This window comes from Sus scrofa, chromosome 10 (assembly GCF_000003025.6).
Source record: "Sus scrofa isolate TJ Tabasco breed Duroc chromosome 10, Sscrofa11.1, whole genome shotgun sequence".
Taxonomy (NCBI): Eukaryota; Metazoa; Chordata; class Mammalia; order Artiodactyla; family Suidae; genus Sus; species Sus scrofa.
Genome location: NC_010452.4, coordinates 60,462,912 through 60,908,340, shown reverse-complemented (window position 1 = coordinate 60,908,340; position 445,429 = coordinate 60,462,912). Strand labels below are relative to the sequence as shown.

The 445,429-nt window shown below is 47.8% G+C and overlaps 1 protein-coding gene across 27 annotated transcripts; it reads left to right on the top strand.

The window, feature by feature from the left end:
• On the top strand, window positions 40,710-403,416 carry CELF2 (CUGBP Elav-like family member 2). Of its 27 annotated transcripts, none has more exons than XM_021064242.1 (14): window positions 41,043-41,236; window positions 195,157-195,353; window positions 247,817-247,899; window positions 286,639-286,687; window positions 296,754-296,888; window positions 305,330-305,409; window positions 309,640-309,798; window positions 313,569-313,632; window positions 323,534-323,668; window positions 383,659-383,778; window positions 390,356-390,535; window positions 394,806-394,949; window positions 397,938-398,109; window positions 399,517-403,416. In XM_021064242.1, exons 1-13 carry the CDS (start codon window positions 41,184-41,186, stop codon window positions 398,063-398,065), a joined length of 1,527 nt encoding a protein of 508 aa, XP_020919901.1. In that variant the 5' UTR covers window positions 41,043-41,183; the 3' UTR covers window positions 398,066-398,109; window positions 399,517-403,416. The 27 variants fall into 27 exon arrangements, with proteins under 27 accessions (XP_020919917.1, XP_020919916.1, XP_020919915.1 ...); XM_021064240.1 differs by having other exon boundaries at window positions 41,087-41,236; window positions 390,338-390,535; XM_021064237.1 differs by lacking the exon at window positions 41,043-41,236 and adding an exon at window positions 53,518-53,667.

The following is a 445,429-nucleotide window of genomic DNA, read 5'->3' as shown; positions in this document are numbered from 1 at the left end:
CAGACAATAAAACAGTTTAATTGACCCATGACTGATTTCACCCCAGCCTCAAGATAGGTGGATGAGATCAGTGGTTCCCAAACTTGAGCAAAGATCTGGATCGCCTGGAGGAGAGCTTGTTGAAACACTATTCTGGGCCCCGCCCCCAGAGGTTCTGATTTAGCAGGATGACTTCAGGCTGAGAATTTGCATTTCTAACAATTCCCAGGGGATACTCATTGCTGTAGGTCCTGAGACCACACTTGGAGAATCATCACATTAGATTTAAATCTAAAGGGTCCTCCGTGGAGTTCCCTCTGTGGTGCAGTGGGTTAAGAACCTCAGAATTGGACTTGCAATTTCTCAGGTCGCTGCATCTGCAGAGGCATGGTTAGGGACAACTGCATCCCACTGATTGGCTTGGCACAGTGGGTTAAAGGATACAGTGTTGCCGCAGGTGCGCCATAGGTCACCCCTGTGGCTTGGATTCAATCCCTGACCCCAGGAGCTTCCATATGCCATGGGTGCAGCCATTTAAAAAAAAAAAAAAAATTCTCCTCCAAATGTTATCTGATGATATTGAAGACCTGTACCAAGGTTTAATGGGGTATAAGAGCACAAAGCAACATTATTCACAGAAACAAATGTAGTCTTACCACTAAACTTACCGCTAAACTCACAAGTTAAAAGACCTAAAAGAAATCAAGCTGAGCTCCAAATATATCAGGTTACAAATGAATAACTCTGATTAATGATAATGATAATTTTCTAAATGAGGATGTATCCCACATCATTAGCACAGCTATTACCCAACTTATGAATGGATCATATTCCACTGTTTATTTGAAGTCTGTTGTTTGGAACTCAGAATGTGTTTTGCCATAGACGGATGGTGATAAGCCATCGTAACAAATGTTGAACTCATAATTCACCCAAAGATGGTTCTGAGAGTCCTCGTCCTCATCTTGGGTTTCTAAGGGGACACGTTTAGGAGGTGCCGCTTTATGTCATCACCAACTGAATAGGGTACCGGATAGAAGAGCAGGGAGGAAAGAGATGGACCTTCCATTTTGGACCTGTTGAGTTTTCTTTGGGCCATCCCAGTGATGGCCACTGTGCACAGCATTATGGGTATATCCCCATCTCCTCTGCAGCCAACTCACAGATTCCATTTGCCCTCCTCTTCCTGTCAACCAGACAGTGATGGGGGAGACGGGTGGTGCCTTTCTTCCAGGGCTGGGTCAATGAGCAGCGCAGGGGAGCTGATGAGTCCAGGGAGAGGTCCAGTCCGTGGTGTGGCGTAAGATGCTGAGGATACTACTTCTGAGCCTTTTTTCCCTAATCCCTGTGTTTGCTTCTGAAGGTCCAGCAGTGAACGGGTCTGCTTAGATATTTCAGCACCTTCAGCAACAGCTTTGCTCCCTCTCTCACCTTCTGAAGGCTTCCTGCTCTACCCCAGTGCCTCCCTTTCCTTTCTCTCACTCAAATTTACCAAGGACAGATAGCTGGTTGGGGGGACACCCATTCATTTTCATGTCAGCGGACAACCCAAATCACCTGAACTCAGGCAGGTGTTCTATGTGGAGAAAGAAGGCAGTTGGGGATTGGGGAATTGAGGAAATGGACAGAGGACAGGAGAGGGTAACCAGAGACAGGCCCCGGGGTAGAGCATCTGTGGATTAACCTCAGCCCTGTAGCCCCCGGGTCACCATGTGAACGGCCCCAGAGCCTGTACTGGGCTCCACGTAACAGTGGGTTCTCTATCATCAGAGTGTACAGGAAAGGAGTAGAAAAAAAAGTCATTTTTGGCAAATCAGAAAGAAAAGTGATTCCTCTAGCCACCTGACTGGCATTGTTTGGGATGAACCAGAATAGCTATTCCAATGGGCCATTTGTGAACCAGGGAATTCCCGAGTAAACACACACACACACACACACACTGTAATGCCCGAATGGATTTCATTGATGACCGATTCATACCTTCTTACACCTGACTGCATAGAAGTATGGACTGTGGAGTGCTCTGGATCCTTTGAGAAGGAGGCGCCAAGAGGGAAATAAAGGTGCAAGGATCTCATTAGAAGAAAATGGGAGAGACCCAGAAAAGGCTGAGATTGTGGTCAGACTGCAGTGCGCATCTGATCCGGAGGGAAGGGACGCTTGCGGGCAGCGTCCCAACCCCAAGTGGAAGTTCTGGGGAGTCCTTGAGTGAACTTGACCCCCAGAGCTGTCCTATGTCTCCCAGGAAGGGGGCCTGCCTTCACATCCCTCCTGTGCTCAGCCCCCTGGCTGGAGCAGACAGAGGCCAGCATGACCTGGAGCATGTGTGCTGATGGATTTCAGAGCCTGGCAGTTGGGGACCATTGGTCACCTGTGCCCCTGTCGTGGGCATTCTGCCAGGTGTGTTTCCTCTGTATAGACCCATAGCTGGAGTGTTCTGGGTAAATGAAAAGTTGTGCCTTGCAATGAGAATGGTGTGATATTGGTTATTAAAGCCAAAAAAAAGAAAAAAGAAAGAAAAGAAAAATGCTTCATTATCTTCAGTATTTCCCAAGCAGAGAGCTTAGACCATTAAAATCCACCATGATCTGAAAATTTTACTCTAAGCCCACAGTTTCAGCCTGTGTGTCCCTCTGGACTGTCTTAAGAACTGGTAAGAGGAGCAAAATGATCTGCCTTGGCCTCATTTTTTTCTCTCAGTGCTTAATGAAAGGGCAACAAAATGCCAGCCAGGGGAGGAGGGGGAGGGGAGGGCTGGAAAAAGCACCAACTGAATAATTGCTGCTTAAGGGTCAAGAATCCACTGTGCTTTTTTTTTTTTTTTTTTTTGAATTGCTAAAATTTTCATTCTTTTGACCTAGAAAAAAAAAAAAATCTTGGCCTTTAAATGTGGAACACCTAATTTTTCATTTTATAAATAATCTGTGTTCCCTTCCACGGGTGGAATGCAGGATGATGTCTAGAATACCAGCTGCCACCTAGCGATGTTCCCAAGGTTAAATATACGTGTATCTTGCTGTATGTTAAATTATGTAAATAATTCACTTTCTGTCTCTCCTGATGTCGAATTGGAGAGATGAGGAGTTAGGACGTTCAAAACCAATGGGTATTGTATTTTTTACGCTGTTTATGAGAGGTGCGGGTATAAAGGGTGGAGCGGGGCGGGGGCGGGGGGGGGGTCTTTTAGATTAACTGGAAAAGCTTAACTAATGCAGAGATTTCATAAAGATGCCGGCACGTTGTATTCTAATTGAATGACACTTCACTCCCTGTTCTTTTAGGCTTAAAATAATGTGTCACAAAAATGACAGTGGATCAGTGGATTTTGCTTAAAAACTGGTAGAGCCCATTCAGTCATCAGAGTAGGAGAGTTTAGCAGGACTTCTTGGTAAAGCATATATAGATTAAAGGTCAAACCCTTAGGGTTGCTGATAAAGTTGCTAATTGTGAGGGGGAAGGAGATACAGACTAGAGTTCAGATTAATAGCAAGCTAATGACTCTAAGAATAAAAGGCCTCTTTGTTTTCTTATTCAGAATGCAAGTACATTAAGCAGCTCTATTAATACACAAATGAGATTAACAAAGACCTCGGTTTTTTTCTGAGCGGAAGAAGGGCTAAGATTAGGATCCTGATGCTGACAGATGAGTCCACGGGCAGTTTCAAAATGTGGGACTTGGGTGAACCCCAGAAGGCACGCAGTTGTAGGCTGGGGTGGGCCTTCGAGGGAACAGAATGGTGAGGTGTTTGCAAGAACGGTGACTCCGAGGGGCCTCCGGTATTTCAAGAAGGTGCATTTGCTTATGTGAAGTGGAGATGAAGCCATTAGGTAGAGCAAGGAATGGCCTGTAAATGAACCATTCTACCCTCTTAGTTCATATAATGATAATGACAAAAGGACAAGAATTCCTGTTTTGCCACACATGCAAAAACACATGCAGTATTTCATGCTGTGTCTGCTTGTCTGTCTCTCTCTCTTTCTCTCACATGCACTCATTGACACACTCTTTGCTTCACTCTATACAAAAAGGAAGGGATGGTTTCTCTAATTTTGTGCCTCAGAGCATATACCAAGTATGGATGCATCCTATACCTACAGGTATTCCTCTGACGTCATGTGTAGTTACTTGAGGTCTCTTTAATCAGCTTTTCCCACATCGGCCAAGCTGTTGATGCTATTCATTATAGCCATGAAAGATCTATACATACAATAGTCACATTTTTAATAGGACGTTGGCTGATGGCTATTGTCATAGGTTACCGATTTGCCACCTAATAATTGTCGTTTAAATACTTGTCTGGGATGGGGAATAATTGCCCCAGCTTCTGACATAGACTAACAATGAGATTTGCCTCAAGCCACTGAGTGGGGAAGCCTTCTGATGAATATAACTTCTTTAGAACAGAGTAATTTTCATTTCTGTAATAACGTTTTCATATGACTTTCGCTAAAGAATTGACATGTAATGTTTAGAGGAAAACAGCTGAGAAGTTTCTGTGTATGCCATCTGCTTAGAACAAAAATGTTTTGCCAAAATGTCTTCTGAATACATCCAAACCCCAGTATTCATGCTTTCTCTAAAAACAGGAGGTAGCTAGGTTCTTGGTTTAAACTGCACAGAGGAGAAAAACCCCTTAAAAGAATTGTTTTTCAGACTATTACCAAAAATACTGCTTATTTCATGCTTTTAGGTGGCAAATAGTAATTGCCAAGAACAGCCCCATTTTCTCCTGTAAGAAAAGATGGGATTCCAGCAAAGTGGAAAGTAGAATCTTGTTTGGATCCACTACTCACTATTCTTCGTAGATTCTGTTCTGGCATAAATTGTCTTGACTCAACTCTAAGTTCCACATGAGTAAAATGAACAACATGCAGTTTTTATACTCATGAGATCTGGGTTGGTTTTGTCTACTTACACTCTTCGATTTATGAAACATCAAATGTGTGTTTCTTCACTCTCCTTTTCCTTCCTTCCTTTTTCCTTTTTAGGGCCATCCCTGTGACATATGGACGTTTCTAGGCTAGGGATAGAATCAGAGCTTCAGCTGAGGCCTACGCCACAGCCACAGCAACACGGGATTCCAGCTGCCATCAGCGACCTACGCCACAGCTCATGGCATTGCCGGATCCTTAACCCACTGAGCGAGGCCAGGGATCCAACCCAAATCCTCATGGATACTAGTCAGGTTCTTAACCCACTGAGCCACAATGGGAACTCCCTTCCTTTTCCTTTTAATAGAAAATTTGGGTTGTGTTACTTTACAGACCAGGATTCCAATAACAAAATAGGGCCCCGAATCACAAATGAACAGATGGATGGAGCTTCTAAGGATCCTGTGGTCGTCGATTAGACAGCTGATTCCATGGAACCAGCAACACCCAATGAGCAGAGAAAGAGCTGAAAATGGAGCGCTAGGATTCCAGTCCCAGATGTCCTGTCCTGCCTTGGGTACACCTGTCCTTGAGCGCCTCCACGCCTTTCCTCTGGGCTCCTGCTCCTTGGGACTGGCTCTCCTTTCCTGCATGCCTCCGTTCTCTGCTTTCTCCTGCTCCTTCCAGGCCCACGTCAAGGCTTCCTCTTGTAAGGGGTCTGAGCTGTTCCTCCTGTGGCTTCTCATAGATGGTTACTTGTATGTGGGCACGTCCCATATTCCTCTTACGTCTGGTTCCTTCCCAGAGCTTCAGTTCCCTCCTCTAGCGCTTCCCCCCTCTACCGTACTCTCTCACCCCAGTATTTTTGGCTTCTCTCTCTCTCTCTCTGTTTTTTTTTTTCCTTTCAGCCCATAAAATTGTACAAAGCTCTCTTGTCCTGAAATGCCCTATGGATGCCACATTTCTGTCCTATGTGTCTTTCCTTTCCAACCCAGGTCTCTTGAAAGCATCATCAACCTGCACTGTTTTTGCATCTTCACATCTTATTTACTAATCCTTGCCTTGCCCCCGTCCTTACTGCACCCCTAACATCGCTCTGATAAAGGTAACCAGTGACTTGCTAATTGTCCAAGTGTAGCCTTTATTGAGTCCTCTCTGTGGTCCTGGTATCATGGACAATTTCTTGTTTGGAGAAACCCATTCTAGGTTTCCTGCAACTATGCTCCAAGGAACATTGGTTTTGAGGAACATGAATGGGTTTTATGTAAAATGAAGAATTCCTCGGTCAAATAATTTGAGGAGGCTCTACCTGCTCTCATCCCCTTTAAAGACTCACACTACAAATCAGCAAGCCAGTTTCACTTTCCTCTATAAAACTCATCTCATCATAATACCAGGAATACCCTATGGGAAACGCCACCCTTGAAACTCGACTCCCCCGTTACGGTTCTCTCTTGGTTCCCCGAAGTCTCCATGGCTGTCCTCCTAGTGCTCCTCTTTTTTTTTTTTTTTTAATTCCTGTATTTCCTAGCCTTCTATTTGGACCACTACTCTTCTTTCCATGTGTTCTCTCCTTGAACGAGTGTGTCTTCTCTCTGGTTTTAAGTATGTCCTACATATTGATAATTCTTGGTCTCCAGGTCTGAACGTGCCATGACCTCAGACTCACACCTCCAGATCTGTATCATACAGCTCCACCTGGCTGTTCCTAGACACTTTCTTCACCTTGATGCTACTCAGGCAATTCAATCTCAACCTGTCTCAAACGCATATAATTATTTCCACTCCCACGCATCATTTTTGACCTATTTCTATCCCTGGATGTAGGATATCCATTAATGGCAGCATAGAGTCCCCTCACCAGAAAATGGATCCAGGCTGATTTTTCCCTTGGCTTTCCCCAAGTTCAGTCCACACTACAAGACTGTCCCAACAGGACGATCATGTGATAGAAAGTTGCAGACAAAGGATGGAGTGTTTCTTTAATGGTGAAGAATTCAGAAACCTAGGGAGATGGTTGGACAAAGCAGAAGACACAGAACATACCCCCCAACTGCCACGAAGGGGTTATGATGTCTGGGGCCTCAGTGCCCCAGGCCATGCCACCTCCGTAAAGTCTTGTTCCATTAAGTGGAAGAGCTGTGCCTGTGACATTTTTAAAGGGTATTCAATCCTGGCACCCACCCACACTTCTGGGGACCATGCCTAGAAGTCTGCCTACTCACCATGTGGAAGCGGCATGGTGTGAGTGGGCAGATCCGTCACCAGCTCTTTAAGGACAATCTTGAGATAAAATGATGACAGTTTGACCCACGTTTTCTGCTGCCTAGTCCTGATTTGGGCTTTCACTCTTCAACTCCATTTTTGGTGCCTTCCACACATGGCATTCTTATTTTCTAGCAAGGCATGGGGCAGGCTAGAGAAATGAATCATCGTGGACTTGGGATCACACATACCTGTGTTTATTTATCTATTTTTTTGTCTTTTTTTTTTTTTTTAAGGGCCACCCCCGCGGTATATGGAGGTTCCCAGGCTAGGGGTGAATTGGAGCTGTCACCATTGGCCTATACCACAGCAATGCCAGATTTGAGCCACGTCTTGGACCTATGCCACAGCTCATGATGACAGCAGATCCTTAACTCATTGAGTGAGGCCAGAGATTGTACCTATGTCCCCCTGGATTCTGGTCAGATGCATTTCCACTGAGCCATGACCGGAACTCTCACACCTGTGTTTAAATCCCAGCCCTCCTGTTTCAGCTCATGTGACTTTGGACAGGGCATTTGTCTCACAGTCCAGCCATGAGGATTGAAAGGGATCATTCAAGTGCCATGTCCATGAGGGTCATTCAGCAAAAGGTTTTTATCGCTTCGTATGTTGAATTTGTCTTTGCTTTTCCCACTGGATCTCTTCCCCACTACTGGCAGATCAGGTATGGAAATAATATCGCCTATGATTCCACTGAAATATTCTCATCTTCATTAAAAGTTTTCACATAATGTCCTAAGTGCTGGAAAGGTGTTAGAGACGGTAAGCCTGAAGTTCAATACTGAGATAAATACAAAGTGCAAGGTATTTAGAGTCTCCCTAAGATAAACCGGATTTGGGTTATAAAGCCTTCTTCGAGTCTCTCACATAATAAAAAAATCTATGAAATGTAATTGATCAAACTCAAGGAGATGAAGAGTCGTGCAGACTCCGCCGGGATTTGAACTTGAGGTTTTAACCAGCCCCGGCATAGCAAACCTGAAGCTTAGTGTACTAAGCCATGCCCTCTGGCTGTGTGATTATCTACAGCAATTTCCTGTCGGTGAAGGGAGAAGAAATGCTTGCTGAGTCGCTCTTCTCCCAAGTCCCACCGCTCAACTAAGGTAACCGAATTGAGCAAACCCGCTGAAAGGAATGAACGGTGTGCCCTGCCTAGTCCAGTGCTCATGAACCAAGACCGAACGAAATTCATTTCCAGATCCCGATGTAGGGTCCAATGTCTGTTTTGACCATGGAGGCAAAGTGGATGGTGACCTTAGAGTTCTCGGACTCAAAAGTTTATCTTTACATATTGGCAGAACTCAGTTTAGAGATGTATCTGAAAATGACTAATAGGCTCTTGTAATCAACAGCGACAAGAAGAAAGCCAGCACCTTTTCATTTTCACAGGCAACAAAGCAAACAGCACGATGGCGTCCCTCGTCTCCTTTCTAGCCGTGGGACTTGGGACACGTTGTTTAAATGATTTATTTTCCCTAAGGAAAATGTCCAGGGATCAGAATTCAGAGACCTCGTCTCTATCAGCAGGGCTACGAACTGAGCATTCACTTTCCATTTTCCTTACCTGTAGAGTGAGAATAACATCTCACTTATCTTGGACATGAACTTGTCGTGCAGGGAAACATTCATAGGTTGAGTCTGATGTCGTTTTAAGCTAACATGTTGGTGTGCTTCCTAAACGCCGAGTGAAACCATACATGGTCTATAGCGGAAGGCAGGTCTCATGCCTTTGTTTTGCGGGAAACAGCAGTGGCAGTAAATAACAAGCCCAAAGGAACACAGTTGCTCAGTTCCTGAGCCACGTCTAGAATGTGGGTCTTCTGCCTGCGATCTAATGCGTCTTCAGAGCATCACAGGGCCATGCGGCAAAGAGTTTGTGTCTACGTTTATCTTGGGGAAATGAACGTGTCTTATGTCAGGCGTGGGGATTCTTTCTACCTTAAGCCATGTTACCCTTCTCTCTCCCCACGCCTTTAGTTTCAGGGGGAGGACTGAAATCACTTTTCATTTTGTTCCCTTTTTCCTCTACTCCCTTTTCTGGCCCTTTCTCGACTTTCTAGTCCCAAGTTCCTAATTGGCCAGACGGTGGCTAAGCTTGCATTTCAAACCAGTTTTATCTTCCTTTGTGTGGGATGTCATTTTCCTTCGCCTTGCAGGATCTGGCTTCTAGAAATTGCTCCTCTCTTCCCTTGAAGGAATTTAAAATGCAACCCTGAGTTTCTCTCTGGGTGCCCGTCACATGCATGTCAATTCTTTTCATTTGCTGTACATTTTCTAGGTAACTGTTCTTCTGCCTGCTCTGCTCAGCCATAGTCTTTGCTGCTGTCGCTATCACTGAGCTATTTTGGAGTGCAGAATCCACCTCCCTACCTGTGCCCTGGAAAGATACTCTGGCATCTAGAAAGTTCCTGATAGTTATAATTTCCTTCTGTCAGGAGCGTTGCCCTGATGTGAACCAACTCTTGACAGCTTCCCACAGGCAAACCCCTGCAGAAACCTGCCAGTAGCCACAGGTGGATTCCAGAACCTACACAGTGTCTGATGCTCCTTTTCGAAGTTGAAATGAGCAGGAAAACTCATCAATTCTTCCAGAAACGGTGGTGAGAGTGAGAGGGGACCCTCAGCTTCCCACAAGTCATTTTGTTATTCAAAGGAGACCACGAGAGCCTAGAGCACCTGTTGTTTCAGATGCATTGACAAACGCACTTAGTGATGCAGCAGGTCCAATGGGTTTTGTGTGGTATTTCCAAACACTCTATCAGCAGGGGGTATTTTTTAGTCTCCAGGAAATATTGTACATGGAGACTCAGCATTGACATCCGGCGGGTTCAAATGTAACCACTGAGATCTTTCAAAACAAAACTGTTGCAAGGGATATTTAAACCCAGAATGTCACTTGGGAATAAAATGTCCCCTTCTCTAACTGTCTTTCCTGGTGTGAAATGTACAAATTTTAAAGATTAGGAGCGAGTCGATTTGGATATTCTGAAGCACAAAAATGGAAAGAAAGCCTTTTTCTGAATGTCATCTCCTCCCAAAATTATGGGGTGGGGGTTGCCAATTTTTTTAAAGGGACAGGGGAGAATTTTGTACACCATCTTCGCTGGGCTTATCTAGGACATCATGGCCTCTGGCAGCTTGCTGTCATGTGCCCTGGAATTAGATGAGGCTTGAATTCTGCCCCCACTCCTTCCTACTTAGATGCCTTCCTACTTAGATGCCTTGAAACAAAGGTATTGATAGTCCCATTACCTAAGAGTGTCGTCGGAATAAATATGTTCCTTACAAAGAGTTAAGCTGTGCCTGTGCAGTAAATGTTCAATAAATGTTAGCTACTGCTTTGCTGTTACATGCGAGTAAATGTACCGAAGACGGTAGAAGAGGTTTTGGTGGATTCTTTTTTTCCCCGAGGAAGGTGGGTAACATTAAAGGAGCCTTTTCTGAAGTTGATAATAGATTTACAAAAATGTTTCTTTGAAATCACCATACTGGAGTCCTATTGAAATTATATGACTCGAAAATCAAAACATAAGAACTGCTCTCGAAACATTTCCAGACTTCCGAAGACACCAGTTTTACACCATTGTGTTAGTTATTCCGAAAACGAACATCCAGTGGGAGCCTAACTTTGCAAAATCCATCTCTGTCACCATTTAACCATTTCACAGCCTTCTTGGAGTTCTGATGATGTCAGTCTCGGGGGTGGGGGGAAACGACACATAATCAAATGATAATCAGATATGGTTTTCTTCTTTTTAAAAAGCAGTGTTAAGAAGTAGGCTCACTCAAGATTTTGTTTCCATTTCTGTTTCTATCAATGATTTCGATTAGTGGCAAATTAGGAAGGCAAGCCCTGAAGCATCTGTCATAGTGTTCCTTATAGGTCTCTGCGTGGTTTGTGCATTTTCCACAAACAAAGATGATAGGCAATGGGCAATGATGAGTTAATCAGAGTTCAAAATGATTGAATTAGAGCTCAAAAGTTGTGCCCTATATGCCCAAAAGGCAATAAAAACAAGTGGGACTATTATAATAGCTTATGAATGGGAATCCCAGAGCCGTGTACCCAGCAATTGCTTAGGAAGAGAGGGGCAGGAAGAAACTGGCAAAACTCACCAGCTACCAGTGATGTTGGAGTCTATTATCCTAAGCCTGGAAGCTGAATATAAAGAGAGGAGAAAAGGCGAAGATCCTGCTGTGGTGCAGCAGGATCAGTGGTGTCTTGGGAGCACTGGGACGCAGGTTTGATTCCTGACCTGGCACAGTGGGGTAAGGATCTAGCATTGCCACAGCTGAGGCATAGGTCACAAGTGGCTCAGATCTGATCCCTGGCCTGGGAACTCGATATGCGGCCAAAAAAAGAAAAAGAGAAAAAGAGAGAGAGAGGAGAAAAGGCGTTATGAGACTAGAAAGGGGCAGTTTTAAAAGCCCAGAGTCCAGGCAGTGTCAGTATGACTGATGCAGACGAGGAAAATTAACAAAAATGTTCCTGAGCAAAGCAAGCCTTATGTAAGCCTCTTTCATGCCTTTTGAGAAGTCAAGAACCAAACGATTTTGGCTCCTTGGCAGGACGCAGTTTCTGGTGACTGTCTCGCCCGTATCCAGGAGTCCAGGCTTCTTATTTTCAAAACCTGGAAACCATCCTTCAGCTTTCAAGTCCTAGCCAGTTCTCTGCCTTTGAACTTCTTCTGTCTACTTTCTGGCCCCAGGCTTGGCCACCATCTTCCAGGAGAAAAAGTGGCTGAAACTCAGCAGCCTGAGAGCAAGGGAAAAACTGAGATGGAGGGGATTTGGGGTCCCTCCTACACACCCGCATTTTGCCTACAGTGAGCAGTCTCTTTTCTCTCCCCTTGGCTCCCAGCAGGCACCTTCCACCTGTCCAGAAAGTCCCTGATCATCAAGCTACAAACTGTAAACCCAGGAAGGCCACAGGGGAGAGCCCCGGAAACTGCTAAATAATTGTTGTTGACAATAACAATTATAACACAAATCTTGCTGGATTATAACTTCACCATTTGCTGAGAGCTTCAGCCAAAGGGCAAATCAAACTTTATGATGCCGGGAAAAGCACAGCTACATCCGATCGTATTTTGTAAACTACCAAACGGGGGAGAGAGGGATGGAGGATTGACAATAACCAGAAAGAGGAAAACTCTGTAATTGCAAAGATGTGAGTAACTCTTTCTCCAGCAGTCCCTTTTGGATAAAATAAGAGATTATTTTTTTTGGTGGCATGGTGGTTTTGAGAAAGTCAAAGGGCATTGCTTTTAGCGAGGACATTGAACGCACTGGGAGAGGCAAATCCAAAGGTGATGAATTAGGCTGTGCTAGGTGAGGACTCAGGAAAGCAGGGCTTCAGGTTCATAATTCAGCTAAAAGACATCTGGCTTATTTTTCTAATAAGTGGCTAGAAACAGAGAAAAGAAAGACTATAAGGAGAACGAGAGAGAGACTGCAGTAGCTTCAAGTGTCAAAGGACAGTAAAGCAGAGGATCCAATCCAGACTGGGTGTAACTGATGTTTCTGTGTACGTCCCGCGTCGCTAACGACAGGCACGGTGTGCACAGCACATATCGAGAAGTCAGTCGAGAAGTCAGTCCTTTTGCGTGAGTGCAGCTACATCCTTTGATCAGCAATTCGCCATCTCCTCCTCCCCCGAGCCCTGGGCAACCACCATCCTGGTCTCTCCTTCCATGAGTTTGAGAACTTTAGGTTCCACTCACTGTATAAGTGACCTCGCACAGTTTTGTCCTTCTGGGACTGGCTTATTTCACGTCCCATAACGTCCTCAAGGCTCATCCATGTTGTCACACATGGCAGGATTCTTCTCAGGCTGAATGACGATCCACTGCATGTGTGTGTGGGAGGTGCAGGTGTGTACACCACACACACACACACACACACACCGTTGTCTTTACCCATTCATCCGTCGGTGGACATTTAGCTCGTTTCCACATCTTGGTTCTCGTGAGTGACCATGAGGGTGCAGGTATCCCTTTGAAAAGCCTGATTTCAGTTCTTCTGGATACACACCCAGAAGTGGGCTTGTTGGATCATAGGGTAAGTCTATTTTTCATGTCTTTAGGAAACCCTGTTTTTTTCCATAGCCACTGTGCCTTTTTCCATTTCCAGCTATAGTTTCTCCATATCTTTATCATCACGGGTTGTCCTTTTTTTTTTTTTTTTTTTTGGCTTTTTTCCTAGGGCTGCACGTGCGGCACATGGAGGTTCCCAGGCTAGGGGTCGATTTGGAGCTGTAGCTGCCGGCCTACACCACACCAGCACCAGATCTGAGCTGCATCTGCAACCTACACCACAGCTCACGGCAAAGCCAGGTCCTTAACCCATGGAGTGGGGCAGGGATCGAACCGACATCCTCCTGTATACTAGCCAGGTACATTAACCACTGAGCTAGGATGGGAACTCCTGGTTTTTTTGATAATAGTTTCCTACAAGGTGTGAGGTGATATTTCTTTTTTTTTTTTTTTTTTTTTTGGTCTTTTTTGCTATTTCTTGGGCCGCTCCCACGGCATATGGAGGTTCCCAGGCCAGGAGTCGAATCGGAGCTGTAGCCACTGGCCCAGGCCAGAGCCACAGCAACGCGGGATCCAAGCCGCGTCTGCAACCTACACCACAGCTCACGGCAACGCCGGATCGTTAACCCACTGAGCAAGGGCAGGGACCGAACTCGCAACCTCATGGTTCCTAGTCGGATTCGTTAACCACTGCGCCACGACGGGAACTCCTCATTTTTTGATTTGCATTTCCCTGATGACTGGTGACACCAAACATCTTTTCACGTACTTGTTCACCATTCGTGCTTTGTCTTTTATGAAGAAATGTTTATTCAGGTCTTTTGCCTGTGTTCTTTTGTTGTCGTTTTTGGCCGCCTGTGGCACATGGAGTTCCTGGGGCCAGGAATCAGACTTGAGCCGCAGTTGCAACCTAAACCACCACACCAGATCCTCCACCCACTGTGCCAGGGATCCACCTGTGTCCCAGCACTGCCAAGACACCGCCGATCCCACTGCACCCCAGTGGGAACTCCATCTTTAGCCCGTGCTTTAATCTAGTTATTAGAGGGTTTTTTGACTGAGTTGTAGGAGTTCCTTCTAGATTTTGGAAACTAACTCCTTATCAGGTATACTCAAATGCAAAAATTTTCTCCTATTTCAAAGGTTCCTTTTTCACTTTGTGTCTTTGGCTGTACAGAAGTTTGGGGTTCTTTTTTTTTTACACCACACACAAAATTCAACTCAAAAATGGATGAAAGACTTAAAGATAGACCCGGAAATGGAGAAACTCCTAGAAGAAAACACAGGGGAGGAGCTGCATGACCTTGGCCTTGGCAGTAACTTCATGGGTATAACACCAACAGCCCGGGCAGCAGAAGCAAAGGTAGACACACGGGACTATCTCAAGCCTCGTTTCCACTTTATTTGCTGCCTTTTCCAGTGTCTCTGTTGCTGCTTTGCCGCTTTCGAGTTTCTCTTCCCAAATCCATGAGTTCTTTACAGATGTGCCGGTTTCTTTAAAAGAATCTGTATCTTTTTCTCTTTTGCTCCCAAGACCACAGCCATCTCATTTTACAAGGAATGTTATCTTCAAAGGCCTTTTTGGAGCTTGGACTCTGGTAAGCCTCTCTGTGAGCTTTGTCCTACCAAGCCCGCTTTCTCTGTGGCCTGGTTCTCTAACTTGCCACACTCTGCTGGGCTTCCTCTGCTCAGCTGGGTTGCCGTCTTGCTGGCTCTCGAAAACCAGCACCTGGACCCAGGAAGCTGCACTTGCTCTTGTAATGTTTTATGTTCTTTCCTTCCAACCCCTCTCTCTCCCTTCTTCCCTCCCTCTCCCTCTCTCTCACACACAAACACACACTCAGACACATCCATATTCAAGTATCTGCTCTAAAGTCACCCCCTCAGAAAAGCCTTCCTTTATCAGCATATATAAAATATGCCCTTAACCCAGTCCCACCCCACCTCTCATCACCTTTGGCCACCTTGGCTTTTTTTCTTTGAATTCCCTTCCTCATCACCTGTCACATGATCACATGTTAATTTCTGTACATTTACACATAGATCTTTACAACAAAGATTGTTGCAAAATTCTGAACCCCCAGTGCACAGGGTCTATGGTTAGTGGCACACCAGGACCCTCATGCCCTCACGAATGCCAGCTGAATTCCCAGAGCTGCCATGTCTGTATAGTGTCCAATAGAGATTATTGAATATATAAATGCTTCCCACTTATTTCATGTCTTTCATCTCATTGACATTCCACTCCTTTTTAAAAATAGACTTCTATGAAATACCTCGAATCAAAAGCCTGTGCTCTGTAGGCACTGTGGCGGTTAGCACGACAGGATCTGTTGGAAGGCAGAATGGGGAATGGGTGCTCACTAAAAGGCACCCACCTCTCAAAACACTTGCTGGCTTTTGCCAGGCACTGAGCAATCCCCCACTGACACTGCATTTTGAGAGCATTGAGAAGGAAGAGCCCAAAGAAATGGAATGCATACGATCTGATTATTCAAGGTCAGAGAATTGGCACCTACAGTAATTTGCACAAATTAAGTGCTTCAGAGGTTGGCACCTATATTGTTTAAATACCAAGTTTCTATACCTAGTTTATAAATAACAAGGAGACGTGCATCGTGGTCTCTTGTTGATTCACGCGTGATGTTCACTGAGACTTTCAGGGAAAAGTAGGTATTTCGAGCAGCGCTGGCCATAGCTACTTCCCTTTCTGGGACATCACTGATTTTTACTGCATTTTGCACCAACTTTTTCCCACTGAGGTATTGTAGAAATAGCAAGACTAGGAGTTCCCATTGTGGCTCAGGGGTAATGAACCCAACTGGTATCCATGAGGATGCGGGTTCGATCCCTGGCCTCACTCAGTGGGTTAAGGATCCAGTGTTGCTGTGAGCTGTGGTGTCGGTCACAGACGTGGCTCACATCCAGTGTTGCTGTGGCTGTGATGTAGGCTAGCAGCTGCAGCTCTAATTCAACCCCTAGCCTGGGAACCTCCCTATCCTGCAGGTGTGGCCCTAAAATATATATATATATATATAAAATGTAGTATATAATGTAATATAATATAATTTAAATGTATATATAACAAGACTAGCTAAGGTTTTTGTGTATGTTTACATGCCAGGCCTTGTGCCAAGGACTTTGCCATGCGTTTCCTCATTTACGCCTCTCTATTGGGCAGGTAAAATTATTTTTTCTCATCTTAGAAATGAGAAAACAGATTTAACAGGACCACTCAGACCTTAAACCGTGGTGGGTCACATCTCTAAGCCTCTGCTCCCCACTGCTTTGTAGGTGACCTCCCCTACACCCTGGCCACCAAAATTCTTTGGCCCCTGGAATCGCACAGAAACCATAGGGAGAGGTGTGGGAAGTCTTACAATGATGCAGAACCTCCGCCCCCACCTGCCCCCACCCATGCCCGATATTATATTTCCCAACTGCTGGAAGAAAACCAGCTTCCACACTCGCCTGGGGAAATGAATCATGAGCTGCTACAGAAGTTTCTGAACCCGCCCATCTTAGGGGAACAGCTGAGGTTAATCAAGCAACACCTGCCTCTTCTGGAGACGAGATGGGGGAACAGAGCCCAGCCTCGCCCCGCTAGAGGCCCCGAGAGGAGGGGGGTGTGAGGCCGGGGCAGGTGGGAACGAGGGCCAGGCCAGAGCTTCTTGCCAAATCAGAGGATGTAAGGAAAGGGTATCAAACCTCTTCTTACTGCCCTGTGCTTTCAGCTTCGATCCGAAGGAACCCGTCCAATCTGTGTCCAGACCAGCTTCATTTCATGACCCGAGGCGTGTTCATTCAGGCCACTTGAAGATGCACGTTTTCCTACAGCTCTTTGAAAGCTAATTCACTTCTCAGGCCCTTGCCGCTTTTCCCTCTCGTGTTTGTAGCGACCCCACCTCAATTTCTAAAAGGCTTTTGGTTCCAAAGCGCCTTTTCTTTGGGTCTAACGAGAGCTTTCCTTGATTTCTGCTCATGTTTGAAATGTTGTGGCGATACTGCGCTTCTGTGTGTCTTCGTTTACATTGTCAGAAGGCGTGTTGACACGTGCGGAAAAGTCCCCGACCCCAGCAGTGTGGCTCAATTGACAAGGTTATTTAGCCTTCACTGATTTGAGGCCTGTGTCTGAACCCAGCAGCTTAACTCAGGGACTCATGTTTAAAAGTGATTTAAGCCCCTTTTTCCAGGTTTTCAGGAGGCAGATTGAGACACATGGGTTTGTACAAGATGAAAGTATCCAATAAAATGAGTGATACATTTGAATGATGTACTTGAAACATTTTTACTTCAATATCACAAGTTCCTGCAAAGCATCATAATACAATAACGGGTGTTTAGGGGATGGTGTTTAGTAAGTGACCTGTACCTAAGCTGACACGTCGTCCCTAACCTAGTGGTTTGCGTGGTTGACTTGATTAGGGATGGTAATAAAATGAACTTAGCCTTGAGAACCGAGGAACCAGTACATAGTTCTTCACTGGACTTAACAATTCAGTCTCGAGTTTTTACGGAGAGTGTCTGTAGAGGCCCTATGTGGTGGCGGGGACTATTGAAGATGCATATATTTTAATGTAGCTTTGCACTCTTGCCCTCAATGATTTCAAAAAGCTAGTAAAAGCAAGTCCTACTGTCCCGCACAGGGAACTATGTCCAGTCTCTTGGGATAGACCATGATGGAAGACAGGGTGAGAGAAAGAATGTGTATATAGATGTACACACACATGTATACATTGTGTATATATATATACTGTACAATGTGTGTGTGTGTATTTGTGTGTGTGTGTATATACTGTACATACTGTGCAGCTAAGTGACCCGGCCATGTACAAGCATGACCGGGTCACTTAGCTGTACAGCAGAAGTTGACACCTTGTTCATCAGCTATACTTTAATTAAAAAAAAAAAAAGATATGTTTAAAAAAGCCAGTGTTTCAGTTTGCCTGTAACCCTCGAGTCAGTTACCAAATTTGGAGAATGGAAGACACTTCTGTGGGGCTGATTCTTTTTTTTGAGACCGCAGGGTTGGAGGGGTCTTGATAAGGACCGTTCACACTTCAGCAGCACGTTATGGGCTAGGTTCTGACACCCATTCAATTATTGCACCTTTGCCACGTTCATTATCCCCACTTTACAGGTGAGGAAGTAAGTTTGGATAAGAAACGCGCTCAAGGGAACACGCAGATGGTCGCTGCGTCAGAATTCGACTCCAAGCGCTGTCTTTCTCTGAAACCCCGTATCCTCCCCAGTACACGTCACATCCAGTCATAAAGTATACAGTTCAGGTTTGGAGAGCTGTTTAATGTGATCGATGCAGGCGGCCCAGTAGAATAATTAAGAATCTGAAACGGCTATTTTGCTTTGACTATTTGGCTTATTTAACTGTCTACAGTTATAAGTTAAATGGATAATTGTAAAGTCTCTAAATTACTTTGGGTTATGTGGACATAAGCCCAACGCTGTTTTATTCTGACTCTAATTATGTTTCATTTCATATTCCTAATAGCTCCTTTTCTAGCAGGTGTCCTGGGGGACAGGGAAAGGGACGTGGGGGTGGCTTTAGTCGTGTATGTTTAGTGGGCCTTCAGGTGGGACAGGTGTGTCCCCTTTAAAGGAATTTCATCCAAAGTCAGGCTTACCAACAGACTCTCTAGGACATAATGATTTATTTATAAAACAACTCCTCTCTCGTAAAGGGATTCACCACAAACTTTATTTAGTTAGTAAGACCCTCCAGTATATTTAAAACACCATCTTAATGTATGAATGTGAATTACACGTCTTTGTATTTTATTTTTTGGCTGTACCCACAGCATGTGGAAGTTCTCAGGCTAGGGATCGAACTCGTGCCACAACAGCCACCCAGGCCACAGTAGTGACAACACCAGATCTTAACCCCCTGAGCCACCAGGGAATTCCTTGCCTTTCTTTTTAGAAATGTATCTTTTATATTAAAGCACATCTGTCTCTTTTTCATTTAATTTTTTTTTCTTTTTAGGACCACACCTGCGGCATGTGAAAAGTTCCCAGGCTAGAAGTCACATTGGAACTGCAGCTGCCAGCCTATGCTACAGCCACAGCAACGCCGGATCCGGGCCTCATCTGTGACCTGTGGCAACCTCAGATTCTTAACCCACTGAGCAAGGCCAGGGACTGAACCTGCATCCTCACAGACGCTATGTCGGGTCCTTAACCCGCTGAGCCACAAAGCACATCTGTATCTTGAACTGACCAAATGTTTGTCCTGCCACAAAGCACAGAATGCTTCTCGTATGTGATCTCATGATTCTTTTAATAATTTTAGAAGCACGTAGGGACCAGTCCAGAGATGAAGAGAAGCAGGGGTGTAAGTTCACCGATGTTATCCTCATGGCCGATATTTCACATTTTCTCCCACTTTGGGAGGAAATATCATGATCTGTTGTGCCCACTCTTTTCCCAACTTCTGAGAAGCATTTTGACTGAGGATTGGGTAAAATTTATTCTACATATAAGTGAAGATGTTTAAACTGTAATTGTGTGCAATTTGAAGGAAATCTTCTTTCAGTGGAGTGAAGATTGACCTCCTCAGGAATATTAAAATGTACAGAGGTTCACACTTTTGCGATAATATTTTATCATTTTGAAAACTTCTTCTTAATAGACCCTCACATCACATTTCAGTAAAGTGGTTTCATTTTCTTTAACAACCATTAATAGCTATTAGAGGTTAAAAAAAATAAGGCTTTATATAGCTCATTAAAGTACACTTAAGTCATTTGTAATTGACAATTAAATCAGCATGGCAATGCATTATCATAAGTTTGATAGATCTGCCTTTTTTAAAGTACTGAGAAGAAAGGGTTCCTTTGTAAGCCATCCTGCTACAGACTATTCTTGCATTTTAATTGATCACAAAGAACACATTGTCTCCACATATGTGCTTGGTAATCATCGCTCACAAGTTTCCTTTTGTGGGGATTTTGATGCTGGGGGGCGGTGCGGGCGTATGGTTCATGCTGGGAGCGGTGTCCTTGGTAAGATTTTTGAAATAGCAGCGACCTTTCAACTGTTCTTGTAGCCATAGGACGAAGAGTTAGAGCTTTTCCTTTTTGAAAGTTCCGAGTCCTCGTTTTTCTCTTTCCTTCTTTTCTTCCATCTCTCTAAAGACGGATGAAGGTGTGGGCAAAAAGGCTGGCTCTCAATGTTACCATGGCCATGGCCACACAGATGCAGGGCCCCCGTTCCTGGGCAGCCAGTGGGCATTGACCTTATCCTGTCAAACCACAGAAGAAACCTACGGGCTCTGTTTGTTTGTATGATTTGAGCTCTTCCACCGACTCCCACTCCCGCAGGAAATTTGAGGACTTATTCTTAGGAAATTTGTGGTCCATCCAGAAATTCCAGTTAAAAGAGTTTCTACGTTTAGATTAGAATACAGAAACATCACTACATTTGAGAGGGAATTCTAATCATTGATTTTTTTTTTCTCAGAAGAAACTTACAAACATTTCATAGGCAACTGATTAATTCCCACTTGTCTTCATTTCCTTACACCGTACAATAATGGATGTCTCCATTTTGGGGTAAACCTTAAAAAACAGAGTGTGTTTTTCTGTATTTTAAGCTATGAAAAAAAGCGAAAAATCCAGATTCCTTCCTGTATAATTTGCTCAGTTCTAAGATAGGTCAGAGTACCACTAGAGATTTTTCCCCTGGAATAGCTAAGAAAGATATTTTATAATACGAACATGGTCAAGTTTTATGTGAGTCTGATTAATCTCATAAAAATTTCTCTGCTTTACTGCATCTTCTTACTATTATTTAATTCATAGATTTTGTGGGTCTTCATGTGAGATAAACATGTCATCGGAGAAGTGAAAGAGGAGTGATTTTTAAGGAATTTTTAAAATATTGGCATTAGTTCGGTATGGATACCCAAATGGTAGATATTAATTTTTTTTAATTTAACGAGGAAAGAGAAGGGAGCCCCTTATAATTAGATTATCTTTTCACTGTAGTATAGTTCCATGCACTCGACAGATACTCAGGGATTTTTTTAAAAATTAAATGGAATTAATGAATTCAAGGAGTTCAAACCACTCTGGAAGTGACTCTGACACACTCATGGGTAATTCAACTGGCCTCTCCATGCCAACCTCACGATAGCGTGGCAGGACTCCCTGGGAGGAACGTGGGATGTGTTAGCCTCAGAATCACGGTGGTCACGCATTCTGCTGCCCAGTGCGACGGGTCTGCATGAGTGTATTAAAGAGGGAACAGTGCCTTCAGAGAAGACCCCTGCCCCCAGACTCCCTGAGACAGTAGGACGTTAACAGACTCCAAGGATAATTGATGAACATGTTAAGAGAATGCTGCAGAAGTGTATAAATTACTTTCTGGGACGAAGCTAAAAGTCACAGGGAGATTTTCTGAAGGTCAGCCATGGACAGCCTTCTTGGCAGTGGTGATCTTTAATTTGCAACTCCTGCCATCTCAATTTGCTTCTGCTATTTGAAACATGTTTCAAGGTATTAATGAAAGAGATTAAGATTGGCAAGGCCATAGAGACTCCTGATTGCAAAGGCAGGCAGCAAAATGGCTGATAACTTTAAAACGTCTGGCGGGTTAGTAGTGAAAACGTCACTGATCATCAGAGGTGTGTTTTTCCATTTCTGGTAGTGCGCTAAAACCTCACCAATTCTAGTAAGTCTTTAATAAAATTGGAAAATTTCCCAATGGTAAACTGCGGTAGTAAATATTATAGTGGACAAAGGGATAACATAGACTACTTAGTTAAATTAAGTATGTTCAATGAAAGCAAACATGTCACAGCCGGGCTAGGGTACATGTATTTTCTAAACTTTAAAATATAAAGTTATGTCATTGAATTTTTAAAATTTTGCTCGAAAGAATTACATATTCTTTGGGATTTCTAGTTAAGACAGTGGTTTTTAATGATTTTTATTTTTTTCCATTGTAGCATTTACAGTGTCCTGTCATTTTCTACTATACAGCAAGGTGACCTAGTCACACATTCATATAAACATTCTTTTTTCTCACATTATCATGTTCCATCATAAGTGACTAGATGTAGTTCCCAGTGCTATACAGCAGGATCTCCTTGCTTATCCACTCCAAAGGCAATAGTTTGCATCTCTTAACCCCAGACTCCCAATCCATCCCACTCCCTCCCCTTTGGCAACCACAGGTCAGTTCTCCAAGTCCATGAGTTTCTTTCCTGTGGAAAAGTTCATTTGTGCTCTATATTAGATTCCAGATATAAGTGATATCATATGGTATTTGTCTTTCTCTTTATGACTTACTTCACTCAGTATGAGTCTCTAGTTCCATCCATGTTGCTGCAAATGGCACGATTTTGTTCTTTTTTATGGCTGAGTAGGATTCCATTGTGTATATATACCACATCTTCCTAATCCATTCATCTGTCAATGGACATTGAGGTTGTTTCCATGTCTTGGCTATTGTGATAATGCTGCAGTGAACATATGGGTGCGTGTGTCTTTTTCAAAGAAAGTTTTGTCTGGATATATGCCCAAGAATGGGATTGCTGGGTCATATGATAGTTCTATGTATAGTTTTCTAAGGTACCGCCATACTGGTTTCCACAGTGGTTGTACCAATTTACATTCCCACCAACAGTGCAGGAGGGTTCCCTCTTCTCCACACCCTCTCCAGCATTTGTTATTTGTGGACTTATTAATGACGGCCATTCTGACTGGTGTGAGGTAGTACCTCAGAGTAGTTTTGATTTGCATTTCTCTAATAATCAGTGATGCTGAGCATTTTTTCATGTGCTTGTTGTCCATCTGTGTATCTTCTTTGGAGGAATGTCTATTCAGGTCTTTTGCCCATTTTTCAATTGGGCTGTTGGCGTTTTTGCTATTGAGGTCTTTAAGTTGTTTGTATATTTTAGAGATTAAGTTCTTGTCAGTTGCATCATTCAAAATTACTTTCTCCCATTCCAAAGGTTGTCTTTTTGGTTTTTTTTTAATAGTTTCCTTTGCTATGCAAAAGTTTGTCAGTTTGATTAGGTCCTCTTGGTTTATTTTTGCTTTTATTTTCTGTTGCTGTGGGAGACTGACCTGGGCAAACATGTGTAAGGTGGATGTGAAGCTGGTGTTTTGACTTACGGCCCTTGACATAGTTTAGAGATAGAGGACATGACGAAAATTATCCTCTGTAACCAGTTATGGTGTGAGCCAAGAATAAAAGATGCTCTTTGTTTTAGAAAATCTGTTAATATATTGTATTATCTCAGTAGGTCAGTAAGAAAAAAGTCAATAAAATTAAACCCTTATTCCTGAAGGGCGTCGGGGGGACTCTTAGAAAACCTGGCGTGCAGAAGAACTTTTAAAACTTAAAGACAGCTGTCTTAAACTAGTCATTGAGTGAGGGCACCTTCTCTTCATTCATTAAATAATGTTCTGGAAGCTTCGATCCTAGCAATAAGACATAGAACCGAAAACTGATATGCTGGTGAGAAACACAAAGATTAAAAAATTTCTCATTTGTACATGATAGGTATGTTTATGAATATAATCATGAAAAAGCAAGACAGTCTTGAGAAAACAACAAAAAAATCTCTAAGAATTTAAGGAGTGTATAATAACAAATGTTAATATTAAAAATTTAAAATAAATGTACGGAGTTCCTGTTGTGGCTCAATGGGTTAATAGCCACAAGGAGGCGGATTTGATCCCTGGCCTCGCTCAATGGGCTGAGGATCCAGCCTTGCCATGAGCTGTGGTGTAGGTTGCAGATGTGGCTCGGATCTGGTGTTGCTGTGGTTGTGGCGTAGGCTGGCAGCTGCAGCTCCAATTAGACCCCTCACCTGGGAACTTCCATATTCGGCCCTAAAAAGAAAAAAAAAAAAGGAAAATAAAATGAATGTAAATCAGTAACTTTATCAAAAATCAATAACAGAGGTGGCAACTCTTTGAAGAAAATATTAAGTTCTCCCTGAGAGAGAAAGAAATTAAAATTTTGGTAAATTTGGAGTTAGCACGTGTTCCTAGGTAGAAAGAGCAGGTAATGTAAAGATGTTGAGTTTTCCAAGAGAACTCTAAGGGTTTAATTCAAATGCCAGTCAAAATTAGAAAAAAAAAAAATTGTAATGGGCAAGATAATTCTAAACTTGAATCTCCCTTTGCGAGGAAAGATGGTTAAATTGGGTAATTGGCACACCAGATTTTATAAAACACATCTACCAAGTGTTCTGACCTAAAACAATGAGATGCCAACATAAGCAATGAGAGATGCACTAGCACATAATCTAACATATCAACACGTGCATTCTACTCCCTAAAACGACTGGGAAAAGAATGAATCACATAATAGATGACACACATAAAACTGCCTGTTTGTAAAAAGAGGTAAAACTCAAGTTGGAGTTTACTCTCCAAAATAACCTAGATGAATAAAGGAGTAAAAATCGGAGTTCCCATAGTGGTGCAGCAGAAAGAATCTGACTAGGAACCATGAGGTTGCGGGTTCAATCCCTGGCCTCGCTCAGTGGGTTAAGGATCTGGTGTTGCCGTGAGCTGTGGCGTAGGTCGCAGACGTGGCTCGGATCTGGCCTTGCTGTGGCTCTGGTGTAGGCTGGCAGCAACAGCTTTGATTAGACCTCTAGCCTGGAAACCTCCATATGCCATGGGTGTGGCCCTAAGAAGACAAAAGACAAAATAAATAAATAAATAAAATAAAAGAGTAAAAATAAAATCAGCATACAAAGGTAAAGATTAATCTACTTTCAGGGTAAGGAAGACCTTTTATATAAAAAATAAAAGTGGAAGGGAAGTTATTGAAATAATTGTATATAAAATTTTAAGTTCAATACCAAAAAAAAACTTTTAAAATTAAAAGTAAATAATGACCTGAGACAAATTAATAAAAACTTTTTAAAAGAATTAAAATACAGAAATATATAGAGACCTGCTACAGCTCAATTCAGAAATCACTACTTTATGGCTAAGGCATAGGAACTGATCTTTCAGAAAGGAAGGCAAATGACAATAAATGTTGGAGAAAATATTTATCTTCACTAGAAGGAAATACAAAGCAGTGACATTTTGCTTCATTCATCAAATGTGCAGATTTAAAATTAGAGTCAGGGTGTTTGAGAAATTGGCAAGTCAAAAACTCTTGTCCTGGAGTTCCCATTGTGGCTCAGCGGAAACAAATCTGAGTAGCATCCGTGAGGATGCAGGTTCAATCCCTAGCCTCGCTCAGTGGGTTAAGGATCCCATGTTGCCATGAGCTGTGGTGTGGGTCACAGATGTGGCTTGGATCCTGCGTGGCTGTGGCTGTGGCGTAGGCCAGCAGCTACATCTCAGATTCAGCCCCTAGCCTGGGAATCTCCATATGCCACAGGTGCAGCCCTAAAACGACAAAAGACAAAAAAAGAAAAAGAAAAAAAAAAAAGCAAAAAACTTCTTGTCCTGTGGGCAAGTGTCAGCTGTTGCAAATCTTCTACAAAGAAACCTGGTAATTTGTGTTAAGACAACTTAGTTCTCATCTCTCAGAAGAAAGCCAGAAATGCCCACAAATATTCATGTTTCAGAATTTTCACCTCAGCGTTATCTATAAAAGTGAAAACTTAGAAACACTGCTAATATCTAATCTTGAAGTAATTAAATAAATTATGAGACATCAGGACAATGAAATAACATGCAACCCTTGGAAAATACTGTTTCCAAAATTATTTCTTATGGGAGAAAAATAGCTGATATTTTTTAAAAAGGATTAAAAATATGATCAATCCACCCCCATTTGTGTATAGAAAGATGAAGTACGTGAATTGAAAATGACAAAAGGAAATGACTAAAAAACTAAACAATTATTTTTTTCCAGTCACATTTAGGTGATGATAACTTTCCTTCTTTATACATTTCTCTGTTTCCAGGCAATGTTGTGAACGTGAATTGCTTTTATATTCATTACAAACAATAAATGTTATTTTTAAAAGAAGCACATACAGTGTCCACATTATCACTAAATCTGAGTTAATGGCATCTAAATTAAGAACATTTTAATAGTAAAGTTTTAATAGTATAATATTATACGCTCAGTGGGAATTCGGTATATTATATTGATAAGTATCATTTGTAGCAATATGCTAAATATAGGCTTAAAAAGGCAATTATTTGCTAGAGATAGATAAATAATTGTTACCAAACAAGTTTTGTTTCAGTCTGAAACAGCCTGGCAGCAGGATTCCGTAAGTTGCTCACAAACAAGGCAACTGACCAGCTCTTCTCTGTGTGTCAACATGGTTGGGGTCTTATTTGGGGCAGCTTGTGTTCCTGGTGGCTTTATACCTCCCTAATGGCCGTGCAGATGCTCTCCTATCGAACCTCCATTTATAGAAATGGGAGTGCGATGCATTCAGGTGCTTGTAGCATCTTTTTGAGGATCCTATATGTTGTTTTGGCGTGTGGGTGTGTGTGTGGGTGTGTCGGGGTGTGTGTGTCTCCCGATGAAGTATTCCTTTGGAAGTTCAGAGCTTAGGCAGAAAAGCATGAATTTGGCAGTGTAACTTTGGAATGCATAAAACAGCAACTTTATTTATTTATTTATTTATTTTTTTGGTCTTTTTGTCTTTTGTTGTTGTTGTTGTTGCTATTTCTTGGGCCGCTCCCGCGGCATATGGAGGTTCCCAGGCTAGGGGTCGAATCGGAGCTGTAGCCACCGGCCTACGCCAGAGCCACAGCAACGCGGGATCCAAGCCGTGTCTGCAACCTACACCACAGCTCACGGCAACGCCGGATCGTTAACCCACTGAGCAAGGGCAGGGACCGAACCCGCAACCTCATGGTTCCTAGTCGGATTCGTTAACCACTGCGCCACGACGGGAACTCCAAAACAGCAACTTTAAACTCATGTTATCTGTTCTCCCAAACACAGTGGAGTGTGTGCGTGTGTGTCTGTGTTGGATGTGTGAGGGTATGCACACATGCACCTGTGTGTGTACGTATGGGTGGCACAGCTATGTGTGTATGGTTTGTTCCAGGTAAGAAAAAGGTTTGAAGAGTTCCCGTTGTGGCTCAGGGGGGTTAAGAGCCTAACTAGTATCCATGAGGATGCGGGTTTGATCCCTGGCCCCACTTGGTGGGTGAAGGAGCTGGTGTTGCTGTGAGCTGCAGTGTAGGTTGCACATGCGGCTTGGGCCCCTCATTGCTGTGGTTATGGTGCAGGCCGGCAGCTACAGCTCTGATTTGACTCCTAACTTGGGAACTTCCATATGCCATGGGTGTGGCCCTAAGAAGCAAAAGGAAGGAAGGAAGGAAGGAAGAGAAAGAAAGAAAGAAAGAAAGAAAGAAAGAAAGAAAGAAAGAAAGAAAGAAAGAAAGAAAGAAAGAAAGAAGAAAGAAAGAAAGAAAGGAAGGAAGGAAGGAAGGAAGGAAGGAAGGAAGGAAGGAAGGAAGGAAGGAAGGAAAGAAAAAGAAAGAAAGAAAGAAAGAAAGAAAGAAAGAAAGAAAGAAAGAAATAAAGAAAGAAAGAAAAGGTTTGAAAAGTTCCCACCGCAGACATTAATGAACTTGGCATCCTTCAAACTGTATCTCACAAATTGGAATTCGGATGGCAGGCCCATGCCGCATGTGCTAAGGTGATGTGACAAGGGTCTCAGTTGGGAGAACTGCTGCTCTGGAGACCTGCTTTCACCTCCCAAATGTGCTGGCTCAGGTTGCATGGACCTCTGGTGACCAGGCTGGGAGCTTGAGATACGGTGTCACACCAGCCTTTCAACCACAAAACCCCAAAATGATCAGTGGGCCAAAGGGGCCATAAACTGACCACATCCGATTAGATGATTACAGAAGAATAGGAAAATATTACTTCCCATAATTTTGTTTTCTTCATTTTTTTGTGTAGCGGGGAGAAGATGGTTCAGGCTTTTCATCTTTTGTCAGTTTCACATCAATCAGGGTCCAACCAGAGAAGGAGAGCCAGGAGGATGAATAGATAGGTGATGGATGGTTGGATAGATGAAGGAAGATGATAGATAGATAGATAGATAGATAGATAGATAGATAGATAGATAGATAGGCATAAATAGTAGATGATGGATGGATGGATAGATGATAGAAGAATAGATAGAATATAGGTAGATTTTAGATGATAGGAGACATGATAAATAGAAGATGAATAAAAAATGGGTAGATGATAAATAATGGGTGGATGGAAGGAAAGAAAGGAAAGAAAAAAGATTGATTGATGGATAGATGATGGGTAGATAGATAGATAATAGATACCTAGTTAGTACAGGGATTGACCTTACATAGTTGTGGCAGTAGGTTAAGCAGTTCTGTAAGGTTTTTCTGCATCTGATGCTGGAACTTGACATCTACAGACCAAACAGTCGGGCAGGGAAAATGGATATAAAATTGGAGAGACCAAGGGCAGGCTAAAAGCCACAAACACTGTACATTAGCATTCAAGGATGGACTGAAGCCCCTGTCAGTTCTTGTTGCCTCTGCCTTAGGGACCTTGGGGAGAGAGGTAAACACACACATCTGGCCCAGAAGTCAGGGACACTCAGGAGGATGGGCAAGGGCAGACCAGATGCCGGGCCAGATGCTTCTGACCAGTGAGGCAAGTCAGCACATCAGCAACATGAGGACAAGCTGCAGAATGACTGTGGCTTTCCTTCATACCTCCCAGGACTCTTCCTCATGGCTGACCCTAGGCAGAAACTTGAGGGGAAAAAAATAAAGAAAGAAAAAAGTGAATTCTGGGACATGTAGTTCAGCCTTGCTGAGGTGCCCTATTAGAGAGCCATCACAGGGGACGTGTAATTCCACTGCCAAGCAGAGTAAATCAGAAAATGCTTTCAGAGAAGGTGATGCTGGCACTGAACCTTTAAGGATGAGCAGGTGTCACCCAGGAAGGAGGAATAGCAGTTGTGGCAGGCACAAGACCAGAGAAAGAAGTCATGGAAGATACTGGCCTTGAAGGGCAAGCCACCAGGAACATGCCCACCAGGTCCAAAGTTAGGTTCATTTGACTCGTGACAGCAAAGGAATGCACACCAAGGGTACGATGGAGCACCTTAGGAAAAAGAGGTTGGAAGGGGTTCATTACAGAAATAAGATTTATGTGCATACTGAGGAAGTTTTAAGGAAGTGGAAGTCAGTTCTAGATTGGGTGTTTTCAGGAATTATTGGGTCTGGTTGTGAACGGAATTGTGTCCTCCTCCAGGTGCACCTACTGAGGTCCCAACTCCTGGGATCTCTGAATGCAACTGTCCTGGGAAATAGGGCCTTTAAGGAGGTAATTAAGGGTAATGAGGTCTTAAGGGTTGGACCCAGTAGGACTGCCGTCTTTATAAGAGGCAAGAGACACCAGGGGTGCACAGAGGAAAGGCCACGTGGGGACATGGCAAGAAGGTGGCTGTCCACAAGCCAAGGAAAGAGGCCTCAGGAGAAACCAAACCTGCCTACACTTTGATCTTGGACTTCCAGCCTCCAGAACTGTGAGAAAATTGATTTCTGTTGTTTAAGCCCCGCAGGCTGTGGTATTTTGTTACAGCAGCTGGAGCAGACTCCCACGGCATTGGTGTAACTATTATCTAGGGAGCAGGAGGTTAAAGCCAAGCTCCATCATCATGTGCATAAGCAGTTCAAAGGTTGGAGACGGTTGCATTCGTTTTGTAGTTGCAATGTCTTTGTCTTTGCCTCTTGTTCCACCGTGGTCTCAAAGCCGGATTATTTTTATATTCCGTAGGAGTTGTTTATGTTTAGTTGGAAGCGTCCTGGCATACCTGTCAGCGACCAGCTGCTGGAACTGTTTTTCACTTTCCCATTGGCATAGTCAAAAAGACGATGCTCATTTGCTGATCCAGAAATTACATCGTAGCTTCATTTCTCATGGTGTGGAATCTGGATTCCTTTGCTCCATTTTCTAGATTCACCACCAGGCCTCCCTCTTCCTCGTTTCTTATTTCTCTGTGTTTGTCAATATCCGTGCAATGTGATTCAGTCTTTTCACTGTCTCCTGCATAAACCCTCCTCAGGCTGGTTCCCTCTGCTGGGGGCGTCCTTATCCTTGGTCTCCAAGCCCCCCCCACCCCCCCGCCCAAGGCAAGTCTTCTCTTCAAGATGCTCTCAAGTCTTCTCCATCCACAGAAGATGCTCAGATCATTCTAGCCAACTCTTGACCATGGCTCCTCCCTTGGAACTCTTCTGGCTCATAAAGCATCACATAACTCCTGTCTTTCTAACATGATTAGACACCCCCGAGGACAAGGGCCATGGGCCGTCCCTCTTCTGAATTCCATTTTAAATAACCAACACCTTAATGCCCCACAGACAAAAAAAAAAAAAAATGTGCTTGGTTTGTTTCATCACAGTGTTGTTTTTCCTTTTAAAACCCAGGCCATATTATGACATCACTCTATTTCTTTTGCTCCCGAGATGATGGCCCCTCCTTATTCATGTATGTAGCCAGCCAGCCAGCCAGGATTCTTTGAGGGCCTCTTTTTGTGCTCAGCACTTGATAGGTAAGCCGAGTCCTGAAGGATATGCAGATAAACCTGGGGAGGGGGCGGGGATCACCAGGAGAGTTTTACACGCGGAGGAAACAGCAGGAGCGAAAGCACGGAGGCGAGAGAAATCACATGCACGAGGACTGGCAAGATGTCCATGGAGCAACGAGCCTTGTGTGCTGGCTGGGAAAACCCACGAGATGAGGTTGGAGATGCAGGTGGGTCTTGTGGACCACTTACGTGGCTCAGACTTCGTGGTAAGGGCGGGGGAAAGCCCTGGTGGCCTCTGAGCTGGAGACAACTAACGACCGTATTTTGATATTAGAGACTTTGCTGAAATGTCTGGCCTGGATCAGAGACGGGAAATAAGAGACTCCCTAAGGAACAGACTTGTTGCTAAGTGGGAGGGAGTGGGATGGATCGATGGGGAGTTGGGGTTAGTAGATGCAAACTCTTCCATTTAGAATGGGGAAGCGGTAGGTCCAGCACGGGGAACGGTGTGCAGTCTCTTGGGATAGACTGTGATGGGTAGTATGACAAAAATAGTGTCTACATACACATATGAATGACTGGGTCACTCTGCTGTACAGCAGAAATTGAGAGAACATTTTAAATCAACTATGGTTTAATTTAAAAAATTAAAAACAAAAACAAACCAAAGGACCAGAGAGCCTGAATTAGGAGAGCGTAGATGGTGACAAGGAGGTGGGTTCTAGAGAAAGTCCTGTTCAGTTGACTCATTGTCTCCCTGGCAACTTTTCCCCACAAGCATCCTGACTCTATATTTATATTCGTCAACTCATGCTTTGCTTATGGAATTAAGAACGGACACGAGGTTTGGTAGATCGGGGTTGAACTGCATTGGATGTGGTCACTCTGACTCTTTGGGGTGTGTTCATGGGTCCTTTTCCTCTCTGGGTGTGACCCTTCACTACGTTTAAAACCACTGACTCTGGATATGCTCTCCACATCTAGAGCTGATAGCTCCTTATAAGTTTTGGAATCCTTATCCGGAGAAATGCACGACCACCTTCAAAACCGACTTTTGCCCTTGCCTTTTTGAACTGTTGGATCCAGTGCCTATGGTAGCACCTGAGTCTGTTCTGCATGGTTGCTGTCCTCTTCTGCAAGCTGGGTGCACTGCTCTGCCCCCAGCCCGCCCCATCTGGTTTTTAGTTTTATGCCGTCGAGGAGCAGCAGGGCACTTGTCCCTGTGGTCTCAGAAGTCAGGGCATGTAGCTGAATGCTGGGTCAGAGTCAGGCCAGAACAAACAGGGATTTTAGCCAGGAGCTTTCAGCTCACCCCAACCCCTACCCCCACCCCCCCATTTCCAGCCACCACACAGCTGTGCAGGTGGCCTGCTTCCTTTTCAAATCAGGCTGCCTTCTGGAGTTATGGGCCCAGTTCCCAATGGATTCCCGAGGCTCTCTGGATGCTCCTGCCTCTTATTTGCGTGGCTGTGCCTTTTCATTTAGCATCTGAGCAAATAATTCACAGTCTCCTCTACAGCCAGGGAGCTCAAAGCTTCACATGCATGTGTTTTCTACCTCCCGCTGGACTCCAGCTGCCCAATGATGCCTTTGACCCTCTTTTTCACCAGGGTGTCTTTCTTTGCCTCCTCCTCCAGTTTTGGTTTGCCTGGGGTTCTGGTCTTGGTCTGTTTCTCCTGTCTGGCCCTCAGTACTCCTGGCCAATCCCCTTCCCTGCAGAGGTGCTAACTGCCTCTCTGCTCGGCAGACCTGCCTGCAGGCATCTCAAGCTCCGCTTTATACCCAGTGGAGCCCGTTATCTTCCTCGTCTGCCCAGTGTTGCTTTTTTTTTTTCTTTTTTTTGATTTTCATTCCGTTAGCAGTGTCACCCTTTTGCCAGACTGTGCGTGCTAGAAACATCAGAATTATCTTTGACTTTGCTCTTTTCTCCATTCAACCCATTCAGTTGTCCCCATCATGATTCTACCCCTAAAACAGCTTTTTACCCGTTTCCTCTCTGTAGATTCTTACTGCCTGGACAAGGTGGAACAGTGGAGAGAGCTGAGCCCGCCCCATCTCTGCCAGTATTACTGCCTGCGAGGGCTTGGGTCTGTCTCCAGTGTGTTGTGGGTAGTAGTGTCCATTCACTGGGTTGCTCTGGGAACTGAGTGCTTTAATATATTTTTTTTCTCCTTTTTAGGGCTGCATCCATGGCATTTGGAAGTTTCCTGGCTAGGGGTCAAACGGGGACTGCTGCTGCTGGCTTACGCCACAGCTACATCAACGCCAGATCCAAGCCATGTCTGTGACCTACACCAAAGCTTGAAGCAAGGCCAGATCCTTAACCTACTGAGCGAGGCCAGGGATCGAACCCACATCCTCACGGATACCAGTTGGGTCCTGCTGAGCCACAACAGGAACTCCCGAGTACTTTATGTGGAGGATCTCAAACAAGCCCATCCAATGGGCAGTAGTCCACGAAGAGAAGACCACCTCGCACGCCACGTGGCCTCCGAGCTACACAGTGGCTCCACCGCTGCATCCCTACCCCCCACGTTCCTCTGTCTTCTTGGCTCACGCTCCACACTGAAACCAGAGTTACCTTTCTAGAGCTGGAGCTGTTTAGAATCTTCGATGCCTTCCTACACCCAGTTTTTCGTCTGGAATGCAAAGTCCTCCCTCCCTCAACTTGGGGCCACTTTCTGCCTCGTCTTCCCTACGCTTTTGTCCTCTAGGACCTTCCTTTGATGAGCATGACTTGGTCACCTTCTTAGCGCATGTCCGATGTCCACCATAACGATGTGTAATTGACGTAACAGGAATGGAGAGGCCAGTGTTGTGTTTCATGTCTATCCAATTAACGTGCTTTTGAAAGCGAGGATACGTGTCATTAGGAAACTGACTTGAGAAGGTGTGTGTGGCATCTAATAGCATTTACTGTTTTGTTTTTAATAGTGGGAGGTGAGTGGGACTAATAAGAGGGTAACTTGCTATAAATCCCTGGGCATCTTGGTGAACTGAGAGGGCAGTAGGGCAGGACTACCCTGACGGAAAGGAAGTGACTTCCCAACATATATAAAGAGTCAGATACATGGAATAGGTCGACTGAAAATGAATGAAGTACAAAGTTAGAGTGCCTTCTGATTCTGGCTCCCTGCCCGTAAGGACACCTGCTTTTTCCCAGATACCCCACAAACCTCCCTCCGACTCCCATTGCTCCCAACTCTAAAAGTTTTGTGTCCTCTTCTCATCCTCAGCACTGTCCCACCTGCCTGCAATTTGTCAGCTGCCAAACTTCAGCACTGATGGAAAGTAATGAGGGAATTAAGTCATTTATCACTTTATCTTCTATGTACCTATAAAGTTAAAAAAAAAAAAAAAGAAAAGAGCAAACTTACCATTCCATCTCAATGACCCTATCATGGTCTTAAAGTCAGGAACAGGGCTGTTTCCTTCTGTCGTACTTGGGGTCTAGCCTAATGACTGCTTATAGTTGAGTAAGGTATTTCGAAAGTCATGTCACATAGTTATAAGTCACTGAGATTGGGTCACTTAACAAAAAGGGTGTTTCGCAAAGAAATTCAGCTGTTAAACACACATTTATTAAGTGTGTCTGCCATATGCTACACATGGGTCCAAAGTGGTGATAAGATGGAGTGAATTCTTACTTTAATGCAACTTGGGTTTGGATGGCAGAAAGACATAGTCAACAAGCAAATAAATAGCTAATTTCATTTCAGAGAGTGATATATAAAGCAGCATAACATTTAAAGCACCTGCTGTTGTGGTTGTTTCAGAAGCATCTCTCGCAAACCATCTGGGTTTCCGTGTCGTTTCCGTCGCCTCATCAGTGAGTCGCCATCTTGGTCTGGCCTTCGCATCCGAAGGCTACCCGCCCCACCCCTGGTCTTCATGACACCTGCATCATTCACCTTCTGTGATTCCCTAGGATCGAAACCTCCAAGAAAGAGGGATCGTACACCAAACTATCAAATGCCCATCGAGGACTGGCCCGTAATGGTCAGGTGACAGAACCTCTGGGACATGGCTGCCTGAGCAGACAGGAAAGTTGTTTGTGTGCATATGTCTGTCTTTAAAAATAGTGATAATCAATGTGGCCCATCTTCTATGCAACTATTAATGGATAACTGACACGTGTTCGCCTGTGGCCTTCTCAAGGCTTCCCATGTGCCCAAGAGTGGCTCTCAGCAAAACATCAGCCAACAATGACCACGCAGTTGCGAACCTGTTATTTATTAAGTCGTATGAATTTGCAAACCAAAGTTAGTTATTTTATCCACGAGGCTACTTACTGTAGCCCATTTTTTTCATGGTAAAATCCTTGACTTTCTTCTCTTTCTCTTCAACAGACCCTTCCCTACCTGCCTGGGCATAGTTCTCCAAACCCACTTCGTGGGGTCTGTTTTCATCGCCTCGCTTGTTTAATAGCCAGCAAGTTATTATTATACTTTGTAATAATATCTCTTAAATGTACCTAGTGCCTCTTTTCAAGTGGCTTCTTGGAGCTCTAAGTACCTTGTGGCTTATGATGTACACCCACGCATTGACAAATATGACACTTTATCAATTATTCTTGCTAATTACTCACCCCCACGTCCCACTTCTCCTAGTGAAACATCGCCACTTGGCAAACATCGTCCCATGACTTGGAGAAGGAATGTGTGTTTGGAACGCAGGGCCCTTAGGTTGGTGACTGGGCTGGCTGCCTCCTGCTTCTAAAGCAGGACTTGGAGGTCCTTTGTGAGGCCTCAAGCGAGAGGAACGCCGCTTCCACAGACCCTCAAATCATCACCAGATCCTTTCTTTGCCAACCCTGCTGAGGTTTGACTTCAAACCAACTGTCAGTTTATGTTTCGGGTAGTGGTTGGTGTTGTCTTTGTTTTGGGGGCTTTGGAGGTTTTTCCCCTGAAGGCAGGAGGGGGCACAGGGTCTTGCACGTTCCATTTGTTTTGGCTCCTGTGTGCTGAGCTCACTGCTTCGCCTCCTTCCTGCGGGCTGGCAACACTGGTCAGAGGTGCTTTGGTTCTCTGCTCAAGCTCAGCCCTGGATGGAAACCCACTCCCTCACGCACAGACTTCCCCACTTGACTAAGCCCCTCCTGCGTGTCACGTAAGAAATTTGCTGCAGATCCCTCTCCTGTAGACCCTGGCTATTGCTTCATACTCACTTTGGAAATTCTTTTTCTTTTTTCTTTTTTTTTCTTTTTAAGGCTGCACCTGCAGCATATGAAAGTTCCCAAGCTAGGGGTCAAATGAGAGCTGCAGCTACAGGCCTATGCCACAGCCACAGCAGTGCCAGATCTGAGCTGCATCTGCGACCTATGCCACAGCCACAGCATTGCCAGATCTGAGCTGCATCTGCGACCTATGCCACAGCTTGAGACAATGCTGTGAGGTCAGAGATCGAACCCACATCTTCATGGATATTCGTTGGGTTCTTTACCATTGCGCCACCGTGGGAACCCCCCACGTTGCAAATTCTGTGTGTTCTTTCCATCTTTCATCACAATGTTTCTTAGTTACACCTGGCAGCTCTTGGTATCTGCTATGGTCTGAATGTGTGTCGCCCCCACCCCCAGCCCCTGTGTCCCACCAGATTCAGATGTTGAGATCCTAATGTGCAATGCTATGACATCTGAAGGTGGGGTCTCCGGACTAGCTTCGTGAAATTAGCGTCCTTATAAAAGAGATCCCGCACCCCTTCCACCATGAGGACATGGCAGGGAGGTCCCGGCTTTGAACCAGGAAGAGGGCAGGGCCTTCAAGAGAACCTGACCAGGCTGGTGCCTTGATCTAGGAATTCCCAGCCTCCAGAACTGTGAGAAATACGTATTTGTTGCCCACCCCCTAAAGTCTGTGGCATTTGTTTTAACAGCCTGAATGGACCAAGGCAGCATCTGAAACTAGCAACTAGAGATTGAGTAGCCTCAGCGCTTTCACATTTCAAGATGGTTCTTTGACGATGGGAATCTGAGAGGCAGACTGGATTTTTTTTCAGTGTCTCGTCCTTCATCAAAGGATCCTGTACCACCAGGCCCTGTATCTCTAACACACGTCATGTCGTTCCTGCTCACTGGAATGGTACTTCCCGTTGCTTCTGCAATGAACATATCAACATGCAAAGATAATGCACAGAAGGCAGAACAAACTTGGAGTAGTTAAGGTTGCATTTGAAAATCCAGCTTTTTATTCTGGAAACTACCGGCAGCATAAAGAAATGCCCGCATACTATATCTTATTTTTTTTAGGAAGCTCAAAGCTAGGAAGGTCACACTATCTGGCTGATTCTCAGCTCACCCCCGTACTTCCACATGGCTGTACCTTTCCAGTTTTTCCCTCACCAAATTTCCATTATTAGCTAAACAGTTAATTTCTACAGTTTAAAAAAAAAAAAAAAAAGCTTTTCCAATATAGAGGAAGGTGAAAGAAGCTAAGTTTCCATTCCGGTCTTTGCTAATTACTGCTGTGATCCTTATCCTTTCAAAAAAACTTTCTCCTACAAACCAAATTTAATAATAATCACAGTTGTTAACAATGAATTCCTATTGTAGGCGACCGAAAAATAATTGGTCTCCAAAAGCTTTTCGTCTGTCTAGTTTCAACTCAACCTGCATTTGGAATAAATTTTTTGTTTGTTTGTTTTTGTTTTTGTTTTTGTCCTTTTTGCCATTTCTTGGGCCACTCCCGAGGCGTATGGAGGTTTCCAGGCTAGGGGTCGAATCGGAGCTGAGCTGCCAGCCTATGCCAGAGCCACAGCAACGCGGGATCTGAGCCGCGTCTGCGACCTACACCCACAGCCCACAGCAACGCCGGATCCTTAACCCACTGAGCAAGGGCAGGGATCGAACCTGCAACCTCATGGTTCCTAGTCGGATTCGTTAACTATTGCGCCACCACGGGAACTCCGTGGAATAAAGTTTTGAAAGGAATTGAGAAGTAGTAGCCTCGCATTACCTTTGAGTCAATTTTTTAAAATTCATTTACTGTTTCTTCTCTAAGGGTATTCTCATTAGAAAGCTGTAAGGTTCTTCATTACAATAAACATTACTTAGCAGCTACGCCCTCCCCGTCTGTGTCTGTCACTTACCTCTGGGCACAGTGGGGCCACTGGGTCACAGGGCAGTACAGTGGAAAGAACACGTATCCAGGGTTGGTAAACCGAGTTCCCACACTCCCTCATTATCCACTTTTCTGTGGGCACGTTGCTCATTCTTCTACACTTGAACTTTTTCAGCAAAGTAGCTGTGCCTACCCCACAGTGTTGCGGTGACTCATCAGAGAAACGTGAAAAGGTCTTGAAATGTAAAACACAGTGGCACCCAAGGACTTCACAGTGTTGCGAGTGGTGCCAGAGGAGTGCCTGAATTAGAATAACAAGTGGTTTTTTTCCTCCCACATATTCGTTAAGGAATCTACATAAAAGAATATTGAAAATAAAAGTCTTCCCAAAGTCCCAAAAGTTGAAAACAAATTCATTCCTTTATTTAACAGATATTAATCAAGTATCAGCTAGAGTTAAAAACAAATTCATTCCTTTATTTAACAGATATTAATCAAGTATCAGCTAGAGTTAAAAACGAATTCATTCCTTTATTTAACAGATATTAATCAAGTATCAGCTGGGTGGATTAAAAATACAGAGATTAGAGTTCCCTTTGTGGCTCAGTGGGTTAAGGAGCTGACTAGTATCCACGAGGATGCCGGTTCCATCCCTGGGCTCACTGGGTGGGTTAAGGATCTGGCATTGCCGTGAGCTTCTGGGTAGGTCGCAGATGTGGCTTGGATCCTGTATTGCTGTGGTTGTGGTGTAGGCTGGCAGCTACAGCTCTGAATCAACCCCTAGCCCGCAAACTCCCATATACTGCAGGTGTGGCCCTTAAAAGAAAAAAGAAAGAAAGAAAGATTAATCCAATGTGGATTTGGAATCAAAGAATTTCTGTCTAATATGACATACCTGCCTTATAGTCATTCGTCTTTCTATCCCCAGATTCAGCACAGGAAGTTGGTGGATGTAAGACCTCTGATCAGTCATCTTTCTGGAGTTTGGACAAATACGAAACTCTTACCTCAATTGCATTCTCATTACTTTAGGTCCCTAGACTCCAAAGGAAGCGGAGGGAGTCTAAGCTATTTAGTGGTTTGATTCCATCCCAGCCCTTACCATGAGGGATCCATAATTCATTTCACCAGAGGAATAGCCCCATATACTGTAGCCCTGGCTCCCAGTGCTAAGAATCTATTTATGGATTAGCAAATGCATTAGTCTTACATGTTAGTACTTGCCTCGTAGTTTAGCCCTGTTAGAAATTGGATGGAAGTATTTTAAAAAAAGGGCTTTGTGTCAGAACAGTTTACTTCCCCTCTTCTCTGATGGACAAAGCCATGGCCAGAGGCAGTCCGCTCATTCCACTCATTGTTAATATTTGCACAGATGGTACGTACCCAGTTTCATTACAGAAGCTTCCGGTGCTTTAAAACAAGTGAGCATTTGTGGCTCCCCTTTAGCTGGTGGGACTAAGAGAGTCCAGAGAGGTGAGGTGACATCTGCCTCACCACGCATCTCTTGGGACACAGCTGCAACTCTCTCTCTCTCTGCAGGGGTCTCTGGCTCCAAACTCATTGACATGATGTTGGTGGTGCTTCAGAAGAACACCTTAGGTTTTATGTAGTGTCTTTCCTGGCCGGGGAATTCGTTTTGATACGTCCCCTCTGCAACTTCCAGATGCCTTCGTGAAGGAAGGAAATGTAAAAATACAGTTGTTGTAAGGACAGAGTTCCCCCTTCATTATTGGACCCCCGTCAAGCCATTCATCCTGTCATCTTCTTGCCGTCTAGAAATAGCCTTGGGAGGCGTTTTCATTGTGGCCCGCTGGGTTAGGAACCCAATCAGTATCTATGAAGATGTGGGTTTGATTCCTGGCCTCAATCAGTAGGTTAAGGATCCAGCATTCCAGTGAGCTGGGGTGTAGGTCAAAGACGTGGCTTGGACCTGGTGTTGCTGTGGCTGTGGTGTAGGCCGGTAGCTGCAGCTCTGATTCATCCCCTAGCTTGGGAACCTCCATGTGCTGAAGGTTCGGCCCTAAAAAGAATACAAATGGAAATAGGTATGGGGCCAGCTTTTTGTCACCATTGCGTATTGTCATCAGCCCTGTTGATAAACTAAGCAAGGTTACTGTGCAGTAGCCCTGAGAGCACCTTCTTTGTCCTCTGGAACATCTGCAGTTCCCTGTCTGGGGGCTAAGATGAAGTTCAGAGGTCAGAGATCTAGCAAGTTACCAGGGGGGATTCCAGATTTTCAGATGGGAGGGAAGTGGGGCCTGCCATTCTTTTCTCCCCTCCACTGTTATCCCCACACATATTTAACTCTGGATTAGTACTTGATGAAGGCAGGTGAAGTGCTTTGGCCCAGGGAGTGAGGAAACCAGGATGCCCTGATCCCTGTCCATTGCTGCTGTGTTCTGCCTTCCTCCATCCTAGACTTCTTGGCTTCCCCGTCCACACACACCTCCTGGAGCAATGCCTTCATTTGCAGTTTTGGACACCTGACTATTCTGTCCACAGCATCTCATCTTTTCTGTGCGTGTTGCACTTGCTCTTTTCCTTGGCTAACCTGCATGGAATTCTCATAATTCCAATCAGCAGAAGTACAGTGTGTATTTCCTTGGCTAACGGTATATGCTAAGCCTGGTGAGGATAATGAAGGAGGGAAGCTGATTTTTTTTTCTTGTTTTAGCAAGGAGCATCTAATTGGTCTTTTGAGGGTGATGCTCCAGTGCCTTTTAGGACTTCAGTATGACCGAGCCGTCTTTGCACTGCCTGCCTCCTTCAGATGTCCTGCTTCAGGTGGACTATGCTCTGAGCTACAAGAAGTCTGGTGCTCACAGAGTTAAAATCTTCCCATGTCCCCCAGTCGTGATCCTCTGCATCCTCAACCCAGGGTGGGGCTAAGGGTCTTGCCCTTGTCACTCTTCCTGAGGACAGGAGGGGAGGAAGAGATGAATCCAACTGTGAATTCAGTGTCCCAGAAACGAGAAGCCCAAATCCCTTTTAGCACCCTGACCCACCCACATCATCTGTGAGTCACCTGCAGTGCTTGCTAACAGTTGATGGCAGAGAGAAAACGTGAAATCAGTTTTGCTATGCAATGTCTAAGAGAAAAAGGTAAAGGAGTTACTTATTTTTCTTTCCAATTTCTGAAGATGGTAATTAGGAGAACTCACACCAGCCAGGCTCCAGTGCATGCAAGCAAGACCCCTATAGGCTGCACCATGTATTCATGGAAAAATATGCTTAGACAACATAACTTGTCAGAGAGGATTATTTCTACTTAGTGGATCTGCAGGAACCCCTTTGCTCTACCATTCAGAATTTGACTGGAGAAGAGAGTGGGGAAAGAGGAAGAGAGAGAGAGAGAGAGAGGGAGAGAGAGGGAGAGGGGGAGAGGGGAGAGAGGGGGAGCGCGCATTAGTGAACAGCTACCGTGGCATTGATGTTGGAGCGCACTTCTGAACTGGCTTTTGTTGAGACTATCAGTGTATCTGTGCAGAAAGCATGCGCTGTCCCAAATCCGCTGTTACTATGAGAAATGAGGAACTGCTTTTAAGGTATGTTGTTGTGTTCTTTGTTTGAATGCCTTGCTAGTTTCTAGAGCCGGCTGAGACAATCATTGTGCTCTGAAGCAAGTCGCTTCCTTATCTTAGAAGGGGGGAAAAAAGAAAGAAAGAATCTAGAGAGAGGGAGAAAGAGAGAAGGAAAGGAAATCGAGACCAAGAGATTGGGAGAAAGGGAGAGCGAGCAAGAGAAAGGCAAAGGACTCCCGTGGACGAGTTATATTTTCAGGAGTTGCCTTTTGCAAGCATATCATGTATTTGCTCGCTGCTATTTGTGCGCGGCCAGTGGATAATTTTAAAGGCTCCGAATCTGGCTCTGGGTTTGTCTTTTCCTTTGCAATGTCTAAGCCTCTTTCATTATTATGCACTCTGCACGGAATAATCAGCGAGAAAGGAGCTAAGGAGACTCCATATTAGACTTGCGTTCCAGATACCGCTCTAATCTGGACTTAGCCTACCTAAATAGTCCTTCTGTGTTACCAGGTTTGGACCACTTTATCCTGTTTGCCAAAATGTATACCTGTTTAAAGACCTCTGTGCGTGCATGGCGTCCTGGTCCCTCTGTATTGAAAGCGAATATTTGTTTCCTGCATCTGTGTTGGGGGTTCTACCGCCTACCAAGAATGAGCCACCTTTGGGGAAGCAGGGAAAGAATTATGATAGAATTGGCATCCTGCTTTGAAAAATGTAGTCTTTTGTTTATTTGCTAGCAGACGTTGTAGCACTGACTACATCTATGGGTCTAACAATGGGACCCGTTGAACAATGGAGCTGTCAAACTAGCTTAATGCATGTCTGGGTTTTTTGTTTTGTTTTTTTTTTTTTCTTTCTCAACACCCTTTTTATCTCCTTTAATCTTGTTTGTATAGACTCTACCAAATGGAGAGCTTTTAGGACTGCTTGCTTGTGGTTTCGTGCTTTTAAAAAATTTAATATCTGCCGTTCATAGAGCTTTTTGCATTTTGCAGCTATGTTGGTTGGATTAAGTTAGAGATTTATTGCTTACCTCTCTGTTAACTACAGAAAGAAACTCATTGATTGAGACTGCTTGTAATACCATTATCATTCTGGCAAATACCTGGCTATCAGACATGCCTCTACAGTATTTAATTCTTGAGGATTTAAAATTTGCCTATTCGGTGGACTTACATAGCATGAAAGAGAAGTTAAAAGAATATTTCTAATGTTTAAGTAAATTATAATTTCTAGTCTCTTCCTCCACTTCTGGAATCCGGGTAAATAGTTTAGAAATTCAAGGACAAGTGAGAACTTTTGCCCTTATAATTTTGGTCACAAACTATCTTTATATATATAGCCTGTTAAATTGTTGAGTTAAAGGTCTCTATGGAATATATTGATTTTTGATATATGATTATGTGCTTATAAGATGCATTTCTGTGCAAGGCAAGCATTCCTCACCTCTGCAAAAATCTTTCGTTTCATAACATAAGTACTGGTTTCTAAGGTGCAAACAGTGAGACTGAGACTTTAAATAAAAAGAGAAAAATGGAAAAATCTGTTTCAAACTTCTCCGATATTAGAAACATTTTTGTCCTCACATTCGATGTCAAAGAACTGATCCTAGAATATTAAATCTACATGCAAATCAGCTGATCTACATGAAAATCATGTCACTAAGGGGGCTTTCCGTAAAGAATGTATCTTTTCTAATAGTCTAGTGTTTTGCTTTAATTAGTTGTTTGTGCCCGAGCAGTCTATTGAAAAATATTAGTAAATGTATAAAGATCAAGGATTTTAACTTTTAAAAACAGAAAGGAAATCATTTGAAAGGGCAAATTTAAAAAAATGCATTTATATATTTTGTTACAAATATTGCTTCTTGGATTACATTGTGGTTCAAATTAGTGATATCCCTGGCAAACAAGGAACAAATATATTTCTTATGAAAACAGTTAGGAAACATTAACCATTTTTTAAGCGTTTGCACATGCCCTTCAATTTTTTTAAGTTAAAATGTTGGCGTTAATTCAGAGTTATGAAAATGAATGGTTCCAGCTCAATACATTGCCTGCTCAAACATAGATTTTTGTACTGACAATATTTTCAGAGGCTGGCTGGACCCAAAACATATCTGTAGGATAATAATATTTTTAAAGTTATCCATTGTGAGCAGTGTGGATTTTATGATTATGTTCTCTTACTTCCAGAGGGATCTGAACTGCTCATTCCATTGGGTATGCCAATAATTGCTTTTAGGATGAGCTCATAAAAGGTAATTGGTGAAGCTTTATATCTGAAGCTGGCCCACTGCTGCCAGCACACCTAGATTCTGCTTTCCTGGGAAATTTTTATTTTAAAACAAAGGTCACAAAGCAATGTGTGTGTGTGTGTGTGTGTGTGTGTGTGTGTGTGGTTTGGGGAAAAAGTAGTGTCCTGTGCTCCCCAGCTGCTTGTCAGTAGCATGCCGAAATAAATATCTTGGAAACCTCCATGTTGAATTTTTGACTAAATTATCATCATTTACCCATGCTCTATTCACTTTAATTCCTGGGTGATCATATCAGGTTCAAGGTTAAGGGAAATCCCTTCCCATCTGTGCTTTGATCCACTACGAGCGTTCAGAATTCCGGACACCCTCCACCCCCCTTTCCAGTGTCCGCCACGCAGCTATCTTTTCCTCCAGGCTGATGGGGAAGGAGGAGGTGGCTGAAAGTTGGCAAACTTGACTCCATGTCTTTCCACAACTGCAACAAGATATGTAATCTGTATCCTGCCATCAGCCTCTACGGGGGAATGATCCCCTTCTAGAATGACCTAAACAAATGTCAAAAGAAATTTGAATTCTAAGCCCAGACTTGGAGAAAGGGACTCACAAGAGGGTCAAAGTGGGAAGATGGCTTCTTTCAGTAGCGTTGCAGTTGCACCCCTTGTCCCCTCACACACGAGCCTCGGGGATGCTCAGAAATACAGGGATGTGTCCAGCAGACCCCAGGCTTCGATCTGTTAACTTCAACATATCAATTAGTCCTTTATGTGTGAACATGAAACCTCACAGTTTTTCTTTCTATAAATATGAGTGTATACACTTATGAAATATCCCCACAGGGCCAAAAAAAAAAAAACAAAGAAAGGCATTTGATTAATATTCATATCTAGAACTTGAGTGCAAGAGCAGACTGTGCTGGAATACCTAGGAAGTCATTCAAAGGGGGAATCAATACTAATTATTGTAATCAGGGCGGTTAATTAGGTGAAAATGTAGCTGATGGATAGTTCCTTGCTCGCAGTCCTAGAAACACCTAGGGTGATGAAAAGAAGGTAAAATACAAAAGGAAGAGTGTCACAGGGGAATGACGGCTCCGTTTTACGGGGTCAGAGCCTGTCGATGAAAGACGTACCTTGATTTGCTGTAATTGTGGTTGCGAGGAAACTAAGAAACAAGCAACTTTGTCGCTGGCGTAGAGCTTTCTGGAAAAGTCATCAGCAGAATGCAGTTCGTTAGGAGCATCTCCACGGCCTTTATCTGCACGTTTTCAGACAGAAACACGTGTATTCCACTCAGTTGCGATGACATCTTAGATCATCTGGACGAGCCTTCATTGCATTTCTTTCTACCTTTTGGTAATTCCTGGGGGATTTGTGGGGGCAGGGAAGTTCTCCTTTCATCAAACTATTGATTGCTTCTCTCTTGGTGATTACTGGCTTTGGGAATTTTTCTAACTTCGCAGTGACTTTTATTCTGTAGGGAAGATGAGGCAGTGGTTTGGGGAGAGGATTAAAATCTGTGGCATTTCCCTGAACTGACATGGGGAAGAGAGTGTCGGAGGAAGGAACGCATATGTGAGGTTTTAATGTTGTTGCCCATTAAGCCCCGAAAACGAAGTGTCCTAGAGCCGAAACACCTTTCTGATCACATGGTACCCATCTACAGAGGTCAGGCTGGGACAGCAGAGCGTGTGTGTGTGTGTGTGTGTGTGTGTGTGTGTGTGTTTGAACCTCTACTCAACTCAGAGATGTGCTGGTTCACCCTGATTTGGGATGAGGCACCCTTTGTTCCCACATGCAGCCTTCTGCGTCATGCGATGTCATTAGGGATTGTTATGTGCAGATATGTTGATCTGACTCCCAGCTTTCTTCTGCTGAGGACAGATCCCAGGGCATTTTCTTGTATGTCAAGACCACATGGCTCGCAGGGAATGGCATCTGTGGGGAGAGGGTGACAGCAGCCCAGAGTGCCATGTCTTACCAGGGCAGCTCAGCTGCCACCTCCTCCCCATCCGTGCCGACCCTCCTGTGATTGGCTGCCTGCGGTGGAGATACGTCACTGCCGTTTATGAAGCAGGGCTTGCCAGCGTGCCCTTGGAGAAAAACAAAAACCAGAATTTTCCTGCATGACCATTCGGTTCAGCCAACTTTGTCATGGACAAGAAGAGCGTCAGGTTGGAAGTTATAAGGCTGATCCACCTCTAGTATCAGTGGCTTTTTGAATCCCCATCTGGAGAAAGGTTGCAGCTGCGATTGGTAAAAAAAAAGCTGGGTGGAAACTTGTGGGCGGCATTGCCAGCTTCCGGCTTGTGTGTGAAGTGACTTGCAGGGGTGCCGAGAACCTGGTGCCGCCCTCCTGAAAAGCTGCCCATCTCAGTGATCCAGGGCTGCAGGGGCCCCTGCCACACGGTGGTCGTTGTCATGCCTTTCTTTTTGACCATCTTGATCTGGGACCCCAGTTCTCTTTCGGGTTCTGTGAGATAGCTTCCCCCTTTGTTCAGAGATGATTTAGAAAGCATCTCTGTAAGTGAAAACGCACTGAGTTGGTGATGGGTGGCACGAATTCCCGGTGGCGGCAGTTAGGATGCATTTTGACTTTCTCTTCAGAAACTGACTTGATGAAAAAGGGGCGGAGCCCGCATCCCCAGCCCTGGGATGCTTGGTGCCTGCCCTCCTACCCTTCGTCCCCCCTCTGGGCTGAGCTGCTGGACTTAGAAATATCAGTGAAAACTTTACTGCTGCGTGAACAATAGGATCAGGACCGGCTTTCTCTTTTCCTTCCCATATGCCCGTTCCAGATTTAAACAGAGATCATGGGGTGCAAGTGTCATGATTGGCAGCAAGGAATAAATCAAAGGTTTACTGATAATCAGCTCTGTACCTGGCACTACACTCGGTGATCTCTTTTATGGAACTGAATCCTCACAGATATCCAAGAGTTCGTGGCAGTTATATTATTCCCATTTCAAAGATGAAAAAACTGAGTCTGACAGAGGGAAAATAATGGGCCCCCAGACCCACAGCTCAGGGTAGATGAGATCCTTAGTCAGGACTCAAGCAAGCTCCTTCCTTGGCCACCGTGAAAGGATAAATATTGGAGATTTGATGCTTGAACGCGTTGTATTTCCCCCGGTGCTGAATTTCCGCGGTGCACTTTGATTTGTATGTGTCGTCTGGTTTTGTACTGAGTAGGTGGTGCAGTGAAAAAGGGAAAAAACCACACTTCTTTTTGCTTCTAACAACTCCCACTTGGATCCATCTTGGTTTCCTTTATAGTCCATGAGGTCTTTGAATCAAAGCACCTGTGCTTCACTTTTCTCAGCTTCTATCTGTATAATGGGAACAGATTTGGAAGGGAGAATAGACAAATTTGAAGCATGATGAAACCGAAATGTGAGTTTTTATCTGCATAAGGGGTCAAGGTTTGTCATACTGTAATCAGAACCAACCAAGCAACACATACACTATACAGGACATAGTCTCAGTTGTTAAGAAGCTGCATGAAACAGAGAGGGAACAGAATGGCTAAGACAGTATCAAGTGGTGTATAATACAGGGGCGGGGCTTGAAGGATGGGTGAGGGAGCGGGAGAGGAACGTGGTCGTTAGAACAGCCTGGTTTTGTCTTTGCTATTAAAGCAAATTTGCACAACATCCTTAAGTGGTTCCCTTTCTTCCTCGGACTATCAGGTCGCTCACATCGCTGCTTCTCCCTCACTTGGCGGTATTCCTGTGAACGAGTGCAAGTGTAGCCAGTAGCCTGTACCAGAGAGTATTGAGAGGCTAAGCGATTGGTAACAAAGGTTTACCCTCAGCTGCAGAGATGAGACAAGATAATGCATTTCCACTTAGCTTGTGTAGATAGCTACACCAGTGTTCAGGAAGAATTTTTCCCCCCTAAGGGATTTCATGGGAATTAGCATCAAAAGCCAAGTTAAAGAAAAATCAGCTGGGATTTTCAAAAACCTCTATCATGGGCTAAAAATAGTTAAGAGATTTGAACCATATTATAGGGGAAAAAAAATTTCCTGTGCTCAAAACCTTAATGTATTTTCAACCTACGTGTCACTTAATAGCTTGGTTATGTAATTGCTGTAGTAATAATTAGGTTAACTAACACAGGGCACCTCTTATCTGTGGGATCACGGTAGATTTTGATTTTGTAGCCATCTACCAGGAAATGATGGCCTGGCACATGACAAAGGTCTAGCTGACGAATCCGAAAATTAAATGACATGGTCCCAGTGTCAGGCTGTTCTGATGGAATCACAGGCAGAATCCAGCACGTCTGGTTCTTAAATCTTCATCATCCTTTTCACTCCTCTGGCAAAAGCAGCATTTGCCTTAAAGAGTCTGATCATCTGCAGGTACCATTATCAGATGACTTCTGATCCTTGGAAGGGAAAGCTCTTTGTTGGGGGGGGGGGTGTCCTGAGATCATTGTGGGTAAAGCAGATTCACGTGTTTTGTTTTACAGGCATCCGAGCGTTTGCTCTCATTAAGGGTTCCTCTTCTACAAGATGTATTTGTTCAGAAAAAGGAGGAACATTCAAGCCAGTGGGGTTCTCAAGTCCAGATTTTGATTCTCACCAAGAGGGGTCTCAGGCACCACCTCCCCCCGCAAGGCTTAAAACTCCCTTTCTCTTCCACCCCCACCTGTTGCTGCTTTCTGTCTGGACCTAATGTTATGCCAACGGCTGTGGCCACCCAGCTGTTACCACTCAGCTGTTGGGGTTTGTCAGGCAGTAGTTTCTCCTTTTCAAATTTACAGCACGTGGCAGTAAGATGAGACCCTCTGGCCAGTTGGGGACAACAGGATAGGGGGTGGGGGTGTCTTAGGGCACATTCCCAGGGAACTGAAAACCCCATTCGGATAGGTATGCATTTTGTTCCCGCCGCCAGGCTGGCACCAGACAAGGGGACCTGATACAGCTGGACAAATCTCGGCATCTTCAAGGGGCCACGGGGACCTTCCCTGAGAGGTGTTTTTTGGTTTGTTTTTTTTCTGAGTGCCTTCGTGTACACATCACCAGGCCAGCTTTTTTTTTTTTTTTTTCCTCCTTCCACCCTTTCTTTAGTCTTCTCCTTCCCAATTTTCATACCTTATTGATTCATTTCATGGGACAGAGTCTTCCCTCCCCCTCTCCCACCCCCGGAAGGACTCGCCCAGAGGCAGCTGTTCCCAGTGGGGACACCAGCCCTTGGTCAAGGCAAACTTGAGTTCCCTGACAGATGAGCCACCAGCTACCTCTCCACTCATGTGGGCACCTGCCTCCGCAGACACGCAGCTGTGGAGGAAAGCTTCTGGCATTGTCTGGCTTCCGTTTGAGAGAGAAAGAGGGAGCGAGAGAGAGAAGGCCGAGTGAGGGACAGTCAGGAAGGTGGCAGCGGTGTCATGGAGAAAGGAAGCAAAGGCAAAGCCAAGTCCGAGAGGGAAGCCATGAGCTGGTTGGGCTCTGGGTCCGACAGGCCCACACTTTTAACATTTCATCCCCTTGGGATGGAAGCTTCTGGAAACTCTAGAGGGGCGCCTCCTTTCCGAGCTCGAAGGTATGTATGCAAAGAACCCATCTTCCCTTAGAGGGTCTCTTCAGAAGGAAGAGAAATTCACCATCTTTGCCTTTTTGCGCTATTGAAAATAAATTCAGAAAAACCCAAGATTGAAAAAAAAAAAAAAAGCCAGTTAGCAGCTGTTCTGGGGTTGGGGTGGAGAGAGCGATGGCTGAAAATGCCTGTAAAAATGGGAAATAGGAGTTTAATAATGGCGATTTCATTTTGATGGGCGTGTGATTTTACTCAAGTCGCTTTAGGAATGTGATGACGTCACCATTCCAGAAGCTTTCCAAAAAGTGGGAGGACGGGGAGCAGAATACAATCATTTTAAATTTAGGATTGGTGATGGAAGCATTTTCTCAGGGATCTCTTTGCAGAGATGAGAAAATGTATCTTTATCATGTATCACTTAAGGGTTTGTTTTTTTTTTTTTTAAGCACAGAAAAAGGCACTGTTGTTTATTTTTGCAAGTTGCTAATGAAACTGGGGTAAGCCAAGAACAAACACATGGCCACAAAGTCAGATGCTCACCCAGGTACTTAAAATTCATGTGGATTTTCAGTTCCCGTGGATTTCAAATTTATTGGCTGGAAGTGATGCGAAACTCCCCTCCAGGGCCTGTCTTGCTCCACATGGCCCTCCGCGCATTGTTTTTGTTTTGTTTTGTTTTCACCGTGACAGCTATATTGATAAAATTTGAATTTGAAAATGTGATGGGGAGAGATGGGGGGAAAAGCGCTTTTGTGAAGGTGGCCGTGGAGGGTGGAAGTGTCCCTGGCACACCTGTAGTCGCCTGGCCCCAGCCTGCTGCTTCTAGAGATTGTGCCCCGTGACATGATGCCTAGGAATGATTTAGAAAATGGAAATGTGTCCTCAAACACACAGAGTTGTCTGCAGGAGAAGAAGACGAACTGTTTGCATATAAACATCTGCCGGAACAGAGCAGGCCCCTGTCTCTAAGTTCTGGTCTAAACTTGTGCAAAAATGTTGAAAGATCTGCAGTCAGGGTCCTGTGTGCTGGTTCACTGATGAGGAGGGAGATGGGAATAGGATTTCTCCCGTTGGAGCAGTGTGTGCACTCCCTGTATCAGTGCATTTCTGAGCGCTCTGCTTCTCTCGAGAGGTTTGTTCTGTTTTGTTTTGCTTTTTTTAAAACTGCCAGGGATAATTCAGTGCTCCGGCAGTGACCACTGGCGGAAACTCCGTTTGCGAGGAGACGGGAGGGGGGCAGGGGTGCTAAAGCAGCTCAGGGCACCCCATTGCCTCGGAAGGCCTCGTATAAAATGAGGTCATTCAGAAACTTTCCCTTGAAGTGCTTCCAATTCTTGAATGGCCTTTTGTTTGGGAAATGAATAGCAAGTTGATTAAAAAAAAAAAAAAGAAATAGACAATTAGCGAAGGTGGAGGATGGGCATAGGGAAGCCCTTAAGGGTTTTTACACCGACGCTAAAATGGTGAGAAACCTGCCTTCTTCCCAGCAGCCCAGGTCCCCAGTGATGTCAGCACAGGGAGGTGTTCCCCCCAGGTCAGGCCCAGGAGGGGCTGCCCGATGGCCTCCTCCCATCTCATTGCTGGTGAGAAGATCCTGGGCTGTAAAATAGCTTCCTTGAACCCAGCAGCCGCCCAGCGGAGCTGTCTGCAAAATAACTCCAACTGCCAAAACCTGATACCTGATGGCTTGTTATGGCATGAAAATTAAAAAAGGGGGCCCCGTGGAGTTGTTGTAGATGTTTTTTGCTTTTTTTTTTTTTCCTTCTGCCAGAGCAGTCAAATGAGAAATTTAAGCTTTTCATCAGGTGGCATTTGGTTGGTTGGTTTTGTTTTGTTTTTGTTTTGAAGCTCAAGAGCTTTTGACATTTGTATTTTTGAAAACGGCTATTGTGGAGGTGCTGTGATCATGGAAACAAAACCCTGTGGGGGTGTGTGTGTGTGTGTGGTGTGGTTTGTGTCTCTCTGGCACCTACATCCAGGGCCCATGTGATCATTCTATTATTTATGTATTTGGGAGCCAAACTATTTAAGCTCAGCTGCAGCACGGGCTACAAGCTCTCCTTGGTTCTCGCCTGTCAGTGTATTTCATTCAAGAGTGAGTTTTCTTTTATATCTGCCCCCAATTTTGCTTCTAACTTTAAATGGCAAAAGCAAATGTGCAGTGAAAACTCTGGGACACTGTGGTCGTTAAATAAGGCAATAACCTATGCACTTGTCATTCTTCCTCTATGACCTACTTTCATACTGCTTTACCCTCCTCATGGTATGATTAAGAGCTGCCTTGAAGCCACCATTGCCTCAAGGGATTTGAGCCCCGAATTTAACAAACTGCTGAGAAGGCTTAAGTCAGTAAGAGGGCTTCCCTACAGCGTCTCCCAACGAATTCACATGCAATTAAAAAGAAAATAAATATTTCAGAAGTGTACGCGTTAATGAGGCTTTTTTGACCTCATAGCACGCACATGGACCTGGAGCCTCGTTCCATATCAGATTTGAAAATATTTTTCTTTTTGATTCCTGCTATTGTGTTTTGCTCCTCTTCTGGAGGCCGGTTCTGTTCATTTGCTCTGAAAAGAATTTTCTTATGGGATCAGCTCCCTGTCTACATTTGGGATTTATATAAATAATTTCTAGAAAATCAAGAACTGCCAAGGTTTGTCTCATTTATCTGGCTAATTACTTCGTTAAGGTTATTGAAAGACCAATAAAATCCTTATAATTTCAAAGGCAGCCTGCAGTGGCTAGGGTATGGAAAAAACTGTAGCTTAGAATTATTAGGAAAAGTTGGGGCATTTGGGGCATAAGAATTCATTTTACTGCGTCTTTTTTTTTTTTCAGTTCTTTATGAACCTAGGCCTGGTTCCTCAGAAAGGCAGTATTTTAAAATGATTAGTCCTAGCCCTACATCTGTCTTGGAATGAGAATGATCTTGGTCAAAAGCCAGATATATTGTTCAGCTGAAGAAGGAAATCAAGTCAATTAAGTATGAATGGACTTAATCAAATACACCAGGCCTGTTATTCCAAATTGCTCAATGCATCACGCCTGGATTTAAAATTGATATGTGGATTTTGAATTGGCATATAAATATCCATTTTCCCTCGTAACCTCTAAAGATGATCAGTTCTCATTATACCACAAGAAATTGGTGAGAAAAGATAAAAACAATCTTTTCTCCATATCATGGTGTCTGGTATATTTAACTCCACGTGATGCAGTTAACTCCATGTGACTTAGTTGTTTAACCCTCTGGCTACCAGTGACTACACCCGGGATGTGATTTCAAAATAGAATTAAAAGTGATGTTTGGCAAAAGAAGTGAGTTGTTAAGACTTCGGGCATGCAATTTAGGAGGTTGCTTTCGAATGTGAAATAGGCCACAAAGAAGTTTAATAGATTCCAGATTCGTGACATTTTGAACACTTTTCTCTAAATAACCAAACAGCAAAACAATAATGAGAAAGCCACATTAGAACATCACTACATAAATACCTATCTTTCAAGAATTTTCACAAATCGCTCGGGAAAATTAAACTCCCTTCTTGCCGTTGTGAGAGTTCTGCTCTGCTTCCCAATTCCTATTCATCAGTCAGTCCCAAATCTGAAATGTGTGGAAGCTTCCTGTGAGGCCATCGGAGATGTCACACTCGTTCACGAAGCCACTCTGTTGGTTTATTAATCACTGTCTTAAATACTTGGAAATGACCAATTTGTGCTGTATCCTTTAAAAAAAACATGTGATTCATCACTTTCTTATTTGCAGTCCCGTACACTTCTTAATGTTTGCAGGGTGCTACAAAAGGACACATAATTGTGCAGAGATGGATGCATCTTTTTAGTTAAAGCACTGAAAAGTCCCCAAATGTCACTTGGGCCATTTAGCTGATATTTACTTTGGCTCAACCACGGATGCCATTTCAGTGACTCTTGTGAGTTCAGGCACGCTTGTACAGCACATCGCGGAGCCTTTCGGCAGCTTCCGCCCGACCCCCGGGGTGATTCGTCGTCTCTCGTAGCTTGGGTTGGGGACTTTGGGTGTGATCGTGGAGCGCACGGGGCTTTGGCAATTCGGTGGCACTCAACCCACGACCGGTGGTTACTGGACCTCGTGCCAGGCGCCTGGGAACGGGGCAGCGGACAGAGTCGGCGCGGGGACGAGAGTGCCTGTCCGGAGGCTGGGGTCCTAGGCCGGCGGGCGACTCGGAGGGCGGCGAGCCCAGCCCGGCAGCTGCCGGCCGGGGGCGGTCCCTCCGCCGCCGCCTCCCTCGGGGGCGGGCGGCCGGGCCCGCAGGGGTTAAGCGGCGGCGCGGCGGGCGCGGAGCTCCGCCCCCGCTCGCCGCACCTGGCGTTCCGCAGCCTGTGGCCGGGGCGCTGGCTTTCGGAGGGGATTGGCGGAGAGCGGGCGGGGAGAGAATGTGACAAGTGCCGGCTCGGGCGGCCGCCGCGGGGAGGCCGCGCGCACCTGTCCCTGCCTGTCTGCGCCCCCGCCGCCGCCGCCGCCGCCGCCGCCGCCGCCGCCGCCGCCCCTCGGCCGCGCGCACCGCCGCCCCCCGCGCCCGAGCGCAGAGCGCGCGCCGTGAACATGACTTCTGCCTTCAAGCTGGATTTCCTCCCGGACATGATGGTCGAGGGCCGCCTGCTAGTTCCCGACAGAATGTGAGTGTGGCCGCCCGGCCGCCGCCGGGTCGCGGGCCCGGGGCCCCGCGGGGGGCGAGGGCGGGCGGTTGCGCCTCGGGGACGCGGGGGGCGGCTCCGGGTCGGCCGCGCCCTGGGGTGCGGAGCCGGCGCTGGACGCGGGGAGGTGGGAGCGCGTCTGGAGGAGCGGCGGGGACCGGGCGGGGCGGGGACCCGCGAGCCGGACGCGGGGTCCGGGGGAGGGGTCGGGGCGTGGGGTCCGGGCGGCGCGGCGAGCGGGGCGCGGCGGCCCAGGGTGGGGTGCGCGCGTGCACGCTCGTGTCATTTGAAATTCGGGGCTGCTGGAGCCCTCGTGGCCCAGTTAAAGATCCCTTTGCAAAGATTCCTCTGACTTAATCTTTGCAAAGATTTCTTTCCCGTGGCAGGAGAGTGAAAGGAGAGGAGAGGAAGAAAAAAGAGGGGAGGATAATTATAAAGCATTAAGAGAGCCAGGTGTACTCTATTGCAGAAATTAGAGGTAATTTTTACGTAATCACGGTGGCTTGTCTGATATGCAGTCTATAATTTAATGATTAATGTGATTCTGGTGGTTTTACACGTCGTCAAACTGGAGTATGAGAGTTTATTGGGAGCAGTCAAGAGCTGGGATTCCTGAGGAAAGGAAAGTATGTCTTCATTTTTAAGGGCCTCGTTAGCCTTGATAGGAAAAGTTTCTCTTATCGGCTCGGGCACTCTCAAGGCAGTCGGATCTGCTTGTATTTCAGGCGTGGTATGAAAAGAAAAGCCCAAAGGGGTTGCCAATGAGCGGGTCTGAAAGGTCTGTGCCCATTTCGGACTTGGAATATACACAGTTGTCTCTTGTCAGGCAAGAAATGTGATAGTGAATCTAGGCTGCAATTAATCGAGTGAAAAAGGGACTGTTAGCCTCAGTAAGAGTATGTATAAAGTGTTTCCTATTGTACACATCGTAAGATAACATTCATATTCTTTCCGGCACTTTGCTGTAGCCTTTGCAATTTTCAGGCCATTCCCAGCTTTATGATCCATTTCCTTGGCAACTAACTTTCCCCTACGGTGCTCCGTGCTCCATTCTTTTTCTAGGATGTTAAATGTTATGAGCTGAGAGATTCCTGAGAAACTCCGCAGTGGCCAATTATTTGAGCCCCTAGGATTTAGGAGGAGGAAAAAAAAAAAAAAAAAGGCAGGAAGAGGGATGAAAGTCTGTTAAATGTGAATTGTCCTTCTAGTCGGTATTAAGAATGTTAACTGGTTTGTACACACTGCCGGGTTCATTGTCCCAACTAAGATCATCAGATAATGTAAAATATTGAATTTCCCTTTGGCAGTTTTCTCGGAGAAATGAATCTTGATTAGTGACATTCCCATGGTATTTGTTTTAGGAGATCTCGGTCCTGCACCCACCCCCACATAAATCTTTATAGGCATTTAATACATGTTTCCACGTTAGCTAGTTGGAAAGTTCTGTGGGTTTTCTCCTCTGTATGTTAGAGTGTCAGGGCAGAACCAAAGAATGGGCTTGATCATGATTTTAAATTGATGGTCACCTGCTCCTTAGGTGACCGTTCATGATATATCTAGCCAAGAATGCTCTGAATGTGAAGTGTTAATGGCCTCTGAAAGATGCTATCGCTTGTCAGTTAAATTATTAATTATGAAAATTTAGTTCGGCCTTTTCATTTGGTGGATGAATGTGGCTCGTTCAGCCTATTTGCCCTGAATAGAGCCTTTGTGTCTTAGCCATGGAATCTCCTAGGCAAACCCTGATAGAACTTCGCCCCACCTCTCTGCCATATGTTAGTTATTTTGGAATCAAACTCAAATTGTTTGCCGTGTTTGTCAACTCTTGCCTCATTGAACCTAGAAAAAAGAAGAGCAGAGGATTTGTAAATGATGACTTTATTTGTTTCCAAGATAATGATTTTATGTCTCCTTAGCCCTGAGAATACTGTAGCATGTTTTCCGAGAGGTGGTAATTAACTCACATTAGGGACTGTCTGGGGGATAGGAGTGTATGGGAAGGAATGAGACAATTTGAAAATGCTTGAAATCCACCCCGAAGTTTACCTTGTCGCCATGTTCGGAGAGCGGGGAAGATAACTGTGCCTGGAGATTGTTTTCCAGACAGTTGTCATTTGTGGTATGTTGCCTTTTGGACTAAACTGCTGTCAGCTGGATATTGGCCTCTTCCTAAAAGGACCTTAAATAAAGCACAGGGCTTTCCTGGTTGTTGATTTTCTAAAGCCGTAGAACCTATTTTCAATGGCGTTTTCCCCTAAGAATATGTTGGATAAGTTTGCAAGATGTAATACGTTTGAGTCCTCCAGGCAGATGAACAAATAGCTTTTGAGGTGAGTGATTACGCTTGATGGCCCCACGAGCCATCAAGTGTTTAAAGAGCCCAGATCATTTAAGGCTCCACAGTGGTAGGGAATTGTCATGACACAGGCCTCAAAGATGTGGGGTTTTTGAATGTTCACCATCAGAACTGGAAATGCAAATGGACCTTTGAAATAATCATAACTATTATTATTTTGTTGTCTTTGTGTTGCTCTAGAACATCTCTTGCCACAAAGCACAGGGAAAATAAAAACAGAACTATTTTAGAAAGTCTGTTATAAATTGGGGCAGGTGGTTTGGGACTGGATTCGGGGATGAATGTCTTCCTTTCACCGTTTGAATCATTGTAGGTATGCATTTGGGGTTTTTTAAAAACGTTTTTGAGTTTTTAAACAAAAGCTTTCAAAACTTTTATTATATATGTGTATATGTGTGTGTATATATATATATATTTTTTTTTTTTTGGCCACGGTGTACAGCAGCCTGATGTGGGATCTCAGTGCCCAGACCAGGGATTAAACCTGGGCCACAGTGGTGAAAGTGCCAAATCCTAACCACTAGACCACCAGGGAACTCCCTAAACAAAAATTTTAAACAGTACATCTAAGAACTCATGCCTTGGAAATGAGAAATTACAGGCGGAAAAAAATCTAGGAATGCAGCTTTAATAGTATTAGTTCAGATTTGTGACGTTGCAATAAGATGCTGAGAAGCAGCTCCCAGTAAATTAAAATGAAATCTTATTTTTTTCCCCCACATTCAGTGGGGTAACCTTTCTGACAGGGGGAGAAAGTTACCCTGAGTGTAGGTAGATTCTTCTTTTTGGTGAATTTACCTGTTTGTCAAGTCCTCCCAGGTTATCATCACTGGGAAGATGTCTGTCAGGGTCTCATGACGCTCAGAGGCAGTTGTGGGAACATCTTCGTTAAAAGAGGCTTTGAAAACCAGCTCACCAGACCCCCTCCGTTTATAGACGAAGAAACTATCAGCGGGGCAATGGGACCTGCCCAAGATGGCAGTTACCAGCTTCCCCCTGAAATGACAAAAACGTTGAGTCCTTCATTGAATGCCTGCTGTGCACTGGGGGCACTTTACTCTGTCGTAGTGGATCTGCAGGATGGTGTCACACCCATTGTACAGACGATGCTCAAAGAGGTTGCATTCTTGTCCATGCCATGTCGGCAGTGAGTGGCAACGCTGTGGTCTGCTTGTGTGTGGGCACGTGTGAAATTAACGCATATGTACCTGTTGATGAGGTGCCAGGAGAGGAGGTGAATGAATTCTGGGACAGATTTTTGTTGGGAAACCAAAATTGTCCCTTGAGAATGATGGAGCGTTATAGGAGGCACATACCTTCACCTCTCCAGGGTTGACTCTGGTTTGATTTAGATTAGAGAGTCGATCACTCTGATTTGATTCAGATTCACACTGTTATTCCATGTGCTGATGAGCTAAATAAAGAGATGTATTGTAATCAAAAACATTGTTTGGTTTACAGAGTACCAGCAAGGTGAATTGAGTTCCCTTCCTCCCCACCCACAGATGGCATTTAAAATATATTTGGAAAATGCCATTACCAGTAATCAGATACAGTGCTGAGCTGTCACCTGATTCCTTGATAGTCAGGAGAGGAAATTAAAATGGAAGATTCTCAGAGAGGGGCCGTGTCTATGGTTCTTTAAGGCCATTTTAAAAAAGGCGTTTTCAGGTGGGATTTCTCCGCAGTGTCTATTTCGGTATCAGCTGCTTCCTGAAACCCCCAAACTCCTCCCACACTGGCATTTTCTAACAGTGATGCTATCTTTGATCTGGGTTAGAGGTATTATTTTAATTGTCGAGCATTGCTCTTTAATTGTCATTTGCCGGATTGAGATAACCCCAGCATCTGTTCCTGAGATGCGCTGAGCTGGGAGGAAGAAGAACCTTGCAAGACAAGATGAAAAGAAGATAAGATTTTCAGATATGAACCCAGTGATTAAGATTTCATGGGACCATTTGGAATGTTCCCCCCCCACCACCACCATGCTGTAATAATAGTATATTTGGCCTCTGGTAAAAGACTGCAGCCTCCTTCTCTTTTTTTACATAAATCCCCAGACTTTTCATTTCTTCGTACCCCTTCCTTGTGGGGGTGTTTCTTACATGATCAACACTCTTTCCCCTCTTAGGAGAAGACAGATAATGTTTGGGCTGCCAGATAACCTAATCGTAGTGATTATTGCTGAGGCTGACCCGTAGAAATGCATGATGAGGGCCCCGTGTCACTGTAGCGGATTCCAAACAGACCTTACGGCGGTTAGTGCTCTCAGCATCTCTTATTCACTTTGCATTTTGTTGGGAAACCTGGGTATTTTCAACATGTTTGCAGCAGCCAAAATGATGAATCAGTAAGTCATTGATGTCTTTCACTTCCTAGGCTGAACCTCACCCAGACCTAAAAAGTCGTTCTTTCCAACTTAGAAGATTAATAATACTAGAGGGTTTTGTTTTTTTGGTTTTTTCAGGGGAGGCTCGCATTTTTGCTTCGTGTTGGCAGATGAGGTCGCCCGGAAGAGTTAGTGATTTCTCAGTGTCGTATCTGTTCTCCAAAACTGCAGAAGGGAAGCTTTGGGAAGGCAGAATGATTTCCAGTTCGCTAGCACCTCCCCATCCTCAGCCCTTGTGTTTGTTTCTACTCTCAGGGAGGTACTGGGTGAGCCAGCATCCGAGCTGTGCTACTTGGGTAGCGGTGCAGAAAATGCATTTTTATTTTTCCTGAAGAAAAAAAGAAGCTCTTGCTGAACTTGAAGGGGAACGGAGCTGCACATTCCTGGAAAAGCCTTGGTGGGAAACAAAAACTAATTAGCGCCGTAAATGCAGTGCTCGCAGGTAATTGTAAAATAATTATCCCCCCTTAGCATCATCACTGCTTAATTGTGCCGTCCAAGATGCTCATGCTCTGAATCTAGATTCGAAGGGATGGAGATCCCGCATCTCCTCCCGGGGACTGTCTTTGTCATTTACTGTGTGAGCTTCAGACTCTTCCTAAAGGACTGTTCAAAGAGAGGGGCACACATCCAAGGAGATTGGCCACAGCTTCCTTCCCTCTTCCCGTTTGTTCGGAATCAGAGGGGAAAGCGATTACGCCAACTAGTTTTAGAGAAACACAGTTCCCCGTCAGTGGCTGAAATGCCTTGCGAGCGTGTTGGAGATTGATGCTTGCACAGCGCTGCTCCCGGAGTTTTATGAAGGGTCTGTCTTACGAACCACAGATTGTATGTTAGATGCAGATAACGAGAGCAAGGCTTTAAAATCAGCTGATAATTTAACATGGAATGCTAATAAATATGTAATCATGTGGCTCTCGAAATGACAGATGAGTACAGATTCGGGGTTTGGTTAAATTTTAATTACTCCGTTGGAACGAGTGCCTCAGAGCCAGCTTTCCGGCAAATTGTTAGACCCCCTATTTTTAAATTGTTTTTCCCTCCTAAAGATTTTCTGTAAATTAAGTGTAGGCTGCGTTTGGACTGAACTATCACGTTGGTTGCTTATTCTCAGCTCTTCTGCCAGACTCATACGGCCTTTTACTTAAGGTCAGATTTTAGGGAAAGAAATCTCTGAGAAGGAGACTTCCGTTTAAACCATCTGTGCTTTTTTCCCCGTCAGGGAAGGGGAAGAGTCATGCAGATGGATACGGGATTCCTTGACTCGTGACAGTGCTTTCAGGGTGGGGGACGTGCAGTGTTTGGGTCTGAAGCCTTAATAATTAAAGCGGTTTTAAAGAGGTTTGTTTCCTCGGTGAGCTCGTTTGTGGCCCTTTGTGTCCTAACTGTGGAGATGGAGTTCCCCCAGCCCAGCAGCTGCTGGGTCTGCCATTTCTAGGCCCAACCAGGGCCGAAGATTTCTGAGGTTCGCAGACGATGGTGACTCACTCCTCCGAGAGAGTGTGATTAATTTCAGCTGATTTATTTGACATTTTGGCATCACTTTTGGACGGCTGTAAGAAAAAATTTTTTTTTTTTTTTTAGTATCTTGGGAGTGCATAATTCTTCATCTTCCATACTGGGTTCGAAAGGCTTCATTTTCATGCTTTTTCAGAGGAACGTTCCTAGCTGGACTCGGGCTCATTACCTTTGAAGGTGGTATTTTAGATCCTTTTCCTTGAATGGTGTCTTGCTGTCTCCTGGTCTCCCCTGTAGCAGAGAAGTTGTACCACTTTTATCTGACACAAATAAGATCCTTTCAGCCAAAAAGAGCAAACTGTTCTGTTATTCACCTGGCTATAAATGTGTATATAAATGTGTGCACACGTGTGTGTGTGTGTGTGTGTGTACACATATATATGGAAGATGATCTTGGGCACAAGGCCTCACTTAACCTTAAAGCGGCTTCCACTGAGTGGTCTTGGCTCTAAAAGTTACGAAATTTGTATACATCATACCATGCGTTTACGGACTATTCCCTACCTCGCTGAAAAATTTAAGATTCGGGAAGAATCTTGTCGTCTTGACCAAATACACATTTCATTTGAGAGACGCAGCTAGAAGTGGGCCTCAGGACTCTTTGGCCCAGGTCCTCAGAGCAGCTTTGGACACTGATAGTCCTGTCATTCCTTCAGGGTAAAAAGCTGAGACCCTTCCCAGTTGAGTGGCCTTTGCCTCTTTGCTGCAAAGCCCCCAGCCCCGAGGACCCCTTCTGCGTCTCGGTTGTGGTTGAGAGGTTGCTCCTGACAAGATCGTACAGGTTAGAGGAGGAAGGAAGACTCTTCACAGACTCGTGACCGTGACCGTAGCGCCCAGGCCGGTGTGTCCTTGGGTGGACACGGCTGGCGCCACCCAGACCCGACTCTGCTCCCTTGGCTTTGGCTGCCGCCACCGTCTTACGTGATCCCCGTGGGGTCCCATAGCTTCTTGTCACGGTTGAGGGGAGAACTTGAAATTTTGATCGTGTCTGATGGGATTCCAACACATCCACTGCACATCTTGAAAAGGCTCAAGTTACAGGAGAGGTTTCTGGACCTATGGGGGGGGGGTAAACCTGCAGCCCCCCCGCCCACACACACACATACCCCATTGTTTTCTCTGTGCATCTCCAGAGTCCGAGGCTGGGTGTCTCCCAGTAAAGCAGAGGCAGGGCGATGTCTGGCGTGTCACGTCCTCTTGGGGGAAGAAGAGAGAGAGGTGATAAGAGGAGGCCAAGGCGGGGATGCCCTGGGTGGAGGGCTCCTGGGCATTCCTTGAGCCGGGCCTGGCTTTCCTGAGCACTCCTGATGCCCCGGACCTGGACCGAGACTCCTTCAGGTCGTTACCTGTACAGCCCTTCGGGAAGTTTGCCCTCAGCCTGTCTGAGGTTGTCCTGCGTCTCTTCTTCCAGGTCTTTCTGTTATTTTTCTCTGCGATTCCCTGGGCTTCTCTAAGGCCGGTCGGTTTTCCCTCTGCCAAGCAGGTTCCTGAATTCTGCAACGTGGGGCCACATCCGTCCACGACACCGTCCCCAGAACCACCTCCTGGAGAAGGAGGGCCGTGTCAAGCCCCTCGGTCGTCGCTTGCAGGAAGTGGCACTGGCGCAGCTGCGTGTGGCTGTGTGCGAAGCTCTATTTTGACTTCCTACGCTGTGGACGCGGTGTTGAGTTTTCTGGTGGAGCATAAGGGGAGCATGTTTCGGGATGATTCACTTTATGGATGTCTTTGCCTCGGACCCGCTATATTTGGCTCTGCTGCAGCTGTGTTTGCCTTCTCGAAATTGTCACCAGGAGGCCTCCAACTGCAGTTATTCCCTTCAGTTCATTCTGGTAACGTCTTGTGACTCCCCTTGTCCACACTGCCGTCTTGCCAGGACGTCAGGCTTAAAGGCAGCACGCATGTCCCCTCGGAAGGCCGGAATGCTGGCTTGACAGGACTGGCAGCCCCACCTCAAAGCTGTTTCTTAATATCAGGTCACCTCTATTTTACTCTGTCATGTGACCTGTCAGGATGCTGCTTTCTCTCCACAAAAAGCTCGTGTTTCCCTGACTCTTTTTTCCCCATGTCTCTCTTCCTTTTGGATGGCCAAAAAAAACCCTACTTCCAGCACCTGCTGATGGGCAGGGTTGCTTCTCTGTATTTCTGGGGCACTTCTGAGCAGGTTTTTACTTCTAAGCATTTCGAGGTCTTTCACAAAGCGCGGGGTTGAAGAGGAGACTTAGGGGCAAAGCATTTCTTTTTCCTGTTAGTTGAGCACCTGGCACAGAATCTACTTTTCTTTCAGGCAGAATTTAGGAAAGATTGTTCTTCGTGTAGAAACCATTCTAATTTTGCTGGCTATGTGTGGGTTTTCTTTTTTTCTTTGTTTTGTTTTTTGTCTCTTTAGGGCCGCACCCAAGGCACATGGAGGTTCCCAGACTAGCGGTCGAATTGGAGCTGCAGCTGCCGGCCTACACCGCAGCCACAGCAACACCAGATCTGAGCCGCGTCTGTGACCTACGTCACAGCTCATGGCAATGCCAGAATCTTAATCCACTGAGTGAGGCCAGGGGTTGAACCCTCGTCCTCATGGACACGAGTTGGGTTTATTACCGCTGAGCCAGGATGGGAACTCCTGTGTGTGGGTTTTCATTCTGAGTTAGAACTTCCCATTGGATTGTGTCTGCTTGTTGAGGTCACCTGCCCTGCGTTGGGATCTGTGGGTAGGGAAGAGAGAGAAGAATGAATCACCAGGCTGTTGCCTTAGGGTCCCTGCAGCAATGGGTCGCAAGGTCATCCTTGAAAGGCTGAGTATCTTTGACTAGCCAACAATCTCACCCCTTCCCCTGGCTCGTCTACTGATTGGTTGGAGACCCCTTTGCATCTCGGGTGACTTGTCAAGACTCCTCATCAAGAAAATAAGAATGATTAGACACGCTTCTGGCCTGTCCCCCAGTATTACTGTGAAACTGGGAGAGTTGAGTGATAACTGAAATATCTTAACAGTTTCACGGTCCTTAAAAGCGACCACAGGTTCACCTGCCTTTCCTGGGAGAATCCAATACAGAGAGACTTCATTACCACGGACCAGTTAATGTTTTCTCCCTGGGAACGTTCCTGCTTTCAAGTCCCAGCCAAAGAGCCATAAAGCAGTATTGCTCCCATATAAACTTTCAGAAAATGCTCAGTCCCCGGGATCACATTAAGAAGAATGATTTTCTTTTTCTCTCTTTCGCTCTTCTTTCTGCTGGATGATTGAGAAATAAAATACAGTTCGTGTTCCAACTGTGAACTTGTGGTCAGACCTCGCATTCTGGGACGAGGGTGAAAAAGCAATATCTCCATCCAGTTTCCCCGGAGGTGCCTTTGGGAAAGCCCGTCTCTCCACTGGCTGAAATAGATCTTGATTTTCTGATGGGAAGGGACTCAGCTGCATGATATGAAGGCTGGTTCTCCCGGAATGGGACTTCTAACCCCTGCAGAAACCCAACTCTTAAGAAAATAATTTTGATGCAATGAAATCGGAGGGGAATATGGTAGAACCTGCCGCCTGCCGGCCTCCTAGGTCCCGGGCCACGAGATGCCTGGAGAAAGAAGGGGAATCTCTGAAGGCAGAAAGGACTTGGAAAAGGAATCGGTGACTTTTTTCAGAGGCAGCACCATGGGGAGAGGTGTGGATCTAGCCACAGGGTTCATCATGGTTATTGGTTTTTTTTTTAATTTTTAAAGTATAATTGATTTACAATGTACTGTCGATTTCTGCTGTATAGCAGAGTGACCCATTTATATACATACACACACAAACACATCCTTGTCCTTCTATCATGTTCTATCACCAGCGATTGGATATAGTTCCCTTTGTTGTATATAGCCAGACCTCATTGCTTATCCATTCTAAATGCGGTCATTTGCATTTACTTTTTTTTTTCTTTTTTTGGCCACCCTGGGTCATATGGACTTCCCAAGGCCAGGAGTCAGATCTGAGCCACAGACCTACAGCACAACTTTCACTTGGAATCCACAGTGCCAGGCCAGGGTCTGGTGCTGCAGAGACGCCACCGATCTTGTGGAGCCACAGCGGGCACTCCTAGTTAGTCTGTTGTTCTGCTTAATGCCCAGGCATGCACTTGCCTGCCATAGCTGAGAGGGTGCTTGAAGTGCTGAGAGGCCAGAGCTGCTGCCGCTCGTGTGCAGATTCATGCCCAGCCGGCTAAGTCACTGGATTGCTTTTAGATCAGACGTGATGCCATGCGGTTGGGAAGCCCAGGGCCTCGTCTGCGTCCCTTGGTCGAGGGCTGTCCTCCACGGTGGCCGGGGGAATGCAGCACCCACTCTGGCCAAGCGTTGATGAGAAACCCCCCAGGCCAGGACCGTGACCTCCCGGATCCAGAATCTGTCCCCTCTGGTGGCAGACCCCTTAACATGAAGGTGACTCGGGATGTCACTCAAGGCCCTGGGAACCTGGGCGCTGTCAGAGCTGACAGCTGTTTCTGAGATGGTTGGGAAAGGAGGAGGAGTCTGGGGGTGAAAGCTGGCAGGATCTTTAGAGAAGAAGCTGCCTCGAAGACGCTGCAAATGTTTCCGGACACGCTGATCAGTTCTTGGAAATGAGCACATTTTTATTTTCTGAGTGTCAAGCGCATCTCATTAACTTTTGTAGGCAGTCTGTCCGCTGGGCCAAGATTTCGTGTCCAGCTCTCATAAAAGGGACCAGAACTGGACTCTTGTCAGCCTCGGAAGCCACGGGATGGCCTTGATCTTGCCTCTGTGTCTTGTTTTTTTTAGGTCTCCTCGAATGTGGTACTTCAGATCCAAATTGATTTTGAGTTGTCTGTTCAATAAAATGATGATGTCTACCCAGAAGCCAAAAAAGGTTTCCTGGTGTCAACAAAACTATAATTCTTTGACAACGACATACTTCTTCTTTGGCGTGTTACTCCTACTTCGGATGCCTAATGCTTTAAGGGATGTTGCCTTCCCCGTGCGTTGGCTTTCTGACGTATTTTATGACATGAGCTGCTCTTGATTTAGGGTGCACTGTGGGCCAGCCCTGAAGCTAAGGGGTTTGCATAAATTATCAGTAATCTTCAGAAAAGTTTTGTAAGGTCAGTTGAATTGTTCTTCTTTTGCAAACGAGGAAATGATGGTTTTCGAAGGTGGTGGTGTGTATCTGTCTGTTTCCAAAGCCTCGGATCTTTCTCTTGTGCCACCTTCCGTTCTGGCCCAGAAGGTTGCTTTGTCTCTTGAGGGATTCCTACATCCTTCCATGACCATAAACAGGTGGAATTTCTGGATAAGTTGGTGAATTGGCAGCTGAGCCTGTGGGTCCTGTGTATGCAGTCGTTTCTTAGCTATGACCTAAAAATCAATTGTGGGCATTTTATGGGCTCTTTCGCATAAAGTGTGTGTTCTTGATTTTATTTTATAGCCAGACCGACTCTGAGTCTAGAAGGCAAGAGTGTTAGAAGATTTATGAGAAGAAAAGGGGGCACCACAGCAATGTCAAGGTCTCTTAGGAGGAGGAGGAGGAGGCAGGTGCTCACTTAGAGCTGAGATGAGGTGGCAGTTACTATTGAAGGTTAAGGCGGGTCCTTACTCTGCGTTTAAGAGAACTGTGTCTTCCACGTAGAGGGTCCTCTTGGGGACTTCATTAGACACCTGGGATCCCACTCCCCCCCCCCCCCATTTACTTCCAACTTGCTAGTTTTTGTGAAGGAAGTTTTTTGGAGAAAGGCTTGGCCTTTCTCAGGGTGCCTCCGGCCCAGGGGAGGCCTTCTTGTGACTTAGAAACAGGCTCTCAGGTGGCATTCCATCCCCATGGGACCCCTCGCGGGGTGCGTCTCTGCAGCATCCTTTCGATAGAGTTATTTGCAGTTTTTATCCCCTTCTTCATAAGTGGGCCAGGATAGCAGGCAGTACAACACGTGGGTCTGTGCGCAAGAAAACAAATGGATTTTAGGTGATTGACGGCTGGGGCCAACTCAGGCCTGGTCCCCAGCCCTTTTCAGGCGTCTGTACGCTTTTGATGTCTCTGTAGCATTTTGCTCCAAGTGCATAAACCTTTGATGGGACTCTGGGTCTTCAGCATATCCCAGATTTGTGTTTCCTTTGTTAGTAGCCCAAGTAAAGGAGCGGGTAATGGCAGAGTTGGAGCAGAATGCATGCCCGGGTTGGTCCAACCCACACACCGTTTCTTCCCAAATATTAGCTCGTCAGAACGCCTGACTCTCGGCAGGAGACACGCATTGTAACCCAAGAGGATGAGATTTGAGTGGAGTTTTCGTGCCCCGTGTGCTTATGTATTCTTGCTCCGGATGCAAACATTATCTATAATTACATTTTCAAGTGACTGAAAATTGCAGGCTTTGTTGAACAAAAATACAGCCAAAGAAGGGAATATATATCCACTCCACCCTCATTATAAGGCTTTCAGAAATCAGACTATAAGGCCCAGGCCTGGGGCTCTCAGCTACATGATAGCCGCGCCGTTCTCTGATGTTTGAACACTTTGTCAAAATGCCGGGTTCCCGATGATGATCATAAAATTGGAGGAAAATGTGATGACTCTCTTAGCGCTTTGCTGGCTCCACTGTCAACTCTGTGACAGAGGCACCGCCTCTCACCGACCCTTTATTTCCAGGAGGTGAAGCTAGAAACCACGCAAGTTGAGTTAGATCCAAGCATGGTGGGCCACGTTGGGACAGCTGCTTGAGATAAAGACACTGTTGCCTTCCTGGGGCAAATACAGTTAAATCCTGTGGCATTCTGTTGTCTTCAAGCCGTCCCGCCTCCCACCTTGGGCGTAATTGAAAAAACAATTGCTCTCCTGGGGCCCACTGCAAGGTACTGGCTATGGGACAAGAAAAACATCCTGGCCATTCTCACTCTTCTAGACTTAAGCCCCTATGTCTAACTTAAGTGAGAGCCTAAACCACTTGGAGTTTTTTTGTTTTTAAGAAAAAAAAAAAAAGAATCTGACGTGTCACATATACCTGACTGTTTTGCTCATCATTAATTAGCATCCTGAAATCCAGGGAACCAAGGAAAGAGGAACTGTTCCTTGGTTTTGGATGGAAAGCGCACAGAGGGAAGAGTGGTGACATAGTGGTTGTTAGTTTGTTTCTAAGGTATTAAACTTGTCATTTGCCTGACGGTTCAGTGTCGCCAGTCACTCTCTAGGCCCTTTGCAGAGCTAAAGAAAGCAGCATTGTGATGCATTCATTAATCAACAATAGGAGCTGAGTAAATACTTAAGTCAGGCTGCTCAGACCTTTCCTGGTTCTATCAAGTTCCTCCCTGAAAGGTAAGCCCCTCAGGTTATCAAAGAAGTGTTTCTCAGGTCATGATGAGCACAGTTCAAATCCCTTTAGTTCTGGTGTGTACCTAGTGAATCAGATGTTCCCGTGTGTGTGTGTGTCACCTTTTCTAACATAAATCATAAACTCAGATGTACGGACAGTTGGGTTTTGGACGGACCGCTATAGACTGATAGTAAAGTTAGCAACTGTGTTCAGTAGTTTTAACATCGAAAGAGCTGAAATGAGAGCATGTGAGGGTCTAAGTAAAATGCCTTCCGTGTAATGCAACACAGCCACAAGGATTGTGTGAGCATGTTTTTTTGTTTTTTTTAACATTAAGGGATTGTAGCAGCTATTAAGCTTTGGTTGCAGTGGAAATTTGGAGACGTAGCCAGTCTCCGTAATATAATTGCCTGATTGTAAGGAGTACGTGAAGGCAACTCAATTTGTGTATTTCATGAATTCCCTCTGCATTACAGACACTGCCCCTTGTTCAGGCTGCTTTTTTTCTTTTTTAACAGGTGGTGTGTTTATGTCTGTAGGTACCTGGGCTTCCAATAGCGTGGACTCCTAATCAATCAGCAGAACTTACTTTAAGCAGTGGAATTAGCCTAGACCCAAAGTAAATTAGCTTGCCAAGGCATCTACTTCTCGGGGTTTCTTGGTTGCCTCTCCAATAGCAGATTGACTCCACGGTAGGGCAGTAAGTACAGCGTGAGTCTGGAAGCGCATGACAGTTGCGTAGTTTGTGCTGCAGATTGAACAGTTAAAATGAAGGCGGACAGCTGAGGAGCTGAGGATTTATGAGTTGCAACTGACCTATTATTTGGCCAAATCGATCAGCTCTTCTGTGGAAACCACCTAAACATTTTCTGTACTGAAATCTGTGTTCCATTCATTCTCTCTTTGTTTCTTTTTAACTCCGAAACTCCTGCTGGTGAACAAGAGTTGCAGTTGACCTTCTGCGTCAAGCTAGCACAAAGGTGTGAAGTCTATAACGTGCTGGATAGTTCCTGCATGTTCTAGGTCTGCCGTAATTTGAGAGTGCTAACCACAGTTCTTGAGCTAAACATGTGGTTATTCTGCGCTTTTGTCTGTCCCTTGGGTTCTTTTTGGGGAAACCTGTTTTACAGTGAAGAAGCATCTGCACTGTTGGTGTGTTTTGGTTTCTACTAGATTAATAGAGGATTTTCTCATTGGGAAATAAGAGCCGAACTGTTAAATCTTTCTAAAGACCTTGGTTTATCATCCAGTCGGTGAAATGAAGGAAATACGCTATTGCCTCATCTCTTTTTGTTGTTGTTTGTTTTTTTGTTTGTTTTTTTGATGTACCCAGATCCTTTTAGAGTCCTTCACAGTATTATTACTAAGAACGCAGTGGAGGAAGTGTCGTCTCTTAGAGATGTGATCGTGGCCATTCAGATTGTAAGATCCAGGTGGCTTGAGAGATGAGGAGAAACAGCATTGACCAAAACCTGTTGCGTGGATGTTCTCTTCTACCTAAAAAGGCTGAGGGGGTGAGAGTGTCCTTCCTGCTCCCTTACGCCCAGTTGGATCTGGTGTGACCCACAGAGTTAATTGTGCAAGCAGAGAAATGTGGATTCTTATCCCATCTATCCTTTTGCTTCTTCACCTTCCTGTAGACCAACTCTTTACCTAAGATCTAGAACCTTGAACGAGTAGGCGTGGAGAGGGAAAGTAAGCCAGTGACATCACGGCCACTTAAGTGGCATTCCAAATGGGACCTCCAGTTGGAGCTCAGAATGCAGTGAGGGTCCTGGTTTGCTGGGATCCTCCCAGTTGGTACCTGTCATCCCAACGCCGTCAGTCTTAGCATCCACCTTTCACTCTATAAAAAGTGTCCCCGTGTGGATGTTACTTGTCCTCCCTCCTTCTCATGTCTGATCCTGCAGCACTAGCTTTCCTAAGTATACACGTGTTGGCGAACTTGCAAAAGTCTACACATAGGACTAGCCCCAACCTTTCTACAGAAGGGTCATTATCCATGCTTTGAAATGTTCAGAAAAAGCAATTTCTAGCATCCCTGTCTCTGACCGATTCCTTTCCTTAAATCCCGAGAAATAGAAAAGTTACTCAGAATTGAAGGAAAGCTTCCTCACCGTTCCTAATGCGTTTCGGGCCCCCTCTGAGCGCCTGGGGATGGGCTCGCTCATTAGCTTCTGTTTCTTTCTGATCCGTGTCTGTCGTCCTGCAAACGCCTGTCCACAGCTTTGTCGGGTCACCTGTCCTCCAGCACGTGGGTTCAGGGTTGGAGCACCCGGAGACCAGGTTTACAGCGGCTGCCTTTCTGTTCGGTTCCGTTAAATTCATGAAATAACTTTTCTCCATTCTGGGAAAGCTCAAATAGTTCTGTTAAGGTTCAGCTGAAGCGTGACGAGAGCCAGAAAATGATCCTACGGTGCTGCCTTTGTCCTCACACTGCCTGCTACGAAACGGCGGCGACAGAAGAGCCCAGCCAAGGTGTCATGACCCCAGGGGGCCCACGTATATTTTTGAATTTTAATCCCCAGAATGCCTTTTGCCCTCTTCAGTGCTAATTGATCTTTCTCCTTCGGCACTGGAACTTCAGAGGATTTGTACAATCCGTGTGTTTAAAATCGATTTCCTGATTTTTTACATTTATACCCAGCTGTTTGTTATTCAGGGCAGCCATCAGCATCCGAGTCTCAATGGACCATGTAATGTGCAGCTGTAGCCAGATGTAACGCTTCTGCTCCCTAATGTTTCCATGAGAAGCTTAGAGAGGCAGGCTAAAGACTGCTGATAACCATGTTGCCGGCATTAATTTACCCTCTGGAGCTGCACAGAGTCTGCTGGGCAATTTTATTTCACGACCAGCAAGGAGAGCGGTGTTTGAGATCTCCAGCACTGGCAGCAATGTTGACACTGTGTGTATCGAGTGTATCTGCATTGATACGAAAGGTACTTGTATCGCTAATTCAGACAGCAGGAAGCTGTCTGATCTGCATGCATAAATACTCTGGCAGCAAGGTTGTACTCAAGAAAGATCAGCCAGGCTTCATATCAGACCTTGGCCTAAGATTAAAAGAGGTTCATACGCTCGTCTTGGAGAGAACATTTCTTAGGAAAAATAATTTTAGGATCATTTCAGTCTGTAGTCAGACCTTGTTTCTCATTTGCATTTATTATTCAAATCTGTGTTGCCTTTTGTATTTGTGTGATGTATCTTTGTTTAGAGGCTGCAGCTCCTACTAAATTTAATTACTTCCCTTGGAGGCTTTAAATTGAGGGCAGCGTCTATTAATTGTTAATTACATTCCCCTGCCATTTACACAGCAAAGGTGCAGTTACTAATTGAGGGTCTGTTCTGCACAATGACAGGAGACTTCTTCAGTCTCAATATTTACCTTTCTATGGGGACCAATTTTTATTTCCCTAATCTTATCTTTTATTAAACATAAAAGTAGACATTCCAGTGATAGATAGGCCATTCCTATGATGCAGTGTTGTTCTACCTCCCGGAGAAATAAATGAGAATCATCTCTGGCTCTGTGTCGCCATCTGGTGGTGTCTTGATCTCTCTTAGGCTCCTTAGATGGGTTTCTGATGAGAAGGAGGTAGGTATCCCCGGGTCTGTCCCTTTGGTAGTTTTACCCCGAGAGGGGGGGGGATTTAAAGTTAGCTGATTCCCCACCGGGGCTGAGGGAGGCATCCGTTCGGCCGGGGGATGGTGGTGTCATTAACGTGTGCATTGCGTGTCTTTTAGATGCTTGGCATCTCGCATTACTCAGTCTTGGATTCTCCGCTTGTCTTTCTCAGCCTTCCTTTTCTAGGAAGCTTAGATCCTCAACCCCCCTGTCGAGGCGATGAGGGGGAAATGCTGGGTCTGGGCACTTGCTCTGGTTTTCTATTGGGATGTCCTTGGTTGAACGTGTGTTTCTACCTCAGTAGCCTGAGCTTCGAATTGGTCGTGGGAGTTGGAGGATGGAGGGTTTATGCTCGGTGATGACGCTGCCTGTGAACCCTTGCGTTGGCCACAGCTCCACGGCCGCACTTTATGAAGGGCTTGGTCATTGATTGAGAACAAAGTGAGGGGTGTCTCTTTACCTGTTAGACTCGCTGTTTCACTAGATGAGGTTGCCTCCCAGCCTCGCCTGGGCTATTTCATTTCTTTATGACATTTCCACTTCCGCTTGGAAGTGGACCTGCCCTGATACTGAGCTGTCGCATCGTGAGGTGCGTCTGTCCCTGAGCCCTGCAACTTTTACTTTAAAAAGCCATGAAGGTAGAGAGCGAGAAGGAATCCCGGTTGAATGAATGAGCAGGGGCCAAGGTGGAAGCCATTAAATCCTTTGTTATCCAGAAGCTGAGGTTTACAGCAAAGCCAAAGCAATGTTAGTTTGTGGGCTTGGGTGGATTCTGTAAAAATGCTGGGCAGTGCCCAGACCTCCAGGTCAGTGGCCATGCACCATCTCTGAAACTAAGAGAAGCCCAAGGCAGACATAGGCAATGCTGTGTGTCCCTCGGCCGCTGGAGGTGGCTGCCTCTGGGAGGACCAAGCCACCCCAGCAGGGTGAGCCCAGGTCAGGTTGGGGGATGGGCGGGGAGCCACCCTTCAGCCTCCTTGGAGAAATACTCTTCCCCCCCCTGCCCCCCGCATCCCGGCTTCTCTTTGTGGAGTCCTTCTGCATAGCCTCTGGCCTATATATTCTTACAGGAAAAAAAAAAAAAAAAAAAAAAAAAGCTTCTATTCTTAGAAGGAATGTGTCTGAGGTGGTTCGCACTGCCTCCCATCGTCAGGTTGTACTGGTGGAGGTGTGCGGGTGTGTGAAATTGAATGGTCTTTCAAGCCGTGGGGCTTATTAAGTTATTGATACAGGATGGTTGTCGACTTAGGCAGGGTGTGAAGATAATCCTATTAGAAAGTGATTACTCTTCTACCAAAACGCATTAAAAGCGTTAGGGTGCAGGGCCGGTAGGAATTCTGCGGAATTTCTGTGATCGGTCCAGTATTATGCTGGCACAGCCATAAAAATGGATTCTGCAGTGCGACTTAGACCATCGGTTGCGGCGCTGACCTCGTCCGTATTGAGCCATCAGTGTAGAGATCACACGTTACACGTGGAGGGGGGGTTCAGTGCCCTTTCTTAACGAGTACGGTTTTGAAGTGTGCTGTAACCTTTTGTACAAACAGCCCACGTAAACCTCTGTTCATACTTGGAACCCTGGGTGTGGGCTTGAAGTCAGATAATTAGGGTAAATTATACTAGTTGGGTTCGTTTTTATTAAAACATTTCTGGCAGCAATGAAACTCGCTTTATTGGGCACGATTTGGGAGTTAGAAATGGAAAGCTTTGCAAACTCTGGGAATGGAGGCGGGGTAGCACCTTCCGCAGGAAGCCCACTGCCGTGGCCTCCCCATCTATCCCACCGCCCCCACCCTGCCCCCGGGCCAAGCACCCCAGGGCATCCTGTGTGCCCACAGCAGCATCTCGAGTCCTGTTCCCGCTCTCCCATTAGACCACAGGATCCTGAGATCAGAAACCCAGGATGACCACAGCCCCTAGCAGTCCGTAGGCTCAGGGGAGACCCAGGCACGTCTCGACATGTGAGAAGGCAAGAAAAGTCGAGAACTCACACAGCTGGGGTTGAAATGACCTGAGCAAATGCTCCTGGAGCTCCTCCCAACAGCCAGGACGTGGGACACACAGACAAAAAGGATGTCACCGGAGCTGATGTGGGCACTTCCCAAAATCCTTGAGCTCAGACTCTGGGGCAGGAAGCCGAGGGCCCTAAGGCTGGACTTCAGGTGTGGGCTTCACCATTGACCTCCGGAGACATCGCTCTGCCTCTTGGGCGTTGCACTCCTTGTTTAAGCATTAGGCGCTTCTGAATTCATTATTGAAGACACAGTGTTAGGAGTCACGAGTTTATTTTTAAAACTTTATTTAAAGCCCTTCAGTGGCAGGTGAGTGTTAAGGTGCCTCATGATTCGGGCCCCTGAAGTAGGAACGTGCATATCCATTTTTCAGGCGAGTTTCATTGCAGAATCAGGGATACTTACGTATTTCTTTGATTTTACACTTTGAGGCCAGTGCTGCTGGAGGAGACCACGGGCCCAAATGGTTCAGACCTGCAGATAGAGACCTTTGTAAATTCCTCATGGCTTTAGATTGTAATAGATGCCAAGGAGGCCAGCGGTGATAGTGCTTCTGTTGCACTTTCGCCAAAGCTGATATATTATTACGTCACCTCTACAGAAAGGTTCTCAGGACCTTCCGGAGATGGAGAAGAGCAAAATGTATTGAGAGTGTGTCTCTGGGCTGTTAGAAATAGATCTTTAATGAAGATTTTCCATCTTCCTGGAGTTCAGTGCCTCTCAGGTAAATTTTGAAAAATGGTACTATTCCCCTGCCATTGGCATGGGGACCATGTGATTCTAAGAGAACCCAGGGCGGGAGGGTGGAAAGGGTGGCATTCTCAGTGAGAACTGCCTCCGACAATATGGAGATAATTCCAAGGAAGCACTCGCAGGACTCAGACAACGGTGTTTTGGAGAAGAAATAAAATAGTTCTCTGTTATGTAAACACACCGGCTGAGGGTTAGCGCTTGATAAGATCTTAATCTGCTATAATAACATTTTCACATCTGATAAATTGCATCGTATAATCAAAGCAACAATAGTTTATAGAAACGTTAAAGGTATAATTTGTATGGAATTTTAATTATGGAGCAATAGAATTCTGAGCCACCAGGGAAAAAAAAAAAACAAAACCTATTTTATACTGTATTTCCTCTGCAGTAATTTATTGCGTTGCAGTTTTCTGTGTTTCTGGTCCAGTCGGTCATGCCCTTTGCCCTGTACGGTGACTCGGGTTGTTACTTCTTGGCTTGGCAGACGTTTGTTAAATGCCTGCCTATGTGCCAGTGACTGTTCTAGGTGCTAGGTGGACCCTATAGCTGCAGATTGTAGCCCCATTCATAGAAAAGAGACTTTTTTACTTGCCTCTTATTTTGTGCATTCTCCTCTTCCTACCATCTCACCTACCCTACCGCTTAGGGTTTTCCACGATCCAGCTCTGTTGCACCTGCCAAGAACCTGCATCTCTGTGACACGTTGTTTTAGTTGCCAGTCTTCCAGCCTCCTGTCCCTAATAATGTGAGTTCTAGCTGCTACAGCAAAAGACCACAGAGTCGGTGCTTAAACACCAGGCAGTTCTGGAAACGGGCAAGTCCAAGATCAAGGCGCTGGCAGATTGGGTTCTTGAAGAGGGTTCTCTTCCTGGTTGGCACACAGCTGCCTTCTTGCTGGAGCCTTCCATGGCAAAGAGAAGTTCTGATGTCTTTTCCCCTTCTTAAAAGGGCACGAACCCGGTCACATCATCACAGGGCGGGGGGCGGGGGTGCTCTCCCCTAATCTAATTAGTTCCCTAAAGCTCCACCTCCAAATAGGATCCCTTCGGGGGCGTTAGGGCTTCAACATATGAATGTAGGTGGGGGGAGGGGGGTCCAGGTGTTCAGTGAACAGAAGTCACAGTACCACACAGAGCGGCAAAAACACCGCAGTCTCTACTCCTTGGGAAGGGGTCATCTGACACCGAGACCCATTAGCTGAGAATAGTGGTTCCCTATTAGCACGTGTTCTTCGTAATTGCCCTTTCAGACTTGTAGCTGGAACGCTGGGAGAGCCATCCCAGACGAAGCACCCAAACCCTCTTACTTGGTGAGGCTGAGAAAATGACGTGCACATGACAGGTGTAGGTGGTCCTGAGATTGTAAGGCTTCACATTAGAAATAGGACTCGTGTTTCTCAATTTTCTCAACGTGTTGTTGCAGTTATCTTCAGTCGAATTCACATGAACTTTTCTCATCCAGTTTTCACATGTCTTGAGAACGTTAGCTTGTGGAAAGAGATTTCTCTGGGCCCTTTTCACGATGTTTTGCCCCGCGGGATCTCTGTAACCCTTCCATCAGGACATAACAGTAATCCCTTTGGAATTGAATGCATCCTGGCGATTTTGCAGTATGTCAGCGGATACTTTTTGGATATTCACAGCCCTGTTACCATATCGAAAAGGAATTCGGTCAGGGTTATTTGGATTTTCATCTGTTTGCTGTATACCTAGCTCTACCTTTCTGAGATTAGTTCTGTTACCCTCTGCCTGGTTTTCACTAAAATTGTATCATGAGCCACTCACTGAGGACACAGGTACATGGTTAGCAAGAGGGAGGCTCAGGACAGACTAGAACATGGGTGATGAACTGTCGTCATTAGAAATATGATCAGAGTCTCATTAGCAAAATGAAATGAAAAGGAAAGCGAAGGGCTTGGGACCAGGTGGATATTTCAGGAAATTACCAAGGTTGGTTTCCTGTTGGAAAGGAAACAAAGCAAAATTTTACATGTGTGACCTTTCCTCTCCTATTTCTATTATTATTCTACTGTAGACACAGTCTTTAATTCAGAGCCTGATACCACTGCTGTAGGTTGAATGACTTTTTTTTAACTGGGCGCTCAGAGGTCCAGGTTCTTTGGAAGCAAGGGTCATAGCCAAGGTGGGATTGAGGACAGAGTCGGCAGGCATCATCCTGGCCCTTCCAGCGTTCGCGTGATCTGGCAGTCCCTCTGGACCTGAGAGAGTCACGTCCATGCTTCCCCTGACAACACACTTCACCCTAGTTTTCTTCTTATCTGAGAAACGGTGACTGGCTGTCCACCCCCCCCACCCCCCCCCGCCCCGGCCAGTATCATTCTTTTTCATTTGTTTGGCTTTGTTTCACTGAGATAGAATTCACACACCGTCATAGTCATCCCTCTAAAGTGTGCAGTGCAGCGCTTTTTAGGATATTCACAAAGTTGGGCGACCATCCTGAGTGTCTTCGTTTCAGACTTTGCATCACCGCCAAAAGAAAACCCCATACCTGACCTGTGGGCTCCCCTCCCAGGCTGGGAGCCCTAGGCAGCCGCTCCGCTACTTTGTGTTTATGGATTTAATTGCCTGATTCACACCTCTGGCATAAATGCAGTCCTGGAGTTCCCGTCGTGGCGCAGTGGTTAACGAATCAGGAACCATGAGGTTGCGGGTTTGGTCCCTGCCCTTGCTCAGTGGGTTAAAGATCTAGTGTTGCCGTGAGCTGTGGTGTAGGTCACAGACGCGGCTCGGATCCCACGCTGCTGTGGCTCTGGCGTAGGCCGGTGGCTACAGCTTCGATTCGACCCCTAGCCTGGGAACCTCCACATGCCGCGGGAGCGGCCCAAAGAAATAGCAAAAAGACAAAAAAAAAAAAAAAAAAAAAAAAAAAAAAAAAAAAAAAGCGGTCCTACAATACGTGGACTTCTGTGTCCGGCCCTTTTCACTTAGTGTAATTGTTTTCGAGGCTCTTCGGGTTAGCGCCTTTGTCCGTGTTGCATCCCCTTTATGGCTTTGTAGGATCCACCGCGTGGACGTGCCACCGTTTGTTCCGCAGTCCATGGGCATCGACGTTTTGTTGGGTGTGGGTCATGCTGCTGTGGACCTCGGCGTGCAGGTGTTGGTGTGCAGGCGTATTTTTCGTTCTCGTGGAGATTTGAGTAGGAGTGGGATTTCTGGATCATAGGCTCATTCTCCGCCGAGCTTTGTGAAGAATCGCCAGTCTGTTTTCCAAAGTGAAGACACCGTTGTACCTTGCCGCCACTGCTGTGTGAACTTCTAATTTCTCTCCCCCTCACTGACCTCTGGTACTCTCGCGGTGTCACGCTTAGTTAAGTTTACTTTGTAGATGAGACAGGCAGTGGGTAGAAGGTAAGAGTCAAAACCTCAGAGGGTCGTAGGTAGGGCCAGGGATCGAATTTGTCTCCTGATCATACTCAACTTTTTTTTTCTGCCCCACTGTATTTTGGAGAACTGGATGTGAAAAAAGAATGATTCTGGAATTAGCTATTTTTATATCCCCATCATAAGCAGAGAGCGTTGTGTTTCTTCACTTTCTGGTTGTGTGTCTCCGGCCTCGACCTTGTCTCTGAACACCATGCGTGACCAGCCAGCGGCCTCCTCGTCTCGCTCCACTTGGGTGTGTCCTTGACACCTCAAGTGCACGTCCTAAACCAATCTTGTGCCCCCCTCCCCCTTCCGTGCCCCATCTCACTAAATGGTACCCAGCTGCTTGGCAGAAACCCGAGATGCTCTTGAACTTCCCATCCTCCACATCCAGCCCGTCACCACCTCCTGCCGATTCTGTGTTCACCCCAGAGCCACTTCGGTTCAGGCCATAGTCATCTCACCTGGACATGCCCTCACTGGGTGGCACGTCATGCAGATGCCTGATCACCGCCCCGCCCCCATGGCTTCTTTTCTGACCTAGAGAGAAATCGAATGTCCTTATACCATCCTGAAGTCCTTGACCGCCCCGCACCTCTCAGTTCCTGTGGTTTTCTCCTTGGTCCGCTGTAGCCATCTCCTCTGCAGGTGCTGGTATATTTGACTTGCTTGTTTATTTGCTGTCCACCTATTGGGATGTAAGCCCGGAGACAGCAGGTGCTTCCTGCCCCGTGTTTACTGCTCTATCCCCAGAGCCTGAGGTCGTCCTGAGCCTATGCTGGGTGCTCAGGAAATTACTGTTGGACAGGTTCTTTGATTCTGCTTCCTGGCATCGCTCAGAATCTTTTTTTGCTGTCACCCTCTATTGGGTGAGGTTCTAATCTTTGCTACGTTTTGCACAAAGGCTTCCGTAGAGTTGGACATAAATCTGTGTAAGCTTTTCTGTAGCACTGATTTTTCATATATAAATTTGCAGGCGTGCTTGGCAGGTGCTTGGAGACCTCATCTCAAAAATGCCCCCACCCCCAAGTGCCAACGATTGTGATTATATTGTGTCATTTTTATTACTCAGTCTGGTTTTACTACATAACAACAGTATGGACCCTATTAGCCAAGTACGTGATAATTGCCTTGCATTATAATACCCTAGGATATAATATTGTAATGTAATAATATCTTATTACTGTGCCTCTGCTAATAAGAAGCTCACTTATACACACATCGAGCTCTCGTAGTTTTTTAATAAACATCCAGGGGTAAGAATCTGCCGTTGAGAATCTTGTCGAAAACATAAGATACCAAAAGGGATGTCGACAAAACACATCCATGTATGGAAGCTGAACGTTCCTGATTTAATTCCTTCATCTTGCCGTGTTGTACATCGTTACCTAGAATTCCAAATTGTTCCCTAGATGCCTTCCAGCCTTCTTCTGGTCCGTTTATTCCATTTCGTGTAATGGCCGAAAATAAGTGTGGCTGGCATTAACTGTGGCAAAGATAACGTCCCAGGGCCTTTCAGGACGCTAAATAATTCAGGAGGGCATGATGCTCTTAGAGGCAGGGTCACCTGACCGAGGCTGGACCGTAGTCTTGAACAGGCTGGGTGCCCATGAGACTGGCTGTCTCCAACCTGCAATTTCCTCACCTGTAGGGTGGGATGAGTAGCCGTAGCTGCTGCTTCCTGAGGTTGTGCGAGAATGAAAAGAGATGATTCATGCCAGGTACCTGGCACATAATAAAATGGGCAATAAACGTTAACAGCAATTATTAGTACTATTACTGTCTTAAAACATTTGCTCACTCTGGGTGAAGAAATAGTCATTTTAGCATCGCTTGGCTAAAGGGTATCAGGCAGAGCCGTAAAAGGGCTTTAAACAGGGCAATAAAATGCAGATGTGTTCCCTTTGCTGTCTTCCTTCCCAGAACAGTATCTCGTTCAGCTCCTGGAAAAAGAGAACTGGGCTGCTGCTGAGCACAGTATTACCAAATAATACAGAAAGAGACACCCCCCCCCCTTAAGGTACCATATATGTTGATAGCCTATTTAGAGAACAAAAGTGGCTCTTTCTGGGGCCCTGACTCTGGCCCAGACACTCATTAGCTTCTGTGCCCACTTAGCTGTTAGTGCTGAAGTTGACACTCTGCTCTCCATAATCTCAGCCTCTGGGGGTGGAGGTGAGAGAGGAAACCAGAATTTAAAATGCCCTGGGTTTGTTTCGAAAGGCAGCAACTTGATCACGAAGCGCCTGCGCGTTCCGGGAGGCTCTGGGCTTTGCACACTTTGCGGGTGGGTGTCAATGTGGGCTGCCGTTGCGGGATTTCATGCCTCTGTGGCTAGACCATCTGCCGGTGGGTCTCCGACGGAACCGCGCCTGGGAAGCACTGCAGGGCTGGTTGGAAACCCTGGCAGCCGGGCCCATCCCCAGACTGTCTGATTCCCTGGGTCCCAGGCAGGGCTGAGAATTTGCATTTCTCAGAACCCCGGGGGATTCTGCTGCTGGTCAGGATCTGTGACCCATGGCTGCATGCAGGGTTTTTTTGTTTGTTTGCTTTTTTAATTGTGGCATTCTCTGGCGACCTAGTGGGTTAAGGATCCAGCCTTCTCACTGCTGTGGCTCAAGTCACTGCTGTGGCTCAGGTTCGATCCCTGGCCCAGGAACTTCCTGCGTGTTGTGGGCGGGGCCAGAGAAAAAGTATAGTTGATTTCATGTTGTGTCCGTGTCTGGTGTGCAGTCGGGTACTTCCGTTGCACACTCATACGATCGTTGGCATTTGCTAACCCCAAACTCCCAATCCATGCAATTAGAGATTGTCCCCAGAGTGCCTGGCCCAGAGCTGGGCACAGAGCATGCGCTCCGTAAATGCTTGTTGGTTTGCTGCGTCTAATGCCACCGAGATGAAATAGAAAAGGAAGATAAAGTATATTAAGGTTCTCATTAGGCGCCCTGCCTGATTCTCATTAAGACTGTCCTGATTTCTTTTATGTCCTGGGCATGTGGGCTCAGTGCTCATTTTCATGGCTTCGGGTCCCTGATGTCCTATCATTTGCATCCGGTCCAGGGTGCTCCGCCTTCACCCGTTCCTGTCTCGAGTCATTTTAGGCGGAACATTAGTGAGAGCCAACCGAACCCTTGGGACGACTACCTGAACGAGAATTCTTCCCCGCGTCCCCATCCCCTCCAGGGAGTCGCTGGAAGTCCCTTGTCATCCATGTCATTTCACGGATCCCTCTGCCTCCTTAAACAAAAACAGAAGCCCTTGGTTGGTTGCTTCGTTTTTTAAAAATTTTAAATTTGATCGAAAGTGCCTCCACTAAGCTCACATTTGACTGAGCCACTGGGGAGAGGAAAATGATTTATAAAGAAGTGATTCAAAACCAAGTGGACTTGCAGAGGAAGGGTTGTTTGGAATTCTTACATTGCCAAGTTCATTGTTTATTTCCCTGACATTTTTCTGAGTGTGAGCGCTTGGGTATTGCTTCACCAGAAAAGAATTTTAGGGGGTGGTTTTACACATCCTTCAGAGTCCTCCTGTTTGGGCGTCAACACATTTTAGAGGAAAAGTGATGGTTTTCTTCATTAAAACAACAACAACAACAACAACAACAACAACTCACAATTAAGCTTCCACAGACCCATTACCACGTACATGAGAGCCTTCTAGGCAGAGAGAACCTTTAACTATCTTTTCCTCTGATGTCTTTTTTTTTTTTTTTTTTTTTTTTTTAGGGTCACACTAATGCCATATGGAGGTTCCCAGGCTAGGAGTCAAATCAGAGCTGTAGCTGCAGGCCTACACCACAGCTCACAACAACACGGGATCCTTAACCCACTGAGCGAGGCCAGGGATGGAACCTGCATCCTCACGGATGCCGGTCAGATTCGTTTCTGCTGAGCCACGACAGGAGCGCCCCCTCTGAATTTCTGAGTATAATTTTCCTTCTTTGCTTTCAGGCAAAGCGTGAGCTCAGGTTTTACATGAGTGTTTTTTTCCAAAGTAGATTCTTTAGACCCACAAGGAGGTTGTCAGGTGGATGGAGAGGGTTCAGGGGCCAAAAGCAAGCTTAGCAGTCACAGTTTTAAACAAAGTTGAAAGTATCTTTAATTATCTTTCTTTCCAGACTAATCTTTAGAACTGGCTGGGTTCTGGGGATTGTAGATATGAGAGAGAAGGTGTTTCTAGATTCTTGACCCCAGAAGCTTTTGGTAGAACTTCTATGGTATCAGGGTTTTCGAGAACAGACTTTGGGGGAACACTGGGTGAACATTCTTATGTAGGATCATGACCTTTGATGATAAAGACGCCTCAGAGATACCAGATACCGAAAGCTGCTCTTTGTGCAGATACCAGAGACACAGTTTTGGTTCCTTTTGGAAGCAGAAAAATAGTACTTCTTTTTAGAAAACGTACAGTCCTGAAGAGATCTTGTTTGTTTGGAATTCTGGTACTACGTAAGGCCCCCGTGCCTACCCTGAATGCTGATTTCTGGTTCAGTTTTTCTGTAGAATGTAGGGATTTTCATTCTCCATTGGTCACATTTCGGTGAAAACCCCACTGCTTAGTTGAGCCAGCCTCCCACTGGCGAGTGGGTTCTAGGGTGAGATGATGCCCAAAGGTGACAGTGTTTTCCTCCCTCCCAGGTGTCAACTGTCAACATCACGGGAAATTCAGGTTAATACTCATCCGAAACTCAAATCATTCATCGTTTAAACAGGCCCACAAAGCCAGAAATCCACATGTAAGAGCTGTTGCTTGTCAGATCTGTCCTCTTCCAAGTTCATTGTCCACCTGTCCCCCTCCCTGCAATACCCCCAAGGCTGTATTCCAGTTAGTCATGCGCCATGTGTCACCCTGCTTGGCTCAGTCACTAGAGAATGCCCAGGAAGTATAGTTGGGGCTGTGGAGGCTATTAATCTCCCAGACACCGTCAGAAAACAGAGTGGAGTTTCATAGCTGTAGGTCACTCACACTGCTGACAGTGGAAAAGTCGCTTCTTTTTCTTCCTTTGCATTCGGGCTCTTGCTACTGTTTAAAAATTGGCAATGAACAGACACATTTTTAGCCCATGTGTACAAGGGGTGAGAGGTGAACCCCCACGTGGACGTTAGAAAGAGATGCTTGGCTTTCTGAGTGGAAGGGCAGCCCCTGTCACTTGATGCCAGTCAGCTTTTCATTTCAGGGTGGCTGTTGGTGACGGCATATGTTTTCGTGCCGCCAGTCCTAATGTGCTATCTCATCCTCACCTGCAGTCCCCCCCACATGCGAGGACGATTGGCATCTGGGGAGAGTTAGATCACCCCCATTTGACAGCGGTATGATGCTTGTTAAGACCCACTGAGCTGCTAAACACATCCGGCAAACACGGAGGGTAGAATTTACGAACATGGCCCTCTTTTCTTTCCCAGGCCCTTCCAGACTTTTGAACGGGATCTATGACAGAGCACTGGCGCTTTCTGCTGCCGCCAATCTGGTTCTTATTCACGGACTGTAATGATGAGTGTAGGTGTATGAATTAGTCGGTTAAAAACCCCCCAACACACGCACACGTGAAGGTGTCGCGTGTAAGTGTTCTGGGTACAGAACACCCAATTTAAATGAGTGACAGGGAGCACAACATCATGGAAATTGTCAGGAAAACAGAAATTAGGTATTTTACAGCCCTGTCTGTTTTCCCTCTGTGTTCTCGCTTCCTGTATTAGAAGCCAGAGGAGCTACAAAAATATGCGCAGGATTGAGTGGGATCTTGGGTGTAACCTATTACCATGAAAAAATTGGCAGGAAGGAAATCACTTCATGTTTTCTGCATGTTCTTAGGTGCCTTGAACAGACTGTTCTGTTGAAAAGTCTTTACTTTCCTCTTGCGGGGGGGGGGCATCAAACGTAAGCCTGAATTTTGAGAGCTCTGCTCATCTGTGTGCCTTTTAAATTGTTTTCGAAATTGCATCTCTGTGTGTTTCACACCCCCGCGCCCCGCCCCGTCGCAGCTTCCCACATGTTGGGTTGCAGATGTGAGTCTGGACGACGGCTCTCAGCAGCTTGACTTGGAGCGATATTTTGACGTTGTGCTCGAGTGCGCTGGATCCCGTCCTGTCTTCACTACTGCCTTCTGATGGCCACGGGGTTATGCACATGGGTCTGCGGGCCTTGCTTGTGTCTGATCATTTTACGGCGAAAGGAGTTGGGGAGGGTTGAGGTCACAGCCTGTGAAGAGCCCTGTGAGCCTGGACCTCTGCTTTCCCCGCAGCCAGGGCGCGTCACTGTCCTGCCTTTATTTGGTGTTTCTCAATCCCTTTCCTTTTTCCGTCCGATTGGACCTTTGAGGGTCTCCCCCGACCTCTGCTTGCATTTTGATGTCCTCATTCTTTTTTGTTTGCCCAACAGGAAGACTGACTTTAGCATCTCGTTGTGGCAGCTTGCAGCCCATCCTTGGACTCAGAAGTTAGGATGGACAAGGTCCTTTGGGAACGGGTTCCGGGTGATGCCTTGCCTGCCTCCTTCAGGCGGTGGTTTGGGGTTTGTTTTTTATTTGGGTGGGTCCTGTGTGCACTTGAGGAGGAGGAGGGAGACAGTAAATGGAAAAAGGTTCACAGACCATCCCCCCCCCCGCCCCCTCTGCAGTCTGGAAGCGAATCGAATGTTGTAAATGGAGCTTAGGGAGGATGCGGGATGTCCTCCTGGATGCTGCGACCCTGCCTTCCTGCAGAGGCACCATGACCTTGCCTGGTCCCTGTGCCACCTGTGGCTTGGGAGCGGGGAGGGCCTGCAGAGGCCGTCTGCCCTTGAGCCCTCATCTAGGGACCTGGTGCTGGGCCTGGCCGCTGCAGCTCCTGCTCCTCCCCACCCCCAATCCCCCGTGAGCTGGCCTCCTGCTAAGGGCAGGGGCCCAAATGGGAGGCATGAACGAGCCACCGAAGATGTGTCTCTCTGAGAACAGTGTGTTGTCTGCGTCCCGAACTCTTTGTCCCTGTGGTTTTCAGAGAGAAATCCAGCGGAACAGGCTTCCAAACATTCTGCCTGCGTTGATCGCATTGGAATGGTAAAAAGAAAATGCGGCCTTTATTTTGACTCTTTTTTTCTTTTCCGTAGTCACAGGAGATTGAATATAGTTGGCTGGGCTCTACAGCAGGACCCTGTTGTTTGTTGATCCTGTATTCGCTAGTTTGCATCTGCTCATCCCAAACTCCCAACCCATCCCTCCCCTCCACAGCCTCTGTCTTGGCAACCGCAAGTCTGTTCTCTGTGTCCGTTTCCATTTCTTTAGATAAGTTCAGTTATGTCATGTTTTAGATTCCACATGTAAGTGATGTCATACGGTATTTGTCTTTCTGTTGTCCGGCTTACTTTACTTAGTATGATAGTTTCCAGGTCCATCCATGTTGCTGCAAATGACATTATTTCATTATTTTTTATGGCTTAGTAGTATTCCATTGTATATATGTACCCACAGCTTTTTTATTCCTCCGAGGATGGATATTTAAGCAACCCAAATGTCTTGGCTCTTGTGAATAGTGCTGCTGTGGACATAGGGGTGCACGAATCTTCTTGAAGTATAGTTTCCTCCAGATGTATGCCCAGGAGCGGAATTGCTGGATCACATGGTGGTTCTATTTTTAGTTTTTTCGAGGGCCCTCCATACTGTTTTCCATAGTGGCTGCACCAGTTTATGTTCCCAACAGTGTAGGAGGGGTCCCAAAATTGCAGCATTTAAAAGCCATCACGGCCCCTTGTCTGGATACCATGTGGGCCTTCGGGTTCAGTCACTTCTGGGACATGCATGAGATGCTGGCCAGGACCAAGAGGCAGAAACCAAATGGCAAGAAGGAGACGTTTGTTTTCTCAGAACCTGGCTTCCTCAAGCCGGTGCTCCTGGGTCTAATTTGGTTCTGCAGGACCCATCAGCTTGCCAGCACCAGTTCTCACTGCCTCACAGCCGTCTGCAGATGCTGCATCTGCATCCTGGTCCACCATCAGTTTTCTCCCTTCTTAGGCTGAGCACGTTGTCCTGTGGAGCTTATGTCCCATGGGTCCTCACCTCACTGTCCCTGGACCATTGTGCCTTCGGGATCAGGCATCTTGAAGCCATCTGCCGGGGCCATGCTTCTTCCCACACCTCACCTCCTGGGCCCTGAGAGCTCCTAGGCACTGTCTCTTTCACCCTCTTCACCCACCACCGCTCTTGCCTGCCTCCTTGCCCTGTCCGGACTCCTGCGAAAAGCTCCAAATGGGGAGGGCAGGAGAGCCAAACCCGGTAGAACCGCACCTGCTTCCCAGAACCGTGTCTGCTTTCGGGAGCCAGAGCCGGACACGTGGACACGGAGTAAATAGGCTACGTGATCCACTGTCCATCGTCTTTAAAGCACAGGCACCTTCTGAGGTGCGGGAGGCGTGGTGTCGGGAAAGGTAAGGCTTCTGAGCCAAAAACCTCCCTAGGCTTTGGGTCCTCCTTTTTCTCGAAGAGACAACTCTTTGAAAAGCTTCGCCTTGAGAGCCTCCTTAAAAGCAGGCTTGTGACGCGTCGCGTGGCAGCCTTCAGTGCCAGCGGTGCGGTGGACCGTGTCTTGAAAACGTCCTTTCCGCTTCATTTCACCTGAAATGCCTCCTCACCTTTTGCGTGTGGAAAACACCTGAAACGTAGTCCGTTCTCGTGCAGTTACCCACTTAGGCGTCATGTGTGGGAAATACTGAAATCCGGCGGGGTCCCGTCCGTGTCTCTGTGGTTCTCCTCTTCAGCGCAGCCGCCTCCAGGGAACCTGGTGATGGGCTTAGCAGCGCGTGCTGCTGAGCCTCAGGGGAACTGCATTCAGTTGGTGTAGACTGTGTGTGTGAAGCACCTACTAAGTGACAGGCACTGCACATGGACGAGGACTTCGGGATAGATATGGTGACTCCCCTTCTGGAGAGAGAGGAAGGCAGATAATAGTCCCATAGTCACACAAATGTGTAATTCTGAGCATAAGATGTGCCAGCAAGGGACCCAATTTAACTGGGGGTGGGGCTGGTCCCCGCTTCACTTGGACAAAATGTTGAAGCTTCATGTGAAAGATCTTCGTGTTGCCTGTGCTGCGGGGTTCAGTTTCGTGACCTTCACTGCTTCCTGGACTTTGAAGATGGCAGCTCATGGGTGTGCTGCATCTGTGCATTTGTTGCTACTGTTAATACGTGGTGCTAAACCGGATCTGTAGACCACTTAGGGGAGGTCGGAGAAGACAGCAGGAGAGATCATGATAATTTTTCGAAGACACTGCAGAATTTAGTTCAGATAGTCTGGTTTTTAATGACTGCGATCCGACCTTGGGTCGATCCAGACACCCGAGACAGACTTTTCTCTATGCACTTACTGAGCTGCAGGTTGTGTGGCCTGAGAAATCACGAGGCTGGAAAGAAGCACCTTTCCTGGGGAGATGGTTGCCTTTGCCAGGGGTCTTGGGTGCTGCCCTGTGGCTTTGTCGAATTGGACTTTGACCCTATCTGGGACTAAAAAGGAAAAACTTAACTGCAGACAGAGTATAATTCCCTTACCATAATTTCACGGTTTTCTTGAGCGTCGGTATTTCTCCCAATCCTTGTAAATGTCTCCAGCAATAACCGTGTAGGATCCTTTACAAAGAAAGCTCACAACCAGCGGCTTCTTATACCCATGTCACAACTCCGTGAATGAGGTCATCCTTTATTGTAGTGAGATGGATGGGGAGAAACCGAGCCCAGGAAGATGCAGTCAGTGGATCCAGGCGCTGCAGCCAGTGAAATCCTGTAGCTAAAGTCTTGCCCTGTCAAAATCTAGTATTTTCCACACAGCGATACGTGGGTGCCGTACTGACTCTTCAGAGCTGGTTCTTGTCCCTAGAGCGGAAGTCTGTGATCTCACTTAACTTCCCTCCTGACTGGAGCCTGGGCGTTTTTGTGTCTTTTGTTTGTTTAATGTTTTCTTCTGCAATATAATCTCAGTGTTGGGTTTGTTGTTTCACAGTTTTATTTTTTGGAAAACTGAGCACAGTAAGTGTGTTCTGAGGCGGGAGGCATCTTTCTGAAGAATCCACCTCACCCGTGCCTTTAAATGATCAGCCATCAACACCACAAGGGTGGCACGCATTTCCCTGGACATGTACTGTTACGGTTAACAGTCGCTTTCACGACACAGTGTCACCCAAGAGCATTCTTTCGTTCCTTGGATCAGCTGTTAATTAGTTTTTCCTCTGTAGACCGTCTCTCCATCTCTCTGGGGTTAAGTCCTAGTCTTGTACAGGATTTTCATGAAGCCTCGCCTTACACTCACCTCCGGTCCCTTCTTTCACCCGAGATGCATCCAAGGCAAAAAACATGCGTGTACATGCATGTTCACCATCAAGTTCAGTGACAGGTGGTGGCTGAATTTAGGAGCAAGGACCTCAGGTTCTTACCTTTTTCTTTTTCCTCTCCACGTGTAGGCTAAAGTAATTTTTTTTTCTTTTGCCTCAATAAATTTCCTATCTTTTTTGTTCCAAGAAACACATGTTCAAAAAAGACGGACCCCGTTTGGGCGTTCCTACTCTGATCTCTCTCTCTCTGTCCGCTCATCTTGCAGGTGCTTTTGGCAATTTTGTGTCTAGCTTTTGATAAGGAATAGTATTATAAGTAACGGAACTGCATCTGGATCATTTGGAAACTAAAGGCAAACGCATATCCCATTTTGAGATGGCCTAAACGTGGCCACCATGAGTTTGACACGCAAAGGCCCATGTCTTTAGGAAGCAACACTTTCCTGGACTTGGACCCCTCAAGTGGCGAGGCCTGCTGAGAAGGTACATAGAGCCGTTGATGCAGAGCCCAGCATGCAGACATTGTGCTGGAGATGCTAGTTAGGATAATGCCTGAGAAGGTGGTGTGTGTTTACACAGCCATGGTCATGGGGTCCACGGCCATGCCTCTCCTTCTGTTATGACTTTCTTCGGCAAAGCTTTGATGGTTCATCTTTTCTTTCTTTTTTTTTTTTTTTTTTTTTTTTTTTTTTTTTTTGCTTTGTAGGGCGGTACCCGTGGCACATGGAGGTACCCAGGCTAGGGTCAAGCTACAGCTGCCAGCCAATGCCACAGCAATAGGGGATCCAAGCCACATCTGTGACCTACACCACAGCTCAGAGCAACCCGGATCCTTAACCCACTGATTGAGACTGGGGATCGAACCTGCATCTTCAGGGATACTAGTCAGATTCGTTTCTGTTGCACCATGACGGGAACTTCCTCGTCTTTTCTCATCTGACCTTCCCATGGCTACTGATGAGGAAGAGGATGATACTTCAGGCCGTGGTTCTCAGACTAGGAGGGACTTGCTTAAGGTGCTAAGGTTTTGCATTGACAAGGAAGGACATTAAAAGATGCATCGTCAGCTTTTGTCATAATTTTTAAAAGAAGTTGACAATCTCCGTGTGTGCTAATAGGACTGGCTTTTAACTTAGTTTCCATTTAAGAAAAATCTGTCCATTGTCCTTAACGATCTTGTTTCACTATAGACGTGAGGGAAGGCTGAGCCAACCCTGTTGGGGTGAACCATGAAGGTCAAATGAAGGTCAAGATGAGAGAGTGAAGATACTGTTAAGGGAAGGTTATAAACTCCCTTTTCAAGAGTGTTCTCTGAGATCTCAAGCCGTGGGCTAGCTATAGTAGATAGTAAAATTGAATTGTTGCTGTTACCATCCTGGTCATAACCTGTATTCTATGCGTTTTTGTATCACTTATGCAAATTTCCAGTTGCCCAGAATAACTGGAGAAAAAAAAGTACTGCTGGGAAGGTGTTAAGTCTCGTCTCCCTTTTCTCTGCTCCCTGGGTCCTTTATCAGCCCAGTGTGAAAATCGCTGAAAGATAAACACACATGGACACAAAAGAAGTGTAGGTGGACTGCACATTGGTGGAAAGCCTTACACGGCCAAGTTTGACCATTGTTCTCTACTTAGCACTGAAGTTTCATCATAATCAGAGCACTTTATAAATAGGACAAGTTCCTGTTTCTACCAAGTTTCTGAATTGGCACAACTGAAAGAAAGGACAAGAAAGGGAATGACTGGCCTAACAAAACGAGATCATTTGATACGGCATAGTTTTCACAGAGATACAGATCCTGCGCGCTCAGGCCGGCGCGTTTAACCTTCCAAATGCTCCCTGTCACCCGCGGGCCCCCTACTTCACGGGCTCCAGAGGAGGGGAGCGGGGTAGACGTCCAGGTCTTAGGAGGTTTTTAAGGTCTGTTCCAACCCCGAGATTCTCTGGAATGGGTTCTGGAGAGGAAAAGCCAAGCCTTTTTGCCGCACATGCCCAGTTTTGATCCCAGTCGCTCCCGCACACTCTTGTTAGCGCTGGAGGGGCTGGCAGAGCCCATGAACGCGGGCACATGCCAGCCGCCGTCCTGAAAGCCCCGGCCTGTGCATTCCTGCTTCTCTCTGCTTTTCCCCATCTGGTGTATCCCCTATCCAGCCACTTCTCAGGGTTCCTCTTCAGTCCCAACTGCTCTATTATTTAAATCCCATCTACAGCCCTCACTACAGGCAAGGCTCAAATCTGCCTTTGTATTGGAAAACAAAGCTTTAAAAGCAGCCCGGGGAGCCACACAGAAGAGTGGTGATTTTGTGACAATGGCCTCCATCCAAGAAATGCATTTAGAAGGAGTTTTTTGTTTGTTTTAGGCGGAATTGGTTTCAGCATGTTTGTCCAATGAAAAAGGAGAATACTGAACTCCGTTATAGATGAAAAAAAAAAAAATCTTTGCAGGGAGCTAGAGACTTCTGGTACAGGTAGACATCTATGCCTGTGTGCTGGGGTACTTTCTATGCCGCAGTCCTGTAAAACTATTAACATGCATTTCATAGTCACACAGATTATTCTGTGTGTAGAATATGCCCTCGCACTCCATGTTATTGGGCTTTTTTTTGTTCCTATAGGATATGACTGGTTAGAATGAATGGTTGGATCTGGTACCTTTTCTAAAATGCAGAGCTAGGACCAGGCGACTAATGGCATGCTCGCTAGTTCCCGAACCGTCAGTCATGGTTTATTACACTTGTCCAAACTTCTCAACTACTGTGGCAGTTTCCATACAAGATAGAGAGACGAGTAAGATGAGATGATAAGGATAAATGCCGTGGAAGGAACTTACGATGCAAAATGGGAGAGAGGGAGGGAGCAAGGGGGAGATGGACCCACGGAGGGAGGTGGGGAGGGTGCAGGTGGGTCTTTGAAGGGCCCTTCTGCAGGGAAGGAAGCTATTTGCGATGTACAGGAAGGGAGTCAAGGGTTGTACGTGGTACAAGTGAGCGTGAAATGTTTGCCAAGGGTGCTGATGGATTTCATGATGGAAGCACCACAAAACCTCCAAGAGGAGCCGGGGCTGGAGGGTTCGTCTTTGCAAAGGTCGTCCTGGACACTCTGCTCCCAGAGACGATGCAGACTCGAAGAGCCAGCGCTGGTCAAGCGGGGCGTTCCAAGCAGAGAAGAAGGATGAGGCGTCAAAGGGCTCAGACATGAGCAATGACTCTCTATGGAGTTCCCGTTGTGGCTCAGTGGGTTAAGAACCGACATGGTGTCTGTGAGGATGTGGGTTCAATCCCTGGCTACTCTCAGTGGGTTAAGGATTTGGTGTTGCCACAAGCTGTGGCATCGGTCACAGATGTGGCTCAGGTCCCGTGCTGCCGTGGCTGTGGTGGAGGCTGGCAGCGGCAGCTGCAGCTTTGATTCTGCCCCCAACCTGGGGCCTTCCATATGCTGCAGGCGTGGCCCTAAAAAGTAAAAAACAAAACAAACAAGACGCTCTAAACTTAGACGCTGTAAACAAAGAAAGACCCCCTCCCCCCACCCACAGAAGTCCTAAGATGAGGGGAGTTTTACATACACGGAAGAGTGAGGCCGCTGGGAGTAAAATTCAGGTCCCAAGGCCAGGCTCCAAGCTTTGTCGTTCTGGAGGGGGCCTCCCTAGGGAGGGGGTGTCCGCACCCGCTAGGCCAGGAGGCCGTCACCTGCTCTCAGCTGAATTGGGACGATGGGCCCGAGGAGGCCATGCCAGGACAGTTAGAAAGCCGCCGTGCCGGAGGCTCTGGTGCCAGCTGTTCAACAGGGAAACGGGCTGCCCTGGTGATAAACTCATCTCCAGAGGCAGCAGATCCAGCCCCGGAAAGAACAGGAGGTCCCTGAACAGACTTCCAGTGTGACGAGGCCGGGCCTGGGGAGCCAGGACTCAGACCCCGAGGGGGGCCGCCTGCCCAGCGAGGGGCACCAAGGGCGCTCCCCAGGCCGCTGCCCTGGTTCTGGTGCTCTGGGAGCTGCGTTCTGCGCCAGAGGGAGCAGCAGTTTCCATGAACGCCTTGAAATAGCGCCGGCTGGAGGACAGTGTCTGTGGCTAAATGTTAATTTAGAGAGAGAACAAGAGGAAAAGGAAAAACAAGGTGATGGCATGATAAACATCTGCCCCCCGAGGAACCCTTAGACGGAAGCCCTGCAGGGCCTCCTGGGGGAAGATTTTATTTGAATAAGTGTTAATTCACCACTGTCTGGCCTTTATGGAGACAAACAATTGTATCCCAACGAATGGTATCCAAACCCTTGCATCTATCCACAAATACCGGTGGATAATAATTCCGGTGCTCAAAGCCATAGAAATCGCACTCCCCCGCCCCCTGCTTTTTTTCCTAATGAGGTCTTTGACACTGGCTTCTGAGTATGAAGACTTACCTCGCGGTGACAACTGTCATGGTGTTACTTAGGAGCCCATATTTTGTTTCCCCAAACCTCAGCCTCTGTCCCGGGTTGTCACAAAGATGCATTTTACGCTATGGCGTCCAGTGAGAGCCTGTCATTTGCCAGCCAGTCACCACAAAGTTCTCTTTCACAAGACTGAGTCTACTTTTGACTGTTAGCAAGATAGAAGTTGGATGGAATTTTTCTTTCCTTCTTTTTTTTTGGAGGGGGCGGCTGGGGGTGCGGTCTAGGTCTTAGGTTGACTAGAAAAACAATGGAGGCTGCACGAAAGGAAAATGCTTGGCCCCGCCCAAAGGGAATGTATTATCGGAAGGGAAAAAAAGTACCAAAATCCAATGTCTAAATCCTCTTTCCTGGAACCCCCAGAGAATTGGGCACACCCCAGTGAGGTTTTAGTATTTCAGTGCCAGGTAAAAGGATAAAGACAAGAGCAGGTGCGCCTGAGCTCAGCTGCGCTGGAGCAGTTTAAGTACTGTTTGCAGATGATCCTACAGGTGGAATCTATCCAAGTCTCCTGAATGTTGGATGGAAAGTTTTAAAGGCCTCACAGTGGTGAGTTACACTGTGCTTGCTTGCCACTTCCCCCAGTTGGGTTGAGGAACTCGGTTTTAAGGTGTTGTGGTCAGGGATAAAGCCCACCCACCCGTGTGGGCCGGCGGGCGAGGCATTGCTTCCTGGAGTTCACATGGGAGAAGATGAAGCTACAGGCAGCTGAAAGGATGTCCTCTGGGCCCGATATCAGTGAATAGAACCGCCCCTAAAATACAGGCACACCCCAAAAATAATGCAGGTTCGGTTCCAGACCCTGGCAGTCAAGCCAGTCACAGGAATTGTTGGGCTTCCCAGTACATGTTAAAAGTATGTTCCTACTATAGTCGGTTATGTGTTCAGTAGCATCATGTCAAAAAATATATTTATATACTTAATTTAAAAATAACGTCATTCCTGGAGGTCTCCTGCAGCATAGCAAGCAAGTTAAGGATCCAGCATGGTCACTGCAGCAGGTTAGGTTGCTGCTGTGGCGCAGGTGCAGTCCTTGGCCCGGGAACTTTGTATGCCATGGATGTGGCCAAAACATAAAGATAAATGAAAAAATAAACATATTTCATTGCTGAAAATGGCTTACCATCATCTGAGCCTTCAGCGAGTCGTCTTTTTGCAATGGCAACATCAAACATTCCTGACCACAGATCACCAGGACAGGTATAATAATAATGAAAAAGTTTGAAATAGTGAAAGCGTTAGCAAAATAGGACGTAGAGACGCAAAGTGAGCCAGTGTGGCACCAGAAGACTTGCTCAACACAGGGTTGCCATTGACCTTCAGTTTATTGAGGAAAAGCAGACATGCCGTGTCCAGAAGCGCAGTGAGGTGCGGCCTGCCACGCAGGTGCTCAGGCATCCTGCTTCTGTTCTGTCACACGGCTCTCCCTCGCACAGTGCTGCTTTAATGAATCGGCTAAGGTAATGTGTGCGCTGATCCTTAATCCCCGATGAGCTGACTTGCCTTGACTGTGACGTCTCTTCCCGGATGCGGATCTTGTGCGAGTTCCGTGGTCTTGACCGTGGGCTTCATGCTGGGGCCCGTCTCCCGGGAACTGGGGGAGGCAGGAGCCATTTCACTCGAGTCGAAAACAGGGTTGGTGGGAGCCCATCCTGTTCTCGGCTGGCCCTGGAGTGAGAACGCTGAACCCCGACCACCAGGCCACGACGTCCAGCAGGCTTGACGTAGGGCCCCAGTCCTGGTCTCTGGGGGGGAAAAATTTCAGCAAATGAGCCTCAGAGTGGTGAGGCCAGTCAGGTAGCAAGAAAAAAGATAGCTGTGGAGCAAGCATGGGGGTGGGGCTCAGAGAGACAGAGCGAGCCAGGCGCTTTGGGGGTGGTGTGCATCACCACTGGGGGCCGGCCTTCCAGGCTGCTTTTGGCCCATCCTCTGGCTTTAGGCCCGATTCAGGGCCCTCCGCTGGGGCATGCGCATCTTTTAGCTGGGATGGATAGGACGGATTCTAGCGCTGAGGGTGTCCTGCGAAGGTGACAGGATGTATTACTATGGCCTGGCAGCCCCTCCCATCTCTGACCCCTGAGGAGCCTTTCTTGCGCATGTGTCGTTGGGGAGGCCTCCTTGACCTCAAGAATGAGAAGTATGCGATCGTTTTATCTTTGATCCAAGCAGGACGAGGCTCCTGCCTGCTCCTGCCACACTCTTTATCTGGAAGTTCCTGCCCACGGGGGACAGACTGCAGTTGCTCAGCCTGGGCCCCGTCTGTCTCCTGCCTCAGGACGAAGCAGGTGCACGGGGAGCGGCTCCTTTTCCTACACCGAGGGGAGGGGTTTGCGTGTGGGGCCGAGTCCTTCTCCAGGCTCAGCTGGTAGAAGAGCGAGCTCGGTCGGGTGAGATGGAGTAAACAACCCACGTGACCTGACCGCCTTCATTTCTCTGCATCCAGGATTTTAAACCTTGAAAAGAAGGCAGGGAGCCCAAAGAAAAGAGTTGAGTTCCTGCAGCAAGTAAGTAGGCGCCTTGCGCTCCATGATAACGGCTTTCAGGACAGAGGAGGGCAGGTGCGCGAGTTCTCTCCACCCGGACGCCGGGCCCAAGCACTGCCGGCCCTGGAGTGGCCTTGCCCTTGAGGAAACCTCACTCTTTAGGGCCTCCCCCACCTCTTTTGCTGAATATCTGACATCCCTTCAGCCTACAACCTTTGCATCTTCGGAAGGTTTGCCTCCAGGGGGCTGGAGGACCTTTGTGTTTAAATTATTGGCCTTTATCAGATTAAGTGTGAGTTTCAGCCTTCAGGTGCTTGGCACAGACACTCAACAACAGGTGGCCTTGGCCATGGTTCTTGTTCTCCGGCTGTCTTCCTCTGATGGCTTATCTGAAATGAGACGCTTGGGTTCACCATGGCAGAGGAAGAAAAGAGAGATCTAGGCCATCTGGGGAGGGGCAAGCGCAGGAATTGGGAGACTCGGATTTCTTTTTTATTTTGCGCCAACTGATAGTATTCATTGTCCACTTTATTTGTCTTTTTTGGGCCGCACCTGCAGCATATGGAGGTTCCCAGGCTAGGGGACCAATCCGAGCTGTAACCACTGGCCTACACCACAGCCATAGCAACACAGGATCCGAGCCGTGTCTGCCACCTACACCGCAGCTCGCGGCAGCGCCAGATCCTTAACCCACTGAGCGAGGCCAGCGATTGAACCTGCAGCCTCATAGATGCTGGTCAGATTCGGCTTTCTGCTGAGCCATGAGGGGAACTCCATGAAGAAGACTCAGATTTCGCTTGGACTCGTCAAGTCTTTGAACAGCCCTGGGATCTCAGAGGTGCCGTGGTGGAGTTCCGTTCTTCTTACACTTTATTTTTTGCATGTATTTTTTAATGAGAGGATAGTGGATATATGATGCTGCGCCACTGTCTGCTGCACAGCAGAGTAACGGAGTCATTTGTGTACACACATGCTTTTGCTCACACTGTCTGCCATCACGGTCTGTCCCAAGAGACTGGACATAGTTCCCTGTGCTGGGCAGTAGGGCCTCATTGCGTCTCCATCCTAAATGGAATAGGTTGCATCTCCTAACCCCAAACGATCCGTCCATCCCACCTTCTCCCCCTTCCCCCTTGGCAACCGTGAGTCCTTTATTCTGTACATCACCCGGGATCCACCTTGTAATTGAATTCAGCCCCTAGGTCTGGTGGGAACCTCACTCCCAAGGCTTCCAGGAGAGGCTGGCCCTGGAGCCACGTTCCCACTCCCGCAAGTGGTGCCTTCGTGATCCAGGGGCATTTTGCACCTCTGAGGAGTGAGAACCCCACCCCCCATGCCAGATTTGGTCATACAATCCAAATAATTTCAGGAAAAGTCGTATTTGGATCTGTGTTATACGGTGGGGATTCTCCATGTCCTCATGTTCTCTGAATTTCACAGCCTGGGATCTGCTGCTGGGAACTCTCTCCTTTGCCTAGAGTTGGAGTGCCATCTTGTCGGATGTACCTGGAGATGGCATTTGAGAGATGGGCTCCGTGTAAGGGGGGCCCACCTTTTCCGTACTTACTTTCATGGGGTGTCCGTGAAGTGCTTGGACATTGTTCAGTGAGAAATGCTGATTCGAGATGGCCCAGCAGCTACTGTAATATTTGTCATTTATCTATAAAATCTGGACACAGAAACATGTCAATGTCAGTATTTAAGCTGTAGAATTTTATTTATTGGTTTTTATTTGAAAACACCACTGTGTGCCAGGTGCTGTGTGGAACATGTGTAAAATGACTTGGGATCCTGTTTGAAGTTAAAGCCTCATAGATAGAAGGTTTTTTTTTTAATGTTTTATTGAAGTAGATTTTACAAGGTTGTGATAATTTCTGCTGTACAACAAAGTGATTCAGTCATACAAATATACACATCCATTCTTTCTCTCTCTCTCTTTTTTTTTTTTTTTTTTTTTTTTGTCTTTTGTCTTTTGTCTTTTTAGGGCCCCACTTGTGGCATATGGAGGTTCCCAGGCTAGGGGTCCAATTGGAGCTGTAGCCACCAGCCTACACCAGAGCCACAGCAATGCCAGATCTGAGCCACGTCTGTGAACTTCACCACAGCTCACGGCAACTTTGGATCCTTAACCCACTGAGCGAGGCCAGGGATCGAACCTGCAACCTCATGGTTCCTAGTCGGGTTCATTTCCGCTATGCCACGACAGGAACTCCCCATATCCCTTCTCTTATTATTTTCCTACACAGATTATCACAGAATATTGGGTGGAGTTCTCTGCTCTACAGTGGGTCGCTCTTGGCCGGTCATTCCATATTAATGTTTATTTTTTGACCAGATAGTAACGGAAACTTCTTAGACTATACTCTGCGATTTTAAATTTGAATATTCTGACTCTCTTGGTGTGATATAAGTATGGCAGATGTCTTTAACAGGGACACTAGTTGTTTGTTTTTTATGGCTTGTCGATATAGATAAAACATCGTTCTTCGGTAAAAAGGTTTAGACTTAAGAATTCATTGTGTGCGCTAGGTGGCTTCTGTTTTTGGCTACACGTGTGCGTCACCTGTCATTCTTTCGAAATGCTAGTACGAGGGTCCCAGTCGAACCAGGTAAGAAAGTGAGCTTTTCTGAAAGGAGGATCCTGAGTGTGTGTGCCTTTTGCATTTTGTGTAGATGATTGAGGAGAGTTGCCCAGGAGTGTTCACCCAGTGGAGTTGTGTTCACTCTTGCAGTTGAAGTTCGGGAATCCGTTCATTCATGAGTCTGTTGAGTAAATCCTGCACGAACGGCCCCTCCTCCTGGAGTTTGTGTTTCTAGATTTGGCGAAAGATGATTGACTGCGTCTTCTCATCGCCAACAGGACCCTCTCGTTTCGTTGGTAGATTTAACCCAATTCTTAGGTCTGGGCTGGGCGGGCAGAATCAGTTCATAGAGCTTGATGCTTTTTCTGATGTTTGTATTTTGTTTCTCCTCAACCATATGCAGTATTTTGGATTATTTCACTTTTTTCAGCAAGTTGCTCTCCTCTCCAAGGATCAGCCGTGTAGCCAAAAGATTTGGTTTTGTTTGCCTGGTATAACAAAACAAATTGTATGTTTTATTTTTCTAGAACCCTAAGCTTGAAGGTTAAAAGCAAACATTTCTTGGTTAAACAAAACCAAACCTTAAAAGTGTGATATTGTGGAAGAAGCAGTAGGTAAAGCAGGTATAATCTCAATTACGTGAAAGTGACTCAGTTGAAAAGCAAACTCATCATTCGGGAAAGATAGATGTTAAATTATTCAGGTATTTTGAGTTGTTGCGCTTCAGACTGAGTGTGATTATCCCAGTCTCTTCTGTATCCTGACACCAGATTTTTCTCTCTCCTTCATCCCCCAATAACTATCTGAAGTCTTGATACATAGAGCATGAACGCCAGAGAGAAAACGCATGTTCAAGTGGGCAGAGACTCTTAACTGACCCAGATAGCAGCTCATTGATGAGATGAAGTGACCTGCAGACGTGGAGATGGAAATTTGCTGTTGGAGTTGGGCTGAGCCTGGCACAGTAGACTCTCCAGCGACCAGAGAGTCAGCTGACATTAGCCCGGGCAGAAAAATACCACACAAGCTATAAGCAGGCTGGTCCAAATTCCAGGAATATTTCTTTATCAAGACGTATGATGCAACCTATTGCCTTTGGGGTGGATAAGCAATGAGATCCTGCTGTGTGGCTCAGGGAACTCTATCTAGTCACGTAGGATGGAACATGATGGAGGATAATGTGAGAAAAAGAATGTATATGTGTATGTGTGCCTGGGTCACTTTGCTGTACAGTAGCAATTGACAGAACACTCTCAACCAACTATAATGGAAAATAAAAAGCATGAAAAAATCCAAGGAGAAAAAAGACATATGTATCATTTGTCACCGAGACTAGTTCCCATAACCCATTAAAGCTTATCTTCTATTAGCCTGAAGTGCCTTGGTGTCAAAGGACTTGAGCAGTTAAGCCATTTATATATTTTAAGGTTCATTTTCTGTTGATAACTTGGTAAGAAACACTTTTTGTTAGAGACAGTTTCCTCTTTGGAGACGGTCGGTGTGTGCTGGATTCCAGGGGGCCATCACCCCCACAGAGCATCGCTCCCTGTCCCCGAAACTCACGCGCTGCACTGTGCGTGCAAGAGTGTGTCTTAATCCTGTCGGGTCCTTCTGCATAATCGTGAGACTCGCTCTTTGTTCCTTTTGGTCTCTTCTGGTAGATCTGACAGCACGTGACGGTGCTGCTGGAGGGAAATGGCTTGCCACCAAGCTGTCTCAGATACTTTTTGGGGGGAGATGGGGAGAAATAAACTCAGTACATCAGTTCATCTGATACCCAGTGAACAGCTAATGTGATGGCTTCCTGCATCACTGGATTCCGAAGGGGCTTCTGCCGTTGTTTTTGACACATTGCTGTCAAAATGGGAGCAGGGCAAGGGCGAGGTGTGGCAGGCTGGATACCCTTAGAAACAAAGGTACCGGGGAAATGGAAATGACAGTGAGACCAGTAGGCGGAAGCGACAAGGAGGGAGTCGAGTCTGTGCTGTCCCCTCACTCCCAGTCCTCTCCTGCATCCCACTGCTAGTCACTTAGTGTCATGCTAACTTTTGAATGGCTGTAAACCCTAGGGTCCCGTGAATTTGCTTTTGCATGGAGAGCGGAGGAGCCTGAGCATTTAAAGGAACTGTCTGAGGCCACGTAAGTGCCAAGGAGTCACCTCTTTTCAGGAGCCTGTCCATGTGCGCATATTGAACAAATTTAAAAGCGGGGCTCAGTCAAAGCCTTTATAGTTTATGGGAACAAGCACCTTGATAGTCATTGGGAATGGATTTTTCAGGCGCTGGCGAGAGGTGGATCCCTCCTGGGGGAACTGACTTTCTGAATGTGCCGAGGCAGTCTGCCCCCCGACACGTGCGAGATCTGCAGCCCCTCGTTAGTAGGAATAGATTGGTGCCGACTCGCGGTTTTCTAAGGCCATTGGCAGCTGATCAGTGGCTGGTGGCTTGGCCCCACTTTTGAAGAGTCTCCACAGAGTTCCCGTCCTGGCGCAGCAGAAACGAATCCGGCTAGGAACCATGAGGTTGCGGGTTCGATCCCTGCCCTTGCTCAGTGGGTTAACGATCCGGCATTGCCATGAGCTGTGGTGCAGGTCGCAGACGTGGCTCGGATCCTGCGCTGCTGTGGCTCTGGCGTAGGCCAGTGGCTACAGCTTCAATTCAACCCCTAGCCTGGGAACCTCCAATATGCCGCTGGTGCGGTCCTAAAAAAGACAAAAAAAGACCCCCGCCAAAAAAAATTCTCCGCACAAGGCAGGGAGAGCACCAGCGTAAAAGAAAAAAATTTTTTAAAAAAATCTAAATATCGGTTTATCTTGCTTGAGTAATAGCTCTTCAGACATCCCCCAGTACCCCTTGTTTCTAAGGCCAAAAATGCCTGTTCCAGGTGGTTGTAAAGCAAACAGAACGTTGGCTCCCAAGTGTGTGTGTGAGGGGAAGGAAGAGCTCACAGGTTAGAGGCAGATCAGGCTTGAATCTGAATCTCTGTTTTCCTGTATTGATTCTCTGATCATGGGCAAGTTATCTCACCTTCTGAATCCCCGTTTCCCAGCTGTGAAATGAGAACACTCATGTTCGCTTGGCAACATTTTGAGAACTTCAGAACCAAACAGAGCAGGACAGGTGACTACCTGCCCCCAGTAGAAATGGGGGAAATCCTTCTTCCCCTCACTCTGGGCAAGGATCGTGCAGAAGGGGAGAAGAAAATTTCCTACGGAGTTCCCGTTGTGGCTCGGCAGGCTAAGAACCCAGCCCGTATCCGTGAGGACACAGGTTTGATCCCTGGCCTCGCTCAGTGGATTAAGGATCCGGCGTTGCTGTGAGCTGCCCCGTAAGTCACAGGAGTGGCTCGGATCTGGTATGGCTGTGGCCGCGGTGTAGACCGGCCGCTGCAGCCCTGATTCATCCCCTAGCCTGGGAACTGCCACATGCTGCATGTCCCTAAAAAGACAAAAAGAAAGAAGGTACATAATAATCTTAAAGGGAAAAATTCGGAAGCAAAAACGGGCAGTTTCACGTATTTCACAGAGTGTGGTGGTAAAAACAGAAGCGAGGTGGGACCGCTTTCTCTACGACCCCCCTTGAGACCCCGCTGTGTGCCTGCCACGTTTGATCCTGGGGGCGGAGGAGGCCCCGGGGGTGGACGTCGTGCCGGGTCTCATCCCCCGAGTGTTGTGAGTGAGCAGACGTTGATGAAATACTCATGTTAATCAGACCAGCCCGTGGCAGATTGGAACTGAGCCAGACGAAAGGCAGTTGGTTAGTTTGCCTGAGCTGATAGCCAGCCTGGAAGACAAATCGGGAAAGGCGTGCGTCTCCGGGGCCAGAAGGTTTGAATCCCAGCTCTTCCTAGATGTTTGACTCTGGCCTTTTCCGAACCTCCGTTTTGTCCTCTGGGAAGCAGAGGGAGTGACCCAACCTCGTAGCGTGTGTTGAGGGATAAAATTGGGGTAAGGCCTGCTGGGCGCCTGCCTGCGCCAGCAAAACTCCATGTGCCCTTCAGGGTCTGATGACGAGAATCAGTGCACGTCCCAGGTGGGGGCTTGGTGTACAACAAAGGTAGACTAAGTCAGAGTATTTTTGTATATTTTGAGTCACAGAACTTGGAGGCTTGGCATTTCGGAAGCTTATGTTAGAGGAATAATTTCCAGTCTCTGCTCCCTGTGCCCCTGAGAAGACTGCAGAGGTATTACCAGAAGTTCTAAAGTCCTTGGGCACATGAAGCGTTAGCTGTAGACTGAAGTATATATGCGTGTGCGTGTGTGTCACATTTGTTTTTTATCCTTTTTGTTGCTATTTTGATCACTTAAATAATTTTGAGGGTGTTTCCATTGTGGCTCAGCAGGTTATAAGTCCAACTAGTATCCATGAGGTTTCCATTGTGGCTCAGCAGGTTATAAGCCCAACTAGTATCCATGAGGATGCGGGTTCGATCCCTGGCCCCCCTCAGTGGTTTCAGGATCTGGCGTTGCCATGAGTTGTGTAGTTTGCAGACACGGCTTGAATCTGGCATGGCTGTGGCATAAGCCAGTGGCTGTAGCTGCAATTGAACCCCTAGCCTGGGAACTTCTGTATGTTGCCTAAAAAACAAACAAAAAGGCAAAAAATATAATATAATAATTTTGACCATGGTACTCAATTCAGAACACTTGACATCCTTCTGTATATTCTCAGTCTTCAGGTACCAAAAAGTTCAACTCTTACTGCATAATGGACCAAACATTTGTTTTAGTTTGAACAGGGTAGGAATTCCTGTTCAAGGGAGTTTGAAAAGAAATAGCCAAAGATTGGAAATTACATAGTGACTTTGGCTTCTCGCCTGGTTCTTCATTCTTGGAAAGTGTGTCAGCTCCCTTCTGAAGTCCGATGTCATCATTGAAAAGAATACCTCCATTCTCAAAATATCTTGGCACAGGCTTAGGAGCAACATGGAATTAAAAGGAAAGATTTCCAGCCTCGCTCTGGTTGGTGTTCTTTGGTTTCCTTCATTAATATTCAGTGTGGAAATATGACCTGCTCTTCTCTGAAAAAGGCTAAAAAATGCCCCCCTGTTCCCTGTAGTCACTCTGTGACCCGATGTTCCTGGCAATGCTGGTGTAGGCAGAGACAAGGCACGCAGCACAAACATATATCAACTACGGCTGAGAGGGAAGCGGCCGTTCTAAATGCTGCCCAAGGTGTAACCATGCGCCTCCCAGCAGAGGCATCTGTGTTTGAACATCTACATAGAAGAGCACCCATTTCTGTAGATTGTTTTATTTTTTTTGGGGGGGGTGCTAAGTTCTTTCTTATTTATTTTAAATTTTTTCTTTTCCCTTATGGTTTACTACAGAATATTGAACATAGTTGCCTGTGCTATAAAGTAGGACCTTGTTGGTTGTCCATCGTCTCTGTGGTGGTTTGCAGCTGCTCATTCCAAACTTCTAATTCATCCCTTCCTCTCTCCCACCCTCCCCCTTGGCAGCCGCAAATCTGTTTTCTGTCTCTGAAGCTTTTTCTGCTTCATGGACAGGTTCATTTGCGTCTTTTTTTGGTCTTTTTGCCCTTTCTAGGGTCGCATTCGTGGCATATGGAGGTTCCCAGGCTAGGGGTCAAATCAGAGCTGTAGCTGCTGGCCTACGCCACAGCCACGGCAACTCGGGATCCGAGCCACGTCTGCGACCTACACCACAGCTCACGGCAACGCCAGATCCTTAACCCACTGAGCAAGGCCGGGGATCGAACCTGCAACCTCATGGTTCCTACTCGGATTTGTTAACCACTGAGCCATGATGGGAACTCCTCATTTGTGTCCTATTTTAGATTGCACACATAAGTGATGGCATCTGGTATTGGTCTTCTGTCTGACTGACTTAGTATGATAGTCTCTGGGTCCATCCATGTTATGGCAAATGGCATTATTTCATTCTTTTTTCTGGCTGAGTCGTATTTCGTTGTGTTTATGTATCACGTCTTCTCTGTCCATGTCTCTGTCAATGGACGTTTAGGTTGCTTCCATGTCTTGGCTGTTGTAATAATACTGCTGTGAACCTGGGGTGCATGTGTCTTTGTGCATTAATGGTTTTGTCCGGATACATACCCAAGAGTAGGATTGCTGGCTCATATGGCAACTCCATTTTCAGTTTTTAAGAATTTCCATACAGGCTATGCCAATTTACATTCTCACCAACAGTGCAGGAGGGTTCCCTTTTCTTCACACCCTCTCCAGCAGATGCTACCTGTAGGCTTTTTCTGACTGGTGTGAGGTCGTGCTTCATTGTGGTTTTGATTTGTGTTTCTCTAATGACTAGTGGTGGGGCGCCTCTTTCTGTGCACCTGTTGGCCATCCTGTGTGTCTTCGCTGACGAACTGTCTCGGTAGGTCTTCTCATTTTTTGATTGGATTTTTTTATGATTGAGCTGTATGGGCCATTTGTATATTTTGGAAACTAAGCTCTTATCAGTCGCATCGTTCGCAGATCCTTCTTTAGTAAAAACTCACCGGTGACCTTGCCCAGCGGTTGGAGCAATGGGTTGTTGTTCTGTAAAAATATCTAGAGCAAAAGGATTTACTAGTTTCTGAATGCAGCTAGCCATTAGTTCATCTTAAGTGGCATATTTGAGTTGGGGAGTTTATTTTCTCCTAGAAAATGGCTTCACAAGTAGATTCCCAGTTGGGCTACAAACAAAAGCTCTTGGACACAGAAGGGAACCAAAAGATGGTTCTCAAGAGAGTCTGGTTTACTGCTGTTACCATGGGAAGATGTTCCAAAGATCTTGGCCTGATCTTTCCCCTTGCCAAGTGCCACATGATTGTCCCCTCCTTCCTTGGGGACTTCCTGTGTGGCAGAGGCACGGTGGAGCCCCTGCTGTGTGCTTGCACATTTATAAGGGATGCTTGTAAGTCATCTGAAGACGTGTTTCTATTTCTTGCACAGAACAGTGAAAGGCAGCCTAGTGCCACTGCACCTTGTCCTTGCAGCATTTAGCTCGTCATGCACACATGGGCACACGCGCACCTTTTCAGTAGAAAAAGGTAATTGAAGGTTACTGTGAGAGTGGCTCAGTGAAGAGAGTGGTCTGTGATACAGCATCTTATGGAGGGGCACGTGTTCGCTCGGTGTGGTGCCCTTGTGTATAAGGAAGATGTGATCAAGAACGTTTGTGAGGGGCTTCCCATTGTGATGCAGCAGAAACGAATCCCACTAGTATCCGTCAGGACGCGGGTTTGATCCCTGGCCTCACTCCGTGAGTGGGTTGGGGATCTGGCATTGCCGTGAGCTGTGGTGTAGGTCACAGACGTGGCTCCCATCCTGCATTGCTGTGGCTCTGGTGTAGGCTGGCAGCTGTAGTTCCGAATCGACCCCTAGCCTGGGAACCTCCATATGCCGCATGGTACAGCCCTAAAAAGCAAGGAAAAAAAAAAGAGGAAGGATTGTGAGATGGTTATTTGATGCTCAGGACCAGGCTGTTAGAGTGCTTTATTCTATCTGTCATGACCTAGGAAGAAGCTTGGATTAATGCTGTGAGCATAAATAGATTCAGATTTCTGAGGTCTAAAAAGTGCATGTGTGTTTTCTCTCCCTTGTTGCCGTTTGATTTCGCATTTTCTAGAGACCTGTCTTTAGGGGATAAAATATTTGCAGCAGAGCAGGTGGCATCCTTCAGCAGGGGTGAAATGGGGTGAGAACCTGATAGAATTCTTAGGAATGAAGAGTGATATTGATAAAAACCCCAGGTGAGCAGAGACTATGAAATGATGGCTGGAAACTGTGGGCTGGAAAAAAAGTGCTGTTGTGAGATCAAAATCTCAGTGAACAGAAATCTTTAAATTTCTGCCCAGATTAACATCACAGAAGGAGCAAAACACAAATCTTTTCTTCTTCCTCCTCTTTTTAAAAAAAGCTTTTTAAAAAGTGATGCACCAGCATACTTTTTTAGTGCGGGAAAACCCTGATTCTTTCAGAACATTCGTTTTTTGTTTTTTGTTTTTTAAATTGTCTTGAATTATTCAGAAAGAGAAGTCATCATCTCTTGTTTAGAAAACAATTCCAGTAAGATGGCTGATAAACATTAAAGACAGAAGTTTATTTTTTCAAGTAGGTGGAATATTTATTGTCACAGGTAGAGGAAGCTTGTTGATAATATTGGCTGAGCTTAACCAAAGCAGACTGCCTCCTGATGGAGGGGAGGGTATGGGGGTGCAGAGAAGGCTGTGTGGGGCCTCTACCGTAGAATGCTGAGAGGCAGTTCAAGAGTCCAGATTCAGCGACAGGCAGAAAGGGCCGGCATTTTTTTGTTTGGGCAGTTAAGTGAAAAGGCAGTGCTGTGAGAGTCCCTTGGCCCTGCGAGGGGGTAGCCTTGATCTGTCCTACAGCAGGAGCTGGATAAATGTGGCCTGAGGGGGTTTTTTATTTTATTTTCTTTTTATGCTGCAGGCCTAGGCCACAGCCACAGCAACTCTGGATCTGAGCCACCTCTGCAACCTATGCTGCAATTTGTGGCGACGCCAGATCCTTAAACCACTGAGCAAGGCCATGGATCAAACCCACATCCTTACCGACACTCTGTCGGGTTCTTAACCCTCTGAGCCACAGTGGGAGCTCCTCTTTCCACTTTTAAAAACCATTAACTCTGCAACAAGGTCATGTCTCCTGGGCGACGGGAGCTCAGCCACAGACAAGGGTTATCATTAGAAATACCACATTTTCAGTGTACCCAGTGGTGGTAGAAATAGCCCATGAAAAGATGGGAGGAGGGGGTGAGAATACCACAGCCAAAGGCTTCTCCTCGCTTATGCAGTTTTGATTGATGTTTTCATTGTAACAACAACTGCTACTATTTTCTTCTTTCTTAAAGTCAAATTCGGGTTAAGTGAGCAAATATTCCACTGGCCAAAAAAAAAAAAAAAACAAACCCAACCTCCTGAATCAGCCTGTGGGTCAGTTCTGATTAGTCCCATTTTTAAAGGTGTTCTTTAAGGCCTTTGTAGCGAGAGACCTGACATGATAAATGAGAGCAAAATAGCAGAAGTCATCAGGCCAGCCTGTTGGCGGTAGACGTTTGTGTCTTCCAAATACGCAATCCTGAGTGTGGGTTCCTCTGCCTCCTGGAAAAGGATGCGAGCCCTCCGAGCCCTGCCAAAATACGTATGATTAGTTCTATCAGTAAAATTTCACGTTGAGGAGTTCCTGTTGTGGCTCAGCGGAAACGAATCCGACTAGGAACCATGAGGTTGTGGGTTCGATCCCTGGCCTCGCTCAGTGGGTTAAGGATCCGGCGTTGCCGTGAGCTGTGGTGTAGGTCGCAGAGTGGCTCGGATCCCACACTGCTGTGGCTCTGGCCTGGGCCAGTGGCTACGGCTGTGATTCGACCCCTGGCCTGGGAACCTCCATATGCCTCAGGTGCGGCCCTCATAAGACAAAAGAAAAACATTTCATGTTGAACCGGGAGAGGCATTAGTTTCAAAGTTAGTACTTGCTGAGTGCGTTAACCATGTCCTCCCACGCGCCCGCAGAGATACCTGACGTGGCGCCGGGCCTCCTGACAGGTGCATTAGCCCTTCCCCCCAATCTGCACTGTCCTGTCGGCATAAACGTGACATGAACTTCACTCTTCTGGACTCTACCCCAGAGCTCTTCCCGCGAGGGGTAGAACAGGGTGTCGGCAGGAGACAGCAGTGCTTTGCACACGGCTCCGCTGGGCTTGAGACGCACATAACACCTCTCAGAGCGTGTGAGCAGTCTGGCAGCAACAGCCCAAAATAATTCTTGAGAAAAACGTACCAGATGGACTGGAAAATGCAAGTTAGTGTAGGAGATGACCTGCCGAGGCTGCTGAGAGCGGACCGCTTTCCGCGCGTTCAAGGTCCTTCCCTCTCCCAGGCCCCTGATGCGACCTCCGTTGCACGCCTCCCTCGGAGGGCAGCTCCCCCGCCTCCTAGCTCAAGGTATTTGAAAGCTTCTCAAGACATGCAGCCACAATTTTAACTTCCTCTTTGGGTTGCGGTGCAATTGCTCCTCCTCGTGTTATCCTGAGGGGGTTGTGGGCATGCGCGGCAGTGCAGCCGGGGTTGGGCGCTTCCTCTTTCATAAACCGAAGCTGGGCCCAGAGAAAACGGCCACGAAGGGAGCGAATCCGCTGCTTTCCCAGCGTTGAGCAGGGTCTGCCTGTAATAAAAGTGCCCACGGAGACTCGCTTGATGCCGAGTCCTGGGTGAGAGCGGTTTTGCCTGCAGGTGTTTTTTTCACCGGCCTCTCTCGAGTGCTTGGCTGGTTTCTGGCGTCGCCGGTTTCATTTATGGCAAACCTGCATCCCCTCGGAAGTCTCCGTCTTCCAAAATCAGTCTGTACCCCCTACCCAGTTACTCCTCGGAATGGTGAGGGAGAAATGTCACCGGACAGACTTAGGTACCCAGCCACAGCGTGGTAAATGCAGGAGTTCCTGCTGTGGGGCAGCGGGACGGACGGCATCTTGGGAGCGCTGGGATGCAGGTTCTGGGCCTGGCACAGTGGGTTACGGATCCGGCGTGGCCGCAGCCTGCAGCTCAGGTCACAGCTGGACCTCTCGGATCTGACCCCTGGCCCCAGGACCTCCATTTGTTGCAGGGTGGCCAAAAGAGAAAGAAATAGGGGGAAAAAAAAAAGCTTGATAAATGCATGATGGTATCAGATGACCAAAGTGTGTGTGGAGGGGAGGGGGTACTCTGTCTTTTCCTGTGCTGCATACAGAAAATACCACCCACCCCCAGAAAAAGCCCGAAAATCATTCTGTATTCTCTCCCCCGTTACATAGCCTTGACCTCTGTGGGAAAGACCATAGACCCTTGGATGCTCCAGAGAAAGGATCTGGGAGTGCAAAGTGCAAATGCTTCTGGACGTGTCCCTGTCTTTCTGAACCGTACTGCTTCCATGTTGCGTGTAAATGGGATGTGATTATAAGAATTAAGTAAGCAAACACTTTTGGGCGAGAAGAGATTTGTTTTACAGTTGATGAATTCGCTTGAGCAGATCTCGCCTCCTTTCAGCCGTTATTTGCATTCTGTGTGTACCTCGGAGGTGTGCGAGACTTGCTCGTCCTTTACTCGCTGAATGTAGACCTTTTCTGTTTTACCTTCCTGCCCTGTCTGTGGTTTTAAGGATGCTTTTTGTATTTATTGGCCTAAACGTGAAAACAAGAACATGCATTTTTTTGAAAATTTTTAAAAATTGTATGGCCAGGAAGTTCCCTGGCCAGGGATTAAATCTGAGACACAGCCGCAGCAGCAATAACACTGGATCTTTTAATGCACTGCACCTGACTGAGGATTGAACCCTCGCCTCTGCAGTGACCTGAGCCACTGCGGTTGAGTTCTTAACTCATTGCATCACATCGGGAACTCCAGAAACAAAAGCATGCTTCAACTTGTTCAAGGTGACTGGGGGGAGGGGAGGGCATCTGGAAAAAACATGTTAATTTCATTAAGTTTTTAGAATTGAGCTGAAATAAAGTCCCGTCACCTTTGTGTTCTCTTATTCCGTAGCTTCTTGAGAATCCATCTGTTTGCTGACTTTGGTTTTGTTGCCTGCTCTGCTCTGGGGGTTGATGTACAGCAGTCCCTTCAACAGAAAGGAGGGGAAACTGCCCATCCATGGAATTTTCTATTCAGAACAGAAAGAAATGGTCACCCAGCCTCTTCTCTTGGGTCAGTTTTGCCATCACTTGGCTGCATCCTTGTGTATGGTCAGAATTAGCATGATACAGTGCAAATAGCAACAGCATCTAGTAATAAAAACCAGACACCGTGGGATCTTTAGCTGCTCACCATTTGTACGACTCATCACACGAAGAAAAAAAATGAATCTGGCTGAATAATCTGGAGTACAGACCACTGTAAATTGTTGCCAGGTTTAGGGATGTTTGGGCTGGATTGGTGAGAGCTGTAAGGTGGACCAGAAGGGGGTGGCACTGGTCAGACACTAGCTCAGATGCTGGCTTGGCCAAGTGTCACCTTAGCAAGTTCTTCAGCCACTTCAGTTACTAAATAAATGGAAGTAATACAGACTGATGACGAGAATTAAGTGGGGTAATGTACAAATGGTTCAAGCGGGGACCCCTTAATGTTCCCTGTCATTTTTCCATCTTTGAATAAATCCGTGCGTTTACAAGTGAAGGATTACATGCGTTTAGCGGGATGTGGCCGTGATTATTTCCTCTACTAGACAAGGAATAGAGAGTGGGCCATTCACCCAGCATTACCCAGAAAATGGGTTCACTGCCCTCACAGACGTGGAGAGGTGGGCAGCCCTTGTAAACTTCCGGCAAAGCCAGTTTCAGACTTCGAAGTTTCTGTATGGATTAACCCTTACCTTCCTCTCTGTGAGACACTCATTTTCTGCGAATATAATTTGTGTATGGTTCTGAGTCCAATACTGAAGGGCTTTTCCATTGTGTGTTATAGAGGGAACCTCATCTAGGTGCTTAATTTAAAACAGGCAGCGAGGGGAAGGCACGGCTCCGGAGGTGAAGGGGAACGGTGACCAGCCTTTGCCAGGACAGCCTTTCATTGGAATCGAAGTCCTCATATTCCCTTAATGAAAAGAAGACTGTTTGAGCTGTGATTTGATCCCTGTCTGTTGTCATTAGAGTTAAGTCTAGCCAGCTGCCAGTTCCTAGAGGCAGGCAGGCTGGAGCTGTCTGTTTCAGCATGCTTCTGTTTTCAGTTTTCAAGTTGGCTTTGTTAGTATGAGTTGGTCTGGTATTTATTTGGGGGAAAAAAATAGGTGTGTGTTGAACTTTTCACATGTTGTTTGAGCATCCATTTCATAGAAACTTTAAAAAATTATGCTTTAAGGGACTTGTTTTGGAGAAGGGAACAAGTTTAATCCTGTAGTAAATTCTTTAGTACAGGGAAGAACCACTCATTTACTTTTTGTCCTTACAGATAGAAGTTTTCGTGTAGCAGGGCTTGATCTCCTGTTGGTAGGCAGCATCAGCTGGATAGGAGGGCACCTTGAGGAAAATGACTTTGCCTGAACAATTTCCTATCTGCTAGGTTGGCAAAGGCCAAGGACGGGGGGTGGGGCCAAGGGCGAAGATACCTTGCAGGTCCAGATGTCTCAATCTCAGTATCATAATCGAAAGAGGGCCTCTTGAAAATTCAAGTTTAACTCACATCCACGTTCACTAAATGGAGGTACACCCACCTGAGGCACTGTTGGGACAATGCCACGTTCAGGTCCTGGCTCAAGGATGTTAGAACCAGAGCAGTTCCGTTCCCAGTAGATGGGTTCCCAGGAAAGGTGGAGATTCTGCCTCGGGTCCTTGCTTCACTGTTTTGGCACCAACTGGTTCAAGACACTAGCCAGAGCCCGGGAGGGTCGCGATAGGAAATAAGTGAGGAAAAAGAATTCATTAAGCTGACTTGATGGAACCTCTAAAAAGGTTCTCATGGAGGCTTCTTTTAGAAATAGATGAAAATTTGAAGAAGAGTCTGTGGATTGATTTTTCTCGAAGGTGCTTGATGTGTTCTGTCCCGCCCCGTGAACAAGACTTGCTAAAGGGTTTCCGGGTGTGCAGCTCTTAGGAAAGAAAGCCTTTCGGGGCACACTGCTCATTTATTGACGTGTTTCCCTAGACTCTCATTTCCCGATTGTATTGGTGCTTTCTTCCATACATCTTTAACCCGTGGAGAAGGAAAGCAAGACAGGATTCATTCTGAAGCGAATTGCATACGACCCTGGCCTACTTGTCTCTCCCTCGAGGGACTTTGAGGTGTGCCTGTACCTTTGGCTGGTTGATCACAGAATGGTCAGGACTGCGGTGGGCTGGGGCCTGGGACTCTGGATTCCGTGCTTCCGGGCGGAGCCACGGGTGCCTCGGAGGAGAGGCGTGAGGAGGATGACACAGCTTTTGACCCCCAGCCCCGTCCGCTCCCTCGCCCACGCCCTTTAAGCCCCACTGCTTTCTCAGAGTGCAGAACTGTAATGACTCCCCCGAAGGCCCACCCCAAGGCGGCATCCAGCCTTTAGCACCTCCCAACAGAGGACAATAAAGAAAAACTGTCCAGACGTGGGGTTGCCAAGGGGGAGGGGAAGGGAGTGAGATGGGCTGGGACTCTGGGGTTTAGTAGATGCAGCCTGTTGCCTTTGGAGTGAATAAGCAGTGAGAGCCTGCTGTGTGGCACTGGGAACTGTGTCTCGTCCCTTGCGGTGGCGCACGATGGAGGATAAAGTGAGAAAAAGAATGTGTACATACACGTGGGACTGGGTCACTGCTGTACAGCAGAAAATTGCCAGAGCACTGCAAACCAACTATAACGGAAAAAAATAAAAATCATTCAAAAATGAAAAAGAAGGGAAAACTGTCCAGTCGCAACCAGCGGGCGAACTCCTATCTTTTGTGGAAATAACGGGAGCCACGACCTCCGTGACTGGCCCGGCTGGTGACACCCGTCTCCAGACTCTCCGTCCAGGTTTTCTAGGTTCCCAGGCCATCCAGCTGTTGACCACAGAGTACTTACTGGCGGCCGCTTGGGGCCCGTGTGCCCAGGCGGCCTGAACCTGGGGTTCGAGATTCCACTCCGCTGGCCGTGACCGCATGACCCGCTCCTCCCGCGCCCGGCTCTGTCTCCTCTGGAAAGTGAAGGGATTACGTCGATGAGCTCCAGGATCCCTTCCCCTTCTAAAACCGCTATGGTTTTCTGATGACAGGTCTTTAGAGCCAGGATTTTGCATTTCCAAGTTGAAGCTGCAAGCTCCATTCTTTCCACTCTTGGCCCGGAGTGCGTGGCAGCCTCTGGATGTTCCCACGCTTGTGACTTGGTGGTCTGCCCCCCGGTGGAGCGAACGTGTGGCGTCTGAGATGCTGAGTGTGGCCAGCAGTGACCGCCAAAGCGCCGGGCAAACACAGCTGAGCTCTGCTGGCCGCGAGGAGCTCCTGTCGCACCGGCCTTTGCACGTCACAAGTCACAGCTGTGATGAAATCGCCGTGTCTTAATGCTGTTTCGAAGGGGCTGAGGTTTTCCGTTTTCTACTCACGCCTCCCGGTAGATGCCGGATAAAGAATTCCACCTCCACAGGGGAGAAATGGTCCTTCTCTCCCTTCCCAGGAGAGTCACCTCTGAGGCTGGATTCCACCCCCAGGTCCCATCCCCATACGCGTCCTTTGCTTCGGTTGTGATTTTCTCTGTTGACGGCGGTGAGGTCAGAGGTCATAGGGACCCTTGTGTTCACAGCACAGAATCTGTTGACAGTTGACACCTCTAGCAGGGAAATAAAAAGGAGCTGGTGAAAGGACTGTTAGCATCTTGACAGATGCCCATGGTTGGGGGCTGTGCCAACCAGCACATCCCCAGCAGTAGGGAACAAATGTGTGTTTCAGCTTCTTGATTCGAGCAGCGAATGGGTCATGGGAACCTTTGAACTTAAACTGTGATTGAATTTAAGTAAGACCGAGGTGGAGAGACTGGTGCTGAGGGTTGCAGGGTGACAGTTGGGTGTGTTTCTGTCATCACTGTGAGTGAGGGTAACTTGAGTTTTGCACAGAAGTGTGTGGTAAGGAAGTGTGTGCCTCTTGTGCTGCCCACATGCCCACTTCCCCTTGTCCTGCATGGGTGAGAAATGCCTTTGTCACCTGACCCCTCCAGTAACATCTGAGGGTCAAGAGCCAGGACTCTGGATGCAGACAGCTTGAATCGGAATCTTGGTCCCATCACTTAGGCGGACAAGCCTCTCAGCATCTCTATACCTCGGCTTCTCTGTTCTTAAAAGGGGGGTGAATGATGCTCTTCTCACTTAGGGAGGAGTAGATCGGAGGACAGATGGAGAGGGCTTTGGAGCAGAGCCTGCCGTAGGGAGTAACCAGATCCCCACTCCCCCCCTTCCATCACCAGTCTCACCAGTTCAAATTCGCTCAGTCCGGCGGGCTGAACCCCAGGACGGATCAGGGGTTCATGGTAGGTCCCAGCCCCTGTGAAGATCCAGTCCAGGCTGACCGTCAGTGGTCTGTGAAGATGATTTTTTGGCAAAGAAGAGAAACGACTGGGAGCTCCCTGGTGGTCTAGTGGCCAGAAGTCAGTGCTGTTCACCGCTGTGACCAGGGTTCAGTCCCTGGTCTGGGAGCTGATATGTCACATCAAGCTGCTGCACGCCATGGGCAAAAGAAGAAAAGCAAGCTACCAGTTGGATAATTCATTTCCCTCCAGGACAGGGAGGAATCCAGAAGAATCTGCTTTCATGTTCTCTAGTCGGATGTAACCCCAAGAACCGAAAGTATTTCACACTACCCCTCATACTGAGCCTCGGCTCTCTGGATGGTGTGGGGCAGGAACTGTGGTGGAAACGCAGGAGTTGATACATAGTTTTTGCATTTTTAGTCTTGTTGGACAGGTAGGGGACCACACAGACACGTGATTAGTTATGTCTTTGAATAAATGTGGATTGGAGATAGTCTCCAGGCTTGGGGTCTTTGGGGGGCTGTGTGACAGAAGGTAGCAGCCCGCAGCGAAGTGCGATGCTCAGACCGCTGCATTAGATACTGGGAAGGCTTTGGGGCCCTGAGCAAGGAGAGAAGAATGTCATTTGGATGTTAAAGATGAGGTCTTAGAATCTAACCAGGGCCTGAAAAATGCAATATGTTAATAGGCAGAGTAGAAAGGGTAGGGCTGGAAGAGCGAAATGAAAAAATCAGTCTTTTGAACGTTACAAGCAGTGATTTGTGCTTTTAAATTGAAATTCAATATATTGCTTAAAAAACTAGCCAATTTGCTATTGGCGTAGACATCTCAGACTCTACCTGATAACTAACAAATCCCTGGGAAAAAGATAAAAGAAAAAAAATATTTTTAAGTTCTGCCAAGAGACTATGAAAATTAATGGTCTAGAGAAGCACACACCCCCCTTCAACAAAAAGGCCATTATCTTCAAACTGCTAAGGTCATCAGTATATATGCTTTTAAATAAACTCAATGATCCTCTTAATATCATTATGGAAATGCAAGCTGGAGCCCATTAAAAGTATCCTATTGGGACACTTTGCTATTCCAGTGTTTTGCAAAGTGAGTTTTTAGAGGCTTTGACTTCTTAAAATTTCTGCAAATAAATACCCTGTGGTTTTATTCGTTGGCAATGCAGTGATCTTCTCCATATTCAGAGGTACCTTTGTTAGGGTTGCCTTCTACTCGTAAAATTTCGGGTATTGATTTTTACTTTCGCTCTTGATGCTGTTTCTCCCCCTAAGGGAGCAAAAAGAACACGTGTGTGACCTGAAGATGTATGTCATAGCGTCACTGAAGACATTTGGAGTCATTTTCCAATTCTGTATTGTAGCAATAGAAGCACTACATTCAGAGACACAGCGTGCCTTGCCCAGCTTCATGCAGTTGAATGGTGACTGATCTGAGTCTGAAAGCCGGACTTGTTAATGGGTGAATTGGGGTTCACCTGTCATGCCCTCCTTCTGCCGATTGAAAAAACCTGGGAACGTAGAGGTTGAACCCAGGAGATTTTAAGTTTCAGCCAACAAATTGTTACTTAAAAAGAACAACACCAGCTGATATTTCTGAAGTTCTCCTGATCACTGGTACATGTGTTAATTTGTTGAATCCGTCACCACCTGGTTATATTGGTATTGTTAGTTTCCCCAGTTGACACGTGGGCCATTGAGGCACAAAGAATTTACAGGGGGCGGCAGGAGGGGAGGCTGAGGGTGCCCACAGCAGAGCTGGATTCAGACACGGGCAGGCAGAGAGCGACATCTTTGGCCTTTCTTAGCACTTCAGTCTGCGTCCCCTAAATGCGATCTGGTCACTGGGACCTTTTTGTCCCTGCCTCCCATCTGCCTTGGGTCAGGAAGCAGTCCTTGTAATTTCATATTGCCTCTGCAGGTGGTACAGTACAGAGGCTAAACCACCGAAGTTTCCATGCGGATCCTGGATCACTGTCACATTACTGGAGAGGCATAGGGTTTAGAATGCTCCTGAATCAATCCAACGTTCGGGCGAAGGTCGGTCTGCACCGCAGCAGCGGTTTTGCCGTCTACAGCAGCCCTAGAGCAGCGGGGCCGTTCCCCATAGGAGAAGGCAGCATCTCCCTGCTTGAGCCAGTGATGGACACTCCATCGGCCTTTGCAGCTTTAGCACCCATCTCTTCTCTCCATCTGGGCTACATCTCAGCTCTGGAAAGGACTCTTAGTGGACAGTCCAGGCACCACCATCTGGGCTAAACACTCCTTACCTGGATCTAAAGCAGGATGGGGAGGAGACTCCAACATCATTACGTGATGCAAAAGGGTGGTGTCGGGAGGGTGGGGCTGGGCAGTCCGCTCTATTGGGTGACACTGAAAGAGCTTTTCTCCTCTTGCACAATTAATCTGTGTCTCCATTTGCATGTGTGAAAAAACTCCTGACAGCCCCAACAACACCAGGAGAGAAATGCACAGCCTGAGCAATAAATCTCCCAAGGCATTCAGCAAGTGCCACAGGGCTCATTAATCTTGATTATTTCCCGCAATAGATAACTTCACAAATCAGCTCTTATTCCTAATCATGCACATAAAGATAACAACGGACGGGTAATAGCTTCCTGCATGGCAAGACCAAAATAAAATTTCATTTAAAAATGTATTTCTGCACATTCCAGGGAAAGGCGTTTCCTGCCTTCTTAAAGGGGCCGGAAGAGGTGGGGGAAGCACCCAGTGGGAAGAGAAATTGATCCTCGAGGGTTGGGCTTCGAAGAAGACTGAGGTGTGTTGGATCTGCTTGGAGACACTGTCTGGCTTGTGTGTCACTGTGTTGCCACCGGGTGGGTTGGGGAGACCCTGGGCCACAGGAGACAGGAGAACTGGGCCGTTGCAGCCTCTGGATGGGGTTTAAGAAGAGCACCCAGGCAGGAATGGGAAGCACAGGATGATCCCTTGTGTCTATGAAGTTGATGTTTGGGTTTCAGGATTTTTGCTGACTTTGGTGAATTGCTTTAGGATTGCAGGCCGTGTGGGTCACCTCAGATGAGACTTTCAGATGTCAGCTGCCAAGAGGACAGAGTAGCCAGTGGAGGCGGATGGGTGAAAAGAGATGGGTTTCCTGCGTGTGTCGATAGAGTCTGGAGGGTAGCAGTTTTTGAACACATGAGACCAGATGATCTAAAACCTAAAAACCCCCCATATATATATTTTTTTAATTTCTTTTTTCCCCATTTTTCAAAGATTTATTCAAGTAGAGTTGATTCACAACATTCTGATAATTTCTGCTGTGCAACAAAGTGACTCAGTTACACATATACACACCTCCATTCTTTTTCAGGTTCTGTATCCCACATAGCTTATCACAGAATATCCGGTAGAGCTCTCTGTGTCACACAGCAGGTCCTTGTTGGCCAGTCATTCCATATACCTCAGTGTGCATGTGCCAATCCCCAACCCTGGTCCATCCCCCACAGCACCTGTCCCCTTTGGTAATAACAAGTTTTTCAAAGTCTGTGAGTCTGTTTCTGTTCTGCAAATAAATTCATTTGTATCCTTTTTTAGATTCTGCAGTAAGTGATACTATATGATGTTCGTTTTTCACTAATTTAGTATGATAATCTTTAGGTCCATCCCTGTTGCTGCAAATGGCATTAGTTGATTCTTTTTTATGGCTAATATTCCATTGTATGTATGTACCACATCTTCTTTATACAGTGTATATATATGGGAGTGGGTCTTATTTTTGTATCCTTTCAGCCAGTCTGTATCTTTTGATTGGAGCATTTAGTCCATTTATATTTAAGGTAATTGTTAATATGTATGTTCTTCTTGCCATTTTGTTAATAGTTCCGGGTTTGTTTTTGTTGGTCCCTCAGCTCTTTGGCACAAACCATGTATCTAAGTAGGTGCTAGAGCAGGTGCTAACTGAGGTTACCCAGGTGAAGGAAATGAGCAACCAGCTTCCCCTCCTAAATGAGGCTTTTCTGCAGGCATCACAATTGACATGGGAAACGGCTTTATGATCATATAACTACAGGTGGCACCCGCCCATCATTTTATTATCAAAATGTCAGTGCATTTCAGCTGGGCCTGGGATGAGATGCATCGCCTTCATGATGGGATTTGCCTCCGTATTTTTCTGTCAGTGGGAGGAATTGAGCTATCACAATAACACATCAATAGAAATGGGGCCCCTGGTGCAGGCCTTTTCAACCAGCTAGGCACTGGGTAACCGTTGCCAAGTCTGTGCTTCTCCAGACTTGAGGCTGTGTACCTAAAATTAATGTTTCACTCTCTGCTTCTCTTTTGATCTGAAGGGCAGTAATGGTGCTCTCCCCGAACCTCTCAGGAAGGAGGAGGTCCTCACTCCCCTGACCTTGAACTTGACTTGTGGGTATTAAGTGTTAAGGCAGAAAAATCTCCAGGCCAGAGGAGTCACCTTCTTCCTGGCAGTGAAGTGTGTCTTTCTGATACAGTCACAGCCGTGACAGAGAAACTGAATTCCCTTTAAGTGCAAGGCCATGTGCGAGGCGCTGGGGACACAGAGATGTCCCAGGTGTGGTCTGTGCTTTTACTGCATGAGGAGGTGGGATGTGGACACAAACATTCCTACGAGGTGGAAGGGGTGCCAGGATGAAGGTGGCGATGAGCTGCTGGGGACGTCCGGGGAAGGCAGAGCTGGGCACTGGTGCATTTGTGCATTAAGAGGCACCAACCTACACCTGTGCCTATGAGAAGAAAAAACCTGAGGCAGAGCCCGCAGCACGAGCAAGGCAAAGCCGTGGGAAGCTGTTGGGCGCCTCTAAAGAGGAGCGACAAATCCAGGTCGGGTGGAACGGGCAGTGTAAGATGAGAAAGCAGGCGGAGAGTGTACACTGAGGCCACATAAGAGAGGACTTGGCATTGGGCTAAAGAGCTTGGAGTTTTCTGCATACACGTTGGAGCTCTAGGAAAGGGTTTGTGGCAAAGGCATGACCGGGTTAGACCTGCGGTTTTAAACGTCCTTGTAATGCAGCAATGTACAGAATTGATGAGACAGAAGGAAGAGCACAGAAGCAGAGCCCATGTGTGAATGGCTGGGGCTGGGCTCTGAAAATGAGTGTGTCTCAGCTGTGTCCATGGATGAGCGGCCCAGGCGAAGGCCCTGGGCAGCAGGCGGAGCCTGGCGGAACTGGTGGTTTGGCCGGGTGTAGCGGTTACCTGTTGCCCCGTAACAAGTCATCCCAAACTCCGTGGCCTAAAATAACCATGTGGCTCTGGGATCTGGGGGTCAGGTGATGATGGCTGGTCTGGGGCCTCCGCTGGACCTGACCCCATGGGCTGAGGATGGAATCCCTGCCAGTTTCTTCAGTCCCCTGTCGGTGTCAAGATAAACAACCCTGGACACTGGTTACAGTGGTCCGGGCAGCGTTTAATCAGGGATGTGCTATTGCAGTAGGAGGCCGAGTCCAGTGTGACCTGAACTTGGGTTTGTTTGGAGGCAAAGGCGTTAGCGAGGGAGAGTGGGGGGCTGGAGAAGGGAATGAGTGGGGTCCACAGAGCCAGGGATGTGGCCGTTACCCAGGGTGGGAAGGAGGGTTTGCGGCCGTGTGGGAGCCACCTGGGTTGGCTGAGTGGCACTTAGGGCAGTTAGGCTCCTGCCCTCCCACAGAGGCTGGGATGTCCACAGAGACCCTGTCTTTGAGTCTTGGCTGGAATAAACAGCGTGTTCCTTGGACTGCCCTGAGCCTTCTCTGATGGGCCCTTTAGGGGGGCAGGGAGTCATCCTGGGGATGTGGCCTTGAGCCTGGGCTTTGGAAACTCTTGGGAGAGTTCGTTCAAGCCTTTTTCTGCCAAGGCGAGGCCTCGTTAGGGTTTGAGGGAGCTGGTCCGAGCGTTGTCACAGGGACACAGAAGTGGGGGTGCTCAGAAGCCAGGCAGAGCCGGAGATGAAGCACCTGCCGGCCTCCCCACCTCGTTGGCCTGGCTGCTGGGTGTTCAGAGAGGGAGGGGCGTTCTGTGGAGGGGGTGTCCAGTCCAGCCAGGCCAGAGCTGTACGCTCCCCCACGTCCAACAGGGCCACGTCCACCACTTTTTTTTGGCTCCAGTGAAGTCACAGAGGCCAGTCCAGATTCAAGGGAAGAGGACAGGGCCTGCTTCTTGGTGGGAGGCTCAGCAGGGTCACTTTGTGGCAGAGCAGGTGTGTGTGTGTGTATGGGGCAGGGTGGCTGTGGCAGCCTTGGGGACCCACGATCGGCCTCCAAGGAGGGTGGCCGTTGACCTCAGTAAGGATGACCCAGTCTGTTCTGCTCTTGGCTGGGTTGGAGGTGAGAAGGGCAGCGGGGTTGCAAATAGCGGCATTCCAGGAATTCTCGCCCAGCTTGGAGATGGCGGGAAAGGTCAAGGAAGGGGGTCTGTGCAGAGGAGATGGGGTGCCCCGCCCCGAGATGGGGTCCAGCTCGGGAGAACGCGGTCCTGGAAGCAGAGGGAGGAGGCGATGGGGGATCTCGCAGGGAGGAGTTCCCGAGGCCAGTGGAGACAGAAGCCAGTGGCAGGAGCGAGAGGTGAGAAGGTGGAAGCATTGGAGCTCCCGTTGTGGCCCAGCGGCCAAGAGCCCGACTGGTATCCATGAGGACGTAGGTTCCATCCCTGGCCTCACTCAGTGGGTTAAGGATCCGGCGTTGCCATAAGCTGGGGTTTAGGTCACAGATGCGGCTCAGATGCTGCGTTTCTGTGGCGTAGGCCGGCAGCTGTAGCTCTGATTGGACCCCTAGCCTGGGAACCTCCATATGCTGTGGGTTCGGCCCTAAAAAAGAAAAAAAAAAAAAAAAGAGTAGCTCTTGGAGCATTGCATTCCGATGAAGAGGGAAGAAGGGGCAAAACACGGAGTTCAGAGACTCAGCCGAGTTTTCTGTACATACAGATTGGAAAGGCCAATGGCCCGTTTCTTCCCTCGTGGGAGGATAACCACTGGGGCCTTTGCGAGAAGGCAGGGCAGTTAGAGGAAGTCACGTCCAGTCCTAGACATTCCTCTTTCTTCTCTTCCTCTTCCCAATTAAAAACAAAATCAAGCGAATTCCTTCTAGTATTTCATAGTTTAAAAAGAACTGTGTCGGTTACATGTTTGGATATTTTGACGGCATCCTGGGAAGAGAACACGGGAAGATGGATTTGTCATTTAGAAAGGTAGGCAATGAAGTGAGAGCTTGATAGATGACGGTGATGAATTAGGAACACCTTAAACATCCAGCCGTAATAGAATAGCTACAGAAATTATAGTGTCTCCACTTAGTCGAGTAGCTTACAGCCATCTCAAATTAGAATGGGCATTCAAGAAAACGCCCAATATTTGCTGACTGTTCTCTTGGCCAGAGCCCAGCGAGGACTGAGTGATTGCGTAGAATTGCACGACATGTCTCATGAGGGTGAGTGAGGCTTTGCTCACAGGAATGGATGGATGAGAAGTGGAGATTTAAGCCACGTGAAAAATCACACGCATGTACTTGTGTATGTAAAAAACTTAAAAAAAAAAAAAACCCAAACAAAACTGGAAGTGTATCAAACAACCAAGAGTGGTTTCCTTTGAACCTTCGGTCCTCTGTTTTCTTCTGTTCCCTGAAGTCCCTGAAATGCGATCGTTGTGTTTGAGCAAGAGGTGACTGTCACCCTCAGAGTCCCCCCTAGCTTGACAGTCCTTAGGAAATGTGTGTAAGATCATGTGTGGCCTTGGAAGGACCGGGAGGGGCGTCACCTTCAGAAACCTGAAACCTTTGGAAGAGGGAGACTAGAGACTAGGCTGCAAAGCACTGAGCCCCCAGCAGGAATATTTGGTGCCACGCCCATCCCACCGGCTCCTCCCAAATACCTGCCTCTGAGACAGAGCCCCCCCCCCTCATTCAGGTGTCCTCTTTTGACCAGGGGGCTGTGCGGTCAGTGCAGAGGAGTGAAGACGCTGGGGAGAAACACAACCTCCTTTACAGGAGTTAATCTGCCTCTTTGGGTCAGGAGGGATACGGGCCCATGTGCCCGGGACTTGAAGGAACGAGGCCGCGGACACCTGACCCCCATCCTCCCAGAAAATGAGTGTGCGCTGCCCTCTCTGAACGCCTCTCGCAGCTTTATTTAAGGTTATAAACCAGCCTCGTGGGGAACGAGGAGGATGAGGCGTCCTGCAATCAGATGATGAGCACGTGCTCGGCTGATGAGGGGACCACACCGGGAAAGGCTCGACTAACGATGGAGGACCCCCCCCCCAAAAAAAGTTATTTCCCTCCATCGGCCTAGTTTCTGAACTTATTTTGTAAAATGTAATCTGTAGAGTAAGTGAACCCAGAGAAAATGGATAAAGGGAAGCAGTAGCATTCTCCCAATGTCTAAAGGCGAGCATCCCGCTGTTAGGACTTTCTCAGAGTGACAAACAGCACCTCCCTTCAGATGTAGAATGACGGGGGTCAGAGGCTGATTGTTCTCATCAGTGAGAGGGCCTGTAAGGGGGCCACGCGGGTTTAAAAGAGTGTTTGCGGAATGGGCATTTTTAGGCTTTCAGAAAAGATTGTTAGATGACAGTTTCTTGATTATATGTGAACTGGTGAATTTCCTAGATAGCAGTACAGCCACAGGCTTTTGGGGAACTCTTCAGCCGAACGCAAATCTGGAAGTGACCTGTAACTGCCAGTCGGATGCTAAAGAGCAAAATCAGACACAGGTGGGAGTTCCCTGGTGGCTCAGCAGGTGAAGGATTCGGCATTGTCACTGCTATGGTTTGGGTTGCTTCGGCGGCACAGGTTCAGTCCCTGGCCTGGGAACTTCTGAATGCTATGGGCGTGGCCAAAAAAAAAAAAAAAATTGGACACCGGTATCTTCCAGAGAATTGAATAACCTGTTGGCTGTTAAACAGCTCCCAGTGGACAGTGTCAGGACACGCTGTCCTCCCGGCCCCCACCTTGTGGTCATTGTCACTTTTAGGTCATGTTTTCTTAACCATATACTTTTCAAGTTTTTTTTTTCCCCTCCCCATTTCAAAACGTTTTAAGAACTATAGTGCAGTTTTCAATTCCCTTCATTGAAGAAAACAGCATCAGACTCTCGCCAGAGGGTCTGGTGGACACTGCTCCAGCCTTTTCCGCCTCATCTCAGGCTGCACCCCCTTGGCCTGATGAGCAAATACTCGGCTTCATAGCTGAACACACCCCCCTCTGCACGCACACCTGTGGGACCCAGATGCCTTATTTTGCAGCCCCCCCCCCCCTGACTCTGCACCCTTACTTTGCTTGTGCTTCTCACTGAAAGAGAAAGGAAGAGATGCATTTCCTGGCATGTCGGATGCTGCCCAGTGTGACAGTGTGTCTTCCTGTGCGGGTGTGACAGGAGGCCATGCTTCCTGATGGGCATCAGTCTTAAGTTTCTGTTCGGTCAGGTAATGAGCATGCCAACAGATGCCATGTGATGGGGTCCCTATAACTCCTTCAGCTGTCCCCCCCTTTTTTTGGCATCTTTTGGGGTGTCATCATTTCCCTGACAGGAGGAGAGGTTAATGGCTCTCCTGTCAGTCTGTCCTGTCCGGGGACCCTTGGCCTGTTCCCTTTCAGGGGGTGCTTCTCAGATGCGAAATTTCCAAGGGACCGTTCCCAGGATCAGAGATAAAAACTTCACAGTCCCGACTGCCTGCATTTGTTGAACTTGGTTCTGTGTCCACAAGTGCAGTGAATGCACGCTGTATCATTGTATTTATTCAGTGTTTAAATAAGCACATGCTGCACAAACCCGGCATGTGGAGGAAGAGGAGGAAGCGGGATATCAGAGATGTTACGAAATCAAACCAGCAGCCATAATGCAGATCGCAGCTTTATAATATTAGCAAACCGCTACCCTAATGTTATCACATTGGGGTATCACGGTGAAATGGTTCTGATACATCAAGCAAACTTTTAAACAGACTTCATGCTGTAGTAATAATTGAGCAATTTTTATGTGCTCTTTTTCGCTGGTATTACCCAGACCCCATTTTTCCCCCCCGACGGATTCAGCCAGTTGCTTCAGCTACCTTGACCCAAATGGTCCTCGTCATCACAGCCTGCCCCTCACTTCTTGATCCCTGTGTTACAGCTGCACCCCCAGAGTGGCGAATGCTTAAGGTCAGCCTGTGGTAGAGGTAGCATAGCCTCCGCCTCCCAGCCCTGCCACTAAATGAACTCTTCGGAGGTTGTCCGTATTTTCCATCATTGTCATGGGCAGTTAGTAGCTGCTCACAATTGGTTCCAGTTCATTCTGCTAATGGTGTTCGGATAAGAGCCTGTGGACCACATGACAGTCCACACGAGTTCTCAGCCTGGACATCCAATGGGAGATTAGAGGCCATTGCATCTTTTCAGGCCAGTTTGGAAAACTACTTTTTGCAGATTCCAATGCTTCATTGATACTCATGTTGATAAAAACGTGTCTTTATAGCAGATTAACTTGCTGGACACCTAGCAGCCTGTCTGAATTGGATTTCATTGTGTTCATTTTATGCTCAGTACCTAACAGTGACCAAAACTGGCATGCTAGGTTAGAAACCTGCAATTTCTGAGTTTTGCTTCTAAAATGCCATTGTCCGTAAGAGGAGCTTTGGAAGAAAAGTGTTTCAGAATCAGCCGAGGTTCTGGAGAGTCTGGTCACTAAGCTGCATAGTCCTTCTGTGAGCAAAGAGCTGCACTGTTTTTTGAAATCACCTGGTTTGTCTCTTCTTCATTCTTATTATAATGAATTTGGGGATGTTTAGCAGCTCCGACGACTGGAACTGGCTGAATGTTGTCCAACCTTCTCCTGAAGTGAGCCACAATAAAGCTTCCATAGCAACCAGCCTTTTCCTGAAACCATGTTCTCTGGAAGGGGCAAAAACCGTGCAAGGAAAAGCAAGAGCCGTGTCTCTTGTGTTCCGTACACCTGCCGCCGTAGTTCTGAAGGGAGAAAGGCCTGCCTGCATGTGTCCAAGCCAGGTCCTCTGTCCTCTGGCTGCTGGATCTTCAGGAGGAAGCCCCTGTCCCTGGCCAAGAACAGCTTCAACAGCAGATCAACGCGTGTAGGACTTGGTGGTATAAACTCCTAGAGGACGTGTGCGGGCAAGCATTCTAGGGCCAAAGCTTGAAGGATGCACTGCGCTCATTTTAATTGAATACTGTTTTGGACATTAATTAATGTGTCTGTTCTCATTTCCCCAAATGGCAAATAATGATGTGTGAAAACAATGTAATTGCATTTTGATATTTTGGGATGGAGGCATAACTGGATTCTATTTGCTGTTGATCTTGGAAGTGGTAGATTATTCCTATCAGTGATTTATCCTTTTCCCTTGTACTTAGGCTCATTTCTGGTTTTTCTGGTTGGTCCTGCACCGGGCTGGGCACTGGCCCTGCCAGACTTGGGGCGGGGTGGGGGGAGGGATGCCCACAGCTGAGTGTCTTCCCGCACTGGTGGGATCTCAAGCCTTTGAGACCTGGACCCTACGAGAAGCGGGCACAGGCAGCCATAGGTACTCACCTGGGCAGACTCGGTGAACAGCATTTGTGACTTAAGTCCAGGGAGAGTCCTTGATTTCTTGGAGAAGCTGCAAACTCCCTGCTTGTCTGTAACCTGCTTTCTATTTTTTTTTTTTTTTTTTTTTTGTCCTTTTGCTATTTCTTTGGGCCGCTCCCGCGGCATATGGAGGTTCCCAGGCTAGGGGTCGAATCGGAGCTGTAGCCGCCGGCCTACACCAGAGCCACAGCAACGCGGGATCCGAGCCGCATCTGCAACCTACACCACAGCTCACGGCAACACTAGATCTTTAACCCACTGAGCAAGGGCAGGGACCGAACCCGCAACCTCATGGTTCCTAGTCGGATTCGTTAACCACTGCGCCACGACGGGAACTCCTGTAACCTGCTTTCTAAATACATCACCTGGATTGAAACCTCCCCACATGGTTGGCGTTGCCATCTGTGACGGCCACTGCCACAGTTCAGCTCCCTGGCCTTCGCTTAGCTCCTCCATCCTCTGCTGATGCTGGTTTACCTGTAACCAGGATGCTGCCCAGGGGCATGCAGAGGGGTCGGGGCCACTGAGGTGCACCAGAGGCATGTAAACCTCCTTGTCTTTCACCCACATTTTATTTATTTATTTGTATTTCATTTCATTGTGTTGTCTTCGCAGGGTCGCACCCATGGTCTATGGTGGTTTCCAGGCTAGGGGTCGAATCAGAGCTGCAGCTGCCGGCCTATGCCACAGCTCAGAGCAGAGCCGGCTCCCTAACCTGCTGAGCCAGGGATCGAACCCGGGTCCTCATGGATACTAGTTGGGTTCATTACTGCCGAGCCAGGACGGGAACTCCCTCGCTCACATTTTTTACGTGTGACAAGGAGCTGTCACTTGGAAACAGCCTCTCAGCTGGGAGGAAGGCCTGACTGCCTTTCAATTTGAAAGGGATGGTGCTGGCGTTTTTTTGTCTGTGAAGCGGAAAGGGAGCGTGACCAAGGCAGGCACCCGGTTGCCCCTAGTGGGAGAGGCAGGGCTTTCAGCGTTCACGGTCAAGACCAGAGACACTTTGAAATGAAACTCAAAATGGGAGACCAGCACTTAGAACCAGGAAGAAAGTGATGAAACTCTTGTGAAATTCCCTTGTGAAAAAGGATGCACGTATTTTAGCTGGTTTGTGGAGTAAGACTTTTTTTAGAAAAAATTTCTTGGTGGTCGCAGTGTGCTTTCACGTTTTGCCACATTTAGTCTGTCCTGTCATGAAAGGGTGTCTGGATACCCCCCTCACATGTGTGGATATTAACAGCCCCCTTTATCTCCTCTCGTCTTTGTGCTGGTAGCAGATCTGATTTTACAGACGAATAAGGAGCCTTGCATTCACTGATCTGAGTTTATACAAGGGGCATTAACGTACCAAACGCAGAAGAGATGACACTGACTCGTAGCACTAAACAACTGGGGCTTAAATAAAGCATCCAGCAAGGCAATCTGTTAGAACAGGTCTCTTGAGAAGTGCTGAGTTATGAATGGATTCTGCTTTTAAAATATCCATTTTGTTGCCCCCCCCCAACTAATTACTTCTTTTTTGTCTTACCTCTGATTTGCATTATTTAAATGCCAGAGAGGGAATCTGGCCAGCGGTTTTCCCCTTGGCAAATTCTTGTGCTCAGGAGCAGCCCCTGTAATGTTGACTTAAGCTCCTTTCTGTTCAAGGAAGACCGCCTTGCGGAGGAGAAGATGCCCACTAATCACTACATCTAATTACAAGGAGGAGTAAATCACTAAAAGGAAATTAAGCACCTTAAATAAAACGCAAAAGAAAAGCGGTTAACAGTCGAAGGAGGAAACACTGCCGTCTCTCAAGTCTGTTTTATGTGCTGATTGAAGGGAGCCTGGGTTAGGAGGACCGGCCAAATGGGGTTGGCAAAGCTTTCCTCCCTGGAACCCCTTTTCAGAGCATCAGGCCAAAAGGACATGAAGAGATGTTCCATGTCACCAAGTATTAGAGAAATGCAAATCAAAACGGCAGTGACGTGCTGCCTCACATGGGTCAGAGTGGCCATCATTAAAAAGAGTCTACAAATAACCGGTGCTCGAGAGAGGGTGTGGAGAAAAGGGAACCCTCCTACCCTCTGGGTGGGAATATAAGCTGGTGCAGCCACTATGGAGAACAGTGTGGAGGTTCCTTAAATAACTAAAAATAGAGTTGCCATGGCATCCAGCAGTCCCACTCCTGGGCGTATATCCAAACAAAACTCTAATTCGCAAAGATGCATGCACCTCTGTATTCATAGCAACCCTGTTTACAATAGCCAAGGCATGGAAACCACCTAAATGTCTACTGACAGAAGAATAGATAAAGGAGAATTGGTGTGTGTATAGAGAGAGACACACACATACACACACACTGGAATACTACTCAGCCATAAAAAGGAATGAAAGAACACCATTTGCAGCAACACGGATGGACCTAGAGAGGATCATACGAGGATAAATAAGTCACATAGGGAAAGAACTATAATAGCACTTACATGTGGATCTAAAATATGATACACTTGAATTTATCTACAAATCAAAAACAGATGGCGTTCCCGTCGTGGCACAGTGGTTAATGAATCTGACTAGGAACCATGAGGTTGTGGGTTCGATCCCTGGCCTTGCTCAGTGGGTTAGGGATCCGGCGTTGCCATGAGCTGTGGTGTAGGTCATAGATGCTGCTCAGATCCTGCGTGGCTGTGGCTGTGGCGTGGCCAGTGGCTACAGCTCCGATTGGACCCCTAGCCTGGGAACCTCCACGTGCGCGGGAGTGGCCCAAGAAATGGCAAAAAAAGACAACCCCCCCCCAAAAAAAAAAACAGACTCACAGACAGAACAGACTTGGGGTTCCCAAAGGGGAAGGTGGAAAGGGAAGAGCTGGATTGGGAATTTGACTAGCAGATGCAAAACTGTTCCATGCAGATTGGGTAAACAACAAGGTCCTGCTGTAGAGCACAGGGAACTGTATCCAGTGTCCTGTGATCAACCATATTGGAGAAGAATATAGAAAAGAATGGGTATATGTACCCCTGAATCACTTTGCTGTACAGCACATTAACACAACACTGTAAATCAGCTATACTTCAATTTAAAACAAAGACTTCGGCCAAAATGATGCAAAAACAACTTTAGATCCTAGCAGGTCTGAGGAGCCCTCGTAAATGAGAAGGTAGCCCTTCTCTGGGGTCCTGTGGAATCTGTTCACCCTGTTTTCCTTCTTAGCCCAGAATGATGGAGGTGACTTTCAAGTCACCATAGCCCTAATCTAAATAAACTGCAAATGCATGAGAATTTTACACTTGACCTTAATCTGAAGAGGTCTGAAGTAAGCTTATTACTAACCAAATCCCTCTTCACCATCTTCAGTTTCTTTAGTCCTAGTGACTTGTATCTTCCAATGCATGCCCGTCTCCTGGAGTTTAAAGCCAACAGTGAAATGAAATTTTTAATCACGGGTTCAAAAAAATGTGATCTGAAGAGTATTTGTCATTCTTTGCAAAATTCTCCTGACCCTGTTGTAATTCTGCCATTTCTGTATTTTTCTAGGCACAGTTCAGGGATTTATAACATTTCCTATAAACAGCCCAACAAAAGCGGGGCTGATCTTGCCATTCATTTTCATGATGCGTCTGTGGGTTTTGCCATAAAAATCAAAGAGCGCTAAGAGAATTATTTCATGGAATCGTTAATATAAGAAACTTAAAAAAATGTTTATGTGTCATCTTTTTGACTAGAGAGCCATAAAGCAGTTCCTTTTGCTTTTCAAATGCTCTGTGTAATCCTGATAGACATGAAGAAAGGTCAGAAGGCTCTAATTTCTGAGTTGGGAGGGTTCAGGAGAAGAGGGGTAGGTGGGAGATGGAAATGTGTTCTGGGAAAATGAAGATACCCAACAGAACAACCGACTTCACTGTGCTCCTTTTCCTGGGAAATCTTTTTTTGTGTTTTGTTTTTGTCTTTTTAGGGCTGTACCCATGGCATATGGTGATTCCTAGGCTAGGGGTCAAATCGGAGCTGTGGCATCCAGCTATGTTTGCAACCTACACCACAGCTCATAGCAATGCCAGATCCCCGACCCACTGAGCGAGGCCAGGGATCGAACTTGCGTCCTCGTAGATCCTAGTCAGAGTCATTTCCACTGAGCCACAGCAGGAACTCTGCCCTTCACCTGGAAACTCTTGACCCTTCCTATAATAAGTTGCGCCTAACTCTGAACCCCAGTCCCCAGAGATGGGGAGTCCAGCCTTCTGATTCAGTAGCTGGGTCTCACTTCACCTTTAGTGACTGTCTTGGGCCTTTGGCCTGCGTTCTGAAATCTGTCCTTAACCTCTGCTCTTCATGACCAGGTGCCCACGTGAGGCATGGTCTGTTCTTCTGTTCCCGCTTTTAGGATCCTGCTGGGTGCTTGGGCTTTTCTGGGCTTTTCGAACCCTCGAGTCCCCTGTCAGGGACACCCTTCCTGGTGGGTCTCTCTGTGATCAACTCCTAACTTCTGCGACCATCATCACCCAGGAGGTGGGCCTTTCCAGGTTGACCACGGGGTGGGGGGTGGGAGGGTTCTCTCTTCCAGGCTCTGCCCTCCTGGGCCTCCCCCTCCTGCCACCAGCCATGAGATTCCAGCCACTAAGTCACAGGAAGCTGGGTGTTGTCCTTTGCTTGTTCAGGTGAACACCTTCCAGAAGTGATGAGGTCTTATTATTATTGAGGTACACTTGATTTGCAATGTCCCTTCCATTTCTGCTGTAGAGCAGAGTGACCCAGCCACACATACACAGAAAAGCCAATTCAAGATTGAAGAAAATCCAAGAGTTTGGGGAGGGGCTGAGTGTGGCCTTTTGGAAGGGTGATGTGTATGTCCCATGCCCAGATTTTAGGTTGAATGGACCAGCCAGTTGGACTGGGATACAGAAGCTGGGGAATAGAATGGCCTTTGCTCTGGACGGAGACAGGCCCTCCGAAGTGTCGCCTTTTCTGAAAGTGAAGTGTTGGGGTCCAGCGTGCTCTTGGCCCGGGCTTTGCACATCAGGGAGAGGGGGCATGCCTGCTTCTTCTTCTGCTCTGCCCCCTTTGCCCTGGGGTCAGCGGGAATTGGATAGCAGCTCAGGCCCCAGTGTCCTGGAGGGAAAGAAAGAAGCGAGTCTTGAAAAAGAAATTACAGACAAAGGGGGAATCAGGAGAGAAGAGAGAAAAAATAGCTGAGAAAGAGACTGGACAAGACGATGACACCCACCAAAAGCCTCATCTCTTCCTTTAGAAAGCAGGTCGTTTACAGCAGCCTCTCTGTTTTCTTTCTATTAAGACAGATCGCGCTGTGTTCCAGAATATGTAATGAGTATATGTTATACTTGTTCGGTGAAAAAGAGAAAGGCCCCGCTTAGAGTCGTCTGCGGGTCTTCTGCTATGGAGGGGGCGTCCGTCTGCTCCTTGGTGGATAATTCCTTTGAACCGATGGGCAGCCCATCCACTGGGGGCTGGGCTCTGCCCGGGGCGATGGTTCTCCTTGGTCAGCGGACCAGGGGTGAGAGCACACAAGCTCTCCACTCCTCTCTCATCCCTGGGTTAGTGTGCAGTCCAGGAAGAGAAAACATAAAATGGAATTCGGCCCAGAGTGCAGATAACGGACAGAACCATAGCGACGGTTGGACTACGCGGGATACTGGGATGTCTTCGGGTGGACATGTGGCCAGAGAGTTAGGACCCTTCTCCTGGGGACAGTGTGACAGCTCTCTAACACAAAGCCGTCCCGTCTTGTAGGACCTGCAAGGACTCGGGTCCGTCCGAAGAACTATTTGGAACACCAAGGGCTCTGTGAGCTGGAGGTGAATGGACCCTTGGAGCACCCTCGACTTTTTTTTTTTTTTTTTGGTCTTTTTTGTCTTTTGGGGGCACACTTGTGGCATATGGGAATTCCCAGGCTAGGGGTCAAATCAGAGCTGCAGCTGCTGGTCCACACCATAGCCACGCATGCAGTACAGGATCCGAGCCACATCTGTGACGTACACCACAGCTTATGGCGACGACGATCCTTAACCCACTGAGCAAGGGCAGGAATCGAATTTGCATCCTCATGGATACTAGTCAGTTTCTTGCCCCCTGAGCCACAATAGGAACTCCCACCCTCACCTTTCCTAAACAGCGGGAGGGAGCCTCAGCTGCTCGGCTCTTCAGTAAAAATGACAAGTCGCCCACCTTGTTAAGTGTGGTGCATCCAAGGAGCAGAGCGCTTAGAAAATACACTTGGCCCAAGAAATAGCAACAACAACAACAACAAAAGACAAAAAAAAAAAAGGAGTTCCTGTCGTGGCGCAGTGGTTAACGAATCCGACTAGGAACCATGAGGTTGTGGGTTCGGTCCCTGCCCTTGCTCAGTGGGTTAACGATCCGGCGTTGCCGTGAGCTGTGGTGTAGGTTGCAGATGCGGCTCGGATCCCGCGTTGCTGTGGCTCTGGCGTAGGCCGGTGGCTACAGCTCCGATTGGACCCCTAGCCTGGGAACCTCCATATGCCGCGGGAGCGGCCCAAGAAATAGCAACAACAACAAAAGACAAAAAAAAAAAAAAAAAAAAAGACACTTGGCAAGTCACAAAAGCATCTGTATTTTTTAAATACTATTTTTTGAAGGAGAAAAATTGCTCTGTGCTAAATTTTGGCATGGGTTCCCTCCAGATTTTGTTTCTCGTTTACACTTATCTTAGGGTCAGCTTTTTTCTTCTGTTCATTGGCTTTTTACTCGATTTCTGCCTAAGACAAATACCTTTTTAGAGACAGATTAAAAGAGGACCCCTTCATGGGCGTAGGATTGCTAATTTCTGTCCGTTTCTGCTTTTGGTTAATAGTAAAGAAGTTGATGCCCAGGAACTCGATTCAGATTTCCTGAAAGGTTGTAGTCGCTGTTGCTCATGATCAGGTAAAATGATCTCTCAGCACAGTCCTGTGTTTTTTACGTCTCTGTATGGTTGGCTTTTCTTTGTGGAATATCTTATCTTCACTGCTGTGTAAATTACAGTCTTCCTTGTAAGTGGTGGGTTGCTACCATTTTCCATGGTAGAATTTGGCACTTATTACAGATTACATAGTTGTCCCTGTTATTGGAACGCTCCGTTCCTATTTTTTTCCAACATCCAATTTAAATTTACAATGCAAAATGGCCCAGGGTCAAAAAGTTAGTGCTGTGGGACGCTCAGCTGCGGGTGATGCTAATTGTAGAAATTCTTCTCTCTCCGTTTCCATTCCTAAGATGTCAACACATTATTCCTAAGTGACACGGGGCTTTCTTTGAGCAGGGCCAGATAGGAGTTCCTAATAAATCAAGGTGGATTACACTGTCGAGGCGAAAGGAACTTGCAGAAGTCTGTGAAATGCATTCTGACGCTGGCAAGGAAAGTGGACATGCAACCCCCCATCCCCCGTCTGCACACCCCCGGCACCGGTTAAACGTTAACTCCAGATCCACAAATGGAATCATGTGCATTGGCCCAGAAAGCGGTCCCATAGCATCTTATAATATGAGACCTTTTTGGAGCAGGGAGAACGTGCTGGCACACAGAAACGGCCACACCCAGGACCCAGGCCCCTTGAGGGGGGCAGGAAGAGCTCATTGTCCTATGTCAGTTGTAATGGGAGGTCTCAGATAGCAGCTGTTGGGTTTGCTTCCCTTATTTCTGTGAAATGGAAAGTTTCACTCAATGGAAGAAAATCCACATGAGGATATAATGGCAAAATGTTAAAAAAAAAAAAAAAAAAAACAAACCAACCAGGAGTTCCCATCGTGGCACAGTGCTTAACGAATCCAACTAGGAACCATGAGGTTGCGGATTCAATCCCTGGCCTCGCTCAGAGGGTTAAGGATCCAGCGTTGCTGTGAGCTGTGGTGTAGGTCGCAGACACAGCTCGGATCTGGCGTTGCTGTGGCTCTGATCAGACCCCTAGCCTGGGAACCTCCATGTGCCATGGGAGCGGCCCTAGAAAATACAAAAACAAAACAAAACGGGCAGAGAATGCACTGTGCCGCCCAGGACCCTAGTTCAATTGTGAGACTTGGTTGGTTCTATGGTATTTGGTTTCTGAACCCTGGAAATTTGAGCAATTTATTCGGGGCCATGGATAGGACACTGATGCATTGTGAGCAGGAGGAGAGGGTTGTGTGTGGAAGGAAAGGGCTGCACCTGGAGGTAGAGACGGAGGTGGGGGAGAGAGGCCGGCCTGAGTGATGCCCCGGGGTGTCTTGTGTCCTTGAATGACCGATGTGGTGGACCCTCTGAGAGCCAGTCACCGGGAGCGGACCAGGTTTTAGGATCACGGAGCATGCCGCCGCGCTTGGAGACGTCAGCTGGAAGAGAGGGTGTGCAGGTTGGGACAGCACCGGGCAGGCCTGTGTGGCCGTGTGTGCATAGGCGTCATTCATTTCGTTGGGGCGGAGTGCACCCTCAAGGGCCTTAAGGACTCGTCAGCTGGGAAGAGGAGGGTGAGCCTGCCCGGGAGATAGAGGAGGAGGAGCCCAGAGCTGTTTGGGGGGTGGGGGGTTCCAGGGCAGCCCACGTCGCAGAACCTAAGGCAGGAGAGTGTTTCCTGGTCAGAGAAATTAACAAGCTCCGCAATGGACTGGGGCTCTCTCCACTAATTCAGGCGGAGTCAGATGTGGGCAACGCCACAGTCTGAACGACTTTGTAGAAAGTCAGCTGTGCCATCTCAACAGCAAGGATTCACCTTTCGGACTGGCTGACTGGTGCATTTTTACTGCTGTGACACAAGAAAAACTTCCAGCCTCCACGTACCAAGCATCATGTCTCCCCTGCCTGGAATCATTCTGCTTTAATACCATCCTGTGGGAAATGCATCTGCTTTATTGCTCCATTCTTTCTATCTTACATGGGATCGTGATGGTCTTGCCTTTTGTTGACGCTTTGGATAATGACAGGGAGATCTCATGATAGCTGAGGTAGCCTACTTTAGAGCAGTTGCCTGGAGAAAGCTCCATGATCAAATGATAGTCCAGATGTAATCAATTTTTTTTTTTTTTGCCTTTTTTTAGAGCCACACCTGCAGCATATGGAGGTGCCCAGGCTAGGGGTCGAATCCAAGCTGTAGCTACCTGCCTATGCCACAGCAACACGGGATCCGAGCCGCATCTTGTGACGGACAGCACAGCTCACGGCAATGCCAGATCCTTAACCCACTGAGCAAGGCCAGGGATTGAACCCACATCCTCATGGATACTAGTTGGATTAATTTCCACTGCACCACAACAGGAACTCCGGATGTATTTTTTTAAAGTGTTTTTGCTTCAGCATGGGAGCAGTGCGCCCTTTATTGAACTAATTATAATGGTGGAATTCTTGATCAAGCTGCTTTGGTTTTAACTAAAGGGGACGAGGGAGCCGGGCCTCCCTCAGTTTTTACTGCATTGAAGTTTCCGAGTTTGAAAGTTTGATGCTCACTGTTCGATCAGACTCTAATCCAGTGACTCCACTGCAGAAACAGAAATAAATTCATAAAAATAGCAGTGGTTGTTTACTAAAGCTTTTGCCAGCCCCTGACAAAAATAGACCCTCAAAGGATGGCAAGATATTTTGCCCAATACGCCAGTTTTGAAATCGATTGGAAGAAAAATGCATTAACTGGTGCTTTTTTGGGGTATGAGGTAAGAAAAACATTTAAACATCTAAGCAAATCTCGGTTCGTGGAGTAACTTGACTTTCCCTGTATGAACAAGTCTTGCCCTCGCTGGAGATGGAACCAAAGGCACAAGGCATTGGTTTTTTTTTTGTGTGTGTGTGTGTTGTTTTTTTTTTTTTTTTTTTAATTTCTTTTTGGCAAAGAAAACTTTAGAACTTTCTCTCAATTCTTCCTTGAGTTATTTTATAGCTTCAGTGTCTTCAGATTTTAAAACACACAGATTTCCCTTCTAGCATCAGAAGCAGACCACTGCCCCTAACGTGTGTGGGAGTGGGTGCTCCTTGTCGCTCAAACTCGGGCCCGCTTACCCCTCCAGGTCCAATTTCAGCCCTGCCTGTGGCTTTTGACATTATCCAAACTGTGGGCATTTCCCCATCATTATCTCAAGCTTTTTTTTTTTTTTTTCCTTTTCTAGGGCAGCTCTCTGCAGCATATGGAGGTTCCCAGGCTAGGGGTCTAATCGAGCTGTAGCCGCCGGCCTGCACCACAGCTACAGCAAGACAGGATCTGAGCCACGTCTGCGACCCACACCTCAGCTCACAGCAATGCCGGATCCTTAACCCACTGAGCAAGGCCAGGATCGAACCCGCAACCCCATGGTTCCTAGTCGGATTCGTTAACCACTGCGCCACGAACTCCTCAAGGTTTTCTTAAATGCCACTCATCTCCTATTGGAAGTCTCTACCTTTTGCTCCACAGGCAGCCAAAGCTCGTGGAGTGTGGAACTCCCTTCTAAGTTTATTTTCCCCCAGGACTCTTGTAAAAATCACCCAAGCAGTGCATCAGAAGCAGGCTTAACACCTTTTTCTCCCTCATTTCCTCCAGATCATAAAACCCTCAATCTAATCATTTTTTTCTTTATAAATACATTAAAAAAAAATCTGTGCTCTTGGAATTTCTGGTGGTCCTCTTGGTTAAAGACTTGGCATTGTCACTGCTCTAGCATGAGTTCCATCCCTGGCCTGCAGGCTGCAGGTGCAGCCAAAAAACAAACAAACCAACCCAGTTCCCTTCTCTCTATCACACATGGATGGACCATGTGTCCCTTACGTGATGGCAGGAACCTCTTCGGCCACCCTTCGCCGCCGCTACGTGGATGTCACTGATATTTCTAAAACCCGGTTCCAGCGTGTTCCTCCCTCCTTGGCATTCTCCATGGCTTCCCCTTTGCCGACTGGATGAACTCTTAGCCGATCCAAAGGGCAGCTCACCTGTCTTTGCCAGCCTCTCAGCAGCTTATGTACACTCTTCACCAAGCTACACAAAACCACTCATTAGTATTTGAAAAAAACCACATCTCATCACAGCCAGCCCACAGCAGCTCCTGTCTCTGAGCTTCAGCTCATCATTCAAGATTCAGTTCCGATGGGATGCTCCCCTCATGGCTTCCCACACTTTTAGAGCTAACCTTTTCCTTTGTTCTATTCCCGTGACATTGTAGTGAATGCATTTTTTGGTATGTTTTTATTAAAACTGCACAAGAGGCTTGATAGCCTAGTCATTTTTTAAAAAGCATTATATATACATTTTTAAAAATTGAAGTACAGTTGATTTACAATGTTGTATTAGCTTCACGTGCACAGCGAAGTGATACACACACACACACATGCATTCTTTTTCAGATTCTTTCCCTTATAGGTTATTACAAAATAATGAGGGTAGTTCCCTGTGCCATACAGTAGATTCTTGTTGGTTATCAGTTTTATATGTAGGAGTGTGTTCATCCCAGTCTTCTCATTTATCCCTCCCCCCACCTTCCCCTTTGGTCACCATAATTTTTTTTTTCTATGTCTGTGCGTCTATTTCTGTTTGGTATATAATCATTTTTCTTTTCAGATTCTACATCTAAGTAATGGCATATGATATTTGTCTTTCTCTGTCTGGCTTACTTCATTTAGTCTAGGTCCATCCATGCTGCTGCAAATGGCATTGTTTCTTTTTCATGGCTGCGTTATATTCCATTATATATATATCCCATTTTTATCCAATCCTCTGCCAGTGGCTATTTAAGTTGCTTCCATGTCTGGGCTATTGTGAATAGTGCTGCAGTGAACATTAGGATGCATGTACCTTTTCGAATTAGGATTTTCTCTGGATATATGCCCAGCAGTGGGATTGCTGAATCAAATGGTAGTTCTATTTTTAGTTTTTTTAGGAACCTCCATACTGTGCTCCAGAGTGGCTGCACCAGTTGACATTCCCACCAACAGTGTAGGAGTTGCCTTATTCTCCACACCCTCTCCAGTATTATTTGTAGACTTTGAGATGGTGGTCATTCTGTCCAGTGTGAAGTGATGCTTCATTGTTTCAATTTGCATTTCTCTAATAATTAGCGATGAACATATTTTCATGTGCCTTTTGCCCTCTGTATATCTTCTTTGGAGAAATGTCTGTTAGAGCTTCTGCCTGTTTTTTTGCTTGGATTGTGTGTTCTGTTTTGTTTTTTTGGATATTGAGCTGCATCAGGTATTTGTATATTTTGGATATTAAGCCCCCGGTGGTCATATGCTTTGCAAATATTTTCTCTCACTCTGTAGGTTGTCTTTTTGGTTTGTTTGTGGTTGCCTTTGCTGTGCCAAAGCCTAGTGCTTTTTTAAAGGCTTTTCAATCAGATAAACCTGAGCTTGAAAGCTGATTTCACTTTGACCTATGAAGTTCGACTTATGTGCCCACCCTGAACTTCGCTTTGCTCCTCTGTGAAGCGGAGATCATAGCAGTCCCTTCCTCAGATGGTCATCATAATTACCCAGGAGCAGCAATAGCAAACACCTGGCACATTAACTTAAGGACTGTCCCTGGTATATGTTTGTTTGTTACTCCTTCCAGACTGTGGGCTCCAATAACTGGTCCTTAGTAGAAGTCCAGCAGATAGTCAATGAATAGATAACACATAGGGAAATTCACATATGAGTGTAGTTTGACAGTCCCAAAGATTAAACTAAAACTTTTTCTAGGGCATGATTGTTGTTGCTGGCATTTAGAAGGCTAAACAATTGTCCAGGTATTTAGAAATTTAGTTGAGATGGGTTTAATAACTCCTAAATTTGTCTCTGCTGAAATGTGAGAAATTTGGCTTGTGCTTTTATAGTTGATTCATCTGCTTTTTATTCAACAGAGCATGAAAAATATTTAGGGTAAAGAAATATGGACCATATCCCCTGGGCTCTTACCATTAGGTCTGCAGCATTAATCTGGTTCTTATTGATCTTCACATACAACATATTTTGATGAGGTTGACTCATGAACTTAAGGAATCTGGATGATAAGAAATAGCTTTGACCCAAGAAAGAAATTTACCAAATGTACTAAAGGAAAAAAGTCATTAAAGCAAATGACATTACATTTTCTAGTAACACTCATTGGAGTTGCTAAGTATGAGAATCCCCTGGGAGAAAAACGGGGTGTTTGGAACCTTTACGTCAGTGTGTGCCTCTGTGTGTAGACTGGCTGTGTGCTGTGCGGCAGACACAGGTAGGTGACTTAGGACTGTGGACGCTGAGATAATGAGACCCCTGGTTACAGTTTTGTAGTCACCTTCTCTGGGGTTCCACAGTCAAAGGATGAAAGCCCGGGTTCACCTGAGATGTAGTTGGGGCCAGGCTGCCGGTCCACGATTTCATGACGAGCAAAATTAAAACAGGGATGCAAGTAAGTATCCCGTTGGGTTATGTGACGGGGAGTGAAAAACCGAAGTCCAGATGAATCAAGACATCTCCTAATTTCTGGTGGGTGGAAAATAAAAATCCTTTTCACCATCCCAGTGGTGATGAGGGGCACAGCATCCGTAGCCAGGCTGTCTGGATTTGAATCTGGCTTTGCAGCTTATGAACCACTTGTGCACTTGAAGTAGTTCACTTTATGGGGGTCTTTTTTTTTTAATTTTTATTTTTTCCATCATAGTCAGTTTACAGTGTTCTTCCAATTTTCTCCTATACAGCAAAGTGACCTAGTCTGTCTGTCTGTCTCTCATGCATACACACACATACATTCTTTTTCTCGCATCATCCTCCATTTACTCCATCACAGGTGGCTAGATACAGTTCCCGGTGCTCTACAGCAGGATCTCATTGCTTATCCATTCCAAAGGCAATAGTTTGCATCTACTAATCCCAAATACCCAACCTGTCCCATTCCTTCCTCATCCCCACTGGCAACCACAAGTCTGTTCTCCAAGTCCATGATTTTCTTTTCTGTGGAAGGGTTCATTTGTGCCGTATATTAGCTTCCAGATAGAAGTGGTATCATACGGTATTTGTTTCTCTCTTTCTGACTTATTTGGGGTCGTGTCTTCTTCGAGAAAATGGAATAATTAAATGCGCGTCTCAAAGAGCCATTGTGGAGATGCAGTGAGATGGCGTGTTTGTGAAGCCATAGCACACTTGCTGGTGTAGAGTAGGAAGTGGGCGCTGCTGTGGCTGTTACCTTTCAGGACGGGTCAGCTGGGATTTCGATTATGAGGACATCTTCGTCCCCTGCCTCTTTGGACATCCAGTTGTATTTTTCAGCTACCCAGTAAAGATCAACTCTTCATTTGATTTTGGGCTCTGCCGACCTCTTTGTGTCCCTAACCTAGTTCATGTTCTCGTTCCCCACTTGAAACGTTCTCTGCTTCCCATGTACCTTTGCCAGCAAGTCAGGCCCTGACTCTTGGCTCTCCTGCACACTGGCCATCTTTGTGGTTCTGCCAACACCTAAAGCATGTCTCTTCCCAGGGCCTTTGCACACCCTCTTCCCTTGGTCTGCAGCGTTTAAACGTCTCCAAATACCACTCTAGAAAAGGTGATTCTGGAACCTCATGGTTCCAGAGGAGAAGCAGAGGCCATTCCTCTCTGCACCGTATCACCTCTGCTGGTTCTGGTACATCCCTAGGGGATCCAAGCACCCCCACCCCCACCCCAAGAGGTGCCCCTTGAATTGGGCTCATGCTTGTTTTGAGCTCTGACCAACACCATTTTCTTGAGTCACCTGCTCCGCTCTGCTGACCAGTCTCCTCTGGCTGCACAGCTGACCGTCCTGCCTGGCAGTGAGCAGCCCTAGCGTTTCTGGGCAAAGCTGGCACGTGGGGCCATTTTCTCAGATTTTTCCAGTTTCCCAAGAGAACCGGGAATCCAGACTTTATGCAAAACCTAAATATCGGCAGCTAATCCAGTAACATCTCAGCTGGATCTGACCTGTGATCCACCAGCTTGTCATGGGTGTTCACTTTACATGTGGTTTACTTTTGGGAGAGGATGCCAGGGCATCGAGCTACTGCCAGGACAGGGGAGTTGGTTGGGGATGAACACACACACACACTCCCTCTCCCTCTCCCCCTCTTTTCAGAGCTTCTAGGAAGCTTCCCCTCCCACCTTCCCCGTTTGAGGGTGTGTCCATGAGCCTGGGCTGCCAGCTTGTCAGAGGCTGTAGGAACCTCAGCGTATCCAGAGCTGGGCTGATTTCAGTTTGAATCTGCAGCATTTCCTCAATACTGATTTGCATGTCATGTGTATTTTAAGCAGACTTCCATTTCTCCAGGCTACGCTGTCTCACATCTTCTGTGTGTCCTTTCTGGAAAGTCTGGTAGCCCAGTGTTTTGGCTCCTCCACCCTTGACCCTGTCCACATTCTGCTTTTCAAAAGGAATTAGACGACCTTCAGCTGACTCTTCCCCCCGCCCCCCTGCATCAGGTCAGGTGCCCAGAGGTGGTTCATAGCGCCAATCCGTGCCATCCAGGGCACATTGCCCGCAACACTAGGACACTAGAGGACCCTCTCATTTCATTCTGTGGCCGCCTTGGCCCCCATCCCCTTCAGAGGTCACGGCTATAATGCAGTCAGCAATTCCTGAGATGTATGTGTGTCCTTGAAAGAGTCTCATCTGCGTGAATGAACTGGTGTGCATCAGGGGGAGTTTTGCATCCGTTCCCTTTGTCCTTTGATTCTGTGCTGCTTCTAGAACTACTGGTGTGTCCTGGCCCCTTACTCCTGGCCCCCGACTGCCCTGGGCTAGCCACTGTCCCACACACTCCCGAGGTTTATCGGTTCATCCCCTGTTCCCAGACATTACCGACCCTGCTCTGACGAATGAACATGTCTTCACATGGCACCTCGTGGGCACCCTGCTGTGGGCTGTTTTCTCAGGACTGTAGGCCAGGCACATGCTTCGCTTCCCCGCATCCAGGAGGTGGCCTTCCAGATCGACGGATCCGTTCCTCTTCTCCAAATCTGCAAACCAGCCTGTTGTCACCTGCATCTCCACCTGGCGCTGAATGACTTTGCAGCTCTAACCTGGAGGCCATGTCATCATGTTCACTTGCCTTTCTCTGATAACTAGTGAACTTGAGCTGCCCTTATCTACTTCAGAGCCATTTGAATTTTTCCACGTCTGAATTGCCTGTTCATGTTTTACGCACGTATTTCGATGGGGTCTCTTTTTTTCCTTGTCGATCCCTTGTGTGGTCTGGGTGGTAAGCTTTTGTTCATTTTGGAGGTGGAAGAGATCTGTCAGTCTTGCCTGTGGTACCCTTTGTCGTAGGCAGATCCGTCAGGGTGTTTCTTTATGAGTCTTAAAACCTATCCTGTGTAAGAAATCTTTCTTGAGTTCCCATGGTGGCTCAGTGGTTTAAGAACCCAACACAGTGTCCTGGAGGATGGAGGTTCGATCCCTGGCCTTGCTCAGTGGGTTAAGAATGTGGCGGAGTTTGCAGATGTGTCTTGGATCTGGCGTGGCTGTGGTGTCGGCCAGCAGCTGCAGCTCCAATTCAACCTCTAGCCTGTGAACTTCCAAATGCCCCACAGGTGTGCTAAAAAAAAAAAAAAAAAATACTCCCTCGTTTCAAGTGACCAGGAATATTTTCTAATAGCTGTTTCTGTTCACTTCATGGTTGCACTTTGCATCCAGAACTGTACAGCCTTCGGAGGGAGGTTGGGGGATTTTCTTTGTTTTACGGTGAGGAGGTCTTGATCCAAGTGTCTCTCTGTGCTGAGCTCGTTTTCTCCACACCACCCCCTAAATAATCCAGCTCTTTCCCCCTAATTTCTGTTGCTGACCGTATCAGGTAACAAGTTGCCACATGGACAGGGGATCTGTTTGAGGACCCTGATGCCATTTCCAGAACAGCAGACAGACTTGGGCATCTTAGGTACCAGGAAGCCTGGTGCCTCGTGTGTCCTAGGGGATGGAGTTTCCATCTAGAGTTTTAAAGCTGAAAGAGTCTTTACATAAAATCGACAGCACGTTCTTATTTTTACATGAAGCGTCTGAAATTTTGAGGTCAGAGGGCTCAGAGTCCCAGGCCAGCGGCAGACACGGGACTGTGACCAGGTCTCCTCAGCGCCACCCCAGTGTCCTCTGAATCAGCCTGGGCTGCCTCCTTCCTCCCCGGGCAAAGCAGCTTGGTTTTTGACATCCCTCTCTACTCCTGCCTGTCACAGGCTTGTGGGTTTCAGGTGACTTTATTGGGTCAGCAACAGTGTTGCTATTGAGGCTGCTTCTAACCCTCAGCTACTGGGTGCAGATATTTCATATTTTCCTATCTTTACTCCCTCCCTCCCTGCCTGTCTGCCTGCCTTTTGTCACCAGAGCACATTTATTGGCGCCAGTCTACAAAGCAGGGCGGGCTGGAGAGCAGAGATGGCAGGAGTGGCCTTTTGATGCTTTGCGTGTTAATATCAGTCTCAGAAACACCAACCATCATTCCTTCCTAGATGCGCTGTCTTTGGATGTGTTGCAAAGAGAGGCTTCTCTGTGAGCACATCTCTGTTTCTTCCTCTTCAACTGAGGGGACGGGAAAAAAGGATGCTGTGGACCAGAAAGGATCGTAAGCAGCCGTGCGGCCTCTTGAGGGTTTCCCCATCTTCTGCCGAAGTCTCGGCCAGACCCACCTCAGGCTCCTTCTGTGCTTTCTTCTGTCTCAACCCAGCGACGTTAATGAACGTGGTACTTGGTGAGATAGAAACGAAGAACTTGAATGGGCAGTGACACCCCCAGGCAGAGAATGGGAGGGAAGAGAGAGGCCTGGGGACTTGGCTGTTGGGTGAGGGAGGAAGGCAGTGAGGCCGCCAGTAGGTCTTGAGGACGCCCTCCAAGGTCACGGCCATTCTCAGCAGCACCAACCAAGGGCCGATTCTTGTGAACCCCCCTGAGTCAAAAAAACATGCCAAAGAGAGTCCCTGCTAGTGCCTTTTTTACTTGCGCCCAGGATCTGTGAGCCTGATCGTGTCACCTCCAAGTATGTACACGGCCGCCTTGACCCCCAGGAGCAAGGCCGAGGCCCCCACCAGGGCAGCACAGCCCACGTTTAGAAGCGCGGGGCCAGCAGGTTGGACGATCAGGCGCGCAGCCTCTCCCCAGGCCTCCAAGGGTTCCTCCGACGTCGTCTGCCTCGGAAACGGGAGCTGTCATCTGGAAGTGATTTGCAATCCTTTGATGAAATAATAATATGGAGCATTTATTAATGGAATCATCTTTTTCCCCTCAAGGGCTCAGAAGTCTTCCAGGCCTCCTAATAGTTATCGCCACGTTTCTGCCGGCTGTTTGATTTACCCCCTAAATCTCCATTTACAGACGGCAGTGTGGCCAGACACACCTATTGAACAACTTAACCTATCCGCTAGGTAGCGCCTCTCATGATCGCTCAAAAGATAATAGCCACCAAAGATTCTGATGCTTTTGTACCCGAGGAACGTTTGGGGGTGTTGTTAAGACGGATTTCTAAGAAGCAGCCGCTTGGTTTGCCTTTGATCTGCCTTCAATGAAATCTGCCTCATAAACTAAGAAATTTTTTTTTTCTTCCCAGCAAAGCCTAACAGCGTTGTAAAGGGAAGCTATTTTCAATTATAAAGAGGATTTATTTTTCTTTAAGTGGGAGGCTGTTCTTGGGTTAGGGATTGGAGAGGATTCTGAATGCTTGTCTGTCTGATGGCAAGGCGTTCCCTCTTCCAGTAGCCTCACGTCCATGAGGGTACAGGTTAAAAAAAAGACCAGCCTTGTCTGAATGTCTCTTCTGGGGCCGTGTCTGCAGCACAAGCCAAAGGCCCCGAGATTATAAGTGGACACATCGAAACCCCGTGTGTTGCCCTAAGCAGTGTGAGGACCAGGCTGAGACGCTTGAGAGAGAGAGTTCCCACTTACAGCAGCGGAATCTGCATCTTATGAATTGGGTGGACTCACAGGAATGAGGTATTTGGGGGAGGAAGGCTTCTTCTCTGACGCGAAGAGTTGGGGCGACGTGGGTGAGAAGCTTGGGTTTTGTGAAGCAAAGATGCTCAGAATGTGGAGGATACCCCAGAGCAGCTTTCTTCAAAGCCACTTACCTTGTATCCATTTTCGGCCTTCAAAGGGACCCCTCCGTATTTGTACCCCTAAACATACACGGAGCAGCAAAGCAAAATTCTAGAAAGGTCTCAGATCCCTGCAGATTCTGAGCTGACACTCATCCGCAAACCACATTTCTATTAGATGCTAATGTCTTTTCAAGGAAATCTTGCCTTGTCGGCTCTTCCGTGTTATTCTTCATCTCAGCCATGGGGACAGTAAGCTTTTTAGTTTCTTCAAGACGTATCACAGGAAGTGGAGAGCCTCGAATCCGGAATGAGGGGTGCCTGCAGAATTTGAGATGATGGGTTATTTGGGAAAGAGAAACAGACTACAGCAGTTGGAGAGAGATGAGTCCAGATTGATGTGTTGCCTTGTTGCATGTATGTGGGCGTGTGTGTGTGTGCACATACACGCATGTAATACACATACGTGTGTGTTTTTGATTTTGTCCACACTCATGTTGAAATTACATGGACTAGAGCCCTTAGGGGAGGCTGCTGTTGGTTCGTCACTTGGCCAACCGATAATGGAAAGAAGGTTTTGAAATGGGCTCTGTTTATTGCTTCTTTGTTGAGTATTTTTGAAAAGAAAGAGGTAGATGTGGAGAGCCAGAGAGATGCCTTTATGTTTATTTAAAGAGAAAGGGCAATAATGTCCAGGCAGCAGTGTTTATTGGGGGAAAGCAGTAGTAAAAACCAATTCTTATGTCAGCATCTGGAGGCACGCAGAGTTTGGGGAACCAAGGTGATGTGTAGACAGAAATACGGCCAGTGGAAATGGCAGAAGGCAGCTTTGAAACGGTCGCAATAAGTAAAAGCGTTGCCTTTCCACACGTCTAGCCCGTATCCGAAGCTTGTGCTTTGACTTCACAAACATTTTATTTTCTTACCACCCATCTTTGGGAAGCCAGTGAACAGGGAAATGCAATTTTCACTTGCTCTGTAAATCAGTACCTTCTTGTTTTAAAATATAGGCGGTCTTAGCTTGCATGCCAACCTAAAGGCCATGGTGATTTTCGTCAGGGTAGCAGGAGCACTTTCTGTTTCTTGGGCCATGTTTGCCAAGGAAGATCAGGGTTCTGGTTCCCTGCCTGTTCCAGTGGCCTTTTGAGGCGCTTTAAATTCCGTGAGAAGCCCGTCATCAGCATCATCATGACTATTAATGTAATTATCATCACCGCTAGATGGTGCACGGGGAATTGGGGGCTGACGAGGAGAGGCCTCGGCCTCCTGCATGCGATCGCTAATTGGCTGTTAAGGGAATAGAGAGATGCATCCGACGGTGGAGGGGAGAGATGCTAACATCCAGTGGACCGTCCTCATTAATGAAGTTTGTGCTGGGGCTGCAGCGGTGGAGTGGCCCTGACGGAGGGAGAGGTCGTCTTCCATTGCGGGCCTGTGACTGTGCAGGGAGCGCGAGAGCCGGGAGCAGGTGAACGTGGATAAACCTGCTCGGAAGCAAGGATTCTTTAAGCCAGAGTTGGGTGTTTAAGAATCCCTTTTTAAAAGTGATAGTCTGTCTTGACCTGCATCCCCAGCAGGTCCTTTTGCACAAAGTTGCCTGAAGTTGGGGTCCAGGTTTGTGCCCCTCCAGGCAGCCAGCCCAGACACACTAGACGTGAAATTAAGGGTCTAGATTTGACTTCCAGAAACATCCCCTTTTTTTTTCCCCCCAGGGCCACACTGGCATATGGAAGTTCCCAGGCTAGGGGTTGAATGGGAGCTGCAGCTTCCGCCTACACGACGCCAGATGTGGTGCGTCTTTGACCCACACCACAGCTCACGGCAGCACAGGATCCTTGACCTGCTGATCAAGGCCGGGGATCGAACCTGCATCCTCATGCACACTAGTCGGGTGTTTAACCCACGGAGCCACAACGGAACACCCAGGACCACCCCTTCTTGATGTCCTCTTTCTTGTAGTGCTTTTGCTGGAACGTTAGGGAATCCCTGCTGCAGGAAAGCGCCCTGTCTTCTGGCTCCATGTACAACATCTTGTGTCTGGCTTCCTCTAGGCTGAAATTGTAAGTGGAAGGAATTATAGATGGTTCAATTAAAGTAGTAATTGGGCAAAAACAGCTCATAACAAATCCAATTGGGAGAAGTGCATCTATGCTCTGATGGTGATATTCCTCCCTCTCTCTCCTGCTTATTTTTTTAAAGTGTGATGTAATTGCTCAATTAAGGATTCCCCAGGTCTCATTTGTCTTTTTCGTCCTGTTGCCTCATAAGGGGCCTGGTGCACAGACCATATTTGAGAGTAAAAAAAGTAAATCAAATGAGAATCAAGACTGAATAAAAAGACCTTTAAAAATGGGTTGGACATAGGAGTTCCCTGGTGGCCTTGTGGTTAAGGATGTGGTGTGGTCACCGCTGTGGCTCTGGTTACTGCCATGGCGTGGGTTCCATCCCTGGCCTGGGAACTTGGGCATGCTGCTGGCACGGCCAAAAGAAAAAATATGCTGCACACGAAAATCCTAGTTTCTTCGTGTCTGCAAGCGTAGTAGGCCAGTCATATTTTCGTAAAACAACAGGATAAAACAGATGGGAAGGGATGTTCATGAGAAAGTGTGACAGTATCTGTAAGTCGATAACCTGTTGAAGACAGTTGGGCAGTTTTTGATGTTCTTGTCAGATCCGTTGATAACCGCAGATGGGACCTGGCTTTGCAAACTGCTGACACGGTTCTTCAGCTGCCCCGTCATGGACTCATGATCAGAAGAGGGCTTGGAATTTCGGTGCAGCCACGCACTGCTCTTGGTGTGAGGTTGAGCCAGTGGGTGATGGTGGCGGGTTTCACAAAAGAAAAGGTTCTTGCTACGTGACCGTCCCGTTGCAGTGGGTGGGCAGAGGCCCTTTCCTTCTTTTGATCTGAGAAATTTACCTGTATCCTAAGGTCTTAGACCTCACAAAGAGGCTTATACTCTGAAAAGACTGTTACCCACAGGAGAAAAACAGTCTTTCCCGAAAGCATGTAATTTTAAGCTCTGAGGAGCCAAAGCACATAACCATTGCATCAAAATTATGTCTGGTTTAGTCAGAGGTTGTCACTTCAGTGGGGAAATGACTTTATGGACTGCTGTCCATTTTGCGTCACCAGTGGGTTCCAGCAGGTAGCCTCTAGCTTGTGGCACACAGTAGGGGCTTCATACACATTTTGGAGTTGATGAGCCCAGAGACACATCCAGAGAGTAAAACAGACCCTGTGTGTCAGTTCGTGCAGGTCAACTTGTGGCAAGTTGTCCAGTAGGCAGACGAACCCCATGACTTTCTCGAGGTCTGTGAACTAGAGCAGCGAGATGCATGTGGTGCAGGCACTTAATGTTCTCAGCTTCGTCTTGATTGGGCGCGTTAATTCGGATGGAGGCATAAACCGCATACTAAGGGGGGCTTGATGGGTTAAAAAGATGGATGCCTTTTTCAGCTTTTTCTATCCAGCACAGCAGCTGCATAGAACGGGACCCCGCAGGCGTTGAGCAGAGTTTCTGTTGGGTTGTTGGAAGGGGGAGGGGGAGGACTGCACCGGGTCGTGAGGACGCCCTGCCCTTTCTCAGATGGAAAAGGAAGGGCCTGCTCGTCCGAGGAGGCAGTTGCCTTTGTGTGTCCCGGGGCTCCGTTATCCCATATCTGCTGAGGGGCTGTCAGACCGGAGGCGAATTTAGAGACCCCCTTGTCCCCGTAGCTGTTCATCACCGTTGATGGGCTCCGCTGGCAGGCAGCAGTATTTTTAGAGATGTGAACGGTATGGAATTTCTTCATGTGCACAACATTAGCCGAGCCCATTCCTTAAAGCTACGCAGAAAGTCATAGCTGACACTGGACTGCGCTCCAGAGGAAAAACAATAGACCCCAGAAACAAAAACGTGGAAATGTGTGATGAAAATAGAGGTACAGATTCCAGTGACTCATCGCTGCCATTAACCTAGTGTGGTGCTGCAAGTTGTCAGCACCAGCTTGCTGGGATTAGGGCTGTACTTTTCACAGGACTCGATTTTATGTAAGCCTCTCCACCGCATCGTGGAGTGAAAAAATAGGTCGATTTTTCCACCCTTTGAAATATACCTGACATTTGTGCTTCAACAATTGCTTTGTCAGGACAAAGCCTGGCGGACCTTTTTCCCTGTGGCTTCCAGTGCGGTGCTAGCATATCCCGGTTTCCAAAACAGACGAGTAGGAGAAGAGCCAGTAATTTAAAGAATGGCCGTAATCCTGCGGGACGGCATTAGTCATTCCTCAAATAAAATCCTTTTAATTGAAGGCTCTACCTACATGTGTTTGAGTGGCTTCTCTGCAGGAACCCATAAACCACAGGCAGGTATAGATCCTGCTTCAGAAGATCAAAGGACAGGGCCCTGTTCAAATTTAATGGCAGTAAACTCCAGGTCTTACCCAAAGCGGACCCTTTTTTCGGCACCCTTTTCTTTGACCTACTTTTTGAGGCTTCAGGATTTTTAAGATTCAGCGATTCCTCTGATGAGTCTGTTGGGCTTGTCAGTGAGGAGTCTGTGTTTATTCACACACACACACACACACACACACACACACACCCCTTGCACGGGAGGCCTCCGAGGCTTAGTGGGGTGGGGTTGGGGTCTAACAATAAACTGCCAGAGGCAGGGATGCAGGGTTCAAGCCTCGATGCACACACGAGCACACAGGTGGGAATGGGGCCCCTGGGGCTGAACATGTTTCTTAGATCATTTGAGAAAATTCATCAGGGGTTTTCTGAGCTGTGTGGGGAGAGACCCTGGCAAGTCTGGGGAACAGGTTGGATGTGAAGTAGAGATGGCTTTGCTTTTTTTTTTTTTTTTTTTTTTGTCTTTTTGCTATTTCTTGGGCCGCTCCCGCGGCATATGGAGGTTCCCAGGCTAGGGGTCGAATCGGAGCTGTAGCCACTGGCCTCCACCACAGCCACAGCAACGCTGGATCCGAGCCGCGTCTGCAACCTACACCACAGCTCGTGGCAACAGCGGATCACCGGATCGTTAACCCACTGAGCAAGGGCAGGGACCGAACCCGCAACCTCCTGGTTCCTAGTCGGATTCGTTAACCACTGCGCCACGACGGGAACTCCGGCTTTGCTTTTTAAAATCAATGAGTAGAGAGGCTGTCTATTCCTGTGGGTCATGTGGCAAAGAAAAGTTTCAGGATCAGAGAGTTCCCACTGTGGCACAGTGGGTTAAGAGTCCGACTGCAGCGGCTCTGGTCACTGCAGAAGCACAGGCTCAGATTCAGTCTCTGGCATAGCCATAAAAAAAAAGTATCAGGATTGGTCCAAGGAAACTTTTTAACAAGATCCTGGGGAGTCAGTGTCTGTTTATTAAAAAGAAAAAAAAATTGTGGGGAGTTCTTGTGGCTTGGTGGTAGCAGACTGGACTAGGATCCATGAGGACCGGGTTCAACCCTGGCCAGGCTCAGTGGGTTAAGGATCTGGCGTGGCCATGAACTGTGGTATAGGCCGGCAGCTGTGACTCTGACTTGATTCCTAGCCTGGGAACTTCCCTGTGCCGCGAGTGCAGCCCTAAAAAGGCAAGTAAATAAAGTCATCAGTAAGTTGTTCACGCCACTTGGAGAAGGGCATGCAGCACCACACACAATAACTGATCCCTTCATTTGTCTCAGCAGCACTCACACAGCCCTTACCACACACAGCGGACGTTATTCTAAATGCTTTGCAAGCATTAATGCATTCAATCTGCATGCTTATCCCACGAGGTCGCTTCTCTTCTCCCCCTCATTTTAAAGATAAGGGAACACGGGGCCGAGAACCCAGTCTGGTGTCTGGGATCACACAGCTGGTAATAGCAGAACTCGGGTTTGAATCCGTGCGCCTGGCTCCACCCATGAAGTGATGCTTCCTCCAGGTGGCAAGAGGCGTGATTTGTGATAGAGTCGCTCGAACCCCGTGACGTAGTTCATTCCTTTATATCATCTCTCCACTCTGATGTTGTATTAAGACCATGAAGAGGGCTCGTTGAACGCCAGGCATGCTGGTGTGGAGACCCGCCTCTGCATGCTGACACCTGTTAGCCGTGTGGCCTGGGAAGAGTCCCTGGAGGTGCTTTCAGGTGCCCCATGGGGAGCGATGTCACAGGAGTCATAAGTTCTGTGAACGCCGAGTGCTGTGGAGATGGGCTAGGCATCACTCCACGGACCAGGGCTTCTCCCACGATGGCAGTGCCCAAGGGTGTCTTGCTCTTTTCCTGTATTTCCAGCTTCCTGTCACTCCTGCAGGTACCCTGGCGGCCGCCTCAAGACCTGGGTGCAGCTCGAGGTCACGCTGCATGACCTGTTGGGGGCTTTATGTATAACTCTCCAGTATTCATGATCACAGACTGTGGATGTGACGATTTTGTGACATGATCCCTGTTCACGTGAAAATGGGGACAGAGTCCCATTCTCAGTGACAGATGCAACACATTGGCTCCAATACTTTTAAAGTGGACGCTTCTCCAGAGAGGGTACCTGGGAGCGGCAAGGTCCTTCCAATGACCCCTGACCTCGAGCCACGTGACGCTGAACCTGCCAGGCCCCGGGCCCAGGCTGCCTAGGATTCAGCTCTGCTTCTGGTCCTGCTCTCGTAGCAGCTCATGCGTGCACAGCATGCTGGGGCCGAGTCCCGCCTCGCAGCCTTTTCCCTGCTATCATTTTATACATTTTTTATAAGGCAGAATGTATTCAGAGCCTTCTGCCTCGAAAGGCAGTTTGCTCTAATGGATGTGTAGAAATGTTTACTCTCTGGTTCTGTGTTTTTAAAAAACAAAAGGATAATCAGAAGCATTTAATTGTCTTAGATGCTCTACAAATAGTAATTAAAAGCTATTTTTTTTTCTGGTTTTGCTGAAGTTATAAGCATGTCTGTGAATCAAATAAGGTCCCGTGTCGAGGCTGACGGGCCCAGCCACAGGGATATATGTCAGCAGTGCCTGAACTGAGGGCTCACGGCCCAAGGGCGTGATAAGTAAACCCCTCTTAAATGTGTGTTTATGCCTTAACCGTGCTCTCGGTAGTCCTAACTCCGCTGCTGTGTCGTGTTTTTAGGATGCTGTCTTCTCTTGTTCTTGTTTTCACCATTAGTGGCACGGCCCCCCAAAACCACATTCAGAAATTCGCATCTTCCATTCCCAAGGCTTTGAATCACAATAAATTATCATAAATTACTTCTGCTAAAAGACGAGTATATTTGATTTTTTTACCTTTTTTTTTTTGTGGCTGCATCTGTGGCGTGTGGAATTTCCCAGGCCAGGCCAGGGATCAAACCCGTGCCACGGCAGCGACTCAGGAAGGATCCTTAACCTGCTGCACAACAAGGCAACTCCTGGTATGTTTGAGTTGTTCGTCCTGTCCCCATTTCATAGAGAGAAAAACTGAGGCACCGCAGCCCCAGATTTTTGCCTGTGGTGCTTGGCGAGCCAGTGGAAAAGCTGAGTTAGTAACTTAGGGATTCTTGGCCTGAGGTTTGCCCCATCAGCCTCTCACGTGCACATCCAAGAGCAGTGTGAGGCCAGGGCCATGCCTTCGCTCGTCCTGTCTAGGATGAGACAATCCAGAGCCTGTCCTCGAATCGTTCAAGCAGGAGACAGGAGGTTAGCAGAGCCTGATTCTATTTTGGTTCCCACCGGCGACGGGTTGTTTGACCTTTCGCAAGTCGCTTAACGGCTCTGTCACTCTCCGTGAGAGGAGGAGGAGGAGCTCCGGTCCCCTGCCTGTCGCCGAGGGCGAGGGCGACTTCACCCGGAAAGGTGAATGGAGATGCTCAGACAAAGCGGGCTGCTCCGGGCGCTTTCTGGGGCCGCCCTCCGGTTGAGCAGATACAGAAAGGTGGCTGACACTGGAGGGGCTCCTGATTTGACAGTAAGAAGCTGCACCCTCACAGCAGAGTCACCTTGACACCTTGCATCTCCCTGGATTAATGAAGGTGCAGTGGTTCAGAGGTGTGGGGCTTTTTTTCCCCTTGAACCCTAGCTGTCTTAAGTAAACTTGAACCGACTCGGGGCAGGGGGTCTGATAAAATGGGGCAGTGATCTGAGTTAGGGACATGCAGTAGATGTGCTTCCTGGAGTCAGGTTTTACTGTCCTTGCACCTGTCCTTCGTGAGGAAGAGTCGCTGTCCGCCGCCTCAGAGCGGGCTAGGACACCTCCTTTGATTCCGCAGGGCATCCATAATTTTTTGTGGAAGAGTGTGACAAGCGCTTTCTTCATGGACCTTTCAGGATGTTTTTTAAAAATTGAGTAAGAGACAAAACTTCTATTATAACACCAGTCAGATCTTTGGTTCCCTCTCTCCTGGTCTCACCGTTCAGAACCGACACGCAATTTCAGGAGCAATGTCATGTTCACAAATGTTGTGTTTGTCCTTTAAATCTTTAGTGTCTTTTTATTGACAAAGTTGCTATCTTTTAATATTTAAAAATCTTCCATAAATTATATTTTCAAGTCCAAAACCCCAATGAAGGAACAGGCAGGAGATACAAATAGGCTTTTCACTGAAGAAATACAAACGCTCAGAGACGTGGGAAGCGGCTTTCAGCCTCTCTCTGTAAAGGTCAAGGAGGATGGATGTATCTGGATTCAAATCCTGACTGCTCTCCTTCTTGGCCGTCGGATTGTTTTTCCTCCTCTTTTTTGTTTATTAAGGTATTCTTTGCGTACAGTCTGGCCCAGTGAATTTTGATCACGGTGCACCTTTTATGCCACCCCAGTCCATTCATTCCTTTTTTATGCTGCAGCTCACCAGCAGCTAATGTCCCCAACAATGCGGAATCTGGCGGGTATGGTGCTGATGCGGCAGGTGAAGGCAGAGGTTCATTCAGGTCAGCAAACATCCTTTGAGCCATTGTGTGTCAAGCACTTTGGCCAAGTGCAGGAATACTGACCCCATGGAGTTTCTGCTCCTGGAAGTGTAAGCAATTGCCGAGACAAAGCGTGTGCACCTGGTGGTTCATTTCCACCCTTGTGAAGGAAAGGCTGTCTGCTTATTAGTGCCAGGGAGCAGGAGTTCTCAAGGGGGCCAGACTGTCCACCTCCCCTGTGCTCCTCCCTTCAGAAAGAAGAAAACCTTTGCTGGATTTTGCTCTAGATGCTTCGTGTTCTGATAGCATTTCATTTCCGTGATGTCTTCACTTGAAAAAAGAGAACATTTACCCCAAGAAACTCAGACTTCAAGCTGCCTTCATCCCCTTTAAAGGTGGACTTTCTCAGACTGGTCTTGGAAATTGACGTTCCTGTAAGTATCAAGCATCTCCAAAACCCGCCTCCCAGGCTACTGCTTTTCCTGAAGCTAAAGGCAAGTGGGAGAGTTCCCTCCAGCTGGGAGGCTGGAAGAGGCCAGGCTTTGCCCTTCGTGCATCTGGGGCCTCTTGATTCACCCTCCAGCACCCTCTCCACCCTGTCCAGCTCCTCCCTCTGCTCCGGTGGTGTGGGCTCTCGACTTCCTGGATTACTGGCTGGGAAAGGACAAGGACCAGCCCCTCGGCAGCACTAGAGTTGGCACGGAGGCTCTTAGAGCTCCTTCCCTGGTGCTCCTGTCTGAAGCCTGCAGCCCTCGAAGCGCATAATGACTGCAGGTGCAGTTCAAACAGTGCACAGATTGGCCAACCTGTGCCTCGCGAATCAAGAGCCTTTAAGCGTGTCCCTTTGCAGAGGTGCTGAGAGCTTGCAGGTAGCTGCGCCGCCTGTAAATGAGCTCAGAGTCTAGTTTCTGTGACTCAGCCGCCAAGGCGTGTTGCTGTCAGGGGACAGAAATCACCGACTCTGACCCAGATCTGGCTCGAGAAGTTGTGACGTCTACACCATTGGACTTTTCAACTCGGCGCTCTTTTGCAAATTCAGAAATAATAAAATTCCCACCAATTTCTAGGCATAGAAAACCAATTTCTCCCTTGATGGGTCCAATTACATGGTTGAAATAAAATTTTAAGACCTATCGTAGTGTTTTTGGAGGCCGGCCCCTCTCTGTTGGCTTGTGAATATGTACACGTGTAAGATGCTGGTAGGTCTGGGCTGCGCGAGTGAAAGGAATCAGGCAAACTCGGGAAGGGTGTCAGTGTCAGCTGTGAAGGAAAATTTTGTCCTTCGCAGTCCCAGTCTTTTTTTCCTGCAGCTCCTCTTCCTAATCCTTCCTCCTCTTCTCCCTCAACAAACACTTGAGGTCCCACTAGGTGTCAGATTCTGTGCTTTGCAGGGGATGCAAGAATCACCCGAAAGAAAGCTGGTTTGTGCTCTCGAGGAGCTGATGGTCCAGTAGAGGCAGACATTAGCCAGGTAACCACAAAAAAAATCAGTGTAAATTAATGCTGACAATTTCGTGCCCAGGGATGAGAGGTTCGTTTTTCCGTGCTGCCTCTGACTTTTCACTTGGGGAAAAATGGTTGTGCTGTTTGTCTGTCTCTCAACAGAGAGCTCTGCTGACCCTGTCTTTCCGGAGGTCTTATCCTGAGTGCATCAAGCCCAGTGTGCTAAGAGAAATGCCCTGATGACAGGGGTGCCTTTCATGGACATTATTACGCCTTTTACTGAGGAAATTGACTTCTCAAGGAAGGGCTCGTGCAGACTGGGGTGGGGGTGGGGGGCTCAATTGTGTCCATCTCTGCCAGGTCGTCCTATAGCCCAGCATGATGGCAGAATGCGAGCCCAGTTTCAAAGGGCTCATGCATTTCAGGTCCAGGTGAGGTGGGCCAGGTGATGAAGGCACCTCTGGGAACTGCCTTTGGTTTCTGCCCTGCCTTGCATCATGTTTTTGAGACACCACGGAGTGGAACGTTCGGTTTTTTTGAACCATGGCATTGTCTAGCATGTGGAGCACTTGTCTTTTGAAGATGGGTCCTTTGCAGTAAGGCCTGGGTTGTGTACCTGGCTCCTGCCTTGAATGTGACATCGTGTTGTCCCTCGTTCTGGGCAGAGCAGCCTTAATTGCAGCCTTACTCGAATGTCTTTTTCTTTCTCTCTCTCTTTTTTTTTTTTTGCAATAACGATGGCAACCATTAGAATAATATAAACCACTTACTAATCACTTTAGTAACCAAGGACAGCTGCTTTACACAATACGGAGCCAAATGAAGAAGGCTTTTATGATGTTCAGAAATTGCCCATTAGACAAAGTCAGAAAACCGAATGGTAAAATCAATTGACTCTTTGTGCCTGTTTGCAGCCAGCTGTCCCCTTCAAAGAGTGACTGCAGAAAGCCACTGAGTTACAGTGATTCCAAATGTCTTCAGAAACCAATCCCTTTGTAGCTAGCCACTGTTCCAGAACCTTCCAAACTCGATAACTTTTCCCTCTTCTTAGATGTGCTCTTTTGAAACCACAAGGAATGGGCCCCTGAAGAAGAAGCAGGGCGCTCATGGGAAATAAATCATCTCGTGCAGACGTGGTAAAGCTTTATTTGTGTATATCCGGTATGGAAGATGGGCAAGCTTGGTAGCTTGCAAAATGTAATCTTTGTCCTCGGGAAACTTAGAATCTTGGACACAAATGCAAGAAGATGTTTTCAAGGCTGGAATTGCTGGCATGCAAGCACCTAAGTGGCCTACAGAAGCCGGGCGCAAGTCGCCTGAGCCACCAGAGGGCGGGCCTTGGAGAGCCTGTCCTGGGACCTGGCCATACAGCCCTGCGTTCTGGGGCTGAAAGGGCCACCCTGAATGTCTCCTTCAAGTGGCGGAGAAAAAGGAGAAAAACAAGGCCAGTTAAATTTGATCTCTGGAGTTTCCCATTGTTTTCCCCCCTTCCCCGACCCTCCAGTCACAGATGGTGGAGAGAAAGTCCCAGGTATGAAAAGGAGACGGCATCTTCCTGCGCCAGAAAGAGCCGTGGTCTCCACCGGGTCCTTGTCCTTCAGGACGTCCTGCCAGGCCACCGTCAGGTGCATAGTTGGGCAGTTGTGGAGTTCCTGTCGTGGTTTGTAAGGAACGAATCTAACTAGTATCCATGAGGATGCGGGTTCGATCCCTGGCCTCGCTCAGTGGGTTAAGGATCCGGCGTTGCCATGAGCTGTGGTGTAGGTCGCAGATACAGCTTGGATCTTGAGTTGCTGTGGCTCTGGCATAGGCCAGCGGCTACAGCTCTGACTCGACCCCTAGCCTGGGAACCTCCATATGCCGCGGGTGCGGCCTTAAAAAGACCAAAAAAAAAAAAAAAAAGGCAGTTCAGGGTCCCTTTGCTCTGTATGGGTCACCAAGGCTTGTGGACCAGGCTTTCTGTCAGCCCTTCACGGTTATCATTCCAGATGCTCTTCTTGGAGCCATTATAAAAGCCATCCGACACGGGAAGTGAGCGTGCAGTTGAGAGTCATTCGTAGGTCTGAGAAAACAAAACCGAGACTCTAGGACAGACTGGCAGTTTGGGGAGCTCAGTGGTAGGGTGGAGCTTTAACAGGTGGCGAAGCATAAGAGTTGGGCCAGGGTACCCAATATCTCTGATGCTGAAACCAAGCTGAGGCGATTGCTTAATGGTGTTGGGGGGTGGGGGGGGCATCCTGCTCTTTGTGGGGAAGAACCAGCTTCTTCGGTCATGAGACACACCCGACCAGCCTCCCCCTGTGGTCAAACCCTTGTTAGCTCACCATCTGGGGGTGCTTCTGCCAGACCGTCATCTCTGGTGAATTTCTTCAGATCAGGCTGAAAGACAAGGACAGAATGAGAAAGCTACTAGCTGCAGAAACCTGAGCATGTGACTCTCCCCCCACACCCCATACTGCAAGATGAGAGAGTTCTATGAAGACACATCCCCACACCCCTAATGTGGTCATGCTTGTTCTTCTTGATGACTTTCCTGTGAAAGGAAATGGGTTCCCACTGTTTTTGTGCCTGTTTGAGAGAAGAATGGCATCGCTTAGCTTCTTCCTTCCTAATAAAGTTGGAGATGGGTTGGGATAAAGCTTGCCCCATCAAAAATAAATTGCAGTACAAATATGCCTGTCATTCACTTCCGGTTTTTCATGGCTCGAACAGAAACTGGTCCAGCGTTTAAAAACGGGATGGTAAATGAGAGTGTTTAAACATTTTTGCAGACTTTCGTGATCATGGATGCCAGGCTCATTTTAAAGAAAAGCATGAGATGGTTTCGTGTACATCAGGATGGAGGAGGAAAATGCTGATGAAACTTACCTTCTTGCGAAAAAAAAAAAGGGTAGACCTCAGAAAAGCACATGGTGGAATTTCCCCACCTATTGCATTAGATGGTTTTACAAGTTACTTGAGCCTAAACGACTTCCTTTCCAGTGGGAACCACCTTCGCTGGACCATTAAGGACAGTGGTTTCAGGATCAACAGGCTCTCTCATGAAATTGATGTGATCAGTGGTGGAAACGGCTTAGAACTTGCACAAAGGCAGGGTGAGGAGCTCCGGGTCCCAGCCGAGGGCAGACCGTTCAACCGCAGGTTCTGGGCAAGCCGGCTGCAGAGTGGAGGGGTTCGGGGCGGGGGGTGGAGAGGCCACATCTCTGTCTCCGGTTGGCTCTTAATTTGCTCAGACATCAATCCTGATTTTGGTGAGCCAAGAACTGGGATTATTCAGTGACCTTTGTTATTTCTAATGTGGCCGCAGGGGAAAGCCCCTGAGTAGGAGCTGTGGATACAGGGAGGCAGGTCTAGGATGGATAATTTGATGGAAAAAAAACAAAAAAAATGAGAGTTTCATACCAGGAATGAAATGGCTGAGTGAGGATAACTCAACCTTCACAAGGAAATTTTGAAGACTTTTTCTGGTGAAGGATTGAGTTCCCCATCCACTCCCTTTTTTAATAGACCGATGATCTATTATCTAATAACGTGCCTCCTTCATTTCACGGTGCTCTCAAATGGCACAGTGGCCCAGAGTGGATGCTATTAAAAGAGCCACGGTAGCATTTTGTCACCCTGCCTGTCACCTCTCAGTTTGGCTACCCCACCTCCTTACTTTGTCACTCTAGCCTTAAATCCCTGCTGCCCCCATTAAAGTGTCGACTTGTCTCCTAAAACTCATTTATACCGTTTGTTTTTGATGTCTTCCTTGGCAACTTAATTTATGTGTCTGCTATTTTTCAAACGGAGTTACACTCTGCGCCTACTCTAATTTCCTGTTTTTAAAATCGCAGGCTTTGCTGGGTTCGTGTGGCTTCTTCCAGGGCAAACCATTCATCTCATTCTTCTGTCAGCACCCGCTTATAATTTTCGGTGTATTTCTTCACATTTTCCTTTCATCACTCGGAATAAGATCTTCCCGTCCGTTTGACAGAAACTGGGAAATCCTAGGGCCCTGGTGGTTTGAGTCACTTTGCACCTCCTGTGTGTGGCCAGAATGTTCTGTCTAGAAAGCAGGGACTACGTAAAAGACCGTCAGTGATGATGACCAGTGTCCAGAAGAAAAGAAGACCTGTACCGAAATTTCCAGTTCTCCCTTCTCTATGTATCTGTCATCTTTCACAGCTTTTTCTATAATAACCAAGGAATCTCGAATCCTTTTAGAGCCCCCATATCACCCTTGCATCTGTTAGGCATTTGCTTTTTCTCTCACACGTAACTACTCTTAGGTTTCAGGATGTCAACGCTGGACCAGTATATTGATAAAAATATTAATTCAGCCATTGCAGAGTGAGTTATGATACTCTGCAAACTAGGAGTCTGAGAGGAGTTTGGCTTGTCTCCAGAAATTTCAAAAACAGTTTCGTACACACAAGTAGACACACAAATGTATATATGTGTATTTGTAGTTGTATCGGAATGCAAGGATCGTCCTTTTTAATTTTGATTTTCTATTGTAGTAGAGCTGATTTACAATGCTGTGTTGCTTTCAGGTGTACTGCAAAGTGATTCGGTTACCACATCCATTCCTTTTCAGATTTTTTCCCCGCATAATTAGTACAGAATATTGAGCAGAGTTCCCTGTGCTGTGCAGCAGATCCTTGTGGAGTAGGGATCATCTTTTCAACTCTTTTCTGGAAAAAAAAAAAAAATTGAAACATTAGTGATGTGTGTAAAAAAGTCTTTGCTTGGTTACTTTTGCTTCCAGCTGATGAATAGTCTTCAGAGAGCGGTGAGCTCATCAATGGTGTCGGTACACAGAATGTAATGCATGAGTAAGAGAATGGTTCTATCTGTGGACGCAGGGCGAGTAGTTGAGGTTTGGCGAATTTCACGAAGCACCTTTCATCCACGACGACTGTTTTGCATTTCCTGCGGCCTTCCAATCTTCAGAGCTTTGCCTTCACGGTTTATTTCATACCCCAGCGAACATTCTCCAACTTCGCTTTCTGTGCTTATTCATACTTGCACCATTTTTTCCAGAAACACCTCTTGCCAACGTTGCTACGGCTCAGAATTTTCCTAATGCTAAACATGCGGGGGACAGAATTGTCCATGGGGTGACAGAGGAGGTAGGGGCTGTATCCATGACATCCATCTTGCTTCCCCGCCCACCAGGAAGTTTGGTTTCTTTACCCCGATGCCCCATGGCACTTTATCTTTCCAAGGTGTTCATCATTCTTTACTTCGTATTGAAAGTACTGAGATCTGAAGTGTATATGCATATGTATCTTCCTATACGTATGTATATAATACACATAGGAAGATACATACATACATAACATACATTTGTATGCATGGCCTTGAGTTCTGAAGTGTAAAAAATTTTCAGGTTTCTAACCAGATTACGTATTTTTTGAAAGTGCTCTGGACTTTTTATTTATTTCCCTCAGCACTACCAGCATAATTTTATATGTTTGTGTATGTATATGCATTGCCTCTGTATGTTTGTATGAGTGCATGCGTTTGTAAACGTGTGTGTGTGTGTGTGTGTATGTACTTACATATGGACATTCGTATGTGTAAATGCTGAGCCAGGAATAGTTGGGTGAAGGAGTATAACTGAATCCTAGTCCATTGTTAGTCTGGTTAATGTTGGGATTCATTTTTTCTGCTCTCTCTTTTCACTGCTGGTGTGTAGACTAGATGTCGAACCTCAGAACAAGGCGGCCCATCCAGTGTTAGAAATATGACGATCTGAGTTCCCGTCGTGGCGCAGTGGGAACGAATCTGACTAGGAGCCATGAGGTTGTGGGTTCAATCCCTGGCCTTGCTCAGTGGGTGAACGATCCCGTGTTGTTGTGAGCTGTGGTGTGGATTGCAGGTGTGGCTCGGATCTGGTGTTGCTGTGGCTCTGACATAGGCCGGCAGCTATAGCTCTGACTCGACCCCTAGCCTGGGAACCTCCACATGCTGTGAGAGTGTGGCCTTAAAATGACAAAAGACAAAAAAAAAGAAAGAAATATGACAATCCTCCTAAACTGCATTTTAGTGCTTTTGCTTATTGACAGATACTCATCGAACACCTAAGGTGAACTCAGGCATCATTATAGGTGCCTTGTGGTATTTAAGCAAAAAATAATGGAAAATGAATTAAAATAACTTGCAACCAAATGGCAGTTCCACTGAAAAAACAGTTACATAGTACAACAGCTTGAAGATTTGGATATTTGGCTTCTTCAGAAACTTTGCAGGACAGTAGTTGAGTTACTGAGTTGGGGATCACGTCGACATGATGCCTTAGAAACCCAAGGACAAGAAGGCAGTTTCAGAGACCACAGTGCCCTTTGAGCATGTCCTGGAAGAAACCAGTTCTCATGTGTGGAGCTTCATGGAGAAGACATTGCACCAAGAAGCCCAGTGAGAATCCCCGGAGCTCATTATCGGCTTTGTGTACTTGACCACTGAGGAAGGAGTATCATGAACTTTCACAGGCCTTCTGCCCAATGTTAAGTTCTCAGATTCACCCTCCCAGCTGAAGAAAAGGTTCCTCTTACCTGCTGGGGGTTATCCTGGAGTTAACAGGCCCATTCTGAAAGCTGACCTTGGTGCCGGTCTTCATAACTGGTTTGGAAAGTCCAAAGATACCGCCGTATAACAACCAGCACAGGTGTTGTGGTTCAGGGTTGTCTCACCATTCTTGAGGCTCAGGCCTCCTTCCCTGTATCCATTGTGTCGTGGGTTAACATGGACCCATGAAACAGGATGAGGTGTTCTCTGCTATGTTGAAATAGCATAAAATGTTACACATGGGCTACACCTCACAGCTAGTTGTAGCTCAGTGGTCACTTGGCCTTGGTGTTTTTTTCAGGGAAAGAGAAGTCTCAGTGGGTGGAAATAAGAGGACGATTTCAAGGGTTGGCCCAAGGATTTACTTCTGTGGACACTCAGAAAACCGAGCAGTCTTAAGGAAAAAAAAAAAAATGGTTTTCTACTAATTTGCAGATAAAAGAGGGTAGATGATGTGTAGTATTTTGGATGACTATTGAGTTTAAGTCTTGTTTTCATGGTTCAAACTTTTTTTTTTGGTTTTGTTTTCAACAGAAGGTACATTTTATATCTGTGTGCAGATGTGTATTCCATTTAGTTATCCTCAGGTTGTCTTATTTTATCTAGGTCTCTTGTGTCACTCCTTCCTGCTTTGTTTTTAAGAGTGTCTCCGCCAATTCAATGTGTCCATCATTGTGTAGTCAAGAACAAGGGGGAAAAAAAGAAAGATGATTTGCATTATTTGTTGCAAAAGATGCACTGCTTGCTAATGATGTAATATTTAAAATTAGCCTCTAGATAGTTTTAATTTCTATCTTATTTTGCTATTTATACCGGTTTTTATAAGAAGCTTATGGTTTTAAGAGGGCAACAGCCTGATAGACAGGAGGGCAGAATATCAAGGAAAGGAAATACAGACATGCTTTCACCACAGTGAGGCTGCATGGCCTCAAGAGCAGGACTGAGGAATGAAAATAAACTACTTGCATGATGCAGCAAATGTGGGTAGTTGAGGTAATACCTCAGAAACTCACAGGATCCTGAAGACTCAGGGATCTGTGTATTCAACAGTGACAGGGCCAATGAAATTGTCTCTGTGTCATACATTTTCAGTTGCAGGAAGTTACAGCTCATTCAAGATCTAATATCCATAATGCAGTGTGACAGCAGCAAAGTCACTCCACAGGTAAAAGGCTGAAATGAAAAGCAGTGCGAACTGCCTGCCAAGGAGAAGAAGTGACATGGTCTTATGTAGTCCCATGTCCAGAGGGTGTCACAGGACACAGGGAACAAGGCCACCACCAAGGGGACCTCTACGTCCTTATGAGCCATGCATCCAGAGTATTGCTCATCTGCGTGGAGACTTTTGCTTTGTCCAGAAACCAGCAGAGTTTCTCAGCCTCATGGTAGGACAATGAGGATTCTGAATAAGAGCTGGTGCTGGTGGTTCCTTGTCGCCAAAGCTACATCGTTGTGAAGATGGTGGCAGAAATGTCGGGTCAGATGCCGGTGATGCAAATGACTTAATTAAGCCCTGCTGTTAGGTTTGAATGTGTAAAACTGGAAGGAGCCCGAAGTGTGAAACAGGGGGCTGCATGTGCTGTCCAGGATTCTCTTGTGGACTTCCAGTGAGTTTTCCATCACAAAGTAGGAAAGAAAGTGGCTACATCTCATTTCTCCTAGAGACGCATGAGTGCATAAAAACCATAAAGGGGGGGGGACCGCCAGGTGGAATAACAGGGGCCTTGAATTGACAGATGTCAAGAATCTAGGTTTCTTTAAACTGTTAGAATCTAGAAGGCTAGAGCCATTGAGTGCTCTTCATTCAAATATTGACCTGTGAGTCCAATGTTGACTTTTCTCTTCATGGAAATACTGATGCTCTGGTCCAGCAGCTTCTGCTTTGGGACCAAGAAAAGCAATACAGATACAAGGCTCTTTGCGTCTCACAGTTAGAGGCGGGTGTCATGATGGTGATGCTGACGTTGGTTGTGAAAGGGAAGTCTTGTACATACACGTGCAAGATATAGAATATGTTAGAAAATATCTGAACAAAAGAACAAACATCATATTCCATAAAAAACAAACGGGAAACAGGTGTGGTAGGCTACCCTGGCGACATGTGTATCAGGACACTCCAGTGAGTGTCATGAACCGTGTTTTCTAGGGGGAAATCTGAATCTCTAAAGAGCCAGGTAACCTCTATGCTGAATAGTCCCCGACCTGGAGCACCCATCCACCTGTAACGCCCACCCCCACCCATCGATGCTGTCTTCACACACCCAGTATCTTTTCTCTGGAGGGGCAGTAAAAGACACAGCCTCCTTGCAGGTGAAGAGGCGTAATTCTAGGACTGGACCTGCAAAGGACTTTGCCGTCTTGAAAGATCGCCCCCTCCCCTCCCTAAGTCTGCAAGCTTTGAACAGAGGCCGAAAGAGTCAATATTTGCCGAACAGACACTTGTATTGTGACAGTCGCTTGTCACAAATACGTTCTCTGTGTATGTTTTGGTTGAGTTGTATGTTACTGGATGTTTTCCACAGAGAGGAGAATTGCTAGTGTAGTGATGCCTGCATACATTTTGCTGAGGATGTCATTGCACCTGGAAAGAGAGGGGAGGCCCGCTGTCCTCCCCCCTCTTCCCACCTGAACGAGGGGCCTGTTGCAGCAAAGCCCAGCCGTCAAACCAAATGGAAGTGCTCCCCGCCAGAGAGCTCGCGCTTCTGCCCTCTCCAGCTGAGAGCGCTTGTGCCCACAGGTCTGCTGGTTCGTTTGAAAAGGTCTGGCGGCTTTGCAGTTGGGGGCTCTGGAAGCACCAGTGCTGAAACAGCGGTAGTCAGGTGTCGCCCTGGAAGATGTGTCCCCTCCAGACTTGGAGATGGCCACAAGGAAGGCTTTACGTAGGACTGGTTCTTAACCCGATCGGGGGCGTTGGTTTGATGGAGCATCACTGTGAGCCTCCCAGAGCACCGTGTGCTTTTCCCTTTCAGCATCTCTGACTCGCCAGTTGCCCTTGGGTGAGCTGCTCCTCCTTGCCAGGGGCTCCGTGCCTGCTATGCTCCCACCTCCAGTAGATGCCTGCTGAGGTCTGACCGACTAAACGCTTGTTTCATGTATCACTGCTTCCATTGACAATGGGGTCCGCAAAACAGAGCAAGAGGAGAGAGTCGGGAACATATGGGTACCGTGTCCTTCCTCAGAGCCCCCACCTGAGCAGAGAGAGGGAGCGTCCTGCTGACTGGGGCAGGTGGGGAGATCTGGTAAACCCAAGAGGGAGGCGTGTCTGGAATTGAATCGAAACACTCTGCTTTGAAGTCATTGAAATAACCTTGGCCATTGGCTCCAGAGGACATAACCCAGATCCTACAGCTTAGCACCTGTGCTGTTTGAATCCTTATGTTTCATGAGATCCTCAAACGGTAGTTCGTGCAGCCTCACAGAATCCGAAAAGATTAGGAATTAATATTGATTGGTGCTCTGAGAGGTGGGTGACCCATGAGAAAGACCGGAAACCTGTGCACTTTTCCTCCCGAGAAGTCACCTACCAGCCAGTTCTGGTACAGTGTGCAGGGACGTATTTTATGCCTTCTTTTAACTTGAAATATTGTCTAAATTTTTCTCGCGCAGTGCCATTGCTGTCTCAGGGCTTGTTTCAAAATAATTTATATGCACCTTCTATATTAACCTGCACACCTCTTTCTAGCAATTTCTCCTTGCTTGACATGTCTTTTTTGGGTACATGACATGAAATCGTGGAGGTCAGGAGCCTGGGCCAAGTACATGGCTTATACAATATGTTTCTCTGGGTTCATTGAAAAAAAAAATTTGGACGCTCCGGTCTTAAAAAAGGTATTTCTTCCAACCCAACTCCAGTGTTGCTCACACCTGAGCAAACAGTTTTTCTAAAATAAAATAATTTTATCAATGCCCAAGAAATATGCTACGAGAAAGATCCTTGCCTTTCCAAGAATTGTTCTAAACACCCATAGTCATTTTTCCCTCCTCCTTGAGGGCTGATAAAAGTTTCTATCTCAGAGAGAAGGGTGCTCTAAGCTGCTGTACACTTATACATGTTCTGATTCATCTTTTCTTTATAAAATTCATCATTATACTGTTCTCCTGCATTTTGGTTAATGGTATGGCCTCCCTTTCCCAGAAACCCTGGCAGCAGGTGGGCAGTGGTGGTGCTTGTCCAAGTAGGATCTGAGGCTTCTAAGTCCAGCATCTCTTGGGATAGGGGTGCAGATTCTAGGATCTCTCTGTAAATCTGTGAGTTCAGATTCTCTGGGCATGAGCCCTGGGGTATTTACATATCTGCCAAACTCTCAGGTGGTTCTTGGCCCTTGAGAACAATGAGATCCATTCAGCAAATACTCCTTATGGTCTGGAATGGACCAGGCACTTCCCTCGACCCTGGAAATGAAAAGATGCACAAAAACAGGCATGGTGCCCGATCATGCTGCTTTGCACTTGTTGAGAAACATGACTCAGCCTTGGATGGTTGAGAGGGACGGCTTCAGACCTGGAGCTGACATTTCCCATCCATCAGCCAATTAGAAAATACCTCCCCAGTTCCTAGGAGAAAGGCACTGTGCTAGACACTTGAGGTGATGGAGAGTGTAAGACATGGCTTCTAGGCTTGGAGGAGCTTCAAGCCTGGTTGGCAGAGCATCATGTGGAAAGTTAAATAACAAGAGAAGAGTCGAATAATGCAGAACTACAAGGAAACTATCATCTAAGGCATGGGTGATGGATAAGGGAGTGAGCCTAACAGCAGCTCGTGGTGCTCTAAATGTCACTGTCTCTTTCCTCAACGTTTCCTTTCGTCTAGATTTTTTCTCCGTTCTGAGTCCATCCTAATTCTAGAATTCTTATAAAAATGTTAACATATAATATTAAATATCTTAGTTTGGGGTTGATAGATAATAGATGCAAACTATTCCATTTAGAATGGATAAGCAATGAGGTCCTACGCTACTGCACAGGGAACTATATCTGGTCTCTTGGGCTAGACCGTGATGGAAAATAATACAAGAAAGGGAATGTATATATATATATGGATGACGGGGCACTTTGCTCTACAACAGAAATTGTCACAACACCCATAAATCAACTATAATTGAAAAAAAATTAAAAACAGAAAATCACTCTTGAAATGTTTCATTTTTAAATGATTTTAATTTTTTATTTTTATTCTTTTTTCCATCATAGCTGGTTTACAGTGTACTGTCTTTCACATCGCAGGTCGGTGTTTGGGGGTGTTCGAATCAGAGGGCATTTTGTGTCAGATCATGCTGCAGACTTAAGATTATCATTCAACTCTAAAGCAAAGATACACACATTAATTATGCAGAGGTCTATTCAGATAAAATAGGTACCTTTTTGGTTCTAAAAATGCTACCGAGGTGGACTACATGTGTATGTGTACACATATGTAAACATGGCATACATGAGTTTATGCACATACCTATGTGCATATACCCACATGAAAAAACCCAAGGAGGAAGAAGACATGCTTGGAAAAGAAATGATGAAAGAATCCGTTAGCTCAGCTGGAAGTTGTAGGAACTTTTTGGACCATTTGAGATATTAGAATTGCTGCAGGTGGGCTTTGCCGAAGAAATTGGAGCATCCACTCTGGAGAATTTTAAAGAGGTCGGTCGACGAGAGCACGTGAGACGTGTCCCCTGTGATACTGTCCCATCAGATCTCCTGGGACCGCCCCTCGCTGTGTTGGACGTTCAGGCACATTTCGTGAGAGTCGGATGCTTAGAGATCCTTTAGAATCGTGGGGGCAGAGGCTGTATCATTGGGGTGGTTAACACTTTGTTTTCTGGGTCACACAGTTCTGTGTGCATGTCAGATGCTCTCCTTTTTCTGTGTGGCCGTGGGACTTAGTTCTTAGACTCAGTTTTCTCATCGATAAAGTGGCCTGTCAAATAGGACCTATCTAGAACGTATTACGTTAATAGATGCTAAGCCCTTACCCAAAACAAAATAAGCATAAAATAAGCCCTCAGGAAATAGGAGGCTTGATTGGTACCATCGTTGTTTCTTGTCTGTTAGAGAAACCCACTGTATAGTTATGTGTCTTTCTCTTAAAAAAAAAAAGACAAATTAGGTTCGACAAAATAGCATATTGGCATTTTGGAACAGCCGATTCTACATGTATTTCAGCAAGTGGGAAAATGTTTCTTTTTTAATAGAACTATCCATATTCGCTCAGTTTCCCAAAATCTCGGAATCGTGGAGACAAGCTCCAAATAATCAGTCTGTACTGAGAGGGGAGGGCACAACTTTACAAATACATTATTTAGTAGCTCGTAGTGCATATACCAACCAGTGTGTGCTCAATTTAGGATGATAAAAATAGTTGCAACAAGGGAGTTCTCTTTGTGGCTCAGTGGTTAACAAACTTGACTAGGAACCATGAGGACGCAGGTTCAATCCCTGGCCTCCCTCAGTGGGTTAAGGATCCAGCGTTGCCATGAGCTGTGGTGTAGGTCACAGATGCCGCTCAGATCTAGCATTGCTGTGGCTGTGCTGTAGGCCAGCAGCTGTAGCTCCGATTGGACCCCTAGCCTGGGAACTTCCACATGCCATGGGGGCAGCCAAAAAAAAATTTTTTTTTTTTTTTTTTTAAATGGAGCAAAATTAGCACACTGTGAAGCTGTCTTGAAGCAGACAGTGTAACAATTCCCATAAAAGAAACCCGGAAATACTGACAGCAAGGATGGTGACGTTTTCATTTTCACTTCCTAGCAGCTGGTGTTTCTTGGAGCTGTTTGCATATTCAATATTAGAACCCTGCTGAAAAATAAACCGAGACACGACATGGAATTACCTTTGCCCCGAGGCTCAGGCCTGGGACCCAGAGGGGACCTGGCTGTCTTGGATGCCGTTTCTTAGGTGTGCCACCTGGAACGCTCAACCAGCCAGGCCCAGCCTTCAGCTGAAGCAGAGGACCTTCTGAGCAGTGGTGCTGTTAAAAGCCCCCCAGCTCTTACCTGCTCGTCCTTTGTTTCTTCCTGGGAGAGGCTTGATGCACCCAGCGCACACGCGTTCCCAGATCGTGGTCTGTCCAGAACTGTGCTGAGTGCGTGCAAGATGCTAACATGTGTTCAGTGGCAGACCAGCTCTTGAGGGTGATTGGCAGAGCCCCGTTCTCCCTCCCGAACGATTTGTAGTGATTTAAGAGGGAACCTTGGGTGCTGGGCTGGAGAAAGGCCGTAAATTATCAAGCCTAAGCGAAAGGCCCTGCTTATCTTGTAACCCGAGCCTGGAACGCATTGAGGGCATTAAGTGCATTGGTATGTGACTGAACTGATGGGAATTAATATGTAATCACTGGTTCTTAAAGTACGGTGATGGTGATTATGTTCTCTGTATTCTGTTTTCCTTTGAAAATACCGTATAATGTAATTATAATTAATAACTCCAAAGATAGGCTCAATTACTTAAGTCACGAAAATGAATTAGCATCATCACATGGAGTTTCTCAACCACCCCGGATAGAGTAGCTCCAGAAACAACAATGCTGCTGAGAATGTTACCAGTAAAGAAACTGAAATGAATAGATACTGAGTTTTTGCTGAAATCAGTAGTTTTAAACAATGAAAAAAAAAAAAAAATTTCCAGAACCGGGTAGCTTACTCTTAGCCTTAAAACTTTGTCAGTTTTGTGAATCTGTTCTTTTTATGCATCTTGGTGGTTGAGTTGTAACTATCATTTTTTTAATTATAAAATTACATTCCAAGAAGGCTTATCTTGGCAGAATATAGTTTAAAATTGTTTTAAAAGAGCGAGAAAAGAAATCTTATTAAAATCTAGGATTATTTTTCAATCATTCACCTACCTTTTGAGGAATATTTTTAAATGTCAAAAAAACACTTATATTAGGAGTTCCCGGCATGGCACGGAGGAATGGAATCTGACTAGGAACCATGAGGTTGCGGGTTTGATCCCTCGACTTGCTCAGTGGGTTAAGGATCTGGCGTTGCCTTGAGCTGTGGTGTAGGTTGCAGACATGGCTCGGCTCTGGTGGTGCTGTGGCTGTGGTGTAGGCCAACGGCTACAGCTCTGATTAGACCCCTAGCCTGGGAACCTCCACATGCTGCAGGTGTGGCCCTAAAAAAGACAAAAGGCAAAAAAACCAAAAAAAAACCCAAAAAAAACCAAAAACAAAAAAACACTTACATTAATGACATGTGCTCAAAGGGGCCATATTACTGTTTGCTTGTAAATATTTCAGTTACTTTTTAGGATGAAACTCTCATGCAGATTATGTGATTTTTTTTTTTTTTTGTCTTTTGTCTTTTGTTGTTGTTGTTGCTATTTTTTGTGCCACTCCCGCGGCATATGGAGGTTCCCAGGCCAGGGGTTGAATCAGAGCTGTAGCCACCGGCCTACGCCAGAGCCACAGCAACGCGGGATCCGAGCCGCGTCTGCAACCTACACCACAGCTCACGGCAACGCCGGATCGTTAACCCACGGAGCAAGGGCAGGGACCGAACCCGCAATCTCCTGGTTCCTAGTCGGATTCGTTAACCACTGCACCAAGACGGGAACTCCTATGTGATTTTTTTATGTCAAAGGGAAATGTAGAGAGAAGAATTTCCGATCACCAAAGTTTGTGAGTTGTTTCAGTGCGGTTAACAGATGTGTTTCCCCATTTTTATTCTCGTAGCTTCCGTAGGGCGCCGTGACTCCACTGGAGAGCTGAGAGGAATCCTGACTCCTCTAGGTTATAAAACCTATCAAATCTTCACCGTTTCCCTCTTTGGTCTTCTCTCTCCCCCTGCTCCCCACATCCGGTCTGAATTATCCTGTAAATTCTGTTCAAGTGCCTATTCTGTATCCACCCCCCCCCAACCCTTCGCAGGATCCCAGATTCAGCCTCCTCCTCTGCTCTCGTTTTATTCAGCAAACCACCTTTAGGCCAAACCCCGCCGGTCCCTCAGTAAAGTCTTCCACTCTTCTTCTCTAGTTACGTCTCTTCATCAGCACCTTCCACGTCTCATCTATATTCTTCTCTTTAGGAGGTTCAAGTCAGAAATGGTTTCTTGGGGTTTCACTCACAAAGAAAAATAGACCTTTTTTCTAATGGGAATGGTGAGCCTCGCATTGTGTTTGGGAAAATGGCCTCACTGCTTAGTCAGAAATGCTGAATGGTAACTAAACTCGGCCTAAAAGAAATCTAATTGGTAGGTTTTCACTCTTCCCCAGTCACTGGAACCCAAAATGACAGGACTTAGACATATACGTATGTATTTAGCCGCACCCACAGCGTGCAGAAATTCCTGGGCCAGGGATTGAACGCACATCACAGGGGCGACGGTGCTGGATCCTTAACTGCTAGGTCACCAGGGAACTCCAGAGTTTTATATTGCAGAGTCCGTCTCCTGCCCAGGGCGCCTCTGGCTGAGGTACTGAGGACGTGGAGTCGTCTTCCACGCTGCCCCGTCTGCCTTTTAGTCTCAGGCGTCTCTCTGCCTCAGTGGTTATATTCACTTGGACGAGCCTCTTTTCATTCTAGGAGCACATATTTTTAATCTTAAAAAAATATTTTCGTATGTTGCAAATATGTCCAAAGTGCTGGATTCTTTTGTCCGTACCTGTTGCTCTTTGACCGTCTTGGCGTGTGTTAAGTTACAGTCGTTTTCTGGAATAATGCCCATTGCTTATTTCCCTTAAACACAGAGATGCTAACTTTGGCTTTTAAATTCATCCGGTAGAACACCGCCCGCACTCACCCTGTGCCAGGCTCTGTGCTGGCCTCTGGGTGTGAATATCCGAGGGCAGGGCCCTTTCGTCAGGGAGCCTTGCCCACCCCTGAGGTCATGCATGTGATGCTGGGGCACTTAGCACAGTACTTCCTAACCTGCTCAGGGGTTAGGGACCGGCGTCGGGGAGAAGAGGTCCCTGAGGAGTGTGTCAGAGGCAGGTGGGGTTGGGCCAAACGACTGGAGCTCAGGGGCAGTGGAAGAGGGCGTCTGATCTACTGGGCCTCAGCGGGTCTGGAGCCCCCTTGAGGGCAGAGTGCTGAAAACAAGGCTGTGGACTTCGATCCAGACCAGCTCCTAAAAGGCCTTGATCATCCCGAAGAATCTGAAGAGTTTCTTTTCCAAAGGAGCTGAAGCGACAGCGGCAGATTTATATCCTTAAAAGATCCCGCTGGGAGCCAAGGGGTGTGGTCCAGATGAATCCGACCCAGAGTGTGGGGGACACAAATGCAAAGGGCCTTGGATCCTCGGGCCCTTTGCTGTTGCCTTTGAAATGCAGAAGAATTCGTCACTGCATATCGATTTAGGTGGCAGTGCGTTCCTCTGGATGGCCATGTGCCTTGGTAGAGGACCTCAAGAATCCAGAGACCTGTTGGAGCTGCTTCCTGTCTTCAAGACATGGAGAGTCCAGTTTGAAAGAGAGATGATGACTTAGCGAGTTCCCATGGTGGCTCAGTGGGCTAAGAACCTAGCTAGAGTCCACAAGGATGTGAGTTTGATCCCTGGCCCCGCTCAGTGGGTTAAGGATCCGGCATTGCCATGAGCTGTGGTGTCAGTCGAAGATGTGGCTTGAATCTGGTTTGGCTGTGGCGTAGGCTGGCAGTTGCCGCTCCAGTCCAGTCCCTAGCCTGGGAACTTCCCTATGCCACAGATGCGCCCCCCCTGCTGCCCCCCCAAAAAGACCTAATGTGTGGTATATAGTGGTTGAATCATTTGCAGAGTTTGTTCATATACAGTATGTCTTGAGCTTTAAAACAATGGTGATTTATCACAGTGGTTAGAGCCAGGATGCTATTTACGAAGGACTCTACCCGAGACTTAGCCGTGTGCTATGGACGTGTTGGGAAGCCGCAGATCTCCGGCTCCAGCCAAGGTCTTTGTCCCTCCTAGTGTGAGATTTTGCCACTCTACCACACAGTCCCACTTGTTAAATAATAATACAGTAATTAGGTAACTATAAAAGATGAAAATATATGGGATCTATAAAATGTGATTATTCATCCGCCAGCGTGTATAGATAGGAACTATGTGGTGAGCTTGGAGAAGAACTCATTCCTCTGTGTCTTTCTCAAATGGTAATTTGCCTCTTTTTTTTTTTTTTTTTTTTGCTATTTCTTGGGCCGCTCCCGCGGCATATGGAGGTTCCAGGCTAGGGGTCGAATCGGAGTTGTAGCCACCGGCCTACGCCAGAGCCACAGCAACGCGGGATCCGAGCCGCGCCTGCAACCTACACCACAGCTCACGGCAACGCCGGATCGTTAACCCACTGAGCAAGAGCAGGGACCGAACCTGCAACCTCATGGTTCCTAGTTGGATTTGTTAACCACTGCGCCACAACAGGAACTCCAGTAATTTGCCTCTTGATGGAGCAGGATGCTGGTTCTGCGGTGAAGAAACGCATGAAGAAAGGGGCAGGTAGGACATAAGAGCTTGTGCCCCAAAGTTCTTGTTGCGGATTTAGGCAAAGAACTGGACTTTTTGCTTGGATCCAAAGGTGAAGAATTTGAGGGTCAAGGTGGAAAGTATCCGGGCTGTTGAGTGTGACCGCAGGGCTTATGAAGACAGAAGTAGGAAGGGAGAGCTAGGCAGCGGTGCATGGAATGAATGGGCAGGTGAGATGTGCAGTCAGGTCAGCTGGGAAGAGCTGACAGTAAAGCCAGGGTGTGTCCTCCCCTGTCCGCCTGGGAGAACATCCTGCCACCTGCTCTTCATTTCTTCTGTTCTGTCCCGTGTGCCTCCACTTGTCACCCATGCGTTCCACGTTTCTCCTGTGTTTGAGGCGATTAAAGAGATTTCCCCTCAGCCCACCAATTCCTAATGCTCTTCTTTCTGTCGCTTTTTCATAACCCTCACATCCATTTCAGTAAACCTATTTGCTCCTCTTTAAAACTCATGATTCCTGTCCAGGCTACCTTGTTTTATTGCACTTCATTTTATTGCACCTTGCAGATAATGCCTTTTTTTTAAAGTAAGGATTTGTGGCAATCCCATGTCATCAGATGATGGTTAGCATTTTTTAGCAATAGGTTATTTTTAAATAAGTTACATGCCTTGTGTTTTTCTTTTAAGACAGTGTTGCACACTCCCTAGACTAATGGATACAGGCTAAATATAACTTGCATCTCCTGAGTAACCAGAATATGTATGTGACTTGCTTTATTGCCGTGTTTGCTTTATTGCAAGGGTCTGCATTCTTTCTGAGGCGAGCTGTCTACTGAGGTTTTTCAAACTCTTGAAATGCTAGGTGCTTGAGAGAAAGACACGTTCACTTCCTTCCAGGGCTGGGGACTCTGCCACTGCAGCCTAAGGTCTCACACTTTGCTTTTCCTTTCACTTCACATTGCACTGGGGCCTGGCTGACTTACCCTCCAGCCAGGTAATTCTTGCTCTTACCGTGTTCTGCCTTCCTCAGCATTCGGGAAATGTGCTTTTGCAACGATTTTTCACCCCACCCCCACCCCCCGTGCATTAGATGTACGTTTTCTAATCTGTGTGTCATCGGTTTGCTCTTCTTGCCTTCGTTCTCATCCCTTTAGCACTAGATAAACTCTGCACATGCCCTGCTGCTTATTCTCCGGTTCACAGTCCCCACCTATGGCACCAGTCTAGGCTTGACCTCCCTTTCACTCTACTGCCTGACATCTCTCCATACTTGGAAGTCTCTAGAAATAACTTTGCATTTATGGTCATCTTTCATTTGACTACATTTCTCCTCAAAGGCTCCCCCTGACTCAAAAGAAAAATTGGAGGGAGTTCCCATTGTGGCCCAGTGGGTTAAGAACCCAACTAATATCCATGAGAATGTGGTTTGGATCCCTGGCCTGGCTCAGTGGGTTAAGGATCCGGCCTTGCCGCAGGCTTCAGTGTAGGTTGCAGATGGGGCTTGGATCCCATGTTGCTGTGGCTGTGGTGTAGGCCAGCAGCTGCAGCTCCAATTCAACCCTAGCCTGGGAACCTCCATATACTGCAGGTACGGCCCTAAAAAGACCAAAAAAAAAAAAAAAAAAAAAAAAAAAAAGGCTAAAAAAATCGGAGTGAGCATAGAATGTCTTTACCTTATTCCTCAAAAAAGGGAAACTGCAATAAAATGCACAGACATGCACAGAATACAGCATAGTCATGGCCCCATATGGACGTGGGGGCCCCCCCGTGTGGACTGGGGGAGCTGCTGACAGTCAGTTCCCAGCCCGGCGTGGTTACATTTTCTTTTCACTTTCAGATTCACTCTCTAGGCCACTGGTCGGTGTGGTGTGTTTAATATGGACATTATCTCGTGAAAATGCCACATTGCATGATGTTGGAACAAAGTTTCAGTGTCATTGCCTCTAAAGACATTCTCAGCTCTGCACCTACAGCTCAGTATCTCCCTCGTTTCTGGCAAGGTCAGAAAAGCAGCAGGCGTGTGAGGAAGGGAAGAAAAAAAGAAAAGCACCTGTCTGCCCTGCTCAGGATGATTTGTGTACTTGGGCAAGTAGGCGACATATCTAAGCGGTAGTGGATGTTACGTTGATAGATTTAGCTGAGGGCCACTCTGCCCGGCGATAAGGGGTGTGGGCCGCACGGGGAAACAGGGCGCCCAGTGCAAAATGTTAGTTATTCGTTGCCTCTGGGAATGGACTCCATGTAGTTTGCAGTAGAATCCTAGTATCTTTCACTTCTTCTCGGACTCCTTTGTTAGCTTGATCCGAGAGAGCAATTTACAAAGGAAAGAAACTTCTGGGATACATCTACAGAAACAGTGAGGGACCACATTCTCCTCCTCTTACAGAGCATTCTGCACATCCCCCCCAAGCTTGAAGCCCCACGGGATGTGCTCTTTGGGGGTCCAGGGAGTTGGAAATACACAGCCCACTAAGGCTGTGTTGTTTCTTTCTGTGTCGAAGGTAGAGCAGCTTAATAGAATTGGAATCGGACTAAATCCAGCCACTTAGCGTAACTGTCTGCCTCCCTTTCACGTGGGAGCTGAAGGTAATCTGCTTGTGAGGCACTTTCCTTTACGACCGCAGCAAGTCCCACATTCTGGAAGCAAATGTTGTATTTACCATAATCCACGAAAGGAAGAAGCCCGGGCTAAAAATACAAAACAGCACAAATGTAAAACATTGCTGCCACTCCAGTCCTGTAATTGGTCCATAAACGCGTCTCCAGCATCTGTGTGGCTGAGATACTTTTATGTGTCGTTGAAAGAGCTGGCTGCGCTTCAAATAGGTTTTCGGGGGCATCGGGATTCATAAGCGGCTCCGGCACACGTTTTGTGCTGACCAAGCAAAGAGTGGCAGGTTGTCCATTGGACTCCCACGTTTGAAAACACGATTGCCTGGTGAGTGAGTACATTTAATATGAGAAACAGGTAGAATTGCGCGCCCAGAACCAATTGGTGAGGTGGAGATATTAAAGGCTAGAATTGCTCGGGGAAATCGGTATTCTCACATCAGCTCCTGAAGAAGGGCGGGGATGCTGAGGAGGAAGCAGAGAGAGGAAGTGAGCTGTGGGTAGATGCCTGGGGACTACAGACAAGGGGTACGCAGTGAATGCCCTTGAACCTCAACCTGGAGCGACCACGGCTAAAGCAAGTAGCGTTTGGAAAACCCGGGCAGGCCTCTCTGGTAAAAGAAGTGGCTTGATTTATTTATTTTTTTTCCTTTAGCATCATTTTCAGTGTTAAGTTTTATTTAGCATTCTGGGTACCTGGGGTGCCATGGCTTTTACCTGTTGCTATTCACCTTGTTTGAAAAATGATGATTCCTTGTTTTAGGCATTTTTCCCCATTTTTCAGATATTACTTAAAAATCAGAGAGCAGTGCGAAAGCACCTTCACTCTGTTTAACCTTTCAAAGAGCTCACTTGGTCCTCAGGACGGCACACAGACAGGCCTCTTTGGACTCACTCTCTAGCTGAAGGACTTGGGATTGGGTAACTTGCCGAGGATTACGTAGCAAGAAGGCTGCAGAGCTGGGATTTGAATGGGAGTCAGGCTAGCATCAAGCCTTCCTTCTTTTCCTTTGATTACCCTTCCGAGAAGTGTTTTGGAGTATTTTAAAGGCACTTAGTGAAACAGGCAATTATAAGTGAACGAATGGATGGTTCAAATCATGGTACCTTGCTGGGTAGTTTTTAAGGGCATTCATAGAGAAGAAACGTTTTTGTTACAGTCTAAACTAGGAACTTGGTTTGGTCCCTTCCCACTTCTTTCTCCTCCCTTGTGTGGCCATGTATGTGCCAGGCAATGAGTGCCCCCGAGCCGGCTGGGGAATTGCCCACGCGGTGGGTAGGAGAAGAGTGTCAGGCTCGGAGAAGCACATTCTGTCATTTGCTGCTGGCCACGGGCTCACGTGCTTTTCTGTGTGGATTCTAAGTGATGGACTCATTCCTGTGATCTAAGAGGTCTTTTCAGGATTCTTTCCTTTCTGAGGCCAGAGGCTCCTGGTTCTCCATGTCAGTAGATAGCTCATTTCCACACCCCAAAGTGTGTGGATTCATGTAATGTTATCTTTTCCTGATCTCCCTGATGTAGCTTAGATGCCGGGGCGGGGCTGGGGGCGGGGGGGAGAGCGGTTTAGTAGCCAGATCAAGGCCATGGCACATGAATGGGAGGTTTGCATGTATTCATTTAAAAGTTGGACCTTAATGGAGTTGCCACTGTGACTCAGTGGGTTAAGACCCCGAGTGGTATCCATGAGGACGTGGGTTCCATCCCTGGCCCTGCTTAGTGGGTTAAGGATCCCGCATTGCCGTGGCTGTGGTGTGGGCCAGCAGCTACAGCTCCATTTCAGCCCCTAGCCTGGAACTTCCATAGGCTGTGGGTACAGACCTAAAAGACCAAAAAAAAAAAAAAAAAAAAAAAAAAAAAAACCATAAATAAATAAAAGATGGACCTCAAATGGTGAATGTAGTTTTACAAATTGGTATTGATATTTGATTGGTGCCTTAGTAAGTGTTGCTAGAAGTCATTGGAACTTCTGACTGAATTCTAGTTTCTTATCCCAGCCAGCCAGCCACCTGCCAGTCCCTTGTGTGCACCAGCGCCACCGCTTAAGCGGCAAAGATACTCCAGGGCAATGACCATCGCAGTGAGTGGAAGGTGATGGATTCCAATAGCACTGCTGCTTGGAACATTCAGTTTTTGGGTTTCGCGAAGGGTGATACCTCGGGGAGAGGCCCCCAAACTTTTCATCGGCTCTGGTCTTGCAACTCTTAGGAGGTGTCAAGATGCCAGCGGTGGTGGTACCAACAGAAAACTGGTGGCTGGCCAGGTCCAAAAGGTCACATCTTAGGTGGTTGCTGAATGTTTTCAAGAACCAGTTTTAAGATTGTTAGCTTCAGAGGTAGAAGTAATTAAAAACCAGTCCTACTTCTCTCCTTTTTTGTTTCTTTTAATACGATGGGCCCCAAGAGCTTCTGTAGTCATTAAAAAATAAAATGCTTGTGCAAAGCTTCTCCCCATAAGCCTTTTTTTGAGCATGGCCCCCTTGCATACAAACCAGGATGTCTTTGTTAATTAAGTAGGTTAAGCCTGTTAGAACGATTGAGCTCAGTGTTTCATAATCGCATGGCAAGAGATGCCAGGAAGTGGAGTTCTCTTGTGTAGAGAGTAGACACTGAGTCATAGAAACATATATAATCACTGTTTGCTGCTTTTATTAAGGAGGAAATTGCTCTGATTGTCATTATCTCCATGGTATGGAATGGAGAGTTCAAGTTGCCTGTATCCCTTGAAAATTTATTTTTATGAACACCTGATCGCAGTGTGCACAACTTCCAGGTAGAGTCATGCCGGGGTTTCACATGTGGGGAGGTGGTCACCATGGCAACAAAGAGGCTTCTTTTCCCAGGAAGAGCCACACATCAGAAGGACAATTGGCCTGACGGTGTCAGAAATAGTATATGGATGTTAGGTTCAAATACATTTTACATTAAAGGAGAACTAGAGCTCAGCACCATCGGAGCTGCCGAAAACCACCTGTTCTTGTTTATTTGCGTAAATTAAGCAGCAGTGAGATTGCAACTGGCGTGGCAAGGATGTGGTTTAATGAGGGACTCCTGTGCTTTTCTTGACTGCTCATTAAGATCCCTTGTATGAAAACGAATAGAGGAAAAGCTATTTCCACCCCCCCCCCAAACTGATACTTCTAGCAACAAATAGAACCCCATACCATGATGCATTGGGCTTTATTCAGATTTTTCCAAAGGTGGTCCTTGAACTCCTTTACACAGCATGGAACAGATGGATTTGCTTTTGCTGACGGGCTAGAAAAGGCAGAGTGTAAATATTAGAAGTGAACTTTGCCCAATATGCTGCTTTCTCCTCTCTTGAACCAGTAGAAATATAGGATTATAAATAATTGACACGGAGACTCATATCTGGCAGAAGAGACATAGATGCATTTTAATAAGAGTCAAGGACGGTGGATACCCGGGCTGGATGGCAAAGTGACACTCCTGTGATATTGTGGGTCGGAATAACATTGTGTCCTTTCTGGTTCTTGAGATGCTTGGCTTCCTAAGATGGCCATCTTTATTTAGATTAAGGACCCATTTAGAGTAGTTTTAATAATGTATGGTTTCATACATAAGTGGTTCCATAATTTATTTCTCTATTATTCTCTGCCAGGGTTTTGAATGTTATTGTTAATTAAGATGAGGAACAAAAGGCAGTGTCGTCCCCCCCCCAGCCAGTGAGGACAGTTGCCTTTTTGCTGTTGACTGTCATCCTAAAAACACCCCCCAAAACAGCCTTGTAAGCTGTCCATCATGGCCAGCTTGTGATTAAAAGCTGGCGTAATAAATCTCATTGGTCCAGATTCATAGGTCAGCTGCCACCCAGGCAGAACCCATTCATCACCAGTGACCCATTTACCAGAGGGAACCTGCTTTTGATTTCCAGTCCCTCCCACCTGCGCCCAAAGGCTGAGCCTGCGTCTGAATTTAAGAAGGTCCCCTGCGCCTTCATCAGCTGGTGCAATTTGATCTTCCCGCACAGCTGAAACCCACAGACCTTGAGGTTTGGGGGCATCTGGGCGAAGACTCCCCAAGAACAAATCCTTTCGATAAACACAACACTTGGAAGGATGAGCCCCATGGCCAAAGGAGATGGGATTTCCAGACGTGTGTCTGAAATAAACACCAAGGCTCCGCCCTTTCTGAGTGTGGCTTCAGGACATCCCTGGCGTTCCCCTGATTTCTCCATCTTCCCATGCGTGCACTCGCGGGCCTTGGGAGCCGGGGGTGGGATGTGGCCAAGCTGTCCATGGACTTCACAGAGCTTTGAGGTGCTAAGGACACCTCCGGGTGAAAGCCTCAAAAATGAGCAGACATGGAGTGTCCGTCGTGGCGCAGTGGTTAACAAATCCGACTAGGAACCAGGAGGTTGCGGGTCCCATCCCTGGCCTCGCTCAGTGGGCTGGGGATGCGGCGTTGTCGTGAGCTGTGGTGTAGGTCACAGACGTGGCTTGGATCCCGAGTTGCTGTGGCTGGGGTGTAGGCTGATGGCTACAGCTCTGATTCAACCCCTAGCCTGGGAACCTCCATACGCCGCAGGTGCAGCCCTAGAAAGGACAAAAAGACAAAAAGTACAAAATAAAAGAGCTGACATGAAAACAGGTGTCGCGCTTTCGGTATGTAATTAGGCAGTTGCCCATCATCCTGCCCCCCACCCTCTCTGAATAGGCTCCATCCTCAGGTTTTCTCTCCCTGGGCTGTTTACCCTCCGCTCGGCTGAGCTAGCGACATCGAGGGCCTTTCTGCTGTTGAGTGTGTTCCTAACGCGATGGTCGGACACCCGGACCCTCATGTTCTGTTTCCCGGGCGAAGTGTGCTTTCTAGGATTGGTACCCATGACCCAGGGAGGGGAGTTAAAATCGTCTTCAGAGCCGTCTGGGTGGTGGCTTTTAATATTTCCGTATCTCCCTGCCCTTGTTGCCTTTTGGGGTGTCAGTATCTGTAGGGTTTCTGTTTTGTTACGGGTGTCAGTAACGTGAGACAGAAATCTTTGCAGGTAGTTTTTCTCTCCCTCAGTGTGTCTGACAGAAGCAAACACACCAACAGATGGTGATTTTTCGAAGTAAACTTGAAGCTAAGAGCAAGCTCCCCGGTAGCACGCCTTCCTTCCTTGGTTGATCGTCTGTATTGTTTGGGCACAGGCGCTAACTCTGTGCGTCGTTCCAGCGTAGTAAGTGTATCCACTTGGATATGAACAGGAGCCCTGGCGTCTGAGTCCTGGAGGAGCTCACTGTCTATTCCACATGGTAGAAAAAGCTTCTTTGCTTAGTCGTTTTTTATGATTCCTTTTTGTTTTGGTCTTTTGTCTTTTGAGGGCTGCACCTGCAGCATATGGAGGTTCCCAGGCTAGGGGTCAAATTGGAGCTGCAGCTGCCAGTCTACACCAAGCCCCAGCAACACCAGATCCGAGCCACTTCTGCAAACCTACACCACAGCTCACGGCAACGCTGGATCCTTAACCCACTGAACAAGGCCAGGGGTCCAGCCCGCAACCTCATGGTTCCTAGTCAGATTCGTTTCCACTACGCCATGGCAGGAACTCCTGTGATTCCTCTTCAACTGGTTGGATTTGATGACCCTATGCCATGGTCCATAAAAACAAATGTGCAACCCTAAAATCGAAAAGATATTTGCAACATCTTTCAGAGGAAAGGGCATTGCTGTACCAGTCTCAGTCGGCTTGCAGAGCAGCCCAAGCTCAGCTGCCTTTAGTCAAACATGAAACAACAAGATGAAAACAAAAAACCCAGGCAGCCATTTGTCTTCGGTGTTCCGTTTTGAACTCACTTTTAAAGCTGTGCCGTCCTTGAATTATAATCTCCTCCTTATTTCCCACGTGGATACCCGCCTTCTCTTTAAGGAGTCTCTTTAGCGGATATTGTCAATCCCGGAAAATGATGATTGTAATTTTGGTTGCCCCAGTTTAGAGCTGCCGTTTCAAAATTGAAGAACTATCGTAATATGCTTCGCGGTGTTGCTATTAAAGATAACCCTAATTATTTCAATAATTTACAAATACCCACAACAATCATTGCAGGTGACGTCTCAGCTTCTCTGCTTGACTTCCCACAACCTTTCAAGAGGGATGCGAAGTCATGAGACGGTTTTAACGGGGGGAAAAAAGTGAATTGCAGGAGTACCGATCAGGAATCCTGAAAGGATGAGGATGTTTAACTGACTAGACAAAGGCATGCTGTTTGTAATCCCTGTTTCCATGACCGCAGATGTTTCCTCGCCCAGTTTTTAGTAACGTTAGGGCTTGATTTACAACCGAAAAGGGTTCAGTCTCAAGCCGCACGGTCCAAGTTGAGTTAGGAAATTTAAACCTCATGACTTTTCCCACATATTCCCCAGGATTCAGAGGTCGCGTTGGCCCTGTTAAAGCATCGTACTGCTTAGTGTCCTGGGTTTTGCGTGCTCTGGAATCATTTTTCCTCTCCTGTCTTTTCCGTGGGTGGGATAACAGCAAAAGAAACCCGGGACGATGAGAGCACCTCATATGATAGACTTTCGCTGTGCTTGACAGGTTTTGGCTCTTTTTGTATTATTTTGCCCTGAGGTAGGGATCGAATGATTCCTTGCATGTGAGTGAGGTGGAGAGGATTTGGAAGCCCTGGAATTGAAAGCTCTCTCACCTTTCCACTCCTGCACGTGTACCGTGACGCACACCCAAGGGGACTCTGAGTATGGCCACGAGCCACAGTGTGGAACCCCTGCCTCTGAGAGGCACCTTGGCCCCAAGATCCTAGTGCCTCGTGACATAAGCCTTAACCTAGAAGGAGGCTTGAGGTTCAAGTCCTGGGTCTTCACATCCTCACGGTGAATTGAGTCCGGGAGGAGAGAACGGGAGGCAGGCTCCCGGGAAAATTGGTAGAGCCTTTCTCTTCAGAACCAGAGCATCCAGCTCAAGCCATTTGCGGCTCTGCCATGCTCCATCCTGCCAAGACGGGAGAGGTGCCCAACCCTGAGAGTGGGCGGTGGCCCTGGCGCATCTGGCACCAGCCAGATGAGCTACAAGGGAGCCGGCCAAGAAGAAAAAGAAATGCTTTATGGGGAGACAAGAACTTGTAGCTTCTTGAAAAGCCACACCAAAAGTTCCCACACTAGCACCATGGCCCAGTTATTCTAGACCTTGAACTTGACCCCATTAATTTAACTCCTGAGGCGTGGAGTTGGGGGGAAAGGCGTTATGGGTGCCAACAAGTGTGTTGTGGGCTGAATGTTCGTGTCTTCCCCGAACTTTGAACAGAAAAAAACATGGTGACACCTGGTTCACAACCTTGGATATTTGGCCTCCACGGTGATGGTATTAAGCAGCAGGCGGGACCTTCACGGGGTGAAGAGGTCCTGGGGCGGAGCTCTCAGGATGGGGTTGGTGCCCTTGCAGACGGGACCCCAACAAGCGCCCTTGTCCTTCCCGCTTGTAAGGACCTGGGAGAAGACGGCTGTCTGTGAACCAGAAAGCAGGCTCTCGCCAGACGCCAGATCTGCTGGCACCTTGATCTTGGACTTCTGGCCTCCAGAACTGTGAACAATAAGTGTCTGCCGTTTATAAGCCCCCCAGTGTATGGTCTTTTGGTTGCAGTGATCCAGACAAAGATGGGGTGGGAGGAAGATTTGATCAGCCACCTGTTCCCAGTGCAGAGGTCCTGCAGACAGAGTCACCTCAGCCCAGAAAAACAGAGCCATGTCAGAAAGGACCGAACTTTGAACAGAAAAAAAACATGGTGACACCTTGTTCACAACCTTGAATATTTGGTCGTGCGAGCTCCTAGACAGTGAGGAACGTGAGGCGGGGACAGTCACAGTCGGGACTGTGTCCTGAGCACAGACAGTGCCTGGCACTGGACAAACAGCACCTAAGTATGCGGCGACCAGAATGCGGTGGAATGAACGAGATGGCAGCGGACACGATGGCAGGTCAGAGCATGAGCTCTAAGGAGCTAATCCGGACCAGTCTTCCTTTTGTCCTTTTGTCTTTCTGGAGCGACCTTGATTTGTGGTTGACCCTTTAACTTTTCAGGGTCCTTCAAGACGGACATTTGTGAAGAAAACATAAAAAGGTGGTTCCATCCTTAAATCATCTTTTCCAAATAAAAAGAAACTTTTCCTTCCATTTCTTTTTCAAAGAATCTTAACCTTGAACTGTGCTGCTGTCTCCTCGCCATTTCACAGAATCAGCCTATGTATTCGCAACCTGTGTATTTATATCCAACTGACATAAATCCTGGTTGTCTTTTTTTTTTTCGGAGCTGACAGATGCTTCCCGGTAAAATTTCAGTGGCACACGTTTGGCTGTAGACCAGTCAGGGATGGTTCTGGATTCTGAATCCTAGCAATCCCATGCTGGTCACCCAGCAGCCTAGGGAGAAAGTTGCATCCATCCTGTCACCATGGGCTTGGTGGTGGCGTTAAGTCTCTGTCTATCACAGGCTGTCACGGTCAGACTTAGTGAGTTGAGCTCTTAGCTTCCAGAAACAGAAAAGAGATTACTTGAACCACATTATAAGAAAAAATTCTCTCCACCTCTGGATGAAGCAAGGCATTTCTGGATGTCAGCTCAAGCATCGTTGAAGCTGTGACAGCTGCCTAAATTTCCCCAAGACAGCAGCCCTTCTTTCTTTTTTTTCTTATTCAGATGGACCCGCCAAATTTCAGCAACTCCAGAGGGGTCTCTCCCCGATCTGCCTTAAATGTAGATAGATCGATATTTAATTTTTCATATTCTCTCCCAGATTTTTTGACAGGCTATACATATGCTAATAGAAATAAGCTTATTATTTGAAGCGCAGAGCTGCTTGTCACCGAAGCTTCATTAACACTGTTATCACCGCCTGACATTTATCTTATAATTTTCTAGAGCTGACTGTTGTGTCTCCATGGAAACCCAAATTGCAATTGAAACAAGTACGATAATAAAGGCGTCCGCCGAGATTGACAGCAAGCAGAGCCTGCTTACGTTTGTTGATCGTTCCTTCCGCGGCCACGGCTGGAGATACAGATGCTGCAGCTGGGGGCGCTTAGGACGCTCTCTCCCGCGTCACGGCTCCTGCCTGACTCTGTGGAGATGGCAGGTTTGCCCTCACCTCGCCGGTTCTCGTGTTGGTAATTAGGTTGCTCATTTTGACTGGCATCGTCTCAGAGCGTCATGAATATTGGATGTAAGATGAGCCGGGATCCACTTTGGATCCTAGAAGAAACACTCGCAGGATGCTGCTGACACAGGGAGATGGTGGGCAGGCCTCACACGTGGGGTGGCCGAAGGCATCGCTGTCTGGGCAGTGGGAGTGACCCCAGAAAGGGCTGGTGTGGTGCCGTCCCCCCTGATGCCAAGGAACCTGTGCTCCTCCGAGTTCACGACTTTCCATCCGTGCGGTTGGTGCCTCAAAGTGAGGAATCATGGAACTGGAGTGGGTCCAGAGTGAATTAATCTGAAATTAATTTGATTCTGAAAGACTCCATCTGGCTGTGTTTGGAAAAGGCAGTTAGACAGATATATAAACAAATGATCATCTGTATTCATTGTGCCAGATGTAGTGTCAAAAAATGAAGAAATGGCTTTTAAAAAAAATCAGCTATGGGGAATTTTGATATGATATTCAGCCCTCTTGGAGTAACAGCTATTATGATTTTGCACATAATCCCATTTTTATTCTTATTTGTTTAGGGGGTTAGAGCTGATGGTGTGGTTTTTTTTTTTTCTTAAGAAATAAGCAAATTAAATGTCAAAGCCTATTTTAATCGGTGATTTAAGATGCCAAATGGAATTTATGACACTCAGAGAGAGAGAAAGAGGCCTATAGATTTCCGAATCAAAATATGGTGTTTGGTATTGATTTCATCTTAAGAGGTGATTTAGGGATTTAAAAACTAGCAAAGCAGAATGTCACTTGGACTTTGTCTGTTGATATGTACTTTGGTAGCATGACAGCCCAGTGTGTGTGTGTCGTCAGGAAACAGACGCAGTGAGCTGACATGCGTGGGAGTCTGGAGGTCTCCTTCGAGTAATTAGGCAAACTTGGCAACGTTCTTTTTCCATTGTTTTTGCAAGATTTCTTCGAGTGGACCATCAGAGAGGCACGTGTTTGGGATTGCTCTCTAGGAATTTAGGGCAGTCCCTCTAAAACCTCCCATGCCTTTATGTTGGGACAGAGATTCTAGAAACCTCACATCAAACATCATCTTTCGTGATGGCTCGAAGAGAAAGGGTTAAAACTTTCTGCTTGATCAGGGGACACACACATGCTTCACTTTGGAAAAACCCACTCCCCAAAGGAAAGGACCCTTCCCTAGTCCCCACCCACCCCTCTCACTTCTCCCAGCCAAACAGCAGGCAGATAAAAATCCGGCAGAATACTTAACAAATACATGATAAAAATTAACCCCCACCCAAAGCCCAGAGAGTCTCCGCAAAACAGGTTGCTGCAGGGAAAGGGCAGCAGACTGGATGGTACCCACCTGACGGTTGATGCTCACAGCCGTGTCAGAACAAGAAAGTGAAATCTCAGCTACCTGGGGCCCCTGGGGGATGCGCCAGTCTGATTAGCAAAGTTTGGAATAGAATCGAAAGCTCATCCTTGAAGGCACTGATTCTCTTTGTTGTCTGGTTTTGAAGGAATTCTTCTCAACAATAAATTCTGCATTTCATTGCTTTCGTAAACAGAAATTATGGAGCATAATGTGACCCTTTAGATGAGGCATGATAGTCGTCATGCAAATTAACTACTCTGCCGCGTGGCTGTCCTTGGGAAAGTCGGCCCCAGCTGCCTAAGAACAGAAAACAAGGAACCTTTGAGCAGTGCATTGGAAGCTCCTCAGAAGGTTCAAGGGCCGTAAGCATCCCGCCAGAAACTCGGTGGCCTGCATTTGACTGCGCTGGTGGCCTTTTGTTTCCTTTTGGGGGGGCGGATCCTGTTTTTGGCATTTCAGAATCATACGAGAGTTTGAAGGCACGATCAGAAACGAGAAAGAGATCCGAATCTCAGAAATTGCTCTTGCAGAGAAGAATACCATCTTTCTTCACAAATGGATTCTGTTTTCTGATCTAGACTGTGGTCATTAATGTGACGTAATTAGCACGTATTAACTGTCCGCTTTTGCTTGTCGGGTCAGCAGAAGGAAGCCGTGGCATTACTCACCTCCCTCAAATTTATCCTCGAACCTTCTCCCGCTGCCTGCGCCCCTGAGGCCGGCCTGCAGCTGCGATCGTGTCCCCTGATGACACGTCACTCCTGACCGGGGACGGCAGGCCAGAGCGGGCTGAGGAGAGGCCAGCCCGAGATTACATTTCGCCATTGATAAATGATAGCATGAATAATGAATGGACAGATAATCAATATTTAACGGAAGGATAGAGAGAGTTCTGGATGCCAGGCAGGCGCAAAGGGCAGCGAAATCTTTGTCCTTTAGTCCAAAGCAGGAGAGTCCCCTGAATGGTTTTGCAACGATCTTATGGTCGGGAAAACCACAATCGGGCCCGTGCCTGTGCCAGGACAAGGGGGCCTTGCAGGCATCTAGCGGGGGAGAGGCACGGCTCTGTAACCCCTTGGTTGTGGGTGCGTTGATCACCCAGATTCCGTAGGACAGTTCCAGACGGGACACCATGGCTTTTCTCATAGTGGAGGTCAAGTGCGTAACGTGTGATTTAATGTCTAAAACTTTTTAAAAAGTGGATGAAGCGCAGTTGACTTACAGTGTTGTGCTAGTTTCTGGTGTGCAGCACAGTGATTTGGCTCTGTGTATGTATACATATTTTTTTTTTTCTTTTTCAGAATCTTTTCCTTTCTAGGTTCTACAGAATAATGAGTATAGGTCCCTGTGCTCTGTAGTAAGAGCTCGTTGTTGACTTTATATGTGGTAGAGTGTATCTGTTAAACTCTTAATTTATCCCCCCCCACCTCCCCTTTGGTAACCATAAGTTTGCTTTCAGGGCCTGTGGGTCTATTTCTTAGTTTGCACATAAGTTTATTTGTTTTTGTTTTTTTTTAACGTGTACAACTTTTAAGACTTTTTAAAGACTTCTCGCTGTATTAAATCTGTTGGTTCAGAAAACACGTGTTGAGGTTGTACTGAGACTGAATTCAGGGCGCCCACCGGGCCGGCCTTCTCGGGACCCCTATTTAAAATTGCGCCCGACCCCCAACCCTCCCCGTCTCTCTCTCCCACTTTGTTTTTCTCTGTTGAGATGATCTCTTTGGAATCACTCAGAAGATACATTTATTTTGCTCGGCTCAGGCCCTTCTCTAGTGTGTAAGCACCGTAAAGGCAGTTTTGCCTTCTCTTACGCATTGGTAGCCCCACGCCCTTGTGCGATGCCTGCGCTGTGGGGTCACTTCAGAAACGCATCTCCAGGTAATGATAAAGACCAGCCCGGCCGCAGGAATTGCACGGTCTCGCCATGTGCCTGCCTGGGGACCCGGGGGCAGGGGATGGTTTCCGCAGGTACGACAGCCACAGGAGGGGAGGGTCCAGGCCAGGAGGCCTGCTGTGTCGTCTGCGTGTTCCGTGTGAGGTGTTCCTGTCTCCGGTGCTGCGTGGGGCAGTTTGAGGCCATAAGAACAACAGGGAGGTTGAAGATGAGGCCTTGCTGGAGGAAGAGACGGTGGGACAGGATATTTGTAGCCCGTGCTGAGATGGAGCCGGTGCTCGAGCCTTCTGTGGGCTCTTGCTGGAAAGGATCAGACGGAAGGGTTGAAGGGACAAGGCCAGGGCGGTGATGGTGAGTGACTCTGGAGGAAGAGCTGCAAGGGGCTTCATGGACGGGACGGGGCTCCCCATGGACGGCATCGGGAGTGGGGGACGGGGGTGAAGCTGGGCTCTCCCCCAGAGCGAGGGTCAGCAGAGCACAGGGTGGCCCTCCAGCCCCGGGTCCACATGGTGCTCCGTCCAGCAGGGCGCCTCGTCTCGAGCATGAGCTCCAGGAGGTGATGGGGTCAGGCGCGGGGGAGGGGGCGCCTTCTCTCCAGCCTCCTTTCTCCTGCGGTGGTTTTGGTTTTCGTTCGATCTCATTGCCAGCTCGGTGGACCGGTGTAGCCTCTGATTGTCTCAGATGCCATTGACAGACTGGGCCACGGGGGATGAAGTGTGGTTCACGATGCTGGATGGCAGTCTCCGTGGCCCCACGAGTCCCTCGTGGCTGGCTTCCCGCCGGCCCTTAGATAGAGCGCTCAGCTGGCCCTCGGTGCTCTGTGCTCTGATCCTCTGTGCTGCCCACGGCTGTCTCTTCTCAGTGCCTACAAGTGGCTTAAGGGCATAAACTACATATGTTTCAACTTTAAACCCAACATGGAACCTGACCTGAAGCAAGTCTTCAGAGTTCCCTGGTGGACTAGCAGTTAAGGATCTGGTGTTGTACTGTTGTGGCTCAGGTTCAATCCTTGGTCCAAGAATTTCTGCATTCTGCAGGTTCAGCCCCCCGCCCTCAAAAAAGGTAGGTCTTCAACGCCTGTCTAATAGGAAGGAAAGAAAAGGACTTTATGTGTGAATAACTTTCAGGGGAGTTTGAAATCTCAGAAAAGTGAGCCGTCCACTTTCACCACCAGTGTCCCTTTAGTCGGTCAGCTGGAGAGTGTGGTGCATCTGCCTGATGGCTGTCTTTCTCTTGCATAAGTAAGTCGAGGCGAAATAAGAAATTTTGCAGCCAGCGGTGAAAGCAGGAGGTCCTTGCCCTGAAAAGCACAGTTGCTAAAACCCAGATGCAGGGTACCAGGCGCTGTGTCCCTTCCGTGTTGTTTGCCGCGTTCAGCGTCTGTCCCTTATTTTTATCATATTTGCTGCCAGATGATGAGCATGGGGACACTGTAGGTAAGAATTAGTCTTCGGTTTGGGAAGTTCTTGGCAGTGTTGAGTTTTGCCCCCATCTGTCTTCGTTTGATTTCGGCTCACGTTTCAGTCCACTGGTGGGGATCAAGCCAGTGTCTTCTCCGTCATCATCCAGAAGGGCCACTTCCAGGTACTTGTTGCCCACATAAGCAGGTGGATTCAGCAGCACTTAGCCTTGGCAGGTGAATCAGACTGGCAGGGACCTGGGAGTGGTGAGCATCCAGAGCCCGCTCGCCCGCCCCCTCCCTACGCTCTGTTTGCTCCTCTGTGTGGTGGGGGCAGGGATGCTGACCTCAGCCCTGGAGGAGGATTCCTGAAAGGGGGCTCCTGCTGCGCTAGGAGGATGTGAGGCCCGACTGAGGGCAGTCTTCTGCGTGATGCCTCTTTCCCTGTTGCCATGTCTAAAAGTTCATCTAAAAACGCTCTCTGTACCAGTGCCTTCCGCCCTGCTCTGAAGTTCGAGCTACTCTTCCTGATCAATCACTGAAAGACGTGTGTTCCCCGGGGCAGGGGATCTGCCGAGCCGAGGCCTAACTGCCTTCCAGGCGAGGGTGATTCTGTGTTCAAACCCCAGGCACCCCCTGGACGCCTCCTCATTGACTCTCTTGTGGGGTCCTCCAGCTCTCTGCTCTTTGCTAGCGGTCACATTGAGATAAGGTAATAAGGGTTCCCTTTGATTCGGTGAGTCCGTTCCCCCGTGTTGTGTGGCCTTTTCCGCAGGAAAGATTTCCTCCAAGTCAGGGTGAAATTTCACCCTGGTGATCGAATGTGGAGCTTCCGAATACCATCCTACATGGACGCCAGCCCTCCACAGAAAGTCCACCACCGCAAGCGGGTGCTTTCCTAGTCACCTGTGAATGAAATGGAGATCCCGGACAGTCTTCATAAGTTACACTGTTTTCAAATTTTGTCCTAGCGCAGGGATGAACGTATTACGTATGTTTGTACTTCGTAGGCAGCTTGAACTTTGTCATTTGACCATTTGAAGAAAGACTTTGCCTCCTTCAGCCACTTCAGCCACTCGCAGTTAATCTTGTGTGAATTCACCAGCTGATCTACACAGGTCTCACCTCCAAGATTGAGGACCCGGTCCTGTTACTGGTGGGGCTGATTTGAGGCCCCATCCTGTGCCTGGTGGGGACATGGCTCACAAAGCCTGAGCCACACATGGTCAGTGCTGTGGATACCGTCCCGGTAAAGGCAGGAAGGCCATTGGTTACCTCATCGGATCCGCGGGAAAACTGGAGTCCAGAGAGTTGTGTTAGTTCCACCAGAATCTCCCAGCTGATTAAGATGCAGCCGTGTGGGTCCAGGGCAGAGGCGACGTGCTGAAAGGCAGTCCCAAGAGACAGAGGTGTTCTCCATGGCGACCCTGAAGTGGTGTGTTTTTGGAGGGAGATGCAGTTTCCAGAGCTGGAGGTTGGATGGCAGCAGATGCCTCTTCCTAAATGCAGAGGGTTAGGCTTAGAGTAGAGATTGCGGTTGTGGCACAGGGTCGTGTCTGCTGTGTTCCCTACAGCACACGTGGTGAGAACTGATGCTGTACCTCGAGCGCCACGTTGCCAGTCCATTGAGGAGGGGATTCTGTTCTTAAATAAGCAGCAGCAGCATGGACGGTGTAGACGGCTGCCCATGTTTCTGAATTGCATGCCATCCCCCTGCCCGCCAGAAGGCCCCAGGCCCAGCACCAGGTTTGACCTGCTTGTGCCTCGTGGCGCAGCCTTGGACCATTTTCTGGGATCACCGCACAAAGCCTGCTTCTTCGTGTGCTATTCCTTAAGGATGAGGGGGGTGAAAAATTGGTCCCCAGGTCCTCAAAAGAGTCACCTGCCAGCTGATGGGGGTGGGGTGGGGTGGGACTGCAGTTGGGATGCAGGGAAGAATTGGCACAAATTGAGAGAGGAAGGATGCTCTGGCTGCAACCCCAAGCCACCAGCCACTCAGCCACTGGCAGAATTAGAGAAGTTAAGAGCTAAATGGGATCTGTCCTCTCTCTTCATTTTGTAAGTGGGGAAACTGAGGTACAGAGTTGGGTCCATGATTTTCCTGGGATGGCATATGGCTCCTTTCATGCTGAGCCAAGACAAGAACCCAGGCAGGCCAACCCACTGCCCACTGACTAGCTCTCGAGTGCCCACACTCATTGTCCTGGCCCCTCATTCCTCTTCTCCCGAGAGACTACCTCCCAATGAAATGTTTTGATGAACCTCAGCTCTCTTTGCCTTAAACAACAACAAAAAAACCTACTCACACTTGCCGCTTCATTTAGATTTAAATTTAAATTAATTTTAGTAAAATAAAATGTAAAATTCAGTCTCTCAGTTGCACTGTCTCCACTTCCAGTGTGTAGTAGTCACAGGCAACTAGCGGCTACCATCTTGGATTATGCAAGCAATAGAATGTTTCTATCCTTGTGCCCGGCTGAACAGCACAGATACAGGATAATCCATGGAGCCCCCCCCCCCAAAAAAGTAAGATGGGTAAAAAAGTATGGGAGTAGTAACATTATTAGTAACTACCAAGATTAGCTATCTTCGTTGAAAATTTTTCCAAGTTGGTGTATTTTCTGAAGGTGGCATTTTAGGTCCTTTTGTTCAACCTTTATAAAATTATTTATAGCCACTTGGCATTTCTCATACCCATTTTGTAAGTTTGTTATTCATTTGTGTCGATAAGGAGATAGAAGGCAGAAAGTTGCTGTTCAGGGGACAAAATGGAAAGAAGAGAGAGACCAGTGTTTTGTTTGCATTCTCCAAAGAAACGAGTCTTCACTGGGCCTTGTAAAAGCTTGTTGTCCTGGAATTAATAACAATAATAAGAATGCATCGAATCACTTACTGTAATTTCTGTAATATTTTGCTGCTCAGAGGAACCTCAGAAGGTTCTGCCTCTCCTCTGCTGATCTGGTTTCTTTACTTGAAAATAGAGTGGGGAAGTAGGTCAATGCCAGTGCAAAAAGCCAAGAGTAAGCACTACCATTGTTTTCCCCCAAACATCATTATATTTTCGTCTTGGCTCTGAGACGCCTCGCACCAGTGCCCGCTGGCTTGGTGCTCTGACTCGTGGTCCGATTCCATATGGCATCTGTCCTGGAGGAGCCTTGCAGCTGGCACTTTGCCAAGAGCAAAAGCCGAGTTGGCGTCCAGGATAGTATTGTGGTTTGTAGGTGAGGTGCCAGCAGACATGTACGTCCTTGTGCCTCCAGCCTGCGAGTGGCCACTGAGTCCCCGGGACACATCACCTTAGAGGAACCCAATCCCTGGAATAGTAAGCAGTGACAGTTGGCCTTTATGTCGTACCGTGTCCAGATTCGGCAGACACCTTTTCATAGGGGTGTGACATTGGTGAAGTCACTGACCACCATGACTCTGGATTGTTTGTTTCCAAATTGGGGATCATGACTTCGTGTCCATGGTGCTGTGGTGATGGTCTCTGTCTTACCTGGCAAAGTCTTCTGGCCAAGAGTAGGCTCACAATAAACCTTTGCATTTGAATCTAATTCCTGCAGTGTCCTGGATGCCCACAGTGGCTGGGAATGGAGCGAGTCTAATTTTCTAAGCCCAAGATCAGATTCCAGGAACTAGAAGATCTTACGGAGAGTTTTACTGGGATTTGGGGTATCTGTTCCCATAATTACCTCTCTGTGATGAGCACATTGGTTCTCCATGGCTTCTGGCAAGTACCCCCGAAGGTTTGACTGTTGGACACATAATTTTGGCTTCCTTAGAAGTGTCAGCACTGACAGGCCCATGAGGACAAAGCAAGTCCATAGGTGTCTGGAAGAAATGAGTGTCAGCTGGGAAGAAAGTTGAGAGTCCAGAGGAGGAGGAGCCAGCGTGCGCTTGAACAGAATCATCCAGGCTGTTGCAGTGCCATCAGGATCCAGGGCTGGGGATCCAGCCCCCTGAGGGTTCTAAGTCAGGGGGCACCACCTGTCCAGCCCAGAAGCTCTTGATCAGGAAGATGTGCTGCTGAAGATCACTGTAACAGCTGGACTGTCACTTAAGGGACTAAATGCTCTTAGCATTTGATGCAACTCTTTGGGACAGTTGTTTGCAAAATGGGCAGGTAGCTGGGAAAGGATGCAGGTGTAGATGCCAGGTGCTCACTGATGCGGTCCTGTGGGAGGAGAGAGGAAGGCCACCTCTGGAGACGCCTTCTGTGCTGGTGGAGAAAATGGGGGCTGCGAGGTGGTCTTCAGGGCTCTTCAGTTCAGCACTTGGCCCCCTTCTTCTCACTCATAGAAAGAGGAAAGATGTATTTGTTTTAGTGCAGCCTTTTATTTGGCAGTGTGATCCCAAGGAACCAGCATAGGTCTTCTCATAGTTTACCGTGAGCTGTTGACTCTCATCCCTGAGCAGATCTGACAGCATACCTGGCCACTTGTTGGTTTAGAAATATGTTGTGCTTTGGAGCCCATCGGGCCCGGGTTCGATTTCTGCTTCTACCACTTGCAAGCTGGTGATCTTAGGAAAGGAACTTATTTCTTAGATATTTGCATCTGGAAAATGATCCTTTCTCATAAAGCTGTTAGAAGGACTAGAAATGATGTATGCAAAGCACCTAACAAGGTGTCTGCATATACGTGCTCACTCAGAGGCACATCGTCATTGTTTAGGACATGAAATTGTATGCCAGTCCATCCCATGAAAAAACTCTGGATTGAAGAAGAGACAGGATGGTCACACATGCGGGGGATCACAGGTGTGAAGAAGAGGCCAGCAGCGCAAAGAGCTGACACTTATTAGACACTTCCTCTGGGCCACATCCTGGACTCGGCACACAACTCACTGAAGTGGAGTCTGTCATTTTGGTTTTAAGAAGAGTCTGAGGCCCAGAGCAGCACAGTCAGAAGTGGGGGTGCCAGGATTCCGACCCTGAGCCCGGACACCCCACTGCCTCAGGACACAGGCGGTTGGAAGGCATCTGGGAAGGCTGGCTGGTGGGACAGAGGTTGTGACCCTGCACAAAGAGCAAAGGTCCTGGTGTCAGCGCTCTTCCCAGTTTGCCGCCTTGATGCCCCTCGGCGAGTGCATTTTCTGAGAAGGTGGAAACAGCCCCTCCTGAGTGCTTGCTCTAGAACTCCAGGTTGAGGTATTAGGCCCAATGTGCTGTCGCCTGCCTCCTCCCCAGGCGGATCTGTCGTGCTCTGTCCTGACAAGATGGAGCAGCCCCATTTCTAGCGCTTCCGTTCTGTTAGCAGGGGACCGGCGACAATGGCTTCCTCTTTTCACTCTAGCTGATTGTCAGCAGCAGTAACCACAGGTCCTTCCTGTCCCAGAAATAAGTCTTGCCACACTGGCTCGCAGCGAGCTGTGAACGCTCCATTCTGTTTTGCCTGCAGCCTGGCCACCTCCACCCGGCGTTGGCTCCACAGGGTTAAAGTGTGTATTGAATTCCCAGAGGGCGGTTTGGAAAGTAGTATAGGTACCTGGGAACAAGATAAACGATCAAGCGCTAATATAAACAAGCATTCCATTACCCCTAAATTGTCGAAAGAAGATTTTGTGCTCAATACTGTATTCAGCAGACCTTTTTTTATAACAATGAGGTTGATTAGAGAAAGCTCTGCGAGTGCTTCAAGTTAGACTGTCTGATTGTTTATCTCAAGGATAAAAAAAAAATAGAGTGGTAAATTGGGGGATAAGAGGAGGTAGAAATTGAAGCCAGGACCCAGTGAAGACTATTTGCCATCCTTTTCTTCTCCAGATTAAATTGAATGAGGGATTTCTTTCTTCCATAGGTATGGCTGCTGTTGTTTGTTTTTTAGCCATCGATGTCTTTATTTTTTTTTCCTCCAAGGGCTCAGGAGTAGCCTAGTTTTGCAGCAAATTTTAAGGTGCTCTGATGGTTTTTGATTCTTTTAAGCAAATAAGGAACCCTACCTTCTTGCTGTTTCCCTGAGGCAACAGTGAAGGGACCATTTGCAGTGACATTTTAGTCCATGTGGCCCTTTTTTGACCTTTCTGCCTCTTGGGCTGAAGGCTAGGGGTCAGGGGACAGTTGTGGAATGGCTCTGTCGTACTCTGTCTGCAGAGTTGAAGTACATTTTCTTTTCAAAGGCAGGGCATCGAGAGCAGGGTACCGCAAATGAATGCCACTCAGGGCATTCAGTCTTGTCACTTGGCCGAGTAGGTGGGTTTAGGGCGCATGGGCGAGGGGTGGGGGTGGGAGGACGGGACCAAGAGGGTGTGTGGTTTTGCTTTCCTGTTTACTGCAGCTCAAATAGGAGGGATCCAAGTAAAAATTGAACCTTCGTCACCCTGTTACATGCTGGTGACTAGAATTGCACGTTTCCTAAACATGCATTCTCTCTCTCAAATGAGGGTCTTGGAAAACGGCATTAGGGAAGAGGGATTTGAAAAAGCTTGGGATGTTACTCTTTGTATCAGCCCCAAATATTTACTGAAGCTAGGAGAAGAAACGGCGGACTTTCCTCTTTTCTCTCCCAAACGTGTGATTGTTTAGAACTCAAGTGCAACATCTGGATGTCACATATACAGAGAGCAATTTATGGAGTGTGAAAGATTTGAAATATTCAGTGTCCTTTAGCGGGAACTCAACTTTCTGGGGCTGCTTTTTTTTTTCCCCCTCCGGGCACAAAGCAGGCAATTCTGAGATCGCCTTCGCCTCTCTGAATTACACCCTTTGTGCCCGGGTTCCCTAAACAATGTGCTTTTTAAACGGGCGCCCCCTCCCAGCCCCGGCCCTTTTCTCCGGCGTGGGCAGCCAATAGGCTGCACCCAGCCGCATTGCTGGGGCACTTTCCCTTCTGAGCAGCAACAACGTACTAATTTGATGCACACATGGATGCCTCGCGCACTCTGCGAATTCATCACCAGCATCTTGCATTAGTCATCTGACGGACTGCCAAGTGTTTCATTTTCTTTTCATGTGACTTTATTATTACCACCTCTCTCCTTGCTTCCAAAAACCTCCCCAAAGGGGTGGAGGGGTGGGAAAGCCAGCAGAAATCCAGCCCTGCCTTTCTTTGCACGGGAGAGCCAGTGTGGGGCTGATAACGCAGCGGACGCGTTGATGGCAGCCTTGCCCAGAGAGACCCACACTTAACTTGCAGCTGCCTCCCAAACCGGGTTTCAAGATGTCCACGCCCCGGGTGACAGCCGGCGGGGCGCTGCCCTGGGCTCGGGCGGAGATGCTGAACAGCAGCCTGCAGTGAGAGCCCGCCGCCGCTGCCGCCCAGGAGCAACCTAATGGTGCCTGTGCTTTGTTTTAGTTCATCAAATTTCCACGACTCATTAGGCACTTTGCCCCCATGCTCCTCTTCCTCCTCCTTCCGCCTCCCCGCCCCCACCCCACCCCCGATTTTTTGTCTTCCTGTCCCTCACCCTGCAGCCCTAACTCTGGCTCCCGCTTCCCTTTTTGACAGTAACGGCACAGCCAACAAGATGAACGGCGCTTTGGATCACTCAGACCAACCAGACCCAGATGCCATTAAGATGTTTGTCGGACAGATCCCCCGGTCCTGGTCGGAAAAGGAGCTGAAAGAACTTTTTGAGCCTTACGGAGCCGTCTACCAGATCAACGTCCTCCGGGACCGGAGTCAGAACCCTCCCCAGAGTAAAGGTACGGACCGCGGGGCGCACGCGGTCGGGGGCGGGTGCGCGCGCTGGGCGGGGTGGGGGTGGGGGCGGGGGTCCTGCGCATCCCCGGGCTTCCTGGGAATCGGGAATCACGGGAGGGAGGAGGGCGAGGGAGAGCCGCCCTCTGCCCCTGTGCCCCGCGGCCAGCCCGGCTCCTCCCTGCGCCCCCGCCCGCCTCCTGGACAGGTGGACCAGCTGGCCTGGGATGTGGGGAAGGAGGGGCGGAGGGACCGGGCAGGGGGAGGGGGCGCGGGCGCGGCCGGGCTTCTGTCCAGGCGCGTGATTCCTCCCGGAGGTCACTTTCCAGGCAGTGCCGGCTCTTCTGGGCGGGGTGGCTCGCCGCCTCCCGGAGGAATAGTGTTTCTGCGCCTTGCCTGTCAGGAGCTCTTTCTGCGGCGACCTTTCCGTTACTGCCCATGTGCTTATAATTGCATTTCACTTTTCCGTGGCCTGTGGGGCTTTTGAAATACCGTATACACAGCGATCAGCACTGGTGCAAGGAATAAAAGGCACTTTCAGGAGGGACGTCAGTCCTTGGGGTCTAGGTGGGCATCATTTAGTCAGGGGTGCCTTCAGGGGGGCAGAAAGTAGCGCCCTAGTGGCCTGAAGTAGTTAGCACACCTTCAGAAATGCTTGTGGTTCACGCCCTTAGCAGTGGTTAGGAGTCAAGTGTACAATCTGGTGGCTGCGTCTGCCTCCATTTTAAGATGAGGGGGATGGGGAGCGGGGCACAGTTAAGAGGCCAGAAACCTCTTTCCGGGTCGAAGCTTCTGGTATCGGAGTCACCCTTTTGTAAGCTCTGTGCAGTGTGAAGCTAAGATTTCTCTTCTGCGGCTACCACGGGGTCTCTGCTGGCGCTGTAACCTCACTTTCATGATTTTGTTCTTTATCTGTTCTTGATCTCCTGGGCTTCCCACCCAGGGCTCCACCACCTCTTTGCCTCTCACAGCTGTGCCTTCTCTGCACCTTGTGATTTCTGTCCCGCCTGCTATTTTGTTCCCGTGTTGTTTCACTGAAGAGTTCCTGCAAGCTCCTTGTTTGGCTTGTAGACACACTTTAGTTCAGCCCAGGACCGTCGCTGAGCTGCTCCCTTCCTACCAAGGTGAAGGGCTAGGACTAAACCATGGTTGACACTCTGCTGTTCTCTGACTCTGAGAAATATTGGGCCGTCTCTTGTTCCCTGTAGTTGCTGAAGTCTGATAGGCCTTTTTGGTCCCTTGTAAGAAGTTTAAAAACCTCTTAATGGTATCTGTTTTATAAAGGTGAACTTTCAACTAGTTTATAGGTCTCTCCTTTTCTATCTCAAAACATATGTAACACCAAGAGTGTTTTCAAAAGAATATGTGTAATAATTCTGTGACTCCATATGTGACTGTCCCCTGATTTGAAAAAGAAAAAATTAGCCATCTAAAAATCAGTAAAAGGAAAAAACATCCCAAATTGGGATCATGCTGGAAAATCGTGATTGATCATATTTCTAAACCGTGTGCTTGCGTGTCTTTCAAGTGGAGCAGACTAGAATTTGTTTTACTACATTCACAGTATCCTGCTGAGCGAAGGCCATGTCATGAGCTGGTCTGGAGCTGGGCGGTTAGCAGGGAAGGGCCCTCCCACATCATGAAGGGCACCTACAGAAAACTAGGCCGGAGGCGGTAAACCAGTGCTTGAGAGCAGTCGCTACAGCTGAGCCTTGACTCAGACAACGTGCCTCCAAATTTCAGTTTCTTCAGCATTTTTCAAAATGACTTCTCACCTAATGATCAGAGCCCTTCTTTTGTCACAGTGCCTGGTTGCATGCGTTGTAGTTTTTGATGGCACGTGTCCTACTTAGCCAGAGATCTTTTCTCTCCGAAGAGTAAGTCCTTATGCATGGCCTAGTTCTTCTTGCATTAGCTGGCTCCTCCCCACGTCCCACGGAGCAGCATCTATACCAGGCTGTAGCTGTGACTCTGGACCTCATTCACAAGTTCTTACGACAAACTTCATCAAAGTAGTTTGCATCAGCCCAGAGTCTGGGAGCGAAAGAGAGACCCGGCCCCTGGCTCTGTGTTGGCTCATTGCATGTGTGATCTCATTCAATTCTTACTGGAAGCCTGAAGGCAGCTGGTGTTTGACCCATTTTGCAGATGAGAAAACTGAGGATCGCAAAAGGTTAAGACATGCAGTGGCCGAGTGGAGGTTTGAGCAGTTCCTCTGCCCTCAGGAGCAACTCCGTCTCACCGGCCGGTGAGATGAGGCCGACACCAGCCTCGGGCTGGTTTATTTCAGGGTTGGGGCGGAGGCCTTCCACTTTCCCTAAGTGTTCCCCGGACGAAAGGAAGGAATTTTAACAACAGGGTGGATTTTGTTTCCACCTGTGTCCTTAGTGTTTCTGCCTCTGTGTTGAGGGGTCCATCACGACAACCCGTGGTGTCGTGGGATAGAAGCTACAGATGAAACCACTCACATCTTACCTTTGGGAACACAGGTCAGTTTCCATGACTGTGAACTCGAGGTCTCGCATCAAAGACTGCTTGAAGTATGAGGGCTGTCAGCCAGAGCTCAAAAGGGTTTTGTGACACAGACATCTCTGCTGTGACGGCGTTTGTCGGGATGGGACCTGAGCTGTGTAATGACCTGCCTCCGGAGGGTGACGTCCTGCGCCGCTTCCATACAGGGCAGAGGTCAAAGGCCAGCAGGCTTCTTTACGCCAAGACCTCTGGGTGCCCTACGTGGTTCGTCTGTTGATCGGTAAAAATACGACCCTCGTTTCCATTGGTTCTGACCCTATCAACAGACTTAAAATTACACTGCTTTTCCGGGGCTGATATCAGAGCCCGGAAACTAGAATTTGAGAGGCTCTATCCAAAGATTGGTTTGGATTTTCTATGGCTTTTCAGAGCGGCCTCAGCTCATTGTCATGCGGACATTAGCGGTTCCCAGGAAGGAGACAAAATCAGGCTATTTACCTAATCCAGGTGAATTAGGTTCTTCCTCTCGCTTTGCATTTGATGTTCTGTTTAATCTCGAGGCATAAAAACGTTGCTCTATTTTTGAAATTATCCTTTAAGGGTCAGAGTCGAAGCGCTCTCTTGCTTCTATCACCGAAAAATATGTCTTGATCAAGCAGCCTCAGCAACCCTGGGGAACCTGGCAAAGTAAGCTCTGCTCCTGACCAGGACCACCAGAGAGGAGCTTTTATTTAGTGCCCAGGGGTTGCGTCTAGAGAGCGAGAAATGCCACAGTGTCGTTAAGGGCATGGCCTTTGAAGTCGGACAGACCTCAGTTCCCCTTCCGGCTCTACCACTTCCCAGGTGTTGGCCTTGGGCGCGTTATTTCATCTCATCCCCAAGTGGGGACAGTGCTCCAGGGTTACTGAGGTGATGAAGGCGGGGGCTCTGCACAGAACTGGACGATGGCAGGAGCTTGCTGGTGGGGGGGATGGTTGTTGTCACCCTTACTGTTGTCATCACGGTCCCTGAGAGCTTGCAATCTAATGGGGCAATGAGGGAGGGAAATACACAGGTAACTATACTCTGAAAGCGCATGCGCTCAGAGTAAATAAGCAAGAGAGGAGCGTATCTGCAAGTCCCGGAGAAGAGTGAGTCATGTGCTGCTTTGGAGACAAGAAAAGCTGGCATCTTTACCAAATCTCCAAAAAATAGTAAGAATAGGATTTCCGTAAGTAAAGACAACAGGCGACAGGTAGACGGATTGGCCTGATTCCGGCATGGAGGCAAGAACAGGCAGGGCGGGCCCAGGGAACGATGGACTCTCCCGGCTTCCAGAGGAAACGGGAATTACGGGAAAAGAAATGGAAGAGGGAAGGTGGAGGGGCCTAGAAATAAAGGCTGGGACCAGTTCCTAAAGGGCCTGCCTTCTCGAGCTAAGATAGTTGAGTCTTATTTCTTAGACAGCCGAGGATCTGTTGAAGGTATTTTAGCAGGAAGGGGGCCAGGAGCCTGGTGCTGTGTGTTGGCGTGGAACTGGGTGACGCAGACATGACCATGGTGGGAGGCGTGGGGCTTGATAACTCGATCGGGACGGTGATGACCAGGGGTCTGGGCCTAACTGGGGGTGGGGGGGTGGAAGCAGGCACAGGTGGGAGTGGACCGAGAGGGGAATAATAAATTCAGTTTTGATGGTATTGCGTCTGAGCTGCCACAGAAGAGTCGAGAAGGATGCAGGCCAAGGAAAGCCATCAGATTTGGTGATTAGAGGAGCTGGGAACATTGCAGAAGGATGGAGGAGGTCAGAAGAGGTACCGTGTAGGTTTCTGGGTGGGGTTGCGAGTGGAGACTACCCTCTCTGGGTGGTGGAAGGAAAGAGAGCCTAGGAGCAGTGCTTTTTTAAAGCCAGGGGTAAGAAGATTGAACCCCAGAAGACAGTGCAAAGGAGACAGGGACCAGGGTCCTTGAAGGGGTGAAAGCAGGGGCTGAAGAGCCCATGGAAATGGGTGGAAGGGGCTCCACCGCTGGGAGGGAGCAACGCTGGAGTGAATTCCAGTCCAGTGGAGGGAGATGGACTCTTGCTCCAGATGCCCTTGGCCTTCTCAGGAGCCAGACCACTTCTGAGAAGGCTGGGTTGCATCAGAGACTTCAGCAGAATGAAGAAGACACAAAATGCCTGTTTCAGAAAATCCAGTAGGCGAACGAACCACCAGCTGATTAAGCAGGAGGGCGCAGTTACTCTTAGGTTGTGTCGCCCTGCAGCGGGGCCCTAGTGGTCGTGGCTCTGTGACTGTCCCGAGCAAGTGAGCAGAGCCCCGGAACCCTCATGCACGCAGGGTTGGCGATGACCAAGGGGCCGAATGAAGGTCAGGACGAGTGTTGAGTTTGTCAGAATGTTCTCTGAGGTCCCGGTGGGGAAGCTGGTAGGAAAAAGGGCACCTCTGGTCTGGGAGGAGAAGGAAGAGGCGGGCTTCGGCGATGGTAAGTGAGGAACTGTGGCAGGGCTGGCAGGTGTATGGATTGTGTCCAAACTTGGAGCCTCTGAGTGGTGGGGTTAACTGTGTGCCTTGGGGCATCATTACGCTCTATGTTTCTGTTTTAATCACAATTACCCCCCGAGATGACAGCACCCTGAACAGACCTGCTCTGTAAGGAAGGCTGGTTTTATTTTTCTAACTTTGGACAGGTAGGTATTATTATTCAGATTTGACTGGGAGGCTCTCTGAGGAGCCTGTGCTGAGTGACCTGAATAGTCATTTGGCATCTGAGAAGAGGAGGTAGAAGCAGACCTTTGGCCCTCACCAGCGCCTCACCCATCACACGTTTACTGTCTCTGACGACTTCTCAGCCAAAGAAGAACTAGAAAGGGGAAGTAGCTTGTGTCGACCAGGGCTCCATGCCAAAGGCCTGAAGAACACAACTTCCTTTTTTCTTGAAATGTGCTAGGGGAACCATGGCGCAACCGCCATGCAGCTGCAGCCCTTCCAGTGCCGCGAGGCGAGAGTGGGCGGGACGAAAATCAAGTTCACGGCTCCTTGGGAAGGGTGGTTACGTTTTAAGTGTCAAAAGATATGCTTCTGCGGTGGTTATGATGCCCTAGGCCTTACCTCTCTTGCTTGGTCAGGCTGCCATTGGGGTGATGCCAGGGGTGGCCCAGGACAGGGGCTTACCTTGGGCAATTTCATCCTGGTCCCTTCCTCCCTCCACTGATCTTAGATGACGACAGAATATGGGGGGCTTCATTGCTGCTTAGTGCCCTTACTTCAGTCTTCAAGAACTCCCTGGTAAAATCCTCCCCATCTCTTCCCGGTTCAGCACCGTGGAAGTGCTGTCCTGGAGAAGGGGCTGAGATGGCCGGGGAACCAACAGGGCCGGTGAAGAGGATGAAAAGAAAGGGGAAGAGCCCCCAAAGCTAACGGTCCTTCTTTCAGAATCTGGCAGGACGCTCTGAGTCCCGAAGCTTCCTCTCTGCTCTAGTAGAGTGAGAGCAGGCCCTGGAACTGCGAGACCTACAGCCAGTGTTTATTGTCACAGACCAGCCTAGAGAGCGACTCTGCAGTAGCACCAGTGCTGGCCTCTTTGAGATGTTGTCCATATTCAGCGGAAGCACATAGGCAGATGCTGCTGGTAGAGTCTAAAGAGAGTGGATGATCTTATAAACCTACATTCATCTTCTAAATGTGGAAGGCCAGAAAAGCCCTTTTTATTCAAGGAAGAAGATGGGGGGCGGGGAGCAGAGAGGTTCATTTTTGTGTTGCTGCCTTTCCTTCCTTCCTGAAAAATAGCTGTTACGAACTTCCTTTCAGTAACGGAGAGGTACTTGGAGCCAGCTTACAGAGGCGCTGGTTTCTCAAAATCGGTAATGGAGAAAGAATGCAGAATGCAAGAAGACGAACCAGTTGGACGTTATTAATGCACGCAGGTCGGGGATAGGATTTCTGCCCTAAATTTCTTGCAAACTAGGCTTGCTGCTCTCGATTCTCGGGTGCAGCCCCAGTTCTGTTTGCTGCCTCAGTGGCCCGCAGGAAGGCTGCTTTCCTCCTGAACTAACTTTGCATTGACAGGAATGACCGTGGAACGTGTCGTGACACCCTTTGACTGTTGACTGACCAAGGTCCTGCAGGAGAGGCATGACATGCAGTCGGAGGCTTTAGAGTCACGCAAGAGGGAAGCCTTATCACGCCCTTATTGGAAGGTGGATTCGTGCATTACAGCATAGAGTTGCATTTTTTAAATGAACAATCCAGCTTAGCGAAATAGAGTTTTTAAATTATTTCGGCTTCCGTAGACCACGCCCATGGAGATGAAGGAGGCAAAAGTATGAAGTGAGCCTCGTCTCAGTCACAGTGAGAAGGAATCCCTTTAAAGACCTCCCCCTATGCTGTGCTGAGAGATTGGACTGCACTTGAGGAGCCCAGCCCTGAATTTGTTACTTACATCAAGAGGCAGCACCTGCCCTGGGTACCTTTGGATCCTTACATCTCTGGAGGGAAAAAGAGGACTAAAGGGCAGGAGGAAAATCCAGAGAAAGCAGGGACCAAAGAAGAAATGGAATTACCAAGGGTCGCTTCTAACCGTGTGGTTCCCTCGTCTGGGACGTCAGCTGGTCTCCAGTTACCTTGTCCCTGGTAGATGCGCATTTCTGGAGGTAGAGTGGCAAGAGGATACAGGAAAACAGGTCTGGACAAAAGGAGAGTGGACCTTTGGGGGTAGAAATTTGCCATGAAAAGTGAACGCAGGGCTTCATGGCTTCTGTCTGTTTGACTCCCTCCAACACATAGGAGAGGTTGACTGAAGACAGCTGAGCCTAAGTGACCTCACAGTTCACCTTTCCCGGGGATGCACCAAAGGTTCACCTGCCTGGAGGTCTCATTTGTCCTTTTCTGTGCGCCTCATGAGACTTCTTCGTGTTCGAGAGGCTCCACCGTGTGTTGTGCAAACGTATCACTCTGGGTCCCCAGAGCGGGTCGACTGTGAAACCAGGCTTTGGAAACGAGAAGTCCAGCCTCCCAGCCAGAAAGAGAAGTGCTCTTCCCGGGTGATGCTGTCAGTCACTCACTCTGCACTACGAGACACTGCCTGCGAGTTGCCTCTGCATGGCCTCTCCTCAGCACCGTTCACTTTGGCTCCAAGGACCCCAGGTAGTCAGGCAACCAGGCCGAACCGTCGACTCTCTTTCTTCTTCAACCTTTGCTTGTAATTAAAATTTACAATCAACCCTAGTTACGGTGTATTTTAAAAGTACTCAGAAATGCTAGCATTAAAAATACAAATAAAGTCTTGACATGCCTTATGCAACATTGTCTTCAGAGATAATACGGTCTTTAATCGTTCTGACCACGGTCAAATGGACCACACTGTTGGCACCCTTAGCTCCCTGTTGCTTATCCTGCATTCGACCATTCTTAAAAGCCTGAGTTTTCATCCTCAGCCCTGTGGTCCCAGGTGCTCCTAAGACTTAGGCATGAGATTTTTCTTCCTTGTCCAGTGTCACGGATCCGGAGACTCATCCGCTCTCTTGTGTTGTTATCTGATCCTGGCTGGCTCAGATCTTGCTGGCCAAGTTGTCCCTCTCTGTGGTTGTGAGGGTGCCAGGATTACCCACCAGGAATAAACGCAGAACCACTATCATGACCTTCAAAACCAATGGAAACTAAAAAGGGGGACGAAAAGAGAACTGGCCAAATGGGAAAAAGTGGAGCGTTAAGATCATATGAGTTAGTGACAGAGTGCTACAGCTTGATGGCCTCTGGTAAGAGAAGTGATGGATGGTAGTATGTTGGCCTTCCGGACAGTCCAAAGTGTCCCGATCCACACTGTGAAACTCAGCGGAAATATCACTTACACATTAGGTATCCCACTAGAGAAATTCACAAGGAACCACACCAGTGAACTATATTAAAGAATCAGAGCCTTCACATGTCTGAGGCTATTTTCAAATCTGTTGCGTACATGTGATAGAGAAAGGAATGCAGGGGGGGACAGGAGGCTCCGTGGAATGATGGATTGTGATGTGTGTGGATTTCACATTCCCCTTCCTCACTGAGTCACGGGGGCCAGCACCGAGGGAGCAATCAAACAGGTTGGCTATAAATGGAAGAAGGAGCTGTTTGGTGGAACAGGGGCAGGTTATAGTGGTAAAAACGAGTGGGTCTAGGAGAACAGGGACAGCAGTTAAACACCACAGGGATTGGAATTGGGTTCGGTGTTTTTTCACTCTCTGTATAAGTGACTGGGAAGAATGTTCCTAATCCAGTGCCCATGCTCTGCCGTTAATTCGACTTGGAGAAATCCAGTTGGAGAAGTGGCGTGATCAGTTCAAAGACTGGAGGGGTGTCATTTCCCTGTTGCTATTAGAGGATCGTACAGTGGACTTACAGAAGTGAATCAAAAGATTGAAAGAGAACATCCACCCGTCACACTCTTGAGGTGACCCAGAATCCGATCATTATCGGATGTTGGCAGTGGGTTCATCCCGCCGTGAAGGACAGGGTCGCAGCGTCCATGTGCCTGGGGGCCAGACCCATCTCCTCCTAATAGTCTTTGGCCTCCTTTGTGGGGGTTGATAGGTCTCTTGCCCCCAAGTCTTGTTGCCTTCTTTTTAGCTGTAGGTTAAAAAGCTTCCCAACTCCTATGGTTTAATAGAAGCCATATCACATCTCATAGACATAGAGATCTGACAGTGGGGAGGGGGAGGGGCATGAGAAACAAGGCTTCTGACTAGGTAGTGGCCCAGACGCCCCCCAGATGCTAAGCATTCCCCGTGAAGATGCCAAACACCGAGGGTTAAGGAACAGGGAATTCACCCCTTTTCGCCGAGAGCTTTTTCACTGCTATGTAGGCCACGGCACCTAATATTAGGAAATGTTATTGAGGTTCTTTCAAGGAGATGGACGCATTCCAGAGACGACGCAGCGTGAATCGCAAGGTCGGGGGCAGAGAGCCCGTGTGGAAAGGCCTGCGAGGTTAACTTAAAAGGCCCAGAGCTCGGGTCACAAGAACGAAGAGAGAGGAAGACTGGAGCCGAACATAAAAAGAGGGATTGTGCTTAAAAAAAAAAGATTGAAGTCTGGAAGATGCTTAAGTGCGGGGGGAGGCTATATATAGATAAGCTCTTTCAATGAATGCGAAACCCCAGGATGCTGGGGCTTAGACTGAAAATGTTGGCATGGCAGGCCAGGAGGAGAGTTGAAGCCAAACTTTTACACAGGAGAGGTGGTGAGCTGGGAGAAAGTTCAGGATGAAAGTTCAGAAGAGGGTGGGGGCGGCGGCCTACAGCCCCCCCCCCCCCCCCCACCGAGCAGCACTTGGGCTGGCCTCTTTTGTAAGTGGGCTTTGGAGCTCAGGGTTAACCTTGGAAACCCCAGTCCCATTTAATGTGGAATCTAATGTCCAACAGAAAAGATGGCCAGGCCCAGAAAGCTGGTGACGTGCTCACCTAAGGACCTGTCACAGGGCAGTAACTATGTCTCAGCACCGACCCATGCGAGGCCCCGAGAAAGAACTGAATGGCCTTAAAGGGAGGGCAGCCGAGAGGTCTTTATTTTATTTATTTATTTTTGTCTTTTTTGCCATTTCTTGGGCCGCTCCCGTGGCACATGGAGGTTCCCAGGCAAGGGGTTGAATCGGAGCTGCAGCCGCCAGCCTACGCCAGAGCCACAGCAACGCGGGATCCGAGCCACGTCTGCAACCTACACCACAGCTCACGGCTATGCCAGATCCTTAACCCACTGAGCAAGGCCAGGGATCGGACCCGCAACCTCATGGTTCCTCGTTGGATTCGTTAACCACTGCGCCACAGCAGGAACTCCAGCTGAGAGGTCTTTAGAAACCCAAAGTGGGCTTGGGGCTGTCACTGTGCACCTGTGTACGTGCAGGTGGCCTCTCACCTGGCAGGATACCCCGAGGCCTCCTGAGAGAGGATGTGGGCGGCCCGTGTGACACAGAAGGAGAGCCATGGGGGAGCTCGAGTCCGTGGGGGTCCAGGGGTGCCCCCCAGCAGCAGCCCCCATGTCTTTTCCCCTTTCCTTCAGTTTTAGTTCTCCTTTTTCTTTTTCCTCCTGGTAGGGAGTCGAGCCTGAGATGAGCCTGAGTTGCACTCAATCAGCTGTTCTGAGGCTTCTCGTTTAAATCCGGGGGTTATACAGTTGGCAGCCTCCTGTGAGCCTGAGATGCGGCCCATGTGCCAGCTGCTCCTTCCCGTCCCTCTCACTGTCACACTAATGGGGCCAGGTCCTGAAATACACAGCTGGCCCCTGCCTGGTGGAGCTGCGTCCAGGTGACATGGAGTGACAGGTAGCCTCAACCGTCACGGGAGGTGTGTGTGTACGTGTGTCCTGGTGTATAACACACACACACACACGTGTGTGTTTCAAATTTTGTGCTAGCTGCAAATCTGTTTAGTTCTTTGAATACCATTTTTTCAACTGTGGTGTTGTTGGCTGCATGGTAGAGTTCTAAGGAATTGGTTTTTTACAAAATGTTGGCTCTAAATCGTGCTGCGGTGCCTGGTATAGGGTGGGGACTGAATGGAGGATGTAGGTCCGGAGAGTAGACGGGAGAGAAGAAGACAAAGATGAAACAAGCGCACAGTATGGGCTCTCAATTTTGTAAAACCTACGAGTGGTAGGAAGGGCTTTTTTAACCCTCAGATGCTTCTTTCTCAACTAGTTTTGCTAGAAAATATTTATACACAATATTTTTGAAAAGATACAAATGGGATAAATCAGGCATTTGGGATTAACATACACTCATTACCGTGTGGGAAATACAGAATCCACAAACACCTGCCGTAGAGCACAGGGAACTCCACTCAGTGTTCGCTAATAACCTATATGGGAAAGGATCTGAAAAAGCATGGATGTGTGTGTGTGTGTCACACAAACTCAGTCACTTTGCTGTACACCTGAACGTAACACAGCGCTGGAAATCAACTGTACTCCCACTGCGAAATTCAAAAAATTAAAACCAAAGGAGCTCCCATCATGGCTCAGCAGAAATGAATCTGACTAGTATCCATGAGGATGCAGGTTCGATCTCTGGCCTTGCTCAGTGGGTTAAGGATCCGGTGTTCCCGTGAGCTGTGGTGTAGGTCGCAGACGCAGCTCGGATCCCTCGTTGCTGTGGCTGTGGTGTAGGCCGGCAGCTGTAGCTCCGATTTGACCCCTAACCTCCATATGCTGTCGGTATGGCCCTAAAAACACAAATATATATATATGTAGATCAACTTATTTACAAAGAAACAGACCCACAGACATAGAAGACAAACTTCAGATTAGCAAAGGAGAAAGGGAGAAGGAATAAATCAGGAGTTTGGATTAACAGAGACACACTGCTGTATATAAAAGAGATAAACAGTAAGGACCTACTGTACAGCACAGGAAACCATAGCCAATATTTTGCAATAACTTATGAGGGAAAAGAATCTGTAAAATATGCACATGTGCACACACACACACACCCCTACGTGTGTATGTATATGTAACTGAATCACTGCGCTGTACACCTGCAACTAACACAACATCATAAGTCAACTGTATTTAGGACTTCCTGTCGTGGCTCAGCAGAAACAAATCTGACTAGCATCCGTGAGGACGCAGGTTCGATCCCTGGCCTCGCTCAGTAAGTTAAGGATCCGGTGTGGCTGTGGCTGTGGTGTAGGTCAGCGGCTATGGCTCCAATTCGACCTGTAGCCTGGGAACCACCATAGGCCACAGGTGTAGCCCTAAAAAGACAAGAAAAAAAATCAGCTACAGTTCAGTTTTTAAAACCATCTGCATCATGTGGAGAGAGAGGGACCTGGTAGCCTGAAGCACAGAGAGGTAGTCCCTAAAAATCGGTATCTCTGGGGAAAGAGGTGTTTTCCCGTGGATGTTTGTATGTGCAAATTTTAAAAAGAATTTCAGGTTCGTAAGAAGAAGGTGTGGCCTGTTGGCCCGAGTCATGAAAACACACAGCTTGATGGGTTCACTCCACTGCTGTGCTGGGGACGCACGTCCGTTAAACGGGGGGGAAACGGACCAGCCCTGCTCTGAGGCAGAAGCAGGTTCCTCAGAGGCAGACGAGCACCGAGGGCTTGCTTTGCTTCATCCTCTGAGACGGCCGCGGGCGGTCCAGCTAGACGAAGGCTGCCTGGCCTTGGCCTTTCTCCTGAGCACTGAGCAGTACCTTGTCCTTTGGGGCGAGGATGCGGGTTAGCCCTGGAAGGCGGAGGAGAACCCTCCCCTGCATCCTCTGCCCCGAATTCCTTCCAAAACGCAAGCGGGTGAGAGCGGGTTCTAGGCACCGGCATCTCCACCAGCCCCTGACCGAGGTCAGCCCATCCTGGGGCTGGTCTTTGACAATGACCCCCCCTGTGGCAGAAGCAGACAAGACCCAGCTGGGAAATGCATTGCCTCCCAGCAGGCCCAGTGAGAGAGTGGGGCGAGGCGGAAGGGGCTGCACGGTCCAGAGTGGGAACACCTGCCCCCACTGCTCCCGCACGCCCCGGGGAGCCGGCTGGTTCCGAGAAGCTGGTGGATGCCGTTCCGTGCCCTGGCCGCTCCCCTCTTGGCCAGGCAGGCTGCTGAGTGCGGTGCTCTCTTTGTGGGGCGGACATCTGTCTGATGGGCATTGGATTGGGCCCACCCGTTCACGCTACAGAGGCCACCGTCCAGCTGCCAGATGGTGACAGGTCTTAGCTGCTTTGCAAGTCCAGTGCGGGTCGTGGGTCCCTCCAAGCCCATGTCCTCGCAGAGGCAGGGCTCCCAAGAGCCAGGGCTTGGCTGTCGTCTCTATGAAGGTAGAAAAAGACTTCAGAAAAGGGAATGCATACATTAAGAACACATTTTTTTTTAATCCCGTCTTTGGGTTTTTCCTCTCTTCCTAATTCTAATCTGGACCGAGGAGCTCGGTGTGTAAGTGGGACATGTCAGGCTTTTATGCCACAGGTTAAACTCCCAGGCGACGAACGTTGTGACAGCTTAAGAGGAAGAGCCTGCATCAGCCGGCAGAGTGTGGCTCTTGAACCTGGACTCGTGTCCGCGGCGGGAGGGCCTGCCGGGCCTCTCCAGGATGCCCTGCCGGCTCTGCCCAGCAGATGGGAGGAGAGCCTGCCTCTCCGTGGCATTCTCTCTCCCCGCACTGGCTGAAGGACGTGTAAAACCATTGGTCGGACGGCCCTAGCAACACAAAATGCTGTGTTGACACATATTGCATCACGTGTTTGCCATGAAAACGCAGTATTTTTAGCACACTTCAAAGCGAGGAAACCGTTAGAGCCCTATCACACCCTCTCTTGCTCTCCTGCCACTTCCTCTGCGCCCCCAAAGAGAATCGCCCCCATTTGCTAGAAGGAGAGCCAGAGACAAAGATGAAGTGATATTTTGAGCAAAGCTGATAATGCCAGGGGAAATGGCTGATCTCGTCTTAAAATCTAACACATCTTTCGGGGTCTTTTTTCTCAGGCTTCTGCTCCTTTTACCTACACCATGTGGGTTCCATATGACCTTGAATCGAAGCCTTAATATCGTATGTGGAGTTCAAAAGACAGCTCAGCCTCCCATTTTCTTCTGTGGCATTCATTCAAATAAAAATAGGCACATAATACTCTCTTGTAAAAATCAAAGCTTCAGGCACACTTTGAAAATCTTTTAGAATTTCTCACGCTTAATTTCATGAGCACCTTCCATGCAACTAGCTGAAACCACTTGTTCGCAGAGTGTATCTTTTGCATCTCTGAAATGGCCTGCCTAGCTCGGTGCCTGGCACGGACTGGGAGTTCAGAAATAGCCGTGGGTTGAATGTGTGAAATGAATACCACCTGTCTTCCCCATTTTTACAGAGTTACTGCTGAGAAGCAGAGAAAGGCTTTCATCCATTCCTAGAACATGTCTTGAGAGCCTCAGGTGCTCGGCAGCATAGCGGAGGTTCAGAGACCAAAGACCTGGCACGTGTTTACAGGGTGCTCAGAGTTGGGGGGGGGGCAGGGATGGGTGCACTGGGACTCTGGGTGGGTGGGTGGGGAGAGAGTCAAGAATATTCTTCCCCTTTTTCCTGAAAGCTCCTTTCATAAAAGTTAGGAACAGCAGCAGTGTACAGCTACAGAGAGGGCCTCTGAGTTGTCCAACTCTCTGACACCCCGCCAGGCGTGCACTAAAAGCCAAGCCTTTAGGCAGGAAAGCGCATCAGGTGTTGGGAAGGGGCTGTACCTGCCCTCAGCACCGATCGGCAACAAAAAGCCTCTACTCTGTCCCCACTCATCCCCGAGTCGGTCTCCATCCAGCCTCAGATGCCCAGGGCTCGGGTATTTCTTACGTGAGGTCGTGCTTATTCGTCCCTCTAGGGTCCCCAGTCATTCGGGACCAGAAGGAGAGACAAGTCGCTCGAGTCAGTGAAAGCTTTCTGTAAGTTGTCACGTTCCGCACGGATGTGCGGTGTGATGCTTGGTGTGTGTTTCAGGTGTGCTGTTCCTCGTTGAGGTGGATCACCATGGCGTGTTTAGCTCTTGTGCCAACTGGCAGTCAGTCGCCAGGCAGGTGGACAGCAAGACAGCGCAGTGCAGGGGTGAAGCGCGGGCTTTGGCCGTTGAGCGCCTAGGTTCTGAGCCGTCCCCTCCCACCTCTTTGTGTCACCGGATGCCCTGTGCCACAGCGGCCTCGCCTGCGGGATGAATGGAACATTATGCAGGCGGAGCGAGAGCATCTGTGGAGCCCTCGAAACTGCGTCTAGCGTGTGATGCACTGTTGTTCTCCGTCTCCCCGTGATGAGAAAAATCTACAGTGCAGAGAGGTCAGGTGAGCAGCTCAGCCTCACCTGGTCTCCCAGCATCACCTCTGCATGCAGCCTGCATCCAAAACAAACTGGCCTTTCCCTTTGGTAAAAGCAGAATCCGTCCTGAGCAGCACCAACAGTAATCATAACAACAGCAGCTAGCATTTATGTGGCGTACGCCGTATGCGTCAGGTCCCATGCTAAGGGCTTAATACACTGTACCTTGTTTTAACATGTGTCCTCCCAGCAGTCTTTTGGGGTGAGTATCATTCATGGAGTCCATTTTACAGCAAAGAAAACTTGAAACTTACAAAACAAACACATGTAAAGAAGCAGCAGACAGAGAATGCCAACCGAAGTAGTTCATGTTTAGAGCCAGTGCCATCCTACTGCCCTGCCTCCAGGCTTCCTCTGGCACTCCGAGTGTGCCTCTCTTCTTGGTATTTAGGATTACTAAGTACAAATTGTAATAGAAACCTCTTTTTTTTTCCAGAAATGCATGCTCTCCTGGGGCGCGAGTTGTCCTGGACAGCCCGTTTGCCTGCTGCGTAGCCCAGTGTGTCCTAACCAGTGGGATTGGGTTTCGACTCCCAATCCCTGAGACCTTCCCATTTCCTCTCCCGAGGAGTATTATTTCTTCTTCTCTCCGATTCTGATTGTTTCTCTCCTGGCTTTCCAGAGCCTAGTGCAGATGCCATTCCATCCATGAAGGCTCCCTCTGGACCCCCCCATTGGAGAGCCAAGTCCACTCCAGGGAAATTCCTACATAGGGCATCGTGGCCCCCTCTTCTCATGCATTGTGTGTGTCCTGCTGCAGTTGGCTTTGCATGGGTCTCAGTGAACTCAAAGCTTCTGGAAACTGGGGGTTAGTCTAGACAACTGGTATACCTCCTAGAACCTCCTAGAACTTAATGCAGGGCCTTGACTGCAACCAACACCGGTTGAGCACGTGAGTGCAAAGCCTTCAAGAGAAAGGGGTGTTCTCCCCCACGGGCGTATTCCATCTTTTTTCCTTCTTTTCCTTTTCATGGCACGTTGGAAACAGAGTGCCTGGTCACATTCTTGGTGTTGAATCAGGTGGTGGAACTTCTATGGAACATGAAAAAACAGTGTTTCCGCCTGAGCAGTGGAAGGAAGAGAATCATTTGCGGATGTCACTGTAGTGTGAAAAGCTTTGACATTTGAAATAAAATAAGAAAGGAGAAAAAGAGTTCACTGTGGAGCGGGAGTCGCTTGCCAGCAGAGGCTGGGAGCCCTCTCAGCAGCGGGCTCACCTGAAGCCCCGCCAGATGTGCAGATGTTTGCTTTGGCTCGGGTGTGACGAGCCCCGCTGTGGGTCTCGGGAAGAGTTCCAGCCTGCCAGGGGCTGGTGGAACAGGGCGTGGGGCCGCAGGCAGAGGCCTGACCTCAGGGGTCTCCTCCGCGTCGAGTCCCTTGGATCCTGTGCTGGGCATTGCCTTTTCCCCTCGAGTTCTCATGCATCACTCCGTTGCCTTAGTGCCGGCACAGACGCACCCTTTCTATGAGGCCGCGAAAGCCGCCGTGAGCGGAGGGCCCGGTCGGTTTTTGCCTCTGATTGGGATCCTAGAAATTCCGCCAAGGTCATGCGTAGGTGAGTGGAATTCTTCCAGCCTTGGGTTTTCTTCTGTCAAGGACTCAGAGGATGACACACGAGAAATGGTACCCACCCAAGGGGAACGAGGGAGGAGTGCGCCCCGGGCGGGCGGTCCAGAAGCCATGCCTCTTGCCTCCTCTCCAGTCCAGGTTTTCACTGCCCGTGGGCCTGAGCTGCTTTGCCAGCACATGGCACGTCCAAAACCGGAATTCACTTACTCTTCTGCTGGTCGCCCGTCTGCTGCCGATGGTACTGTCTCCCCTCCTGTCAGCCAGTCTCCGCATCTTGCACTTAAACTCCGTGTCCCTCACCTTCCCAGCCACATCTCGTGCCTTGAGTCTGTTTTCTTACAGCTGGTCTCACCATTCCTACCAGCGCTGCTGTTTGTACTCCTTTCTCAGGCTGTGGCACGTAACCTTTCCAACAGTCTTCTCTTCTCAATAGCTTTATTGAGGCACAGTTAATACGTAATCCACAGAAAGGGTTAAATGTGGAGTTCTCGTTGTGGCTCAGCAGTAACAAACCTGACTAGGATCCATGAGGTCGCAGGTTTGATCCCTGGCCTCGCTCAGTGGGTTAAGGATCTGGCGTTGCCATGAGCCGTGGTGTACGTCGCAGACGCTGCTTGGATCCCCTGTGCCTTTGGCTGTGGTGTAGGCCAGCAGCTGCAGCTCCGATTTGAACCCTAGCCTGGGAACTTCACATGCCACACCTGCAGCCCTAAAAAGAAAAAAAAAAAGAATACGACTAGTATCCATGAGAATGCGGGTTTGATCCCTGGCCTCGCTCAGTGGGTTAAAGGATACAGTGTAGAGCATGAATGCGGCTCAGATCTGGCGTGGCTGTGGCGTAGGCTGGCAGCTATGACTCCGGTTTGGCCCCTACCCTAGGAACCTCCATAGGCCACAGGTGCAGCCCTAAAATGACAAAAAAAGAAAAAAAAAAGATGTGGTGTGTTTTAGCATAAGTGTACACCTCTGAAACCATCCCCACAGTCAGAATAAACGTATCCCTCACCCCCTGAGAACTGGATGCCTCGCCCTTTGAAGCCCTGTCCTACCGCCCCAGCCTCGACCGCTGACGTGCTTCCTGTCACTGTGACTTTCCATCTCCCAGAATTGTATGTAACTAAGCTTACAGCAGGGGCCTTTGTGGGGGAGGTTGGGGCGTCGCGCTTCCTTCTCTCTGCGTAATTATTTCAAGAATTACTCTCAGTCCTGGACGTCTGTGAGTGGGCTGCTCCCTTGAATTGCGAAGCCGCAGTCCGTCGAGTGGATCGCCTGCCGTTTTTTCGGGTCTCTTGTCCATGGGCGTTTGGGTGGTTTCCAGTTTTTGATGATCAACAAACAAAGCCATTGTGAACACTTAGGTACAAGTGTTTGTGTGCTGTTGTTTCTCGCGGCTAGATGTCTGGGAGCGGAATGCCTGAATTGGAGGGTCGGCGTGATATTTAACTTCTTCCGAAACTGCCCAAGTGTTTTCTAAAGTGACCGTGCCGTTGGACGGTCCCGTCAGCAGTGCGGGAGTTTCAGTTCCTCCACGTCCCTGCCAACACACGCCATGGTCACGGTCTCTCATTTTAACCATTCTAACAGGTGGGGTGTGTGTGTGTCATTGTGGTTTTAACGTTCATAAAACTGAAGATGCTAAGCACACTTTTCTGACTTTATTTAACGTCTCTGTATCTTCTTTGGTACAGCGTCTGCTTTGCTACTCTTGAACTGGGTTGAAGAAGTTCCTTATTGTTGAGTTTGGAGAATTCTTGATAGACTCTATATGCAAGTCCTTTATCCGATGAAACTTTCGCTGCCAGTATGTCAGGTCTTTTTATTCTCTTATTAGTGTTTCTTTAAAAGCTGAAGTTTTTGGGAGTTCCCGTCATGGCTCAGTGGTTAACGAATCGAACTAGGAAGGAACCGTGAGGTTGCAGGGTCGATCCCTGGCCTTGCTCAGTGGGTTAAGGATCTAGCATTGCCGTGAGCTGTGGTGTAGGTCACAGACGTGGCTCGGATACTGCGTTGCTGTGGCTGTGGTGTAGGCCGGTGGGTGTTGCTCCAATTAGACCCGTAGCCTGGGAACCTCCATATGCCGCGGGTATGGCCCTAAAAAGACAAAAAAAAAAAAAAAAAAAAAAAAAAAGAGCTGAAGTTTTTAATTTCGATGAAGTGTTATTACTTTGGTCTTCTCCTGATTTGTGCTTTTGGTTTTGTATCAGAGAAAATCCAAACTCACAGTCACACACCAAAAAAACCGTTTTAGTTGCTTTCAAACGTGGGCAGCTCGGTTTTCCTTGCCTGCTGGCCCTGACGGACACTCTGGGACAGAGTTGAAGGGAGGCGGTGGGAGCGGTCGTAGAAGGAAGTCATCGTCTCTGACGGTCCCGTGTGACGTCAGCTGCAGGCCTGGTGTAGATGCCCCTCTGCCGAATCGAGCGCGTTCTTCTCTTCCTGTTTTGCTGAAAGTTATCAGGAGCGGAGGTGGGGCTTTGTCAGTTGCTTTTTCTGCATCTATTGAGAGGATCATGCGGCTTGCTTTTTTGGTTGGTAAATACGGTGCATCGCATTGACTGATCTTCGTTGTTAAATCAGCCTCAGGTTACTGGGAGATAAACTTGAGTTGATTAAAATGTATCATCTTTATGTCACTGGATTGTATTTCAAGTTCTATTCAGAACCTGGCACCTGTGTTGGGGGCGGGGTATTGTTTTGTAGTTTTCTTCTAATTTCTGTAACTGATTTTAGTTAAATGTAATCCTGTCTTCACGAGTATTCCCTCCTCTTCAATTTCCTAGGAAAGTTTATATTTACTCATTATTTTCTCAAGAGTTTGGTAGAACTCATCATAAGTCATCTGGGGCTCAAGTTTTCTTTGTAAGAGAAGGTTTTTCAGCACACTTTCAATTTTCTGAGTGCGTACAAGCCTCTGTGTACTAAATGTATGTATAGGTCTATCTCGGTTGTATATTTCTTCTTGAGTTTATCTCTTTTATAGAAAGTCTCTTTCATCTAAGTTGTCACATTTATTTGCACAAAGTTGTATGTAATGTCCTTCTTTTATGCGTTCACAATCCGTGGAATCTATAGCAATGTCACCTCTCTCATTCCTGATTGATTATTTGTGCTTTATCTCTCTTTTTTCTTCATCTGCCTGGAAGTGTCTCAATTTTATTCATCTGCTCCAAGAACTAGCCTTTGGTTTTATTGATTTTCTTCATTGCTTTTGTTTTCTCTATTTTTTTGATTTTCACTTTGATTTTTATTACTTTCCTTCTTTTGCCTACTTTGGGTTTAATTTGCCCTCATTTTTATGGTTTTTAAAGGTGGAAGCTGAAATCATTGACTTGTAATCTCTCGTCTTTTCTAAAGAGCACATTTAATAAATACACCTCCACCTAAGTACCCTGCCTACAACCCACAAATTTTGATGTGTCGTGGTTTCGTTTTCATTCCATTAAAATACATTTTATTGCTCTTTAAACTTTTTCTTTGACCTATGGTTATTCAGAGTGTGTTATATAGATTTCTAAATATTTGACTGTTATGGAGGCTGTTCTGTTACTGATTTTTTTTTTTTTAAGTTTCCCCAAATGTAGTGTTGTTATTTTGGGGTTTTTTTTTTTTTATTACTCAAATGAATTTATCACATCTGTAGTTGTATAACGATCATAACAATCCAATTTCACAGGATTTCCATTCCACAACCCAAGCTGAGTTCTGATTTCTAACTTAATTTTGTGGTCAGGGAACATAACATACCTTGAATGGCTTGCAGACTTTCAAATTTATTGAGACTTGTCTGATGCTCCTTGATATGGCCTATCTTGGTAAATATTCTATGTGCATTTGAAAAGAATATGTATCCTCTTCTTGGGTTGAGTGTTCTGCAAATATCGGTTTGGAATTGAGTTTCATCAGCTCGATGATTGTATGCAAATCTTCTGTATTCTTGCTGATTTTCTATGTATTTGTTCTATCAGTAAGGCTCTTGAAATCTCCAAATATGACAGTGGATTTTTCTGCTTATTTTGCAGTTCCAGCAGTTTTTGCTTTATGTATTTTGAAGTTGTATTATTTTGTGCATAGATGTTTAGAATTTTTATGTCCTCTTGATGAATTGACTCCTTTACTGTTTTGAAGTGATCTTTGTTTCCGGTATGTCCTTTGCTTTGAATCTACTTGACCGATGTGTATAAAGCTGTTCAAGTTTTAACTAGTTTGGCAGTCTTTCCCATTCTTTCACTTTTAACCTATTTGTATTTTTATATGTAAAGTGCTTTTCTTGTAGACAGCAAACAGTTGGGTCTTCTTTTTAAAGGCTGTGACAAGTGCTACCTTTTACTGGAAGTACTTACATAATTGACATGTGATGTGATTGTTGATAAAGTTGAGTATAACTCTGTCATTTCACTGTTTGCCTTTTCTTTCTCTCATCTGTTCTTTATTCTCTTGTTCCTCTTTTTCTGCCTCCTCTTAAGGTTATTTTTTTATTCCATTTTATCTCTTAAGGCTTATTAGCTCTCTCACTCTTTGTTTTATCATTTTAGGGGTTGTCGTAGGGTTTATAGTGTATGTCTTTACCTTACTACAGTTTACCTTTGAATGATAGTGTGCAACTTCACGTATGCTTTGAACATCTTAGTGTACTTCCATTTTTTTCCCTCCCAGGCTTTATGCTTTTTTTTTTTTTTTTTTTTAGGGCCAAACCTGTGGCATATAGAAATTCCCAAGCTAGGGGTTGAATCAGAGCTGCAGCTGCCAGCCACAGCCACAGCACCACAGGATCCAAGCCATGTCTGCAACCTACACTGCAGCTCAGGCAACCTGGATCCTTAACCCACTGAGCGAAGCCAGGGATTGAGCCTCTGTCCTTACGGATATGCGTTGGGTTCGTAACCTGCTGAGCCACAATGGGAACGCCAGTGCTGTCATTGTCATACCTTTCTTAACTGATATTATCAAGCCCACAATACCTAGTTAGAATTTTTGTTTAGGTGGTTCAATTTCTTTCAAAGAGGTTTAAATCGTTTTTAAAAACCTTACGTATTTATTCATGGAGTTACTATTTCTAGTGTTCTCCATTCCGTTGTGTGGACCTGTTTTCTTCTGATAACATTTTCCTTATGATAAATAATGTGATTAACATTTCTTATAGGGTCGGTCATCTGTTGTATGTCTAAAAACATTTATTTTGCCTTTGTTCTTGAAATATGTTTTCAACTGAGAATTCCACAGAGAGCTTTTCTTTTGAGATCTGGTTTTTTTAATTTTTGATGTTTTCCAGTTCTGTTGAGACTTAACTGGCACATGACGTTGTCCTCGTTTTAGATGTACTACAGGATGCTTTGACATATGTAGATATGACAAAAGGTTACCGCAGTAATGTTAGTTAACACCTATCCCTTCATATCATTACAGTTCTTTTTCTCATAATGAAAACCTTTAAGATTCACTTTTAGGGGGAGTTCCCGTTGTGGCTCTGTGGTTAATGAACCCAATTAGTATCCATGAGGACACGGGTTCCATCCCTGGCCTTGCTCAGTGGGCTAAGGATCCGGCGTTGCCGTGGGCCGTGGTATAGGTCACTGACGTGGCTCGGATCCTGCATGGCTGTGGCTGTGGCACAGGCCGGCAGCTGTAGCTCTGATTGGACACCTAGCCTGGAAACCTCCATATGCCATGGGTGTGGCCCTAAAAAGACAAAAAGAAAAGGAAAAAAAATTACTTTTAGCAACTTTCAAATATGCAGTACAGCACTACTCACCATAGTCACCGTGCCGTGTATTTCGTCCCCAGAATTTACTTGGGTCGTAACTGGAGATGTGGCCCTCTGACCGCCCCCACTCAGCTCGCCGTCCCCTGGGTGACGCCCTCAGCCCTGTCACCCACCAGTCTGTTCTTTGTAGCTGTGAGTTCATTTCGTTCGCTATTGTACAGATCCAGCGTCTTCTCAACTTGTGTTTTTCCTGATAGGAAACGTGATGTCGTCTTTTATCTTTGTTTCTCTGTATATGAGTCTTTTTTCCTCAGTCTGCTTTTAAGATTGTCTCTTTATACGGGTTTGGAGCAATTTGATTATAAAGTGTCTTGATTGCATTTTCTTCATATTTCCTGCCCTGGAGCTTCATTGAGCTGCTTGGATCTGTGAGCATAGAGTTTTCATCAAAACTGGGTATTTTTCAGCCCTTCCCTTGTTCAGATTTTTTTTTTTCTGTCGTCTTTGTCTCTCCTCTCCTTTGGGGGACTCCAGTTACTCGCATATTTGGCCACTTGAAGTTGTCCGGGAGCTCACTCATGTGCTCTTCTTCTTTTAAAATTTTTGCTTCTTGCCGTGTTTTACTTTGAAACACAGTTCACTCACTAATCTTTTCTTCTGTGGTGTTTAATCAGCCATTAATCCCATCCAGTCTTTTTCATCTCAGACATGATAGTTTTTAATCTCTGTAAGTCCATTTGGGTCCTTTTTTATTATCTTGCAAATCTCTGCCTTACCTTTCGGAACATACCAAATACAGAGATAATAACTATTTTCATGTCCTTGTCTGCTAATCCTAACATCTGTATTAGTCTAAGTTGGTTTAAATTTGTTGATTTTTTTCCTCACGAAAGACTGTATTTTCCTTATTCTTTGCATACCCAGAAATCTTTAGATAGCCATACGTGATAAAATTCATCTTGTTGGACGCTAGATGTTTTGTAGTCCTCTAACCCTTTTGAGCTTTGTTCTGTAGTGTAGTTAAATTACTTGGAAGCAACTGGATCCTTCTTGAATTTTGCTTTTTTGATACATGAGGCAGATCTGGAACAATACCCAGTGTAACGCTAATTATTTCCTTCTTTGAAGGTAAAGGCTTTCCTGAGTTCTCAACCCGGTGTGCCATGAACTATGAGATTTTCTAGTCTGGCTGACGGCAGCAGTGCTCTTCTTGTCTTTTAATCCTTTTGGATGGTTTTTCCACTCCTGGTCTTTGGTGGTTTCTTTGCTCACATGGACTGATCAGTGTACTGCTAACACCCCAGGGACCCTCTGCAGAGTGTCGGGTTTCTCCCTCCTCTCCAGTCCGCTTTCCTGAGAATTCCACCTGGTTTGCCGACCCCAGCCTCTCAGCTTACATCAAGTCAGGACATCTGCCAGGCTCTCTCTGGCTTCCTTCTGTCCGTAACGTAGCCTGGAAACTCATTAGAGCAGTCTGCTGTTTTCATGCTGGAAAGCTACCATCTCGAGCATAAGCAGGTCTGCTCTTTTGGATTTTTTAAATATATATATTGTCTTTAGTCTTTTTTTTTTTTTAGGTCCTCACCCACGGCATGTGGAGGTTCCCAGGCTGGGGGTCAAATCGGAGCTGTAGCTGCTGGCGTGCACCACAGCCACAGCAATGCCAGATCCGAGCCACGTCTGTGACCTACACCACAGCTCATGGCAATGATGGATTCTTAACCCACTGAGCAAGGCCAGGGATCGAACCCGAATCCCTTATGGATGCTAGTCAGATTCATTAACCACTGAGGCATGATGGGAACTCCTGGATTATATTTTTTTATCCCTGATTTTTTTTCTCCAAATGTCTTCTTGTATATCCAGAGAAGTCACGATACAGATTATGGTACATGAACATTTAGTAGGGCCATATAGTCTAGTTTAAAAAGCCCACATTTTCCCTATTTTGTGTAAACCATTCTGTGCTTTTTTTCTGATTCCCTTCATAGTTTCCATTGCTGTAGGTCTGTTCTGTCCAAGCTGGAGCGCCCGTACGCCATCTCTTTCCGTAACATCCTACCTTTCTTCCCGCCCTACCATTTCCTGAGGCGTTTTATCAGTTCTCCAGACTGAAATGTATCTCTTCTTTCTCCAGACTCCTATAAACACTTAGGGGCATCTCTTTCATTCAGCCCTTCGCCTTCTAACATGTATTGACTTATGTACACACGTGTCTTACCTCTTGCGTCTCCAGATCCCTTGAGGACAAGGTCCATGTCTCCTGCAGGTGCTCTTAGAGATCATACAGGGCGTGCACCCTACGGCACTCGCACATGCCCGGCACACGCTTACTGGGCATCTCGGGGATGAACACTGAGTAGGTGTTGACGCACGTTTAACCCCATGACAAAGACTCTCCTAGGTCAAAGTGACCGGGGCTCTTCCGTGTCGACATCCACTCCGAACTTGGCTGCCATAAGCTCCTCCTCCTTCTCTGTGTGTCGGCTTACAAACAGGAGTGGCTCTTGTCCCCTTGGAAGAAGGACTCTAAAGCCTGGGATTTTTATGTCACCATCTTTGTCTTTCCCAAACCCAGGACTGCACCTGGTTCAAGAAACAGTTGTGTAATCACAGTAGTAACTCCCCCTGGGAGGTCCGCTCCAGAGGATCATTCTGGAAAATGAACACTTTTTAAAAATTGCACAAAGTCGCCCGGCCCAGCATTTGTCTCCCCAGATCTGTCTCAAGTACTGGGCGCATTCGGGGATGGAGGAAGCACAAAACTAAATTCCACCTCCCTGGGTTTTCTGGTTTTAAAAAGCCACTGAAGTGATTTCCACTTCCATGAGGTGCCAGGGGCAGCTAGATTCTGAGGGACCGAAAGTGGGATGGCAATTGCCGGGGCCGGGAGGGGGCTGCTGGGCAGTTGCTCTGCTGTGGGTGCAGAGTCGCGGTTTGGGAGGATGCCCAAGTTCTGGAGGCCAGTGGTGGTCACCGTGGCACAGCAACGTGAATGTGCTTCATGCCACAAAATGGTTAAAATGGAGTTCCCGCTGCAGTGCGGCAGAATCGGCCGCGTCTCGGTAGCACTGTGACGCAGGTTCAATCCCTAGCCTGGCACAGTAGGTTTGAGGATCTGGCGTTGCGGCAGCTGCAGCTTAGGTCGAAACTGCGGCTCAGATCTGATTCCTGGCCTGGAAACTCCATATGCCTTGGGGCGGCCAGGAAAAAAAAAAAGAAAAGGCAAAAAAAAGGTTAAAAAGGTGAAGTTTAAGTTACATAGGTTTTGCTACAATCTCAAAGGAAAAAAAATCCACTGAAGTCCTGGTCGCATTTATAGAAAGATCATAGGTGTATCAGGGTTTAAATGCCAGTTCCAGGACTTACGAGCTGTGTGAGGTTAGGCAAGTGGCTCGCCCTCTCTGAACCTGTTTTCTCCTCTCTCAAGGGGGCTCATGTATTTAGACACCCGGCCCCGCCCACAGCACAGTGGGCACTCACAGGGGTTTGTCTGGTTCTTCCCTTTTGGGCTTTCTAGTGAACGTCTTGTTCCTTTGAAATTCCCACCGTGGTATGAGCTTGGAGAATGACCAGGCCATGGGTCACAGCTTCCGAAAAGGCAGTGCTGGATTGAGCTCAGCCTGTCTTCCTGTTTGTGAGAGCCGGGACCCACCCTAAGAGCCCTGAGGCTGTCGCTTAGGAGGTGTCCCTGGGCTCCTGGTGTCACATGGACCTCTGGACCAGGACTGGCCGTGGGAACAGCTTCCAGCCAGTGGTCTCAAGAAAGTGACCTGCGGGGCACAAAATAGTGACACCGCCTCGCAGCGTCAAGTCACTGAACATTTGGGAGAATTAAGAGCTCGCGGTGACCCCCTGCCTCTCTTCGTCGTCTTTCATCGCACTGTGGGCGCCCCAGAATGTGCAGCAGCCTCCTCTTCAGAGCTCAGCTCATTCCCCTGTCATCAGCCTTGGCCTCTCTTGTAAATAAGCAGGAGTTGATGGCTGTTTCATTAGTATTTAGACGTCTGAGCAAAGCAATTTGCCAGAGTCGGAATATAGAGAAGTAAACCTGCAATAAAAAGGCAGGGGGCTGTTTCTGTTTCTGTGGTTGCTGTCATTCCCCCCACCCACCCCCACCATGCAGAAGCCCAGCTCTGCGTCTCTTCAGGCTCTCCCAAAATCAACAGTTCGGGCAGTGTTCTGCGTGGCTTGGGTGACTGCCGTCTGAGAGCCAGTTAGTGGTGAAGGCTGGTCCTCTGCCACCACCCCCCACCCCACCCCGGCCCCATGTGCCTGCAGTGAGTGCGCCTTCCGCTGGGATCTCAGCCGCGCTCCCCCTGAGGAGGGCGCTAGTGTCCGGGTGGGGTTTACGCCTGCTCTTCCTGCACAGTGAGTCTCCCACGTGCCAGGAAAGCCCTGCGCCCTGAGTTAGGACCCCTCTGTCCCAGCAGGGCTGGAGGGGAGAGAAACTCATGCATTTGGAAGCAGCGTTCCCTCCACTGGATTATTCTAGCAGTGGGAGGGGTAGGGCGCCAGTTGGTTTTGATGGCCAGCAAGCCATTGCTCACATGCTGCAGAGCCTGGGGACACAAGGTGCCTGGGGGGCCTGCCTGGGGAGGGGAACTATAGGAGGGAGGCTGTGTCACCCACTGACACCCACAGGCTAGATTTGGTGGGGGCGCCGACGCTCCATGCAAACCAGCCACTCTGCTCTTCGTGGCACCCCCATCAGACACCCCTCGGCAGTCTGAGATGACACTGACAAGCAAGCCGTGCTGTTTTTGGAAAGGGATCAGGGACTTGGAGTTCCCACCCAGACCTAGAATGACCTAGAGTGAGTCACCCGCTCTCTCAGAGTCCGCGAAGTTGGTATAAGATTCAGAGGAGATGCTGGGGTTTATAACCCCACGTGTGCATTACAGTGACCTGGAGAGATTAAAAACCAAAACCAGGAGTTCCCGCTGAGGCTTAGCAGGTTAAGAACCTGACTAGTATCCATGAGGATGCAGGTTAGATCCCTGGCCTCCCACAGTGTTAAGGATCCAGCGTTGCCGTGAGCTGTGGTGCAAGTTGCAGATGTGGCTCAGATCTGGCGTGGCTGTGGCTGTGGTGTAGGCCGGCAGCTGCAGCTCCCATCCAGCCCCTAGTCTGGGAACCTCCTTATGTCACGGGCACGGTCCGGCAGCGACTGAGGGCGTCCAGGGGATTTGCAGGTGCAGCCAGAGTTGAGAGGCCCAGCACAGGCGAGGCGAGGACGCCTGGAGAACGTGGGAGGCGCTCCATTAACTCACTTTGCTGTCACTGTCATTCCATCTTCCCCTGGCGTTGGTGACCACTGAGCATTTTCACCCAGCTGCTGTGAAGCTGGTATGATCATTCCTGACCCGATTTGATTGTCTTTCTCAGCATTAAACGCCCAGCACCTACTGAGGCCGTTTTTAAGTGAGCGTTAGGGAGCTCGCTGCTCTGAATGCAGAATCTCCAAATTTTGAGCCTCTCACTGGCCTTGCAGCGCCTTTTGCATGGAATACCATCGGCAATTTTGTGGGAGCCCTTTCCTGGGATGACCTGGCTTTACTGTGGACTGGGGGCCGGGAGGCACTGTTGCTTCCCAGCTGGAAGGCACCCCTGCCCCCCAGCTCCTCCAGGAAGCCAGGTGCCAGGGGGAAGGGGAAAATGCTTTTGATAGATAAGGTAGTTAATTCCAGTCTTGAACTCTTACAAGGAGGAGTCTGCACAAATCACAGGTTTGTTTGAATGTGAAAAGAACAACTGGAAAGTTTCACAGTGACAAGATAAGTGCAGGAATTATATTTAAATGAGTACAGAAGAAAATTTCACCACAAACCCCATTAACGAAAGAAGGTTCTCTACAATGGGGTGTAATTGAATTAACGCAAAGATCTGTGTTCGGGCCAGTGCCTTCCTGGTTGTGTTCGGGGCTGGTGCAGGCTTCATTCCTATTTCTTCCACCCAAGGGCTGGGCTGGGCATATGGATCAAACCCACCTCATAGTGGATTTTTGGCAGAAGAGACAAACGTCTAATACAGTGTGTGCTGTGAGGGGGAAAAAAGTAAGACAGGCTTAACAGAAAGCATAGGATCTTTTAAGGCACTGTTTGGTGTCTTGCATGTTGCTGTTACTTTGCTAATGGAAGTGCGTCCTAAGGAAATGTTGTGTGACACACGTGCTTCGGTGGGGCTTCACCTTTCCAGGTTTCTAAAGCCTCACTTCCCAGTATAATCCGGGGAAGGAGGCTGCGAGGTCTAGGCATCCTCATTTTGTGGATGAGAAAACTGAGATTTACCACTTAAATAACAGTCACCGTAGCTGGAAAGGTGGTCCTTGGCCGACTGGACTCATCTTAAGACTCTCATTTTGGTGCTTTTTCTATCTTACACATTTTTACATAATGTTACTTGGAGGTTGAAAAAAGTAAAGATGTTGGGAGTTCCCCTTGTGGCTCAGCTGCTAACCAACTTGACTGGTATCCATGAGGATGCAGGTTCAATCCCTGGCCTCCCTCAGTGGGTTAAGGATCCGGCATTGCCGTGAGCTGTGGTGGAGGTCGCAGACTCAGCTCGCGTCCCACATTGCTGTGGCTGTGGTGTAGGCCAGCGGCTGTAGCTCTGATTCGACCCCTAGCCTGGGAACTTCCACATGCCATGGGCGTGGCCCTAAAAAAAAAGCAAATAAACCAAAAAAGTAAAGATTTTTTTAAAATTGAGATTTCATCTTAAAGCAAAAGAATGAGGAAATTGAAAAGTGTGAAATACGAAAATTGGCCTTTGCCCAGTAACCCAAATATGCCTTTGCCTTGGCTTTCATCTAGCTCTGGGAATCTTCAAGTCCTTTTTCCACAAAGGGCTTCCTGAAACATTCAGGACCTCAATCACTAATCACAGACAGATGGGAAGAAAAGTCAGAGCAAGCTGCATGAAGAAAAGTGCCCAGATCCTTGAAATAAACTCTTCCTAACCCCCCACCCCAACCCTTTTGTAATGATTAGCAAAGATCAGTGACACCATAATCTCTGAGGCTGATTGACCAGGAATCTGATGTTGGATATTCCAATAGATGCTCTCCAAGTCAAAGTCAGCTGGCACTTTCTGAACCCGGAGGAAAGTCATGTTGGGTGCAAACACCCAGAGGTGTTATTTAATACAGAGGAGTTCACCGTCTTTTTCACGGCAGACAATACACGGTCATTTTTTACGGCACCATGTGGGTTCCCAAAAATCGATGGCTCGTTCCTGGAGGGACCACAGTCTCAGGAAGGAGTAGAGCTGAGGTCTGATCTGGGTGACCTCTGCCGTGAATTAACATTTCCAGTGGGTCACTTTTAGGCGTGCTGTCGCATTTGTCTCGTCTGGGTATGACAGGGACAATAGCACGTCTCCTGCACGGTTCAGAAGGCGCTTTTTAAAGCGCCCTTTAGGAAGCCATCGAAATCACGACATTTATTGCCAGTGTCTTCGATGAACTTAAAGTCACCTCCTATCACACCTCCAGGCACGATAGTATTTCTGTTCCTGTAACAACCGCGTCATGTCACCCTTGGCACTTTTACTGTCCTCTTCCTAGAATACCCCCAAAGTGCTTTCTGAGCGGGTTAACTGCTGAGCGCCGCCTCTTTCCTGCTTCGGGGAGAGCAGCGTCACCCCAGGCACGGGCCACTGCGTGTGTGGGAGGTCGGTGGGTCACATTCGGCATCCCTGACCCCGCTCCTGCATCGCGTCGCAGGGCCTGAGAGCCACGCTCAGGCGTCGTTCCTTTTTACCCGTTCCTCTTTCCGAACCCTCAGCCTTGCTTCTACCCCTGCCGCATCCCTCCAGGCCATCAGCACAGCGCTGTCACCCAAGAAAGCAGGATAGGAGCCGAAGCGTGTTTCAGGTTGGGGCTGGCCTCGGATTGGATTAGCACCGGAATCAAGTCACCGTTACCGAGGTCCCGTGCACCAAGCCCTATGGGCGTGCTTCGGCCCCGCAGCTTTGCATTTGCTCCCAAAAAAGGCCGGGGGGGGGGGACGCGAAGGAGCCCCGACCCCGAAGACGATACACGGCCCTTTCCAGTCTGGTGGCAGCGTGTGTGGCCTGGCAGTGGTCCCTGTCCAGCACTTATCTTCCGATTCCCTGCTTCACGTGGCCCCCCACTTGAGGTGAGAAGGGCACAGCCGTGCCAGAGAGTGGGCGCAAACACAGCCTTGTTCTTAACCTGCGCCGAGAACGTCGCGTCTCCTTGGACGTCTTCATTCGCCGATGCGGCCCCGGACCTCGGTGCTCCTCTGGCAGCGCGGCGCTTAACCTGCTCCGCCCCACGTCTGGGGGCGCCCCCACCGTGGGGGCGGGGAGAATTAGGCCTGGAAAATGGCCCTGTCCCTTTCCTTGTCATATCACTGGACTCCGAAATCAAGCTGCTTCTCTCGATGAGCAGTGTGTGGTCATGGACCTCGGTGAGTCGCTTGGACCCGGCATCCCACGGTGACCCTGGGCAGCATGGGCACGTGTTCGCCTCCTCCTGGAGGACGAGAAGGGACGGGGAGTGACGGCCAAGAGCAGCTCGGCCTCTGCAGCCGCCGATCCAGGTCTATACACGCGCAGGTTTTGACACCCTGCTCGCTAATGACTTGGGTCTGTAGAGCCACACTTGTCACAGCATCATCTCATTTATTGCCCATCATGGCCCTACGAGGACACACGTGGGGCTCTCGTCTTGACCTCCCACAGAATGGACCCTGTGCTGGAAGGTGGCCAGGGACTTACCCCCACCAGGGGACAGGGGACAAAAGCCATCACCCTGGCCTCAGGCCAGGGCTCCTTCTGTCCCACTAGGCCGAGGGCTTCACCCGGGGGCCTACGTCAAAAGGGTTTTGTGGCTTCCGAGGCATCTGTCGTTGTCTCTAGCTCCAGCTCCCATCCAGCTGGCAGACAGGAGGGGAGCCAGGCTTCCCTTTGCTCGTGTCACAGGGCAGAAGGGTGACAAGCATCCCTGTCTCTGTGCTCTCCAGAGCCCGCTCGGGGTCTAGGTTAGATCCCCCCAAGGAAGGCAGTTGGAGTGCTTATTCGCCGTCTCTCAATGAGCCACTGGTCGGGTGGACAGTGGAACACACACTGGCCTTGGGGCTGCCGTGCTCAGTGTGCGGCGGCGTCTCACGTCTTTGACGGATGTGGTGGGGGGGTGGAGGGGCGGCAACTCTTACAGCTTTACTCCCAAGGGGGTGTCTGATACTTAGAAGCATGTACACCAAATCCGCTCCAGTTCCTGCCTGCTTAGTTCGTGGGTAGATACATATGGCCAATTCTAGTTCATGTCTCTGCAAGGAATCTTCTGTATCTTTCTTGATGCTGACAGTTTTATTAGGGCTACTTCTTTAGGTTTTGTTGTTATTACTCCTTTAAAAATGTAGTGTTGTGGCAGCTTGGAGGCAGTCGCAAAATACTCTTTTTTTTTTTTGGAATACACAAGCTGGATTAAAATGTACAGTAACTGTCACCTGGTACCCAGACCCCTGTAGCTGTGTCAACATTTGCCAGTGATTTATTGCATTAAATTGGAATCAGCTGATATTTGGTTCCATCGTTTTGAACTCTGCAGGGTTAATCTGCAGCCTGCTGGTACACATGAAATAGTTGTTTTATCTGCTGTTCTAAGACTGATGAAATGTTTAAAAGATGGCTGTGTAATCAGTCAGTTATCTCTCAGTGGTACGGCTTATTCCGCATGGCAGTGTACAATCTCCAAAATAATTATGCTGCTGTACTTAAAACATGGGCGCCGAATGCAGCCACCGATAAAACTTGGTTCAGCGAGACCTTTCCCCCATTGGATCCTTCTATCTTGTTATCTTCGTAGAGGGAAGAGCAGGGGTTGTGATGGTCAGCCCTCCTGGGAGCCTGAAAGCTTAGGGCAAGACCTGGGAGACAGAGCACTTAATCTATTGTCAAAGGCTTTTCTTCCCTTTGACCTTTTGTTTTTAGCTGAACTTGATTAGACCAGACTTTGATTCACTCGTCTGGACATAGGTGGGCCCTTTCGAAGTAAGGATGCTGATGCTTCGAGTTTTCCTTTGTCCTGAAAGCAATTAAGAGGTACCTCAAGTCAGGGGAATTTGAAAAAAGAAAAAATTCCACACCAGTATCCACTTTTTTAACATTGTCCTTTCGTAGCCAGAAGATCTGAAAACGGCGTTTGCTGGGCTTCCTACCTGGCATTTTCTTCACAGCTCGTCTGAAGGAAAAAGCATCATAGATTATTTTTTCATAAACTGAATAGTCTCTGGGGATAATGATTCCTGTTTACAAAGACAGTAGCAAAAATCCTTACCGACGTTTCGAGGAAGACCCAAGACTCGGCATAAAGTCTCATAGACTGGGTTCCACCAATTAGATGACACACGCTGTCTTTGAACCCAAGGTAACTTTTTCAGTTCATGGGGAAGAAAAGCATGCAATGAATTCATTGTATCTGGGGGCCCTTCTCCTCCAGTGGACCAGGAGCAGCATACCTGTTGAGTCAGGAGAGATGCACGTGGACGGGGTTGTAGCGCCGGGTATATGGCATGCTGCTCGGTCGAATGGGTACAGGTGAGCGATTAGCTCGGAAGATACGTTAGGTTTAGGGGAGGGGGTTTGTGTGTTTTCTTTAAGAAGACAGTCTGAGATGCGCTCGCTCTGTTTCTGGGACAGTTCACTCTGCCCGATGCGGTTGCTCATCACCTCGTTGCTGCGTCACTCCCTCGGGGCAGTAGAGCATGTGACTCCCGCACAGCCACCCATCCCTCCAGCCCAGCCCCTCTCCTGTCCTTACTGGAACATGGGCCCCACCTTTTCCTGCTCCCCGACCAGACGCGTCAGAAGTGGATGCCAGGGAGTTCCCTTCGGGGCTTAGCCATCAATGATCTGGACTAGGATCCATGAGGACACAGGTTCTGTCCCTGGCCTCACTCAGTGCGTCAGGAATCTGGCATGGCCATGAGCTGTGGGGTAGGTCGTAGACGAGGCTCGGATCTGGTGTGGCTGTGGCTGTGGCTGGCAGCTGTAGCTCCGATTCAATCCCCAGCCTGGGAACCTCCATATGCCGCAGGTGCAGCCCTAAAAAGCAAAAAAAAAAAAAGAAGCGGGTGCCAAGCTTGCATGCAGAGCAGGCCCTGCATCACTCAGAGTCTGGTGTCTGTGCTGGATAGATGGGGCCCGGCAAGGGGACTGATGGTGATTGCTTCCCCCCTGTTCCCTGAGTCCGCTTTCTCTTGAAAAATATATTTAATTACAGGGAGTCCATTTCTAGTCACAGTGAAGAGCAGGCCCTCCAGACTGCACTCAGCTTGTCTGTTAGGAGGGGAAGAAGCCATCAATATTTTAAAAGCTGCTGACAGGCAAGAAGTTAGCCTTGATGGCTGGGAATTGAGGATTTTTTTTTTAACTCTCTCCTCAATCTCTCCCTGGCTTCGCTAGAGCAGTACCAAGGAAGGCTTAGCCTAGAACAAGGGCTGCAATGAAGTTTCCTGAGATAAAACCAGTTGGCATCTTCAGGTTCCCGGTAACCGACTTGCATCGGATTGGTTGGCCTGAATTTCCCACCTGGGAGCTTTTCCAGCACAGCCAGTGCCCAGAGATACCTGGGTCCCGAGAGGTACCTTCCAGAGGATGTATTTTAGGGCACATATTCCAGGGACACATTTGGGGGTCTCTTCTCAATTTCTAGTTGTGGATTGAAGACGATGAATGAGATTTAAATTCACTCAGACTTTCCAGCCATCCCCTTGGCGGCCCTGTGAGAGCTTCGGGGAGGTCTGTTCATTCTTCGGGACCAGTCTGGACGTTTTACAAATAGCCTGCAAGAACCGGTTAGCGTGTGTGATTTCCATGCTGCCTACACAGTGTGCAGGGCCCACGTGTACACGTAGGTATCTCTCTCATGTTCACCCTCACCTGCATTGCACGTGTTAACTTTTCTTTGCTCCTCTCTCACAATGCTAAAAGACTAAAAGCTTCCTCTTAGAGCAAAGACAGTGTCCTGTGTCCTTGTTTAGATTTACATCAAATCTGAACCAAGAAGGGTAAAGAAAAGAGCTGAATATTTCCTGGATTCATCACCTGCATTGTCATCACCTTGATATCCCATGTAGTCAGTTTTATTTGGGCATGTGCTTATTTTCATGGGTTGGTGGGAAGGATTTAAAACAGGTGCACATCCATCTAGGTACGAGGTACCGAAAGAACTTAGAGACCTCTCTCACTGACCCATCACTTAACCCAGGAGAGTGGTCCAGGCCACCGCCTCCTTCCTCTGCCAAGTTGGTCCAGACCCCTTGAGGCCTCTCCAGGTCAGATTCCTGTTCCCACTTGCACAGCAGGCTCTATCTGGACCCCAGACTCATTGAGAATGCTAATAGGTTCAAGAAGCAGGGTGGGGCGGGGAGGGGGGCACGCTGGGGAGAGGGAGAGGTGGGAGGGGGTCTGCCTAAACTGCTGGGTCAGCGCTTTTCAGTGGTAACACAAAGAAGGGGGAAAATATTGGAAGAGACCAAAAGGAAAACCAACCTGTATTCATAGAGTGCATTTCACCGTAATGCAAACGAAATCTGGAATCATTTCTCGATGTAGATTGAAACGCTAAACGTACCTATCAAGGATTACAGCCTCCTCTCATTCGAGTCCGTTTTACCAAGTGGTTTGTCGAGGGGGAGAGAAGTGAGAGTGTTCTCCTTACAAAACCATTAAAATGAGCTTAAAGGCGTCCCTCACTGTGTCGGCCTGATTTCTCTAGAGCCGGCCATCAGCTCGGAATTTTCTGAAACCGAATTCTAAACCATATGCACTGTGATCCATCTGGTGTGTTGTTAGTGCCACCCCCTGGGGACCCCAAAAATGTGCCGTAGCTGTGGAGCAGAGAGCAGTCACATGAGGGCCTTTGTTTCAACTGTATCTTTATGGGGTTTTGCCGTTGGATAGCGAACTCATCAGGATGGGCTAAACCACTTCAGCAGATTGGACTAAAGATGCCTGAGGCCTTCAGAAGCCGTGGAAGCTTCTTTGCTGAGTCAGCAGTCCCTTGGTGGGGCGGTTCTTGGTCAGGGGCAGCTCTCCTCCACATGGTGACGCCGGGCACCAGCCTGCTTCGCCTTGTGGCTCTGTCTTCCCCGGAGTTTGTCATTGCCCTCGTTCACCATGTGCCTCCATCCGGAAGGAAGGAAGGGACATGCACGAGAGGTACCGCTGCTCCTTAAAACGTCCCGGCCCTGAAGCAGCGGGTAGGACCTCCACTCACAGCTCTTAGGCTGTATGTCGTCACGTGGCAAGAAGCCAGCCAGTGTGGAAAGTTCGAGGAACACTGTTTTAAGACGTAACTGGAGGTTCCCACCAGGGCGCAGTGTTTTAAAAATCAGATGACAGCAGCTCAGGTTACTGCAAAGGTGCAGGTTCGCTCCTGGGCCCTGCGCTGTGGGTGAAAGGATCCCGTGTTGCCGCAGCGGCGGTGTAGGTCTCCGCTGTGGTTCAGATCCAGTCCCTTGCCCGGGAACTTCCAAATGCCACGGGTGCAGCCCTGAAGAGAAAAAATAGAGCTTCAAGCCTTGCCATATGGACAAGATTATACAGTGACTCTTCTGTGTAATACTTATACACCTGTCCAAACCTGAATTTTCCTTCCAGTTAGCTGATTGCTTCACTTAGTCAATTAAGTTTACCAGGCATTTTGACATGGTTATTGGATGGTTTATATCAAATAACCTGGAATATACGCATTCATGACAGCTCTTTAGCACATAGGTCAGTGTGTGTGATTGACGTGGGATGAACTCATAGGCATTTTTCCCCCTCCTGTCATAATGTTGAATTCTTTAGAAACCTCCCATCATGGAATTAAAAGCATAAGTGTATTAGGCAAATAGTGGTTGAATTGTTTATCAGTGACCACAGTCCAAAAATGAAAGCTGGAGAGCTAATCTACCCAGCCTTCTGAAAGTTCTAGAAAAATGACGTGGGGAGTTCCGTTTGGCGCTCTCCACGGAACCTGTGAATCCTAAATGGCCTTCTCCACGCTGCCCGGCAGCAGTGTGGACCAGGTCTCTTTCAATACGTTGGATGTGCTCTGGGGACTCGAGCCAGTTTCGTATTAGCCTTGAGACAGTTGTATCCAGGAAGGGAGCTCTTCCTCTCACCATCATGAAAAGTATCCCAGGACGGAGGGAAAAGATATTTGCAAGCAGCCACTGTTGTATTTTTATTTTTTATATTTTTTATCTTTTGCCTTTCTAGGGCCGCACCGGTGGCACATGGAAGTTCCCACGCTAGGGGTGGAATTGGAGCTGCAGCCGCCAGCCTACCCCACAGCCACAGCAGCATGGGATCCGAGCTGCATCTGTGACCTACACCACAGCTCACGGCAACGCCGGATCCTTAACCCACTGAATGAGGCCAGGGATCGAACCCGGCGTCCTCATGGATACTAGTCAGGTTCGCTAACCACTGAGCCATGACGGGAAGGAACTCCAGTAGCCACTGTTTTAGATTGCTTGAGTTACTGATCTTCCAGCAATAGAATAAAATTTAGAACTAACTACAAGACCCTTAGTGGTGGGAGAATATCTCTCTCGACTACACAGAAGTATTCTTGCCCTCTGTTACCTGCATAATTAGGGAGCATTAGTGTCCGCAGAGACTTTGCCTGCCAGCCATCTTTGTGGTCTTTGTGGCCAGGAACCTTTGAGCTCATTACAGGGTATTTTAAAACATGCCCTCCTTCCCACCCTCATCTTAATAACAGGGTGTGTGTGTGTGTGTGTGCGCGCGCGCTCTTGAAATCCAGAGGAGCAGACTAGCCCTTTAATTCCAAAGGGGCTAAAGACTTGAAAATCCATCTTCATCCAGTCAGCAGAGGATAGAAGGGGAGCCTGCAGGATATTATTTCCGTTCTCTTTTTTTCTGAAGGTTTAACCAAAGAATAAGTGTCATTGGCAATGATTGAGAAAAATGGAAGTTCTTAGATCAAATACTGCTTCGGCGTCAGTGTAGCTGGGGTGGGGGCTGCTGACAGATGGCATGTTCTTCTTGAGTGAAACCAAACGGCTGCTGATCTGTGGGTAGCAGGTAGAGCTTTCTGTATTCTCCAAGTCAAGGAAATAATTCACTTTTCCCTCTGAGGTTTTCTAGGGAGAGATGCTCTGGCAAAGAAGATAAATCTTCTCTCTACCTGCTAAAGAAGGAGCAGTTAACACTGCTGCTAAATATCAAGCACATCAAGTGAAAGGACCATGTGTTCTATTTTCCTTGTATCCTTCATCAGTTACACTTACTTGATTTCCTGAGGAATGGAGAACCATGCTCAGTAGATATTTGAGTGGAGATTTAGAATGATGAGGAAGCACGACGGTCAGTTAAAAAAAAAAACCCAGCTTTTTATTGACATCTGGTTGATTTACAAAGTTGTGTTAGTTTCAGGTGCACAGCACAGTGATCCAGTTAGACACGGTTTTCCAGATTCTTTTCCATTATAGGTTATTACCAGATATTGAATATAGTTCACTGTGCCTTGCAGTAGGTCCTTGTTGTTGGTCTAGTTTCTGTATGGTAGTGTGTGTAGTCAATCCCACACCCCTCATCTATCCTTCCTCCACCCCCTTTCCCCTTTGGTAAGCATAAGTTTGTTCTCTGTCTCTGCGAGTATGTTTCTGATTTGTAAATAAGTTCATTTGTGTCATCATTCAGATTCCACTTATAAGTGGTATCATGATGATCTTTGTCAGGCGTGTTCCCTTAGGACAGTCATCTCTGTCTAGGTCTTTGTTAAGACCGAGTCCACCTGATTGGCTTGGGCCTCAGCCTTTGTCAATCCAGATAATCTCCTCTCTCTGCGCCTCAGTCTCTTTTGCTGGAAATAGAGACTTAATGGACACGATGGCTGAGACCCATTTCCAGTCCAGCATTTAAAGCGGGTCATAGTTGAAGTTGGATCAGCTCTTGTCAAAACGACAATGCAAAGGAAGTTTTCCCCCAGCCGTCAGATTTTTTTATGACACTGTCTTGTGCCCCATCCTGACATTCTCACTGTGTAAACTCTTAAGAAGCCTATAGTCGTAGATTTATTTATGCTCCAGTGGACGGATAGACCACAGCGTTGTTTCTTAAGAGGAATTTTTGTGTTAATAGAATTCTGAGCTTTGAGCCATAAGGAAGAAGCTCAAAGGAGGAGAGGTAGGATTGGGAGAGGGATGGAGCAGGGGACGTGTAGGGTTTGCCTGTGACAGCCCAGTTTTCATCTGTTGTCCCAAAAGAATGACTAATAGCCCCCTTTCACTTTCTGAAGTGTCCCCACTTGAATGATAAATTCTTGCTCACTCTCCATATAGAAGAAGGCTTCAGGGTACCCCAGAAATGACATCAGGCAGTATAAGGCAGCAAAGAAGCTCACCATTACTTTGTGTTCTCTGTGAGTCTGATGCGAAGCTTGGTACCGTGTATACATTCTCATACTAAATGGATCAGTCGAACTATTTCACCTAAACCCCCAAACCACGGCTGCCTTAGGTCAGAACTTGGTCAACCCTCCCAAGGTCGTTTCTCAGAAAATGGATTTTGGAGTAGTGCATGGACTGTCTTTGTCACCAGGAGTCCACGTTAGAAGGACTTGTGAAACACGATGTCTAAAAAAACCCTGTTGACGTGAGGCGAGCAGGTGGGGAAAGGCTCCGAGGACAGTCAACCCACGAGTATTTCAAAAGCAGCTACATGCCCACCACCCTGTTGGGCCTTGAGAGGGGACTAAGGAACCTTCAGACGTGGCTTCCTGCCCTCAAGCTCTCGTGGCATAATAATGAACACCTGACCTGCAATAGGAGACAGCAGTTCATCAGGCAGGAAGAGATTTTTTTCCTTGTGTCATGTCATTGTGTTGGTGACTCTCAAAATGAAATCCAGCTACTAGGAATCTCTGCTTTTTAAATTGTAGTGTAGTTGATTTACAGTGTTGTGCCATTTTCTTCTGTACAGCAAAGTGACCCAGCATATATATATATATATATATATATATATATATATGTTCTTTTTAATGTTATTTTCCATCATGGTCTGTACTGGAAGATTGGATATAGTTCCCTGTGCTATGTAGCAGGACCTTGTTGCTTATCCAATCTAAATGTAATAGTTTACATCTATTAACCCCAGACTCCCAGTCCATCCCACTCCCTCACCCCTCCCCCTTGGCACCCCCAAGTCTGTTCTCTATGTCTGTGAGTCTGTTTCTATTTTGTAGATAGGTTCATTCATGCCATATTTTAGATTTGACATAGAAGTGATTTCATATGGTGTCTTTCTCTTTCTGACTTGACTTCACTTAGTATGGGAATCTCTAGTTGCATCCATGTTGCTGCATATGGCATTATTTCATTCTTTTTCATGGCTGAGTGGTATTCCATTGTGTGTATGTGCCACATCTTCTTAATCCGTTCTATTGTCATTGGGCATTTAGGTTGTTGCCATGTCTTGGCTATTGTGAGTAGTGTTGCAGTGAACGTAGGGGTGCATGTATGTTTTTGAATTTTAGTTTTGTCCAGATATATACCCAGGAGAGGGAGTGCTGGATCATATGGTAGTACTATTTCTAGTTTCCCGAGGAATCTCTATACCGTTGTCCATAGTGGTTGTACCAGTTTACATTCTCACCAACCGTGTAAGAAGGTCGGGAACCCCTTTTTTTCAGGACCTGCTTAAATCCATCCACAGTCTTTTTCCTGACTTGTTCCTTCCTTTCCTCTCCTGATCCTGCCATTTAGAATCCCACCTCTTTATACAGAGGCCAGGGTCACTGCTTTTTTTCCCTTCCTCGGTTGTAAAATTCAGGGAAATGCCAGGTCTGTGGTTAAGCTTCTTTCATGGTAATGAAACCCAGCCGTGCTCATTGACAGCCACAGGGTTTATTTCAAATAACTCGCTTGTTGGGGGGATTTTTTGCCTCTTGGAGGGCCATCGAGTGTACATTTGGGGGAAATTTTGTTGTGCCCTGAATAGGAAAGTCCTCCAAGTGATTCCATTAAAATGGACCGACTTTTCAGAGGCCGTGGAAATAGAGGGTCACCGTCTTGGGGACTTCACGTATGGGTGGGTTTGGCCAGTCGCATGTAATTATTTCAGAAAACAAGACAACAAAATCGATTCCAAAGCCTGTTCACAGGGTGTGTGGTCATCACTTGCAGAGGCTGGTGTCAGCAGCATGACGCTGTGGCTAGCATGCAAATGCTGCCTTTTTCTACCTGGGGGGCTTTTTTGTTCAACCAGCAGAGTGATGCTAACTGCCCCTCGCGTACAGAACCTGCACAGGGTCTGCGTGGCCGGGGCTCGATGGAGACGTGCCGCAAATTGACGGCGGGCAGTGATCTCTAACATCATCACGCATGTCGACGCATGTGCCCCAACCTGTGCTATTTGTGTGATGTCATGAATTACCTTCTTTACTACCATAACCCTGGGACGGAGCTGCTGTTACCCTGTTTTATAAGTTCAGAGGCTGAGAGAGGTTCAGAGATGTATCCCAGGTCCAGCCACTCCAAAGCGCTGGTGCAGAAGGACTGGGTTTCTCACCGCCAGGCTCTGTGAACGAAGCCAGGGGAAATACCCAGGGCCGCTTCGCAGCCTGTCCGTCGCACTCTGCCCTGAGAATTCGGGGACCAAGGATGCTTGCCTTTCGTCCCTAGAACATCCATTTATCCTTGGCCACAAAAGTGCATTTCTCCTGTGATTTCCGCTGTACTAGGCGATTGGTAAAAATACCTTCCTCCCAGGCTGCCTGGCCCTGAAAGATGACTTTGTTATCATGGGAGTGGGTGAGGCAGGTCTAATGGCCATAAATACCACATGCCACAGGAAAACGTCTGAAATGAGGACAGATATTCACATGAGCCCGGGTACAGTTTCTCAAGCCAAAGCGTTTGCCTGTTGCTTTCATTTGGACCCCTACAGACCAGAGCGAGGAAGAAAACACCATCTCCCTCACCCGCCACAACAGCAGAAATACTTTCGTTCTAAGACTCCAGCCCCACCTGTAGCAGGCCCGTAAGAAGTGAGAATACCACAGTTGGCACTGATGCGTGCTGTCGTGCCGAGCTGAGCTGTATTGTATTCAAGCCCATAAAAGGGGTGCGTGTGTGTAGCCGTGACAGATACAAGTTGCCCCGCCAGGAAGTTGAACACTAAGGAGAGTGGTCTGGCCAGGAAGCATCTCATGGTCCCACGTGCTGAATTAAGACTCCCAGGGAAAATAGATAGGATTTCAACTTACTCTTGTTGCCACCAGACTCCTAATTATAATGCCATCCTGTCCCCAAGAGAAGGCATGGTACACAATAACCTTATATTAGAAACTTGCTCGTAATGAGGTCCCTCAGTGCTTTGGAAACGAAATCCTTTTTAATTGGATTCGAGATGGAGTTACCTTCTCCCACATTTAACCCTGGGACGCCTCCCTTCATCTTTGTCTGGGTATCTTGGTTCACCGAGCTGAAGCCTGGCTCAGTCCTCTGGCCCCTTGAAGGAGTAGCATTTGCCACCATGCCCCCTGGAGCGCGCGCGCGCTCTCTCTCTCTCTCTCTCTCTCTCTCTCTCTCTCTCTCTCGCCACCAGGAATCCCAGGGGAATGACTGGCCCAGGAATGTGGGCTAGACACGCTGACCTTAGGGAGGTTGCCCGCTAAGCCTTTCTGAGTTGGCTTGTTAGGCTCAACCAAAAGTAGGCCTTTTCTTACCTTTAGAGGACAAAAGGAAAAAAAAAAAAAAAAGTTGACCTTCCTAGTCTAGAATTACTATTTAAAAAATACAGATGGAATCCAATCCACTTTTTGCACATTCCCTTGCATGTCTGAAGAAAGGAGACTGCTGGCTTTCTCCGCTCTGTCCCCATGGCTCCTCGTCAGCCTCACACGTCACCGTAAACTCACCTGCCATGGCTTAGCACCGAGCGGGAGCCTTTGAGAAGCAGCTGACTGCAGCGAGCATCCTAGCCGGGGAAGGGGGGGGGGGGTTGGATTCTTCCGATGCTCGTTCAGCCCTGAGACTCTTGGAGATGGTTTAACCTAAGGGGCTTATTTCAGGCACCCCGGGAAGGGGGAAAAGCAGATCCCAGCAGTTTTGCCCTCGCTGTCTTTTCGATGTGTGTTGTGCCCTTGTGGGGATTTCCATAATCATGGGTGCGGCAGCCGGGATGCGCAGGGCATGCCCTCCTCCTCGCTGTTCCCGAAGGCTTGAAGATTTAACCTAGGTCAAAAGAAAAAAAGAAAGATACTCGATTTTCCTAGCAGAAGATTTAAAGCGTGCCTGTCTTCCCAAGGCCCTTGGGAGTCCCAGGAGATGGCTCCTCCAGGACAAGTCCCCGGGGCAGCAGAGAGGCTGGCAGTAGCCTCGATCCTGTGGCCAGTTAACCAGACACGGTCACCATGTGTCCTGTGGCGGAGGCCCAGGCGAGGATGTGGAGCCAGGAGAGACCAGCCTCTCTGGGGTTGAAAAGTCACTGGCTTTGCTTTTGCAGAGGAGCCCCTCCCGCTGGGGACATGAGTCAGGCTTCCTGGAAGAAGTTGGCATCCCTGCCCCAGGCAGCCGTAAGGAATCAGCTCAGCTCCTGCCTCGTCTGTGAAATTCCCAGGGGATTCCCTTGAGCTTGCAGTGGGCGAGCCCATCGGTGGTGTCCACATAATTCAAGGCTCTGTCTCTTGCCTCCTCGGTCGTGCCAGATGGTGGCACTTTTGCCATCAGGGTGCCAATTATATCAAACTCTATAAAACTAAGCTAATTGGATACAGTCTCATTAAAAGTTGATGTCTACAGGATGTGGCATTCATATTGGGGAGCTGTTATTCTGGTTCTGGAAGTCCCCCTTTTAGACAGAGAGAGGAAAAGGTTCATCCTAGAGACAGGAGCTTAAAGCAAGAGAGCTTTGGGGAATAGAGAGACCTTTGCGGTGGCGTGAGAGGTTGGAAGCAGTTCTGGATCTTTCAGAGGAAAGCAGAAGCTCTGTGATAGGCGTTGACCTCAGAGGCTGCTGTCAGCCGGGAATGAGTCATTTGGATGGTTTTCCTTTTGCTGCGAGCACCTGGCCGATTGCGGGTGTTCTGCAAACCTGCTACGGGAGCGGGAGGGAGAGTCAGCTTACTCGAGTTAACCGGTTGCAGAATTCCGTGATTCTGTGGCACAGGCACGGAAGCCAAGAGAAAGATGCTGAATTAATTTCCCCTGGTTTTGTTTTTCTTGCTTTTGAGTTGAAAGAGAAGAAGAGGGCGCAAAGAAAAACGCCTTCATCTTCTTGCAGCTTGTTACCGTAGCTGGGGAATTTCTGCTTTGCTACGTTTTTAGAATTCTTTTCCTTTGGGTCTCGGTTGATGTCATCCCAGCCACCTTGTGCAGGCTCCAGGTTGAAGAGCCACAATAAAGAAGTCGTACGCAGGCATACATAGGTGTATTTATGTATGCCAGGGGCCTGGTTTTTATTAGTTTATCTTTTTAATTGAAATATACTTACAGTGCTGTGTAGTTTCAGTATACAGTACAGTGATTCAGATAGATAAGTAATCAGAATATCTATATGCTTTTTCAGATTCTCACTGCAGATGATTACAAAATATTTGAATATAGTTCCTTGTGCTATACAGTAGGTCCTTGTTGTTTGTTTATTTTTTATGTAATAGTGTATATATGTTAATCCCAAACTCCTAATTTTTCCTCTCCCTCCCTTTCCCCCTTGGTAACCATAGGTTTGTTATCTATGTCTGTGAGTCTGTTTCTGTTTTATAAATAAGTTTATTTGTATTGTTTTTGTAACATTCCACATATAAGTGATATCATGTTATTTGTCTTTCTCTGACTTACTTCACTTAGCATGATAATCTCTAGATCCATCCATGTCACTGCAAGGAAGTGGCAAAGTGCCATTCTTTTTTATGGCCGAGTAATATTCCATGATAGGACTAATAATATACATACCATGTCTTCTTTATTTCTTTGTCGATGGACATTTAGGTTGCTTCCATGTCTTAGCTGTTGTGAATGGTGCTGCTGTGAAACATTGAGGTGAATGTATCTTTTCGAATTAGAGTTATCTCTGGATATATGTCCCAGAGTGAGATTCCTGGACCATAGAGCAACTCTATTTTTAGTTTTTTCAGGAAGCTCCATACCATTTTCTCACCAACCATGTAGGAAGTTTCCGGGGGACTGAATTTTAAATGGAACAGGTGACATCAGTAGCATTATGTGCTATGTCCCATCTTGCGTTCCTCTAAAGCAAGCCACGTTTTGAGAACAGAGGAGAAAGAATAGAGACCTAGGGTCATGGATGCCACAGGTTCATAACAGTGCATCCGATGGTTTTTAACCGTCCGTGCTGGTTCTCGGCAGGTGGGCTTTGGGCTGAGGAAGGGGACATATCCGTGCTTCTCCAGGGGTCCAGTCTGCCTCCTGAAGCATCTGTGTACTTGGGAAGGGTGGCATGTTGTCCTGGTCCTTTTCCTGCAGATGCCAAAGGTCACGTTGCAAACCGCTGGGAATCTACTTCCTTTTTGGAAATTTTTAAATTAAGGTCCCTGCTAAATTTACTTTAAACATTTAATTCAGGGGATTTTTGATGGGGTTTTTGAACCTTTAACTGCTCGTGGAAACTGAAAGTCAAGGGGCTCGACAGGGGCAGCAAGGCCACAATTGATGGTCGCAACCTTAGCAAGGCGAGAGGTTCCCTTGAGCACAAAATACAGCACTGAGGTCAGTCCCCTTTGGCCTCTGAAAGAAGTATGACCTCCTCTCTGGAATGGCTAAGACGGAGGGGAAAACAGGTGACAAGAGGAAGCACGGGTGAGGAATCTGTCCTCTTGTGACTCCAGTGGGCGCGTGTGCTTCTGACTCTACAAGAAGCCGAGATCCCGCTTGCAGTTCAGCTTGTGGCAAGGAGTGACCTGCTTTGCTTGCAGATGCATCTCTGAAAGAGAGCTTCATTCACAGAAAGAAAAAAGCCGTAGCGGGTTCACTAATTTCGTCTTGCAGGGCTTGGGGTCTCTTGATCTGTCAGGCCCTCAGAATTCAAAGGCAGCCTTTAAAGGGATTCTTCATTCCCCACGTGATGACTCTGTTGATGTCCTGAATTCAAATACAGCTCGAATTAAACCTGTCTGCCAGGGCTGTTCCTTGCAAAACAGACAGAAAGAAAGAACTAAGCGCGGGGTTCAATCAGCACATGATCATTCTGTGGTGGTTTTTTTTTTTTTGGTGGTAGTTTTGTTTTTTTGTGGTAGGTTTTGACAGTGATGTGGATTTTTCTCCTTTGAGATGCTGAATGACCTTGAGGACGTGGTGGTGGACCCCTCTTTTTAACCCAGGGACAGAGTCATCCTGGGGAGACAGGTGTCCACATGCATGACACCAGAAGCTCTGAACTTGAGATACTTTTTATTTGACCAGCTTAGCCACAGAGTTGTGGGACATCCTTTTTTTTTTTTTCCCACCTTCTTTCCTCCTCCCTCAAGTTGTACAGTTGTTTGTATTTCAGAAAATAATCCACAGTTTTCCCTATGAAGGTATTACCCAGGAGTTGCCTTGGAAAAAGAATTAGCAATCAGGACTAGAAGATTCCAGAAAGGCCCTTTCTGCCATGTATGGGAGCACCTTTCAGTGAGCACCTTTCAAGGAGCACTGATCCTCCGTCTGAGCTGGGGGCTCCAGGAGAATCGAGAGGCACGTTCCCCAGAGCAGCCACACGTAGGGCTGGCTTCCTGTGACCCTGAGAGTGTAAATTGTTGGCGTGTGATCTGAAATTTCTGCCCTGCAGCTGACAAGGGCCTATTTCCATCATTGAAAACCACTCAAGTCACTGGCTTTCCACCTTTCCACCCGGATTCCTTAAAACAAATGCAGAGATCCAGTTTTTAAAAAACAAACAAACTACCTTGTCCACCTTTTAGAGCCAAAGAAAACAGCCTTTTTTCAGTGGCGTCTTCAGACAACAGGCCTGTGGCTGCCAAGAGGAAGGTGGTGGGAGTGGGACGGATTGAGAGTTGGGTGTTGGCGTACGCCACGGTTCCGTGTAGATTGGAGAAACAACAAGGCCCGACTAGAGCACAGGGAGCGGGCGTCAGTGTCTGTGATGAACCGTCATGGAAAAGAATATGAAAAAACGTGTGTGTGGAGCTGAACCACTGGCTCTACAGCAGAAATTAACACAACGTTGTTTATCGATGACACTTCAATTTAAAAAATAAAAATAAAAGTGTCTTCAGACCATCAAATCTTAGTTTCCTTCCTCCCCAGTTTAGTAACCTTGGAGGAAGTTTCTCGAATGAGTGTAGTCTGTTTTCTTGAGGGCAAATCTCATTTTAAAAATCTGATCTCGATGTTGTCCTGTAGGGCTCCGTCTACGCTCTCCTCTGCAAGGAAGAATGTCAGTTAAGTGCTGTTTGACTCAGGAGAGGCCATGCTATAAACTGGTTATCTCCCCATAAGCAGTGCATGCTTCCCCCTGTATTATTACCAAGAGTTTCCAGTAGTGCTTTCCAAGAGAAGCAGCTGTGGTTTGAAAAGGTTTGTGATAATCCAGATGGTTTCTTTGAGGATAAATCTACTTGATCATTTAAAATTAAAGTCTTTCAGTAAAGTTTAGTGTCTTCTTTATGGTGTGTGTGTGTGTGTAGATACCACTGGCCTGTCTCGTTCAAGGCTTTATCTTTGGAAACAGCAAAAAAACCTCATGACAGTGCCTCAGATTATTCAGCAATTAAGCTGACAGAGGAGCTGAAGGAGCTCTTTGGCAGCAGGACTGTTTGTGGGGAGATGCAGTCAGATGCAGGTACCCTGTTTGGAGTATGTGGTCCTTGGCCTCTCTGGGAACTAGCATCCTCCACTCACATGCGAGAGCCTCTTATCGCATGGCACAGTTTTGATACTGGTGACTCATCACTTTAAAGCTGAGCGTGTGCAAGTAGACGTGCAGACTGGTGAGAATCAGGGCCATCAAAGGCTCCCAGGCCCTCGACGCCTTCCTCGGGGCCTGGGGTGTCCCCGGCTGCCGGTTGCCCATCTGAAGAGAGTCACAGAAGGCCTTGCCCAGTGGCCTTCCCAGTGGGTGTGGGCACCCCAGGACCTTTCCCTCGACCTTTTCTTCCATCAAGATGGATCTGTCTTAAGGGGCCTTCCTAGAGGCTCTTCTAGATGGTCCAGGTTGATCTGCAAAAGGAATTGACCAGGCGATGGCAGAGGCCACTAAGCTTTAACGTGATACCCTCCCCGCCGCTGCCACGCTGCATCCTCATCAGCATCTCTTGGTGATCAGTGGAGGGGTCCCCACTGGTTGGACATGATGGGCTTTGTGTAGGCCTGAGACACTGGTCCTTGGTTCTGGAATCAAGCTTTGCCACTGAACCTGTTTCACCTGTGAATTTAACAAGCCCTGAGGAGGAGTCATGGGGTGGGGCTGATAAACAGACTTGCAGAAGATAGATTTTTTTTTTTTTTTTTTTTTTTGCTTCAAAATCCAGAATTCATATTAACACAGTGAGTTGCGGAAACTCTTGGGAAGTGGGAGATCACCAAGGATCCTGGTTGTGTTTCTCTTTTGTAAGCCACCTGCTGTCCCTGGCGGAAACTTCTGAGCCAGTGGATAAAGGTGGCAGGAATCACAGAGCACAAGTACTCAGAGACTGTGTCCATCAGGCAAAGCAGAAGTCTGTGAAGCGGGGGCAGAAATAGGAGGCCCGAGCCTCCGCCGGTCCCTGGAGCCCCCGCAGGCCGCCTCCCTGCTGTGACACGAAGCAGGCCTTTCTCTGCACTCCATGGCCCACGGGGAAAGTGGCCACCAGGACCGTTGCTGATGCCAGGAGGTCCCCGTGGGGGTGCATCCCAGCTACTGACCACTGACGGTGGAAGAGTACCCGGGGCTGCTGTAGGTGTTTAACCACCCACCTTGCAATGATGTAGGAAACAGAACCTGGCCAAGGAGGGGGGTCTGTCCCCCGAATCTTTCAGGCCATCTGGTGTTGCAGCTGACCACACGGATCTAGTAAGTTTCTGACCCGAGTTACAGCTCTCGTGGGGAAATCTATGAGACAGGTGTCTCCCTTAACAGCTGTCCATCCAGGTAGAGGGGGTAGACCAGAAAGAAATCCCGACCCCGGCTTGAATCTCCGTGGATTTTCTGGGATCGAGAGTCACTCCCTGACCTTTTTCTGCAATGATCACCATCACGGGGCAAATGATGCTATTTCTCCCTTCCTGGCTTGAAATTCTCTCCCCAGATCAATGACTCTAAGATTTTAAGTGAGCATATCAAGTGATTGATGGGTAAAAAGACTACGGGTTGCTCGCTGGGAGAATACTCACAGAAACAAGTCTCTGAGACACATTCTTATTCCGGAGGTGTCCAAACGCAGGTCCTGTGGGGGAGGGGGTGTCATGCAGATGGCTGCATCTCAGACGAACATTAAAATTGGTAGTTCTGTAGTTCAGCTGCAGATTTTCTGATAACTTAATCCAGCGCTCTTTTTTTTTTTTTTTATCAAGTGAGTTATTATGCATGCTTAATGAAGTGCAAGACATTTTTGAGCCCAGGAAAGGTATAGAAGAGTTGAGTTCAGTTAAAAAAAGATTACGAATGAAACATGTTGGTTATATATTCATGGTGGCGGGGCGGGGGGGAGCTGGCGGCAAGCCCACCTGGTTTTTATTCAGTGATGGAGAAGCGTTGCAGCTAAAGCAACTAAGGTACAGATGCAGTGAGCTATTTTCCACTGAGTTGTTTGGGACCCAAATGTATGAAACCAAAAGAAGCATCTTGAGGTGAGATTTCCCCAGGACTCCCACATTCGTGCACATTGTTTCGTGCTTGAGGGTGCCCAGCTGAGGCTATAAGACAGGGTGGAAATTCAGCCTGGCTTTTCTTGCCAAGCCGTGGGGCCGTGCCCAGCTGGAGATGGGATGCCTCTTAGGAGGTCCCAGGTTGGCTTGCCAGGCATGGCACCTGCGGAGCTGAGCTGTTGGCTTGGGGGTCAGTGGGCGGTGGCGGAGGCAGATCACCGGGGCTGTCCCCCTGCATGTTAGAGCCAGACTCAGGGCTCTTCTGGCATGTTCTTTCCAAGCTTCGTTGAAATGGGAGTTAGAAGCTGAGCACAGTTTGAAGAGGATCTGAGGGGGCCCATCTCTGATTCCCCCTCTCAGGCGGCGTGGACCCTGGGCGGAATTGGGGAGGGTTTGAGACTGGGGATACTTCCCGTCTCCCCTTCTGTGCATCAGTGTCCTCTGCATTCTTGGCCTCCTCACCCCATCTCGTGCTGCTCAGACATCAGCTTCCAACTGGCCCTTTCTCAAAAGGAAACCGGCACAGAAGCCGCCTTGGGCTCCCTGCGAACACGTGAGGTCGCCAAATTCATACTGAGGTGCAGAGAGCTGGGAACCATGCATGACTCTTCCTCGGGGCAGTGTGTTCAGACTTAAATGGCAAATGAACTGCACCTTCCTCGTGGGAGTTCAGGCCGTGGGAAACGGATGGGGTTTTGTTTGGGTGTTGAAGGCCAGCGAGTGTTCTTTCTGCCCCAGCCGGGCTGCGTGTTGGGTCCACGCTGGCCCGATGGCACCATCCGCTCAGTTGACATTGTCTTTGTTCCTTGTTGCCTCTTCCTTGGCATGTGTGTCGCTCGCCGTTTCCAGTTCCCTTGTCATCCCACTGTTCTTTTAGGCCAGCAGACTTTGCCTCCGCAGCTCTGCGCGTGGCCGGACCTGCGTTTGCGCTCCTTCTCCTGAGGGCGTTCTTTTGCAGTTGCCTTCTTTCCAGGCAAGCAAACTGCCTTAGGACTTCTCCTCCCTCTGAAATCTTCTAGTGTCTAAGTATCATACCCCCAACGTCCTCCTGCTTGGAAAGCATCCCATTCTTCCCCCTTTTTGCAGCTCTGCTTTTTCAAGTTGATGCTCAGAGGTTCCCCGTTGCTCCTGTATCCAGAAGCCCACCCCGTGAGCCCAGGAGAGAGAAAACAGAAGCTACCGAGAGCCTGGGCATGAGACGCTTTCAGGAGATGAAAATGAGGGCCCGCCTTACGTTTCTTTCTCTGTCAAGCCTAGCCAAACATAGTTGGTATTTTTTTCTTCCTCCTAAAGTGATGACAGTGGGTCCTGGAAGCTGGGACTTGACTTTGCTGTTGAAAATTATTCCTTGATTTGAAGCAATTCCTATCACTTGTCTGGGCTTACCTTTTGCATGTGAGGCTGAAAACCACACGTTGATTGGATCTGTTCAGTAAATTAAAAAAAAAAAAAATCTACTACTAGGCAGCATGGCCAAATGAACTCTGGTCAAAAGAGGTTGGATAGCTGAAGTGGAAAGCTCATCTCAAGAGATCGGTCTGTCCACCTGCGATTCTTCACAGACGGTTCATAATTTTCTTATCCCTTCATCATGCAAATGATATACCTTGAGAGTTTTGAAGCTTGGAGACAGGGAGTTTTTTAAATGCCAAAAAGCTCTGCTTCATGCTCTGCTTTGTCCAGAAGGTGATGGTTTTGCATATTTAATCTTGGTAGATGGCAGTGAAATCGCATCTATGAGAACTGGGTTCCAATTGGTGTTTCATTTTTTTCCAAACAAGGAGGAAGCATCAGATGGATTTCTGAATGCTGTGTGCATGGCATTGTACTTTATTTTCTCCTGTTCCTTTGAATGAGTTTTTGTTTTGAAAAATAGGTGCCAATTTATGATTCTGAACCTTTGATGGTTTGTGGTGCTCACTTCCTGCTCTCCAGCTGTACCGGTTTTGTTTTTTCTGTTCTCGGTCTTAACTTACATCATTCCCCTGAATGGAACCAACGCTGATGCCTTAGTGCTGTGACTGCCTCTCATTATGCTTGCTGGACCCGGCCTTGGAGTGCCTCTCAGGGCTCTCCGCAGCTCTCCAAGCCTTCGCATCCTTTGGTAAAGTCGGGGTGAAATACGCATGATCTGGGTGACAGCCTCTCTCTGCATTTTTTCTCAGCCCAGTGCATCCAAGACAGCCCAGGTCAGAGGCAGCATCTCTTTCTTGAAATTTCCAAAGTTTTTGCCCCCCCTTCCCCCCCAGCCTGGAGCGCGAATTCACCGATTGTTAAGCACTCTCCGTATCCGGTTTAACCGCAGATGTTAGCCAGGATCTTAAACTGCAGGTTGGAGGAGGGGGTCCGCCCTCCTTGGGGATGCAGAAGGAATGGAAAAAGGCTTCGAGACTGTTTGCTCTGGTGGCGGGAGATGGTTGGCAAGAGGGTATCTTCTGGTCTCTGTTGGAGGAGCCGTCAGGTCTCAGAGATGAGGAATCAAAAGGTTGCCCATTGCTGTAACCACAGCCGTGTTTAAGACACAGGACGGCGTCTGCAAAATGTTTGTTTAGGAGTATGCCCACCGCATCATAGCGTACCTTCTAAACGGGTTAAAGCCGAGTCTTTCATTGCAGCGCGCAAATACGATGTATTTCATGGACGGAATGTTGCGTTATGTCCGACGGTGCAGGTAAAAAAAGGATACAGCACGACCCCAGCTCCTAGGGAGCTAATCATCCGGTTGTCTAAACCTGGGAGTGGGGAACGTGTTTTTAAGAGGGTGACGTTCTAGAGCTCTCCTTTAAGAAAATCGCAGTTAATAGAAGTCTTCTGCTGTCACGATTGTGATGGCGCAGTTCCCTTTGTGCCGCCCCCCGCGTCCCCCAGCAGCTCACCCCACCTCCCACCCTCGCTCCTGGAGAGCTGTGTTCCCGGGAGTCGGCGCACAGTTATGAATTGATTCCCCAACGTGCGGAAAGCTAATAGGTATGATTCCGGATGAAAGGCGCTGTGTAACTGCCGGAGATGTCGTTATTACTGTTTCCCGCGCACTTTATTTTTAAATTGTGCCTCCTTTTAAGTAGATGACTTGTTCGCCCCAGTCTCCATTATATCGAAGCCAAGCATTCACAGAAATTTCTAAAAACCTTTTCATTTCTCTCTGTAGGTTGTTGTTTCGTAACATTTTATACAAGAAAAGCTGCACTTGAGGCCCAGAATGCACTGCACAATATTAAAACTTTACCTGGGGTGAGTCGGTTTACTTTTGTACCAAAATCAATTTATTGCTTGAAAATGGTCCTTTTCAACTGAAGGTTCTAGCGACGGGCTCTTAGGGCCAGAAATGACTTTGGTCTTTGGAGGAGGGTGTGCTGACCCCACCAGCCCCCACCCCCCCACCACATGAGCCAGCCCAGCTGGCCAGCCCCCAAAGAAGCCCTGGCATTGATGCTGATGGAAAGACCTCTTCAAAAGTATGGCCCCTGGTTAGAAAATCACACTGACCCCGCTGGGGAGCAGCAGCCGCTGCCGAGGATCCGGTGGGCTGCGATTTTAAAGGGGGGTGGGGTGGGGTGGGGGCCTCTGCATGCGTGCATGTGCGCACATGCGCGCGCACACACACACACACACACACACACACACACACACAGCAAATGGAAAAGGAAAAGCTTTTACTCACCAGGAGCCGCTTTTCAAATTGAGTCCTTAGATTTTCTTTTGCAAGGACGAAATGTACCCTGTACAGCCATCATATGAAACCTCCTAATGGTTTCTAAACAGTCAATGGCCGTTAACAAAGTCAGTGTTTTCATGCCCAGCTCGTGGCTTTGTGTTGATAGAGAACAGAAAATACAAAGCTTACAGTTTGGGTTTGTCTTTTTGTTGGTTTTGTTGTTTTTCCATTTCCTTCCCAGTCATGTGGGATGCTTCGTACCACTCACTAGAAACCAGCGGAGGTTGGCTGTACCTGCCTCATCAGAATACCTGATTTCCGGGGTTTTGTGACCATTTTATCTAGTGCATGTTAGTCTAAGTGTCTCTGTGCTGTTGGAGTATTCTCCCCATTGACTCAAAAATCAGAGCTGCGTTACTTTAATATCGTACTGATGTGTGTTGATTACGAGGAACCTCCGGTAAGCAGCCTTATTTTATGGTTTTATTGAAAACGGGTTTGACGAGCATGAAAGCTACCATTGATGTCCCTCATGTTTTCAGGGTGTAATTCTCATTTGCTGTCATGCATTGGTCATGCTAACCTAGGCACACAACTCAGTTTATACCCTGTCACCCCCAGGAAAGATGGCATTGGTTTAATTCACCATAGCTCTGTTGAAAATTTTATTGTAGTTGGGTGGCGAGAGATTCAGTGAACGGGAGTTTCATACTCAGCCAAAAGTAATAAATTACTAACCATACTCTCAAACCATACCACCTTGGTTTTCCCCCTTTTTGGGTGAGCAAATCAGAGAGCCGGTGGTTCAGAAAAGCAAGTGGGTGAGACCAGAATTCTCCCTCCCAATTCAGTTTAACTACTTCTCCCGAAACTTCTAAGGTGGTTTTTAGAAAGGGAGCTTTTACTGGGTCTAAGTGCATTGCCTAATGAATTTTTTTAGAAATATTTTTTCAGCTTTATTCTCTGTGTAAATCGGATTTTTTTCCCCCAGTGTAAATTCTAGAAGGCCACAGTGTTCAGTCACATTAATGAAAGAAGCGACCAAGGCACATATTTACTCGTTCAGCCGATGGTAGAAAAAAAATAGCTTTTGTTTCCCAGGCTCCTAATCCCACCCAAAGACTACTTTGTACTCCTTCTTTGAGAAAGAAGTACTTTATGGTACCTAGCACGCAAAATCCCTTCTGGTGTCTTGAGAAAAAAATGACTGGTGGTGATGAATTGTTACTTAGTCGTTAGGGTATACTGAGGCCCAATCACATCCTGTTTTAAATTATGGGGAAGCTTGGTTAATTTCAGGTCATTCCCTCCTCCAGAAGAAGAGGTCCCAGCCTGCCTTTTTCATAAGTGATGATGCTCCTGAGAAATCCATGGTCAACCTGATGAAGGGGCCACGTTGGGAAATGTGCAAGTGCCTGATGGGCTTACTGCAGTTGGGCCCATCTGACTCTGACCCTTATCTTAGCAAACAAATGGCATCTTCTGTATTATTAATGTGGCCTGTGTCTCTTTTTCTCCTACCAAAAAAAAAAAAAAAAAAATTGCATGCATGGAGTTCCCGTCATGGCTCAGTGGTTAACGAATCCAACTAGGAACCATGAGGTTGCGGGTTCAAACCCTGGCCTTGCTCAGTGGGTTAAGGATCCGGCGTTGCCGTGAGCTGTAGTGTAGGTCGCAGACGTGGCTCGGATCCCACGTTGCTGTGACTCTGGCGTAGGCTGGTGGCTACAGCTCTGATTCGACCCCTAGCCTGGGAACCTCCATATGCCGTGGGAGCGCCCAAGAACTGGCAAAAAGACAAAAAATAAAAAAAAAAAGAAAGAAAGAAAGAAATTGCATGCGGAAGTCAGGGATGACGATGTGGGAAGCCGGTTATCAAGGATGATGATTCTGGGGCGGGAAAAGAAGGTCGATGGATTGTTTGGGGCTTGGTTTTTATCCCGTTCCATCTCCTATGCCCAGTTCCTTGCAGCGGGTTAAATGAAAACTTTGCACCGTCAGGTCTGATTTGTAAGCCCTCCGAGCCTTCACAGTGGACAGGCTGTTGCTACATCTGCCATCTCACATTAGGTGAGTGGGGAACAGAGTTGCCCATCTTGCATTTCTGTACCACTTTATCTGACCAGCATCACCCGTAACAGCTCCAGGAAGAACATGAAAGCCATTTCCGTTCAGCTGGGAGCTTTGGTGGATGGGAAGAAATGAAACCAGACATAAAAGATGAATGCATATTCTTGGGGAAAAAAATATTACAGGGTGCCTTGCTGTTTGATTACAAGCCTTGGAATTAGTCAACATTTCCATAATTCTAAACCAATATACACCTGTTTTCCCACTGTGATGTGAAGGCACAACTTAATTTAACAGAATCCCTGCTGTGCTAAATCTCTCATTAAATACCAAGCGAGTTCAGTAATTTAAAGTTGTAGCGCTACTATTTTAACTGGTTGCCTTGCTATTATGAAATTAATAAGAAATTAATGATGCACTTTGCCATATGCCTTCAATTTCTTTCTGAATAAAAATAAAAGGGATAAAGAAAACTGCATCACCAGCTGACACTTTAAAGCTTTGCTGGTTGTAATCATTTGTCCTGCGGATACAATCCATTAAAAAGGCGTTCGCTGCCTTTTTTCCTAAAGTGTCCAAAACTTTCCATTTAAAACAAGATCAAATAGTGCTGGGTGTTGGTTTTTTCCTTTCCCTGTTTAATTTTTCTTTGGCCGTTGATGTTTTGTGTCCTATGAAACTTGTCATCGTGCCCCCAATCTTGGTGAACGTGGAGGGACTAGGTTCATTCTTGAGAGACACAAAGCACTTGGTTAGCGTGGGAGAGCAAGAAAGACTGATGGGGAGTTCCCATCGTGGCGCAGTGGTTAACGAATCCAACTAGGAACCATGAGGTTGTGGGTTCAATCCCCGGCCTTGCTCAGTGGGTTAAGGATCCGGAGTTGCCAGTTGTGAGCTGCGATGTAGGTCGAAGATGAGGCTCAGATCCTGCATTGTTGTGGCTGTGGTGTAGGCCGTGGCTACAGCTCCAATTGGACCCCTAGCCTGGGAACCTCCATATGCCGCGGGAGTGGCTCAAGGAAAAAGGCAAAAAGAAAGAAAGAAAGAAAGACTGATGGATATGCTTTTATACAGTTGGATTTGTCTGCCTGGCAATTTTTAATTCAGGGCAGCCTTCCTCTCGTGTCATGTAGGGGCCATAGAGATGCTGTGCGTGGTGAGTGGTGGGTGGTAGGGTCAAGCGCGAAGCCTCGGGGGCCTCAGCCGTGCAGTGGAGGCCGAGTTTCTCAAGCCTGTCTCTTAGCCTGTGATGGAGAAAGACCGTGGGTCTTACATCCTCTGAAATGCTCAACCTAAAGCCTAGAAAAACACTCTTAGAAATGAAGGAAGCAGTCCAGTCACTTCTGCTGGAGCATGAGAATGTGAGAAAATAGAATGTGTACATGTATGTGTGACTGGGGCACCATGCTGTGCAGCAGAAAAAAATTGTATTGGGGAAAGAACGAGAGAAAGAAAGAGGAAAGGAAAGAAAGAAAGAAATGAAGCAAATTCAGCTGCTCAACACAGGGAGCAAGAAATGAGAGTTGGTGCGTGGGGGCCCTGCCTCCGGTTTGACACTTCAGTGTCGAACTAAACGGTCGTTTGATGCTGAAACAACAAACCTCAGGCGAGGTGCTTAATACTGACATTTCGTGAGGCTAACAAATCGCTCGTGATTAGTGGTTGCCTGCGAGTACCAGGCCATGAAGCTGTGCAGTTAACACGCCTGCCCTTGAGACCCCTGTGAGTGTGTGACCGTGCCTGGGGGGTGGGGGGAGGGCCGCTGGATGAGCCACTGGCCTCAGTCCCGATCTCTTAGCCTGACGGTGACCACAGCTGAGCCTTGGCAGTCGTGGACAAATCTAAGTTGCCGAGCGAGCCTCTGACGATTTAGCCCATCGGGCTAAGAGACAGCTTCCTTTGTTTAGGGTTTCAGGCAGGTGCAGCCCCACGGGTGGAATTAACTCCATCCAAGTGTCTTCGTCTGCCATGTGTTTCCCAGAGAGAAAACGCTGGTGAAGGCAACTTGCAAGGTTCATTTTGTTTTCACTGACCTAATTTAGCCTAATTAAAAAATAAAAGAAAGCCCTTAACGGAGGCGTGGGAAAACTCCCCTGATCTCTTCACCCTCCAATGTCAGGGCCGAATATCCCCCTACCAGGCCTTACGCCGTTCTTCTTCCAAGGTCTTCACACACGTCGTCTCTAGCAGTAAGGCCTTCTGATTGAAAATCTGCAGCAGTATCACTAGAGCATTCACTGTATAAATTAATTTAATTAAGGCTGTAATAACAGAGAGGAGTACAGTTTTGCAAAAGCTCTTAAATTGTAACAGGGAGGCGGCCTCGGAATCCCAATGTCTCGTGAAATATTCATCGCACCTTTCTCCCAGACGTTGGCTCCAAGGTGCCTTACTGCTTTCTTTGTAGAGTCACTACCAGTTTAAGCGAACGTGGTTTATATTAAGGAGTTGCTGCCCCGAGAGCCCATTTGTTGAGCGCCCCACACACACAGTGGCCCGCAGGACTGCACGTAGATTTGAGAGAGAAGAACAGCATGGGCCGGATCCAGCAGGAAGCAGCAGCAAGTCAGGTGGCCCCTCAGGACAAGCGTGTTCACCTGCAGGACCAGGACGACCCCCCTGCGAGGGGGGCCCCTCCTCCCAGGTGGCCTTTGACACAGCTCCCCATGGAATCGTCCCCCGGGTCCTTTCAGGGTAGGCTGCTAGGGCCTCGTATTCTTGCAGCATAACCCACAGTGGCGCTCGCCGGGACCAAATGCCGTTTGCCCGTTGTAACGCTTTTGGAGGTGTTCGTTTTCTCTGAACGACTCCTGCTAATTATTAATATGTGTTGAATGCCTTTGCTCTCAGAGCCGTGATGATGAGTCTGTCATTGTCATCATCATCATTGTTTCTGTCATCAGATCTCGCAAATCCCCTCTCCTCCCATCAAGGAAATTTCCCCCTAGATCATCCCACTTGAATCAAAGCCTGACAAGGCTCTTGCCTAGAAAGGTGGTTTTTTGGTTTTTGTTTGTTTGCTGCCTTTTAAAGTTACTAGGGAAAAAAAAAAAAAAAAAAAAAAAAAAAAAAAAAAAAAAAAAAAACAGCCAGACCATCAGGACAAACAGATGTGTCTCAAACTCCGATCGTTCAGAACTCAGGGAATTTTCATACCTTCATTCCAGAGTTAATCACTGGGAGTTCCCATCATGGCATCAGTGGAAATGAATCTGACTAGTATCCATGGGTCGGGGATCCGTCGTGGCTGTGGCTGTGGTGTAGGCCAGCAGCTGCCGCTCCAATTCGACCCCTGGCCTGGGAATGTCCAAGAAAAAAGAAAAAGAAAAAAACAGTTAATGGTTGAATTTCTGTGGTTTGCCAGGCTCCCTTCTGGATACTGGGGTCTGCAGTAGCTACCAGGATATTTATCACTAAATCTTCCAAAACAGCCAGCCAATTTACTCATCTCTCTTTAAAGTTTAATAAATAGCTTGTGGATATCTAATGCCCAAATCAGTTTCATGGAACATTTCCAGAGGTGTCAAGTTTTGTTCGACCAATGATAATTTTGCCCAAATTCTCTAAAATAGGGGATGCATGTAGCTTTGTGATTCCATGCGTATATAATGATAGAGTTTCACATACAGAGATCTGTACATTTATGCGTAGCTCTGTATACCTACAGATAGAAAAGCATTCGCACACATCCGCATTGTGGATATCAACTCAAATAAATACAGGAAGATGAGGCAGAGAATCTCATTTTCAGTTCGGCCTGCCCATGTACTCTTCATTACTGTATAGTCGTCTTTCTTACCTTAGACCTCACGAGCTGTGTAATTCTCAACATTGGTGGTTGATTGGTTGGTTTTTGCTTCGATTCAGGGTCACGGCTGATGCGTGGTGCATGTTTGAGGGCCCTTGACAGCTGCCCTTTAACGATGGTGGTCCCTGCCTTCCACCCTCTTGACGGAGGAATAGGCACTAAATGAAATAAAGTATGTCAAGCTTCCTGAGCCCCTGAAGAAAGGGACTTAGGACGTTGTTTCTGCCTGAGAGCTCCTGTAGACGCAAGCCCTTCTTGGGTGGAACCCAGCAGCTAAGACGTATGTGCGAGGGAAGAGCTTAGGACCCCTTGGGGGTACATTCTTCCGATGGCCCTTTGTAGAACCAGGCCGGGCTGAAATATGTGGCCTCAGAGGATGCCCCACAGCAGCTGTCTCCCTGCTGTGCCTGGGCTGTTTGTTCTAACACGAAGCCCCACGAAATACAAGCTAGACAAGACGAAGGTCGTTGTGTTCCGAGACTCTGTAAAGGCCTGCGTAGGAGTGCACCGCCGCATAGCCCCAGAGGAGCTCCTGGGAGGGCGCTGTGCAGAAGCCCCTGCCTGCCTCCGGAGCCAAGCCAGCCCCCAAATGGGTCGCAACCAGGTGTGGCAGGATCTCTGGCCGGCTCAGTGGTTTAGTCCCGGGAAAGTTGGAGGGAGGAAGAAACGCTTGGCCCAGTGCTTCCCCGTCTGCAGGCCAATCCCAGGGCATCTGGGAAAGTGCATTTTAACACTTCATGAAGGGCCATCCCCCTGCCCGCTTCACCCACCGTCAAGTCTTCCATGCCACCTGAACAGTGGGCACTGCTGCTTTGCACTAGCAGTCAGGTCAGTAACTTTGCTTGGCAGTGGCTGATGTCTGGCTTGGATGAACTGAAAGGAAAAGCCAGTTTCTTGTAAGACAGGGCTCCCTGAACACAAGGAAGCCCGTGGGGGAGAGTCAGGAGGGGTTCCCAGTGGTGACATGCTGAGAACGGCTGCGGGGTGGGTGGCAGCCAGCAGCACAGGGTTAAAACAGGGAGCAGCTCCACCCCTTTTGGAGACTAGAATGCAGTAGAAGGCCCTTCCGGGTTTGTTTTGCAAACAGCGTCGTCTCAGACACTGAACTGCTTCAGGCAGCTGCTGTGGGGGCTTATCAGAGCATGCGTGTGAATGACCCGCACAGGTAGCCAGATATGCCACAGCACCTGTGTCATCGTGCCAGGAGTCTTGGTGACACATGGAAGGCGTGAAGGGATGGAGGGCGCAGGGCAAAATGAAGTTAGATTTCAGAGATGACTGTCTCTCTGTGGTAACTCAGAACCGCTTGGGAATGTGAAGCTCACACAGATCTCAGTTGCCACGAAGTGGGTGAGGTTTCGAGAGAAGATTGTGGGGAAAATCCATGAATTTGACCAAACGTCTGGACGGAGATGCAGTGGAAGGGATTACGACAATCAAAGGAAAGGGGAAATTTTTCAAAAAAAAAAAAAAAAAAACAGTTGGAAAAGTGTCCAGATGCGAACGTATCACCCAGAAATATGACCAACGTGCTGGGCAGAGCTTGACTCTCTCAGCACGTGGCCTGGGCCTCCAGTTGAAGTGGGTTGGCCAGTTCAGAGCCACACACCCCAGGCCACACAAAAGCATGTGACACGGGGATGTGGGAAGTCAGCCGGGGGCCCCAGGGTCCTGCCTCAGCCGCTGAAGAAGGAAGAGTGGCCGAGCTGGGCCGGGAGAGGCCAGGGCGAGGGGGAGCCCTGGAAGCCCGCTGCAGGCCCCTCTGCTCTGGTCGGGCGCAGGGCAGCAGAGCAGCCACTGGGAGGGAGTGGGGCAGGGGAAGAAGCGTTGCGTGTCCCCTGCTTGTTTTAGCCTCAGATTGTGCAGTGCCAGTGCCCAGGCAGTCTCGTTAGGGGTGGGACAGAAGCTAGCAGAGTTGTGTTGGTCATCGAGCAATGTGGCAGGACCACAGCCCCGTAGCTCTCACTCCCCTCCGGTCACCAGGATGAGAGGATAAACCGTCAGCAGGGACTCCAGACAGGGACCCGGGGCTCACGTTCTCCTCTGTGCCCTGCATCCTTCCTGACCGTCCTTGACTCCCTCCCGTCAGTCCTCAGAACAGGCCTTGGCTCGGCCAGCCCCTCCTCCACCTGCTCCACAGAACCCTCCAGAGCCCGCCCACCCGTCATCCGCAGGGTGGAGAGGTTGGACTGAAATGATGCTTAGACTCCTTGCCGACCTCCTACGCCTTGACTCTGCTCAGGTCCTATTTGATGTTTAAGAACCCCTCTAGACAGCTGGGTAGGTTCATAGACGGGCAGGTGGATAGGTAGGGGTAGATGCCTGACCGGCTGCAGGTGCCAGGGAGGAATTAGAGGACGTTGTGCAGACGAGTCCGGACCCTTCCGGGTGTGACGCTCCAGGCTGATTGTCTGCCCGTCGGCTCTGGTTGAGGACCAGCCGGGGGCTGAGCGCTCCCCGTTCTCCCTCCGGGGTCCGAGCAAGGAAAGGGAGGCAGTGACAGTGGACAGATCTGCCTGGCTGCTCGCTCCCAGCCTCAGTTTGAAGGGGGTGTTGAGCCTAATGGGGTTGCGGGATTACTGGTGGATTTCCGTTGTCTATTTGGTCACCGTCCCCCGTCCTCGTGGGTAAACAAGTGGCCTGTGTTTGTAGACGGCTTTCTGAGATTGTGTATTTGTCATCCTTTCTAAAAGTATTTGCGGTCATGTATCGATATCGTTCCCCTTGTGCCTCAGAGAATGTGGATGCTCCAGGAGAGGAAAGTACCTCCTCTGACCTCCCCTGGAAAAGCAGTGACAGCCGTGCAGTTAGAAGTCACAGTGGCTCAAAGTCCCCAGCGGTTGGCCTCCTGGCGGTGCGTTTGGGCACGATGCTCCCCACCCCAGGGGGTGCAGGGAGCATGACTCTGGAGGCCAAGACAGCGTAGCAGTGAAAATCACCCCACAGGGATGGCCATTTATTGGTGGCTCCAGTACCAGGCCCCCTGGAGGCTCCAGGGATGTATTTGAATTGTCATGTGTCATACGGCCCCCTTTGTTGGTGAGGAAGCTGGAACTCAGACATAGGGACGGGTCCAGGGTTGCACAGTCTGGAGCCGGCAGTGGACTGACAGGTTCCAACCGGTGTCTCTGGGCTCAGGCGCCTGTGGATGGTCCACTTGCCTGTTCTGGGGGAGGCTTGCAGGTCCTCAACCCCATTGGGCCTTCCTCTTTCAGGGCACCTGTCACAGGACGTGTGTTCCCACCCACAGCTTCAGGGTCACTCTGAACGACCCCCGTTTCCAGCTGTCCTGAAACAGCTCTGAAGCCTCGGCTCTCCCCTCACTATCGGTGGTGCTGCATGGCCAGCTCACCTAGGGCAGAGCACCCGGGCCCCGGGGCTCCCCCACGTGGCTAGCACCCTCCTCACAGCCCACTGGGCGCCCCTGCCCCCCAGTCAGTCCTGACACCGCGTGACTTGGGCCACTGAGGCCTGTGCCACTGGCCCAAAAGGTGAAACCACCCTCTTGGCACAGACAGAGGTCCCCAAAACACCGAGTGGGTGAGGCAAGGTTTGCTCGCAATTTGAGTCCGAGGTTCCTAACACAACACCAGGCTCTTTAAGAGGGAGCAGTAGATCAAAGGCAGTCGTTACTGTAAGGACTTGCGTTACTGTAAGAGGAACTGCTTTGCAGAAATGGCTATAAATGCAGCCCCTTCCTCCAGAGGAGTGGAGCTCTACCAGCATCACTCGTTAACATGCCTGTCATCAGGGTGCTTTTCTTTACCTGCATCCCCAGGCTCTGGGTCCTGGGCCCCGGTCTGCCTTCGGATGTCCTGTCTCCACCCAGCTGCCCCTCCCCACGTCCCAGCGCTGCGTCCAAGGGCAGCCGTGGGCCCGCCCCTCACCTGCCCACCCTCTGTCGACTGAACAAATACGTTCCACCTCAAAGTTAAGTTACATTTGGGGCAAAATGAGGACTGTAGCCCGGGAGGCGGCATCGCAGAGAGCTCTGAGGAACCGCCCCAAAGAGGCGGGGGAGGGCAGGACGCGCGTGGTGGTGGCGAAGGGGAGGTGCGTGCAGCCAAGCACGCATTTTGCAGAAGGTCGCTGCTAGTCTCATGAAGGTCACTGCTAGTCACGAGGCGCAGATATCACCATGAAGGATTTTAGTGCTTTTCTAGATACCAGGAGATAAGGCATTGGGCTCCTAAAGAATTCTCCGGAAAACGCCTAACTGTCTGAGGCCCTGTTCTGCCAGTTTGCCCAGAGCACCGAGGGCCTCACTCCTGGTCTCCACCCTGAGCTCTTTTCGGGGGAGTGGAGGGCCGGCAGGTGCAGTGGCTCATGATTCAGTCCATGTGGAGGCAGGTGCCAGTGCCCGCCTCCAGCTCACAGCTCCGCCAGCCCACCCTGGGGCCCCAAAGAGACGGGGCGCCTTTGCAGAACGACTGGACTCACCCTTTCACGTTATGGATGAGGAACCAGGGCCCGGGCGGTGGAGCCAGCAGCGCCATCTAAGTGAATCCCCTGCTTCTGAAGCAAAAGCCCAGACTCCTCCCCAAGCAAAGACATTAAGGAACATGCAGCAGATGCCAGGGGCAGGGTTGTACGCCCCCCTTGGCACCCCCCCACCACCAGCACCGCAAGCAGCCACTGCTGTTCTCCCAGCAAGTCAGGGGCAAGGAGACTAGGTCAGCGGACACCTCGCCCTGGGTCTGGGGTCTCAGATGTCTTCACGTCTCTGTCCCCATCCAGCCACGTCCGCTCTGTGCTCCCCCTTTGTCAAGAGGTGAGTTAGGGTCAAAGGCTGAAGGATTGATAAAGATAGGAGGCCAGGTGGTAGGCTTCATTCTGTCCAGACAGCATGCTGTGATTCTGTGTCAGTAAGAGTGTGGGTAAGTGGATTATTGGGCAGGCTAAGGCTTTGTCGCTCCTGCAGGCTGCCCTGGTCATAGGAGTGCATGACCCTGGGTGCGTGGGGTTATGAGAGCAGGGAGTCTATGATTCCGGGTCACTACTTCTACGTTGCTGTCCTTCACTGGGGCCAGGAGGTCCACGTAAGAGGAAAGACCAGGTGCCCCCCCCATCCCTGGACCATCCAGCTGAGCCTCTGCTGGTCAGTGGGGTGTTTTCCAGGCTGACTCCGCACGTGATGGGTTTGCTCACATGCAGACTGTATCGTAATTTCTTCAGAGGAGCCTATGTTTAAACACGTACCAGGAAGCTCTGCTGGGTGTTTCACAGGAAGTGGTACGTGGGGTGCAGCGTCCAGGTGATGAAACAGGGAGAGTCATGTGGATTGAGGAAGAAGAAAGGCCTTGGTATCCTCGCCTACATCCTGCATCCTGGCAGGAGCGTAGTCGCAGGGGCCCAGGAAGGCACGGTTTCTAGCGAATTGGGGTTCCGTAAACCTTTCTACATCACCGATGTTTTTCATTCGCTCTGAGAATTTAGATAATCTTAACCAAGTGACCAGTGTTCAGTTGATAAGAATCCTGGTAATAGTTCGCACGTGCTGACCACTTAGTCTGTCTGGGGTGCTGTGCCAAGGGCTCTGTGGGCACCTGAGCTGGCGGAAGGGATGACACCCTGAGGCAGTCATTAGACGGTGAGCGACACTCCGTTGTCTCCTGCTGGTTGCCTTTCAACATCACGTCTGCCCCTCTCAGCCCAAGGGAGACTAAGTCGCTGTGACTGTTGGAGAAGACCTCCCTCTGCCAAATGAGTGAGTTCCTCCTCCGGCTGGTCTGTGCCCTCCTCCGGCTGAACTCCTGCGAGGATCATGGGAAAGCCATCAGGCGCTTCCAGGCCAGCTTCGCCCTGTCTCCTCCATCCATTGCCGATGCCGGACTCAGGGTTGACTGCTGTTCATGAGCTGTCACTGACATCGGCAGAGGTGCCTCAGCCCAGATTTTCGTGAGTTCTGGCTTGCATTTCTGCTGCTGCTCATGGACGTGCCAATCATAATCACCGCCCCCCACCAAAAAAAAAAAAAAAAACCTCATAGGTACCGTTAAGTCAGTTACAGAAACCCTCCATCCCCAAGTTATTTAAATCGCTCCTAGGTCAGAGTTGCCCAGATGTGCAGCTCCTGAAGGTCACTGACAAACACTAACCATCGTCAGTAGGAGAATAAGAGTAAGAGTCGCGAACCTAGGAGATCTGTGGCTCATTTCAGCAGGTTTCTGTTCATTTGAGTGTCATTTTCTGGGTCCGCAGAGGAGCACAGGGAGTGGAGGAAAAGAGACCAGATCTCATCCCAACTGTTGTTTAGAAGTCATGCCATTCAACCCCTCTCACTTCATAATCGAGGAAACTGAGGCCCAGAGAGGTCAGGTGGCTTGTGGAGGGTTACACAGCCCCCCGACGGTGGAGGCAGCACCACTCACATCTCAAGCCTGCGCCCGTTGTCCTCTGTAGCATGTCTTGTCCCCAGAACGTCTCCCCAAGATGGTGCCAAAACCTGCTTTTGGAGAATCAGAAATTCAGAGCCCAAATTCCCCAGCTTGCCCGTGATTTCACCCTGTGAGGTGAGGCGACTGAACGTGGCCGTTGCTGTTCTCGTTTCTGTTCCCTGAGAAAGCCCCAGGGAGACGGTGATAACCGAGTCCCAGGCCATTTACCTGAACTGATAGACGAACCTCCCCTGGCGGCCTCGTGCCCTCAGAAGGGGCTTTGGGGCAGCCTGGCCATCTGGGCAGGTGGAGGCAGCGAGGTCAGGGGGCACAGGGTGGGCGGGGCCTTTGTCCTCCATCGTCCTTGTTCCCGGGCACCTGTGTTTTCCCACCCTGTCTCCACTCCTAAGACCTGCCGGAAAATCTCCCAGGAGTGAGACTGACACGGAATTCCTGGCCTCCCAGACTGGAGGGGGGAGTAGAGTCGGTGCTGTTGTGAGCCCAGTGTTTTGCTAAAGCAAGAGGAGCGATTTTCTGCCGCAGGGAGTTACCTGTAATCCTCAGTGGCCGCCTCTCCAGAGCCCCTGGGGCTCCGTGCCTCCTGGACTTGAGCTGCCTTCCCTGGAGAGCAGGATGCTCCCTTTCCTGTGTCTCCTGATAGCCACAGATTGAGGGACAGAGAAGACGCAGCTGCCAGGGCCGAGCTTGCCAAGCTTGCCAAGCTTGCCGTCTTCTGACAGGAGGGGCTTCTCGGCCGGACCTTGCTGCCGGGAGTCTCGAAAGGAAGCGCCTCTGCCCTGAGGAGTCGTTGGGAGACCCCCTCAGATGGGTTCTTGTTTCCATTCCCACTTCTTATGAATCTGGAGATGTTTTTCCCATTTGAGGTTATTCCTAATCCTCAAATGTCCTAGGTGGCTGTCAGCAGGCGCAGGGTCACTTGAGGCCACAGAAAACGAAAGCCACGGCTGGCATTTCCCTAAGGCTCAGCATTGCTGCTCAGACCAGCATCAGAGTGTGGGCTGCGGCTGGTTGGCCAAAGAAGCAGCAGAAAGTGGAGAGGAGCAGGCGGGAAGGGAAGCAGGTGGGACGGAAGGGAGGCAGCGTGTGCCCAGAGGAAGGACAGCTCAGTCTAACACCTGCTGGCGGTGCGTTAGACCCGAATAGCAAAGGGGATCCAGAGGGAGGACATGCGATGCCGGAGAGACGCAACCAGGATTCCTCTGGGACGGCCACACCTTGAGCTGCTTTTGTGGGATCAGAACCACATGACCCGCTCTGGAGGAAATGCCCACTTGCTGGGTTTGCACACAGTCCATACACGCCTCTCACGTTCGCCCACGGTCCGTACATGCGCTCTCATGATTTGCACATGGTCCGTACATGCTGTCTTTTGGTTTGCACACAGTCCGTACATGTTCTCTCATGGTTTGCGCATGGTTCATACACACACTCTCATGCTCTTCTTCCTCTACCCATTTTTCTAGTTCAGTATCTGATCATAGCTGAATTAATAGATTTGGGCTAAAAAGCCAACAACAACAACAAAAAACTAGCCACTGCTTATGCATTAAGCATTTTGGAGATTTGTAGCAGCCCTTACGGTTTTCTCACTGGTGCTCACTGCCCTCGGAGTCCCCTCACCTTTGATCTTGAAAGCATCAGAAGCCAGTAACCCAGTTGCCTGACCGTGAACTCTTCCCACCCCTTGGGACAGAGGGGAAAACAACACTAAGGAGGTTTCAGTCCTTGAGACAGTCTGGTCACACCTGAGAGGTGCCCTGCTGATGCTGTCAAGAGAAGTGCTCTGCAGGAGTTCCCGTGGTGGCTCCATGGTAACAAACCTGACTGGTATCCATGAGGATGAGGGTTCCATCCCTGGCCCCGCTCAGTGGGTGAAGGATCCGCTGTTGCCGTGCGCTGTGGTATAGGTCACAGATGCAACTTGGATCCCACGTTGCTGTGGTGTAGGCTGAAGGCTACAGCTCTGATTCAACCCCTGGCCTGGGAACCTCCATATGCTGTAGTTGCAGCCCTAAAAAGCAAAAAAATAAAAGAGAGAGAGACAAGTGCTCTGTATTGATTTTAAGGACACACTCATGTTTCTGTATCATTTGCTTTACGGGAGAAAACCACTCATGGTCACGAATGGGAAAAGGAAAACGAAGGACACATTTGCCTACAAGTCAGGGCTCTGATGGGAAGCAGGTCTTTCAAAGGCAGCTGTGCCAAGGGTCTGGCTCCCAGAATAGCCCCCCAGAGTCTCGGATGAACGTGACCTTCATGTCTTTGGCAGCGGGTGGTTGGACAGACGTGATCGCTTGGATTCTGGGGGAGTGATCCTGGGCCCTTTGTCTCGGCTCTCTGCTCTGAACACGATGAAGCTCTCCGAGTTGTATGGAAACGCAGCTATCCCAGATTTCCAGGGGCCACTTTGAAATGCTTTATTGGGAACGAGAAAATTTAGCTGAAACTTGAGCAAGATTCTAAGCAATGAAAGAAAGAACACACCAGCTGGCGAGGCCTGGGATTGAGTTATGAAAGGGAAGACTGGAGCGGCCGAAAGCTCGGAACGTTGGAGAAGCTGCTCGGAACGGAGCTGAGTGTAAAAGAGAATGTCGGGGCCTCTCCAACCGTGTGCTGTCCCAGCGCCTCGTTGTCCAGTGACGGGAGATTGTCAGCAGTGGGCTTAAGAGAGCACACGTTTGGAGTTCCTGCTGTGGCGCCAGTGGCGTCTCTGCAGCACCAGGACGCGGGTTCGATCCCCAGCCCCTCACAGTGGGTGAAGGATCCAGTGTTGCTGCAGCTGCAGCATAAGTCACAACTGCAGCTCGGGTCTATTCCCTGCCCTGGGAACTCCTTATGCCAAAGGGCAGTCAAGGAAAGAAAAAAAATGAAAAATTAAAAACAAGGAAAACAGACATTTGTCCTAAAGATGGCAAGCAAACAGCTACGCCTTAAGCATCCTAGCCCCCGAGGGTCCGGTCCTCACGCTGCACAACTTCCTTGCACCTTTCTAGGTTCTCGTGGTTTCCTCCGCCTCCCGCAGGCTGCTGGCTCTCTGATCTTGATCCAGGAGTCAGACTTTTCGGCTGAGCCCCAAATCTGGGTAGTCCGTATCTGTCGTTAGAAAGTTCTGTCCACGTGGCCCACAGGAAAGTCCAACACTGCACCCGCCTCCCGCCCACAAGCCAGGCCCTCCTTGTGTGTCACCTGCGTGGACCCGAGGGGTGACCAGGATGAGCCCTGAAGCCATCCTCCGGTTCCCTGCTTCCTCTGCCTCCCCCTTCCTGGGCCCCTTTTCTGACCAGGGAGGCCATCTGTGGCCGATCTGAGTAGCTGCTCTGGAATTCTGCCCTCTCCCGGGGTGGGGCCATATCAGTTGTCATTGCAGAAGGGCATGGGGGGACTTTGGAAGGTATCCGTCTGATAACTGCCCTTGGTAGTCTTCCCAGCGCCTCCCTGAGGTAGGAGGACAAGGGAACTGCCCGCTGGACACGTCTCCCTCAGCCACTCTCGAGTATGTGAACTTGGCTCTGTTGGGTCTTAAAGCTGAAAAAAAAAAAATGGACGTGCTGCTGCTTCGTGAGGGTGAGGTGGGACCTCCACCTGTTTCCCTACCTTTGTCTTCAGCCTCCACGACACCTCGATCACACACGTGTTCCCTCCGTGGGACACTAGACCAGTGCTGTCACACACGCTCCCCAGCAGGCAGAATTGTGATCCACCGTAGCCTGTGCTGAAATCACCCTCTGCCTGCTGTATCCTCTGTCCTCTGATGGCTTCCATCCGGGCCTGTCCCACGTGGAGCTCCAGGTTTCTAGAGAAGGGACATTCTCAGAGGCCCGAATGATGCTACTACGTATCATCAGCGCTTGCTCAGCCATTGTTTGCTGCATGAGTGAATTCCCAAGGATCGCTCTTGTTCAGACAATCTCACAGTCTCGGGAGTCCTTTACGCACTGGTGGGGTGAAGGTTGGGAAGTGGGGGGCGCAGTCGCAGCGCTTTCTTCGGCCGTTGCTCTCTTTTTGGGTCGTGTAGACCCTTCCCTCCAAACCCGAAGCACAGATGAGAGATGGACTCAGAACCAGGCAGTAAGTCTGCGGGAACGATCTTTGCTTCCGAGACGAGTTTATGGGGGCTTCACGGGGTCAGGTGGCTGGACTATGAATATTTAGGATCAGCAAAGCCCAGAGTCAAACCCAGACCTCGTGACTCCGGCTGAGATGTTCTTTCTGCTGCAAGACAAACCTAAAGCAGGTTTCCCCGCCGCTCACGCAGTCCTGCACGTCCAGAGAAGTGAGAACCCGCAGTAGATTTACCACCGCGGGCCGAGTGCCAGTGAAGGATTCCTGCTTGTATTTCCTGAATGTAAATCTCTCCCATGTTCTTGCCTCATGTGTCCTTCTTCTCAGGTTACCTTTGCCATGTAAATTTTGGTCGCAGGCCCTATATTGAAAGGCCCAAGCTTTGAATTTGATATCTCTAGAAGACTGAGCTTCAGGATAAGGTATTTATAGAACAATTGAACCGTCATAATTTCCCTAAGCTCTGCCAACACGGAATTTCCAAAGTTGGTAAACGATCTCACACATCAGAATAGAAGGTGGAAGTCAAGGCGGGATGAGACAGGCAGATTCAATTCAGACTCATAAAGAATTAGCCGCGCTGGAGGAGAGATCTTCGTTTGGCAAAAGAGCAACCAAAGTTGAAGGCTCCAGCAGAAGATGAGATGAAGAAATATAGCTGCTAAAAACAATATCAGATATCTTGCTCAGATGTTTAATGGATTTGCATTTTGAACAGGGGTAATATGAGATAGCCCTTAAGGCATTTTTTTTTTCCAAACTCGCTGTCTATTTTTAGTAGGGAATCCTTTTTTTTTTTAAATCCAGCCTCATTTATTTAGAAAGACAGAGATGTAATCATTTTTGCTTAAACGTGATGAAGGAAGGACAATTATACGAGTTATCTCCTTTCATGCCCTTAGTACAAATCCCAGAGGCCACGGAGGTATTTAATAAATACATGGAGAAGGACGGGTGAGTGAGGTGTGGTATTTATTTGTCTGTGGTGAATGAAGTCATTCCGGAGCCAATCACATCATGCATTTTTTATGAGAGGTTGCAACTTGCAAAGAGGTGGAAATGTTAGACACTAATTAATAAACGTGGCCGGCAGAGCGACTCAGGCAGCCCAGGACTCAGAAGCTAAGCTGAGGGAGGAGCGTTAAGAACGCAGTCGTCCGTCGGTGGTGCTTTCCTGTCGATTGCACGAAGCGCCTCTGTGCTGTCAGGAGGCTCAAGATAAATTACAGTGGGCTTAAGGTTTCCAAGTTAGTGGGGGTTTTTTTTAATGATTTTTTTTCAATTGTAGTTGATTTACAGCATTCTGCCAGTGTCTACTGTACAGCAAAGCGACCCAGTCATATATACACACAGTTTTTCTCACATTGTCCTCCATAATGTTCCATCATAAGTGACTAGATGTAGTTCCCAGTGCTATACAGCAGGATCTCCTTGCTTATCCACTCCAGAGGCAATAGTTTGCATCTCTTAACCCCAGACTCCCAATCCATCCCACTCCCTCCCCTTTGGCAACCACAGGTCGGTTCTCCAAGTCCATGAGTTTCTTTTCTGTGGAAAAGTTCATTTGTGCTCTATATTAGATTCCAGATATAAGTGATAGCATGTGGTATTTGTCTTTCTCTTTCTGACTTAGTTCACTTAGTTTAAGGGTCTCTAGTTCCATCCATGTTGCTGCAAATGGCATGATTTTGTTCTTTTTATGGCTGAGAACTATTCCATTGTGTGTGTAATACCACATCTTCTTAATTTCTTCATTTAGGTTGTTGCCATGTCTTGGCTATTGGGAATAGTTGTGCAGTGAACATATAGGTGCATGTATCTTTTTCAAGGAAAGTTTTGTCTGGATATATGCCCGAGAATGGGACTGCTGGGTCATACGATAGTTCTATATTGAGTTTTCTAAGATACCTCCATACTGTTTTCCACAGTGGTTGTACCAATTTACATTCCCACCAACAGTGTAGGGGAGGGGTCCCTTTTCTCCATACCCTCTCCAGCATTTGTTATTTGTAAACTGGAGGTTTTAAAGATTTGCTTGTTTGGAGTTCTTGTCGTGGCTCAGTGGACAAATCCGACTAGGAACCATGAGATTGCGGGTTCAATCCCTGGCCTCGCTCAGGGGGTTAGGGATCTGGCATTGCCATGAGCTGTGGTGTAGGTCGCAGACACAGCTTGGATCCCAAATTGCCATGGCCCTGGCGTAGGCCAGCAGCTACAGCTCTGATTCGACCCCTAGCCTGGGAACCTCCATATGCCATGGGAGCGGCCCTATAAAAAGCAAAAAGACAAAAAAAAAAAGATTGGCTTGTTAGAGGGACGTCGTGGGCGGGGCTTTGGTTTGCCACAGAGTTGAATGGAAACTGGAGATGCCTGAATAAAGCCTCGCTCATCTTGGCAGAGCCCGGAAGCTACTGAGAGTAGATCAGAGGGTCTTGTGTTGCACACGAAATACCCACCGACTCCGCAGTTGGTTTGGAGGGTGGGGTTATTCTTCATCATCAGGTCGATGTTGAACTGAACTCCTGCAGCTTGTAAACGTCACAGGTGAATTACTGGAAATCACCCCAGGCCTGGCCAAGGGGATCTTCGCTTGCATAAACTGAATGTTTGGGGCTTTTTATGAGGCGCCTGGAAAGAGGATAATACACTTCCATTGCTCTGCAGTATAGGAGTCACAGCATATGGAATGGGCACCACTCAGCCATTTTTAATCTGCAAAAATGACAATTTCACCCGATCAGCCTATTAACTTGACACACAGGTCTTGACGGATATAGGTTGTGTGTGTGCCTGAGCAGGGCCCTGACACCTTTAGCGGATGGACATGTAGGAGAAGTCCCATCAGAGCAGTTGTCCCCTTCCGCAGAAGAGAAACGGTGAGCAGTTGTGAGAAATAAGCCTGAAGAGGTAGCCAGGGGGCAGAGCCCGGCTGGAGTTGCTTGAAAGACAGGCCAAGGAGCTGGAATTGAGGTTGGCAGGTCATTGAAAGTTTCTGAGCAGGACGGGGAAGTGATGACACCTGCGTTTTCGGTAAATTAAAAAGCCAGCCGCGAGTGTGCTGGTCTGGGAGGTGAGGCCCAGAGTGGGAGGAGGCTGCTGCAGTAATCCGAGTGGGCCGGAGAGAAGAGAGTCCTAGCGGAGATGGAACTCAAGTGAAAGTTCCAAGAGGCGGGGAGCAAGGCCATTTAGGGCCAAGACGGGTCTTTGTTCCAGAGGTTCGGGGGGGTCTTCTCCCCTCCCAGAAACAATGCTCCTTAAGAAGCAGGCTCAGCCCAGCTGGTGTTTCCAAGGAATGGCCAAAATCCACGTGCCGTCGGGCAGGCGTCGCTGTCCTAAGGTTGCCCACAGGGATGAGGCGGGGACTGGCTGGCATTGTCTGGTGGGGGGGAGTTCTGGGAAGCAGTACTGAGGGTCGTGGGTAACCAAGTTGAGTCCTGCGAAGGCAGCAGAGTTCAGGGCAGGAGAGAAACTCCCAGTCTGGTTGAAGCTCCAAACTGGGCACCTGTGGGACCCAGGCAGATAGGCCCGTGGAACGAAATGGGCCCCTCGATCCGAAGTGAAGGCTACCAAGGAAGGAGCAGCGCCAGCCGCTCCCCAGCCTGCGGGCCTCGCTTCATCCCACGTCACAGAGTGTTGAAAACCCGGTAACGGCAACCACCGGAAAACAGCCAGGGGTGGGGAGGGAGCCACCAGGAGCCTGGCAGGCTGGGTTCATGGCCAAGGCCGTGTCAGAGCGGAGCCCAAAGGTGGTCATTGCAGGCCAAGACTAATGTCAGAAGGACACTTTATTTTTAAACCAGACTCATTTGTCTTAAAATACAAGATTATCCTAAGATTCTAGAAGCATAGAATAGAAACGTGGGTGACCTGCCAGGTCATTAAACCCCGCCTCCCTGGTAGGTCAGGCATTGATAATTTCAGCGTTCTGCCTGAAATAGGCCCGGCTAGGGAGCATGTCTGATTGAGCATCTGGGTAACATCTGGAAGAATGTCTCTTGGAGCATCCGTCAGTGATTTTGGAAGACACTGCTACAATTGCACCGAAATCCCGGATAGAAAGCCTCTCTGTCTCTTGTTAATCTGGGCTTATTAATCAGGAGTGGTCGTGAGCCTCCAGCCGGCACACACAGTTCTCTCGTGACCTCCTGCAGCGCTTGTGGTCATGGCGGTGTTGCCTCGGTGGGGCAGTAATTCTTACACTATGTCTTCCCACTTATCTCTGTTTCCACAATAGGTTTAGAACCTCCAGCCTGTTGTCATTAAAACATGTGGCTCTGGGAGTTCCCGTTGTGGCTCAGCAGGTTAAGAATCCAACCAGTATTCATGAGGATGTGGTTCGATCCCTGGCCCCGCCCAGTGGGTTAAGGATCTGGCATTGCCGTGAGCTGTGGTGTAGGTCGCAGATGTGGCTCAGATCCCGCGTTGCTGTGGCCGTCGTGTAGGCTGTAGCTCCAATTTGACCCTTAGCCAAGGAACCTCCATGTGCCACGGGTGCTGCCCTAAAAAAGACAAAAAAGAAAAAAAAAATGTAGATCTAAACAGAGGATTCTAGATAAACCTAAATAGTCGTTCAGTTTTCACTAGTTTTTTTGTTTTTTGTTTTTTGGGGTTTTTTTTTGGTTTTTTTTTTTTTTTTCGTCTTTTTAGGGCCACACCTGAGGCATATGGAAGTTCCCAGGCTAGGGGTCGAATCTGAGCTGTAACCGCTGGTCTGCACCACAGCCACAGCAACTTGGGATCCAAGCCGCATCTGCTTGGATTACAACAGCTCTCAGCCAACAGCGGATCCTTAAGCCACTGAACAAGGTCAGGGAAGGAACCTGCGTCCTCACGGATACGAGTCAAGTCAGTTTCTCTTGAGCCACAGCGGGAACTCCAGTTTTCACTACTTTTGTTGTGCTTTTCCCCAAACTTATTTGGGAGCTCAACTAACTGGACTGAGTGTTTATTCTGTCCCAGAGATGGAGTGACCGAAGGAAGAATCAGAATCTTAGCAGAGACATTGCTTTCTGTTCACAGTAAGTCACCCCTTCTACTGAAATCCCAGCTCAGTAGGCACCGGAGCGAACTAGAGGGTTAAGAAGTCTCATAGATTTACCTCTCTAAGTAATAGACTTAGAGTAGTGCCAAGAAAAGTTTAACGAATGAATAACATCCTTCTCCAATAGAAAAGCTTCTAAAAGCATCACCCTTGCACTTGGTGATAACAATTATTTCTCATTCACATTCCATGCCTATTTTGAGCCTATTCATTTTTCTTCTCATTTTAAGAATAAATAAAGCAAAATGGAGGCTTGCGTCCTTGGTTTAGTATGAAAACGCAGAACCTCATCACAGCTAATGCGGGTAATAAATGCCTGGCTGTACCTCCTCTTGTTTGTATGTTGTACGTACAGAGGGCGACATGGGCTGAGTAACGAGCCCAGCTGCAAATGGGGTTGTGGAATATGCTGTTTGACAGCCGATTAGAGGAATCTGTCGGAAGTGATGACTTAATCACCGTAACAGACTCCAACTCCCCTCATAGAATTCCACCCAGAGTAATCTAATTTCCTTGCAATATTTTATTTATTTTATTTTTTGCCAGGGCTAAACGGTTAGGCTGCATGACTTTCCCCCTCCAGTGTACCACACAATCATATTACAGCAATGTGACGAGGTAGTGTCATTAGAGCAAAAAGCGCTGCCTTTGGAGCCGGAGAAGCCAAAGGCAGATCTGTCATTCTGGGCTCTCTCGGTCCTTTGCCTCACTGGGTTATTAGTCTACATGAAGAAAAGCTGGCTGCACTGTAAGCTGTATACGTCCCTTGGGACCAAGGAAGACTGTTCCTTGTCGAAGGTTCCCTTAGCTTTTGAATGGGACCTGTTCCCTTTTCCCTTAGGGAAGTCCTTTCACTTCGTATAGCATCCAAACATCGTATCATCGTTATCACGATGATACTGTAACTTTATTGGGCACATGTTATGCAGGCAGTGCCCGAAGTGCTTCACATCTGTCGATGGCTCTTAGGAAGAAATAGCCCTTTACGTTTTATTTCCACTATAGGTTTTTTCGCCTGGTGCCACGGGAGAAGAAAGGAAAATTTAGGTTTTGTTCTCTTTTTATTTTTTTATTTATTTATTATTGTTTTGGTCGTTTTATCTTTTTTTTTTCCCACTGTACAGCAAGGGGATCAAGTTATCCTTACATGTATACATTTTTTCCCTCCACCCTTTGTTCTGTTGCAATATGGGTATCTAGACAAAGTTCTCAATGCTGCTCAGCAGGATCTCCTTGTAAATCTATTCTAAGTTGTGTCTGACAAGCCCAAGCTCCCGATCCCTCCCACTCCCTCCCCCTCCCATCAGGCAGCCACAAGTCTCTTCTCCAAGTCCATGATTTTCTTTTCTGAGGAGATGTTCATTTGTGCTGGATATTAGATTCCAGTTAAAAGTGATATCATATGGTATTTGTCTTTGTCTTTCTGGCTCATTTCACTCAGTATGAGAGTCTCTAGTTCCATCCATGTTGCTGCAAATGGCATTATGTCATCCTTTTTTATGGCTGAGTAGTATTCCATTGTGTATATATACCACCTCTTCCGAATCCAGTCCTCTGTTGATGGACATTTGGATTGTTTCCATGTCCTGGCTATTGTGAATAGGGCTGCAATGAACATGCGGGTGCATGTGTCTCTTTTAAGTAGAGTTTTGTCCGGATAGATGCCCAAGAGTGGGATTGCGAGGTCACATGGAAGTTCTATGTATAGATTTCTAAGGTATCTCCAAACCGTTCTCCATAGTGGCTGTACCAGTTTACATTCCCACCAGCAGTGCAGGAGGGTTCCCTTTTCTCCACAACCCCTCCAGCACTTGTTATCTGTGGACTTATTAATGACGGCCATTCTGACTGGTGTGAGGTGGTATCTCATGGTAGTTTTGATTTGCATTTCTCTTATAATCAGCGATGTTGAGCATTTTTTCATGTGTTTGTTGGCCATCTGTATATCCTCTTTGGAGAAATGTCTATTCAGGTCTTTTGCCCATTTTTCCATTGATTGGTTGGTTTTTTTGCTGTTGGGTTGTATAAGTTGTTTATATATTCTAGAGATTAAGCCCTTGTCCGTTGCATCATTTGAAACTGTTTTCTCCCATTCTGTAAGTTGTCTTTTTATTTTCTTTTGGGTTTCCTTTGCTGTGCAAAAACTTTTCAGTTTGATGAGGTCCCATGGGTTTATTTTTGCTCTAATTTCTATTGCTTCGGGAGACTGACCTGAGAAAATATTCATGATGCTGATGTCAGAGAGTGTTTTGCCTATGTTCTCTTCTAGGAGTTTGATGGTGTCTTGTCTTATATTTACGTCTTTCAGCCATTTGGAGTTTATTTTTGTGCATGGTGTGAGGGTGTGTTCTAGATTCATTGCTTTGCATGCAGCTGTCCAGGTTTCCCAGCAATGCGTGCTGAATAGACTTTCTTTTTCCCATTTTATGTTCTTGCCTCCCTTGTCAAAGATGAATTGACCATAGGAGTCAGGGTTTATTTCCGGGTTCTCTATTCTATTCCATTGGTCTGTCTGTCTGTTTTGATCCCAGTACCACACTGTTTTGATGACTGTGTCTTTGTGATATCTTTTGAAGTCTGGGAAAGTTATGCCTCTTGCTTGGTTTTTGTTTCTCAGGATTGCTTTAGTGATTCTAGGTCTTTTGTTGTTCCATATAAATGTTTGGATTGTTTGTTCTAGTTCTGTGAAAAATGTCAGGGGTAATTTGATAGGAATTGCATTGAATCTGTAGATTGCTTTGGGTCGTATGGCCATTTTTACAATATTGATTTTTCCAATCCAGGAACATGGAATATCTTTCCATTTCTTTACATCTTTGATTTCTTTGATTGTATTTTTATGGTTCTCAGCATATAAGTCCTCTCCCTCCTTGGTCAGGTGTATTCCAAGGTATTGAAAACTTAGGTTTCTTACTGTCATATTCAAATCCCCTTTTATTCTCGGCTTCGGTCACTTTTATAAAAATATACATTGGCAAATATTAGGTGACGGTTTTCTGTGTACCTCCTCTGTGAACTCAGTGGCAATGCAAAAAAGAAGCACCATGACTCCAAGGATAGAGCAAATCCCAGGCTTCCTCCTTCCACCTCGCCATTGCATCTTCAGAAGGCCAACTCCACTCATTTTCCTCCAGAATTTCCCAAGCAGGATTCAGATAAACAGGCATTGGATAGTCCAGTCGGATTGCGTAAAGCCAGCTGCCAGGGCCTGCTGGTGTAAATGCTGGCTTATCCAATAAGTGGTCCGCAGAGAAGGAATACTCTCTGCAGTACTTTGATTCATTTGGTAGATTTCAGTGTATGTTTTGCACTAACAGTTTGTGAAGAAACCACAAAATGGATCAGTTAATGTCAGTGGTTCAAAACTGTTCTTTTCCTCTCACAGAGTAACTGACAGCTAATTTTGCTTGTTAGCACTTTGTTTCTCATCAACATAGGGGTAGAACGCTTTGGACGACTTGGCCCATGAAACAAAACTCAGACTCTAATTTCATTTTGTGTGTCTATTCTAAATGCTCTGAAAAGATGCGAGGAGAACTAGCACTGAATCCCTCTGAATCTACATGGTTCTGTTAGAGTCAAACACCACATAGATTGGATCTATATTTTCCTAATACGGCTGTAAGGAGTGTTTTGTTTTGTTTTGTTTTGTTTTTCTTTGAATCATTGCAGCTTTTTAAGTTTTCTTTCCTGACTTTTTCGTGGAGAAAACCCAGACGGTTGTTTTGGTTCTGAGGCTAATTTAAAATAGTTTACATCTTCTTTTCCAATCGGGATGGCTTTTATTTTTTTTCTTGCCTAATCGCCATGTTGAATGAACGTGGCAAGAGTGGGGGCCCTTGTCTTATTCTTGACCTTAAAGGAAAAACTTCGCTTTTCACTGTCGAGTGTGATGTTATCTACGGGCTTGTCATATGTGGCCTTTGTTGTATTGAGGTGTATTCCTTCTCTGCCCGTCTTGTTGAAAGTTTTTATCCTAAGCAGATGTTGAATGTTACATGCTTTTTCTGCATCTGTTGAAATAGTCATAAGATTTGTACCTTTCTTTTTGTTACTACAGGGTATCATGTTGATTGAGTTGCAGATGTTGAGTCATCCTTGCATCCCTGGAAAAAATTCACTTGATCATGGTGCATGACTTTTGAATGTATTGTTGAGTTCACTTTGCTAATATTTTGTTTAGGATGTCTGCAGTTTTATGTTCATCAGGAATATTGGCCTGTAATTTTTTTTCTTGTGGCATCCTTATCTTATTTTGGTATCAGGATAGTGCTGGCCTTGTAGAATTAATCTGGAAGAGTTCTTTTCTCTTTGGGGGGAGAGTTTTAAAAAGACCGGTATTAATTCTTCCTTGACTATTTGGTGGAATTCACCAGGGAAGCCATCTGGTCCAAAATTTTTGTTTAGTGGGAGGTTTTTGATTGCTAATTCAGTCTCCTTAGTAGTAATCAGACTGTTCAGATTTTCTTATTTCAGCACGATGCAATCTTGGTAAATTATTCATTTCTTCTAGGTTGTCCAGTTTGTTATGTGTAATTGTTCATGGCAATCGCTTATGAACCTTTGCATTTCTGTGATGTCAGCTGTAACATCGTTTTCATTTCTGATTTTACTTATTTTGATCCTTTCTATTTTTCTTCTTGGTGAGCTCAAAGGTTTGTCTATTTTTACTTTTTCAAAGAACCAGCTCTTAGTTTCATTGATCTTTCCTATTGTCTCTTTAGTCTCTACTTCATTTATTTCTGTTCTAATTTTTGTTATTTCCTTCTTTATACCAGCTTTGTGCTTTGTTTATTCTTTTTCTAGTTCCTTGAGGAGTAAAGTTAGTTTTTGTTTTATTATTTGAGACTTTTCTTGTTTCTTGATGTGTAGGCATTTATGACTGTGAACTTCCCTCTTCAAACTGTTTTTGGATACATCCCATAAATTTTGGTGTATTACATTTCTGTTTTAATTTATCTCAAGGTGTTTTTTTAATTTCTCATTTAATTTCTCAATTTCTCTTTTGACTCATTGGTTATGCATTAGCACATTGTTTAGTTGCCACACATTTGTGAATTTTCCAGTTTTCGTTGAGTAGTTAATTTCTAATTTCCTATCATTGTGGTCAGAAAAGGTGCTTGATGTGATTTCACTTCTCTTACATTTAAGACTTGTTTCGTGGCCTAACATATGATCTGTCTTGGAAAACGTTCCATGTGCATTTGAGAAGAATGTGTATTCTGTTGTTTTGGATGGAATGTACTGTATATATCAGTGAAGTCCGTCTATTCTAAAATGTTGTTGAAGGTATGATTGTCTTGCTGTTTATTTCTCCTTTTTGGTGGTATGTTAATGCTTGCTTTATATATGTAGGTACTCTTATGTTGAGTGTGTAAATATTTACAAATGTAATCCTCTTACTGGGATTATATAATGATAAAGGGGTAATCCTTTTCTCTTAATGTAGTCTTAGTTTTAAAGTCTATTTTGTCTGATATAAGTATACCTCCTCCAGCTTTTTTTGGTTTCTACTGAATAGTCTTATAGTTGTTGTGATTCCTTAAGTCTAAAGTGAGTCTATTGTAGGTGGCATTTGGATGAGTCTTGTTTCTATATCCATCTAGCCACTCTATGTGTTTTGATTGGAGTATTTAGTTTACTTATATTTAAAGTAATTTTTGACAGGTAAGAACTTATTACCATTCTGTTGTTTTCTGGCTGTTTTTCGTGGTTTGTTTCTATTCCTTTTTTTCTCTTTTTTCTTTTTTTGTAGTTTGATGACTCTCTTAGTGTGATTATATTCCCTTCTCTTTATCTTTTGTGTATTTACTGTTGGTTTTCATTGTTACTATGAGATTTACATATAATAACATATCTGTAAATCCATTTTAAGTTGATAATTAATGCCTTAAGTTTTCCCCCATTCTAAAGCTCAGCCCCCTCCATGTTTTATGTTACTGAGATCACCTTTTACATCTTTTTATCTTCTGTTTCCATTTACTAATTATTTTAATCACTGGTTTGTTTGTTTTTTACTACTTTGATCTTTTAAACTTCATACTACTTTTATGAGTGATTAATATACTACCTTTACTATATATTTGCCTTTCCAGTGAGATTTATTCTTTCGAATGTGTTCTTGTTACTAGTTAGCACCCTTCTTTTTCAGTTTAAAGGAGTCCCTTTGACATTTCTTGTAAAGCCAGTTTAATGGTGATAAATTTCTAGGTTTTTGCTTCTCTGGAAACCTCTTTATCTCTCCTTCAATTCTGAATAATAACTTTACTAAGTAACGTAGTCTTGGTTGGAAGATTTTTTTTTTCCTTTCAGCTCTTTGACTGTATCATGCCATTCCCTTCTGGCCTACAATGTTTCTGCTGAAAAATCCACTGATAGTCTTGTGGGGCTGTCTTGTACACAACAAATTGTTTTTCTCTTGCTGCTTTTAATAGTCTCTTTAACTCTTGACATTTTCATTATAACATGTCTTTGTATGGGTCTCTTTAAGTTCATCTTATTCGGAATTCTCTGGACCTCCTTGTTCTGAATGTCTGTTTTCTTCCCCAGGTCACAGAAGCTTCCAGCCATTATCTCTTCACATAATATCTCTTCCCCTTTTGTCTCTTCTCTTTCTGGGACCCCAAAAATGTGAATGCTAATCCTTTTGATGTTATCCCATAAATCCTTTAAGCTTCATTTTTTAAAAAGGCTCACTGTTTGCAGCTGATATTATATAGAGAAAACCCTAGAATCGGTAAATAAAAAACCTATTGGGGCTAATACACGAATTCAGTAAAGTTGGAGGATATAAAATGAATACTCTAAAAACAGTTGTGTTTCTATTCACTAATAATGAAATATCAGAAAGAAAAATTAAGAAAACAACCCCATTTACAACTGCATCAAAAAGAATAAAATACCTAGTGATAAATTTAACCAAGGAGGTAAAGGACCTGTATATTGAAAACTCTAGGACATTAATGAGAGAAATGGAAGAAGACACAAACAAGTGAAAAGCAGCTCTGTGTTCATGGGTTGAGAGAACCAATACTGTTAAAATTTCCATGCTACTCAAACTACTCTACAGAGTCAGTGCAATCCCTATCAGAATTCCAGTGGCATGTTTCACAGAATTAGAACAAACAATTGTAAAATGTGTGTGGAACCAAGAAAACCCTAAGTATTGAAAGCAATCTTGAGGAAGAGTGAAGCTGGAGGCAATGTGCCTCATGATTTCAAACTCTATTACAAAGCTGTAGTGATCAAAACAGTATGGCACTGGCATCAAAACAGACATATAAATCAGTGGAACAAAATAAAGACTCCAGAAATAAACCCACACCTGTATGGTCACTTAATGTAGGACAGAGGAGCCAAGCATGTACAATGGGAAAAGGAGAGGCTCTTTTATAAGTGGTGTTGGGAAAACTGGAGCCCTTACACCATACACAAAAATTAATGAAATGGAGTAAAGATTTTAACCTAAGTCTTGAGCCCATAAAACCCCTAAAAGAAAACATGGGTGACTAGCTCCTTGACATAGGTCTCAGTGATGATTTTTTGAATCCAACACCAAAAGCAAAGGCAACAGAAGCAAAAATAAACAAGTGAGAGTACATCACACTAAAAGCTTCTGCACAGCAAAGGAAGCTATCACCAAAATGAAAAGGCCAGCCTACTGAATGGGAGAAAATATCTGCAAATCATATATTCACTAAGGGGTTAATATCTAAAATACGTAAAGAACTCATACCACTCAGTAGCAAAAGAACAAACAATCTCATTTTAAAATGGGCAAATCTGAATAGACACCTTCCCAAAGAAGACATACAGGTGGCCAACAGGCACATGAAAAGACGCTCAGCATCACTCTTCTTCAGGGAACTGCAAATCACAACCGCAATGAGCTGTCACCTCGCAATGGTTAGGATGGCTATTGTCAAAACCAAACCCAACAAACAAAAAAACGCCAGGAACTACCAAGGGTTGATGGGGATGAGGAGAAAAGGGAACCATTGTGCACTGTCGGTAGCAACATGAGTTGATGCAGCCACTGTGAAAAACACTGTAGAGGTTCCTCAAAAAATTGAAAATAGAACTATCATGTGATACATCAATTCTGCTTGTAAGCATTTGTCTAAAAGAAACAAAAACCCTAACTCAGAAAGATATCTGCACCCCCTTGTTCACTGCAGCGTGATTTACAATAGCCAAGATATGGAAGCAACCAGGTGTTACGTGGATGAAGAAATTTTCATATGTAGATATGTGTGTATGTGTGTGTTTTTATAATGTACACACATATACACACACATATTTGTGTGTGTATGTGCACACGAGATGAAATATTTTTCAGCCATAAAAAAATAAATAAATCTTGCCTTTGGACAACATAAAAGGACCCTGGGGGCTTTATGCTAAGTGAAATAAATCAGACAAAGACAAATACTGGATGATGGCCCTTATTTGAGGAATCTAAAAATGAAAACAAAATTTGAAAAGCTCATAGATACAGAGAATAGGTAGGTGGTTGCCAGAGGCAGGGAATGGGAAAAATAGGCGAACCGCGTTTTTTGTTGGTTTTTTTTTTTTTTGTCTTTTGTCTTTTGTCTTTTTGTTGTTGTTGCTATTTCTTGGGCCGCTCCCGCAGCATATGGAGGTTCCCAGGCCAGGGGTTGAATCGGAGCTGTAGCCACCGGCCTACGCCAGAGCCACAGCAACGCGGGATCCGAGCCGCGTCTGCAACCTACACCACAGCTCACGGCAACGCCGGATCGTCAACCCACTGAGCAAGGGCAGGGACCGAACCCACAACCTCATGGTTCCCAGTCGGATTCGTTAACCACTGCGCCACGACGGGAACTCCGTTTTTTGTTGTTTTTTACTTTGTTTTTAAAATTTGTGTTTCATGTGTGCATGTGAAATATACACAGACATAAACGTGTATACATGTGTGCTGCATGCATCCATAGATGTGTTCCTAATTGGGAATTAACCTGTAGATTGAGATAGTCTTTAAGTCTCATATGAAAGAGGAAATTCTGGTAGTTCTTCAGATTCTTCCAGGTTCTTTGAAATCACAGTCTCACAGCACAGCTGCTGGATGTGCTGGAAAGTAGGGCCCTACGAAAGGGCTGTTGGCGTTTAGGCTCCAGCCTGAGGCAGTCCCAAGTCTGACTCCGCATTTGACGGCTGACCTGCTGTTTGCCTTGACCAAGTTATTTCATATCTCTGTCTCCCTCCCTCCTTCCCTCTCCTCCTTCCCATAGCTCAGGGTGGTCGTGAGAACTGATGGGTTAATGTGCATATAGGGAGCCTCCAGCCGTGCTCGGCCCAGGAGCAGTGAGAGCTCAGAGCTCGGGCAAGAGCTCTCAGATCCCCACTCCACTTAAGTACAGCAGTGAGCTCCAGATCCAGCTTTGTCCTGGCGGTAAAAGCTGGTTTAGACGGAACCAACACCTGACCTCTGTCGTCTCTACCCTTGCAGAGACGTCACGCCGTAGAGAGGTTTTTGCAGTTTTACCTTAATGTCACCATCTTAAAAAATCACAGACGTGCCAAAGTTCTTCAGCACGGAGAAGTCACCATTTCTCGAACCCCTCTGTGTCTTCCCCGTCTGCCTTACACAGCGCATATACTGCGACAGTGCTGGGCGTGGCAGAATTTCCTCCCTAGAGAGGAGGGGAGCCTCTCCAGCTCGGGGGGTGGGGGGCGAGGGGGTGCCTCGCTGTCAGAGAAGCTCCCTCTCCGTTTGGAGGATGGTGTGTGTCCAGTTGGTGGCGGTTCTTTTGAAAATTATTTTTGCCCCTTCCCTTTTTTGAGAAAAACTCGGAAAGCATCAGTGCTTTTGGTATCTCACAGTCTGCTGGCCAGCAGGACACGGGTTACATTCTGCCTGCATCACGCCTGCCTCGTCCTGGAGCAGGAGGGAGGTTCCTCTTCTCTGCTGGCTGGGAGGCGTTGGTTCTCTCCCTTGGCGCACGGCTTTTTCATGAATTCACTCCTTCCCTCCCTTCTCCTGCTCCCTTTCAATGTGTTACAGGGAGTAAGCTTAGAACATGTGCCATCACAGCCACTCTTTCTGGAGGCAGGATGGGTCTAACAATGAGATGCTGTTTCAGGTTAAAAAATGGCCCCGTTTATTGAATCTCGTGTGGAAAGGTGATTAACTCATCCCTGGTGATGGCCAGGGCTGAACGGGTTTCCACATGAGTTCTCCTCCGTGTGAGAAGCCGGCCGAGTCACCCTGCCCCAGGTGCTCTGTCCTCCAGACGTGGCCTGGCTCAGTACTGGCGGTTTCTGGCCCGAACCCTGCCCTTGACCATGCATGATGACAGCAGAGAGATCTGGAGGGCTCCCCCTGACTTCGTGGGTGATGGAACTTGAGAGACGTGGTTGTTGGGGGCTGGTGCTTGTGGCCCAGCCTCATCTGTCACTGTGACGTGATAGGGCTTGTCACAGGGGTGGTGACCGCTGCTGTCAGGGGCCTGCACAGCTGCCTCCGCATCACCTCCCCAGACTTCGGAGGGTGGCTTTGCCCCTCAGTTGTGTCTGCCTCTTCGTTTCCACGAGCCACAGCTGGACACCGAGGTGATGCATCCCACATCATCCCATTCGGGGGAGGGCGCGGTGACTGGGGCTCGGGGACTCCGTTCTGGGGCCCCATGTGTATGTGGGGGAGGGGGAGGGAGGGCCAGCTGCTCCCCCACCAGGGGCAGGATAAAGGCAGAGGCTTGGCACTGGGAAGGCTGGCACCCTCCGGCACGCACGGTCAGCTCCCGTGAGAGTGGAGGCATGGGATGAAAACCAGCGTGAGTCAGGAGCAGCCTTCGTGTCACGGATCCCTCCTCATACACCCGAGAAGCAGTGGCTTGGTGCCCTTCGCTGCGTGTGACGTGATACTGCACACACGGATGTGACCGAAATTACACAAATTCTCAGAAACCACTGGATTCCAGTCCCGCCCCCAGGAGGGAGGAAGGGAACTCTCACAGTCCCCCCCTTTCGTTAGATTCCTTTGCCGTGCGTGTGTTTAATTGAAGCCTAGTTGATTTGCAGTATTGTGTTAGTTTCAGATGTGCGGCCGGGTGATTCAGTTATGCATAAATGTATCTCTATCTGTACATATGTATCTATATATATTTTGTTCTTTTCCATTATAGTTTATCACAAGCTATTGGATATAGTGCTCTGTGCTCTAGCCCAAGACTCGGTTGTTTGTTTTATAGATTTCACTTGCCTTTAAATAAGCAGGGCTAAACAGACCCCAGCCACTTACCCTGTTACCTGCATGTGGAACTTGAGGCAGGATGTTGTTGTTCACGTGGTGCAAATGAACCTGTCTGCAGAACAGGAACAGACTCACAGACATGGAGAGCAGACTCGTGGTTGCAGAGGGGAAGGGGAGGGAGGGGGATGGACGGGGAGCTTGGGGGTAGCAGGTGCAATTATCACACACAGAATGGATAAGCAGTGAGGTCCTGCTGTACAGCACAGGAAACCGTGTCCAGTCTCTTGGGATAGACGGTGATGGGAGATAACATGAGAAAATGCATGTGTGTCTGGGTAGGACTGGGGCCCTTTGCTGTACAGCAGAAATTGACAGAACATTGTAAATCAACTTTAATTTTTAAAAATGTTTAGAGATATCGTTGTTCTGCAGCAAAATGAGATTCATGGGCAAAAGAAAAAATCAAGCAAGGGGATTTAGAAGGTTTTCTTCAAAGAAATATGCACTTGATCCAGTGTTTTAAGTCAGACGTACCACCACGAGCCTGGATCTGTTTCCAAAACGCTTGACTTTTGCTGTCTCCCTGGGACGGGCCTTCGGCCCCCAGGGCGACTGGTGTCAGACATCCGGAGCCCCGCGGGGCTTCAAGCTCCCTCCAAAGACAGCTGAGTTGAACTCAAATGATGGACTCACTGCTGCTCTTTCTCCACGCCTCGAGGAAGGTACCCTGTGAATGCAGAGGCTGAAGCTGATCAAATTCCTACATTCCTCTGGCCGTGTGGACAGTTCAGGACTGTACAGACCAGAGAAGCTTTCTCAGACCAGCCAGGGCTGTGTGACAGTGGCAATGCAGCCGCCGTGTATTTCGTACGCTCTTAGGAGACTCCTTGTAAACATTCGTGCAGCGCGTGCGCTCGCTCGTCATAGACAAAGGAGGTGGGAACCTGCCCCAACCCTGACTCTGAGATGCCCTCAAATCTAGTGAGACCTTAGGGGATTGGAAAAGATTCAGGTTGGTTCTCAGGCCCTTCCTGAGGTTACTGCCACCATGGGGGACCCACCACGTGCAGACCTTTCAGCTCTGGCACTGGATGTGCCAGTCTCCTGTCGTGACAGAAGCAGAGCTGAGAAGCCGCAGTGACCATGGGTTCACCTTCAGCCCTCGAGGGCGTGGTGGCCGCCCACCCTGGCTTTGGGGCAGTTTCGACTGGGGGCTGGGGCCATGTGCGTTGTTTTCTCCGTACTTGAACTTCTCAGACCCTCGGATGTATCCCCGACTCCCAGTCTTGTGCTTTAGGTATCTTGTGTTGGGTGAATGGTCCCTGGCGACACCTGTCGCTTCCTCTGTTGGCGGGAACCATCATTCATTAGAACATGACTTCGTGTCTCTTTTACATTCCTTCACATGCCTTGTTCCGTCCCATTTCAGGACCGCCCACTCGAGTCCTGGTTAGCATTGGGGTCCCTTCAAGGTTGAACTGGAGAGTTCCCGTTGTGGCTCAGTGGGCTAGGAACCTGACTAGTGTCCATGAGGATGCAGGTTTGATCCCTGGCCCGCTCAGTGGGTCAAGGATCTGGTGTTGCCACAAGCTGCTGCACCATAGGTTGCAGATGCAGCTCGGATCTGGCGTGGCTGTGGTGCAGGCAAGCAGTTGCAGCTCCCATTGGACCCCTAGCCTGGGAACTTCCAGATGCTGTGGGTGTGGCCATTACAAAAAAAAAAAAAAAGATGGAACGAGAACATCACTTCAGCTGAGATGCCCTCCTCACATGCCCTTCCTTGGGGTGTCTCTTCTGATGTGTCTCTTCAGAGTGTGGCAAACGGTCCGTGTGTGTCTCTCTGCCCTTACGTTACGTGCTCTGTGGTGACGAGAACCCTTTTCCACCTGTCCTCCCCCCGCACCCCCCCCCCCCGCAACAGAGCCTCTGGTCGGAGCAGAAATAAGTGAGGGCATGAGCAGCCTTAGCGGCCTTCTGGGTCCAGGCTCTGCTACCGTTGCCTGTTAACAGGGAAAGAATCCCTCTAGGAGAACCTGAAAGGTCGAACTAGAACCCCCCCCTCCTGTACAGCAACTCCCCTGCTCCTCCCAGCCTGCCTCCCGGAGTCCTGGGAGCAGGAGATTTTGAGGAAGTGAAACATTAGGAGAATGACTTCCCCAAACCAGCTTTCGTTGTTGGTCTTGACATTTACATCCTGTTTCTGATCAGGAATCTGGAGCTCGGATGAACTGCTGCTGCTAATGAGCCGTTCCTCGTGCAGCCCTGATTGAACCCTCCTTCCAAGGACACGCACGGTGCTTTCCGCACGTGATCCAAATCATCTGCAGAAGCACCTGCCGTCGGTGACCCCCACTCAGAGTCCCCCGGGCCCGCCAGCCCGCATTTCTGGGAGGCAGACCTGCCCCCTCCCCGGGACCCAGGAAAGACCGAAACTAAGTCCAAGTCCGCAGCCGCCAGAGCTGTTTTATTACCACCACTGCCATGTCCCTGAGCCTCCCAGGGCCCATCCTAAAGCTCTGTAGACAGGGTCGTGGGAGCACGTAAGATGCCGAGGAGGACCTTAACCCAAGGGGGTGTGGCTGGCGCCTGCTCATAATTATTCGACCTGATTCATCGCTGTAGGCGCGTAAGGCCAGAGCCCCTGTTGGGCCCTCTGGGAGGAAGCCGTGTGGATTAGGGGAAGAGGCACTGGGTCCAGAGACGGGAGCCGCGCTTTCTGATCCCACCGCCGTCGTGAACCACTGTGTGTCCTTAGTGAGGTCGCAGATCCCCACCCGGCCTGTAAGTGGAGAGCACAGGGCTCTTGGTCGCTGGAGAGTCAAAGGCCTCTGTCCATACGGCCCCAGATTTCCTCCTCCCGACCTCCAGGCACGTCCAGCTGGACGTGGGCGCTGAGGGCCGTCTCTCTGATGCTGGTCACCGTCTTTTCTGCTTTATGTGTATGCGTGCGTCCTGTGGACACACATGCGTATGCACAGATAGACGGACGGATGGATGGATGGGTGCAGGACGCTGCCCCCATGGTGGGTCGGCAGCTTCTGAGGGGAGAGGCCCATTCATTTCATCCTTGGGTCCTGCACTTGGTGTTGGTCTCGTCTCTCCTCTGTCCCGTGACTCTCCTCTGAGTCTTTTCAGCTCATTGACCTGTAACAAGTCCTGCCCGCCTGGAAACCCTCCACCTCCATCCCCCAACCCTGTCCTCGCGCAAACCTCCCGCCTTTTTGGCGTTGGGCGCCAATCTTCTTAAAATAGTTGTCTGCATTTATCATACCTGTCACCTTGCCTGTGACTCCCCCACTGCCTGCAAGCTGGCATTCTGGCCCCTGCCATCCCACAGAAACTGTCTTGATAAACTCCCCCCAAAAAATTCTGGCTTGCCAAGCCCAGGAAGGACACGAGGGTGTGTTTGTCGCGGCATCTGGCGGCCCTGGCCCCAACCACCGCCTTGTTCTTCAAACCCTCCCAGCGTGGTTCCCATGGGGCCAGCTGTTCTGCCCCCGCTTCTCCCATGGCCCTTAGCTCTGTCCCTCGCAGCCACCTCCTGGCTCTTCCCCATGGCCCTGCCCTGGGTCCCTGGCTCTCTGCCCTCCCCTCTGCACAGTCCCAGCCCTGCGTGCAGTTTCCGCCACCGCCCAGCACTGTCCCGAACACTTGAGCCCCACGGGTCCAAGCCACACGCGGCGTGTCTGACCTCACCTGTCAGTTTCTATTCACCCCCCCACACACTGCTTGCTCATGCTTTCCTTATTTAGGTGGGGACCCCACTTCATATTTAGTTCTCCAGGCCTGGCGTCCTGCCTCCCCATGGCCCCCACCACCAGCCAGTTACCTCTGAGGTTTGGACCCTCCCTGGTTTCCATGGCTGTTTCGCAGCAGCCTCTTAACCATCCCCCCTCTCCCCCCCGCGACGCCTCCTGTGCCTCTTATACAACCTGTCTTCCACTCTGGAGCCCAGTGGCTTCGGGGGATGCACATGGGGTCTCGGTGCTTGCTGCTTGAATTCTAAGCCTGATCCTTGACTTTGAGACCAAATTGCAGTCCCTTAGAGCACAGGGGCACCCTCTGAGGCCTGGACGCCGGCTGCCTTGGCAGCCTCTCCGCGGGCCTTCCCCTCCACTGCGGCCTCCACCCACAAGCAACTGGCCCTTGCTCATGTCTGCATGGGCGAGTCCCCTGGGTTCGGGTGCCACCCCCTTCCTCTGCTGGGAAGTCCGCCAGACTTTGGGACTTGAAGTGGGTGAGCCCTTTGCTGCTAGGCTCCCCTGGGCTCTCACGGCTTTTTTGCAAAGACACGTCCACTCCCTGACCCCTAAACGTGGCATCCTTATTCTAGTTTCTTCTCCCCCGATTGAATGTCCTAACGAGAGGCGTGGGGTCTCCTCATGTTCCCTTTCCTCAGAGCCTGTGTTCTGTGCCTGAGAGCATCTTGCCTTTGAGGACACACAGAGCAGCTCTGAGTTGTTGAGCCTCCCGTCCCCCGGTTCTGCCCCCTCTCACCTCGTCCTCTTGTGTTTGGGAGACCCTGGCAGGCGTTGGGCGCACATGGTCTCAGCCGCCCGGTAATCATTTCCCATCATTGACACGCCAGAGCCAAGCACTGCTTCCGTGTCATTTCAATGAGCTAAAGCCCAGAGCTGTGGCTGGCAAGTGAGGGAAGGCCCCGGAGGAAATGAGAGGTTCAGAGAAGACAGGCCCCATTATGATAAAAGCATTTGCACAGCCAGTGGCTCCATCTACCCTGTGGCTGCGATGCGCCTTGGGGGTGAGATGAAATACGAAGCACGAGAACCTGTGACCGTGGTTTGAAGAATTTCTTTTAATTGGAAATGGTGGCAGCTTTCTGTGCTTGGAGTCAACTCTGCAGATGGTACACAGTGAGGAAAGGGGTCGGCACCCTGCAAAGCGCCATGGAGCAGCCCGCTCTGCCGTGAGGCAGGATGTTGGGACCCCTTTGTCTTGGGTTCTTTCTCCTCCTCCGTAAGCACCGAACGTGATGGGGAGCCCTGCCCCGCCCTCTGCCCTCCCCTCTTTGCCCCACCTTCTCCTCTCCTTCCTTCCACTCTTTCAGTGGCTCCACATTCCTATTCCAATCATGTCCTTTCACAAAAATTACATAATGGCACCACAATCAATCGACTGCTAGACCTTCCAATTTCCAGGGCCTAAGAACCATCCATGCAGCAGACCAAGAATAACCAGAAGAAACCCCACCTGCGTGGACATCCAGAATAATACAAAAGAACACTAGTCTTGTTTTTCCCCCCATGCCCAGTGTGTTAAGCACATCACATGCCTTCTCTCGGGTCGTTCTCATGGCCCTTCTGTGCAGGTGTCACCTCCATTTCACAGATGAGACCGAAGCTCAGGGAAGTTAAGACACTTGCCCAGGGCCACGTAGCTGTAATGAGTGGCAGAAGCAGAATTACCCCTAAGATCAGGCAGAAGGTGGGGTGGTCCAACCAAGGTTTGAACTCGAGTCTGACTGCAAAGCCCACGTGCTGAGGGACATGTCAGCAGTGCCCCAGGACTGAAAGCTTCCTGCTGGGGAACATCAAACACATGGCTGCGTTTTAATGTGTTTCCTTCGGATGGACGGGGGCGTCTTGTCATTATTTATGCGCTCCTGGAACCCTGTCCCTGGTAAAATTGCATAGTGGGGATTTCCAAGACGGTGAAGCAGTGGTTCACTCTGCCTTTACTTTCTCGCTTTTGTATTTTCAGATGCATCATCCCATTCAGATGAAACCTGCAGACAGTGAAAAATCAAACGGTAGGTGGTGACCCACGGTCTCCTTTAACGTCTGTCTCTTTAAGTGAAAAAGTCAGATGGGGTGGGAGGAGCTGGCCTCCGTTGCTGTGTCTGTGGCAAAGGCAGAGAGAATTGCTCTGGGAAACGCCCAGCGCGGGTGGTACCTCTGGAGACACGAAGACCTTGCTCTCCTGCCTCCCTCCCGTGTCTCCGATGTGAAGGTCTGTGGCAGTGTTACCAGAAACGGTGCTCCGTGTCCCGCTGTTGGGGACTTGCGCTGGGTGCCACCCTGTGGCCTTTGGCCTTGTTGACCACGTGATGGGGAGGAATGACCTGGGACTGTGCCCAGAAGCCTCGGCAAAGGGCGTGGCCTGCCAAGACTGAGGCTTCTCCCCCGCCCGCTTTCCTTTGCCGCTCCCTGGCTTGGGGACCTGCTCACTGCTCTTTTCTCTAAGCTGCACCGATGCCTTTGCGTCCAGGCCCATTCCGAACTCAGTCTGCTGATGAAATGAACATACACTCGGTGCAACAGAAGCCGGCACGTGACCACGGGACAGGGTGGGTGGTCGCCTCGTGAGACCCCAGCGGGTTGATCATCCTCACGTTTCTCTCCCAAGTTTTTGCTTCTCCTTACACACACCTTCTGTCCGTATTCTGTTCTTTGGATGTGCTGAGAGGTACGTGGAAGGACTCGTCTACCCTCTCACGCCTCGGCCCCGCCCCGTCCCGCAAGACTGACCTGGGCAGCGAGGTTTCCCTCCGCAGGCAGCTCTGCGCCTCATTAATCAGGCGTCAGGTCAGAAGCCGCCCCCTCAGAGGTCTGCGCATCACTCGTGCAAACGCCGCCGCGGCTCGGCCCCTCTCGCAAGGTCTTATCTTTGCTAGTTGTAGTGGCTCCCGGTTTCTGGCCCCGAGAAAGTTTTGAAGGAAATTCCACGTCCTAGGGGGGTGCTGGCAGCGCTTCTCTGCGAGTGCGGTTCCCTTTTTCCTACAGTACTTTATCACAGCCGTGCCCCTTCATGGCAGGTCTAAAATCCACCCCAGCTTTGTTGTGGCATCTTGGTCCAGTCACCTCTTCCCTTTGGTTGACAATTATTCATCAGTTACTTAGTGTGTGTCAGGCACATTGCCAGGGGCTGAGGCTGCAGAGCTGAATTGTAGAAAGAAGAAAAGAATGCAAAAGACACTGTCTCTTACCTCCTGAAACTTACGTCTGTTGTCAGCAGTTTCAGTATCTTTTTTTTTTTGTCTTTTTTTTTTTTTTTTGTCTTTTTAGGGCCAAGCCCGAGGCACATGGAGGTTCCCAGGCTAGGGGTCCAATTGGAGCTGTAGCTGCCGGCCTCCACCACAGCCACAGAAACACAGGATCCAAGCTTCGTCTGTGACCTACACTACAGCTCACGGCAACACTGGATCCTTAACCCACTGAGCGAGACCAGGGATGGACTCTGTGTCCTCATGGATGCTAGTCAGGTTCTTTTCCGCTGAGCCACGATGGGAACTCCCGGTTTCAGTATCTAATAGTCACTTAAAGACTGGACTTGGATCTCCTTGTTTGTAAAAGACAAATCATGCTAACTGGCCCTTATAGGCGAGGGCTTTTTTCCAGATCCCGTAAGATATTTGTAACTGTGCTTTGTCAGTGCTTTGTCACTTCCACAAGACGTTATTTGGTGTTACCACCCAGATTCTTCCCTGGCTGTTAGGGGTCCGCGCTGGGTGTGTCTGTCCAGCCACAAGGCCGTGTGGCCATGCGGACCTGCCCCAAGCGTGCAGGTTTACGGTCTGTTCTGGTGCCCCTGGGAGAGAGGAGGGGAGCGTCTGGTTTCGGGGGGACGAAGTCCATCAGTGAAGGGCACCTTGGACCGTCCGGCCTGAGAGCTTCTCCCTGTCCTTTGGCCTCGGCATTCTCTAAACCGAGTCAGAACACGCGCCGTGGGATAAAGTCTGCAAACGGGGATTTGTCTGCACCTCAGGCCGTGGTCATAAAAACGTGACAGATGAGAGAACCAGACCAACCACGTTGACTTAAAACACCCAGATGGTTGCGCTGAGAGAGGATTTCTTCACTTGCAGTTTCTCCTGTGCAGGCAGGAACCTCCGAGCATCCTCGGGGCAGTCCCCAGGAGGGCACAGAATGGCCCGCCACCCTCTCTGTCCACGGTCCACACTGTCCACTCTAGAAGCCCAGCAATGGAATAAAACTGCCAGGGGCACACCCGTTTTTGCACAGTCTCAAAAGCCAATCAGGAGCAGGCCCTGGTTTGTTGAGTAAGATGAGCAATACCTAAAAATGCCACTTTTCAGGAAGGACCTTCAGGCTGCAGGTTAAAAGGGATGTTGAGCCGCCCAGACTGGACCCCTGACCTGCCCTTAGTGACTGTGGCCTCGTCGCAGTCCTTACCTCAGCCAGCCTCCAGGTCTCCAGCTCTGAGAGGGGCTGCAGTAGTTGAGTCTGAAGCCTCCCTGCAACACCCACCTCACAGAGTCATCTCGGAGCGCAGCTAACGTCTGTAGCAGAGCGTGACACCTGACTCATAGCGGAGTCCCTCCGCCACGTGGGTGGCGTAATCTGGACCAGCAGAAGCGGCCGTTTGGGGGCATCCAGAGAGCTGGGATCTTTATGCCAAAGCCTAGATCTGCACACACAGAGGAGGACCCCCACACCCCCTTTCTGGGCCAGTTTTCAGATTGACCTTCATTTTCTGAATTTCCATTATTAAAAAAAAAAAAAAAGTCAGGGTACCTGTCATGGCTCAGCTGGTTAATGAGAACCCGACCATCCATGGAGGACGCGGGTTCAATCTCTGGCCTTGCTCAGTGGGTTAAGGGTCCGGCATTGCCATGAGCTGTAGTGTAGGTCGAAGATGCAGCTCAGATCCCACGTTGCTGTGACTGTGGTGCAGGCCAGCAGCTGCAGCTCTGATTCCACCCCTAGCCTGGAATCCGCCGTATGCCACAGGTGTGGCCCTAAAAAGCCAAAAAAAAAAAAAAAAAAAAAAAAAAAGTCAATATTGTAAATGGACCAAAAGCTACTTTTCTAGAGCTCTTCTTTACGGGGGCTCAGATAGAACCCCCCCCCTCCCGCCCTGGCATAGCCAGCGTAGACTTCAGGTTCTCTTTGGACCTGCCTTGAAGAATCAGGAGAAAGGTATCATTTTCCTAAAGCCAGAGATAAAAGCTTGCAAGCCTTTTCTGATTTCATATGGCATTTTTGACAGGTAAGCACAGTTGCTGCAGCTCGGAGCGAGCACCAAAATTTCTTTGGCTCAGATGCTCGAAATAGCTCCTATGGCTGTGAAAGAAGTGTAACGAGCTCTAATTGCACTTTTTTTTTTTTTTTTTTTTTGAGTTTGCTGACATTTATGGATGGCACAAAGGACTCATCACAGTTCCACTCTCTTCGTTATCAGGATGTTCCAATTTCTCCAGCTTTGTATTTGCTGAGCAAGAGAGGGGCCGCTGAGCACAGATTGATTAGTGTCGGACAGATCAGTCCCAGAAAAGCTGTCACCCTTTTATGCTTTTGTCCACCCAGAGATTCTAACCAAAGAACCTCTGTGGCAAGCCTCAAAGTGTCTGTCTGTCCTTCAACCTACTGTGCACCTCAGTGTTTCACTGAACAGGCCTCTGAAATCTCCACGGCTGCCTGGAACCTGCCCTTCCGGCCAGCCCCAGTTGCAGCTCCAGCTTCTAGCGCCTTTAGGCAGACCGAGAGCATTTTACTTTGTGTTCCTGTGCCACGAAGACCCCCCCCCCAGAAAGATCCTCCCCTGGATTAGCAATAAAATGTCAGGAAGAACCCCCTAAATGTATCACCAGGTTTCCACAGCCTCCGCCTTGTGGGGTCCTTTTCTTGTTGCACCTGGTTGAGTGGAATGGCTGAGGAGGGGCCTTTGAGGACCAGCCACACTCAGGCACACAGGGTCCCTGCTTTTCCTCTCTCTGCCATCAGAGGGCCTCTTTGCCAGCATTTAACCCTCCATCACAGGGCAGGAAAAGCAACCTGCCATCCATGCTTGCCAGTTAAATACCGTGGCGAGGCCCGAGGTTGGTCCAGCAGTGGGTGATGAGAAATCGTGGTGGTTGCCTTGGGCGCTGTGCTCGGGTCTCGGGGCCTGGAGCCAGAGGTCACTGTTAGGTCACGCTCCTGACTTGAGGGATTACTTTGGACTCTGCAGACAGAGCTTAAGGGTCATCCTGCTTTGCCTCACAGCTTGTCAGGGGTCCTGAGAGCCTGGGACCCAGAAACGCCACTTGAGCCGCCATCTCTTTCCTCGAGGCCTCTGATCCCCCTGCTGGATGCGCTTCGAGTTCCAAGCCCACAAGAATCGGGAGGACTGGGACCCCCTGGGCACTGGCGAGAAGGCCCATAAAGAAGGGCATCACAGGGCATCCCCCAGCCCCTTTCTGATGTCCTGGAAGATAAAGAAATAATTTGAAAATTCAAAGTAGAGAGACAGGCGGCTTTGGAGGCAGTCATTAACTGCCATATGTTAGCGCTAACACCTTGGCAAGTTGTTAATTAATTCGGGCCGCCCCGAATCCAGGTGTGACTTTGGCAGCTCGAACCCGAGAGTGTTAGCACAGACTTACAATGAGGGGGCTTTTTTAAGTGAAGTTTCTAGTCCCCGAACTCAGAAAAAGTCCCCACTTGCATTTCATATTAACCCCTTCTCATTTATACCCTGGAAGGGGAGCTGGCCGTGGTCACTGGTGTGAAACACCTTTCAGTTCTGCTACTGTTTTTAGTGGCAGCGACCCCATCTGAGCAACACCTGCTAGTTGAAAGTATTTCTCCTCATGCATATGCCTCCCCTGATTATCCTAAAGGAAAATAGACTTTAGAGGTCAAGGGCCTTATCTCTCTATCTCTCTATTTATAGTTCTCTTAAAGCACTTAGCAGAATATCTTCAATGTGGTCAGTTTATTGAAGCATCAGGCATTCTTGTGGACTGAAAAAATCGGATACTTCACTGCCTGTGACTACTTAGGCAAAGCCCTCCAGAAAATTCATCAAACGTTGATGAAGACGTTAAGCGAATTCAAGATAATGATGTTTATTTAAAGAGTTGACAAAGCTGTTTAGTGATCCTTAGACTGGGCATCCGAGGATTCGATTTTAGGATAAATTTCCCCTGGAAGAGGGAGAAGACGCACGCGCGGGAGAGGGACGCCGGATGTCCGCAGTTATTCCCATTTTGCCGCAGAAGCAAACAAGGCCCAACTGTTCAAACCACAGCGCTTCCGTGGCTGGCAGAGTACGGCCAGCACGAGGGTACCTTTATCCGAGCACACAGGTGCCGACACACACGGAAGGAAGTTTGCACTTTGAGTAGCATCTGGTACATAGATTTTCTTCTTAGCTGTAGTGTAATTGCAAAAAGTGACAGTCAACGGTTAGCGTCCCTCTCCCTGCCTTTCTGAGTTGCCCCTTGCCATCCCCAGGAAGTCAGGATTTCTTCGTCAGTGGTTTCCTTTTTTTTCCCCAATATTCATCTTAGAGGGAAAAAAATCATCTTAGAGAGGCTGCACCTCTAATTTCCAAAAGCAACCTGCAGAAGCTTAGACCCCAAGAATTGTTTTCGCTAGACGCTCTAATAGGTTTGCAGGGAAACCAAGGACCCACCTGGACTTTGATCATTTGCTTTGGGTTGAAGGAATGAAAACCCAGCTCTTCGGGATACGAAGAGATACCGCAGGGGTTTTTTTTGTTGGTTGGTTGGTTTTTTAAACTCATCAGGATCTCAGGCGCCACTTCCTTGGGGTAGGAGTCCCAGAGGGGAGAGGGAGGGGGTCGGGGGTCAGGGGGTCAGGGTGGGGGACCAGAGCTGCGACGAGATACTTCTGCTCCCTCCTCCCTCCCGTTTCCAACTTCCCGCCCATTCTCCTTCCGGGTTCAAGGGCATGCCCCCTCTCGGGTCCTCCCCTGTTGCAGAGTCTGTCGGCCCCGTGGAGATAGAGCACGTTTCCCTGGGGATGTGATGCTTCCGACCCTTGGCCCCTCATGCCGACACGGCTCTCGACCTGCACGCTTTCACCAGCTCCCAGCAGGTCATTGGTCAGTCACTTAGCACTGACGGGAGAGAGATTTCTTCCACGTGAAAATCTTCACCTGCATACAGCAAGCCGATCCCCAGCAGCCTCCAGGAGTCAGAGCCAGTGACAGCCCCGCCCACGTCTCCTTGATGAGGCTCAACGCAGGCAGGAGCCCTGGACCACCTGTGACCTTGCTCACGCCTCGAGCCCGTCTGCGCAGATGAAGCAGAAGATGGGCTGCAGCCGACTGCCTTCCTCCGCTCGCCCCCCGAGACGGTCCCCATGCACGCCCCTGACTTTGCACCATGGCCGGTTCATACGTGATGCCCCCATCCCACTCCCAGTCCTTCCAGACCCTGCCATGCTTCTTACAGTCCAGCCTCACCTCCCTGTCTCCCATTAAGGCTCGCTCACACGCTGGCGGTGCGCAGCTCATCATTCCCGAGGATCGCAGGACTGGTTTTCAACCCGAATTCCTCAGAGCCCTGGTCTCTCTCCCTTGTTTTGGGAGCCGCCACCAAGGTGGAGAGAGAGGCTGGCTAGAAAGGGGGGTTGCTGTTGTGGCTCAGTGGGTTAAGAACCTGACTAGTATCCCTGAGGATGTGGGTTTGATCCCCGGTCTTGCTCAGTGTGTTAAGAATCCAACATTGGGAGTTCCCGTTGTGGCACAGTGGTTAACAAACCTGACTAGGAACCATGAGGTTGCAGGGTGGATCCCTGGCCTTGCTCAGTGGGTTGAGGATTCGGCATTGCTGTGAGCTGTGGTGTAGGTCGCAGACGTGGCTCGGATCCCGTGTTGCTCTGGCACTCTGGCGTAGGCCAGGGCTGCAGCTCCGATTAGACCCCTAGCCTGGGAACCTCCATAGGCCGCAGGAGCGGCCCTGGAAAAGGCCAAAAGACAAAAAAGAAAAGAATCCAGCATTGCTGTGAGATGTGGTATAGGTCACAGATGCGGCTTGGATCCTGTGTTGCTGTGAGCTGTGGTGCAGGCAGGCAGCTGCAGCTCTGATTCAACCCCTAGCCTGGATATTTCCATATGCCACAAGTGTGGCCCTAAAAAGGAAAAAAAAAAAAAAAGAAAGAAAGAAAAAGGATCCTAGAAGTTCCCATTGTAGCTCAATAGTAACGAACCCAACTAGTATCCATGAAAATAGGGGTTCCATCCCTGTCCTCACTCGTGGGTTAAAGATCCTGAGTTGTCGAGAGCTGTGGTATAGGTCGAAGACGTGGCTCAGATCCCACATTGCCATGGCTGTGGTGTAGGCTGGCAGCTGCAGCTCCAATGTGACCCCTAGCCTGGGAACCTCCATATGCCACAGATGTAGCCCTAAAAAAGAAACAAAAAAAGGGGAAGGGATCCTGAACTCCAGAACCCCAGCCCCAGCCCGACCTCCAAGTGTTTAAGCCAACTGAAGCATGTAGCCGGGCTGCCTTCTCTCCATCACATAAGAAAGCAAGAAAAGGACAGAGAAGGAGTTCCCGTCGTGGCGCAGTGGTTAACGAATCCGACTAGGAACCATGAGGTTGTGGGTTCGGTCCCTGCCCTTGCTCAGTGGGTTAACGATCTGGCATTGCCGTGAGCTGTGGTGTAGGTCGCAGACGCGGCTTGGATCCCGCGTTGCTGTGGCTTTGGCGTAGGCCGGTGGCTACAGCTCCGATTGGACCCCTAGCCTGGGAACCTCCATATGCCGCGGGAGCGGCCCAAAGAAATAGCTAAAAAAAAGTCAGAAAAGGACAGAGAAGAAGAGAAGGGATCAAGTTTAAACCTTCATTTGATGGATGAGAATGAGGTCCACAGAGGTCAGTGGATCCTCCAGAGTCACACATCACCTCCCAGCTCTCCCTGGAATAAGGACCACGGTCTCCCAGTCACAGCACTGGGCTTGCCGAAACAAAGTAGATTGAATGGGACCCTGGGCTGGAGAAAGGTCCCCGATCCTGGTCCAGGTTAAGCCACCTCCTTGCTGAAGGACCCTTGGCAGCTTCTTCCCCTCCTCGGCCTCGGGCATCTCTTTAGCATCAGACGGAACATCTTGCAAATCTCATTTGTCCAGTCTGGGATTCTGCGACGAGGGGCTCTTAGCCTCTCGGCACTTCCCTGTCCAATATTGTAGTCATACGTGGCTTTTAATTTTTAAACTCGTTAAAATTAGATCTCCTGAAAAATGTACCTCCTCAGTCGCACCACCACCCTCCAGGTGCTCAGGAGGCGCACGCGGCTCTGACTGCTTGGATGGACGTGGCTGACCACACCTGCCCTTTGCTGCCTAGTTCTGCTGGACAGCACTGCCACAGAGTCTGTTCCATTATCGATCTTCTGTTCCAGCTCCAGGGATTCTGGCCTAGGACCCAGAGCGGCTGGCCCTAGCAAGTCCAGGACACGTTTTGTTGGTTAAATGAAAACGAGACACTGACTGAACAGGGATGGAATAAGAGAAACAGAAAAGCCGATTAAATAGCAATGACAGGGTTATAATACAGATACAGAAGGAAGGCTTAACCGCACGTGACATAGGACAGAGCTGGTCCTTTAAAAACTAGGACTTTCCGAAGTGCTGCTATAGCCATCCAGCTTTTTTTTTTTTTTTTTTTTTATTATTATTCTAAGAAATGGACTGAAATCTAACGGGAAATAAGCCAGACTTTGCCCCAAGGGCCTCTAGGACAGTCTGTTGTGCTTTTGCCCACAAAAGGCTGTAGTCAGTGTCTCGAAATCCGCAATAATCGTGCCTTTGAGGCTGAGCCTGGGCGGGTTATCCTGAGTACCAGCAAGTCTCTTTGGGGGGAAAGTCTCCCAGGTGACGAGAGAGGAACCTTCCCCAAACGTTACCTGCCGTCCGCATCCAAGCTTTGAATTTGCACATCCTGCCCTGACACCCCCAGTGTGCCCCGTCCGTCGAGAATCTTACTTCCAAGGGGGCAGAAGAGTGTTGTGTTTCCCTCCTTTGTCTTGTGGGGCTTTTTTTTGGTGACGGGTCTCACGCTGAAATTGGGGCCACCCTGATGTGCTTCTCCCGTAGCTGCAGCCCCACTGGCTTGACCAGAGTGTCCTCTGTCTTTAGCGTGCAGACCCCCTGTGCTGAGGCCAAGGCTGTGTGGCTTGTGCTCAGACAGAAGGCCATCTGCCAGCTCTCTGGAGAAATGAGAGTCCCACCTGAATCCATGGGGACGAAGCCTTGAAATCAAGGCAGGAGAATAGTTCCTTCCATCGAAGGCTTTGTTAAAGTGTTGCTAGAGTTCCCTGGTGGCGCAGAAGGTTAAGGATGCAGCGTTAGCACTGCAGTGGTGAGGGTCACTGCTCTGGTGTGGGTTTGAGCCCCCCTCCCCCCCGCCCCGGGACTTCCACATGCCACTCGAGTGGCAAAAAAAAAAAAAGAAAGTGTTGCTTCCTGTTTGACTGCATCTGTTCCTGTGTTTTCCCTCTCCCGAGCTTTCTCCTTCCCTATCCCTCAAAGGAACATCTACTGTGGAGTTCCCTCTGTGGCGCATCGAGTTAAGGATCCAGCATTGTCTCTGCAGCGGCTCTGGTTGCCGCTGAGGTGGCTGAGGTGCAGGTTCAATTCCCAGCCTGGTGCACTGGGTGAAGGATCTGGTGTTGCCGCAGCTGTGGCACAGGTCACAGCCGAGGCTCAGATTTAATCCTGGGCCTGGGCACTTCCATATGCTGCCAGTGCAGTCAAAAAAAAAGAAAGAAAACTGAAAACCTGAATCTCAGAATCTCTGCGGAACAGTAGCATTTAGCTGATTAAGCGGGAATTGACCTGTGGGTAAACACGTAACTAACTGTTCCTTTCCAAATGGGGGGAAAGGACTTTAAAAAACAAAACAGTGTTCCTGTCCTAGGAAGATGCTTTCTTAGTAAACAGATAAAGAGCAGACGAGCTGCGGGGGAGGGGCCGGCGGCAGAATAGCGACAGTCCCGGGCAGAGGAAGGTGGCCCGGGTCTCTGAAGGGGCAGCCTAGGGATCCGGCTGAACGCAGTGACAAAGCCTTGACCAAGGAAGAAAGTGAAGTGGCCTTTGCTCACGCCTGATTTCTGTCTCCTAGCCGTGGAAGACAGAAAATTGTTCATAGGAATGGTTTCGAAGAAATGCAACGAGAATGATATCCGGGTGATGTTTTCTCCGTTTGGCCAGATCGAGGAGTGCCGGATTCTCCGGGGGCCCGACGGGCTGAGTCGAGGTGAGTGTGCCGTCCGGCAGGTCTCCTCCTCTCCTTGCTCATCGCAGCTCTGTGTCCCGGTCACAGGAGACCTAGCGCCCGCACGCAGCCAGGGCTCGCCCCGAGACACGTCCCCTGGGACGAGGTTCTCCACCCCGACCTTGCCACCGTAGCTGAGATGGTCACCTTCCATTCCTCAGGCCGGGCGGGTCTGAGCACGAGCGTGCCAGCTGAGGTGGCCACTGGCCGCGAGTGGCCCTCCGGCTGCCCTGTGGCCCCACGTCCTTTCTCAGTCTCGCATTGAAGGTGACGTCAGGGGGTTGGGGGGGATGCTTAGGACGAGAGAGAGTGTCTGCGGTTGGCAGCCAGTCTCCTGGCTTTCCCTGCAGAGCAGATAGAGACTCAGTAAGCGGGCCTGTCGCAGGGTGTTAGGCTTTAATTGCAAAGAGCTAAACTCCTGGAGTCCTGAGCACAGGGAGTCCCTTAGGCGACAGAGCAGTGACTTCATCCCGGAGATTGAAGGTTCTTCTTTGTCACCCTGAGGGAGGCAGAGGCTGGGCTCGGGCGAGCGCTGGCGTGTCCGCAGGCAGCGATGCAAGACGCTTGCAGGTGGCTGTTCTCCCCGTCGACAGGGCCGCACTCCCCTCCCTTAAGCCGCTCCTGAGGCTTGTCCCCGTGTGCGCAGTCCTCTGACTGGGTTCCCGAGGCCGCCCCGGGAGGCCCAGGGGCAGGGGAGGCGGCCGCCTCGGCGCCTCTGGCCGTTCTCATCAGCGGTCCGAGATTTCGCGGCTCCGGGAAGATTTCCTCCCGTGAACGTCGTGTGCGGTGCACGTGCTGGGGGCAGAGTGGAAACCCCCCCCCCCGTCCCAGTGTCCACTCTGGGACAGCACAGCCACCCCGAGCCACGTCTGGCCAGAAAGGGTTCAGCCTTAAGTCCCAGGGCGCTCACTTGCCCTCATCTCCCCAGTTTTGCCTACGCGCAGCGCCCTGGGAGCAAGAGCGGTTTTGCTTCTTTAACCTGGAGGCGGAAAGCTTTATGGTGTCAGCTGCCAGAATCGAAGGCACAAGGAACAAAAGGTTTCCACCGCCCCCCACCTCCAGAGCCCGGAAGGCAGGGTGGGGAGGGGGGCTAGGAGGAGGAGGAGAACTGCCAGCTTGTGATCCTGGTATATGCTTCCCAAGGTGGTTTTTTTAAAAAGAAGAGGGGAGGAGGCCTGGAAGTGACAGTTTACATTCTCTAAAAATTCTGGAACTCCGGTTCCTTAAGAGTCACTGAAAGGTGGGCGTCTAAGAGCTGAACAGGACGCAGTGTGGCATGGGGTCCCTAAACAGCGGCCTCAGGCTCATCGGTCACGTCCCACCTCTGCCTCTACCGGTATCCCCCAGCGTAGCTCCTTGCACCCGCACCACCTCCAGCTGCCGTGCAACCTCGCAAGCAGGGGAGCAGCTGGGTCCCTCTGTGCCCTGCTGGCCGTCCACCCCAGGCAAGCTTATCCCCACAGCCGACCCTCTGCTCCTAGTGCAGCCGTGCTAGGTAGATGCCCATGCTAGGTGGGCAGACAGACCCATAGCACAGATTCCACGGGGAAAGGGGGCAGGCTCAATGAAAAATTAAATATGCAGAAAAGGCAAAGGAATATTTTTGAGATCCCGTTGCTGCTGCCAAGTCAGTGATAAGAACCACTGTCCTCAGCCACACTTCCGTGTTGTCATTGGATTTTTGCTTTCACCAAGGCATACGGCGTGGAGGAAGGACAGGCAGACTCTCATGCCCAGGGCCTTGGAGGTCGGTGACCCTGAGGCCCAGTCCCTCTGCTGAGAGATGTGGGCCTGGTCCATTCATTGTCTTGTGTCCCTCAGTTTCCCCATTTGAAAAGGGCAGCATCAGAATATCCACCGTGCGCCTCTGATAGAGCATCGGGAGCTGCTGCCGTGGTAGGTGTTTTTGTAGGAGCAGACCTTAGAGGCCTTGACTGTGACGTAGGAATGCTAGGCTTCTCCCTCGGCCGATTTACGAGCCGACCCTCCATCCCAATTTCCCCATCTGCCCAGTGGGGACCGTGATAAAGAGCACTGGTGTCCAGAGATCCTCGTGCGTATGTTACTTACTTCTGCAGACGAGGTGTTAAAGCAGCCAAAGCTTTCGTGGGAAAGAGCATCAAGGCGGGAGCACGTGGCCAGCTCGAGCTGCCTTCCGGTCGATGAACCAGGACTTGGCACCAGAAGCAGCCTCTTTCCCGAAACAAGTTATGCGAGCATTTCTGTCAATGCTTTATGCAGGCGCTGGTTCAGTGTGAAGAGTAGAACCCCTCTCCCTGTGCTTTCCCCCCCCCTTTTTATTTTTTTAACCAGAAAAGTAATTTCTGAAAATGAGAATTCCCTATGGCAAAAAAAGAAGAAACTCATTTCTAGTCATTTGTTCTGAAATTTAAAGACAGGCAGTGGTACACTTTTCAGTTAGTGGGACCCAGAGACTGCTGGGTTCTGGGAACTGCTCCTGGATCCGTGTATTTGTTAAAAGAACAGTTCTCTTTCCTGCTAGTATTTTGCCTTCACTAAAGACTTGCCATTTTCAATCAAATATTAATAAGTGTCTCCCATTAGCAGCCCTGCAGATCAGGGGCGCTCAGCGTTTCTGGTCTCAGTGCCTGTGGCTGGCTCAGCTGTTTACAAAATAAAAATAAAGGGAAATGAAAGCTCGGCTGCTCTGAAAAGTACCTCCTTCATCCTCAACCAAGGTACGAACCCGTCAGTGGGCAAGTTTTAAATGAAACCACTGATTATGATGAGGGAGGGGTACCCCTGGGAGGCTCACTTTTTTTTTATTTTTATTGCTTTTGCCCAGTTCAGCTACAGGAGGGAAGACAGAGGAGGCGGTTGGCAGTCCTGGCTCCTCCACAAACGTCTCATGCCCTCTCTCCTCTGCCATGGCCCCTTTTAAATCCCTCCCTGATGGGTGCTAAGCTGAGGTTCCTCCAGGCTTGTTGATTCAAATCAGAGTAGTGGGCTTCCAGGACCCACTTCTTTGTACCTATCAAGCCTTGCTATATACTTTCAGTTAGAATCATTGCCTTTATTAAAGAAAAAAAAAAAATCACCATCTACACATGAGCAAGAACGACTGTTTTAAAAGGCCTGTAGTGGAGTTCCCGTTGTGGTGCAGCGGAAACGAATCTGACTAGGGTCTGTGAGGATGCGGGTTCGATCCCAGGCCTCGCTCAGTGGGTTAAGGATCCGGCATTGCCATGAGCTGTACTGTAGGCTGCAGATGCAGCTCAGACCTGGCGGTTGGTGTGGCTGTGGTGTAGGCCAATGGCTACATCTCTGATTCGACCCCTAGCCTAGGAAGCACCATATGCCACAGGTGCCACCCTAAAATTAAGAAAAAGAAAAAAGTCCCAGGGTTACTCACCAGCACCCAAATCTGTGCCAGGTTTTAAGACAGACCCCTTCTGCACCACCCCCCATCCCAAGGAAATTTTCAGCACCTGCCAGGCCTGTTGAAACCCCTCACCACCTATCAGGGCTCTGCCTTGCTTCATGCCATATGCCCACAGCTAAACATGCATTTTTCCCTTGGGGGCAGTAGCCCATTCTGCCATGTTTTTCTAACCTGGAAAACCTGGTGTGAGATGCTTTCAGCCAGTCCTGGTCCTCAGATCCTTGTGCAGAGGCCAGTCGGCTGCGTGAACCTTCATTGAGGAAGCATCCCAGGTGCCCCGAGCCCACCCGGGAAATGAGCTCTTTGCTGTCAGGACCCCACAGCCTGAGGCTTCTCAGCCACCGCATGTATTGAGCACGGGTCACCTTGGCATGTCGATTTCCTGAAGTACACATGTTCTCACTTACCCATAATCCCACGCGCAGGGGACTGTTTGGGTTCAATCTCCCGGGTGTGCTGCATCACGGCAACTGAGTGTCTCTAACTCAGAGACAGTGAAGAGGCTGATTTCATTTTTCTCTCCCATAAACTGCAGTCAAGAGCTTCACTGCCATTTAAGGTAACTTTCAGCTTGTTTAAGAATATTCCAGCTGTGTTTATGGCATTGCAGCACTCTCCTGCCAAAAACCCTTGACAAATGAATTAGCGATATTTTCAGGGACGTTGGCAAGTACAGCCTGGATTGAGCCGTTAAATCCTCATTTGTTTTCGTCCTGTCTGACCAGGATATTGGGCTAGGGCTGTTGACTTTTAAAACAAGTGCACGGAGAGGACGCACTTTTGATGGTGACATTTTTGTCTCGCTCCTGTGGTACCCAAACATTCAGATATGTGGAAGCTTTATCGAACGCCCCCTGGGTTATTGACGGCATCCTGTCATCTCGCCCTGGATACACCCTTCCAATCTCATCTCCAGAATGAGATGCTGCCAGCTGCTAAGTCCTAGTCTGCAGTCAACCTCAGGTGCCATAAACCAGCTCTCTCTCCATGCCAGTTTTCAATAAACTTCCCCAGCCTTGGGGACTGTGCATTAGGCTGTTAATGTGGGGACGCTCCAAATTTATACTGATAGCCTATGTTTAAAAACCCTGCTGTTGCTCAAAAGATACAGTGAGGAAAACTGACTGCATTAAGATGCTTCGGCTGAAGAGGAATTGATCAAGGTCTTTGTAGGCGGAAACCTCCTCCTGCCACGCAAGTTATTTTAAATTACGCTTCCTTCGGTTGAAACAGAGCAGCCACTGCTCCTCTCTCAAAGAAAAAGCAGAAAAGCAAGAGGCGCTGGCATTGTATATGCTTTTAAGTGCCTCTACTTTTTTAGTTTTTTTTTTTTTCTTGTTATTTTCTTTTTTGGGGGGGTGGTGCAGAGCAAGGATTCATCTGATTCTCTCAGAATTCCCTTGCAGCCTAGAGAAAAGGCAGAACACCCAAGCTAAGATCTCCTTTCAGTTGAAACGACAGGTGTAATAGACGTTTCCCAAACCCGCTCCTGTGACGGGGCTTGGTGCTTCCCTTAGATCCTGTCTGGAGGAGGAAATTACTTTGAGAAACCTTTCCCCAGTCCCTCATTTATCTATCTGAGCAGCAAGAAGGCAACCTCGCTGAAACACAAAGAATTCAGCTCCTTTCCTTTCTATTAGCCCTCTCTGACATTCCGAAAGTGGAGACGATAAATAATGGCAAGCCACATTATAGGTTGGACACATTTACAGATGGAATTTTTGCCTTTTTTCTTTTTTGACTGTGATGTATCGGGGAGATTTAAGACAATAATATAGAAGCTGTCTTCCCCACCCCCACCCCCCAAAAAAAGTAGCTTCGTTCTCTTAGGACCTGTATTCTTTTTTTTACCTGCCATCTAAGTTCTCCTGCATTTTGTTGGGTCGCCAGAGAACTGGCTGATGACATAGCGCAGGTGACTGTCTAGAACAGGTAAGGGCTGACCCTCCGAGATCAGAGCACTTGTCCCCGCAAGACCCAGTGGCCTCCACTGTACCCAGAAGCTCGTTTTTAGAAGGAGAAGGAAACAGTCATTTGTGTCCAGCGGTAAGTCATCTGTTTGGCTTGAAGACGCCGATGGACCATTTGGACTGTAGAAGCTCTTGTGATCCTATGCTGGTAAAACGCCACAGATTTGAGGCCTTACCCTAAAGCCAGTGTTTCCAGCAGTGCCGAAACCAAAATGAAAATTGTGCCATAGGACTACCAGGACCTCCTGTTTTAGAGACACGACCCAGGTTAACAAGCTACCCATCCACAAAACAGGAGGTTCTGAGGCTGCCTCACTTCATCCAGAGCGGCAGAGAGGGTGACTCTCCGTGCTCCCACTTGACAAATGACACCGTCATTTTCTCCCTTAAGTAACTGAACACAACCCACAGTATGGAACTTGACAGATCCCCCTAGGAGACAAGTTCTCTCTCACCGCACCACTGCCGATAGCATAAAAAGGTTAAAGAAGTCATCAGATTTGTCAGATCATTTTTTTGCATGGGATGAGGGTTGTATAATTAGAAACATCCGTCAGGCTGTTAATTGCAGGTTTCACAGAGGATAGGGCAATGCTTCAAGTTTATAGAGACATAATTTCATTGTTGTCTTGCTGAGACTTTTCTTTTGAGACCTGTTCATGGGCTAGATCTTTCTCCCAAAGTTACTTACAGAAGTTCCGCTTGTCCAGGAATGGTGGTAAATGTGTTCAGTGTGGTGCCTTATCGATGGGGGCTGACGTTTACATGGTTTTTATGCCTTCTCAACCCCCATCTGGAAACGGTCAGTTTGGCACCGGCTCCCAGGTCATAAGAACAAGTGACAGTTGTCAATGAAACAATCTTCTTGACCCTTAGAAGCCAAGTTGGGCCAGGCTTCCCGTGGGTTCAGATCCACCTCTGTTGATCTCTTGTGCCTCTCCCGTAGTTTGCAAGATAAGAAATGAAAAGAGAAATCTCTTCGTGTTAGGTCCCCTGTTCTCAGTGCTGGTGATAATGGGAATGTTTGGGAAGAGGTGTTACTTTGAAATGGAAACTCAATCCAGGGCCTCCGTAATGTCAGCGTTGAGTGGATTCCAGTATGGGAGCCATCAGAAGCACTGTCGTGTGTCTTACACTCTAGTACACACACCATCCAGGTGTCTCAGAGAAGGCCACCAGATCGCTTCTAGTGATGACAAAAGCCAAGGCCAGTGTAGATGTTGAAACAGCTTCACCAGCTGCTGTACTGCCAGACAACTCTGTGGACTAGCTTGGCATCCTTAGCGAGCTAGACTTCAGGCTTCGATAAGGACAGCTTAACAGAGCAGTGGAGGAGAAGAACCTCTCAGGTACTGAAGAGGTTTCTTGGGATTAAAGATGACAGCATGATGCAAAAAAAAAAAAAAAAAAAAAAAAAAATGCATTGACTTACTTCCATGACTGGATGTTGTTGTGCTTTGGGGGCGATGGGCAGGCGTGGCTTTCTCTTATTGCTGGTTGATTAAAAGGTGCTAATACAGTATTGACTTGATAATCTCACCAGGTACACGCACAGGGCAAAGGAAGAAAAGGTAGTTAGAGACGCCAGTGATATCCATGCCCCGAGCCACCCACCCACCGGTGGTTTGGATGTAGCACATTGTGTCTGGCTTCCCGGCCGCCGCAGCAGCCGCCGGTCTCACGTGACCGGAGCCCAAATTCCGCTTGCACGCACGCAGTCCGAGGTGACAGCAAGCTGCAGCCCCTCGGTGTTTAGATCTGCTTCATTTGGAAATCTTTTAAGGAGTAATAATAATAATGTTTTGAGGAAATTGAGTGGAACACTAAATTATTCTCTGATACCTAAGTTCAAACTGTGCAAGACTAAAGAAGCTGAAAATCAATGCACTTTTAAAGTCATTAGAGATCATAAGTGAAATAGTCGGCATTGCTTCAGCTAAGCTTTTAGTGTGCCGTGGTCTTATTATAAAATCAGCCTGGATCTGCATTAATTTCACAGTCTTTTTCTCTGAGAAGCCCAGGGGTGTAGTGCATGATGAATAAAATGTGCATTTCAGAGAAGGCAGTGTTTTTATTAGTGGAAAGGGCAGGGAGCCATGTAGCTGGAACGGTGACCCGCGTGGTGGCTGCCACAGCTACGGGGAACAGGAACGGGCCCTATAGATTCTAGTTCTTTTGCAGCAGCAGCAGAAAATAGCCCTGGTGAGTTCCATGGGTCTCATGGGAGACCTTCAGAGACGCGTACGTTGTCTTGTGTCTGCTACACTTGGGGTCAAACCTCTGACGGAATCCGGAAGTCGCCACTTTCGAAAGTCATGAAGACTTGATACAGCAAAGAAATCCAAAGCAGATGTTTAAATTTTACTTCATACGCACGGTGGAATATTCCCAGAGCAACAGAGCATTTGTTTTTTGTCCATCATTAACAGTTACTAAATAGTTTGTACAGGATTGGGGTATATCTGTTTGGTTTTTGAATAGCATCGATGTATATTTTTACATATATCTGGTTTTTTTAACTCCCCAGAAGAGATGAGGTATGTTGATTTGCTGACATTTCGAGCTGTTGGAATCTATTTGCTAATTTGCCCTGGGTGTGAGGATTGTCTTACTTGCTGCTTTTAAAAATCAAGGCTCACGTTCCAAATGCCGAGCCCAAGCGGGTGGATGCCCTAAGATAGTCAGCCAAGGAGAAAATGCAAAAGAGCAGCGTTTTATTTTATAAAATGCAAACCAGGTCATGTGAATTTCAAAACCCGAGGCTGGAAAAAGAGTCCCCAGCCTCCTTGCCCTGGACTCCATTTTTTAAAAAAGTAAATAAACCAATCATGCAATAGCTCTTTCTGCTTTGGTCAGATTAGCAAGTCAGCACTGTAAGTAAAAAGCAACACAAGATCAAACCAGAGAGAGAAGTTGTTGATTTCATGTACTACTGAGAACAGTGTCGTCCTGTGGCGGTTCTCGTAGACTGTGTTGGTTTAACAAGCGTCCAAACCTTTTGTCTTGTTGTTTTTTGTCTTTCCTGCTCCCTGTCCCCTTGTTTCCCACAGGCTGTGCGTTTGTCACATTTTCTACAAGGGCAATGGCACAGAATGCAATCAAAGCCATGCATCAGTCTCAGACCATGGAGGTACTGTATCATCTGCCCTTTCTTTGTTTTCTTTGTGCAAATGGTGGGGAATGGAAAGCGATTCTCTCCTGTGTGGATTGTTCACATGACAATCACAGATGTAAACTTTTCACCATCTCTCTCTCCCTTCCTTCCTATTCCTCCTCCTCCTCCTCTCTCTCTCCCCCCCCTTTCTCTCTCTTTCTCTGAATTGTTCCCCTGATGACTGGAAATGCACCCAGTAAAAACCTCCCACGTGCTCTCCATTCTTTGTTGAGCCTTTTACTGCAGTGGCCCTGGTCCTGCCGTGGAAAAGTTCACGATGCAGTTGACACCCAGGACCATTTGTACCTCAAGGATCAAGTACGTTCCCCAGCCCGGGGGTGCTGTGGATTCAACATTGAACAGCCCCCGCCCCACCTCCAAATTGCAGCTGGCCCTGTGCTAAACCACAGGGTTCCTTCTGTTGTATTTTCTTCTTAATGTGGAGTCAAGTTATCTTTAATCTAGATGAACAGAATTGTGTTTTTACATCAAGAACGTTGGAGAAAGTTAAGACTTCTCCCGTGTCCGTGCACCTGTGCACTTGTTCATGTATGAGAGTCCCCTAAAAAAAATTAGATTTTGTCACCTCACTGAAAAATGAACCACCACCAAGAAATGCAGAGGCTCAAATTTGGTCCCCTAAGGAGAGATAGTACCTTTAGGGGAAGACAAAGAAGCTGGTGCGCATCCATAAACGTAGCCAACGGCTCTGTACTTCTAGTCTGTGATTTGGGTCATGGCCTTTCAGAATTTTGCACAAAAGCATTCCCAGAGTGATATGCCATTACTTATTCTGTATTGTCTGATCGAATCCTTTGGGAGCGCATGTTCTGCTGTATTATGTAAACTGTATCTCTGTGTATGGGTGATCTTTTCTGGAGGTGGCTTTGTAGTGTTATCCGAAGTTACGTTTTTTTCATCTTTTGAAAAAGAAATTTTTTTTTCCGTTTTATTTAATGTGCAAAAAGTTCTTTATTGATTGAGCTTCTTTTTTGCCTCCATTTTTGGGGGGTTGTTTTTTTTTTCTGTTTGTTTGTTTTTGTTTGTTTTTTTTTTTTTTTTTTTTGCCATGCTGCATCTCCCAAAGCATGTGGGAGCTTAGTGGTCATTATGGGTCACATTGTGGGCACCCTTTTTCTGGGGAGCCACAGGGAGGGGGGGAGTGGGAGGAGGGCTGAGGAGTGTGCATGGCATTGTCACTAAGTGTTGACTGTACTTTTCTGAGTTTTGATACCAGCACTGCAAAGCCTATTGTCTTTCTCGAACTTCCTTTTGACTTTAATATTCCTAACATATCTTATATAATCACTGTGTTTTCCTTTCAGTGCAATGCATTTTTAAGACACTCACACACCCCCCTACGTGAAGGCAAGCTCAGGTGAAATTCGGCCACAGTAGGAGATAATTGGCAGGATTTGAAATTCCTAGGAATCCAGTCTTGAACAACTTGCAGTTACACTCGTGATGGTGTTTTTGCTCGCCCCGCCCCTTTCCTCTGACCTCGGGCGGTTCCATTGCCATGGATCAGCCTGGTTTCCAGCTGCACATCAGTGTAGAGATGAAAATGAAGTACTGTTAAGAAATAGAAAGTCTTGACCTATATTTATTATCTTTCATATCTGTGTGTTGCTTTCTTAATGATGTTTATTTCCTGTAATGGAGTGATGTGTACCCAGATGGGTCTCAGATGATGATGTTTAACCTGAAGTCTTTCAGCTCTGTTGGAAACCCTGCCACCCCCGGTCCCTTCACCCAGGGCCCCCCGCCCAAGCGGAGGTGTGTTCTCCTATGTCCGCAGACGGAGAGCACCAGGAAATACCGCAGACCGGGGTACGAACCCGAACCAGGAAAGTAACAGCCTCTGAGAACAAAAAGAATTTGCCGTAGAGAAGGGGCATCCTGCTGCCTCGACGGCCTCGATCCCTTATTACTATGGCTGTCACCAGACATCAAACGCTGATGCACTTGTTTTTAAATCTGGACATCCATGCTTCATCCGAGGGTCCCTCAGACAGAGTTCTCGTTGAACTCAAAAACCTTGACCTTTAGATGGAAGATTGTATGTTACGCAGCCTCACTTAGAGTCGCTTTCTTGTTCTGCATTAACGACATTGTTTTCGGGACTCTGTGCACATTGTGATTGTGATCAGAGAGATGTGAACTTGAAATGACGTGAATGTTCAAGGTGAAAAGTGGCGCCTTGATCTCCCACTGTCCTCCCGTCTCTCCCCATCCAGATTTTTCCTTTCCTGGTTTATAGGAGTCATTTTTGAGCTATAATCACGGGCCCCATTTTCTTCTTTTATGTATATATATATATTTTTTTTTTTGGTATTTAAGAACGAAAAGCCAATAGAACCTGTCCTGTTAGGAGGAGATGCAATAATTTGTTACAGAACAAATCTGATACATTAACAACCTTTTCCCACGCAAAACCTTTGCTCTCAGTAATTTCCACCTCCGCAGTGTTCTGCTCTCTCGAAAGCAATGAAGCACTGAAATATAGAGCAGACGAAGAAAAATGAAGTATAGAATTTTTTTTTAATGGTGGAACTAGTTCTTTTATGTCATTTCCTGACCCTTAACGTCGTGTCCCGTGACTGTGACTCTCCCAGCTAAGGACCAGTCCGCTGGCGGCTCGACCTAAACAGTCACTTTTCTCGCATTTTGGGGGTGATAACAGACACTGTAGCCTCACAGATACATAGCTCCATCCCCACCAACTACCCAAGATGATGAGAAAAAAAAAATGCAACTTTGTTTTTTAGGAGAAAGAAAACGAATCCACAGGGAAGAGAAAAGCTCATTTACATAGGAATATAAAATTTCTGAGAGGAGCGGAGAGAGATTCTCTTATCATGCTGAGTTTCAATAAAAGTCTTTTTTTAATCACTTGGGTAGAATTACTTCTTTTTATCTCAGCAAAATTTCACAGCGTTAATTGTGATGAAACGTGCAGGCAAAAGCTATATGGAGAAGGATGAGAGAGGGTTTCCGCTGAGTCTTTTACCAAGTGGCGAGTGTTTAAATGGTGCTTTCCAAAGGAAGTCTTCCTCCCTTGAGGGGTCAGGCCCTTACTTTCCCTGATGATTTTTGTCCATCTCAGTCTTGAATGTGACCCTGGGCCGTTTCTCACACACTACCCCTGCTCCTTGCCTTTTAAAGGAAACGAACACAGGAGTTCCCGCTGTGGTGCAGTGGGTTAAGCATCCGACTGCAGCGGCTCCAGTCACTTTGGAGGCATGGGTTTGATCCCCAGCCTGGTGCAGCGGGTTAAAGAATCTGGTATTGCCAACAGCTACAGCTCGGGTTCAGTCCCTGGCCGGAGAACTTCCGTATGCCACGGGTGTGGCCATAAACAAAGTTGAGGAAATGGACACAGAAACTCCTAGAACAACGAGATTGATTAGGAAAAGGTGCCCAGTAGCAGTCCCTTCCTGCCACTGAGGATATACCTCCTTTGACTAGAATATGCTCCCGGTATTTAATTTTTGATTTGCAGTAACTCCTGGGATTACAGATAGAGCATATTTTGACACAGGAGGAGGAGAGACCTTTCTGGAAACATGGGGACACGGACATAGGTCCCTGCCTCTGGTCCCCACAAATTCCTCCTTCCTCCATCCACGTTCCTAAAACGAAACTCGATCCTCTCGATTATATTCCCACGGTTGCCATGACTCCCACGGTTCCAGAATTCAAAGATGCGTAACTGAACAGTGGAAGGAGTGAAACAAAAAATAAGTGAACGCAAAGCAGTTTCATCCCCCTTGCAACGCCCCCCCCCCTTGTCCCCTGCTCACCCGTGGACACACAAAGGCAAGTCCATCTTTGAGACACGCGAACCATGAAGCTTAATTAAAGAACGTGCCTCAGGCCTCCTGTCTGGGAGGAGGTCCCGGGATGGTGGAAGGAAGACCCAGAAGAGAGAAGGCGAGGCGGTGCAATAACCAGAGCGCCCGAGCAAGTGGCTTCACCGACCTCCTGAGCCCCTGACACACCAGTGACAGGACCCGGAATTTTCTCTCGATGGTACTATTCCGAGAAGAAGAAGGACCCTCAAACCATTGCAAAGCCAGGCCAGCCCAGCCCCGCCCCGTGCGCGCCAGGCTAGTTGAGACAGCTAGACCCAGTGCTGACTGCGTGTGGTGAGCGGAGTGGACCAGGCTGTAACCCCTCTTCACTTTCCGCTGTGTCTGACCACAGGGCTGCTCTTCACCGATCGTGGTGAAGTTCGCGGACACTCAGAAGGACAAGGAGCAGAGGCGCCTCCAGCAGCAGCTGGCACAGCAGATGCAACAGCTCAACACTGCCACCTGGGGGAACCTGACGGGTCTGGGCGGCCTCACCCCGCAGTACCTGGCGGTAAGTGGGGGGAGGGGCTCCCCCGGGAGAGAGGAGCTCGCCTGCTCCTCGGCCCCTCAGGACATCAGTGACCTCATCTTCGGGGGCGTTGTGAATGCAGGAAGTTGCCGAAAGCTGCCTTGATGCAGAGCCTGTTTCCCGCTGAGGCTGCTCAGCAGCAGCACGGGACTGATTCCGTGCTCAGCTTGGTGGAGGCTGAGCAGGGTCCCTCAAGGCTAATCCCGCTATTGCAGCTTAAAATCCTATGTCGGAATCCCCATGGCGGTTCCCATGGAACCTGATTGGTATCCCTGAGGACGTAGGTTCAATCCCTGGCCTCGCTCCGTGAGTTAAGGATCCGGCGTTGCCGTGAGCTGTGGTGTAGGTTGCAGCGGTGGCTCAGATCTGGTGTGGCTGTGGCTGTGGGGTAGGCTGGCAGCTGCAGTTCTGCTTCGACCTCTAGCCTGGGAACCTCTGTATACCGTAGGTGCAACCCTAAAAAGCAAAAAGAGAGAAAGCAGAGTAGGAAAAGCAGCAGCCCAGACAGAGCAAAAGGCCACCGTGGTGACCAGAGCCTCTCTTCCTAAAGACTCACCGTCTTGCCTCGGGAAGGGTGCAGCCGGCTCGATTGAGGATAATCGAACCCAACTAAGGAGGCTGTGTTGGAGCGCTCACTGCACTGCTCAGTTCAGTTCGCTCCACATCAGGACCTGAGCTGGCGTCCCCGTGGCACGTGCCCTCCCATGGAGCGATGTCACCCACATCAGATGTTTATCTGTCTGAAACCCCACGCCCGGCTCCTCTCAGGCCAGGCACAGCCCGTTCTCACAGCCCTCCCTTCCGTGGCATTGTTTCTAAACTCTGGCCTCCTTGTTTTGGCCTCCGGGCCACCCATTCCACTTTGCTGGTCTTTGTTAAAACACCGCAGCCAGGACATGAGACACCTCCTCCAGAAGATCCGAACGGCGCAGCGCAGCGCCCCCTGGTGTGGCCGTGGAAAGAGCATGACCACAGGGCAGCTCACCCTCCTCCAAGGTCTTACTTGTTTAGACTTGACCTACCCTCGAGCCACGCTGCTCTGCCCACTTGTCTGCTTCGAGACCCAAGTGCTGAACTACACATCTGTGAACTTCGTATTGTGCATTTGGGCCCGTTTTTCTAGTCTTTGTCAGTGTGTGTGTGTGTGTGTGTGTGTGTGTGTGTGTGTGTCCTGTCCTAATTCTGTCCTGACCTTTGACCTGTCCCTCTCAGGAGCGTTTGACCCTTGAGCCATGCTTTGTTGCAGAATCAGCACTGTGCTGTGACCTTGAAAGGTGAGGTCACCCTGCTGGTTCAGGGGAGAGGCCCTGAGATGTCTCGTAACCTTAGCCAAGATCATGAGCCACCCTGCCCCAGTGCCCGCTGGGGTCTGACATGTCATAGGTGCTCGTGACAGGTCGGGATGTCTTGCGGGAGAAGTGTGCCCTCCTGTGCTCCTCTGCATCCTTGATAAAAGCACTGACCGAGTTTACCGTCACCCTCAAGCCATTTCTCCATCTTATCCGCAAAGACCCCAGGGACGATTCCACCGCCTGTCTTGCTTTGTTTATCTGTGCCAGAAATTGTATGAGGAAAAAGAAAAAGGAGTCCAGCTAAACAAGGATTTCTTCTCTCTCCTCTCTCTCCCTCTCTTTTTAAGGCCACACCTGCAGCATATGGAAGTTCCCAGACCGGGGGTCCAGTCGGATCTGCAGCTGCCGGCCTAGGCCACAGCCACAGCCACACAGGATCTGAGCCTCATCTTCGGCCTGCAGCGCAGCTCACAGCAATGCGAGATCCTCAACCCACTGAGCAAGGCCAGGGATCAAACTCACATCTTCATGGATACTCGTTGGGTTCATTACCGCTGAGCCGCAGTGGGCGCTCCTGAACAATGATTTGTTTTTCGCCAGTGTGCGCTTTCTCAGTTGTCCACAGTTTGATTACGGGAGTGTCTATCAGAGATGATGTCAGGCCCACCTTTTCCTAGTTTCTGAGAACCCAGTCTCCTGCTTCCCCATTTCTGGAAACCAGGACACATGTGCCTGGCCTGTCTCCCCCACCCCACAGGGCACGGAAATCCCGAGCGTGTGTTTCTTTGATCACGTCTGCACGTGATTTCCGTGCCCTGGATCCATCTCCATGTCGCTTATAAAAACGTGTTCGTCTGTGCTCTGACCTCTGTACTCTCCCTACCGCGGGCCTCCGTCCTTTCTCGGCCACTTGCTGCCCCTTCTTGCGATTCGTCCCCTATCCCTCAAGATCTCGGAGAGCCTTTGGCCTTGAAGGCACCCTGCCTCTTACCTTCATTAGGGATCCTGCATTCCTCAAAGTGTCTTCAGAGCGAATGTGCTGTCCCCAGGCTCTCACTTTTAAAAATATCTAAATAGGAGGAGCGAGTAAGGGCTCTGCAACCACAAGAAACTGGGAAACCCAAGAAAGCCAAGCAGATAAGAGCCGTCTCTCATCGAAAGGGACAGTCCCCGGCGTCTTCCTCTTCCTCACTGCGTGTGTGCGTGTGTGCGTGTGTGCGTGTGCATGTGTGTGATATCCGGCTGGCGGATGACACCAGGTCGAGAGAGAGAAGTGAAAGGTACAGACGTGCTCTTCCTGGCAGCTGTTGAGAATCCCCCCAACCTCATCGTGACTAAAGCCCCTGGCATTTCACTCTCCTCGATGCTTGTAAGTCAGTCGATAGATGCCCATTTCTGAGTCACATCCAGTGCTAGAGTTGCCGCCTTCTTAAGCTGAGACCTGTACTTACCTGGAGGAGTGGCAGTGCTGTCCGTTGAGTTCTGCAGAGCCCCCACGAAATTCTGAGAGCTCAGTTTTTAAAGAGGGCCTGTATCTGGGTCCTCCTAAGCTCATGGCATGCTAGCAGTTTCCCAGGAATAAATTTGGTGAATCCACGCCTTGGGCACCCGGGTACTTCTGCACATAGGCGATAACTCGGTGCTTGCTCCCGGGTACAGACGCTGGCTCTGTCGAAGGACCTCACCAAAAAAGAGAGTGTCAGTCAGTCCAGGCAAACATAGAGCACCTCAGTTAACCTCCAATTCACCTGAGCGGGTCTCGAGCAGCAACCACATGCCCTTCCCTTGTGGTACCCACTGTTCCTCCCCGGGGGATAAACGGATTTGGGGGCAGCTGTAGGGACAAAATGCAGAGGCCTTTTCCAAGTTCTCTTCATTTCTTCTGTAGAGGATGCTGATGTACTTATCATGCGTGGTGTCGGCGTACTTAGTACCAGACCCTTCTAGGTTTCGGCAAATAGTTCCTGCTCTCTTCCCGCAGAGCCCGTCTTCAGATGGGTGACCTTTGTCTTGGTCACATAGTCAAGGCTGTAAGTGTGCAGCCATGAATAGCTACACTTAGTTCCAGCGTGACACGATGGACCCTGAGCTGTGGAGGAGACGCGGGGATGGACCTTGATTGACAGAGATGAGTTAGGGTAACTGCTAGGCTCCAGAGAGAGAGCATTAGTCACGCCATGTTGGTTTCCATAGATTTAACACCTGGTTGTTAAGAAGAGTAAATTGATTAATTGTTTTAAGGCGGCAGCTTATTGAGTTTCCCCAGTGTCTGTGTTTCTTAATAGAGATCAGACATTAATATGGATTTACAGCCCCAACTCTGGGAAACTTCAGCCCGTTAATAGGCAGCAGCAGCCGCCTATGGAGCTGTGCGGGAAGCGGGAGGCGGCTCCTCAGAAGGCTTGGGAAGCTCATCACCTCCACTTCGTCTTGGCAATGCATTTCTCTGTTCATTTGCAGCTTCTGCAGCAGGCCACCTCCTCCAGCAACCTGGGTGCGTTCAGTGGCATTCAGCAAATGGCTGGTAAGTCACAAGGCCTTGCCTTCGACCTCGTTGCTGTGGTCTGAGCTGGGGGTGGGTTCAGAGGGCAGAGAAAAGAAGCAGGGCAAAGAACAAAGAATAATTACCAGCCCTGTTTGCTTTCTGGCTTGGGTGTTAAAATCAGTTTCTCAGACGTTGATCTTCTGGCCACGGCATCTCCAACAGTTATGTAAGGACAAAATTGGGAGGCTGAGAAGTCCTGCTTCGTATACTCTAGAGTTGGTTTCATTTAAAAAAAAAAACAAAAAAAAAAAATGGGTTTGATTACTGGGGGATTTCCAGCAAGATTCCTTATCCAGGGCAGCCACAATGATAGGCATTCCTCTAAAATTTTAATCATCAGTCAAGACAAATGTTCTGACCTCCATCATGAAAGCCAAGCCTGCAGGCCTGTGAGACAGTTTGCAGTCCCTGGTTGACCACAGGCCCTTAACAGGGTACCTTCTTCTACTTGAGAGCCCTGGTGGACAGGATTGTGCATCAGAAGCTTTTATGCACAAGCATAGTCTTTGTTCTCGAGAAAATCAAAGTGTGACTGGCTTTGAAAGCTAGCTCATGAAGAATTTCTCTTTATAATGAGCTGTGTCAGTAGTAACTGAGGTACGGTGATTAGCGAAAGGTCACACCTGCTGTGTCACCTTCCAGGCTCATAGTCTTACCTCCACAGGGCCCGGGAAGGTAGCCCGCACCACGAATCAGACACAGATGCCGTTAACCTGCTCTAAGGAACAGGGCTTCTTCCTTGTCTGATTCCAAAAGGACAGGGGAGAGTGGGTAAGGAGAAGAACAGATTTGGGCCGTAGCAGCCTCAAGCATGGTGTGTTCTAATCAAGGGCACCCCGAGTCTATGAAATGAACCCAGGATGTGCAGAATGAAAGCCTGATTTCTTTTATTCAAAGGAGCGAAAACTCCTTTTTCTTTTTCTTTTTTTTTCCCAAATGCATATCCTTGATTCACTTTTCTAAAAAGTGTTTTATTTATTAAGGTATAGTTGATTTATAGTGTTGAGTCCATTTCTCCCATAGGGCAGAGTGACACGGTCATTGCCTTATATCAGCTCCCATCGCGGTCTATCCCAAGAGATGGGGTATCGTTCCCGTGCTGCGCAGCAGGACCTCATGGCCCATCCATTCTAAATGCAGTAGTTTGCACCACCTAACCCTAGACCCCCAGGCTACCCCACTCCCTCCCCCCTCGGCAACCACAAGTCTGTTCTCTGTGTCTGAGAGTCTGTTTGGTTCTGTAGGTAGGTCCATTGGCGCCATGTTTTAGATTCCACATATAGGTAATATCAAATGGTATTTGTCTTTCTCTTTCTGACTTACTTCACTTATTTGCAGAGACTTTGAATGAGCATACATAGATTTCTCCTCCTGTGTGTTCAGTGGTTGTCTGCCAGCCTTCCACGGTGGCCTCCAGGGCTGACGGTAACTGGTCTGATGGGACCTACTAGCCTATGGTGGAAACAATGCTGAATTACTCATTGAGCTGTAAATCTGTTGGCCCCACCAGCTTGTTCTGCTGTAATAAAGCCTTTGAATTATTAGGGGAAAAATACATGTTAAAATAATAACTAGTTAAATCATTCTGCAGCATCTTGATGAATACAGCTGGGGAAGCTGGCCTTGGAGCTAAGAATCACATTGAACGGTTGATTTATTTTCGGTTCTGTGAAGGGAATTGGAGAGAGCGAAGTGAAATATTCAAGGAGTTTTCTGTGTTTTAAACAGAGAAAACCACCACATCCCAAGCTCTGAAATAAATGCTAAGGTTTGTCTCTCCGACCTGTGCAGGATTTGTTTGGCCTCCCATAGTACAGACCCATCCAGATTCAAAATAGGGTCTTCCTTAGAGGACGCCTCAGGCTCTCCTGTCCCCACAGTTGAACTATGTCAAGAAGGTCACTGGGTCCTGAGGCTACTGCCACGCGTGTCTTCCCGGGTGGACACAGCGTGCTGTCATCCTTCATCAGGCTGTGTGCGTCTGTGGCCGCAGCTCAGGTCAGGATGCCAGCATCTTCCTGCTTGGCGTGCTCATTTAAGAACCCCCAGGGTATCTGGGAGCCACCTGACAAGGTGTGTGGAGCAGAGGGCTCATTTAAAGGTGGTCTGCAAACACTCTCGGCTTTCCAAAATACGCCTTTCTCAAAACTTCGGCATTAAATTCAGCACGCTAGGTCTGCCCAGGCCGTGGGATCGAGCACCGAGTGGCCCATTTTCTCCTGTCACCTTGATACCGAGAGCATCAAGGACACAGATGTCAAGGCTCTTCTGTAACAGGTGCCCTTCATTCCTAGGGAAAATCAAGTCTCACTTAAGTGTCGGAAGCATTGGGGTTTTGGTATTTCTTTTCAACAAAGTGATAGAGCCCTTTGCCCTTTTGTCTTCCCCCAAAAGCAGGCTTAGCTGTTGTCACTGCCAGTCACCCCAACCAGTCTTATAAAGTGGATTGGTAGTAGCGGTCACTTCCTGGAGGAGGTTCTCCCAAGGAACCCCTCTTCCTCGTCCCCCTAAAAACCCTCACTTCCGTACCATCCTCTCACCTCTGAATACCCTCACTCATCGCTGCTCCAGAGGGCACAGCCGTGGCCCCGACTCCTCCAGGCAGCACCCGTGACTGTTTCCCAGTGGATGCATCACAAGTGAGTAGAAATCAGCAGATGCAAGTTGATGTTTTGGAGGCATTCCCAATGGAGCTTACGTGAGACGCCCAGTTTTGGAAGTCAGAAACTTGACTGTGGCCTGATGTTTGAGCCAAAAGCCATTTTATAAATGAATGACGGCATCTTCATGAACGAGTTGTCAAAGATGGGAGATTAGTGGGTTGGTCCAATGTCAGACACGCTACACAGAGCATGGTATGTAACATATTCGGTGGAAACCGTCATGAGGGAACCCAAGAGGTTGCTCATCTGAAACCCCACCTGGGGCGGGACTCTTGCTAACCGAGGAGACAGTAAGAGTGAGGCTGGTGACCGCCATGCTTCAGATGCAGTGTTCATGTCCTCCAGGGCCGTGTGATAAACGCCACATGGAAAATTCAAGTACCACAGCGGAGAGCACCAGCCCCAAAAAGAGCAAACTATTTCTGAAAAAGATAATATATTTTTGTGAACACCTCTCAGAGCTTTGTGTTCTGTCCTTCAGGAGGTTGGGAGGTTGAGGCTGCTCACCAGAGTCTAAAAGGTCTCATTTGAATGAGTAAACATTTTTTTTTTTTTGAGGAGAAAATAAAAGAAAGCTGGGGGAAAAAATTTAGGTGACAAGTTCCTAAGTAGTTACATCAATAAAATCAAATGAGGCATCAACTATACTTTTTTCCAAAAAAACCCACAAATAATGGTTTACCATTTTTCTTTCAAACTAAAAATAGCTTCAGATGTGTTTCATTGTTTTTTACAAGGAAATAAATATGGAACTTAAACACCAGAAAATAGGTTAGTAAGGATCAAATCTTTATACACAGACTCCTTTTATGCATCCTTGAAGTTGATTGATTTGACTTTCCCTTATAACTTCTGATAAAACATGTCCCATTTCTCATTCAATTGTAGTATTTGTTCCATGAATCTCTGAAATCTCAGAATCTTGGTGTCTAAGTTCTGGCCAAGAATCTGAATTTTTCTGAAGAAGAAGGAATAAGGGAAAAGTGGCTTTTCAGTCTTTAGTTTCTGTATAACAGCTGTCATCTCAGAAAAGCATCATGTGAGAAAAACAAGGGTAGTATTTGACCATTCTGTGATGATTAGCATCCCATTTTACAGGTGGGCAACTGAGGCTGAGAGAAAGTTCACTGACAAACTTGCCCCAAGTCACTAAGCTAATAAATGGCAGATCCAGATTGCAGATGGGCCTGATCCAACCCTGACCTCCCTTTTACCCCCAAGCTGGTCAGAGGGTGTTCCTGTCCCCACACCCAGGTATGTTCCTGTAAGCACAGGCTCCAGTGACTGCACAAACCGTCAAACAGGCCAAATAACAAGCCATAGGAAAACCTTGCTCAAGAATGCCAACACTGTTCAAAATGAAGCATTTCAGAGTCAGCCCCAGGAAAAACACCACTTTTCATTCTGGACAACATTGCAAATTTATTGAGAGGGGGTTGTATGCTGCTGGGGGAGTTATTTTTCTAGGGTGAGGGGTTGTTGGTAAGAAATATCAGAAATTATGAAGCTATGGCCAAAGAAAAGAATCTTGTGATAAACAAGGGAACACTCCCTCACTCGAATTCAGATGTTCAGTAAAACTGGTAGTAATTCGCTTGCAGAATTAACTGGTCTGGGTTTCCAAAGTCACAGTGAAGTTGTAGAGTACAGATAGTTGCTTAAAACAACAACACAGCAACTGTTTTAACCGTTGGTGACCTGCTTCCAGAGAAGCCGGGCTTAGAATGTGTGTGACAGAGACTTTTGCAGAATCTGTGCTTCAGAGGCTGGCTGAGACCATCACTCACCTCAGGGACACACTTGTGAGGTGTGCATCCAGGACCCACAAAGACCTCAAGTTCTTCCCAAAGCTGAGCCTCCCATCCTCCGCTCTCCACACTCTCTCGGGGAAGTGCTAATAGGCCTTATGAGAATGTTCCATAGCCACCCATCTGTCACTTTTTAACAGACCTGATTGGCAAGCACTTGTAACAACTGACATCTGTTCTTGCTTATTGATATGCAGATTTATGGTAATTGCTCTGAACAATAAGACACAGAATTACCTAAGGTGAACATTAAATTAAATTTTCATGCTCTTCTCCTTATAAATAATTTTTTTTAAATCTTCAGTTTCAAGTAGGCCCAGTGCGCATCTGTTTGGTACAAAATTTCTTTTAGGGAAGGATTTTCTCTTCCCCGAGTAATGAGTGAAAAGTTGAACTTCTGCATGCCCAACTTTTTTTTTTTTTCTGGCCATCTTGATCTTGGCATGCTGTCGGGTTTCCTAAAACTTATTTAAATGTTTTGCATTTCTAGCCACCCAGATTATTGCCCCTGGCTTGAGGGGTGCCTACCCGAGCCAAGTGCTTGGGAGGTTAAATAGAGGTGGTTTTCCTTCTCCGAGAAGAGCTGTTTGCGGAGCCAGAACCAGCATCCAGCTCCTGTCTGGTGCCCTTTCAGGATGACTGTGTGGGAGTCGCAGTGATGAGACTAGGACTGGGTCGGGGTGGAAGACCAGAGGCACTGCAGAAGGAGCTGAGGAGGAAGGGACAGGGTGATTTTCCACACCCCCCTGAAGAAAATAGACCAAGACAACCAGAAATATGAATTCAGTGTGAGCGGAAGCAGACACCCCTGTTGTGATGGCAGTGGGCCTGGCGTCTCAATGGGTAACTGGCGGGTAACTCTGTCCTGTCCAGGAGCTGAGTCTGCAGCAGCGTGAGGTCTGGAGAGGCAGCGATGCCCGGCACCTCAGGTACCCAGTGATGCTGGGTGATACAGTTAAGGAGGTAGAGGATGAAACCTGAGGGTGTCCTTGTGAGGCTTCTGAGCTGCTTTCCCGGCTTGGGGCAGATGCCTTTCCCTGCACAGGGTGGTCCCTGAGCCCCTTTCCTAAACAGGAGAAGAGCCAGCACATCCATCACCGAGGACTGGCACTACTGTGGGTAAAGAGTCCCAGGATTCGACCCTGAGAAAGCATCCCTGGTGCCCTGAATGTGACCCTGGACGTGAAGAATGAGACAAGCCGGGCAGTAGCAGTATTTCAGAGGCCTGGGCGTGGTCAGGGATGTCTTCTCTGGGCAGGTTTCGGGGATGGACTGGATAGTGGGCCTGGGACCTCTGCCTGACCAGGCAGAAGGACACAGCACAGGGAACAGGTGCTTCTGTTACCCCCGGCCCACGTCCAGGCACAGTAAGACCCACAGGAGGCCGGAGGGAGAGCCTGTGCCTGCTGCCTCCACAGAACCCCCCACTGTGGTTTCAGCCATCTGCTCAGATGTTCTTAGAAAGTCTCAGCCTGGTTTTGGTTTTTCTTTGGCTTGATGGTACCTGGGGTTTTTTGGTGGGAACACCGTTTTCTTTCCTCCTTTATCTGTTCCCTCTGCACCGTGACTCCTGAGCTCTGATTTCTTCTCCATTTCTCCTGTCGCTGTCACCAACCCGAGGCCTCTCGTTCAATGGTTTCCTACTAGGACTGGCACCCCTTTCAGATTATCCAGAGGAAGCAGGGGTCCTCCAGCTCTTGAGGGTCTGTCACCCCAAAAGGTGGGCACGCATCGCATGCGCAGTTCTTCATAAAACTTCAGGGGAACCAAAGAGCCCCTGGATCTCATCAGGGAAACTTGGGTGAGGAGCCCACCAAGTTAGGGTGGTGAGCAGGAGGGAAATGGCCCCTCAAAGAAGGAGCCTGCAGCCTGTTCACCGAGGAAGCGGGACCCGGGTTCGTGAGGCCTGTATTCTAAGGATGGAGGAGGGGGAAACACTTAAGGAGCTGAAGGGTGACTGAGTGACAGACAAGATGTCATGCACAGTTGTGCCGTGGTCCCTGGTTAGCTGGGGTCTTAACTGCCAATGAAGATCTTGGGTCAGTGTCTGGCCCTCTGGGGCCTGGGTACCCAGAGGCCAAGCAGGAAGCACTGTTGCACCCACGTCCTCGGACCCCATCCTGGGGACACATCCCTCACCCGGCAGCCGTGCTGAGATGCTGTCGAAAGAAGCAAGGCTAAGCTGGGCCCGTGGTAGGAGCCGGTGGCCATTCACGTCCGATGCCCCAGCCCCTCTCCTGTGAAGCCCTATGTCCTTCCTCCCCTTCCCCCCCCATGCCTCCCCATCATCCCTGCACTTCCTGGGTGGGAACCAAGAGAACAGAGGCTGGGCGGGCAAGGAGGGAGGAGAACGGGCCTCCTTGTCCCCGGAGCTCTGAGCTCCCGTGTCCTCTGTCTGTGACACGTAGCACAGCTGGAGTGCCTCCGTCATTTGGGTCTGTCAGGCCTGCTAAGTAAGCGTGATTCGCAGGCCTGGCACGTGCTTTGTCCTCAGTGCCATCGTCTGCATTATTGGGGATAACATTGTTGAGGTTATTATCCAGCCCGTAGAGCTTCCTCTGCCTCCCAGTTGTTCCTTAGCCTTCAGTGTTCTGAAGCATTTACTCAGGTCTGCTCATCTTAGTCCCAAATCGCAGCCAAGAATCTGAGCAGCAGATAGGTAAGCCCTGTGCTCGAGGCCGGGGAGGCCGGCGGAGGGGCGGCGGGCCAGGACAGGGAGTCACGTGTTTGGGATGGAGCCCCCACCCTCCCTGACAGCCCACGCTGCCTCCGGGAAACAGTGGTCCTTGTCTCTGTGGTCACCAGCAGAGGAGCTCTGCCTTCTGGGCCCAAGGAACACAGGCCAGGATGGAGGGGAAAATGTGGGATTAGGGCCGGGACCGGGGTTTCACCCAGGAGGCACCTGCTTCTCTCCATCTAACCCTCCCCCTTCTCCATTCCCTCAAAGCCCTGAGACGCTGGGGTCACAGCAGCCTTGCCCGTCCACCTCACCCCTGCTTCCTGTGGCCCATGTTCTCCCTCCACGCAGTGTGGTTGTGGCACTGAGTCGGCCCTGCCCAGCATGGTCCTGGAGCCTGGCCTTGGCAGTGGGGGCGGGGGCGGAGCCGGGGGTCCACCTGTGGGGGACAAATGAGGGGAGGGGAGAAGCAAGGGACATGCAGGGAGAGGACAGCAGAGAGAGAACCTGCGTGTCCCAGCCGTGCTCTGGGACAGTGTCGAGTGTCACTGGATGAGATAAGAAAATGCACAATCCTGATAAATATTTGTAGAAGGGATTAATTAAGCGACAGTCAGTATTTGACGCTTTCATAAATACTAAAGAACCAAGAAAGAACAGGGAGAAACCTTGTTTGCAGGCAGCGCTCTTTAGAGCAGTTCGGGGGCGTTTCATGATGCTGGTGGCGGTGTCCAGCACCTGCTATGAATGTAGCTGTGCGCGTGCATGTGCGCGTGTCTGGGTGTCTGCCGGCTTTAGGCTACGGCAGCATCTTTGTCCTGGGGAACTTAGCATCTAACCGTGAAGGTGAGCAGTCCGCCCAGGTGGTGTGAAGTCAGGTTGTGCTGAGAGGCTGGGCTCCAAGCACCGACAAGGCGCAGCCTCGGGGGCCGGGACCCAGATGCATTACTTCCAGCTCCAGAACTGGGTGGCACCGGAACCATGGCTCCACTTGGCGGGTCAGAGCAGGCAGGCATCCTGGAGGCCCTCCGACCCCGGCCAAGAAGGGTGGCTCTGCTGGTCCTGAACCGAGGCCGGACGTGCAGATGCCAGCGTGGTGCTCAGCCTTCTCTGCGCAGCCGTCTGTCGGCGGTGGTCTGCACTCGGGCTCATGTTCCTCCAGGTCCGCTTTCCCGGAGCAAACCTGGAAAACAGGTGCTTTCTCACCTCTCAGGGTCCGTCAACCCCGCCCTGTCTGAGCCCTGACCCAGGGAGGGGAGGGCTGCTCCTGTCACACGTGCTCAGGGAGTGGGGTCACTTTCACAGGCCGCCCCAGTACTTTGTCCTGCTTCGGAGCTTCCTCAGAAACCATGTGGGTTAGAGAAACAGGTGCCGGCTTTCCCCAAGGCCACCAGGGCTGGGAGCCTCCTGCGAGAAGGGAGAGCCTCATTATGAGCAAAATGAGAACCCTTTTTGCAGCAGAAACTTGAACAACTCTCCTCTGAGTAGAAATGAGTCCTGACTAAGGCAGTTAGGATGGAGGAGTGGGGTAAGTGAGCCTGGTGGCCGAGGGCTCCACACAGTGGCTGGGGGCTTCACAGGTGTGTTGCTAGAACGTTCTCTCAACCCTCCATCTTCCAAAATGATTGTCAGGCCACTGTCTCTAACGCAGATGAGATTTACTCAATGGACATTTATTAAGTACCTGGATTTGAGACGTAAGAAAGCAAGATAAAGCTGGTGGCTTGACTTCAGTATCTTTCTGTGTAAAACTCCACTGTGTGGGGGGAGAACCATTGTTTCCTGCTCCTCAGTCATACGGGGTAGGGAAGCAAATCATGCAGAGAGACTAAATGTACAGAGAACACTGGATTAAGAAATAGAGACGTTCCCATTGCGGCTCAGCACTAACGAACCCGACTAGGATCCATGAGGATGTGGGTTCGATCCCTGGCCTCGCTCAGTGGGTTAAGGATCCGGCGTTGCTGTGAGCTGTGGCATAGATCACAGATGTGGCTTGGATCCCACGTTGCTGTGGCTGTGGTGTAGGCTGGAAGGTGCAGCTCTGATTGGATCCCTTGCCTGGGAACCTCCATATGCTGCAGGTGCTAAAAAGCAAAACAAAACAAGTGTTTGCAGGGAGAAGTTTAGCAGCAATAATAAGTACCAACAGCAGCAGTTGCTAACATTTACAGGGGGCTTGCCTTGTGCTGGTTACTGTGCTCAGAAATTAGCATTCACTGTCTTGAGGTGTGAGGTGAGGTACAGCCACTGCTACCGCTCACTCATGAAGCAAGAAACAGAGGTTAAGAAATTTGCCCAGAGTCACACAGCAGACAGAGCCAGGAAACCAGATTGCTGCAACTTCAGAGAGAGAACTCTTTAATGAATAAAGCATCGCTTTTTCTGTGACACTTTGTTGGTGCACCTGTCAAGTTAGGGATGGAGAGTTTACCTTGGAGCCCTCCCTGCAGCCGTGGGAGCCCGGATGGTGCCGTTCTGGGTAGCTACGTGGTAGAAGGCTCGCCGTGCGCAGTCCCCACGGAAACCTCTCGCTGGTCTTCTCTGATGATCTGAGAGCCTGGGAGGAGATGGTTGGGAAGAGGGCCCTGGGTCTGGGCAGGCCCCATGGTGACGCCTGAGCCCCCCGAGTATGCCATCTCGGGGCCCTCTGCCCTTGTCACCTGCCCTCCCTTTTTGGAAACCAGCGAAGCGGGCGTGTCGGTGATGTTGCGTTTCTCTTTCCCCTGCAGGCATGAATGCTTTACAGTTACAGAATCTGGCAACGCTGGCAGCAGCTGCAGCCGCGGCCCAGACCTCAGCCACCACCACCAATGCAAACCCTCTCTCCACCACGAGCAGCGCCCTGGGAGCCCTCACCAGTCCTGGTAAGGTGGCCTCCTGCCACTGGGAGCGGGGACTTGGGGACAGCGCGCCAGCCTGCACCACCCGCCCGCCACCCCAGGTGCCGAGTGCAGGGTGGACGTGCCCAGACCCAGCCAGGCATAGGGCTTGACTGTCTGTTTAATTTCTTTTAAAGAAACAAAGTTGGGGTGCCTGTGTGTCTCCTCTTCCAAGGGTAAAAGGAGAAGCACTTCCTGCGAGGGAATCTACCCGGTTCTTGCTTCTCAGACCTTCCTTTTGTTTAAAAACTGCTCTGTCGTCCCTTCAGCCCCACACACCCCCAGTTGTGTGGAGCCTCCGTCTCTTGGGAAAGGTGGTCTCTCCTGTGTGTGTGTGTATGTGTGTGTGTATATATATATATATATATATATATATTTTTTTTTTTTTTTTTTAGAAATTTAAGAACACTCCGTTAAATCTCAGAATCCCCAGTCGCTTCCGTGTGGCGGTCCACAGCCGCCCCATCCTTTACATCTGACTTTAAAAACACCAAGGTCTAGGAGCTCCCCGTGTGGTTCAGCGGTAACAAACCCAACTACTATCCGTGAGCATGTGGGTTTGATCCCTGGCCTCACTCGGTGGGTTCAGGATCCGGTGTTGCCGTGAGCTGTGGTGTAGGTCGCAGATGTGGCTCAAGTCTGGTGGTGTTGTGGCTGTGGTGTAGGCTCGTGGCTATAGCCCCGATTCGACCCCTAGCCTGGGAACCTCCATATGCCTAAAAAGACAAAAAAAAAAAAAAAAAAAAAAGAAATACACATTTAGACACGGTATATTCCCCCGTATAATAGTGGTTTTTCTTAAAAACATTAAATAGTTGACCTCTCCGATGTATCTATTTTATAAATCAGATTGAAAAGTATTTTGTTAAATAAGAATTATCATAGCCCCCTGGAGGACTCTGAAACGATGACACTAAAACAGCACAGAGCATTACACACGCATGTTTTACATTTATACATGATCTTTCATCCACAGCTGGTATTTTTAACCGTATTTTGTTGGGCATAAAAAAAAAACCTGAACATCCCTCAAAATCTGAATGCTTTTTTGTTTGTTTATATAAAAAGGAAGAGGACTAGCTTTTTTTTTTGAGGAGAGAACTCTATCAACTTTATTTTGGTAAAAGTGAATTAGCTGTAATTCTTCCAACCTTGGCCTTCACCCTGACTCCCTTTTATTGAGAGTAACCAGCAGAAATGGACCACATCATTGGTAACAAGGTGGAGAAAAAGAACTCTTTTTCCTATGAAGACTTTTCCTTATATGGCATAGAGTCAGAGTCTGCTGTTTGAACCGTCAAAGAGTTGAATATTATAGTTGAATATTATAGTTACTTTGAATTTGAAGATTAAAGAGTTGAATGCTATAGTTATAGAAATTGTTCTGCTATTCCAAAAATGACCATTATCATAAATGGACATTTTGCTTAAGGGTGTGTGGCCTGTTACTCGCTTGGGAAGGTTCATTTGTCTTTCTGAAAAAGTATATTCTCAGTGTTCCCATTGTGGCTCAGCAGGTCAAGGACCCGACATAGTGTCCATGACAATTTGGGTTCGGTCCCGGGCCTCGTTCAGTGGGTTAAGGATCCAGCGTTGCCGCAAGCTGCAGCATAGGTCACAGATGCGGCTTGGATCTGGTGTGGCCGTGGCCTCAGCTGCAGCTCTGATTCAAGCCCTAGCCTGGGAACTCCCATAGGCTGCAAGTGTGGCCATTAAAAGAAAAAAAGAAAAAGCCGTGTGTGTATGTGTATATACATATTCTTCCATTGTGACGTCTGAGCAGGGAAATGCTTTGGTTCTAGGGAATAATCAGTGTTACTATTTGAACGTTTTCATCTCCTTCAAGAAGGCGCGAGGGTTTAAGAGCCCCAGAGCAGCTGTCAGCTGGTCCGAGTGGATAACCTCACTGGCAGCTAATGCTTGTAAGTGTCTGTATAGCTGCGGGCTCTGGCCTGGGTGCTGAGGACCCAGCAGTGAACTGGACAGACACACTCCCCGGCCCCGGGAGTCTCCCCATCGGGCAGGGGAACGGGGGCAGTGAGCAGTCGTGTGTGCCAGGCATGTGCCTGGCAGGGGCTGTGCAGAGAGTGGAGGGGCTTGAAGGAGGCTGATCCCTCCGGAAAGGTGGTGACTGAGCAGGACCCCAAAGAAAGTGAAGGAAGCAGGTAGACCATCGGGCCAAGGGCACCGGTCAGAGGAGGGCGCCTGGTGTGATCGCAGTCTGGCACCAGTGACGTGGTGCCGAGTGGGGGGACGGAGGGGGAGAGGTGAGGTCCTTGTCCTTGGATCCATAGTCTTTCCATCCAGGACGCTCAGGAGCCTGTCCAGGAAGTAACCCTCTTAAACCGCAGGGCAGCCTAGGAAGCCAGCCAGAGTCTCCAAGGAACTCGGAACTTATTTGACCATTTCAGCTTTTTCCTGAGCCCTTAACTGTGTCCTGAGGTGCGTTTGCTTCCCGCCCAGCCCAGCCAAGCATCCTTCCCTTTGCTCTTAACGTGGCCTCTCACCCTTCCCTGAAATCCTGCCGACCGAGGTGTTAGGGCGAGAGTGGTTTTCCTCCTCTCTGTTGAGGAAGGCTTTGCACAAGAGCTGAAAGTATCTCATTAGAAGCCTGAAGGGTCGCGGCAGAGATGATTTAAATCTACATTTCAATTATTTTTCTTAAGTGTAACTAAAACATCTGGCATTTAAGTGAAAGTAAATTATTTGTCTCATTTCCATCAGGGACTCTTTCAAAGTCACGGAAGCCGTGGTTGGTGGGATTCAGGGGTCTCCACTTCATCAGAGCAATTTCCTGGGGGGCGGGGGGAGGCTGGGAAGCCATTCCCAAGGCCAATGCCTTTTTTTTTCTTTTTTAAGTAATAGAACATGGGGCTTCCTGTTGAACCATTAACCAGTCCATTCAAAGTGTAGAGTGCACCCAAGCTTCTGCCCAACACTCCTGCCAGGGCTTGGCTTCACCCTCTTTTGAGAGATGTCCCTTATGCTTCAGAGAAATCTATCTGGAAAGTAAAGGGACAACTCAATCCCCGAAACAATTATTTTTTGTAAATAATTGTAAATTTATCATTTCAATTTCGCACACTCAGGAACACACTCCCTACAGCATTATCATAAGTGATTTTAAACAATCTGTGCTTTAAAACAGGAAAGATTAAGCATTAATTTTTATTTAAAAAAAAAAATCCCCTTAGGCAGTAAATAGGTTTCTTTGTCTCCTGGCCTTGAAATAAACATTGAAATAGTCTAAATTGCCCACAGTTCGAGTAAGTGTTTCATGCAATTATCAGATGATAGGGAATGAAATTAGAAATTGAATCATGAAAGAATAAAAACCAGGTAAATGCACATTAGGCGTTTTAGGAGTTTCTCACAGGTCTTGTGAAGCCGAACGTAACCGCGTTTCTTGTCTTTTATTTTGATGTGATAATTTTTCTTTTGTTTACCTCAGTCTCCTATTCAGTTCATTGATTCTTGGGTCATTCCTGTTTTTGCGGAATGTGTCTGGCACTGGTATAAAGAGACAAAGTGTCTGTAAGGCCCACAGCTGGGGCTTAAGGAAAGATAAGGACATTTGCCGGCTACCTGAGCTGCCCATGTGTTGGCTTTGCCTGGGCACTTGGGAAGCCGGGCAAGAGCATCGTGCTACCACAGGAACATTTCTTGGGCGTTTCCTGTCCGAAACATGACGTTGGGTTCGGGGACCACATTATGCCACTGACCTTCTGTTTTCTTTCTTTTTTGGCCCTAACAAGACGTTTTAAAATTCCCCCGATGCTTCTGTAAGTACACGCTTCAGGATGAGAGATAATTTCGTGCCAGAGTGGAAGGCATTTTAAAATGCTAGGGCGCCTTCCTCCGTTCCCACCCTTGGCTTCTCAAGTAGTTTTCGCTCTCAAGTCCAGGCAGTACCTCTTCCCATCCTCAAGATGCCACCTGCTTCCTTGAAGGCTGTGACAGACACCGAGTCCCAGGGTGAAGCTTCTCTGGGGCAACGGAGATGGGACAGGGTGTTTCCAGGGGAGTCCGACCTGCCCTGGGCTCCTCACATAAGAAGGGCCAGCCTGGGGTCCCTTCCAGCATCACCCAGCAGTGTCACCAGGCTGGCTGAGCAGTGGGAAACCAGAAAGTACTCTCTGAGCCGTCCTAGTGTTAAGAGAAGCTGTTGTCCCGCCACCAAGGGTGTCGGCATGTGTATCACATGAAAACTGGCATCGCCAGGTTTCACCCCCGCTTCGTAGCCTTCTGCTTCATCCGGGGCACATCTGGGGCACATCCGTGAAATGAGCTGGGCCGGCGCCGCCCCCTCCCACCGTCACATGCAAGGAGCAGTAGTACCACAGGGTCGAGTCTGAGGGGACCAGGAGAGAGGGACAGACAGACAGACACCGGGCGCTGGCAGAGGCTGCCCGGCATCCCAGGACCTCAGGACGCTCACCTCCTTCCGAAAACCTGTTCCTGCCGCTGAGCACAGGGTTCCCCCCTCAGCGGTCCACCCCCAGCCTCTGTCACCTCCTCAGCCCCCACCTCCAGCCCGTCTCCTCTCTCTGAAGCAGCTCTTTTTTATCGTTGGAGTTGGCAGCCCCTGTGTGAAGCTCCCCTTGTCCCGCCAGACCAGCCGCCAACTCCCTTTCGCACCCCGTTGGCACAACAAACAGCTCTGTTGAGACACGTCCCCGTGGCGTGGCGGACCGTGGTCTGGGCTAGCGCAGCACCAGCTCCTGAACGTGGCCGTCACGATGCTTGCTGACCTGGCCCCATCCTTCCTCCCCAGAACTGTCGCTGCCCCCCGCCCCCCCGCAAAGTCGGTCACTCCCCCCAACACCCCGTCGGCGGTGGGGGGGGGGCACTCCGTCACTATTCCTGCCAGCTTCTCCGCCTGGAGTGCCACCTCTCCCATTTCCTCCCGTGACATCTCCCATGTCACTCCTTTCGTGCAGTGTCAGCGCTTGGGAAGATTCACGAATAGGTGTAAAATGGATGGTTTTAATGCCCATTATACCAAGCTTTGTTTATACACTGCTTCTGTAAGTGAAGCAGCAAGAAAAAAAAAATTCTGGTGGTGAATATAAATTGCTTTTGGTACTCTGATACTTAGCTTTTAAGAATCGGTGCAAACGCCACCTCCACCCTGAAGCCTTCCAGGAAGAATTCATGGCCTCCACAATGTATTTCTCACATAAATGCATTCTAAAGCTGGATCCGGTGCAGAGGCCTTGCTAAGGCGCTGTATCCGTGCCAGGGAGGTGGCCCAGTGGCAGTTCCATGCCCCCACCCAGCCTCGGAGCTGCCAGAGCGCATTCTTGGTACTTCCTCTAAAACGCTTTGCAGCCTGGCTATTGGGCACCTGCCTGTGTCTCACCTTCTGGAGAGTAAGTCTTGCAAAGCAGGCACGGTTTCTTTGCTTGTAACCCCTTTGGCGTTTGGAGCAGTGTCTCGCACAGGCCTTGAGATGTTTTTGGGGTTGAGTGGCAATGGAAATGCCCGCAGAAGTGTTTAAAAGCCACGTGTTCCATCCAGCCCCCGGCACAGGCCTCTAAGGGGGACTCCGAGTGTGGGGGGGTGACGTGGGGCAGGGTCTGGGCCCCCTCCTCACTGCTGTGACCTGGCTCTTGAGTAAATCCCAAGCTAGCCACACCTTCCAGGTGGGTCGTCAGGTCTGAGAGGTTTCCGAAGGGCGAATCCATGCCAGTGTGCCTTAGAGCAAAGTCACGGAAAGCAGGGGTTTTATTCCAATCATTTTACGAAGATTGGCTTTCAAAATGTTCCGATGGCCGTGACCGAGAATCAGGAAGAGTCTCGGTCACATAAAGGGATTTCATTTTCAAGAGAACCCTCTGCTCTGATGGGGGCTTTATTAGAAAGATCCTCCTCAAATGCGCTATAACCCCCACCCCCTGTGCTCCACTAACCGCGCGCGGACGCCCCCCGGGCGCCTCCCAGGGTCCAAGAGGCAGGTACCCACTTCCCTGGGGGGGGGGGTTCCCTACTTGAGCATTTTATTAATTCAAGATCCGTTTTTCATTTGAAAATTACCTGGTTCTCTTACCCACTCGTGTTTTTCCTTAGGCCCATCTCTCATTGCTTATTATCAAGGAAAAGAAAAAAACCTCAAACAGTCAAGTTTTCCCCTTCCTGACCTATATTTTAAATTGGGGTCAGGCGGCGAGTTCGTTTTTCCCATTAGCTCTTTATTGGTGGGGTCACATCCATCAACAGCGTCACACCCTGATTGCTACAGAAAGAGAACTGACATCCCATTTTTTGCTCATTTCCGCAGGTTTCAACCTTTGAAACCTGGAAGAAGGCTTTTTTTTTTTTTTCTGGAAGGTTCCCATGTGTTAACTTGCTCGTGACATTATGGGGCTCCCTTTCTTGTCATCACTGTTATAAGAATTGAACATGATGGAAGAATGTTACTGCAGGGACTGTAATTTCCTGATGCATTGTTTTCATTCTTTCAACAAATATTCCTTGAGCGACTAGTCTGTACCTGGGACTGTTCGAGGCATTAGAAACACATCAGTGGACCAAGCTGAGCAAACTCCTGCCCTCGTGTAGTTTATATTTTAGCGTTAGCTTTTCAAAAAGCGTAGGTGACTAAATTCCCACTGTGGTAAAATGATGTGGTTATTAGCCTTTTTAAGCAGAAACTATACCTTCTACACCCTAAAAAAAGAAAAAGAAAAAGAAAAACTTTTTGGAGTTCCCATTGTGGCAGCAGTAATGAACCGAACTGGTATCCATGAGGATGCCGGTTCAATCCCTGGCCTCCGTCAGTGGGTTAAGGATCCAGCATTGCCATGACCTGTGGTGTAGGTCAGATCTGGTGTTGCTGTGGCTGCGGTGCAGGCCGGTGGCTGCTGCTCGGACTTGACCCCTAGCCTGGGAACCTCCATATGCCAGGGTGTGGTCCTAAAAAGACCCCCCCCAAAAAAACCCTTCATGACCAATTTTTTTGTATACCTCATTAAAATCTTGTGACTCTCCAGGGTAGGGAAATGAGACCTTTCTCTACCTCTTCCTTTTCTGTGAGCTGTGCCATTTTTCTGTACATTAAATGCAACAAGGACCCCCAAGAGTGGTGTTCACCATGAGAGGAGATTTGGTAAGTGGTAAAACCAGAAAAAAGGAGAGAAGTGAACTTGGCAGTTCTGCTCTATGGCTTCTCAACAAAGGCATTTCATGAAAAGCAAGTATTTCAGAAGTCCTTAGGTGTTTAAAAAAAGCGTCATTGGGAGCCGTCCGTCTTCCTAGTCAATGGTTCTTTATCAGGCATTGATCGTTCTGCTTCTATGGCTTAAAAAAAAAAAAAAAAACAACAAAGCAGGCACATATCCCCCAACTGGAGCTTGGATGGCCTCTGCACGTACTGGGTGTTTTGACGTGGAATTACCTTTATATTTCACTTACCATCAAGAAGATGAGAAATCTGTTGGTCCAGAGAGAACCGCAGCTGATTATCATTCATTCCAGTGTCCTGAGCGGCCTGAGGTGTCTCAGCACCTGCCACCAGAGCAGCTTTGCACCGGGGATGGGCTGGCCCATGCCATCCCTGAGATGCCCTGATTTAGAGCAGTCTCTTGATCGTCCAGCTCAATAAAGCTGCCCAGCCGAGGAGGTGACAATGGGTGTGGGTCTCCACTGGGCTCAGAGCCCGCACCCAGACTCCTGCAGGCCCCGCCCCGGTGGGGGATGGGGGCACAGGGCAGGACCATCCTGTTCTGTGGGCTGCCCCTCACTCAGGGCTTTGTTCTTGCTTGGTCTGGAGTGCACGTTTTTAATATTTTTAGACCGGAGCTCTCATGCTCCGTGTTTTTGCTTTAGTGGCTCTGGGGTCTGTGCTGTGTCCATGTTTAGCATAAACGTTGCTGTGCGAGGGCTCCTACAGTGTGTGCGGGTCCCCCGGAGGCACAGGTGAGCTCAGAGCCCCCTCTTCTGTACAACACAACCGCTCGATGAGACGTGTCCCCCCATCAGATTATCTCTGTCTCTGTCTGCTAGAACCATGTCACCACTGCTGGCACTGGTTATAAAGCAGGTATGAGAGTTCCCGTCATGGCTCAGTGGAAATGAACCTGACTAGCATCCATGAGGATGCGGGTTTGATCCCTGGCCTCGCTCAGTGGATTAAGGATCTGGCGTTACCGTGAGCTGTGGTGTAGGTCACAGATGAAGCTCAGATCTGTGGCTGTGACCATAGGCCAGCAGCTACAGCTCTGATTTGATCCCTAGCCTGGGAATCTCCTTATGCTGCAGGTGTGGCCCTAAAAAGACCAAAAAAAAAAAAAAAAAAAAAAAAAACAGGTGTGAACTGGTTAGTTATGCTCTATATTAGATGGAAAAGCCACAAAACTTGACTCTAGTTCACTTGCTAGAGGTTGATGACCTAAGGTCCACACTGGAAGACTTGAAAGTAACCAGGTGGACATGTTTCGTTCGTATGTGGTTTAAGTTCATAAACCAGATGCAGTGGCCACATGCAAAAAATCAGTGGAATGTGCCAACCCCGACCGTCTGGTTGAAGAGTGGAAATCAGATAAGATACAAGGTGTCAGCGACAGAAGCGAACCTGTCTCGAGGAAACAGGGCTAACTTTTAATAGAAGCATTGACGTGGGAGCCAAAACATAAGACGAGGTAGGATTCTGAGAGGTGGGAAATGGAATGGAAGATTTATCAGATGTGTCAAGCATGAGAAAATACAGAAAAAGCATTCAGTCAGCAAATGGAAATCCATCTAACTTTCCACCGGCGAGAGATGGATGGGAAATCAGAAGCACGGTGGCGGGGGGCGTGCTGGCGGTGGAGACTGGGGAGCTGGAACTTGCTCTCATGGACAGGAAAGAGCCATGTAAGGATGCAGAGCACAAGGAAGTCAGTGGTGGGACTTGGGTACCGACTGGATGTGAAGGCAGCAAAGGGCAGGACTTGAAGTGTGTGGATTTTGGGGACCAGAGGGACAGCATTTGCATTGGTAGAGAGGGGAGTCAGGAGAAGGTGATGGTTTGATTTGCTGAACTGTTGAGCGGAAGCACGTGTGCAAAAGGCTTTCATTGAAATACATCCTACACGCAGTGGTTACCTGACCCTGGAGCCTGTCACGGAGCAGCTGCAGGGTGGTGAGCTGGGCTGCGGAGCTGGGGCCTGGGTGAGGGCACGGAGCGGGAATCACCAGACACCGTGGACCCTGGCTGGAGCCCGCATTTGCGAGACAGGAGGAAGCATGGTGTCAGGACCCGGGCACGGGAGGGTGGTAGAGGTGGAGCAGGGGAATCGGCGTGGGCTGTAGCCGTCAGGCGGTGGGTGCACCTGAGTGGCCCCTCACAGCGCTGGTGAGGGGGGACGGCACCGTTCTGGAGGCCATCAGACATGGGGATGAGCGACTGGAGGCGGACCTTGTGTTTGTAAATGACATTTTCACAAAATTTAGTGATTTTTTTTTTTTTAAGTCTAGAAGGGTCAATAGGAAGAGAAATTTTAAGATGGAGAAATGTAAACATATTTCTTAACTCAAGAGAAAGAGGCAGGAGTTGCCTTCGTGGCTCAGTGGTTAATGAACCTGGCTAGGAACCATGAGGTTGCGCGTTCGATTCTCGGCCTGGCTCAGTGGGTTAAGGATCCGGGATTACGATGAGCTGTGGTGTAGATCGCAGATGCAGCTCGGATTCCACGTTGCTGTGGCTGTGGTGTAGGCTGGCAGCTACAGCTTCAGTTAGACCCCTAGCCTGGGAACCCTCCATATGCTTCGGTGCAGCCTTAAAAGACAAAAGACCAAAAAAAAAAAAAAAAAAGAGGCCAATGTGAGTACAACAGTGATGGACTGAAGTGGGCAGGAGGTTGGAGGGGTGGAAGCAAACCCTGTTGAAGCCCCTTCTCCGCGCCTGGAGCAGCACGTGTAAGGATGCGTCTCGCGTTCCCCCAACCCCAACCCGAGACAGCAGCCCCCGCCTGCCTTTCCCGCTGTGCCCCAGCACTCACTGTGGACACTCACAGATGTGACAGGACTCCAGGTACTCCGAAAACAGGTGATAGAGTCTCAGGGACACCCTCGCTGCTGAGACACAAACAGAAAGAGGTCCAGGTTGTCCAGGACGCAAAGCATCGGGGACAGAAAGGTGTTCACGTCCCACGTAAGTCCAGGGTTTAAATATCTACCTGGGCTCGAAACCAGAAAAAACTTCACGCCCGGAGCAGAGGTTTAAAAAATAGTTCCTCTAGAAGGTATGACAGGAGAATTGCAGGTTCATCTTCTTTCTAGAGTATGTGGCCGTCTCGACCCGCGCGCTGAAAGACGGTGCTTCAGAGCACGTCACTTCCTCTGCCGTTGCTTCTCCCTTGTGAACGGGGGTGTCTGTGTTTGCCCTCATGGAACTCTCAAGGAAGTGTGTACATAGAACTTATGCTATTGCTTTTTTGTTTTTGTTTTTGTCTTTTTAGGGCCACAGCCATGGTATATGGAGGTTCCCAGGCTAGCGGTTGAATCGGAGCTGTAGCCGCCAGCCTACACCACAGCCACAGCCAAGCCACATCCGAGCCGCATCTGCAACCTACACCACAGCTCACAGCAACACGGGATCCTGAACCCACTGAGCGAGGCCAGGGATCGAACCTGCATCTTTATGGATACTAGTCAGATTTGTTTCCACCGAGCCACGATGGGAACTCCCTACTGCTTTCTTTTTTTCTTTTAAGACAACATTGAAGTCAAATGTGGGAAAGCGGATTATTTTGGAATGACACTAAGTCCTGCTCTCTGGACAGTAGGAACCAGGTTAAACCTGGAATAAGATCCAGTGTTGTCATCAGCTTTTTTTCTCTGCACCTTTGCCTTTGCAAAAGCCTTAACCCCCCACCCTTCCTAAAAAGATCAGCCGAGAAATGCCAGGCGTAGACGCTTTGCTTCTTCCCACTCTGGGGTGGAGCTGAACACCTTGGCAGTGAACTTCCCACAGACCCTCAGACTTGACTTGAGGTTATGGAACCAACACCGCCCTCCTTACGGAAGACAGGATGGCTCCTGGCGCCCGCCGTGGCCGCGGAGAGGGAAGCCCTGCAGGCCCTGGACAGCTGTGCGCTATTTCCGGCGATGTTCTGTGTGGAGCTCTGGGGGGGACCTCTTGACCCTTGCCAACCTCGGGGTCCTGGTAGCCAAAGGACAATCGGCCCCCGTTCCGGGACCTAAGACTCGGGTCCGGGCAGGTCTTTGGGACCCCCAGTGACGTGCACTTGGGTGACACAGAAACCCGGGTTCCTCCCTTTCTCTGTTCGGAGTCCCAAGCCTGGCCGCGTCCTCCCATCCGTAATGACGAGGCGTCTGCGAGACCCCGCGTCCAGGTGCCTCCTTCGCGGTCCCCGTGAGGGAACTCGCCCGAAGGAACACAGGCTGGTAGCAGCGGAGGGATGGCGTTTCTGCCTCACACACCAGGACATCGTCAGAATCCCAGGAGCAGAGATGGAACCTCTTGGTTTTGTCGCTTACAAGGTCTCACCCTTAGAAGGAAATCACCATGATTTTTTTTCCATCTGTGTCCACAAGCCTCTATAAAAAACAAATATCTGGGACCAGCGACAGGAGGCGTGCACTTTTATTTCGGTGATGTGTGAACAGAATCCCGTCAGTGGGGAAACCGGATTCCCCTTCTCTTTTTTTTCTCCATTCCCGTTCGCTCCTCACAGACTTGAGTTCATATAAACGGACTCTTTCAAGCTCCTGGCCCCAGATGACACCTTCATTCTGAGGTGTCGTCTTCGTGGGCCTGGGGAGGGGACGGAACGAAGACAAGGTGAGGAGGTACCAGGTGTGACAACTAAGGACATAGCGTCTCTCTTAGGAACCTCACCTATCGAGATGCCAGCGAGCAGTGGCAGTGACAGGTCCACACTGGGGCTGCAGGTGCCTGAACGGGGGCCTCGGCGGCGATTCAGTCCCAACAGGGGCTTCCTTCATTTGGTCCTGCAGACCCGCGTGTTCCTCTGGCCCATCCAGAGAACCAGTCAGCGGGGGACACGCCACCTGTTGGCTGGTCTCGATCATTCAGGGTGGGGCATCGGGGTGGGGAGAGAGTTGTCCAGAGGTTTACGGGGTGAAGGGCGTGTCTGTTACAGATTGTCGGGTTGTGAGCCGAGAACCCCTCAGAAGCCTTCGGTGTCCTTTTCTAAGGCAGACAGCCTCTTTCTGCTCGCCTGCTCTCCCCACCACCCACTCCCCGGAAAGACTTTTAGGGAATAAATGAAAGGAAGAGGTGTGGTTATTGCGGGCTGATTAGACCCCAGGGGAGAAGGGACACTGTGTGGCTGGTTCGTGCCCTCAGGTTGTGACAGGCTACTAGTGGGGGCACCTGTGTCACTGTTTCACGTCTCTGCCCCCTTCCCTCCCCTTCCCTCCCAACCCCCAGCCTTCCCGGCACCACTGGGACACAGCAGACCAGCGACCCTGGGCCCACTGTCCTCAGTGTGTTTGGCCAATGCAGGCAGTTTCCTCAATTTATTGCAAAACGATTGTGTTTGGAATCGTTTCATTTCCTAAACCACAAAGCCACTGTGCTTTCAGCATCTCATCATTCCGTGGAAAAGGGCTTCCTGAAAGCTCCGACAGCAGATGCTTGCCGTCTTCTGTTGATGATGTTTTGTAGGATGTTTTGCAAAACCTCCTACCCTCCAGGAAACACGGGGAGGGGTCACAGGAGGAGAATGATGCCCTGGGTTCCTAGAAAATGTGTGTAAGACAGGACACGATGCGCAGCTAAAGGAAAGGCGGGAAGGATGGCCTGCACGGAGGAAGGACATCTTAAAGGAAGGTCAGACGTTCTTGACTCCCAGTGGCCACTGCCCTACTTTTCGGGTGGATCTGGGGTCTGTGCAGGGCAGGAGGAGAGCCCTGTTCCCTACTGTCAGCAGTCAGCCTCTCCCCAAAGTGTCCGTCACCCCATCTCATGCAGAGAATGGGAAGGAAGCTGGCCTTTAGTCTGTGTCCCTGGTGGCAATTCAAGGAAAGGGCGGGTGAGGCCGGTAGGCTAGTCTCTGCCCTTGACGCTGGGCTTGCTCCTGCCTCTTGGGGGACGTGCCAGAGTGGCGCCTTGGGGACCTGAGAGCAGGCGTCTGGTCCCCTCTGCAGAAGCTACATCAGAGGAACAAAGGGCATCCCTGCCCCTGTCCTGGTGACAGGTGGCACCTGGCTTTGCCAGTTTGACTTCACACAGTGTCCACACCCTTCCTCTGGCGTCCAAGCAGTTGACAAGAGCCCTTCACTCAGCCCCGGGCCATGTGTCACTGGGAGCTGTCTGGGAGGCCACAGCGTCAGCATCCTGAGGCCTGGGGGTGGCATCGTCCCCAGAGGAGCTGGCGGTGGGGTCCGCCTGCCCTGCCTGCAGCAGGGTCTCCGTCTCTTCATTTGTTCAGTGCATCCTATTGGATGCCCGCCGTGTGTCAGCCCCTCTCGTAGGTTCCAGGACATAAGTCAGGCGACTCCTGCTCCTTAATACGCTTGCCTCCAGCTGGGGTTTTCTGGAGAGGATAGAACCATAGCTTCTTGTTCTTCCGTAGCCTTTTATCCCTGGTTTCCTGCCTCCCAGCGTCTGTCCCCGTCATCACAAGCCAAACCGGCCTCCCTTGTAGACTGTCACCTTCTTGTGCCCCAAACTAAATTCTACACCTGCCCAGAGGGAATGTAGTGATCCTGCGAGTGGATCCCCTCCAGGTCCGTGGTCCCCAAACCTGAGTGATAGAGGACTCACAGGGGCGCATGTTGGTTCAGAGTCCTGGCCCCACAGGGGGTTGGGCTCACGGGTCAAGGAAACACCCTGGGGGCTGGGACGCAGGGGACGCTGGGTGCTAACTTGTCCCTCCCCCGCGTGCGGGGGTCCAGCCTCCGGCAGACAGCACCGCTCTGACCCAGCGGCCGGAGCGTCCCAGCCAAGGGCTGCAGGTCGGAGGGAGTTTCTGCCGCCCCAGTGCGCCTTCCTCTTGGCCCTGAACTTCCCGCCATCCGGTCCTCGGGGCCGCGAGTTGCCTGTGCCCCGGGGCGGCTGCCTGTCCTGCTCGTGAGAGAAGCCGGAGCTCGGCCGTGTCCTCGGCCTGATGGCGCTCGCGCTGTGGTTGGTCCCTTCTGTCGAGGTCTGGAGCCAGACCTGGGGTTTCCGGGTCCTCGGCGATGCTGTGGCCAGGGATCTGGCACCTTCCCCAGGGTGGAGTTCTGCCTCCTCGGAGTTCTCCTCTGCGCTGCTGGGAGATGCGGCCCACATGCGTTGGGCGCCAGTGGAGACAGGGGAGCTTTTCAAAAGTTGGCTTATTGGGCCTCGGAGGCCGCGGCGTCTCGCCTCGGGTCTGCGGAAACCGCGGACACGCGACCATCGGTGGCCTCTGCTTTCCTGTTGCCGCAAACAGGGAGGCAGCCGCTTCTCCCCGATGCCAGCTCTGCCTCCTCTCTGTCTCATCCATGGTCCCCCCGGGTCTGGAGCGACAAACAGCCTCTTTCTGTGCCAAGACCCAAGACAGTCTCTTCCCCTCGCCGTCTCCTCGCGAGGCTGAATTTCACCTTTGCGTCGACTGTTTCTCTCTCCTCACCTGGCCTTTCAGGCTCGCTCACCTCCTGTGGCCCTGCAGAGCTGCACCCCAGGCCGTTCCCTGATGAGAAAGGTGGGAGCTTAGTCACCAGCCTGCAGTTGCCGCCCTAGAGGAGGAAATGTTCACTCTTCTGTCACGTGTTGCAAAATGATGTGAAAAGGTTCGAATTCCCCCCTTTGAGGACAGAATAACCAGGTATAGATGTTCAGCCGTGTGCATTGATTACTGACTCTGTACCCAAGGTCAGTGCCACCGCCTTTGATTATTTGGTGTCGTCACTCCAGGGCGGGGGGTTGTCACATCATTCCCATTCTGCAGATCAGTACAAAGCCTCAGCGAAGTGGAACTGTTGCCTAAGGTCTTAGAGATGGAAGGGGCAGAGCTGGAAAATGAAAGGGTGACTCTGACCACAAGGTCCCTGCTCCCATAAATAAACCCCTACAGGAGCCACAGGACAGATGCCAGGTGCAAGATCGACTTTGAGGTTAGTGTCGGCGTAGTGTTCACTTTCCGGAGCCAGAGAGCTAGGTTAAATCCCGGCTGAACAACCTGCAGCGACGTGACCTTGCACCAGTTAGTTTCCCTCATAGGATAATTATAAATGATTAAATGCGCACATAGGCGTCAAGTCCTTAGAACTGTGGCTGGCACAAGGCAAGCCCATGGAAAGAGTAGCCGTCGTCGCTTTATTCCTGGTAAAGCTGAATTGGAGACTAGGTTAGCTTTCTGCTGCTGCTGTGATAGATGACCGCAAACCTAGTGGCTTAAGACAGCACAAATGTATTCTTATCTGATGGTTCTGTAGATGAGAAGTGCACTGGGCTCAGATCCAGATGTCGGTGGGGGCTTACCTTTCTGGAAGTCCTGGGGGGTGGACCTACATTCCTCTGGCTTTGGGGTCTGACCTCTCTTTTGCACGGAGCAGCCTTCGACCAAAAGAGGTGCCGTGAACACTGAGGATCCACTCCTCCCCTGAAACGTTCCCAGGCATCTTGTAAACAGGTAAATTGAGAGCAAAGGATACTGTCATCAGTGGAGACTGAAGGGAGTTTTCAGAGGACAGCGTGCAGTTACCCGAGGCAGCCCGGCCAGTCTGCCAGCCCAGAAATGGGAAAACACAGGTGTGGGTGACAGTCACGCTCTCTGTCGGTCGTGTGCAGGCTCCTCCTCCATGGCGTGTCTGTTGAATATTTGGCCTTTAAGAACTTGATTGGGAGTGACCATTTGACACGTTTGAGTTCTTTTGTTTTAGGCAGATTGTTTGCTTGAACTCAGAAGGATCTTAAAGGCAGCAGGATACACAATTGAGATACAGCTTTTCTAATTTAGACCCAAACCGGGGTGAATTTTCAGAGTATTGTCCAAAGCACTGGAGCAAGTGGAGTCTTCTCTTGGAGGGCAAGCAGTTCACCTGACCTCGTGTCTGATCCCTCTCCATCCTGTCTTGACCCGCTCCTACCTGCCTACTAGGGACCGCCCAAGAGGTCAGAAAACTATATAGTGCCCTGTGGCCAGTCTGCCTGGATTTTTTTTTTTTTTTTTTTTTTGGACTCAGTGACTTTATATTTACAGTTGTGCAGGCATCATCACAACCCAGTTTTAAAACATTTCCATCCCAAACCCCCAGCCCATCCCTCCCAATCTGTCTCCTTTGGTAACCAGAGGTTTTTCGAAGTCTGTGAGTCGGTTTCTGTTCTGCAAAGAAGTTCATTGTATCTTTTTTTAGATTCCCATATAGAAGTGATAGCATATGACACTTGTGTCTCACTGTCCAACTTCACTTGACATGATAATTCTAGGTCCTTCCATGTTGCTGCAGATGCCATTATTTCTTTCCCTTTAATGGCTTGAGTAATATTCCATTGTGTATATGTACCACATCTTCTTTATCTACTCCTCTGTCATGGACATTCAGATTGCTCTCATGTCTTGACTATTGTATACAGTGCTGCAGTGAACATTGGGGTACATGTATCTTTTCTAGTCACGGTTTTCTCTGGAACAGATGCCCAGGAGTGGAACTGCTGAATCAAATGGTAATTCTCATTTTAGTTTTTTGAGATATCTCCACACTGTTTTCCATAGTGGTTGTACCAATTTGCATCCCACCAACAGTGTAAGAGAGTTCCCTTTTCTCCACACCCTCTCCAGCACTTATTGTTTGTAGACTTTTGTGCCTGGGTCTTCAAAGAAATGGAAATTCAAGACATAAAGAGACATCTAACTTACACATTGTTTCTTTATTCTCGGTGACAAAATGGGCCCACTGGGTCCCCAGCCTCCTCAGCCCTCCCTAAGCCCAGGCGTCCCTGAGCTTGTGTGTGACATGTGTCTGTCTGGAATGAGTTCTCGACCCCACTCCCCGTTTCCTCGTGAGGGAACATTACTCACAAGAGCAAGGATGACTTGACCCACCTCTTGCTCAGACCTGCCTCCCAGTCTCAATGTGAAGAGTCACCCATGAAGCATGAGCTCTGCCAGTTCTGGTGTCAGCCAGCTCCGTTTCCCTCTTGCCACCAAGCAAAGTTCTAGCTGGGAGCAGGCAGCGGCCAAGTCCACAGCTGGCTGCTCTAGATTTTTCCAGGTGAGTGGAGGTAGGTGGCACCCATGGGCCAGCAGTGTGCAGCCTGGCTGCTCTCTCTCCTTCGAGGCTGAAGAGAGTCATGCAGCAGAAACAGGGCCAGTGGCTGTGAGGTCATCAGTAACTGAAGATGTTCAGACTAAGGGTGGAGAAGAGCTGAGCTCCTTTTTTTGTTGTCTTATGAACTGTATCCTACATGGATGTATAGGTCTTTGTTTTCTTTGTGCGTATGGATTCAAATCACTGTTGGGTTGCTTGCTTTCAGCCTAAAGAATTTGTTTGAGCAGTTCCTGTAAGATATTTCTGCTAGCCATAGATTTTCTAATGTTTTGTTCATCTAGGAATGTTATATTATTTTTTCTTCATTTTTGGAAGATGGTTTTGCTGGATATAAGACTCTTAGTTCATAGCTTTTTGTTTTTTCTCTTCAACATTTCGAATACATCATTCCACTGCCTACTGGTCCACCGTTTCTGCTGAGAAGTCACCTGGTTGTCTTACCTGGATCCTTTGTATATGAATCTATTTTTTCCTCTTGTGTTTTCAAGATTTTTTCTTTATCCCTGTCTTTTCATATTGACTTTCATGAATCTGGGTATATAGATCTTTTTGTGTTATCCTTCTTGTAGTTTGTTGACTTTTCTTGGATATGTACATTAATGTTTTTCATCAAATTTGGAAACTTTTCAGTCATTATCTCATTTTTTTCTACTCCTGACTTTTGGTACTCCATTCCATGTATGTTAGTGTGCTTAGTGGCATGCCGCATGTCTCTGAGGCTCTGTTCAGTTTTCTTCATTTTTTTTTTCTGTTCTTCAGATAACGTTCATCTCAATCAATCTTTAAATTCACTTGATCTTCTACCTGCTCAAATCTCCAGTTGAGCCGTAGAGTAAATTTTAACTCCTAAAGTTTAATTTTTAATTTCAGACTTTTTCTGTTTTGTTCATTTTTATAATTTCTGTCTCTTGATTGATACTGTGTACTTGATGAAACACGTGACCACGTCTTTTTTAATTCTTTAAGTATAGTTTCTTTTAGTTCTTTGAACATATTTATAATAGCTGCTTTGATGTCCTTGCTAAGCCCAGTATCTGGGCCCTCTAAAATTTAGTTTCTGATGCCTGATTTTTTTTTTTTCCTGTTTGTGGATCACACTCTCTTGTTTCTTTCTACGTCTCATAATTGTTGATAACTGGATGTTTCAGATACTCTGTTAGTAGCAATTGGGAGCCTCCCCACTCTCCCCCAGCTCCCACCAAACCCAGCTGCTGCTTGTTTGTTGGCTCAGTTGCTTGATGACTTCGCTAGTGAAGTTTATTCTCCTATGGTATGTTTCTGATGTCATTCCTGAGAGGGCACAACCTTAGGCTGTGAATGACATTCTTACATTCCTTTTTTTAAATGGGCATTAATTTTTCTAAATGGCTCTTTGACTGCCTCTCTGGCCCTGGTTAAATTAATGGATGACTGTTTTCAAATTGCTGGCCACCACTCCAAGCTGTTAATCTCAGTTAATTTCCTAGTTATTTTCATCTATTGGGTTTTTTGGCCCTGGAGCATATATTGTCCCCCACAGTCTGATTCTATTTAAGTCAGGTGCTTTCATGGGGAAAGTCTTCAAGACCATTCCTTGATACTTGCTCTGACCCCAGCAGGACCCTTCATAGCTCTCTCTTTCTCTGGCTCTTGTGTTAAACTTCTAGCCACTCTACCATGTTGCTATTATGTGCTACCCCTTAATGGCTCACTACCAAAATTTCTGTTCTTTCCCATGGTGCCTGCCCTAGGCTTGAACGTCTCCGCCCTGTGTTACAAATGACTTCATTCCTTTTCGGGAGAGTTATGGAGCTGTTTTGTGACCTTTCTTTCTCTGTGGGCAGATCCTCTGTCCACTGCTGAGGGACAGCAGCCTGCTTTGCTTCATACAACCCCTGGCCTACAAGAGGAACACTGTATGAGGGCAGTAGCATCTGGTCATCTCAGCTTGCTTCTCTAGGCATTGAACTTCCCCCCAGAAGCAAAATGGGATGAGGGGAATTTGGCCAGTATTGTCTGTATGCTGTGACTGGGATAGAATTTCCACCCCATGAGTACAGGCTGGTTTGAGGAAAAGACTCACACTCCTTGGACTGCAGTAGAGTTTCTACAAGACAGGGCTGGGGCGGAGAACGATTAGAAAGACTAGTGATCTAGCCCTCCCTAGGAGAAGCCGTAACTCCAGTTTGGGAGCTGTGGTGGAAGGGGTCCCATCTTCTTGGGTGACCTCCTGAAATAAAGCTTGAGGGGGTGGAGGAGGAGGTGGCACAGCCTGCTGGTTGTGACTCAAATGCCACAGACTCCTGCTGTTCTTACTGAGATTTAGCCAGTTCTCTTGAGGAAGAATTTCTTTTCATCAGGGATCTAGCAGTGTTACAAGTCAGAAGAGGCTCCATGGGTGCTGTATTCATGTTGTCGTGTAGTTAGCTCTAACTTGTTTTTTATTTTTATTCCATCCATTATTTGATACAGCATTTGATTAGATGCCCACCTAGTTACCACTTCCTTTGCTTATTATTCCTTCTTCTTTCATCTGGGATCATTTCTGTTTTCATTTGAAGTACATCCAATAGAACGTCACTTAGTGAGGATGTGTTGGTGAAAAAGTCTCTTAGCTTTTGTGTAAAAATTACTTCTTTATTTTGTCCCAGTTTGTGGAATTTTTTTTTTTTTTTTTTTTTTGCTGGATGTTCTAGGTTGACAGTTAATTTATCTCAGCACCTTTACTAACCTGTCTTAGGTCATTAATACTGAAATGTCAGGTAGTGAGATATCTAATCGTGGTCCTTTGAGAGTACTTTTCTCTCTGGTTGTTTTTAAATTATTCTCTATTTCCTTGGTGTTCTGCATTTTTGCTGTGGTGCCTCTAATTGTGTATTTATTTTTCCTGATTCGAATTCATTGGGGTCCTTGAATATGTGGATGGGGGGGGTGTCTTTTATCAGTTCTGAGAAATTCTTGGTTTTAATTTTTTATTATTCAATGAATTTATTACATTTGAAGTTGTACAGTGATCATAACAATCCAGTTTTATAGGATTTCCATCCCACAACCCCAGCGCATCCCCCCACCCCCCAAACTGTCTCCTTTGGAAACCATAAGTTTTCAAAGTCTGTGAGTCAGTATCTGTTCTGCAAAGAAGTTCATTGTGTCCTTTTTTTCAGATTCCACGTGTCAGTGATACCATTTGATGTTGGTGTCTCATTGTCTGACTGACTTCACTTAGCTATATTTCTAGGTCCATCCATGTTGCTAAAAATGCGTATTTCTTCTTTTAATGGCTGAGTAATATTCCATTGTGTATATGTACCACATCTTCTTGATCCACTCCTCTGTTGTATGGACATTTAGGTTGTTTCCATGTCTTGGCTATTGCAAAGAGTGCTGCCAGTGAAATCAGTTAGTACATGTGTCTTTGTGAGTCATGGTTTTCTCTGGATAGAGCCCAGAGTGGATTGCTGGATCTCAATGGGAGTTCTTTTGTTAGTTTCCTGAGGAATTCTCCATACTGCTTCCACAGTGTTTGCACCAATTTATAATCCCACCAGCAGTGTACTAGGGTTCCTTTTTCTCCACACCCTCTCCAGCACTTATTGTTTGTAGACTTCTTGATGATGGCCATTCTGGCTGGTGTAAGGTGGTACCTCGTAGTGGTTTTGACTTGCATTTCTCTAATAGTGAGTGATGTTGAACATCTTTCGTGTGTTTTTTGGCCATCTGTATGTCTTTTTGGGAGAACTGTCTGTTTAGATCTTCTGCCCATTTTTGGATGGGGTTGTTGTTTTTTTTTTGGCATAGAGCTGCAGAAGGTGTTTATAGATTTTGGAGATGAATCCCTTGTCAGTTGATTCACTTGCAAAGATTTTCTCCATTCTGGTGGGTTGTCTTTTCGTTTCGTTTAGGGTAAATCTAAGTTTTATTAGGTCCATTTGTTTAATTTTGTTTTTATTGTCATTACTCTAAGAGGTAGATCTGAGAAGATGTTGCTGTCATTTATGTCAGAGAGTGTTGGCCTATGCTTTCCTCTAAGAGTTTTTATAGTATCTTGTCTTATTCTAGGTCTTTAATCCATTTTGAGTTTATTTTTGTGTATGGTATGAGGGTATGTTCTAATTTCATTCTTTTCCGTGTGGCTGTCCAGTTTTCCCAGCACCACTTATTGAACAAGCTGTCCTCTCTCCCTTGTATATTCTTGCCTCCTTTGTCATAGATTAGTTGGCTGTAGGTGCGTGGGTTTAATTCTGGGCTTTCTATCCTGTTCTATGGATCAATATTTCTGTCTTTGTGCCAGTACTGTATGGTTTTGATGATTGTTGCTTTGTAGTATAGGCTGAAGTCCAGGAGCCTGATTCCTCCAGCTCCATTTTTCTTTTTCAGGATGTCTTTGCTATTCTGGGTCTTTTGTGCTTCCAACAAACTTTAAATATTTGTTCAAGTTCTGTGAAAAATGTCCTTCGTAATTGATAGGGATTGCATGGATCTGTAGATTGCCTTAGGTAGTATAGTCATTTGATAATGTTAACTCTTCCAATCCAAGAGCATGGTATGTATTTCCATCTATTTGTGTCATCTTTGATTTCTTTCATCAGTGTCTTACAGTTTTCAGAGTACAGATCTTTTTCTCTTTAGGTAGGTTTACTCCTAGGTATTTTATTCTTTGGATGTGATGGTAAAAGGGGATTGCTTCCCTAATTTCAAGAAATTCTGTTATTAACTCTTCCCATATTGCCTTTCCCTACTCTCTCTTCTTCAGGAACTTCATCTAGTTATGTTAGAGCTATTCCATGGCACTTAACCTCCTATATTTCCTGTCTCAGTTATATATAGCTCCTCAAATCGTCTTCCAGTTTACCAAATTCTCTCTGTGACTGTATTAATATCCTGTTAAACCTGTGTATCCATTGAATTTTATATTTTGATAATTATATTTTTTTCATTTCTAAGACTTTAATAATTTTTTTAGTATGCTTGGTCATTGCTTATAATCCCTTTTTTTCATTTTTCAATTCTTAAACTATGCAGCCATGCTAAATATACTTTTTTTCTATTGTGTGTTAATAATTCTAATATCTGAAGTTTTGGTGGATCTAAATATGATGTCTGTCTAACTCTGCTCTGCTTCTTCCTATTCTTTGGTACTGGTTTACTTGTTTTTTGTGATTTTGATTGTGGCTTAACTTCCTTGTTGCTGAGAATTCTTGGTTGAAGTTGGGCTTTCAAGGTGACTTACAGTTGACTTGCAAAGTGCGAAGGACAGTACAAGCTGGGACCACTTTGACTTGATGGCTGAGGGTTTTAACCACTCAGATAAATAAAGTTGGGTTGCAGCGTATGTGATGCCTGGTTCATTCTACATTATTGGAGGGAAATTCCACTGCCTACTCAGCCAGCACTAAGCTTTAACACAGGCAATTTTCCTTAGAGTTCTGACACTGATACTTGGCCTTGTCCAGCAAGAATAAAGATAATGAGTGCCTTTGATTCTCATAAGTTGTGTAACTTTTCAAGTTTTTATGGTATATGTAAAAGAGTAAAAATATTAAACTATTATCTCCAAAGTACTAGAGGGGGAAAACGGAACATGAAAAACCCAACAAATAATCCTAAAGACAAGAAAGAAGAGAAAAGAAATGTAATTAGGCAAACTATACTAAAATTTAAATAGTACTACTAAAATATTATCAACTTATTCAGCTATATTTTAACCTATTTACATACTGATATGAGAGATACAGCTAAATATAAACAGAAAAGTGAAAAGATGGAGAAGATAAATAGTTGCAAATTTTTAAAAAGCCGGTGCTTTTTTGACATCAAAAAATAGACTTAAAGATAAAACTAGAAATAAAAAGATCAGCACAAAAAGTTATTTCAACAAAGGTAGGTGTTTTACAAACATCTGTGGAGTTGTAACTAGCTTCAAGATGTATTCCCCCATTTATATATTTACATAGAATAATGGGCATTAGCACAGTGGAAGATTTTTTTTTAATTGGAGTGTAGTGATTTACAATGTTGTGTGTTCGTTTTCAAGTGTACAGCAAGTAAATCAGTTAGTACTTACATCTTTTACTTACATTTTTATTCTTTAGGTGATCAGAAGTCCTTAGGTGTTTTAAAAAAAGCGTCATTGGGAGCCGTCGTCTTCTAGTCAATGGTTCTTTATCAGGCATTGATCGTTCTGTCTATGGGCTTTAAAATACAAAAAAAAAAAAAAAACAACAAAAGCAGGCACATATACCCCTCTCAACTGTGGCTTGGATGGCCTCTGCACCGTCTAAACTGGGTGTTTGACGTGGAATTACCTTCTATATTTCACTTACCATCAGAAGATGAGAAAGAAATCTGTTGGTCCAGAGGAGACCGCAGCTGATTATCATCATTCCCAGTGTTCCTAGCGGCCTTGAGGTGTCTCAGCACCTGCCAACCAGAGCAGCTTTTGCCACCGGGGATGGGCTAGGCCCATGGCCATTCCCTAGATGCCCTGATTTTAGAGCAGTCTCTCTGATCGTCCAGCTCAATAAAGCTGCCCCAGCCGAGATGACAATTGGGTTGTGGGTCTCCACTTGGGCTCAGAGCCCGCCACCAGCTCCTGCAGGCCCGCCCCGGTGCCGGGGATGGGGGCACAGGGCAGGGACCATCCTGTTCTGTGGGCTGCCCCTCAACTCAGCGGCTTTGTTCTTGCTTGGTCTGAGTGCACGTTTTTAATATTTTAGACCGAGCTCTCATGCTTCCGTGTTTTTGCTTTTAGTGGCGTCTGGGGTCTGTTGCTGTGTCCCATGTTTAGCATAAACGTTGCTGTTGCGAGGGCTCCTACAGTGTGTGCGGGTTCCCCCGGAGGCACAGGTGAGCTCAGAGCCCCTCTTCTGTAACAACACAACCGCTCGATTGAGACGTGTCCCCCATCCGATTATCTCTGTCTCTTTCTGCTCGAACCATGTCACCACTGCTGCACTGGGTTATAAAAGCAGGTATGAGATGTTCCCGTATGGCTCTAGTGGAAATGAACCTGACTCGCATCCATGAGGAATGCGGGTTTGCCTCCCTGGGAGCCTCGCTTCAGTGGATTAAGTACTTCTGGCTCCGCTCTCCCGTGCAGCTGTGGTGTAGGTCAAGATGAAGCTCAGATCTGTTCGGTCTGTGACCATAGGGACCAGCAGCTACAGCTCTGATTTTGATCCCTAGCCTGGGAATCTTCCTTATGCTGCAGGTGTGGCCCAAAAAAGACCACAAAAAAAAAAAAAAAAAGAAAAAACAGGTGTGAATGGTTAGTTATGCTTTTAATATTAGATGGGAAAAAGCCACAAAACTTGACTCTAGTTCACTTGCCTAGAGGGTGATGACCTTAAGTCCACCCTGGAAGACTTGAAAGTAACCAGTGTGGACATGTTTCTTGTTTGGTTCGCTGATGTGGTTTAAGTTCATAAACCAGATGCGTGGCCCACATGCAAAAAATCACGGTGGAATGTGCCAACCCGACCGTCTTGTGTTGAAAGAGTGGAAATCAGATAAGATACAAAGGTGTCAGCGACGAACGAGCCTGTTCGAGGAAAACAGGGCTAACTTTTAATTAGAGCATTTGACGTGGAGCCAAAACGTAAGACAGGTAGGATTCTGAGAGGTGGGAAATGGAATGGAAGATTTATCAGACTGTGTCAAAAGCATGAGGAAAATTACAGAAAAAGCATGTCAGTCAGCAAATGGAAATCCATCTACTTTCCACCGGCGAGAGATGGGATGGAAATCAGAAGCACGGTGGCGGGGGGCGTGCTGGCTTGTGGAGACTGGGGAGCTGGAAACTTGCTCTCATGGACAGGAAGAGGCCACGTGAGATTGCAGGCACAAAGTCAGTGGTGGGACTTGCGATACTTGCGGTTACCGGACTGGATGTGAGGCAAGCAAAGGGCAGGACTGAAGTCGTGGTGTGATTTGCAGGGAACCCAGAGGTTACTCAGCAAGTGTGTGGCCATTGGAGAGAGGGAGAGTCAGGAAAGAAGGTGATGGTTTTGATTTGCTAACTTGAGCTGGAAGCAACTTGTGCAAAAGGCTTGTCATTGAATACACCTACACGCAAGTGTTACCTGACCCTGGAGCCTGGTCACGGAGCAGCTGCAGGGGTTGGTGAGCTGGGCTGCACGCGCTCGCGCGCGCTCTCGTGATACGGAGCCGGAATCACCAGACACCCGCGCGGGCTTCTTCCTCCGTGTTAGCACTGGTTTGGCGTATGCGTGGTTCTGATCGCTCGTGCGTAGGTCCCTCTAGGTGGTGGCTGATGGTGGGTGTTGCGTGAGGTCGTGGTGTTGGGAGCTATTCGTGGTCTGTCGTGTAGGGGTCAAATGTGTCTCCTCGTGAGTGCCGCGGGTGTGCTGGTGTTCTTGGTTATGGCGCGCGGGTGCCTTCGTGAGCATCGTCGAATTGACCGTGTAATCGCTGCCTCGAGTTCTTTTTTGGTGTGGATGTTCGTGCGTTGTTTTATGTGTTGCGGCGTTTTTGTGGTCGTGTAGTTGTGGTACCGTTGCATGTTATGGGGTCGCGTGGTGTATTGTGTGGTCAGGTGGTGTGGCTGGGGTGTTCTACCAGAGCGACTCGGTGTGCCTTGGCTGTGGTGTGTGAGTGTAGTGCGACCGTTTGTGATCGGTGGTGAGTGTGGTAGTGGTCCTTTCACTGCGGTGTCGATGTGTGCGTGGGTTTTATGTGGGGTTGCGGGCTGGACGGGAGGTTCCGGTCGGCGTGGCAACGTGAGGGGTCCGTGAGTGGTGATGCGTGCTGCGTGTGTTGGTCGTTGTTGTGGTGCGTGGTGTTGTGTGTAGTGCGGGGTGGGTGGCCGTTTTTGTAAGTGTTTGACCGTGTGACCACGTATCTGTGGGCCGGCGAATCGTAGTGTGAAGGCACCGGTGTGCCGTCGTGGTAGCTGTGTCAGGGTCTTTGTGTAGGTCAGTGTGTGTGTGTGGATATCTGTGTGCGTGGTGTTGGGTCGATGACTGGGCAGGTGCGTTGATATGCGTGCGTCGCTCGGGATGTGGGTAAGGTGTGCCATGACATTGTTTTTGGCGGGTGGACCCTGGCTGTGAGACCCGGCATTTGCGAGACAGGAGGAAGCATAGATAGTAGAGATCCCGGGCACGGGAGGGTGGTTAGAGGTGGAGCAGGGGAATCGGCCGTCGGCATGGTGGGTCACCTGAGTTGCCCTCACACGCTGGTGAGGGGGGACGGCCACCGTTTCTGGAGGCATCAGACATTGGGGATGATGAGAGACTGGAGGCGGACCTTGTGTTTATAAATGACTTTTTTCACAAATTTAGTGATTTTTTTTTTTTTAAGTCTAGAAGGGTCAATAGGAAGAGAAATTTTAGATGGGAGAATGTAAACTATTCTTAAACTACCAAGAAAGACGGCAGGAGTTGCCTTCGTGGCTCAGTGGTGTAATGAACTGGCTGGGAACCATGAGGTTGCGTGTTCGATTCTCAGCCTTGGCCAAGTGGGTTAAGGATCCGGCATTACGATGAGCTGCGGTGTTAGATCGCAGTATGCAGCTCTGGATTCCACGTTTGCTGTGGCTGTGGTGTCGGCTGCAGCTACAGCTTCAGTTAGACCCTAGGCTTGGGAACCCTCCATATGCTTCGGGTGTGCAGCCTTAAAAGACAAAAGACAAAAAAAAAAAAAAAAAAGAGGCCAATGTGAGACAACAGTGATGGATTAAGTGGGCCAGGAGGTTTGGAGGGGTGAAGCAAACCCTGTTGAAGCCCCTTCTGCCGACGCCTTGGAGGCAGCACGTGTAAGGATGCGTCTGCGTTCCCCCAACCCCAACCCGAGACAGAACAAGCCCCCGCCTGCCTTTCCCGCTTTGATTTGCCCCAGCACTCACTGTGGACACTCACAGTATGTGACGGACTTCAGGTACTCGAAACAGGTTGATAGAGGCCTTCAGGACACCCTCGCTGCTGAGACACAACAGAAGAGCGTCCAGTTGTCCAGGACGCAAAGCATCCGGGACAGAAATGTGTCACCCATCCCCACGTAAAGTCCAGGGTTTAAATATTCCTACCTGGGCTCGGAAACCCAGGAAAAAACTTCACGTGCCCGGAGCAGAGGTTTTAAAAAATAGTTCCTCTAGAAGGTATGACAGGAAGGATATGCAGGTTCATCTTTCTTTCTTAAGTACGTGGCTCCGGTCTCGAACCGCGCGCTGAAAGACGGTGCTTTCAGAGCCGCCACTCCCCTGCCGTTGGTTCTCCTTGTTGAACGGGGGTGTCTGTTGTTTGGCCCTCATGGAAACTCTCGAGGGAGTGTGTTACACTAGAACTTAACGCTATTGCTTTTTGTTTTTGATTTTTGTCTTTTTTAGCAGAGACACAGCCATGGTATATGGGAGGTTCCCAGGCTAGCGGGTTGATCGGAGCTTGTAGCCGCCAGCCTACACCACAGCCACAGCCAGCCACATCCGAGCCGCATCTGCAACCTACACCACAGCTCACAGCAACAAACGGTTATTCCTGAACCCCACTGAGCGAGGCCAGGGATCGAACCTGCATCTTTATGGATTACTAGTCAGATTTGTTCCACCGAGCCACGATGGGAACTTCCCTACTGGCTTCTTTTTTTCTTTTAAGACAACATTGAAGTCGAATGGGGAAAGCGGCTTATTTTGGAATGACACTAAGTCCTGCTCTCTGGACAGTAGAACCAGGTTTAAAACCTGGAATAAGATCCAGTGTTGTCATCAGCTTTTTTTTCTCTGCCACCTTTGCTTTGCAAAAAGCCTTTAACCCCCCACCCCTCCTAAAAGATCAGCCGAGAAATGCCAGGCGTTAGACGCTTTGCTTCTTCCGCCTGGGTGTGAGGCTTAACACTCCTTGGCAGTGAACTTCCACAGACCTCAAGACTGACTGAGGTTATGGAACAACACCGCCCTCCTTCGGAAGAACAGGATGGCTCCTGCGCCCGCCGTGGCCGCGGAGAGGGAAGCCCTGCAGGCCCTGGACAGCTGTGCGCTATTTTTCCGGCGATGTTCTGTGTGGAGCTCTGGACCTTGACTGCTGCCAACTCGGGATCCTGGTAGCCAAGGACAAATCGCCCCCGTTCCAGGACCTAAGGGACTCGTTGGGTCCGGCAGTGTCTTTGGGACCCCAGTGCGTTGCACTTGGGTGGACACAGAACACCTGGGTTCCTCTCTTTCTCTGTTCGGAGTCCCAAGCCTTGGCCGCGTCTCCCATCCTAATTTGACGAGGCGTCTGCGAGACCCGCGTCCAGGTGCCGTTCCTTCGTGTGGTCCCCGTCGATGGGAACTCGCCTGAGGAAACACAGGCTGTTAGCCAGCGGAGGTGATTTGGCGTTTCTGCCTCACACCCCAGGACCATCGTTCAGAATCCCGGGAACGGAGATGGAAACTTCTTGGTTTTGTTGCTTTACAAGGTCCTCACCCTTAGAAGGAAATCAACCATGATTTTTTTTCCAATCTGTGTCCACGAGCCTCTATGAAAGCATAATATCTGGGGGACCAGCGCGGGAAGGCGTGGTGCACTTTATTTCGGTTGATGAAGTATAGTGAGCAGAATCCCGTCAGTGGGAAACCGCGAATCCCCTTCTCTTTTTTTTCTCCACTTCCCGATTTGCCTCCTTACAGACTTGAGCTCATATTTAAACGGACTCTTTCAAGCTCCTGCCCAGCTGACACCTTTCATTCTTGAGTTGTCGTCTTCGTGGGGCCCCTGGGGAGGGGACGGAACGAAGACAAGGTGAGGAGGCGGTACCAGGATGTTGACAACTAAGGACATAGCGTCTCTCTTTAGGGAACCCCACCTTCGAGATGCCAGCGAGCAGTTGCAGTGACAGGTCCACGCTGGGGCTGCAGGTGCCTGAACGGGGGCCTCAGGCGGCGATTCAGTCCCAACAGGGGCTGCTTCATTTCGGTCCTGGCGCCCGCGATTCCTCTTGGCCCATCCAGTAGAAAGCAGCCAGCGGGGGACACGCCACCCAGTTGGCTGGTCTTCCTGGATCGTTCAGGGTGGGGCATCGGAACGCGTGGGGAGAGGTGGGGCCAGAGTTTACGGGGTTGAGGGCGTGTTGTTACGGATTGTCGGGTTGTGAGCCGAGAACCCCTCAGAAGCCTTCGGTGTCCTTTTTCTAAGGCAGACAGCTCTTCTGCTCGCCTGCTCTCCCCACCACCCACTCCCCGGAAAGACTTTTAGGGAATAAATGAAGGAAGAGGTGTGGTTATTGGCGGCTGATTAGACCAGGGGGAGAAGGACACGTGTGGCTTGGTTCGTGCCTTCAGGTTGTGACAGGCTACTGTGGGGGCCACCTGTGTCACTGTTCACGTCTCTTGCCCCCCCATCCCTCCCCCAACCCCCTCAGTCCTTCCCGGCACACTGGACACAGCAGATCAGCGGCCCTGGGCCCACTGTCCTCAGGCTGTGTTTGGCCAATGCAGGCAGTTTCCTCAATTTTATTGCAAAACGCTTGTGTTTGCGAATGGTTTCATTTCCTAAACCACAAAAGCCACTTGTGCTTTTCAGCATCTCTCATTTCCGTGGAAAGGGCTTCCTGAAAGCTCCGACAGCAGATTGCTTGCCGTTCTTCTGTTTTATGATGTTTTGCTGGATGTTTTTGCAAAACCTCCTACCCTCCAGGAAACACGGGGAGTCGCAGGAGAGAATGATGCCCCTGGGGTTCTAAGAAAATTGTGTTGTAAGACAGGGACAGATGTTGCAGCTAGGAAAGCAGGAAGGATGGCCCGCACGGAGGAGACATCTTAAAGGAAGGTCAGACGTTCTGACTCCCCAGTGGCACTGCCCTACTTTTTGGGTGGATCTGGGTCTTGTGCAGGGCAGGAGGAGAGCCCTGTTCCCTACTGGCAGGCAGTCAGCCTCTTCCCCAAAAGTGTCCGTCACCCCCATCTCATGCAGAGAATGGGAAGGGAGCTGGCCCCTTTAGTCTGTGTCCCTGTGGCAATTTCAAGGAAAGGGCGGGTGAGGCGGTAGGCTAGTCTCTGCCCTGACGCTGGGCTTGCTCCTGTTCTCTTGGGGGAGTGCCAGAGTGGCGCCTTGGCGGAACCTGAGAGCAGCAAATCTTGGTCCCCTCTGCAGAAGTACATCAGAGGAACAAAAGGGGCATCCCTGCCCCTGTCCTGGTGACAGGCGGCACCTGCTTGGCCAGTTTGCTTCACACACATGGTCCACACCCCTTCCTTCTGGCGGTCCAAGCAATGAAAGAGCCCTTCACTTCAGCCCCAGTGCCATGTGTCACTGGGAGCTTGCTTGGGAGGCCACAGGTCAGCATCCTGAGGGCCTGGGGTTGGCATCGTTCCCCAGAGGAGCTGGCGTGGGGTCCGCCTGCCCTGCTGCAGCGGGGTCTCCGTTCTCTTCATTTGTTCAGTATCCTATTGGATGCCCGCCGTGTGTCAGCCCCTCCCTAGGTTCCAGGACATAAGTCAGGCGGGGACTTCCTGCCCTTTAATACGCTTGCTCCAGGCTGGTTTCTGGAGAGGATAAGAACATAGCCTTGTCTTCCGTTAGCTTTTATCCCCTGGTTTCCTGCCTCCAGCGTCTGTTCCCCGCAGCGTCATCACAGCCAAAAACCGCGCCTCCCTTGTAGCTGTCACCTTCCTTGTTGCCCCAAACTAAATTCTAACCTGCCAGAGGAATTGTTATTATCCTGCGAGTGGACCCCCTCCAGGTCCGTGGTCCCCAAACCTGAGTGATAGAGGACTCACAGGGGCGCATGTTGGTTCAGAGTCCTGCCCCACAGGGGGTTGGGCCTCACCGGGTTCCAAGGAAACCCCCTGGGGGTGGGACGCAAGGGGGACGCTGGGTGCGTAACTTGTCCCTCCCCCGCTGTTGCGGGGGTCCGCCTCCGGCAGACAAGGCACCGCTCTACCCAGCCGGCCAGATCGTCCCAGCCAAGGGCTTGCAGGTCGGAGGGAGTTTCTGCCGCCCCAGTGCGGCCTTCCTCTTGGGCCCTGAACTTCCCCGCCATCGGTTCCTCGGGGCCGCAGTTGCCTGTGCCCGGGGCGGGGCTGCCTGTTTCCCTTGCTCGTGAGAGAAAGCCGAGCTCGGCGTTGTCCTCGGCCTGATGGCGTCGCGCTGGGTTGGTCCCTTCTGTCTGAGTCTGGAGCCAGACCTGGGGTTAGGGTTTCCGGGTCCTCGGGCAATGCTGTGGGGCAGGGATCTGGCACCTTCCCCAGGGTGAGTTCTTGCTCCTCGGAGTTCCTCCTCTGCCGGCTGCTGGGAGATGCGGCCACATGCGTTGAGAGGCGCCAGTGGAGACAGGGGAGCTTTTCAAAATTGGCTTATTGGGCCTCGAAGGCCGCGGCGTCTCGCCTCGGGTCTGCGGAAACCGCGAACACGCGACCATCGGATGGGCTCTGGCTTTCCTGTTGCGCAAACAGGGAGGGCAGCCGCTTCTCCCCGATGCCAGCTCTGCCTCCTCTCTGTCTTATCATGGTCCCCCCGGGCCTGGAGCGACAAACAGCCCTTCTTTCTGTGCCAAAGACCCAAGACGGTCTTCCTCGCCGTCTCTCGCGAGGCTGAATTTCACCTTTGCGTCGACTGTTTCTCCCTTTCACCTGGCCTTTCAAGGCCGCTCACTCCTGTGGCCTCGCAGAGCTGCACCCGCAGGCCGTTCCCTGATGAGAAAAGGTGGGAGCTTAGTCACCAGCTGCAGTTGCCGCCCCAGAGGAGGAAATGTTCACTCTTCTGGTCACGTGTTGCAAATATGTGAAAAGATTCGAATTCCCCCTTTGAGGGACAGGAATAACCAGTATAGATGTTCGCCGTGTGCATTGATTACTACTCTGTACCCAAGGTCAAGTGCCACCGCCTTTGGATTATTTGGTTGTCGTCACTCCAGGGCGTGGGGTTGTCACATCATTCCCATTCTGCAGATCAGTACAAAGCCTCAGCGAAGTGGAAACTGTTGCCTAAGGTCTTAGAGATGGAAGGGGCGAGCTGGAAAAATGAAGGGTGGACTCTGAATGACCACAAGGTCCCTGCTCCCGTAAATAAACCCCTACAGGAAGCCGCAGGGACAGGATGCCAGGTGCAAAGATCGACTTTGAGGTTTAGTGTCGGCGTTAGTGTTCACTTTTTCCGGAGCCAGAGAGCTAGGTTTAAATCCCGGCTGAAAACAACTTGCATTCGACGTGACCTTGCACCCATTAGTTCCCTCATAAGGATAATTATAAATGATTAAATACGCACATAGGCATCAAGTCCTTAGAACTGTGGCTGGCACAAGGCAAGCCATGGAAGAGTAGCATCGTCACTGTTATCTGGTAAAGCTGAATTGGAGACTAGGTTAGCTTTCTGCCTGCTTGTGTGATAGATGGACCGCCAAACCTAGTGTTTTTGCTTAAGACAGCACCAAAATGTATTTCTTATCTGATGGTTCTGTAGATGAGAAGTGCACCTGGCTTCAGATCAGGATGTCGGTGGGGGGCTTACCTTTCTGAAGTCCTGGGGGGGGTGGACCTACATTCCTCTGGCTTTTGGGGTCTGACTCTCTTTTTGCACGGAGAGCCTTCGACCAAAAAGAGGTAGCCGTTGACACTGAGGATCCACTCCTCCCCTGAAACGTTCCCAGGCATCTTGTAAACAGTTAAATTGAGAGGCAAAGGATCTGGTTCATCAGTGGGAGACTGAACGGGAGTTTTTTCAGAGGACAGCGTGCAGTTACCCGAGGCAGCCCTGGCCAGTTCTGCCACCCAGAATGGGAAAACACAGGTGTGGGGACAATGTTCACGCTGTTCGTTCGGTCGTGTGCAGGCTCCTCCTCCATGGGTTGTCTGTTGAATATTTGGCCTGTTAAGAACTTGTTTGGGAGTGACCATTTGACACGTTTGAGTTCTTTTTGTTTAGGCAGATTGTTTTGCTTGAACTCAGAAGGATCTTAAAAGGCAGAGGTATACACCATTGAAGATACAGCTTTTCCAAAGTTTAGACCCAAACCAGGGTGAATTTTCAGGAGTATTGTCCAAAGCACTGAGCAAGTGGAGTCTTCTCATTGGAGGGCAGGCAGTTAGTTCACCTGACCTTCGTTCTGAATCCCCCTCATCCTGTCTGTGACCCGCTCCTACCTGCCTTACTAGGGACCGCCCAAGAGGCTCAGACAACTATATAGTTGCCCTGTGGCCAGTCTGCCTGGATTTTTTTTTTTTTTTTTTTTTTTTGGACCTCAGTGACTTATATTTACCAGTTGTGCAGCCAGCCACACACCCAGTTTTAAAACATTTCCATCCAAACCCCCAGCCCATCCCTCGCCATCTGTTCTCCTTTGGTAACCAGAAGGTTTTTTTCGAAGTCTGTGAGTCGGTTTCTGTTCTGCAAGACGTCATTGTTATCTTTTTTTTAGATTCCCATATAGAAGTGATAGCAATACTGACTTGTGTTCTCACTGTCCAACTTACTTGCATGATAATTTCTTAGGTCCTTCCATGTTGCTTGCAGATGCCATTATTTCCTTTCCCTTTAATGGCTTTGGAGTAAGTATCCATTGTGTATATGTAACCACATCTTCTTTATTACTCCTCTTGTGCAATGAGGACATTCAGATTGCTCTTCATGCTGACTATTGTATACAGTTGCCTGGCAGTTGAAACATTGGGGTACATGTTCTTTTCTAGTCACGGGTTTTCTCTGGAACAGATGCCCAGGAGTTTGGAACTGCTGAATTCAAATGGTAATTTCTCATTTTAGTTTTTTTGAGATATCTCCACACTGTTTTCCATAGTGGTTGTACAATTTGGCATCCCCACCAACATTTGTAGAGAGTTCCCTTTTCTCCACCCCTCTCCAGCCACTTATTGTTTGTAGACTTTTATGTGGCCTGGGTCTTCAAAGAATGGAAATTTCAAGACATAAAGAGAATCTAACTTACACATTGTTTCTTTATTCTCGGTGACAAATGGCCCACTGGGTCCCCAGCCTTCCTCAGCCCTCCTAAGCCCAGGCGTCCCCTGAGCTTGTGGTTGTGACATGTGGTCTGTCTGGAATGAGTTCTCGACCCCCACTCCCCGTTTCCTCGTGAAGGGGAACATTACTTCACAAGAGCCAAGGATGGACTTTTGACCCACTCTTTGCTCAGACCTGCCTCCCAGTCTCAATGTGGAAGAGTCAACCCATGAAGCATTGAGCTCTGCAGTTCTGGTTTGTCAGCCAGCTCCGTTTTCCCTCTGCCACCAAGCAAAGTTCTGCTGGAGCAGCAGCGGCCAAGTCCACAGCTGGCTGCTTTAGATTTTTTCCAGGTGAGTGGACATTTTGGTAGGTGCACCCATGGGCCAGCAGTGTGCAAGCCTGGCTGCTCTCTCTCCTTCGAGTCTGAAGAGAGTCATGCAGCAGAAACAGGGCCAGTGGTGTGAGGTCATCCAGTAACTGGAAGGATGTTCAGGACTAAGGGTGGAGAAGAGCTGAGCTCCTTTTTTTTGTTGTCTTATGAACTGTATCCTGACATGGATGTATAGGTCTTGTTTTTCTTGTGCGATATGGATTTTCAAATCACTGTTGGTTGCCTTGCTTTCAGCCTAAAGAATTTGTTTGAGCAGTTCCTGTAAGATATTTCTGCTAGCCATAGATTTTCTAATGTGTTTGTTCATCTAGGAATGTTATATTATTTTTTCTTCATTTTTGGAAGATGGTTTTGCTTGGGATATAGACCTCTTAGTTCATAGCTTTTTTTGTTTTTTTCTCTTCAAACATTTCGAATTACATCATTCCACTGCCTACTGGTCACCGTTTTCTTGCTGAGAAGTCACCTGGTTGTCTTACCTGGATCCTTTTGTAATATGAAATCTGTTTTTTCCTCTTTGCTGTTTTCAAGATTTTTCTTATATCCCTGTCTTTTTCATACTGACTTTATGATTGGGTATATAGATCTTTTTGTGTTATCCTTCTTGTAGTTTGTTGACTTTCTTGGATATGTACATTATGTTTTTCATCAAATTTTGGAAACTTTTCAGTCATTATCTCATCTTTTTCTACCCTGATTCTCGGTTACTCCCATTCCAATTGTATGTTAGTGGTGGCTTAGTGGCATGCCGCATGTCTGAGGCTCTGTTCAGTTTTTCTTCATTTTTTTTTTTTCTGTTCTTCAGATAACGTCATTCTCAATCCAATCTTTAAATTCACTTGATCTTCTACTGTCAATCTCCAGTTGAAACCCTTAGAGTAAAATTTTTTAACTCCTAAAGTTTAATTTTTAATTTCAGACTTTTTCTGTTTTGTTCATTTTTTATAATTTCTGTCTCTTGATTGTTACTGTGTACCTTGATGAAAAAACCGGTGACCATGTCTTTTTAATTTCATTTTAAGCATAGTTTCTTTTTAGTTCTTTGAACATATTTATTAATAGCTGCTTTTGATGTTCCTTCTAAGCCAGTAAATCTGGGCCCCTCTAAAAATTTAGTTTCTTGATGCTGATTTTTTTTTTTTTTCCCTGTTTGTGGATCACATTCTCTTGTTTCTTTCTACGTCTCATAATTTGTAGATAACTGGATGTTTCTCAGCATTTCTCTGTAGTAGCAATTGGGAAGCCTCCCCCCTCTCCCAGCTCCCACCAACCCAGCTGCTGCTTGTTTTTTGGGCTCAGGTTGCTTGATGGACTTTGCTAGTGAAGTTTATTCTCCTATGGTATGTTTCTGATGTCATTCCTGAGAGGGGCACAAAACCTTAGGCTGTGAATGACATTCTTCTATTTCCTTTTTAAATGGCATTAATTTTTCTTAAATGGCTCTTGGCTGCCTCTCTGCCCTGTTAAATTTTATTGGATGATCTGTTTCAATTTTGCTGCCACCACTCAGCTTTAATCTTCAGTTTAAATTTCTAGTTATTTCAATCTATTGGTTTGGCCCTGGAGGCAGTTATATTGTCCCCCACAGTCTGGATTTCTAATTTAAGTCAGGTGCTTCATGGGAAAGTCTTCAGACATCCTTGGATACTTGCTCTGACCCCAGCAGGACCCTTTCTAGCTCTCTCTTTCTCTGGCTCTTGTGTGTTAAACTTCTAGCCCACTCTTACCATTTGCTATTATGTGCTTTACCCCTTAATGGCCTTCACTACCAAAATTTCTGTTCTTTCCCATGGTGCCTGCCCTAGGCTTGAACGTCTCCGCCCTGTGTTACAAATGACTTCATTCCTTTTCGGGAGATGTTATGGGCGTGTTTTGTGGGGGGGACCCCTTTTTTTTTTCTTTTTTTTTTTTTCCCTTTCTTTTTGTTGGGGGCAGATTCCTCTGTCACTGCTGAGGGACGCAGCCTGCTTTTGCCTTCATGAACCCTGGCCTACAAAGAGGAACACTGTTATGAGGCAGTAGCATCTGGTCATCTCAGCTTGCTTCTCTAGGCATGAACTTCCCCCCAGAAGCAAATGGGATGAGGGGAATTTGCCAGTATTTGTCTGTTATTGCTGTGACTGGGATAGAATTTCCACCCCATGGTACAGGCTGGTTTGAGAAAAAGACTCACACTCTTGGACTGCAGCTAGAGCTTTCTACAAGCCAGGGCTGGGGCGGGAGAACGTATTAGGAAAAGTACTAGTTGGATCTTAGGCCCTCCCTTAGGAGGAGCCCGTAACTCCCAGTTTGGGAGGCTGTGGTGGAAGGGGCCCCATCTTCTTGGGCATGACCTCCTGAAATTAAAGCTTGAGGGGGTGGAGGAGCGAGGTGGCACAGCCTGCTGGTTGTGACTTCAAATGCCACAGACTTCCTGCTGTTCTTACTGAGATTTTAGCCAGTTCTCTTGAGGGAAGAAATTTCTTGTTCATCCAGGGATCTAGCAGTGTTTACAGTCAGAATGAGGCTCCCATGTCGGTGCTGTTATTCATTGTTGTGGTGTAGTTAGCTTCTAACTTGTTTTTTATTTTTTATTCCAATGCATCATTTGACTATAGCTACTTTGATTAGAGTGTTCCCACATAGTTACCACTTTCCTTTGCTTTATTATTCCTTCTTCTTTCATCTGGATCCATTTCTGTTTTCATTTGAAGTACATCAATTAGAACGTCACTTAGTGAGGATGTGTTGTTGGTGAAAAAGTCTCTTTAGCTATTGTTTAAAAATTACTTCTTTATTTTTGTCCCAGTTTGTTTTGGAATTTTTTGTTTCTTTTGCTGGTGTTCTAGGTTGCGGTTAATTTTATCTTCAGCACCTTTTACTACCTTCTTAGGTTCATAATACTGGAAACTGTCAGGTGTGAGATATTCTATCGTGGTCACTTTTGAGAGTACTTTTCTCTCTGGGTTGTTTTTTAAATTATTTCTCTATTTTCCTTGGTGTTCTGCCTTTTTGCTGTGGTGCCTCTAATTGTGTATTTATTTCCTTGATTCGACTTCATTTGGGATCCTTGAATGTGTGGATGGAGGTGTCTTTATCAGTTCTGAGAAATTCTGGGTTTTAATTTTTTATTATTCAATGAATTATACATTTGAAGTTGTACAGTGACTCTCACAATCCAGTTTATAGGATTTCCATCCCACAACCAGCACACTCCCCCACCACCAAAACTGTTCTTTGGATACGACTAAGTTTTTCAAGTCTGTGAGGTTCAGTATCTGTTTTGGAAAGAGTTCAGTCTGTCCTTTTTTTCAGACGCCACATGTCAGTGAAAGATTTTGATGTTGGCTGTCTCTTGTATGGGCTGACTTCATTAGCGTTGACATTTCTAGGTCCATTCATGTTACTAAAAATGGCCTAGTATTTTGTTCTTTTTAATGGCTGAGTAATATATCCTTGTGTATATTTAACCACAATCTTCTTGATCCACTCCTCTGTTGATGGAATGTTAGCGTTAGTTTCCATGTTCTTGCCTATTGCCAGAAGTGCTGCAGGTGAACATCAGGAGTACATGTGTCTTTGTGACGTTGTGGTTTTCTCTGGATAGATGCCAAGAGTGGAATTGCTGATCAAATGCGGATTCTGTTTGCCAGTTTCCTGAAGGAATTTCTCCATACTGGCTTTCCACAGTGTTTGCACCAATTTACAATTTCCACCAACTTAGTGCGGTGTACTAGGGTTCCTTTTTCTCCACTCTCCTTCTCCAGCACATTATTGTTTGTAGATTTCTTGTATGTTGGCCATTCTGGTCTCACGTCCCCGTGCGTGGCGGACCGTGGTCTGGGCTAGCGCAGCACCAGCTCCTGAACGTGGCCGTCACGATGCTTGCTGACCTGGCCCCATCCTTCCTCCCAGAACTGTCGCTGCCCCCGCCCCCCCGCAAAGTCGGTCACTCCCCCAACACCCCGCCGCGGGGGGGGGGCACTCCGTCACTATTCCTGCCAGCTTCTCCGCCTGGAGTGCCACCTCTCCCATTTCCTCCCGTGACATCTCCATTGTCACTCCTTTCGTGCAGTGTCAGCGCTTGGAAGATTCACGAATAGGTGTAAAATGGATTTTAATGCCCATTATACCAAGCTTTGTTTATACACTGCTTCTGTAAGTGAAGCAGCAAGAAAAAAAAATTCTGGTGGTGAATATAAATTGCTTTTGGTACTCTGATACTTAGCTTTTAAGAATCGGTGCAAACGCCACCTCCACCCTGAAGCCTTCCAGGAAAATTCATGGCCTCCACAATGTATTTCTCACAAAATGCATTCTAAAGCTGGATCCGGTGCAGAGGCCTTGCTAAGGCGCTGTATCCGTGCCAGGGAGGTGGCCCAGTGCAGTTCCATGCCCCACCCAGCCTCGGAGCTGCCAGAGCGCATTCTTGGTACTTCCTCTAAAACGCTTTGCAGCCTGGCTATTGGGCACCTGCCTGTGTCTCACCTTCTGGAGAGTAAGTCTTGCAAAGCAGGCACGGTTTCTTTGCTTGTAACCCCTTTGGCGTTTGGAGCAGTGTCTCGCACAGGCCTTGAGATGTTTTGGGGTTGAGTGGCAATGGAAATGCCCGCAGAAGTGTTTAAAAGCCACGTGTTCCATCCAGCCCCCGGCACAGGCCTCTAAGGGGGACTCCGAGTGTGGGGGGGTGACGTGGGGCAGGGTCTGGGCCCCCTCCTCACTGCTGTGACCTGGCTCTTGAGTAAATCCCAAGCTAGCCACACCTTCCAGGTGGGTCGTCAGGTCTGAGAGGTTTCCGAAGGGCGAATCCATGCCAGTGTGCCTTAGAGCAAAGTCACGGAAAGCAGGGTTTTATTCCAATCATTTTACGAAGATTGGCTTTCAAAATGTTCCTGATCGCCGTGACCGAGAATCAGGAAGAGTCTCGGTCACATAAAGGGATTTCATTTTCAAGAGAACCCTCTGCTCTGATGGGGGCTTTATTAGAAGATCCTCCTCAAATGCGCTATAACCCCACCCCGTGCTCCACTAACCGCGCGGACGCCCCCCGGGCGCCTCCCAGGGTCCAAGAGGCAGGACCCACTTCCCTGGGGGGGGGTTCCCTACTTGAGCATTTTATTAATTCAAGATCCGTTTTTCATTTGAAATTACCTGGTTCTCTTACCCACTCGTGTTTTTCCTTAGGCCCATCTCTCATTGCTTATTATCAAGGAAAAGAAAAAACCTCAAACAGTCAAGTTTTCCCCTTCCTGACCTATATTTAAATTGGGTCAGGCGGCGAGTTCGTTTTTCCCATTAGCTCTTTATTGGTGGGGTCACATCCATCAACAGCGTCACACCCTGATTGCTACAGAAAGAGAACTGACATCCCATTTTTTGCTCATTTCCGCAGGTTTCAACCTTTGAAACCTGAAGAAGGCTTTTTTTTTTTTTCTGGAAGGTTCCCATGTGTTAACTTGCTCGTGACATTATGGGGCTCCCTTTCTTGTCATCACTGTTATAAGAATTGAACATGATGGAAGAATGTTACTGCAGGGACTGTAATTTCCTGATGCATTGTTTTCATTCTTTCAACAAATATTCCTTGAGCGACTAGTCTGTACCTGGGACTGTTCGAGGCATTAGAAACACATCAGTGGACCAAGCTGAGCAACTCCTGCCCTCGTGTAGTTTATATTTTAGCGTTAGCTTTTCAAAAAGCGTAGGTGACTAAATTCCCACTGTGGTAAAATGATGTGGTATTAGCCTTTTTAAGCAGAAACTATACCTTCTACACCCTAAAAAAAGAAAAAGAAAAAGAAAACTTTTTGGAGTTCCCATTGTGGCAGCAGTAATGAACCGAACTGGTATCCATGAGGATGCCGGTTCAATCCCTGGCCTCCGTCAGTGGGTTAAGGATCCAGCATTGCCATGACCTGTGGTGTAGGTCAGATCTGGTGTTGCTGTGGCTGCGGTGCAGGCCGGTGGCTGCTGCTCGGACTTGACCCCTAGCCTGGGAACCTCCATATGCCAGGGTGTGGTCCTAAAAAGACCCCCCCAAAAAAACCCTTCATGACCAATTTTTTTGTATACCTCATTAAAATCTTGTGACTCTCCAGGGTAGGGAAATGAGACCTTTCTCTACCTCTTCCTTTTCTGTGAGCTGTGCCATTTTTCTGTACATTAAATGCAACAAGGACCCCAAGAGTGGTGTTCACCATGAGAGGAGATTTGTAAGGTAAAACCAGAAAAAAGGAGAGAAGTGAACTTGGCAGTTCTGCTCTATGGCTTCTCAACAAAGGCATTTCATGAAAAGCAAGTATTTCAGAAGTCCTTAGGTGTTTAAAAAAAGCGTCATTGGGAGCCGTCCGTCTTCCTAGTCAATGGTTCTTTATCAGGCATTGATCGTTCTGCTTCTATGGCTTAAAAAAAAAAAAAAACAACAAAGCAGGCACATATCCCCAACTGGAGCTTGGATGGCCTCTGCACGTACTGGGTGTTTTGACGTGGAATTACCTTTATATTTCACTTACCATCAAGAAGATGAGAAATCTGTTGGTCCAGAGAGAACCGCAGCTGATTATCATTCATTCCAGTGTCCTGAGCGGCCTGAGGTGTCTCAGCACCTGCCACCAGAGCAGCTTTGCACCGGGATGGGCTGGCCATGCCATCCCTGAGATGCCCTGATTTAGAGCAGTCTCTGATCGTCCAGCTCAATAAAGCTGCCCAGCCGAGGAGGTGACAATGGGTGTGGGTCTCCACTGGGCTCAGAGCCCGCACCCAGACTCCTGCAGGCCCCGCCCCGGTGGGGGATGGGGCACAGGGCAGGACCATCCTGTTCTGTGGGCTGCCCCTCACTCAGGGCTTTGTTCTTGCTTGGTCTGGAGTGCACGTTTTTAATATTTTTAGACCGGAGCTCTCATGCTCCGTGTTTTTGCTTTAGTGGCTCTGGGGTCTGTGCTGTGTCCATGTTTAGCATAAACGTTGCTGTGCGAGGGCTCCTACAGTGTGTGCGGGTCCCCCGGAGGCACAGGTGAGCTCAGAGCCCCCTCTTCTGTACAACACAACCGCTCGATGAGACGTGTCCCCCCATCAGATTATCTCTGTCTCTGTCTGCTAGAACCATGTCACCACTGCTGGCACTGGTTATAAAGCAGGTATGAGAGTTCCCGTCATGGCTCAGTGGAAATGAACCTGACTAGCATCCATGAGGATGCGGGTTTGATCCTGGCCTCGCTCAGTGGATTAAGGATCTGGCGTTACCGTGAGCTGTGGTGTAGGTCACAGATGAAGCTCAGATCTGTGGCTGTGACCATAGGCCAGCAGCTACAGCTCTGATTTGATCCCTAGCCTGGGAATCTCCTTATGCTGCAGGTGTGGCCCTAAAAAGACCAAAAAAAAAAAAAAAAAAAAAAAACAGGTGTGAACTGGTTAGTTATGCTTTAATATTAGATGGAAAAGCCACAAAACTTGACTCTAGTTCACTTGCTAGAGGTTGATGACCTAAGGTCCACCCTGGAAGACTTGAAAGTAACCAGGTGGACATGTTTCGTTCGTATGTGGTTTAAGTTCATAAACCAGATGCAGTGGCCACATGCAAAAAATCAGTGGAATGTGCCAACCCCGACCGTCTGGTTGAAGAGTGGAAATCAGATAAGATACAAGGTGTCAGCGACAGAAGCGAACCTGTCTCGAGGAAACAGGGCTAACTTTTAATAGAAGCATTGACGTGGGAGCCAAAACATAAGACGAGGTAGGATTCTGAGAGGTGGGAAATGGAATGGAAGATTTATCAGATGTGTCAAGCATGAGAAAATACAGAAAAAGCATTCAGTCAGCAAATGGAAATCCATCTAACTTTCCACCGGCGAGAGATGGATGGGAAATCAGAAGCACGGTGGCGGGGGGCGTGCTGGCGGTGGAGACTGGGGAGCTGGAACTTGCTCTCATGGACAGGAAGAGCCATGAGGATGCAGAGCACAAGGAAGTCAGTGGTGGGACTTGGGTACCGACTGGATGTGAAGGCAGCAAAGGGCAGGACTTGAAGCGTGTTGATTTTGGGGACCAGAGGGACAGCATTTGCATTGGTAGAGAGGGGAGTCAGGAGAAGGTGATGGTTTGATTTGCTGAACTGTTGAGCGGAAGCACGTGTGCAAAAGGCTTTCATTGAAATACATCCTACACGCAGTGGTTACCTGACCCTGGAGCCTGTCACGGAGCAGCTGCAGGGTGGTGAGCTGGGCTGCGTGAGCTGGGGCCTGGGTGAGGGCACTGAGCGGGAATCACCAGACACCGTGGACCCTGGCTGGAGCCCGCATTTGCGAGACAGGAGGAAGCATGGTGTCAGGACCCGGGCACGGGAGGGTGGTAGAGGTGGAGCAGGGGAATCGGCTGTAGCGTCAGGCGGTGGGTGCACCTGAGTGGCCCCTCACAGCGCTGGTGAGGGGGGACGGCACCGTTCTGGAGGCCATCAGACATGGGATGAGCGACTGGAGGCGGACCTTGTGTTTGTAAATGACATTTTCACAAAATTTAGTGATTTTTTTTTTTTAAGTCTAGAAGGGTCAATAGGAAGAGAAATTTTAAGATGGAGGAAATGTAAACATATTTCTTAACTCAAGAGAAAGAGGCAGGAGTTGCCTTCGTGGCTCAGTGGTTAATGAACCTGGCTAGGAACCATGAGGTTGCGGTTCGATTCTCGCCTGGCTCAGTGGGTTAAGGATCCGGGATTACGATGAGCTGCGGTGTAGATCGCAGATGCAGCTCGGATTCCACGTTGCTGTGGCTGTGGTGTAGGCTGGCAGCTACAGCTTCAGTTAGACCCCTAGCCTGGGAACCCTCCATATGCTTCCGGTGCAGCCTTAAAAAGACAAAAGACCAAAAAAAAAAAAAAAAGAGGCCAATGTGAGTACAACAGTGATGGACTGAAGTGGGCAGGAGGTTGGAGGGGTGGAAGCAAACCCTGTTGAAGCCCCTTCTCCGGCGCCTGGAGCAGCACGTGTAAGGATGCGTCTCGCGTTCCCCCAACCCCAACCCGAGACAGCAGCCCCCGCCTGCCTTTCCCGCTGTGCCCCAGCACTCACTGTGGACACTCACAGATGTGACAGGACTCCAGGTACTCCGAAAACAGGTGATAGAGTCTCAGGGACACCCTCGCTGCTGAGACACAAACAGAAAGAGGTCCAGGTTGTCCAGGACGCAAAGCATCGGGGACAGAAAGGTGTTCACTCCCACGTAAGTCCAGGGTTTAAATATCTACCTGGGCTCGAAACCAGAAAAAACTTCACGCCCGGAGCAGAGGTTTAAAAAATAGTTCCTCTAGAAGGTATGACAGGAGAATTGCAGGTTCATCTTCTTTCTAGAGTATGTGGCCGTCTCGACCCGCCGCTGAAAGACGGTGCTTCAGAGCACGTCACTTCCTCTGCCGTTGCTTCTCCCTTGGAACGGGGGTGTCTGTGTTTGCCCTCATGGAACTCTCAAGACAGTGTGTACATAGAACTTATGCTATTGCTTTTTTGTTTTTGTTTTTGTCTTTTAGGGCCACACCATGGTATATGGAGGTTCCCAGGCTAGCGGTTGAATCGGAGCTGTAGCCGCCAGCCTACACCACAGCCACAGCCAAGCCACATCCGAGCCGCATCTGCAACCTACACCACAGCTCACAGCAACACGGGATCCTGAACCCACTGAGCGAGCCAGGGATCGAACCCTGCATCTTTATGGATACTAGTCAGATTTGTTTCCACCGAGCCACGATGGGGAACTCCCTACTGCTTTAAGATCATTGGAAAGCGGAGGAGAAGTGCGAGGGTAGGACGGGGCTTTGCCTTTTCTTCACCTTCCTGGGGTGGGGAGCGGCGTGAACACCTTGCAGTGAATTCCAAAGACCTTCAGACTTGACTGAGTTATGGAACACACCGCCCTCCTTACGGAAGACAGGATGGTCTGGCCGCCCGCCGTGGCCGCGAGAGGAGCCCTGCAGGCCTGGAAGCTGTCGCTATTTCCGGGATGTTCTGTGTGAGCTCTGGGGGGACCTTATGCAACTCGGGGTCTGGTAGCAAGGACATCGGCCCCCGTTCCGGACCTAAGACTCGGGTCCGGCAGGTTTTGGACCCAGTGAGTGCACTGGGTGACAGAACCCGGGTTCTCCTTTCTCTGTTCGGATCCCAAGTGGCCGCGTCCTCATCGTAATGACGGCGTCTGCGGACCCCGTCCAGGTGCTCTTCGCGGTCCCGTGAGGAACTCGCCGAAGGAAACAGGCTGGTAGCAGCGGAGGGATGGCGTTTCTGCCTCACACACCAGGACATCGTCAGAATCCCAGGAGCAGAGATGGAACCTCTTGGTTTTGTCGCTTACAAGGTCTCACCCTTAGAAGGAAATCACCATGATTTTTTTTTCCATCTGTGTCCACAAGCCTCTATAAAAAAAATATCTGGACCAGCGACAGGAGGCGTGCACTTTATTTCGGTGATGTGTGAACAGAATCCCGTCAGTGGGGAAACCGGATTCCCTTCTCTTTTTTTTCTCCATTCCCGTTCGCTCCTCACAGACTTGAGTTCATATAAACGGACTCTTTCAAGCTCCTGGCCCCAGATGACACCTTCATTCTGAGGTGTCGTCTTCGTGGGCCTGGGAGGGGACGGAACGAAGACAAGGTGAGGAGGTACCAGGTGTGACAACTAAGGACATAGCGTCTCTCTTAGGAACCTCACCTATCGAGATGCCAGCGAGCAGTGGCAGTGACAGGTCCACACTGGGGCTGCAGGTGCCTGAACGGGGGCCTCGGCGGCGATTCAGTCCCAACAGGGGCTTCCTTCATTTGGTCCTGCAGACCCGCGTGTTCCTCTGGCCCATCCAGAGAACCAGTCAGCGGGGGACACGCACCTGTTGGCTGGTCTCGATCATTCAGGGTGGGGCATCGGGGTGGGGAGAGAGTTGTCCAGAGGTTTACGGGGTGAAGGGCGTGTCTGTTACAGATTGTCGGGTTGTGAGCCGAGAACCCTCAGAAGCCTTCGGTGTCCTTTTCTAAGGCAGACAGCCTCTTTCTGCTCGCCTGCTCTCCCCACCACCCACTCCCCGGAAAGACTTTTAGGGAATAAATGAAAGGAAGAGGTGTGGTTATTGCGGGCTGATTAGACCCCAGGGGAGAAGGGACACTGTGTGGCTGGTTCGTGCCCTCAGGTTGTGACAGGCTACTAGTGGGGGCACCTGTGTCACTGTTTCACGTCTCTGCCCCCTTCCCTCCCCTTCCCTCCCCAACCCCCAGCCTTCCCGGCACCACTGGGACACAGCAGACCAGCGACCCTGGGCCACTGTCCTCAGTGTGTTTGGCCAATGCAGGCAGTTTCCTCAATTTATTGCAAAACGATTGTGTTTGGAATCGTTTCATTTCCTAAACACAAAGCCACTGTGCTTTCAGCATCTCATCATTCCGTGGAAAAGGGCTTCCTGAAGCTCCGACAGCAGATGCTTGCCGTCTTCTGTTGATGATGTTTTGTAGGATGTTTTGCAAAACCCTCCTACCCTCCAGGAAACACGGGGAGGGGTCACAGGAGGAGAATGATGCCCTGGGTTCCTAGAAAATGTGTGTAAGACAGGACACGATGCGCAGCTAAAGGAAAGGCGGGAAGGATGGCCTGCACGGAGGAAGGACATCTTAAAGGAAGGTCAGACGTTCTTGACTCCCAGTGGCCACTGCCCTACTTTTCGGGTGGATCTGGGGTCTGTGCAGGGCAGGAGGAGAGCCCTGTTCCCTACTGTCAGCAGTCAGCCTCTCCCCAAAGTGTCCGTCACCCCATCTCATGCAGAGAATGGGAAGGAAGCTGGCCTTTAGTCTGTGTCCCTGGTGGCAATTCAAGGAAAGGGCGGGTGAGGCCGGTAGGCTAGTCTCTGCCCTTGACGCTGGGCTTGCTCCTGCCTCTTGGGGACGTGCCAGAGTGGCGCCTTGGGGACCTGAGAGCAGGCGTCTGGTCCCCTCTGCAGAAGCTACATCAGAGGAACAAAGGGCATCCCTGCCCCTGTCCTGGTGACAGGTGGCACCTGGCTTTGCCAGTTTGACTTCACACAGTGTCCACACCCTTCCTCTGGCGTCCAAGCAGTTGACAAGAGCCCTTCACTCAGCCCCGGGCCATGTGTCACTGGGAGCTGTCTGGGAGGCCACAGCGTCAGCATCCTGAGGCCTGGGGGTGGCATCGTCCCCAGAGGAGCTGGCGGTGGGGTCCGCCTGCCCTGCCTGCAGCAGGGTCTCCGTCTCTTCATTTGTTCAGTGCATCCTATTGGATGCCCGCCGTGTGTCAGCCCCTCTCGTAGGTTCCAGGACATAAGTCAGGCGACTCCTGCTCCTTAATACGCTTGCCTCCAGCTGGGGTTTTCTGGAGAGGATAGAACCATAGCTTCTTGTTCTTCCGTAGCCTTTTATCCCTGGTTTCCTGCCTCCCAGCGTCTGTCCCCTGTCATCACAAGCCAAACCGTGCCTCCCTTGTAGACTGTCACCTTCTTGTGCCCCAAACTAAATTCTACACCTGCCCAGAGGGAATGTAGTGATCCTGCGAGTGGATCCCCTCCAGGTCCGTGGTCCCCAAACCTGAGTGATAGAGGACTCACAGGGGCGCATGTTGGTTCAGAGTCCTGGCCCCACAGGGGGTTGGGCTCACGGGTCAGAGGAAACACCCTGGGGGCTGGGACGCAGGGGACGCTGGGTGCTAACTTGTCCCCTCCCCCGCGTGCGGGGGTCCAGCCTCCGGCAGACAGCACCGCTCTGACCCAGCGGCCGGAGCGTCCCAGCCAAGGGCTGCAGGTCGGAGGGAGTTTCTGCCGCCCCAGTGCAGCCTTCCTCTTGGCCCTGAACTTCCCGCCATCCGGTCCTCGGGGCCGCGAGTTGCCTGTGCCCCGGGGCGGCTGCCTGTCCTGCTCGTGAGAGAAGCCGGAGCTCGGCCGTGTCCTCGGCCTGATGGCGCTCGCGCTGTGGTTGGTCCCTTCTGTCCGAGGTCTGGAGCCAGACCTGGGGTTTCCGGGTCCTCGGCGATGCTGTGGGCCAGGGATCTGGCACCTTCCCCAGGGTGGAGTTCTGCCTCCTCGGAGTTCTCCTCTGCGCTGCTGGGAGATGCGGCCCACATGCGTTGGGCGCCAGTGGAGACAGGGGAGCTTTTCAAAAGTTGGCTTATTGGGCCTCGGAGGCCGCGGCGTCTCGCCTCGGGTCTGCGGAAACCGCGGACACGCGACCATCGGTGGCCTCTGCTTTCCTGTTGCCGCAAACAGGGAGGCAGCCGCTTCTCCCCGATGCCAGCTCTGCCTCCTCTCTGTCTCATCCATGGTCCCCCCGGGTCTGGAGCGACAAACAGCCTCTTTCTGTGCCAAGACCCAAGACAGTCTCTTCCCCTCGCCGTCTCCTCGCGAGGCTGAATTTCACCTTTGCGTCGACTGTTTCTCTCTCCCTCACCTGGCCTTTCAGGCTCGCTCACCTCCTGTGGCCCTGGCAGAGCTGCACCCCCAGGCCGTTCCCTGATGAGAAAGGTGGGAGCTTAGTCACCAGCCTGCAGTTGCCGCCCTAGAGGAGGAAATGTTCACTCTTCTGTCACGTGTTGCAAAATGATGTGAAAAGGTTCGAATTCCCCCCTTTGAGGACAGAATAACCAGGTATAGATGTTCAGCCGTGTGCATTGATTACTGACTCTGTACCCAAGGTCAGTGCCACCGCCTTTGATTATTTGGTGTCGTCACTCCAGGGCGGGGGGTTGTCACATCATTCCCATTCTGCAGATCAGTACAAAGCCTCAGCGAAGTGGAACTGTTGCCTAAGGTCTTAGAGATGGAAGGGGCAGAGCTGGAAAATGAAAGGGTGACTCTGACCACAAGGTCCCTGCTCCCATAAATAAACCCCTACAGGAGCCACAGGACAGATGCCAGGTGCAAGATCGACTTTGAGGTTAGTGTCGGCGTAGTGTTCACTTTCCGGAGCCAGAGAGCTAGGTTAAATCCCGGCTGAACAACCTGCAGCGACGTGACCTTGCACCAGTTAGTTTCCCTCATAGGATAATTATAAATGATTAAATGCGCACATAGGCGTCAAGTCCTTAGAACTGTGGCTGGCACAAGGCAAGCCCATGGAAAGAGTAGCCGTCGTCGCTTTATTCCTGGTAAAGCTGAATTGGAGACTAGGTTAGCTTTCTGCTGCTGCTGTGATAGATGACCGCAAACCTAGTGGCTTAAGACAGCACAAATGTATTCTTATCTGATGGTTCTGTAGATGAGAAGTGCACTGGGCTCAGATCCAGATGTCGGTGGGGGGCTTACCTTTCTGGAAGTCCTGGGGGGGTGGACCTACATTCCTCTGGCTTTGGGGTCTGACCTCTCTTTTGCACGGAGCAGCCTTCGACCAAAAGAGGTGCCGTGAACACTGAGGATCCACTCCTCCCTGAAACGTTCCCAGGCATCTTGTAAACAGGTAAATTGAGAGCAAAGGATACTGTCATCAGTGGAGACTGAAGGGAGTTTTCAGAGGACAGCGTGCAGTTACCCGAGGCAGCCCCGGCCAGTCTGCCAGCCCAGAAATGGGAAAACACAGGTGTGGGTGACACGTCACGCTCTCTGTCGGTCGTGTGCAGGCTCCTCCTCCATGGCGTGTCTGTTGAATATTTGGCCTTTAAGAACTTGATTGGGAGTGACCATTTGACACGTTTGAGTTCTTTTGTTTTAGGCAGATTGTTTGCTTGAACTCAGAAGGATCTTAAAGGCAGCAGGATACACAATTGAGATACAGCTTTTCTAATTTAGACCCAAACCGGGGTGAATTTTCAGAGTATTGTCCAAAGCACTGGAGCAAGTGGAGTCTTCTCTTTGGAGGGCAAGCAGTTCACCTGACCTCGTGTCTGATCCCTCTCCATCCTGTCTTTGACCCGCTCCTACCTGCCTACTAGGGACCGCCCAAGAGGTCAGAAAACTATATAGTGCCCTGTGGCCAGTCTGCCTGGATTTTTTCTTTTTTTTTTTTTTGGACTCAGTGACTTTTATTATATTTACAGTTGTGCAGGCATCATCACAACCCAGTTTTAAAACATTTCCATCCCAAACCCCCAGCCCATCCCTCCCAATCTGTCTCCTTTGGTAACCAGAGGTTTTTCGAAGTCTGTGAGTCGGTTTCTGTTCTGCAAAGAAGTTCATTGTATCTTTTTTTAGATTCCCATATAGAAGTGATAGCATATGACACTTGTGTCTCACTGTCCAACTTCACTTGACATGATAATTTCTAGGTCCTTCCATGTTGCTGCAGATGCCATTATTTCTTTCCCTTTAATGGCTTGAGTAATATTCCATTGTGTATATGTACCACATCTTCTTTATCTACTCCTCTGTCGATGGACATTCAGATTGCTCTCATGTCTTGACTATTGTATACAGTGCTGCAGTGAACATTGGGGTACATGTATCTTTTCTAGTCACGGTTTTCTCTGGAACAGATGCCCAGGAGTGGAACTGCTGAATCAAATGGTAATTCTCATTTTAGTTTTTTGAGATATCTCCACACTGTTTTCCATAGTGGTTGTACCAATTTGCATCCCCACCAACAGTGTAAGAGAGTTCCCTTTTCTCCACACCCTCTCCAGCACTTATTGTTTGTAGACTTTTTGTGCCTGGGTCTTCAAAGAAATGGAAATTCAAGACATAAAGAGACATCTAACTTACACATTGTTTCTTTATTCTCGGTGACAAAATGGGCCCACTGGGTCCCCAGCCTCCTCAGCCCTCCCTAAGCCCAGGCGTCCCCTGAGCTTGTGTGTGACATGTGTCTGTCTGGAATGAGTTCTCGACCCCACTCCCCGTTTCCTCGTGAGGGAACATTACTCACAAGAGCAAGGATGACTTGACCCACCTCTTGCTCAGACCTGCCTCCCAGTCTCAATGTGAAGAGTCACCCATGAAGCATGAGCTCTGCCAGTTCTGGTGTCAGCCAGCTCCGTTTCCCTCTTGCCACCAAGCAAAGTTCTAGCTGGGAGCAGGCAGCGGCCAAGTCCACAGCTGGCTGCTCTAGATTTTTCCAGGTGAGTGGAGGTAGGTGGCACCCATGGGCCAGCAGTGTGCAGCCTGGCTGCTCTCTCTCCTTCGAGGCTGAAGAGAGTCATGCAGCAGAAACAGGGCCAGTGGCTGTGAGGTCATCAGTAACTGAAGATGTTCAGACTAAGGGTGGAGAAGAGCTGAGCTCCTTTTTTTTGTTGTCTTATGAACTGTATCCTACATGGATGTATAGGTCTTTGTTTTCTTTGTGCGTATGGATTCAAATCACTGTTGGGGTTGCTTGCTTTCAGCCTAAAGAATTTGTTTGAGCAGTTCCTGTAAGATATTTCTGCTAGCCATAGATTTTCTAATGTTTTGTTCATCTAGGAATGTTATATTATTTTTTCTTCATTTTTGGAAGATGGTTTTGCTGGATATAAGACTCTTAGTTCATAGCTTTTTGTTTTTTCTCTTCAACATTTCGAATACATCATTCCACTGCCTACTGGTCCACCGTTTCTGCTGAGAAGTCACCTGGTTGTCTTACCTGGATCCTTTGTATATGAATCTATTTTTTTCCTCTTGCTGTTTTCAAGATTTTTTCTTTATCCCTGTCTTTTTCATATTGACTTTCATGAATCTGGGTATATAGATCTTTTTGTGTTATCCTTCTTGTAGTTTGTTGACTTTCTTGGATATGTACATTAATGTTTTTCATCAAATTTGGAAACTTTTCAGTCATTATCTCATTTTTTTCTACTCCTGACTTTTGGTACTCCCATTCCATGTATGTTAGTGTGCTTAGTGGCATGCCGCATGTCTCTGAGGCTCTGTTCAGTTTTCTTCATTTTTTTTTTCTGTTCTTCAGATAACGTCATCTCAATCAATCTTTAAATTCACTTGATCTTCTACCTGCTCAAATCTCCAGTTGAGCCCGTAGAGTAAATTTTTTAACTCCTAAAGTTTAATTTTTAATTTCAGACTTTTTCTGTTTTGTTCATTTTTATAATTTCTGTCTCTTGATTGATACTGTGTACTTGATGAAACACGTGACCACGTCTTTTTTAATTCTTTAAGTATAGTTTCTTTTAGTTCTTTGAACATATTTATAATAGCTGCTTTGATGTCCTTGCTAAGCCCAGTATCTGGGCCCTCTAAAATTTAGTTTCTGATGCCTGATTTTTTTTTTTTTCCTGTTTGTGGATCACACTCTCTTGTTTCTTTCTACGTCTCATAATTTGTTGATAACTGGATGTTTCAGATACTCTGTAGTAGCAATTGGGAGCCTCCCCACTCTCCCCCAGCTCCCACCAAACCCAGCTGCTGCTTGTTTGTTGGCTCAGTTGCTTGATGACTTCGCTAGTGAAGTTTATTCTCCTATGGTATGTTTCTGATGTCATTCCTGAGAGGGCACAACCTTAGGCTGTGAATGACATTCTTCTATTTCCTTTTTTAAATGGCATTAATTTTTCTAAATGGCTCTTTGACTGCCTCTCTGCCCTGTTAAATTTATGGATGATCTGTTTCAATTGCTGCCACACCCAGCTGTTAATCTCAGTTAATTTCTAGTTATTTCATCTATTGGTTTTTGGCCCTGGAGCATATATTGTCCCCCACAGTCTGATTCTATTTAAGTCAGGTGCTTTCATGGGGAAAGTCTTCAAGACCATTCCTTGATACTTGCTCTGACCCCAGCAGGACCCTTCATAGCTCTCTCTTTCTCTGGCTCTTGTGTTAAACTTCTAGCCACTCTACCATGTTGCTATTATGGTGCTACCCCTTAATGGCTCACTACCAAAATTTCTGTTCTTTCCCATGGTGCCTGCCCTAGGCTTGAACGTCTCCGCCCTGTGTTACAAATGACTTCATTCCTTTTCGGGAGAGTTATGGAGCTGTTTTGTGACCTTTCTTTCTCTGTGGGCAGATCCTCTGTCCACTGCTGAGGGACAGCAGCCTGCTTTGCTTCATACAACCCCTGGCCTACAAGAGGAACACTGTATGAGGGCAGTAGCATCTGGTCATCTCAGCTTGCTTCTCTAGGCATTGAACTTCCCCCAGAAGCAAAATGGGATGAGGGGAATTTGGCCCAGTATTGTCTGTATGCTGTGACTGGGATAGAATTTCCACCCCATGAGTACAGGCTGGTTTGAGGAAAAGACTCACACTCCTTGGACTGCAGTAGAGTTTCTACAAGACAGGGCTGGGGCGGGAGAACGATTAGAAAGACTAGTGATCTAGCCCTCCCTAGGAGAAGCCGTAACTCCAGTTTGGGAGCTGTGGTGGAAGGGGTCCCATCTTCTTGGGTGTGACCTCCTGAAATAAAGCTTGAGGGGGTGGAGGAGGAGGTGGCACAGCCTGCTGGTTGTGACTCAAATGCCACAGACTCCTGCTGTTCTTACTGAGATTTAGCCAGTTCTCTTGAGGAAGAAATTTCTTTTTCATCCAGGGATCTAGCAGTGTTACAAGTCAGAAGAGGCTCCCATGGGTGCTGTATTCATGTTGTCGTGTAGGTTAGCTCTAACTTGTTTTTTATTTTTTATTCCAATCCATTATTTGATACAGCATTTGATTAGATGCCCACCTAGTTACCACTTCCTTTGCTTATTATTCCTTCTTCTTTCATCTGGGATCATTTCTGTTTTCATTTGAAGTACATCCAATAGAACGTCACTTAGTGAGGATGTGTTGGTGAAAAAGTCTCTTAGCTTTTGTGTAAAAATTACTTCTTTATTTTGTCCCAGTTTGTGGAATTTTTTTTTTTTTTTTTTTTTTTTGCTGGATGTTCTAGGTTGACAGTTAATTTATCTCAGCACCTTTTACTAACCTGTCTTAGGTCATTAATACTGAAATGTCAGGTAGTGAGATATCTAATCGTGGTCCTTTGAGAGTACTTTTCTCTCTGGTTGTTTTTAAATTATTCTCTATTTCCTTGGTGTTCTGCATTTTTTGCTGTGGTGCCTCTAATTGTGTATTTATTTTTCCTGATTCGAATTCATTGGGGTCCTTGAATATGTGGATGGGGGGGGTGTCTTTTATCAGTTCTGAGAAATTCTTGGTTTTAATTTTTTATTATTCAATGAATTTATTACATTTGAAGTTGTACAGTGATCATAACAATCCAGTTTTATAGGATTTCCATCCCACAACCCCAGCGCATCCCCCCACCCCCCAAACTGTCTCCTTTGGAAACCATAAGTTTTTCAAAGTCTGTGAGTCAGTATCTGTTCTGCAAAGAAGTTCATTGTGTCCTTTTTTCAGATTCCACGTGTCAGTGATACCATTTGATGTTGGTGTCTCATTGTCTGACTGACTTCACTTAGCATAATTTCTAGGTCCATCCATGTTGCTAAAAATGCTGGTATTTCGTTCATTTTAATGGCTGAGTAATATTCCATTGTGTATATGTACCACATCTTCTTGATCCACTCCTCTGTTGATGGACATTTAGGTTGTTTCCATGTCTTGGCTATTGCAAAGAGTGCTGCAGTGAACATCAGAGTACGTGTGTCTTTGTGAGTCGTGGTTTTCTCTGGATAGATGCCCAAGAGTGGGATTGCTGGATCAAACGGGAGTTCTGTTTGTAGTTTCCTGAGGAATCTCCATACTGCTTTCCACAGTGTTTGCACCAATTTATAATCCCACCAGCAGTGTACTAGGGTTCCTTTTTCTCCACACCCTCTCCAGCACTTATTGTTTGTAGACTTCTTGATGATGGCCATTCTGGCTGGTGTAAGGTGGTACCTCGTAGTGGTTTTGACTTGCATTTCTCTAATAGTGAGTGATGTTGAACATCTTTTCGTGTGTTTTTTGGCCATCTGTATGTCTTTTTGGGAGAACTGTCTGTTTAGATCTTCTGCCCATTTTTGGATGGGGTTGTTTGTTTTTTTTTTGGCATAGAGCTGCAGAAGGTGTTTATAGATTTTGGAGATGAATCCCTTGTCAGTTGATTCACTTGCAAAGATTTTCTCCCATTCTGTGGGTTGTCTTTTCGTTTCGTTTAGGGTAAAATCTAAGTTTTATTAGGTCCCATTTGTTTAATTTTGTTTTTATTGTCATTACTCTAAGAGGTAGATCTGAGAAGATGTTGCTGTCATTTATGTCAGAGAGTGTTTGGCCTATGCTTTCCTCTAAGAGTTTTATAGTATCTTGTCTTATTCTAGGTCTTTAATCCATTTTGAGTTTATTTTTGTGTATGGTATGAGGGTATGTTCTAATTTCATTCTTTTCCGTGTGGCTGTCCAGTTTTCCCAGCACCACTTATTGAACAAGCTGTCCTCTCTCCCTTGTATATTCTTGCCTCCTTTGTCATAGATTAGTTGGCTGTAGGTGCGTGGGTTTAATTCTGGGCTTTCTATCCTGTTCTATGGATCAATATTTCTGTCTTTGTGCCAGTACTGTATGGTTTTGATGATTGTTGCTTTGTAGTATAGGCTGAAGTCCAGGAGCCTGATTCCTCCAGCTCCATTTTTCTTTTTCAGGATGTCTTTGGCTATTCTGGGTCTTTTGTGCTTCCAAACAAACTTTAAAATATTTTGTTCAAGTTCTGTGAAAAATGTCCTTCGTAATTTGATAGGGATTGCATTGGATCTGTAGATTGCCTTAGGTAGTATAGTCATTTTGATAATGTTAACTCTTCCAATCCAAGAGCATGGTATGTATTTCCATCTATTTGTGTCATCTTTGATTTCTTTCATCAGTGTCTTACAGTTTTCAGAGTACAGATCTTTTGTCTCTTTAGGTAGGTTTACTCCTAGGTATTTTATTCTTTTGGATGTGATGGTAAAAGGGGATTGCTTCCCTAATTTCAAGAAATTCTGTTATTAACTCTTCCCATATTGCCTTTTCCCTACTCTCTCTTCCTTCAGGAACTTCATCTAGTTATGTTAGAGCTATTCCATGGCACTTAACCTCCTATATTTCCTGTCTCAGTTATATATAAGCTCCTCAAATCAGTCTTCCAGTTTACCAAATTCTCTCTGTGACTGTATCTAATATCCTGTTAAACCTGTGTATCCATTGAATTTTATATTTTGATAATTATATTTTTTTCATTTCTAAGACTTTAATAATTTTTTTAGTATGCTTGGTCATTGCTTATAATCCCTTTTTTTCATTTTTCAAATTCTTAAACTATGCAGCCATGCTAAATATACTTTTTTTCTATTGTGTGTTAATAATTCTAATATCTGAAGTTTTGGTGGATCTAAATATGATGTCTGTCTAACTCTGCCTCTGCTTCTTCCTATTCTTTGGTACTTGGTTTACTTGTGTATTTTGTGATTTTTGATTGTGAGCTTAACTTCCTTGGTTGCTGAGAATTCTTGGTTGAAGTTGGGCCCTTTCAAGGTTGACTTACAGTTGACTCTGCAAAGTGCCGAAGGACAGTACAAGCTGGGGACCACTTTGACTTGATGGCCTGAGGGGTTTTAACCACTCAGATAAAATAAAGTTGGGTTGCAGACGTATGTGATGCCTGGTTCATTCTACATTATTGGAGGGAAATTCCACTCGCCCTACTCAGCCAGCACTAAGCTTTAACACAGGCAATTTTCCTTAGAGTTTCTGACACTGATACTTTGGCCTTGTTCCAGCAAAGAATAAAGATAATGAGTGCCTTTGATTCTCATAAGTTGTGTAACTTTTCAAGTTTTTATGGTAATATGTAAAAGAGTAAAAATATTAAACTATTATCTCCAAAGTACTAGAGGGGGAAAACGGAACATGAAAAAACCCAACAAATAATCCTAAAGGACAAGAAAGAAGAGAAAAGAAATGTAATGTAGGCAAACCTATACTACAAAATTTAAATAGTACTACTAAAATATTATCAACTTATTCAGCTATATTTTTTAACCTATTTACATACTGATTATGAGAGATACAGCTAAAATATAAACAGAAAAGTGAAAAGATGGCAGAAGATAAATAGTATGCAAATTTTTAAAAAGCCGGTGCTTTTTTTTGACATCATACAAAATAGACTTAAAGATAAAACTAGAAATAAAAAGATCAGCACAAAAAGTTTATTTCAACAAAAGGTAGCGTGTTTTACAAACATCTGTGGAAGTTGTAACATAGCTTCAAGATGTATTCCCCCCAAATTTATATATTTACATAGAATAATGGGCATTAGCACAGTGGAAGATTTTTTTTAATTGGAGTGTAGTTGATTTACAATGTTGTGTTCGTTTCAAGTGTACAGCAAAGTAAATCAGTTATACACATACTTACATTCTTTTTCTTTAATTTTATTGGAGTATAGGTGACTTAAAATATTGTATTTGTTTCAGGTTTACAGCAAAGTGAATCATATATATATATATACACACATACATCCATATATATGTATATGTACACGCACATATTCTTATATATTTATCATTGTTTTTTCCCATGTAGGTTATTATAAATGTATATCCATTCTTTTTTCAGATTCTTTTCCATATAGGTTATTGCAGAATATTGAGTAGAGTTCCCTGTGCTGTACAGCAGGTCCTTGTTCGTTATCTGTTTTATATATAGTAGTGTGTATATGTTAATCCCAAACTCCTAATCTATCCCTCCACCCTGCATTTCCCCTTTGGTAACCGTAAGTTTGATTTCAAAATCTGTGAGTCTCTTTCTCCTTTGTAAATAAGGTCATTTGTATCATTTATCGTATATCTCCCGATATATGCCCAGGCGTGGGATTGCTGTATCATATGGTAGTTCTATATTTAGTTTTTTAAGGAACCTTCATACTTTTTTCCACAGTGGTTATGCCAGTTTACATTCCCACCAGCAGTGCAGGAGGGTTCCACTTTCTCCACACCCTCTCTAGCATTTACTGTTTGTAGACCAATGGTGATGGCTACCCTGACTGGTATGAGGTGATATCTCATTGTAGTTTTGATTTGCATTTCTCTAATAATTAGTGATGTTGAGCATCTTGTCATGCGCTTTGGGGCCACCTGTTTTTCTGATTAGGAGAAGTGTCTGTTTAGATCTTCTGACCATTTTTGGATTGGCTTGTTTTTTCAATATAGAATTGCAGGAGCTGTTTGTATATTTTGGAGATGAAGCCCTTGTCGGTCGCTTCACTTGCAGATACTTTCTCCCGCTTGGTGGGTCGTCTTTTCATTTGTCTGTGGTTTCCTTTGCTGGGCAGAGGAATACGGCTGTGGGAAGAGGTGAGCTCCGTGTCTTACTGCTCCGCCGTCTTGATCCCCTTCCTCAGGCCACATGAAGATTTTCACCTGCTTCTCTCAGCAATCGACAGATCAACCAGACAGAAAAGTGAAACTTAAATGTAAATGCTCATGATTTTTTAAATGTATTAGGAGGATATTGTGAGTAATTTTATACCAAGGTAAATTTGAAAACGTAAATGAAATACACACATTCTTAGAAATCTATGACTCAGTAAAACTTGAGGGGGAAAAGAAAAATGGTTTGAGGGGGTTTTAAAAGAAAATAGCCTCAGTTTTTAGAGTTGAATACTGAGGTATGTAGGGGTACAACGGCTTAAGTTTCCGAAATTTGCTTTAAAATACTCTTAGAGGAAGCAAGTTGGTTCTCCAGTATTCTTGAATCTGGATCTAAGTTTATGGTAGTTTATGTCTTCTTTTGTGTGTATTTGTATGTGGAAACTAAAAAAGGATACAAATGAACTTACTTGCAAAATGGAAACAGACTCACAGACTTTGAAAAGCTTACCTTTACCGAGGGGGCAGGCGGGCAGAGGGGAGGCATGGACTGTGGGTTTGGGATAGAAATATTTTAAAATGAGGTTGGAATGATGGTTTTACAACTATAAATAAAAGAAAAGTCATTGAACTATTAACACAAAAGAAAGGTCTCACAACACGAGAAGACTGGAAACACTGACTTGAGGATGGACTCTTTTATTTTGAAGAGAGAAGGTGCATACCCATAAGGAGGGGTCAGCAGCTCATGCCACGTGTGGACGGAAATGCAGCAGGCTGGGGATTCAGGTTTTAGGCCTTTGATGTAGGCCCCCAAGTGGGGCGCACTGCAAACAGTGCTAGATGGTTTCTGAAGGCAGAATAGGGATGTGGCTTCCTCCAGCTGGGCAGGAATGTTCCAGAAGGACAGACTGATGTCCGTGGCCAAGCTTTTTTTTTTTTTTTTTTTGCAATTATTTATTTACTTACTTACTTACTTATATGAGAGTATAGTTGATTTATCGTGTTTCTTCAATTTCTGTTGTACAGCAAAATGACCCAGTCATACACAGGTCCCTGTGCTGTACAGTACGGCTCCATTGCCCATCCATTCCCAGTGTAACAGTTTGCATCCAAAACCCCAGAATGCCCCGTTCAGTTTTTTATCATCAGTGAGAGTTTAGCCTTTTTTTTTTTTTTTTGGTAATCAGTGGTCAGAGTTCAGCTTAGCTTTTACCTCTGTCGTCAGGATAAAGTGAGATAGATAATGGACATGAAAAGAAAAGTCAGCAGACTGTCAAGCTATGCAAATGTGAGGTACTTGGAATAGTCTTTACAGAAGCAGCTGTACGTGTTAAGGCGCCTGGGGTAGAGCTGCTTTGTGAGCATCTCCTCAAAGTGAGAAACACAGTTTTGTCGATGACCCAGCAATCCCGCTGTTAGGTGTGTACAAGAGAAGTGAAAACATACGTGTACCCAGAACTTGTATACAAAGAGGCACAGTGTGATTATTCCAAAGTGAAAACAGATGTTTGTACACGGTGGAATATAATTCGACAGGAAAAGGGGTAAAGCGACCACCTGTCAGAACCTGGATGAACCTTGAACCAGGGTGGGAAGGGAAAGAAGCCAGTCACAGAAGGGCACATGTTTCAGGATTCCACTTAAATGATCCTGTTTCGGCTCAGTGGTAACCAACCCGACTAGTATCCATGAGGACACGGGTTTGATCCTTGGCCTTGCGCGGTGGGTTAAGGATCTGGCGTTGCTGTGAGCTGTGGTGTAGGTCAGAGATGAGGCTCGGATCCTGTGTTGCTGTGGCTGTGGTGTAGGCTGGCAGCTACAGCTCAGATTTGACCCCTAGCCTGGGAAATTCCATATGCTTCAGGTGTGGCCCTAAAAAGGAAAAAAAAAGGGGGGGAGGGAATATGTATGATTAAAAACAACAAAAAAAAAACTTTATTGAGACAGTGCCAAGTCTAAGCATAAACAATAAGAAAGCCAAGAGTGGGCGTTTCATGCCCCCCACCCCTTCCCCTTTGGGGCCGGGAATTTGTCCAGAGGCTCCCTAAGCAGGGCTGATGAAGGAGCCGACTTGCCCCGAGCCCTGAGGCTGGTGGTCTCTGCCCCACTAAGCAGCAGTGCGTGTGTTGGTGGACTGGCACAATGGAGCGATGGTGATTTTTTTTTTTTTTAATTCGCCAAATCTGATTGTCACCATGGGCACAAGCATAGTCCATGTCTTTCACCCCAAGACAGAAGTGGGGCTCCCAGATGTCCCAGGACTGGCCAGCGCCCTGGCCCCCTGCTGCAAGGGGACCCCCGCCCCCAGACAGCCGCCTTCCCTGCTGTCACTCACGTCCGGCTCTTGCCCATCCCTGTCTTCCTCTTGTTTTGCAGTGGCTGCTTCCACTCCCAACTCCACCGCCGGTGCAGCCATGAACTCTCTGACCTCCCTGGGGACTCTGCAAGGACTGGCGGGAGCCACGGTCGGACTGAATAACATTAATGCACTGGCAGGTAGCGCCCACAGTGAGTACTTGCTGCTCTGGTGGACAGCCTTCCCCCCAACCCTCCACAGACGGGGCGGCCACAGACCACCTGAGGACAGGTCCCGGGCAGAACTGAGGCTGGGGGTGGAGTGGCACAGGCTCTGAGGGCCAGATGGCATCCGTGATCGGACTGCCCACCCTCGCCACCCCGAGCCTTTTCTAGCATGTAGACTGGGTGTTTGGCCATAGGTTTCTGGGGTTGACAGGTCCCTGCAGGTTTCAAGGGCTTTGGTTCTGGCTCTGGTCCCTTTTCCTGAGAGGCAGTGTGTCACAATGGAACGGTGAATGGGCGAGAGGTCAGGACGCACGGAGCCAGCTCCCAGTCTGCTACCCGTCACCTGCTGGAATCTGCGGCCAGTCTGTGCCCCTAGTCTGGACTTGAGAGTCCCCGTCTAGAAATTGGGAGTTCTGGATCAGATGCTCTTAAAGGGCTCCTCCAGCTATAAAACCGGAAGGGGCGTGGCAGTTCCACAGGAGGAGAAATGAGGCTTTGCCAGGAAGGAAGCAGGGTGGGTGGAGAGGAGCCGCTCCCTGGAGGTGGTGTCGAGCAGCTGAGGCCTGGGTCCCTCGGCAGCAGCGTGTCTCCTCAGGGCACAGGTCCCCTGTGGCAGGTTGAAGCTGCAAGAGGCAGACGGCTTACAGAACGGCTGAGCCCTGGCACGTAAGGTCTTCCTGCAGATCCTCTGGGTTGTGTCTACACAGCCCAGCCACGTTCAGCATTTTAGATCCCTGGGGAGACCAGAACCTGGCCAGAGGATGAGTCATATTTGAGGCTGGAACTGAACTCTGGCTCCTCCGCTGGGGGAGCGGATCCTCAGTCCACAGAGGGGACCCCTCATTTGCCTTCCCATCAGCTCAGTCTCCCTGCACCACCCCACTGCCTGATAAAAAGAGCCAAGCCCAGGAGTTCCCTTTGTGGCCCAGCAGGTTAAAAACTCGACTGGTGTCCACAGGATGTGGGTTTGATCCCTGGACTTGCTCAGTGGGTTGAGGAGCTGGTGTTGCCGTGAGCTTTGGTGTAGCTTCCAGGCACGGCTAGGATCTGGCACTGCTGTGGTGCAGGCCAGCAGCTGCAGCTCCAATTAGACCCCTAGCCTGGGAACCTCTATATGCCATGTGTGTGGCCCTAAAAAAGAAAAAAAGAAAAAAGAATAGCCGAATCTATCAGGTCCCTGACAGCCTCTGAGTCTAACTTGGGGACCTAATTACCTACCAGGCAGTGCAACCTCTGCCCATCTTAAGCTTTAAGAAAAGGGTCCTTGGCAAGTTGCCTTTTTTTAAGCCATGATTCAATACGTGAACAGGTTTTAAAGGATGATCAAGCAGTCTTTTTTTTAAAAAGCAAAAAACCAACCAAACAAACAAAAACAGTAATTTTATATCTTAAAATCCCCAAAAGAATACTTTGCAATTTATTTGGTAAAGAAGAACCTAGAACTCATCGGATGACTTAACTTTTATAATCCTGATTGGAAAATAAATCAGCCATTTAGAGGTAGGAAATTCTTCCAGGTTTTAGTGAATCCTTTTAGGCAGATGCTCTGGGAAAAACAAACATTAGCTTGGACTGAGCTTGACCTGGCCACAGGCCAAAAAAGAAAAAAAAAGAGAAAAGAAAGGTATTTCTCCTTCCAGACAGGATGGTTCTTGATTAGCAAGCACGTAGCAAATGAGGTGGTAGCCACGTGACGGCAGAAGGTTTTATTCTAGTAAAACCGCCTCCAGCTCCCCTCTGGCCAGCAGCCCTCACTGCCTTGACTCCTGTTTCTGACCTTGTTCTGCAGACGCTCCAACTCACTTGTCCTTCCCCTCGGTTGCAGACGTGTGTTTGCACACAAACCTTCATGCTGCTTCTCTTGCCCCAGGACCTAGTTCCCCTAAAACAAGGAATTTGATTTGACCGCCTGCCTGTCCTTGGTCTGCACAGTAACAGGCCAGTGGGAATGGCTGTCCTCCTCAGCACGTGCTCATGATCGCTGTGTGTCGTCCCCTGTCTGCGTGGTCCCGCCTCCCTCCATCCTCTGCTGTTGTCCTTGGCTGGGATGTTCCCATCGTCCGCATAGCGAGGGACTCTGTTGAATGGCAGAGAGACCACAAGAGTTCTTGTGTGGGGTCCGTGTTACTCGAATTGTGCTTCTGGCAAGAACAACAGGCTTTAATCGTGGTGGTTGTTTTTTTAAATTCTTTGCCATTGGGTTCATATGGGAAATTAAGTCTGCTTCACATAACCCCTACTAGACAGTGTGAACTAGGAAAATGTGGAATTAAACCGGAAGTCACGCACAAAGAATACTTTCCTTCTGATGGGGTGAATGTTGCCGTCTGAGCTGTTAAACAACCCCCACCACCCCTGGCTTGGAGCCACTATTTGTTTTCTCAGATGCCAAGAGAAAACCTTCTACCATAGAGCGTCTTCATTCAGAACATTCCTAGCAGACCTGGTGATGCTTCCTGTCCTGCTGGCTCCTTCCCAAAGAAGGTAGTCTAGGAACAGTTACCTGGACAGGGCAGCTTGACCCGTGGGTGGCCCCTGCTTCCACACCTTTGCCATTTCCTCCCCCGCCCCATCCAGAAGCTGCCACGTGCTCCCGGAGGAGTGTTCTGAGCAGAGCCAGCTCTTTGCCATGGACCAAGGAGCTGGGGGGGAGGTAGGCAGAGTCCGCAGCAGATTCCCAAACCCCTCCAAGCGCACCTTTAACCCTCTTCCCTGCCCGACGGCCCTCAGCTCCCCCCCGCCCCCCAGGTGAAGCTTCAGCTAGTAGGCAAGTAGCCGAGCTCAACTGCTGGAGCTCCATATCCTTGTTCTCCCACGAATGGAGGGGCCGGGAAAGCACAGTGCCCTAGAGCTAAAGTGGAAATCCTCAAGCCAAGAAGAAAGGCGTGTGGGCGGTTCACGGACGTAGCTTTTCCTTCCAGATTATTTGAGGGTTTTCCAGGCAGGTTTTATCTACTAGTATCTGAACTAAGACCCAGAAAATATTTTTTGCAGATACATCCACCCAGGAGTCTCTGTCTGATTTTGAGTTTAAATGTATGTCAAGTGGCATCCCCATTTTCCCGTTTCAAGGACATAACTCTTCCAAATGGCTCACCAGATAGTGTCTCAGGTTCTGATGATCTGAATATCGCCAGCCACAAATGCCTGGTGAATGATGTTTTATGGAGATAACTTTCTGTAGAGGAGAGAAAAGATGCAGTGCTTTGGGCATGTTATAGTGGTTTGTCACCCCTTATGTGCGTTGTGACACTACTGTGTTCCTCTGTATTACTGGAATCTGTAAAGATACGGGTAGTTAGCCGCATAGAGAGGCCCCCACAACCTCACATACACTGGTGAGCGTATTAACACAGGCACGTGTACAAATGCCACTGACTTCCTGATTCTAGACGTTTCATCCTTACGTCTTCATTATCAGCTTGCAGCCTGGAAAGGCTGTATCTCATCTGTAGCAGAGAAAACTTGCCCCAGCAGATAGACAGAGATCGATGGGCATATGGTGATTCACTGCTCACTTTCGCCCTTTCTGTATTTGGTATAAAACCTAGAGGGTGCTGGGCAGAGAACTGTACCTTGCTGCTGGCCCTCAGCCCCCAACTCTGCTTTCTGGTACCAGCTCCGTGATGGCCACTCCACATGTCCATGCTCATGTTTACAAGGGTGGAGCTTCTGTGTCATCTCCATAGATTTCCTCAGTCATCTCACAGCTCCTCAGGTCCCCATCAGGGAGGATGGAGAGCAGTTAGGGCACGTGATGGTTCAGGGCACCCTCTGACTTTATTGACAGACCCTTTGCCAAGACCTGCCCTCTTAGAGGTTTGCCACGCCCTCCTTTTCTTCCAGCTGTCCTCGTCCAAACAGCGTGTGTGGGGATCTAAATTAAAGGGGATGAAATGATGCATCTGTTTGGGCTCTTCAAAGCCCTATTCTTTCCCCAGGAAGCATCTTAATTCAGCTCACCCTCTTCAGAGCTCTCTTTCTCTGTACGGGGTGTTTAGATGGAATCAAATACCAGCAGCTGAACTGACAAGTGCTGTCTGTGATATGATGAGTTCATATAAAATAACATTAGAGCATTCACAGGACTAACCGTCAAAAGTTGAGATCTTTCCTTTGATGGGGCTTCAGATACTACCAGGTAATCAACTACCTGTTCAGCCTTGGCAAACATACACCTGCAAATCTGCAGCTTAGTTTGGGTTTTCAGTATTCTCAGTGCACTTGCACTTGTCAGGATTTTTGCTCTATGTATGTTCAAAAGGAAGGTTCTGCTGCAGAGGAGAAAAGCCTTGGGCCCTGAGTAGCCCCTCCCCTGGCGTTTCTACAGAAGGCAGGGGAGTCCCGAGACATGTATCCTAGTGGTGCTGCCATCCTTGGCCTGACGCTCTAGCTCTGAAGGCTGCAGGGCACACCTAGCACCTGGCTCCCTGGAGAGCAGTCCGGCAGCAGGTCAGCACTCACTCGTCTTCTTAGAAGCTCTTCCCGCGAAGGAACCCGACCTTCCCAAGGGCCAAGCCCATGATGGGACCAAGTGTACCCTCAGCACCTCTTAGCAGCTTGACGGAATTAAGCGACACTTAACCAACTGTGCCAGGCCTTTCCCAGGCCATCTCACACTCCCCTCTCTAGAAAGAAACATGTTTCTTCACCTTCACACAAATACTGGGAAGTGAGGATAAAATAACCAAAAAGGGAAGAGAGGGAGCTCTCCCTGCTTCAACCGACACCAGAACCCAGGGTGGGGGGAGAAGAGGCAGGTGGGAAAGGGGAGGAGTGGGCGTTCCAGGGCCTGGAGAATTGCGAGGACCAGACCTTCCCAGCTCTTTGACAATATTTGCATGACAGGAGAAAAAAATGAGAAAAGACTCCTTCCTAATAAGGAACTCCAGGCGGAGTCAGCAGGACCTCTGCTGGCCAGCGCCTCTGAGCTTCATTTGCATTTGCTAGTGGCTGGATTTGCTGGAAATCACTGCCTTTTTCAGGAGGCTGATTTTCCATTCTCCTGTCCCTAACACTCCCCAAATGTCACCCAAGGCCCTGTTTTGTCCCTTCAAGCACCCCAGGGAGAACAGCAGACCTGCGGGCTACAAGGCACAGGCTTTTAGGCCAAGCTCTTTCCTGTGTTTTGTGTAGTCCTTTGAGTCTAAGAGAAGAAGGTGTCGGAAGAACAGGAGCGCTTTTCCCGTGTCCTGTGGACGGCGGGCAAAAGCACGGGTGCGAGTGGAGGTGATTCTGGTATTTGATTCCTCTACAGTTTCTAAGTGTCCCCATCTTCACTGTCCTCTATTCGCATTAGAATTCCTACCAATGTTTTTCCAGTTAATTATCTTTGCTAGTTTAATATCTTTAATCAGTAGTCCTAGTTCTTCCATGGTTTTCATAAATGTTTTCAGTGAGATCTTTAAAGAAAAAATGCCTTCATCATAGAGGGAACTCAAGGCAATCATGACATTCCCTCTTCCATTTCCTGAGTTCATCGAAAAGTTCACACTCTATAAAGTATTGCTTGTTTTGACTCTGTATTCAGGGAAAAAGTGACGCAGCCAGCAACCATCATAGAGCAAAAGAGCAGCCAGGAGACAAGGAAAAATCAAAAAAGTGTGTGGCCAGCAGCCAGTTCACAACACTTAATAGCCCAGATCCAGCTCTCAGACGCACTGTCAGTTCAGTTGACGGAAAAACATGGCATGGAACCCACTCCTTGGCAGAAACCCCAGTTCCCGGGGCACTGAAGACTATCTGGGCCTGTGTGGGGGTGTGGTGTGTGTGTCGCTCTGCTGCTGAAAACGGCCCCATCCGCTTTCCAGTTATTCATACTGAAGAAGCAGCAGCATTTAGCTGCACTCAGGGGAGGAGGTGCCTTCCCCACCCCCACCCCGCACCCTAATTCTTCACCCGGGAGGCAGTCCCGAGGGTCCTGGGCCCTGACAGCATCCTTCGGCGGGGGAGGAAAGCCAGCTCCTGGAGCTGCCGATGCGCTCTTGAGTCCAGAGCTTGTGTCTGGGCCGCCTCTCGGTCAGACAGCTTGAATTCAGGAGAGACGTTTCATCCCGTCCTTTCCCTCCCGCCCCTGGGGCCATCCCGTGGCTCCTCGGAGACCCCAGTTAATGGATTTACGTGTGCAGATGCCGCAGGCCCCTGCCACTAATGTTTTTTGCACATGCTTCTGAGCCCTGTGGAGCAGAGGGCTTTTCCTTCACAGAGATGACAGCGTCCTTGCCAGTAGCAGCTGCATGGGAGCGGGTGTCTTGTCCGGCCGCGGCGCCTCCGTGCGTGCGATCAGCGGCCTAAGGGGCGAGGGTTACCATGGGGGGGGGAAAGGGGGGGAGGTCGGGGGGGGGGGTCCTGTGTGTCCGCCGTCCTGACGCTTTCTGACCCACTGTCGCGTCTCCGAGTCCCCGTCGGCGTCCTCGTGTGCCCGCTGCATGCCCTGGCCGTTGTTCGTGTGTCGACTGACTCTCGGACCTCCTTCGGAAAGCACTAATGAGAAGTGCTGTTTCTCTTCTCTATCGTTGGGGTTTTTGTAAAGTTGCTCAAATGCTCTCAGGTATGGCGGCTCTGAACGGAGGCCTCGGCGCCACGGGCTTGACGAACGGCACGGCGGGCACCATGGACGCGCTCACGCAGGCCTACTCAGGGATCCAGCAGTACGCGGCCGCCGCGCTGCCCACGCTCTACAGCCAGAGCCTGCTGCAGCAGCAGGGCGCGGCCGGCAGCCAGAAGGAAGGTAGGTGCGCCCCCCATCCCCGCAGCCACCTGCCCGGGTGGAGGGAGGGGCTGCCCCCGCCACCCCCCCACCCCCCCGCCCCAGGTACTTGGTCCTTAGTGCCATGCATGCAGAGATCGCCAAGCTGGAGGTCCCTGGTGCTGCAGCAGCTTCAGCATCCCGCATTGCCAATGCTACTGCCATTGAATCCCTGGCCTGGCAACTTCCGCCTGCCACGCCGCACCCACCCTCCGCCAAAAAAGAAAGACAGACATGGCCAGGAAACCCCTGTCCCCCACCAGCATGGACCAACTCCCCTTCAACATGCTCCTGGTCAGAGGAAGGAACCTACTGGTCCTCTGTGGGCCTGGCCCAGGCTTGCCCAGTCCACACCCCCGTGATGGTGGAGCTGCCTCTTCCTAGGCACTGGCTTCCAGGTTAATGATAAAATCCGCTGTTAGGATTGACTTGGTCTCTGTTTAATCAGGGGTCTTCTGGGGAGGCAAGGAAGTGATTGATTGCCTTGCTTCTCTGCCAATAAGGCAGAGTCAACATCAGGAAGTTAATGCTAAGAATAAATGGAAGCTAATTATAAAACAGTTAAGGAGCCAGCCGGATGGGGAATGGTGTCTCTCTCTTCCCCGCTTGGGGTTTCATCCTCCTGATTGAAGTTGCTTTTAAATCAGAATCCACACTGTCGTATTTTTTCTCATCCCGACTTGTTTCAAATTCAGGGAAAGAAGTTAGAATAGAGGTGGCTGTTGAAGATGTTTGCAAATTTCTTGCCCTTCTCCTTTATCTGCTCCCCAGAGATCCAGACTGGTTTTTGTCTGAATGTTTTGACTCTCAACATGGCATTTTATAAAAACTAGAACAGTTTTACCTTGTAAAGTTGTGAACTATAAACAGGACACAACTTTAAAGATACACATGGGTTTTTTTGTTTGTTTTTAAAGGTTTTTTCTATTTATAAGTAACAGCATTAGAAATAACAGATACTTGGAAATCTGAGTTTCATCATTTCAACTTTCTCTGTCCTCTTGGCTGTGACATAATTAGAGATTTTTTAAAACTGGCCCAACTGTTCAGACAACCGCATTTCTCCGGCATGTGGACCCAGTGTCATAAATACCGTGACTTCCAAAAGGAATGCCTGTGTTGAGGTCCCTTTGTCTGGGATGTGATTCACATGGTGACAGATAAGGGTGGGAGGGGCAGCCTGTGAGACAGTCGTGTCCTTAGAAGAAACCATAAAAGCCAGCTCCCACGGGCATGCTGGAGTAGTTCTCTCTCACCGGCAGGGCTTCAGCGACCCCTGTAACCTGTGTCGCTGAGAAGACCTGAGTCCCCAGCCGACTCAGAAGTTAGTGGCTTTAGGACAACGGCTGGGCCCTGAAGTGGCTTTACCCCAGCTCCCTGCCCTAACTTTCTATGCCTCGAGTTTTAGGCGCAGCTTGTGCAGTAACTAACCCTCTGGGGTCGATGTTAAATAGTCTGAAGTAAGCACTGCCCACTGCAGATCACCAGCATCTAAGCATGCGGGCGCCCAGCAGCATGGCCTAGTGTTGGATTTTTTGGTGTTTCGAGCTGCTTCAGGTTTGTAATCCTCTCTCACCTCCTCATGCTGCTCTTCTGATTGCCTCCTACTCACCCTCCTAAGCTGGCCTCAAGAAATTTAAACTGTCTTCACATTAGCTTTAACTAAAATCTAAGGTAAAAGTGAAGACATATGGGGAAGGAGAGAAAACACCCTTGATAAATTCCGCAACTGAAGAGGTTTTTAGATTTTCCTCTCGGTGGTTCTGTTGTTCTTGAATCAGGAGAGTTGATGCAATTTGATGTGTTTCATCATACACTCTGGTCAACATTTTCCCACAGGAAGATGAGCTAGTCTGGTTTGGTAAAACGGTTTTAACATTCTCCCCAGCCGAATCGTTGGCATCTTTGGAAGGTTATGGCATCCCTACTGATCTGAATCCCGGAGAGGGGGCCACCCTTCCTGCCATTCCTCTGTCCACCTTCCCATCTTCCTCTGTGGGCAGGAGGCAAGTCACAGATCACAAGTTAGGCAGAGCCCCGGATCCCAGCAAGACACTGGCAACACAGACGCCCCCCCAGTGCTTCGCACCACATCAAGGGCCCCATGAGAAATGGGATGTGAGCACCCAGCCAGCAGGGACCAGTAATGCAGAGAACTCATCACATGTACCAGAAGTCTGAGGAATGCGTGGTTTTTGGTCGGTGGGTTTTCGCGGAAGGGAGAGAAGACACATAGGTTACCTCTCAAAAAACTGTTTCTTACCCTTGGTATCTGGGGCCACAGATACTATTAAGAGGTTTTCTGTATCAGGCCACCCTTCTCTCGTTGTAGTGTTAGCAACTTTGGCAGTTGGCAAAATCCAAGTTCTGTCGTGGCGATGAAGAAAGAGAGGCTCTCGAGGTCTACTCGGTCCCCTCTCTGGCACGGCTACAGGCATTCAAGGCCAGCATTATCCAGGCGCAGCCAGCAACCTGTCCTAGGGCATTAAAATTACATCTTCTGCCCAGGCTTCAGGAGGGAAGATGACTTCACAGTTCAAATTGGGCCCCATTAAGCCTCGTTTGGGCATCTGGCCCAGTTGTTTAGAAGGCGCCTTCAGTCTGGGGGGTACCAGATCCACCCAGGACTCAGACTGCAGAGAACATAGAGCGCCGTAGCGCTCAGAACACCCGTTTCCAGTATTTGGGTTTTACATCTATTCATATTAAGTTCTCACTTTTTAAGTGTCTTTTTTTTTTTTTTTCCCTCTGTAACCAGGAAACATTTTGGTACCTAAACCCTGTAACTGTGTCCCTTTAAATACAAACTGCATCTCTTACACTGGAACATAGATCTGTCCCTGGAAATTGTGATCGATGCAGAAAATTAAAGTAGCCATGTTAATACTTAAATAAGAAAGAAATGCTTCATCTCTGGGGCTTCAGAAATTTGCCTCGAGATTTCCTGGTGAAAAGCCCCATTCGTTAGAAGACTTTCTTTCTGGTATGATTTTGTGTGTATGTGGAAAGGAATTTGGTGTGGCTTTTCTCTGCAGAGATGCTTATCCCTTTTATTTGTACAAGTCCTTCCTACCCTGGTTCGGTGTTCTTCAGCCTCTGGCCCCTTGGAGACCCACTGCGCCTTGTCCCTGGGCCTCCCAGCACAGCGGCCAATCCCGGTCCCTCTCCAGGGGACGCCAGTTAAGGTTCCAGGACCCCACTGCTTGGCCACTTCACCAGTTTTATGAGCTCCCTCCCTCGCAGACATCATGCCCAGAACCTCCTAGCAGCATCCAGCTGTGGGGCCTCCCAGAACCAGCTGGGGAAGGATCAGCAACTGCCCCAGCTGCTCCCTCCGGCCCAGAAGGCACCCCTGCCTTGCATGTACCAGATGACTGCCTTCTGTCAGGTCCCTGGGATTCCCTCCTTTTTTGCCTCCTTTAACCTGCAGGTAGTTCTTGTGCAGGTGGCTAGAGAGATGGGAGAATGAAGCGGAAAGGAACTCAAGAGCGCGTGCCTCTCCGCCAAGCTCTCCCCCCTTCTGCCCGTGCTGCTTGGCTTTCCGCAAGTCATGGTTAAGATGAAGGGCTTGGCTTAGCTTAGTTTCTGACCAGCTTCTGCACCTCCCGCTTTCATCTGCAAGGCCGATTCCCAGTGGTGTGATTCCGAACAGAGTTGTGAAACTCGAGCCACCTATTTTTCCCTGCCTTGACTCCTTGCCAGTCATTTCTAATAAAGATGATTATTAGACTGTGTGTTAAGAGATTTGCCAAATCAAAACTGGATGGATAATTAGGTAAGTGATTGAGAAATCCAAGCAGCATTACTGCTCTATCCATTATTTCTAAATTGCTGCAATTTGCTTAGAATACACAGGACACTCTCTCCTGCAAGAGACAGTATCTACCACACACTATAAAGCACGGCCACCCAGGAAGAACCCACACCTGCCCGTCTCCACCCCACACTGCCCCCTTCACGCCCAGGAAGACTGAAATCTGTGCTCCTGTCCAGTGAGCAAATGTGACCCGCAGATTGTGGGTGAAAGGAAGCCACTCTTAACCAGTGTCTCTCTGGAGCCAGGAAAACGTGAAGGGCCACTCCTGTCCTAGAGGACACACCAGCACGGGACCTTTATCGGTCTCTTTCATTCTCTTTCACAGGCAGAGAAAGCCACGTGCTTAGCCGGCCTGGTGCCCAAGCGTGCCCAAGGAGAGGTTTGGGGAACTAAGCAGGGAAGCATACCTCATTCCGATTTCTCTTTCCTCTTTAGGTCCAGAGGGTGCAAACCTCTTTATTTACCACCTTCCACAGGAGTTTGGAGACCAGGACATCCTGCAGATGTTCATGCCTTTTGGAAATGTTATCTCTGCTAAAGTCTTCATTGACAAACAGACCAACCTGAGCAAGTGCTTTGGTACGCAAAAGACACCCGCTAGAAAACCGCGGTGCTTTCCAAGTGAGGAGTCGTGGGAGGGCACACAGGGGTGGTTTTAGATGCCAGGATCGGGTTTTAGGACCCACATACGCAAACCGGACAAGATCATGTCACCATGAGAGAGAGGGGCTGAATAAAAGGGCAGGATCAGGGAAATCAGATGCCCGCGCAGTAAGTCATGCCAGACCCTGTCCTCGTCCAGGGTCTTACTACCTATAGGGAATCACCTTTCATGGTAGGGCGACAGTAGTCTCTTCAGGCCCCATAGTTTGAGCCACAGTTCACCAGGTGGGAGGAGCTTGCAGGCTGTAGCGTAGCTACATTCTGATGCAGAATGGCACAGCAGACACGGCCACAGCCTCATCCAGGCTTCACTAGACTCGGCCCCTGAGGCTGTGGGCAGCACGCTTGCCGGGGGCTTAGGGTTCAGCATCCAGCTGTACAGAAAAAGCCCCACGGGCCAGGGCCCAGGCTGCCCCCAGCCCGCAGCTGCTCAGCCTGGACGGGTTGGTGGATTTAGCTCAAGGTGACATGAACCATGTCATGCTGGGGTTCGGGAGTGGAGTCAGGAGCACAGGGCCCGCAGGGACCGCCCGGGGCGGGGGTGGGGGCGGCGAGAGCCCAGAGAGGCGGGTGTCCTTGCAACCCTGGGAAACCTGCTCCTGGGCTGAGCTGGCACTGACTCCTTCCCCGGCAGCCTGGGCTCCCCAGCCCTGAGCATAGGGCCAGCGCACCGCACGCGCTGATGTCTCGCAGCCGGAGGAGAGCCTTCATTAGATTTAGGTCTTACTTTTTGAACCCTTTTGGTCCCCACCCTAGTGTAGAACGTTCAGCGTCTGTGTCACGTGTGCGCGCGCGCGGTGGGTCCTGGCCCCGTCCCCGTCCGAGACAGAACATTTGCTTTCATAATAAGAGGCGTTTGCAATCAGAACATTGTCTGTAATCACGCCTCCAGTTTAATGGTTCAGGTTGGTGGCAGGTACGAGCAGTAGCACAAGACAGAGGAGACCGGGTACGGGCCCGAGGAAAGAGGAGGAGGAGCAGACGGTGTAAAGGCAAACAGCAGAGGTGGGGGTTCCCGGAGGGAGACGCTCCGACGGGGTGTGGGCTGACTGGTGACGGGCAGCGGGCTCCGGAGAACGTCTCGGCTTCGAAAGCTCCGTTAACCAACGGCATCCTGATGTCTCCGCTGTTGCCCAGGAAGGTCTGAAGCCTCTGCTGTTGGGGGAATTAGCGTGTCACCCGTTTCGAGTCACTGTTTCATCCAAGTGGAAAGGCTCTTGGCCTGAGCCCATTACAAGTAGATAAACGCACCTGTAAGGGTTCCCGAGCGAGGGACGCGGCGTGTTGTGTAGGGTGTGCGCCCGTGGGCACATCCCCGCGCCAGGCACCCAGCCAAACATAGCCACTGCTCACCGCCAGACACGGTTCTGGACTTGTTTGGAGACGGGAAAGGGACCGTAAACTTCATGGTTGGATTCTGAGCACACATTTACTGTCTGGAGAAGAGACTCTGTCAACCCACACACTCCTTAAGCGCTGTGCTCGTGACGCTGCGGCCGTGGCTGCGAGCAGCCGCAGTCAGCTGTACGTAGCTCTGGGTGCTGTTTGCAGTCTTGATTGAGCGCTGGCGGCCCCCAGGGGAGCCGGCCTAACTTCCTGGAGTCCAGACCCAGGTTTGCTGGTCGTGGGGGGTCGGTAGCCCATTCCTTATCCTCAGCTCTTGGCTAGATTTCCTTATTCCATTCCACTCTTGACACATTTTCATTCTTTGATTGTCTTGCTGCCTCTGGATAAAGACCTAGAAGGGAAAGGAGAAAATCAGCAAACATCCTGGGCTCAAGATCACATTCATTGGGACTTAGGTTTAATGAAAATTTAAACCACTGTTTTGCATACAGCTGGCCAATGAGAAACTACTCTGCCTTCCACTGTCTGCCCATTGTCAAGGGCTGAGAACTCTGCTAAAGATACATGTACGTCTTCCTCCTCTGATGTATGAAGGCATTTTCTCCTTAGCTTCATACTTGAATGATAGCTAGATGGAGAAACTTAGTGAAAAACATTCAGCTGATGGTCAGAGCTGAAATTCAGTTTGACCGCTTCCTTTCCACAACAGTCCTAAGTGGGGACAGGACAAGCTCAACGCAAGCACTAGCTAAAGAAACCTTAGCGTGTAACCCCTGCCCACAGCACTACAACTGTGGTCAGAATTCTCTTTCTGGGTCTTGGCAGGGCACAGGTGTTGTCAGAAATGTATGAATGTTGGCACAGAGAGAGACAGTGGGGAGGATGTTAGCATGGCTGTGAAACCCAGAGCTGTTGTATGCTCCGGGACACTTGGGGATACAGGCAGCAGTTTCCATTCTGCCGAGGTGTGTGGGGCTTTGAAAATGGAAGCTGAGCTAAGGAGAAGGGCCCCTGCATTTCCCCTCTCAGTAAGAGCCCCAAGTGGGAAAAATCAGGTACAAATCATTCTAGAGTTAACCTACTACCGGACCCCATCCTGTACACATAAGAGGACTGGAGCAGGACAGTCGGGGTCTATGGCACCATACCTGTTATCCAGCCCTTCCCGTCATCAACCTGCCTTTAAACCTCACCTGGCGGGGGCGCCTGAGCCTCTGGGGGTCCCGGGAGACTCTGCTTCCGTGAGGAGCACTTACAGATGTGCGGGAGGGTCTCGCAGCAGGATTCTAAGGGACCTTGAACACAGACGGCTTTGACCGCAGTCAGAAAACAGACGAGGCTTTCTGCAGAGCAGTTTTGTTCGCCTGACAGCGAATCACCAGCCCAGCCATCTTTCTCCCTGCCTCTCAGGGGATGCGCCCAGCGTTGCCCCTAGAACAGGACCTGTGCCGCTGAGGCACGTGTCACTCACCATCCGCAGTTGGACCCTCCAGCCAGCCCCCTTCTTTGTCCCCCTGCCTCTCCGTCTTGATTCCCTCGCTCCCCTGTGTTTTCCAGGTTTTGTGAGCTACGACAATCCAGTGTCCGCACAAGCTGCTATCCAGGCTATGAACGGCTTTCAGATTGGCATGAAACGCTTGAAGGTCCAGCTGAAGCGCTCCAAAAACGACAGCAAACCTTACTGATCCTAACCCCAGAGGCTCCCTGCTCTTATTTTAGCTTTCTTAGGGTAAGTCCCACGAGCCAGCCTGTGCTCAACAGGAAAGGCAGAGGAGGACACATTGCCAACTTTTACCAAGAGAGACGGTTACTTCTACCATAAGGCCTCCATCTCCCCTCCCGGCCCCTCCCCAGTCCGCCACAATTAAACTCCGGCTACCCTGTTTCTATCGAGTAAACTCCTCTCCACTTGTGCCACTGTAATCTCCTTTGTGTTGCAAGTTGAATCTCCTTTTACCTTTTTCGTTTCGTTTTTGTTTTGGGTTTTTTTGTTTTTGTTGTTGGTTTTTTTTTTTTTTTTTTTTTTTTGCTTTTTTCAAGAAAAACACACATACACAAATAAATGACATCTTGCGAATTTAAAAGGCAAACAAAGGCTAATGTGCAATTCTAACTCTGAGACCCCTGGTGCCCCCCAGAGCACTGCCTGGAGAATTCGCCCCTCCTGCCCGCGCCCCCCTCCCCACCCTCAGGAGGGCGCCCGCTGTCGGTAGAGGTGAAGGCGGTGGCCTAGTGAGAGAGGAAAGCCAGGAGAAGCACTTAAAACAATACAGAAATGTCTTTCCACTACATTTGGTTTGTTTTTAATAAGTAGGATTTTATTTTAGGGTTCAAAGAAACATTTATTGGTCAGGTTATTACACTGGTTGTCTATTTTGTTGTTATTTCATTTTAGTTTTTAGAAAGGATTCGTGTAAAAAAAAAGATTTAGAGATCTGTTTCTTAAAGCTACAGGGTTTAAAAATAAAATAAAAATGAGTGAAAATACTTGATGTTTCTTGAAAGATAAATTTAATAATAAATAAATACATAAATAATACATAAATAAAAAAGAAAGCCACAGGCCTGTAAATTTTATTTGTAAAAAAAGCATTTCTATTTTTGTACAAAATTTTTACTGCCTCAGAAATAATGGAAGTTATTTATTGCCTACTGTTAACTTATTGGGTACCTAAAGAGCAGTTCTCTGTGCTAGCTAGATCCTTCTGAAGTAGTCTCTAGAGGAATCGTTCTAGGAATGGGCTTTTTTTCACCGTTGAACCCTAGGCCCACAGCTCATGCTTTCTCCTCTCGTTGTTTGTACCTGTCTGACGGTTTTGTTCGTAACTCCCATGCTCTAGTTTACAGCTCGGTCTTCTGACTTCCCCCTATGTCACATTCGTTGAAACCGGATCCTCTCCTCACCCCTGCCGGCCCCCCTCCCCAGAATCCATCCCCTCTCCCTCTCCGGATGGATTCTCCCGGGTTCCATTGTGCTGTGGATAAAGGTTGTCAGAAATGCAAATTACGTGGATGGCTCGTAGGCTCCCTACTGACCTAAGATTTGCATTAGTGTGCCTCCTGCTCCCAGAAGAGTGATTTTGTTGCTGCTGCGCAGATTCTGTGTAACTTTTTCCTCTCCCTGTTTTCTCCCTAGACATCTTCATGCCCGTTAGTTCACCGTTTGCCTAGCATGTCCCTGTGGCGTCTCAAAAAAAAAGTTTCATCGTCCCGTCATTGTTTCTGATGTCTTTCTGACCTCACATCATATTTGGTTCTCCTACTGACCTTTGATCTAGTTTGACCTTTGAAATTTGCATGTGACCTCATCTAGCTATGAATTCTGGGAAGTCAATGTGAAAAACATTGCTGCATTCATGCAAGACTGAAATTTATTATTAGACAAATTAATTATAGAAAAAAACCTGTGGCAAAAATGTTTCTTTCTTTTTTTTTTTTTTTCTTTTCATAAAACAGACTTGAAAGTATTATACAGGGATTGGCATTCTTCCCGGTCACTGGTAACAATAGCAATATGTGTCCAGGGACACAGAATGTTGGTTTCTAACAGACTACTTCCAAAAACAGTTTGAGAAAAAAAACTGTCTGATTTTAAGTCTCTAGAGGTCTGTAATAGTTTTTACATTTTTCAGGCAGTGTAAAGTTTTTTGATAAGGCCATTTTAGGTGGCTCACTTTCTCATTAAGATATATATAGAGAACCACTTTTTGTAGATTAGTATAAGAAAAATATTTACCCTGTTTTGGGGCAAATGCTACCTATTTGTGTCACCTTTTGCTGAACTGACTCACAGTTAGACAATCCATGGTTTAATGCACATGAAATTACCTATATTTTATACTGTTTCAATGTACAGGAGAAAGGTTACTGTAAACTGTGTTATGTTGGTGCTTCTGTGAATTAAGTTGTGGTTTCATCATGAGTCTTATGGTCTTAATGTTCTTTGTTGATAAGACAAGTTTAGAATTGGTTTACTTATAACAAAAAAGAATTTCAAAAAAAATGGTTTGCTTAAAAAATTTCATGTGAGGGAAAAAAAAAAAAAAAAAAAAAAACCTATTCCAGAATAAGTTTTGTGTTGGCTTGTAAAGCATTGATGTCATTTTTTTTTTATTGTGGACTATTTAGATGTGTTTGTGTTCAGCAAAATGTGATTTTTTTTTTCTTTTAAAGAAAAAGTGAAAATATATAGTGCCAAATTCCAAAGGTACTTCCTTCCTAGAGCTTCAGTGTGTTTCTTGTGAGAAGTAATTTGATAACATGGGTATTTTATTATGTGTTTTGTATAAATCCCTAATATTTAAAAAACAAAAAACAAAAAAAAAGAGGTTAAAAAGTTTGTTAACTTGCTATCCTGTGGTCTTGTTGCCTGAAATTGTTATTGTTTGTTATTTCTCTATGACGTTTTTTGTAAGACATTGTATAAGTGCCCATGTCTCACTTTTTTAACCACTCTGCACATCAATGCTGTGACGGCAACCTCACAATGTATTTTCTTCATAATATATGGAAACCTCTAAGGTGAGAAAGTTTTGAACTTTTAACCCTTTCTACCCAGAGCTATCTGGAATGTCGATAACTTTTTATACTGTCATCATTTTCATTTGTTTTGGGGTGGTTCCAATTTGAAGTTTTTTTCCATATATATCCTTGAGTTGTTTTGTCTTTACTACTTTTTTATCCTTTGGTTGGGATTCAAAAGCAAAATCTTAAAAACAAAAAGAGGGTTAAAGTATTATTATTATTTTTTTCCTTCAAATTCCTCATTTGCTGCTGGAATTCCTTCTTCGGCTTTGGTTAAAAAGAGTTTACTGGGTACATTTTCCGAGGGGAATGGTAGATAGTCAAGCACCTGAATGAACCTTAAATTCAGCACATGTTAGAGATCGGATTAATGGTAAATTCCAGTTTGAACTATTTTCGTGTACCTTCCAGTGAAATGGCTTTGTGAGGATGCGGTAGACTTTGGAGGGATGTTTGCTTTTATTTCTTAAATGCTCCTAAATTTATGTCTTTGCTCAGCCATTGTGCTGGGGATTCTGAGCCCAGTGGATACCTCTGAATAAGCAAGGTGTCTGGAGTTAGAAGTTGACAGTCCTTTTCTTGTCTTTGTTTCTTTTGAATCAAATGCATCTAAAGGGGCCTGACCGTTCAAGGCAAACTCAGTTCTTCATCGTTACTGGCAAACACTGGTTCCCGCCGCCACTTTGCAAAGTGCCATCTTTCTTTGACTTCTACTTCACGTGTGAATGTGAACGGTCTCTTGTTGTCCTGGCAAACCCCAAAGTTACCTACCCCCCACAGCCCCAACACAAGCTCCTGCCTTTCTGGAAGCTTCTTTGTCTCTCCTGGAGTTTAGAAACTGCTGGCTCCCCTTCCCACTCACCACTCTGTTTGATTTCATGTGTGCTGTGGATGTGATAGCCCTGGGATGGAAAGGACTAGCCACTAATGATGCAAAAAAAAAAAAAAAAAAAAAGTTTCCTTCTTATAGCACATGCACTTACAATGAACGCTCTGTACTATCCTCACACGTGTTTACTACTGCTGGGGCCTTCCTTCATCCTTCGAGGGCTATTTTGTACTTCCTGCAGCGGGCAGCTGACTCACAAAGGTTATGGCACATGTCCCTCTCGTGTACATGATGTGGTGGCACGCCGTGCGTACTAGGAATGCAAGATGACACCATGGGACTTTCCTAGACTCTTTCATTCGGGATCTCTGATCAATTACACATCATCTTTGCTTCCCATTTTCCTTCTCCCCGCCTCTCACACCTCCTGCCCCCATCTCCCCCGAAAGCTGCGGGAGCTTGGAGCTGAATGTTTCTTCCCGAAGGCAACTGAGATAGTTACTTTTAGGGGGAAAGTCCGCTTCTCTTTTTTTGGTCATGTGTCATTGCCAAAAAGATAACCCTCCTCAAAGATAAGCGTCCTTTTCTTCACTTTATCTTTCAATATCTAAAGGAAAAAGCTGCAAGGGTGCGAAGGGCCTGTGCCAGAGGAAAAAAACACACACAGGGAAACTGCTTTTTTAAAAATCAAGTGTAGAGAATAGTCGTTTTTAAACTAAATTAGAGAATTGCGATCAAATGGCAGTCCTCAAAGGCGTAACAAGTTCATCTTTCTTTCACCATAGGGGTTTATAGTTCTTTGGCTTGTGCTACTCTGGACTCATTTTACTGTTTCTGTTTTTATTATCTTAAGTGCTAATTAACAAGAAGAAATAAAATTTAAAAAAAAAACCTGTAGTTTCATTACCTTTTTGAATAATGTCATACAAAAACAATGTATTTGTGTTTTTCTGTGCTGTGAGAATTGTTGTTTGTAGACGAATAATATCATTTTGTTTAGAATTACGAAATAGTTTTTAAATATTGTCTGAGAAAAGCCAAAGTTAATGCAACCTAGTGGAAACTGTAAGACCATTTGAGTATTGTTTGTTTTATTGATGCATTTGGATTTTGTTGTTTGATGGAATTTGAGCCAAAAAAAAAAAAAAATAACGCAGGCTTTCCTATTTCTACAACTGATTGTACTTATGCATTTTGTACCAGTGGAACTTTTTATACTGGAGATTAAAAAAAAAAAAAAGGAAATTTTTGTGGCTTACTCTAGTGGGCCCCCTGACAATGACTGATTTCAAGTTTGATTTCTGGTTGATCGAAAGAAAGTTGCTTTTCTTTTGAGAATTAAAAACTTTGGCTTGATTTCTTTTTTCCCTTTGCTTATATCTAGCATTAGAATTTTGTCTTAAAATACAGCGGTAAGTTTCACTTTTTATTCTGTATTGTGCAGTTACACAATAAGGTAATTAGATTTAGAAGTACTCAAGTCACTTTAAGTGGATAAATGTATTAGTTAAAACTTTAGGAGTTTGCTTTTTCGCTGTTTAGATCAGAGTTTTTTCTGATTCTTCTGTCCTCATTGTGAACATAACCGTGTAGTTGAAACAGTCAAACTTATTTTTGTAACGTATGTTATCGTGTGATGCAGTTTTTTGCTTCTGTCTCCAATATTAAACCATTTTCCTAATACTTGTTTCTCTCTCTGCGTGTTGTATTGTTGGTAGTCATTCTGTGTTGGTGATACATCTGCACACCTCACTGTTTCACGTATCTGTTTTTTTTTTATATGTCGTGTAAAAAGATACAGTCGATTCCACCTAAGTGAATATCTGATTTGGGGAAAGGGGGAACTACACACCAGCCACCTCTGATTTAGGTACGACAGCCCATTTTAACCACCGCTTCCAAGACTTAAGACTCACTGCTGTGGTCCACTCCACAGCTGCCTACCGGGTGGGATTTGCCAGGACCTCGTACAGTCTTTGGACCACACGGCTACACTGCACATTCTCTCGCCTCTCTCCCCCGCCCCTGTGTATGTGTTCGGTTCTTAACACTCGTTTCAAACGGCTGCTGCTTTTGCTGCATCATCTTAAACTTAAGAGGCGAAGCAGCAGAGCTGGGGTTCCCTCTGTCTACCCACGAATCCAAAGACACAGCATTACTTACCATCAACCTCTTCTCAAAAGCCAATCACATTTTTTAGAGGTGAGCTCTCAAGGGAGGAAAAAATAAACTTACTCACCTGGTGAAGAGGTGCAAAAAGGGTGAAGTGTCATCTGTGCGTTGCCATCACTCACTAGATATGTATAGAAGAGCAACCTATTTTGTAAGCACTGACTGACTCCGGGAGCAGCTTTAATTAGTAAAACCAATACAAGAGGAAAGAAAGCCTTGCAAGGGCCCCAACGGAAGCTCTGCCCAGTCTGGCGGGATTGGGGGGACCAGGGGACGTTCCCCACGCGCCAGTCTTCAGGCTCTACCACCCATTTCCAAATGAAAGCAGAAGGCCACGCGCGCGGCCACACGCGCCCTCGGGGATGCGTGTCCGTCTGTGAGGAAGCCTCGTCCCCCGCCCCCGCCCCGCCCCGCTCGGCAGGGAGAGCTGAGGGCAAGCCCTTCCCTGACGCCCCTCAGCGTGAAGCCACAGCCCCCCGCCCGCCTGCTACGCTCAGGACTCCGCCTGCCCTCCAAGTGCTCTTACAGGACCCCGCTGCCCACCTCTCCTCCACCTCCGGAGACGCACGCGCTCGGGCCGCCTCCGCCCGCAGCACCGGCGGCCGGCCTCGGGCCGCCCAGGAGATTCCCCCGCAGGTGCTCAGGCCCGTCCCCCTCCGGTGTCCGCAGCCCCTGGGGCCCCCAGACTTGTCTTTTTCCGAGTCGGCTCTGCCAGAGAGGGGCCGGCTGAGGCGCAGGGAGGGAGGCCCTTCCCCCCAGGCCGGGCACCTCAGGAAGCGACTCCCATTCAGCTCCAAACCCGCACAGACGGGAGCTGATTCCTGCCCCAGCTCCTCCTTAAGTCTCATCAGAGCCTGCAGGAGTTTGCCTCTGAAAACCCACTGCTGACAGGAGTGGGAAAGAGGGCAAAGGGTGTGATTTTTCTTTCTTGTTATCATCATCTTTGGGGGGTGGTTAGAAGGTGTGAGGGAGGGAGAAGGGGGTGAAGAGGGCCATCAACTCCTTCCAAGATGCAAGTGTTTTTAGTTTTTAAATATTTAAGTAATATAAGTATGTATAAATATATATATATATCTCTCCACCATTTGGCACAAGGCAAAAGACTCACACTAAGTCAACAAAGAAAGGAAAGACAAAGCCAGATTTTGTTGTTGTTGTTTTTCCAACAACAAGAAACAGTAATTCTCCAAAGAAGGGGACGAAACCGCTAGTTCCCTTAAGCACTTGTGACTGCAAAGTCGGTCCCTGCTAAATTCACACCTACCCAATACCGCTGCCCTGTCAGCAGGTGCAGTTTGCCCGCACAGACCGCCTCGGGAAATGATGGAACTGTCAACGTTTACCCTGCTGATGGAAGCCACACGTCTGCACAGCCCACAGCAGTCATGAGTGGTCTTGGGCTGGCACTCTTAGCTGGCAGGCTAGGGGGGACAGTGAACATTAACGTACTGTGAATCGTTCCTGATAAGTGAATAAAACCTTGTGACCAGACAATCAGCTTATTCACTTATCAGGAATCGACTGTTCTGCTAATTCGCTGTTTTTGTTTTTCATCTCTGTTGTAGTTCACTATTTCTGCTGTGTTCTGTTTTCTCCTCTCATGCTTGGGCAAAATCACTGGGAATAGTATCTTCATGTGACCATGAAACGTTTATATCGAGTGAAAATGATATCTTAATAAAATCTATGCACTTGCTATCAGGAACACAATACTGGATGTGTCTTATATATATTGAACTATATAGTACTCGATTTCTTAAATAAAGCTTAAGAAAGGACTTGTGTGTAAAGTTAATGTGATTATTTTTCAAAGCAGTGTTTCTAAGGGGCATTTTTGTTCTTTTCAGTCTTGAGTGATACAGGATATTTTTCATTAAAATTATAATCACTGGCTTTATGACTTAATCTTCAATAAATTGACTTTGGAAACAAAATGGAGTGGGGGAAAAGTTCTTCCGAGTACACTTGAGCGGGAGAGACCCGGTCTCTACACCAGGCACCGAGGGTAGCGACGAGAGCAATCCCTTCGTGGCCAAAAGACCCCTGGAAAGCGTCCAGACTCTGCCCTAACCTAGAAAACCCAGCTGCCTTTCTGAATGTGACCTCTAGGCTCAGAAGAAAGGGGACAAAAGGGAAAAGCAGGTCCAAGAATAATGCTGGTTTGCACCAGTGCTTTTCCAAAACGGCGTGACCCTAGAACTGTGCCCCGCTGGAGGGCAAGAACGGGCCCACTCAAGGCTGCAGAAAGAGAGCAAGCGAGGGGTTTGATCGCTCAGGAGGAGGAGGGTAAAATTTCAAAGCAGTGTGTGAGCAGAGACATCCTGTAACAGTTGCAAAGCTTAAATGGGAGGCCTGCTGCCTGGCCCTTTGAAGGAGTATTTTTGAAATTTTTCCTACGGGCCATAAGTCTGAACAGAATGGCATTTTCCGTTGGGTTCCTTTGCTTTGGGCTTTTATGTTAGACTTGTTTTTCTCGCTTGATGTTTGATTCTAAGAAAAACTCCTAAACTTCTACTTGCAAAACGGCACAGACATCCTAATCCTCTAAAACACAAACCTTAGTCATGCCTGATAATGAGGGACAGAGAGGGCGTGGCAAATGAAATCCGCAGATAACCCCAACTCTCCTTCCAGTCTCTGCTTCCTCCCACCCCAAACCAAAAACTCCTAGAGAAGGGATCAGAGAGAAAGCCACAAGGAGCAAAATCGAAGGATCTAGACAGAGGTGCTTGCTGGGACCACGCAATCTGGGCTTGGGATAGTGGTTCTATTTTTTCAAGGGTTGACATTTTGAAAACCACTGGTCTGCCTGAACTGGGCTGGGCTCCAATGGGCTGTTGAAGAGTTGGTGGCCTTGCCTTGAGTGTCAGTCACATGGCTAGAAAGCATCCTCTCTGTGAGAAAGAACACGTCCAGGGCAATCCCGGTAGAAGAGCTCTGGGCCTCAGTCGGGGGGGTGGGGGGATGAGAATGAAACCCTCGCATTCCCCTCTGAGGATGCAGCCCCAGTTCAGCCGTCCCTCTCTCCGCCCTCGGCGGCCGGGAGCTGGGCGGCCAGCTCAGCGGGGCAGCCTGGGGGTTTGTCAGGAACCGCTTTAGGGGACATGGCATCTCCGTGAACCTTCTCCCCCTGGCGGCAAAGCAGCCTGGCACCAACGTCTGCCTGCCCACATCTAAAGGATGTTTTTAAAAATAAAAAGATATATAAATACGTACATTATATGCATAAAAATCAAAGACAAAGTCTGTGTTCTGCAACTGGTCCGTTACAGTTAAGGCCCCAAATAAAAATCCCCAGCTTGGAGGCACAAGCTGGTGTTAGAGGTATCGGAAGTACCCAGGCACGACCCCTGGGGAGCCACAGTACTGCAGCTTGACTGCCAGCTCTACCGCTCCTTTCCCCTGCCGCCTCTCCGTGACTTAATTTCCTCACTGGCAAATTGGGGGCTAAGGATAAAATCTCCTGCAAGGGGCTGACATGAGGATAAACTGAGCCAATCATACAAAACCCTTAGCTCAGGGTCCATCACACTCTTAAGACCCTGGTAGGGTGCCTAGTTAGTAGCAGTGGTGGTATCCATCCACAGAGTCAGCTGAGCTCGCCTCTGCTGGCCTGGTCTAGAACTTTCTCTGAGCAGGATCCACTCAGCCATCCCCAGAGAGGCCCACAGCTCTCCCTGGGTTCCCTGGACGACTCTGAACAAGCTCCTCCAGCAGAGGCCTCTGCACTAACAAGGCCTGGGACGGGCTTTTCCCCTGCTGAGAAAGTGTACACCAGAGGCATGGCCACTGGGGGGCCGCCCTAAGCCTTGGGGAACCACAACTAACTCCATTCTCAGAAAGGGAAACTGATTCCCCACTCGATCCGCCCCTTTCTACCTCTACGTATCATATTTAGGTATCTCTGACCCGAAAGAAAAGCCGAGCTGTCCAGTTTAGGTCCTAGGTGGGAATGACAGACGCAGAGATTTGCCTGTAACAAGCCTATAGGTGCCAAGCCCCTCCAAGGCAAAGCTGTACCCCAGCAGCACCAGAACCGCTAGTCTCGGAGCTCCTTCGGAGAAGCAGGGGTCGGGGCGCAGAAGCCCAGGCGGAGCCAAGCGGAAAGCTCTCTAGACCATTTCACCCCATCCCCAATCTAACCAAAGGTGCTCTGCTTTTGCTTGTTTTATTTACTGAAGGGCCATGTAGAATTTTATTGAGAAACACAATTTCTCTACTAAGAGCACAAAGATTAAAAGACCACTGCTTTAGAAAAGACTAAATCTGAGAGGGGTTCGCCATTACCCAAGCCCTGTGACATATATTTTATTTACTGTCTTTGGAATCATTCTCTCCTTCCTTCTTCTTTCCTCATCTCTCTACCACAGCTATGTTTCCACAGTTCACTGTCTGCAAAGCATCATGCCATTCACGACTGTGTGCTGTTTACATGTGGTCACATGGGTCTCCCAAGCTAGACCGTGAGCTCTTTGACGGAAGTGACTGCCTCATTCACCACTATATCCCCAGGGCCTCAACGTGGTGCCGGCCATACAGTCAGTGTTCAAAACTGGTGGATGCATGGATGGGGCAGGTGATCCTGCTGGGCTAGAGAAAATCGATCCTTATTAAATGGACAACTCGCTACATATCTGTGGAGAGAGGTCTGATTATCGGATGAGGCTGGGGGAAACTGGGGGCCATTACGGGAGGCCTGGGACACAGACCAGGAGGAGGAAGAACACTCTTCTGCCTGGAGTCCCAAATGTGCAGCTTCTGCCCTGATGCCGCAGAGCTCGTCAGCTGCTCAGCCCTGCCTGAGCAGAAAGACGTCTCTGTAATCAGGCCAGACTGCCTTGAGAAGCACTGTCCTCTCCTCTTGAGTTCAATTCTGCTCCCTCTCAGGAACACTTCATATCCAGGGACTGTCCTTAGATAGATTCTTTAATATTGACGAGACCAGAAAGGCCACTGAACTGAGGACAAATCAACAGGAAAATGATGATTAAAGGCACTTGATGCAATGGCATTCCTGAGAAGCAGGCCAACACCTCTTCACCATCCTTGCAGCTGCCAAGGTAGTGCCTGGCGCAGGATAGGGCCCAGACCAGCCCATGAGCAAGGCAGCACAGTTTAGTCACTAGAACAGCCTTGAGGACAAAAAGTTCAGGCCGCTGCTGGGACTTAGCTCCTAGCTGCCAGGCATCCAGAAGATGCAGCTGAACCCAAGCACTGGGTCCCAACTTGTCAGGAGCAACCACGAGGATAGCGCAAATCCAACATTCATTTGGTCAAAAGACATGTATCAAGCAGCTACCCCACGCGAGGCACTCAGGTAGGGGCTGGTAATGCAACGAGAAGACATGGCCCTGCCTCCAGGAGTTTGCCCTGAACTAGCATATCTGTCAAGTAAAGAGAAACCCTTCACACCAGCAACAGTAGATGGTCCAAACAAACGCTCTCCCCCCACCGTGGACACTGGATCACCACAGCACCCACAAGGAATTACGTATTTAAGATCCACAGAGCAGCTTCCAGAATTTCTAGTTCTTCACTGAGCTCAGTGCTACTCAGGCACCATCTGTCGCTGGCAAGAGTTTAAAGGTCTGTCCTGGAGAATAAAATACAACGGGTGAGGGGGATGGACGAGCCGAGTCTTCCCAATACCAATGTCTCTACCAAGGGCAGAGCTGAGCAAAGTGGCCTTATGTGCCCAAGAGTCGTATTTCCCAACTGGCATCTATGGCCTGCTGTTCACACTCTACAGAAAGAGTTCCAACCAGTACCTTCACCTCTTTAAAAACTATGACCTCAAACAAACGGAAGCCTTTCCATCAGGAGCACAGTGAGGTGAGGAGGGGATTGGTGAGGGAAGACAGAGCCCTGGCGGGAATGAAGAATGGGGCATGAGAAAATGTCCTGCAGAGCTGCCAGTGCACCCAGCCCCCGCACAGAAAGAACTGCCAAGAACACCTGGAACCAGGCACATAATCCAGCAGTGCTCAAGCCAAGAGCATCAGTTCAGCTGGGCAGAACTGATCATACAAAAGCAAAGTCATCCGCCCTGTTCAACCAGAGACCGCGTACGGCATGGGGCAGCTTGAGTCAAGACCACAAAGAGCCCTAGTGGCTTTGGAACTGCTTCTGCTGTGCCTTGGTAGAGAAAGTAACTTATAGCCCCACTCATTATTGAACACAGCATTCAGCCTGCCTGGCTGGGGAGCCTGTCCAGAGCACAAAGGAAGCTGTGTAGCCCACCCAAGCCCTTCTTCCCAGCACTTGAACAGACAGTACAGCCCACGGCTTTCCCTACGTGCAGAGCAAAGCGTGAGGCCTCACCTGACCAGAATATTCAATGTACAATCTTGCCAGATTCAGGTCCCCAAACTGCAGGGAAGCTAATTCATAGCCCCACCTACTGGTGAGTATAGTACCCAGTCCTGACCATCTAGAAAGCCTGACCAGAGAATCCAGGCAACCACAAGGCCCATCCTACAGCCTCCCTTGGGCAGAGAAACCAAGCTGGAACTCCTGCCTATATGTTCTCATCCAGTGGCACACCACCCACTACTCTGACCTCACAGCTCAAAGAGCTGCCTCACCAAAATGAGACCTTAGAGCAGGCCCCACCTATCTAAAGACATTGCCAGCAGACACACCCAAAAACTCAAACTGAGCTGATTGGTAAAAACTATCGCTAGCAAAGTGAACCTGCAAAGTCTGGAAGAGAAAACCACTTACACAAATGCACACACACCAAAGTAAGCAATCAATGCTCACAAAAAACCAGGTAAATATAACACCACCAAAAGAAATGAATAAAGCTCAAATAACTGACCCTAAAAAAATAAAGACCTTCGAACTGTCAAAGAATTAAGAATAATCCTCTTAAAGTAGTTCAGTGAAATGTAAGAAAATAAAAATAATTAATGAACAAGAAATTCAACAAAGAAACATAAATCATCAAAAAGATAAAGCAAACAAAAGTCCTAGAGCTTAAAAACACAAAAACTGTCTGAGGAATTCAATGGAAGGCTGAAAAATGTTTGAGGAATTCAGTGGAAGTTTCAAAAGCAGACTCAACCATGCAGAAGGAAAAATCAACCACCTAGAAGACAGGACATTTGAAATTATCCAGTCAGAACAAAAAGAGTAAAGAATGAAAAAGAGTGAAGAAAGTGTATGGGACACAATGAAAAGAAACAATATTCCCATCATGGGAATTCAAAAAGAAGAGACAGAGATGGAAGATACATTTAAAGCAATAATGACTAAAAACTTCCCAAATCAAGGGAGAAAACCAGACATCCAGATACAAAAGGCCCAAAGGATTCCCAAATGAGGTAAACCCAGAGAGCTACACCAATATACATCATGATTAAAGTGTCAAAAGTCAAAGACTGAAAAGATTTTTAAAAGCAGCAAGAAAAAAGAAAGAAATTACATGTAAGGGAACCCCATAAGACTACTGGCAGAACCATTTTAGACCAGAAGAGAAGGGGATGACATATTCAAAATTCTGAAAAAAAAAACAAAACCCTCAACCAAGTATACTGTCCCTCAGAAATGAAAGCTAAATAAGGACTTTCCAAAACAAATAAAAGATGAGGGAATTCACCACTGGATCTGATCCACCTCACAAGAAATGCTAAAGGGAGCTATCTGAGTGGAAGTAAACGAATCCCAATTACCCCATAACATAAGGCAATATAAAACTCACTGGTAATGGGTGATACATAGTCAAAGTTAAGGGTTTGTAACATTTTAACAATAGTACATAATCCACCTACAACTCTAGTTTATGAGTTTAAAAAAATACATATGGATCACTGGAACACAATAGAGAGCCCAGAAATAAACCCAGACACCTACGTTCAATAATCTTCAACAAAGGAAGAGGCAAGAATATAAAATAAGAAGGACACAGTCTCTTCAGCAAGTGGTGCTGGGAAAACTGGACAACTGCATGTAAATCCATGAAATTAGAACACACCCTCACACCATGCACAAAAATAAACTCAAATGGCTCAAAGACTTAAACATAAGGTGACATATAAAACTCCTAGAAGAGAACATAGACAAAACATTCTGACATAAACTGTACAAACATCTTATTAGGTCAGTCTCCCAAAGCAATAGAAATGAAAACAAAAATAAACAAATGGGACAAAATCAAACTTACAAGCTTTTGTACATCAAAGGAAACTGAAAGAAAGAAAGATCAAATGAACAGATGAACAAACAAATGAACAGACCTACAGAATGGGAGAAAATAGCTGCAAATGATGCAACAAACAAGGACTTAATCTCCAATATATACTAACAACTTATATCACTCACCAACAAAAAAGCCATCAACCCAAGTGAAAAATGGGCAGAAGAGACATTTCCCCAAAAAGACATATAGATGGCCAGCAAGCACATAAAAACATGCTCAACATCACTATTAGAGAAATGCGAATCAAAACTTCAATGATGTAGTGCCTCGCACCAGTTCAGGATGGCCATCAATAAAAAGTCTACAAATAACAAACGCTGGAAAGAGTGTGGAGAAAAGGGAAGCCTCCTACACTGTTGGTGGGAATGTAAATTGGTACAACCACTATGGAAAACAGTGCAGAGCTTCCTCAGAAAACTAAAAACAATTACCTTACGATCCAGCAATCCCTCTCCTGGGTATGTACCCAGACAAAACTATAAATCAAAAAGATTCATGCACCCATGTTCATTGCAGCACTACTAATAGCCAAGACATGGAAACACGTCTAACCGAAATGTCCACTGACAGATGAATGGATTAAGAAGATGTGGTACATTTATACACAAGAATACTACTCAGTCATAAAAATGAATGAAATAACGCCATTTGCAGCAACATGGATGCAACCAGAGATTCTCATATTAAATGAAGTCAAAAAGAGAAAGACAAATATCATATGATATCACTTACATGGGGAATCTAAAATATTGCACAAATGATCCTATCTACCAAACAGAAACAGACCCACGGACAAGGAAAACAGGTTCATGGTTGCCAAGGGGGGAAGGGGAGGGACGGGGAGTTTGGGATTAGTAGAGGCAAAGTATTAAATTTAGAATGGATAAACAATACGATCCTACTGTATAGCACAGGGAAATATATTTAATCTCCTGGTATAGACCGTGATGGCAAATAATTTTTAAATATATTAAAAAGTTATAAAACACAGTAAAAATAACCCAAACTATAATGATCTGCTGTTAGTTACACAATACAAAAAATATGTCAGAGTTCCCGTCGTGGCACAGTGGTTAATGAATCTGACTAGGAACCATGAGGTTGTGGGTTCGATCCCTGCCCTTGCTCAGTGGGTTAACGATCCGGCGTTGCTGTGAGCTGTGGTGTAGGTCGCAGAGGCGGCTCGGATCCCACGTTGCTGTGGCTCTGGTGTAGGCTGGCAGCTACAGCTCCAACTAGACCCCTAGCCTGGGAACCTCCATAGGCCACGGGAGTGGCCCAAGAAATGGCAAAAAGACAAAAAAAAAAAAAGTCAACTGAGGGCATTCCCATTGTGGTGCAGCAGAAATGACTCTGACTAATAACCATGAGGTTACAGGTTTGATCCCTGGCCTCGCTCAGTGGGTTAAAGGATCCAGCATTGCCATGAGCTGTGGTGTAGGTTGCAGATATGGCTTGGATCTGGTGTTGCTGTGGCTGTGGTGTAGGCCAGCAGCTATAGCTCCAATTGGACCCCTAGCCTGGGAACCTCCATGTGCCCCGGGTATGGCCCTAAAAAAGCCAAAAAAAAAGCAGAAGAAAAACAAAAGAAAATGTCAACTGAAGCATCAATAATATAAAATGTGAGAGAAGAAGTAAAAGTGTGAAGCATAAGATTTCTATTAAGCTATATTGTCATTAATACTTTGCCTCTACTAATCCCAATTACACCCTATTACATTAGGGTGTAATAATTTTAAGATATTTTTATTAGTATTACAGTAACCATAAACTAAAAAACCTGTAGTAATTATACAAAATAACATGATAAGAAGTGACAGCATAGTGATTCCACAAGACATCAAGACACACACACAAACACAAAGACAGCAGGATAAGAAACAAGGAACAATGGATCTACAAAACAACCAGAAAATGAACAAAATGGCAATAGTGAGTTCTTACTTATCAATAATGACTTTAAATTTAAATGGATTAAATTCTCCACTCAAAAGGCACACAAAAACTAAATGGATTAAAAAAAAAATCCACAGATATGCTGCCTACAGGAGACTCACATTGGCCTTAAAGACACACAAACACTGAGGGTGACTAGGAAGAAAAAGAAAAGATACATCAAGCAAAGCATAATCAACAAAACAAAACACGAGTAGCTATGGTTGTATTAGACAACACAGACTTTAAACTGAAAATGGTAAAAAAAAAAAGTCATTATATAATGATAAAGGGATCAATAAACCAAGAAGATATAACAACTATAAATATTTATGCATCCAACACCAGAATATTTAAATACGTTAAGCAAAAACTGTAACAGAATTAAAGAAGAAATACACAGCAATACTAAATAGTTGGGATGTTTAATACCCTACTCTCAACAACGAACAGATTATGTAGAAAGAGAGTCAATAAAGAAACAGTGAATCTGAAAAACACTATAGACCAAATGGACCTAACAGACATAACAGAACATTCTAATCTACAAAGCAGAACACACATTGAGTGGCACATGGGACATACTCTAGGATATACCACATGTTAGTCCACAGAACAAACCAGCAAATTCAATAAGACTGAAATCATACTAAGTGTTGTCTCTGACCACAATGGTATGAAATTAGAAATCAGTAACAGGAGGAAAACTGAAAAATCCACAAAAACATGGACATTAAATAACACTATTCTAAACAACCAATGGATCAAAGAAGAAATTAAAGGTAAAATTAAAAAGTATCTTGAGGAGTTCCCATCATGGCTCAGTGATTAATGAATCCGACTGAGAACCATGAGGTTGCGGGTTCGATCCCTGGCCTTGCTCAGTGGGTTAAGGATCCGGTGTTGCCATGAGCTGTGGTGTAGGTTGCAGATGCGGCTCGGATCCTGCATTGCTGTGGCTGTGGCGTAGGCTTGGCAGCTACAGCTCCAATCAGACCCCTAGCCTGGGAACCTCCATATGCCACAAGTGCAGCCCTAGAAAAAGCAAAAAGACCAAAAAAAAAAAATCTTGAGATGAAAAAAGGAACTATATAACATACCAAAACTTATGGGATGCAGCAAAATCAGTTCTAAAATGGAAATTCACAGTAATAAACACCTACATTAAGAAGCAAGAATGATCCCAAAGAAATAACCTAACTTAAGAAACTAGGAAAAGAACAAATTAAGCCACAAGTTAGCAGAAGGAAGGAAAAAATAAAGATTAGAGCAGAAATAAATGAAATAAAACAAGAAAAGGATAGAAAAGATTAACCAAAAATTGGTTCTTTGAAAAGATAAACAAAATGACAAACCTTTACCTAGACTAACCAAGCGAAAAAGAGAGGACCCAACTCAAGAAAATTAGAGCTGAAAAAGGAGAGATTACAACTGATACCACAGTAATACAAAGGATCATAAGAGGCTACTGTGAACAGCTAAATGCCTGTAAACGGGACATCCTAGAAGAAATGGAAACATTCTTAGAAACTTACAAACTACAAGTTTGATTGAGGAAGAAATGTAAAGTGTGAATAGACCAATTCTTAATAAAAAGGTTGAATTGATAATCAAAAATATCCCAGTGAAGAAAAGTCCAGAACCAGATGACTTCCCTGGTGAGTTTTAACAGACATTTAAAAAAAGCTTCAGCGGAGAGGACAAGATGGCAGAGGAGTGGGGGACACGCTCGCCCTCTCCCACAAACACAACAAAAAAAGCACATCTACAGAATAAATGACTCGCACAGGACAGCAACCAATCGCTGGCAGAGGAACCTAAACTCCAATAACGGCAAGAAGTTCGTGACATTACTGGGCAGAACGGGAGAAAAGAGGAGAGTGAGAGAAGGTGAATCCAAGCGGGACGGGCGCTCCCGAAAGGGAACTGCGGAGGAGAAAGGGTTCCCGCACCCTGGAAAGTCACCTACCAGGGGAAAGATCAAACGAACCGGAGGAATCTCCAGATGCAGACAAGAGTGTAGCAGTAAGTTGGAGTACGGAAAAGCCGATCAAGAACCCAACGGACCATCTGAACTACGGGCACAGTCACCAAAAACTGAGACGCCTGGGTGGGGGCTGGGAACCGAGACCTCAGCTCCAGAGGTTAGTCCCGGGCTGGGGGGGCGGGGCAGAGCGGAAACTGCTTGGGAGGTCTAGAAACCATTTGACGGGGCAGAGACTGCCTGGGAGACTAGAAAACAAAGCTGTCGCAGAGGAAGGGAACAATACTCTAGGGGCGGGGAAGTGGAAAGCCGCATCAGAGGGAACCTGGGAGAAGAGCCTGGTATGCGCTCGTGCTGGGAAGGGGAGAGAAGAAGGGGTGGGTCCCCATAGAATACCCCCCACACCACAGCAAGCTTACAGGCCCGCTAGCTAGCTGAAAGCTGTGCTTCGCAGTGCATCCCCCCCCAACCCCCGCCACCCCCTACGCTCTCGCCGGACCTGGGGCTGCCTGCCATCCAGGAGGGCTGGCCTCAACAATTGCCTGAAGCCTACCACCGCAGGGGCTGTCCCTGCACAGGCCTGCTTGTCCTTTGGAGGGGCTACACTTCCGCAGAGCAGCACCAAACACCACCAGCCCCCGAGAAAAGGCCTGCAGCCCAGAAAAGCTAGAACAAGCCTAGCCAGGCCGTGAATAGATCTGCCTAATTCTCAGACGGTTTTTCTGAGTCGGGCTGCCCCGGGGAGGAGCCTCTTAGATTTCCAGCAGCCCTGCTACCCGCCCAAGCCCCCAGGGGGTGCCAAGCTCTAGAGGATCAGCTGCATAGGACTGCCAGCTCCAGGCAGGACCCCCTGCAGCCCAGAAAAGCTGCAACAAGCCTGGCCAAGTCGGGAAAAGTTCTCAGACGGTCTTTCTGAGTCGGGCTGCCCTGGGGAGGAGCCTCTTGGGTTTCCAGTGGCCCTGCTACCCGCCCAAGCCCCCAGGGGGTGCGAGACCTAGTGGATCAGCTGCATAGGACTGCCAGCTCCAGGCAGGACCCCCTGCAGCCCAGAAAAGCTACAACAAGCTTGGCCAAGCCAGGAAAAGATCTCAGATGGTCTTTCTGAGTCGGGCTGCCCTGGGGAGGAGCCTCTTGGGTTTCCAGCGGCCCTGCTACCCGCTCAAGCCCCCAGGGGGTGCCCCACTCCCGTGGAATAGCTGCTCAGCACCACCAGCCCCCTGGAAGAGCCCCTGCAGCCCAGAAAAGCTGCAACAAGCTTGGCCAGACTGTGAAAAGATCCACCTACATTCGCAGGCCATCCTTCTGAGTTGGGCTGCCCTAGGGAAGAGCCTCTTAGGTTCTCAGTGACCCAGATAGCTACTCCAGTCCCCAGGGGGTGCTGCACTCCTGAGGAACAGCTGCCCAACACCGCCAACCCCCTGCAAGAACCCCACAGCCTAAAAACACCAGAGCAAGCTCTGCATGACCAAGTGAAATCTGCTACCATCGTGGTGTGGACCTCCCAGTCCTGTCTGCCCTCAGGAAGTCCTCCTTTGCTTCAAAGAAACACTGTTAGCCCCATCAACACTCCAGAAAAGCCACACTGCCTCAAAAAAGATTGACCAACAACACCAGCCCTCAGGAAATATTCCACGGCAGTGACAAGGCAAACACTGCCCGATAACGGAGAGTACAACTTCCTCAGGAGAAAGAAAACAACAAGCAAGATGAAGAAGCTGAGAAACCACCCCCAGTCAAACCAACAGGAGAACTCACCTAAAACAGTCAACAATGAAACAGATCTCTGCAGTCTGACAGACCTGGAGTTCAAAAGAGAAACAGTGAAAATACTGAAGGAATTAAGATATGAACAGTAATGCAGATACCCTCAGAAAGGAACTAGAAAATAAAGGAGGAGCCAAGAAAAACTAGAACATTCATTTGCAGAGATGCAAACTGAACTAGGGGCAGTAAAAACCAGAATGAATAATGCAGAAGAATGAATCAGTGATATGGAAGATAGAATAATGGAAATCACTCAATCTGGTCAACAGACAGAAAACCGAATCAAAAAACTGGAAAGCAATATAAGAGACCTATGGGATAATATAAAGCAGGCCAATCTACGCATAATAGGAATTCCAGAAGGAGTAGAAAAAGATAAGGGGATGGAAAATATATTTGAAGAAATTATCGATGGAAACTTCCCAAATCTAAAGGATACTGGGTTCAAGATATAAGAAGCACAGAGGGCCCCAAACAAACTGAACCCAAACAGAACCACACCAAGACACATCATAATAAAAATGGCAAAAGTTAGTGATAAAGAGAGGATCCTAAAGGCAGCAAGAGAAAAACAGAATGTTACCTACAAGGGAATCCCCATAAGAATATCAGCTGATTTCTCTACAGAAACACTACAGGCCAGGAGGGAATGGCAAGAGATATTTAAAGTGCTAAAAGGAAAAAAATATGCAACCTAGAATACTCTATCCAGCAAGAATATCATTTAAAATAGAAGGGGAAATAAAACTTTTTCCCAACAAACAAAAACTTAAAGAATACAGCAACACAAAACCCAGGTTAAAGGAAATATTGAAAGGGCTTCTCTAAACCAAAACGAAAGGAAAGAAAGGAAAGAAAAAAGAAAAGAAAAAAAAAAAAGGAAGAAGAGGAAGAACTAGGACTGAGGAAACCACAATCAGAAAGCAGTCACTCAAATAAGCCAGCATACAGATTTAATCATGAACATGCTTCAAACAAAATAAAATTAAAAAGAAAAAAATAAAAAAGAGTCATCAAAACCATAAAATGTGGGCAAGGGATGTTAGGAAGTAAATAACCCTTTTTGTTTGTTTGTTTGTATGTTTCTCTTCTTAATTTTAATATAGTAATGAAGTGTTTGAACTTACAGGACCATCAGCCTAAAACATACAATTATGGGAAGGGGTTAGCATACTTAAAAAACAGGGCAACCACAAGCCAAAACCAAATATTGCATTTGCAAAAAATGAAAAAAAAAATACACTCAAGCAGATAATAACAGGAGACCATCCAACCAAAAAAAAAAAAAAAAAGGAAGAATGGAGAACCATAGAATCAACTGGAACACGAGGTTCAAATGGCAATAAATAATCATCTATCAATTATCACCTTAAATGTCAATGGACTGAATGCCCCAATCAAAAGACACAGAGTGGCTGAGTGGATAAAAAGGCAAAAATCTTCAATATGCTGCCTACCAGAAACTCACCTTAGGACAAAAGATACATATAGATTGAAAGTGAAAGGGTGGGGAAAAATATTTCACGCCAATAGACATGACAGAAAAGCAGGAGTCGCAATGCTCATATCAGACAAAATAGACTTTAAAACAAAAGACATAAAGAAAGACAAAGAAGGACACTACTTAATGATTAAGGTATCCATCCAAGGAGAGGATGTTACTATCATCAACATATATGCCCCAAATACAGGAGCACCCAGATACATACAACAAATATTAACAGACATAAAGGGAGATATTGATGAGAATACAATCATAGTAGGAGACCTTAATACCCCCCTCACATCAATGGACAGATCCTCTAGACAGAAAACCAATAAAGCAACAGAGATCCTAAAGGAAACAATAGAAAAGTTAGACTTAATTGATATCTTCAGGACACTACATCCAAAAAAATCAGAATACACATTCTTCTCAAATGCTCATGGAATATTCTCAAGAATCGACCACATATTGGGACACAAAGATAATCTCAATAAATTTAGGAGCACAGAAATTATCTCAAGTATCTTCTCTGACCACAATGCCATGAAATTAGAAACCAACCATGGGAAAAGGAAAGAGAAAAAACCTACTACATGGAGACTAAACAACATGCTACTAAAAAACCAATGGGTCAATGAGAAAATCAAGAAGGAAATTAAAAACTACCTTGACACAAATGATAATGAAGACACAACCTCTCAAAATCTATGGGATGCTGCGAAAGCAGTGCTCAGAGGGAAATTAATAGCAATACAGGCCTTTCTCAAAAAAGAAGAAAGATCCCAAATGGACAACTTAACCCTCCACCTAAATGAATTAGAAAAAGAAGAACAAAAAAGGCCTAAAGTCAGCAGAAGGAAGGAAATTATAAAGATCAAAGAAGAAATCAATAAAATAGAGACTCAAAAAACAATAGAGAAAATTAATAAAACCAAGAGCTGGTTCTTTGAAAAGGTGAACAAAATTGACAAACCCCTGGCCAGACTCACTAAAAAGAGGAGAGAAAGAACCCAAATAACCAAAACTATAAATGAAAAAGGAGAAATCACAACGGATGGAGCAGAAATACAAAAAACCATAAGAGAATACTATGAACAACTATACGGCAACAAGTTTGACAATCTGGAAGAAATGGACAATTTTCTAGAATCTTACAGCCTGCCAAAACTGAATCAAGTAGAAACAGACCAACTGAACAGACCAATCTCTAGAAATGAAATTGAAGAGGTCATAAAATCACTCCCTACAAATAAAAGTCCAGGACCAGATGGCTTCACAGGTGAATTCTATCAAACATATAAAGAGGAATTGGTGCCCATCCTCCTTAAACTCTTTCAAAAGGTTGAAGAAGAAGGAATACTCCCAAAGACATTCTATGATGCCACCATCACCTTAATTCCAAAACCAGGCAGAGATATCACCAAAAAAGAAAACTATTGCCCAATATCATTGATGAATATAGATGCAAAAATTCTCAACAAAATCTTAGCCAACCGAATCCAACAACATACCAAAAAAATTATACACCATGACCAGGTTGGGTTCATCCCAGGTTCAGAAGGATGGTTCAACATACGCAAATCAATCAGCATCATACACCACATTAACAAAAAGTCAAAAATCATATGATCATCTCAATAGACGCAGAAAAAGCATTTGACAAAGTCCAACATCCATTCATGACCAAGACCCTTGCCAAAGTGGGTATAGAGGGAACATTCCTGAATATAATCAAAGCCATTTATGATAAACCCACAGCAAATATAATACTCAATGGGGAAAAACTGAAAGCCTTCTCACTCAAATCTGGAACAAGACAGGGATGCCCACTCTCACCACTGCTCTTCAACATCGTTTTGGAAGTCCTAGCCACAGCAATTAGACAAACAAAAGAAATAAAAGGCATCCATATAGGAAGAAAAGAGATCAAACTGTCACTGTATGCAGATGACATGATACTATACACAGAAAACCCAAAGGACTCAACCCCAAAACTCCTTGAACTGATTAATAAATTCAGCAAAGTAGCAGGATATAAGATGAACATTCAGAAGTCAGTTGCATTTCTGTATACCAGCAATGAAACATTAGAAAAAGAATACAAAAACACAATACCTTTTAAAATTGTACCTCACAAAATCAAATACCTCGGAATACACCTGACCAAGGAGGTAAAGGACCTATATGCCGAGCACTATGAAACTTTAATCAAAGAAATCAAAGAAGATGTAAAGAAATGGAAAGATATTCCATGTTCCTGGATTGGAAAAATCAATATTGTAAAAATGGCCATACTACCCAAAGCAATCTACAGATTCAATGCAATCCCTATCAAATTACCCATGACATTGTTCACAGAACTAGAACAAACAATCCAAACATTTATATGGAACCACAAAAGACCCAGAATTGCCAAAGCAATCCTGAGAAACAAAAACCAAGCAGGAGGCATAACTCTCCCAGACTTCAAGAAATACTACAAAGCCACAGTCATCAAAACAGTGTGGTACTGGTACCAAAACAGACAGACAGACCAATGGAAGAGAACAGAGAATCTGGAAATAAACCCTGACACCTATGGTCAATTAATCTTTGACAAGGGAGGCAAGAACATAAAATGGGAAAAGGAAAGTCTATTCAGCAAGCATTGCTGGGAAACCTGGACAGCTGCATGCAAAGCAATGAAACTAGAACACACCCTCACACCATGCACAAAAATAAACTCCAAATGGCTGAAAGACTTAAATATAAGACAGGACACCATCAAACTCCTAGAAGAAAACATAGGCAAAACACTCTCTGACATCAACATCATGAATATTTTCTCAGGTCAGTCTCCCAAAGCAATAGAAATTAGAGCAAAAATAAACCCATGGGACCTCATCAAACTGAAAAGCTTTTGCACAGCAAAGGAAACCCAAAAGAAAACAAAAAGACAACTTACAGAATGGGAGAAAATAGTTTCAAATGATGCAACCGACAAGGGCTTAATCTCTAGAATATATAAACAACTTATACAACCCAACAGCAAAAAAGCCAATCAATCAATGGAAAAATGGGCAAAAGACCTGAATAGACATTTCTCCAAAGAAGATATACAGATGGCCAACAAACACATGAAAAAATGCTCAACATCGCTGATTATAAGAGAAATGCAAATCAAAACTACCATGAGACATCACCTCACACCAGTCAGAATGGCCATCATTAATAAATCCACAAATAACAAGTGCTGGAGGGGCTGTGGAGAAAAGGGAACCCTCCTGCACTATTGGTGGGAATGGAAACTGGTACAGCCACTATGGAGAACAGTTTGGAGATACCTTAGAAATCTATACATAGAACTTCCATATGACCCTGCAATCCCACTCTTAGGCATCTATCCAGACAACACTCTACTTAAAAGAGACACATGCACCCGCATGTTCATTGCAGCACTATTCACAATAGCCAGGACATGGAAACAACCCAAATGTCCATCGACAGAGGACTGGATTCGGAAGAGGTGGTATATATACACAATGGAATACTACTCAGCCATAAAAAAGAATGACATAATGCCATTTGCAGCAACATGGATGGAACTAGAGAATCTCATACTGAGTGAAATGAGCCAGAAAGACAAAGACAAATACCATATGATATCACTTATAACTGGAATCTAATATCCAGCACAAATGAACATCTCCTCAGAAAAGAAAATCATGGACTTGGAGAAGAGACTTGTGGCTGCCTGATGGGAGGGGGAGGGAGTGGGAGAGATAGGGAGCTTGGGCTTATCAGATACAACTTAGAATAGATTTACAAGGAGATCCTGCTGAAAAGCATTGAGAACTTTGTCTAGATACTCATGTTGCAACAGAAGAAAGGGTGGGGAAAAAATGTAATTGTAATGTATACATGTAAGGATAACCTGACCCCCTTACTGTACAGTGGGAAAATAAAAAAAATTATATAAATAAATAAATAAATAAAATAAATAAAAAAAGCTTCAGCCAATCCTTCTCACACTCTTCCAAAAAAAACAAAGAGGAAGGAACACCCCCAAATTCATTTTATAAGGCCAACAGTACCGATACCAAACCCAGAAAGGACACTACCAGAGAAAACTACACACCAATAGCCTTAATGAATACAGATGCAAATATTCTCAATAAAAATACTAGCAAACCAAATTCAGCAGCACATAAAAAGGATCATTCACCATGATCAAGAAAGAATTATACCTGATATAACAGGATGGTTCAACTTAACACAAATCAATATGAGACCAGACTACTAGAATGAAAGGGAAAAATCATATGATCATCTCAGTAAACACAAAAAAATCATCTGACAAAATTCAATATCCATTCGTAATTTAAAAAAACTCTTAAGAAATTAGGAAGAGAAAGAATACACCTCAACATAATAAAAGCCATATATGATAATCCCATAGCTAACATCACACACAATGGTGAAAGGCTGAAAGTTTTTCCTCTGAGAATACAAGACAAGGATTCCCACTCTCACCACTTCTATTCAACATAGTACTGAAAGTCCTTGCTAGAGCAATCAGGCAAGAAAAAGAAATACAAGGCATCAAAATTGGAAAGGAAGAAGTAAAACCGTGCCAATTTGCAGGCAACATGATTTTATATGAAGAAAATGTTAAAGATTTCACAAAACAACACTTATATTTAATCAAAAAATTCAGTAAAGTTGCAAGATACAAAATTAACATGCAAAAATCATTTAACATTTCTACACACTAACAACAAATTATCTGGGGGAAAAAAGTACCATTTTACAATAGTAGCAAAAACAGTAAAATAGGAGTATACTTAACCAAGGAAGTAAAAGATACAAAATCTGAAAACTATGAGACACTGATGAAAGAAATCAAAAATGACACACATGTACCCCATGATCATGGATTGGGAAAATTAACATTGTTAAAATGCCAATTCCACCAAAAGCCATCTATAGAGTCAACACACCCCTTATCAAGATTCCAATGGCATTTTTTTAAGAGTAGTAAAAACAATCCTAAAACTTGCATGGAATTAAAAAGACCCTGAATAGCCAAAGCTATCCTGAGAAAGAAAAACAAAACAGGAGGCATCACACTTCCTGATTCCAAGCTATATATAAAGTTATAGTAATCTGGAGTTCCCGTGGTGGCACAGCAGAAACAAATCCAACTAGGAACCACAAGGTTGAGGGTTTGATCCCTGGCCGCACTCAATGGGTTAAGGATCTAATGTTGCTATGAGCCGTGGCGTAGGTCGCAAAAGTGGCTCGGATCTGGCATTGCTGTGGTGTAGGCTGGCAGCTGTAGCTCCAATACAACCCCTAGCCTGGGATCCTCCATGTGCCGTGGGTGCGGCCCTTAAAAGAAAAAAAAAAAAAAGCTATAGTAATCAAAGCAGTATGATACTGGCATAAAAACAGACAAATAGACTAATGGAACAGAATCAAGTTCAGAAATAAACCATGGTATATATAGTCAACTAATTTGACAAGGGAGCCAAGAAGACAACAGAGAAATGAGTCTCTTCTCTAAATGGTGCTGGGAAAATTAGATATTCACATGTAAAAGACTGAAACTAGACCCCTATCTTATACCACACTCAAAAATTAACTCAAAAGGTATCAAAGACCTAAATATAAGACCTGAAACCATGAAACTTCTAGGAGAAAACACAGGAAAAAAAAAGCTCCCTGACACGGTCTTGGCGATTGCTTTTTTACATATGACACCTAAGCACAAAGAACAACACAAAAAATAAGTGGGATTACTTCAAACTAAAAGGCTTCTGCAGAGCAAAAGAAACCATCAACAAAATGAAAAGACAAGCATAGAATGGGGAAAAAAATTGCAAACTATATATATATATATAGAGAGAGAGAGAGAAAACCTCCAAAATACATAAAGAACTTGTACAACCACGCAAAAACTAATAACCCAATTTTTTAAAATGGGCAAAAGACCCAAATAGACATTTTTACCAAATACAATATATAAATGGCCAACAGGTACATGAAAAAAGGCCCAACTCATTAATCATTATGGAAACACAAATCCAAACCGCAATAAAATATCCCCACTTTCTTGTTAGAACAGAAACGTTATAAAAAGACAGGAAATAATAAATACTCGATGGGGCTGTGAAGAAAAGAGAACCCTTGGGCCTGTAAACCGGCACGATGGAAAACAGTATGGAGGATCCTCCAAAGATTAAAAGTAGATTACCATACGATCCAGCAATTTCACTTCAGAGAATATATCCAAAGGAAACGAAAACACTAACTCAAAATAAGATCCGCACCCCTATGTTCTTAGCACCACTATTTACAACAAGCAAGAAATAGAAACAGCAACAGCTGAATGGATAAGGAAGAGTGTGTGTTTGTGTGTGCGTGTGTATATATTCATTTGAAATGCGAAATGAAGTAATCATTTCACAACATAGGTAAGTTGAAACATTAGGCGGTACACCTTAAACTTATACATGATGTATATCAATTATATCTCAATAAAACCGAGGGGGGGAAGAATGTGATAAATATAAATATTATATTCACATATAATTACAATGGTCCAGTTTAAAATTTGGATAATTTGAATAATTTATTAAGTTACCATGTGCTATGAATTTGGAAACTGATCTAAAACAATGTTTTCCAAATTACATTCCAAAGACATTAACCTGCAAGATAAGTAATCTATGGGGAAAAAATAGGTAGCTAAGGTGTGAGAAATGCTGTTACCTATAGCCTCCTCTTAGAAATTCGCTATGTGTGTTAACATATGAAAAGCTCCAAGAAGTCACCATACCCCGTAGCAAAGATCCACCTAGGTAACCTTGCTTCACCCAGCGTTTATTAAATAAATAGGGCTTCATTCTTAAATCTCTGAATCATATAATACGTATTAGTCCAAGGGACAGCACAGTGTGATATCACAGGTTCAAATCATGTCAGGTCAAATGCATGGCCTTTGCAATAATACTGTCTGCATTTGAACCCCAGCTACCTCTGCCATTTATTTGCTATTAGTTTCTTTGTCTGTAGCGGATAATAATACTTACCTACATGCAAAGTATTTATAGCAGCACTGGTAACACCATAAGCACTATATAATGTTGACTGATATCCTAAGGCAGGAGTTCCCTTTGTGGCTCAGTGGTTAGCAAACCCGACTAGGATCCATGAGGTTTCAGGTTCAATCCCTGGCCTTGCTCAGTGGGTTAAGGATCTGGCATTGCTGTGAGCTGTGGTGTAGGTCAAAGACAAAGCTCAGATCCTGCATTGCTGTGGCTGTGGGGTAGGCTGGCAGCTCCAGCTTCAATTCAACCCCTAGCCTGAGAACCTTCATATGCTGCACCTGTGGCCCTAAAAAGCAGGAGGAAAAAAAAAAAAAAAGGATATCTTAAGACACATTTGGGGAAAAGCTGCTAGAGAATCTAGCCCTTTAGAATTTGGGGGCTCTTGTCTCTCCATGAGCAGGAGATCAGGGCATATAATTATGACACAGTGAAGTCTTGATGATATTGTGAACTATTAACACATTCTTCCTCCTCTCGAAGACACACACACACACCTGGTCCCCTGTGGCACTACCCTGATTGAGAGTAACAAAACGGGCCTTTCCCCAAGTAGGGTTGGCACACTCAGCAAATAAACATGCAGGTTACTCAGCTAAATCTGAATCAGATAAGTGATGAGTAATTTTTAGTGGATCATTGCGGGAAGTGAGCGGAGGAGGAAAAGACAGGCGCAAGGATATAATAGTCCAAGTTAGCAAAGTAGAAAGAAGTGGCCAGACTGGAGGTCCTGTTCAAATCTTTCTTGGTGGATTTCAGGAGGTAGGGCTGGAAAGCATGCCAGTGGTCGTCAGAGTTCCTGGGATGGCTGGGCTCACCCTACAAGAGGGTCAAAAGGAGGGGAAAGGTCCTGACCTGTCCCCAGAAGGAGATCAGTGAGGGTACCCCAACGAGCTGGGATGTAACACCTTGAGGCTACACCGCATGCAAAGCCCACCTGCCCCTTCGGCCTTCCTCCTCCCCTCACTTGATAACGGAAGCCTGGGACATCTCCCAGGTGGATGTGGTTCCCTCCTCCGGAGCCTGCTCCACACTGGCCAGGGGGCTGCCCAGCTCCACGCTCACCCTTGCAACTATATTTGAAATGGCTACCGCTTGACACAGGAAAACAGTGACTTAGCTCAATGTATAAGCCTAGACATTTTCAACTTTTATTTTATTGCCTGCTATTGTGCTCGAAACCCTCACCCTATCCCTGACACCCCTCACATTCTTATCCGATCCTTGGCAGAACTGTACCCCCCAAGCTTCAGTCAGGGGCAAGGGAGACGTCAAGGAGAGGTTAAGGGTCAGCAGTGTCTGATACGCACATTACTGGGATATTTAAAAACAGAAACACATTTTTACTCCTTTTGCCATGCCTATGTCAAAATGACTGCCTCAAAACCAGCACAACGAAATGTCCTACCTCGACCTGGACCAGCCGGAATCTCCAGGTAGTATTAGCTCATCTGATTAGCTGCCTTCCTGCTCCAGCAGCTGAAAACTACCAAATGCACATCAGTCATGTCCCTGGCTGCTTGAAGGCCCCATTCTCTTCCCGCTGACTTTCCACTCGAGGCTAATGGCCCCAGCCAAGAAGAGACATCTGCTGCAGTGTGACCCTGAAAGTCCACAGGGTCACAGCTTGTCATTTTGCCCGCCAGCTCCTAGCACCCAGGCATCTCCCTGCCAACGGCTGGAGACACCAGAGCATCACCCTGTGCCAGGAGCAGGGCCCACACTAGTGCCGAGCGCTGCGCCACCGTGCTCTTCACAGGCTGCACCTGCCATCTGCTCGGATCTCCCCCGCAGGGATGAGCTCCCAGCTCCAACACATGCCTCCCTAACAAGCTCCACTTAGAAACAGAAGCCTTGCATCACACAACTCAAAGGTGAAAAGGCAACAATCCTGGAAGAGGTTAAAACAACGGTTCTACCTGGAAGCCTGAATGGCCGTTCTCTGCCAGGTGACTCTAATCCAATAGGATAAATGACACAAAGAGCCTGGAAGGAGGAGGAGACAGGACGCGGTCAGGGGGCCGCCCAAAGACAAATCGCTTTTCCCCAAAAAGCTGACCTTGGGCGCCTCTGCTATGCGCCAAGTATCACACTATATTGGCTCTGTGTAAATTATCTCACTTAATCTTCGGAGGGACCCAACGAACGAGGGCGTTACTGTTTCCACCTTACAGGGAAGCAAACTGAGTTTGAGGTGTTAAGTGTTCGGCCAAGGCCAAACAGCCAGCAAACAACGCGACAGACCGATCCCCTGGTTTCCGTGATGACCATCTTGGAAGCCCGGATCAGGAGGGCAAGGACGTTCCTCCCCAGATGGGCCCTGGTGGCTGTAGGTGCAGAGTCCACTGTCAAATGCAATGGGAAGAGTTCTCCGATATATTCAGGGCGCAGAGAATGAGCTCTGGCCAGAGCCACGCTAACCAGGCGTAGGGGTCACTGCACCGCAGCCTCCGGCATCGCACGCACAGGTGTGTTCGAACGAACGCGGCGTCCCGGCCTCCCTCTGCCAGGTTCCCACGGCAATCCCCAACAGGCAGCGGCAAACGTCCCCCACCAGGAATTCGGGTGAGCGAGACCTGTAACCATCCCTTCGGTCACACCCTCTCATTTGGCCCCTCATTGTCACCTCGAATCTCACTGGTTTCAAGATTTCTAGGTAAAAGCGGATAAAGGTTGGGTCTGTCCTGCTTGGCTCAGGCTCTGCCTGCCCGTCGGCTTACCTGGGGGGGTAGGTAGGCCAGAAGCACCTCGCGCAAGCGTCCTCTTCCTTCGTCCACATGGCTCTGGTGCAGTTTCTCTGCAGTCGGCCCTTGACCCCTGACCCTGGCTGAGGTAGTACAAGTCCCGCCGTGCCAGGGGCCAGCTCTGGGGACAGAGTCCACACGCCTTCTTCAGGGCAGTCAGACCTGCTCGGCCGCGAAGAACGCTGGGACATCAGGGTCTCTAGCGCAAGGCACCCTGGGATGGGGTGGGGTGAGGAAGTGGGCGGGGCCGCCCGAGGCCACGCCTGCGTCCTGGTTTCTATGCTCTGGCTACACCTGGGTGCCCGGGGTGCTTGCGGGTTCTACAGCTCTTCGTGCAACACGGAGAGATGCCGGAAACAGCTCCAAACACCACTGTCTCTTTCTTCCCTGGCTCCGGCCGTCTGTCCCCTCGCAAAGCAAAACTTTCGTTTTCTGGTATTTCTATTTTACACTAAGTCATAGTTTTTATTTATTTATTTATTTATTTATTTATCTATCTTGGTCTCTTTGTCTTTTTAGGGCCACACTTGCGGCATAAGGAGGTTCCCAGGCTAGGGGTCCAATCCGAGCTGTAGCCCCTGGCCTACACCATAGCCACAGAGCCAGATCTGAGCCGCGTCTGTGACCTAAACCACAGCTCACGGCAATGCTGCATCCTTAACCCACTGAGCGAGGCCAGGAATCGAGCCTGCATCCTCATGGATTCTAGTCGCATTCACTAACAGCTGAGGACCCCTAGCCTGGGAACCTTCATGTGCCCTGAGTGTGGCCCTAAAAAGACAAAAAGATCAAAAAATAAAATAAATAAAATAAGCCATAGTTTTTAAACTTTAAAGCCGAGCATGTCCAACTCTAATGGAAAAAAATAAAAATCATTAAAAAAAATACAGCTAATAAAACAAAAATAAATTAAAGCCGAGCATGTGTTGCTTTTATTGTTTCACTCTCCTTTGGAATAGGGTTGCCAGAAAAAATATAAAAATTACTTGGAATTCCCTTTGTGGTTCAGTGGCTAACGAACCCAACTAGTATCCATGAGGACACAGGTTCGATCCCTGGCCTTGCTCAGTGGGTTAAGGATCTGGCATTGCCATGAGCTATGGTGTAGGTCACAGACACGACTCAGATCTGATGCTGCTGTGGCTGTGGTGTAGGCCAGCAGCTACAGCTCCGACTGGACCCCTAGCCTGGAAACCTCCATACGCCAAGGGGACGGCCCTAAAAAGACCATAACCAAACCCAAGAGGGCCCATTACATTTGAAATTTAGATAAATATCAAATAATTTTTTAGTATAAGTATATCCTAAATATCTCACAGAATATACTTACACTAAAAATTACTCATCACTTATCTGATTCAGATTTAGCTGAGTAACCTGCATGTTTATTTGCTGAGTGTGCCAACCCTACTTGGGGAAAGGCCCGTTTTGTTTCTCTCAATCAGGGTAGTGCCACGGAGGACCAGGTGTGTGTGTGTCTTCGAGAGGAGGAAGAACGTGTTAATAGTTCACAATATCATCTACCCACACAAACAGAAATGCACACCTTGCATGAATTTTTTTAAGGAAGCATAATAGGGATATTTCATCTGCAGAACCCATGGCGCTGGACACAGTGAAGACTTTATGTGGAACAAACAAAACCGTCCAGTACCGTGTAGGTTAGGAAGCATCTACTTCTGCGGGTACAGTTACTGTAAGCTGCTTTTCTGTAACTGTTTCAGCCACTGACATTCAGATCATGTAGACGCCAGGGAATTCAACCAAATGAGAGTCAGCAGAGCTCCGACAGTCCCTGCTCACATACCTACACGCCGTGCTTGTTTAAGCATGCAGAATGTGAAAGTGCTCTGAAGTCAGACGTTTCCTCTTTGTATGAACCTGGACCAGTTACCTCACATCCTTACACCTCAGTAAGGGACCAGATGTGAAAATAAACACACAGCAACTTTATAAGCAATTGAGATCCACTGAGACGAAGGAATTCACTGTGCTCACCCTTCTCAGAGATGTCTGTGCGAGAAAAGGCGACTAAGGTGGAACATTTCTAACAGGTTATTCAGAAATGCAGTGAGTTGGCGCTTGGGGACAACTGGGCCCCGCTCCTGTCTGTCTTTTGCCCACCACTTCTCTAGTTGTGGAGGGGCCTCTGCCCTAGGACTCGGGATGGGCATCCAGGCAGAAAAGAGGGGCTCTGAAGCAAGAGACAGGAGACCTAAAAGACATGACATACTTTTTCCAAAGATGCCCTGGGAGCCAACCTTACCCAAGCCTCTTAGACCCTCCTACCACTCCCTGTATCTTCCACTAACCTGATTAATATTCCTTCCATTTCACACTTCTCCCTGGGGATTGAAGTTGCCATAGTCACAAGCAGCTGCATCCTGTGTGATAACACTGTGACCGTTCATGTGCTAACCTGGACTCCAAACCCATCTTTGTGCTGTTTATCCTTTCTCGGTGTGTGTGTGTGTGTGTGTGTCTGTGTCTGTGTGTCTGTGTCTGTGTGTGTGCACTCATGTGCTGGTGTGCAAAAATTTGAGAAAGAAAAAACATTTGGCCTCGAGAGAAAGGTTGCTTTTTCTTGGCACCCATGGGTTTTCTTTGCCTGTATTGCTGACCTAACCAGGGACCACCCTAGGTCTGAGTCTATTGTGTTCCAAAAGAGACTAACACAAGAAAAAGCCCTCATCCTACCCTGGGTTTTAGACCTAACTTAAGGTCCCCTGGGCAGTAAAGGACAAGGGCAAAATATTTTAAAATCTGCCATCACCTAGGGTCTCTGTGGCTCTGAGATTTTGGCATAGAGAGTCACTAGGTGAAGATGCCACACATCCCCCCGCCCACATTCTTCCCCATTGAAGAAGAAAATAGACACAGGTCACCTGGAGGAATCTTCCAAGAAAGGTCAAAAATAGCCCTTTTCATGCCATTGTCTCTGGAGCCACAGATGCTCCAAAATGAGCACAACTCGACACTGTGTTTACACACACGTTCCCTCACTGCCAGGGTATTCTTTAGCCTGTTGCCACAGTGACCCAAACAATCAGTGAATGAAACTCTTCTTGAGCTCCTTGTGTGTCCCCAGCATTTTTCTTTTTTTTTTTTTTTTTTTTTTTTTTTTTTTTTTTTTTTTTTTTTCTGTCTTTTGTCTTTTTGTTGTTGTTGTTGTTGTTGTTGTTGCTGCTATTTCTTGGGCCGCTCCCGCGGCATATGGAGGTTCCCAGGCTAGGGGTTGAATCGGAGCTGTAGCCACCGGCCTACGCCAGAGCCACAGCAACGCGGGATCCGAGCCGCGTCTGCAACCTACACCACAGCTCACGGCAACGCCGGATCGTTAACCCACTGAGCAAGGGCAGGGACCGAACCCGCAACCTCATGGTTCCTAGTCGGATTCGTTATCCACTGCGCCACGACGGGAACTCCCCCAGCATTTTTCGAGAGCTTATAGGCTGATCATGGAACAGGAGCTGCCCCTGAATTCAGAGAGCTTACAACACTGGACAGACCCAAGCAAGCATCCACACGGCTAAATTTATCTAGTTAGTGGGGGGGGGGGGAAGCTTCCACCACCCCAGCCCCACCACTTCAGCCACCTGTGTCCCAGAAGATTGTACTTTGTGATGGTTGGGGCAGTTAGGACATCAGTCAAAGAGGGCTCTGGGCAGTTGAGCACTTGACCTTGGGAACAAGAGCAGAATAGAGGGAGGTTTCAGGGGCCCGGCCTCTGAGCCTCTCTATGCCATACTGACTTCCGCCACATTCCTTCTGAGGCATAAATCACTCGAATTCTCCTTTCTCCCACCCCTCAACATCTCTTTCTCTCTCCCCAAGGATGCAAAACCTCCTACCTAGGTTTAGAAAGCAGGAATGGGGCATAGAAAGGACGAAAACTTACTCTAATTCCTGTTCTGGTTCAAATCAAGACTCGACTCAAAAGAGTTCCAAGCATTGGGGGTCAAAGGGGAGGGATAAATATCAGGAGTCGAGAGGTCAGCAAGCATCCTTCCTGCTCAGAACTATAGGTAACATCAAGGTCAAAAGCAAAGACAGGTTGGAAGGATGAGCAGAAAAAACCACAAGGCAAAAAGCAGCAGGAGTTAACCTTCCTTAAGCAAATGTTAAATACACTTATTCTAGCACTAAATAATAATGCAGGATGGAGTGTACACAGTGTAAACACCTTTAATACAATTCTAATTTTCTCTTTGCTTCAAGAGCCACAGATTGTTATGGCAACAAAACAGAAAAACAGATCACAGTATTAATTTGATATCTCGGCTTCATTTGTTCCACATTTGCAATACAACATGTGCATAATAAACAACTCGGGGCTGAGCCAAAGCAGAGAAAACACTAAAACCACAGAAGGGCACAATGGAGCCCCCTCTCAGACTTGAGTTTTGTTAAGTAAAAAATAAATAATAATTTTCTACAAAGAACAGCGGTTTGGTTGCCCACACAATTTGCTATTTGATTGATAACACTTGAGAAGCCGACAATTCCATTCTTGCCAGCACGATGGTGAAAGGGAGAATGGGAGCAGACAGCAGAGGATCGTGTGGGAAGTTCTCCACCACCAGCTGGGAGCTGAGGAAGCCTGGCCGGCTTGGTTCTCAGCTCTCCACGTGCCTGGACCCCCCTGGCACGGCTCCCCGCCCCCCCAACTCACTTTTTAATTTGCAACCTGAGTGATCTTTTCAGAACAAAAATCTGATTCTTTTTATGTGGCCAACAAGGAAGTCTCATAAATTGCTCGTGGAAAAATAAACCAGCCGATTCTTCCTTGGGATAAAAACTTGGCAATGTCTAGTAAAGTCGAATTACCCCATGACCCATGACCCTTCATGAGTATAGAACTTATGCTACAGATGCTTTTGTCCATGTCTCCAAGGACATGTGCCCAAGACTATTCATTCCAGTATCGTTTATTGAAGAACAAGTTAGAAATAACCTAAATATCTCCATCAACAAGAGAGTAGATGAATCCTGAATATATAGTCATCACATGGATTTCTCTTCAGTTCTTTAAAATAAATGATGGCACTGCTGTTGGGCTCAGCAGGTTAAGAACCTGACACAGTGTCCATGAGGATCTGGGTGCCACCCCGGCCTCACTCAGCGGGTTGAGGATCCAGCATTGCTGTAAGTGTCGGTGTAGCTCACAGATGCAGCTTGGATCCAGTGTTGCCCTGGCTGTGGTGTAAGCCTCAGCTGCAGCTCTGATTCGACCCCTAACCCGGTAACTTCCATGTGCCACAGGTGCAGCCATAAAAAGAAAAAAAGTAAAAATAAAATTTAAAAAAAAAAAAGACCTAGAACCACATCTTCAATGTGTACAAATTTCAGAAACATCGTTGAGCAAAAAACCAAGTTGCATAACGGTAGATATGTATGACATCATTTATATAAAGTTTAAAAACTTGTAAAAAAAAAGCACATAACTATATGGATCCACACATATGCGGTAACGTAAAAAACACAGAGGAATGAAAAAGAAGTAAAGCAACATGAGGAATCACGCTGTTTCAGACTTGACAGTTAGAGGAGGCTTTCTGGAGAAATATGCTTGAGTGACAGAAGAGGCCTGGCATGGGGCTGGGGGCCAGAGCACAGCGTGCTGCACCACCTGGTCCTCCTGGAATCAGATCCTGCTTTGTCTGCCGTTTAATCACTGTGTGACTCTGGGCAAGTTACGTGACGTCTCTGTGCCTCAGTTTCCTCATATATAAGACAGTTTAATAACAGTACTTACCCCTTAGGGCTGTTTTGAGAATTACATACATCGATGTGTATATGTTGGAACAATGCCTGGCACATGGTAATGGCTATATGAATGTTTGCTATTATTTATATTCCGGGTAGAAGAACTAGTCAATTCAAAGGCAGGATGAGGGGGTTAGGGGAAGAAAGGATGGGCAGAAAATCTTGGTGTGTTCCTACACTAGCAAGAAAACCTATGTGAACAGAGCAAAGTGAGGGAGACAGGGTGAATGGCTGGTGACACTGAGGTTGCGGATCAAATCCCAGCAGGCCTTACAGGACGTGGCAGGAAGCTTGACTATTGTTCCCTATGCTGCTGGAGAGATGTAAGCCAAGGAACAATGTGAGCCAATGTGTGTACTTGAAAAAGATGACTCTTAGCCATAAAAAAGAACCAAGTATTACTGCTTACAATAATTGGATGGATCTCTAGGGAATTACACAACGTGAAAAAAAGCCAGGGCCAGAAGGTCACATACCAGATGATTGCATTTCTACAAGGCTGTTGAAATGATAACAGATTAGTGGTTGCCAGTGGTTATGGGGGGGGAACATGTGGTTATAGAAGGGCAACACATGTGTCAAAAGGGCAACACACGTATTCATGGCAGCATTACTGCCAATAGCCAAAAAGTGGAAGCACCTGAGTCCATCCCCGGATGAACGGAGAAATAAAATGTATAAACATACCAGAGGATATTATTTAGCTTTGAAAAGGGAGGGGATTCTGCCACATGCCACAAGGATGAGCCTTGAGAACATTATGTATGAAATTAGCCAGACAGCAAAAGAGAGATACTGTGAATTCCACTTGCACAGGGGTATCTAGAATAGTGAGATTCAGAGAGACAGAAAGTAGAATGGTGGTTACCACGGGAATGAGGGATGAGGAGTTATTATTTCATAAGTACAGAGGTTTTTTTTGCAGTTTTGCAAATCGCAAAGAATTCTATGGATGGACCAAGACGATATTATCACAACAACAGCAACGTACATGATGTCACTGAACCTTAGACTTAAAAGTAGTTAAGATGGTGTATTTTACGTTGTGTGTGTTTTACCACAATTTTAAAAATAAATAAATAAAAAGGGCAGCACAGGGATGCTTGTGGTGTGGGAACAGTTCCATGTCGGGACTTCATTGGTTCAATATTCTGGATGTGACCTTGTACTACTGTCTTGTATGACGTTACCACTGGGAAGCTACATCAAGGGTATACGGAGCTCTCTGTATTCTTTCCTACAGCTGTAAGTAGATCCACAATGATCCCCAAATTAAAAGTAGAATGAAAATAAAAAAGATCGCTGTGCATGCTGGGTGGAGTTCACATCGGAGGAAGCACTACAGGGGTGGAAAACCCAGCGGGTCATAGTTGTCCGGCTGCAGGATTAGAGCCTGAACCAGAGCAGGACAGTGTAAAGGCCAGTGGAGAGGAAACGTACTTAAAAGAGGCAGATGGGGCTGGAGAGGGTGAGATCACAAGGGCGAGAGAAAGGAGGTGAGAATGACATCAAAGTTTCTGAGTAGGCTGATGGGGTGAATGCTGCATCAATAACCTGGAAAGATAGTTTATGAAAAGGAATCAGTTTAGGAATTCAGGTGGGGGGGGGAGATTAGAGTATCTGGGCCAAAGTCACTCTGAGCCACCTTCCAGGTTCTGAGCATCACCAGCTCAGCCCCTGACACTCAGTGGTCAATGAACTTCTTCATCCTTATGGTCATTACTGCTCAGGATTTCCATGTCCAGAAACTGTGAGTGTGTTTCTGTCACATGGCAAAGGGGAATTAAAGTTGCAGATGGAATTAAAGTCGATTACCAACACATCTTTTTTTTTTTTTAATTTTTAGGGCTGCACCCACACCATAATGGAAATTCCCAGGCTAGGGGTCAAATTGGAACTGCAGCTGCCAGCTTACACCAGAGACACAGTGGCTCCTCAACCCCCACTGAGTGAGGCCAGGGATCAAACCCACATCTTCATGGATACTATATGGGGTTCTTAACCTGCTAAGCCACAGTGGGGACTTCTCAACTGATCTTAATTAAATAGGGAGATTACCTTGGATTATCTGGGTTGGCTCAGCATAATCGCAAGGGTCCTTACCCGTGGAAGAGGGAGGCAGAAGTGTCAGTGTCAGATGATGTGATGTGAGAAAGACTCAACTGGCCATGAGGATGGAAGGCGGGCACAACTTCTAGTTGGAAAAGACAAGAAAATTGATTCCCCCATTAGAGCCTCCACAAAGGAAAGCAGCCCTGCCAACACCTGGATTTTAGCCTAGTGAGACACGTTTTGGACTTTTGACCCCCCCCCAAACTGAGTGATAATAAATTTGTGACTTGTTACAGCAGCCATAGGAAACTAATACAATTCTTCATGGGTAATAAGACACCCGGGCTCAGGAAGGACGTGGGTAAGGTCCCCGCCAAGGGTCAAATCCCTCTGTGAGGAAGCGAGGACCAGATGGATGAGAAGGAAACAAGGATAACTCAGAACTGTGATGGAATAACAAATCTGAACCTAAAGCCACCCCCGCCCCAAACACTATAACATCAGACAGCAGGAAAGCAGTAGAAACATCCATAGAAATATCCCTTAGAGACAAATGTATTCAACTAAACCACCAGGAATCTGGGGCAAACTGCTGCCTTTTCTGGCCTCCCCGCATGAATGGCTCCATCCAGTCTATGACACAGAGGCCGGAGGCCCTTTCTCTCCCTGGGCTGCCTGAAAAGAGCCTCGCTTTAGGAGGTCGGGGGGGGGAACTGAGTGCCCAGAAATCTCTCTGAAAATGAAATTTCAAACTACTTCTTTCATAACAAATATAGCATTTCGGTCACCATGTATTTCAGTGTGGTGCACAGAGGTGGGAGTCAGCAAATGGTTAGACAGATCTAAGTGGGTTTGTCTCATAGGAAGGAATCCTGTGTTCCTGCGTCTCCAACTTCTGCAGAACCCACCATGGGATTCCGTCCACAGAGATGCCCAGATTGGATCTAAAGGCACAGAGGTGATGTCCAGAGAAGAGGAACAGAAGCAGGAAAAAAACACTTAGAATACAGAAAAAGCCATAGATGACAAAGCTTTGAAACTTCTGGGCTCTGCATCTCAAAGTAGGTAGACTCCCAAACTGGGAGATTAGAGACCAGAGTTCCAAGTTTGGGTCAATGACGCTTGGGTGCCCTTTTGTTCCTCAAAATTTCGTAGGAAGTGGCAAACTAGAGTTGTAGAAGGAACACTGGGTCCATGACTTTGCTCTGTCACTAATTTTCTGAAAGATGTTGACTAAATCCATTTATCTAGACCACACCTCCCTCATCTGTGAAAGGAAAAGATTAAATTAGATCAAATCTGTGACTAAAGGGGGCATGTGCCAAAAAATACAAATTGTGAGCATTTATGCATTCATTAATTCCTATGATCAATATTCTATTTAATTATTTCAATAAGTCTTTGGCACAGAGAAGATTTAAAGCTATTGGGCAGTTCCCATTGTGGCACGGCAGAAATGAATCCGACTAGTATCCATGAGGATGCGGGTTCCATCCCTGGCCTCACTCATTGAGTCAGGGATCTGGTGTTGCCATGAGCTGTGGTATAGGTCGCAGATGTGGCTTGGATTCCACATTGCTGTGGCTGTGGCGTAGGCTGGCAGCTGCAGCTCTGATTTGACCCCTAGCTTGGGAACTTCAATATGCCGTGAGTGCAGCCCTAAAAAGCAAAAAACAAAACAAAACAAAAAAAAGCTACTGGCAACCAACATATAAAATAGAGCAATACAGTGAGAATTAGGAGAAGGTGAGAGGGAAGAAACAAAGGCAATGCCAAACCACAGCAGGGGTTAAAATGCCAACAAAAATGAGTCAAGAACACAAAAACTATAGTTCTATGTGCTTGCTAAAAGCAAGCCCCAAAATGTGTTCTGAGCTACCTGGAAGTCAATGGGTAAAGGGAAACTTCTAAAAAAACATAGAGTAAATGCAAAACAACCACTCAATAAAAAAAAATTGGACAGAATACAAAGATAAGACAAAGAAATTCCTCTGAGGATCCTTTCGAGAGAACAGCATTTAATGCAATAAGCGACATCCTCAAAAGCTTCCTTACAAGACACACAGCAATGAATTTCTTGGGACTTATTACAGGCTGGTGGCCTGACATGAATATGAAACTCAGTAACTCAAGAATCCAATGCCACAGGCTTTAGGTATACAGCTCTCTGGCTCAGGCTAAATTCAAAGAATTGTTTTAGATGATCAGGACATACGGAAGGACTACATGTCATCCAGCAATCTTCACTTAATATTGTGTCCCACTCATTTCAAGATATTAGATAAAGACAAGTCTGTCCATTTTTCTTTTTTAATTCATTCCAAATAGTAAAGGGGCAGGGGGAGGCAGAAATATGGACTCCACTTTCAATGAAATGAAAGGATTTTTGTAACTTAGAACAGAGCAAGATGGAGGCAAAAAATACAGATGGAAATGACCAACCTGGGAGCAGGAAGGTCATACCTAAGAGTCTATAAAGGAGAGCTGGGTTGAGAAGAAAGTAGATTAACCATGAAGCCTAGAAAGCCTCTGGACCCAGAGGCAGAGGCATGGGGGACGGGAGGGGAAGGGAAAAAATGGAAACCAGAAGATTGTTTGAAAATCTGGAGGAGGAGAGCTTCAATCCCTAAGCCCTGACCCACCCAGTCCCACAACCAACTCACCCCACACCCCAGGAGTGCTAAGACCTTGAACCAACTCGCAGGTGCCAGGCATTGAGGAGGGTGGTGATGGGTGGTCCTGGGACGACTCAGGGGATTCGGTGAAGGCACACTGACCAGTGAGCCAATGAGCTCTCTGCTCCTCCCCAGCCCCAGATGCCCACAAACAGGGTTACACTCCTGGGCAGGGAACTGGAGGGTCCTTCTCTAGGGAAACAGAAACACCCCCAAGGAAAGAGAGACTCACAGATCATAACAGCTGGGATTCCCAAAGAAAAAGCCATCGGAGCACCCATTCCTCCTCCAGCACGGCTCCCATGACAATTGGTAAGCACCCCCTGTGCACACAGGGCTCCAACCAACGTTCTGCATCACACTCTTGACATGAATGAGCCATCAAGGACCACCAGTCATGGGAGGGATGTCCTCAACTTGGAAGGGGAGATGCCATGACAAACAGAAAAGCGAAAGTGGGAGAAAACCCATTTCAAAGAACAGAATGAAACTTAGAAAGAAAATGGCCCATAAATAATATCCTCAACCAGCTAAGGAAAAATCTAAACATATGACAAAATAATGGCGTCTCTAACTCCAAGAAAAATAGAAGTTGAGCAAGAAATGTTCTCCTGGGACATTACTTGACTTGGCACTGAGCAACCCTCTGGGGGTCATATTAGAAAATATGGAACACTTATCCACAGAGGAGAAAGCAGAAGACAGGTGTCAGCAGGTAAAATCCTCATCTTCCTCAAGGCTGATGAAGGATATAGGATATAGGATGCTTCCATTATTTAGAAAGGCGGCATCAAATGCTAGAGGAAACAGTCCAGACAGTGGAAAGGATTCCTTGAGGAAGGGCAAGGATGGAAACAGGGGCCAGAGGATTCTGGCTTTTTCTGATTTAACTCTCTGGCACCATTCACTTGTTTGACTATATGTACCAAATAAAATAAAAGCTGATTTTAAAATGCTGGAGTTCCCCTTACGGCTCAGTGGGTTAAGCGCCTAATAGCATCCATGAGGATTTGGTTTCGAGCCCTAGCCTCGCCTAGTGGGTTGGCAATCCAGTGTCACTGTGAGCTGCGGCACAGATTGCAGGTGTGGCTCGATCTGGTTGGTGTTGCTATGGCTGTAGCGTAGGCCGGCAGCTGAAGCTCCGACTTGATCCCTAACATGGGAACCTCCATATGCCACAGGTGCGGCCCTAAAAAGGAAAGAAAAATGTGATCACGCTCAGCCACGTGTGAAATACGTAAGGGGTGACCAGCTCACATTACGTTTTCTCGGGTTCACCTGTTGTTGCTTTTGTTTTTTTGTTTGTTTGTTTGTTGTCTTTTTGCTATTTCTTTGGGCCGCTCCCGCGGCATATGGAGGTTCCCAGGCTAGGGGTCGAATCGGAGTTGTAGCCGCTGGCCTACGCCAGAGCCACAGCAACGCGGGATCCGAGCCGCGTCTGCAACCTACACCACAGCTCACGGCAACGCCGGATCCTTAACCCACTGAGCGAGGCCAGGGACCGAACCCGCAACCTCATGGTTCCCAGTCGGATTCGTTAACCACTGCGCCACGACGGGAACTCCGCTTTTGTTTTTTTTAATCTTTTTCTAGGGCTGCACCCATGGCATATGGAGGTTCCCACGCTAGGGGTCGAATCGGAGCTGTAGCCACTGGCCTACACCACAGCCACAACAACTAGAGATCCAAGTCTCATCTGCAACCTACACCACAGCTCACGGCAACGCCAGATGCTTACCCCACTGAGCAAGGCCAGGGATCGAACCCACAACCTCATGGTTCCTAGTCGTATTTGTTAACCACTGAGCCATGATGGGAACTCCTCTCGGGGTCACCCATTTGATGCAAGCAGTCCTGTGTTATCACCATCAGCGGTAGCCGTGGCCTGAGGACCCGCCTGCTAGCACTAGATCGTGAGCTCCTTGAAGACGGGAACTGTTCAGATGATGTCCACTTAGCACTGACCACCCTACCCGCCACACTCCGTAATGATAGCTAACATCGTGGTTGTTTACCTCTTACTATGTGCCAATCACCAATTCCAAACATCTACCTGTAGGAAGTCACTTAATCCTGCCAATGCTGAGCAAGAGAGGTGTGACTGTTATCCATCACAGAATAGATGAGACAACTAAGGGACAGCACAGACAAGAGGACAAATCATTTATCTGACATTGCCACCTAGTAAATGGTGAAGCCAGGGTTCCATTCCAGTCTGAGACCCTCCCTCTCAATGACTGTGAACTCAAGAAATATCTGTGGAAGGAAGACAGCACAGCCAAAGTTAGGAGGGAAGAAAAATAAACAGAAAGAAAAAATGCAAATAAAAAGGTCATTTTCTCCCGAGCAAATAATTTGGAATCTGATACAATGCAGAAACTTTAAAATTACACGGCAGAGAAAATACAGTAACTCTAGCCTGGAAAGATGTAGAGACACATCTACTCAAAAGATCCTTCCAGGATATCTACTGCGGCACAACAGGATGGGCAGTGTCTTGGGAGCGCTAGGACACAGGTTCGATCCCCCACCCAGAAAGTGGGTTAAAGATGGCGTAGGTTGCAACTGCAGCTCGGATCTAATTCTTGCCTTGGAAACTCCATATGCCGCAGGACAGCTGGAAAAAAAAAAAAAAAAAAAAGATGCTTCTAGGTAATCAAAACCTAGCACCCATAGACTGGCTAGCTTGGGACAGTGCTGCTTCCTGCTGTCCTCCTCCACATCACCTCGCAGCAAAACGGAGCTGCCGTCATGAAGGAGACTCATCCGTGAGCAGACAGCTGGCATGAGCCGGGAGCAGGTGAGAGAGCCTGATCTCACGGTAACCAAGTGGGACCCCCTGGGGCCTCCCTGGAACAGTTCCCCCCGCCCCATCCACCCAGCATCCTGCGCCTGCCTCTTGTCTGTAGAGAAGCTTTAGTCTTCTAGGCCTTCCTAGAGTCCCAAAGAGTACATTGAATCCGAGAAGTGAGGAAATGCAGAACCAAAGGAAAACAGTCAAGCAGGACAAAATAATAATAGTTGAACCATTCAACAAGGTCAAGGGCCTCTAGAGCCTCCTCGAGGGCTACACATAATACTCTGAGCCAGGTCCTTTGAGCTGTTTCGCAGATACTAAAACCCCATCAGGTGGAAGACTTAACTCTATGTTGCCCACAAGCACAGAAACACCAGACCCAGACTGATAAAACCAGAAGCTTGATGATGTCAACTCCCGATTACCTCACCACCAACCAATCAGAAGAATGTTCACGAGCTGATCACGCACCCCACAGCCTCCCTCCCTCATCCTATCTTTAAAAACCCTTGAAACTCATTGGGGAGTTTGGGCCTTTGGGGCACTAGCGGCCCAGACTCCTTGTTTAGTGCCAGCAATGGGACTTGCCTTCCTGGCCTGAAGACGGCCTCTGCATGTGTAATCTGAGGCTCCCCATTTAAAAGAAGGTATCAACATACCAGTTATAAACAGGGCATCTTGGCTCCACCCCACCTGCTCTCCTGAGGCCTTCGAAACTCCACCCCCACCCAGGCCGAGGACCCCTCATGGGTCCTCCAGCCCCCATGTTCATCTCCCACCTCTCCTGCTCCGGCTGCCAACAATTTCTGATGCTTGTGCCAGCGTCACTGATGCTCACAAACTCCCATGGGTGCTGGGAACCCCTGGGCCCCAGCAGGTGATTTCCCGTCCTTCTCCACCTGCAGCTCCCAGGCCCTCCAGCGTGAATCTACCTGGAGCCCACTCCCACCAGCCCCAGCACCCACCTTGCCCCCAGTGCCCCTCCAGACTCAGCAAAATCATTTCCTTGCTTTTGACCTGCATCCCCCATTCTCTACGAGGCCTTAGCCGAATACAGAGCCCACCTGTGTCCACAGGGAGGGCCTTGTCTCTGAATCCAGCAGGGGCCATGGCCCCTCTTCTCTGCTGATTCTTTTGCACACACCAAATGTGTGCAGTTTATTGTGCTTCAATGATATTTCAATAATTTGTGAAATAGGTAACCAAAGAAAACAATATACTTTAAAATAACCTCAAAAATCTAGACTACCTAAAAGTAATTTCCACATATTCCAAGTAAACGGCAAACCGTGTTAAATTACACGAAAAATAAATGATGCCAAACTGTATTAAGGCATCTCACTTGATATATAAAGTGATGTGAGAAGTAAAAGGATACCAAAAAGATACACTGTGAAAACACTTGTCCAAGAAAGTAGAAGTGGCTTCTGCTGATTTTTTTTCCTTCTTAGTTCCTCAGGCAGACAGACTCCCGGGAATAATTCTAGGAGAGATGGGGAGGGTTGGGGGCAACTGAGAGCAAAAGCAGACTCTCCATTTGGGAATAAAGAAGTCTTTTGCCCAGCAGTGTTGGCCAGGGAACGCCTCAGGGGAGATGCCAGACATAACCGAACACCGGGGAAGGCTGGGCTCTGGAAAGATGCAGCCAGAGCCTCCCAGAAGAGCAGGTCCCAGGCTGGGTGAGACAGAGCGCATGGTATCTCATGTTCAGAGCTGGGGAACCTGAGCCAGAGGGACGTGGGGGAAAGGGCGAGTCAGGGCTCCAGATCTTAGACCTCGAGAGCAGGTCGAAGAGCTTGAAGTTTTTGAAAATATGACTCAGGAATTCCTGTTGTGTCTCAGCGGGTTAAGAACCCAACTGGTCTCTGTGAGGATGCAGGTTAGATCCCTGTCCTCACTCGGTGGGTTAAGGATCCGGTGTTGCCATGGCTGTGGCTGTGGTGTAGGCCGGCAGCTGCAACTCTGATTCGACCCCTAGCCTGGGAACTCCCATATGCTGCAGGTGCAGCCCTAAAAAGAAAAAAACAAACCCAGTTTCAGGAATCTCTCCAGCTCTGTTCACATGTATCCTGCAGCCGGAACTCAGAGGATGGTTCACACACATTCCAAACACCTCCTTCCTTGCCTTTCCCTGCAATCGAACCTATAAAATAGAGCCATTCCCAGCCTCCTTTAAGGATCAGATTGGCCTCGTCACACAGTCTGGCCATTTACATGGAGATGCATCCCTATAGAGTGGTTCCATTCCGCAACCCCCCCACACCCCTGCCCCAAACACACACACACACACACACACACACACACACACACACAGAGGCAAATGCTCTCGGCTTTTACCATTCACCTTTGCTTTTCTTCTTACCTTGCTGAAATATAGGAGAAGATCCTGGAGCTGCAGCAGCCATTCTGTCACCAGGAGGACCAAAGCCACACACTAGAATGGCAGAATTGGAAGACAGAAGAATATTCTTGCCCAGCCCTGGACTGCCCTCCTCCAGACTTCCCATTACATTTAAGGAAAGGACAGAAGAAGCAAAAAAGGAGAGGAGAACCTCATGTAAACCACTATTATCAGTTATATATTTATGCTTAACTCATATTTATAATCTATAATTTACAGGAAATGCTTTCCCAGACACGGGAGGATCACGTGTGACGCCATAAAACCGTTGCTATGGGAGCAGTAACATAAATTAGGCACCATCTTCCTGTGGGATACTCCCTAGCACTGTATAAGGAGAACAGAAATGACACATACGTAGGGACATGGAAAGAGCCTCTGAAATACAATGTCAAGTGGAACAAACAAATCAACAAAACAAGGAGTTCCCGTCTTGGCTCAGTGGAAACGAATCCGACTAGCCTCCATGAGGATGCAGGTTCAATCCCTGGCCTCACTCCGTGGGTTAAGGATCTGGCGTTGCCGTGAGCTGTGGTGTAGGTTGCAGACATGGCTCGGATCTGGTGTTGCTGTGGCTGTGGTGTAGGCCAGCGGCTACAGCTCCAATTCGACCCCTAACCTAGGAACCTCCA

Excerpts from the sequence above, each read along its gene's own strand:
- CELF2 (XM_021064235.1), top strand. The coding sequence starts at position 48,863 with ATGGAGAAAGGAAGCAAAGGCAAAGCCAAGTCCGAGAGGGAAGCCATG. Across the intron at positions 49,018-195,156 it reads CCTCCTTTCCGAGCTCGAAG|TAACGGCACAGCCAACAAGA; the intron begins GTATGTATGCAA and ends CCTTTTTGACAG. Across the intron at positions 309,799-313,568 it reads TCACCCCGCAGTACCTGGCG|CTTCTGCAGCAGGCCACCTC; the intron begins GTAAGTGGGGGG and ends GTTCATTTGCAG.